Below are 442,116 nucleotides of genomic sequence, written 5' to 3' on the forward strand. Positions count from 1 at the left end.
TCCGGGAATCCCTAGTCAGGACTCCCATTTTAAAAATTGTTTTAAGTACTTTTGGACACAGTGGCATGAAAGGAGATATCAGTTCTCTTCTCTGGGTCAGTGTTGGGATGTTGGTAAAGTGCAGATTCACCAATATACTGTGAATGTCACACAGAGCTTGAATGATTCTGTGAAAGCACTGGAGGAAGAGATAATAGCACTCCAGCAGGACTTTGACTCCTCTAAGGACAGTGAGTCCCTTTACATGTTGAAAGTGAGAAAGGCTGCCCTCGCACAACTGACTGATTATAAAGTCCTAGGTGCTTTGGTTTTCAAGAAGAAACGGAGTGTGATGCTCCAACCAAATACTTTTTTTGGCTGGAAAGAAAACAGGGCCAAAGCAGAATGATTCATTGTTTGTGTGACCCCTCTGGAAGTAAGATGAGAAGCTATTCTCAAATTAGGGCATTTCCCATTGATTTCTATTCTAAACTTTTGTCATCTGAGCTGATGGAACAGGACACTGTTTGTTCGGGTTTTACTAATGGGCTGCTGCAGGTGCCAGAGGAGGAGTTACCAGCTTTACAGGGAGGGCTCATCCTTGAAGAACTCTCACGGGCAATGGCAAGTTTAAACACCGGGAAAGCTCCAGGTATTGATGAACTTACTGTAGAATTCTAAAGATTGCTTTGGGAATTCATCGGACAAGACCTACTTGATGTTCTTCAAAAGTGTTTAGATAAAGGTCTCCTCCCCTTGAGCTGTAGAAGAGCTGTTGTTACCCTCATTCCAAAAAAAGGTGATCTCTGTAATATTAAGAACTGGAGGCCAGTAGCCTTGTTTTGTACTGACTAAAATTTTTTATAAAAAGTGTTGGCTATGAGAATGAAGGAGGTGTTGGGGTATGTCATTCACCCTGATCAGAGTTATTATATACCAAATAGGACCATATATGACAACATCTTTTTTATTAGGGATACATTTGAAATCTGCAAACTGTTTGGATTACACTCTAGCCTAATTTCCTTGTAGCAGGAGAAGGCTTTTGATTGGGTGGAGCACCAGTACCTTTGGCAAGTACTAATGGGATTTGGTTTCCCACCCTGCTTTGTTTCCATGGTTCGGGTGCTCTGTAGTGCCATTCAGGGTGTACTAAAAATCAATGGAGGGCTGAGCACTCCATTCAAAGTAGATAGAGGGATTAGACAGGGTTGCTCCTTGTTGTATGCCCGGGCTATAGAACCCTTGTTGATCAAATAATAAGAGAGTGGTGGGTGGACTGACTGTCCCTGAGTGTTCAGTGCCTTTGATGGTCTCTGCATATGCAGTTGATCTCGTAGTATTAGTTGCAAAACAACAAGATGTGGATGGGCTGGTATCTGTGCTGGATGAGTTCCAAAAGAATCCTCAGCTAAAGTAAATTGGACCAAAAAGCTTCACGGTACTATTGGGTAACTGGATGGGTCCTTTCATTGCCATCTGGACTGAAATGGAGAAGAGATGGAATTAAATTGTAACGGCCGGCAGCTACACCTCCAAGACCTGTGGCCTGGATAATTTACTGAGAAATCCTACTATCAAGCCGTACCTCTACACAATTAAACTTTTCCCCACAATCGACGGTATAAATGCAAGTACACAAAAGCAGAATGTAAAATTAAACGGAGTAAATGTATTAAATGAAACAAGACATGCCACAAAACAAATGCACATATAAATCTTCCTCCACCCCAGCAACCTCAAGACAGCACCAAATATACATACAAAAACCCCTCCCTTGTCCCTGTAACATATAACACACACCACACAAGCAACAAAATGACTAATGAACAGAATGGTTGTGAATTTGAGTCCGAAAGTGAAAATGTCCTGATTACGGATGACTGAACTAGCGGCAATTGTGGTGTTTGATTTTCCCGGCGTTTGGAGCAACCTCACCGTGATTCCTCGGTGTATGGTGGATGATGAATCGACCCCGGGGTCTCAGCAGATGCAGCTTGAAAGACAGTCCGGATTATTGAAAAACAAACTGGAACAAAGCGCAATGAGATGAGACAGCAAGCAAGTTGAAGTAGTTGACACAAAACACGGTCTTTTTTCTTCTCTCTCCTTCCTCTTAAATAGTCAGTGATGGCAGTAATTGATTGATTAAGCACAGGTGTTTTCCAGGTTTGCGGCTGCGGTCTCCTTTCATCATCTGTCCTCCTTTACGGGGACGGCATTAACTGATACACATACAAACAGCCAATGGGACAATGAAACGAGACACACACAGAACTGACATTTGAACACTAACTATGTGGCCCCGCTACAAAATTCCTGAGATCACATCTAGGAGGCATAAACAGCAACATTAGGAATTGGGAAGGAGATGCAGAAAATGTCAGAAACCGTTTACAATGCTGGAGATGGCTATTTCCCCAACTGTCATATAGAGGACGGACACTAATCATAAATAACCTTGTTGAATCTGCTCTGTGGCACAGGTTGAAATGCCTGGAACCCCCACCTGACCTGATTACTGAAGTGCAACGGGAATTGGTTACTTTTTTTTGGAATGGGAAGCATTGGCTGTATCAAGATATATAGGACAAGGACTGGTGGACATCCGTAGCAGAAAATATGCTTTCAGACTGCAAACTCTGCAAAAACTGCTCTATGGTCATATGACTGCGTCCTGGAAGCCACTAGCGTGTGCTCTCCTGCACCTAGTTGGCAACATGAAATGGGACCAAGCGCTTTTCTTAATGGACAGAGATTCCTTCACCAAGGTAACTGAGGTACCGAATTGTATTGAGAATCTGGCAACAGTTGGATTGTCGCATAGAGGAAAGATCCTTAAATTAATATTATACTTTAGAGTTGCCAGTTGTCTCTACCAACAATGCCTAATCAGGGCTGGCATTCTACAAATAAAACATTTGATTCAACCACAGCTACTTAGTTGGCTGAGCGCAGAGACGGTGGCTGCAGCTCTGTGTGCACAGCAGAAAGATTTTTGTGACAGATTTTTTTGAATATACCTTCAACAGCTAAGGATTTATTGCAAGACTTTTTCAAAGCTACAGATTACCCAGAGCCTTTGTCTGCGTCTGCAAATTTGTTAATTAATACCAATGAGAACATGATGGAGGAAAATGGCAGGATACTGAGAAGAACTAAATATCTTCCTTTTGACTCTGCAGAAGGGAAGGAACTATATAAAGTGTGTGTCCAAACTCGATACCAGTCCCAACTATGCAGATACCCGGATACACCCTGGAGGGATAAACTGGGAGGGGTGGAAGGTGTCAGCCCCATTTGTGACAGTCTGTACACTCCACCATTGAATAAGAGAGCAGGCGAAATTACCCTTTTTCTGCCGCAGCCAGGTGTTACATGGGTGACCCCTTAGCCTGGTCCAGCCACTCAGGTCCCCAACAATGAAGATCCTACGAGCTAGATCACCACAACTGACGTTCCCTCACAATGCAGGTAATGTGCCTCATCCAAGACTCCATGAGCAACACAAAGTCAAACCAACGGTACCCAAGGATTTTACGAAGAGACACAGTACCAAAGGAGTCCAGTCTTCGTCTCAGGTCACTGGATAGCGTCCACGTCTCACTACCATATAGCAAGACAGGAAGCACCAGGACTCTAAAGACTTGCACCTTCGTCCTTTTGCTGATATCGGGAGCGCCACACACCCCTTTCCAGTGACCTCATGCCCCCCCATGCTCTCCCAATCCATCTACTGACGGTCACCAGAGACATAAATGTCATTGCCAAGGTAAGATTGAAACTCTCTCCACAGACAGACACACTGCTGATTCTGGACACACCTCTTCAGAGTAGCAGCGAGCGGAAGCACAGAGCAGTGGCGTCTCCCACAGACACGTAGTCCTTCGCAAACACTCGAGTAAATTCAATTGAAATAAAGCCAACAGCTGACCAGATGAAATAACTGGCAGTGGGAAGTCAATCACTCAGCGGGTGGTGGAAACTTAAAGCCGATGATCTCTTAGTGATTCAGCTGAACGTGGAAAACACCAAAGTTAGTACAAAAGCCGAAGTTACTACAAAAACGGAGAAGATGATATCAGTGCTAAACGTAAGTTCTATCTGCTCTCTGCCCGTTGAGGGCACGTTTATATGTTGTGCGTCCTGCAGTATGTACAGTTCAGGTTTTCCGGCTGACAGTGTAGACAGCTTCTCCTGCCAAAAGTGTTTAGTTAATTTAGACCACTATGACCAGGACTGTTACCATATGGCCCGAGGAGGCCTCCCAAAAGTTGCAGGACTGCTTCCAGAGAACTGACTGGGAGGTTTTTGATCAACAAGAACCACACTACGGCAGTCCTGGATTACATCAAGTTCTGCACGGACAAAATCACCAGGGACAGGCGCATAACAATTTATCCCAACAGGAAGCCCTGGATGACAAGGGAGGTCCAGAGTGGGGCTCTTTACAGTGTAGCCAGAGCGAAACTGAAGAGAGGGATCTGAGAGGCCAAGGCAGCATACAGAAGGAGGATAGTGGACCATCTGTGGAGCAACAACACCAGCCAGGTGTGGCAGGGTGTCCAGCACATCACCGGCTACAAATACAGCAACTCCTCAGCTGCTGAGAGAGATGCTTCTCTGGTAGAGGAACTGAACATCTTCTTTGCCCATTTTGAGGCAATACCAACAGCAGCTCTATCACAGCTGCCTGTTCACAACAGCAACATACTTACGGTGGAACAGTGTGAGTTGAGGCGGGTGATGAGGAAGGAGAACAAGAGGAAGGCTGCAGGACCTGACAGTTTGGCTGGATAGGTGCTGAAACACTGTGCGGATAAATTGGCCGGAATCTTCACTAGGATTTTCAACCATTCCCTGACCCAGGCCACTGTCCCATCATGCCTCAAGTCCTCCATCATTGTTCCACTGCCAAATAAAATCCATCACAAACAGTCTGAATGATTACCGCCCAGTGGAACAAACATCTATCATCTTGAGGTGCTTTGAGAACCTGATGCGGAGTCATAACATCACCTGCCTACCAGCAGACCTGGACCCATTTCAATTTAATTACAAAGCAAACAGATCCACGGAGGATGCTGTGCCACAGTCCTTCATGCTGCCCTGACCCACCTGGAGCAACAGGGCAGTTACGCCAGACTTCTCTTTGTGGACTTCAGCTCAGCATTTAACACCATCCTCCCACAATGACTGGTGTCCAAACTGGCAGATCTGGGACTTTCATCACTCACCAGCACTTGGATACTGGACTTCCTGTCTGGTCGTTCCAAGAGTGTCAGGCTGGGACCCCACACCTCCACTGCTCTCAGCCGCAACACAGGGAACCCACAGGGTTGTGTGCTCAGCCCACTCCTCTACACCCTCTACACATAGGACTGTGTCCCCACTCACCATAGCAACAAGATCAGAATGTTCACGGATGACACAACGGTCGGACTCAACTCGAACAAGGAGGGTGAGCTGGCATACAGTGGATGAGGTGGAGCAGCTGTCAGAGTGGTGCAGAGTTAATAACCTGCTCCTCAACACCACAAAAACGAAGGAGCTTGTTATTGACTTTAGAAAAAAAAAAGTGACATCCAGCCACTCATCATTGACAGGGGGGGGGCCTGTGTGAAGAGGGTAAGGGTGTTCAGGTTTCTGGGCATTGAGCTGGAGAATGACCTGGGGCCTCATGTATAACGCCGTGCGTAGAACTCGCACTATAACATGGCGTAAGCACAAAAGCCGAAATGTGTTTACGCACAGAAAAATCCAGATGCAGGAATCTGTGCGAACTCCAACTTCCACGTTCTTCCGCTACATAAATCCCGATCAGAGTGAAAAGTAACGCTCGTGCACGCGCTTTATGTAATGCCCCAACTCCTCTTAGAATTACGCCTCTTTGAATATGCAAATGAATATAAATCGCCCTTAAGCTCAGCCTTCTGTGAAAAGACAATGGGAAAATAGAAGAATTTCAGCGAATACCAAGTGGAGGCAAAGAAAAAACATACTATTTGTTTAAATAAACCGTGGAATAAACAACAAAAGGAAATTGATTGAGTGACATAGCGTGTTGGAGAAACTTGAAAGCTCACGTTCACAAAATCACACAGTGCCGGAAATAAAAAAGAAGTCACATATCAAAGTCGCCGTGAAAAGCCGAGTTGTAAGCCCACTGTCTGAGTGTCATATGAAAGATTATTAGGGTACAGAGAAAAAAAATAGGCACACGGTGGGGAAAAAACACGAAATGTCAACTTCAATCTTGACATTTCCACTTTAATCACGTAGTTTATTTTGTCATTAAAGTAGAACATCATAAACTTCATCTTAAAATCATTTATTTAACCAGTTTCTCAAATCACATCGTAATTAAAGTAGCACATTAAATGCTTTGTGTTGTATTTGATCTTCTATGTGATCTGTGTGTGTGAATCACTACTTGCTTCTTAAACCGGCTCTCTTCCTCCGACTGGACACAGAATCCATGACATTCATGATATTACAGCTCTCTGAATAACTAAAATACTGAGATGTATACGTGATATAATTTTCATGATGATAGGAGTTAAAGCACGTTATTAAACATGTGTTTCACTTCGATGAAACCATTTATTGCAGCAGTACTCAGGGGCGGCTCTAGGCTTGTGGTGGCACTGGGCAGAGGAAGAATCGGTGGCTCCTTCTCTCGCCAATGTCAATATGGTATCTTATGCACGGTGGATGGCCACGCCCTTTACGGACACTGCATAGCCACCTCGTGCTCATGACACAAGCATTTAACTTTTGGCGAAATTTGTCGCTGCGTTTTTAGCTGTGTTGGTATTTTCTCTTTCTGTTTTATATTCAATATATATTGGCGTAGCCGCCACTGCAGTCCTTGCTTTTCTTTCCCCAAATACCCAATCACCATACAATCAGCTCTTTAATAGAAGTTAAGCCATCTGCAAGCTTAGAGCGCCGATTCTTCAAAATGTTTAAGGAACATTGAAATATCTTCGTAGTAAATGTTTAATTATTCTATCCTTCACGACACTCCCAGTGAAGAATATAGATTATTTAAATTATAATAATATATAAAAAATTATAATAAACATATTTTGCTGCATTTCATCTTACAAATGATATCGTCATCATATGTAAATACACGCTTTATAAAGTGGCTCAGGTTGTGCGATATTATAACTGTAGTGCAAGTTTACAGTGAGGTGATTGTACTTATAAGTCCTAACAGTTCTACAAGGAGCAATTGATTGAGTGCGTTTAGAGTTCTTGGGATGAAACTGTTTCTGAAGGGCGAGGTCCGCACAAGAAAGGCTTTGAAACGTTTTGCCGTGGCTGAGACAGCGTGTCCTTGAAGCTGTATACCGATAATTCTTTCTGATCAGCTGCTGCTGTGATTCACACTCAGATACAGTGATATAAATACTCTGAGTCGTGCAGTGAGAGAAATATGGAAAAAGATGATCCGCTGTGGCAACTCCTAACGGGAGCAGCTGAAAGAAGAAGGTGCAGTGAGAGTAACAACGCTAAAGCAGTTCTGGTATTTGGAATACTATGGCTATTCCCTGGACCATTATATTGTTACAAGTTAATTACAATCAGATGCATTACACTAATAAACGATATGCGGTTAGTTTCAGTGTATTTATAAAGCCGCGTCAGGAAAATAAGGAGTAATCACACAGGAACAGTAGCATTGATTTGACACTGGGTGCCGCCAGTCTGCAAAACCGAGCGAAGAACTTGCGTATGAGGGTATGAGGTACCGTGGAAAAGTGCGTGACTTTACGCCAAGTGTAAGTTTTATACATCGCGATTTGAACGTGGAAAAGTTCTTACGCAACATTTCTGTGCGTACGCACCGTTTATACATGAGGCCCCTAACCTGCAGCACCAACACCAAGGAGCGGCTGAAGATGGCACAGCAGAGACTGTATTTTCTGTGAGTCCTCAGAAAGAACCATCTCCCCAAAATTTTGCTCCTTGCCTTGCCTTTTCTCACTGCTCCATCGAGAGTGCGCTTACATACGGACTGTGTGTGTGGTACGACACTTCACGGGGCTGTCACGACAGCGGAGAGAACAATTGGCTGTACTCTCCCCACTCTGGAACAAATCTACACCACCCAATGCTGCAAAAAAGCAGTAGACATTTCACAGGAATCATCACATCCCGGTCATTGCCTCTTGCAGCTTTTGCCATCAGGTAAGATATACTGTGCAGTGAAAACCAGGAGAAACCTCCTTAAAAACGGCTTTTATCCAAAAGCAATCGTGTCCTTGAATTTAGAATAAAACTGCTCCATATCATTCTACCAAAGTGCAATATAGACCTTAAGTCAATCAGTGCAATTTGTACATTTAACCAGTGCAATTTGTATATTTTGTAAAGTACTTTTATTACTATTTGGTTTTTTATAATTTTCTCTCGTCTTGTCTTTTTAACTCTTATGCCTCACACTGAGTCGACTGCACCTTCAATTTCTTTGTTCCTTTGTAAAAGTGACAAAGACAATAAAGACCTATCTATCTATCTATCTATCTATCTATCTATCTATCTATCTATCTATCTATCTATCTATCTATCTATCTATCTATCTATCTATATTTCCAATCACTACTTATATTACATTTGATTTAGTCCTGCCCTTGCCAACGCACTCACAGATTAAAACAAAGACAGTATGACATCTAGATTGTAAATCTGCTTCAGAATTTATAGATACTTTGAGAATGTCGAATGTAATTGTAGAAAACCATTTAGATCAGTTAACATCAAATTTAAGCGTGGAAAACAATTTAGGTCAGCTGACATCACATTATAATGTGACTTTGAGAGATGCTCTGGACACAGTGGCTCCCCTAAAAAACATGATCAAAGCACACAGAAACTCTCTCTGGTTTAATGAAAAAACTAGAGAACAACAAAACGGCAGGTCTTTCAAACTGCATGGACAGAGAGTGTTCCACATGACCCCATGACCTTGCCCAACACTCAGTCCGTGCCAGCATTGAACAGAGTAGGAGCAGAACACACAGCTGACAAACCCCAGAATCAAACGGGAAAAACACATGGTTCTGCCTCCAGTCTGCACAGCACTCACAGTACTAGTGTACAGGATGCTCATGATATCCAGCAACCTCGAGGGGATACCACAAACTCTCAGGATGTTCCACAGGGCAGCTTAATCAACTGAGTCGAAAGCTTTATGAAAATTGGCAAAGGCTACAAAGTAACTCTTCTGATATTAACGTTTGTGCTCCATGAACCCTCAGTGCCAGGATGTGGTCGATGGTAGACTTCTTAGGTGTAAAACCAGACTGTTCTGGTCGCTGGTAGGTGAGCAGGTGATCACGGATCCTATTGAGGACAACCCAAGCAAGGACATTACACGGCAGCAAGAGCAGTGTTATTCCCCTGTAGTTACAGCAATCCAGGCGATTATTCTTCCCTTTCCAGATAGGGACAACAAGTCCCATTTTCCAGTCAGTTCGGATGATTCCAGTCTCCCAAATGGAAGCAAAGATTGCTTGCAATGCCAGGAGGACAGCCTTACCACTATCCTGGAGATGTTCACCCCGGATACCACAGATCCTTGCAGCCTTTCCTCCCCTCATGCTGGTTCACCACCTGTGCAATCTCAGTGAGATTGGGTGGCTCACAGCTAATTGAAGGATCAGCCTCAACAATAGTGGACACAGAGATATCCAACGTCCTAGCTGGGGGATCAGCTTTGAACAGCTACTCAAAGTAGCTAGCCCAGCAGGTCACAACTGCAGTGTCATCTGTGAGGACAGTTCCATCAGCTGCCCTGACTGTGACTCTCCAAGGAACAGATTTGAATGTGCGTAATGCTTTGATTCCTCTGTAAGCAGGACGTGGCTCACTAGACCACAGATGGTGTGTCACCTGCTCACAGATTCCTCTAACAGACGCCTCTTTATCTGCCCTCAAGGCCCTCGCAGCCGTCCTTCTCAGTTCCCAGTACAGACCAGAATTGCCGTGTGCTGCGACTCCTCTTGATGATATCCAGGGTGCCCTGTGAGATGGAACACCTCCTTCTGGGAACACCGGTAACACCAACACAACGCTCAGCAACCTTTAAGGTTTTGTCACAGAAGGACTCCCACGTCACATTAGGATTGGCAGTCACACCCAAATCTACAAATTCCTCTCACAAACTGCGTGGAAACTCATTAGAACAGCGTTTCTCAACCTTTAAGTATTAGCGACCCGAGTTTTCATAACAGTGTTAATCGTGCCCCCCCAAACATCTCTTTGAAATGTAGATGCATATTTTATTATAGCTACTTAACTTTTATCGACATTTATCTAACTCTATATTTATTGTTCTAGTATCAGAATGTAGTTTAAGTTAATTTGTTTTGGTTTCAGCAGATGTGTTTGTCATATTTTTGATTCTTGTTTTCTTTTTTTCACATCTTCGCGCCCCCCTTTTTGTTACTTCGCACCCCACTAGGGGGCCCGCCCCACAGGTTGAGTACCACTGTATTAGAAACAGCCTGGTCTTGGAGTTTGGCCATGTCCAGGCTCATTTTCCTAGTAGGTGGTAACCCACTGGACCTCAGCTGGATCCTAAGAGTAGCAACAACAAGTCTGTGATCAGAATTCACAAACTGGGCACTTCTGTAGACCCTGCAGCTCTGTTGGAGCCTCCAGCGTCTGCCCACGAGGATGTGATCAATCTCCTTGACTGCACCACCAGTATTGGAGTACCAAGTTCAATGATGCGGCTCAGGGCACTGGAACCAGGATCCAGTGATTCAGAGCCCCTGACCTTTTGCAAAGTCTAGGAACATGGAGCCACTTTCACCACGGTCACCAGACCCATAGGGACTGAGACAATCCTCATAGCCAGCCCTGTCAGTGCCACTGGCTGCATTTAAGTCACTCATGACCAGAGGAGTGTCCCCTCATGGACACCCATCAACCATCGACTGAAGTTGCAAATAAAATGTCTCCCTCACCGAGACATCACTCACCGCGGTTGGAGCAGACACTGAGACAACAGACAAGGCACCCAGGGAGTGCCGTATTCTGAGTCTCATAATACGCTCGCTGAAAGGAGTGACATTGGACACCATCGGAAGAAGCCAATCTTCTACAGCAACAGCTACTCCCCGAGTATGACGGCCATCAGAATGACCAGACCAATAAAAGGTGAATACACCCACAGAGATCTGGCCAGTCCCAAGTCTGTGCATCTCAGAGAGTGCTGCCATGCAGCTCCTCTGACAGCAGAGGAAGATGATCATCTTGCCGGAGAGACAAGACGTTCCATGCGTCTACCTAGATGGGCTGCCTCAAATTGGTACCCGAGTACTGCTGTGCAGTGGATGACACCTCAGCACCACACCAGTTCCTATCCCCAACAGACCTGACCCCATTGGCTCTCCAACATTTTCGACTCTTCCGAGGATGGGGATCCTGAGGGCTTTTCCCCATCCCTTCTTGATGCGAGCCACTTTCCAATGGGTTGCTGCAGCAGAGCTTCTCCCGCGGAGAGCAAAAAGGAGTCCTTTCTGTTGTCTTGGAATTGTGTGAAATTTTTTTATGGTGGCTGGAGTGCCAATTCTGCCACCAACCACCAAGATTTTCCTGCAAGTTGTGGGACCACTCACAGGGCCGGATGCAGTTTAACTTCACACCCAGGACATTCATTCCACTGTAAGGAAAACCATCTACAACTGGCATAGATTTCAAATGACTGATAATTTATCCAGGATTGGCACATCCAGCAAATTCTGCCCAAAGAGATGACCAGTTAATACTAAAATTAGTCACCAAGAACCCCAAAATGACATTGCAGAATATGCAAGTTAGTAAACTCTTGCAGCAGCTGGTTTCAAAGTACATGCATCTACAATAAGAAAGAGATTACACAGGTCTGATCTGCATATGAAGTGTGCCAAAAAAAACCATTGCTGTCCAAAAGAACTTTAGAGCAAGATGACAGATTGCCATTGAACATCTAGGCTAAAAGCTGGCCTTCTGGAACAATGTACTCTGCAAAGATGAACCAAAGAGAGAGTTGTGTGACCACAGTAAAAGTACACGTGCTTGGCACAAAGCAAAGGCAGCGAAAAGAACCTCAGCACCCTAGCAAGTTGTATTATCGTGAATTTTGTGAGACTTCATCTACTCTCACCCTTGAAGATTAACACACACAAACACAGATACACACACACATGCATAGCGACCCTAGCCAGACAAACTCTCGAGTAGAGCCAACTGACAGCCACTCTGCAATATTCTGTCTAAGATTCTCTATGAAGGTCTTCACTATCACCAGTTCTAAGAAACATGTGGTTGCCCTCACAACACACATAAAACTGCATCTCTTTTGGTTTTATGCTCCTTACTGACCAAACTATGTCTTGCTTTTACTGCAGTTATTCTTAGTATTGAGGAACAACCTCAATAGCCTTGATGAACTCTGAAAATGAGACAGTAGACACCTAATTCACACTTGGCACCCTCTTCTTATTATAGTATAGAAAATATAAAAGTAATGTGGCATTTCTTAACATATAACTCTACCAAACAGAAAAAAAAAACTATAAGAAAAACTAAAACAGATAGCAAACACTTGATATAAACAGAAAAGATTACTGAAAGTCAGACGTGTCAAGGGGTGATGTTGGGTGGCTTTTGGTTTAGCATTCAGTGGGTACTAACCCTCTCTTTCTTTCTTTCTTTCTTTCTTTCTTTCTTTCTTTCTTTCTTTCTTTCTTTCTTTCTTTCTTTCCTAGGACGTGTAGTGGAAGTGGACAATGGTGGACTGAGAGATGTCAAAGAACTCAGGGCCCTTGAGAACCAAATCCACCAGTTCCTAGCTAGACAATCGCACCTGAGGAAACTTAGGGCTCGTCTGGTAAAAGAGACTTCTTCAGCATCTGAAATCGTTACAAGTCACCGTCATTCACTGTGCGACGGACTCATTTGGCCACATGAGTTTAACCCCTGCATCCATCTGAAGCAATGGTGACGAGAAGGGAATCGGGCTGTTTCAGCATTGCAGGCGGTGGCTAAAGGCTAGATCACCTTTGTTGGCTCAGGCAAGCATCGCCTTTCAGAGCTGTTTCGACCCTCTCCACTCCTCCGCCATGCTGGCAGTCTCTGGTGATGTATTTGTTATTGGGGATTCAAATACTTGCAACCTCAATATTTCTTGCCCTAAAAAGAAATCTTGTGCTTCTTGTTTTCGCGGTACTTGTGCACGAGATATTACGAGAAGAACACTGACATTCTTTGAGAAGCATAAGGGCAGGGCTGTTTGGACCAAAGTAATACACGCTGGAGTAAACAACATATGATATTGAGGTACTTAAAACAGATTTAGCAGCAATCATTCAAGCCACAAAAGAGAGGACCCCAGTGGTGAGAATCTTCATATCAGGTCCTCTCCCTCTAGCTAGAAGGTCTGATGAATACTATAAATGTCTCCTGGCATTAAATGACTGGCTGAGCATAATATGCAAGGGGCAAAGCATCAAGTTTGTGGGAAACTGGGATCTGTTCTACCAGAGACTGTGTTTTTTCAGGCAGAACAGTCACTGATCGAACAGATACGATGGCTGGGCCCTGTTCAAAAACATCTTGAAGGTAACCAGTCTCTCCTGACTACATAATTCTAATTCTAATGCTTTCCTTAATGCCTTGCTAGGATGTGATAATTCTATAATGACCTCATCTTTAGATGTGCAAAGTACAGGGTGGCCCACGAAAAAGTAGCCCACCTCCCTGGCGAAAAGAGGCGCCCTTCCATAAAGAAAGAACTTGAAATGCAAAAATCTTTTCTCACTCTTTACAGAAAGTGCTGAAAATGATTCTTTGTGGAATGAAATACCTGTCGCTCAGCTCGTCCTCACACGTCTGCACTACGTCTACACAGCTTTCGTGATGAGGGCAGTCAATCGGCGCGCCACTCTGGCAGGAAGGCGGGCTACTTTTACGTGGGCCACCCTGTATTAACACTATAATAATGAACCATAGTTTAAGTAATATACCCAAACAAAGCGTTATAAATACAAATAATTTAATTACCATTTCACCACAAGATGTGCACTGTATTAAAACTATAACTACAGATTGTGGATTAAGTAAAAAATCCACACAAAGTGGCATTTAGAACAATGTAGTTACCATTTCAAGCTGTTGTAACACTCTGATTCAGCTCTGCTCCTCTGAGACCTTAAATGTGGCCTTACTAAGTAACAGAGCACTAACCAGCAGGACTATATTAATAATCTTAGAAGTGATATGAAAATTGACTTTCTTACGTTAAATGAAATGTGGCTTAGCTCTGATGATGCTGCAGTTTTAATTGAAACAGCAGCTCTGAATTACAGCTTTACTCAAATAGCTTGAATCACAGCTTTAGCAAATCTTTACTCCAGCCAATTAAAGTGTCAATATGTCAACTTTGGTACGCTCGTGTCTTTTAAATATCTTGCAATTGTTATTCACAGTGTGTCCCAGTCACTCGTCCATTTATAGTCCTCCTAAATATAATATGTCCTTCATTGAGTAATTCTCAATCTTAGTATCTATAATAATAACTAACTGATAGATTTCTAATTGTTGGTGATTTTAACTTTCATGGCAATAACCTGAAAGCAAGAGATTTTTTGAAACTCCTGCACTTGTTTAATCTCATCCAGCACGTCAACTAACCCACAAATAAGAGAGGACACACACTTGATTTAGTCATTGCAAAGGATTTAAAGTAGACATGAAGCAGGTCATGGATATCGGATTATTGTTGAATCCTCAGGCACAAACACACATCACTGTGCTACCAAATAGCTGGAGTACAGATCATTAATTGAAAGCAAAAACAGAAGTCAATTGAAAAGGTCACTCAATTTTCACAATCCATCCATCCATTTTCTTAACACACCTATCCAGCAATTATCAGGTGAAATGCAGGAATAACACCTGTAGAGGGTGAGCATACACACAGACACACACAGACACACACAGACATACACACACACACACAGACACACACACACACACAGACACACACACAACAGACACACACACACACAGACACACACACACACACACACACACACACACACACACACACACACACACACACACACAGACACACACACACACACACACAGACACACACACACACACACACACACACACACAGACACACACACACACACAGACACACACACACACACACAGACACACACACAGACATACACACAGACACACACACACAACACACACACAGACACACACAGACACACACAGACACACACACACAGACAACACACACACAGACATACACACAGACACACACACACACACACACACACACACACACACACACACACACACACACACAGACACACACACACACACACACACAGAACACACACACACACACACACACAGACACACACACACAGACACACACAGACACACACACAGACACACACACAGACACACACACACACACACAGACACACACAGACACACAGACATACACACACACACAGACATACACACACACACACAGACACACAACAGACAGACAGACACACACACACACACACACACAGACATACACACAGACACGCACACACACACACACAGACACACACAGACACACACACACACGCACAACAGGGATAATTTAACATTGTGAATCCATGTAACCTGCATTGCATTTGAACGTGAACACAGAGAGAACATGTAAACTCCATGCTGGGAGCTTTCCTGAGCTCAAATCCCAGGTTCCTAACTGCATGCTCCGTCCCCCACTGTGCCTCAATGAAATCCATATCATATTGAATTCTGCTTCAAATTTTTAACAGATTTTGAAGATCGCCTTATATCTCTGTAACAAGCCCGAGGATCCAAAGCATTGCATTTTTTTTAAGTCTCTTGAACCCCCTAAACACGCCAAAACTGTCCCAGTAAGTAGACTGAATTGTGTTGCATGTTTGACCTCATCCTTATGTTCATGGGTATAAATAGTGGAGTGTTTAATGAATTCTGTCACTGCTTTATAAACTTATTAACTCTTTGAGTCTGTACACAATGAAAGGCACTTTATAAGGAAATAATGAAGGGTAACCACTTCTTATGACTTTTTAACATAACATTGAAGATGATAATTTCTAATTATATAACATTAATAATAAGCATTCAGGGGCAGGTTGCTTATAGCAGACATTTTGGTCCTTTCTCAGGTGTAACCTGTCACTCCACTAAGTCTTCAAACTGAGTATAAGGTTTTATTTTTCACAAGTCTTATTTCTTTGGTGTATCTTTGATGAGTTGTTATGACAAAGCTGTCTCATGACAGGAACTCTTAAAACACATTCCACAATTATTTATCCTTCCAATGTTTTTTAAATCAAAACACATTTCCATTTTCTGCGGTGGGCTGGCGGCCTGCCAGGGGTTTGTTTCCTGCCTTGCGCCCTGTGTTGGCTGGGATTGGCTCCAGCACACCCCGTGACCCTGTAGTTAGCATATAGAGGATTGGATAATGAATGAGTGGATGGATGGATGGATGGATGGATGAATTTACATGTACATGCTTGGCAAACGCTTTATTCAAAAGTGTCTTACAAAAGAGGTAAACATAATCGAGTAATTTTAGGCTAAGTCCTGTTTGTTCAGCAAGTTGGTTTCCACAAGTGAAAAGACGTAATGACTAATAAATTTACAATCAAAGCTTACTATGTCTAAAGCAATTAATCTTAATCGAACAACAAATTAACCAACAGTATAAAATATCACGACAATTTTTCCCAATCAATTAGACAGATATTCACAGAACAGATGGGTTTTCCGTTGCTTCATGAATACAATGAGATAGTCAGTAGTACGCAGTGTCCCATCGAGACAGGAGAGCAATGAGCATAAACTGGCATCATCCTGGTGGTATTCTTCATCGCCTAGCGGACGCTTTCTAATCTGTGACCGACACCGTTTCTCGCCCGTCCTTTTTCAGCAGCTATTCCGTCATCAATCGGCGCAGGTACTCGGTCTGGACTGGACGCCCTTGCACTGCTAAGCACACCCCGGTCCGCTCAGCCAATGTTGCAGCTGCCCGTCGGGTGCGCGCTTTCAGGTGAGCCTCAGGTGAGACGCGACAGAAGAGAACACTTTCAGTTTGACAGCGACAGATACAAATCAGCGACAGGACTCAAACTGATGCCAGCGAAGAATTGAAAATGCGGCTCGTCTTGGCACTGCTCGGTGCCCTGTTGCCCGGAGGTAAGGAGCGCTTCATTTTCAACATGTATTAGAATTAATCGGAAATTAAAGAAGGCGCGATGCTCGTTAAGGTGTCCGCTATCCACGGTGGCGCTGCTTAGTGTTATCTTTGTTCACCTACGTAGTCCGCCGTACGTTTTGCTGTAAAAGTGCGAATTGAAGAGTTAGTATTTATGTCCAGTTGCTCAGATCAGCTTCACGCACTGCTGCGTGGATTCAAGTTTTAATAAGAGGACTGATAAACCGACTTGCCCGGACATGATGGGGACCGTGCACGAATCGCGACCTTAAATGTAGTGGCATCGGGCTGGGCATCTTTCAAAGAGGTGGGAAGACGTTTGTCCCCCAGGAGCCACGTAAGGCCATCAGGGCAGTTTAGTGTTGTAGATGTGCCGTTTTTAGGGGTTTGTGACTATCTGGAAAATGTCTAAACTGTCGGACTTTAGCCAGTAGCATAGCTAGAGGTTTTGTCGCCAAGGGACTGTCTTTGAGTTTGTAGACCCAATTATAAAATAAAAAATAATACATAACATATAAAAAATGAAAACGACAAACATTTCAAAGTACTAATTGCAATTAGAATTTAATTACTGTTACTGTTTAATTATAATCTACACAATCCACAACTAGACCTGGCTTCACTTCTCGGGTCCTCCCTGTGTGGAGTTTGCATGTTCTCCCCATGTCTGGGTGGGTTTCCTCCCACAGTCCATAGACATGCAGGTTAGGTGCAGTGACGATTCTACATTGTCCCTATTGTGTGCCCTGCGGTGGGCTGGCGCCCTGCCCGGGGTTTGTTTCCTGCCTTGCACCCTGTGTTGGCTGGGATTGGCTTCAGCAGACCCCCGTGACGCTGTAGTTAGGATATAGCGGGTTGGATGATGGATGGATGGACAATCCACAACTATTCAAACAATAAATCTACAGTACTAATTTTCTTGCCTTTATGTTGGCAAAATCGTCAATGACATTATTGAAGACGATTTTGTTTGTCAGTTGTTGCTCTTTGGAAAATATGGGAAGGTTTCTTAAAAGCAAAATACTCATTGAAGATCTTAAGTTTTTTTTTATAACTTTCAGTTTGGAGAAACTTCTCTCACAGCTAACAATTCTAGCAGTAATTGTGAGGAAAATTCACAGAAATATTACGATATTTGAAACTGAATGTTGAGCCACAGACGCACCGTGACGTACCAGTAAGTTCCTTGTGTTGTTGTTGATTTTGTTCGGCCAAAGACCGATTTCTTCAAAGTTAACATTTTTTTGTTCATCAGACATTTCATCTATTGAAGATGCCTAAAGATGGCTTTAATTTGGAAAGTTATTCACCTGCAGTAATTGTGTTTCTTCACGACTGATGTACTTCAATAATACTTCTTCATTTTTTAATACTTCTTTCCTCACTTTTTTCTTTTTTTCTAAAAGCACCACCGCTCTTGTTTGTTTGCTGTATCATGAGATAGAGAGAATAATTCATTATTCTCATTTTAGATATCTTGAATTTAATTTTAACTCATCAGAATGTAAAGTGAAGGTTTTGTATTTAGGGAAATTCCTTTTCAGTGGAATCCAAATAGACAAGAACCATCCTGCTTCTAAAATGGTTAAAATACACCAAAGAGCTGAATGTGATGACTGACAGAGAGGAGGAGGAGGAGGAGGAGGAGAGGTTGGGAACATGCACTGAGAGCTCGTTGCTACACCCACCACACGCCAGACCACCTGGATTGGGACCCGAGTGCAGTGGGTGACACCCGAACAGTGTGAGTTTTTGACAATGGCTGGAGTGACAGGAGTAGCAAAATCACTGGTGTTGAGTGAACTCTTCAAAGTGTCTTTGTGGAAACCCAGTGTTCATGTGAGCATTTAAGTATTAATTTAACATTTTGAAGGGCATGAGGTGCTGGTCCTCTGTGAACAGCCCAGGCTTACAGAACAGAAATCAGCACTGATGACACAATATTTCTGGTTTTTCTGTCGCTGTTCACATTGCGATTATTCAGTGTAGGTGCCCAAATATTCACATCCAGTCACTCCAGAAGAGTCAGGCCTGATTTATGCTGCCAAAGTTAAATGACAATTCTTAGTGTCATTGTAACAACTGCACCATCACGTGGTCCAAGTTCATGGACAGACATTATTAAGTTCCATTGATGGGATTCAGTTGGACTCTGCTTTGTTTGACCTTTACTTTTGATGCCTCCCACGTGGTTCACTATTTAGTTCTGCTGCCCATTAGCTCCTGTAGACAGTATCTGAACCCAGGCCTGACCATTGTGTGTCTGTGTGGACCTGCCTGAGTATCGGCTCCTACTGTTTCAGTTTCAAGCCCTGTGGTGGTGTGGTGCCCTCCCCAGAGTTCATACTTGGATTATCTGAGCTCAGTTAAGTGTTGGATGGATGGATATTAGTATCTTAATGCAGAAATACACCATTTTATTGAAGATAAGCACTAGAGAATAGACACTGGTCAGGAGAAATCCATTTAGGGTTCAAAAGCTGTGTTGTTTTCATGCTGTTGCCACTTCTTTGTGCTCAAAAAGAGTGATGACTAAATACATTGTGAGTGACATGGGAGGTGTCCTCAGGTAACTTTGTTTTTGCTGCCGATGTTACTCTCTTGCTGGGTAGGGTTTAATTTGGCTATTGTTTCATGTTTTCTTGTTTCTTTGACACTCAGTTTGATTTTCATTTTTGTGTTGCAATGTATTAGTGTAGCAGCTGATGAGAATTACTTCGAGGTTCTGCTCACTGAGGCCTACACCAGTTGGTGTCACGATTTAAGAATCTTGAAAAAGGTAATTCTCAAATAATTTTTATCTAAAGCAACTTGTTTCTGATACTGGTGTTCAGTTTTTTTGTGAATATTTGTTTTATTTTTATTTTTTATCATTATTATTTACTGTGACATCAGTTCGTGGTATAATGTGAGAGCAACCCATGTGTGCTGTGGAAATAACAGTGTGGCACACCTTGGTCCGAACCTGAGAGGGACAAGTTCCTCAGGTGGCTGAGACTTGTCTGAGGAGGACAGGACTACCTGGAGAAGCTCCACGACGGCCATGTTGCAGACACAGCACTTGGAGCACTTCAGACACATCTACAGGCAGCTAGAGTCCATTTGCCTGGTGTGTGGTCACCAGTGAGACTTACAGGGCTGGTAGAGAGTGGGCATACGAGTTGACTCGGGGCAGACTGGTGTGGGCTAAAGGATGAAGCAGCTGGGAGATGCCACCAAAGTGCTCACTAACTGCCATATCTGTGAATGCTGATCTCGGAGATGATAATGTGTTTGTGGTTAGTAGATGTGTTTAGTAGGTCCTACATGCCTTGAAATGTCTTTGGTTACAAAAAGAGTGCCACTCCAGAAAAAAGGCTGGGAAACATCTATACTAGATAGCAAACCCATAACGAGCGAGACTGGGAGACTGACCTAGGTTGGAAATGAAAGAAAGGGTCAAAGCTGAGAGATCGAGTGCACATAGTAACAATAAAGTCAATTTGTGAGACAATGTCAAAGTCAAAAATGTGGAAAGCAATGAGAACTACCATTAGATCAAAGTAGGAAAAAGCAGAACAAGAACAGAAAAAGGGTTTATGGGTTAGCCAACTTAGATGGTGACCTTGTGCATCAGGAGAACCTTTGGACCCATTAGGATGATGACCTCAATGACTCTACCCCTAACGGTGGCTTTGGGGGTTAATCACTGAAATAGCGATGGAAATGATTAAAAAAAATCGATAAAAATCTAAACTACATGGCAATGCCAGGAACAAACACGAGAACTGAATTATTTTTCTTCAAAAACCCCAAACGGAATTTCACAAAGCATAGGAACTTAATATGAAATGAACCAAAAAATGAAATGCATCGTCCTTCACAGTGTTACTGTTCAGCGTTGTTCTGAAAATCCACCCAGGACGTGTGATGTATGACATCAGTGGAGTGACGGTTGGCAAGAGCATTTTTAAATAATCCATGATTGGATAAAGCTTAATGTTGGTGTTTGATTTTATTTATTGTTATTTTTCCCAAGTTTAAGAACTTATTTTTTTTTGTCCTAAGATCTACACTTTTGAAATAAACTTTTAAACTTGACATAAGAGATGTTTCAGTTAAAGCTTGAATAACGGACTTTGTCTCATCACTTGGTCGTTTTCATTAAAAGTTTTATTGCCTTTTTCTCATTCAGTCCACTACACAAATGCAAGGACCGTAGGGCTGCAGTGATGAGGACAGATGGAACAGGCGGAATCTTTAAAGTTCAAGAGGAGACGCAGTCAAAGTTTTCGAAAATTGTGAATGCAAGTAGCTGGGTGGATGGTAGCAGTTGCTTTAAAATGAACGCAGGGGCCACAGAAGGATGCTTGCTGGGTTTTGAACTCCACACGTGCGCCAACACAAACAGCGGCAGGTCAACCTTATTGAGTGACCAGGTCAGCTCATTCTTATATTGCGATTGTAAATAACTGGACATTTTTTCTGAGTTAGAATGTCCAGTAGAGGTGTCCAGTCTCTTTTTTCATGTGGTGCAGGAATATAACACAAGGTCACCTGATCATAAGAAGAAAATTGTGAAGGGTGAATGAAACTTGACAGCCTTTCAATCAAAATGAGGGGAGCACAAGATCGGGGCTGAGGCTGATTTACAAGGTGCTTTATATGCAGAGTGAGCCAAAAAGGCAGCCAGCTAGACCTCTTGGTTGTTTCGGGGCAGGCACATCGGTCTTCTGGGACACTCGCATGTGACTGCAGCCTTTTGTTTCGTTTCACCTCAGGACAAAATGAACCTCCACCTGAACTTTTTATCTTTATTTCACTGTAAATCGCCACCAGCTGAAATCTGTTAAGAATCAAAAGAATGTGAACATGCTGGTTTATCACCTTGAAGCTGCTGAGAAAAGAACAGAAGGAGTTGCTTTTGCGGGTGCAAAATTTCTGGCAGACAGTCTGAACATGACATGGTTTGAGTATTTCACATTACAGTTAAAAAGCTGAATAATTGCCTAATGTCACACAAAACAGATCACCACATTACAAACAAAAAAGCAAAAGTTCAGCCTTAATTTGAGTAAGTGAACAATAGAAGGAGAAATGCAGATAAGCTTGAAGGGCATGCAACACCTCAGCGTCTCTTCATTAAACTTGTTCATTAAATCAGTCTTCATAAATTGGAGCAGAGACGCACTGCTTTGTGCCATCTTTACAAATTGGCTGCCAGCGTTTCATAACTGTGGACATACAGTACATTCTGTGATGTCTTAATGTTGTTTGGAAGTCTAGTCCAACACTTCTGAAAAAAAAAATAACATTTAAAGTGCATTATTTAGTGAAAATGTGCTTGGAATTTGCATTTCAACAGATGTATAAATTCTGAAACTGCAATGCTTGACCTTCATTTGGACATCAAGAACTGGATGGATGGAGCCCCAGAACACCAGCTATGTGGCCATCTTAAATTCACATTCACAGGAGTTGACATCTGTGGAGAGGCAGCACAATGGAGGAAATGTGTCACAAAACAGAGGGGTATCGTGCCATTAACAGCCAAAGCAGTTTTACAGTTTTGAAGCAGTAAAAAAAAAGATTTCCTACCATTGCCTTTATTGTTTCCAAATAAATCGCCATATAAGAAATGTCCCTTACTGCAAACTATACATTCTGCATTCCTAGGTGAAGTGCAGGAATTATAATATGTCCCCAAATTATAGCACCAAAAATTTGAAAATTCAAAAATGTATTTAAAACTCCTTGGTGGCAGGGCCCTGGGGGTGGATGAGATACGCCCGGAGTTCCTTAAGGCTCTGGATGTTGTAGGACTGTCTTGGTTGACACGTCTCTGCAACATCGCATGGACATCGGGGACAGTGCCTCTGGATTGGCAGACCGGGTGGTGGTCCCCCTCTTTAAAAAGGAGGACCGGAGGGTGTGTTCCAACTACAGAGGGATCACACTCCTCAGCCTCCCTGGAAAAGTCTATTTGTGGGTTCTGGAGAGGAGGGTCCATCGGATAGTCGTCCCTCGGATTCAGGAGGAACAGTGTGGTTTTCGTCCTGGTCACGGAACAGTGGACCAGCTCTTCACCCTTAGCCCTGGAGGGTGCATGGGAGTTTGCCCAACCGGTCTACATGTGTTTTGTGGACTTGGAAAAGGCGTTCGACCGTGTCCCTCGGGGAATCCTGTGCGGGGTGCTCCGGGTGTGGGGTACCGGACCCCCTGATAAGAGCTGTTCGGTCCCTGTACAACCGGTGTCAGAGCTTGGTCCGCATTGCCGGCAGTAAGTCGACCCCGTTTCCAGTGAGAGTTGGACTCCGCCAGGGCTGCCCTTTGTCACCGATTGTGTTCATAACTTTTATGGACAGAATTTCTAGGCACAGCCAGGGTGTTGAAGGGGTCCGGTTTGGTGGACTCAGGATTGGGTCACTGCTTTTTGCAGATGATGTTGTCCTGTTTGCTTCATCAGGCTGTGATCTTCACCTCTCTCTGGATCGGTTCGCAGCTGCTGGGATGAGAATCAGCACCTCCAAATCCGAGAGCATGGTCCTCAGCAGGGAAAGGGTGGAGTGCCCTCTCGAGATCCTGCCCCAAGTGGAGGAGTTCAAGTATCTCGGGGTCTTGTTCACGAGTGAGGGAAGAATGGAGCGTGAGATCAACAGGAGGATCGGTGCGGCGTCCACAGTGATGCGGGCTCTGCATCGGTCTGTCGTGGTGAAAAAGGAGCTGAGCAGTAAGGCAAAGCTCTCAATTTACCAGTCGATCTACGCTCCTACCCTCACCTATGGTCATGAGCTATGGGTAGTGGATGGAAAAATATTTTTTAGGTACCTGATGAAGATTTGTACCACTGTGCAAAATAGTTTAGGTGTATTATCTATACCCACACACACGCACATTTAGACATGTATTCATATACCCACTGCAGGAAGTAACTTTGCATTTCTGTGCCAAGTCCTAATAATGTCCCCCAGGGCACTTGAGTAATAAAGTGCAGGTGTGCCCAGTAAATAAAGTCCACCAGAGGGGAGAAATTTTAGAGTGAAACACGTGCAAAATGTGGTGCCAGTGGCTTCAACAGTGTGGTGTTGCATACTAGACTAGCAGACATCCAGCTTTATGGATTAGATGTCCAGTTTGCGATTTCAGGATTGATTTAAAAAAATAAATAAACTGGGAACAAACAGCTTGTTTCATTCACATTTGAGTCCAATTAAAAACGGAAGCTGGTTGAGATGAAGACCTGCAGCTACAGGGTGGCCAGGCCTAATCTTGAGAACCATTCAAATAACTTGAAAATCATGACCTTCACACCGTCAGGTGTGCCCCTGCTCTGTGCCCAATGCTACATCTTCTTTTAATCTTTGATCTTCCTTATTCACCCACTCATATCTGCAGACACAAATCGTCATTAAAGTCCTAGTTGATTTAATTTGCATTGTCTGCTAATTGTCTTGACTATGCCATGTGATACAGGCATTCACTGTCTGATAATACATTTTTTGTGATGATGCCTCCTGTTGTCTTCTTGTGCTGGATGGTGTCAGAGAATTGAATCTCCTTGGGTGCAAATATATGACTCAAATTCTTTTTTCTCTCTAGTTTTAGGTTTACTCTGCAATGACTGCTCATCAGACTCCTGGGATTCTTGTCAAATCGTCAACTGCCCTGTCTACAGTCGAGCGTGCACAACAGTTCATCAAAGCCAGAATTTAGGTACAGTCAAAGACGTGAGGTCTGTGAGCTCCACACGAACATAAGCCAGGTTGTACATCAAAATGTGGGGTGAATTTTTTTTTTTTATTGGAAGCTGCTTCTTCTCTTTTTTGCATCACTAAACAAATCTTGTAGTGGCTGTAGGGTAGGTTGTCACCCATCAGGCAGGCCAGGGTCTGCAGCACAGTACGCCTACACATCACTTCATTTGCATGGATTCAGCGTAATGCTCGGCATTTGGCAAATTCAAGTTTCGGTTGTTGGAGTTTTACAAAATATTTTTATTCTGCGGTTGATTGAATCTGTGCATGCGAATCTTACAGATACAAAGAGCTAGCTGTATAGAAAATGAAAAGTTTTTTACAACAAAGTACTAAAATAAGAGAATAAATCAGATCTCCTTGACACCTCTTCCTGTCTGCTCTTTCTACCTAATTCTTCACTCTTGTGCTTCTCTTTTCCTTGCTGCCAGCTGAACCCTTGTCCATTCTCCACCTGAATCTGTGTTTATTGGACTAATGGTCACTGGTCTGTTTTAAGTCCTCTCCAGTCATTTCATATGTCCTCTGAGACACAAAGACCTACGGTCATCTGTTCACTGTTATCCCTTCTACCCTGCAGGGTCTTCAATAGCACACCCTGCTTCCGCCAGTAACAAGGGAGGGAGATGCAGAAACCTTTGTTGTGCTTTTCTCACTGTCCTTCCATTACACTCACGTCACTGAAATAATTTAACAGGCCCTCTTGACTGTGTCCATTTCTGGCATCCCTTCTGGGAATTCATCCGAAACATTCTGACACAGGCCCTGACCACAGTGGGCTATAGGGGGCACTGGTGGTTCATTCTTGAACCCAAATGACAACCAAAAAGAGAAGAACTGACAAAACAAAAACCTAATTACCCCTCCTATACTTGGTCACTTCTAGCGTCCTTCTCTTGTCCACCCATTTAGCAGTGGCTTCTTCCCATCTCTAAAGCCCCCTGTAAAATGACTGCTGCAAACCTTCCAGTTAAGCCTTCACAAATGTTCCCTGGCCAGCGCTCAAAGATCTGCAGGTACCTATGAGAAGCTTCCCCTAGCGGCAGTTGGTTTCTCTGCCGACTTCTCATACCGCACTGTGTGATTGGGGAGAGCCAGACTGTCTTTCCTCCCTAACCCTAACCCTATGAATCCAACTCCCAGTGTGCTCTAGTGGCAAACTGCTTGTTACTTGTTTCGCTTTCACACCACAATTACGTTTACATCTCCGAGTATAAAGTGACTCTGAGCAGCATGCATGACAGTTTAATTATGGCAGCCATTAGCTATGTTACTTAAAGAATAAGACAGTTTATATTCTAAATTGTATTACACTTTAGTGATGATAAAAGGTTATTTTTTAATTCTGAAAACCTTTTTGAACAACGCTTTGCTTGAAAATGTTAGTCCTTTCTTTAACACATTGCTGTGCTTCTTGTCTTTTTAGCTGGAAACATCAGCTCTTCAATATGGAGGTCGTGCACTGATTCAAAGACGTGCTACGAGTCTTTCTCTTTCAATAATGGATACGAGAGCATGACAAAATCATCAGAGTGCTGCAGCTCGGATCTTTGCAATACTGGCGAGCCTTCAGGTAAGGGCAGAAAGAGGAGTTGGGCCTCATCTGGTGTATCAATGAAATGTTTTATGTGGCTGCCTAATAATTTAAGGAGTCCAGAGAAGAGCTTACGTACTGTGTGGCTCGTTGTATAAAAGTGCACACCAGGCAGATTTTAGATACTGTTGGGTCAGTTCTGGGTTCAATGGTCAACAAGGAAGACAGAAAACAACAAATCGGCAAGATCATAAGATGAACAGAACACACTAGCCTTCAGTAGCCTGCAAGCTACCAGGCGATCTTAAGACAAACTAACAGTAGAAAAGAGTGTAACCTTAGTCCAGACGTTTGAAACAAATGACAATGCCCAGCTGTAAGAACACGTTGTGATGGTGGCTCCCCTGACTATACCAGAGATGTACACACTCAGAAACACAAGTAAGACATTGGGTCAGTGAAATAAGGGAGTCGGGGTTGTCAGGCGCTTTTGATAGATACAGATACAGGACGGACAAGCCAGGCTACATATCTTTTGTGGACTTGGAAAAGGCAAACGATTGTTTCCTTTGTGGTGTCCTGTGTTTGGGTGCAGGTTTTGGGACTGGGCATGCTGTTTTGGGCTATTTGATCCGTGTACAGCTGGTGTGAAAGTGTGGTTCACATTGCTAGCAGTAAGTCTGACTTGTTTCTGGTAGGTGTGGGACTCTGCAAGGGCTGCCCTTTGTCATCGATTCTCTTAAAAAAAATTTATGGACAGAATTTGTAGGTGCAGTCAAATAGTGGGGGACCAGTTTGGTGGCCACAGAATCGCAGCTCTGCTTTTTGTGGATGTGGTCCTACTGGTTTCATCAGATTGTGACCATTGACACACACTGGAGTGATTTACAGCTGAGTGTGAAGCAGCCAGGATGAAGATCAGCACCTCCAAATCCATAGTCATTGTTCTCAGTTCACGAGTGAGGGAAGAAGGGAGCCAAGGATCAACGTCGAATTAAAGTAGTGTCAGCAGATATGTGGGCATTGTACTGGTGAGTCGTGGTGAAAGGAGAAATGGGATGAAAGACGAAGCTCTCCATTTACCAGTCAATCTACATTTCTACCCTCAATGTGTGCATTAGCTTTGAATAGTGACCAAAAGAACTAGATCGTAAATACAAGCAGCAGAAATGAGTTTCTTTCGCATCGTGTCTGAGCTCAGCCTTAGAGAGAGGATGAGAAGCATAGACATTTGAGAAGGTCAAAGAAGAGCCATTGCTTCTCTGCATGAAAGAAACCAGTTGAGGTGGTTCAAGAATCTGATTACAATGCCTTCTGTACAACTCCCTGGGGAGGTGTTTCAGGCATGTGTGACAATGCGGGTTCTACTTCGTGCTCCCATCTTCCTTCTGGGAACTCTGAACCCGATACCATCGGTAATGTCACTGATAAACTGGACAGTGAGGCACAACCAAGCAAGGGGAAGGTGCAAAAAGTGCAAAGTGCTCTTATTTTAAAAATCAATAAACTCAAAGTGTCCAAATTCAAGTAAAGTGCAGTGCTTCAAAAATAAATAATCCGATAAAATGAGTGAACTAGTGGAGGTTAAAAACACAATGAAGAAATCCTTTTACAAACAACAAAGTTAAAAAAACGGCTGTAAGTAGTCTTTTAAAACACAAAGCCCGGTGCACCCTTCTTTAACACTTCCGGACCCCGCAACATTGGAGTCGCCCTACCAGCATATGCAGCTCCTTCAATACTGGTCTGGTAGCCCTCTGATCCCTGGCTACGTTGGGCTCCAGCCAGATCGAGACTTGGGTTTCTTCCCCAGCGGCCAGGGAGCTCATGCTGGGGCTCAACACGCCCAAAACCTCCACGATTCTGCTCCTTTAGATGGCCAGTCGTCTCCACTGCCGGTCAATCCAGCTGCTCCCGATTGCTCAGATATAGCGACCGCTTCAATCTGCCCCTTCCGAGAGTTGGCCAAACTCCTCTGGGGCTCTCCTACCAGCTGCCCACATCTCCAGCCTTCCTCTCCCTTAAGCTCCATCCTTCTCTCCTATCTTTTTTTCCCCACTAGCCACCTCACCCTTCTATTATATGATCCAGGGATGAGGATCAAGTATGACAGCTCCTGGCAACAATTATGGATGCGGATGACTCCTCACCTGTGCACTTAAGCACATCACGAATCACCCTGGAAGCCACTTCGGCTACACTACCATGACCCAACTCTAAGCCACGAGTGTGGCGACTATTTAAAAAGTGGCCTTTTTAACTTGAGCTGTGGACCCGCTACACCACAGCATGTCCAACTGTAAGGAGACCCCAGGGAAGACCCAGGACACACTGGAACGATTAGATCTTTTGCTTGACCTGGGAATGCCTTGGCATCCCCTGGACGATTTGGAGGAGGTGGCAGGGAAAAGGGTTCTCTGGGCATCATAGCTTAGACTGCCGTCCCCATTCCACAAATCTGGATAAGCAGCAGAAAATGGACGATTAGATATTGTATACAGTAGTTATATTAAATATAAATGTCAATTCTAAATGATATGATTATGTGCATCATGCTATACAGTTCTTCTGTATGGACAGCTGCACTACCCTGAAAGTGTCTTAAAGAATCAGAAACATTTTGGGCTGCCATGGCAACATGCTCTGGGTGTGAACTGAGATGCCATTTGAGTAATTTTTTTTTTCCCCGACTCTTGCTGACATTTTAAAATGCCAGGTGCGGCTCTCCACCTATCATTGTTCATAAATTTTTTTAATGAAGCCTCAAATTTCCATGTTGGCAGTGTGCCCAATTTGATGTTTTGTTTATTGCCAGCCAGTTTAGAGAGCAGGTGACTTTGTTGGCACTTCCATGTGATATTTCAGATATTTAAGACTTGTTTTCAAGCAGTAAGAGGGTCTTCCATGACACTCTAAGGGTGTGAGGCATGTTCACTCAGCTGGTAGATGTGACTCTAACTTAATATGTGGAAGTGTTTAGGGTGTCAAGGGTGGCTGTGATGACTAACTAAAGTCCCATTTTCCTTTTCTTCTCTTTTCTCCCAGTTAACAAGTCTGCTAATGGCCTGGTGTGCTGTGCTGGTGTTCTCCCAAACTGCACACACACCGTCCAGTGCACTGGGACTGAGGACCACTGCTTCACAGCCTCACAACGTGAGTAAAATGACTGTCTCTGCTCCACAGCTGAGGAAACCAAAAATCTTTGTGTGATTGTCACATGCCAGACATGGTGTAGGATGTGCCACTTGACTTCCTGTCACAGTTACTGCCCACCAGTATTATTAGCATGTGACCTTCAGACCACCACTGACTGGCACCACAAATCCTGCACTAAGTTTATGTCCAATCCTAAGACCTCTAACTTTGCCATGTGAACTAGGGTGTTTCATTTTGTAAGGCAAAAAATAAAATGTAAAATTTTTGCAGGCTTTGCTTACGCCCCGTGTCTCAGTGATATAAAAGATATATATGCCAAATTTCAAGAAGATTTGATAATATTTAGAGGTTGCACACTATGATCAGTTTTGTAAAAGTAGGCAAAAAACATGATTTTTCAATGTTATTTACTTTTATTAGGAAAACTAGAAATCACAAACTTAAAATAATATTAAAACTAGACACTAAGATTAATAATTAGTATGCAAAATGTGTTATATTAATCAACTTTGAATGATGCAATCCCTTCTTTTGTTCGCTTGGTGACTACTTTTCTGTGATGCTTGACTACCCTCAACAAGAATTGTTTTTGTTGTTCGTCCCTGACCGATTTGTTAAACTTTTTCATCAGAGCAATTCCTCTTTCTGCGGTATCATTGACCACCTTAAGAGGGTTCACATGGCTTCTTAGAGAATCACTGCAGTATTCTGTCACGTCGTGGATCCCAAACAATTCAAAGAACGTCTTTGTTTTATTAGTAACAAAATGGCTCAGGTCTTTTCCTTCAAAAACTAGGTTTTTAGCCTCTAATCGTTTCATTTCCTTTTTCTTTGCAGGTTTGGTTTCTAAATTTGTAGTCATATTTTCCTTTTCAGCCTGAGTAATGCGTTTGTCCTAAAAAGCCAATCCTACATTTGTTTCTGACAGATACCAAAGGTGTCTCTTAGCAGCTGTGAGAGCGCTTTTTTTGACGTCTGCATCTGGGTAAGTGCTCAGAAGCTGTAGCATATCCAAATCATTCTTTGGAGCCCATCGACTTACAATTGCCTCGTGCCAAAAGCGAACATATATGAGGCTGACAAAATGTGCAACCCGTTTCATTCCTTTCAATTCTTGTTGAGGAATATTCAACTGTTTAGCGAAGAGGACAATTTTAAGTGCATATTTGAAAGAAATACATGAGAAGCCCATTAGTACAAAGCACTTCAATTTTAGAAATTTCACTAGTTTGAAATTAAAGTGATCCATGTGTGCAACCCCTAAATATTATCCAATCTTCTTGAAATTTGTCATATATATCTTTTACATCACTGAGACTCGGGGCGTAAGCAAAGTCATGTGAAAATCACATCTTTGGAAAAATTAAACACCCTAATCTGAGTCATTCGTAGAACAGACCAAATGATTTCTATTTTAATGGTTTTTGTACTTCAAACAAGATAAAGGGCTTGTGTGTGGGGACAAAGGGCAGGTTGAGTGATGCTATCTGTGGTGACATTCATCTGGAGGTTAATTAAAATGTACTTTGAAATGTAACTGAAGGTCTGCTAACAATGGACTACTTACTCTTTTTACCAAGATGGAGGGAGAGATGTCATTATGGGATGTTTATCAAAGAGTGTCTGTGACAACCCCCAGCTGGCCTCACCATATCTCTTTTCTGGCTCCAATGTGTTTTCTTGTTGTCAAGGAAATTACTGCAATAATCTGAGTAAGTGAATCTGTTCTATGATATAAAAAAGTATAAAGCTATCAGCCATCTTAATGGGGTCAGGGGATCTGGGGTTCAAGATGAACTTGTAGCTCACAAGATGTTTCATGGAAGGTAGACCTCTAGTTGAAGGTGAATAACACTAGCTGGAATTCTGTGTGATGATTTCTAGGATATCACAAAATAATTTAATTCGTCGCTGACTGGATGTCATTTCAGTTGGTGGCAGTCAGTTACCTGGCATCCAAACCTAGGTGGACTATTTGCCCGTGGCATGATGATGGTGAACACTGTCATGGCATTTTGTGTTTCCATATAAATGTCAAAGGATTTGAACAAATAGCGTGTGCCATTGCAGACAATCAGACACCTGGAATTATTGAAGCTGTCTAGGGGTAAAAGAAACACGTTGAAACATCTTTTGTAGAAAAGGAAGGCCATGGTAACAATGTCATGCAGTGGATACAGGATAACAAAGATTTTAAAATGGAATCAGTGACAGAGCAGCTGCAGCAGGCCATGGTCTGCCAAATGCATTTCATCTCATCTCATCTCATGAAGGTTCTGAATATAGAATTGCCCACAATCAGGTTATATTCAACTGAAAGATGTCAGGAGCACACATACCAGTTTCATGTCTAAATTGTCACATGTGATGTCCCTGCTGGTCCATTAGTCATCTCAGTCCTGTCAGTAATTTGCTTATGAAGGTTCTGGAATGTCTCTAGGAGTTACTAGGTTGCTGGCCGCTGCTGTAGCACATTGTTCATACTGTAACTGCCAAACAGTGTTTGACGTTTTAATTTTTCTTTCAGACACAACGATACAGTGTTCCAATTGTACTCTTCAGAACTTGCTGTTATGTCCATCAGGTTCACCATCTTGCAACTCTTTATTCTTTACATGTACAGCGAATGTGTATCACTCAGAATCTCGTAAGTAAGCTTTGTCCCTCAATCACATGAAAAAAGAAAAAATCTTGTGAAAGATTCTACAAATTATAAAGGAAAAACAACAATTGTTGAACTTGTGCTTAATTTGTCTAAATTCAATTTTGTCTTTCTTTTTTGAATGTATATATTACAAATGACTATCATGTAAAATTGAGGTTGCTCTAAATGGGGACTGGGGATGATGTCCATATTGAATCTCTCTGCAAGTTACATCCATCAAAATACTGAGAAAGTGACCACTGGTTTAATTGTGACAAATAACCTGGAATTAGCAGTCAGAATTATGTGGCAGTAAAGAGGAAGCAACTGTGGATCACAAGGCCCATTCCCATGCAAATCTACTGTATATGTGGTGCCAAATTAGAATGGCTCATTAACTTGACGATGCAGAAAATGAACACAATGAGAGCCTGCTGTCTCCAAACAAGCAGTGACTGGTAGTAGGATTCAAATCTTGGGCACTGGAAATGTGAGGCAGCAGTGTGTGGTGCAAACCAGCATGACACTTTGTGCTGCAAAACTGTCATCAGAGTCATTCTGCAGAAAGAATTTGCTTTACTTGGGATCTTGCTGTAAATTACTTGATGAGGCAAACGCAGATGTGACATAAAGAGCAATAGTTTATTTCTTAATATTTTTAACAAAAAGAAATTCTTTGTTTCTTGTTTTCAGAAACTTCACCTTTTCACTATTTTTACACAACCTGCACAAGTTCTGCCACATGCAACAACACCAACTCATATTTTGATGGATACTACAAACAAATTCAGATTTCAGCGTGCTGCAGCCAAGGCACCTGTGACTTACAGAGACTCACTGGTGAGTTGATGTTTAATATTTTTTAGGTTTCTACTGTTTTCTTTATCATACACAAACTTTTCTTTTATGAATAAGATCTCAGACATAATGTATTACAGATGTTGTTATCACTTTTGGTATGGAGTAATTCACTTTTCTGTATCTTAGCTCCCTTGAGTTTGATGGACTCTGCAGTCTTGTGGCTAATGCATTGAATGCTGATCTATAAGAATAACAGTTCAGTTGTCTCCTCTGTACTTGGCATAACGTTCTTACCTTATCCAGGCTCAGTTATACAATTACAGTAGAACCCTGAAAATGTACAGTGAGGCGTCTGATGGCTCTGATGTCGTCTTTCACCTTCAATCAGTTTTAATGTAAACCTCTGACATAACAGAGCAGGAAAATCAAGATAGGTCACTCACAGTCCAGCACGTAAAGGAAAAAGACGTGCAAATGACTGCGAAATCCTCCAGATTTAGTGGTAAAAGAAACTGTGATCACTTAAATTCCTATTGAAAGCAATTTTATTTAAAATGACACTGAAGGACGTAAGAAACTGATTTTAAAGCTAAATGGTTGACAGGGAATGAGCATCCTGGAGTGCCAATGTTATTGTTGTTTGAGGAACAACTGAAATCCATCGATACCTAAATCAACTAAAATATAATGGTTATTATTGCAGAAATGGACACTAAAAAAGTACATTCTTTAATTGTTTGATTGCCAAAATCTATATATGGATAAGTGTGTGCTTTTAGTCATTGAACAAACTGAGTGAATATTTACAGCAAGCAAACTGCACACAGGTTTACTTTTTTAAGTACAGTACTCTGAATATGATGGTGGAGACTGAAATGCCAGAGATGAAGAGATGGTGGGGCACAAGGACAAAGAAAAAGGACCAGGAGATAAAATGTAAACCAAGAATACCAGTGAGGGTCAAAACTGGAAAGACAAATACATACGTAACTAAATCCAAAATGTAAACTAAATTTGAACATTTTGAAACACCTGGTCAAGAATTCGAGAAGAATCTTGAACCAGATAGTTATAAAGAAAAGCACTCACTGAGGGGAGCCGATTTTTAGGCAGAAACATGGAAAAGATCTAATACATGCCTTTGGCTTAAATAGTGTGACATGGATGACATCATGCTACACAGTTTCCTGGATATGTGACATCACACAAAATATATTTTGCACACATGCCCTTGTTCCTTATAGGGAACATTGTTGGGGAGGCGTATGTGTAGGCTAGTCGAGGAATGGGGGGTCAGGGAGTTTAGGACAGGCCAGGTTTAGATCTATACATGGAAGAACAAACAATGGTGTAGAAATAAAAATGTGTAGTAATGTAAATTCTAAGCAAACATTTAATTGTAGAAGGAGTAACACATTAAAATAGTTTGTCTTAATGCTAGACGTATCAAAAATAAGGTAAGTGAGTTGGAGTCGTATGTAGCAGAGCATAATTATGATATTATAGCAATAACAGAAACCTGGCTAAATAACAAAGATGGAGATGAGTGTAACATACAGGGATACACATTATTAGGAAGGACAGACAGAACAGAAAAGGAGGTGGGGTTGCTGTTTATGACAAGCAGAGTTTAAATGTAAGTCATCTTCAGTTGGATGATGAGCCCCATCTTAGTGAGGACATGTGGCTTCGCCTGGAAAATATTAGAGAAAGAGGTCTTATTGTAGGAGTGTGTTAGAGACCACCCAATTCAGACAGTAATTTCAACACACATCTTTATAGTAATATCAAAAAGGCAAGTTTACAGGGGGATATTATAGTCATGGGGGGCTTTAATTATCCAAATATTAACTGGGATAACCTTACAGATGGAGTTATTAGGAACAGTCAGCATGGGGTCAGAAGAGGGAGGTCGTGTTTTACTAACATGCTGGAATTCTACGAGGAGGCAACAAAAGGATACGATCAGAGTGGAGCTTATGATATTATTTATCTGGACTTTCAGAAAGCATTTCATAAGGTGCCACATGAGAGGGTGAGCATCAAATTAAAAGAAGTGGGAGTTCAGGATGATGTTTTTAGATGGGTGCAGAATCGGCTCAGACACAGGAAGCAGAAGGTGATGGTGCAAGGAACCTCATCAGAACTGGCTGATGTTAAGAGTGGTGACCACAGGGGTCAGTGAGGGGCCGCTGCTATTTTTAATATCTATAAATGATTTAGATACGAATATAAGTAACAAGATGGTGAAGTTTGCAGATGATACCAAGATAGATGGATTAGCAGATAATTTGGAATCCATTATATCATCACAGAAGGACTTGGATAGCAGACAGGCTTGGGCAGATTTGTGGCAGATGAAATTTAATGTCAGTAAATGTAAAGTACAGTGGTGTGAAAAACTATTTGCCCCCTTCCTGATTTCTTATTCCTTTGCATGTTTGTCACACAAAATGTTTCTGATCATCAAACACATTTAACCATTAGTCAAATATAACACAAGTAGACACAAAATGCAGTTTTTAAATGATGGTTTTTATTATTTAGGGAGAAAAAAAAATCCAAACCTACATGGCCCTGTGTGAAAAAGTAATTGCCCCCTTGTTCAAAAATCACCTACCTGTGGTGTATCACACCTGAGTTCAATTTCCGTAGCCACCCCCAGGCCTGATTACTGCCACACCTGTTTTAATCAAGAAATCACTTCAATAGGAGCTGCCTGACACAGAGAAGTAGACCAAAAGCACCTCAAAAGCTAGACATCATGCCAAGATCCAAAGAAATTCAGGAACAAATGAGAACAGAAGTAATTGAGATCTCTCAGTCTGGTAAAGGTTATAAAGCCATTTCTAAAGCTTTGGGACTCCAGCGAACCACAGTGAGAGCCATTATCCACAAATGGCAAAAACATGGAACAGTGGTGAACCTTCCCAGGAGTGGCCGGCTGACCAAAATTACCCCAGGAGCGCAGAGACGACTCATCTGAGAGGTCACAAAAGACCCCAGGACAACGTCTAAAGAACTGCAGGCCTCACTTGCCTCAATTAAGGTCAGTGTTCACGACTCCACCATAAGAAACAGACTGGGCAAAAACGGCCTGCATGGCAGATTTCCAAGACGCAAACCACTGTTAAGCAAAAAGAACATTAGGGCTCGTCTCAATTTTGCTAAAAACATCTCAATGATTGCCAAGACTTTTGGGAAAATACCTTGTGGACTGATGAGACAAAAGTTGAACTTTTGGAAGGCAAATGTCCCGTTACATCTGGCGTAAAAGGAACACAGCATTTCAGAAAAAGAACATCATACCAACAGTAAAATATGGTGGTGGTAGTTTGATGGTCTGGGGTTGTTTTGCTGCTTCAGGACCTGGAAGGCTTGCTGTGATCGATGGAACCATGAATTCTACTGTCTACCAAAAAATCCTGAAGGAGAATGTCCGCCATCTGTTCGTCAACTCAAGCTGAAGCGATCTTGGGTGCTGCAACAGGACAATGACCCAAAACACACCAGCAAATCCACCTCTGAATGGCTGAAGAAAAACAAAATGAAGACTTTGGAGTGGCCTAGTCAAAGTCCTGACCTGAATCCAATTGAGATGCTATGGCATGACTTAAAAAAGGTGGTTCATGCTAGAAAACCCTGAAATAAAGCTGAATTACAACAATTCTGCAAAGATGAGTGGGCCAAAATTCCTCCAGAGCACTGTAAAAGACTCATTGCAAGTTATCGCAAACGCTTGATTGCAGTTATTGCTGCTAAGGGTGGCCCAACCAGTTATTAGGTTCAGGGGGCAATTACTTTTTCACACAGGGCCATGTAGGTTTGGATTTTTGTTTTCTCCCTAAATAATAAAAACCATCATTTAAAAACTGCATTTTGTGTTTACTTGTGTTATATTTGACTAATGGTTAAATGTGTTTGATGATCAGAAACATTTTGTGTGACAAACATGCAAAAGAATAAGAAATCAGGATGGGGGCAAATAGTTTTTCACACCACTGTATTACACATAGGAAGTAAAAATATTAGGTTTGAATACACAATGGGCAGTCAGAAAATCAAGAGTGCACCTTATGAGAAGGATTTAGGAGTCATAGTGGATTCTAAGCTATCGACTGTCACACAGTGTTCAGAAGCCAAAAAGGCAACAGACTGTCCGTTATATACATACAAGTCACAGGACTCAACGTTTATAATGCACTGGTGAGGCCTCATCAGTACTGTGTGCAGTTTTGGTCTCCAGGCTACAAAAAGGACATAGGCTGATTCCAGGGCTACAGGGCTACAGGGGTTGAGTTATGAGGAAAGATTAAAAGAGCTGAGCCTTTACAGTTTAAGCAAAAGAAGATTAAGAGAAGACCTGACTGAAGTGTTTACAATTATGAAGAGCATTAGTCCAGTGGATCAAGACTTGTATTTTAAAATGAGGTTATCAAGAACACGGGGACACAGCTGGAAACCTGTTAAGGGTAAATTTCACACAAACATTAGGAAGTTTTTCTTTACACAAAGAACGATAGACACTTGGAATAAGCGACCAAGTAGTGTGGTGGACAGGAGGACCTGAGGGACTTTTAAAACTCGACTTGATGTTATTTTGGAAGAAATAAGTGGATAGGACTGGCGAGCTTTGTTGGGCTGAATGGCCTGTTCTCGTCTAGAGTGCTCTAATGTTCTAATGTACTGTGCCATGCAATAATGAACTATTGATAATGTTTAGAATAGGCGCTGCTAGAACATCCATTGCACTTTTTACTAGTTTTTTTGGCACTGGATCTAGGGAACAAGTAGTGGGTTTCATCCATCCATCCATTATCCAATCCGCTATATCCTAACTACAGGGTCACGTGGGTCTGCTGGAGCCAATCCCAGCCAAAACAGGGTGCAGGGCAGGAAACAAACCCTGGGCAAGGCACCAGCCAACCGCAGGGAGTGCACACACACACCAAGCACACATTAGGGACAATTTAGAGTCGCCCATGCACCTAACCTGCATGTCTTTGGACTGTGGGAAGAAACCGGAGTACCCGGAGGAAACCCACGCAGACACGGGGAGAACATGCAAACTGTACGCAGTGAGGACCCGGGAAGCAAACTGGGTCTCCTAACTGCGAGGCAGCAGTGCTACCCACTGCGCCACCATGCCGCCCTAGTGGGTTTCATTTTATAAATTAAGTTAAGACTTCCTGCTCAGTTACAGGATTAAAAAGTGCTGAATGCAATGCGAGGCAGGGTCTGCTAAGCTAGTATACGGCTTGTACTGTCATGCTGAGATCTGGGATCTTATATTTTTAATTTTCTCATTGAAGAAGTTCATAAAGTCTGTACTGCTAATATTTGTTGGTATTTTGCACTGTACAGATTAAAAGTGCTGAATGCAATGCGAGGCAGGGTCTGCTAAGCTAGTATACGGCTTTGTACTGTCATGCTGAGACCTGGAATCTTATTGAAGAAGTTCATAAAGTCTGTACTGCTAATATTTGTTGGTATTTTGCACTGTAGATCTGAATTCCCATTTGTTAATTTAGCAACTGTTCTAAACAGTACCTGAGGATTTTTATTATTGCTATCTATTAATGTAGAATAGTATTCTGAGCGAGCTTTAAAGAGAGCTTTTTTATATTTTTAACACTCTCTGTCCATGCAATTTGAAAGACATGTAGCTTTGTTGTTCTCCATCTGCGCTCCAGTTTTCAACACTCTAATTTAAGAGCTCGAGTGTTTTCATTAAACCAGAGAGTTTCTATGTGCTTTGATCACTTTTGTTTTAAGGGAAGCCACTGTGTCCAGAGCATCTCTCAAGGTCACATTATAATGTGATGTTAGCTGATCTAAATCATTTTCCACATTTTACATTCAATGGTAACTGATCTAAATGGTTTTCCACAATTACACTCGACTCGACTCCACTCAAAGTATCTATAAATTTTGAAGCAGAATTAAAATCTAGATGACACACTGTTTTTGTTTTAATCTGAGTGTACGTTGGCAAGGGCAGAACTAAATCAAATGTAATTAAGTAGTAATCGGAAATAACTTCATTTAATGGAGTAATATTTAAATTTTTAATTTCAACTTTGTAAGTTGTATTTAAATCTAATGTGTGGTTATGATTATTAGTTGGACCTTTGACAATCTGACAAAATCCTACTGAATTTAACAAATTAGTAAAATATTTGCTAAAAGTGTCAGTTTCCACATCAATGTGTATATTAAAATCCCCCATCAGTACTACGTGATCATAATTTATAGCCAAGTCAGATAAAAGGTTGCTAAATTCAGTCATGAACAATGAATATGGCCCTAGTGGTCTGTAGATTAGCCCTATAATTGTGTTGGAATCTGTTTTAATATTTAAAATGAATACCTCAAAGAATGTAATGTCGCCTACATTTTTAGACGTGATTTGCATTTTTTTACACTTAATTATTCCAAGGCCTCCCCCTCGACCAGAATCTCTAGACTTATGAAGCAATGAGTATCCATCTGGTGACACCTCAGCTAGGGGGACAGTGTCACATTTACTAAGCCAGGTTTTAGTGAGATGACACAGATCAGATTTTGTACTTAATGTACAGTAATCCCTCGTCGATAGGTGAAAATCCGCGAAGTAGAAACCATATGTTTGTATGGTTATTTTTATATTTTTTAAGCCCTTAGAAACTCTCCCACACTGTTTATAAATATTCTCCGCACAGTTATACAGTAAACCCTCGTTTATCACAGTTAATCCATTCCAGACTCTACCACGATAAATGTATTTCCACGAAGTAGGATTCTTTATTTATAAATCTAATATTTTCACAGTTAGAGCATAGAAAACCTGTTTACGACCCTCTAAATACGTTTTTTAACATTATTAGAGCCCTCTAGACATGAAATAACACCCTTTAGTCAAATGTTTAAACTGTGCTCCATGACAAGACAAAGATGACAGTTCTTTCTCACAATTAAAAGAATGGAAACATATCTTCCTCTTCAAAGGAGCGCGCATCAGGGGCAGAGAATGTCAGAGAGAGTGAGAAAAGTAAACAATCAAAAATCAATAGGGCTGTTGGGCTTTTAAATATGCAAGCACCGCGATAAAGCGGCCGCAAAGAAGGGATCAATGTGAAGGTAGCCTTTCAGCATTTTTTACAGGAGCATCCGTATCTTCTAAGCAAACAGCCACTGTGCAAACAGCCCCTCCGTCGGGAGCCGAGAATGTCAGAGAGAGTGAGAGAGACAGAGAAAAGCAAACAATGAAAAATCTATACGTGTTGTTAGAGCTTTTAAGTGTACGAAGCACCGCGCAGGAAGCATATCGTATATCATTGAGGAGTTTTATTTAATACGTAATACGTGCTCTGATTGGGTGGCTTTTCAGCCCTCCGCCAATAGCGTCCCTTGTATGAAATCAACTGGGCAAACAAACTGAGGAAGCATGTACCATAAATTGTATTGTCCGCAGAAATCCGTGAACCAGTGAAAAATCCGTGATATACATTTAGATAAGCTTACATTTAAAATCCTCGATGGAGTGAAGCCGCAAAAGTCGAAGCGCGATATAGCGAGGGATCACTGTAATATCATTTACCAAAACAGCTTTACTGTCAAGAGAGCGAATGTTCAATAAACAGCATTTAAAATTGCATACGTCTTTCTTAACTGTTGATATATTTTTTGTTTTAATTTGAAGTAAATTTCTATTACAGATGCCCCTGGTGGAGGGTCTGGTTTTATCTCTTGGTCTAATTATACACTTTACTTTTTTGGTTATCAGGTAATTTAAGGTTTGCATCAAGACTAAATTTACTGGATGCCCCACAACAGGGATTATGGGTAACAGCTTCAGGATAGTAACAGGTGGGATAAACAACAGCCTGTGATTTAAGATCACATGACTGCGGCCTGGATGGTGCTCTAATCAGTCAACCAGGCAGTTTTGCTGCCATATTTTGGGATAATACATAAGATCCCCTCCAGTTAGGATGAAGACCATCTCTTCAGAAAAATCCAGGCATTTCCCAAAAATCATCCCAATTGTTCACAAAGGCTATGCTTTTAATTACACACCAGGTTTGTAATCTGAGAATCTGTTCTGGATCCAAATTGGTGACCTGGGTGCCGAGGGACTAAATTTTAGCTTCTTAGACCCCCGTCTTACTGTTACCCACTCGCCCTGTGCTGAATTAGTGCGGCTGACTTCGGCCACACACTGACTACAGTGGGACCTGGAGAGACTGAAGCCGAATTGTCTAAACAAACCGAGTCGATCCAATTTTCGGTTTGCCTAATTGCTATCAGGTTCCTAATGTGGTCCTCCAATTTGCGTATTTTCCCAACCAACTCTATATTAACTAAAGTTAACTAACTCTTGTTTTATGCAGATAACACCTTTAATACTCCAAATGGCCTGATGTGCTGCATTGGACCAGAAAGTACTTGTGACATGACCGCTGAGTGTGTTGGTGCTGAGGACTCCTGCTTCATAGAAGGTAAGCAATATGTTAATGGTGGCCTATGTGCACACACCAGTTTATAAGATATACTGCGTATAGCACTTCTTCGAGGACTAGCCACGATTAACAAAAAACTATTTTTTTTTTCTGGTGAGGCAATGTGATGGATGCAAGAACTACTGAAGTGCAGACATATTTAAATGAGCACAAAACAATAAGAGCAAATACAACAGCTCAGCATCATTCAAATAAAGGAGATGGAAATAAAAAAAAGAGTGATAAATGCACTCATATATGCGACATGGCTATGAGGAAGCTGAGCCACGTTATTACTTGCTTGGTTTTCTTTTAACGTCAGTTGGGAATACCATAAGATGTTCACTTTCACATGCCATTCATGGTGAAGTCTTCATATCTCAGTGTTGTTTAACATTCTGTTTATTTTTTATCATAATTTTTTGTGTGTTCGCATACGATGAATAAAGCACCTATAGTTATAACCCATGTCTGTCTGACTGTTCACATGAAGCAACCCTACCACCCATGAAAAAATTTGGTTGAAATATTTGGTTGAAATGTGGTACATTTATTCTTCAAAGAAATTTTTCAAGAAAGTTTAATTTTTGTTCAGATATCTGTGTGACTTCAACCACAAATTAGTTTACTCTTTCAATTTTACCTTCAGAGTGGTTGCTTGAACTTGTATATGTTGTGTATTTTCTTTTTTCATTCGTCTGCCAACTTCTCGATTGGCAGACAAGCAGTGCCAGTGCTAGGTTATTTTGCATCCAATGCCAAGCTTATTAATATGCCGTCCGACTGTTTGGTAGCTAACCTGTTTGACTGGGTCCCCTCAACCCCATGTGATCTGCACCATATACACCATATGCCTAATTCACCTTAATGGTGGCTCCGGCCCTAAATAGAAGTCAGTCGGAAATCGGGCAGAGGACTTTTGTGCAAACGGCTCACACAGCAGCACACATCTCCTGCTGCTTTTGGTAAGTCAACAAATAGGGTACAAAAAAGTTGCTCCTCTTAGAAGAGAAAAGCAATTTTGTAACTATAAATATGATTGTATTGATTGAACAATACCATGGGCTCACCACCTATGGGAGGGGCCAAGGAGGTTGGGTGCAGTGTGAGTTGGGTGGTGGCGAGGCGGGACCTTGGCGGTCTGATCCTCGGCTACAGAAACTGGCTCTTGGGGCGTGGAATGTCACCTCTCTGAAGGGAAGGAGCCTGAGCTAGTGCTTGCGAGGTGAGAGGTTCGGCTAGATATAGTCGGACTCACCTCGACGCACAGCTTGGACTCTGGAACCAATCTCCTTGAGAGGGGCTGGACTCTCTACCACTCTGGAGTTGCCCCGGTGAGAGCGCCGAGCAGGTGTGGGCATACTTATTGCCCCGACTGGAGCCTGTGCATTGGGGTTTACCCGTGGTGAGAGGGTGGCCTCCCTCCGCCGGGTGGGGAAGGGTCCTGACTGTTGTTTGTGCGTATCGCGAACAGCAGTTTGGAGTATCCACCCTTTTGGAGTCTCTGGAGGGTTGCTAGAGGGCATACCTTCTGGGGATTCCCTCGTTTTGCTGGGAGACTTCAATGCTCCGTGGGCAATGACAGTGAGACCTGGAAGGGCGTGATTGGGAGGAATGGCCCCGATCTGAACCCGGCGGTGTTTTGTTATTGGACTTCTGTGCTCGTCACGGATTGTCCATAACGAACACCATGTTCAAGCATAAGGGTGTTCATATGTGCACTTGGCACCAGGACACCCTAGGCCTCAGGTCGATGATCGACTTTGTGGTCGTGTCGTGGACTTGCGGCCATATGTCTTGGACACTCGGGTGAAGAGAGGCGGAGCTGTCAACTGATCACCACCTGGTGGTGAGTTGGCCGATGGTGGGGAAGATGCGGTCAGACCTGGTAGGCCCAAGCGTGTTGTGAGGGTCTGCTGGGAGCGGCTGGCAGAGTCCCCTGTCAGAAGTAGCTTCAACTCCCACCTCCGGCAGAACTTCAACCCGTCCCGAGGGAGGTGGGGACATTGAGTCGAATGGGCCATGTTCCGTGCCTCTATTGTTGAGGCGGCTGACGGAGCTGTGGCGCAAGGTGGTGGTGCCTGTCGTGGCGGCAATCCCGAACCCGTTGGTGGACACCGGCGTGAGGATGCCGTCAAGCTGAAGAAGGAGTCCTATAGGACTTTTTGTCCTGTGGGTCTCTGGAGGCAGCTGATAGGTACCGGCAGGCCAAGCGAACAGCGGCAGCGGTTGTTGCTGAGGCAAAACTCGGGCATGGGAGGAGTTTGGAGGCCATGGAGAGCGACTTTGGACGGCCGAGGAGATTCTGGTCCACCGTCCGGCGTCTCAGGAGGGAAGCAGTGCAGTGTCAACACCGTATATGGTGGGGATGGTGCGCTGCTGACCTCGACTTCGGGCGTTATGGGTCGGTGGGAGGAGTACTTGAAGACCTCCTCAATCCCACTAACATGCCTTCCAATGAGGAAGCAGAGCCTGGGGACTCTGAGGTGGGCTCTCCCATCTCTGGGACTGAAGTCACCGAGGTGGACAAAAAACTCCTTGGTGGCAGGGCCCGGGGTGGATGAGATCGCCGAGTTCCTTAAGGCTCTGGATGTTGTAGGACTGTCTTGGTTGACCGTCTCTGCAACATCGCATGGACATCGGGACAGTGCCTCTGGATTGGCAGACCGGGGTGGTGGTCCCCTCTTTAAAAGGGGACGGAGGGTGTGTTCCAACTATAGAGGGATCACACTCCTCAGCCTCCCTGGAAAAGTCTATTCGGGGTTCTGGAGAGGAGGGTCCGTCGGATAGTGAACCTCGGATTCAGGAGGAACAGTGTGGTTTTAGTCCTGGTCGCGGAACAGTGGACCAGCTCTTCACCCTTAGCAGAGTCCTGGAGGGTGCATGGGAGTGTGCCCGACCGGTCTACATGTGTTTTGTGGACTTGGAAAGGCATTGACCGTGTCCCTCGGGGAATCCTGTGGGGGTGCTCGGGAGTATGGGGTACGGACCCCTGATAAGAGCTGTTGGTCTCTGTACAACGGTGTCAGAGCTTGGTCCATTGCGGCAGTAAGTCGAGCCCGTTTCCAGTGAGAGTTGGACTCCGCCAGGGCTGCCCTTTGTCACCGATTCTGTTCATAACTTTTATGGACAGAATTTCTAAGCGCAACCAGGGTGTTGAAGGGGTCGGTTTGGTGGACTCAGGATTGGGTCACTGCTTTTGCAGATGATGTTGTCCTGTTTGCTTCATCAGGCCGTGATCTTCAGCTCTCTCTGGATCGGTTACCACCTGAGAATGTGGCGGCTGGGATGAGAATCAGCACCTCCAAATCCGAGAGCATGGTCCTCAGCCGGAAAAGGGTGGAGTGCCCTCTCAGGATTGGGGGAGAGATCCTGCCCCAAGTGGAGGAGTTCAAGTATCTCGGGGTCTTGTTCACGAGTGAGGGAAGAATGGGCGTGAGATCGACAGGCGGATCGGTGCGGCATCCGCGTGATGCGGGCTCTGCATCGGTCTGTCGTGGTGAAAAGGAGCTGAGCCGTAAGGCAAAGCTCTCAATTTACCAGTCGATCTACGTTCCTACCCTCACCTATGGTCATGAGCTATGGGTAGTGACCGAAAAGAGCGAGATGCGAATACAAGCGGCTGAAATGAGTTTCCTCCGCAGGGTGTCTGGGCTTTCCCTTAAAGATAGGGTGAGAAGCTCAGTCATCCGGGAGGGCTCAGAGTAGAGCCGCTGCTCCTCCGCATCGAGAGGAGTCAGATGAGGTGGCTCGGGCATCTGATCAGGATGCCTCCTGGGCGCCTCCCTGGTGAGGTGTTCGGGCACGTCCAACGGGAGGAGGCCCGGGGAAGACCCAGGACACGCTGGAGGGACTATGTCTCCCGGCTGGCCTGGGAGCATGGGATTCTCCGGAAGAGCTGGAAGAAGTGGCGGGGAGAGGGAAGTCTGGGCCTCTCTGCTTAAGCTGCTGCCCCGCGACCCGACCTCGGATAAGCGGAAGAGATGGATGGATGGATGGATGATTGAACAATATTATCTGCAGATTATTGCTGTCAAGAATCAGTGTTATCAATTTGCAGCTAAACAGTGTTTGAACTAATTAGTGAAGCTGCCCTAGATGATATAAACATAGATTAGTAATGGCAGTGGTTTCTGGTGCCCAGCCCCAGATATACACGAACAATTACAGCAAGCCCCTCATCTTCTTGCCCAACATATATAAAATAGACCCTGATGAATGGTAAAACTTTTATTTAAGATACACATAGAAGGGGGACAGATTTTACATACATGTACAAGTCATGTGAAACTCTGCTCTTCATATTTTGTCCTTGTGCAACATTATACAACAATCACAGAGGCGGTTAAACCCTAATCCCTGCAAATGTTACAGACGCTCCTGGAAAATGGAACTGCAGAAGGTTGGACCAGACTGTTCACTAATAGCGAGGGTGGACCAGGGTTACAGTTTGTCGATTACTTACTGGTATAACACACAACAGACTGAGCATGTGGAATGGTCTGTCCAGACCTGGGGCCTCATGTATAAACGGTGCGTACGCACAGAAATTTTGCGTAAGAACTTTTCCACGTTCAAATCACGATGTATAAAACCTACACTTGGTTTAAAGCCACGCACTTTTCCACGGTACCTCATACCTTGTATGCGCAAGTTCTCCGCTCGGTTTTGCAGACTGGCGGCACCCAGCATCAAAGCAGTGCTACTGTTCCTGTGTGTTTACACCTTATTTTCATGACGCGCTTTATAAATACACTGAAACTAACCGCATATTGTTTATTAGTGTAACACATCTGATTGTAATTAACTCGTAACAATATAATGGTAGAAGGAACAGCCATAGTAGTCCAAATACCAGAACTGCTTTAGTGTTGTTACTCTCACTGCACATTCTTCTTTCAGCTCCTCCCGTTAGGAGTTGCCACAGCGGATCATCTTTTTCCATATTACTCTCACTGCCCCACTCGGAGTATTTATATCACTGTATCTGAGTGTGAATCACAGCAGCAGCTGATCGGAAAGAGAATTATCGGTATACAGCTTCAAGGACACGCTGTCTCAGCCACGGCAAAACGTTTCAAAGCCTTTCTTGTGCGGACCTCGCGGTTCAGAATCCCAAGAACTCTAAACGCACTCAATCAATTGCTCCTTGTAGAACTGTTAGGACTTATAAGTACAATCACCTCACTGTAAACTTGCACTACAGTTATAATATCGCACAACCTGAGCCACTTTATAAAGTGCGTATTTACATATGATGACAATATCATTATTAAGATGAAATGCAGCAAAATATGTTTGTTAAATTATACACATAAAACTTTAACTTCATTTAAATAATCTATATTCTTCACTGGGAGTGTCGTGAAGGATAGAATAATTAAACATGTACTACGAAGATATTTCAATGTTCTTTAAACGTTTTGAAGAATCAGCGCTAAGCTTACAGATGGCTTAACTTCTATTAAAGAGCTGATTGTATGGCGATCGGTTACTTGGGGAAAGAAAAGCAAGGACTGCAGTGACGGCTACGCCAATATATATTGAATATAAAACAGAAAGAGAAAATAACAACACAGCTAAAACGCAGCGACAAATTTCAGCAAAAGTTAAACGCTTGTGTCATGAGCACGAGGCGGCTATGCAGTGTCCGCAACGGACGTGGCCATCCACCGTGCATAAGCTACCTTACTGACATTGGCGGGCGAAGGAGCCACCGATTCTTCCTCTGCCCAGTGCCACCACAAGCCTAGAGCCGCCCCTGAGTACTGCTGCAATAAATTATTTCATTGAAGTGAAACACATGTTTAATAACGTGCTTTAACTCCTATCATCATGAAAATGACATCACGTATACATCTCAGTATTTTAGTTATTCAGAGAGCTGTAATATCACGAATGTCATGGACTCTGTGTCCTGTTGGAGGAAGAGAGCCGGTTTAAGAAGCAAGTAGTGATTCACACACAAGAGCACATACATAGAAGATCAAATACAAAACAAAGCATTTAACGTGCTACTTTAATTACGATGTGATTTGAGAAACTGGTTAATTAAACGATTTTAAGATGAAGTTTATGATGTTCTACTTTAATGACAAAATAAACTACGTGATTAAAGTGGAAATGTCGAGATTGAAGTTGACATTTCGTGCTTTTTCCCCACCGTGTGCCTTTTTTCTCTGTACCCTAATAAACTTTCATATGACACTCAGACAGTGGGCTTACAACTCGGCTTTCACGGCGACTTTGATATGTGACTTCTTTTTATTTCCGGCACTGTGTGATTTTGTGAATGTGAGCTTTCAAGTTTCTCCAACACGCTATGTCACTCGATCAACTTCATTTTGTTGATTATTCCACGGTTTATTTGAACAAATTGTATGTTTTCCTTTGCCTCCACTTGGTATTCGCTGAAATTCTTATATTTTCCCCCGTGCTTTTCCCATTGTCTTTTCACAGAAGGCTGAGCTTAAGGGCGATTTATATTGATTTGCATATTCAAAGAGGCTTAATTCTGGGAGGATTTGGGGCGTTACAAAATGCGCGTGCACGAGCGTTAGTTTTCACGCTGATCGGGATTTATGTAGCGGAAGAACGTGGAAGTTGGAGTACACACAGATTCCTGCATCTGGATTTTTCTGTGCCTAAGCACATTTCGGCTTTTGTGCTTACGCCACGTTATAGTGCGAGTTCTACGCACAGCGTTATACATGAGGCCCCTGGAGAGCTAATTTTATTTTTGAGTAACTTCAGTGAGGAATTAACATCTTTAAGATTACATGAGACTGAAGTTGGCAACTTATTCACAGTGTATTCTTCAGCCTCTTTAAGATTACTGTCACTTTTCATATCCGCATTATAAAACAAATCAGTTCCTTTCCAAGCTCTTACTTATTTATATAATTGTAATAAATTACTGTGTTTTAACTAAGATTAACAGCTAGATGAGAAGCCTATTTCAGTTGCTTTTCTCTTTTCAAAGATTAATATTGACACTGATTTTATGCTAGTATTGCTCATTTGTATTAATAAATATTTTTAATTGATAATTAGTGGATTCTACTTTATTGGGAATACTTTCAGAAATGTTATGTTTAATAAAGCTGAACACCAGTCAGTCACAGAACTTCCAGCACTAATACACATCAGTCGCTTGTCACCTCACTTCAACTGCTGTCAGCTGTGTATGAAAGCTGTTGAGCTGCCACATTGCTCTTTGTGCTCTGTTTTTAACTCCATTTTAAAGTGCTGTTAAAAAGTGCATATTTATTATTATCTATTAACACGTGGAACTGCATTCTATGATTTCTATTAATGACTCAAAAACTATTTAATAAACAAAAATGTAACAACAGACTCTTGGATGAAGTAAATAAGAAATGTGCAATGCTCCAACGCTCATATCAGTTAACTTAGTCGCTGAACGCATCTGAACCTTAGGCCATGCTGACATCGGATTACTTGTTTCATTTATTTTTTTTTTTTTCCTTTTTTCTTTTGCAGATGTTTTTTGGAATCATTAAACCCTTTAAAAACACACTGATAATGTTAATATCTCTTTCTTTTGTTTTTATTGTTTATTTTTCAGGACGTGGAACTTTTTATTATAAAGGATGTATAACGAAAAATGCCTGTTACAACTCCATTTTTTATTTTAGTGAATTCCGCTACTGCTGTCAGGGGAGCCTTTGCAATAATATTGGTAAGTCAGTTAATCTCTCAGATTGTCATGAAAAATGAAACTGTAAAAGAAGATCAGGAAATAAATAAATAAATAAATAAAACAAGAAAGAAGCAAAGCCTTATTCAATAGACAGACAAGAGTCAATACTGAAAATTCATAAGAATGAAATAACCAAATTCAGAGAGCAAAGGTCTAAATGCAAATCCAAAAGGTCCCATCTGCCTTAATATCCTTTCCCTTAATAATTAAACTATATATTTTGGTTAGAATTTATCCATATCTTTGAACGTTTCTTTACAGGTTTTCTCTACGATCTAAAAATATTTTCTGAAACAACACAGCACTTCTTTCAAATGATAAACGCAAACTCAAAAGCAAACACTGATCTACACAAACTCCACACTTCTAGACCAGAATCAGACACTTTTTAATAATAAACACGTCAATGTCCAGCTAAATCAAGCAGTTTGTTGGCATTAAACACCAGGAAATATGAATATCCTTGGAGTTTTTAGCATGAAAATTTTGGTAGGGCCACACAGTCCTGGAAGAGAGATGTTGTCGGAAGGGGTGGAGCCACCCTGAGAAAGAGGGTGTGTCTGTGTGTCACATGATGAACCCCTTAGTGAACAGCACCTATTACAGCCACTCTGCTGTTTAAATCCATCAGCCTAGGTATGTAGGAAGAGGACCGATCATCAGATCCATACGGAAGGAGCAGTGAGAGATCAAAGTGTTGGAGGCCTACTAGTATACCTGGCAAGACGGAGCGAAAGAAAGACTCGGTGTTTCACAGTGTATTAGACTACCAACATTTCTGAAGTTAAAATGTCAGCCTGATAGTGCAATAAAGAATCAATCTAAAGATCTACTGTATCAACCGATTATTCTGCCATACAACCACCAAAGGATTAAATTGGAAGATATTTCAATATTGAGTCAAATGTCATAAATTTCCATCAATCTTTCAAAATGATTAGCTATATTCTAGATAAGCAATTGATATGAAATACTGAGGTGTTAAAGTTCATACACTCTTTAAATTGTGTCATTTAAAAAGGCTGTATAATCAAGCTCAATTGTGGAACTGAAAAGTTGAAGCTACAAATAGATAGATAGATAGATACTTAATTAAGATAGATACTTAGTCGCATAGTGTCGGGTCTCCTCAGTCTGTCAGTGGAGCAGGATGGTGACAGCAGTCTGTCTCTGAAGCTGCTCCTCTGTCTGGAGATGATCCTGTTCAGTGAATTCTCCATGATTGGCAGGAGTCTGCTCAGCAGAGCAGTGTAGCAGACCCAATACAAGGAGAGCTGGTAAATAATTAGAAATGTCTCAAAATATAGCACATGCCTCACAAGACAGTAGGTCTGTAAACCCACGGCTTGTAGAAAGGGCAAACAAATCATATTTATTGATTTATTTGACAAATATAGAAAAATAAGCAAAATGTTCAAAAGAGCAAAAATAGTCCCAATAATAAAATCCAGATACAGTTAACAAAGACCAAACATATAGAGATCAAAAAGTCACAAAATTAAATAAATCATATATATTACCTGGTAGGTAACCACCCACACAATTCAGGTCGTTGAGACTCAGACTACGAATGCAATGAATGTAATTACTCCGGACCTACAGGCTGTCAAATAAACGAACCACACGTCGTGGCACAGCTTAAAGGGGCTTCGTCTCTAATGCTGACGTCCAAGGTTTGATTCCTCGAGAGGGGAGCAGTAGAGTGTGTATGCCTGATGAGCCCAAATGAGGGCGAAACACGTGCCGCATACTCTTTGCATTATTTGACAGTAAACTATGCAACATATATATATATTTGCAACAGGAGATCCACAAAAGGAGAAAATGAATCACGTATCATAAAGTAATTTTTATTCCTGAGCTTTCAGCCCCTACCAAGGGCCTTCATCAGACAATAATGCTTAGACTTACAAGAACCAAAGGCAAAATATAGCAAAAGTTACGTGGGTGGGGGTGCGAATGGGGGTTATTGGTTGTAAAGATTTTATTATGACCGTGTTCTTCTTAAGTTTGCATATGCTGGATTTATGTCCAAATGTATGTTGATGCTGTTCTCATTTGATAGCCAAGACTTGGCCAGCTCTCTGGCACTTTTGGTACTGGCCTTAAATCTTACTTGTACATTGTCCCATTTAAATATATGTCCTGTTGATTTAGTATGCGTGTAGATCAGTGAGCGTGAGTCCTTTCTTTCAGGGGCTGAAAGCTCAGGAATAAAAACTACTTTATGATACGTGATTCATTCTCTCCCTTTGTGGATCTCCAGCTGCAAATATGCAAACCGTATCATAGACCTTCTCTTCCATGTATATACAGTATATAGACATTGGAGTGCACGCCCTCTAGTTTGCTGCAGCACCACAGATTCCTGCAGGGCATGCTGGGAGTTGGAGTCTGGAGCAGCTCTGGTCTGGTGCTGCAAAGACGATGGAGCCCTTTGGAAGTATTGCTGGAAGAACAACAACATTTATTTCTATAGCACATTTTCTTACAAAAAGTAGCTCAAAGTGCTTCACATAATGAATAGAAAAATAAAAGACACAGTAAGAAAATAAAAAGTCAACATTAATTAACACAGAATAAGAGTAAGGTCCAATGGCCAGGGTGGACAGAAAAAACAAACAAAAAAAAAAACTCCAGATGGCTGGAGAAAAAAATAAAATCTGTAGGGATTCCAGACCATTAGACTGCCCAGTCCCAGTAGGGAAACACCTGGCGCACTTCTGACTTCTACTTGTCAAGTGGCAGATACCATAGGGAGGATATATGATAGACTAACGTTTAAAAAAGCTTTTCTTTGAATGCAACTCGATCTATCTGCACTACTTTTGCGATCTACCGGTCGATCGCGATCGATGCATTGGGCACCCCTGACATAGAAGATCAAATACAAAACAAAGCATTTAACGTGCTACTTTAGTTATGATGGGATTGAGAAACTAGTAAATTAAACGATTTAGGATGAAGTTTACGATGTTCTTCTTTAAGGACAAAATAAACAACATGATTAAAGTGGAAATTTAGAGATTAAAGTTGACATTTTGTGCTTTAATCCCCACTGTGTGCCTATTTTCTTTTTCTCTGTACCCTAATAAGCTTTCGTGTGACACTCAGACAGTGGGCTACGACTTGACTTTTCACGGCGACTTTGATATGTGGCTTCTTTTTTATTTCGGGCACTGTGCGACTTTGTGAACTTGAGCTTTCGAGTTTCTTCGACACACTATGTCACTCGATCAACTTCCTTTTGTTGATTATACCACCAAATAATACGTTTTTCTTTGCCTCCACTTGGTATTCGCTGAAATTCTTCATTTTCCCTCTTGCTTTTGCCATTGTCTTTTCACAGAAGGCTGAGCTTAAGGGCTATTTATATTGCTTTGCACATTCAAAGAGGCGTAATTCTGGGAGGAGTTGGGGTGGGACAGCAGGCATGTGCACGTTCATTACTTGTCATGCTGACTGGGATTTATGGAGCAAAAGAACGTGGAAGTTGGCGTTCACACAGATTTATGCATCTGGATTTCGGCTTTTGTGCTTACGCCATGTTATAGTGCGAATTCTACACACAGCGTTATCCATGAGGCCCCTGATGATGCAAAAACCTTAGCAACACCAAAGAACATGGTCTCTACCTTCAAAAATACTTCCAAAATTGGGAAAAAGCTCAGAAAAATGAATATGATCAAAGTTTCACAATACAAATATATAATCATTATTATACCATAATTGTGAAAAAACGAAATCATGATACAAGCAGTCATTTTACATGCTGGATGACAAAAATATGAAAGACTGAGTTATTAGGTGTGCACCATTCATGGTTCTTTTCTGACATCTGTTAAAGTTTACTCATTAAATAAAAAGTAGGAATAAGCTAAAAGTTTTTGTCTGCTGCACATAAAGGTGGACTATTTAAAAGCCAGCAGTGATCCTACTGTCCATAAAAGTGAAATATCCAGCCTTTGAGGTGCGAGATGCTGGTGTTCATTATGGTCATTCTGCTTGTTAAGATGGGATGCATGCTAACAGACCCAAATTCAACAGTGAATAGTGCTCAGTTCAAGAAGCACTATAACACTCAGTTCAATGAGGGACATGACAGTCTTTAAAAGTTTCATGGAAATGGTGAGAAATTATGAAAATCAGAAGCACTCGTGCTATGCTGTGTGTTTTTTGAAAATTTTATTTTATAAGAAAACTTTTACAAACTGTTTTGCAGATTCAATTTCCACGCTGACGTGCAATGTCTGTTCATCAAATTCTTGGGACACGTGCCAAAATGAAACAACGTTGTGTTTTCCCACCAGTGGACAATGTGCAAGTGTTTCCTCTTTCAGCAGTTATAATGGTGAGACTTTCCAGCAGTCCTCATTGAATAAGTGCGGGTGTGAGCTGAGATGAATGAGCCTTTGCATGTGGTGTCTTCCCCATGGGTCTGCTCCTGGGCCCCTTTGGTTTTCCTAAATTCAATGTCACCAAGCCAGAGCGGCTTAAGTCACACACCTGGTGTCTCATTTGAGTGTCATTGGGATGCATAGATTGGGTTTATTTTCTTATTGTAAAAGAGTGTAGACCATTTTTGACTTCTTCTGGAGTCATTTAAATGTGGGCCTGACCAGTAAAGTATCTATTGCAAAATTTTAAAAAAAATGATAAAATGTCCTATTGTAAAATACCTGATATTTTCCAAGACGGACTTACAAAACACTTCTGTTCTTCCCAGGCATGTATCTGAATTCTTATGTGAGCAGAGGCTGTATGTCAGATCTCAGCTGCAACATGACTGCCTCCATTAACACGGGATATCAGAACATAACAAGTACTTCCCAGTGCTGTAACTCCAGTCTGTGCAACACCGATCAAGGTAACAAGGAAAGCAACAATATGGAATGCTTGTCATCATTGCTTTGTAGTCATTATTTTCATGAAGTTTTCAAAACAGTATGGTATTGTAATTCGATTTTATATTGTTGTGGTGAAGGCATCATTAAACTCCCAAATGATGCTGTGGTGTTTATGTTAATGGCAACCATTGCTAAGTTCATAAGCGAGTGTGATGTCGTAATGCTCACATTATATAACATGGCGGTATGCATTGTCGTGTGTCCAAGCTGTGGTGGTCCTGCTGTGGTCAGTAGATGGCAGTATGCATGGCCATTACAAGGGGTTTGTGTAAAGGAGTGAAGTGAGAAGAACTGAATTGTGTAATGTGTCCACTGAATTGTTATGTGGAGGTTTTAAATGAAACCATATTAGAAACACCCTACAGGGGTATGTGCTTCTCTAATTGACTGACTACACGACTTATTGGCGGCGAGGAAGTCTTTACTATCTCGGCAGCAGCCTGCACCTTTCTCTCCACACCCGGGTCAGCCTACAATGGCTTTCATTGCTTGGCTATGCATCTTTGACAATTACATGCTGGCCGCTAATCAGGTTTAGTTAGCCAATGAGAACAAATGTGTTTTGCTTATTCATTGTCTTGGCGTAGAAGGGCAACATATTTTAACAGTACTGTAATGGTACTCAAAATGTTTTTATTGTTGCTGAACATTGTCGCTGAATGTTACAAGTTACAGTAGCATGGCCAAACGGCTGGCGAGTCAATTGGACTTGATTGAGCAATATATGAGAACTGGTTTTTATTGGTGGGTTTAGAGAACTAACAGATGAAATGATACGAGATCAGGATATGGAAAAAAACTAGCTCTTCTTGTATTAAAGAACGACTCCTTCTGGTGAGAGATTTTACATTATTGAAAGCAATTACAATAATAAGTGCAAGCCAGACTGAATCCACCATGGCTGAGGCCAAAACTGTTTAAAATGGAGACACATCTACACCTGCAGCATTTACTCAAAATGGAAGGTTTTTGTTTAGAGATGCACACTATTGAGATATGAAGAAATCAGAAGTACAATCCACTTTGATCATTCACAGACACAGCCTTTCATAGGTACCTTGGTGGTCCAGTAGTTGGCACTGCTGCTGCATCCTGGATTTGAGGTCCAAATCCTGCTCTCATCTGTTGTCTACATGTTTTTGCCATATCCCTATGGATTTTTCTCTGGATTTTCTGCTTTTCCAGTTTTTTGTCTGATATCTTCAGAGATGTGCTGCTTAGGAGACATTGTGTTTTTAAATTGACAAAAATGGTGTGTCTGTGTGAGTGAGCATGCCACATAATTGACTGATTTGTCCAGGCTCCTTCCTACATTGTGCCTAGTGCTGCAAGTTAACATAACGGACAGTTCTTTGGCATATGGCACTAAAAAATGGTCACCGGAGAGAAGCCACCAAAGCCCTCAGAAACAGTGACCAGGGATGGATTTAAATACAGGACCAATGCTAACCTGTCTATTTCTAGAAATGAGCCAGAGACTAACATGACATTAAACATTTACAAAATGTTATGATGTTTTTAAGACCAGTGAAACTCACATCATTGACTCAGAAAGTGACTCAGGCCATATGACTAGTGACGAGTCGCTCAGGGTTGAGAATCCCCCTTCTGTTTCTCTCTCAGGCTGTTCTAGATGGCCAAGATGGGACACAAAGCCACTCCCTTGGGATTATAAGATACCAGCTCTCTTTTAACAGCAAAGGTGAATTTCCCAAACTGTCTTGGCAGACTTGGCCAAGTGATGCAACTTTGTCTTCCTCAGCATTAGAATATTAGAACAATTTAGACAAGAAGAAGCCCAACAAAGCTTGCCAGTCCTATACAATACAATACAGTTTATTTGTGTGTAGCCCAAAATCACACAGGAAGTGCCGCAATGGGCTTTAACAGGCCCTGCCTCTTGACAGCCCCCCAGTCTTGACTCTCTGAGAAGACAAAGAAAAACTCCCAAAAAACCTTGTAGGGAAAATGGAAGAAACCTCGGAAAGGCAGTTCAAAGAGAGACCCTTTCCAGGTAGGTTGGGCGTGCAGTGGGTGTCAAAAGTAGGGGGTCAATACAATAAAATACAATACACAGAACAGAACAATTCCTTAAGACAGCATAATAATAAAATTTTAGAAGTTACGGTTTAACAGTAGATGATATGACATAATTAGGTTTGGATATTTTTAGAGTCCTGGAGACCTCATCCATCTAGCTGCCTCCCCATTTGGCCATGCCACGGCTGAAACGTTGCTGCTGATGAAAGGACCCTCTTTCCCATGATTCCTGTGATCCTCCATCAGGGATGACTTTACCATAGGCAGGCAAACAACTTGGCAGGTGGGCGTGGCACCAATGCCACATTTGGGTACCGAGAAAGAAACAGAATAGGTGAGGGTTAGTATTCAAATATAATTATCATGTTACTTATGTTTAGTGCTAATGACTAACAACAGAGATGCAGTATGTACAGTTAATCAGCAGCTCTAGTCAGGATATGCTAAACTGAAGTAGTGAGTCTTCAGCCGGGATTTAAAGGCTGAGACTGAAGGGGCATCTCTTATGGAAGCAGGAAGACCATTCCACAGTTTAGGGGCCCTGTAACTAAAAGCTCGACCTCCCACTGTTATTTTATTAATCCTTGGAATCCTAAGCAGACCGGCATCTTGAGATCTTAATGTGCTCAGGTTTGTAAGTCATGATAAGTTCAGACAAGTAAGCGGACCTTGGCCATTTAATGCTTTATATGTTAAAAGGAGGATTTTGAAATCTGCCCTAAACTTAACTGGGAGCCAGTGTAAAGATTTAAGAACTGGGGTTATGTGTTCATATTTTCTTGTTCTTGTAATAATTCTTGCAGCGCATTTTGGATTAACTGGAGGCTGTATAGAGAACAGTTTGGAACAGCCAGTGAACACCGCATTGCAGTAGTCAATCCTACTAGAGATAAATGCATGAATTAATTTCTCACAATCCTGTTTATTTAGAAAGCCCTTAATTTCCTAACATTTTTAAGATGGAAAAACATGTTTTGGACGACTTTGTAATATGCGCTTTAAATGACATGCTAGAGTCAAAGATAACTCCTAGATTGCGGGCTGATTCAGTAAAATTAATTGGGATTCCAACTGAGTTAAATGATGACAAAATATTGCTGTGATCAGCGTCATTCCCTCCAACAATTAACATCTCTGTTTTATCTGTATTTAAAGACAAGTAGTTCTCATTCATCCATTCCTTTAATTCACTAACACAACTAATTAAAGACAACATCGGAGAAACTTCATTTGATTTAAATGAAAGGTATAACTGGGTGTCATCTGCATACAGTGAAAATTAACATTATGTTTCCTAATGAGAGATCCCAGTGGAAGCATGTAAAGTGAAAACAGTAAAGGTCCCAGTACTGAGCCCTGCGGACACCATATTGAACTTCTGTGTATAATGATGGAGTACTGTCAGCACATTTCTGTACATACTGGAATCGATTTGATAAATAAGAACTGAACCAAGCGAGCACGGGCCTGTAAGCCCAACATCGTTTTCTAGCCTGTGCAGTAAAATAGAATGGTCAATGGTGTCAAATGCTGCACTTAAGTCCAACAACATAATTACAGTGGAATTTCCTTCATCAGAGGATATCAGAATGTCATTTACAACCCGTGTTAGTGCGTTTCTGTACTATGACCAGTGCGAAAGCCAGACTGGAATTTCTCAAATAAATTGTAATGCGTAAGGTGTGACTGAAGCTGACTGGCGACTACTTTTCTAGTATTTTAGAGAGAAATGGTAAATTTGAAATAGGCCTATAGTTATTTAGTATGTGTGGGTCTAGGTCTGACTTTTTAAGTAAAGGTTTAATGACTAACACTTTTAGTGCATCAGGTACTGTGCCATGCAGTAATGAACTATTGATAATGTTAGAATAGGCTGCAAGAACATCCATTGCACTTTTTACTAGATTTGTTGGCACTGGATCTAGGGAACAAGTAGTGGGCTTCATTTTAGTAATTAAAGTTAAGACTTCCAGCTCAGTTACAGGATTAAAATTACTAAAGTGCTGAATGCAATGTGGCAGGGTCTGCTAAGCTAGTATTTGGTTTGTACTGTGATGCTGAGATCTGGGATCTTATATTTTTAATTTTCTCATTGAAGAAGTTCATAAAGTCTGTACTGCTAATATCTGTTGGTATTTTGCACTGTTGATCTGAATTCCCATTTGTTAATTTAGCCACTGCTCTAAAAGTACCCTAGGATTTTTATTATTGCTATCTATTAATGTAGAATAGTATTCTGAGCGAGCTTTAAAGAGGGCTTTTTTATATTTATTAACACTCTCTGTCCATGCAATTTGAAAGACATGTAGCTTTGTTGTTCTCCATCTGCGCTCCAGTTTTGACACTCTAATTTAAGAGCTCGAGTATTTTCATTAAACCAGGGAGAGTTTCTATGTGCTTTGATCACTTTTGTTTTAGGGGAGCCACTGTGTCAAGAGCATCTCTCAAGGTCACATTATAATGTGATATTAGCTGATCTAAATTGTTTTCCACGTTTACATTTGATGTTAACTGATCTAAATGGTTTTCCACAATTACACTCGACTTACTCAAGGTATCTATAAATTTTGAAGCAGAATTACAATCTAGATGTCGCACTGTCTTTGTTTTAATCTGTGAGTGCTTGGCATGGGCAGAACTAAATCAAATGTAATTAAGAAGTGATCGGAAATAACTACATTTAATGGAGTAATATTGAAATTTTGAATTTCAACTTTGTAAGTTATAATTAAATCTAATGTATGGTTATGATTATGAGTTGGACCTTTGACAATCTGACAAAATCCTACTGAATTTAACAAATAAGTAAAACATTTGCTAAAAGTGTCAGTTTCCACATCAATGTGTACATTAAAATCCCCATCAGAACTACGTGATCATAATTTATAGCCAAATCAGACAGAAGGTTGCTAAATTCAGTCATGAACAATGAATATGGCCCTGGTGGTCTGTAGACTAGCACTATAATTGTGTTGGAATCTGTTTTAATATTTAAAATGAATGCCTCAAAGGATGTAAAGTTGCCTAAATTTTTAGGAGTGATTTGCATTTTGTTACAATGAATTATTCCAAGGCCTCCTCCTCGACCAGAATCTCTAGACTTATGAAGGAACGAGTATCCATCTGGTGACGCCTCAGCTAGGGAACAGTGTCACATTTACTAAGCCAGGTTTCAGTAAGAAGACACAGATCAGATTTTGTACTTAATATATATCATTTACCAAAACAGCTTTAGTGCCAAGAGAGCGAATGTTCAATAAACAGCATTTAAAACTGCATGGTTCTTTCTGAACTGCTGATATATTTTTTTTTAATTTGAATTAAATTTCTATTACAGATGCCCCTGGAGGAGGGTCTGGTTTTATCCCTTCGTCTAATTATACACCTTATTTTTGGTTATCAATTAATTTATGGTTTGTATCAAGACTAAATTTACGGGATGCCCCACAACAGGGATTAGGGGTAACAGCTTCAGGAAAATAACAGGTGGGATAAACAACAGCCTGTGATTTAAGATCACATGACTGCGGCCTGGATGGTGCTCTAATCAGTCAACCAGGCAGTTTTGCTGCCATATTTTGGGATAATACATAAGATCCCTCCAGTTAGGATGAAGACCATCTCTTCTGAAAAATCCAGGCCTTTCCCAAAAATCATCCCAATTGTTCACAAATGCTATGCTTTTATTTGCACACCAGGTTTCTAGCCAGCAGTGAAAGGAATGCAATCTGCTATAAATCACATCCCCTCTATATAATCTTGGTAAGGGACCAGATACAATTAAATTCCGACATTTTCTTTTATCTTTGGTGCATAGAGAGATGAAGATCCGCTTTAATACCTCAGATTGCTGTAAATAAATATCATAAGTGCCGACATGCAGCAATAAGGTAGATACTTCATCGTCGCAACAGGTCCAATGGCCTTTATGCCAGAAATCTTGGCCCCTGCAAGGCACTTAACATTAACTGCTGGTTTAACATAGTTTGGAATTCTAACATTCCGCACTATGGAATCGCCAATTATGAGCACTTTATTATTCTCAGTTTCCACAGGCACGTTGCGGAGAGCTGAGAACCTGTTCTGGGTCGAATTGGTGACCTGGGTGCCGGGGGACTACATTTTGGATTCTTAGACCCCCGTCTTACTGTTACCCACTCGCCTTGTGGCTGAATTGGTGCTGCTGAGTTCGGCCTCGCACTGACTACAGTGGGACCTGGAGAGACTGAAGCCAATCAGATGTAGCGAATTGTCTAAACAAACCGAGTCGATCCAATTTTCGGTTTGCCTAATCGCTATCAGATTCCTAACGCGGTCCTCCAATTCGCGTATTTTCCCGACCAACTCTAAATTAACTAAACATTTTTGGCAGGTGAAGCTATCTGCACTGTCGGCCGGAAAACCTGAGCTGTACATACTGCAGGACACACAACATATAAACGTGCCCTCGACGGGCAGAAAGCAGATAGAACTTATGTTTAGCACTGATATCATCTTCTCCGTTTTTGTAGTAACTTCAGTGCTTCGCCGTTTTCCACGTTGAGCTGGATCAGTAAGACACCGCTGGCTTTCAGTTTCCACCACCCGCTGAGCCATCGATTTTGATTTCTGACTGCCGGTTATTTCACCTGGTCAGCTTTCGGCTTTACTTCAGTTGAACTTGCTCGGGTGTTTGCAAAGGGCTGTGTGCCTGTGGGAGACGCCGCTGCTCTGTGCTTCTGTTCGCTGCTAATCTGAAGAGGTGAGGCCTGTGAAGGGCGAATTGTAATGAGAAGTTGGACTGGGAGAGTAAATTGTTATAAGAAAGTCTTCAACACCTGGTGATTGTTATGAGAGAAGGTGCTGAGCGAGGTCATTATTATGAGAAACCCTGTAAGGCAGACGATGAGAAACGGTGTGAAGGGGGGAAATTTTGTGATAAGAATCGGAATAAATTTGAGGTTCATTTCACTGAATTGAGATGGTTTTGTATCTTTTGTAATGCCATTCTGCCTGCCCACCCTAAAGTCTCCGAGTGCCTTCTTTGTGTAGCGTGTTTCTGCCACAACAAACATACTTTGTATTCTGGTATCTTTGGGATGAAAAAACATTTCTAGAAGTGATTTTAATATGACACTAAGAAAATGGCCAGAATGGAATTTTAGACTTAAGAAAAATACAACTTGGAAAAGGAGGGAGATGAAGAAGATGGCAAATTCCTAGTCCTAAAAGATCAAAGCCAAAATGCTACGCAAAAGTTGTGGTAAAACTAAAGGTCCTCACACCAGCTTAACTAACCTAACTATCAGTAATGTATCAAGTTTATTTTAAAATGACTCCAGTGCTTGGATACACACTGCTGGGTGCCAGTATAATATAGAGGCAGATTGTGATGACTTGGCACATCATGTGATCTTCACCTCATGTGACCAGCAACAGGCATACCTACTGCAAACAACATGGCTGGCCAGGTCAAATTTCCACCAATTCAAGGTAAAAAAAGTCATCTGGAAAGGCAGATGAGTTAAAACAGTAAAACAAATATAAATACAAATGAGAAGGACATGTGCAAAAATATTAAAAATGAACTAAATTAATTCAAAATGTGTTTAAAGTTTCTTTGATTTTCTTTGTAATGAACCTCAGCCAGTCATTCAGTCAATCACTTTGCTTTTTACACAATAAAAACAACTCGCCTTTCCAGGTGGCAATAACATTCTAGCCTCCAAGTTGCTGGTCCTCATTTGGTCATCAGACTATTGCAGGGGCTGCGGACAATTTGTTGGTACCTGAATAGGCAGAGCAACTGGTCCATTCTGAGAAACCTGAGGTCCACAAGGATGTTCTAACCTCTACATTGGGATGCTTTGTTTGTTATTTATTCATGTAAACCAAGCAAGGTAAGGCTGACCATGCCTGCCATCATTATATCTGAGAGACTTGTTTGACACATTTCCCTTTGAAGATCCCAATGACCAAAGTAGAATAAACAATAATGAGAAGGAAATAAGACAAATCATTCTATCAGATATCAAGTTTACGCACACTAAATCCCGTTTCCCAAGAGCACTTCTCAAAGCCACAGAAACACAATGCAGCCACCTTGTGACGGGAGCAGCTGGTGAAGTCACAGTTCATTAAGGCCAATGGCAGCAAGTTCCCTGTGCTTCATTTCCTGTTGGTTACATGTGACTTGACCAGAACGGTTTGGCCTACTTCATCGTTTTAAATGATATTTAGAGGCCAGGATTAGATTTGAGTAGTGAATCAAAATACCATCAGCAGAATCTCATCAATCATTTAACAAGCACATGAGATGTTGTTCTGAAAAGTGAGACGCTAAGCTTTATAAGGAAGATGTGAGGTAGTGACCCTGGCCATCAATTGTTCACTCGGTCCAAAATGCCAATGTTTTATCGATAGACCTCTGTGTGTCTCTTACCGCAGTTACACTGAATGCCTCCAGTGACCCAAATGGCCTGCTGTGTTGTTATGGAGGAGGCAGCACCTGCCAGAACGTGGTGACCTGCACCGGCAATCAGGACTACTGCTACACATCAGGTCTGTGGACATGCTGACATTGTGTGTAAAGACATGTTAACTATAAAGAACGTGTTGTGTTTCTGTTTTTTAATTTATTTTTATGTTATATTTGAAAAATAAAGTTAGACTAAATTTTAGTGAAGGCAGTTCATGTTTATGGGGCTGTCGTTTGGCTTGTCTTATGAAGTAATGCCTTTCTTTTATGTATATTTTATTTTTAATCATCCTGCCTTGAGTATTTTTAACCATTTATTGATTGCTCAGATATGAAACACAACTCTTAATTTTTCTTATCAGATGGATTATTAAGCTATTACCAGGGATGCGCTTCACAAAGTGTATGTGACAATCCAGCTGGTGCTTCAGCCTTTCTTCAACCTTATTATTTTGGCACAACGATCAGCTGTTGTCAAGGAAATTTCTGCAACAGACTCTGTAAGTACCCCCAGGTCACCACGTGCCTTTGACAATAGTGAACGGAATTGGAGAAGCATTCATACTGCAGACATTTCTTATTTGACAATCACAGATAGAATGAACTTTATTTGTGCACAGGGAGAAATTTTAGCATTTTACAGATGTTTTTTAAATAAATTAATGCATAAATAAGTAGACAAACAAATATATATACACACCAGAATGTCTTAAAAGAAAGAAAATTTAAAAAGGATAAACTCTTCTGATTTGGCAGTCCCAGTAACAATAAGGCACTATACTGGCATATTGCTATTGGTATAAAGTTGTGTTTCTTGATATACTTCTGGTGAATAATTCATTAGTTGTCATAGAGAGGATGTGCAGTATTGTTCATAATGGCACTCGGTTTTGATTTTAATTCTCACCTTTGCTACTCCCTTCAGGGGTCCAGAGTGTGTCCTTTTAATTATCTTGTTGATTCGGTAGTCCTTTGTTACCAGCCCAGCACACCACATTGGCATTCACAGAGTTGTAGAAGATATGAAGGATGTCACTAGTCACATTAAAGGAACGCAGTCTCCTGATGAAAAAGAGTCTGCTCTGCCCTTCCTTCTCTAGATCCTGTGTGTTCTGAGAGCAGTCCAAACTGCCATTATTGTGAACCCTCAAGTACTTGTTTAGTGCACAACCTTCACGTCCACTCCCTCAATAGTGACAGGACACAGAGGTGTGACAAAAGTCATAAATAATATATTAATAAAAATACTATATACTAGCGGAGACTCACATCATTGAATTGTCAAAGGCAGAGCAATGAGGAGCTCTGTGTGCTACTGGGGCAAAACATCTCAGTCAGAAGAAAAACATGGGACTTGAACCTAAAAACAAATGAAGAGATTTTTTTTTTTTTGCTCCAAGTTGTTTTAAAACACAAACTTCTATTGCTTAAAAATTGTTTTTGGTTTGAAATCCAGAATTGTGTATGTAATGGGTCTTTGTGTCATGACACACAAATGTCTAGAGTCACATGATAGCAATGGAATGCCTTGCTAGGCCCAAAATGGCTGCTGACACTGACATATAAAAAAAAAATGGCGACAATCATGATGATGACCAAAAATATAACCAAGACACAAACTTTGTATTGGATAACAAAATAAATCAAACTAATTATAATAATCCCAACAATAATAATAAATGCACAAAGAATCATTACACACTGAAAGTGAAGGTAATAGGTAACAATCCTGCTGGAAAATGACTGAAGACATTGGAGAAATCCTAACCCTACACTTACACCACCATTGCATTGTCAATTAATGACTCAGTTAATGGACGGCACCTCTGCTGAAGCTTTTCCCTGCCATCGCACTGGAGTGTCACTGGAAGCCTTTTTTTTCGGTGACCCCTGCTGACCTTCTAACCCTACTTGGGTTATGACAGAAGACGAGGCTGGAAATGCTTTATGGACCCCATACTGTAGCTGTTGTGGTTCCTGACACAAAATCTCAAATAAACTAAAAACCTAAACTGGTCCTACTAAGAAGGCATCACTTTCAAGCAGCCTAGTCCCAAAATCTAATGCCTGGCTTTCAGCCTACACACCAAAATGGGATTTTAAAGTCACAAAATATAAACATTTCCAGAAAACAGGAGTACGGACCATAAACTCCTTGTCTCACGTCAAGCAAAACGACGCCTTTTATTGGCTAACTAAAAAGATTACAATATACAAGCTTTCGAGGCAACTTAGGCCCCTTCTTTAGGTAAGATGTAATTAGCCGTGTCATTTTACTTGACTTTTCACTACATTCATAATGGCTAACACGGTACAACACCCTAGTACTACAGAAATTTAAATTAGCATTAAAGAGTTCAAAAAGGGCACAAAAAGGTATGGCAGGAACAAAAAGCAAAAAAAAAACTAAAAGGTGAACAAATGTAAGAATCAGTTACACTTAAACCAGAGCCAGGGTTCAAACCAAAGAGAATTAAGAGTCAAATCAGAGACTAAGGAATCAAAGTCACGAATGCAATGCCAAAGTTCCTCATTTATCAGTCAGTTTGGCTTAAATACTACTGGGGATGGCCAGTACCATCCATCCATCCTCTTCCGCTTATCCGAGGTCGGGTCGCGGGGGCAGCAGCTTGAGCAGAGAGGCCCAGACCTCCCTCTCCCCGGCCACTTCTTCAAGCTCTTCCAGGGGAATCCCGAAGCGTTTCCAAGCCAGCCGGGAAACATAGTCCCTCCAGTGTGTCCTGGGCCTCCTCCCGGTTGGACGTGCCCAGAACACCTCACCAGGGAGGCATCCTGATCAGATGCCCGAGCCACCCCATCTGACTCGTCTCGATGTGGAGGAGCAGCGGCTCTACTCTGAGCTTCTCACCTTATCTTTAAGTGAAAGCCCAGACACCCTGCGGAGGAAACTCATTTCAGCTGCTTGTATTCGCAATCTCATTCTTTCGCTTACTACCCATAGCTCGTGACCATAGGTGAGGGTAGGAGCGTAGATCGACTGGTAAATTGAGAGCTTTGCCTTACGGCTCCGCCTGTCGATCTCACGCTCCATTCTTCCCTCACTCATGAACAAGACCCCGAGATACGTGAACTCCTCCACTTGGGACAGGATCTCCCCCCCAACCCTGAGAGGGCACTCCACCCTTTCCCTGCTGAGGACCATGCTCTCGGATTTGGAGGTGCTGATTCTCATCCCAGCCGCTTCACACTCAGCTGCGAACCACTCCAGAGAGGGCTGAAGATCACGGCCTGATGAAGCAAACAAGACAACATCATCTGCAAAAAGCAGTGACCCAATCCTGAGTCCACCAAACTGGACCCCTTCAACACCCTGGCTGAGCCTACAAATTCTGTCTATAAAAGTTATGAACAGAATCGGTGACAAAGGGCAGCCCTGGCGGAGTCCAACTCTCACTGGAAACGGGCTCAACTTACTGCCGGCAATGCAGGCCAAGCTCTGGCACCAGTTGTACAGAGACCGAACAGCTCTTATCAGGGGGTCCGGTACCCCATACTCCCGGAGCACCCCCCACAGGATTCCCCGAGGGACACGGTCGAATGCCTTTTCCAAGTCCACAAAACACATGTAGACTGGTTGGGCAAACTCCCATGCACCCTCCAGGACTCTGCTAAGGGTGAAGAGCTTTTCCACTGTTCCGCAACCAGGACGGAAACCACACTGTTCCTCCTGAATCCGAGGTTCGACTATCCGACGGACCCTCCTCTCCAGAACCCCCGAATAGACTTTTCCAGGGAGGCTGAGGAGTGTGATCCCTCTGTAATTGAAACACACCCTCCGGTCCCCCTTCTTAAAGAGAGGCACCACCACCCCGGTCTGCCAATCCAGAGGCAGTGTCCCCAATGTCCATGTGATGTTGCAGAGACGTGTCAACCAAGACAGTCATACAACATCCAGAGCCTTAAGGAACTCCGGGCGTATCTCATCCACTCCCGGGCCCTGCCACCAAGGAGTTTTTTCACCACCTCAGTGACCTCAGTCCCAGAGATGGGTGAGCCGACCTCCGAGTCCCCTGGCTCTGCTTCCTCATTGGAAGGCATGTTAGTGGGATTGAGGAGGTCTTCGAAGTACTCCTCCCACCGACCCACAACGTCCCGAGTGGAGGTCATATATACGGTGTTGACACTGCACTGCTTCCCCCTCCTGAGACACCAGATGGTAGACCAGAATCTCCTTGAAGCCGTCCGAAAGTCTTTCTCTATGGCCTCCCCAAACTCCTCCCATGCCCGAGTTTTTGCCTCAGCATCCACCGAAGCCACATTCCGCTTGGCCTGTCGGTACCTATTGGCTCCCTCCAGAGTCCCACAGGACAAAAGGTATGCCCTCTAGCACCCCCTCCAGGGACTCCAGAATGCTGTTCGGCACATACGCACAAACAGTTAGGACCCGTCCCCCCGCCCTGAAGGCGGAGGGAGGCTACCCTCTCGTCCACCGGGGTAAACCCCAATGAACAGGCTCCAAGTCAGGGGGCAATAAGCATGCCCACACCTGCTCAGCGCCTCTCACCGGGGGCAACTCCAGAGTGGTAGAGAGTCCAGCCTCTCTCAAGGAGATTGGTTGCAGAGTCCAAGCTGTGCGTCAAGGTGAGCCCAACTATCTAGCCAGAACCTCTCGACCTTGCTCTCTAGATCAGGCTCCTTCCCCTTCAGAGAGGTGACATTCCACATCCCAAGAGCCAGCTTCTGTAGCCGAGGATCAGACCGCCAAGGTCCCTGCCTTCGGCCACCACCCAACTCACATTGCACCCGACCTCCTTGGCCCCTCCCATTGGTGGTGAGCCCATGGGAAGGGGGACCTACGTTACCTCTTCGGGCTGTGCCCGGCCGAGCCCCATGGGTGCAGGCCCGGCCACCAGGCGCTTGCCATCGAGCCCCACCACCAGGGCCAGTACCCTGTCTGCATAATATGGTGGCCATGGTCTTCTGTTTCTTTTTCCGGTTTCTTTGTGGTGGTGGCCTGTGCCACCTCCACCTACTCAAAGCATCATGATGCACCAACATTGATGGACTGAAAGCCAGAAGTCTACATGACCATCATCATCAGGTCCTTCCATGAAAACCCTAAATCCAAAGAGGACTGTTTGACTTATGTTAGGTAGATTGCCCAGAGGGGACTGGTCAGGGGGTCTCTTGGTCTGGAACCCCTGCAGATTTTATTTTTTTTTCTCCAGCTTTTGGAGGTTTTTTTGTTTTTTTTGTTTTTCCTGTCCAACCCGGCCATCGGACCTTACTTATTCTATGTTAATTAATGTGGACTTCTATTTTTCTATTCGTTTTGTAAAGCACTTTGAGCTACATTGTTTTGTATGAATATGTGCTATATAAATAAATGTTGATGTCTCCTCAAGCTCCACATACATAAGAAGGACAAAAAAAGCAAAGATATAATCTCAATATAACACAACATTGAAAAATAATAACTAAATTATACCACATTAATCTAATAACATACAGTCAGAACAAAACCAGAAACACAGCTAATAATATTTGATTTAAAAAATTTATAAACAAAAAATATCCAGAAGCTGAGGACAAGATGCTGGTGGAAGTGTAACTGTAACTGTAGTAACATCTCACATTATCCCCCTGCTACTGCCCATTGTGGTCGGACATCTTGTAATGACCAGGCCAGCTTGTTCATGTCTCTCACGTCTCAGTTTGGTCCTTTGAGCTGCTCGCTTATGCTTCATGGTCCACAAAGCAATGGCTTATGGCCCTTTTGGGATTTTCTTCTGGGTGCTTGTCCAGAGTTGTTATCACTTTGTGATTCTAAATTTGGTGGACTTATTGAATGTAACTTCTGAAATTCAATTAAAGAAGAGAAAATTCAACACACACAAATCAGAGACCTACACAGACGGTTTTATAATGTACAAATACAAGTCTTTTAAAAGTTTTTCTGTTTTTGTTATGAATGTCATGTTGCCTTGAGGTTGTTTTTAACTCCAAATATTTCATTGTGTTCCCTGAATGCAGCATTCTCAATTTTTCACTTCCAAACTGTTTCAGACAGTCTTAATGCGGGGTTTTGCTTTCCGCAATTAATGGGCACCATCAGATCATGGAGGGCCAAGACTGTGCTGACTGTAGTTCATGGTGTGCATCATATGAAGACATGCCAGGCACTCCTGTGTCCTCCGTTGGAGGCTTTGGACTGATTCGGCGTGGGGTGTAATGTTTAACATGTAAAACGATGAAGTACTCAAGACGTTTTTCTTCTCCGTTCTAGACAAGGGTTTAATCTGCAATTCCTGCTGGACATCCTACTCTGGTGGCCAGTGTGGCAACAGCATTTCTCAGTGTGGTGGTCTCAATTCCTCATGTGCAGCAATCATTGAGTCCAACACAAGTGAGTACAGACTGACCTTTCATTCTCATTTTCATTCTGTTCATGATGGTGGCTGTCCTGTGACATTCCTGGTCCAATGATGAGGACATCAGGTAACTGGCTGAAAAGACTCGTAGCTGCCAAAGGGCCTCCTACCAACTACTGAACTAAAGGTCTAAATACATTTAAGAAGGAGAGATCTCAGTTTTTAACTTTAAACAAATTTGCAGACCTTTCTAAAAGCATGTTTCCATTGTGTCATTATGGATCACTGAGTGTAGACTGATGGGCACAAATGGCTCATTTCTCAATCTACAACACAAGAAAGTGTGCACAAAGTGAAACAGGTCTGAATATGCTGTGAATCCGCTCTATGCACACCTATGAAGAGCCATTAGTTTTGTTCTCTCCCATGTTACCATGTGCTCTACATGTCATCTCTCTTTCTGTCTCCCTCCATTTCTGTCTGCAGTGTTACGCTTGAGCTGCGTGGATTCAGCTGTCTGCAACACGAGCGCCTCCATTAACTACGGATATGGGAGCAACGCACAGATCACCCAGTGCTGCGACTCTGACTTGTGCAACACAAAAAACAGTAAGAAAGAGAGTGGGATTACAGCGTCTGATACTGGAATTGCTGACAAGTGACAACTGGAACACCAAATCAGCAGTGCATTTCTCCCAGTCGCACTCACCAGATATACACCAGAAGTCGCTGATTCCAAGGCTGCTTTTCAATTCCACTGAAAGCTCCAGTTGCAGGCTTTACCAAAGTTAATTGGATTCAGTTTGGTAAACTGAAATTCCAGTAGAGAAAGCGCATTGATTGTAAAAATATACAGAAGACGTAATTTAAAAATGAATTTGTTTGTTTGTTGTCCACTGTGATGGCCTCTTGTCTCTTAAACCATAAGATCCCGACTGGCTAACCACCAGTTAGTGTGCCACATGATGTGTTTCCTTAACGTATCTGCCATTTACCCCATAGTGCCACTCATACCTTCACATCATGAATTAATTTTATTTTAAAAATGCTGCATGAAAAAGAATGTCTACGCTCGGTGGGATGAACAGCCTGCACAGCATTTTTGAAAAAAAAAATGTTTTCATACAGTTTGGTACAAGGGCACAACGGTGAATGAATATCTTGTTCAAAACATGTAAGAAAAATGAAATAAAAAGAGTCAGAGTCTGTGGATCCTGACTAAAAATGGGCCATAAGAAGAACTGAGGAAAGCACAATGACATGAGGCTCACACTGTGTTGTTCTCTAATGTTTCTTTGCTTTTTAGTTACAGATAACACGATGACAGTCGCCAATGGCTTACTGTGCTGTGCTGGCATCAATGGGACTTGTCAGCAGGTGGTCAATTGTGTGGGCATAGAGGACCACTGCTTTACTGCAGGTCAGTAGATCAGAACTAGACACTATGACTTTAAAAGGGCTTGGACTGAATCAGTTATTGACTTGTGTTCTGATTATCATTTGAACGGCACATTGGGGCACTGCTGAACACTCCTCACCCACAGATCCAGTGTCCTGGGTTCAAATTCCATGCCATGATACTGTTTATTAGAAGTCTGTCTGTTCTCTCTCAGTTAGAAGGTGACTACAAATGGGCTCTGTGATGACCTGATGTCCAGTCCATTGTTGGTCCCTGCCTGGTCCCCAGTGATGCAAGGATAGCCTTGAAGTGGACTACGTAGATTTGAAAAGGGCAGATGTGACCTTTTTTCTTCAGTTCTGTTTGTTTAGAGGTTGATGATGATGAGCAAAGACGGAGTGACTTCCCGAAAGAAGTTCTAGCGTGTCATCCATGTCACTCCATTGACTCCAATGTTCATTCAGGTTGAAAAAAACAAGCACTAGTGGTAGCAAAACAGAAAACTAAGACCAACTGAAAGCATGCAGTCCTCTTGGCATCAACAAATCAGAGGCTCGGTAAAGCGAGACTTGGTTTTGGAACTCTGTTTTCAGACAAGTTCAGGTCCAAATGAGACACTTCCTTCCAGGGACATCCAGGTCTCATTGGCTCAGACTGGAAGGGGCGAAGTCAGTTGCCCCCAATGGGCATCTTCTCAGCATTTCTGGGTATTGCATACCTCAGATGAGCCTGACAGGGGACCCTCTGATATGTATGCATGAAACATTAATTTTCACATGTTCTACGTGCTGTTGAAAATGAAGAATTCTCATAATAAGAAGTCTGTTAAACAGGAAGGAAGTCCATTGTTTGATCATCTGGCGGGGACCTCACTGAACACGAGCCCTTCATGAAAAGACAGAAAAGAGTTTGGTAATGATACCAAAGTGCCAATGAGGGCTCAGCCCAAGCCATCCTGTAAGCTTTGATGATGCCAGTCACATGGCCTACATGACTATGATAGGCGTGCAGCAGTCAGTCTACTTAGTCACCTCCTAAATGAGAAGGCCCACATCACCTACCAGGGTTCATGTTAGTACCTCTGTTAAAGATACTGCAGTGCACTGCTACATAACCAGAGCTGTCCAGCAAAGGCACCGAGTGGTTCAAGTCTTCGTGGCTGATTGAATTCACTCCTTCACTGCTTCTGTTCAGTCACCTGCTTTCAAGATCCATCATGGAACTATTTTATGCCTCTTGTGTCTTAAATTTTGCTACCAAATGAGTAGCACCATCATAATTTACAAACTGTTTCTGCAAATGTCAGCCATAAAAAGCCATCTTGGCCACAGTGAGGCAGTGTTGTAAATTGGGTCTGCAGTCAGTTGAAGTTCTTAGGCCATTACTTGCATACTAAAAGTTAAATGGTGACAACTTGTATATTGTTAATTGGGAGCAACCTTATTTTGTCCTTTTTTTTTTTTTGTGCCACCCTTTGCTAAATAACTTTATTTTTGCAAAAGTCTTCCCACTAAAGAACTTTCTCTGGTGTTTATTTTATTTCTGAAGTTAATGACTTCCTTTTGGTAATTTTTCTCAGTTGGTGGATACACAACCTACCAGGGCTGCGCATCAACAAGTGTCTGTGACAATTCTGGAAGTTCAAATGCACTCAACATCACTTTTAGTTCCCAGATTACCTGCTGCCAAGGTGTTCTCTGCAATAAACCCAGTAAGTTACTTGAATATGGCTTATAATTAATGAAAGTTCAGAAATGAGTCTAACCAAGAATTGTGATATGCTGATAAAAAAGGCAGAATGACTTGAAATACCAACCAGACCAATTCAGCACTAAGGTCATGTGGGCCAGTAAATGGTTATCTGTCAAGTCCATCGCTGCACATCCGTCTTTATGCATTGCCTTCCTCTTTTTCTTTTCAGATTCCTCTTTGCTGTGTAACTCTTGTCTCTCTCCATACTCCTGGAATCAGTGCACAAGCAGCATTACACCATGCAATTCTTCTTTGGCCTGTGTGACCATGTTAAGACCTGCCTCAAGTGAGTAAAATATGAGAGCCTTTGTACAGTGGGATCAGATCCTATTAATAATTTATGTAGGTTAGGATTTGAAAATCTTAATGTCTACATCAAAATGAAGGAAAATGGAATTATCCCAATTGTATTTGTAGGATTTCCAAAATGGTCACTGAGCAGTGCAGAGAGGCCTTTCAAAGTCCCTAATGAGATGTTCACTCTGTCCTTCTGTAGGCTGGTATTCGTACTCACAAACAACCTTTCAGAGGTCCTGTGTGACTCCGGACATCTGTAACACAAGTGGCTCCATAAACTATGGATATGGGAGCAGCACGTGGATCTCTAAGTGCTGTAACACAGACCTGTGCAACACTGAAACGGGTAAGAATGGCGGGGAAATATTGGAATAAAGTCATCCTTTAAACAGACGTAGGCTGTGATCCTTTAATGGTAAACTTGCTCACGTTTAGATGTGAGATTCTGAGCACTGGATCCAATTGAACGTTTCCAAAGGTCTTTTCAGATCATTTTTGGAAAGCCCACTTAGCGTCTAATTTTGTTGTGACACCATTTTGGAAGGTGACAGGCAAGATAAAGTCAAACAGATTAAGGTCAGAACTTGAGAGTCACACAGAGACCCAAGAAAAATAAGCTCAACATGCAAATAAATGCTGCAAAAGTTTGAGAGCACTACCATATAAAGATTTATTTTTAAAAAATCCACTGTGGATGAATGCTGAATGCTTTACTTGTCTACCTAACGTTTTACCAAATGCTTCTTGATTTTACTCTCAGTCAATGCATCAGCTGAACTGAATGGACTGGTTTGCTGTGCAGGGACGAATGGCAACTGCCAACAGGTTCTCAACTGTACTGGAATGCAGGATCGCTGCTTCACAGCATGTGAGTATAAAACAGCAGTTTAGGTGCCACCACCAGAGACGTTGAGATATTTCACTTAAAGTAAATAATTCTTCTTCTTCTCTGTGTGGTTGATATGCCTGATCAACCATCTCCATGCAGCTCAGTCCCAAACCTCCTTCCCAGTCAAGCCCTTTGACTTTATCCATTGACTCCACTTTGGTCTCCCTCATATTCTCTCCCCGTGTACTTCCATTTATATCACTTTTTTGCCACAAAGTCATTTTCACTCCTCATCCCAACACCATACCACTTCAACCTACTTTCCTGTACTTTCTTAGATGACTCTTCATTTTTTGTTGTACATCTGATTGTCTCATTTGTCTTTCTGTCCCTCTTTGTAACTCCTCATGTCCATCTCAACATTTTCATTTCTGTCACATCCAATGTCTTATCCTGCACTCTCTTTACTGTTCAGGGGCCTCATGTATAAACGGTGCGTACGCACAGAAATGTTGCATAAGAACTTTTCCACGTTCAAATCGCGATGTATAAAACCTACACTTGGCGTAAAGCCACGCACTTTTCCACAGTACCTCATATCTTGTCGTACGCAAGTTCTCCGCTCGGTTTTGCAAACTGGCGGCACCCAGCGTCAAAGCAATGGTACTGTTCTTGTGTGATTACTCATTATTTTCCTGACTCAGCTTTATAAATACACAGAAACTAACCGCATATTGTTTATTAGTGTAATGCATCTGATTGTAATTAACTAGTAAAAATATAATGGTCCAGGAACAACCATAGTATTCAAATACCAGAACTGCTTTAGCGTTGTTACTCTCACTTCTTCTTCTTCTTCTTCTTCTTCTTCTTTCAGCTCCTCCCGTTAGGAGTTGCCACAGCTGATCATCTTTTTCCATATTACTCTCACTGCACCACTCAGAGTATTTATATCACTGTATCTGAGTGTGAATCACAGCAGCAGCTGATCAGAAAGAGAATTATCGGTATACAGCTTTAAGGACACGCTGTCTCAGCCACTGCAAAACGTTTCAAAGCCTTTCCTGTACAGACCTCGCGGTTCACAAACAGTTTCATCCTAAGAACTCTAAACACACTCAATCAAGTGCTCCTTGTAGAACTGTTAGGACTTATAAGTACAATCACCTCACTGTAAACTTGCACTACAGTTATAATATCACACAACCTGAGCCACTTTATAAAGTGCGTATTTACATATGATGATGATATCATTTTTAAGGTGAAATGCAGCAAAATATTGTAGTGACCCGGCAGCCAACGCTTGCGGCATGATGCATTGTGGGTAATTTATGTAAAGTTTACTGTTGTGCTAAATTAGCAAGGCAATCGAATTATTGTTCCTGTTGTAATTGTTGTATGTGTTTGTGTTCAACTGGTAGGGTGGGTTTGGGTTATTTCCGTCCGGGGTTACTAAATTGTAAATAGTTACCATCAATGAGAAAGGTGGCTTCGTTAATGACCCTGGCAATGGCTATGCAATGAGCTTTGTTTTCTGACTATCTGCTTAATAAAGAGATACAACAGGACAGAGCTATGTATTGCTAAGATTTCATCTAAGCAATGATTGCCGAGACACTTGGAGTCGTGCGGTGTATGGGACACGAGTGCTCGCTGGCTTTATGAGTTAGGTACAGCTGCGTGCATGGCGCTGGCATTCCGCTGGCCGACCAGCTTGGGGGAAGAGCACGGCTGAGTACGGCTCTGAAAACTTTAAGACTCAACCACGGGTCACTACAATATGTTTGTTAAATTATACACATAAAACTTTAACTTCATTTAAATAATCTATATTCTTTACTGGGAGTGTCGTGAAGGATAGAATAATTAAACATGTACTACGAAGATATTTCAATGTTCTTTAAACGTTTTGAAGAATCAGCTCTCTAAGCTTACAGATGGCTTAACGTCTATTACAGAGCTGATTGTATGGCGATCGGTTACTTGGGGAAAGAAAAGCAAGGACTGCAGTGACGGCTACGCCAACATATATTGAATATAAAACAGAAAGAGAAAATAACAACACAGCTAAAAACACAGCGACAAATTTCGACAATAAATTATTACATCGAAGTGAAACACATGTTTAATAACGTGCTTTAACTCCTATCATCATGAAAATGACATCACGTATACATCTCAGTATTTTAGTTATTCAGAGAGCTGTAATATCACGAATGTCATGGACTCTGTGTCCAGTTGGAGGAAGAGAGCCAGTTTAAGAAGCAAGTAGTGATTCACACACACAGAGCACATAGAAGATCAAATACAAAACAAAGCATTTAACGTGCTACTTTAATTACGATGTGATTTGAGAAACTGGTTAATTAAACAATTTTAAGATGAAGTTTATAATGTTCTACTAAATGACAAAATAAACTACGTGATTAAAGTGGAAATGTCGAGATTGAAGTTGACATTTCGTGCTTTTTCCCCACCGTGTGCCTTTTTTCTCTGTACCCTAATAAACTTTCATATGACACTCAGACAGTGGGCTACAACTCTTCTTTTCACGGCGACTTTGATATGTGACTTCTTTTTTATTTCCGGCACTGTGCGATTTTGTGGATGTGAGCTTTCAAGTTTCTCCAACACGCTATGTCACTCGATCAACTTCCTTTTGTTGATTATCCCACAGTTTATTTGAACAAATAGTATGTTTTCCTTTGCCTCCACTTGGTATTCGCTGAAATTCTTATATTTTCCCCGTGCTTTTCCCATTGTCTTTTCACAGAAGGCTGCGCTTAAGGGCGATTTATATTGATTTGCATATTCACTGAGGCGTAATTCTGGGAGGAGTTGGGGCGTTACATAATCTTGGCGTGCACGAGCGTTAGTTTTCACGCTGATCGGGATTTATGTAGCGGAAGAACGTGGAAGTTGGAGTACGCACAGATTCCTGCATTAGGATGTTTCTGTGCGTAAGCACATTTCGGCTTTTGTGCTTACGCCATGTTAGAGTGCGAGTTCTACGCACGGCGTTATACATGAGGCCCCAGGTCTTTTCTTTATACCACACAGCTTGTGATAAAAACCTTACCTTTAAGCGTTGCCTAAATTCTTCAATTGCACAAGACTCCTGATTCCTTCTTCCAGATGTTCCATCCTCACTGCATTCTGTGTGTTATTTCTGCTGCTAATTCTCCATCGGGCTTCAACTGATTCTAGATATTTTATTTTATCTACTCTTTACAGTAGCTAACATCTGAATCCTGGTCAGCATTAAACAGCACATATTCTGTCATCTCCTGTTTGTCTTCAGTTATTTTTAATTCACTTGGAGAACTTTCTGTTTGTCCTTAACTGAAACATTCTGTAAGCTTCAGATACTTTCCTTTAGTGGACCATGATGGTCCTATTCTCTCAGGCCCCCTTCTTTAAAAAGGTCATCATGCTCTCTTCTGTCACAGTGTGGTGGTCCAGATTGGCTCCACATACTCTGGCAGCACTTGAATCCGGGCAAGTGAGGACACAAATGGTCAAGAGGTGGTACAAAGTGCATTAGTGATTTTATTCCTCAAGCAAAATTCAAACAAAGTGTAGCTGTGTAGTGTGGTCAATAGGTAATTCATACAAGTAGGTGCTTTTAAGTGACTTTAAAAATAATAAAAACCAAAATAAAGCCATGAAGTCATCGAGTCCTTTCATTCATCACCCCCTCAAGCCAAATGCATCTTCTCCACTTCATCTCCCCAGCTCACCCTGCAGACCACTCAGCCAGTGGAGACCCCAGTATCTATGATTCCAACTTCTGACTTCTGTCCTGGCTACCCCTCTTGGCATTCATCAAACCACTCAGAGCTGGTGGTCCTTCTGTCTTCCACCATACCTGCCTCGGTATCTACAGGATCCCTGGAAGGGACAACTTCATCGTACTTCACAATTATCAGCGGGGGACGATCTACCCCTGGAGTGCTGATGGCTCACTCCTCCATGGTGCTACCAACCACTGTGTCTCCCCTCCATCACACTGGCTTGAATGCCCCAATGCTGCATTCTTTTTCTCACAGCTTTCACTCTTCATTCTGATCTTTTTTGATTTCATCCCCCTGTTTCATGCCCAGGCTTCTTGATACACTTTTCAAAGGATGCAGGAGTGCTGGCACTGATTCCAACCTCCAGAGAGCTATGGAGGCAGTCAACTGAACTGCGTGCTGCTCTTGAATTCACTCTCAGCCAATCACCCCAATTCACATTCTGGAGTTGCTTCGCCAGGCTATCACAAACACCAACACCCCTCATAAGCCTGAGCACATATTTACTTATACAGTATAAGATGGCACTGTCGCAATGGTACCCACTATACCACTTCTCGTCAGGGAACTGTGTGCTGCCACCTTAACGTCTTCAGCTCTATTAAGACATTTCCCAGACATCCTTAACTTGATCACCTTAAAGAACTGTGCCATTCGCAGCGTTTCAGTACGGATCAAGTGCTGTCGCAAGTTGACCTGCAGGTGTGTTGGCCTCCTGTCAGACCTTTGTGAGCTCCTTCTCTCTGGTGCTAATGTTGGTGCCACTCTCAGCCCCGTGTTGCTGTTAGACCCTGGCAGTCACTGGTGCAGAATGTGCTATGCTCTCCTGTTAAATAATTTACTTGCTTGTTGAATATCTTTGCTTGAATTTACAGATAATGGATGGAATAATTACTACCAGGGATGTATTTCAAAGAACTTCTGTGAGAACTCAACAAATGCAAATCTCATCACACCAATTTTTGGTGTTTCACAGATCAATTGCTGTCAGGGGAGCCTGTGCAATAAACCAAGTAAGTAAAATGTATACAACTCCGAAGAATGATATCAGGTAGCCATGTTGATTTGTGTATTGATAACCATTTACAAACGAGGCTTGAATGGCTCCAACATAAGCTGTGTGCAGTAGAGGGACGGATGACTCCAAAGAGCAGAGCAGACACAGACGCAAACCACCCTGAATGGGAGCAGTGACTTCACCACCGTTGTCTGCTCATTAGGAAACGCTTCTTAGAAATGAGTAGGCAAGTGACCATGGTGCACAAGTTGTGGCTCCTCTTTATCATTCAGTGTTGTACACCTATGGATAAGAATAACGGAGCAAACTCTATGGAACAGGGGGGATTAAAAAGACAAGGCAAGGGAAACACAAGCATTTTATGGCATTTGGTGAGCAATTGCTGCCATGCTGATGAGTTAAGCAGGACATCCTTCAGACTCTGGTATTCTTAAATCATTTCTGCCTCTCACATTCTGGCAGAACAACATGTAAGAAAAGCACCAAAGAAATGAACTCAAGTCTTTTATAATAGAAAATGGTAAAGTCACCCATGCCATCTGCCTTCACCAAAGCAGGATGTATGTGGCCTACAATCGTGTTATAAGTTATCTCTTATTAGAGCAGCATGGATATTAGCACCAGTGTCCCAAGTATGAATCCCACATGTGCAGCATCTGCTCCTTTCCCCATGACTGTGGGTTTTTGTCTTTCTGCTCGAGTTCCCTCTCACACCCCAAAGACCTGTAGGTTAGGTGAACTGGTGGCTCTGCATGGGTGTGTGTGTGTGAGTGGGCCTCACAGTGCATGTGAGTGGGCCTCACAGTGCACTGGCACCTTGTCCTGGCCCAGGGTCCACCTCACACTCAATGCTGCTGAAATACAATTGGATTGTGGGGTTTTCAGGCTCTTACATTATATTATGTTGATATTCTTTTGTTTTTTCAGATAACACCATAATTTGCCATAACTGTTTCTCTTCATATCCTTGGATGTCCTGCACAAACAGTTTCAGTACCTGCAGTCCTGTGGGGTCATCATGTGGCTCAGTCCTGTCATCACAATCATACTGTAAGTAACAACAACAACAACAACATTTATTTCTATAGCACATTTTCATACAAACAGTAGCTCAAAGTGCTTTACATATTAAAGAATAGAAAAATGAAAGACATAATTATAAAACAAAATAAATCAACATTAACATCGAATAAGAGTAAGGTTCAATGGCCAGGGGACAGAAAAACAAAAACTCCAGACGGCTGGAGAAAAAATAAAATCTGTAGGGATTCCAGACCATGAGACCGCCCAGTCCCCTCTGGGCAAGTATTACGACATTCCAATGGGGACTCATCTTTAGGCACATCTCATTGCTGTAGTTGTGTAGTCCAACGGTCATCAGATGAGCTGTGTGCTGCTCCTCATGGTGGACACCACACCAAGTACAGGGAGCTGTGGCTCACTTCACCCTCCATCGACCCAAAGCGCTCCTGTACTCAGACCCTCTTCGTCACCACATTTGTGTTATTTGACATTTAGACTTAAACTTCCTGTTTTAACTTGTAAAAAATACTCCCATGAAGATGAACTGGACATCAGCTGTCATCAGGTCATCAGGTGTAGTGGCTCAAAATCAATTTAGACAAAGAAGTTCCACCCAAAAGCAACTTGAATGAATGAGTGAAATGATTATAACTAATATATAATAACTCTCAAATGTGAAAAACTTTATTCTGACTGCCTAAATGTAAAACGTAAGGGCAAAACTTGTGATGTCCAGCAAAATTTCCATGCAGCTCCATGTGTACCCAGATTTTGGATATCCATTGATGTCAAATGAAACACAAAACACTATTTGACCCAAAGGTCTCGGCTCTTTTTGTTTCACAGATGGATTTATCCAGTCGTCATTCAGTCTTGGCTGTGTAATATCACAGAACTGCAACATGAGCGGCTCCATTAACTACGGATTTGGGACGGCCACTTGGATTTCTCAGTGTTGCACCTCAGATCTTTGTAACACCCAACAAGGTAAGAATAAATATGTAGGGACAGGGGGACATAAAGTCTTTTCTGACCATTCAGAGAAGAGAAAATCACACATTAGATCACATCAGTGAGGGGAACCTTAACTCTAGAGCCAAAGCCATTAAGGACATGGAGCTGCCACCCCATGATGATGCAGAAGAGCACCAGAGGGCTGGAACCTCGTTGTTCCTCTACAATCACTGTTTGTTAATCCTTGTCAGTGGATGACAGTACATGATGCCCAGACTGTGGTACCCTTTAACTCTTTGAGGGCTGAATATTTTTTTCCAAAACACATCAATTTCTAAAACGCAATGGCTTCACGCAGAAATCAACATAAAATGTCTGTAGCTGCATGTTGTGGCTGCCAGTTTGCCAAGAACGTGCGGCAGGCAAGCTGCCAGTATGTGTTCTCGTGGCTTCATGGGGCAGCAGCAGCAGTCATGGACACAATGCATTGCAATCTGATTTCTACCTCTTATCATTGTTAAGTGGCAGTCCTCCCATGCAAACAGTGCCATAGGTTGTGTCAGCTACATGAACCTGTTCAGCACTAAGATCAGCTAGGGACCAATCAACTGAAGCTGCAAAACCTCATATTCATTTTTGATCGCGTGTATCAAAATCAGAGTCCGACTAGTCCAATTCAGAGAGTTCAGGCAAAATGTAATCCACAAAGTATTTTGCTTTGATCTCTCGCCAGATGTCAGTGCAATTTTTGCCATTGTCTGCACCTTACTACTCATGGGATCGCAGGAAATCTCGGTCAAAACCAACAAAGCTAACTTTCCTTCTACCAACGAGAGTCTAACTAAAACGTAACAGCTGGTTTTGACACAGTTTACAGTTGATTACCGATTATTGTCAGCTCCTCCTTTTGACAAAAGTCAACATCAGCCCTGAAAGAGTTAAAGTGGAGGCCAGAGAGAACTGGTCAGAAGTCTTCAATCACATGTTCACATGGAGGGATGAGCAGAGCTCTATGTCAGCTATGATTTGTCCTCTTCCTCCCAGTCGTTTGGTTTATCACAGTCGTCTTCTGTTTCCTACCTATATGCCTTTTTATTTTAACTCTCTGATGACAAAATACCTTCTTTTTTTTGTTTTAGTTAACGTATCCAGTGGACCAAATGGATTAGTGTGCTGTGCTGGAAACAGCGGGTCATGCCAGAGCACGATAAACTGCACTGACATCCAGGACCACTGCTTCAGTGCAGGTACAGGAGGGGCGCCTTTCAATTATGGTGTTAAGCCACGTCAGTTTGCCTGTGTTGTCCTGAATTGGCACCGTTTATCATATTAGTTTTATTTACACGCTTGTACATGTTGATAAGTTGACTGAGATTTTCACATTGTATTGGCACTTAATTTTACAATAAAACACAGATGATGGAGTCAATGCATACTATGGATGTTCTTCAAGAAGTGTCTGTGACAGCCCCAGCAATTACAGCTCCATCCTGCAGATCTATTTCAACTCAACTTACATGTCGTGCTGTCAAGGCAACCTCTGCAACAAGCCCAGTGAGTAAAGACGTAAAAAACGTGTTGGGTTTATGTAGCGCCTGTCAATGTTAATGTGACGGCCATCTAGTCATGTGACTCACTTAGAGTTACACAGGAGGTCGGGTGGGCTTGTGCTTTTAAGCTCACTCAGACTCAACGCATCATGGAAGGCCATCACAAAAACAGGCACAGTTTCACACGACCAAATATTTCAGCTTCTTTATGTTTCCCTTCAGCTCACCTGCTGACTTGTAAAGGCTGTTCTGCGTATTCCTTGGACACGTGTCAAAATACATCAAATGTCTGCAGTTCTCAATGGAGTCAGTGTGCAACGGTGGTAATTTCAAACTACAACATCTGTGAGTACCACTGCTCTTTAACTCTTATAAAATATCAATGTACTGGCACAAGTCCAGAGTCCTGAGTGACAATGGCAGTCTGAACTCTCCTCCTCTCCATGTGGACTTCTCTCTTTGTCCATGGATATTTTTTCAAGGTACTCCTGCAGCCTATGACAAGTAGAACCTTTACTTTTCATTGCACCCTTTTTTTAGAGGGCAGCATCTTAATGTGGCATATAGGTACGGGGCTTGAGTCCATTGACTGAATTTACCTCAATCTACAATCGGAGTACATGAAGGTGAAGAGACCCTTTGGGCCACACAGCAAGTCAAGGGTTGCCAACTGAGCTGACTTTCTTGTGGATTACCTCGTGTATCAACTCCATGTTCACTTATTGACTGACTGGATAGGTTGGCATTAATATTCGTGTTTATGAAACTTGAATGCTATCAATTTTGAGTTACAGTACATAAGGACTTCCCACACATTGAATAATAACATCTTTCATCTCCAATGCTTATCTAAAGGAGACTGGGCAGTCCAAGCTCATCTGGTTAGTAGATAGCGAAGTTGTCCAAAATCGGAAGAGGTGCTGCCATCTGGGACTTGCACCTTCACTCACTGGCCTAGGTGGCTACTGCTTTTTCCATAAGACAACTGGGACATGAGCCAAATTCAATTTTTGGTTCTATCATGGGTTTAAAAAAAGAATTTAACATAATCAGAATCTGGATCATTACTTTGCAAAATGTCTTAAACTCTGAAATTACACCACAGGATAAGATCAGTAGTTGAGCAGTTCTGCTTGTCACTGTTATACGCCATAGACAAAGTATAAGAATGATGGAATTATCATGGCAGATTGTTCAATGTGACACATTCCACTTGAGTGTAAAACACTGCCAAAACATTGAATCAGAAATCAACCAAAAAGTCCAAATTTAACGAGGATTGAGTTCATATTTGAAAAATTCTACATACCACATAGCCAAAGCAAAAAAAACAGGATATGTCTGCATATAAAAACGCTTGTGTTGTATAAAAATAGAATTTTCAAATTTGAACAAGAGCGATCCTTACCACGAGTAACGTTTAATATGCACCAATAGGCGAGAATACAGAAAAGGCCGATGTGAACAGGGTTGCACCTTTTTGGTCTGAATTTTGAATCATCATTAGCTATCCATCCATCTATCCATCCATTTTCTGCCACTTAGCCAGGTCCGGGTAGCAGAGGCAGCAGTCTAAGCAAACATGACCAGGTGTTTCTTTACCCTGCTACCTCCTTCAACTCATCTGGCGGGATACCGAGGTGTTCCCAGGCCAGCTGAAGGACATAATGTCTCCAGCGTATCTTGGGTCTCCTGCAGTGGCTTCCTAAACAGATGTCTGAACCACGTCAATTTACTCCTTAGATGTGAAGAGGCAGGAGCTCCTCCCTCTGACCACTAGTGGGCATTACAAACACAACCTCACACTCTTAGTCCTAGGTTCAAAATATGAATATTTATTGTACACACTACATTGAACTCATTTCTTTCTGTTAACATGTCCCAGAAGTACTTCCTGTAGCAGGTCATTTTCCATAGGAAGTACTTCTGGGTCAGGCCAAAGCCTCTCAGAAGTAGGGAGCACAAGTCCCCCCCAGCCAGGTAAGAACCCTTGACTGAGCCCTTCTGGGATACCAGTATGTCTGTTGCAGTTCTGACACCTTTTATCAATCTCCTGGTTGTCTTGTCTAATTACTTCCTTGGCATCCCAACCAGGATGCCAACCCATGCTTGTGGTCTTTTAGATCCCAAATGTCTGCACTCCTCACCCTATCAGTAAGTCTGTTGTGCTGTGGAATATTGTATATATACGTTCATAAATATTTTGTGTGTTTTCATTTGTAACTGAGACAAAGCAAATGTAATATTAGTGTTTCATTGGTGAAAGGCTTTCATGTTTAAAGTGTCTTTAGGACTAACTGAGGAATGTTGTGGCAGAGTTGGGGGAAGTGGTTAGTCTGGCACTTGGCATGTGATTCTCTGCACGACCATCTCAACCAGTCGCTGCATGGAGGCCAAACTATCAGGTTGGCAAGCTTCACTTTAACAAATGGTATTGGGGACAGGTGTGAAAACAGTTATGTTGCACCAGAATTTTATTGGTCTAAAGTTGGCTGTTTGGTTTTGAATCTGAGGAAATTCTATACAACAATGCCCTATCGGTGTAAAGGTTTGGACAGAGAATCTTTACATTTGCTTGCTTTATCCCTCCCTCCCTCTCTTACACCATCATCATGAAGAAGATTCTCTCACACCATTTCCATGAAAAGGACAACACAATGAAGTGCAGAGCTCAGCAGCCATATTGAGACTGGCATGCGGCCTGTCCTGAAGGAAGCTGACTAAAAATGATGAGTTAACTAGAGACATTTTAAGTAACTAGCAAGTCTGTGTGCCGCCTGCAACTACACATCAGCATTTAACAGAACATATGAGGAAATGTACTTTGCTTATTGTTATTATTTTATGAATATGATCAACAATACATTATTTAAAATTGCAACTGAACTCTTGCTTGTCTTTTACTCCATGTAATTGGCTGAAGTTATAGATGTAGATGGGAAAGTGGGGAGCAGTTCTGAAGTACAGTCAGTACCTTATATACAGCGGTACGTCTATGGGATTTGAGGCATTCTGACAAAGGCTACACATTAAAAAATACAAAAGGGCGAAAGCAGAGGAAGACAGAACTCTGCCAAGACAAAACAAAGGCTAAGCTCAGACATCCTGAGAAGGAAGCTCATTTCTGCAGCTTGTATCATCATTTAGTTCTTTCAGGACTACTCAAAGCTCGACCCCAGGTGAGGGCCAGAACACGGGCTGATCGGTAAATGAAGAGGTTTGCCTTTCGCCTCAGCTATCTCTTTACCATGACTGACCAGTACAATGTCCACATGATTGCAGACACAGGCAATCCATCAGTCGATCTCCCACTCCCTTCTTCCATCACTCATGAACAAGACCCCAAGGTAGTTAAACTCTCTTGGTATCATTAGTGACAGAACAAACAATTTGGGTGAAATGTTTGGTACACCAGAAGGGTTAGGGTTTGTGTTCAGACTTTTAGATGTCACATCCTGCTTCATCTTTGGCTGGTGCCAGTCATGAAGAGAGAGCAACTGACCAGCAAAATGGGCAATGTTGGGTAGAGGTGCAGAGTTGAAATGTTCCCAAATTTGATTTCTATACAAATGTTGAAAACTGTGTAGAAGAGTCACTGCTCTCTTCTTTCTATGTGTTACTGTCTCTCTCCATAGCTGAGTCCTTTTCTCTGTTTGCAATGTGAGCCGAATGCACTTACTTCATTTTACCATTAGACGTTGTCTGCTCAGCTGGCCTGCTCTTTATGTTTGTTCCTTGCTCTTATGCCTTTTAGATGGTGAATATCAAACTTTCCCAGTTCAGAAGTATTGTGCACCTCCAAGTAGCTGCAACATTAGCATCTCATTTATTGACAACCCTTGGACAAAGTCCTGGAGCTCAAAGTGCTGCAACTCGGATCTGTGTGACAGTAACGGTAAAAGAATTGCACTCTTCATTTGATTGTTTTCTTGTCCTTGAAGCCTGCTGGTGAATTGTGTAACGCGTGTACTGGGAGTAGCAGGTGGCACTGAATAACTGAGAGAAACATAAACATGAAGATGTTATATTGCTAAATTTGACCTGTTGTTGAAATGTGTATCAGGATTTAAGGTATTCATCTTTCAATTATGATGTTCCAGTTTAAATAACATAACTAATATATGAAAACCTCAACTTTTACAGTGTGTCAGCCAAAATATCATAAATCATGAAATTAGAGATGAGACCCAGGTTGAGATCGTCAGCACACTTCCATTATTTTGGAGTACAGAACTTGCTGAAAATGAACGCATCCTATTAATGCTATCAGGGTGATTGGTGACTCTAAAGTGTCCCCACTGTTTGTGGTCTTGTCCAGTTAATGAGTGGAGGAACAGCTGCCAAAGTGGAGCCGACAGGAGTGTGTTGGTTCAGAGACCACAGATTAAAGATAGAAAATGGTTGAAATTCCTTTTTAAAAGAAAACAAACTTCTAATCTCTACATTTTCATTGCTTTTCCTTTAGTAAACGTTGCGCCAAGTGCTCTGCAGTGTTGTTCAGGTAATGACGCGTCCTGCCAAAGAACAGTGTCCTGCATGACAGACCAAGACTTCTGCTTCACACTGGGTAAGAAAAAAAGTCAAGTGAAACCAAATGCGTCACACGATTATGCTCAGCTTTTAACTTTTTACAGTTTCGCCCGATGCCAGCCAATGCAATCCACGACTGACTCAGGTTCTGAAAGTTCAAACTCACCTCAAACAGTTAAGACAGAGCAGATAAATAAGCTTCGCTGCTTATTGACCAAACACTGTTGGGCTGAGCCATCAACATGCCACCCATAAGTCCCAGCCTTTTCTCCTCTACATCACTTTGTAGGGAATGCGGTCATTTCTGTTGTAGTTCCTTCATTATCTATTTTCTGACTTGGATGAAGATGATTTGCAAATGACTTTGTCTCTAATTCTTTCTCAGTTCAAGGTGGTTCCAGTGGACAGTAAGCTTCTTGTTTCAAATGTATGGCATTTCACTCCATCATGCAGTCCACAGTCCACACAATATTTTCCTGTGTTTCAATTTAAAAGTGTTCATTTTTATTTTGTCTACATTTTTTTCCAGGCTTGGCATGGCCTGTCCATCATTAACCCGGGATGTTTGACCTCCTTTGTAGACAACTCTTAGTTTAATTCAGCTTTGGATTCAACCCATCATACCTTTCTGTTAATGAGATGGGCTACTGCGTCCAGCTTCATTAGCACTAATGCAAGGGGGTCTACCATTAAATTGATTGCGGACAATCGGATGACAACCTTATTAATTGGTTGAGGAGAACAGAAATAAATTAATTCTTAGAGCTGAGAAAAAAAGCCTAAAGTCAGCACAATTGATTGCTTTTCACCATATTTGTTTAATTAGATATTGGTATTGTTTCAACTTTTGACCTTTTATTTTTATGTAAAGATGCTGGATACAATGTATATCGGGGATGTGCTTCCCAAAGTGTCTGTGAGAATCCTGGGAATGCTGCCACTTATTTTCAGAACGTGGTGCCTGTGCCTTCTGGTTCTCAGCTTGACTGCTGTCAAGGTCTCTATTGTAACAAGCCAAGTAAGTCATTGACCGAAAGATCCTGAACGTTCACATGTTTGGAGTTCTGCTTAAAAAGTCAGAATTCATTTACATTTGTTAGACATTATTGTAACTCATGGAAAGAGATGAGTGCAGAGACTTGCCTTGTTTAAATGAAGCGAGTTACCCTTTTGTGTACTGGAAGGCCTGATTGATGAAATGGTTTTTATAAATTGAATGGAGGCCTCTACCCTCATCAGTTGAATTGTAATACGGTTTTAGAAGAAGACTTTTTTGGACTGATTGCCTATTAATCTTTAAGTCTCTTCTTCCAGATTAGACTTGGGATTTGTTCTCCATTGATTCCTATGATTACCTTTTACAGACTCAACCTTCATTTGTCAGTCTTGCTTGGCAAGTTCATGGGATTTGTGTGGAAGTGGATACATCGCCTGCGACTCTCACTCCTCAGCTTGTGCAACAATTTTGGAGTCCAACTACATATGTGAGTATAAGTGGGTTTTGTACGACAGGATTTCTTATTTCTTATTCCAGCAGACCCCCGTGACCCTGTGTTCGGATTCAGCGGGTTAGAAAATGGATGGATGGATGGATGGATTTCTTATTTGGTTTCTTTTGACTGTTTTAGAATTTTATTAATGATACACATACTGTATATTGTGGTGTACTGACATATACTATATATATATAAATAAACTGCTCAAAAAATGAAAGGAACACTTGGAAAACACATCAGATCTTAATGGGGAAAAAATCCTGCTGGATATCTATACTGATTTGGACTGGTAATGCGTTCGGAATGAAAGGATGCCACATCATTTGATGGAAATGAAAATTATCAACCTAAAGAGGGCTGAATTCAAAGACACCCTGAAAATCTAAGTGAAAAAATGATGCAGCAGGCTAGTCCATTTTACCGAAATTTCATTGCAGCAACTCCAAATCGTACTCAGTAGTTTGTATGGCCACCACATGCTTGTATGCATGCCTGACAACATCGGGAAATGCTAATAATGAGACAATGAATGGTGTCCTTGTGGATCTCCTCCCGGTTCTGGACCAGGGCATCACTGAGCTCCTGGACAGTCTGAGATCCAACCTGGCGGCATTAGATGGACCGAAACATAATGTCCCAGAGGTGTTCTATTGAATTTAGGTCAGGTGAGCATGGGGGTCAGTCAATGGTATCAATTCCTTCATCCTCCAGGAACTGTCTCGCCACATGAGGCCAGGCATTGTCATGCACCAGGAGGAACCCAGGACCCACTGCACCAGCTTAGGGTCTGACAATGGGTTCAAGGATTTCATCCTAATACCTAATGGCAGTCAAGGTGCCATTGTCTAGCCTGTAGAGGTCTATCCTTCCCTCCATGGATATGCCTTCCTAGACCATCACTAACACCCACCAAACCGGTCATGCTGAACGATGTTACAGGCAGCATAATGTTCTCCACGGCTTCTCCAGACCCTTTCACGTCTTTCACATGTGCTTAGGGTGAACCTGCTTTCATCTGTGAAAATCACATGGCGCCAGTGGTCGACCTGCCAATTCTGGTATTTTAAGGCAAATGCCAATCAAGCTCCACGGTGCCTGCCAGTGAGCACAGGGCCCACTAGAGGACCAGGCCACCATCATGAAGTCTGTTTCTGATTGTTTGGTCAGAGACATTCACACCAGTGGCCTGCCTGCTGGAGGTCATTTTGTAGGGCTCTAGCAGCGCTCATCCTGTTCCTCCTTACCCAAAGCAGCAGATACCAGTCCTGCTGATGGGTTAAGGACCTTCTACAGCCCTGTCCATCTCTCTTAAAGTAACTGTCTGTCTCCTGGGATATCCTCCATGCTCTTAACAGTGTGCTGGGAGACACAGCAAACCTTCTGGCAGTGGCATGTATTAATGTGCCTGCCATCCTGGAGAAGTTGGACTACTTGTGCAACCAAACTCTACAGGGTCCAGGTAACACCTCATGCTACTAATAGTGACACTGACCATAGTCAAATGCAAAATGAGTGAAAAAATAGATGAGGAGAGAAAATGTCAGTGGCCTCCATCTGTTAAACCAGTCATTCCTGTTTTGGAGGTCATCGGATTTAGGAAACATCATTTTACCACAAACCACCACCACTTTCTCATCTCCCAGTCTTCCTCTGTCATAACCCTGGACTCTTCTCCTCTTCCAGGGTCTCCTCACCCAAATTACTCTCTTGACTTTAGATTCATGCACCCTCATCCTAGAGTGAGTTTCAGATCAGTTCTACGCTTGGGTTTTGGCATTCTGACCTAAATGCTCAAAAGAGGCCAAAGGCCTAAATAGGCAAAGCCTAAAAAGTGAGAGGGGAACTGAAAAAATCCTGGCCCAGATAAACAAAAGTTGCATATTTTATTGAATCTAATGAAGAGAAATCCAACAAAACAAAAGAAAATCAAGAATTGCAAAAGAAAAGGTCACGTAATCAAAAAATATAAAATCCATACTAAATAACAATATGCAGAAAAGGTAATCTGATAAGTCTTCAAAATAAAGATAAGCCAAAGAACAAAAGAAAAGGCGCAGAGACCCTGTGCTAGAACAGCTGACCCTTCTGTTCCCCTACATCACCGTTCACTTGAATCAATCAATCAATCAGCATTTATTTATTTATAGAGCACATATTCATACAAACAGTAGCTCAAAGTGCTTTACAAAATGAATAGAAAAATAGAAGACACAATAAAAAATAAACATAAGTCAACATTAATTAACATAGAATAAGAGTAAGGTCCGATGGCCAGGGTGGACAGAAAACAAAAAAAAACTCCAGGCTGGAGAAAAAAATAAAATCTGTGGGGGTTCCAGACCAAGAGACCGCCTGACCAGTCCCCTCTGGGCAATCTACCTCACATAAATCAAACAGTCCTCTTTGTATTTAGGGTTTTCATGGAAGGACCTGATGATGATGGTCACGTAGACTTCTGGCTTTCAGTCCATCAATGTTGGTGCATCAGGATGCTTTGAGTAGGTGGAGGTGGCAGGCCGCCACCACAAAGAAACCGGAAAAAGAAACAGAAGAGAGAGTAGGGGTCAGTATGGATTTTAGAGCCACTGTGAATAATTATTATGAAGAATTGAACATACAGAGTATCAGGATTAAGTTAAAGTGAAGTTATGAGAAGGCCATGTTACAGTAATGTGTTTTCAGCAGTGTTTTAAAGTGCTCTACTGTATCAGCCTGGTGAATTCCTATTGGCAGGCTATTCCAGATTTTGCATCAGCAGAAGGCCGCCTGCCCGCCTCACCACTTCTTTTAAGTTTAGCTTTTGGAATTCTAATGAGACACTCATTTGAAGATCTGAGGTTACGATTTGGAATATAAGGTGTCAGACATTCCGATATATAAGATGGAGCAGATTATTTAAGGCTTTATAAACCATAAGCAGTATTTTAAAGTCAATCCTGAATGACACAGGTAACCAGTGTAGTGACATCAAAACTGGAGAAATGTGTTCAGATTTTCTTTTCCCAGTTAGGATTCTAGCAGCTCCATTCTGCACTCGTTGCAAGTGATTTATGTCTTTTTTGGGTGGTCCTGAGAGGAGTGCGTTACAGTAATCTAGTCGACTGAAAACAAAAGCGTGAATTAATTTCTCAGCATCTTTCAATGATATAAGAGGTCTAACTTTACTTATGTTTCTTAAGTGAAAAATGCTGTCCTAGTGATCTGATGAATATGTGATTTAAAATTCAGATTACAATCAACGGTTACCCCTAAATTTTTTACTTCCGTCTTAACTTGTAATCCTAGTGCATCAACTTTATTTCTGATGACCTCATTGAATCCATTATTGCCAATTACTAAAATTTCAGTTTTCTCTTTATTTAGTTTGAGAAAATTACTATTCATCCATTCAGAAATACCAGTAAGACATTGTGTTAGTGAATTAAGAGAGTCGGGGTCATCAGGTGCTATTGAGAAGTACAGCTGTGTGTCATCAGCATAGCTGTGGTAGCTCACGTTGTAACCTGAGATAATCTGACCTAACGGAAGCATGGAGATTGAAGCCTTTGCACAGCTAAGTCTCTGGCAGCTCCACACAGCCCTACTCCTTCCAGTCCTGCCAGTCGATTGCAAATGCCACTCTTTAGCTGATGGGAAGGATGGGACTGGTTTTCTGACGTGACCTTAGACATACTGGTCCCATCTTTCTTTATTGACTTAGCTTCAGCAGATTTCAACGAGGATGTCCTGTGGCAACAGCCAGCCATTCATAGCTTCTCTGACCATCTCACACAAGCCTTGGTGAGTTATCTGCCCACCAGTTCTTCTTTCCTTCCATGGCACTATTTCACTTTCTTATTTTCCATATCTTGCTTTGTTATTTCTTGAGAACCACTAAACTGATACCATGAACTGCCCTGATGGCCTCCATCTTCTACCACTGTCATGCCAGTACAAGACTGATTTCCATTCTCTTCTGCAGGTAGTGCTATGGCACTTTTACATTCTCTGTTCCATCCTGATAGTGCTGATGCCCCTGATAATACCTTGCCAGCCGATACCTTCAATCACACATACATCATTAAAATCATACTTGCATTAATGGAGTATAATAAATCAGAGTATGATTTTCAATGAACTTATAATGTCCATCTCTGGTATGAAGCCCCTTACCTAAATTAACATTTGTAGACAGCAGAAGTGAAAACATTAAAAAAGAGCAATGCCAGAGGAAAAGTAGAGGGGCAACAGCACCTCCTAAAAACGTGTGCACAGCCAAAACCAGGTAGCCACTTAACTTACAAACAAGACCAAAGTGGACAAAAACAAGCAAAGATGTTAGTGAGGAGCTCAACATGGTGCTATGAGAAACAAAACCTACGCATCAGTGCAGCACGGCCAGGGTGCTGCCCATTTCATAATAAGCTGAATTTCCACCACATGACGGGATTTAGATTTTATCATTGGATTCATTAGAATGGAGACTTTGGGCGATGAAATATTAAAAATTAAATCTCATTTTCATTCAGTAAGACAAAGTTTTCTTAACTCACATTCATTCAACACTCGCCTTGCCTGCTCTCTGATTTACAGGTGGCTGTAATCCATGTTTAGCACAGCAGGCTGCGCTCTTCTCTGTGTCACATTTATTTCCCCATTTTCAAAGTCTTTTTCTGGTGCTTTGATCTGGTAGTCTGTCCCTTGGTGGCTCTGAAACTTCTTTTTTTGTCATCTCTGCTCTGCAGACTGGAATAGCATGGCATGGTTCAGCAGGTCTTGTTCACCTTTGGCCAGCTGTAACATGAGCACATCGATAAACTTTGGAGGAGGGAGCTACACTCGGATCTCAACATGCTGCAGCTCGGACGCATGCAACATGGATAACGGTAAGAGCTGAGGCCCAGATGGCCACCAAGTGACTTTGGATTGGTCTCTGTAAACGGTCTTATTGATTCAGCCTTCTGGGATTTATGGCATTCTTTAGCAACTGAAATATTCTGTAAGGGTTTAGAAAGGCTGACACATACAAAGGCATGTGACGCAAGATGAGCACTTGAGTGAGATTTGGACTTGTAGCCTATTTCATTCTCCCAATTTATTCTTCATACTCCTCTTTATTTTAGTTTTGATTTTAGAAAAAATAGTGGAATAGTACATCTTAACTGTCACGTTGAGGTTGATTAGATACTGTAAGCTCCAACTTATTTTTGGTGACCGTTAATTTTCTTTTTCTTTAAAAAACAGTTACTGTGTCCAACTTGCCAAATGGACTGAAGTGCTGCTGGGGTGGGAACTGCCAGAATTCGGTGTCCTGCACGGGAATTCAAGACTACTGCTTTACTTCAGGTGTGGACATTTTGGAACATGAAAAGAGATGAGAAGCCAGGGAACAAGGAATCTCCAACATTATGCACAGAAGAGAAGTGTATAGGGCTATGAAAGTCAAATAAGATTTTATTTTTATACTATATATATATATATATATAGCAGTGGGAACATAGCCAAATGCCTGGGGGATCACTGGCCTCCCTATTTATTAAGGTAGTGTTTCATCATTTATCAAATTTAGCCAAGTACCTGTACACTGGGCCCTGAGCTCCACCTCTCCATTCTTCTCTCCCTCGGTTTCTCCTGTTGTTCAGTTTCATTGGCATGACGTGATGAAGTAACTCTAATCATTCCAGTGAGTTATAGAAAACCCAAACGTTCGTTACCCGTAAAAAAACAAATTGAAAACGGCAAACTAATCCAACAAAAAAAACTTGCAGCAATTAAACCAAGATGCAGACCGGAGCCCAGCACATACCAATGTAACATGGCTGAATTCTCGGTAGATTCTAAAGGAGATCTACACATAAATAATCTGGACTTTATATATATATATATATATGGAGGGTATACAGTATTTATGGAGGGTGCTGACAATGTGGTGTAGGAAGTCCCTGTGAGTTTATCACTACATGGTTTAAGCCGTCCAACATTACTCTAATCAAGGCCATTAGAGGTTTGGTTGTAAGTCCGACACTCTGATGGGATGAAATAAATAAATAAATAAAAATTGCCCAGAAAGGTTTTCTTTTGAGGCAACCTGAAAACATGGACTAGCGAGGACATGGCCACATGACATCATTCACAGTTATTGTCCAGTCTCTGGTAAATTTCAAATAATATCAATCCGGAGATGTGTGTCCAATTTACAATTGTAAAACTAATTCCTGTGGATTTTGTACAGATTATTGAAGAATCAAATCTGTGAATAATCAAATTCTACTCCTTGTCTGAGATATCGATGGATTTGCTATTCCCAGCGTTGTCTAAAATCATCTAATATCGGGCACCGAGACAATACTCGATAATGTCTAGAAATGTCACAAACATTCTCCATACTACTAGATAAATACTTTGAAGGTTTCTACTTGGAAGCTCACTCAAAATAAAACTCACAACATATATTAGAAATTGAAGTACAAATGTATTTAAATGTAGCACTTAATTCCAGTAACTGATCAACAATTCTGAAATACAAGAAGAATCAGAGATCTACCATATTTAATATATTTTGTAATATATATATTTTTTTTAATTTATTGAGTTCCAGCCCTCTGCCACTATGACTCATATTAACGTGGATCAGGAAATGGTTGGATTTGTATGTGAAAAGAATGACAAGAACAGCCAGATTTGAGTTGTGTTAAAAAAATGAAGCATGTTTCTTGAGAATTTAGAAGAAGTTAATACCAAGGCCATTGAGACGTTACACCTAGTGATGAGCGAGCATGCTCGGCCGAACATGTGGTGCTTGGAGCATAGCGCTTCTCGAATGAGCACCACATGTGCTTGTGCGCCATGCTCGAGTCTCCGCCCCACACGTTTTGCTGGCTGCAGACCGCCAATCAAGGGGCAGGTAAGTACTGCCCTCACTGTAATGCCAGTAGCCATGTCAGGTGCTGGCATTACAGTGATTGGCTGGCTGGAACACGTCATCGGATGCTATATAGCTCCACTCACATATAATGTTTTAGAGCGTCATTTTTCCTGCAAAATTGATTTTTTGGGGGGTTTTGGCCGTGTTTTTGTCAGCCTGTAAAAGTGGCGTACAACTCAGACAAACTGGTTCCCAGCAGCGACTTGCGAGTCCAAGATGCATCCAGACATCGTCCCAATGCTGTTCCCAGTCCATTTAGGTGGTGTTTCTGTCACTTTCTGACCTTTTCCAATGGACCGGGCACCCTCCCCTCTTCAGAGCAGGGGGTGCCTGGTTGTCTCCATTGACTTACATTATACTCGGGTGCTCGGTAGAGCACACGAACATCGCGATGTGTTCGGACCGAACACCCGAACACTTTGGTGCTCGCTCATCACTAGTTACACCCAAAGTGAGGGGTCCACAGACAGAGGTGGCAAGTGACCATCAACCAGCAGCCACTTTGGCCCTTTTCAGTCTTTCTTTGTGGAATCACTAACTCTCAAAGATGCTATAAAAATACCATTGAATTTACTAGGGGAGCAGTGACTGTTACAGTGATACATAAAGGCACGGTATAAACAGCAATTAAAGTGCACATTTTGCTAATGCCAATAGTTTCACCAATATTGAACATCATGACTGGAATAAAATTTTCTTGTCCTTTGAGGTCCTCAGCACTCATTGGCAGGTGCAAGCCTAAGCTGAAATGCAAATCTCTGAGGTTTAATGCCCAAGCCCAAACTACCTGGGCCATTCTGTTACTTTAGTTAAGTGTGTCATTGCAGTCACTCTCTATCCATGTGTGAACCTGCTGAATCATCTACTTAACTTGTCACAACGCTGCATCCATTCTTCCAGCATCACTGTGAATAAGACCAATGGAGTTCCTGACCTGGCAGCTTAGCTGCAGACAAAGTTCATCTAATTGTCTTTGGTGAAGTCATTGTGGTGGTTGTGGCGTTGGTGCTGTTGTTCACTACATTTGCTTGACTCTTCAATTTTATTATTGGAGTTCATTTGTCACCCAAGCTTCTATGTCTATTGTTGTTTCCAAGTTGTCATTGTAGTCACACATTTGATCACGTTAGATCTTTAAGATGCTGGGGGAATAAAATAAAACCCTTAAAAACTATTGCAGAGCCAAGCATGGCCTAATTGTTCTTGTTGCCACAAGCCATATTATTGACTGAGGACACAGCAACTCGCAGTTTTGGGACATGTCCACTGAAGCTCATAATGATGCTTTGGGCCAGGCTGGTGCTGTGGAATTGCTTTGATCTTTCATGTTATTGTGGTGTCTTCTCTCAGTTTGGCAAGGGGGTCTCAACCTGTGTCAGGTTGCTGATGAAGACTGACCACTGCGTAGGTGTGAGGCAGCAGGGGCTTTGCTGTTTAAAATGTGTATGCCTGAGGTTTTGTCACTTTTGGTCTTCCCATTCCAAGTCTCATTTGTCAACATTTTCAAGGACAACGTGTGGAAGGTTAGAGAGAAAACGTCTCCTACCAACCAGCTGGTTTCTTATAAAAGACAGAGTGTGCTGATGGACCCAACAAAACAAGGCCAGTGATGCGAGTCAGCATGCGAATCCACAGTGGAGCTACTGAAGAATCAAAAAGATTGTAGGGCATCTCCTAGGCTAAGAAAATTAAGCTGACACGGTTTATTATCAGGATTGGGTGCCAGGTTTAAAACAAGTCTTGTCTGTTATTAACGTTTGGCATTTTCCTTCATTCCACTGTGCTTGGCAGATGTTGAAGAGCCTGCAGGATAAAATCCATGAAGCCCTTCTGTCAAATTCAGTTTTTACTGTGCGCTGCCAACATGTTGACCTTTGACTCACTGGCTAATGTTTTCTGCCCTGATTCAGATAACGGCTACCAGGGCTGTGCCTCTTCTAGTGTCTGTGCCAATTCTTCATATGTGGCTGAGGTGTTGAATCTCAATCTTGGGTTGAAGATCGACTGTTGCCAAGGATTCCTCTGCAATAAAAACTGTAAGTACAATTCCTCCATGTTAGGTTTAATTACGCAAATTCTGAAACGTACTCATGGTGAAACTCCTGACCTTCACAACAGGGTACAAAACACGCCATTGGCCACAGAATTCTGCTCACAGTTGGCACCATGCGCTCCTGTCCTGGCTCACTTAACAGAGTGCTGGGCTATTGGCAGTGGCACCAGCAGTTCTGGGGATAATCTCTACCCACAAGTCTTAAGGTCGCTGAAGAGTCAGTCATAAGAACAAATCCAAATAACCCTTGCAAGCATATCCCATAAACTGTTTATAGTTGAAAACATACGGTATATGTTGTGTGCTTATTTATTTATATCGTACTATATTTTTGTGAATGGGACTTACTTGAATTTTTAGGATTTTGGATGCTCCTTCTGTTTATTGTCACATCAACAAAATATTTTTTTATTTGGCAGGCGATTTGGTCATCTCTGCCTATAAATGTGCGCTGTCCTGTTAAGAAAGGAGACAAATGATATAGAAAATGTTTTATGCACAAGGGACAAGCTGGAAAGTCGGAATACTAATGACACAATCCACAACACCTGGCAAATGTGGTGGCAGAAACAGGCAGGCAGACCTTTGTTACCAGGAAAAAGTCCTAATAAACTCTCATTTGCAAACCTCTTTTTAAAATATCCAAAAACATGGACTACAATAAATGTTAAACTCTGTTGATTTAACAACATAATCCTAGAGAGACATCCTGCTGTCACCGCCTAGCAAACCCTCATTGTGTCTTTATGACTGGACCCGAAATAGTGGCTTGCATATTAAAACAAAGCTGGTGTCACAGAATTAATAAAATAAAAAATCAATTTGAAAAATGTAAATAAACTATAACTTCAAATTCCATAACGCAGAGAGGGCAGAAGAAGTTTGAATACACCAGTAAGTAAAATGAAGTGCAGGGCAGGCAGCCACAATGACGACAACCTGCGTAATCGGCCACTCGTGGACCAGCATTCTGTCGAGTCGGGCCTTCAGATTTGTGGCATTGTTTGGATTGGAGGTGCTGAGTTTAAGGTGAATGAATGGTGAATTAAGTTTGTTAATTTAAATAAGGGTCTACACTTGACAATGCAATTTAAAAAACAAAACATTAAATGACAAACAAAATAATAATGATAAAAAGAAATAAACAAAAATGGTGATTAAATTTTAATTTAAAGTTCAGAAATTCACAAATCCAAACCCAAAACACAAAGAAAAAAAAAAACCAAGAAAATAAAATACAAAATCCAAATTGTCAAAAGAACTGAAGATGTACAAACCAGAGGGGAGCTTAGAGGTGCCAAAGAATCGTGAGCCTGAGTAAATACCACAGCAAGGTGGAATAAATGGGATTCTTGGGTATTAATGAGCCAGCAGTTCATGCAAAACTGAAATCTGCACCATTGATGCCGGTAGAAAACTGTGCAGTCCCTGTCTGGACGTTTTGTCCTGCACCACTCCCACATGTCATTTAGTCCTTAAATAAAATAAGATCTCTAATTAAAAAAATCAAGAAAGTATCTAATTCATTTCCTGGCACAAGTAGACCTTCAATTAATTAAACCATTGCGTCTTGTGTTGTGGTGGTTCTGCTGGTATGACAATTAGGTTGCCCATTGTGATGATACCCTTGGCAACTGCATTACTAAAGATGCTTTGTGGACAGAAACAACACTTAGTCCGTTCCTTCGTCCATGACTCTCAGAGTGGGAACTTCCTCTGCTGCATCTTCAAGAATCTAGAAACAGAAGAGGGGGATTTCTAGGTAACAGCAAGGTGCAGACAAAGGGCGGTCCTGTGCACAGTTGTGTATTTTGGGGCCGCATTGTCTTCTTTACAAAAGGAAAAAATCAGGAGTGGTCTCCTCAGACTGTCTCGTATTCTCAGATATGGGGATGGATATTTGAGGAGTAAACATCAAGACGATGATTACAATTTTTATATTATGTACATTAAAGAACCATCAACAACAAATCAGATCAAATTAATAATATATTAAACAATTATTATAGGGCGGCACGGTGGCGCAGTGGTAGCGCTGCTGCCTCGCAGTTAGGAGACCCGTCTGGGTTCGCTTTCCGGGTCCTCCCTGTGTGGAGTTTGCATGTTCTCCCCGTGTCTGCGTGGGTTTCCTCCCACAATCCAAAGACATGCAGGTTAGGTGGATTGGTGATTCTAAATTGGCCCTAGTGTGTGCTTGGTGTGTGTGTGGGTGTGTTTGTGTGTGTCCTCCAGTGGGTTGGCACCCTCCCCAGGATTGGTCCCTGCCTTGTGCCCTGTGTTGGCTGGGATTGGCTCCAGCAGACCCCCGTGACCCTGTATTCAGATTCAGCAGGTTAGAAAATGGATGGACAATTATTATAAAAGTAAAGTTGAATAAATTGGACTTGTTTTGTACCTAAAACTTGGTTGATCTAACTCAAAGCATACTCAAGTTATCGCATTTACATGCACACACACGCATGGACATAATTCCAAAAAGGGTATTTTCAGACTCAGCGAGATCTAAAATGTTGAGATTCATCAAAATCTCAAAATCCAATTTTTGGATGATTACAATAAAACATGAGTGAGAGCCATGAAAGAGAACTGAAGGGCTGCCAGTGCTACACAGCCGTGTAAAGAAGAAGAAGACCACAGGTAATGAAAAGTGTGAATGAGGCTTTAGGGGAACATCACTTTTGTGTTTTTAGTTATGACATTGTATGTGAAACAAGTTTTAGCCTGAATTTTGCTAATCTGCGCATAAAATGAAACTTCATTGTCTTGCTCATCGCTACTCTCAGCCAATCGTTGACTGAATCAGGGCAACAGCTGAGAGGACTGAAACAGGGATAAGGGAGCGAGAAGACAGAGAGAAGGCAAAACAAAGCTGAAACCGATGACAATTAAGGAAGTGGAGATAAAATACAAAGGTAACAAAAAATGGATACTGTAACAAAAACAGGACTCTGACACTTCTTCACATTTGTGTGGCATTTAGTAGAAAGGGAAAGGTTAGAAACTGGAAAAGTCCTGTGACTGTCCATGATTATATCAGGAAAGCTGAGATTCGATCTGACAGGTTTTGATTAAATGGGTCTAGGCAGGTCAGAAGGTCCACAGCTAAGCTGGAATGATCAACCGGCTGAACATGGGCAGACAGCGAAAACCTGTAGTGACTGCTGCCATCTTGCACTGAGTTTAACTGACTGAGCTACTGGATGAAAGTTTAAAAAGTTAACAAGGCCTAAAAATGGAGAATTGCTGCATGTATACATAGGTACAAGGGTATAGTCTTTAACATGGAGGAGACTGCCACTTGCATAGATCTGAACATCAGACACAGGATCACTTGCTGAGTGGTCTGGATGAAAGAGGGGCTACTGCAGGCGGTTACACTTCTGTCTCTTAAACTCATAACTGTATTTTATTGAAAGCGTAAGACTCTGTTCGCGCCTAGAGAATTGGCTGGAGGGACACCAAGTGATCTCAGGATATCTGATAAAAGATACAGTAACTGTGCTGGACGCTGTCTGAGTCATGTTTTCTGTCCCTTTTAGATTCTGGCTTGAGCTGTAATGTCTGTATCTCGCCTCTCTCCTGGAGCCAGTGTGTAAGCAGTGTGTCCAACTGTGACCAAGCGGGTGCGACCTGCGTAACACTCCTGCAGACACGCAGCGGTGAGTAAACCTCAAGAAGAGAAACGAGGTGACAACACCTTTCCAGTGATCTTGTTTCTTAAGACAAAGTTAATCATTGAATAAATGGCCTGAGTGTTCATCTGTGAAGCAGCCATTCCCATAAGGGGGTAAGTCCAATACATATTCTTATGTGTCTTTGTGGGTTGCTTTGTGGTAGATCTAGAAAAAGAGAAACAACAGTTGGTTGTCATTAGGGACATTCCAGAACCTGTCCATTTACAGAGAAATCCTAGACAGTCCGAGAAGACATTGTCTCCATCTATGGCTCCCCGTTTGATATTTAAAACACTTCATTATTGACAGTAACTGCCTTTCTTCCAATATCTTTTAAGAAGTCCAGGAGTCATTGGGATCTTACTTGTTCCCCAATGCAGGTAAGCTTCTCGGTTCACCTTCTTCTTGTTTGTCTTCAGTTTCTCCACCTCTCCAAAAAGTCATAATTAATTTCAGAGGCTGTAAGACGTGAAGACCCCTTGCTGTATGACTCTTATTGCAGAGTGAGCACTGTCTGTTTGATAGGCTCCCTGCATTATTGTGGGGTATCTGAACAGACCCTCAGTCTGGCCTCTCAATGTCTGCATACCTCTTTTGTTCTCTTCTGAACACTTTAAAAATTATCAGAACCATTAGGCTCCTTTGTCTGCATCACTTCTATTTGAATCAGAGCAGTTTGGAGACTTGGATCAACATACCAGCCGCTTGTTTAATTTATCTGACCCGATCTCCTTCGTCTGAATTGTAATTTCCCTGACTGATGGCCGTTGCACACTGTTGAGCATTCAGAACTGCAGATACGCTGGCCCCTTCATTCATTTGTAGGGCCCCCTTGCTCTGTATTCTGCTCTGCTTTATAAACAGTTATTGTGTGCAGTCCTGTTCCCAGCCTTTGTAAATATTATTTCTCTGCTTTAATTGGTGCTTTGCTGTATTTTCTCTCCTTTATAACGTTATTTTAAGGGAGTCCAATACCTGTAGCATTGTGCAAAGTGGTACTTGCAATACTTGCCACTCCTTGGAGGATATTCGCTGTTTGGGTTGGTTCATCTGTGGTCACGGAGAACGATCCAAATTTTCCAATACCTTTCTCCAAGTTGGAAGGCACGTGCATCTTCCACGCATGCCCATCAAGAAATATGGACACATTAGGGAACTGGGAGTCCAGGTGGTTATTAGCACTTGTTGTCCCAAGACGAGAGGGAAAGGTCATTCACCATTAGGATTTGATTTGAGGTTTTTTGGTGATACAGTCCATGTTCAATGTGTCTGAGCTCTGGTCACCATTACGAATCTCCCAGAGCCACTTTTGATTGTCCATTTGACAGTCTTCCATGAATAGTAACTCTGGAACTTTAGTGCTAACCTGGTTTCTCAGTGTATCTTCTCTGGGGATAGATTAATGCCAAAGAGAGCAAGCCGCACTTCAAGTGTCAGTGAGGTATCAACCTTGGCAAGTCATCTGTGTCAAAGCTATACTTATAGGTGACCTGCTTCTCAAGGGCTTCCCACTCTTTGTTGTGGACTTTTTACACATTTCCAAATGTATGACAGTCAGGTTTGAAAATACAGTCCATGATTGTGTTGAGAGTTTTAGTCACACTAAATGTGTACATTACATGTCCCTGTCAAGCAGACACCCAGAGAATCCTGCCGACTACACCAACTGTGACTTGTAGGGGCATTGTAGATCCATAAACCCCAGACACAACCTCACAAACACAAGTCCCAGGTTCAAGTAAATGATTTTTTACTACAAAATACCTCTAACAGATTTCTTTTTAGGTTATGCATAAGCACAGCACAATACGCTACTCTCTCCTCTCTTCCAACACTCCTTCCAGGCAAGCTTGCTCCATTTTGACTTGACTCCAACTCACCCAGGTGAAGCAGAGATGTTTCTGCTGCTGCCACATTGCATCCAGTAAGCATTTCTGAGTTAGGTGGAACCTGCAGCTCTGTGGGTGTCTACATGAAAGACCCACCAGAGAACTGCTGACACCTATCGTGCTTTGAGACACATGGCCCCAGGAGGCAGTGTCATTCCATCCTTCCATAGTCAAGGCTTCCTATCTGGGAAAGGAACACATAAGCCAACCATGTCCTTTATGACAAAATCTTTGACTGAGGCTGTGCAGACTGTGAACATGACATTTTTTTTTTCTTTTCTCATTGCATTTTCCTTCTGAAAAGTGCAAAAAGTTTAATATAAAATATAATTGTTTTGTGTCCTCGTTTCACAAAAATCATGACCTTAAAATCTCATGAAGCATAATTGTATGTGACAGAGAAGCTTTATTAGTCTTTGTGACGAGCTTCCTGTTCCATGCCACCCAGGTATCACCATCACCCCTGAAAATGTTGTGACACCTGGTTAATCTTGGCAAAATGCACCTTTTGTTTCTCTGCTCTCATTCTGATATTCAGTCTGTTATGATGGGCTGTCAAGCAGAAATTTGAGTAACCTTGGGGTGGTCATCATGGAACAGTTTAAAAGACCCTGTTTTTGTGTTTTTCCATCTCCACATTTCAAACGTGACCTCAGGCACACGATGCTCTTCCTAGTCAGCGGTTACTGTGAGCCTGACTCTGAGCACAATTCAGTGTAAATTCTGGTGCCTACAGAAGGCCCACTAATGCCAGGCTGTGTTTTTCTTTCCAGATAACTACAACTCAATCATGTACAGCAGGTCTTGTGGAACTCCAGCGGGGTGTAACTTGACTGGATCAGTCGACTACAGTGATGGAAGGAGAATTTGGATGTCCAAATGCTGCAGCTCAGACTTTTGCAACACTGATGATGGTAAGACACAGAGTTGAACTTCACAACCATGAAAATCAATGCCAATTCTATCCTGTCCAGTAATCTGCTTTTCTCGCCACATGTGTAAAGCCTTGTTGTCTCATTCTTGCCAACCAGCCCCCACCATGTGCCTTGTGGATGGTGAACACCACACCCAAGCTGCAATTTAGGCAATTGTGTGAAGCCATGGAGAATGACTTTTCAGATGACCTCAAAGAACACTTGGTCAGCTTCTCATCAGGGGTCAAAAAACATTAACCACTCATGGGGATGTCTTTGAGAAGTGGAAGGAGCATTTTGGATAGCTCCCGAACCCAGGGCATGTATCTTCCTTAATGGTGTGTTGGTTAGGATCTGCACCATTTGAATGTCTGGGCCCAATAAATAGATGAGGTCTGAGCAAAAATGCTGAAAGCGCTAGCTATCGTGGCATTGTTTTGCCTAATCTGCTGCTTCAGTGTGGCATGCACATTGAGGCAGCTCCTCAACAGATGAGGTGGTCATCATGTACAAAAGTTTCTCAGCCTCAATGAGAAGTCTTCAGCAGCGTCCTGGAGAGAAGATACCATCCGATATTCTGTAGAGTCAATGCATGGTCAGGTCTGTTCACATAGTGGTGGGCCAACGCGTTGTCCTCACTCAAAGATCTGAAAGCTACATGCCAATCCTTTCTAAATGTGCTATGTTGAGTATCTTTACTGCACAAGCTGACCCCCAGTTGCTTTTGAGATGCTCTTAGCTCATTATTAATACTGAGGCCAAATTCCGTGGTACTTCAGAGCTCTCCTGAAGTACTATTCTTGCATTCTTTTTTGCCCATCTGTCCATCACGAGTGGACTACACTTACTCTTAGAGCAAATAAGCATATTAGTCAGATGGATGACTAGCAATGTAATAAACAGATGTTGAGGTGGCGCCCGAGCAAACACACAAAACACAACTGTACTGTAGTTGGTTTTGGGTCATCCAGACCTGGAATCGATTCACCTGGGCTTCCTTATTTCTGTAGACCTGCTAAGAATACAAACAACATGGTGGTGGTCTGTTTAGACCTAAATGAGGTTACTTTGGTTTTCTTTCTTGATACCACTGTGTCTTTGGGATGCCCCCTAGTTGTTGCCCTAACTGCCCCTCACATTGACGCTACCTGCAGTTAATCAGATGTGCCATCTCTGCTCATTTGTAATTCACCTGCTGCTTCAGCTCATCTCCAAACAGTGACCTATTTTCCTCTACAGCAGATGGCCATTTGACTTCTGATAGCTAAAGCGCAAAGAAAAGATGTTTGAGTATACTAATCAAAAAGGTCCCTCCGATGTCCTGGGCTACCATTCTGCCAAAGCCTATTTACCTCCTGAGGTAAATCAAAACCAGTTGAACAATTGGAAGTGACAACAACCACTGATGTGGTGTAGGCATCCCAGCCAAAGTATTTGTGGGCTGTGGCGCTGGCTGTTCACTGTCTCATCCCTCATTGGTCTTCTTTTACAGTTCTTGATTCTACTGAACCAAATGGGCTGCAGTGCTGTGCTGGTATCGGTGGATCTTGTCCAAATTTGATCAACTGTGTGGGCATTGACGACCTCTGCTTCCTCTCAGGTGAGAATGAGTTCTGTACCAGAGTGCTCTCATCATACCGGGTCATAATGTTAGTTGTTGTCTCACCAGTAAGTGTAAACACAGTTCTGGAAGTTAAAACAAGTCAAATTAAAAAACTCAACAATTCTAGGCACCAGTGTTACTTAGCAGGCCCCCCAAACCCCGACTTTGTTTTAAGTGGTATCCTATAATCTCACTTGCAGGACTGTAAAGTGTCAGAACATGGAAAATGACCTGCTGACCGAAATGACCTGATAAAATAGAACAACATGACATTTCAATTCCATTCTTCACTGAGTACAGGCTCAGAACGTTGCTTGCTATTAAGAATTCATTTTTGTTGCTGTTAATCTCCTATGAATATTGTGAAAGGTTCCTCTCAAAGAATATAATCCAATATGTGTTTGGTATACAGTCAATAATTTACTTTAAGGAAAACATAAATATTCTTGAGTGAGGAACACTTCAGTTTTGCAGCTTCAGCGTTTTGTTGGTAAGTTGCTAGGATGTACTGAGCGCCATGTCATGAAGAAAACAAAGCTACCTGAATTCTTCAAGATGTGACATAACTCTGTTTTTCATTCACTTTTGCAGACAAAGTAAGGAATCAATACTAACTTCCCAAAATCTCACCAGATGTTACCATGAACACATTGAAATATGGTGTACTTGTGTCTGGAAGTGGTGTTTTAAGGTGGCCTCTTTAGCCCTTTGTGGTATTAAATGGAGTCTTGACAAAGGCAGAATAGGTGTCAAGCCCCAAAAAATAAACCAGGAACAGATCAGGATTTTCATTTGTCTGTTTAGAAGAAGCTCATCTAAACTGATCTTTGCCCCAAATACTACCTGTTGGCTTTATTCAAAACAAGCCCCCTAAAAATGGGGACCTGGTCAAACAACTTAAAATGTCCACAAGTCTATCAAAATGCACAAGATCGAGGATAACCATCAACCCCCGGCTTGTTAATGAAAAGGGTAATAAAGGATTCTCATAAACTGAAGATTTATTACCAAAATGGAAATTTAGGGAGAAATGCTCAAAAGACCAAAATGACAAAAAAAAATCCAAAAGTAAATCAGTCCAAAAATAAAATTGTAGGAAAAATACAAGAAAAATTGAAAAAAATCACAAAAAAACAGTCAATCCAAACATAATAGCAGTACTAGCAATACTCACATATACTCGAAACAAACAGACTCTCCGACTTTTGAACCTTCTCAGGCGGCCTAAATCACTTGAAAAAGAGCTCAGAAGTGGTGACATCTGGGCTGCTCTTCCTCTTGGGGTAGCCGACACAGACCACAAGGTGAAATAAGAGAACATCATTTTACACATTGTAATGTGTGGGTCACAGACTTGCACAGGAGTGAAGGAGGTGAGTCCAAGGTTTTGAAAAAACTCAGGTTTATAGTTATCTCAAAGTTATCCAAATGGGAGCTGTCTCTTCAGCTTACATGCAGTCATGCTGATGCCATCCTATATTCACTCCCCTCTCAGATTGAAAGTGTAGACAGACTTCGAGTACAAGTGAGAAGACAGAAGTGAGCGAATGGCGAGATCAGCGGCTCATCTTAAGTGCTCCGCGGATCAACCATTGGGCAGCAGACGCATTATGTGGAGAGCCTGTGAACTTGCAGTTGGATAAACAATCCCTACCTGCATTGACAGACTTTAGGTGCACAGTGCGGTTGGGGGGTTATCAGGGTCTCATCCCTATCGATACACTAAGAGAGCACTTCCCCCAAACTTAAAGCATTCATGTCCATCTGTAGAATGAACTCCATAGAAAAACCCTTGTCTGAGGTTTAATCAAACTGTGTCCCTTTGAAAACACAAATAATGTGTTTTCTACATACCCAATTTACACTTCTTAGGGTTAGATGTCAACCTAGCTACCCTACAACTGTCAAGGACTGCTTGCATGCGGTTGAAATGCGATCACCAATCATTACTGAAAATGACCACATCATCGAGATATGCTCCAGAATACAGAGAATAGGATTGCAGAATTTGATCCATCATCTGCTAAAACGTCAAGGGTGCACCTTGGAGACCAAATGGGAGTCTGGTAAATTCAAACAACCGATCCAGGGTGGCGAATGCATTTTATTCGCAAATGGACTCCTCCAGAGGCATCTGCCAGTACCCCTTCATGAGATCCAGTAAGTCATCATTCAAGCATTTAAAATGTATACAAAACCAAACTGAACTGTCCGGTTTTGGAACCAGAACAATTGGACTGTGCTATTCACTTTTATAATAGCAAATTGCACCTTACATCAAGCATCTGGTTCACCTTATCGCTTATCACAGCTCGCTTTGCTTCCAGAATATGGCTCAGAGTTTCCCTCAAATCATCACCAATGGCAACCTCAGTTTGCGAGACACTGTAGTTGAAGTGGCCACACCTAATTTGGATCGTGCCATTCCTTCAAAAGATTGACATGTCAGATTTGGATGGGCTTTCGCCAGCCCAGAATCCTAACCTTGTAGTTCGCTGGGCTCATGTGTTTCTCTACTACTGTCAGACCAAGCTATTTTTCCTAAAATTGAAGTGGGTTAGAGAGGATCAAATCAAGTACCCGAATTGAATTTGCAAAGTTTGCTTTTCCTGCTGTAATTATGTTTTTGCTCTTCCTGTCTGTGCTGCTGTTAAAGGACAATTTACAAATTTGTTTTTGAAGTGAAGCAATCCCATCAACAAATCTACCCTGGGAGTTTCAGTCCACTCATCCCAAAAAGTTTTCAATACCCTTTGTGGCTGCCAGACAAATACGAGTTTGAATGGACTTAAGGTGGTAGATGCCTGTAGAGATTTCCAAGCAGCAAGCAGGAGAAAGGGCAACATGGTGTCCTGTGAGGTTGAGTCGTCATTAGTCACCTGCTGAATCTTCTGTTTCAAAATCTTGTTAAATTGTTCTGTCAGACCATTTGTCTGAGGACGATAAACAGTGGTGCTCAATTGTTTAATTGCAAAGCTCTCATATAACTGTTTCATGACATAAGAAGTTAAGGGCATGCCCTGGTCAATCAAAATATCACATGGAGTAGAAGTAAACACTTGTGATAGAGCCTGCCACCTTGGGATACCTTGTGGTGTAATCAATTAACACGAGCATATACTGATAAACCTTCTTACTCTTGGGGAGTGGACCAACAATGTCTAACCCAACTCGCTTGAAAGAGACGTCCAAAATAGGCATCGCAGAGTGGGGAGCTCTAGCGGGTCTGTGTGCGGAAACAATGTGACAGTTGGAGCAAGCCTTCCAAAATGCTCCACATCTTTACCCATTATTAGGCAATAAAAGCGTTTTGAAATGAAATCCCTCGTCCTCTCTGCATTGAGATGACACCCTGAGACATGGGTATAAGCAATTTTCAACACGGCCTCTCAGTGTCCACTCGGGAGCACCAACTGCCCTCCATTGTGATCAGAAATCGGCCAGTATAAGAAGCCAGCCTTAATTACAAAGTGCTGAGTTTTGAACTCGGGGCCCTCCTGCTCCTCATAGTAACAATCATGTGTAAGATGTGCTTGCTCAAATACAAAATTGAACCTGCGGTCGGTTCATTGCAAACATGCAAAGTCCACCTCTGGCTCTGCCCATGCATCCTCAGAGCCTGACCTCAGCCCCTGCTTCCCTAACCAATGGTTTCCCAGAACCAGAAGCAGCAGCCCCATCTGAGGAGACTGAAGGTCCAAGCATCTGTTGTGACGCACCCTCCAACTGTCCCAAAAACTCAGGTGAGGGATTGTCCCTGCCCTCACTGTTAAAATCAGGTTCAATCTCTAGTCTGGCCTTTGGCTGACCTTGTCCATGGCGAGCCCCTCTTTTTCTACTAAAGAGTGGGGGGCTGTGCAGGCGGCCAAGACCGACGGGAATAGGGCATTCCACCTGGAAACTAGGAAAGGAAAGGGTAAAGAATCTGACATGGCTGTCCAAACTTAGGAGTAGTACAGTCTCATATTCCTCAATAACCACATGAACACAATGAATGTTCAGATGCTCTGTGCTTGTGCAGGGTGTCTGCCTGAACAAGTCTTATCACATGTCACAGAGATCACTAGCAGAGTCCAACAGGGCCAGGACCTTAGGCCCAGCTAAATTAACCGAGACCTTAAAGTTGTCTTTTTCCAACAACTTGACCTGAGAACGGCAGAACTTGGCCAAACCGATCTACATGGACTGAATAGGTAGGAGGCAACAATCCCTAGCTAGATGTCCAGAGTGCTCACAGTGAATGCATCTGCGGTCAGTCCCAGCTGCAGCACTTCTCTGATGGTGTCTTCGGCATGGGGTATTGGTTGAAGGGTCCTCGCCAGCAGCATGGGGACAGGAGTAGGAGCCAGACTAGGGTGTAGTCCATCTGCCTCCATGTACCTTGGGTCCCTTCCAATCTGTGGCCCAAATCCAGCAGCGAGTGGACGTGACTTTGGAGCTTCTCATCACAGATATTGGTTTATTCCAAACAAGACTGCATCAACAGCAAGCTTTTCCACAATGTGCTCAAAGGTGTCCCCACAGAACCAGTTTTGAATAAAGTCTATTAAGTCCTGCACCTGTCCCTGTATAGGGAAATCTGGATTGACTTGTCACAGCGGAAACCTACGCCCCTTGGCCAAGAGGCTCATAGCCATACAGAGGAGGATTTGCTGCTTCAAGAAATCATAATCATCAAGTCACTTGGGAGGAAGATTTTGCGTGACCTGTCAGGCCTCCAAGATCAAATAAGTGGCCAAAATAGCTGCCCAGCTAGGAATAGGAATCACTGTGGGTCATCTGACAGAGTCATCTTCACGAGCACATCTCTGGATTGGGCAAGAGAGAAGACAGAAAGTGAGATCAGCGGCTGGTTTTAATGTAAGTGCTCCTCACATCAACTATCAGGCAATAGACGCGTTACACGGCAAAGCCTGTGAACTTGCAGACGACAAGCAATCCTTGACTGTGTTAATGGAGTTTTGACACACAGTGCAGTTGGGGGGGTGGAGAAACATAAAAATACATAAATAAAATACTATTAACAAAAATGCAAAAAGAAACGGAGAATACGTCCTAGAAGTCACACTCTGATCCTGGCCTGACACGAAAACAGGATAACCAATTTCTGAGTAAACTGGGAGAAGCAGGCAAAGGGCAAAACAAAAGGAAATACAAACCGTAGCGACCAAAACCCAGACGAGTTAAAAACAGTCAATAAGTCAAAAACCAGCAGAAACTAGAAGAGTATACACATAAAAGAAAGAAATAAGGAGTTTATCGGCAGATCTGATAAGGTTCATAGCCAAAGGCTGACCTTTAATGACGGTTGCTGATTAAGTCAAGGTCTTAACCCCGCGATCCTGACAAAGGTACAGAATATGGCTTCCCTTAAAGGCAAAGCATCAATCTTCAGCCTAACTCATGACACATGCCTGCATTTCTAGACCCTTATATCATTACCAGATGGCATGGGGGAGAATGTGAGCAAAGACGCTCCTGGTGTTTGAAGGACGTTGGTTCTTTCTGGTGCTTGTCATGAGTGTTTTAATGTTAACTTTCTTTACAAAATCGTGGTGCTTTAGGATGTGCTTCACACAGAGAATGCTGTCCTCTAATGCTTCTTAGATGTCCTTTACGTTACTTAGTTTGTGACTGACATTTCCTTTTCTGAATATAAACTGTACTGTTTGAAACTGCAGATGTCATAGAGCTCATCTTGAGAGATTTCCCAGCCTGCTACTGCATGTGCTTATAGAAATGGACGTGCTGTCTTGCTTTCCTCTCCACAGATGACGGGTTCTCCGTGTTTCAAGGCTGTGTGTCAAGTAGCGTCTGTGAAAACCTGACGGAGTTGGCTCCCCTGGTGTCTTTGTCTCCTGGCCCATTCTTTGAGTGCTGTCATGGGAACTTCTGCAATTCACAGAGTGAGTACGCGTGCCCTGAGCTCTCAGTGTGACTGGTGTCTAACACAGCATTAGCCAGACAAAGGCACAGTTTTGCCGTCCCACCTCAAATTATCCGGCGACCTGCTTGAGCTGCACATCAAATAGAGAGCAGCGCTCATCTCAGGCGTTTCCTTCCTTTCTTCAGAGAATTGCAGCAGACTTTGAGGTTGAATGACTAGCAGGGCTGGCACTTGTTTTCACAATTAAACCCCAGTGGATGTGAGCTCGTTGTCCTGGCTGTGAGTGGACTTCTCAGTTCAGCCAACAGCACAAAGTTAATAATACAACAACACAATATGATGTCAAAAAATTGGCCATCAAAGGCTCCCAGTTTCATTTTTGGGAATTGGAGAAGAACATCTCTTTCATAAACTTCCCTTTTTCTTATTTCAGATTTAACATTGACCTGTAGGATATCGACTGACCAGAATCAAACTGTGACATGCAATTCCAAGTGGAGGTCATGTGCAAATATTACAGTAATTAATCGTTTATTTGGTGAGTAAAAATATCCTGTTTGAGAAATGTTGGTGATACACCGCAATATGAATTAGCTGTCTGTGCACCAATAAGAGAGACGTGGAATGAAATGTTTTACAAAGAAAATATGGCCAGGGAAGGAAATCCTGTGCTTCAACGAAGAAGACTAAGTTGTAAAGTTAAGCAGCAGCCTCAGATACGGCTGTGATGGTAACTACAAGGACGCAACGGTTCAGCAAACCACCTTGACTGTGGCTTTCTGTTTGGAATAGCCATTGGCACTTGCTCTGTGGACACATTATGCCAATAAAGTTAAAAAAAAGGTAGAAATAATAAGAAAAAGATTCCTATAATACAACGGTAGGTGTAACACGCAGAGTATTTAACCATAGCTACATTACTAATTATCATTATTTGAATTCAAACACTAATTTTTGGCTAATTTAACATCCCAAACTGTGTAGGAGTGAAGTCATGAGAAGTTGGCAAAAGACAAATTATTTGGGTCACTTTTATGTCAATTTTAATAAAATTCATCCACGTGTTTCACACAATAATAAAATATAACAACTGATTTTGACGCCCCTCCTTACTATCCTTTCAATGCCATCCCTGTCCTAGTATCAGTTTGATTTGGGGATCCCCTGCTGAAACACCAAAGCACAGTCAGCACCCTGGTCTTCTCAAATGTCACGATTTGTGTGACAGCGGTTTCTAACCCTAATTTCTCTGTTCTACAGATAGTTACTTCTGGAGTTCTGTTACTAGCGACTGTTTAAGTCAAGATCAGTGCAATACGACCTTATCATTTAGCTACCCGGTGTCAAGCACAATATGGACTTCACGATGCTGCGACTCTGATCAATGCATCCCTGAAACAGGTAAGTTTAAAAATGACAACCAAACGTCATTGTTGACGCAAATGTAATCCAGACCAGGCAACAGCTACTGCTTTTACTACTTGGACTTTAGTGCGGAAACAATTAAAGCAGTAGCTCCATGGGTTCACTTCTTGTGTCTTTGATAATGTGAAATAAGCATCCAGGTTTTCAATTGGAATGACATTTTCTCTCTTAGCTGCTTTACCAGATCTTCATAAAAATGGCCTGGCATGCTGTGCAGGGCAAGGCTTGGGGTGCAGCTCAATTGTGAAATGTATTGGAATTGAAGAGTTCTGCTTCACTTTAGGTGAGTAGCAAAGGAGTGTACAAGCACTTTAAAATGTCTTAGGAATCGGGCTGTTAATGACAAGTGATTTGGAAACGCAGACCTTCACCGCTTTGCCCACTTGATAAACTCAAATAATAAACTGGAGGCCAATGACAGTCTAATAGACACTTTTGCAAGATGAGATGTCTCACGCCATACTTTGCCTGTCTAATTAAATTGGCAACCACATGATCAGCCACAGCCTCTTCTCTCCAGTTGTCTCTTACTTTTGAAAAAGTTGGCCATTGCTGCCATAAGAAGAGTATTAGAAATGCTAAGGACCAAATAAAATATACAGACAGTGAAATAGTTGTAGCTGTAACATCTTATTTGTCTAAAGTTTTTACATGTCAAGATATTAAAAATCCCCAACAGTTATTGAGACCACAGAAGAAATATGTAAAGATCTGGGAATTGTACACGGAGAGAGACAAGTGCTGAAGCCGAACAAATCATTGGGACCACATAACAGGCATCCTGGAGTGTTGGAGAATCTTAGAGAGAGCACAGAGGATCCCCTAATGCTCATTTTTCAAAAATCTCCATACACTGGGGAAAATCAAAAAGATTCTTGTCCTGCTAGAAAAACCCAAAGCCTAACCCTGTCCAAGCCGCTTGAGGCCAGTAAGCTTAACACGAACCACAAATAAATGAATAAAAGAAATTTTTAAAGAGAAGAAAGAGGAACAGGAGTGCCACAGCAGTAAACAGTCGGCATACAGTAGGTGGAGGGGTTATGTTTGATTAATATGATGTGGTGACACAAAGCAGGGAGGTGCACGTGAGATTATAGATCTAGAATTTGAGAAGACGCTTAATAAGCAGGCCACTAACTGAGCTAAAAGAAGTGGAAATTCAAGGTGCAGTGGGAGTACACAATTGGCTCAAACACTTGGAAGAAAGGAGTATTGGGAGAGGAATTAGAATTTAGAAGTCAAAAGTGGTGTCCATCAGGGGTCAGTGCTTAATATAAATAAGTGATCTGAACTTGAATCTGTAAATAATAAGCCGTCTTCATTTGTAGAAGATGCCAAAGGCACATAATCTGGAATCAGTCAAATCATTCTAGAGTGATCTGGGCAGAGTACAGGCCTGGGTAGAACTGACGGAGATTTCATGTTAACAAATGTAAAATATTTCAAAATTATAAGGTAAAAATGTTCTATGTGAATACACAGTGGGGTGTCTGAAACGGGAATGCACACCATATGAGGCAGACCTGGGAATCACAGTGAACTTGTCGCTGCTTACGTTCCTCTACTGGGCTAACAGGATGTTAGGTTATACAGCGTCCCTTAGTTTTGGAGTACAAATCATTTGAGGTCCTGTTAAGTTATATACCACACTAGTGAGGCTTCATCTGGTGTATCATCTGCAGTTTTGGTCTCCATGCTACAAAAAACACAAAACCGAACGGGAGAAATTCCTGAGGAGAGCGGCAGCTCTAATGTCCATAAAGAACTGGCTGTGGTGAAAATGTGGCTGCCACCGCAACTAGGAAGGAAGTGTTGGGCAACTCAGAAGGTAATTCAAGAGATGGGGAGAGAAGTCAAGCTGAGCCGCTGCCTCTTTGATACAGTCAGGCTTCTAATTTCTCAGAAATCTCACCTCAACTCATTGGCAACTGCAATCCCTTGTAAATTGTTGTCACTAAAGTATGTATCATAAAAACCTGAATACGCAAAATGTTAATGGAGTTAGAGATGAAATCAAATTTTTGAATTGTTAATCAGAAAAATCAGAACTTTACCTAGTAGGCATGTTATTTTTGTTTGCAGATGATGGCATCAGCATCCGGCAGGGATGTGCATCACAGGGCGTGTGTGACAATTCAACAACTGCCCGACATCTGTTGGAGTTGAATAATGGCTACAAAATGAACTGCTGCCAAGGGCTTCTGTGCAATAAACCCAGTAAGTGACGCATGTGAGGAAGGTGAGCCTTGAGCGTCAAACACTCGGTGTGTTAGGGTTGCTTTAACTTGACTTCTACTGACTGGATGAGTGTGTGCTTCGATGTGTGTGTTTGCTTTATCACAGTAGATGGTGCTTCTAGCTGCTAACACATTTCTTTTCTGACGAGACTCACTGGTAGAAGGTATTGATGCCAGTTATGGTGGACTCTTGGCAGGACACACTCACGCACACAACTGCTTTACAGCTGACTTGGCCTGACAAGAAATGAGCTAAAAGATGGGAATGCATGGAAGACGAGGAAGAGGTTAGAGAGTAGAGTACAGAGAGAAAGCCTTGATTCATATTATTCAAAAATCTCTATACATTTTATATGGGACTGGTAGCCATTCCAAGTGCTGCGTGTCCAATGAGGGATTGTAGTGTTTAAAATGAGAGAAATAACGGAACACCAAGTGAGTTCAGTTATAGCGTCATGGAGTCATAATGACTGCGCTAAACAGGAGCAGGCTGAAGTGAGAGTGGAATCAGAAGGCAGGAGTTGGTCATATAGACTAGCCAAGGGCAACACCAGAAAAACAAGAACTGAAGAGACAAGGGCAGAAGGAGGTGCCAACATTGTAATTAAGGGGTGTAGGAAGAGAGTTAAAAGCCAGTGAAGTCTTAATAACCAAAAGTAAAAAACGTAAAAGTCAAAATACAGAAAAAAATAACCAGATATGAATTACTGTTCTCAAAGAAAATCACACAAGGGGTTTAGGAGGCATCCACAAACTTTTAGAACCAGGAAGTGTTTGAAGCTGAGATTTATATCTTCGGCCCCATGATGTCACACGTCACACACTTCCATTTGATCTCACCAAGCAACAACATGGCAGCTATAAGCAGAAATGTCTCAAAATGAGGCACCTATAAGAAGAAAAACGATGGAACCATGGATGAATTTTATAATTAACACTGTTAAAAGCAAAAAATAAACTTAAGCGCCAGAAACCTTGGCCTCTAAAACCTCAAAACAATGTTTCAGGCATTTTTAGAGACCAAAGAACCATTTTAAAAATTAAAAAACCTAGGTGGGTTATGCCATGAACCTCTTTGATTGGATGTTGACACGTTCTCTGTTCTCATGTTCTCTATGGCAGCTCTGAAGCTTCCATCATTGGCCAGTCTTCTTAGGTCGCTGTGACAATGCGGGAAGGCCAGTTATTATTGACACTCTTCCTATCATTTCATTCTTCTTTCATTTTGACCAGTGGGACATCTTAGCTCTCATCTAAACAAATGAGCTTGATGGACTAAATGGTCTCCTCGTTTTTGATTTCTTTCTGTTTATTCAGTTCAACGGAGAAAAATATCAGACAGGACGCTTCATAAAATTCAACCAACCCTCTTCTCTGAATTCTTTAGTTATTTCTTTCTTTAGATTATTTCTGTGCTTGTTTTTTTTTTTTTTTTACTGTTTTGCTCTTTTTGATGCTCTTTTTCTAAGGTCGTCTTGTTTTAGTGGCTTTGATTGTTTTCGATCACATGGTTCCAACTCCCATGACTTAGCATGTCATATCTGAGGCATTTTATTATATTTGGGCCTCAAAAACTCAGAAAAGGCCTGAATATCACCAAAAAGCCCTAAGGGCTTCATTCTCTAATGTCCTGAAGTCCAACAAAAGTATTTAAACATAGAGATGAAGGACCAAAGCTCCTGGTATAAATAAACATTAATCCTAAACATTTATCCATCCATCCATTATCCAACCCGCTATATCCTATCTACAGGGTCACGGGGGGTCTGCTGGAGCCAATCCCAGCCAACACAGACAGGGCGCAAGGCAGGAAACAAACCCGGGGCAGGGCAGGGTGGCAGCCCACCACAGGGCAGTAGAATTCAAAAATCAAAAACATGTTTAATGATAGAAAATGTAACAATAATCACAACTTGCAAAGTGAAAAGATTCAATAATTATTCAAAATAGCATAATCAAAATTAAATTTACTTTAGTAATAACCGAAATAAGTCCACAAATCCTAGAGAAAACCAAGATTAAACAGCAAAACTTAAATGTTTGATATATACAAGCAGAAGTTAAAAATCAACCCAACCCAAGCAAACCGCTAAATTAAAGCAAAGGAAGAGGAATCGGAGTATCAGAACATGAGAAAAGCAAGTCTTGTTGTAATATTGTTGTGTTCTTTGCAGTTTTCAAGGCTTTCATGAGCTTTTGTGGTCTAAATCAGAGCCTCTCTCAGTTAAACTGGCTCACAGTAAAGAGGAAATGAAAATGACCAGAAGCATCAAAAGTCAGAAAAAGGGTCAAAACTGGGAGACATGGAAATCTTTTGTGAATGCCAGAACACTATTGAATAACTCCGAGTCAAAAACAATAGCTGGGATTCATAAGACCAAGGACTAAATAAAGATTATTAAAAAGTGAAGCTTGAAGACCCCAGAAATGCCCGGGATGATGTTTGTATTCACTCATTCGGGGGACGATCTCCACGGAAACAGCAGAAAGAGAAACCCAACAAAGCAGCACCCAAACAAAATGATGTTGCGACAGAACACAGTTAAACAATAACATCTTCAGAATAGATGCACAACAAAAGTAAACTCAAAATTTAATTTCCATGAGTCTTAAAACTTTATAATCCATATATAGGAACTCACACGTAAAATATATAACGGTTGGAGATCATAACATCAGTATTATCCATACCCACTCAGGGAATTTGGAAAGTAGAGGAGAACCTCGGCAATTCGATTTCATGACACTTAAAAGATGAAAGAAGGAAGGAAAGACATTAGGGGTGGCGTTTAACGCTTGTTTGACTTTGCAAATTAAAGAATCAACTAAGGAGTCTGCCATCTTCTTGCATGTGTGGACATGCCAGTGTCTGTTCTGCAGCATATGGTCCTTCCTTACTCCCAGCGTAGGCCCACCTTCCACATGAACATCAAATGACCCAACTAACTTTAGATGATCAGGGGTTGATTGAATTCTGAAATTCATTAACCAGTTCCATTACAGGCTCAGGTTGTTCTGCCATAGCCCAAACGTTAAAGTAACAATAATTTGATGTCATTGAATATAACGTGCAGTAATAATTTTCCCCTCCTTGAACCGTCACTTTATTGTGGTGGAGGGGTTTGCGTGCCCCAGTGATCCTAGGAGCTATGTTATCCGGGGCTTTATGCCCCTGGTAGGGCCACCCAAGGCAAACTGGTCCTAGGTGAGGGATGAGACAAAGCAGTTCAACAAACCTCCAATGATGAGCAAAAACTCTGGACAACGTTTTCCCTTGCCCGGACACGGGTCACCGGGGCCTCCCTCTGGAGCCAGGCCTGGAGGTGGGGCTCAATGGAGAGTGCCTGGTGACAGGGCCTGCACCCATGGGGCTCGGCCGGGCACAGCCTGAAGAGGTAATGTGGGTCCTCCTTCCCATGGGCTCACCACCTATGGGAGGGGCCAAGGAGGTTGGGTGCAGTGTGAGTTGGGTGGTGGCCGAAGGCAGGGACCTTGACCTTGACCTTCTGTTCCTGGCTCTTGGGACGTGGAATGTCACCTCTCTGGGGGGGGAAGAGTCCTGAGGTTCGGTTAGATATAGTGGTTGGGGAAGAGTCCTGACTGTTGTTTGTGCGTATGCGCCGAACAGCAGTTTGGAGTATCTACCCTTTTTGGAGTCTCTGGAGGGGGTGCTAGAGGGCATACCTTCTGGGGACACCCTCGCTCTGCTAGGAGACTTCAATGCTCACATGGTCAATGACAGTGAGACCTGGAAGGGTGTGATTGGGAGGAACGGCCCCCCCAATCTGAACCCGAGCGGTGTTTTGTTATTGGACTTCTGTGCCCTTCACGGATTGTCCATAATGAACACCATGTTCAAGCATAAGGGTGTTCATATGTGCACTTGGCACCAGGACACCCTAGGCCTCAGTTCGATGATCGACTTTGTGCTTGTGTTGTCAGACTTGCGGCCATATGTCTTGGACACTCGGGTGAAGAGAGGGGCGGAGATGTCAACTGATCACCACCTGGTGGTGAGTTGGCTTCGATGGTGCGGGAAGATGCTGGTCAGGCCTGGTAGGCCCAAACTTGTTGTGAGGGTCTGTTGGGAACGGATGGCAGAGTCCCCTGTCAGAAGTAACTTCAACTCCCACCTCCGGCAGAACTTCGACCACATCCCGAGGGAGGTGGGGGACATAGAGTCTGAATGGGCCATGTTCTGTGCCTCTATTGTTGAGGCGGCTGACCGGAGCTGTGGCCGTAAGGTGGTCGGTGCCTGTCGTGGCGGCAATCCCCAAACCCGTTGGTGGACACCGGCGGTGAGGGATGCCATCAAGCTTAAGAAGGAGTCCTCTAGGACCTTTTTGTCCTGTGGGACTCTGGAGGCAGCTGATAGGTACCGGCAGGCCAAGCGGAATGCGGCTTCGGTTGTTGCTGTGGCAAAAACTCTGGCATGGGAGGAGTTTGGAGAGGCCATGGAGAACGACTTTCGGACGTCTTCGAGGAGATTCTGGTCCACCGTCCGGCGTCTCAGGAGGGGGAAGCAGTGCAGTGTCAACACCGTATATGGTGGGGATGGTGCGCTGCTGACCTCGACTCGGGACGTTGTGGGTCGGTGGGAGGAGTACTTCGAAGACCTCCTCAATCCCACTAACATGCCCTCCAATGAGGAAGCAGAGCCAGGGGTCTCTGAGGTGGGCTGTATGAGGGGGTGGATGAGATACGCCCGGAGTTCCTTAAGGCTCTGGATGTTGTAGGACTGTCTTGGTTGATACGTCTCTGCAACATCACATGGACATCGGGGACAGTGCCTCTGGATTGGCAGATCGGGGTGGTAGTCCCCCTCTTTAAAAAGGGGGACCGGAGGGTGTGTTCCAACTACAGAGGGATCACACTCCTCAGCCTCCCTGGAAAAGTCTATTAGGAGGTTCTGGAGAGGAGGGTCCGTCGGATAGTCGAACCTCGGATTCAGGAGGAACAGTGTGGTTTTCGGCCTGGTCGCAGAACAGTGGACCAGCTCTTCACCCTTAGCAGGGTCCTGGAGGGTGCATGGGAGTTTGGGAGTTTGCCCAACCAGTCTACATGTGTTTTGTGGACTTGGAAAAGGCATTTGACCGTGTCCCTCGGGGAATCCTGTGGGGGGTGCTCTGGGAGTATGGGGTACTGGACCCCCTGTTAAGAGATGTTCGGTCCCTGTACAACCGGTGTCAGAGCTTGGTCCGCATTTCCCGCCCGTTTCCAGTGAGAGTTGGACTCCGCCAGGGCTGCCCTTTATCACCGATTCTGTTCATAACTTTTATGGACAGAATTTCTAGGCGCAGCCAGGGTGTTGAAGGGGTCCGGTTTGGTGGACTCAGGATTGGGTCACTGCTTTTTGCAGATGATGTTGTCCTGTTTGCTTCATCAGGCCGTGATCTTCAGCTCTCTCTGGATCGGTTCGCAGCTGAGTGTGAAGCGGCTGGGATGAGAATCAGCACCTCCAAATCCGAGACCATGGTCCTCAGCCGGAAAAGGGTGGAGTGCCCTCTTAGGGTTGGGGTTGAGATCCTGCCCCAAGTGGAGGAGTTCAAGTATCTCGGGGTCTTGTTCACGAGTGAGGGAAGAATGGAGCGCGAGATCGACAGGCGGATCGGTGTGGCATCTGCACTGATGAGGGCTCTGCATCGGTCTGTCGTGGTGAAAAAGGAGCTGAGCCGTAAGGCAAGGCTGTCAGTTTACCAGACGATCTACGTTCTTACCCTCACCTATGGTCATGAGCTACAGGTAGTGACCAAAAGAACGAGATCGCGAATACAAGGTGGTTCAATGAGGTTCCTCCGCAGGGTGTCTGGGCTTTCCCTTAAAGATCGGGTGAGAAGCTCAGAGTAGAGCCGCTGCTCCTGCACATCGAGAGTAGTCAGATGAGGTGGCTCGGGCATCTGATCAGGATGCCTCCTGGACATCTCCCTGGTGAGGTGTTCCGGGCACGTCCAACAGGGAGGAGGCCCCGGGGAAGACCCAGGACACGCTGGAGGGACTATGTCTCCCGGCTGGCCTGGGAACACCTTGGGATTCTCCCGGAAGAGCTGTAAGAAGTGGCCGGGGAGAGGGAAGTCTGGGCCTCTCTGCTTAAGCTGCTTCCCCTGCGACCCGACCCCAGATAAGTGGAAGAGGATGGATGGATGGATGGATAATAATTTTCTCGGTGCCAGCCATGGTGCCTGCAGTTTGAAGGTGGCAGACTCTTCCTCTGCTCCAGTACACATTATCCTGATTCACAGATGTCTGCTAAGTGGAGTGGTGTGAGTGTTTATTGAGTAAATGCGGTGAAGGGCAAGTTGCCCAGTTTTCCTGCCCAAGTCCCACAGATGCCAGGATATGCTCTTTAATCTTGAAAGGGTGGATAGATGAACACATGAAGGAAATTCACAAGAATTGTTAATGGAGTCCACATGCACAGTCCTCTACTAAATGGCATGTCTTTTTTTTTTGCTTTTTTAGGTAACATCGTGGGTTGTATTCACTGCAGAGCGCAGACTCCCTGGGATATCTGCAAAAGCGACTATCTGAGCATCGTCCCTTGTAATTCTCAGACCTCAGCCTGTGGTGTTGTGCAGTTTAATTCTAGTGAGTGAACATGGCTGTACTTTTGGTGACATGTCCATGTCACAATATTGGGAATTAAATTATTTACCAGAGGGCTTGGAGATGTTGGACTCACTGACTCAGGTTTTCAGGAATGGCATTATTTACAGTACATCTGTGTTAAGTCTAGCATTTTGTAATTTCATCTATTATAAAAACATAGACTTTGATAAATGCCCTATAAAACTTCAGTTTGAGGTACCAAGCTCTGTGAAACTTCACGTATTTTAGGCAAGAAGCCTTGTGACATCTCTAACCGGGACACACTTTCATTGAATTTAAAGGAATATTCCACCCAAAAAGAAACATTTTTGTATCGGCGACTCACCTTGACATTTTTGTAGTGATAACTGAGAAATAATTTTAAATTGATGTTTTCAAGGAGAATAGAGATCACAAAATTCCTGATACCCTGGGTTCAGTGAGAACCCAGTTTTAACAAAATTATATCACATAATCCCCATGTATGCTTACAAAATCCAAAATGTATGTATTTTTGCTAAAATATTCTTATATAAACCATTTTCCAAAAATTGCCTGATGCACAAAAGAGAAGAGCCCTCATACTGGATCAAAGTTTTTGAATTGAAGACCCCTCCCCCTCTCTGTATTCATTGGTCAGGAGTCTTGTCTTTACATTGAAAAATGGATTGGGAGTCCACAGAGACCTTCCAGCAGCAGCGTGGTTCGATTCCTCGTGTGTAGCCTCTGCTTTGGGTGCTTCAGCTTTTCATCCCACGTTCCCCAGGGTTAGGTTAATTGGCACTGAGATGGACTGGCTCTCTGTCCAGGGTTACTTATGACTTTGTGATTTGTGCTACTGGGTTCAGCTCCATCCCTCAAATTTGAATTGGATTACAAAGGTTTATAAACGACACGAGAGGTGAGGCTCTTAGCTGAAGGTTTGTCTAAATGCGCAGAATCTTTATCTGTTCGTCTGGTCAGCTAAATGTTCTTTTTCTCTTACAGCCTCGCCAAATTTCTTTAGGGATTGCCTGCCTGTAGACACATGCAATGCAACAGCATCATTTAGCTTTTCAACATCAACCTCATTCAACATCACGTGGAGCCCCAGTTGTTGCAGCACTGACCTCTGCAATGCTGGCAATGGTAATCATTTCTTTACATTTTTTGTCTGTAGTACATTTTTGTGATGAGGCCACAGAAATACCGTCTAGAGCAAACTATCATGACAACAGGATGTCGAGTGATGATGAATAATATGAAGAATTCAATATCATTCTATTCATAATGGGTAGAAATAAAATATCACTTCAAAAGCATAAACCTCAAGCCTCACTGTAAAGACTAACTGAGCTTAGAGGAGAGTTGGGGCAAAGGCTCACTGGCAGGAGGAAGAAAGGGAAGATTTATGAAAGAGAGAACGCTATCCCTGCATAAAAGAAGAGTGTGTCAGCAGGTCACAGATGGAGGTGCTGCTCACGTTCGGTTTGCATTATCAGGCAGCTTCACATCATATCACACACTCAAACAGATGTCTTTAATTTTGCTGCCATATCATTTCATTTTACTTATATTACATTACAGATACATACCTAAATTTGGAATTAGTAGCAAATTTAAAACAAAACTCTGCAGTGGGTTAATAAAGAGTTAAAACAAATACGCTGCAAAGGAAAAAACAGATGAATAAGGCATATAAGATGAATAACTCCAACATGAATTGTAGGGTGTTTGAGAACATGAGGGCAACGATTAAGAATGATATTAGGGAGACAGTTGGAGTGGAATATAGCAGATAAGGCGAAAGACGACCCTAAGAGACTCTTTAGTAGTAAAAGAGGAGGTGAAGTGCATCAGGAATACTAAAGAGGAATTAAAAGATACAGACTGAGAAATAGCAGACGCTCTAAATTCACGTTTATCTGAGGCCTTCGCAAGTGAGGAAGTGGATAACCTCCCAGAGGTGCTAAGTGATTTGGAAATTGTAGAGGGAGAAGAGCTGCTCACATTAAATAAGCTGAAATCAAACAAATCACCAGGAGCAGATAACATGTACCCTCGAGTTCTAAAGGAGGCTGCTGAGTACAAATATAAAACCTTTATGCATATTTTTAGGAAGTCCCTGCGCACTGGAAAAATTCTGAAGGACTGGAAAATGGCAAATATCATCCTATTACATAAAAAGGGTGACCTGGCAGATCAGAACAACTACAGGCCAGTAAGATTTATGTGCTTCAAAGGAAAATGTAAGGAAGGGATTATTAAGGATAAAATTGAGCACCAGATGGCAAGTACAGGAGTTTTACTGAACAGTTAGTATGGCTTCAGAAGAGGGAGATCATGTTTTACTAACACGCTGGTATTCTATGAGGAAGCAACAAAAGGATCTGACCAGAGTCGCGTATATAATATTATTAATCTTCACCTTCAGAAAGCATTTGATAAGGTGCCACATGAGTGGTTGGGCATTGCTATTCTACATGTTGGTGTAAGGGATCCATATCTGTGTTTTGTTTCATGTCATATCATCAGCCTGTTCAGTGAAAGGTTTTGATGAAGAGACTTCTTGATGGCCAATCTGTCTTCTTGGGCCCAGTTCTGGAGGGATAAGGAGTGCAAAACCATGAAAAAGGAGACAGAGATGTGACAAGAGTTCAGTATACACAGTGTTTTTTGCACGTAATCATGTGAATCAGGGAACTGGCAATGCATTTTATGGTGGGCCGAAGTGTTCATGGTGGGCTGAGGTGTTTGTGTGCCCCAGTTATTTGCCACATTAAGCATTTATTTCTACTGCCTATGCCAAGCAGCACCTCTGTTGGAACATCAACAGTAAAACCAAAATGCATTGCGTACATTGTGAACCTTTCTATTGATTTGCCACATGCAGACTGGCACCATGGCATCTGGCTTATTTTGTTTCACTGTGTGCTGAAGGTCCCCAGTAAAATCCAACAGCAGTTAGTAAGGGTCCTACAAACTGTTTGGACCCCATTACATTCCTGAAGAATCTGTGAGGCCTCATGATGACATCCCTGCTGGTCTGTACCCTGTCACCAACTCTCACTGTTTGCTTTAGTTTCAGTCGTTCCCTTTGATGCGCCAAATGGGCTGATGTGCTGCACTGGGCAAGACATGGAGTGCCGGCAAATCACAAGCTGTGCAGGGAGTGAGAACTACTGTCACACAACAGGTGCGTGATGCCGCCTCTCCTCCTCTGGGTGGTCAACTCATCCTTTTGGAAAGGAAGGAGAGGTGAAGAGGAAAAGCTCATTTTAGAGCCAGTGTGGGCCGTAGGAGGCCTTCCTGACCTTCTAGGGAGTTTTTCTGCCTTTTTTTAAAGATGACAAAGGAGTTTTTGTTTCCATTTACTGTATTTTTATTCTTTATTCTTTTCTTTCTTAATTCTTTGAATGGAATATGTCTACTCTTTGGAGATCTCCAGTTGCTCTCTTTAGTGTAAGGTCTTAAACTAGAAATCATCACCTTTTTGGGCCCTGGCCACTGATTTGTGACATTTTTGTCGTTTTACTTTACAGTTTTCAATGGCGTCAGGACAATGGGGTGCACATCAAGAAGTGTCTGTGATAATCCATCTCTTCTCGACTTTTATATATCTTCAACTTCACAGATTGACTGCTGTCAAGGCTTCCTGTGCAATAAACAGAGTAAGCAACACAACAGAATTCTTGAGTCCCAGTTTGCATTTGATAACCTGAGAGCTTTTTGAAATTCTCAAGTTGCCACTTTCAACTCCACATGCCTTGAGTCCCCCACGCACTAAAACTGACGAGCCTGATGTGTGTTCATGTTTTTGCTGAACAACTCATCTTACATAACAGCTGGCGTCTACCATCTGCCATGTCACTTCTGAAATGAAGACGTTTCTGCTCCTGTAATGTCTCCTTGTAGTTCATGCCCTGCAGTCCTGGACTCCTGCTCCTCCTTCTTTACTGGATTTTCCCTTAGCATTGAGATTCTCCACTTGCAGTATTGATCAGTATTTCAGTTGTGGACTCTCAAGGGTGTCCTTCGTTTTAAGTGTGAAACTTAGTGTGCACACCATGGTTGCTATACTTTATATTCAAAGTCTATACTGACCTTTTTAACTGCTTCTGTATTTCTCCAGGTTATGGCAGGCAGTCAGGGGCCCACTAGAAGCACAGATTCTTTGTGTAGGGCATATTTCTAGCTTCTAGCAGACCCTCATGGTGCGATTATACCAACTATTTTAAGGTGTGTTTGACCACACATTTATTTCCCTTAAACTTCTCACGTATATTCCAGAAGCTGAATTTTGGCTAATACTGACTTACCTGTTAGACTTTGTTACACTCAAGGGTTAAAGTTAATGCCCTTATTAGCCCCACATCTCCCTAAATCATTTATATTAAGGTGTAACCCCTAACGTTTGCGTGACTGGGCTTCTCATCTCAACTTTTCTGAAGCCATTCCCTGTGTGGTAAAACATCGCCCTCTGTCTTTGGCAGCGCATCACTCTCACTACTCACACACGTAGACCAGTTTGAACCCATCTTATTGAAGCACTCGCCGTCAAAGAACATGTATGTAGGACAAACTGGCATGATTGCTGAAATATCTGTTCAGTGACTGTCCACTGATCTACATTTAAGAAAGACATCAATTACAAGATTTTACTGTGTGAATTTTAGAAGTCTGATGCCCTTTCTTAGTGTGTTTCTTTCCATTTGTTAAGATTACACAGTTGTTTGCAATCAGTGTGATGCTTCCACCTGGGACGCGTGTTCAAGTGCCATCATTTCGTGTGGGTTTCAGTCAACCTCTTGCGGAGTCGCAGTCGCTCAGTTTTACAACGGTGGTAAGTCGATCCATCCACATGGATTCTGTTTCCTCATTTATAAAACATTTGCATGTGGGCAGTTATTGTGTATGGACTGGCATTCTTAAAGGCTGCAGCCTAAAGATGGCCTTTCTTGCTCAGAATTCTCAAAGACTGGAAGAGCTTTTACTCAAATCTCCCCTAATGTGTGCTTTACCAATGCCCAGTTTGCCAAAACCCATTTAGTTTTTATTCATTTTGATGCCTGAAGGCTCCAGTGAGATTTTAAACCTTAGGGCCGCATTTTCAGGGCCTCCTTCTTGGTCCCTAACTGACTTCTCAATAACATAATTGTAGCGTACTTCATGAACCCTTATCTTCTGTTTTGTTGGTATGTATGCAGATGTCCTTATGCGTGTTTCCCTCAATGGCTCCAGGTGTTAAACTGAGTAGAGAAATATTAGATTAGATTAGATAATAATTAAATTCAGAGTACGAGGGAAACTATCCTCAGTAAGCTTTAAATATTTATGCCTGGTGTGTGCAGCCATACTTGCCCCTGTATCCGTTAACGTTTTATTTTTCAAGGTGTCATAAAGATGCCAAGTACACTGCGTATTGTTTCTGAATTCATTGTTATCAATGTTTTGTGGATGCTTTTTCACTCACTCTTGTACTTTGAATTGAAAAGTCGACATCTTCATGGTGTGCTCCTTCTAGCCTGTTCTTGTGTGCTTTTTTTCCTGCAGATGTACTCAGCCGTCAGACTGCCACCAGATACTGCGCTGCACCTGAAACTTGTAACGTAATGTTGTCCCTAAACTTAGGGACAGGAGTTCAGATTTGGACCTCGCAGTGCTGTGACACCGATTACTGCAATGCTGAAAACAGTAAGGGGGTGTGATGGCTGCCGTGGGCTTACGGGATGCTGTGCTTCAAGGGGGTCACGTCATTATCACATCACATTGAGACATTTAACTCAATGGAGCCAGAAGACTGGGTGGGGGGGATTCATTCTTCAGACAGCTCAGTCGATTATTGGAGCGATTGATTCGAGGTACTCTGGGGGTCCTGGACAAAAATAGTATGTGGGGCCTCCCCAACTCACCCTCCTAACTGTCCTAATATGGTAAAATGTGCTAGCGTTATTTTAGCACAACGTTTATGTCAATAAGATCATCAGAGAGAATTTAATAAACACAAATCGTTTATTTTTATTTTGTAAAACACAGATGATTTCAATTAAACAAGACAATAAAAATAACATTTGTATTGAAGATAGAAAAGACATAGTAAAAGAATAAGGTCAATTAAATAAATCTAAATAAGTGAATAAGCAAATAAAATATAAAATAAATGTAAGCTGCATATGGTAATAAAAATAAATGCAGATCGCTTATTGTAATATTTAAAAAACACAACGCACATAATGGATATGAAAGTGGCTGTAGTGTCTCAAGTGGCAGGCGGTGGTAGCGCTTTTTACAACTTTGAAGTAATCGTGTTTTGGTATCGTAAGCCAATCAGTGCCTGACTAGGAGCTCCGCTCCCCAAACATTCCCGAGAAATAAAGAATTTTCTTGGAGCTTCTTTTTGGAGCCCAAGAAATGTGACTGATGCAGCAAGTGGCCGTGTTTTCCAATGTTTCCAAAATTCTGCCACTACTGGAAAAAGTTCAAGCATTGAGCATGAGGTGTACACAAAAGTTTCCACAGTTCAAGTGTTGTTGTTTAAAAGTTTTAATGAAATTCAAAGGGTTCACACAAGAATGAAGAAAAGAAATGATTGCCTTAACAAAAATAACTTCTCATTATGATGTTAGTTTAAGGCTTCCATACCTCAGCCACACGTCTTTAAGGTTCTTTAGAGGTTTCTCTAGTATCATGGGATACGTCAGTACACACAAGTATATCTGTATATTGTCACAAGGCGGCAGGCCTCCATAACTTTCCATTTGCAACCACACAATCCAATCTCTCTAATAGTTCTTGGTTTTATCTGTCTGACTGAGGTCATCCTGTGTCAAGATTCAAGCTAAGTGTCAGGAAGGTTACATTAACATCCTACTTGATATGAAATAAAGCAAAGTCTTCCGTTCTCCACACAGTATAGCTAAAGACAGGTGGAAATCCCTCCAGCTGATTGCGTTCACTTACCTCATTGTTAACAGGTGCATCAGATCAGCAATTGCAGTAGCCATGTAATCCCAGCTAACAAACACTGGGTCATCCTGAAATATGGCACCGTCATAGAACGCCACCTTTGCCACACGTCTGCTCTGCTCAAACTACAAGTGCCATTATTGTTCAGGAGGAACAACAGCTCAGCCCCAAAGTGGAAGACCATGCAAACTCATAGAAGGGGCCTCTCCTCTGCGACATCACCAGAGGTGGGTAGAGTAGCCAGAAATTGTACTCAAGTAAGAGTAGCGGCACTTCAAAATAATATTACTCAAGTAGAAGTAAAAAGTAGTCATCATCCAAAAAATTACTCCAGTAAGAGTAAAAAAGTACTTGGTGAAAAGACTACGAAGGTACTGAGTAACTGTTTGAACATAATAAATTATTATAAAATAATGTCAAAATTCTGCTATTTCCCAAATAATAAAATAAGAACTGAGTAAAAATAAATAACATCTTTACAAAATAAAGATGCACAAATAACCCAAATCTCAGTTGTTCACCACAAAGCTTTTGAAGCCGATACCTACATTAGGTAACGTGTGTGTTACAGTGACAAGATATACATCGTATATACACTGACAGTATGACACTGCATACTCCAAATAGCACAGCTGATGCTTGTGCGCGTCTCACTTTACCTTGACTGGCCAATCACGGATAGTGGACACAGACTGCTCAGCCAATCAGAGCGCAGCAGGCCTGCCGTGCCTCAGAGACCTGAGTTTGATTCCATGCTGGGGAGAAAGTGATATCAAACCGACACAAAATTTATAAGCTGGTATGTACTGTCAGTTAATGAGATTGTTATACAGTATTTTCATGTGGGATACTTCTTTTAAAATATTATTTTTAATAATTGACACTGCAATTAACATGAACAAGTGTCCATTTAACTGTTATTTTTAAGATCCATAGCACACAGACAGACAGACTGACAGAGAAGTCACTAGATATATAAATAAATAGGGAAGGCACTGTATAATAGATATATAAAAAAACAACTAAGGAGATAGATAGATAGACAGATATATAGATAGATAGACAGACAGACAGGAAAGAAAGGCACTCTATGATAGGCAGACAGGGAAGCTGCTATATAATAATAAAATTACTGTTATTAATATATAGATAGACAGGGAGTTCACTGTATAAAAGACAGACAGAGAAGGCACTGCTAAATGAAAAATGGTACAGCCTTTTTATTAATCAACAGATACTTTAGGAAGGCAAGCAGATAATGAGAGTACAAGTAGATGTGAAAGGCACCAGACAGGCCGATAGATATGGAAGGCACTGTATAACAGATACAAAACTGTCAGAAAAAAACAGAGTATACAATAAATAATATACAGGCAGAGAAGCTTCTTGGTAGGTAGATAAATAGACAGACACGAAAGGCATTATATATGAGTGATAGATAGGAAAGGCACTATATACAAGGCAGAAATGGAAACCAAAAATTAATAATACTATTATTACTACAAAGACAGATAGACAGGGAATTCACTTTATAATAGGCAGACAGCAAAGGCACTATATAAGAAAACAGACAGAGAATGCACTAGACAGCTAGATCTCAGCATTAGCAATATATTAGTTTTATTATATATATATACTGTATATATACACAGTATATGTGTGTGTGTATCTGAGATTTATGTCAATAAAATAAATGGAAAATGATTCAGTCTGTTAATTATTCAACACATGCTGCAGGAAAGCAAGAAGCCCGTTAGAGTACATATAGATCTGAAAGGCACTAGATAGACAGACAAATAGGAAAGCCACTGTATAATAGATGTGGGATGATCTTTTTTAAAAAAAATAAAAATTGAGACTGCAATTAACATGAACAAGTGTCCTTATAACTGTTCTTATTTTTAGGTTCTGTCAGACAGACCACTGAATAATACACAGACAGAGAAGTTACTAGATAGATAAACTGGGAAGGCACTGCATAATAGAAGATATAAAACTGTCAGGAGAAAAACAGACAGATGTGAAAGGCACTATATGACAGGTGCAGAAAGGCAAGCAGGCACTGAGAGGACATTCACATGTGAAAGGCACTAGATAAACGGTAGATAGGGAAGGCACTTATATATATAATAGGCACTCAGAGAAGGCACTAGACAGATACTTAACACTATTAGCTTTATAGTAGTTTCGTTTTATATATAATGTATATACATATTTACAACTTGGAGAATTGTCAAAAAGAAGATACATTAAATCATATATCAATCGACACACGCTGCACGCAGGCAAGCGGGCAGTGAGAATGGCGGTAGATGTGAAAGACGCTAAACAGATTGTATACAACAGGCAAAAAAGGCAACCACTTGATAACAGTATTAGCTGTAATCAATGAAAGCATGAATTAATCAACAGAAATAACCGCGATCGACATTTTAAACTTAACGATTTAAGCAGACGCTTGCAGGCAGGCAGGCAGGCAGAGCGGCGAAAAGCGCAGAACAGCGCCCCCCGAAACGGAAGTGGCAGAAGAGAGACCACATTGGCAGTGGTTTAGCACTACCATAGAGAATGAATGGGAAACGGTTTACGCGGCGGCCACACGGGGCCAATGGATAAAAGTAACGAGTCGAGTGTCGCCCAATGTAGCGGAGTAAGAGTAGCGTTTCTTCTTCACAAATGTACTCAAGTAAAAGTAAAAAGTATGGTGCAGTAAAACTACTCTTAGAAGTACAATTTTTCTTTAAAACAGTTACTCAAGTAAATGTAGCTCGTTACGACCCACCCCTGGACATCACCTACAACAAAGCAACAAGCTGCACAAGAACTGTGCGTTGGGAGCTTCACTAAATGGTTTCCTGCACTCAAGCCTAAGATAACTACAGTATGTACAATGCCACGCATCGGCTGGATTGAGGTAAAGCACCCACCATTAGGCTCTGGAGGAGTGGACATGTGCTCTGGAGTGATCAGTGAGCTTCACTGGCAGTCTGATGGACATATTTGTCTTTTGGCAGATGCCAGAAGAACACTTCTTTCTGAACTGCACAGTGCCTACTCTAAAGTTTGTTGTTGGGGCAATGGGGATAATTGCAGGGTTTGGACTAGTCTCCGTGGTTCCAGTGAGGTGAACTGGTAATGCTACAGTAGAAAAAGACATCTGAGACTACTGTGCACTTCCAACTTTGGAGCAACACTTTGTCTCCTGTGCACAAATGTCCATAAAGACATGGAGGAGCTTGAGTAGCCTGCACAGAACTCAAATCTTAACCCTCTTGAACACCTTTGGGATGATTTGGAACATCAATTGTCAGTCAGGTCTTCTCATCCAACATCAGAAACAAATCTCAGAAATGCTCTTTTGGTGAAAGAACCCAAATGCCCCCACATATCTCCAAATCTTGTGGAGGCTGTTATGGAAGGCCAACTCCATATTAATGCCATGGTTTTGGAATGGGATGTCAAACAAGCTTAAATAGGTGTGACGGTCAGATGTCCACAAACTTTTGGCCAAGTGTTGTAGGTGGAGATACAAAACTAACATTTCATTATAATCGAACAAATACTTAAGCTTTATAGGATTGGCAAAGAGGGAAAACAAATGAAGAATGTATGATAAAAACAATGGAACCTAATAAAATAAAATATATACCATGATTAAAAGAATGACACTTCATAAGCTGATTATGTATTAAATGCAGTAATGTATCGAATATTGTCTGAACTCCAGGCAGGGTGGAGTTGGATGCCATATTTTGACGTTACTTCAGAGGGCATCCAACTGGGTGTCTCTCCCTTCACCGTGCGACCACAGAGTCGATGACTTCATTCTTGGACTACATTTGATTTCTATTTCATTTTTAGTCACCCTTGGTGCCTTCAACGAGTCCAATGGCCTGGTTTGCTGTGGTGACGTCATTTGCCAGACCACCGTGAACTGCACAGGGCCACAAGACTCCTGCTTCTGCAGTAAGTAAGACATTCTTTGGGGGGTTCTTATCTGTCACCACCTGTTTGCTAAATGTTTTCAAGTCGGGCCCAATGGCTTTGTGTGGATATGTGGCCCTTCATCACATTCCCAGTGGGCTCCTTAGCTCCACATTTTGGAGATTTCCAGATGTCTCATTAACTTGCCTTATTTCTTTCTTTTTTTTCCAACTACCCTACAGGTGAAAGTGGGATTTGTGGATGCATCACGAAAAATATTTGTGACTACCCTGCATATGCTGAAGTCCAGTTGGGCTTGAATATTGGAGTGGCGTTAAGGTGCTGCCAGAGCCTCCTGTGCAATTCCTTGAGTAAGCAACTTATTATTAATTTGATGAAAGAATCAGGTTGTGTTCAGATTGGCCCACCAAACAGGTCAGCCTGAGGTCCACGAAGGGCAATCATTTCTTGTTGGACCACTGATGATGGTAATGAGTTGAACTTTTGAGCATTGCTGGTGAGGCCATCAAGGTGGGTGACTGCTGATTTGTCTTTACCTTAAGGTGATAGACTGGAGTTTGAAAACAGAGAGCCATTGGATTATTTGGCAATAAGTCTTAGGGACACCAAAGTGTGTGGCCTGAATATTGTGATGGTGCTATCTCAGAATTTGCTTCTGCTTTCCACATTATAGACTTCATTTTTTTTTTTTGTTTTAATTAATTACTCTATTAAGTAAACACACTGTATGGTGATGGTGTAGTTGTACCGCTGCAAAGCCTTCACTGGTGAATGGATGAAGTCAGCTATTTACGGTTTTTGAAATGGAAATGATTGTTTCACCCTCTTCTGTTATCTCTAAACACTCTGTTTTTAAAGATGTTCATGCCAGAGACAGGCAGTATGTAAAGTGTCATAAAACGACTAAACGTTTTTTACTTAGTTATTTAAAAAAACTGAGCTTTGCTCAATGTCATTAATTGTTTTTTGTATTTTTCTTTTCAGATACTGTTTGCAATACGTGCTTTTCACCTTCTTCCTGGGATACCTGTAACAACGGGATGACGACATGCAGCTCAGCATCTGACGTGTGTGAAACTCTGCTGGAATCGCACAATCTATGTAAGCGTTTTGTCACAAGTGACATGCTAATGAAGCTACAGGCAACCGTGTCTTCATGAATGATCATGCCTTGCCTTAGCCCGTCATCCCATCTAGAACAAGGTCCGTCCCTGAGTGTTTTCCTAAAGATCTCCCAGATGGTGATAACAGAGCTGTAAGAGATAAATGACTACCAAGGTCTGTCCAATATGGGCTGCAGCCCTAATGCCAATGGAAGTCACAAGCCCTTTGGCATGAGATGCCACGGCCCAGCTGCAGAGGTAACCAGTCTTAGCATGGCACCACTGAAGGTACACAGACTTGGCATCAACTTGGATCCAGTCATGCATGACAGCCATGAGGGTTTTTATATGATGTTTGTTGCATAGAAATTGTGCCTCTTTTTATACAATATTATATTGTATATTGTAGATAAATAGGTAAAAAAAGCTCAGATAGATAGATAGAGTGAAAGGCACTATATAATAGATAGATAGAGTGAAAGGCACTATATAATAGATAGATAGATAGAAGTGAAAGGCACTATATAATAGATAGATAGATAGATAGATAGATAGATAGATAGATAGATAGATATGAAAGGCACTATATAATAGATAGATAGATATGAAAGGCACTATATGATAGATAGATAGATAGATAGATAGATAGATAGATAGATAGATAGATAGAAAATAACTGTTGAGTCACCTTTTGAAGGAGCCTACTGACCACCATACTACGTGCTGACTTATTCCATGTGTCTGTGTTTCCCGTCATGAAGAAACGCTTCCTACGTTTTTCTGGAGTTTGCTCTTGATAATTCTCCATCTTGCATACTTGTTTCCTCGTTGAATAACTTATTTTAAGGTCACAGCTCTGATGCTCTGTGCTGTTTCTCTTCATAATTTTGAACATGTCAGTCAGGTCACCTCTTAATTTCCATCTAGCCTATGCCAGGCTGAGGAGTGGTTTGTTCACACAAATAACAGGCTGGGCACACATCACCACACTTGTGCCTCAGGTCACATTTTCTTCCTTTAACTGTTGATTCCATCTCACCTGAAGAAGGGGCCTGAGTTGCCTCGAAAGCTTGCATATTGTAATCTTTTTAGTTAGCCAGTGAAAGGTGTCATTTTGCTTGCCTATTCCCTACATTCATAATGGCTAACACGGTACAACACCCTAGTACTCCAGCTTTGTGCTCTGTTGGCCAGGCTCTCTTTCTCAGGCGTGGGAGTTGATTTGTTTTCAATCCTATTTTTTTGTAAAAAATGGATCTATTTGTATGGAATGATTACAATAAAATCAATAAAATATAAAAAAATGAAAAGGACAATAACTGGAAGCCAATAAACACAAGGCGGAGTTCTAACAACCATCCGTTTGTTATGGTGCCCTTTGCACTAACGTGTTCAGCATGTCATTAGAACAATGTGACGAGAAGAGGCCATTGCTCTCACCAAAGCTTGCCAGTCCTGTCCTAATTCCTCCAAAACAACATCCAGTTGAGATTTAGGGGTTCCTAATGTCCACCACACTACTACTTTACTTATTCTGTGTATGTGGTGTTCTGTAGTCAAACTTTCAAATACTTGTGGAAATGTACCCTTAAAAATGGCGCCACCACTGGAGAGTTTCCTTCATAATTTAAAAAATTTTCATCATGTCAAATCTTAAACTCTCTAAAAATTAAAAAAAAAAAAGAAAACACCATGCCATGTCCTGAGCTGTAAAGTCTCAGCATGCTTTTACAGCTCACTGCTTCCACAGGAAAATAAGGTGTAACCACACAGGAACAGTAGCACTGCTTTGACGCTGGGTGCCACCAGTTTGCACAGCTGAGCAGAGAACTTGCGTATGACAAGGCATGAGGTACCGTGGAAAAGTGCATGGCTTTACGCCAAGTGTAGGTTTTATACATCGCAATTTGAACGTGGAAAAGTTCTTACGCAACATTCCTGTGCCTACGCAGCATTTACTGTATACATGAGGCCCCAGGACCTCAAAGAGAATAGTGTTGGCTGCAGGACCTGCTACTGGTGGAGGTGAGCGGCCGCTGCTCTTGAAATGTTGCCTAAGAACTTTTCCACGTTCAAATCGCGATGTATAAAACCTACACTTGGCGTAAAGCCATGCACTTTTCCACGGTACCTCATGCCTTGTCGTACGCAAGTTCTTCGCTCGGTTTGGCAGACTGGCGACACCCAGCGTCAAAGCAGTGCTACTGTTCCTGTGTGGTTACACCTTATTTTCATGACGCGGCTTTATAAATACACTGAAACTAACCGCATATTGTTTATTAGTGTAACGCATCTGATTGTAATTAACTTGTAACAATATAATGGTCCAGGGAACAGCCATAGTATTCCAAATACCAGAACTGCTTTAGCGTTGTTACTCTCACTGCACCTTCTTCTTCTTCTTCTTCTTCTTCTTTCAGCTGCTCCCGTTAGGAGTTGCCACAGCGGATCATATTTTTCCATATTCCATATAGAATTCTCGTTATACAGCTTCAAGGACACGCTGTCTCAGCCACGGCAAAACGTTTCAAAGCCTTTCCTGTACGGACCTCGCGGTTCAGAAACAGTTTCATCCTAAGAACTCTAAACGCACTCAATCAATTGCTCCTTGTAGAACTGTTAGGACTTATAAGTACAATCACCGCACTGTAAACTTGCACTACAGTTATAATATCGCACAACCTGAGCCACTTTATAAAGCGCGTATTTACATATGAAGACGATATCATTTTTAAGGTGAAATGCAGCAAAATATGTTTATTAAATTATACACATAAAACTTTAACTTCATTTAAATAATCAATATTCTTCACTGGGAGTGTCGTGAAGGATAGAATAATTAAACATGTACTACGAAGATAGTTCAATGTTCCTTAAATGTTTTGAAGAATCGGCGCTAAGCTTACAGATGGCTTAACTTCTATTACAGAGCTGATTGTATGGCGATCGGTTACTTGGGGAAAGAAAAGCAAGGACTGCAGGGGCGGCTACGCCAACATATATTGAATATAAAACAGAAAGAGAAAATAACAACACAGCTAAAAACACAGCGACAAGTTTCGGCAAAAGTTAAATGCTTGTGTCATGAGCACAAGGCAGCTATGCAGTGTCCGCAAAAGACGTGGCCATCCACCGTGTATAAGATACCATATTGACATTGGCGGGCGTGGAAGCCACCGATTCTTTCTCTGCCCAGGGCCGCCACAAGCCTAGAGCCGCCCCTGAGTAGTGCTGCAATAAATGATTTCATCGAAGGTCAATGTCAATGTCAACTTTATTTATATAGCACATTTAAAGCAACATAGGAATGCTGTGGCCAAAGTGCTTTACAATAATAGAATAAAAGAAAAACATACAATTAACATGAATAACATAAATGGAAATAAAATAAATGAACATAAATAATAAACAGAAGTAATGTTACATAATCACAATGAGGAAACCATCAGTATTACTGAAGGTCACGGAATGCAAGTGAATAGAAACGAGTCTTAATTCTCGTTTTGAACAGTTCAATTGTAGACGACTCCTTTATGTGATGAGGTAAAGAGTTCCACAGGCGAGGAGCAGCAGCTGCAAAGGCCCTGTCTCCCTTAGTTTTACACTTGGTACGAGAGACAACAATAGACAACTGACCAGAAGATCTAAGCACTCTGGATGGCTGGTGTAAAACACACAATTCGGATAAATGGGAAGGTCGCGCACAATCACTGCATCGTGAAACCCGTGTTTAATAATGTGCTTTAACTCCTATAATCATGAAAATGATATCACGTCTACATCTCAGTATTTTAGTTATTCAGAGAACTGTAATATTACGAATGTAATGGATTCTGTGTCCAGTCGGAGGAAGAGAGCCGGTTTAAGAAGCAAGTAGTGATTCACACACATAGATCACATACGAGTAGAAGATCAAATACAAAACAAAGCATTTAACGTGCACTTTAATTACGATGTGATTTGAGAAACTGGTTAATTAAACGATTTTAAGATGATGTTTATGATGTTCTACTTTAATGACAAAATAAACTACGTGTTTAAAGTGGAGATTTCGAGATTGAAGTTGACATTTCGTGGTTTTTCCCCACTGTGTGCCTATTTTTTTCTCTCCACCCTAATAAGTTTTCATATGACACTCAGACGGTGGGCTACAACTCGGCTTTTCACGGCGACTTTGATATCTGACCTTTCAAGTTTCTCCAACACGCTATGTCACTCGATCAACTTCCTTTTGTTGATTATTCCACGGTTTAATTAAACAAATTGTATGTTTTTCCTTTGCCTTTGTTATTTGCTGAAATTCTTATATTTTCCCCGTGCTTTTCCCATTGTCTTTTCACAGAAATCTGAGCTTAAGGGCGATTTATATTGATTTGCATATTCAAAGAGGTGTAATTCTGGGAGGAGCTGGGGCGGGACATCAGGCGTGTGCACGAGCGTTACTTTTCACGCTGACCTGGATTTATGTAGCGGAAGAACATTGAAGTTGGAGTACGCACAGATTCCTGCATCTGGATTTTTCTGTGCGTAAGCACATTTTGGCTTTTGTGCTTAAGTCATGTTATAGTGCGAGTTCTACACACGGCGTTATGCATGAGGCCCCTGGTGACAAATGTACCGTGGCAGGCGATGCTTCTATGGACATTAAATAAAATGTTGTTTTCTTGGTGACTTTTAGGATCCCTCTGCATGTCAGTACAACATGGCCGTCCAGGAGATTCTCTGTACCCCCTCTTTAGAGTCCCCTTTACAGCTTATTCTGCTTATGACATCCCTTATGTTTTTTTCTCCATTTCTGTTTTTTGTCATCCACGTGTGTTGATCCTTAACGCCTAAGTTTATAAATGGTTATAAAAAAGGCATCTAGGAGCCCAGGGAAAGGTGCCATATGAACGTATCCATACGTGAAGAGATCATAGTGTGCCACTGCATTGTCCCTTGTGTGTTGTTTTTCTCCTCTACAGTTTGGCTCAATTTCACAAGCTACACCAGACAGTGCATGGCTGCAGGGACGTGTCCCAAAAGTGTGTCCCTCAATTACGGGTATGGAAGTGTCACCAGGCTTTCAGAGTGCTGCAACTCATCTCTATGCAACAATAATGCAGGTTAGAAGGAACGCTTTCACCTTCTTTGTATCGATGTCAGGCAGCGATGATGGATGTTCCAGTTTGTAGTCCAGACCCCTTCTGCTAGTCGCCCTGTTTATTTCTGTGTTCTTCACCCAGGACTTGATGTGTCTAAACTAACTGCCGAAGGAACTTACACTGAGCAATGACAGTTGTTCTTGAATACTTCATTTTCTGTTGTTTTTTACATTTTCATGCACCAACTTCATTCTGGCTCTGTGCCTCTCCGTTGGTCATGCAGATTTTTACAGGTGAATATTGGTCATGAAAGCTATCTTTTTTGTCCTTTTTGGATACCAGTTTCCATATCCAGTGATCCTAATGGGCTGATTTGCTGTGCTGGAAGTGATGGTATGTGTCAAACAACAGTGAGCTGCACGGGTATTCAGGACCACTGCTTTGTATCAGGTTAGTACCCTGACAGTGACGTGTTCATTATGTTTCAGGCATGTTCTTTGTTATCTCATCCATGGTGACCCATTTTAGTAGAAAGGTTGTCCTGCAGATGAATCTCCTGTATGGTGCCCTTTCAGTTGGTGCATGTGACTTAATTGTGCGTGTGATGCCAGTAAGTGTTTATGTGGAGGTGAAATGGCAGAAATTATCAACACGATCTAATCAAAGTTGGGAATCAGTAAATGTTAATCATGGAATGGTTTGCTCAAAATGTATTCTAAAATACTAAGAATCCTTTGCAGTGGAGTGGACTGTGATGTTCTGATCATGGAGCACTAGAGGAGCTGAAGAAACAGTTGAGAGGCAACCAACTGATCCTTCTTAGTAACAGATGACAATAATAGGATTGGATTGGCCCACAGAATTAGCACAGATAAAGTCTGACATCTAGTGGAGGCTAAGGTGAAGTGCGCTCACTTGGAAACCTGCACTGATGTTTGAATTGGAGCAAACCAGGCATACTACCAAGAGATGACCATGACAGCTTTGACAACCTGGCCAAACTGAGTGCACCCGAGGAACAAAATGGCCGCTCACTGTCAGTAAACAGGATTATGGCTTTCCAGCGAATCTGAAGTTTGTTACATAAAGAATAGCTGAATGTATGGAGCATCTTCAGACTTGTTTTTCTGATCTAAATCACAGCAGAACCTTTGATTAAGAGAAACATTTGTGAAACTGCGCTGTCTCATGACCAGTAAAATATGTGCCTTTGATGTAGGAAGAAGGCTGTTTAGAATATATAAACTAAACATTTCTGGCAATTTTCATCACATCTGCACCTTTGTGGCTGTGCCAAGGCAGGGACTACAATTCCCATCATTCAGCAGGAGTGCACTGGAGCTGATGGGAGGACGTCTTGATTAGCGCACCTTTATTAATTTTTATGGAATTTACAGGACGAATTTCCAATCTATACATTGATCAAATACAGGTTTTTAAAACTCAAATTATACGTTTTTGTTTTAGTGTAAATTGTTAAACTCCAAAATTTTTCCTTTTATGCTGCAACACCATCCTTGCTTCCTATGGCACCGCTGTTTTTTACCGTTTTTTCTGTTGTCACTGCCATTCTCCCACATAGGCTTTGTGCTGCCTGTGACGTCACCAGAGTGACAGTTTATAAATATCTGAGTTTAAGGAATGGATCTCAGACTCAGATCTTCTCAAACCTTTTGTTCTTGTAGACTCTCCATTTTTTGATCTCTTCCTCTCAGTGTGGACATCTGATTTTGGATTACATTTCCAGTTTGTTTCAAAGGCAGCCTTGGCTTTTGAGTCTGACCTTAGCTTGATTTTTGACTGTACATTATCTCCTGGTCCATACAGAAAGTGAGCAGGAAAAATATCAGTCTTCCATGATTGTATCATTTTCTGATTTTTTGTATTATTATCATACTTTTATCTTTGTATTATTTTACACTGAAACTTGCTCCAGTGCAGAAACATTTAGAGGAGGAACAGGAATTCCGTCAATTAATCATCAGCAGATAATGGGAAAAAGCCATCCATCTCTTAGGAATAATCTGAAGGCTTCCCTGTCATTACATCCATATACACACATGGAGGACATTTGCTTGATGAATTTCTCTTTCAGGTGGAGTTTCCTGTTCGCCTTCATTTGGTGTTTTTTTTTCAGGCTGCCTGCCCATGAACTTTTTCTGTGGTTCTTATTGAATCTTAAACTGGGCTCAGCCATGACTAGGCTGGATAACAAAGATGGTGTTTTCACAGTGAATGTCGCCTCACTTCTGGTTTTCTTCCACAGATGATGGCTCTCTTGTATACCAGGGCTGCACCTCAGGAAGTGTCTGTGAAGATCCGTCCAACTTAAGAAGTCTCTTCCAAATATCTCTGACTTCTCCGCTTCACTGTTGTCAAGAAAATCTCTGCAATAACCTCAGTAAGGAGTCTGGTGTGGCAAAGAGCGGGCAATCACTCTGTTTAGGGCCCAGTGAGGTGGCACAGAGGCACAGCAGGTCAACTCTGCCAGCTCACAGCAGTATGGCGGTCGCCTCTGCCTCTCTTTGTCAGATTTCTGGGGGTTTCCGAACTGCTGTAGTTAAGGGTACTCCATGTCTAGCACAGTCTTCTTGCACTGACATTTCTAAATATGACATCCATAATATCAATGAATCTGTTAAGGCAACTAGTTGTTCTAGTTGAAGATTAGTCTGAAAATAAAAATGCATTGTAAATAAAAATGCATGAAAAATTCATACACAACCTTTAGATGTAAAAGTAAAAGGAGTAACACATTAAAAATAGCTTGATGTAATACTAGAAGTAACAAAAAAAGCAAGAGAGTTAGAGTTGTATGTAGAGGAGCATAATTATGATATTATAGTAATAACGGAAACCTGGCTAAATAACAAAGATGGGGGTGAGTGCAAGACAGAGGGATACACATTATTAGGGAAGATAGACAGAACAGAAAAGGAGGCGAGGTTGCTGTTAATACCAAACAGAATTTAAACGCAAGTCCTCTTCAGTTGGACGATGAGCCCCATCTTAGTGAGGACATCTGGACTTATCTGGAAAGCATTAGGGAAATAGGCCTTATTATAGGTGTGTTATAGACGGCCTAATGCAGACAGTAATGCACATCTTTTTAGGAATTTTAAAAAGGCAAGTTTACAGGGGGATATTATAGTCATGGGGGACTTTAACTGCCAACATATTAACTGGAATAACCTTACAAATGGTGGAACACAAGAGAAAAAGTTTTCAGAAATAATCAGTGACTGCTTTTAACAAAGTATGTTGAAGCAACAACACGGGGTGAAGCCTGTATGGATTTAATAGTCTGTAATAATCAGGACAGAATTGAGGGTGTTGAGGTTATTGGGCTGCTAAGGTCATGTGACCAGAATATAACACAGTTCTCAGTGTTCTGTAAGAGAGCAAATGCAAAGACTAAAACTGCTAATTTTAACTTCGGTAGGGTAAATTTTAAAAAATGCAGCAAAGTCTAAGGAGGATAGACTGGGATAAGCTTTTAAGTGTGGAGACAGTCGAGGAGCAGTGGAACAGGTTTAAAAATGTAATGCAGGTCAGATACAGACCTAAATTTGGAATTAATTGGAGATTTAAAACAAAACTCTGCAGTGGGTAAACAAAGAGTTAAAAAAACAAGCAGCAAAAAAAAACTACAACGTGTAAGATGAATAACTGCAAAGTGAATCGTAAGGTATATGAGAACAAGAGGGCAACCATTAAGAAGGATATCAGGGAGGCTAGAAGACAGTTGGAGAGAAATAGAGCAGATAAGGTGAGAGACGACCCCAAGAGATAATTTAGTAGTAAAACGACAGTCAAGGATGAGGTGAAATGCACCAGGAATAGTAAAGGAGAACTAAAAGATACAGACAGTGAAATAGCAGATGCAATAAATGTACATTCTTCTGAGGTCTTCACAAGTGAGCAAGTGGCAAGCATACAGGCCTGTTCTGATATGTAGCAGAGGAAGTTGAACATCAGTAAATGTAAAGTATTACTCATTGGAAGTAAAAATGTTAGGTTACAACATACAATAGAAGATCTGAAAATTGAGAGTCCAGCCTTATGAGGAGGATTTAAGGAGTCATAGTGGACTCTAAGATATCAACTTCCAGACAGTGTTCATATAGCACCTTGATGTGTGCAGTACAAGTCACAGGAGGTTCTGCTCAAGCTTTATAACACACTGGTGAGGCCTCATCTGGAGTCTTGGGTCCAGTTTTGGTCTCCATAAAGACACAGCAGCACTAGAGAAGGTCCAGAGAAGAGCGACTAGGCTGAGTCAGGGCTACAGGGGATGAGTTAAGAGGAAAGATTCAAAGAGCTGAGCCTTTACAGTTCAAGCAAAAGAAGATTAAGAGGAGATCTGAGTGAAGTGTTTACAATTATGAAGGGCATTAGACCAGTGGATCGAGACTTGTATTTTAAAATGAGTTCATCAAGAACATGGGGACACAGTTGGAAACTTCTTATGGGTAAATTATTCACAAACATTAGGAAGTTTTTCTTTAAACGAAGAACCACAGACACTTGGAATAAGCTACCAAGTAGCATTGGTAGAAAGTAAGACTTTAGGGACTTTCAAAGCTCGACTTGATGTTTTTTTAGAAGAATTAAGTGCACACAGAGGAAACCCACCAGGAAAACATACAAAGTCCCCCCCTACATGTTTAATTATTTACAGTATATATCATTTAAATGACGTTGACAATTTGTCTTTAAAATATAATATACATGTTTTAATTCATTGCATAATAAAAATGATATGAAGTATACATCCTAGTAGTCTAACGGCACACAGCGCCAAGAGGATAACTGTTGGAAATCTAAATCAACTTAGAAGCCAGTCATCCTCTTTAAATATGTGCTCTCTTCTATTGAATTGAACTGAATTCCTTTATTGTCATTGTGTGCTACAATGAGATTCAATATGTAACTCCTCCATAAACTATTTTCCCTATAAAATGATAATAATAATATGGTAAAAAACAATGAAAAATATACACTATGACAGTACAAGTGCAGGCAGGTCCTTCAGTGTTATGGCCCCTCAACTCTGGAACTCTCCTCCTCAGTCTCTCTCAGATTGCTCCTCTTTCTCCACCTTTAAATCTCAACTCAAAACTTTCCTCTTCTACAAACTTTTGTCTTCTGTGTGATTTTTTTTTTTTTTACTGTGCATATAAAGCGACATTGGGTTTGTGAAAGGCGCTCTATAAATACAACTTATTGTTATTATTATTTACATATAGTGCAGATAGCGCAAATGGTTCATGAAATGGCTCGGGTTGTACAATAGTCCAGTTGTAGTGCAAGTTTTCAGTGAGGAAATTGTAATTCTAAGTACAAACAATTCAGCCGGGACCACTTGATTGGCTGATTGAGTTCGCTTGTAGCTCTTGGGGTAAAACTGTTTCTGAGCCTCAAGGTCTGTGCAGGAAAAGATCCGAAGCGTTTGCTAGATGGGAGAAGTTCAAATAGACTGAGATTTCCCATCATCTGCTGCTGAGCTGTGATACCACACAGGGATACAATGGGTTAAAATACTCTGGGTGGAGCACGGAGAATAACAATGCTAAAGCGGCTGCGGTATGTTGAATTAGGAATAATTGGCCATTCCATGCACTATTATATCGTTACTGAGTGATTACAATTATGTGATCAAAATTTGTAAACAGGTCATTTCAGTGTATTTTATAAAGTCTGAGTCATGGATATGCAAATCTAAAAAAGAAAGGGAAATGACACAGAAACAGTAGCACTTCTTTGACGTTGGGTGGCACCCTTTACAAAACCAAGCTGAAATGTGCATACGCATGGTCTGACGCTACCACAAAAATGTCTGTGTCTTTAAACCAAGATTACTTTTTACACGTATATCAAAGTGAGCGTGGAAATGTGCGTACACAACATTTTTGTGCATACGCGCTGTTTATACATGAGGCCCCTTGTGAACATAGGAGGAATATACAAACTCCACAAGTGATGTGCCCCCTAGTCTGTAGAGCTATTAAACAGCAGGTCTAACTATTGTGCCACCCTGTTAACATTGTCACTTGAAATGCTGAAAAAGAGAGAAAAACGACAACATGTTAAAGTCAGATGGACAGGCCGAGCCCTGGACAGACAGTAACGTGTTTGCATTGCTGTTTCAGATTCAACTCTCATTTGTAACGAGTGTCTTTCTCCCTTCCCGTGGGTGAACTGTGTGAACAGAATTGCATCGTGTGGCTCTCAGGCCGCTGCCTGTGCCACGGTGGAGCAGTCGTTTAGCGCAGGTAAGTGAACCGAGGGCCACCACGGTGACTTGTTGTGCCATGTCAGTGGACTCGTGTATTCCTGGTGTTGGTCCGGTCACAATGAATTCTTTGGTGTGCAGCTCCTTCTGATCTCCCTTCATATCACCCACTTGAAAGAAATGGACATGATATTAAAAAAAGTGCTTAATGTTTCTATGCTTTGAAAGAAGAATATCATTTTGAGAGAGCTTAAGTTTGTGAGATGCATCTTAGGGAATGCACTTGACTCAGAAGATAGCAGGGACAGAGCAGTGACACTTGGAAGACAGTGAGCTTCATCATGGATGTCAATCATGGAGTAGATTGGAATTTGCTGAAAATAAAGTAAGGAAACCCGCTAAACAGTGAAGCACAAGAACAGACATCTATAGAAGTGGCCATTGATCAGCAGGGACAGACAGCCTGCTTAAAGCTATTGTCTTCTCTAATGATAGAAACCACTGAACGGTTAGGATCAGGGGGATGTTTCACTCTGTTTTAACTGAGCTGCTGGTCTCCCACAAGAGCTGAGTGCTTCAAGAGAAGCGGCTCATATCAGACCTTTGGAGTTCAAACTGCCAATCCTCGCAGTACACAGCATCCTGAGCTTTGCACTTGTGAGGAGGTCCGTAATCTGCCCGTAGCTCCAGATCAGGTTCAAGAAGTGACTAAGAACCTGGAGAGTTTCAGCAGCTAGGAGTGAGTAGGCTGAAAACCAGTCAGACAAAGCGACATTTACTCCTGACTGATTCATAAGAGACAAGGATGAAAAATCTGTAAAACTTAGCTGATGGCCAATCATTTGAAAGAACAGAGCAGATGCTGGTCATCCATCCTCAGGCACCTTAATGGGCATCATAGGGACATCACAGGGACAATAATGAAGGCAGTTATTGAGGAGAAATCAGTCATTAGATGGTGGCGTTTTAGCCTACAGGACACCAATGTTAGGTAGCAGCAGTGATGGTGCCGGAGGGCATGTTATAGTCCTTGACTTCACACGAGTTTGGCACTGGACTGTCAAAGTACAAAAGTCAGAGCGCAATGTGCTGAGGGACACGGAGTGAGTGTAGAGAGGAGTGGGTTGTGCTGCTGAGGCCCAGAACAGGTGGGAGGAAGTCTGGAGCATCCAGCTAAATTGTGTGGCCGCCCAGTCACGATTTAAGGGGTAACTGAATCACTTAACTGGTAACTGGTGTAGCCAAACTCACATGCTTTAGGCCAGTCTCAACCAAACTGGGTGTTAGGAAAGAGCAGTGGATGGGCATCAAGCTGTAAACCAGTTTGCTGTGCTGCATCATGGGAAGCAGTCCATACAGTAGGAAGCCATGGCATGTTACCAGTATGAGACTTGATGTCGTACTTCAGTCAGTCTGCTCAGTGATGTCCTCATGTATCCCTCTTGTTCTGTGATTTACTAGCTCATTGAGCCATTTAAACCAACTCACGTGTGACTTCTTCTTGTCAGATTTTCTTTCTAACAGCACCACTCAGCAATACTGCACAGTCCCTGCCATCTGCAATACCAGCGTGTCTGTCAGGGACGGAGCAGGAAGCTACACATGGAACGTGCAGTGCTGCGCCTCAAATCTGTGCAACACGGGGAGCGGTAAGTGTCAACGCCAAACAGTTAGGTTCTCATGTCCTCGGGGCGTGTGGTGCAGGACACTCACTTCTTTCTGCTCAAACACTTTATATTTCTATGCAGAAATATTTACTTATAACCCTGTGTGTGATTCTTTATTTCTTTTAATTTAGCTAACGTGTCCCTCGAGCCAAACGGGCTGGTGTGCTGCTCAGGAAATGACGGCACCTGCCAGGCGACGGTGACTTGCACGGGCAGCCAGAACTATTGCTTCATGTCAGGTGTGTAAGTGTGAGGCTTTGTTTGCTTGTCACCTTGTCTACCGACTGAGGACCTGAACTGTAAACCCAAGCATGTCTGCCTACCCGTCTGAGCTGGAAATGTGACCTGAAATCAGAAATCCAAATGCAGTTCAGTGGCCACTGGACAAGTGCAGAGCAGCGAGAAGACAATTTGAGAAATTCCCAGCTTTATCTGATCTGCTATGTTCATGAAATGCTGTGCTGTGTCTGCACTGTTGACACTGTGAACTCATTTGTTTTTTATATTTTTGACTTGCAGGTGATGGATCAGTTAGCTACCAGGGATGTGCTTCACTAAACGTGTGTGAGAATCCTGCAAATGTGTCCTCCATCTTGGCAATTTCTGTCCCTTCACAGATTCTCTGCTGCCAAGGAAGCTTCTGCAACAAAGCCAGTGAGCATCATTGTGATCGCAGACTGCTTTGAAAGAGAGCCGCTCGGTGTGACAACGCCAGTGCGTTTCTGTTGTAATGAGAGTTCACGCTCTCCAGTTCTTGTGGTGCTTACTGCTGCCTGTAGCGTCCATTAGTCAGTTGTCTCTGTGCCTGAGGCTTCGTTCACACTAACATGGTTTGATAACGCACCTTTTTCCAGGTCATTTTGTCCTTCCATCCACACTAAAATGGCATTTTCAGCCCCTCAAAATGAATCATTTCAAAAACGTGCCTCAAAATGTCTAACTGAAAACTGCAGGTCTTGTGATGAATGTAAAAACAGAGCGTTCAGAAATGCTGCCGCCTGCTTGTCGTGTCGAGATGATGGCCTTTGTGACCTCAATGCGTTGACCACATCAGTCGACGGCTACTGTGCCTCAGACCCCCTAACTGTATTTACTTTGTCAGGACTCTCAGTCTGGAGTCTTATGGCTTCAGCTACCTTATTCTTGTGTGTAAAGTTTAACAGCGTAGAGAATCGTCTGTCTGCTTTGGTGTTTTCTTCAGGCTGCTATTTGTTTCTCTCCTTGTTTGCGTTTCGATCGACTTTGTGAACAAACATCCGTTTTGGCTAACAGACTAACACACACTGAAGTGTGACAGACACAATCTGAAAGCACCAGTGGGGATGAGAAACGTTTGAAACAAAAACAGGTTAGTGTGGACTAAGCCTCAGTGTCACCGGCTGTCCCAGTGGTGGTCTGGTGTCCCATGCAGGTCCCGTTCCTCTGTTTCATTCATTGTCCCATGCTGATCTGGCACCACTTGATGGTGCTGTCTTCCCCACAAGTCCCCTTGTGGACGTTGTCCTCTTATCGTCCGCTCTTGTTAACACTGGAAGGACTCACACAGCTCGTAAGAATTACAATCTCCTCAAACATCAGTTATCAGTTATTGTTTCAAACGCAGCCATTACTGCAGTTAAACACCATTTTGTTGGCTTTCCATTTTAGGCTCTATCTCTATCTGTAATGAGTGTTACTCTCCATATTCCTGGTACACTTGTCTGAGCAGCCTTATCACCTGCACCTCCCCAAACTCCTCCTGCTCAAGTGACGTCAAGTCATTCTCAGGTGGGCATTTCTCACTTGTGTCATGAGGTTCTTTCTCTATCTGTGTGTCACTGCCCACTTGTAACGTACGTCTTTATTTTTTTTGCAGTTGGATACGGTTACCCCTCTTTCCGGAGACAATGTGCAGCCCCAGCGAATTGCAACATCAGTGCATCCGTTAACTATGGATTAGGGAGCAACAGCTGGACTTCACAGTGCTGCCAATCCGACGTTTGCAACACTCAACCAGGTAAAGTGCTCAAAAGGCGTAAGGCGCTGATCTTTCTTGCAACAATTCATTGATTTCCCGATCCACCTACTGCAAGTCCAAGTCACACACGTGTTCAGCCATAGCGGGTCAATGTGTCACTCATCCACCAAACCAGTGGGAATAGGGGCTTGCAGAATTCTTGCTATCCTGAACTGGCTTTGTGAATTTGACTTTGACACCTGCATGGACTCAGGCTGCTGAAATCTGAATCCAGTCCCTTGGATCTGTGAGGCATTGATGGTAATGGTTCCATAATCCAGCATCCCCAAACTCCCATGATTCAATTCAGGGTCATAGGGGGCTGCTGCCTATCTCAGCAGCACTGGGCTTAAAGAAGGGAAAATCCTTGAATAGGGTGCTGGTCCATCTCAGGGTCCATTCACCCACACACTTGTACTGATACTGATGGAGTCACTTAGTCAACCACACCTAAGCTGTCCTGAAAGTGGATGGACCACCGGGTGACGTATTCTGACAGCCAGAAATCGAACTGAACAGAGTCAGACTGCCATTATTATCAAATTCTCAAGGGAGTCCGATTGGAGATCAGTGGTGCCCAGTTAGTGGAAGACACGATTCGTTAAGTTTCTCCTTCATTCATCATGAGAGCTTTAGTCTTGGTGGGCCTGCTTTACAGGAGTGCAGGGGCCTTTGGATGGCTTCACTCTTCTCCAACCTTTGAAGCCCTCACATTATTAATCATGGCGGTGCCCTCTGTGTGGTGCCTTGAGGTGACTGTCATGAGGTGATCTGGGTGGAGATGCTGAGAGCGTGAGGTGAACAGAGCTGAAGTTCTAGGTGACAACTGAACAAGTCTGCTGAGGTTGGTTTCATCCTGTACTTTTTGATCCCCAGTTTTCATATCCAGTGACCCGAATGGACAGGTCTGCTGCCAAGGAAGTGACCCTTCCTGCTCAAGTTTGGTCACCTGTACAGGTGATCAGGCCTACTGCTTCACATCAGGTATGGTTCACACGTGTCAGCATTGCAACTTGCTGGTTTTTGATCAGTCTTTAATTGTGCTGACTGTTGTTGTTTTGGTTTTTGTTTTTTTGCTTTGTTTTACTTTTTTAACTAAAGCTGATCTCATTCTCTGTACCCTGCGACATATGAATGGCATCTTTTCTTTATTAATAGTCAAATTGCTTTGTAGAAGCGCAATCCCTCCCAAAGAACGTGCTTTTGATAAAAAGTCTTGATTGACTTGTTCTCTTACTCGGTGGGACAAAGCTGGACAGCCTGTGACTCCCCATAGCTGAAACGTTTGGTTTGTTGTAGGCTAATGAGTTTGTCCAGGTGTGTAATACAGTATTTTAAAATAAAGACATTTTAATGGACATCTCCACTGTCTCCTAATCAAACTTTAAAGACCCCCCCACCATCACAATACACTCCAGCTCGTAGTAACACAAGGCTGTTCAAACACTGAGGTCATGAAGGAAAATTCACTCCGTCAGAGTCCATGGGTGAAAAGAGCCTACATGGGCAGCAGCAGATAACGAAAATGAGAACATCGTATGCTGGTCTACGCTGTACCACCACAAAAACACCATGTGCACCATGAAGCAGAATTATATGGAGGATGTTGACTCCATTGCTAGACAAAGAAGTCAATGAGCCTCTCATTGTGGTGGAAGGCAAAATCATCGCCATCCTTCTCAGATGTCCCACGAGTGATTGACTGAGTTCACATCTGAGTGAAGTGAGTCATCCTGGAAGGCTACAAGATGATGTGAAGATGATCACTCAGAACCTTGAAATGGGATGACTGAACTCAAACTGGTGGCAGGAGTGCTTCATACATTTTAACCCCTGTGATATCCCACATTCTCAGCTGAAGGTCCAGCTCACACCTTGGTATCTGATGGTTGATTTTAGCTGGTTCTGCTGCTTAGCCACGTACTATGAATTATCATGCCGATTTCTTAAGGATCCTCAATTGTGTGTGTCCAGCTATTGTCCTTACCCAGCTCTGTGTCAACATCAGCATACTGAACTAGTCATTTCAGTAAACGGCAGGCCACACCGCCAGAGTGTATTCATTTTACAGCAATGAGGCTCACTGCTGGTCCTGTTTGGATTCCATTGTCACCTGGTTGTCCAAGTGATTAGTGAATTTACAATTAATCGGGAATTTGAACCCGATTACTACTGAGACAAGCTGGTCAGCATGGGTGCAATGGTCTGTTTTTATATAAGTGGTTCAAATGCTAGAGAAGTAAACTTGTGTGTTTGACAATAGTTTATGCAGACAGCTGCTACAGTTGATTCAAAATGTGTTCAACCAGCCAAGATAGGCACATCTCGCTCCTCTCTTCAGATGACTACCTTGGCGGCACATTTTAAGTTCACATCCTTGATGGTGGCCTACGGAGTAGTCAGGGGAGCAACACCTATACGTGTTTGTTCCTCCTCGCCCACTACGTTCTCATGGAGAATGGAGTCTGGTGATGCCGCTTCAGTGTGGCATCAAATCTCAAATGAGACTCTTTTCACGTGTAGGTCCTTGCTGCGGGAACGAGTTCCCCACCTCAATTTGTAATTCGGCCTGTGCTCAAGAGACGTTTGATGTATTTCTTAGCTCTTAGGTTTTGTAACCCTAAAAGTTGTAACTCACTTGTATTTTGTTTTTCACTTGTGATGGTCAACTTTGTAACCTTGTCCTGTACGCTTGTTGTTCCTAAACAGTCCCCCAGACTAACGTTCACTTAGTTATGTTGACCTCTTTTGTAAATAGTTTTGGATAAATGCGTCCACTAAGCATATCAATTTAAAAGTTAATTTTAAGCATACAAGGCCCATCAAAGAGGTACCACGAAGGTTGGTGAAGAATCAACGTGAAAAGGGTTACAAAAAGTTGTAGAAAACTCGACTGGTGAGCACCGCCTGACTGCACGTAGAAAGCACTGCAGCAATCACCCAAACTGGAGTCTGGTGATGTGAGATGCGGCGTCACCTGCTGAACCACTGAGCTCCTACCGTTTCACCGATCAGCTCTTCACATAGCTTCAGAGAGATGAGACGCAATCACCTCTTAATGTTTCACCAACTGTTAATAAGAGCACGGTTATTTTTAGAATAACCAGCCTGACAAACAGAAGAGGGCTATTCAGTCTATCATGTTTTCTAATAATATTTGTGTAGGCGCTGCTGGAAACCTTCTTCTTGGATGTGCTACGAAATACGTCTGTGACAATCCAGATATGGCAGCTACCAACCTGCAAGTGCCGCTCAGCTCCCAAACGAGCTGCTGCCAGGGCAATGTGTGCAATAAAGCCGGTGAGTCACTGCTGTGTGTCTGGTTGTGTTGTTTGCTGTTTCAGGTCATCTGCGAGTGTCCTCATTCATTGTACAGATGAAGACGTGGGGTGTGTAATAAAACGAGGGTGAACAGCTCAAGGAATTGACACGGCAGCCTGGTGAACCTCGTTTAGTAAGGCCAACAGAAATGGAAGATCTGAAAAAGACCAAAACCACTGTTAGTCAATGGCTGTGCCATGGATACAAGGTTCTGGAGTAGAGCACTTCTGAGGAGGAGCACCATCACTTCCCAGTCATGGGTTCAAATTGAACCCCCACTTCCAGCCTGGTTTGATAGGGTTGGGGCTTCTTGATCAGGTGAGGAGGTGACATCATTTGTCTTTTGGCTGATGTTCCTCCATGCTGTGTCCGTGTACCTGCAGCAACAAACGTGAGGACACTGCAACTTGAGAGCAAATAAACCAATTCTGAGGACTGTTTATGCACAGCTTAAGTGCTCATTAGGTTTGGGATTGATTTCCACTCTACAATGTCACACTTTTAGAGCTCAACATTTTCAAGCACAGCCGTCAGTGTCACCACACCTTAATTACAAATGAACGTTGACTACGTGTTATGCCTTGCTGAAACCATCAAGATGTCGATTTGGTTTGCGGCAGGTCCTGACATTTGTCCTCTTTGGAGTTTTGAATCTGGCATCTTTAGTTTATGAGCTAGGGAGCTCAGCTTAAGAACATCCCAGCCGCATCACCAAAGGTGCCTTGTCTGATCATTTTTAACATCTTAAATAAAGCAAACCCTAAGTAAAAGAATTAAGAAAAAAATGACTGAGTTACCACAGGTGGCCTGATTAGCCAGTTATTTGTTCAAATTTAGGTAAAAACACGTAGGTTCAGCATTTCATATATTTATTTAAAGTGAACAGAGTGGGTGTTGAAATTGCGTCTGTGTCATATATTTGAATAAGCTCTCCTCATGCGTCAGCCATGTCACCTCTGAACGTGCACTCAAAACACGTCACCTCAGTGAAACCTGTTCCCCTTGTTGTGGAGCTTTCTGCTGTTTATCAGCTGATGTCCATCACCTCACATTGCCATCTCTAACATATTTCTCTGATTTGTAGGTGGAACATTAATTTGTTATGACTGCTCCTCTTCATTTTATTGGGATACCTGCCAGTCGGTACACGCATGTGACCCTCAAGACTCATCCTGTGCCGTGGGCTACTTCTTGTATGGATCAAGTAAGCAGGACAGCGGTTTGTTTGATTGCTGTTTGTTTTCTCACTTTCACCTCTGGGGTTCCTCATGGCGAGTCGTGTCATCACCTCTCTGATTTCTGATCTTGGCTATTGGCTAAGCTAAACTCGATCATTAAATAGCCAAGATCATCAGTAACGGAGAAATCCAGAAAGGAATAAAAAACGGTGAGGTTGTGAGTGTAGAAAACGGAAGGTTTAAGTGACCATCTTGGTGACAAAGCACAGATGATCACTGTGGCCCATCAAGGGCCACTGCTAGGCACCTAAGCAGGCATTAGGCTAAAACTGAAGAAGACTTGTTTAAAGCCGCGCTGAGCCATACATGATGGTGTACATTACTGAAACTTGATTGAACCTTTCCACACGTGTGACTTGCCATGGACTAGCTCAGGGGTGGCAAACTCCAGTCCTGGAGTGCCGCAGTGGCTGCAGGTTTTCATTCTAACCGTCTTCTTCATTAGTTAGCTTCTTTTGCCTTCATTTTAATTAACTTGGCTCAGGCCCCTTAGTTGTTTCTTTTTCTTTAATTAGCTGCCGAACAATAATGAGACACAAAACAAGTGCCACATGACCAGCTCACCCGTGCCCATCTGAAATTAAAGAAAGGTGAAGGTCTCAGTAAGGTTGATCTCCCAGGTCCCCAAAACATTTTGACAATGTTCTTAGAAAAAAACAGAAAACCGACAGTTCTGGAAATGTCTGCTGTGTCAGAATGAGAGCAACAAGAAGCCATAGAATTAAATAATGAGTTTAATTAACCGCAAGAACTGGCTTCTCATTAAGAAACTGGTTGGAGTGAAATTAGTTGGAGTTTGAAGCCCTAATTTAGCTGGTCAACTGTTGACTTGTTTCACATTTGATTTCAGTGAAAACTGGTCACTGATTAGGAAAAGGTTAGAATGAAAACCTGCAGCCACTGCGGCTCTCCAGGACTGGAGTTTGCCACCCCTGGACTAGCTTCTCCATTATTGGACATTTCCATTTTATACATGTACCATCAACTCCCCATTTTCAGATGAAGGTGTCCTTTCTTCCTAATTTAAGAGAGCTGGACAATAAGCATTTAGATAAAGCCTTGTCCTTTTCCAGTAACAACTCATTTCAATTTTGAGACACGCTCATGTAGGGGCAAAGAGAAGTTCATTGGAGGCCCCCAAAATAGCCAACACCGCTCATTGATTCTGGTCATGAATTGTATTGCGACTGCCACCTTTTCAGGCTCAATGCAGCACATTTGGTACAGACTGAGGTAACGTTCTGTGACTTTGTACAAGCGAGTCTACTAAACAGGCACATCATATCAGAAAGAAGAAGATGGCTGTGAGATGCCAAACCAAGACATCTGATGTCAGTGGGATAAAATTCAGAAGTTATGAATCTGTTCAAGTTCAGTTCAGGTCTGCTGTCAGCGTCGCACAGTTGAGTGAAAGTCTTACTCGCATGTCTCCTCAGAACGGTCGAAATGAACACACCAATAAAGACAAACCGGAATGGCGACATATACAGTAGTGTGTAACATTCAGAGTCGCCATCTAACCGATGTGGCATAAGGATGTCATGGCTTTGGGGTGTTGTAGGAGGTACGTAAATAGGCTGCTGCTGGATAGCTAGTGTGAAAGGCACTATATAACAGAGATAGCTAGAGAGATAGACAGAGAGTGCCATACCAGGATTGTTCCTTAATGTAGTGTCATTGGCCATGGGCAACCCTTTACTGCCTAATTGTGTGTTCACCGTTACAGCATACGTGCAATTTGTAAAAGAGATACATAGAAGATCTTGTAAGTTTAGTGAGAAAGAATTGTTTCTCAAAAGGCTATTTTAAAGTGTCCCATAAGTTTCAAATGATTGGTAATATTAAGGTATGGTTTATTTGGATCACTGAGAACTGAGAGAACACCAGAAGACATCAAAAGGGCGAGACGGGCATTCAGAACATCGACAGATGGCAACACTAAACACGTCAGGCCAGTAGATGAGACGAGGTACAGTTAATAAACAGCAATGATTCTTTATTTTTTGGACTATTTTATTTCTTCTGTTACACAGTCCAGTCATTCTCAATATCCAATCACAATCGTCACAGCCTCACATCACCGAGTTACAATCATTACAATCCCATGCGTAACCATAACCTGTATTTGTGATATACGTGTTTGTCTTTGTGCATGTATGGTATATGCACAGTGTTTGTCTTGTTACTGTATTTGCTAGTATTATTATTTATTTATGTCTAAATCTTTTTTTTTTTTTTTTTTACAGCTTTCTACTCCTTTGTAAACACCTGGAGATCCTGTCTTCCCTCAGCGTACTGCGATTTGAGCGCCTCTATCAGTTATGACTATGGAAGCAGAACATGGGTTTCTCAGTGTTGCAGCTCTGATGTGTGCAACACTAATTACGGTTAGAAATGAAAGTTGAATTGCAGAACGAGCGACTGATGCAGTCAATGACTTCACTTCCTCTTATAAACGTCAACGCCGCTGGGTCTCGTTCTTTCTCTCTTTGCTTATCCCTTTTGTATGCTGTGCTTCATTTTACTTGAGAATACAAAGGAGCAAATGATCTCCACACTTGGCTCTGCTTATGTCCTCTGTAGATAAATGTACAGCACAGCCTAAAAATGGCCAGTGGTTCTTGAAGATATGTGATGAGACTCATTGCTTTCTCTTCTAATTCCAGTTCTGATCATTGGCAGCGAGCCGAATGGGCTGATGTGCTGCACAGGAAGGGACGGCTCCTGCCAGGCCGTCGTAATGTGCTCCAACTTTCAGGACTACTGCTTTAGATCAGGTAAATGAAGCCAACATCACCACGAGCCAAAGGATGGAAACCAAAGTGGCCGCTAAAAAACCATATTATCTCAAAGGAATATGACCTGAAGTGTTAAAGCATAATGTCTGTGTCGTCACATTCTAACGGCTTATCAGCTTACAAGAAGAGCGATAACTCAACTGACTCACAGTAATGAGAGAGCGTCCCGATTTCATTGTGTAATGTCAATCGCATGTATTGTGTGCACAGATTGGACGCTTCAATGAGTGTCACAGTCACTGTCACAGTCATGTACCACAGTGTGCAGTGCTGGCACGTGATCAGAACATGTCACAGAAGTTGAATTGGGTCAGGATGGCAAGTTAATGCCTCCCGACTTGACCCAGTGGCATGCTGGGTACACTTCACAGGCTCCCTCTGGAGGCCCTTTTGTATTTTTCATTTTCTGACTTTCTCCTAAATCTTAAAGGCGTTCAGGTTTAGTTAACTGGTGACTTGAAGTCTGCTCTGTATGACGAGCTGTGTGCCCACCAGGGTCCTGACTTGCACCTGCTGCCTCCAGCTTTTTGGGATCCTAAATTGGATTTGGTGACTCAGGACATGGAGGAGTGAGTGGACGGATGTTTAGTGATCTTCGTGATATGGGGCTTTCATATCAAGATATGATCTCTGATTATTAAAGAGGTATTATACAACTTCTATTGGACTTTCTGGCTATTTGTATGGCAATCCTAGGATTGTGACGTGCAGAGATTCCAAATTTGAGGTTAGTTTGTGTGTGGTTACAAAGTCACGAGACATGGAGAAGTGGAGATATGCCACCTCACATTACTCTGGTGTGTTGGCTTTCACTGCGCACAAATGCGGAACGTGCATCCAAAACGGGGGATTTCAGGGAGAGGCAATGCAAGCGCCTGTTTGATTCCTGCGTCCGAGACCACAAAGAGGCTCAGAGGACAACAAACTCATGGGAGGAAACTGCAAATGGCACTGGACTGAGGTCGAGACCCTCACCTCATTAGGTCAGCCCTAATCTTCAATTGCAGTTCCAAAGGCTTTAAATTTTTAATCATTTCATCGGTAACAAATCATTGCTCTTGCTTTGGGACTCTGAATTTTTAAAAACTTTTTGGTTCTGACAAAAACATCTCTTTTGAATTCCGCTTCCACTTATTTCTCTCTGACTTTGATTCCTGAGTGTAGCTTGGGTTCTGGCTAAAAGAGCTCCAGTTATCAAATTTGGCACAAATCTTGTCTCGTGTTCCTCTCCTGCTCCATTGTTCATTTAAAATGCGGTCTCCAGTTTTCAAGAGAGGACAGTTGTGCCTTTATGGGTGTGAAGGTGCCGTCCATTAAGGCTTTGTGATTTGGACACAGCAGGATTTTGCTGTTGTTTTTTACACTGTGCTGTTCTGAGCCTGGCATTACTTTTATGGCACACGGCTTTGTCACCTAAGTAAAAATCAACCATTCTGGTACTGATGGTGTTGTAGTGGACGGGCAACAAAGTCAGCACAGATTTACGTAAGCACTATGGTGCTACGTTTAATAATGAAACCAAACTAAAGCACTTCTGTTGTAAATACTCCGCTGACCTTCAGTCCATCAAGCCACTAAATTATATCAATCCATAATGAATGATCTGAATAGACTACACATGTATAACAAGAGTCCAAAACTGACACAGAAAGGGATGACATTTTAACAATTATGAGGCAGTCTGTCTGTCACTGCAGAAGACAAACATCAATCCAAGTGCAAACGGACCATAGCTGGAGACAAACGACGGCTCGTGTTTCTCCACTCCAACAAAAGGTTTGTCCCACCAGCCAATGCAAAGTCTGAATGGGCCTCAGAGATGCTCCTCTTCCAGTAGATAAAGTCAGATGAGCAAGAGTGACAAGAAAAGGTCACCACTGACCCAATGGTGGAAAGCCATATTTTCTATGTTGTGCTGATTGAATTTGAGGAATCTGATAAAGGAGAGCAGTACAGCGGCCGCCACAATTAAGTTATAGCGAATAACAGAACAAAAAAACTACAACATCCATAAGCCCCCTCCGCCCCACACAATGCCCTGTTTAAAGTCATCTGCTGCACTCCATTAATCGTTACAGTAAAGAACATTTTTAAGTAAGGCGTGCTGAACACGAGCCACCGCCTCGTCACAACAGTGTCACTAAATAATGAATCCTTTTACAATATACGGTCTACGGTATTTGTCAAATGAATTCCGATTTAAACATCAGTTTACTAAATAACAGCATCATGTTTGTGCAGGGCACTTCCTTTGTAATCTTTATTTGGTCAGTTTCAAAGGAAATTAACTTGTGCCAATATCTGCCTTTGTATTTGAATTTTTAAAGCTCAACAATTTTGCCTTTTTGTTTTTCGTTCTTGATATTCAGGTGCCGGTGTAAATACCACCATGGGATGTGCGTCAGGAAGCGTCTGTGAGGACCCGGTGGGATTGAGCACCTATCTAAATGTTGCCCTCACGTCTCAGATGTCCTGCTGCCAAGGCACTGCCTGTAACAAGCCTGCCAGTAAGTATTGCTCTCTAGTGACACCATTGTAATAATAAGCTGGAGGTCACGATCAAAATACGAAACACGAGTGACTTTGTAATGATTCAGTTGACCTGAACTGGCTAAGGAATTGCAATCTGAATAAGATAATGGAAGTTTAAAGAGTCATCTTGGCCGCTTTTGGTTTCAGTTGTCAGCTATCTCGAGCTCCGTCACTCTGTCCTTTCTTTTTCTGTGTCGTCCATGAGTGACGTTCTACGCGCTGTTCAGGTTGGTCTTTTTGTTTCACTCAAAAACAGTTTTACAGACCAGAGACTGTGTAGCCACAGTGAAAAGTAGTGGTGAGCCAGCGATAAGCACACATTCTCAGCGACACAAATTTACAAAACAAGCAGTATTTCATGACCAGTCATATTTGAATCATTGCTTCTATCCTTTTAGCTTTTTCCTGTGCTGATTCTACATGCGTCTGCCTGTTACTAAGGATTTAAATAAAGTTCTCTAGTCAAAAAAAATCACCAGACTCCTTTCCATTTACTGTACACGTAGACATTTGCTGAAATGCAGAGGTGGGTAGAGCATCCAAAAATCATACTCAAGTAAGAGTAGCGTTACGTCAAAATAATATGACTCACGTAGAAGTAAAAAGTAGTCCACCAAAACCGTACTCGAGTAAATGTAACTCGTTACTACCCACCTCTGCTGACATGTCACTTGTGGTTTTTCTGGCAGTGTGAGGCCTGCATTGCCAAAGGTGATGATAATCACAATCCTAAAGATGCATCGGAGACAGAAACAATCCTCGGTATAATCCTCCATGAATAGCAGGAATGTCCTCACCTGCAGGCTTCAAGAAACAGGAAAGGGCAGTCGTTCATTTGTTTGGCATTTTCCTGCAGTGGAAATCCAATAACGTGTGAGATGTTGTCTATTGGCCCGTCTCCATGCACATAATATTCAAACTGTCATATTATAAGAATAAAATCAGTGCCAATCTGTCCACACTGTTTGTTTCCATGTAAATTTCTCTTCAGTGACACTGCAGGTAATCACTCACTTGAAAGTTTTACAATACTACACAACTGACGGTACGGCATCATGGCATGCAGTCAAACACATTAACTTAAAACATGAAACAAGCTGGAAACGGAATCAAGTGAACAACTTTAATAAGACTGAATTTGAAACTAAACACTTTGGCTCAAATGAAGGTTACAAGCGGCATAGGCAGACAGATTGGCATCTGTGGTTGCGTAACACCTCTGTGCCCATCGACCTTTGCTCACCTGTTGCGGTGTGTGAGTGTTTGTGTGCCTTCTTTTCTTACTCTTCATCATCCGCCATGTACACATTTCTTTGACTGCCTGTGCACACTTGTGGGTAACATCAATAGGCCAAGTCCTATGACGGCAAAAAGTCCTTGGAAATGAAACCATCTCTACAGCAGTTCTCTCTGGACATCGGTCCAACTGGTTTTGAAGCATATGCAGGTAAGTATGTGACTATAAACTACAAGCCATGAGCCTGCAACGAGAGAAACACGATGCAACTGATCTGAAGAAGACACGTCTATTTGTTGGAAGTTATTATTGTATGAAGTTCTCAGTGATCAGGCCGGATATCTTGGAAACATCTTGATCTTAATTTTGGTAGCCTCCAGGAGAAAATGATTTTGATTTTCTACAAGTACACACACACACACACACACCACTGTAAAATCAGAAGCTTTACTTATCTTGTTAGTGAATTTCTAACCCCATGACCAAACTGCCACATGCAAGTAAAAACACTGCGCTTGTCCACAGTGATAAAGACAAGAGCCATAAAATCGACTGAAGTGGCAAACCAAAGTGTGATGAATGCTTTATGAAGGTGGGACATTCCACCTTTACACCAAAAAGACCTCCAAAAAAGACAACAAAGCTGATTAAGCGAGTTTTGCAGTCCATAACTGTGAAATCACATGTGAAGCGAATTATAGCATCAATTTATGAAACTCCATGTAAAGTTAAACTTGTCTAACACCAGCCACAAGTGCGTTATCAACCTGAATATAAAGTCAATAAACCCAAAAAATGAAAGGTGGCAGCCGTAAAGTTCCAATGAAGTGAAATTTGACTTTTTACAATTTTTTGATGCCAGTCTTATTATTACCTTTATGCCACTTGTAGCAGGGTGATATGAGGTTCAGGACGCAGTTTAAATGCTTGAGATACCAACTGGACAAAACTCTGTTTAATTAGAACAAAAAAACAGAAAATAAACCAAACGTTTGGCGCCTCAATGTGCCCTCTTTATCTAAGGTAGTCCTCTCTCTGGAAAGTCAGACAAGCGTTTCTGGTGTGGCTCAGAACAGTAGCAGGGTCAACGTAGAGAGGAGATGCTGCCTGCCGCGAGCGTTTTCTCCTTTTTTATTGGGTGGATTGGAAGGGGTGGGGCTTCCTTCACGCCAGTGACCTCACGGCGAGGTGTTTCAAGGCCTTTGAGGGAAGAAGGGGACGAGACTGTTAGCGACTGCGCCCCCTCTCGACCAGGGACGGTACGACTTACTTCAGGCACACCTGGAAGGTGACCCTGTGGTGCGCATGCGTGACACATCATTCCCAGTTTGTATCTGCACTTATTTTGTGTTTCATTTTTTCCTGCTTTGGGTTTAAGAAAATTGCATTCTAAATAAAATGTATTATTATCATTATTATTATATTTATTCATTGATTATCTTTTGTTTTTTAGATTCATCTTTGATTTGCTTCACATGTGACTCTGAGTATTGTGAGGGGACCCAGATCGCCTTGTGTCCTTCCAATACATCGACTTGTGCAACGGCGGTGCAGTCATCGAATGCAAGTGAGGACAAAGGAAACAACAACATCTTTGTATTTGAAGGTTTTCTTATCAAACCATTTTACACTCATGGTGACTGCCTGTCAGAGCTGCTGGGATTTCGTTCCTTGATTTTTAAAATAATCCTTCATCCTTTTAGTGTGGATTATGAGCTGTTGTATGGCTTTCTCAGCAGAAGGTAAAAACAGTTCAAGTAAAAGTATGGTGCCTATTAGTTACTGTCCAAAGAAATACTAACAGAGATGTTAACAGAGAATCCCGTCTAGAAAGCAAAAAACCGCAACCCCATCACCAGACGACAACGGTTCACTGAAAACAGCAGAAAATGGCGAGAATTGGAGTGCAAATCCACCAGTCTGAACCCAATGACTGCCTCCCTTGAGTACAGATAGGCTTCACACTATTCAGCCATGCATAGCCCTAAAAGAAGTGCACTCTGGGAATGGAAACGTCTGAGCGTCGATTACACTTTAATAACCCTGAGCTTAAGCTGGGCAGAGGAGGCTGTGAATGAGGCTGGCGTGCCAAAGGTTGACATAAACGAAATGCAAAGAGGCTTTTTGTGCCTTCACATAACTAACAGTTTATGGGATCAGCAGTGTAGTAGCTGCTGTCGTTAATTAAATGTAAGTGCTTCATTATTGCACACTTCAAGGTGTTTGGTCACATTGAAGTTCCCCATCTTTAAAGTGACAGTCCGTTCACAAATTCCAGTAAGTAACAAACCTGTCTTAGCTTCAAGATGGGACTGCAGGCCCTGCTCTTCTGCCTGTTTTTTTAAATGGTATCTGTTTCCTGTAGAAGCAAAAGCTCCCTAATTGGAATACGTTCTTTTAAATTTTTAAGTAACCAAAAAATATAGAGATATGATATTAAAAGGCGATATCCCTCCCATAGTGATACGTCGGTTACAAATCACATCAGAGATACATACTTAGCTTTCTTTAATGACAATTACATTTTTAAGCTATAGCAGACAATACACAAGGTCGGATCTTGATGTATACAGTCTGCCATTTTCCGTTGCCGCGCTGAAAGGATTTTCGGGACGGATGATGATAACATCATCCGGCCGTCAGCTTCAAAGGGTTTGGCCGTCGTTCAAGCCTTTTTATACCGGCAGGTCCATCCGCTGGTCCTCTCTGGTCTCCAAACAAGGACAGTAAAAGACTCAACTCCACCTCCAAAAATACAAGAATAGCACAATGCCTACCCTGCAGCTGTTCATTCTTCAGACTGCTAAAGTAATGGCTTTCTAAATGCAGCCAGACTCGCTCCTGTGTGCCAGACTTGGCCTGCTCTTGTGAATGAATCCATAAAAGTGTTTTACAGAGACACCGACATTAACCTTAAATATTATAACAAATGGAGTATAACAGTATCTTGAGTTTTTTTTCTCACATCTCTTCACTTCTAGCCATTATGAATTGCGGTGGGATGGGAGATGCTGGGCTTGGGTCCTTTGGCCACGTCCACGCTTATGAGCCCAAAGTCCTGGCAGGTTATTCAGTAAGTGCTAGCAGCGGGTCTGGAAGTCACTGATGCTTTACGCTTATCGTTTCACTCAGACCCTGGGCAGAGGCTCCACAGTATGAGATCCTTTGTTTCTATGGCTTCCTCTTACGTCTGGCTTTTTGATTCAGTATCGATTCATTCCTCTTCCAGGCTAATCCCTTTTTTTTTGTTCTTCTACAGACTTGAACATGTTGAGCTCATTTCACAAATCCTGCTCCACCCCAGAGACCTGCGGCTGGAATATTTCCATTAATTACGGATATGGGAGCAACAGCTGGATCTCTCAGTGCTGCAACTCTGATCTGTGCAACAATGGGAGAGGTCAGCATCCACACCATTATGGGCACTCATCTCATTCAGATGTAAATGTTACAACATGGAGGTCTATGTTGGTATGAAGGCCTAGATGAGCTGTGGTGGACACGCGTCAAACTGTAGTTCTTTAACCACAGATAAGGGTGCAGAGTTATCACTGCATATCTCACCTGACAGGAACAGCATCTGGATTTGCTTGTTTGTATTGTACGTGAAAAGAGTTAGGCTTCCTCAAATCCTGTTAATAGCCAACAGGCAATGCCTGAAAGAAAGAAAGAAAGAAAGAAAGAAAGAAAGAAAGAAAGAAAGAAAGAAAGAAAGAAAGAAAGAAAACACTTCTCATGCTTGGGTGTACCTCAGCTAACAGTTGGTCTTAACTAATGCCAAGGTGGGTGGGCTTCTGGGAGTTGGTGAAGTGTTGGTGACGGCTTCACTTGTGGCACATTTGGAGGAAGAAGAGAGACGACAAATCCTTCAATGTCCTTCCTTGGCATTCCTCTCAAATCGGTCCTTATAAGACTCCTGATCTGCTCCCGCTATTAACAATATGGAGATGTCTTGTATGTCCACTACATTTGCAGTTAGTCGACTTTTAGAGGTCTTCCTCATCCAGATTTGCAGATAACAATACCTTTTTCCAATCATCCTTTTGACAGTTTAAAAGTCTTTTCTCATTTGTGTTTTCTGGCTTTGATTTGTGCTCAGTTTTTGACAACAATTCTTGTCTCTTGTTTCATCTTTGGTTGCCATGTTGCTTGACCTCCCGTTTCAACTTCTCTTTAAGAAGTTCTTTAGTTAACATGTCTGGCACACGGACCTGATCTTTCTGTGCAGCACACCTGAGGTCACAGAAAGCCGACATATAAAAATCTTTGCTTGTTTTGTAAAATGTGTATCTTTGTAGTATTTGTTAAACGTTTATTTCTTGTTTGTTTTTTTATTGATAAAATGCAAATCTTGTAGTTTTTTTATGATTTCAATTTGGAACTTTGCTTTTATGACATTCAAGTGCAGATCAGCTCACTCACTCACAGTTGATTTGTCCCCCGTTGGTGCAGTTGACGTGCCTGTTGGTGCCAATGGCCTGCTGTGCTGTGCTGGAAGTGACCCCACCTGTCAGAATGTGGTGCCGTGCTCAGGGATCGAGGACCACTGCTTTACGTCAGGTATGTCTTCGTGTAGATCGACATTTCTAAAGCAAGAAGGTCCAGCTGAGCGTTAGACCGGACCTGAAATGACACCCCGTTAATCTGCAGTCATTCCTCGGTGCTCACTGGATTAAATGTTATGATGTTTAATGTCCATATTGTCTTCCTGCAGATAATGGGCTGAGTGTCTTCAAGGGGTGTGCTTCACAAAATGTCTGTGAAAATCCTGGAAGTGCCTTCACCTTCCTGCAACTTCCCCTCGGGGCTCAGATTAGCTGCTGTCAGGGGAACTTGTGCAACAATCCCAGTAAGTAACTTCCATTGTTGATTAATAATCTTTTTGAAATGTAATTCCCAGAAGAATTAATAAAAATTGGAATTTTTCTTAGAGCTGCTATTTAGGGAGAGACAGCATCAAGCTGTAATTGCAGCTTCAAGAGCTTCAGTTGAGTCCACAAGGCCACTCCATTCTCCTCATGTTCTCTACGTTTTCTTGCCACTTCCCCAAGCAAGGCGTGATGGACTCAAAATGTGTGGGTGTGTGAAGGACTTGTAAAAAGGAACAAAATGGCAACATCAGAAAAAAAGAAATGACAGAAGTCCTTGAGTTTGGTAACATTCAAGCAACATCCCTCTCTGGTCAAAGTGCAAGTGATGGTTAGGGTGACCTGATTTTGTAGTACCAGCAGTAAGAGAGTGGACTTGAAGGTTGAGTGTGAGAAGTCACTTTTCCTCTAAACTGAACGGCCACTCACTTTTCTTCTGGGTCCCACCCAGCCTTTTTGAACAGATGTGCTGCTGTTATCATACCACTCGAGTGCTTATCACTCTGTCATTGCACTGTTGACACACCTCCACTCATCCATTATCCATGGAACTCATGACTCCACATGAGGGATCAACTCAACCTGCTGGTTGATCGTGTCTTGGTGCTTCACCGTGTTTAAATCTCTAAGGATGGTGGATTATATGAATACATCTCACACAGTAAGTGCCAGGACATTAGTTATTGTCAAGAAAAAAAATGAGAAGAAACATTAGCGAGGAGAGGCCTTTGTTCTTCTTGTTCTGGGTTCTGGTCTTTCTGGCAGAGGGCACAAAGAGCACACCAGTGAGTGAAGGTGTCACAATCAGACACTCCAGTGTGACTTGGCCAAGGACCACCCGCACTTTAACACAGAGGTATTGGTCCCCTTATTTTAACACCTGGCCCACCCTTTAAGTAGCACAACTCTTGGGTGAGGCCAGTTGACACTCATCCACATCCCAGCCCAGTTAGGCTCCGATGTAAGAGGCTTCAAATGGGACATTTAAGAAGAGTAACTGTGGATGAAGCTCAAGTAAGACTTGAAATAGGCAGTCAAAGAATGAACCCAAGGTCCATAGTCCAGCACGGGCAGATTGTGACCATATGACCCTTGACTTTCAGTCAGAAGGCCCTTAATGGTTGCCCTTTAATTTATTCCATGTTGCAGTAGACCTGATCTTTCATTTGGATTTTCATTCAATGATTTCTAAGATGACTTGCTTGTTGATTGGCGACCTACTGACCCTTGGTGTACAGTGGGATGCAAAAGTTTGGGCAACCTTGTTAATAGTCATTATTTTCCTGTATAAATCGTTGGTTGTTACAATAAAAAATGTCAGTTAAATCTATACTAATAAAAGGCAAAGCCCTCACTCACTCACTCACTCACACTCACTCACTCACTCATCACTAATTCTCCAACTTCCCGTGTAGGTAGAAGGCTGAAATTTGGCAGGTTCATTCCTTACAGCTTCCTTACAAAAGTTGGGCAGGTTTTATATCGAAATTCTACGCGTAATGGTCATAACTGGAAGCAGTTTTTCTCCATTTACTGTAATGGAGATGAGCTTGAACGCCATGGGGCGGAGTTTCGTGTGACATCATCACGCCTCCCACGTAATCACGCAGTACATAGAAAACCTCAAAAAAGCGCTGAAGAAAACATGCATTATATAATTGAGAAGGCAGCGAAACAATAAGAAGCGAGCGAGTGACATATACAACCATATTCATGAGTTCTGCTACTTCGGAAACAAAGCACGATGTAAACCTACACTTTAAATTAAGTTCATAGACAGGCTGCCGCTGGCGTTTGTAATTTAGTGCCTGCCCATATAAGGCCGTCCGTCAGCGGCAATCCAATAGCAAACTGCCACGGGTAAATATTCACAGGTGAAGGACTGTGCTTATGGAGAGGAAGATGAGATGGTCAGGGTGGTGTTTGACACAAACTCAGCGAAACTGCGAGAGAAAGTTTTAGGTAACATTAAATACAGCCATGGACATAGCACGAGATGGCACCAGCACAGCTGGGAACCTTCGATGCATGTACACTGAGTGTCTCACGTGAACTGACGCAGTGCACAGATAAAAAGCAACAGTTCCAAAGAGCGCTGAACAAAACCGAATTACACAATTGAAAAGGCAGCAAAAAATATGAAGCGTCTGATAAGCATATTCATAAATCCAGCTACTGCGGAAACAAAGCACACGGTGGAAAAAGTCAATGTCCCGTTGACATATATAACTCAAGGGCCGCAGGCAACATCCGGCCCGGCGTGTAATTATATCCGGCCCGCGAGATCATTTTATATACTGTATTATTGTTATTAATGGCCCGGGTATATGAAGCGCTGGTAACACAATAAACTACAGATCCCATAATGCAGGGCTTCAGCTGCCTTGCCGAACACTTACTGCGTCACCGCCGTCTCTTCAGTCGTTTCTTTACTTTGCGAAGGAAGTAGCTTTTTCAGAGCTTCTGCACTGTTTTAAAAACGAACGACATATAAGAAAGTGCTTTTTCCTTCCTTCACCAACGAAGCAACCTTTTTATTTAATTCACGGGTTCTCTTCTATTTTATTGTTCATTTGTTACGATTGTTACAGTTATTGTGTAGGTTTTATTTAATCCACGGGTTCTCTTCTGTGTGTCACTGCGGTGTCTTCTTTCGTTTACGACCTTCGCCAAGGAAGCAGAAACTTACAACCACCGAAACTTTGTAACGGCACAAGACCTCAGGTCACATCTCTATAAAACAACCTAATTGAAGCAACTATATTTACTGGCAGTGCCTCAGTGACACAGTTTTTATTTCTCGCATCCCCGTTATACCATCTAATCTCCCATTTTAATTCAAACGCGTTCAATTTCCAGTAAGGCTCTGCTTCGCAATGACAATTAATAAGTCTCAGGGACAAACACTACAAAAGGTTGGCATTTATTTGAGGCAGGATTGCTTTTCACATGGCCAACTGTATGTTGCATGCTCAAGAGTGAGCTCAGCACACAGCTTAGTCATATTACAACCAGAGGGCCGAACTGACAACGTGGTATACAGAGAGATCCTTAACAATTAATTTTTGACCTATTTTCGTTCAGTCTAAAAATGTTTACTTTTTTATTAATAAAAATATTCAGACAGTATTTCACCGCTGCGAAGCGCGGGTATTTTGCTAGTATATCATATAGGAGACACACACAGTGATATTTGAGAAGTGAAATGAAGTTTATTGGATTTACAGCAAGTGTGCAATAACTGTTCAAACAAAATCAGGCAGGTGCATAAATTTGGGCACCACAAAAAAGAAATGAAATCAATATTTAGTAGATCCGCCTTTTGCAGAAATTCCAGCCTCTAAACGCTTCCTGTAGGTTCCAATGAGAGTCTGGATTGTGGTTGAAGGTATTTTGGACCATTCCTCTTTACAAAACATCTCGAGTTCATTCAGGTTTGATGGCTTCCGAGCATGGACAGCTCTCTTTAACTCACACCACAGATTTTCAATTCTATTCAGGTCTGGGGACTGAGATGGCCATTCCAGAACGTTGTACTTGTTCCTCTGCATGAATGCCTTAGTGGATTTTGAGCAGTGTTTCGGGTCGTTGTCTTGTTGAAAGATCCAGCCCGGCGCAGCTTCAGCTTTGTCACTGATTCCTGGACATTGGTCTCCAGAATCTGCTGATACTGAGTGGAATCCATGCGTCCCTCAACTTTGACAAGATTCCCAGTCCCTGCACTGGCCACACAGCCCCACAGCATGATGAGACCACCACCATATTTGACTGTAGGTAGCAGGTGTTTAAATTGGAATGCTGTGTTCTTTTTCCTCCATGCATAACACCCCTTGTTATGCCCAAATAACTCCATTTTAGTTTCATCAGTCCACAGCACCTTATTCCAAAATGAAGCTGGCTTGTCCAAATGTGCTTGAGCAGACCTCAAGCGGCTCTGTTTGTGCTTCCTCTTCATCACTCTCGCATACAGCATCTCCTTGTGTAAAGTGCGCCGAATGGTTGAACGATGCCCAGTGACTCCATCTGCTGCAAGATGATGTTGTAGGTCTTTGGTGCTGGTCTGTGGGTTGACTCTGACTGTTCTCACCATTCGTCTCTTCTGTCTATCCAAAATCTTTCTTGGTCTGCCACTTCGAGCCTTAACTTGAACTGAGCCTGTGGTCTTCCATTTCCTCAATATGTTCCTAACTGTGGAAACAGACAGCTTCAATCTCTGGGACAGCTTTCTGTATCCTTCCCCTAAACCATGATGGTGAACAATCTTTGTCTTCAGGTCATTTGAGAGTTGTTTTGTGACCCCCATGTTGCTACTCTTCAGAGAACATTAAACTTACAATGGACCCCCTTAAATACTCGGATTCACCTGTGTATGTAGGTCAGGGGTGACTGAGCTTACCAAGTCAATTGGAGTTCCAATAATTAGTTCGAAAAGTTTGGGAATCAATAAAATGACAACGAGGCCCAAATTTATGCACCTGCCTGATTTTGTTTGAACAATTATTACACACGTTCTGTAAATCCAATAAACTTCACTTCACTTCTCAAATATCACTGTGTGTGTCTCCTATATGATAGATTTAACTGATATTTTTTATCGTGACAACCAACGATTTAGACAGGAAAATAATGACTATTAACAAGGTTGCCCAAACCTTTGTATCCCACTGTAGATGAGGTGTCTGTGAAGAGTCCCAGGACTTGTGTCCAATGCTTCACAAACTAAAAGCAAATTTTAGTGATTTGAGAACCATAAAGGTGGAGGGACAGATGACCGCATGTTGAGAGAAGCACTAAAGTATCATCATCTTCATCATACAGTAAGACAGAAGAGATTTTGAAATCATTTGTTAAAAAGAATACTTCAGTGGACAAAATTCTAGCACTTTTTACCCAGAATAGCACTACCTTGGGTCAGTAAATGAGGACGTCCTCAGGTGGATAAGCTGCTCATCGTTTTTCATTTCCGCCCTGTTTAATGGTATTCCTAGAAGTAAGCATTGACTGGGTATTGAATGCCATGCGCGGTACCACACGGCAAACTTCAGTGTCCAATGATAAAAAAACAGTTTGTAGAAGTACCTAGTCCTCACGATGTGTCTTTGTTTCTTTGTGTTTTGTGCAGCTTCTGCTTTGGTTTGTAATGACTGCACGTCGTCCGTCTCCTGGGACTCCTGCCAAAACTCCCCGAGTCAGTGTAGCCTGCAGAACTCGTCATGCGCAACAATCGTGGAAGTGGACACGTTGGGTACGTCAGCTTGTTGACAGAGTGTGTGTGTGTGCGTGTGTGTGTCACAGAAAGATCTGCTCACTCTCGAGGGCTCATGAGTGAACTGCAAACAGCACAACGTCATTGTAACTGAATATTTAAAGAAGGGTGGGATGCGTGAAAATTCAGCATTTTAATATGTGGGTGTGTTTTGATGAAACATGAGAAATCTGGTGATAGGGTGTATTTGTAACTTTGATTAAGTTTGGGAAAGTTCACCTTCTAATAGTCCAAAGGTCTAAGGTCTAAGCAAATCACCGTCTGCCTTGACTTGTTAGTGCCTTTGTCTTCCTCACAGATGTCTTCACCTTCAGCACTTTTCAGAGAGGTTGTGTCACGCCAGAGAGATGCAATGTCAGCCTGATGATAAACTCTGGGTTAGTGAGTAAAACGAGGATATCGAGGTGCTGTGACTCTGATCAGTGCAACAACGCAACAGGTCAGTCTGCTTTAATGTCTGCATTTTCTGAGAGTTTGCACCTCCACGTCTCCTCTTGCCTTTACTCAATAAGGTTCAAGAAATCTAAACAGATTTTTACGTGAATGTGTCATGTGAGGAGCTGCAACTGCTTTGTCTTTATTCGAGGAGGTCCCAATCTGAAGATAAGCCCACTATTCATGTATCTGTAAATCTTAAATTGTTTAATGTCAAAGCGGTCCGGTTAACGTTATTAGTCAGTGGTTGATGATCCTCTGCATTGATGCCTTGAGGACTTTGGCCTTCATTCATTCATTTATTCGAAATGTTTTTGATTACAGTGAATGTTTCCAGCGAACCCAACAGTCTGATGTGCTGTGCTGGAAGCACCGGGATTTGTGATAGCATCGTGAACTGCAGTGGAATTCAGGACAACTGCTTCACTGCAGGTATGGAAGATTGGCACTCCTGCTCCTGTCAAGATGTTTGGGCAGAAGTTTCTTAAAAGTTAATATGAGGGCTGTGGTAGTGCATTCTACTTCTACATGTAATCCAGAGGTGCTCTAATGAAACAGTGTTGTGCTCTCCAAAAGAGAAGAATACGTTCACCCTGCCAAGCAAAGTGTAACCCTACTCAGCATTTTCTCTGGATTTGTCGGCCATAAAGGGATTAGAGTTCCCTTAGGAATCTGTCCCAGAAGGGAATGCCCTAGGGGTTTGTGCAACCCCCTGAGAAACAATCTGCAATGACACCCAATACTTTAGAGGGCAGACAAGTATGTGTGCAATAAGAGCGTCTGGAGCTCAAACCAGAGGCCATGTGAGGCCACAGCGGGCAGTCAGTAGGCCACAAAGACTTCAGAAGCATAAGGTCCCTAACTGGTACAAATGTCACCGCATTATTCTGTTTATAAAAGCAAGCAACATAAAAGTGAGTGACAGAGAGAGAGAAGGAGTGACATCTGGCCTGGGGACACTGAAGCCACGCCAACTCTGCAGTGGGCTGCACTTCCATAAGCATCGACGTTTCTGGTTATTTAAAGCAATTCTGTGTGTTGAGAGCTCCTGAAAGACATTAAGAGATTAACAGCTTTGTCTTCTTTTCTTTGACTGCACTTTCTGGTTTACCTTTAGAGTTGGTGTTTTTAGTTTTGGTTTGACTTTTTTCTTTTGACCCCCTTCCACATTTAATAGACTCCCATTTTTTGTGCGTCATTTTCTAGTTCTCTGCAGTTTTTTTTTCAGCTCTGACCTTTGCCTTTCTTAGTAGAAATTAAAGTTAAAACAAAGCTCATCAATTAGAAAGGAAGACCTCAACACCCAGCAATGTATTTGTTTGGATGCTTTGACTTCTTCCTTTGTTCATCCCTCCCTCTACCTTCTTTCAGTTGTCCAATGAGTGCTCCTGTTTGGGCACAGTTCTGGTTATGGACAGATGTCTGGAGCCATTGTCCTGCTGCACTGTGACAGCTCCCATTATCTGCAGCACATTGACAATCATAAAAGGCCAAAACAACAAATCGAAGAAAAGTGACAATGACAAAGACAAAACGTTCTTAGTGAAAAACACAAATGAAATGATCTCCAATGATGGAGCCTAAATAATGGCGCCTCAATGACTTGCAGGGCTCACCAACCACCAGGTCTCAGCGACAAGTCATCCATTAGAAAAGAAAAGGGCAATGTCAGTCAGCCAGTCAGTCAGCCAGCCAGTCAGTCAGCCAGCCAGTCAGTCAGCCAGCCAGTCAGCCAGCCAGTCAGTCAGCCAGTCAGCTATAGTCCCAACACAGGGTCACAGGGGTCAGCTGGAGTCAAGTCAGCCAACACAGGGCACAAGGCAGGAACAAATCCCCGGGCAGGGCACCATTCCACCGCAGGGCACATATGCACACCCTAGGGACAATTTAGGACCACCAATGCACCTCACCTGCATGTCTTTGGATGGTGGGAGGAAACCCACGCAGACACGGGGAGAACATACAAACTCCACGCAGGGAGGACCCGGGAAGTGAACCCAGATGGGTCCCCTAAGTGTGAGGCAGCAGTGCTACCCACTGTGCCACCGTGCCAAAAAGGGCAATGTGATAGTAACAAAATAATAATGGGAAAAATAAAATGAAAAATGAAATGAAGAAATAAAACAGAACTGAAATAAAAATAATAATTTAAAAAAATAAATAACACAAAAAAGTCAAAATAACTGGCAAAAGAATTCCTAGCTAATTATTTGCACCACAAACATTTGTTTTTAATCCAGGAACTCAATCTCAGAAACTGCTAGTGTGCCATCTTAAATGAGGCACCTCAGCCATCAGACTGGCACCCGATAGGAATGGGATGTCACTGCCAACAACAATCAACCTCAGTAATGCATGGAAACTTAAAATGGAGTCAACAAGGACCCAAAACATGCCACAAAATGGCACCCAACACACACCAACACACCCAATTAGTTAAAAAGAAATAAAGAAGATTGTACTTCACACATTTTGTAAACCTCAATGACGAGAAGTGCATTTCATTCTTAAAAATTGTTCTTTGACCGCAGTGACTACTGGACGCAATGTAAATGTCACCCAGAAACGTCACCCTGGTCGATGTTCTAATGACTTTTATTGAGTTTTTGCAGTTTTCCCCGCGATAAGGAATGCACGTGTGTGGGATAACCTCGGATATTTACTACTGCTTGTATGCAGGGTACCTTCGTAACGTGTCGTAAGCGATTTGGCAAAATAGGAAGAGAATGGAAGTCAAAAATAGGAAATGGGAATGGAAATGTTATGGTGATATTAGGACTGAGGAATATGCAGTTTCTGTAAAAGGCAGAAATCGTTTGACAGAACAGAAATAGCAGGCCTGCTACAGGAAGTGTTGAGGGAAACGTTCTTCATAGTATATCCGTTTGTTAATGTTTTTAATTTCTTTATTTTATGGACTGAGGTTTTATTTTAGTGGAAATTGTGATAAAAATTGAACACAACTGACAGAGTTAATCACACCTGCTTTTAGTTATGATACGCAATCTATGGACACAAATAAAATGAATTTAAACTGACATGAAAACTGCATGCCATAGTGAAAAGCAATTGTTTGGTATGTTTTGAAGTATGACACAATAAAAGCGCACCAAAATGAAGTGCGCCTCATGAATATGCATTACAGTTCAATGTGTTTAAGACAACAATGTAATTCGGGCGTTAATAAAAGTCCAAACTTTCATCATGTCATCTCAAAATAGAGGAGCAGCTTCAGCGACAGACTTTTGTCACCGTCCTGCTCCACTGACACACTGAGGAGACCCCACACTGTGCAACTCTTCAATTCCACCCGGAGGAGTAAATACTAACATTATTCAAAGTTATTGTCTGCTTTTACCTGCATTTTTATTACTATTTAATTTAATATTGTTTCTTTGTATCAGTATACTGCTGCTGGATTATGTGAATTTCCCCTTGGGATTAATAAAGTATCTATCTATCTATCTATCTATCTATCTATCTATCTATCTATCTATCTATCTATCTATCTATCTATCTATCTATCTATCTATCTATCTATCTATCTCTTTTTGGTTCGTCTAGTTGTCTTTGTTCATCGAACATTGTAGTCCTCTAGTGGATGCCGGACGACGTTACCCCTGGGCATGGACGCTGGACGTTTTGTCGTTTCATATGTACAGAGACAGCGTGGACTTGCATACTCTTATTCGGTTGTGTAATGTAATGAAGGCCGCTGTCCAGAGTGTTTGAATTTTATAACAAATTGCTTTTATTAAAGTTAGCACACTTTAATGTTATTGCTAGAACTTTAGAATATTTTTGACAAGATCAGGCCTTTTAGCCCAACAAGGCCACCAATCCAATTCATTTATTTCATCCAAAATAACACCAGATGGAGTTTTTGGGGAGCCTTAAAGTGCTGCTGTCCATCACTCTACGTGTTCACTTATTCCATGTGTCTGTGGATCTTGTGGGAAGAACAACTTCTTAATGTTTGTGTGAGATTTCCCATTAACACATTTCCAGCTGTGCCTCCATGTTCTTGCTGAAAGTCGGAGTCTCGTTTAGCCGTTGATGCTCTGTGTGGTTTAAGATTTTTCTATTTAAGATACCTTATCAAAACTAAAGGGATTTCTTATCTGATCCATTATGAAATATTTCCGCAGCACATGAAGTTGCAGCCTGCAGTACAGGAAGCTCTATAAATAAACACAAAGCTGTTCTCTCTTACCATTGAACATCTAGACTTTAAAAAAAGGAAACACTGCAAAGACGAATGCCTAGGTTTCATTTTCTTGACATTCCACCCTTTACACTTCATTTCTGATCGCAGACACACGCTCAGTCCTTCATTCATCGGGGATGCTCACTCCATCATATTTCAAGATGGACCGTCTTACCTCAAAGTCAAGCCGTACTTTCATTTTTCTTTACATTTTCAAGAAACCAACTGCTCTTCTGCTTTTGCAGGTGATGGACAGACTCTTCTCAGTGGCTGTACTTCTGCAAACCTCTGTGACAATCCTCTGACTGTTGCTGCATTCCTGGGAAATGCGTCCATATCTCAGATCAGCTGCTGCCAAGGAAATCTCTGCAATAAACCCAGTAAGTGAATAGCAGGACCCTGGCATGTCTGCTGCTTCATTTTAATCAGACTTGGCTTCATCGGCTCAGCTCCACTCAGTCGCACGTTTTCCTTTGCCATGGTGTTAGAGGGCACAGTCTCCACAGATTCTTGTTACAGTCACTTGTCCTCATTGCTCTTGATGCCACGAGTCTCTGAGAGTCATTTTTGTAACCAAAGGAAGGATCTCGAATCTTCTAATCAAGTGCTTTTTCATTTCTTTACATTGTCCCGCACAGGGCCACTAATCGGTGGGTTTCTGCTGTTCATTACTGTACCATCTGCCTCCTGGTGTTGTGGAAATATTTGAGTATTTTTCCATAAAGTGTCATTCACACTTGTCTTGTCTACTTGTGTATTTTGTATATCTGTGTGTCATCGGGAGCCGGCAGCTCAGCAGTCACATTGAATGCTGCATATCATTCCACTTGCAAGTCTCATTCTGGGTTTTATGCTCTTTATGCTTAAAGGCACTTTATAGAGTGAGAAGTATTGATTTTTTTAAACACAGATAAAGCACAACAACCCTACGCTCTACAGTGGAATGTGTTTGTCGTGGCCTCTGTGTCTGTGTGTTCTTCATCACCTTATGATTGACTCTGCTTTTCCTTTGTTTTTCAGGCTCCATTATCACTTGCAACAGTTGTTTTTCCTCCACTTCCTGGGAATCTTGCACAAGCGTGCCTACTGCGTGTATTTCTCCGAATTCCACATGTGGAACTGTGGCGTCAGTTGATGCAAGTAAGTGAAATCCATGGAGCGCCTCTATACAGTGAAAGAGAATCACACAAGAGCAGGCCAGCTTCGACCGTGTCGTTGAATTTACTTTACCCGCTCTGCACACAAGCCAGCAGTGGTGCCCCTGCCAAGCCAGTGCCCCCAAAGATCCTAAAAGATCACATGTGACATTAACTCCAGGGTAAGCTCCTTGAAGACACCACCATGTGCTCATGCAGATCAACGTCAATTACCCCAAAGAGTAAAAAAACACAAATAATTAATGTGATAAACTCAAGAGGACTCATTTACTTAAATAATTTATTATTTCAGTGACAATACAGAGACAGAAAACATCAAGGAATTCATGAAGAAAAAAAGGAACTAATAAAATAATTAAATAATTATAATCGATTAAACAACAAAGAATTCTGTCAAAAAATACAATGATCTGGCAAATGACAAGCAGGAGGAATCAGAGAGCAGACAACACAGGAGAACTGCAGCAAACCGGAGTCTTTTATAGATCTTTAATGTGACTGCGGCCGCCGTGACTGCGGCACCTGAAAGTCCTCATTTGAATTAATCGAGTTGAGCTGCAGGTTCATCTTAGACTGAAAGTAAAGACAAGTGACCAGGGAAGGCACAAAATGTGAAACAAAACAAGACAAGAACAGGTGAAAGCCTCAATGCCGTCAATATAAAATAAAAGAACAAAAGGGACAACCAGGTCTGTGTCTGCTTACAGCCGCATCTCAAAATGCCATCGCCTTGTTGTGAACACAGAGAAGAGCGACCCCTGTGCTTGGGAAAGGAAACTTAATGAAAGGTGATAGTGAAGAGGTTCATGTCATTAGACGAGGGTCAAAACTGAGTGGGTAAAACTAGCAGGCTAAACCAACGTCAAAGCAGAAACACCGCCAAGACTACATGGAGATGTTTCCTAACTACAGCTTTGTTTCATTTTGAATTTTTGTTCAATTCAAAGATTAGAAAATTAAACCTTTAAACCAAGCCAAAGTTCAAACTTAGTAAATGACTTTATAATATACTCCCGTAAGAGACAATTAGAACAATTAGAACAATCTAGACGAGAACAGGCCATTCAGCCCAACAAAGCTCGCCAGTCCTATTCACTTGCTTCCTCCAAGAAAACATCAAGTCGAGTTTTGAAAGTCCCTAACGTCTTACTGTCTACCACACTACTTGGTAACTTATTCCAAGTGTCTATCGTTCTTTGTGTAAAGAAAAACTTCCTAATGTTTGTGCGAAATTTACCCTTAACAAGTTTCCAACTGTGTCCCCGTGTTCTTGATGAGCTCATTTTAAAATACAAGTCTCGATCCACTGTACTAATTCCCTTCATAATTTTAAACACTTCAATCATGTCACCTCTTAATCTTCTTTTGCTTAAACTGTAAAGGCCCAGCTCTTTTAATCTTTCCTCATAATTCAACCCCTGTAGACCTGGAATCAGCCTAGTCGCTCTTCTCTGGACCTTTTCTAGTGCTGCTATGTCCTTTTGTAGCCTGGAGACCAAAACTGCACACAGTACTCAAGATGAGGCCTCACCAGTGCATTATAAAGGTTGAGCATAACCTCCTTGGACTTGTACTCCACAGATCGTGCTATATAACCTAACATTCTGTTAGCCTTCTTAATGGCTTCTGAACACTGTTTGGAAGTTGATAGCTTGGAGTCCACTATGACTCCTAAATCCTTCTCATAAGGTGTACTCTCGATTTTTCGACCGCCCATTGTGTATTCAAACCTAATATTTTTACTTCCTATGTGTAATACTTTACATTTACTGACATTAAATTTCATCTGCCACAAATCTGCCCAAGCCTGTATGCTATCCAAGTCCTTCTGTAATGATATAACGGATTCCAAATTATCTGCTAATCCACCTATCTTGGTATCATCTGCAAACTTAACCAGCTTGTTACTTATATTCCTATCTAAATCATTTATATATATTAAAAATAGCAGCGGCCCTAGCACTGACCCCTGTGGAACACCACTCTTAACATCAGCCAGTTCTGATGAGGTTCCTCGCACCATCACCCTCTGCTTCCTGTGTCTGAGCCAATTCTGCACCCATCTAAAAACATCACCCTGAATTCCCACTTCTTTTAACTTGATGCCCAACCTCTCATGTGGCACCTTATCAAATGCTTTCTGAAAGTCCAGATAAATAATATCATAAGCTCCACTTTGATCGTATCCTTTGTTGCCTCCTCATAGAATTCCAACATGTTAGTAAAACACGACCTCCCTCTTCTGAACCCATGCTGACTGTTCAGAATAACTCCTGTCCTTGTCATGTGTTGCTCAATCTTATCCTTAATAATTCCTTCCATTAATTTTCCTGTGATGCTTGTTAAGCTTACTGGCCTATAGTTGCTTGGATCTGCCCTGTCACCCTTTTTATATAATGGGATGATATTTGCCATTTTCCAGTCCTTTGGAATCTCTCCAGTGCACAGTGACTTCCTAAAAATACGTGTCAAGGGTTTATATATGTACTCACTAGCCTCCTTAAGAACACGAGGATAAATATTATCTGGGCCTGGTGATTTGTTTGATTTCATCTTATTTAATCTGAGCAGCACTTCTCCCTCTACAATTTCCAAATCCCTCAGTACCTCCTTAGTAGTTGCGTTTACCTCTGGCAGGTTATCCACTTGCTCACTTGTAAACAAAGTGAAGATTCAGAAAAGCTGCTGGGAAAAACTCCCCCAGTATAAAGCTTGAAGGTGGGTGGAGCCTCAGTTACCCCGCCCTCTGTGGCTTACAAAGTTAGTATTGAACAGTCATTTACACAAAATACTCATTAAGAAGTAATTTAAAAAACACAACAACTGCATAATCAGTGTCAATATTTAGAAAATCAAAAAAAAAAAGAAAAAGACAACGCAGTGGAGCCAGAGATGAGATCCTGGCCGCTACTAAACCTTACAAGATGCGATGCTTTGGTTCCTGAGGTAACTCTTTGTGCTTCAGCTGGTCAACACAGGGCGTTGTTGAGGAGTTTGATGAAGTTTTAACATAGAAATGTCTCTTTTTCTGCTTTCAATAGAAATGTTCTATCAGCCGGCTTACTCACAGATGGTATCTTGGCTGCCTTGTGTTGTGTCGTAATGCAGACAGTAAAGTGGCAGTGCAAGGATTCCTGCTGAAGTTTTTAAGCGTTAAGGTGTTTTTAACTTAATCACAGCAAGCTGCCTCCTTCTCATCTATTTGTACTCTTCTTTTATTAACCTGCCCCTTATTTCATGACCCTCGTTGGTTTCTTCCAATGAAATGCGTAGCCTGGAGCGTCTTGGTGTTTGCCATTTGCTTTCATTTTAGGAATGTAATGGAGGACCAAATGATATCCATGGCCTACTGGACATTATCAATAGAGGGTTTGTGCAGTTCTTCTTCCCAATTTGAGTCAGTTTATGACACACACAGAACAGGCTGGCACAGGCCACCTCGTACATTCAAATGTCACCCGACCAGTTTGTCATTTGCACCTCTGTTTTCCTTGCAGGTTTGGGGACGTATACTTTTTCAGAGAGCTGCTTGTCAGTCGAGAAATGCAACATCACTGCTTCAGTCAATTATGGTGGCAACAGTTCAGTGTGGACTACAGAGTGCTGTGGCACCGATCTGTGCAATGCTCAGCCAGGTAGGCACTGGCCCAGCGGACAGCCTTGACCGGGGGGTCATTTTCTTCAAGTCTGCTTCTCTGACGTTGCCTTTTCCATGAAGACCTAAATTGTTCTATTTATGAAAGTCATTGTAATACAACAGCAAGATTGCAAAGTTGACATAAATGAGTCAAGCTATTCCACGGTATTTTTTTAATTTGATTTATGTTCCTGATTTTGCATGTTTTAATGGAGAATAATGCTGATTGTACGTACAGACAGGTAGCACCGTGCTACACCAGGTTGTTGTCTAGGTGGGGTCTGCACCTTCTCCCCGTGTCTGTGTGGGTTCTACTCTGGGATGGGTTAACCAGCAACTCTAAATTGGCCAAGGGGAGAGTACAAGAGTGGGCCCTGCCTGCTGCTGGGATAGGCTTTGGCTCACCAACTACCAGAAATTCTAAAAAGTGAGTTTGAGAAGAACTCTGAATAAGTCAGTAGATGAACTCTAATAATAATATTTTTGTTTTATGTATTTTTATGAAACTCAGTTAACATATCCAGTGATCTGAATGGCTTTGTGTGCTGTGCCGGGACCAATGGAAGTTGTCAGAGTACAGTCAACTGCACCGGCGTCCAGGACTTCTGCTTCACATCTGGTAAGGAATGTTGGGTATTACATCTTTGATGGTCTTGCTCAGACTTCCTTGTCATTTCCCAGGCCTCAGTCTTGACACTTTTTACATCCCTGATAGACTAAAGACTTTTAACAGCCTGTCATGTCTCATCCTACACATCCATATAATTACAAACCATTACGTCAGTAGCTCACCCATATTATTCTGATTAATTAATACAATAAAGCGTGTAAAATATGATCTGATTTGAAGATGTCCTCCTGTCTATTGGTTTGTCCGAATTTCTGGTGAGCTCGTGGCTTTTGGCAGAACATCATCAAGGCCGCTATTGTCCGTCACCCCTTTTGAAGTTAACTGAAATATTTAGAAAGTCGAGCAGAAGACAGATGGACATGACAGGAGGGTCACTGATACCGGGTGATCTCAGGTCAGGCCCTGAACACATGGGCTGTATAACTAAAGGACTGACTGTACTTACCTCGATCGAGCACAACTTGCCACTTGTGTATTCAGTCCTTGTATTTGCAAGTGGATGATGAAGTGGCAGCTTATTGAGATCCAAAGGTATCAAAACATTAAACTAAGAAATAATAGCATTTGTGCAGAGGACAGTCTTGTGGCAGAAGCTCTGAGGAGCAGGACCCCTCTTGAGGAGGTCACTAACCTGTGTCTGTTTTACAGTTACTGACCTGGGCATCTACATGGGCTGTGCCTCTCAAAACGTCTGTCAGAATCCTGGAGCTTTTAATCTGGGACTTCCTACAGGTATACAGATGACCTGCTGCCAAGGGAGCTTCTGTAACATGCCAGGTAAGAGTGTGGTTCAGCATGCTGGGTTTAGATCATTCACCATCACACGCCTATGGGCACTATGAGGGCTCACTGACCCGCAAGTCCCTTTGGTCTTTTTTCCACATCTGGGATTTGTGGATTCCTTTAATTTTCAGGTGTTGTTGTTCACCAAGTTTGGAGCCTACTCCTGTCTTCATCTAATTTGTGGATGGTCTCAAAAAAGTGGATTGTCATCATGCAGGAACACTGTGTCTTCTGCCCAGAACCAGCTTTTAGTTTCTCCTGCCTGAGTTCACTTTCAAAAACACAGAAGTTGGTGGTAGAAATGTAATGAGTGGAACACTTTGGAGAGGAGTTTTTAAACGCTGCATTCATTCTGTCTCCTGTCAATTGAAACGTCCCACCATGCTGTGATACAATCGTCAGGAGGATCTGGGAATAATAGCAATAAACACAGCTTTGTCATTTTGTTACATTAAGTAGATCCACTAACACAATATACATAACACATTACCTGCGATTTGTAAAGCATGTAGTTTTTCTCGGACATGGAAGAGGTAAAGCAGATATTTTTCAATAATTTATGTCATGAGTAGAAAAGTATGTGGAGATATGTGACAAGTTCTTAAATATGCAGAGCTCCTTAACATATCGAACAACTGAGTAGCCGTGACTTCAAAAGCAGAGGCATTAGGATGAGACCACCCAGGAGCCAGCAGGAGGTGCTATTGTACCTCATGTACATTTGGCAGGTTGAGGGGCTTTGAAGGTAGAGACCCCCAGCGTCTTTCCAGGTTGATGCTCTTGGTGAGACCCCGGCCACACTAACAGGAATACGTTTGAAAATGCGTCTCCAGTGGACATCAGCTCTTCTCCCAGTCACTTCCCAAAGTGTGTAAACGTAGCCGGGTGGATGGAGCTTTACGGAAGCTGATTGTCATGTGATCAGTCACTGACTCCAGTTTGGCCGACGTGATGCCCTCCTCTTTTCTGTTATGATGGTCCTCTCTAAGTTCTCTGCATATGGCGAGCTGTGTATTGCACCTTGAAACACTCGAGTGTTTTGGCAATCAGCAGGACTCCCAGTCAGCATTTTGTGTTGCTGTGGCCACCATGTACTCATTTACTGTATATCTTATAATTGTCTTCATTTTATTTTCATTTTATTTTGTTGTGCCTTTAGCATTTTAATTTAATTTGCATTTGTCCTGAGATGACGAATCCTTCCTTTAGGAAAGATGTACTCATTTTTGGCATTTCAGTGTGGACAACAAACTCTTAGAAAATGATCTGAAAAGCTTACTGTGGAAGGAAAGTGTTTTCGATGAGCAAATGTAACTGTGCCAGTGTGGAGTAAGCCGAAGTGTGAAGCTCCTCCTGTGAACCCACGCCACCCAAGACAGCACCCTGACCAGATGCTTTCTGGTACAACAGATGGGCTAAACTAATGTGTCTGGCCACCACTAGCAGCTCACATGAGGACCTGAGATCCCTTTATTGCGATAAGTCAGTGATTTCAAATCATCATCCTCATTCTGCCTCAACTTGTTCTTCACAACGGCTTTTTGAACTCCATTTGAGAGCCCGAAGGAGTTCAGCTGTCTTGTTAGAGAGGCCTTGGGGGGTCTTCGTTATGTAATGCTGTTTGTGGCTGAGTGTTGCTTTGTCTTCTTTTGTTTTTCAGTCACCTCCTTATTAACTTGTCACAGCTGCTATTCTCGTGACTCCTGGGAGGCCTGTGACAACAGCAGCTCACTGTGCAGTGGCAGTGATACGGTCTGCACCACGGTCCTGTCTTCCCACGCGTCAAGTGAGTGCCTGCACGGTTATCTTGGGATTGTGAATTCATTTATTTCAGCAGGTCATTTAAACGTCAGGCCTTTACTGGACCCATCATGTTGTACATCAGATTTCCTGCAGAGCAAACCTGACCTTCTGTTTTTATGGCCAGCCAGTCCAGTATGAGACACATCTGAGGATTTGTGATCTGATTACTAGACTAGTGTGTGATTATTCTGTCAGACGTCTATGTAAGTGATATGGTAGACATTACTTTGCTTCCCAGTTTTTTAGTTTGTCTATTGACACAAGCGATTTCAGTTCAAGTTGTACCACACGCCATGTGGGCGCCTCTTTTGCTTTTTGTTCTTTGTCCTCTCCTGCCATTCATCCATACAGTGTAATGCTGTTGTGAGCGCCAGTGTGCAGCCCATCAGTCATTTCTGTGTATTCATCAATGTTTTCCATGTTCTCCTACAGATCAGTCCGCTAGCACCGTGTTTTCAAGGTATTGCACAAACCCGATGGATTGCGATTTGAATGTGTCCGTCAACACTGGAAGTGATCGTTACACGTGGACATCACGGTGCTGCAATGCTGACATGTGCAACACTGAAACAGGTAGGCCACCCTGACTGCCATACTGCGTGTTTCGTCACTCTGACTGGGGTCTTCTCAGTCCCTGCTGTCTGTCACCTTCTTACTCGACCTGCAAAATATTTGACATGCCTGCAAGGTAACTGAAAATACCTGCAATGAATGTGTCACTATCGAGGTGAACAACTTGTCATATTCTGTGGTGTCATTATATAATATTCCAGAATCGGAATATTTTATTAATCCTGAAGAACATTTCTTATGTTACAACTGTAGAAATAGACAAACAGGCAAAGGCATCAGTAACATGAAGAGCAGGAGAATGGCGGCGCGCACAGATGCTGTAGCTTCATGCTCCCCAAATCGGTGCTCTTTTCTGCTAATAACGTTCACAATATTGACGTCGTCATTTTTCAAAATGAAAGTGAGAATCTGCTACAGTGGCCAAAAGCTTCTATAGATCTGCTCAAACAGCACAGATAATTATTATAACACAGAAGCAATACCACAGGAGATTCTCAGATCACTGGGACTTATGTTGATTTCTACCCTTGGAAGAAGACGATGCTGACAGCACAGGAAGAGGAAGGAGAAGAAAAGTAAATGAGCAGGATTACTAGCTAGGCTAAGAGCTGCTCCTCATACAACCTCTCTGTCTGGAATCCTTCTTGTGAATACGAGATCGCTCGCCAATAAAATGGATGAGCTCCCACTGGATATTTCTACACATAAAGCTACAAGAGACTGTTGCTTTTTGATTTTTTCGGAGATGTGACTGGATCCCACCATATTGGACACTGCAGTTGACTTTGCAGGTCACACACTCCACCGAGCCGATTGAACCCCCTATTCTGGTAAGGAAACGGGTGGAGAACTCATAACGCTTGGTGCATTAATATAACCACAGTCAACAAGTTATGTTCTCTGGATGTCGAATATCTAATGCTAAGATGCCAACCATTTTACCTGCCCAGGTAACATACAGTTGTAATTGTTAGGCAGTATACACACCACCTCAGGCTAACGTTAAGTCAGCGCTTGAGCGACCGTTTGACATTATCAGTAAACAACAGAACTCACACCATGATATTCAGTTTTTGTCATCACATAGGATTTTAATCAAGCAAATCCTAAGGGTGTATTCTCCAGGTTTTATCCACATGTACATTTTAAAACCAGAAGAGAAAATTCCTTGGAGCACGTCTACTGTATCTTCTTCTTCTTCTTCTTCTTTCGGCCGCTCCCATTAGGGGTTGTCACAAAGGATCATTTTCTTCCATGTCTTTCTGTCCTCGTCATCTTGTTCTGTTACACCCGTCACCTGCATGTCCTCTCTCTCCACATCCATAAACCTCCTCTTAGGTTTTCCTCTTTTCCTCTTCCCTGGCAGCTCTATCCTTAGCATCCTTCTCCCAATATACTCAGCATCTCTCCTCTGCACACATCCAAACGAACGCAATCTCACCTCTCTGACTTTGTCTCACAACTGTCCAACTTGAGCTGACCCTCTAACGTCCTCATTTCTAGTCCTGTCCATCCTCGTCACACACCAATGCCAATCTTAGCATTTTTAACTCTGTCTCCTGTGCCGCTGTCTCCAGCCCATATAACACAGCTGGTCTCACTGCCGTCCTGTAGACCTTCCCTTTCACTCTTGCCAGTCACTCCACCCTGCCTGCTCTCTCTTCTTCACTTCTTTTCCACACTCCCCATTACTCTGTACTGTTGACCTCAAATATTTAAACTCGTCCACCTTCACCAACTCTACACCCCTCATCCTCACCACTCCACTGACCTCCCTCTCATTCACACACATGTATTCTGTCTTGGTGGTCCTACTGACCTTCATTCCTTTCCTCTCTAGAGCATATCTCCACCTGTCCATGGTCTCCTCAACCTGCTCCCTACTATCACTACAGATCACAATGTCATCAGCAGACATCACAATCCACGGGGACTCCTGTCTAATCTCATCTGTCAGCCTGTCCATCACCATTGCAAATACAAAAGGGCTCAGAGCCGATCCCTGATACAATCCCACCTCCATCATACCTACTGCAGACCTCACCACGGTCACACTCCCCTCGTTCATATCCTGTACAACTCTTACATACTTCTCTGACACTCCCAACTTCCTTATACAATACCAGAGCTCCTCTCAGGAACCCTTTTTATATGCTTTCTCCAGGCCCACAAAGACACAATGTAACTCCTTCTGGCCTTTTCTCTACTTCTCCATCAACACCTTCAGTGCAAACATCTCTTCTGTGGTGGTCTTTCTTGGCATGAAACCATCCTGCTGCTCATTAATCATCACCTTAACTGTGCTTCTACTACTCTTTCCCATAACTTCATGCTGTGGCTCATCAATTTTATCCCCTGTAGTTAGTGCAGTCCTGCATATCCCTCTTATTCTTAAATATCGGCCCACCAGTACACTTCTTTTCCACTCCTCAGGCATCCTTTCACTTTCCAAGGTTCCATTGAACAATCTGGTTAAAAACTCCATTGCCATCTCTCCTAAACACCTCCATGCTTCCACAGGGATGTCATCTGGACCAACGGCCTTTCCATTCTTCATCTTCTTCATCGCTGTCCTTACTTCGTCCTTGCTAATCTGTTGCACTTCCTGATTCACTATCTCCACATCATCCAACCTCTTCTCTCTCTCGTTCTCTTCATTCATCAGCCTCTCACAGTACTCTTTCCATCTTCTCATCACACTCTTCCTCACTTGTTTCCATCTTTATCCTTTATCACCCTAACCTGCCGCTCATCATTCCCATCTCAGCCCCTCTGTAGCCCACCGGTCCTTTTCTCCCACCTTAGTGTCCAACGCCCCATACAACTCATCATACGCCTTTTCTTTAGCCTTTGCCACCTCTCTCTTCACCTTGTGCTTTATCTCCTTGTGCTCTTTTCTACTTTCTACATCTCTCTGTCTATCCCACTTCTTCTTTGCCATCCTCTTCCTCTGTATACTCTCCTGTACTCCCCCATTCCACCACCAGATTTCCTTTTCCTCCTTCCTCTGTCCAGATGTCATGCCAAGCACTGTTCTTGCAGTCACCCTTACTACATCTGCTGTAGTTGCCCAACTGTCTGGTAACTCTGGGCACACTGTTCATCACTTCATCTAACTCACTCCAAAAATCTTCATTCTCATCCATCGCACACCCACCTTGCAGGGCGTATGCACTAAGAACATTCATCGTCACACCTCCAATTTCCAGCTTCATAATCATTATTCTGTCTGACACTCTTTTCACCTCCAGGACACTCTTGACGAGCAGTTTCTTCAGAATAACCCCTACGCCATTTCTCCTCCTATCCACACCATGATAGAACAATTTGAATCCACCTCTGATCCCCCCTTCCATTTAGTCTCACAATATATCAACCTTCCTTCTCTCCATCATTTCTGCTAACTCTCTCCCCTTACCAGTCATACTGCCAACATTCAGATTTCCTACACTCAGTTCCACTCTCTTTACCTTCCTCCTCTCCTCCTGCCTCCGGATACATCTCCCCCCTCTTCTTCTCCTTCTTCTTCTTCTTCTTTGGCCAACAGTAACCCAGTCTCCGCAAGCACCCTGTTGGCTAACAGTACTGGTGGAGGTCATTGTTAACCCAGGGCTCGACCGATCCGGTATGGACATTTGCATTGTTGTCCGCATATTGATTTGGCAAAATTTTACACCACATGCCCTTCCTGACATAACCCTCCCCATTTATCTGGGCTTGGGACCGGCACGAAGAAACACACTGGTTTGTGCATCCCCTGTGGCTGGACCACGTCTACTATATACAAAGATAAAAGATGCCTATAAGGTCATTCCACACCCCCACCTCGGTCAGTCTGATCATCTCTCTTTGTTTCTTGTTCCAGCACACAAAGCCCTTATCGCCTCATTCAGTTAGCAGGACTGTTAAAGTTTGACCTGAAGTTGCCATCTCCAACTTCAGGACTGCTTTGAACACACTGCCTGGAATGTATTTTTTATCGGACACACTTAGAGGCATTTACTTCATCTGCGCTGCCTTGTATTAATTACTGTGTTGGCAACGTCACTGTCAACAAAAGGATTAAGGTTTACCCCAATGAGAAACCATTGAAAACAGTGACATCAAACAGCTGCTCATGGAATGGGACAAAGCCTTTGAATTAGGAGGCACCTCAGCCTATAGAGCTGCCAGAGTTAATCTCAAGAAGGGCATCAAGTTTGCAAAACTTAATTAGAAACAAGGGACTGAGGAGGACTTTGACAGTAACTCAAACTCACAGTGGATGTGGCAAAGTAACCGATTAATCACGGATTACAAAAAGAAGAATGACATACAATACATGCTGGCCAATAACAATGCCAACCTAGCAGAGGAACTTAAGAGTTTCTTTGCACAGTTTGACAAGAACAATAATCAGCCTCCAATTAGCTTCGATCTGACAAGGAGACTCACAGCCTTTGGTCTCACACATACAGTATTTGAGGTGCGGCGGGATGTCAACAACATCAACCTAAGGAAGGCAGCAAGTCCTGATAATGTACAAGGATGTGTGCTCCAGGCCTGCGCTGACCAACGAGTGGAGGTATTTACACACATATTCAACCTCTATCTCCTCATGTGTTGTCCCCATGTGCCTGAAATCCACGACCATTGATCCTGCTCCACAAAAACTTAGTATAACCTGTCTGAATGACAGTCGCCCAGTCGCTCTCACCCTTCTCATTGCAAAGTGCTTTGAACGACTGGTAATCACCCACATCACAACCTCCATCCCAGCTGATCTGGACCAACACCAGACCTTACCTTACCTGCTTACCTGACAAACCGATCAACTGAGGATGCCATCTGTGTGGCTCTGCATGCTGCCCTCTCACACCTGGAAATGCCCAACAGCTATGCTAGGATGTTCTTTGTTGACTACAGCTTGGCATTTAACACCATCTTACCATGCCAGCTGATCTAAAACTCTATGCACTAGGACTTGCTTCTTACATATGCAACTGCATATTGGATTTTCTCCCCAGCCACCCCAAGTCTGTCAGGTTGAACAAACACTCATCCTCCACCTTTACCCTGAGCACCAGTGTGCCACAAGGCTGTGTACTACGCCTGCTCCTCTAAGCACTCTTCATCCATGATTGTAAACCCATCCATGAATCAAACATTATTGTTAAATTTGCAGATAATACAACTATCATTGGGCTTGTGCCAGACAACGGTGAAGCTGCGTATAGGGAAGATGTTCAGAACCTGACCACATGGTGTGACATCAACAACCTGGTCTTAAAATACCAAAAAGACCACTGAAAAGAGCAATCACGGTCCGATGACAATCAATGCATAGGCTGTGGAGAGAGCTTCCAGCTTTAAGTTTCTTGGGTTAGGTTTAGGCTTAGGGTTATCTCCGCGGACCTGTCCTGGGCTGACAACACCTTGGCAAAGCACAACAACGATGCCTCTGAGCATGCTAAGGAGAGCTGACCTCCCCCAGAAGCTGCTGGTCAATTTTTATAGATGCATAATAGTCAGCATCTTGATGAACTGCATGACGACTTATTCTGTGAATGTGTGACCAGAAGAGGAGTTATGGAGTCTGATGGCTGTGGGGAGGAAGGACTTTCTGTGACATTCAGTGGAGCACTTTATGGTAGTCAGTCTACCACTGGAAACACTTCTCTGTCCAACCACAACACTTTGAAGTGAGTGGTTAGCATTTTCAATAATAGATTGAAGTCTAGATGACATTCTCTGAGCCTACACAGATTCCACGCTGTCCTCTTTCACTTCCACCTCACAGCCAGCCTTCTCAATCAGTTTGTTGAGCCTCTTAATATTTCCCTCCTTCATACTACTCCCCTCCCCCAAGGCACATCCCCCACCAGAGACATCACAACAAAAAAAATAAAATAAAATGGCACTGGCAACCATGCACTCATAGTGCAGACCATAAGAGATCTGAGTCAATGTAGGAAATGGAGCCTCCTCTGACCCTTCTTATAGACGGTCAGTGAGCTCTTAGACCAACTTACTGCTCATGTGCACCCCAGATACTTGCAGTCCTGAATGATCTCCACATCTACACCCCTAATAGCCTTAATTATCTGGAGATCAAGATCTTCTCCAATCCACCACCAGTTCTTTAGTTTTGCTAGTGTTGACCTGCAGCTGATTCAGCTCACGCCACTCAACAAAACTGTCCACTGCCCTCCTATATTCCATCTGCCATGCCTGATACTTCTCACTATTTTAGAGTCATCAGAGAATTTCAGCAGATGGCAGACCTCGGTGATGTACCTCAAATCTGTAGTGAATATGATATGTGAATATCAACAGGCACAATCTGAAATGAGATATGAAAATGAAAGGTTGGCTGGAGTGGTGACACTGCTGGCCTATTAGAAGGTCTTTGTCTTTTTCCTTCCGTACACCCAATAATAAGACCAGACAGAGTTTCTCAGTTAAAAGCGGGTTCAGCAAAACCCACATCATAACGTGAAGGTCGTGATGAAGGGGACTTGTCTGTGGCTTTGTCTGCCAGCTGTCTAGATGTGTTTCTTGTCAATTCTGACCACCTAAGGTCTGGTTTTCATGTTATTGCTGATATTTGTCTTGACCTTCACTGGCAAGACAACCTAATTAGGACAAGTCACCAATGTCATGTTTGAGGATGTTGGTATTCTTGATGGAGGATTTTTTTGTAGCTTCTTCAGGCAGACTGTCCACAGTTAAAGTAAAAATTCTTACAACTCAGGATGAAGGAGTAACTACTGCTCTTAAGTGAATCTTGAATACTTTTGTAGGTCACTTCATCTTCTTCACCTAACTAGACATTTTACCATTCATATGGTTCATTGAGATTTTCTGCATGCTAGTAATTGGTAAATTGCCATCACAGTGTCAAAAGATGAAAGGACACAGAAGTCATATAGTGACAAATTGAGTGGCCTCATCATTGGAGGCCTTATGAAAGGGCTTGTGGGGGTTTAAGCCACCTCAAAATATGCCAAGCCACCATGTATCTTACCTCATCAAAAAAAAAAAGCCATTAGATGTAATGTTATTGTTCTACCACAGGCCGCGTTTTGCTTTTTTCTTTCCAGTCAGTGTACCCAGTGACCCCAATGGTCTGAGGTGCTGCGGAGGATCGAACAGGACTTGTGAGACCATCGTGGACTGCCTGGGAGATGAGGACCACTGCTTCATTTCAGGTAGGTTGGTCTGATATCACTCTGATATTGGGCTGCACAGCGGAGAATCAGTGCTTCTTCTGTAAGATAATGAAGCCACCATCACAGAATATGAAAAATGCACAGCAAAATGGCCACATTGCAGAGGCAGTGGAACATGTCGAGGTCTTGAGCTCCACCAGGAAGGTGGCTTTAGAGTAGGCATTGTTGTTAGGACTTTAGCGTCCATCTCCTCACGTCTTCTTTATGACTATCAGTGTTCCCCCTGTTCATTTATGACGCCGTTTTCTGACACTTATTTAATTGTTCAGATCTTTGCTATGCGGTGGTTACTTGGGTAATTTTTCTCTTTTTGTATGTATTGGAAACCATTTCTGCTTTTGTCAAACACAATAATTTCAGCAATATGTTGACAAAGAACAGAGGACTGTGGGTAGTCTGATGGTGGACATTTCATGGCTCTGTACTTTGACACTCCCTAACTGCCAGCCTTCATCATTCTATGTCTTCTCACTCCTAGTCACGGGTTCCAATGTTTACATGGGATGCTCTTCAGCAAGTGTGTGCCAGAACCCTGCATCTGCTTTTACCAATCTGGGACTGCCAGTGAGCTCACAGATCAGCTGCTGTCTAGGAGGTCTCTGCAATAATCACAGTAAGTGACCAAATATCTGTTCAGATGGTCTCCACAAATAATTACGAAAAATTAGTAAGATATAAGTTAGGGTGGCACAGTGGTTGGAAGCCATGGCTGTGAAGAACTGGTACAATTTCAATTTCTGTCCTACCAACAACAAGACGTGCAGGTTTGGTTAACTGGTAACTCTGATTGGCCCAATCACCTCATTTTATACCTAAATGGTAGGCTTCAGTTGATTTGACCCTGGAATTGAATAAGAACTTTACTGTCGATTTGAAGGTCTACTTTGGTCACTGTAGAGCTCAGCTGAAATGCAATCCTTAAGCCAGCCAACCTACATGATGGTGGTCCATCAAAAGTTTTATTGTGTTTATTATTATTAATTTATTTATTTCTTTTAGATACAAGTTTAACATGTTACAACTGCCTTTCTGACCAATCGTGCATGGCAACTCTGTGTCTAGGAGCAAATGAGGTGTGTGCGACAAGAATATCGAGATTTACCACAGGTTAGAAAAGTTTGATCAATTGGTCAGTTACGTAGTGCCTCATCTATCTATCTATCTATCTATCTATCTATCTATCTATCTATCTATCTATCTATCTATCTATCTATCTTGTATGGTAAACGTGGCACTCCGGTGTCAGGACAGATGGATTCAATTCTTTTCTCATCTCTCCTCAACTTCCAGTTTCAGTCCATCTCATAAATGCCAGTTGGTTCATTTTTCCATGTGCCTCATAGTTTGTCCTTCACACCACTCTGATGTCTTTCTATATGTCTCTATGTCCGGCTTCAGGCTTCATATTTCAAAATTCGCTATCTTTTACCGTGTCTGTTAAAGGATGGGGGATCTCAAGAGAGCTTCCATTAATGAAGTCCCCTTTGATTGTGGTCACCACAGACGGTGATCTTACACCACGTGTTGTAATTCCATTCAGTTTCTCATTCATGTTATGCTGACTGGAAGTTCTTCACTCTCTTTGCAGAGGTTACAGCAATCCCTTCCCTTAGTTCCTTTCTTGTGTCCTGATCCTTGACTCACAGGTCCACTGTTTGTCTCGCATTTCCTTTTGTGTTGTTTTGCTGTATGGTGGTAGACATGCTGTCCTCTCAGGTCAGTTTATACTTTTCCTCTAAATGATCTTATTCTGTCCTTTGGCCACACTGCCGGACATCTACAGGCGGAGATTGTTGCCATTTTGTAGTACACTTTGCTCATAATGCTCTCCTTTCGTATTGGACCTCAAGGTTCCCAGAATGGCCCACAAACTGGACACATCTCCTCCATTCCCTGTCTTTGTATGTCCACCATGTTACGTTTCCCTTTTATGGTCCATTTGTTTTAACTTTTGAAGGACGCCTTCCATGACTAGATGATGTTTAATATAATGTTGTGTTTGCTCCATAGGTCTGAATTCCACGACAATGGTTAATAGATTCTGCGCGACGCCAGACATGTGTAACGTGAATGTGTCTGCCACGTTTTCCAACTTAGGCAGTGCCAACAGTGTGCAGTGCTGCAACTCCGACCTGTGTAACACTGGAGATGGTGAGTCTTAGGATTCTGTGCTGGTAAAGCCTTGACTTGTGCCACATGGTCATTTCATAGACATGACAGAAGTGTTTCAAATTATGACAGAAATCAGATTAGTCACAGCTGAATGCTTGTTAAAGGCGGATTTTGAACAAACATGAGAACGTTTTTCTGTACACAGAGATCCACAGATAAGTAGCAGAGCAGGACCTTCAGATCTCAACTTGATGTTATTTAGGAGAAATCAACCAAAGACAATTGCCAAGCTTGTTAATTAAGCAGAATGGGGTTTTTCGTCCAAATTGTTCTTAAGTTCTAAAGTGCTTGTCCTGGGGCCATCAGAGAGAGAAGTGGTGGCATCCGGTGAGCAAGATGGTAATATTCTACCGGGACATTAAATGAGCAGGTGACGCATTCCACGCCAAGGCTCTTCAGACCTCTCCAGTTTATGGGGGGCCCTGTAACCCCCTCTTTTGTGGGCCTGCTCAGTAGAAATGGCAGCAGCTCTTCTAGTTTTTGTTCTGTGTTTCAGCCTGTGTTCTGTGTCTGTGCTTCTTGTTCTTTTTGCATAATTAGTAAGAAACTTGACATTGTGTACATTTTTTCAGTAATTCCCGTTTATCCCAATGGTTTGGTTTGCTGCTTGGATTTGACCTGCCAGAACACGGTGACCTGCATGGGCTCGGAGGACCACTGCGTGTTATCAGGTGTGTTAGCCACCGCCGCGGTGGTCGGGTTTACCTGCAGGACCAGCGTGTCTTGGACTTGTTATTTTGTTTTACTCTTTCATTTCTTAATTTAACCAAATTCCATTTTGTTCTTCTTTTGGGTGCCTCTGGTTTGGGTTCATGGCTGCTGTGCCACTACAACAGTTGTTCTGGAAGTCACCTGCATGACGCCATTGGCTCAAATATGACTCTGAATGCAAATCCTTAGTATAAATACACGAGACGCAGCTCTTCTCTGTTCCCATTTTGAGATTTTTGTATTTCTTACACAAAGTTCACATTACAAGTGCGGTGACCGTACCTGATGTCATAGACGTGCCTCATGTGTGGCCTTCTTTTTTGCTTGAGAGCAGGGCTAATAACGTCATTTGTGTTCTTCTAATTCAGATTTGAGTTTCTAAAATGTATTCTCCTCGTCTGCCTCACTTATTAGTTTTTCTTTTTCTCCTGTAGATCGAGGACTTTATGTGCTACTGGGATGTGCTTCAGCAGATTATTGTTCTTCTATGTTTTGCTGTCAAAGTAGTCTCTGTAATCATCCTGGTGAGTTGTAGAACATTCCTGCACGTGGCGGCCATTTCAGACTTTTAGACATTTTAGACTGGATTTATGAATACTTACTGAGCACTCAGCATTAGAAAGAAACGCCTTCCACTTGGATCCGAAATCCTCTGTGCTGTCACGTCCAAGGCACTGCTCAGATTCACAGCCCACCCTTCCTGTCTGCCCATTTGCCTCAAGGTGGGATCCAGAAATGCCACTTCTTTTATTGGAGCCAACAGGTTTTTGGAGAAACTGCAGATATCAAATTGCCCTTCTGGTCACCTTTGCCAGCTTTGGGACTTTTAGAACATTTGAGCACTCGAGACGAGAGCAGGCCATTCAGCCCAACAAAGCTCGCCAGTCTTATCCACTTGTTTCCTCCAAGAAAACATCAAGTCGAGTTTTGAAAGTCCCTAACGTCTTACTGTCTACCACACTACTTGGTCGCTTATTCCAAGTGTCTATCGTTCTTTGTGTAAAGAAAAACTTCCTAATATTTGTATGAAATTTCCCCTTCACAAGTTTCCAACTGTGACCCCGTGTTCTTGATGAACTCATTTTAAAATACAAGTCTCGATCCACTGGACTAATTCCCTTCATAATTTTAAACACTTCAATCAGGTCCCCTCTTAATCTTCTTTTGTTTAAACTGTAAAGGCTCAGCTCTTTTAATCTTTCCTCATAATTCAACCCCTGTAGCCCTGAATCAGCCTGGTCGCTCTTCTCTGGACCTTCTCTAGTGCTGCTCTGTCCTTTTTGTAGCCTGGAGACCCAAACTGCACACTGCGCACAGACTGTAGGACTTCTCTTCAGAGGCACAAAATGAGACACTTTGATAATCGCATGGAGAGGTGAAGGTTGGCAGTAAAATCCTTGAGGACACATTCCCAGGTTTTATGTGACCTGCTGGAAGACAATTTGATCGTTTCACTCGATTACATCTACCGCCAGCGTTAAGGTTGCCTGCCTGTGATTGACTGGTTAACATTTTTAAATGGCCCTGGAGAATGTCGATGTGTTTTACGTTAGTCGGACTCTGGTAACTTGTAAAATGTTACAGCTGCGACTACAAAGAGCTTTTATAACTTTAGTTACTTCCACATCATTGTGAGTGGATTCATTATTTCATGCTTTGTATTTTTTAGGCCTTCTAAAGTTTTTAGACCTTTGGCCCTCTTGTGTATTTGTTATCATAACTGCAGCTTGTCCACTGCGCCTCATTGTCACCCAAACAGTCAATTCCAAGTGGAAAACGTTGACTTAGGTCTTAAATCACAATCAATAAGCAAAAGCCACAAGGCAACGGGTCTGTCAGTTTGAGGAGAAAAGAAAGAAAAGATTGCAAGAATTTCAGAAACATCTCAAGGATCCAAATGGTTTATGAATATCCAATGATCAATAAGCCATCTTATCCGTGTCATAAACATTTTTGGTCATTTGTATTTTCAGCCTCCCGTCTGACTTGTAACAGTTGCTCTTCTTCTGATTCCTGGGATTTGTGTAGCAGCAGCGGTGCCAACATGACATGCCAGTCTTCCAGTATGGAATGCTCATCAAGTCTCCAGTTGTCCACTTTTGGTGAGTCCTCTGTGACGACTAACATGAACATCCCGCCTCAACGCCTCTGTTATTACGTCCGTTTGGCTTCTTGGGCTGTTCCTTGTTGCACTGCCATTTTGATTTATTTGTTTGATGTGAGTGGCCCACTGGGCCCAGCATGGCTCATTCTTTCCAGGTTATGCAGATCAGATGTGTTTGGTTCACTCGGCTACTCACTATTTCTGGATATCTGTTTATTAATAAGAGTTAAAACGCCACAGTCAAACATCTAACACAACACTTAGAAATGCACTTGAACCCGGTGCTGCGAGCTAATTAGACAAGACAACAACCCCAACCCTCATACTGGTCCAGACAACAGCAGTGATGTGGAGATGCTGGCCGAGTCCGGCACCCATACTCTATGCTACAGGAACATTCAGGAATTCTTGACACATTCTTAAGATGCTCTGCACAGTTTGACACCCAAACAAGTTCATTCATTTTTGTGGCCAGATAAGAGCAGCGGCTTACTGGAGCAGCGGCCCGTCAGTTTTTATTGTATATAAGTCGACACGTGGTAAGTCTGTGTGCATGTCGCAAATCCACTGAACCGACTAAAGATTTTAGTTTAATGATCTTTAAGTATTTCCTCCCCATTCAGTTTTTATTTAGTAAACACTTTTATTAACATGAATTTACATTCCATCTACTAAGCAAAAAAATACACAACAAACTTTTAAAGCAAATTACAAGAAGTGCATTTTTTAGTGAAAATAGAAAGACTCTTGTAGAAGATTAGATGAAGAGTATGGAGCTGCTACTCCATAAGACCAGTGCTTTACTGACACTGAAAATGTTCTTTAACGCACTAAAGGCGCTTTGTCCATCCTGATCTGTTTCAGTGTCTTAGAGTGAAAACTCACAGGACATTTTCCCAAATGCAGACATTGTTTCAGGCTTTAGCTGATATTCCTGCCTCAAACGCAAGTGCTGAGTGGTCTTCCTCCAAGCTCAGGCTAATGGAGAACAGACTCGGGTCCACAAGGACGCAGGAGAGAATGAATCACTTGAGTCTGATGTCAACTGAGAGCGGCCTGGTTTGAAAACATGATTTTAATGATCTGCTGCTAAGAAATCCAGAAAGTCCCATTTGGAAACACATGCATGTGTCTGTGTTGATATACAGAATGGCGTCTGCAGCATCAGATATTCCTGCTTTTGTACGCCTTTGATTCAGGATTCAAGAGGTTCAAACCATGCAATGAAATTCTTACTTTAGCAGTCTCCCTCGCAGCAAACAATAAATTAGATAAGATTAGAAGTTAACCTAAAAGTAATAATTAAGCAGAAATCAGAAAATAATCCAAAAAAAATACAAATACAGTGCCTTGTGCTGCAGACAATGGAGGTGATGGAAAGTGGAGGGAGCCGTGATAAATGGATTAGTCGTGAGTCTGATGGCCTGTGGGTAGAAGCTGTTTGTTAGTCTGGTCGTTGGTTTCACAGTCCCCTGATGGCAGAAGTGTGAAGATACGACCGTATGTTGCGGGCGTGTGCTGTCCTTAATAACATTGTGGCCCTCCTGATGACCCTGCCAGTATCAATGTCCTGGACGGATGGCAAGACTGTTGTAGAGATGAACTTTTCAGACTCTGGTTTGTGGTGATTACTTGTCATCTGTGCAGCATTGGCCGAGGGAGGCTTTGATGCAGCTTCGAGACCTGGTCTCTCATCATTGCAGAGAGAAAGTCCATGTTATTTTCTTCTGTTCTTCAGATATTTGCCATTTGTTTTAAAGCTGAGTCTTGGTGGTCGCCATTGACTTTACTGTGTGTGTCACTGAGACGTTGACGTGTACAACACTCGTACTGTTTTTTGTAGGTAGGGCCCCAAAAGTGCCTGTAGCCCAGAGGCCCTAAATGCAGACCTGAACTTGCCATTTTCACACTGAGTTATGAAGGGCGCTTTATGATTCTTATTGAGCCAGCGTGTGCAGGAAATCCCCATCTAATGTTCTATCATTCTAGAGATGATTGCAAGTCCAGCACACTCTAATTAATGTGTAAATATCTTCATCCATACGGACTTTAGTTTAGGACAACACCAAAGCATGTGGGGCCACATGATGTCAGTCACTATTGGGGTCCAAGCCCTGATCCATGTTAGATAATCTCACTCTGCAGATTCAAGTTTGACGTACAGTTTTAAGATGAACTACAGCCTGTTCTGCCCACTCTTGTGGTGTGATTAGAGTGTACGGTATATCTTCATTTCCTATATGTGAGCCTGTATATTTATACTGTATCTGCTCTCATCCATTTCCAAGGGTTTGATGGGTCGACTGGTGACCTTAGCAGTCCTCTGCTATTGCTTTGTATGAATGTAAAGGGCAATGGCCCCCTCGCTGACCCCTGCTAAACTCCACAGCTGACCTCAGCTAATTCTGATCAAGTCACCTACATCGGCAGTTTCTGCTTCCAGCTGTTTCTTGCACCCTGAATCCCCAGCTCATGCTGAGGAAGCTGATGGTGGAGTCCTCAAATCCTCTTCATCTCAGTCCTGCATAGGATCAAGCTAACGCTATTGGTGACTCGTCTTCAATCCATTTATTGCTGGTTAATAAAACAGCAGCTTACTTGAAGGGGACAATGCCAGCTGGCACCTGTGACACTCCTGACTCTTTACTTTCCAAAAATAGGGTGGGCTTTGGCATATCAATGCCCATCGACTAGCAGGCTGATTCACAGAGACGCTTACTCCCCATCCTAACGCTCCGCCATCTTCACTTATCTATGCTCTGCTACACCAGTCTGTGCAGGTGATGTGGCTGTGGAGAACACTTCATACAAATGGAGATGAGCTGACGTGAGGATCATCAGACTAAAACTTGAGTTTGCTTTTCTTGTTTCTCCCTAAGGTGTCTACAGCTCCAGCATTTTGACTAGAAACTGCATGAGCCCACAGACTTGTAATGTGAATTCTTCCGTTAACTACGGATTTGGGAACACCATGTGGATTTCACAGTGCTGCAACACTTCACTGTGCAACAATGAGAACGGTAAGAGACTCCAGCCTGGCAAATCATTGGCACTCGCTGACCGAGTTATTAAGGAGAAATGGGCCTCTGTGGTACAACGACGGGTCCATCTGTATACTCACCGAGTGTTGGCAGCCTTGTTTTATTGCTTTCACATTCATGATGTTGCTGTTTGTCACTGGGAGTCACTGTGCACTGGAGAGATTCCAAAGGACTGGAAAATGGCAAATATCATCCCATTAAATGATAAAAAAAATAAAAAGGGTGACAGGGCAGATCAGAGCAACTATAGACCAGTAAGCTTAACATGCATCACAGGAAAATTAGTGGAAGGAATTATTAAGGATAAGATTGAGCAACACATGGCAAGGACAGGAGTTATTCTGAACAGTCAGCGTGGGGTCAGAAGAGGGAGGTCGTGCTTTACTAACATGTTGGAATTCTATGAGGAGACAACAAAAATATGAAACGACCAGAGTCGAGCAGATGAGATTATTTATCTGTACTTTCAGAAAGCGTTTGATGAGGTGCCACATGAGAGGTTGGGCATCAAGTTAAAAGAAGTGGCAGTTCAGGGTGTGGGGTGCAGAATTGGCTGACACACGGGAAGCAGAGGGTGATGGTGTGAGGAACCTCATCAGAACTGGCCGATGTTAAGAGTGGTGACCAGCAGGGGGCAGTGCTAGGGCCGCTGCTATTTTTAATATCTATAAATGATTTAGATAGGAATATAAGTTACAAGCTGGTTAAGTTTGCAGATGATACCAAGATAGGTGGGTTAGCAGATAATTTGGAATCCATTATATCATCACAGAAGGACTTGGATAGCAGACAGGCTTGGGCAGAATTGTGGAAGATGAAATTTAATGTCAGTAAATGTAAAGAATTACACATAAGAAGTAAAAATGTGAGGTTTGAATACACAATGGGCGGTCGGAAAATCGAGAGTCCACCTTATGAGAAGGACTGAGGAGTCGTAGTGGACTCTAAGCTATCAACTTCCCAACAGTGTTCAGAAGCCATTAAGAAGGCTAACAGAATGTCAGGTTATATAGCGCCTTGATCTGTGGAGTACAAGTCCAAGGAGGTTCTGCTCAACCTTTATAACACCCTGGTGAGGCCTCATCTGGAGTCCTGTGTGCCGTTTTGGTCTCCAGGCTACAAAAAGGACAGAGCAGCTCAAGAAAAGGTCCAGAGAAGAGCGACTAGGCTGATTCCAGGGCTACAGGGGATGAATTATGAGGAAAGATTAAAAGAGCTGAGCCTTTACAGTTTAAAGAAAAGAAGATTAAGAGGTGACATGATTGAAGTGTTTAAAATTATGAAGGGGATTAGTCCAGTGGATCGAGACTTGTATTTTAAAATGAGTTCATCAAGAACAAGGGGACACAGTTGGAAACTTGTGAAGGGTAAATTTCACACAAACATTAGGAAGTTTTTCTTTACACAAAGAACGGTAGCCACTTGGAATAAGCGACCAAGTAGTGTGGTAGACAGTAAGACGTTAGGGACTTTCAAAACTCGACTTGATGTAAATAAGTGGAGAGGACTGGCGAGCTTTGTTGGGCTGAATGGCCTGTTCTCGTCTAGAGTGTTCCAATGTTCTAATGTTCTAAAGCGCTCACCAGGTAAAGCAGTTTCAGAAAATGATGAGATGAGATGAGATGTTGGCCTTCGTCTGTCATGAGAGGTTTTTTTTCTTTCCACTCTTTGTCTCTTCTTCTTCTTCTTCTTCTTCTTCTTCTTCTCCTTTCGGTTGCTCCCATCAGGAGTTGCCACAGTGGATCATCTTTTTCCATAAATTATTGTTATTGTTAAAATTATTATTATTGTCATTTCCCATTTGAAGTCTCATCCATAACCAACATTTACAGTACCTCCAATTTCAACATCTTGAGATTTATAAAGGGACTTGGCATTAATTCACATGAAACACATCTGAAAGATCTCAATCAGGTCTCCTACGCACATATTTGTAATCCCAGGTCTGTCGTCGTTACTTCTCTCGTTTCAGTGAACACATCGATGGATGCCAATGGCCTGGTGTGCTGTGCCGGGGATAATGGGATTTGCACAAACGTCATCAACTGCACAGGAATACAAGACCATTGCTTCACAGCAGGTGAGTTATCTGAAATATCTTAATTTTAGGGACCTGGATGGCATTTTTAGTGTCTGTATGTGAAAGTTCACGCAAGAATAAAAATGGCTGATTTTAGTTCAGCTTGAGGGCATGACATTCAGTTGGCTTTATTGTACCAAAGTTTCATATTCGTCTTTGCCTTTCTTAACAAGGTTATCAAGTTGGGTGGTGAAGCAACAGGAGGACATCCTTGTGGATGGACTTGTTGACTCTCACAGTGTTTTGCTGAATGAGCAGCATGGTGGCACAGTGATTAGCTCTGCTGTCAGGGCTCCAGGGCTCCAGTTCCTATCAGTGGGGAGGTCACACGTTCCACACGTGTCTTCATTTCTTGACTTTCGGTTTTCCTCCCACATTTCTAAGATATCTGTGTCATGGTTAGTTAGAGGCTGCAAATCGGGCTTCTGAATGCCACATGGTGGCTGGCATCCTGTCCTGGTTGGTTACTTCCTTTCACTCACTAATAACAGGCAGACTCTGGCCCACTATGTCACTGTCATAGAAAAACGGGGTCAGTAAAAGAATGGTTTCACTCGTCCACTTACAAGATGACCGTACATTTGTTAGAAAACGACCACCTTCTTTAGGTTTATTTATTTATTTATTGTTCCATTAAACATGAACTCGATCCCCATATCGTCAGATCCAAGCAGGCAGTCACCTGAGAAGCAGCAGTGGTCCGTCACAGGGCCTGCTGACGCTCATACACACATCCACTGCGTCAATCACAGAGATGTCTATAAACTGAACTACAGGACTTTAAGAGGAACGTAGGATGTTTGAAGAAACAGCACATGGACACAGGAGAACATGCGCCGCCACAAAGTGGCAAGTGATCCCATATCCCTAGAGCTGTCGTCCGCTTCACCAATCCCTGTGCCCCATTCCTGTTCACCCAGTATATTTTGTCATCTACTTGAATTGTTCCTTTTCCACACTAAATGCTCCTCTCTTCTTTCTTTCCTGCACAGACAATGGGATGAACACGTTTCTGGGCTGCTCTTCAAGTGAAGTCTGTGAGAATCCAGCCAAAGCCAACTTAATTACCGGGATTTTCCTTCCTTCGCAAATGAACTGCTGCCAGGGAAGACTGTGCAATGAGCCCAATTCTACTTGTGAGTTGTTGCCAATGGTGACGTCTATCGTCTTGTGACATGGGCACAGTTTAGTTGAGGGGACTCCTGGAAATCACAAAGTCTCACTCAAGATCTGTCTTGTCCTCCATCTTGCCCGGACACTAGAAGAGGGCCTTGTGGTGCCTTCTCATTAGGAAAGGTAGAGGCTGGCCCAGTTCTTCACATCTTCTAAATCCTTCCATGCCACTGGTGATAGCAATATCAGGGTACTCGGAAACTGCTAATGGTGACATCTCATGATTTTGTAGTAGATCCTCTAACCTCTTGAATGTTAGTAATGGGCTGGGGATGTTGGGGGACGCTCAAGAACCCCATTTAAAGACCCGAGTAGCAATCAGAAATTGAAAGAAACAGTAGATAAACAAAAGAACAAGTACTGGCAGGAGAACCAAAGAAATAAGCCATCTGAAGAAAGGAGGCCCCCGATGGCCCTATTGGGTAGACCGTCCGCTTACCCACTACTGAACTCATTTCTCCTTCTCACCTCTCAGCTTCATTCTGTAAGTTTAACCCAGGCTTTCTGGATCAAGGAGGGCCATTTAAGTTGTGACCCACCCTACTTCTGTGTACGCCACAGTATTGCCTTTTTGGGGGCCCCAGACCCAAACTCTCCCCCTGTGTTTTCCTCACCTTAAGAGATGGTCTGGAGAAGACCGGATTGACCGCTCCTCCCAGTACGCTTGTGAGGCTACAGCATGAGGCCTTCTACTGGCCCAAGGAGTCTCAAAAGCACTAGGTACATTTCTCCTATTGGACACGGTGACCCTCTGCTGCGATGGCAGCAACAAGGGCATCGCTGTGCTGTTTAGCTTGACAGGGCCTTCAGTCTTCCCTTTTCACATCATCTTCAGATGTTGGCTTTTCCTTCTCTACTCTTTGAAATGATTTCACAACAGCCCCATAGACTGGGAGAGGTCCTGATGACGATAAGGAGGTCACAACTTTGTGCTCTTAGTGAAAGCTGTCTAACAAGAAAGACTCTGAAGTGGAGTTTGAGTTCAGTGAAACCAAAGCACAATCCAAGCTGAATCTGACCATCTTCTGATAGATATGGAGCCTTGTGATCGAAGCCGAAGGAGACGCCGCTCTCATTTCCAATGGCAAACTGACCGACCCCGACTTACGCTTTCAGATGGCTGACTCGATTTTCTGCTTTTTGCTTTCAGATTCACCAGTGACCTGCTATGGCTGCTCCTCTTCGGTCTCCTGGGATGCCTGTGCAAACACCACAATGGTATGTCCGGCTTCGACCCCCATGTGTGTGACGACGCTGACGTACTCCTCCGGTGAGTTGACTTATTGTGCCCCTCTGCCTTGGCACCTGATTTTGGGCCTCTGCTTTCTCCTGTTTCATCGTCTCAGGTCGGAATTCACAGCCTGCTGTCCACATGAAGGCAGTCGTCCAGCATTACACGAACACGTTTATCATTTTTAGTGAGAGGTTTTTATGTTACATTCAGTGATGCGTAGGTGAGGCTGGGGGGGTTCATGACTGAGGCCCCCTCACGTCTGTTTTATGACAGTTCTAACTGATTAGTCAGGTGGGATTACGATTCATGCACTTTGTCATCCCACTGAAATGAATTCCTGGCTATGGCTGGCATCCAGTGGTGTCACGTCTCAGTCAAGAGCACGAATGCTACCTGCAGTTCTCTGCCCGCTCAGTGTCTGAGTGCGCTTTGCCCATTCTCACCGAGTCCTCTTCTTGTGTGCCTGGCTGATTGGACTTATGGGATGGCGTGTATGAATGCCGTTTCATGCCTTGGACCCACTGCTGCTCACAAATTGAAAGCAGACATGGTGAGTCCCTGTGACCGACAGTGGATGAGGGCCATAAGTGGTTTGTCATTTTTTAAATTCACTGTTAGGCCAAATGTTAATCAGCTAGCAGGGCACCTGAGGTGGCACCTTAATATGGCATTTGAATTTTGTGACACTGGTGTCAGACGCAGGATGAAGGTGGCAGCTTTAATCAGTGGAGAGTGTGACACACTTGGATATCGGCATGTTTTATTGAGCACTGTGGCGACCTGGCTGTCCTGAGGTCATCCCACTTATTAACTCTGTTAGGTGGGCTCAGATCAGGAGCTGAAGGCCATTTTCAGTGGGGACTCTTTATAACACAAAGTTAAGCTGATTCATTTGTTCTGTTTTGTCTGATGCACTTTTCCACAGGCGCCTTCTTCTATCAGCGGACTTGTGCAGCTCCGGAAAGCTGCAATGTGAATGCATCTGTGAGCTACGGATATGGAAATCAAGTGTGGCTATCAGAGTGCTGTGCGACGGATCTTTGTAACGCTAACAACGGTGAGGCCTTTAAAAAGATCGATTCTCTCCTAAAATTGCAGAGCACAGGCTGATCACTGCCAATCAGGGACCTCAAGCTGGACCTTTGCCAGCCTTGTGCTCCTTGTCTTTTGCCCCTCGTAGTACCACAGGGGCCAAATGTGGTGGTGGGGTTCCACAGCAGAGAGAACTCCCTGACAGAGTCCTCAGAATCGGCGCCCCTTATGTCCGGTGCCAGCCACACAGAAGGGCCTGCAAGTAATGAGAAGAGGCAACGAAAAACGGGAGTAGTGTCTCTTACAGCTTTATGTCTCATGAGAGGCTGGAGGGACAGCAATCTTTGTGAGTTTGTTTCCAGTTGTAACTTTTAGCAGAGTTGACATTTCTGGTGGGCCACGTCTGCTCGATGTGAAGAAGGGAACTGCTGGTCTCAGTTAGCACAACTGTAAGTAGAACTTGTGTTAGGGTGCCATGGCAGTCTGATGAAGAAGTAGGTAGGTAGTGCAACAAAATAAATACATCCCTTGACATCGGCTTTGTGTCAACCACTTTTAAAATCGCTTCTGTAAGTCCAGTGGTCTGAATGGTTTTTGACTCACCTCTCGCTTACCTTTCCTGTCAAAAGTTCTTGAGCATGTTGTAGCCTTCCAACTCACCGATTACTTAACTTCTAATAATTTGATGGAAGCCTTTCAGTTTGGCAGCAGGGTGCAGCACAGCTGTGAGTCTGCCCTGCTAAGGTTAACCGACGATGTGCTTATGGCGGCAGACTCTGGACAAGCCAGCCTGTTCATTCTGTCAGACCTCAGGGCAGCATTTGACACTCGGGACCAGAATGAAGACCATGCTGGGTGTCTCTGGCACTGCCCTCCAGTGGTTCAAGTCCCAGAGTATGTTAGTCTTGGCCTCAGCAGATTCAGCTCAGTGCCAGTCACACAAGGAGTTCCTCAGGGCTCTGCCCTCTGCTCTTCTGTATCACTATGTGTCCATTTGGCCATAACCCCTAATTTCTGAGTTAATGCAACTTAAGAATGTCACTAAGCCGGCTGCAGATGTTGGCACAATGTCATTTTGGTGACTCATGTTACTCCTCCAGGGCTTTCTCCTACTCTGACCGCTGGCCATAGTGTGTGCTGGCTGGTGAGGCTGCGGTGCCTTATGCTAGTAAGCAGTGTTTTAATATCCATCCATTATCTGACCCGCTGCATCCTAACTAAAGGGTCACGGGGGTCTGCTGGAGCCAATCCCAGCCAACACAGGGCGCAAGGCAGGAAACAAACACTGGGCAGGGCACCAGCCCACCGCAGGGCACACACACACACACACACACACACACCAAGCACACTCTAGGGACAATTTAGAGTCACCAATGCACCTCACCTGCATGTCTTTGGACTGTGGAAGAAAACTGGAGCACCAGGAGGAAACCCACGCAGACAACATGCAAACCTGGGTCTCCTAACTGTGAGGCAGCAGCACTACCCACTACCCATTACGACAGACATAGAAATGAAACTTTTTCCGTGTATATACTGCATTTCTACAAGCATACCATGGACATGAAATACTGAATGCCTGTTAGAGCGCCATCTCCGATCATTCACTGGGTAAGCAACATGCAAAACGCAGGGAGCTCCCAGTGAGCCTAAACTGGGAGGAAGACATTTAACAACACCAGTGAGGATGAAGAGATTGTGCCAACTTAATGATGCACTTGTAACATCCAGCAATCAAACCACATCTGAAGTCCACAGACACACGGGGAGAACATGCCAACTCCAGGGCTGGTCCTGCCCGTTGTGGCAGATGGACATCTTTTTTTCCCTCAGCGCTCTGTCCTCGGCTGTCTGCTCTTCTGTATCGACATGCGTCCATTTGGCCATATCGTTCAGAGCTACGGACTACTGGGTTATCACTCTTATGTAGACGACGCTCAACTCTGTTTTAACGTTTAAAGTGAAAATCCATCAAGCCTGTCTCAGCTCACAACCTGACTCGGTGAAATTAAAACCCAGATGGAGCAGAACTCTTTAAAATGAAACTGCAGTGGCACTGAACTCCTGCACGCTGGCACTAAAACACAACTTAAGAAAATGAACTCCTCCTCAGTCACTCTTGATGGTGATCTCATCAGACCTTCTTCTGATTCAAGGAATCTTGGGGTCATTTTTGATTCCTCTCTCTCTTATTCCACCCACATAAATCACATTAAGAAACTTTCACCTCCATCACATATCCCACGTTCACTCCTTCTTCTCCTTTTCTAATGCTGAGGATCTTGTCCTGCTTTGATCACATCCTGCATCGACTACTGTAACTCCCTACTGGTCCGGCCGATTCAAAACTCTGCGGCGAGAGTCCTGACACGGACCAGCAACAGCGAGCACATCACACCCATCCTGCTCCACCTTCACTGGCTCCCTGTGCCTGACAGGATTGAATATAAATTCACCTACAAAGCTTTAAATGGCCGCACACCAAACTACATGAGTGACCTTCTCCATCGCTCTGCTCCTGTTCGTCCTCTGAGCTCCTCCGATTCTGGCCGTGTTGTTGTGTCCCTCACTAACTGGGTGACAGCAGCTGTATAGCGCCCAGACTTTGCAGTGACCTCCCAAAACTAATTACATCAGCGGACTCCATTCATTCTTTTAAAAAACAGCTGAAAACTCAGGAAGGCTTTTAACTTCATCTGACCTTCTGCCCTTCTTTCAGATGACCTCCATGTCCTGCTGCTCAACAGTAGTTTGTGTGTGTGTGTGTTATGTCACACATGGTGTCATTTGCTAAGGGTTTCTTTTAGGATTGAATTTAGCATTTTATTTAGTAGTTTATTATCTTTTATTCTAGTTATTACTTTATATATAATTTATTTATCGGTTCTAGTGTTCCATGCAGAGAATATTTGTATCCAACGTTACTTATGTCCTGCTGTTCTTTCTGAGACTCTGTGAAGTTCCTTGAGGACAGGAAAGGCGCTATATACCTAAAATGTACTATTATTTTTATTAGTATTATTATTATTAGTGCATCAACTTAGGATAAGTGAATGGTAGAGATGAAGAACAGCTAAATGGAGTGGCGTAATTATTGAACAAAAGAGAAATGTACAAAGGGGAAACAGCTGTATTGTTGTAGAAGTCGTGTTGTGTCGCCAAAATCTGCACTTCATTCAACCACTTCATGGTTACCAGCACATCTACACTGCATGGCACCAAATAAAGAGGTTCAGTAATCCATTTCTGGGACCCTGAATCATGAATTGGCGTTACCTTCATCATCAAGCCCCCCATCTAAATGGTCACCTTTAGTGTTTTCTTCCCCAAAGTGGTCTTAACTTCTGCTGATGAACCACCGCATTTCGTAACCTGCTTTCATTTCTGCCATTTCTCCGTGCAGAAGTAAGTCAGTACTCAAATGTGCCACTTGGTGCCACGGCCCACCTGCCAAGTTGTTCTGCCTGCCTACGTCATCCCTGATGGAGGATCACAGGAATCGCCGGGTAGAGGGGTCCTGTCATCGGATTGGCTGGGCCAGCACTGACTCAGCTGTGGATTGGCCAATAGGGGGAGGCAGCTTGATGCCAAGGTCTCCAGGACTCTCTGAATAAATCCAAATCCTATTATGGGATATTATCTACTGTTAAATTCTGCTCTGTACTTGTAAAATTTTTATTTTACTATTATATTGTATTGACGATGACTTGTGTTCTGTTCTGTTCTGTGTATTGTGTTGTATTGACCCCCTTAATTTGACACCCGCTGCATGCCCACCCTACCTGTAAAGGGGTCTCTCTTTGAACTGACTGCCTTTCCCAAGGTTTCTTCTTTTTTTCCCTACAAGGGTCTTTTCTTGTCTTCTTATAGAGTCAAGGCTGGGGGGCTGTCAAGAGGCTGGGCCTGGTAAAGCCCACTGTGGCACTTCTTGTGTGATTTTGGGCTACACAACAATAGATTGTATTGTATTGTATAGTATAGTATTGTATTGTTTTGTACTCTATTCCTGTTTTAACCCAATTCACACCAGGGCTTCCTTTTCATGATGTGAACAGGTCATGTGATTCTGGATTGACTGCCCCCTGGCAGTGCCTGACGTGCCCACTAGGTGGAGGTAGTGACGCTTCACAAGTGCAGGGCTGGCCTGTTCTGCTGGAGGCTCCAGGGTCTCGTTCTCATTCCTACCGCATTTATTCTTATTTTTTAACGTATTCACTTATTTGTTCTTGCTTTCTGTAATTGCAGTTAATGTTTCCACCGATCCAAATGGCTTGGTGTGCTGCACCGGAAGTGACGCCAGCTGCCAGAACACGGTGAACTGCACCGGACCCCAAGACTCCTGCTTCAGCTCGGGTACGCCAAACTCTTGATCAACTTAAAACGCTTCAACCAGCCGCTTGTTTCTCATTGGCCACTGTTATTGTCAGTTTTTGTATGGTTGCCATAGTCATGAACAGATGTGCGATAATTTGATTGTTGTGGCCACTTTTGTAGCGGGTTCAAGAAAGGATTTGTATTTATTGTAAATTTTGTCAGCGTGTTTTCTGTTTTACGCAGGTCACTGTGCTAGTTTGCTTACTGGGGCCCAAAGCGTCACATGACCCGAAGTGACGTAGTGTTTGACATCATTGGGGCATAAAATGACACATTCAGGCATTGTGATGCCCCAGGTGCCTGCAGCCTTGGCATCTTCCTGATCTTAGGACGTCAAAAGACAGGAACCGAGGATGGACTGGTGCAAATTACTGAGTGCAGTTTAATTCCAATCAAAAGTGCAACAAGTCACCCGTTCCTCTCGCTCCACACGGGGCTTCCCTGACCGCCTTTCCTCTGCACGTGGCTCATCCTTCTCTTTATCTTCTCTGCGATTTTCCTCCACTCTTCCTCCACTCTGTCTCAGTCTCAGACCCGTTTTCTGCCCGCTGAGCCAAGATGAGGGACAGCAGCTTGTTGTGCACGTTTAGCGCAGTCCCTCATTACGTTCACTGAGGCTGCACGACTTACCTACACTCACGAGGTCCGAGCTGCCTGACTGATTTTATTAAAACCCAGGACCGCCACAGACCCCTAATGCATTGCACCACAGGCATCCGTCAGTGGACTGAAGAACAACCTAAAGAGTGTGTTAAGTGGCAGACGTTGAGTTCAGAAAGGCTCTTTAGAGGTTTGGTTGTCTTTCGGTTTTGACTGCTAGTTTTGCGTCTTGCCTTGAATTTGGACATTTTCTGTTTTTTTGTTCTCTTGTTCCTTCCTTCATCTCCTGGGCTCTTTAAGTCTTCATTATAACGCTCGGCCCCCAGTATTCCAGTAAAAGTGCGATATTCACAACTGAAGGTTAATCCATCAGAAAAAGTCGAGAAAAAGAAGGAAAAGTCCTGAAGCTGCTCTTTGTGTGCACAGCTTCGATTATTTTTTAACAGGCTGTGTTTGGGATTTCCTCTGATCCAGGACGCCATTGGCTCAGTGATGGTGGACCTTCAGCCCTCTGTATTCTGGGTGGACTCCTAAGTCCATCCTGGCCACTGTTCCCTGCTCATTCAGTATTTGTGAAGATGAGACAAGCTTGTTAGTCGTGTTGGTAATTTTGTTCTCTGGCGCCATATGTGAGCCTCTCTCAGGCGATGCTGCGTTTTGCTTGGATTACTGCTTGAGATTGTTGATGTGACTTTTCTTTTAAGCTTAGAACCTCTTTATTTTAAATTATTAATAGCTACGCACAGACTTCAGGTCCCCCCAAGATCAGGGTTCCAGCCCCAGTAGGTTGACGTGTTGTATTTACTTGACACTCTCAGTCTTCTTCCTGTTATGTAACTGTCTTCAATAGTTTGCTTCATGCTCAGCAGATGTCACTGCTCGACTTTATCTCTCTGTCATGCCACCTTCTGGATCAGCCTACCTGTGCAGCCTGCGTAAGAAAGACGTCAACCCCAAAAACTTTGTGGGGGTTCCCATCATCCGAATATTGTGCCTCACCAGCCTCGATCTCATCATAAGCTTTTGATTACCACCAAGATGACCGCTGTAGCTGCAGTGGTCCACGAGTAACCATGAGGCCTTAGTATTTTATATTGAGATATATGCATATATATATATAGAGAGAGAGATTTTGTTTTCCTAATAACTGACCTAAGGGTCTTGTTGTGAACTCTGTAATGTGTGAAAGGAGACCCCTGTGGTGTTTGTGACAGACCAACAATCAGCTCACCAAAGGAGAATCGTTCACATTTGTGCTCTGTTGACTTTTTGCCACTTTTTAAGGACGACGTCCTCTGAACTCGGTGTTTGTGTCTCCTGTTTTAGATGACCTGTTAGGAGGGACATCATACAGAGGATGTGCTTCACAAAGCATCTGTGACAATCAATATAGCGCCCATCATCTGCCCGTCTCCACATCACAGATCAGCTGCTGTCAGGGCAGCCTGTGCAACAAACCCAGTAAGTGACCAGGGGGGTGTAAAAGAAACTGTCCAAATTGTCGAGAATTTGTATCCATCCATGGCCTGACTGTGTTTAAAGATCCCAACAACCACAAATGCAATGTCAAGGCTGTCACAAAGTTAGATCTGGTTCAGGGCTGATGGGGCAGAAGTCTATCCTGGCACATACTTACAGTATTACTCCCAGTTAGCCTGGCACACTCCTATTTGGGATAAGAGTACCAGAGGCATGTGGATTCCACTCAGACAGGAACTGGTAGGGGATTGGAAGCAGGACCTGGAGTGGTGAGGGTACAGCCAGAATGTTGGCCACAAAATGAACCCCATATGTCCTGTGCTGCCATTTGTCTCACTGAGCCTTCAGTCGAGGAGTCCCTCAAAATGGCAGCCACCTGGTTGTGTTTCAGCCAGTGTGGTCAGCGTTGAGATGTTTTCACGTTCTTTCTGTGTCTTCTTCCATTTTTAGATGTTACACTGACCTGCAACAGCTGCTCATCCAACTCCTGGAGCTCCTGTGTCAGCCGGCCCGTTTCCTGCAGTCCTCAGTACCCCGTGTGTGCCATCTACTTGGAGTCGACTATTTTTAGTGAGTGATCTCCTTGTATTTGTTGCACTTTTATTAATCTTCTTGTTAGTCATCTTGTTTCCTTTGAATTTATTGGATTTACTCAAACTGTCTAACCAAATATGGAAATGACCTCAGTAGTCGCCAATACTGAAATTTGTTGAGTGTGTGTTGATCCTGCCTCTCTCATAGTCGTCACATGTCCACCAGCAGTGAGATGCCAACCCCAATCAGACAGCACCTCCTTAAACAAGCTGAGCTAAAGAGAAAACTTCTTCATCCAGTCGCCCACGAGGCTTCTGACCTTGCAAGTCACCTGCTTGTGATTCGTCTTATGTTCCAGCGCCCCCTAGAGGAGCCCATCAGCACTGTAAGCACCCATAATGTGTCAGCCTCTGACAAACATCAATGCACCTCCTTCTTTATTAAAGAGACCCCCAAACTACAAACAGGCGTTCAAAATCTCTTAAGTCCTTCCTTGGCTCAGGGCAAACTCCGTGCATGGCTGCTAACCCAGAATGCCTGGTGAGTCTGTCTGGTGGTGACAACTGGGATCAACAGACAGGAAATAGCAGTGCTGTGATGGAGGCCTACAAAGCTCATAATAGGCCTTGAATGCTTCAAAAGAGACCTAAGGCCTACACAATCCAAAAAGGCTGAAAACCAAAAAGCTTAAAATAAAAAAAGGTCCTCCAGAACCTCAGGCCGAAACAAACATCAATTAATTTAATGAAATAAAAAACATTCAGGTACATCAAAAACAATCAAACTAAATACAAAACAACAGCATCCAGAGTGTAGAACAAAAACTACAAAAATCCAAATCAAGACTGAGCACAATAAAGGGAAAAAAACAACATCTTTTACTAAAGACGCAGGGAGGTGTTAAGTTAGGCACACCAGCATGGAGTATTTCATGATGGTTACGGGGAAAAGGACGTAGCGAAAAGCCAAACTAGAAGTCAACCAACGCCCCCAACCAAAGCCAAAATGAGACCCAAAATCGTAATCCAAAACTAAACAGAAACTCAAAGCAGAAAACACGAATGAAAAGGACGTTTGAGAGAGGATTTCATTATCCTTGAAGGGCTTAGAAATGCGTCCTTTTAACCCGTCATGTTCTAAAAACGCGGGTCACGATCCTAACAATTGTAGACACCAAACAGCGGTGCATGTAAATAACCAAAATGTCATGAAAACAAAATTCAAGTCGGCTTAATTTTTAAAAAACTGATTGCAGAATCCAATTCCAGGGCTAGTAAAACCCCTAAAAGAGAAAAGTAAGAACATACCGTTGGTGAAAAATAAAGACGCAGGAATTTCCTGACATACAGATTAATACAACAACAACATTTATTTCTATAGCACATTTTCATACAAACAGAAGCTCAAAGTGCTTTACATAATGAAGAATAGAAAAATAAAAGTCGCAGAAATTAAAATTAGACAACATTAGTTAACATCGAATAAGAGTAAGGTGGTCCGATGGCCAGGGGGGACAGAAAAAACAAAAAAAACTCCAGACGGCTGGAGAAAAAAATAAAATCTGTAGGGATTCCAGATCAAGAGACCCCCTGACCAGTCCCCTCTGGACATTCTACCTGATAAATCAAACAGTCCTCTTTGGATTTAGGGTTTTCATGGAAGGACTTGATGATGATGGTCATACAGACTTCTGGCTTTTAATCCATCATTGTTGGAACATCACGGTGCTTTAAGTAGGTAGAGGTGGCACAAGGCAGAAAAGGAAACAGAAGAGAGAGTTGGGGTCAGTACGGATTTTAGAGCCACCATGAATAGTAATGATGAAGAATTGAACATACAGAGTATCAGGATTAAGTGAAAGTGAAGTTATAAGAAGGCCATGTTACAGTAATGTGTTCTCAGCAGTGTTTTAAAGAGCTCTACTGTATCAGCCTGGTGAATTCCTATTGGCAGGCTATTCCATATTTGAGGTGCATAACAGCAGAAGGCCGCCTGCCCGACTCACCACTTCTTTTAAGTTTAGCTTTTGGAATTATAAGGAGACACTCATTTGAAGATCTAAGGTTACGATTTGGAATATAAGGTGTCAGACATTATGATATATAAGATGGAGCGAGAATATTTAAGGCTTTATAAACCATAAGCAGAATTTTAAAGTCAATCCTGAATGGCACAGGTAACCAGTGTAGTGACATCAAAACTGGAGAAATGTGCTCGGATTTTCTTTTCCTAGTTAGGATTCTAGCAGCTGCATTCTGAACTCGTTGCAAGTGATTTATGTCTTTTTTGGGTGGTCCTGAGAGGAGTGCGTTACAGTAATCTAGTCGACTGAAAACAAACGCGTGAACTAATTTCTCAGCATCTTTCAATGATATAAGAGGTCTAACTTTACTTATGTTTCTTAAGTGAAAAAATGCTGTCCTAGTGGTCTGATGAATATGTGATTTAAAATTCAGATTACAGTCAACGGTTACCCCTAAATTTTTTACTTCCGTCTTAACTTTCAATCCTAGTGCATCAAGTTTATTTCTGATAACCTCGCTGAATCCATTATTGCCAATTACTAAAATTTCAGTTTTCTCTTTATTTAGTTTGAGAAAATTACTATTCATCCGTTCAGAAATACCAGTAAGACATTGTGTTAGTGAATCAAGAGAGTCGGGGTCATCAGGTGCTATTGATAAGTACAGCTGTGTGTCATCAGCATAGCTGTGGTAGCTCACGTTGTAACCTGAGATAATCTGACCTAACGGGAGCATGTAGATTGAGAAGAGCAGCAGACCAGGATAGAGCCTTGTGGACCACCATATCGGATATCATGTGTCTTTGAGATTTGATTACCACAACTAACAAAGAATTTTCTCCCTGTCAGGTAAGAGTGCAGTTTCTGTGCTGTGATTTGTTCTAAAACCCGACTGAAATTTATCAAGAATAGCAGGTTTATTGAGGTGGTCATTTAACTGCATAATGTCTGCCTTCTCCAGAACTTTACTTAAGAAAGGCAGGTTAGAGATGGGTCTAAAATTTTCAAGAGCTGAGGGGTCAAGATTATGTTTCTTAAGTAGGGGTTTAACTACAGCAGTCTTAAGACAGTCTGGGAAGACCCCCGTATCTAATGACGAATTTACTATGTCCAGAACATTATCAATTAGCACGCCTGATACTTCTTTGAAAAACCTTGTTGGTATCGGGTCAAGGACGCAGGTGGAGGGTTTTAATTGAGAGATTATTTTTTAAATCAGGTAAATCTATCCTAGTGAAAGAGTTTAATTTGTTTATAACAGGATGTGGGGTTTGGAGGATCCTTAGTGTTGGGGAGATATACTATGTTATTTCTAATATCATTAATTTTTGATTGAAAATACAGCAAGCCTCACAGGTTTCACTGGAAGTACTTAGGGGCATTCCTTTGAGTTACCTGGGTTTACAAGACGATCAATTGTAGAAAATAAGACTCTGGGATTACTAGCATTGTTATTTATAATCTTAGAGAAATAGCAGCGCCTCTCAAGACGGACAGTGTTATTGTATTCTGTTATTTTAACTTTTAATATTTCATAATGGATAGTAAGTTTAGTCTTCCTCCATTGACGCTCAGCTCTACGGCATGTTCTCTTTAAATCAGACACTCTTTGGGTCTTCCATGGTATAACAATGCTAGAAGATTTTTTCACTGTCTTTTCAGGTGCAACTATGTCAACAGCAGCTCTTACTTTAGAATTAAATCTTTCCACCTTACTATTTACATTATCCTCGCTATTATAGTTGGCACTATAAACGGACTGATTGCTTAGAATGTTTGTAAGTTTTAAAGCTGCTGCTGAGTCAAAGAAGCGTTTTTAACAATATGCTTCTCATGAGTAGTTTTTATCATTATTTCTATATTAAAAGTAGAAGAAAATGGTCTGATAGACCAATATCAATGATCTGTTTTATATCAACTTTCAGTCCTTTAGTAATCACTAAGTCTAACGTATGACCTGCTTTATGTGTAGGCTGATTTATGAGTTGTCTCAAATCAAAAGAATCCAGGAGGTTCATAAATTCTTTTACTTTTAGATCACACTGATTATCTATATGAAAATTAAAGTCGCCAACTATTAGGAGTGTGTCATAGTTAGTAATTAAAATTGACATTAAGTCAGAGAATTCCTCAAAAAGACGCGTTATATTTAGGAGGTCTATACACGGATAATACTAGAACTTGAGAATCTCCATGAATAACAATGGCGAGATACTCAAAGGACTTGAACTTACCAAAACTGACATCTTTACATTTTAATCGGCTCGAGTAAATGTTAGCCAATCCGCCCCCCCTTTTTCCCTGGCGGTCTGCACGAGTAAAACTGTAATCCGGAGGCGCAGATTCGATTAAAACTGCCGCATCTGAACTAAGCCATGTTTCACTTAGTGCAATAAGATCTATTTTTTTTATCACTAATAAGATCGTTGATAAAAACGTTTTGTTAGTTAAAGCTCTAACATTTAATAGAGCCATATTTAATGTTTCAGAGGTGCAGAGATGAGTACTATGTGCGTTATTGATATTTGGAATAGGAACTAAATTATTTTATTAGCGCTCTGTGTGTATTTTTGTTTAATCTGTGATCTGTTTTTATAGTTTTAATACATTGTTCCTCTAAAATAGTAATTTTAATTAGATTATTGGAGTTTATGCCATATTTCCTAGATTTTCTACGTGCATTGAGATTGCTTATTACAGTATTAATGTTGTGCACTTTAACGGAAGACTCTATTAAACACTTATCATGTCCTGGCACCACAGTATTATTTCAGAAGTGGTTAAGAGCAGAGATAGATAGTCAAGATAAACGAATTACCTTCCATATGTTTTCGGAGAGGACCCAGGGGCCGAAACTGTTCGGATGCAGGCCATCATGCTTGAAGAGACGCGGCCTTTCCAAAAGAGATTCCAATTGTTGATGAAACCGACATCCTTCTTCTTGCAGAAACCCTGTAGCCAGTTGTTCAATCCTAGCAGACGACTGTAGTACTCGTTGGATCGTCTGACGAGAGGTAGTGGACCCGAAACGAAGATCTTTGCCGATGGGGTCCTCTCTAACAGGAGACACATAAAAAAGGGTCCGGATAACAAAAACAAAGAGCCAGCTATGTTCTAAATTGGGGTCCCAATAGCCACCAGAAGCACCAGAGACCACCTACTTGTGGTCTCAACATTTTAAGAAAGCTGAAAACTTAACGGAAGGTGAATGACACAAATAAAGGAAGATCCTGAACTATCATTAGCAGGATGAACAAAGTGAAAAAAGGATCTGAAACGGTGTCCCAGAAAAACCTAACAATAAGGAAGAAAAGGAGGTCCACAGGCAGGACTTGGCCGGGCAAGTCTGAGTGGCGTCTGCTGCCCCCAAGCCTCCTGTTTCCAGTTTCAGTGCTTTAGTTTCCTGTCATTGAGTTCCTGTCCTGTCAATGTCTAATAACGAGACAAAAACAGATCAAGGTTTGGGGTTTCCAGCCCCGTATACTGTACAAAACAAAAAGAAAATATCCAAGTTAATATTTCAGTCACTATGCTCTGACAACCAGTCATTGCATCTCACAGTCTCAGTTGCAGGGGGGAACTTAAATATTGAGGGACCGGAAATTGAATGGAATGCTGGGAGGGAACCAAAGTGTGTGTGTGGGAGGAGTGACATCATCACGGTGGGACCAGGAAGGAAGGTGTTTTCCAGGCGTCCGGGACTTTATGGTGGCATTGTATCTGTCTTTCTGTGGGAACAAAAGAAAGAAATCTTAGTGCCTCGCCTTGATCCCCTGGCCCGATGTGATACGCGGCTCGTTGGGTCTTTCCGCGGCTCCCTATGCGCGCGTGCGTGACAGGAAAAGAGACCAGAGTGAACTCCCAACCCAACAGGTACTACCTCAGGTGTGTCACCACCCACTTGATCGCCAAGGCTTCTCTTTCCACCGCAGCATATCTGGTCTCCCGATCCAGCAGTTTCTGGTTCAGGTAACACAGGTGCTCGACACCATTGATGCTTTGGCTCAGCACGGCGCCTAGACCTGTGTCTGAAACATCAGTCTGGAGGATAAATGAGGGAGAAAAATCAGGGGTTCTCAGTATTGGTGCCATGGTCAGGGCCGTCTTTAGGTCACTGAATGCCTGTTCTGTTAGGTGATCCCATACCACATATACAGGGGCCCGCATCTTTGTCAAGTTCGTCAAGGGTGCGGCTCTCTCGGAGAAACGGGGTATGAACCGGCGGTAGTAACCTGCTAACCCCAAGAAGGCTTGCACCTGCTTCTTGGTTATTGGACGGAGCCATTCCAAGATGTCTTTAATTTTTGAGCATTACGGTTTCACCAGTCCTCCGCCCACCAGGTAGCGTAAATACTTGGCCTCGTGAAACCCAAAATAACATTTGCTGGGATTAATACGGAGGCCATCCTTCGCTAGTGTTAAGAGGACGGCGTAAACGTGCAAGATATGTTCCTCCCAGGTGCCGGAATAGATGACTACGTCACCCAGGTAGGCGGCACAATAGGACTGGTGGGCCTTTAGCACTCTATCTACCAGATGCTGGAAGGTCGCTGGGGCTCCGTGGAGTCCAAATTGGAGGACCTTATATTGCCAATGCCCGCTAGGGGTGCTGAAGGCGTTTTTTTCTTTAGCGGATGCCGTTATGGGAACTTGTCACTACTCTTTAGTCATATCAAGAGTAGTCAAGAAATGAGCTGTACCCAAGCGTTCAATGAGCTCATCTACTCGGGGCATAAGGTAGGCATCGAATTTGGAGACCTGATTAAGACGTCTAAAGTCATTACAGAATCTCCACGAGCCATCGGGCATTGGGCTGTGGTTCTCCTCCATAATATCCATGTCGAGCATCCTTTGCACTTCCAGCTCCACCTCGGCCTGTTTTGCCTCCGGGAGGCGATAGGGCCGTTCCTTTACCACCATCCCCGGGTCAGTCACGATGTCGTGCTCAATCCACGAGGTGCACCCAGGTGTTTCACTGACTACCTCCGGGACGGACAGGATTGCAGACTGTAGCTCCTGCCTTTGGAGGGGCGTCAAATTGGGTCGAAGATTAAGTACTGTTTTCTGTGAGAAAAGGGAGAGGGTTTTCGTCGCGCAAGGGCGGTCCTCCCAGTCCCTCCAAGGTTTCAGCAAGTTTACGTGATATACCTTCTCGCTCGGTTGACGATTCGGTTGTTTCACCAAATAGTCGACGAGCCCCTCTCTTTCTTTTATCTCGTATGGGCCCTGCCAATGGGCTAGCAATTTGGAGTGGGAGGTAGGCACGAGCACCATCACATGATCCCCTGGCTGAAACTCACGGAGGGTTGTGTTACGATTGTAATTACGCGCCTGCGCAGCTTGGGCCCTCGACATGTGTTCCTTTAGAAGGGGTCGAATTTTTTCTAACCTTTCGCGCAGTTGCACAATGTACTCCAAAATACTGGTGGAGGGAAGTGCCTCCCCTTCCCATCCTTCTTTGACAATATCTAAAATGCCCTGGGATTGGCGGCCATATAAGAGCTCAAAAGGGGAAAAAACCCTGTGAAGGCTTGAGGCACCTCCCAATAGGCAAAAAGCACAAAGTGTAAAAGTTGGTCCGAGTTCCTACTGTCTGCGTCAACTACCTTGCGGAGCATCAGTTTGAGGGTTTGGTTAAAATGCTCGACCGACCTGTCCGTCTGGGGGTGATAAACCGAGGTTTTCAGATGCTTAATACGTACTGATGAGCGAGCATGCTCGGCCAAACGTGTTCGGAGCATGGCGATACTCGAACGAGCACCACATGTGCTCGTGCGCCATGCTCGAGTCTCCGCCCCGCACATTTCGTAGGTTGGAGACAGCCAATCAAGGGGCAGGTAAGTACAGGTGCTGGCATTACAGTGATTGGCTGGCCGGAACACGTCATCGGGTGCTAAACAGCATGCACTCCCATATCATGTTTTAGAGCGTCAGCTTACCTGCAGGCACTCCCATATCATGTTTTTGAGCAGTGAAAGGCAACCTTTTTCGAGTTGCGGCACACTAAGTCCAAACATTTTCTTTTACGGCGCACCTGAGGGACAGCCCATAAATAAAGTCATGACGACACAATCTATGGACAATCGCCAATAAAAACAGTTAATTTTACAAGTTTGAAAGACATTTTATTACTAAAGGAATCAAAGGATAAATCTTAAATTTAATTAATGTGAACGTTGAGATTGTTTTTCAGCAAATATGAGATTGATGCGAGGATCAGTTTTCGAAAGACAGACGTGCATTTCCTTGTTGATCATTTGAAGTCTCTCGCGTTTCTTAGACTTTGTTTCCGTAAGTGTTCCATTATCTGTTTTTCCGACATAATCTTTTTTTTTAAACATTATCTTTTTAATCATCCAAAAGTTCAAAAACACTAGCAATTTTAAATATTTTACAAAAGTTTTTGCAGCGCCCCTAGAAAATTCCACGGTGCACCAGTGTGCCGCGGCCCACCAGTTGCCCGACAATGTTTTAGAGCGTCAGCTCACCTGCAGGCACTGGCATATAATGTTTTAGAGCGTCATTATTCCTGTAAAATTGATTTTTTTGGGGGGTTTTGGGCGTGTTTTTGTCAGTCTGTAAAAGTGGCGTACAACTCGGACAAACTGGTTCCCAGCAGCGACTTGGGAGTCCAAGATGCATCCAGACATCGTTCCCATGCTGTTCCCGGTCCATTTGGGTGGTGTTTCTGTCACTTTCTGACCTTTTGCAATGGACCGGGCACCCTCCCCTCTTCAGAGCAAGGGGTGCCTGGTTGTCTCCCATTGACTTACATTATACTCGGGTGCTTGGTAGAGCACACGAACATCGCGATGTGTTCGGACCGAACACCCGAACACTTTGGTGCTCGCTCATCACTATTAATATGAAGTAACTTGGCAACCTCCCTGAACGTATCTAAAGTAAAGGGGGTACCCTTGTCCGTGAGGACTTCTTTCTCCTCGTTAATCCCGGGCCAATAAAACTGGAACTTTATTCTCTCCAGCGTTTTCTCGGCCCCAAGGTGGGCGCCATGGAGGTGGGTGTGAGCCAGTTCACAGACCTCCCGCCAGTAGGTCCGTGGGACTAGCAACAACTTCCGCGCCTTGCCTTCATAATCTGTGACTTGATACAGCAAATCATTGTCCAGGACGAAGTAGGGCCCGGGTGGCATTAGAGCATCTAGCGGAAACAAGAGCATTCCGAGCAAACTTTAGAGAGTCATTGTTCCATTGCTCTCTTTTAAATGACGCTGCTGTGGACTTGAATTGAATGTCGACCTGACTTAAAGGATCCCCTGGAGCCGGAGGGTTGTCAACAACCAGTCCAGGTTGTACTCCCAGGTCAAGGTCCGTCGACAAAAATACGTCCCCTCAGATCCCAGCATCGTCATTAGTTGCCGAACTGCACGGCGTGGGAGCCACGGGGACGGTGCCCTGCCCGCCTATAGTTAAACCCAACTCGGCGGTGAGAGTGTTGGTTCTTCTACCGCATTCACTTTCAGACCAGTCTTGTCCTAGGATAACTGGAAAGAGTGGATCAGGTAACACAGCCACCGCGAGGTGTCTCAGTACACCCTTCCAGGTTATGTAACAGCTAGCAGACCAATACGACTGGGTCTTACCGTGTCCACAAGTCACCCTCACGAGCTGGGACAGCCACTGTCGCGGTAGAATGAATCGATGAGCAACAATGCTAATGCTACTTCCAGAGTCGAAAAGGGCCACCACCGAGTGCCCATTAACCAAAACTACTTCCGTGTTCGGGACAGCCAGGGGATTAGACAAAGCACAATACCTCTTTCCTCTGACCCAGGTTCAGTCCATCAGCTCCACGTTCTGTGGACAGGCGGGCAGGTTGTGCCCGACTTCGTGACACTTGAAACAGCGGGGCAAAGCCGGGACTCTCTCCTTCGGTTTACCGGGAACCTCTTGTGTGCGGCGGAAGGGCTCTGGGGCAGCGGTATGCCCCTGTCGGCCACCGCGAGCAGACCTCTCTGGCCCCCCCGACTCGATTCACTGCCAGCTGAGGCTCCAATACATCCAATAGGCTTTTCATGTCCTTGAACGGATGTTGTCGGACCTGCTGGGCAAGAAAATCTGGCATGGCATTCATAAAGCCTTCACAGGCCACTTGCGCGACAATCTGCCGACCCTGGTTGACCTTGGACAGCGCCCCATTTTGCCCCAGAATTCGAAACCCTGGGCTTGGGCCGGGAGATTGGGCTTATACCTCCAATGCCTCCACTCAGTTGCCTGCTGGTCCGACGTGATGCTGTAGCGGCTCAGGATCTCAGCCTTTAGGAGGTCATACTGAGCAGCTTCCTCGACAGGGAGGTCGTGATAAGCCTTCTTCGTGATGGCTTTCAGGTACGGCACTAAGGTAGAGGCCCATTCCGTGCGCGGCCACTGGTTTCATGTGGCCGTCCTCTCAAAAGTTGACAAGTACGCCTCAATGTCCTCGGCATCACTGAGAGGTACAAGCGGAGGAGGATGAGGCCATGCGGGCTCCGGTCTGGCTACTTCGGCTGCCGCGAGCCGGTTCTTGGTCTCCACCAACTCCTGCTTTGTGGCGGTCAGCTCCACCTGCAGAGTTTGAAGCTGGGTCGCCAAGTTGTTCAAAACCGTGTTTAGGTCCTGTCCTTCTGACATTCTTCAGACAATTGAATCCTGCCGGCTACACCACTGTAATAACGAGACAAAAACAGATCAAGGTTTGGGGTTTCCAGCCCCGTATACTGTACAAAACAAAAAGAAAATATCCAAGTTAATATTTCAGTCACTATGCTCTGACAACCAGTCATTGCATCTCACCGTCTCAGTTGCAGGGGGGAACTTAAATAATGAGGGACCGGAAATTGAATGGAATGCTGGGAGGGAACCGAAGTGGTGTGTGGGAGGAGTGACGTCATCACGGTGTGACCAGAGGAAGGGATGGAATGCGGAAGTGACTACGTGTGTTTTCCAGGCGTCCAGGACTTTATTGCGGCATTGTATCTGTCTTTCTGTGGGAACAAAAAAAAGAAAGGCTAGTGCCTCGCCTTGATCCCCTGGCCCGATGTGATACGTGGCTCGTCTGGTCTTTCCGCGGCTCCCTATGCGCGCGTGCGTGACAGATTTCACAAGAAATCATGGATGAACTGGTCTTTTCACATGCCATCCTTCTTCTCTTCCACAGATGGGAACACGATGAACGTTTTCCACAGACAGTGTTCATCGATCGAGCAGTGCAACATGACCATATCATACGATGTCGGCTATGGCAGTTCTGTCTTTATCACGCAGTGCTGCTCGAGCAACTTGTGCAACACTGAAAACAGTAAGACGGGCCGTTTTGTTTTTTAATCTTCATCATGTTAGTGCAGTTTCCAAAATGCTAAGCAGCACTTCACAGTTGATTAGTGATGTGACAGAAAGGCTCTGATCAGTCCAGCGAGACTCCTTGGCGCCCTTGCTTCAGAGTCAGCAATGTTCCATTTTTCTTTCATTAATTTGTGTTTTTTCTCCTTTTTTCCTACCATTTCCTCTGCCACACAACAAAGTCACCCTATTGAGTGACCTGAATGGCCTGACCTGCTGCACTGGAAACAATGGGAGCTGCCAGAGCATAATGAACTGCACTGGAACACTGGACCACTGCATCACCTACAGTAGGCAACGTTCTCATCCTGTTACCTTGCGCCGCTGTCAGGCTGGATGTTTATCCTGCAGGGGGCGCACACTCCTTTAATTTATTCAGGAAAAGCACCATTTTTGATCTCCAGCAAGCATGGAGATGAAGGGAGCCCTGAGGACAATAAAGAACGTCCATAGCCTGTTACTTTTAATGCTGCCTTATGCTTTGAAGGCCCAGGGACAACAGCACATCATCTGGCAGGCACCCGACACTGAACTTGGGCCTTGTGCTGGCAGGATGACTGAGGGCAGCGAGTGCCGGATGTCGTGCCGCTCATTCCTCCCAAACGTCCTGCTGGGTGCATTCAGGCTGCAACAAAGGCTCCATGCCACCTTCATCGCCCTTTCAGGCTTGTTGTTTCTTTGATAAAACCACCTTGGAGCTGAAGGGCATTTGAGTCCTGATGCTGCCTTTGATTTCTGTTATTTATTTATCCTCTGACAATTTTGACATTAGTTGTTAATTATTACTTAAATATTCTGACATCTGCGCGGCACGGTGGAGCAGTGGTAGTGCTGCTGCCTGGCAGTATGGAGACCCGTCTGGGTTCGCTTCCCAGGTCTTCCCTGCGTGGAGTTTGCATGTTCTCTCCGTGTCTCCCACAGTCCAGAGACATGCAGGTTAGGTGGATGGGCGATTCTAAAATGTCCCTAGTGTGTGTGTGCCCTGTGGTGGGCTGGCACCCTACCCGGGGTTTATTCCTGCCCTGTGTTGGCTGGGATTGGCTCCAGAAGACCCCTGTGACCCTGTGTTGGGATATAGCAGGTTGGAGACTGACTGACTGACTAGTCTGACATCTGCTCATTAGAGGTTATTTTATGAAGTATTTTTGCCATTTTCCCACTATTTGATGTTATTTTCCATGACAACAGCCACATTATTTTCAGGCCAGTGGTGACTACGTCATTGTCACAGTGCAATGTGTGACGTTATCCCATGCTGCCCACTTACGTAAGATGTCTGTTGTGATTGGCGGTTCACTTGGAACTCCGAATGAAGCTCTGTTTAAAACGCAGCCTAGACGCTAAAACAGCCGGGTCACAACCCCAAGAGGTGGGCTTCACAGCTTGCACAGGACCAGACTGGAAACAAAAATGACACTCAAGAGGAACTGTAAAAGCCCTGATAGGTTTTTGAAACGTTTTTTACAATTCATGAATTTGTTTAATTGGGTGTTAACATTCAGAAGGGCAGTTGTAGTTGTGACCTTCCTGTGTTGGAGATCTTACAACACACGTGCATTCAGCCTGTGCCTTGTGTGACTTGTGTGCCTTGTGTGACTTGGTGCTGCGCCTTTGTGTGCTCCTTACAGGAGGCCACGTCTCATTTATTGGGTTTCAGAGATTTAAGGGCAGCTCAACAGAAGCGGGAGATGTGCTCAGGTTGTCCACGGCATTACAGAAGCTTTGGGGTTGTGGACACAAGGAGGCATCGATTGGACACAGAGCTTGGTGCTCACACATCACAAGTGCTTATTTCTTTATTTATTGAATACTAATAAAACCGCTGCCAAATGTCCATCTTGAATCGAAGCCTTTCGTAAAGGACTCTGCCTGTAAAGTAAAGACAATTTAGAATAAGTGCTGACATGACATGACATGACCTTCTCAGATTCACTTAATTCCAGTCCAGCATCGTTGGTGCAGGCAGAGGGGTGGAGCCTCACCTGGCAACGCTGAGCCCAGAAGGGGCATCAGGCCAACCCAGGACCCACTCATGCTCATACACCCACATGGAGCCACGCAGAGTCTTTGTTCATCTGGTGACCTCAGTAAAGGTTCAAAGGTCTCTGTTTGGCTTTCTTCGTGTCACCTGCCTATGTCTAACGATGTTTTTCCTTTCATTCTCAGACACCGGATATTCTGTCATAAGTGGCTGTGCCTCACAAAGCTTCTGTGACACTTTACAAAATGGAACTTCTTGCTGTCAAGGAAATCTCTGCAATCAGCCAAGTAAGTCACTGCGGTGCACGCCGAGGGTTCACATCCTCCAAAGCATTTCAACAATCTTTACGAGAACAGCGAACCTCACCAGTCCTGTTCATCTCATCACCTTTCTGTGACTTGCATTTAGTCAAGTCCTTCAGTGAGGTTCTCACTTTACTTCAACTTCCCAGACTTCTGTCACGATGGGCCACCCAATCACTGTCAACTATAGCAGCTCTTTCGCATGGGCTGTAAGTGGAGGCTTTAGGCAGAGATGGTCCTCCTCTATGTCCCTCTGTTGTCTTCGGGTCTAACTGTTGGCGGGCATGAGGTAACATGCCAGGTCATTCTAAGGAAAAGTCAACTGAGAGTTGCCAACTCAGCCCAAAATTCCTTAGAATTCAGGATCAAATGCGTTTGTCTGAGACAAACTCTGGAAGGCGTCCGTCACCGGGCTTGATCCAAAGATTTGAGAACTCTGACACAGCAGTCACATGATCAGTCACAGTGCCATTTTAAGAACATCTCAGCTGGGCACAACTGGCGATGGTGCCATGTGGACCTCTAAGACTTGATGATCACATGAGAGTAGATTTGGGTCAGGGGTTGATTTTAACTGAGACAGTACAGAGGATGCTGCAGGCGACTGAAACACGTTGTGAGTGCGTCTGCTGATTCACCTTTATCATTTCCAGACCAGACATCCTCGCTGAGCTGCTATCAATGTTTGACCACAAACTCGTGGAGCTCCTGTGATGGCCTACAGCTACCGTCTTCATGCCCTTCAACTTCGATGCAGTGTGGAGCTGCAGCCGTTCAAGCTGTTCAGGGTAAGCTGGAGAAGGAAGGACACGAGTGCCAGACTGGACTGTCAATCACCCCTCGGGTTTAACGCTTTTTGTTTAATTTCAGATATTTTTGTACTTTTGAAATTTGTTCAGAAGTTTTTCTTTGCTATTATTTCAGCACTCCATTATTTAGTTATTTGCTTTTTTTTTCTTTTGGGTTGCTTTTTTGGCTAACTGCTGATGCCACCATTTGTCCCTTTTCATTGACAGCAATGGGCCACCAAGCCCCCCAGATGTTAGATCATCTTAAAGAGAGAATTTAAGATAGTGGAGCACACATTTCATTTATGATGAGTTTGCAGAGGTTTCAAATACGTTAAGGACCTTTGACTTAATGTGTGGGGCTTTGTCACCACATCCTTTCCGTTTGACCTCCTGGTTCATCAACTTCGGCACAAGTGTTTCGACTTTGGTTTTTGTTTTATTATCTCCTAATCCTTTAAAGGTGTCCTTTTGACTTCCATTTTTCCTGTTATCAACTGAGCATCAGGTTTAATGTCTCATCTTATTAACAGAGGGCGACCCCTCATGAGTCAGCCATTAGACACTCATGTTCACTTTATTTGTGTGATTGACCCCAGTCTGAGGATCTCCATCTTCTGGAGGTGTTCAGCTATTATTGACAGAATTCGATCTTCTTAAATGAGCCATCAGTGATGTGGTATCCGCTTGAATAATCAATGATGAGGACTGGAAGATAAAAACATCGAGGAAGTGAGCTATCATAATCAGGAGTAATTAGAGGTCGGTGGTCTGTCTCTGGGTCCACCACAAAACATGAAGCCACATTGAGGATGCTGCACGTTAACAAAGTTCAATCTATGGGTCCGTTGTGTCGGTTTAGCCGGAGCCACAGCACGTTTCTTGTCTTTGTTGACATCACTTTTTGCTCTCCTAGTTATGAGAGTTGCTTTTGTTTTACAGGTTCCTTCAACCAGACTCTGTACATTTGGTCCTGCATGGATCCAGCCTACTGTAACATCTTGATGTCCGTGAGCACCGGAGAATTCAGTGCTGTCTCAAATTCAGTTTGCTGCTCCTCAGACCTCTGCAACCACCAGACAATCGAAGGTATGAAGGACTCCTTGGCTTGTGTGTGTGAGGCCAGTGCTGCTGTCTAGTGAGCTCTGAGGCTCATCATCGTCTGCAGTTGGACTTGGTGGCATTCCCAAAATGACGATGAGCCCATCAGGTCTGGACCATATCAGGGGTACTGCACACCGTCAGGTGAACTCTTAGGCTGAACACATCTGAGCGCCCACCGACTCAGGCTGCTGTGGCGTTTCTTCAAACTCAGCTGTTGTTATAATTGACATTCATGACTTGTGTTTCTTTTTTAGGCTTTCTGTAACCATTGAAATTAAAATCTTTTCTGGTGTTTCTGATTCAAGGAATTTAAATTGGATATTTTTTTTCTGGCAGAATTCTTCTTTCAAAAGTTGTTAATAGTTTATGTTATTTTTTGGTGTCATTTGGTTTGGTCTTGGGCACTGCCGGTTTGGTCCATTCCCATAGCAGCATATCCCATAAACTGCCAGGAATAGACTCCCAAGTCACCCGAGATTTGACTATACGTGATTTATTCGGTGACTACCAGGACTAGAAACTAGCATTAGATGACAGAACTTAGATTTTGGGTTATTGGTCTTGGTGACAGTGACAGATTTTGACTTTCTACTTAGTACCTCGTCTCATTATTAAGTGTGTCCTACCTCAGGTCCTTCGTCATTCAGTTCTTACTGACTCCGTTTCTTCAGTTAGTTGTCAACTCCTGGTTTTGATTCTAAAATATTCAGAACACTTTAACGGTGAATTAGAATGAAGGTGATGTGTTTCTTCAGCCTGAGATCCCTGAGTTACACCGCTGGGTCAGTGAGACACTGGTGGTGACTTCTGTGCCACCATCACCAGATAGAAGATACATAACATAAACATAACATTTTCTGCTATTTAATATACAGACTGCCTCTTCACAGCCAACGCCATAAAGTGTCGATGTTGACGACACCAACAAGGATGAGGGGGCTTGAAATGAGACGATGAAAATCCATGAGTTAGTGTCAGTTTAAATGGTCATCCTGTTGCCTTCTGCTCATGTCTTTCAGCAGTAAATCAGATGTCTACAAATGGCCTGCAGTGCTACGGGGGAACAAGCAACACCCAGAATGTCCTGTCGTGTCGGGGCACCGAGGACCACTGCTTCACTGTGGGAGGTGAGTGAGGGACCAGGGCAGCTGAGTTGTAATCTTTGGGATTCTCGTAATCTGTGAAAGTAACGATAATCGTAGACTGAGTGGGCCGACTAATGAGCTGATCTTGTCTGATCAAGTGGTCAGTGCAGAGCGGCTAACATGATGCGGACACATCGTGAATCAGGAAAATAACATCGGAGAACTTGGTCAGCCAGCACTCGATGAGATCTGTGTTTGACTTTCATAGCACAGACATTTCAGTAAGGTAGCTGGCAGAGAAAGGCACTATATAACCGAAAGATACATTAGTAGGATATGTGATATATAAAAGACTGACAAGGATATGGGAAAGACCGCATATAAAAGACAGCAGTGGAGTTATAGACCTGCGGTGGGCTGGCGCCCTGCCCGGGGTTTGTTTCCTGCCTTGCACCCTGTGTTGGCTAGGATTGGCTCCAGCAGACCCCGGTGTCCCTGTAGTTAGGATATAGTGGGTTGGATAATGGATGGATGGAATTATAGACATAACGTGATGTCAATAAGAAAGTCTTCAAATGGATGGCGATACAAAAGACAGCCTCTCCAGATTGTGGCCACTTTGACTTTCCCCTTTCCCTGCATAAAATGAAACATTAAATCACAACAATGCTAGAAAGAAACTAAAAGAGGACCATTGTAATAAAATATTTATAGCCTCAAAAAGAATAAAAGAGAAGAAGTCACAACAAGAAGACCAAGGTGGACCATTTCTTATGCATTTTGTTTTTCTGATTTTTCACTTTTAGTTCAAGGCCTTGGCGTGGTCCGTGGCTGTGCCTCCAGCAGTGCCTGTCTCAACGTGAACAGAGTTGCGGCCTACTTGGGCATCACCACAACCTCCTCAGATGCCAGTTGCTGCCAAGGAGCCTTCTGCAACAATGCCACCTACAGTAAGATGGCACTCTTGTGACACAGTTTTACGCAGTGATTTGTTTTATAAGGTCACACGTTAGTTAGCTCTGCTGCCTCTCTTTTCCAGAGAGGTGGGTTCAAGTGATGTGCCTGGTTGATGTTTGCATCAAGTCTGTGTGTTCTCCTAGTTTCTCGGCTGTGTTTTCCTCCCAAGCACAGAAAGTCAGGTCAGGTTACCTGGGTCTCATTTTAGGCCTGCATAGGCCAAAGCCTGCCTTTTCCGTTTAGGGGTCAGGCTACCTGAAGTAAGGCTTTCTCTAGGCAGGCTACTGAACGTCTTGGCCTGTGCTGTGGGCGACACCCAAACAAAGAACAACAGATCAACGCACTCTGACACCCCAATAAAGAAGAATGGATGAAGTCAGTCCAGGACCTCAGTCCTCATTGCCCTGGTGCCTGCAGGTTTATTCATGCCCTGCTTGATGGCTCCACATTCAGGATGCGGAGTTTGGAGGTCTAAGTTTAATGTTTTATTCACTCGGTAACAAACCTTTAACAAACTGAACTGTTTAATGGCGTGTGCTCACTGACATACATCATCATGGATAGCATTTCAATAACCGTGTACAATAAACATCAAGTTTCTGCTGGTCTCATGTTTTAACGTTAATTAATGGGCCACAGATCTGAAGTTCGGAACGTCTGTTGGTTTTTGTGTGATTGACTGACTAGATATCGTGGACATGGAGAATATGACTTGATTCTGTCTATTTTTTTGTTATCCACTAAACTTTACTTTAACCCTCTAAGCTCATCCTTGAAAGATCCCTCTAAGGTCCTCAATGAAGAAGAAGATTCACGCGTAACGTTCTGCTGGCATAGTGAACTTCGTTGTAGCCATAGTATTGTGATATGTGAAATTCTTAGTTACTCGTCCTTCCAGCATGCAAATGTTACTGTTGGAGGTTTTCTTAATCTTTTGGAGCTGTCCTGTATGAATTTTTAGAACGACTATGTTTATTTAAGGGTGTTAAAACAGAAGAACTTCTGCAAATGACATTAGTTTCCGTTGTCAAGAGAACTTAAAGAAGCTGTTAATATTTACCTGTGTGCTGTGATGCCATCTTTGTTTTGCCATCAGCACCGCCATTTTAAAGCACCGACATATGTCCCAGAATCCTTCAGAATGTGCAACTCCTGTTAGATCATCAGGGAAGCGGGATAAAGGTCACCTATGAAGTCTCTTTGCTATCCAACACTGACAACAGAAACCACCGGTTGACATGCAGATTCAAATTCTAATTGGAGTCGTCCTGGTTGAAGAGTAATGTCTTCTGTTTCATGTGCCTGAGCTCTGAGTAGCAATTTGATTTTTGATGACAGATATGGTTGACTTTTGGTTTGATAAATAAGTTCAGCTCCTCGTTCTTATCATTCAAAAGATACCTTGTCTCCCTTTGAGCCAATATAGCAAGATGGCACCTTGAGAAATTTGAACAGAATTGAACATGAATGCCATGCTTCCTTGGGGTGTCCCTGGCAGACACGACTGCCTGCTCCAATTACTGTGGCATTTTCAGTGACTTTCTAAAATGGTGGATGTGCGTAGAAGGCCGCATTATTAATGATGTTGTCTTAGGAAGATATTGCAGTCGCCAAACTGCTCTTGTTTTATTTTCACTCTTAGATTTTAATGTCAGATGCTATGACTGCCAGTCCTCGGCTTCCTGGGAATCCTGCGGAAACAACATTAAATCGTGCAGCTCTGTCAATGCCACTTGTGCGATGATTCTGAATGTCTACGCATCAGGTAAGCAGCAGAAGAAGGGATATGTATGAGGTTTCTGTTAGTTAGACAAGGGGATGACGATCTGTTGTGGCCTGTAGGGGGTGCCACTGAGCCCCCAACTCCCAGACACAACTGCACCCCAACAGTGCCAGTTCAGCTAAAGTGCTCTTATTGTAAACAAGGCCTTCACGCAGGATTCCTTTGTTCAAAATGCAGCGCAGCTTTTCCTCTTCCTTTTTCTTCCTTTTCTCCACATCCAGTCCTACCAGGTGAGTTTTTTCCTTCCTTCACGCCCGTCACCACCTCCATTCTTTTAACTCCAGACCCAGGTGTACTTCTGGTGGTTAATCTGTTGCCCCCAGGAAGCACTTCTAAGTCAGGCAGGACCACCACAGTCCCTGCATCGTCACAATCCATGAGTGCTCCCTTCTAGGACCAACAGAAACTGGTAGGACTGGCCCATGGTACCACAAATCCCATGCTTCCCTGTGGGACATCCATATTTGGGCTCATTAGACAGGATGCTGCCACCCAGTGTAGGGGGTATGCTCTGCCCATAGCAGGCAGTTCCATGACCATGCTGACCTTCTCAGTTCCCAGTCCATCCTGAGGGACACTCGGTGGCTGTTAGGACACCACTCCTGATGTAGCCGCTGTGACATCCCTTCTCCGGGTCAGGGCATGTAAAGGTGATATTATCGCTCCCTGCCTGGCCTTTCATCATCAGGGCCTCCTGGCCAGGTAGCGGAGCAGCGTCCATACCGCCTGGCATGCTGGTTCATCCCTCACTCTGTGCACAGTTGGATTGTTTCTAATTCGCTTAATGTTGTGATGATCTGAAAGGCTGCAGCTTCCTTTCCTTGTCACTCTGAAGATGTTTAATTGCACCTCAACAGCCGTTCTTTCATAAGGTTGTTCTCCAGCATTCTTCTGATGACTCTGGATATAAAATGGATCGATGCCCCCGGTAACTCTGGTGTTAGAGAGCAAAGACAAAAGGTATTATATACACTTTGGGCAGAGCGAGTATCTTGTGTGTGAAATGTAAGACACGAACAAAACACAGGGAAATGGCTGGGACACTGTAAGGGTTAACTATGTGGAATCGTGGCTTAACAATTAGGAGCCATTTTTTAAAAAAATAAATAAGTTAATACGCAGCTCGATCTCCATGGGCGTGCAAGCTCATGCAGCTGTGGGAGGTTGGTGAGGTTATTGAGGCGAGACGCACCTGCACGTGACGGTGCCATCTGTCTCAATTGCTTCATCTTCTTTCTGCGCCCATATAAGGAAGAGCTGGCATGAGAAAAAGAAAAAATGAAAGGAAGAAGAATAGAGGCCTTGGGGGGAGATAGAGAAGCAGTCAGGAAGACGGGAGAGTACCGGTGTGAGTGTGCGAAAGACAAGAAGCAGGCCGCCGTGAGGAGGAGAGCCCTGAGGGGAGCATATGGCCGACGATGGGGGGCTGCTGAAGTGAATGACTCTGGCTGAGATGTTGGGAGCCAAAGCGATGCAGTGCTGGATGGCGCGACTTGCCACATAAGTCCAGGTAGGCAGCGGGTTGGTAAAGCTCAAGTGGAGAGCCCTGCAGGAGCCATGGGACCTGAGCCTGGGTTCAGATTTGGGAGCCCTGCAGGAGCCATGGGACCGCAGGGAACAGAGAAGATGAGGAGGTGATGGGTAGGTATGGCTCTAAGGAGAGGAATGAAGAAGGTCACATGATAGTGGATCTTGTGAAAAGGATGGGCATGGCTGAGGTGAAGACGTATTTTCAGAAGAGGGAGAAGCACAGGGTGACGTACAAGAGTGGAGGAAGATGCACACAGGAGGATTATGTCATATGCAGGAGGGTCAGTCTGAAGGAGACTGGAGACTGGAAAGTGTAGTTAAGCGGCATAAGATGGTGGTCTGTAGGGTGACGCTGGATATCAAGGAAGGTCGGCTGCTCCTGTTGCCTTGATGTCTCACTGGGCTGGGTAAGACGGGGAGACGTCCAATTTGAAAAGGGAAGTCCCGGGCACTTGATTTTTAAGAACAGACTCCTTCCTGCCTGTGAGATTTTAACATCGTTTTAAGTGAGTATTTATTTGTTTGTTTTTAACCTCTGCTTTTGCACAGTTTTAAGGATTATTTCTGTATTTATTTATTGAATCATGAAGTACTGCATTGCTTTTGGACTCTTGATTTTAGGGTTAGGATCAGGGTTACAGTTTTTTTTTTTATTTTATCACTTTTGCACCTACCCCTTGCTTTGAGTGAGTGCCCTCATTTGTCTGGCTCATCCCTCGCGTACGTTATTGGCGGTAGCGGATTCAAGAGCCCCCAAGAGCAGCTGGAAGTGTGGAGCCAACCCGCACCATCGCAAGCTAATCCTGTGTAATAGGAAGAAGAACGAAATAAAGCGAGCAGATACAAAAGAAATGATGAGCACATCAGTGCTCACAAAGCAAGTACTCTTTAAGAGAAGAGCCTGTGCTGGAGTGCTGATCTGACGCTGCTTTTCCTTACATCTCATCGGGAGCAGAAGGTCGCAGGTGTGACTGTGCAGGCTGCTCTGTCCTGAGGGTAAAAGAGGAGAAGGTGTGACTGACTGCGCCCTCTCGCACTCAAGAGTGGTATTGCCCATTTTATGGAAGTTGCCCTCTGCTCGCACAAGCCTCACAATTTATTTTTTTTATATTTTGTCCCTCCACAGATTTTGGCGTTTTTAGTGTGTTCAAACGGTCCTGTGAGACTCCAGACAGATGTAACATGAGTGAGTCGACTAATTACGGCCATGGGAGTAACGTGTGGACTACGCTGTGCTGCACCGCCGACCTCTGCAATGCCGGAGCAGGTCAGCCTGAAACTGCTGAATCAACAGATTTGCTCTTCCATCTTAGGATCATGCAGTGTGTATTGGCCTTTAATTTTAAAGCCAGAAATGTGAAATTCTCACCAGGCCTGCACATTTTCTGGACCACTGCAGTTTTTGCTTCACCACCATAACATATCAGCCAGCATTGAGCTTCTGGTGGATTGTGAATGCTGACCTAAAAATGATCATCAGGACTTCACACAGATAGTCAAAGAAATGAACTGGTGCAGGATGTTGACCTCCATGTCTTTAATCGTTGATATTTGTTTTTCTAGTGAACACGTCTAGCATACCAAATGGGCTCACCTGCTGTGCGTCGACCGACGGCTCCTGTCAGACAACAGTGGCGTGCACAGGAATCGAAGACCACTGCTTCTCATCAGGTCCCTGCTCTTGTTGGCCATTTGTCACATTTTCACTGCCGCCGTGTCTCGGCTCTAGTTCTACCTGCTCTTCTTTTTCCATTCCTTATTTTGCTCTCGTGTTTGTCGTTCAGTTTTAGGAACCAATGTCTATATGGGATGCACTTCACAAAGCGTCTGCAGCAATCCAGCAAATTCCTTAACCATCCAGCAATTCACGTTTATTTCTGGAATCACCTGCTGTCAAGGCAACTATTGCAATAATCAAAGTAAGCGTCTGACATGCTGTCACATGACAAAGGTGTCACTGTCCGAGGTGGTCCTATCAATGCTTCACTTTGTGGGGGTCTTCAAATCACCCTGTGGCCTTTCATCTACAATAGAGTGGAGTGAGAGGGCCGACATTGTTAAATTATTACTTATGAAAAGTGTGTACTGTATATCGCCTACTTGTGGCCTCATCCTCATACACTGGTACTTAAAAAAACTCGTCTGTCCATGTCTGAAAAGACCAAGTTATGGTGGAGGACAGTGGCACACCCACTCACCCACACTTGTATATGAAAAGTCCCATCGTGTGCCAATGTTAGCAAACATGAACTTTTTAATGGCTGATGGTAACCCAGAAGTACTTAGTCAGATGGCACTAGAAATAGACAGAAGGATCATTGGGATGGTGAGATCCTAAATGCTGACAGGTGGCAAAAAATCACTGCCACACTGGGTGGAGAATACCTTCTGGCCTAGAACAATGGGCAGGCTCCCCTAAATGCTGGAACGGGCACCGGCCTCTTTAAAAGTGTGGGGCCTAAGGCCTGTGTCTTTAATGGGAGCACCTGGTAATGCTGTAGTATAGCAGTCTATAAACCAGCAGTCAATTTGGTACAAATGTGTAGATTTTATTTGCCCACCCTATCCCAGTAGGCAGAGGTGGGTGCTATTAGACAAATAAAGAACGTCACATCTACAATGGAAGGCACCCTACCAGATGGACCTATTAAACAATATGGAGACCAAGCCTTTGTAAAATATTTGCAGATTCTTTCCTTGTGGAGTTGTCTTGTTTTTGACAATTATGTTCTTTCTTTCCTTTAGACCCCTTAATCTGTAACCAGTGTAATTCCACATCATGGGAAATATGTGGAAATGATACGGTTGTGTGTGCCCAGGATCAGCAGTACTGCCTCTCGGCTCTCAGTTTGGTGGAATCTGGTGAGTATTGCTCATGTGTGCCTATGGGATGGTCAGCGTTTCACAGTGCTTGTCAAATGTTTTTACGTACAGAACCTGTTTTAGTGACATCTTGGCTAAAATCCAAATAGTCAATGATAATCCATCATATTAACTCATTACCCAGGCAAACTGAAAACTGGGCACACAAGTGAAATCTTCGATGGCCTATGGTCACATTGTCTAAGAGTACACTTCTGATTTTGTACCATCACTGTGAAGTATTTCACAGAGCCTTTAACCTGGCAGGTGCTTCGGTGTCTGCAGCCTCAGTGGTGCCACTTAGGCCTTTGGCTGGCACTTTGTAGAATGACTCCAGTGTTTCATCTGCAGGTGTAAGGTTACAATATACCAAGATCATATAATTGTCCCTCCAAAACAACCTTTAAAGGATGGTCCAAAGAGCTCATTTTGCCATCTTCACCATCCCTTGCAGAGCCCTGCGACCCTGGACTGAGCAGGTGCCAAACCAGGATGCTATGCTACCAGAGACTGTGAACTCCACTCTGCTCCTGTGTATAGTGGCAAGGAATGAAACAAGATCCTGTCCAAGTGGAGCTGGAGAAGGAAATATTTATAGAAAATTCCAAAAGAACAGTTGAGAGAATCAGAGCAACTCGAGGATCGAAAACCAGAAAAGTCAAAAGAACCAGTTACCAAAAATCAAACTGTGATCCTGAAAAGTAATTTCTTAAGTACACTAAGCACAGTTTGCATAGGAAGAAACACACACAGACATCCTAAGTAGGTTCTACTGCATTGTCACATCATGCGCTTGGTAGCCACCCATTGTTAAAAGTGGTATGGCAACAGCAACATTCAGGAGATGGAAACTGGAGTTATGGAAAATGAGATAAATAATAACCAACTAAAAGTTAATAAAGTTTAAATTAAGATCTTTACAGCAATCACACTGACATTAAAATAGCATGGAAGTTGGTAAGAACTCAAGTACAGGAACCATTGAGCCTCCTTGATGACAATGAGGCGCATGTTGTGTCGTGTCTGAGGTTGGACCTTGGTGGTTTCATGTTTAAAAATTAAGATTCTTCCTCATCAACTTATCATATATTCCAGCCACAGGGAAGGCACAAACCAGTGTGTTTCTTCCTGCCAGTCCCAAGCCCGTATAAATGGGGAGGGTTATGACAGGAAGGGCATCCAGTGTAAAATTTTGCCAGATCAACATGTGGACAACAATACAAATTTCCATACCAGATCAGTCAAGGGCTGCAATGGCTGCCACCAGTACCAACAGGGTATGGGGGGAGATTGGCTACTGTTAAAGAAGAAGAAGAAGAAGAGGGGCGGGGTGGACAGAGGAGGAAGGCAAAGAGAGTTGAACTGAGGATAGGAACTTTGAATGTTGGCAGTATGACTGGTAAGGGAAGAGAGTTAGCAGATATGATGGAGAGGAGGAAGGTTGATATATTGTGTGTGAAAGAGGGGAGTAAGGCCAGGGGGATCAGACGTGGATTCAAATTGTTCTATCATGGTGTGAATCGGAGGAGAAATGGAGTAGGAGTTATTCTGAAGGAACAGCACGTCAAGAGTGTTTTGGAGGTGAAAAGAGTATCAGACAGAGTGATGATGATGATGATGAAGCTGGAAATTGGAGGTGTGATGATGAATGTTGTTAGTGCATATGCACCGCAAGTTGGGTGTGCGATGGATGAGAAAGAAGATTTCTGGAGGGAGTTGGATGAAGTGATGAACAGAATACCCAAGGGAGAGAAAGTGGTGATTGGAGCGGATTTCAATGGGCATGTTGGTGAAGGGAACAGAGGAGAAGAGGAGGTGATGGTAGGTATGGTGTCAAGGAGAGGAATGAAGAAGGTCAGAGGATAGTGGATTTGCAAAAAGGATGGACATGGCTGTGGTGAATACGTATTTTATGAAGAGGGAGGAACACAGGGTGACGTGCAAGAGTGGAGGAAGATGCACACAAGTAGATGACATCCTATGGAGGAGAGTCAATCTGAAGAAGATTGAAGACTGCAAAGTGGTGGCAGGCGAAAGTGTAGTTAAGCAGAATAGGATGGTGGTCTGTAGGATGACAGTGGAGATCAAGAAGAGGAGGACAGTGAGGGCAGAGCCAATGATCAAATGGTGAAGTTGAAAAAGGAAAACTGCAAGGTTGAGTTTAGGGAGGAGGTGAGACTGGCACTGGGTGGCAGTGAAGAGTCACCAGACAGCTGGGAAACTACAGGGTTCCCTGGAGGTGTTCAAAGCAGTTTTGACATCTAAACAGGTCTATGTGCTTTGTTTCGTCTGATAGCCTTGTCCACACTTTCAATGTTCATCATTACCACTGTTGGGCGCCACATAAGCCTTGTATTAATGTGTTCATTTCCTGCACAGCTTCTATCAACACAACAACATATCTGAGGTCCTGTGGGTCTGCCATGGGCTGTAACCAAAGCATGTCCTTCACCTCGGACAGTCAGAGCCAAATGTGGATTTCAGAATGCTGCACCACTGACCTCTGCAACACTCAACAAGGTTAGTGTCACACCAACGCTCCTTCATTTTCTTAGTCCTCGTAGCTGAAGTGTAAGAAGTTGGGAAGACTGAGAGAGCAGGGAGTCAAGGCAATGACGGAGATGAGTCCTAATAAATGACTGTCTTCTTAGTTCAGGCCAACGTGTCCTCAAGTCTCAACGGACTGGTGTGTTGTGGGGGAACGGATGCAGTGTGCAACAAAATGGTGGAGTGTACTGGGGACCAGACGTTCTGCTTCACTTCAAGTGAGTACAAGTGAAACACGGCCATGTTGGAGATTCATTGGCTGTTCTCCCTGCTCGACTTTTTTTCGTTTTCATGTGGCAGTCAGCTGCTCAAACTCCTCAGCTTTTCTTTTGACAGCCAGTTGACACTTTGTGGGTGGCCTGTTTTCTTTGACTGAACTTCATTGTGAAATAAAGCTGCTTTTATATCTTAACGATCAGACAGCTGATTTTTTGGTGTGTTTGGAGTTTGTTCTTTTGATAAACTGTTCATCACACGCCTGAACATACATCTGAAATGAAATGTCACCTTACACTTATAAACATAGTGAGGGAAGGATGTCTAATTGTGGGCAGAAAATGGCCAAGAGCAATGGCACCTGCCACACCTGGCACATTAGGGAGATGCAAAGACAAGTAAAGTGGCCAAGAGAATCGCTGTGAGTTTGGTTGAGGCTGAGTAAGGTCACTTTGGAACGTGTGGAGAATCGTCACAGCTCCAACGTGTCCAACGCGAGTCTGAAACTGGGGGCTCATCCACAGTTGAGTGTCTTTGTTAAGTTGAATTCTCTGAAGGCTTTTCTAAACTGATGAGGTGAAGCTTTATGAGAAAATGTTTCCAAGCGAAAAAATTCCACTGAAAAGCAAATAACTGGTTGTCTCTTTTTTTAGGTGCTGCCCTCTCTGGATGTGTCACGGCTGATCTTTGCTCATTGCCAGGCTATTCGTGCTGCCAAGGAAATCTGTGCAACACTCCTGCAAACTACAGCGGTGAGCCACAATTGAAATGAGTCCGATCAGTAGGTTCAGTGAAGAAGAGTAACCTGAGACTGCTGAGCCAACACAAGAGAACATCACCAGGCCATGTCCATGTCACCAGAGAGAGTTTTATAAAATCAATTTAGACGTAAGATGTATTCTCACGCTTTCTGAAAACGGCGAGGGAGTCTTCCTGTTGTACTCATAGTAAGGCCAACAGCCCAGCTGCCATATGCCTGACCTGTTACTGTCTGATGACATCTCTGTAAATGTACAAATCAGCTAACGTCTTGTAGTGTGGGCCTGCAGGTCTATTTGAAGCCCACCTTTGACTGTTCTGAGGAGCGTCTACTTAACTACAGCAGATTTCCAGATGACAGCTCTCAGACGTTATCTAACGGCCCGAGAGCAAATGTAGACGCCAAGGGACTCGGCCTAACGGTGCACCTTTTCTCATTTGTAGAGTTGGCCTTCTGCTATCATTGTTACTCCAATTCATCCTGGCAAACCTGTGAAAGCAGCGCCTTGTGGTGTGGGTCCCCAAGCTCAAAATGTGCCACGGGTCTGGAGGTGCAAACCTTGGGTGAGTACGGCTGATTTGCTTCATGTTCTCCCACATCAAAAGTTCAGGCTGATTCCTTCTTGGATTCAGTCGCTCGCCTGCTCTTTATGTCAACCACCAACCAATCAACTGGTTAGTTAGCACTCTTGTGTAGTCAGTGGCGTATGAACTAATAACGTACTAAAATACCTCGAACTGAGTGTGTGGACAGTGGCGTACTCACAGAAATTGGAGGGCATTTAAGACCAGAGTCAGGGAGCTCATCTCCACGCAAATGGCCCCAGGAATCTGAAACCAGCTATCGCGGCAGGCAGTAGACATGGAAGTGGTAACAACTTTAGGGACACTGGGATTACAAGGCTGTTAGTTGGCACAAAGAACTCAAATGGGTGAATGCCATCCTGTCATTGTCATTTACCATATGGTGCCAAACAAGGATGAGAGTCCAGGGAAAGCACAGGCATCCACTCATACATCCCCAGCTTGCTATCGATAGTTCGCCATTTCTAATATAAGAATGACAATGAGGTCCGACGCACTATAGACACGTCTTCAAAGCAGGGCTGTGCTCAGGCCTTGGACCTTCTGCAGCTCAGGGTGGCTCCATTACCCTCAGGAGCTGCCTGGACATTTGTTTTTGGTTTTTTTTTTGCTGGGTCTCCTTTTCTGTCCACTTTTGATGGTGTTGTGAATGGAAGCCCAGCAGAGTTGATGCTCGTTATGCTCGGGCAGCATTGCAGCAGTCATTGCCACTTTTGTTAAATACATTTCATGGCCCCCTCCCTAATCCACTGGTACCCTATAATCCTATAAAGTGGTGCTGATGACCACCAAACCCAATGTTAGCCTCGCCAACCTGCTGGTGTCATTGGCACATTCAATTTTAGAGAGTTTAGACATGACAGACTGGCAATTTTTAAATGAACCCTAAGCCTAACCCTCACATTTGATGTTTCCAATGTTCTCAGGTTTCACCTCATCCTACGCTTATCAACGCTTCTGTGCACCCCAGGACAGCTGCAACGTGAGCTTCTCAGTCAACTCAGGTAACGGGACGAAGACGACAATAACGCAGTGCTGTGAATCAAGTCTGTGCAACACAGAAACAGGTGAGGACACACGACTGACCGACAGGCCGACCAACCATCTTATGCTGCGCAGTTTGATTTGCTTCAATAGAGGACTTTTAATGGAGGTGTTTAAACATTTGTAATTGGAGGAAGTGAAACAAACTGACAAAGTGTATTTGTGGCCAGCTTTTCATCCCTTGTAAGTGACAGACCCTTGAGGGTCCGCTCATCATCTTCTTTCATTTCATGTCCTTGTTTACCCACTAACACAATCTGAAGTGTTAAAAGAAATCTACAGGACACTAGATAAGCACAAGTTCATCTTTCAGTTGTCATCTAACAAATGAATCGTTTCCATGTCAAGTACAGTTTGTCTTTCTTCTTTTATTTTGTAGTCGGCCTCTCGAGTGACCCCAATGGTTTGGTGTGCTGCGCAGGAGCAGACGGAAGTTGCCAGAACACGGTCAACTGTACGGGACTCCAAGACCAGTGCTTCACTGCAGGTGGACTTCATAATGGCACAGTACTAAGAACTGCTTTTCCTTTAGCTCCAGAGATCAGGGTTCAAATCCGATCCCCAGACACTGACTGTGCACAGTTTGTGTGCCCCCCAACGCCGTTGTCCACCAGGATTTTCTACAGGTGCCCCAGTTTCTAGTCACATTCTAAAGCACACTGGTGTGACCCACTTGTGGACTGGCATCCTGTTCAGATTTCTTTGTGCCCGATGTTAGCCATTTTTAGCTGTGGTAATGGCTGGCGTCCAGCTGCAAGACAGTGATGTCTGGATTTCAAGGGGTCTCAGAGGCAGTCTCTAGTGAGCCTGAGCTAAATAGGAGCCCACTATGCTCCTGTGAGTGAAGCGCCCCCTGGTGAGGTCAGCTGAGCTCTCTCGCTCAGACCCTCCTGTATGGCACGGCTCCACCACACCACACCACACCAGCCAGGCCCCCATCATGTCATGTCTAAGGGGCAGAGACGGCTAATCTGACACCGTCAGGGTTCTGCTGCTGTACTCCAGGAAAGTCATTCACCCTCAGCCAATCAGCTTTAAACTTAACCTCTGACATCATAAAACAGAAAGAGCAGGATAGCCGTTTGTAGATCTCACTTAAACAAAACTTGTGCGAGTCTGGATGAGGATCGTTTAAAATTCTTAAAGAAAGTATTCTTTTTATTAAAACCGAGAAGTCATGTGCCACCTTCTATTGTCAGACACTAACTTTAAAGCTGATTGGTTAAACGTGAACAACAGTTCTGGAGCAACACCTCTGATGTTCAAGGACCAAGAGAATCCTGACAGTACCAGACTGACCTTTTAGAGATGGCCAGCGTTGCTGATGAGGATGATGAGGCTACAACATCCCTCTCTTAAAGGGTCTCGTTTAAGTGGCCTGTGTGTTTGCTGTTTTTCTCACACTAGGCCGACATGCAGACTCCAAACCGTTTGAAGCCTACCAGTGTTCCCAGTCCTCCTCCTCACATTTCCACCCACCTTTCCGACCCAGAAATCCTAAGCTGCCACCCTTTAGCCGGGAGGTCCCCTGGCCTCTCAGTGACAACACGTGCAGGTCTTGCTGCCCCAGCATCGTCTCTCTTGCCATGGCATCTCACAGAGGTGACCTCACATGTCTGCCTGTCAGCAAATGAACAAATCATATGAGGTGAAGGTGAAGTGACAGACTGAGAGAAATGTCAGGGCTTCTTTTTCAACCAGCGAGTTGTCCAGACCTTGATGAGTGCTGCGTATGGTGGTGAGCCCTGGGCATGACTGGGCCCATCAGAGTTTAGTGCTCATCCCTTCTCTGTATCTGCAGCTCTTTTTCATTTAGTTGGTTAATTATTTGGCTCCATTCTATGTATATAATCAAAACTACACTTAACTACAAAAAAATCTCCAAACCCCATACCTTCACGCCTGAGTGTGGTCTACTGAGATGACACGGCTTTCCACCGTGATAAAGGTGGGCGGATAACGAACTCGTTCCCACTTTTCACACAGCATCACAGCAGACATGCCGGCAGTGCGGAGGGAGTTCTGAGGCCATGTTTTGGAGGTGAAGCCTTTTTTGAAATGACCAAGTTCTCCTTTTGTGTGTTTTGTTGTTTCCCACAGGTGATGTCGGAGTTTACCTGAGAGGATGTGCATCTGGGAGCGTCTGCTTGAATCCCACTAATGCCAGTGAGGCCTTACAAATGAATCTGAGTGCACAGATGACCTGCTGTGTAGGAAACCTCTGCAACAGACCCTGTACGTCACACTCGAGTCATCATAAAGTTTATTTTCTGTAATGTCTTCTGCTGAATGTCTCCTTATGAAATGACATGAAAGGCAAGAATGACCAGCAGACGTCTCTGTAGGGTTCATGTTGTGATTATCTTAAATAATTTCTATGGCGAGAAGCAAAAAGAAGGAGTGACACCTAAAAGTGAGAACTTAACAATAACCCTAACTGTGTGTGAAATTTAGTGTGGGACAGACAGTGGAAAGGAGTAAGCAGATCGACAGTACACTGGGGAAATCACGCTTATGTCATGGAAGAACATACATTGGTGACATTGGAGTTGGACTGTAGTGGACACACAGAGCCAGAACTCCGTCCATCATGTGCTTAATGTCTAAAGCAGAGACAAAAATAAAGACATCTGCACCACCTCGAGCCAGCAAGGTGGACGCAGTGTGGTGACCACGGATTTCAAGCTCTCCTCCAAGATAAATAGCAGAAAATCTTAATAAGGTCTTATCATTCAACAGCAATTGAACAAAATGCCCGTGGTGGACTCACATAGCCTGTGACTCTCTGTTGTTATTTTCAGATGCCACCTTGAGATGTTATTCCTGCTCTTCTCCATATTCCTGGGAACAATGTCAAAGCTCGACAACCCCTTGTAACTTCCAGTCCTATACCTGCGCCTCCGTTTGGTCCTCTGGATACAGTAAGTAGCTGCTCTTGACTGAGGTCTCGTTGTGTCTAAACTCATTTAATGTTTGCCGGTTGTCGTACATTTTGTCTCCTTTGATCTCCTTGTATTTTGATTTGGAATTTTCTTTTCGCTTCCAAACCTCCTCCTCTCATGAGATAAACGCCTGCACTGTGTCCAATTGGATGTGTTTACTCAGTAGGTCAACAGGTAAACGGTCTAAAATAAGATTGGCACTGGAAGAACGCAATGGACCCCCAATAATTCACTACAGCATTGAATGCTGCTATTTGTCTGTAATGTGAGCCCCGGTCGTCTGCTCAGTGGTTGTGGGCTCAGGATTTCCAAATATTTTTTACATTGGGTGGTCTCCCAGCATCTAGGACACCCGATCATCTTCCAGCTCAGCCCCCCGATGGCTGCAGGCTTTTGTCCCTGTCACTTTCACAATTAGGAGCCGATTACTACTGCCCTCCAGGCTTCGTTTATACTGGGCCGCACAGACACCCAGAATGTTTTGTGAATGCCCGTTCATAAAATGGCACTTATTCTTCATGTTTTATCTTACAGATGGAAGTATCGGAACGTTCTTTTACAGGAATTGTGTACTCGCAGACCTCATCACCCTGAGTGTGAGCGTTAACTATGGACTTGGGAGTTACAGTATGATTTCGCAGAGCTGCAGTACCGACCTGTGCAACACACAACAAGGTGGGAATGGAGAATCCTCAAGGAATACCTGGTCAGGGGCAGATCTACTATCAGGGTATTCTGCGTGCGTGCCCAGGGGTCCGTGATGGCAAAGGGACTTTTCATCAGGGCCTCCCCTCAACTTGAGGAAATGATCGAGTATCCACGAGTAAGGGGTGACGAGGCAGTCAATAGTGAGAAATGCCACACTGCATCAAATGAACCGTTGTTTGTGTGCCACATTTATGAGCTGCTCTCTGTTAAGGGGTCTGTGGGGGGTCCAGCCTTGCCTTGATGGAGTCTGCTCTGTGCTTTCCGCACAGCAAATGCTTTGTCTGTGGCAGGTAGAGGACTGCCCCAAATCCCAGACACCAGTTCTAGTCCAGCAGAGACTTGCATTTGGCCGTGGTGCCCTTTCCACAGGTTTAAAATACTCCCAAGACACACACCAGCAATTCTCAGCTCCATCCTCCTCCTCCTCTTCCACTCCTGGCTAAGGCAGAGGGGCTTCTCTTCAAGCCTCAAGCCTGGCCTGTAGCAGCGCCTCATCCCTTGAGCACTTCCAGGTTAGGCTGAGAGTGCAGGCATTTAGGAAGACACGTAGACCCCAACAGGGCTGTCCAATAGAACTTCAGCTCACATGCAGCCCGCAAGTGTCCAAATGGAGACTCCAACAGGGGGATGTTGCAACCCAGTGTACTGGAGAAACACTTGAGGGGGGTATTCTCCCATTATGCTTCTATTTTATTGGGCCACCCAGTTCGACACCAACACAATCCATTAAATCTTGATGGGCAAGTTCAAAATGCTGAAGCAAAGCTGATGGTAAAGACCCCTGATGTAGCTCTTGGGAGTCTCACTCCTGATCCTTGGGCACTGATGCCGCTTGTCTGGCGTGTCACCCAGTTGAATCATCAGATAGCATCGCGCCGGTGACCTGCCTCACTGTTTCATTACTGTGGTGTTTGTTTGCAGTGAACGTTTCCAGTGATCCAAACGGACTAGTCTGCTGTACTGGGAACAACTGGAGCTGCCAAAAAACCATCAACTGCTCCGGCATTCAGGACCACTGCTTCAATTCAGGTCAGGACATTTTTACTCAAGGACTTTCCATACAAAGGATTTACAGTATTAATGACATATCCAGAAATGTAATTTATACAGCGTCTTTCTATACTGTATGTTGTGGTGCACCGGCAAGTCACATGATTCAGGTGAAAGAACTCTAGGGAGGTGGCAGAATGTGCCCACTGTGCTGTATTATGACCCGCACCTGTATTTGTAGACAGGTCAGAAGACCCCTGGCATCCTTGGCAGGGAGCTCAACAGGATAGATAGCTGGCCACTTACTGACCCTGAGGTCCCAAGTTCATGGCCAGCCTCCTCATGTGAGGACTGGGACTCTGAGACACTCCCAGTTTGTGACCAAAGCCATGTCACGTATGTGGAGTCCATACTTTTGATGTGGTCACAACATCATTATGAGTTCTGCTCGCTTGATGCTGCTGTTGTATGGGGTAGACAGTCAACTGGCATTGTGGGTACACTTTGATCTCACAAGCTTCAGGATGCTTCTTCAATGGAGGATCACTGATGACCCAAATCTGTGTGTAAATCTGAAAAAGAAGTTCAAATGACAAGCCTTGTCAGTCAGTGCCAGGCCATTACCACAGGCAGTGACAAATTCTGACAAAAGAATGAATAAGTGACGCTGTGCCCTTTGTGTGTTTCAGCTAATGGCCAGCAGGTCTTCAGCGGCTGCATATCCAGAAGTGTCTGTGAGAACCCGATGACCTCAGGCTACATTTTGCCCATTCCTCTTGGTTCCACCATTTCCTGCTGTCAAGGCTTCCTCTGTAATCAAATCTGTGAGTAAATGCTGCGCTCGGTCTCATGTGCGCTTGGTGCTTGTGTTGGGTCGTGCCACTGCAAATGCCCAGGCCACAAGGTGCAGGAGGAGAAAGGAGACCAACATAGCTATCAGGCTGACTGAAGTGGGTCGAATGTCAAGTGTGGTTATTTCATGCCACGTGAGGTCATTGAGCTCCAGTTGTGCTGTACAATGGCTGACCCTGCCCTCTGACCCCAAAGGGTATGCGAAAACTAACAAATTCCTAATACAAGAAATTGTATAAAGTGAAAAAAGAACAAAAAAAAAATAATAAGAACAAATCTGGCAGCAATCATCATTGGTGATGAGTCAGATACCATGGGCAGGATGGTAAAGCTATGGGTGGTCTATCCACAAAAATGACCAAGTGTCTGTCACTAAGCAGGCTTGATGGGGCAGAGGACAAACATGACAGAGAAGACAGAGTGGTGACCCTGGGCACCAGTTCAGTGTGTACTCAATGGGCACAGACCCCTTGGCACAGTGTCGACTTAGACCTCCGTCTCTACAGGGATGTTGTGTGTCCTCTTGGTCCATTCAGATGAGTGACCATGCAGCTCATCACGGCTTCCATAATCCTTTCACTTGTGAACCACTTCTGAGTTTTGATAGAACCACTTGAGACTCTTCGGCTCTTTTATTTATTTGGTGATTGTTTGACTGTTTCTTTGTTTCATAGCCTTTAACATTTCTGGACTCCTGAATGGCCTGGTTTGCTGCACAGGGACGGACCAGACATGCCAGAACACGGTGAACTGCACTGGCATCCAAGACCGCTGCTTCATATCAGGTAAGGTCACAAGAAGATGTTAATAAAATGCGTTCAGAACTGAGCTTCCTCATGGTGTGCCCTTGAGGGAAATGCCAGTGAGATGGCAAGGCATCTGCCTGAATACACTAGTGAAAAAAAATGAAAATGGCCTCTACTAAAAGGCATCCGCCATTCTTATTGATTTGCTGTTTTTCTTTCATAGTGAATGGGTCCATCGTGTCCAGGGGATGCACTTCACAAAGCGCTTGTGGCACAGCCCTCGGCCCACTCTCGTCATGTTGTCAAGGAAACCTCTGCAATCAGCTGAGTGAGTAGAGCTAAAACACACCAATCACCTCATCGGTTAGTTTAAGTCACATGGGCCCAGCCATCATGTCAGTCACCATATGGTTGAATGCTTCTTTGGTGTGTTAACATTTCCATTGAAGAAAAGGAAGTAAAACCAGAAAGCCCTGCTTCAGTGGGTCTTGTAGTTATGGTGGTCTCCACTGTTCTGAATGTTTCTTATATTCGGCACAAACTCTACAGCGGTGAGAAATGGCTGCCCTGTGGAAGCCCCACTCTGCACATTCCTATCTATATGCCGTGACTTTGCTTCTTCACCCCCAGGGCACACCTTCAGGTAATGTTAGCAAACTGAGAAATGGGACAGAAAAGGTCAAACTGGGAAATCAAAAAACACAATGGCAGAGACAAGACATGAGACAAAAGTCGTAGCTGAAAACACACCAGCAAAAAGGTCCATGGCCCATGAACAAAAGGTTTAAACAAAAGGACTTTAGAAAACCGGTTGGAATCTGCAATTCAACTGAAGCGAAGTGAACTTTCAATTGACCTTTAAACCTGTCGCAGGTCACGACCTCTGAGGACCTCTGTCCTACCAATGGGTGACTAAAATAGTGGCGATCTTTAAAATACAATACACACCAAGAAATGAAACAACTAATAATGTAAATGATGAAATAATAAATACACGTGAGAAGTCAATTCTTGGACGTTAAGAGGAACCCAAACAAGTGGAAGATCATACAAGATGATTGAAATGAACATATAAGAAATATTAACAGAAACCCAATCATAGCAGTCAATTGTGAGGACAGTCCTTGTGATTGTAACCCTAAAGATGCATCAGAGACAGAAGAGAACGTCGAAGCCCCTCTGAGCACTCAATATATCTAAAATAATTACAGCAGTGTCTGAGTAACTGTTAGTAAAAGGGATTGGGACAGGCCATCATGAAAAACACACCAGAGTGGAGGAAACAGAGGAAAATGACGTGAATCCAAAGTGCTTTAGAAATGTCCACTTAAATTCTGCTTTATAAATGACTCGTCTCGATGAGAACGGGCAGCTTCTTTATATTCAGTTGACGGTCCACTGTACCTGAGAATGGGAAAGTGGCAGATCACCAACTAGTGTTCTTGTATCGGGGGCCACCAGCACTAAGGATGGCCCTGGCAAGATGTCTGCATGAACGAAGCTTTCCACAGCAGGAGGGTCTCGGCTCATGACACTCCTGACAGCTTTAGTCACTCAATTTTGAACTGGAAAATGTCCACAGGCCCTTAGAAGGTCTTCAGATGCTGAGCCAACACTGTGCTTTATGGGTCTTTTTTGACCCCCTTTGAGGTGCCCTGGATGTCAGACCTGATATAAATTATGGACCACACTATCCTTTAGAGCTGATGATCCCACATTTCAAAAAAATCACGAAAGTTACTGGTGCATCGAAACTGGCTGGCCTGGTCAAGATGAGTAGCAGCTTTACACAAAAGTGACCTTTGGAACCTTTCGAAGTGTTATGGGTCGGGAGACCACAAGTGCAGTGCAAAGTCCCTTAAAAAAGTCAATGGTGGGTCAAAACTGACCCGAAGGACATGACACACATTTTCTGAAACCTGCACAAATTATTGGATGGTCACATTAGTTTACTGTTCATTAATTGGGAGAAATGTAGGAAAAGTCACAGTTTTCTCCTGAATAGGTGACATTTAGGAGGCTTTTACCTTTTTTAAATACAAAACTTGGTCCAATTTATGTTAATGGAAATTTGTTTTATTATTTACTAGCTGTACCCGGCCACGCGTTGCTGTGGCTCAGTCTGGTTAAATGGAAAAGAAAGAAAAGAGAAAGCGCACGTTTCTAATATGTTTAATTTCCCAATGCTTGTGGGTATACAATATTGTTTGTTGTTCCATTGTGTGTGCAGATATAGAGATTGTCTGATTTGCTGACTCTAGAACACGCAACATATAATTGTCCATGTGAGAAGCAATCCGTGTCCAGATCTAAACCGCACAATTCTAAAGATTGGCCCTGAGCTTTGTTGATGGTGATTGCAAACGCCAATCGAATTGGGAATTGCAATCTCTTAAATTGAAATGGCATATCCGTTGGGATCATAGGAATGCGAGGAATGAGGACATCTTCACCTCTGAAAGGTCCTGTCAAGGTTGTTGCTTCTACGACGTTGCTCATTAATTTTTTTACTGCAAGCCGCGTGCCGTTGGTTGATATTTCGCAACATGATAATTGCAACGCCGATTTTCAATTGCAGTACGTGCGGTGGCATGCCTGGCAGATCGAGTGAATTCAAAAATTCTGTTGGATAATTAACCGCTTCATCTGCTTCCACAACAGTGTCGACGGACTTGTATGTGACTGCCTCGCTTTGAATGCTAGACTGAATAATATTGCTAAGTTCGTAGACGTCTTTGTTCTTGGCCGCAAGAATAGCTCGTTTACTCAGCCAATCGTGATTCTTATAATTGGTTTGAATATTGGGAAATACTTTTTCAACCAATTCTTCTTTTGACATCACTAAATTGCAGAAGTTATGAGGCAATGAAATTCATCCTGAGGTCAGATCAACCGGCACCTTTCTGTTCCCAATTTCCATCAATTAATGTGAGAGTATCTCAGCTGATCAATCGTTTTGCAGCTGGACACGCATTTTTGTAGTTAATTTTAACGTCTTTACGTGTCGCCACAAAGTAGAGTATTTCAGGCAAGCATTTATTTCATCCGCTGGTGTCGATCGAGGAATTACAGGTAATGTTTGCCTGAAATCTCCTGCAAGCAATATTAATGCGTTCCCAAATGGTGTGATGTTTCCACGCAAATCTTGCAATGATCGATCAAGAGCCTCGAGCGATTTTTTGTACGCTATTGTGCATTCATCCCAAACAACAAGTTTGCATTTCTGCAATACTTTTCCCATGCCGGATGCTTTGGAAATGTTGCAGGTGGAAGTTTTAATGAATTGCATATTCAATGGCAATTTCAAAGCGCAATGAGCAGTTCTTCCACCTGGTAGCAATGTCGCAGCTATTCTGGACGACGCAAGAGCTAAGGCTATGTCATTTTGGGATCGAATTGCTGCCAGAATCAATCGTTTTACCAGTTCCTCCTGGTGCATCTAAGAAGAAGATTTCTCCAACCCCATTATTGACAGTTTGCTTTATTTGATCGTAAATGCCTTTTTGCTCAAGCTTAAGCTTAGGAATATTTGATTGCACATACGACAAAATATCGCTCGTGTTGTAATTTTGTTCACGACACAATTCTACATCAAACGAAGCAGCAGCAGATCGATTCGGTGATGGCATTCCCAATTGATTGAGATTTTTGTTCGCGATTTCTAAGCACAAATCTTCAATCAGTATCAACGCTTCGTTGTAGATTTCTGCTGTGAAATCCATGTTCGTATTTGAATTTTCCTTGCGTATTTGACGGAAAATATCTTCAGCCATGTGCGATTTATATTTCTCCCATAACTCTGTTGGAGATGAAGGAGAGCAGGCGGTCAGTATGATTGCAAACAATGCACAAATTTGATTTGGATGTGATGTGTTGCACGCGTCATTAATGCATACATCCCAGTGTTGGTCGTTCTCCAATAAATTCAGAGCTTGACATGCACTGCAGAAAGTGGCATGTGTAACTCCGTTGTCAATTGTCAATTGCTGGAAAGACGTTGGACCGGGCACATTTACCAACAGCTTGCGAAGAAAGAAGCATTCATCTTGATTGGGATGCATGGTGTACAGTCGACCTACCATAGTTTCTTTGAATATGCCAGGTTGTCCGTCGACTCGCTCTCCTCGTTTGCGTCGTTCAAATGATTTTCTACTCGCATTCCATGTGTAATACGTAGGCACTTCCGAATACAGCAGTGTTTTCGCAAACGCGTCATTTTGACATAACGTGAAGAAAGCAGTTAACGTTGTAGCCGGTGGATTCAGGGCTATTTGTTGCACATTTGCAGCTGTGAAATAAACGCATTGTCCATTTTCTAGATGTACTGCTAAGTGAACAACAGCTGGACTTCATTCATGTATTGGAAATGAAAGAATTCGCCATACAGCTTCATTGCTGCTTATGTATCTTCCAGCCTGATACTGTACGATTTCATCGATATGTATGACCGCATTCCTATCACTTCTTTCTGGTTGCACGCCAAAAACTGCCATGTCGCTGCCTTTATTCACGTACTTACAAATGTATTTGATCGATTTAACGGAGTTACAGTATTCCACATTTATGTGCGCTTTGTATGTTTTTGATAGCAAAGGCGAATATGGAACAACCCACCGGTTATCTACGTCGATGTCACTGTTTCGCATTTGTATGGTTGCTAATTTACCGCCATCTTCTGCTGATCTTCTTTTGTATAAAGGATATCCATCGTTTCCTGTAACTGTGTTGGATACTAATGCTCGAGGATATCGCTTAGAGCATTTTCCGTCTATCATGCATGGTGAATTTGGATTCAGTGTGCCTCAAGGTCCATCTTACTGTATAAAAGCGGTCGGGATGTCCTTCCATCCCGTGAGTGCTACGCAGGCGTGGAGTTTCACACACGCCCCGTTCCTTTTTTTGCAATGCACGATGGGATTTGTAGTTTCGTTTTTCCAGGTAAAAGATGATTTTCTACTCCAGACTGTGCGATATCTTCTTCTTCTTTCTTACTATATAAAAGCGGTCGGGATTGTCCTTCTGTCCCGTGAGTGCAAAGCGTAGTGGTATTCCGCTTATCACAGACTTACTACTTGCAGCTTGCGGTACGAAGCGACATGACGTGAGCAGAGTTCTGGTGCTCCCATCGTTCCCTTGCTTTTGTGTGCGATGCACTGGAAAAATAGACAAAATTATGTTGATGGAGTACAAATGCCTCACCGCGTAGTAAATATCAGGAGGGTTCAAAAGGGCAACCTCAATATAGAAAAAAAGTTAAAATTTCATCACAAAAATAACAGAAACTACGAGTATTAAAGTAATACCACTCAAATGCAATATAGCCAAATTAATTAGTTTGTATAAAATATCAAATTGATCTACATATTGAATTTCCTTAAGCAGTGGTCAACTTAAAAGTCGGTCGCCTTAAAAGGCGGGTCAGCCTAGTGTATCATATTTTTCGTCACAACTTCATGCAAATAATTATCAACGTCGGCATCGGGTATTTCAGCGCATATTACATTGTCGATTTCGTTCGAAGTGATTTCGTTATAGAGCCAGATTAGTATATGTGCGTGTGGCAGCCCTCTCTTTTACCATTCCACTGAGTACATCCAGCAGCGCACAGACCCAAACACTTCATGTTTTACCATGAAATCCATCTGCGATTTCAGCTTCTGTCTGAAAACGCATGCTGTGATGTCATGCCTATCCACCGGCGATTGCCCAGGAAGTAAGAGCTGTTGTATATCGTCCCAAGCTGGATTGCATGTGAATGTAATGAATAGGTCTGGACGCCCGTAGTGACGAACATACGCCATTGCATCTTGAGCGTACTCATGCATATGACGTGGACTGCCTGTATATGAAGATGGCAAAATCGTTAGTCTTCCAACGTTAGTTGTATTACTGTCATTTACAACTGCATCTCGCAAATGAACGTATTCTTCAGAGCGAAGCTTGGCCTGATTCAAACGGATGAATATCAAACGTTCTGTTTCGATTTTTACATACATATCTACAATGTATTGGTGAAACAATTGATGGCATTTCAAAATGTGATTGTCTTCATTCTCTCGAATCATTAATCGGTATGAATATTAGTTCATTGCGCTGCATTTCATATTTGTTTCTTTGCAACGGACTGGATTTATCTTCTTAACGTGGAAGTGATATCCATCGGCACCATCCCAAAAAATGATTGGATATTGCAGGGCATCGTAGCATCGATGAGTTTCTGCAACTTTTGTCAATTGATTGTTTCTCCGATGAAGAACAATATCTCTAGGTTGGAATTGATCTCCAACTATAACAATTGCCACTTCGTCTATAGTTGGAGCATTGAATCTTCGCACATGTTCTGCAGCAGGCGTTTTGTCAGCATGAATAGCAATCTTGTGTGTATCGGATGGCATCATGTCGGTTGCTGTTTTGAACAAACACACCAAATTGTTTTTTTCGTGAAGAAGCTCTTGCAGTTGGGAAACGATGGAACTTTTTATGCCGGTGGAAATTCTGCAGCGTGCATTCAATTCATCATTGCCATCACCGATTAAGTACATTTGTAGGAATTTATGTTGACCATCTGGGCCCAGAAGCAGGGAGCCGGCTTTATGATAAATTTGTCCTTTCACTTTGAAATTTGGCATGAATTGAGCTGTTGCGATTTCTGCGCCGAACGACATCATTTGGAAACATGAGTTGTGTTTCCTGATGTTAGATAGGAAATGCTTTGATTCGGCAAGCAAAGTATTTAATGGCTCTGGCGGTTCTCCAAGTTGAGGCAGTTTAATTTTTCCGGCGGCGCAACACATTCCTTTCGTTTCTCCATTAAATTTCAGAGCCTTGCAATAAGGACACACTTCAGTCATTGAGCTCAAACTATAATCATCAGCTGGGTTGTACCGGAATGCAAGGCGATTGTAATCATGTGAGTCGTGTTTGACGCTGATCTGCTGTTTCTCGTTGACGTCTTTCAGCCACTCTCAGCTTGTCGCGTTCATTCTGTTGAGAACGAAGCAGATCTGAAGCTGCAGAACGCGGTTGCTGTGCTCGAAACCGTGCATCCTCAAGTCTGGCTGCCCGTCGCTCTGCTGCTTCCTCGGCACATATTTGAGCCATTCTTTGTCTGTTTCGCTCGTTCGCTGATGCCCATTCTTTCTCAGTTTGATTTGCAATTACTCGCAAGTACGATGACCTAAGTTTGATCTTCTGCGAGGCATTATTTAGTATAGCGTGTGTTGCTTTTACGTCCAACAGATGGCGCTGTTTTTCAAAAAAGCAAGTTTTTACCTGTCACAGGTGTGACATCTATATAATAGTAGGTATATAAAAACACGCGCGTATTCAAATGCAATGTTGTGTCAAAATTTCAAAGCAATCGGTGAAGAACTTTCGGAGATTTAAGATTTTGAACAAACGAACATTTACATTTTTATTTATATAGATTTTGCAGAATAAAATCTCAGATTTATTAATAAAACATCAGTGAAGCATTATTACTTTACTTTAAATCACAACAGAGAAAAAAAGCAAAGGTTTGAATCAGGAGAATCTCGTCCTTATTGTAATGACCTGGGGTGAGAGTTGGAGGATTGGCATTGGAACTCGAGACAAAGCCGGTGGTAGTTGGTCCTTCTGCAGCTGACACCACCATCTTCTTCTTCAGCCACCACAATCTTCTGGGTCTCCTTCTCCAGCTGCCTCATTCACTGCCTACCCACTCACACACTGCTGGTACCATTCAGCCGAGGTTGATGGCAATAGCAACACCATCAGACTCACTTTCACTTACTCTGTTAGCCAATCTAATGCCGGAATCCTACCCAAGACTCCACCCACCCTACTACGTTACACGGTTTTTGATGAAACAGTCAGTTATGGAGTTAGATGGCTGTGTAACTGTGTAACTGATGACTGATGATGGCGGCTGTATTCCCAGTGCTGGTGTGGCTGGCATACACACTTAGGATGCTGGTAATTACAGTCAGCCGGACTTACCACTCGACTAAACGACAGCCGCAGACTTAGCGATGTACCAGTGACAGTTTACTTTCAGTAACGTGTGCACATGAAAGCACAAAACGATTGAAAATGGCAAAGTCTTACACTTCACTGCACCATACCTGAAAACTAGCGATGGCAGCCATCTCTTCATGCACATCAAATCTAGCTTGCTTCTTTTGAAAACTGAAAATGGACATTACGAGAAACATTAAAGAAAGGTTAGTGGATGTCATGTGGTCATTTGTGTCTGTGGAAATGAAGCTGCCTGTGAGCCTCATCTAAGCACAGTCCTGGCAGAGCTGCTTTTCAATGTGAGTGTTAACAGTCCTGCGTGACGGCTGCCCCCAGAGTTGAACCCACCTCAGCGCTGCTGTGAGGCAGTGGGGTAACCACAGTGCCCCCCGACTCAGTCCAGGCCCTCAAGTACCAGCGGTAATTGTTCACGTCTCGTTCTTTCTTAAGGTACAGCCTTACAGTGCAATCAATGCTCTTCGCCTTATTCGTGGGGCTCCTGCAACGGCACCAGCCAAGTCTGCTCTTCCCAAGATTCCATGTGTGCTTCCGTGGCTCAGTCCACTTCTTTTAACTGTGAGTACAGCACGCTTTCTGTCTCTTGACGCTTTCCTAAACTCATCTTCCCTTTCAGATCAGACATCACGGTTTGGGTGTTGGGTTTGAAATGTCAGCTCAATGGTGGTGGATGACTTTCCGTTTTAGAGTTAAAAGTTATAAAGGGTTAAAAACTAAGAAAACAGTAAGAATATTCATTCAAAAACGAAAACTCCAATTATTTTAGTGAATTATTATTTTATCTCAGTTCGTCTTTCCAGCTACTTTAATAGTTTTGTTTAGTTTTCGTTTTTCATTTTGGTTTTGTTACTTATTTTATTTCAGTTTATGAAAATGTTTTTTTAATAATAGTTTCACTTGTGATTTTAGTTTTCCTTAACTATAATAACCTTGGTGTTTTATTTTTTATCTCTGTTGTCCTCTCGACCTTTTGCTAATCTGTACCTCTTTTTAGAATCGCAGTCAATTCTTGTGATCTGCTGAGGTTACGTTCCTGAAAACAACTACAACAACAACAACAACATTTATTTATATAGCACATTTTCATACAAACAGTAGCTCAAAGTGCTTTACATATTAAAGAATAGAAAAATGAAAGACATAATTATAAAAAATAAATCAACATTAACATCGAATAAGAGTAAGGTTCAATGGCCAGGGGACAGAAAAACAAAAACTCCAGACGGCTGGAGAAAAATAAAATCTGTAGGGATTCCAGACCATGAGACCACCTGACCAGTCCCCTCTGGACATTCTACCTAACATAAATGGAACAGTCCTCTTTGGATTTAGGGTTCTCACGGAAGGGCTTGATGATGATGATGGTCACGTAGACTTCTTCCTTTTAATCCGTCCATCATTGTTGGAGCATCATGAAGCTTTGAGTAGGTGGAGGTGGCGCAGGCCGGAAAAAGAAACAGAAGAGAGAGTAGGGGTCAGTACGGATTTTAGAGCCACCATGAATAGTTGTTATGATGAATTGAACATACAGAGTATCAGGATTAAGTGAAAGTGAAGTTATGAGAAGGCCATGTTAAAGTAATGTGTTTTCAGCAGTGTTTTAAAGTGCTCCACTGTATCAGTCTGGCGAATTCCTATTGGCAGGCTATTCCAGATTTTAGGTGCATAACAGCAGAAGGCCGCCGCCTCACCACTTCTTTTAAGTTTTGTTCTTGGAATTCTAAGGAGACACTCATTTGAAGATCTGAGGTTACGATTTGGAATATAAGGTGTCAGACATTCCGATATATAAGATGGGGCTAGATTATTTAAGGCTTTATAAACCATAAGCAGAATTTTAAAGTCAATTCTGAATGACACAGGTAACCAGTGTAGCGACATCAAAACTGGAGAAATGTGTTCTGATTTTCTTTTCCTAGTTAGGATTCTAGCAGCTCCATTCTGCACTAGTTGCAAACGATTTATATCTTTTGGGTAGTCCTGAGAGGAGTGCGTTACAGTAATCTAGTCGACTGAAAACAAACGCGTGAACTAATTTCTCAGCATCTTTCAGTGATATATAAAAAAAGGGAAAATCAGCGACAGAAGTGAGCGTCAAAGCCCCTCTGAGCACTCAATATATCTAAAATAATTACAGCAGTGTCTGAGTAACTGTTAGTAAAAGGGACTGGGACAGGCCATCATGAAAAACACACCAGAGTGGAGGAAACAGAGAAAATGACGTGAATCCAAAGCGCTTTAGAAATGTCCGCTTAAATTCTGTTTTATAAATGACTCGTCTCGATGAGAACGGGCAGCTTCTTTATATTCAGTTGACGGTCCACTGTACCTGAGAATGGGAAAGTGGCAGATGACCAACTAGTGTTCTTGTATCGGGGCCACCAGCACTAAGGATGAGTACATCCAGCAGCGCACAGACCCAAACACTTCATGTTTTACCATGAAATCCATCAGCAATTTCAGCTTCTGTCTGAAAACGCGTGCTGTGATGTCATGCCTATCCACCGGCGATTGCCAAAGGAAGTAAGAGCTGTTGTATATCGTCCCAAGCTGGATTGCATGTGAATGTAATGAATAGGTCTGACGAACATACGCATATTGCATCTTGAGCGTACTCATGCATATGACGTGGACTGCCTGTATATGAAGATGGCAAAATCGTTAGTCTTCCAACGTTAGTTGTATTACTGTCATTTACAACTTTATCTCGCAAATGAACGTATTCTTCAGAGCGAAGCTTGGCCTGATTCAAACGGATGAATATCAAACGTTCTGTTTCGATTTTTACATACATATCTACAATGTATTGGTGGAACAATTGATGGCATTTCAACATGTGATTGTCTTCATTCTCTCGAATCATTAATCGGTATGAATAATAGTTCATTGTGCTGCATTTCATATTTGTTTCTTCGCCACTGACTGGATTTATCTTCTTAGCGTGGAAGTGATATCCATCGGCAACATCCCAAAAATGATTGGATATTGCAGGGCATCGTAGCATCGATGAGTTTCTGCAACTTTTTCAATTGATCGTTTCTCCGATGAAGAACAATATCTCTAGGTTGGAATTGATCTCCAACTATAACAATTGCCACTTCGTCTATAGTTGGAGCATTGAATCTTCGCACATGTTCTCCAGCAGGCGTTTTGCCAGCATGAATAACAATCTTGTGTGTATCGGATGGCATCATGTCGGTTGCTGTTTTGAACAAACACACCAAATTGTTTTTTTCGTGAAGAAGCTCTTGCAGTTGGGAAAAGATGGAACTTTTATGCTGGTAGAAATTCCGGCGTGCGTTCAATTCATCATTGCCATCACCGATGAAGTACATTTGTAGGAATTTATGTTGACCATCTGGGAACGGACGCAGGCGCCGGCTTTATGATAAATTTGTCCTTTCACTTTGAAAGTTGGCATGAATTGAGCTGTTGCGATTTTTGCTGAACGATGTCATTTGGAAACATGAGTTGTATTTCCTGATGTTAGATAGGAAATGCTTTGATTCGCAAACAAAGTATTTAATGGCTCTGACGGTTCTCCAAGTTGAGGCAGTTTAATTTTTCCGGGGCCGCAACACATTCCTTTCGTTTCTCCATTAAATTTCAGAGCCTTGCAATAAGGACACACTTCAGTCATAGTGCCGATGAGAACATGCCGCTCAAACTAGAATCATCAGCTGGGTTGTACCGGAATGCAAGGCGATTGTAATCATGTGAGTCGTGTTTGACGCTGATCTGCTGTTTCTCGTTGACGTCTTTCAGCCACTCTCAGCTTGTCGCGTTCATTCTGTTGAGAACGAAGCAGATCTGAAGCTGCAGAACGCGGTTGCTGTGCTCGAAACCGTGCATCCTCAAGTCTGGCTGCCCGTCGCTCTGCTGCTTCCTCGGCACATATTTGAGCCATTCTTTGTCTGTTTCGCTCGTTCGCTGATGCCCATTCTTTCTCAGTTTGATTTGCAATTACTCGCAAGTACGATGACCTAAGTTTGATCTTCTGCGAGGCATTATTTAGTATAGCGTGTGTTGCTTTTACGTCCAACAGATGGCGCTGTTTTTCAAAAAAGCAAGTTTTTACCTGTCACAGGTGTGACATCTATATAATAGTAGGTATATAAAAACACGCGCGTATTCAAATGCAATGTTGTGTCAAAATTTCAAAGCAATCGGTGAAGAACTTTCGGAGATTTAAGATTTTGAACAAACGAACATTTACATTTTTATTTATATAGATTTTGCAGAATAAAATCTCAGATTTATTAATAAAACATCAGTGAAGCATTATTACTTTACTTTAAATCACAACAGAGAAAAAAAGCAAAGGTTTGAATCAGGAGAATCTCGTCCTTATTGTAATGACCTGGGGTGAGAGTTGGAGGATTGGCATTGGAACTCGAGACAAAGCCGGTGGTAGTTGGTCCTTCTGCAGCTGACACCACCATCTTCTTCTTCAGCCACCACAATCTTCTGGGTCTCCTTCTCCAGCTGCCTCATTCACTGCCTACCCACTCACACACTGCTGGTACCATTCAGCCGAGGTTGATGGCAATAGCAACACCATCAGACTCACTTTCACTTACTCTGTTAGCCAATCTAATGCCGGAATCCTACCCAAGACTCCACCCACCCTACTACGTTACACGGTTTTTGATGAAACAGTCAGTTATGGAGTTAGATGGCTGTGTAACTGATGACTGATGATGGCGGCTGTGTTCCCAGTGCTGGTGTGGCTGGCATACACACTTAGGATGCTGGTAATTACAGTCCGCCGGACTTACCACTCGACTAAACGACAGCCGCAGACTTAGCAATGTACCAGTGACAGTTTACTTTCAGTAACGTGTGCACATGAAAGCACAAAACGATTGAAAATGGCAAAGTCTTACACTTCACTGCACCATACCTGAAAACTAGCGATGGCAGCCATCTCTTCATGCACATCAAATCTAGCTTGCTTCTTTTGAAAACTGAAAATGGACATTACGAGAAACATTAAAGAAAGGTTAGTGGATGTCATGTGGTCATTTGTGTCTGTGGAAATGAAGCTGCCTACGAGCCTCCTGCATTCATCTAAGCGCAGTCCTGGCAGAGCTGCTTTTCAATGTGAGTGTTAAAAGTCCTGCGTGGCGGCTGCCCCAGAGTTGAACCCACCTCAGCGCTGCTGTGAGGCAGTGGGGTAACCACAGTGCCCCCCGACTCAGTCCAGGCCCTCAAGTACCAGCGGTAATTGTTCACGTCTCGTTCTTTCTTAAGGTACAGCCTTACAGTGCAATCAATGCTCTTCGCCTTATTCGTGGGGCTCCTGCAACGGCACCAGCCAAGTCTGCTCTTCCCAAGATTCCATGTGTGCTTCCGTGGCTCAGTCCACTTCTTTTAACTGTGAGTACAGCACGCTTTCTGTCTCTTGACGCTTTCCTAAACTCATCTTCCCTTTCAGATCAGACATCACGGTTTGGGTGTTGGGTTTGAAATGTCAGCTCAATGGTGGTGGATGACTTTCCGTTTTAGAGTTAAAAGTTATAAAGTGTTAAGAACTAAGAAAACAGTAAGAATATTCATTCAAAACGAAAACTCCAATTATTTTAGTGAATTATTATTTTATCTCAGTTCGTCTTTCCAGCTACTTTAATAGTTTTGTTTAGTTTTCGTTTTTCATTTTGGTTTTGTTACTTATTTTATTTCAGTTTATGAAAATGTTTTTTTAATAATAGTTTCACTTGTGATTTTAGTTTTCCTTAACTATAATAACCTTGGTGTTTTATTTTTTATCTCTGTTGTCCTCTCGACCTTTTGCTAATCTGTACCTCTTTTTAGAATCGCAGTCAATTCTTGTGATCTGCTGAGGTTACGTTCCTGAAAACAACTCACAGATACGGAAACGGCAGACACTGAAGCATTGAGCGCTTTGTTATTTGGTTTTGCTTGTGATTTTCAACTCTAGAACTTTGTTCATCTCAGATTTCTATAGGTTTTGATTTTTTAATTTAAAGCTTTTTACTTGGACTTTCACTTTTGCTTCTTCAGAATGAAAGCTTTTGTAATCTCTGCGTTTAGGATTTTATAGGCTTTGGCCTTTTGGAGGGTGAAGGCCTCACACCTGCTTCTGAGTTTCAGAGCCCGGCCTAATTGAGGCCTTTGGTCGTACTTTTTAAATTCAGGCCTTTTAAACGCTTTAAGGGCCCAAAATGATAACACAAAAGTGTATTGCATGTTGATGTGAATGCTACATTTCATGCTATATCTCCTCTTTTTTTAATGCAGATTATTATTCGACGAGTAACTTCCAACGGTACTGTGCTGCCCCCTCGAGCTGCGACATCAGCGTGGCTGTGAACTTTGGCTCTTTCAGTAGCACGTGGATGTCAAAGTGCTGCGTCTCTGATTTGTGCAACAACAACACTGGTGAGTCTGAAGTGGACGCACACGTCTGAAGCGCAAATGACTTTCTCGACTAACACGTGACGTTCACGCCATTGGTGTTGGCTCTGCCGATGGCAGCGGAACTGCAGACTCCCAGCACAGCATCTGTGTGAGCTGCAAAGCCTTCAGTGTCTGACCTCTGAGTTTTTATTTTAAGTCCTACTTACATTGAAATCATTTTGTTTCAGTTAAACCTTAAAGACCACACGTGAATTGTGACGTTTAAAAGGATCGTACAGCTCTGAGGCCACCAGCTCTCAAAATGACTGACAAGCTCTGCTGTGCCTTTTAGTTTGGGATGAGCTCAAAGTTCACATGTCCACCTACCACATGACCCCACAATATGCCTCAAGTGTGCCTCACGGTGGCCGATGGCGGCTCTGTTCACCCGCCAACCAGTTGCTGACATATCTGAGACAAGCCTGATAAAGTGGACAAGAGGGTCTGTGTCACCAATAATCCGAGTTTCTGTAACGCTTGTTTTTTAAATCTTAGTTAACGTGTCCAACATTCCCAATGGACTTGTGTGCTGCGGTGGAACTGGTGGCTTCTGTCAGACTCTTCTGAACTGCGTGGATGATGAAGATCACTGCATCACATCAGGTATCTGGGATTTGCCACAGAGCAGTTGATTTATTTCATTAATTATTATTAGATAACTTTTTTACCTTGGCACTTGCTTTGTCTGTAATTGTTAAAATGAGAGACTGAGATTGACAGATGGTGATATTTGGAGAAGCTAATAGCAGACTAACCCAGCAGGGAACATGAGAAAGTATTTGATTGTGTACAGAATGTGTAGCAAACCATCCATCCATCCATCCATCCATCCATCCATACATCTATCCATCCTCTTCCGCTTATCCGAGGTCGGGTCGCGGGGGCAACAGCTTAAGCAGTGAGGCCCAGACTTCCCTCTCCCCGGCCACTTCTTCCAGCTCTTCCAGGGGAATCCCAAGGTGTTCCCAAGCCAGCCAAGAGACATAGTCCCTCCAGCGTGTCCTGGGTCTTCCCCGGGGCCTCCTCCCAGTTGGACCTCACCAGGGAGGCGTCCAGGAGGCATCCTGATCAGATGCCCGAGCCACCTCATCTGACTCGTCTCGATGCGGAGGAGCAGCGGCTCTACTCTGAGCTCCTCAACTTATCTTTAAGTGAAAGCCCAGACACCCTGAGGAGGAAATTCATTTCAGCCGCTTGTACTCGCGATCTCGTTCTTTCGGTCACTACCCATAGCTCATGACCAGAGGTGAGGGTAGGAACGTAGATCGACGTGTAAATTGAGAGCCTTGCCTTACGGCTCAGCTCCTTTTTCACCACGACAGACCGATGCAGAGCCCGCATCACTGTGGACGCCGCACCGATCCGCCTGTCGATCTCACGATCCATTCTTCCCTCACTCGTGAACAAGACCCCGAGATACTTGAACTCCTCCACTTGGGGCAGGATCTCGAGAGGGCACTCCACCCTTTGACGGCTGAGGACCATGCTCTCGGATTTAGAGGTGCTGCAAACCGATCCAGTGAGAGCTGAAGATCACGGCCTGATGAAGCAAACAGGACAACATCATCTGCAAAAAGCAGCGACCCAATCCTGAGCCCCCTCAACACCCTGGCTGCGCCTAGAAATTCTGTCCATAAAAGTTATGAACAGAATCGATGACAAAGGGCAGCCTTAGTGGAGTCCAACTATCACCAAAAACTTGAGGTTTTAAACTCGGCATAACTTACTGCCGACAATGCAGACCAAGATCTGACACCTTATCAGAGGGTCCGGTACCCCATACTCCTGAAGCACCCCCACTGGATTCCCCGAGGGACAAGGTTGAACGCCTTTTCCAAGTCCAAAAGATGAGGAAAAGAGAGAAACCCAGTGAGAGACGTCAAGTAGGGTTGGTCCTGGTGCTCAGCCGGGTGCCCTTAGTTAACGGATGCCAAAGCCGTCTCTTACAGCTAACCGTGTGCTGATTCAGCGAGTCTCTGTACAAGTGAATGTCACGTTTCAACACATGAGGTTTGTAAAAGAATTAGGGTTAGGCTTGGGCCGCAGCTCCTTGTCCATTAAAGAATTTGTATGAATTTGTGCTTGGGAGGAATTTAAAGGACTAACTGCTTTTCTGAAACTTGTCCAGTTACAGGTTGGACTCAGTCCATGGGATGTTCTTCAAGATGGGTCTGTGACAATCCCGCAAACGCAAGTGCCATTTTGAACTACAACGTTGGTCTGCCCGTCAGCTGCTGCCAAGGGAACTTCTGCAACAAACCAAGTAAGCTGTGGCAAATTTGTAAGAATTATAAAGCTTATTCGGAAATGAAAGATCAAAACCACCAAAACACCTTGTCTACATTATTATATTCATTTGTTTAATTAAAGCGTTCAAAATCCAGAAGAAAATGTTCAAAGATTTATAACACTAAATAAAAACATTACGAAACAAAATGGAATAAACTCCTGAAATCTAAAACAGACCAAATTAAGAAATAAAAATTGTGAGTACCCAGAAATGCTGAAAACGTCTGAAAAGCCAAAACTCGATAACCCGAAGACAAATCTGAGAGTCAAAGACCCAAAAAGACCAAAGTGAGAAACAGCAGACCTCGAGGAGAGAGGAGCAGCCACAGAGCTGACTTTCCATCCAGCCGATGCCACAGCAAAGTGGCCAGGCAGGCAGCAATGTCTTCAATAGCCCACCGATGATGGCAGTCCTACTGACTGTGACGCCTGGAAGGACAGAAATAAAACCCAAAATAAAAACTAGGACAAGGGACAATGACAGACAGAGTAAAATGAGAAAAGACAGACAGAGTAAAATGACAAAAGATGTGAGCCATAGTACGATTAAAATGGCCATCGTATGAACGGCACAGAGATTGAGAGTGGACTAGGAGATTGGCTAGTAAACAGAAAAGGGCCAAAAATGGGAGATTGAAAAGTCACAGTGAGAGACAAAAACTATGGTCAAAAATTCAAGATCATATAACAGAAAATGTAACAACAGAAGTTCTTTTTGATCGAGTCATTTGAAAAGGGGTTTCGAATCTGCAGCTTGGCTAAGGAAGTGACCTTTTATCATCACCTGAAGGTCACGGCCTCCAAGGACACGCCCCTAGCAACGCATGTAGAGGTGCTAACGACAGGAATCCAAAATGGTGACCGTCATGAAAATACAAAATGGCAGATGAAACAGTCCAAAAACGTTATACCTCTTAAAGTGACAGGAATTTCAAAACTAAATGTCAGATTCATATTCAGGAGCCTCAAAAACCTCCAGGATGAGTTTTGGATCACAGGAATCCACAGAGAAAAACAGAAAAAACAGAAAGCAAAACCCTACCAAGCCTCTGATGTCCTGATCATGTGTGTTTCTGAAAGCTGGAATAGGAAGTTCAACATACAGAAGATAAAAACTAAATTTCACCAACAACACAAGCAAAGGTGACGTCTGATACTAAGCCAATGTGTCACATTTAATGTATACTGTAATAAAAAATAGGCAGCAGACGGAAAAAGGTTTGGGGACGGCCGCCATCTTAACAGAAAAATCCGCAGGAATAAAGAAAACATGTATTTACAGATGAGGACTTCAAAGCCAAACTAACAGGTTGTAGGCTGGTCTATAAATACTGCTGAAGAGAGGAAGAGGTGGAGTCAGAGAGGCCGGAACAGGAACTGATGTGGCAGGAAGATGGATTCTGGGTACCGGAGATCTGTCAACAGACTGGTGGTGATGACATTGACAGGCAAGGTCTTTGGCTGGTCTGCAGAAGGACAAAAGGAGAGAGGATCAGATGACAGTGCCAACCCACAGTCCGACTGAGAATAACACCGTCTGAGCTAACGAACCGCCTCCCGTGTGCACGTGTGTGACGATATCTTACTGCACTGGAGCGTCCGTTTTAATCCAAAGCGAAGGTCCTCACCTCACAATGCCACGTCCCACTTTCCTGTGTTTTTGTAGTTTGTCATCCAATCATTTTGAAGTTCAGCGTAACGCTCTGTATTTATAGAGAGAGCTTTATACAGCATGTGCCCCCTAAAAAATGTGGGAAGAAAGTTGAGTAAGAGAAAAATTCACACTAATAACTTAGAGTCACGATAAGAGGCATTGATCATCAACTGATCAGCATGCTAACAATATAAGGCTTCGCATTCGAGGTCAGGTCATGTTGGTCAGATAATGAGGTTCTTGTCCGCTTGCAATCAGAAGTTCACCATACTTTGCCCACTTAACCTCTTAGTTACCTTCTTTGTGATCTTTCCAAATATTTGATTGATTTCATGCAGTGCTGCCATAATTCCTGGTGCTTCATGTCTTTCTTCCAGATAACACATTTATCTGCAGCAGCTGCTACTCTTCTGACTCGTCATATGAGTGCCCAGGCAGTTCCACCGTCTGCAGTGCTCCAGATTCTTGTGTGTCGTCTGTTTTTATCTCCACTCAATGTAAGTTACTTCTGCTTTGTAACGTTTGCTCTTTTCATTTCCGTTATGATGTATGAAATTAGGAGCTTGCAGTCTCCAGTCATTTTTTTTTTGTATGTACTGTAATGATAATCCAAGACGTTCTGCTCTCATGGCCCCCTTGCAGGTAATTAGATGACACACACACACACACACACACACCTGTGGAGGACATGTTTGTCAATTTAAATGTGACCCAGGTGGTCCACTTTCCTTGTGTGTCTGTCACAGTCTGGCCAGGAGTAAGCGTACCCTCTGCACTGGCACCCCATCCCAGGTTACTGCTTGCCTTGCACTCCATGTTACTTGGACAGGATTTGTCTCCCATGTAATAAGTAAGTTCAGAGAGTCAAGAATGTTCTGTGAGGGTCGAAATCAGACAGCTTTTGGCTTTGTCAGCTGCCAAGTTGAATGGCCACTTGGAGGACTGATTGGTGAAGATGCTGCTTCATTTCTTATTTTGCTGATCACTTAACTCCATCTCTTTTTCTCTCTCCAGACTATTATAACAGTTTCACACTTCAGAGGTCCTGCTCAGTGCCAACTCCGTACACCTGTAACACGAGTGCCTCCATTAATTACGGGCAAGGGAGTGTGACACAAATCTCAAAGTGCTGCAACTCGGATTTCTGCAACGCAGATAAAGGTCAGAACCCAATGCCATCCTAGTGCTTGGACCTTGACGTGACTGGCGTTTAAAGCAGGGATGTCCAACTCCAGACCTGATGGGCCAGGAAGGTTGCAGGATTTCATTCTAACCCTATTCTTAATCAGAGACCAGCTTTCACTGCTAATCAACTTCTTTTCCCTTCATTTTCATAGCCCTGTTTTTAAGAATTCACTCCTCTGAATTGATTTCTTTTCTTCATTTAATGGCAGCCAAAAAGAAATGAGATGTGAAACGAGGCAGCAGATGACCAGCTAAACTGGGGCTTCAGGCTCCTACCGTTTTCTTAATGAAAAACTAATTCTTGCTGTTAATTAAAGCCATTATTTAATTCCAACACATATTGCTGCTCTCATTCTGCCACAGCAGACATTTACAAAATGGTTTGACTTTCTATTTTTCATAAGCGCACAATCAAAATGTGTTGGTGACCTGAGCAGATCCGTCTTACTGAGGCCTTCACCTCTCTTTATTTTCAGATACTGTGGTGAGCTGGTCTTGTGGCGGCTTGTTATGTGTCTCATTATTGTTTGGCTGCTAATTACGGAAATACGTAGAAATAAATAACCAAGGGGTCGGTCAAAAGAAGTTAATTAGCAGCAAAAACGGGTCACTAATTAAGAAAATGGCTAGAATGAATTCCTCCAGCCACTGCGACCCTCCAGGACTGGATTTGGACACCCCTGACTTAAAGTATTCAGGCAGAGGCAGAAGGCTGCCTCCCAAGGATCCTGCGGACCACCTTGATCAAGGTCTGCTTTGTGGTAGATGGTGCTGAGAGGAATGGCCCCCATAACGTTATATCAGTGAAAGGAGAACACAATGTTCTCCCAGCAGACTTATAGATAGATAAATAGATAGATAGATAGATAGATAGATAGATAGATAGATAGATAGATAGATAGAGTGAAAGGCGCTATATGATAGATAGATAGATAGATAGATAGATAGATAGATAGATAGATAGATAGATAGATAGATAGATAGATAGATAGATAGATAGCTATAGATAGATAGATAGATAGATAGAGATAGATAGATAGATAGATAGATAGATAGATAGATAGATAGATACTTTATTAATCCCAAGGGAAATTCACATAATCCAGCAGCAGTATACTGATACAAAGAAACAATATTAAATTAAATAGTAATAAAAATGAAAAAAAAAATTAAAATAAAATTAATGTTAGCATTTACTCCCCCGGGTGGAATTGAAGAGTCAAATTGGTCTGATGAGACAGATACTAAACTTGGGAGGAAGACTACGGGGGAGCCATGGGAGGCAAACCCCCTTTCTCCAGCTGAAGCTTCATTGAGGCACTTTGGCCCTCCGGTGAAGTGAGGTACAGTATCTTCTGGAGGGCACACCTGAAGGCTCCAATTAAGTGATCGCAGGGAAGGAGACTTTGACAAAGTAGCAGACAATACACTGAGCAAACAAAGGAGTGGGGAAAACTTACAAAAATACAAAACCCAGACAGAGTCTCTGTATGTCTGAACGCCGCCTGACCCACGGCCGCCACAAACTAATAAACTCATTCACTTGTTTCTTGTTCTTCTTGCAGTGAACATATCGAACAACTTTAATGGGCTGGTGTGCTGCGTGGGGACAGATGGCACCTGCCAGAACACCGTGAGTTGTACTGGTGGGCAAGACCACTGCTTCAGCTCAGGCAAGTGGGAGTGATGGCTGACTCGTCTACCATTTTGCTTTTTTCTGTTCTCGCTCATTCACCAGACAGCAAACTAAAAGGGTGGCAGGATATGTGAAGGTCACAACGGGATCAGTCAATTAAAAGCCTCCGTTGTGTCCTTCCATGAAAGCGAATGCACTCAGCGGCTGGATGAAGCAGTTGGTGCTCCTGTCTGTCATATATTTCTTTGGGCACAAATGTTTTGTATTAACAGACAACTGGAAGTCACTGATGGACGCTTAACTTTCATTTCTGATGACGGTGGATTATTCATGTAATGTTTGTGGGTTTTTTAAGGTCCCGGACCACTCAGATACATGGGATGTGCCTCAAGGAGCATCTGTGAAAATCCAAGTTACTTGAGCTCCGCCTTACGGGTCTACTCATTCTCGAACATCACGTGCTGTCAAGGAAACCTCTGCAACAGGCCGAGTAAGTAGAATCAGGATGAGCAGATCTGGCTGAAGGGTCACCTCCTTCGGTTATTTGACCTGCCAGGCTAAACTCGTCTCTTTGATTTGAAGGTTGTGTGTGATTGTTATGGTGGTGTTTTAAATTGGGCCTGTGGACTGTTGGTTTACCGCAGACACACTCAGTGGGTCTCCTTCACCTGCGCCAGCCTTCCTTGCTGCTTTCTTGATTTGATGCTCCCTTGATTTGCAGTCTGCTTCAGGGGTTTTCACGGTTGTCAGGCACGTCAGACCCTTTGCTGCACTCCAATTTTTCGTCTCTCAATGTTTCATTCAGGAGACCATTGCAGAGCGTCTGGACTGATGGGTCATTCAGGCTCACAGTGTGACCTTTCCTGTACTACCCAGTGGCTGCCTTGAAGTTTCTTGACGTGTTTCTTTTTCATTCTCATAAATATCTGGATAATTTAGCTTTGAACAAATGAGGATCCCCAACTCTGATGATAATGAAGCTCCTGAGATGTCTCGTGTGGTCTCCCACTATCAGTCACTTGAGCGTAAACTCATCTGAGCCCAAAACAGGGCACTCCTGATGATCATCTTCAGTTTGATTTCACAAATGCAGATCTCTTGCCCCTTTGCTGTATCCTCATCATCATGTTGGTGTGAACGTTTCACTTCAGAGCTTCATCCCTACTGGTAATTAAAGCCCCCCATCCAACTCCGTAAACCTGAGGTGATATCTGAACCTTTCCAAAACTCAAGCCTCTCTTCTTAAACTAGGCTGAGTCCCTTGTCACTCCTTTATTCAGAATTTCTGGCCTGTTCTTCACATTACGCATTTCTAAATTTGTTTTCATCACATTTTTAAAATTAGAATTTCAGCACTCTTTATTATTTTGGCAGTGACTACATCGTGATGGCATTATGTATTACACAGCGTGATGTCCGATGCCATTTAGTGACCTCTTTACATGGCCGCAGTAATGTTGTTTGCCATCACTATACCTGCTGCCAGTCATGTGACATGTGGATGACAGGATGGTGTGAGCCACCTTGTCACATATCACAGTGTCCTGGTGTTGCATTGATAAAGTCGGACAAACAAACGTCACACTAAAAGAGTTAGGAGTCGGCAGGGTTGTCCAGTCCCAGTTACGTTAGGCAGTTTGGCTTCTATGGTCCACGTTGAAGAGCTGCATTTCTGGCTTGGTGTCCCAGTTTTCTTTATTCTTGTCTGGTATTTGAACTTCTAGCCTGTCCTCTGAACACATCCTACTCTTTGCCCTACACTTGCTGCCCATTGCCTGACACAAACCTAGAAAAAGTATTTAAAGGCTTGTTGAGTCACAGGCACACAATGGCAAAGAAAAATGTCCTCTGTTATTGCCAAGGTCCAGGTGATGCATGCTGTTAAAGAATATCAGAAATCATGGAAACAGAAACAGAAAAGAGAAAACACGCCAATCGTTCACCAAGAAGTCAGAGCAATCTAAAAGCAGTGTTACCACAGAGATGAAAAGTAAAGCACTAAATGTCACATGGAAGGTCCATCAAACTCGAATAAGGAGGAAGTGTACAGCGCAAATGACATCACGAGCCTCTGACCAGATTACCATAGCGCTGCCATAACGACTGCACAAAAAATGGCGGCGCCCATAACAACAAAACAACATCAGATAAGAGAGAGAGAGAGAGAGAGGTGAGGAGCACACGCTGATACAGCGCATGACTCTGAAAATGAAAGTTAAACAGAAAAGTGACATCAGAAATGAAATCAGCATCCTACAAAATCATATCACTTAACTAATCATCGAGAACACTCAGGAGAACAAATTATAGAAAGAAGGCAATCCCACCTTCACTGACACAGCAAATTGCACCCTGGTGGCTTAGTCAGATCCTCTGTATGACGTTTAGGTGCGCTTTGGGCAGTTCAGCACTGACTCGAACCAGCGGCCCACCTTCTTCATTGATCTAAGCAAGGCATTTCCAGGCCTTCTCACTTTAGGTCCTGCACTTCTTCTTAATAAGGTATGGTGAACCCCTCAGTCTCTCCGTTTAGACATCAGCAAGGCTTGTGACGTAACTCGTCTTACAGAACACATTGGAGTGTCTGCTCTACTTGTCCGAGCTTCTCAACGAACCTCGGCTTCTCTGAAGGCAATGCATGCCATGAGATGAAAATCAGCCCCAGTCGGAAAAATCCTGAATCCCTTCTGTCACAACTTCATTATAAAAGACTTCTCCCTTAAATGAACGCTAAACTGCAGCTTTCACAGCTCATGTCAGTGGTTACAAAATGTCGACAAACGGTTAGGGCTGCACTGGCAAAAGGATGCGTCAGGACATTAGGACTGGATTAGAACCAAGAGATGAGACTGAAGCAATATCAGGAAAACAAGTGGGTGTCAAAAGCCTGAGATCCTACCTCAAATCAAACGACACCACCAAAGTATTAATTAAAACCCAAGTTCGAAATATTTACCTTACACCTTAAATCAGAAGTCCTACCACTAAGACCCCAAGCTCTGTTTAAGTTTCTATGCAGAGGAGCACGTGGCACCAAAACTGGGGTAGAGATGACATCACTCATTGGTAACCACAAGTCAAGCAGCACATCGATAATAAAACAAGAAGATTTAACACATCCAAAATTAACGAGAAACAACAAAATACAAGTGAAATTCAGAAAAAAGATGAGGAGAATCATAAGACTGGCAAGAAGTTTATATGGAAAGGGCAGACTGAGTGTGTGCGTTGATTTGTGGGGATTTAGACGATCAAATAAAAGAATGAAGAAGACTTGCCTGTTAGTGGCTGCCCAAGTGTGTCTCGTTTTCTTAGTATTTTAAATAATTTAATGAATGTTGGTCTATTTTATCTCTTAGAGGTAAAGTGACCTTAAATAAAGGCCAGAGAATACCTGACTACGTCAAAGCTGGCCTCACCGTTGTATCTTGAAAATGGCCTTAGGAAGATGACCCGAACACACAATCAATGCTGACACGTCGACACGTCATCATCCGTCTGTCAGTTACTGTATGTTTGGTGGCCTCTTCAACGAGACGACATTGAAACAAATGTTATAGAATTCTGTAGTTAAGGAGGGAGACGCCACTGAGGGGCACAAATGTTTGGTGTTCCTAGTCATTTACGGACACGTTGGCGTCTTTTACACTCCTGAGCTTTTTAGTATTTGTGGACATGGAATAAATGGCCTGAGTTCTGATTTCTCTGCTATTTCATAACCCGCTCCTTTCTTTATTTTAGTTTCCAGCCTGGTCTGCCCTTCCTGCTTCTCTGATAATCTGAATAACTGTCAAGACTCCTTCGATGTGTGCAACCCTCAGTACACAACCTGCACAACAGTGTCTGGCCAGGACATTTTAGGTAAGTGAGAATTCAGGAGAGCAGATGGAGAAAGTCTCAAGGGCAGAGTAGCAGAATTTGGATTGAAGCTCAGGAGCGGCAATACAGCCATGGAAGTCAAGCAGTAGTTTATAGACGTGGACCTGCATTGGTTGCTCAACGTTCCAGCAGGCTCTAAACCACAACTAAGGTGGTCTGTACGCCTGTGCGACTCTGAGTGAGTCCATTAATGCCACCTGAGCTCCAGCTGTAATAACAACAGAAACAAAGTCATGAATTCTGATCTGAACGAATACAAAACCAGTGAGAATTGTCTTAAAGCGAGCAGCATCTTCATGGAGACCAAAGAATGAAAGCACTGGACTGAGTGTGTGTGTGTATGTGTTGGACTGAGTGTGTGTGTGTATGTGTGTGTGTGTATGACACTTGTCCAGGGCAGGTCTCCTTCTATCATCCAGTCCAACTCCAGCTGCTTTTGAGCCCTCGCACTCGGTTTGTACTCCGATTCTAAATGATTCCTTCTCCATGCATTAGGGGATCAAGTCCATAGGCTCAATGTCTTGAATTCTTTGTCTTCTCCACACTTGACTGTCTCCTCTCCTCTCATTCAAGGTGGATCTTCCCACAACTACATTCAGCAGTACTGCACCATTCCTGACAGCTGCAATGAGACGACCTCCATCAACTTTGGACAGGGCAGCATTGTCCGGACCACCGAGTGCTGCGACACAGACTTCTGTTATGCCTCAGCGATTCCAGGTGAGAGTTATCATGATGTGGACAGTCTTCTATATTAGTACATTGGAGTGAAGTTGTGAAGACTTGAACGCTTTCCTTGCGGTGTTCTTTAAAACATGTGGCTATGTTGGATGCTCTTCTATGGGGTTCTCAGATGACCCAAATGAGATGTGGAGCGTGCTGAACCCTGAACCACAAGAGGGCCTTCAGTTCCTGCCCATGACCAGTTGATGAAGGCGTTTAGTCTGCATGAGCACCAAGTGTCAAACATTACACAGTACATGGAAGCAGAAGAGGGTGAGCCAAACTACAGGATTCTTCTGAAGTGTCTGCCATTTTGCTGGTGTGCACAGCTGGGGTGTCCCAATGTGACAGCACATCTGGCACAATGAGGACACTGGAGGCACATTAACTGTGATACTATGTAGTAATTGCTAATCAAACATCCCATCATTTTTAACAAATATTCACAAGCCGAAAGTTAATACGTAAATATAGGTGACATTCAGGCCATTGGACGGTACGTATGCAACATTAAAAAGTGAAATGAAATTCGCCCGAATGTCGTAATGAAATCAATGCACGTCACTGCCTGCCCTCAGCAGAGCTCACCATGGAGTCATCAGATGAAATGCGTCCTTTCTGTAGCACGCAAATCAACGCGTCCAGCTGTCAGATAAGACGTTCTGCTCCCCGAGATCCTCTGAGTAATCAAACCACATAATCGTCTCAAGTGCAGCTCTGGTCGACCCTTCGTGAGAAGACAAACCATCGTAAAGATTTGGTGAACGCACGATTAATGGCAGGTTGATTTGCGTTTTTAATCTGCTTTGATATCAACGTTAGGGTAGAGTGTGGAATCTCCTTGTTTATTAAGTCCCTGATAACTTTTAAGGTTTGGTCACCGTGTAGTTTTTAAGTTAAGACCCCAGTCCTCCCATGGCTCAGGGTTCGAGTGAAACAGAACGAGTATTTGGTTGGTTTAGGAATTTAAACAAGGTCATTGCACAGGATTGAAGAGATGAGAGTTTTGATATTCGTTACCTTTAAAATTTTCATTTCAGTTTGGCTTTTTGGGGGGTTAATTCCAGTGAACCCAAAATTCCAACTAGTGAAGAGAAAAAAATGAACATTTCTTGTGTATTTTACCGTCTTTTAGAAGACAAAGGAAATGCAAAGTGAAAAGATATTGTCAATGCATGGTTGAAGGGACTGACGTCCTGCTCAGACACACGTCTTCTTCAGATTGAGGTCTTTCATGAGGAAGGTTTTATGTGTGTCCCGGGCAGAAGGGGTGGCACTTCCAGTTGGAGGCAGAAGTGACGTCAGGAGGCCGCTGGTCGATGATCAGAGGGGAGAGGACAACATCTGCATACTCGGTGGTACTACATGAGCCGTTACCCACCATGACTTGCACAGCAAGTTGTCGGAGGACCGAAGAAGACCTTCGAGACGGGCTGTCGAGGTTAGAGTTGGGATTAAACGAGTGAGGAAGTAACAGACTGCACATCTGGCTTATTTAAATGTGACTTTATTTGGCAGTTGCCTTCATTCCTTAATTTGCTTTTCCTCTGTCAGTATTCTCATTCTTCATTTATGTTGCTCTCTCTTTTTTTATTTCAATTTATAATTTGTGAAGATTTAAAGAGGCACCGCTCAGTTGTTCATCATTCACAAATGTATTTGACTTGACAGCTTTGCACTCTTCTATTTCACTTTGATTATTGCGTTGCTAAAATATTCATTTGTCGTAGTTAATTGTAACCTGCTCTGTGGAAGGTTTACTGAAATGTGCCTGCAGCTTTCAGCGTGTGATGTGCGCATTTGCCGCCATTTTGTTTCCATGTTGTCTCACCTGCTGTGGTCTTCGCTGCTCCTTTCATGACTGAATTGTCACATTCATTCATTTTTCTTATTTAACTCTTGCATTCATTAAACGTCATAACACGTTCTTCTGTTCTTTTCCCCTTGAGTGCTAGGAAATGTCTCCTTGCCTTCAAATGAACTGACATGCTGTGCAGGAACAGACGGCACGTGCGGGAGCCGAGTTCAATGTGCCGGCGTTGAAGACCACTGCTTCACGGCCCCATGTGAGTCCTGCTGCCCGAGTGGCGTATTTCATTTATGTTTGAAACAATGCCTATTTACTGCATCTGAAAAGTGTGTGCGTGTGTGTGTGCGCGTGTGTGTGTGTGTGTGTGTGTGTGTGTGTGCGCACACCTTAGGCAGAGACTCCTGTTGGAGTTTCTCACTACAGCAATCACTTTTCTATCACAAGAGCCAGCCACCGACATCGTCAATACGGCCATAGAAGGCCACTCCAAATTCAGCACGAGAAAGTGTTTGGCGATAGTTGAGATTTTCATTAGAGGAAGTCAAAAGACACAAGAAATATTAGAAAAGAAAATGAAATGTAAGAAGCAGCGGTGCGATCCTGTGGCTCAGATTGCTGTCTTCTGTGGCTCGTGCCCTCATGTGTAGATCTTATGAATTGAGAAGGATGTGGGCTTTATTTAGATTTTAATCAGACATTTGCATTTAAATTCATTCATTTAGCAAACATGTTTGTGCAGAAGGAATTTACAAATGAGGTCCACACAATCATTTTACAAGACTGCGTTCCACAAATCAACCACAATTAGTGAAAAATGCTGTAGAGATAAAACATAAGTCAAGTCACGAGGCCTTGTTGTCACCCTATCCATACACTGCATTGCAGCACACAGTGGCACGAAATACCAGGACCACCGTGGTGCCACATACACATAAACAGAGGACAAGTGTAAGACTACAGTGGTACCTTGGTATACGTCCTTAATCCATTCCTGATCCTTTGACTTCTACTAAACAGGACGTATACCAAACATTTTTTTCCCATAAGAAATAAAGTGAAAATGATTAATCTGTTCCCATGAAAAAAAAGAAATTGTTATTGGCACATTATACATTGATGTGGTTGTATAAAATAATTTAAACACCGCTTAATACTAAAATACTTAAATACAAAAGCAATTAGATGAATATTTAACCTCACTTTAATTAATACCGTCTTTGTTTTTCACAATCGCTCTTGGCATACGGTATGCAGCAGCCAAGTCCCGGATACGCATGCCACCTTCATACTTTTCAACAATCAATTGAAATTTATACGAAAAAACACAAAATCACGTGAAAATTCACATAAGAGTTATAGCGCAGGGTGTTCACTGAATGCTAGCATTGGCACTGGCGTACTGACGCTCGTGGGCAGTCGCGGCTTTGTCTCGAGAGAGGTAAACGAGGGTAGCGCACACGCGGTGTTCTAGCACACAAGTCGCATTCCAAACAAAGTCGTATACCAAGCAACATTTTTTGCATCCAAAGCGGACGTATACCAAGTTGGACTTATTCCAAAGCGGACGTATACTGAGGTGCCACTGTATACTATACTAGAAATAGACAGTGAATAGATACTAATAATTTGAAGTAGAAAGTGAAACATTTATAAATAATAACAACTAATAATAAAAAACAACAGTAGTAAGAAGAGTAACAAATGTACTTCATGTAAGTAGACCACCAGGAGCAGATCTGAGGGCAGGAGTGCAGCACAGAATTCGGAGTCTGAATCACCAAATGGCAGAAGCTGGTAGGACTGGTTTGGATGATGTGGTACCTTCTGCCAAATGGAAGTGGGGCAGTGAGACCATGCAGGGTGGCAGTGGTCCTTCACAAAGTTGTAGGCTTTGCTGCTGCATTGCTTTATAAAGAAGGCTGTAATGGGATCTTCTCTGCTGTGTGGACCATCTGTTGTAGGCCTTACAGTCACAGACACCACATTTCCCAAACCAGACACGCCTGTAGAATATGGTGAGAATAGAGAGTTAGGTAGATAAGCAACCAATAGACCAAATAAAATGTTCCTGCAAGTCTAGAGAAAAGGGTGAGGAGCCATTACAGCCCATGCAGTGTTAGCGTGTGAGAACTGTCATGAAAGCTTATGGTGCTGGATTGAGCGGCACAGACGCCAAAGCAAATTGTCATCATATCAAATGATTATGAGGGCTTTGAGACGTGACTGATCGGTGTGGACGACACAGTCAATGCCATGTTTGTATGATGCTTGCTGCCCCCGGCTTGGTGTGCACCTTGAATTTCTTTGGTGTTCTCGTTTCATTTGTTTGCAGTCAGAGGTGACAATGGTGTGTCAAATCTTCTTAAGGAATTCCACGGTACAGAGTGGTACAAAATTGAGGATCTCCTTGTGTAATTGACAGTGCAAGCTCTAGCTTGTTTACTGCCTTAGGCAAACGTTAAAATGTCACCCCAAACCACAGAGTCTTGAAGGTCATTGCAGAGAATTGAAATATCGGATCAAATAGCAGAGGGTGGGTTTCACGTGTCCTGTATGTAACCGTGGGGTTTCACATGAGTCTTACATGGCCATCAGATCAAAGATCTTCCCTTGGGGTTTCACACGTGTCGTGTATGGATGTAAGCACAACCATCGGCGTCCTACATGTATGATAGTTGACAAATGCCATCCCCCAAAAACATGGCCTTCCTAGTTGATTGTCTAGTTTATTTATATGATAGGGCTGGCACTGGCCATTGGGGTCAACATTCTCACCAACCAATGTCAACAGATCTCGCTACTTGTGTTGAATTGTTCTGTTCATGAAGAATGGAGTTGACCAACCCAGAGCTCATCATGTAGGGTCTGTTATCGCCCGTATCATCACACACGACCACAAGAGCTGGCACTAACATCTTCATCATTAACATAATATCTGAGTGTGTCATAAAATGGACCACAGGGACACCACTTTTTGCTACGATAACACAAAATAAAAGATAACTGAGATTTCAGCGAGTATGCCTTAGAGACAATGTCTCGTGGATTTGTCTCAAAAAGTGTATGTGTCCTGCTCTTTTATATAAGATACCACTGTACAAAAATGTCACTTCAAATGTTGGCAATGACCTTTCTATTCTTTATTGCTTTAGACAGCGCATCTCTGATTTACATGGGGTGTTGTTCGAGTTATTTCTGCCAGAATTGCCGATTTAACTGCTGCCAAGGGAGCTTCTGCAACAACCCCGGTAAGTCGCTTGGTCCGTTTGTGAGTGCATAGCAGGAATGGCTCAGTCGGTCTTTGGCGGGGCTTGCTGGAAGAAGGGGCCTGAGTTGCCTCGAAAGCCTGCATATTGTATTCTGTTCAGTGAGCCAATAAAAGGGGTCATTCTGCTTGACTTCTCACTAGATGTTTAAATGACACATAAAATTAGTGATGGAAACGGCAAGCATGTGACCATAAAGACTCATAAAGTTTCTTTTGTGTTATGCTCCTCTGTCCTTCCACTTCTCCTCTCTTCTCTTACCTTTGTTCTGGTTTTCCACAGAATCTGAGCCTGTCACAAATTTGACTGCTGAGAATGTCACTTCAACATCCTTCACCTTACGATGGACGCTGCCCAAACCCAATGTCACCTTCGCCAGGGTTAAAGTTTTTGAAGCCACAGGAGCCCCCGTTTCTGATGTCACGGTGAATTCTGAAGTTTTCTTTGTAAGCGGGTTGACTCCTGGCAGTAACTACACAGTGCAGGTGTCAGCTGTGGATGGGGACAACAGCACAATTGCCAGCGCGGCGACACTTACAGTTTTCACAAGTAAGTCTGAGAACGACCTCATGTGTCAAATGTGTTGAGTTCTGCTTGTTGGGAGAAGTAGAAAATGAAAAGAAATGGAAGCTTCTTAGTAGCAAGACAAGATAATCAATAAAATGAGCAGCTGTCCATGAGTGTTGAATGACCAGGGTGCTCAAGTATAAATGGTGTGTACGTGCAAAAATGTTGCATACGCCCGTTTCCACGTTAACCTCGAGATGCATAACAACTAAACTTGGCGTGAAGCCGCGCACATTGTCACGGCAGCCTCACACCATACGTACGCACGTGTCTGCTCGGGGATGTAAATGGCCGTCACCCAGCGTCAAAGCAGTGCTACTGTTTCTGTGTGGTCTCCCCTTCTTTTTTAGATTCACATCCATGATGCTGGCTTTATCAAATACACCAAAATTAATTGCATATCATATACTAATTTAAGGCACTTGATTGTAATCAGTCTGTAACAATATAGCGGTACACAGAATGGCCAAACTCTTTCAACTACCAAGGCTTCTTTAGCGTTATTAGAAGACATTAGAAATGAAAGCATTAGAAGAGAGCGCATATTTACAGATGGCTTTTAAGTCGATTTAGATTTCCGAGAGCTATCTATCCTCTTGGCGCTGTGTGCTCTTAGAATACTAGGATGTATAGCTGATATCATTTTTATGATGCAATGTATTAACATATGCATATTACAGTTTGCCGCTAAATTAACTTCATTTAAATAACGTATACTTTTAATAATTAAACATGTGGGGGCATGGTGGTGCGACGGGAGCGCTGCTGCCTCCCAGTAAGGTGGTCACATCACAGGTGATCCCTGCCTGGAGTTTGTATGTTTTTTCTGGTGGGTTTCTTCTGCGTTCTTTTGTTTCCTTCCAACAGCATGCAGGTAGTGGGTTTGGTGATGCTAAACTGACGCTACTAGTCACTTGTTGTAGAACAATACTGTCAGGGTAACATAGCATTCATCTTAAAGAAATAGCACAAAGGGTTAATTGATGTCAGAAAACATATCATGCATATCAGGAGACCCGATAAAGGAACAGCAAAATGTGCTGAAAGGTGACTAAGAAGTCAGCAGATCTCCTGTAGACAACCAGAATGGACAATGGAAATTTCAAGGGTGATGTCAGAATATAATACAACAGGTAATAAAACAATCAACCACCCAGAGTGCAATGTATGCATCGATTGACACTGCATGTAAATTCATTAGTTTCTAATGTGATAAATAAAGAGTCTTCAAAAATAGAAAAAGATTTGGGGTTTGTCCCCATATATTGTCGTCCAGACAAATGAAATAAAGAACGTGATTCAAATGACTTTTCAGTACAGATTGAAATGAATAACTGTAGACAAGATGGCGTTTATATAACAGAATATATGATGGGAGAGGAAATGGTTGGCAGGAAGTGATGATTGGAGGCAGGAACACGGAAGCAGCGTCATCAGGAGTAGACAGAAGTAATGGATTGTGGAGCCGGAAGTGACGTCGTTGGAGTGGGCCAGAAGTGACGTCATCACGACCATTTTGAAGCCGGAAATGGAGAGATTTTATTTTTCTTCCAATTTTCTGCAGGTAGAAAGAGATTCAGGTATGTACCACGTGATAGTCCCTTGTCTCGCGAGATTTCACTCACCTTTAGGCTCTTTGACTGCCTCCAACTCGCACATGCGTGACATGACCCCCCCCTCAGCCCAGACCCATCAGGTCGGGCGACCTGCGCAGAGAGGTCACGGACACGAGAGAGAGCATCTGCGTTGGCCTGCAAGGAACCTCTACGATAAGTAACACTAAAACGATACGGTTGAAGATCTAAAAACCACCTAGTGACGCGAGGATTCGACTCCCGATGAATTCCCGCCCCAATAGGAAGTACCTCAAGGATGTGATAGCCCACTTGATCGCCAAGGCCTCGCGTTCCACCGCAGCATACTTAGTCTCTCAGTCCAGCAGTTTCCGGCTCAGATACATAACGGGGTGTTCAGCACCTTCGACACATTGGCTCAGCACGGCACCCAATCCTGTGGCTGATGCGTCGGTCTGGAGAATAAAAGGAATAGAAAAGTCATGAGATTTCAATAAAGGTGCTGACGTAAGGGCCAATTTTAAGTCACGGAATGCCTTATCTACCAATTCATCCCATACCACTTTTAAAGGTGTCCGTTTCTTTGTCAAATTAGATAAGGGCGTAGCAATTTCAGAGAAATGTGGTACAAAACGGCGATAGTAACCAGCCAATCGCAAAAATGCTTGTACTTTCCGCTTATTTATCGGACGGGGCCAATTTATGATGGCATCAATTTTTAGACATTGAGGTTTAACGACCAAAGAAACATTTCTTTGGATTAATACGAAGCTCCTGCTGCCGCTAGTGTGGAGAGCACCATTTTCACCTGCCATACTTGATTCTTCCATGTGCTGGAATAGATGACAACATTATCTAGGTAGGCGACACAATAGGAATTGTGGGGCCGTAGCAATGTGTCTACCAGTCGTTGGAAAGTAGCTGGCACCCCTTGCAAACCAAAATGAAGGACCCGGTATTGGCAATGTCCACTGGGTGTACTAAATGCGTTTTTTTTCTTTAGCAGAATCCATTAAGGGAATTTGCCAATACCCGTTTGTCATGTCAAGGGTAGTTAGGAATTAAGCGTTTCCTAGTTGATCGATTAGATCATCCACTTGCATCATCGGATACGCATCAAATTTGGAGACCTGATTGAGTTGTCGAAACTAGAACAATTGGACTAGACCAAGTGTTAAATCGGAACCAAAATTAAGCTTGGCACCGGACATAAAAAGTGAACTGGGCTGTCCGGAGGAGGGATCGGGTCACCTTTCCTTCCACGGTTTCAGCAAGTTGATATGATATACTCTTTTGCTCGGACGACGATTAGGTTGTTTAACCAAATAGTCGACGAGTCCTTTCCTTTCATTAATTTCATAAGGTCCTTGCCAATGCGCTAGCAATTTAGAATGGGAGGTTGGGACTAATACCATAACACGATCACTGGGGAGAAATTCCCGAATGGTGGTGTTTCTATTATAATAATGTGACTGTGCTGCTTGGGCTTTTTCTAAATTCTCTTTTAGGATAGGTCTAATCTTCTCTAGCCTATCGCGTAATTGCGCGATATATTCAAGAATATTTGAAGTAGGGAGTACCTCCTCCTCCCATCCTTCTTTTAACATGTCCAAAAGCCCCCTGGGTTTCCTTCAATATAATAATTCAAAAGGAGAAAACCCTGTTGAGATTTGAGGAACTTCCCAATAGGCAAACAAAACGAGAGGAAGTAACTGATCCCAGTTTCTTCCGTCCTCGTTAACTACCTTGCGTAACATCTGGTTTAATGTCTGATTAAAACGTTATACCAGCCCATCAGTTTGGGGATGATAAACCGATGTTTTCAGATGCTTTATCCTGAGTAATTTGGCCACTTCCCTGAACGTTTCTGACGTGAAAGGAGTACCTTGATCTGTTAAGACCTCCTTGGGGATCCCAACACAAGCGAATATCCCTATCAATTCCCGTGTCATTTTTTTTTTAATTAGTTGAGCGCAAAGGAACAGCTTCTGGAAAGCGAGTGACATAATCTACTAGGACTAAAATATATTTAAAGCCTTTTTTCGAGGGTTCTAAAGGACCAACGAGATCAAATCCAACTCGTTCAAACGGGATGTCAGTAAGGGGTAGGGGAATGAGAGGAGCTTTAGTCCTTCTTTGTATCTGGCGAAGTTGACACTCAGGACACGAAGTGCAAAATCGCCAGACCTCCTCATTAACTCCCAGCCAATAAAATCGGAGTTTTATTCTCTCCGAAGTTTTATCGGAGTCTAAATGGGCTCCTAGAAGGTGAGCATGCGCTAACTCACATACATTTCGCCGAAAAGTGTGTGGGATTAACAACAAAGCTAGCCCTTCACTCCTGTGTTCTGCCACTCTATATAATAAATCATTTTGAATTACAAAGAACGGCATTGGTGGCATGGGATAAAGGGTTGTATAACCCTCGGTAGATACTACTGCATTTCTAGCATTTTTTAAAGAATCATCATTCCATTGTTCTCTTTTGAATGATGATGGGGTTAATAGGAATTATGCCGTTAAGTTTTGTATAGGATCTGTTTCGAGTTCAATAGGAGGAGCTATTGTCTCTATGTCTTCTACGTCAACTGTGTCAGCTCCTGCAGAGGACAATGGGACATCGAAATTTTCGCTTTGGGTACCCTTGTGGCTCCGTGCTACTGAGGGACACGGCGTGGAGGCAGTCGGAGCATTATTCTCCATTACTAAGCCCAAATTCCTTTTAGGTGCAGTTACGTTATTACCGCTGTTAATTTTATTCCAATCCCTTCCTAATATGACTGGAAAAGGGGGATTGGGTAATACAGCCATGGCCATACCAGTTATTTTATGATTAACCGATACCACACATCTGGCTGTTTTGTAATATTTGACATCCCCATGAATACATTTTAGACTAGTTTTTATTTTAGTCCGCTGTTGCGGTAATACGTAATGGGTAGCAACAATGGAAATGTGACTCCAGGAGTCAAACATTGCCCTTACCTTTCTGCCATGTATAATAACCGCACCTGTATATGGAAGAGACAGAGGATTAGTCACTGTGGCACAATACCTTTCTCCCTTTATTACTGAGCAATCCATAAGCTCGTAAGCACAGTTCGGGGACAGATGTCTGATCTCCCCACACTTGTCACAGCGAGGAAGACCGGCTAGTCTGTCCCTTCTATGAACGGCAGGTTCGGGAGTTTGTCGGGGAGGGCTCAGGGACTGCCCCACGTATCTGTTGGGTTCGCCGAGAGGTCCGTTTTGACCGCCCCGATTTACAGGCTGCCCAATGACGCTCCGCTATTTTGATCAAGGTGTCCATGTCCTCGAAGTTGTGTTTACAGACTTGTTGGGCGATGTGGTCAGGGAGGGTGTGTACGAACGTTTTGCACGCAAGGAGCTCAGCCATTTTGTGTGAGGTGTTGATGTCGGGCCGTAGCCAACGACACTCCTTTTCCCAGGCTTCAAAGCCTTGAGTTCTCAACGGTCTTTCGGGATCAAATTGCCACTCCCTCCACTCTCTCGCCTTTTGTTCCGGTGAAAGGCCATAGCGCTTGAACACCTCTAACTTAAGAGCGTCATAATCGGCCGCCTGCTCCTCAGTTAAGTCGTAATAGGCTCTCTGCGCTGCCCCCTTCAAATAGGGAGCCAGTTGGTATGCCCACTCCGACCTCGGCCAAGCTTTCCGCTTAGTGCTACGTTCAAAAATCAAAAAGTAGGTTTCAATATCATCTGATTCAGTTAAGGTGGTCAACTGAATCGGCTGTGACAGAGCCACCTCTGTCCATACACTAACAAGGGAACGAGCCTCGGTTTCTACCAATTGGGTCCTGGTTTTCCCTATCTGGATCTTCAGGGTCTGGTGATCGCCCATGATTGTATTTAAAACAGTGTTAAGGTCTTGTTCTTCTGACATGATGAACAAAAATCCTGCCGACTACGCCAATTGTGATAAATAAAGAGTCTTCAAAAATAGAAAAAGACTTGAGGATCATCCCCATATATTGCCGTCCAGACAAATGAAATAAAGAATGTGATTCAAATGACTTTTCAGTACAGATTGAAATAAATAACTGTAGACAAGATGGCGTTTATATAACAGAATATATGATGGGAGAGGAAATGGTTGGCAGGAAGTGATGATTGGAGGCAGGAACACGGAAGCAGCGTCATCAGGAGTAGACAGAAGTAATGGATTGTGGAGCCGGAAGTGCTGATTTGTCCCGTTAGAGGATAAGTTGCTTTGTTAATTTTAGATGTTGATTGCTACCACAATGTGTGCTCGTATTCACCCTGCGATGAGCTGGTGTCCCATCCTGGGATTGCTCCTGCCTCACACTCGATGCTTGCTGGGACTGGGATAGCAGTGCTGCCATGCCCCCATATGATTAATACATCCCATAATTCATTCCACCATTAAGATGATATCAAGTGTACATCTTAGTATTCTGAAATGTTCAGAGAGCTGTAATATCACAAATGTAATGTACTCTGTGTGGTGACCACTGCCTGTGCGCTCTTGGGGGCCATTTTAAGAAGCATGTAGTGATTAATGAGAATACGAAGCATTTAATGTGCTACTTTAGTTACAATGGGATTTGACAAACTCTAGTAAATTAAATATCGATTTTAAGATGAAGTATACAACATTCTACTTTAATGACAAAATAAACTATGAGATTTAAGTGGGAATTTCAAGATGAAAGTCAACATTTTGACTTTGATCTCAACATAGAACTTTAGTTTTTTTATTCACTGTGTCCCTATTTTTTCTTCTTCTCGGTGGCCCTGATACATTTCCGTGTAACGCTTAGACGGTGGGCTGGGACTCACCTTTTCGGATTGACTTTCATATCTGCCCACTTCTTCTTTATTTTGGGTGCTGTGCCACTCCATCAGTTTCCTTTATACCACTGCTTAAGCCACCAAATAGGATGTCTTTCTTTGCCTCCACTTGGATCAGGACCCCCGTTTTGCATTTGCTGAAATTCTTCTTTATCACACATGCTGTTTGCCATTATCCATCCATCCATCCATTATCCAACCTGCTATATCCTAACACAGGGTCACAGGGGTCTGCTGGAGCCAATCCCAGCCAACACAGGGCACAAGGCAGGAACTAACTCCAGGCAGGGTGCCAGCCTGAGAAAAAAGTGCGAAGAACTTTGATGACACAGTTTCTTGCCTGTTGTGTCCATATGCCATGTTTTAGTTTGAATTCTACACAAGGCATTATTCGTGAGGCCCCTGGTGGTCTTGTATATGTGAGATGGACCACCAGTGGCACCTTTTCAGCGTCTTTCTTTAACTCTTCTTTAGAATTCTTCTCCTGCCAGTTGCTAATCATAACCCTGCCGTGTTTCTCTTGTCACATGTGAGATCATCTCACCTTTGCAGCCTCCTCTGAGTTTGTGTTTGGCACATGGAGCAGTAGGGGCGCAGGGGGATTTACTGCAGATCAGCCCATGTTGTGGTATTCAGTAATGTCATTAACTTGAGTCAAAGGTGATTCAGTCAAAGTTGATTTTATAATTGCTACAAATCAAGACGTTGCCTCAAACTTCTAGCTCTTCTTCATCATAAAATGGATTTGGATGTTTGTCCACCAACTAGAAACAGCAGAAGTGACAAATGACTTTTGTTCTCTCAAGCTTGGTGTCCTCAGGCCTCCTCTTTCTGTCATCTTCTGGTCCAAAGCAACTTGACATGCATTATAGAAGAAGTGCCCATCACAGCGCACTCCTGTTGCCTAATGGGAAGTGTAGTCCTGGTACAAGACTGCAGAAAATACAGAGAGGGAGAAAAAAGTTTTACATCCATCAAGCGCCATTCTCCGTGGCTCAGTGGTGTTAATTAATGATAATAATAGTGCATTTTATTTCTGTTGCTGCTTTCCATTCAACTTAACAACATCATTTCAAGATTCAATTTCAAATTCAAATTTCTGGCTCATCACTAACATCAGTCTAAAAGTAGCCTGGGCCCGTGGCGGGTGGCAGCTCCAGTTCTGCAGCCCACTGTTGAATTGATACGGCCAATTCCAAGGTCCGATGACACTCATTGAAGTTGCCATGCTCAGAGATGTCCACCAACGGGCACCAGAAGAGTCGACACTACAGATTCTTGTCCATGGTGGTTGGTCGTCGGACATTTCTCGCATCATTTGATGATCAAGAGGCCAACAGTGAATCAGAGTCTACGCTTCATTTTAATCGTAATTTAACTTAATCCTGATACTCTGTATGTTCAATTCATCATAACAACTATTCATGGTGGCTCTAAAATCGGTACTGACCCCTACTCTCTTTTCTGTTTCTTTTTCCGGTTTCTTTGTGGTGGTGGCCTCGCCACCTCCACCTACTCAAAGCTTCATGATGCTCCAACAATGATGGACGGATTAAAAGGCAGAAGTCTACGTGACCATCATCATCATCAAACCCTTCCGTGAGACCCTAAATCCAAAGAGGACTGTTTCATTTATGTTAGGTAGAATGCCCAGAGGTGACTGGGTGGTCTCGTGGTCTGGAATCCTACAGATTTTATTTTTCTCCAGCCGCCTGGAGTTTTTGTTTTTCTGTCCCCTGGCCATTGAACCTTACTCTTATTCGATGTTAATGTTGATTTATTTTTTTTATAATTATGTCTTTCATTTTTCTATTCTTTAATATGTAAAGCACTTTGAGCTACTGTTTGTATGAAAATGTGCTATATAAATAAATGTTGTTGTTGTTGTTGTTGTTTTAAGATGTTCCGTTGGCACACATATGGCTTGAATTCAGAAAACGGTGACGGTGTGCCTCTGAAATGTGCCTTATTATAATTTATCGATTTGGTGGAAAGGAACTAAAAAGCCCCTTTAAACCGTGATGGACGTATTCACACGATTTCTGCCTGTTCACTTGCTGCGCTCAGTCAGTTTAGTGATGTTTTTGTCTTTATTTTCTTCTTCACAGAACCCGCTCCAGTGATCGGTTTAAATGCCACTGCAGTGACATCGACATCAACATTCCTAACGTGGACCCTGGCCAGTGGCGCTGCTTCCAGCTTCAGGATTGTAATTGAAGAAAATCCGAACTCCATGTCAGTGAACACGACATTTGTAAATGTAACGGGCCTGCTGCCGCTGAGCTCATATACCATCTGGATATCTGCAGTCAGTGGAGATGGAAGTGAAGGTGATGCTGCGTCCATCTCCATATTTACACGTAAGTATTAGCCGATCGATTGCAGTCAGGCCTGCTGTTATCAAATACTTTTTAATTCCCTCACCAGTCCTTTGTTTTCAAAATTTATGAAAAGCACTTTAGCTGGTGAAAGGTGCAATTAGGTGTGACTTTGGGACTTTAGAGTTTGCACACTCGGATCACATTTGTTCCATCGTTCATATTTCAATGTCACAAAATAAGAAGGAAAGGAGGAGGGCAAGACCCTTGGAGTTCTGCTCAAGCTTGCAGGAAGGTCATTTGTTCAGCGACCAGAAGATGAGAATTAGGGTTAGGATTTGCAAGAGTCCACATTTTGTAATGAAAATGGCAGAAAGAAGCAAATAATGTGTCCAACATCAAAAGAGATGAACACGCGTCAAGTCTTAAGAGTATCTGCAGTCTCAGCCGTGTATCATCTCAGTGCTGACATCACTCACTGATCACTTCCATGACCACATCACAAAATGGTGGCTCCAGTAGAAAAGAAAGGGGCATCGATGAAAAAAAGATTTTGATGAATGTTTAAAAATTAAATGGAATTATAAACTAATGGATTCAGTGACCCTAAAAACCTTTGTAAGCATCTAAAACAGTACATCAAGAAAACCAGTCCCTCATAGCAAGAGGAAAGGAAGACACCACCCATCCATAGCCCTTGAAAGAAGGGCGCCGAGTATCGAAGACGTGGCTGTGATGATAGAAATGAGTTTACTGTGTGAGAGAAGGAGACGAGGCAGTCGGAGACACATGTGGCTGGATGGCCTTTTGTCTCCTCACCGCTAGGATGTCCTCACAACAGTCCACAAGTTTAGGAACAGAAGAAGTGGACATCCTAATTCATAATTTGTGATGAATCAAATAATTGGGACAAAATTGAAATTGCAACAAAACCTAAAGTTCACATTGCAAAAAAAAAAAAACGAGAAACAAATGGTGTCGCCCGACCAGCAGAATTCATCATTATGGCCACACATTTTTATCTCCTCTTTTCTGTCATGTCCAAAAGCAGCACACAATTTATTCTGGTGGAGACTGCTGACCTGCAGGTTCTTCTGAGGGGCATCGCTGCTGCTTAAACCTGTTGGCCCGGGCAGATGCTTGCTTGGATGAGCTTATAGAGATGGGAAAGGTGAATGCAGATGGCATGACCTCTGACCCCAAATGAGTGATGTGAGCGTGCATGGAGCCACCTGGAAGTCATATTGCATGTGCAACAAGATTAGGGCCAGTTTTGTGAAACTGTATGTGAAACAACGAGTGACTGATCAGCCCACCACCATTCATAAAGTGCTGAAGCCACCGTGGCTGTTGGTGCCCCCAGCTGCCCCTGAATGGCGAGAGAGATCAATGTTGCCATCACGTCAGCGTTTTATAATTTCTGTTGTCTTTACCTACAGCTGGGGTCTCTCTGAGGTACCAAATGGTGCTTTTCACTTCTGCTGGACTCGACCTCAACACAAAATCACTCGTCATTCAGCAGGTTTGTGTTTGCTTTTGTCTTCTCTGGTGATGGACTGCAAGTCTGTGATGGCTGTCGTTAAAGAGTATCAATCAGCAGCTCAAGTTCCACGTTGTGCTAAAGTTGCTTTGCTGGAGGCTTTCAGTGGTGGGACGCTGAGCACTTTGTTCTGCAATGTCTGATAATTACATTTCTTCTTATTTCTTAGGTGAGCACATTTCTTCATGGTTACCTGAATGAAAGCTCATTTTCAGCTTCCTGGAAAGATGAATGAAGTGTAAAGTCTCCACATGAGTGATGTTCTGAGGAGTTGACCAAAGCTGAGCACATCCTCAAGGAGCAACGCCACCTGTCAGGATTCACTGGCTCTTTGATCTCCATGTCCCTGACCTTCAGAGTCCCAGTGGGATTCATGACTGGTAACTGCTCAGCTTCCAATGTACGACATGAACTCAAACTTCTGAGCCTTTAAAGGCGCTATAGTGCCCTCTTAATTGTGTTTTCTGTATTTTCTCAGTCTTTGCTTTGCTCAAATTTGGTTTGGTTATTTGGTTTTGTATTCTGTGGCTGCTGGTGGTTGTGTGCGATCTTAGGATCTGATTCTGTTATATACGTACATAAGATAATAAAGTTTCAATTTTGGACAAACATCTTAATGACTCATCTTTATTAGAAACAAAGAAGAAGTCAGGGCCAGCAGAAGAAGAGCAGTACATTTGAATTCATTCCTTACTGGATTTCTTTGTTACTGCTAAGGTGGTGATGTGATGATGGCCTCAAGTTTGTCTGTTTTCATGGGCGCTCCTGTGTTGGGATGTGTTGGTCTGCTATGACATTGTGTGTCAGTAGGTGTGTGGTGCTCCTCTCGCATGACATGTGATGTCATGGCAGCCTTGAGATTGCCTCATTGACCAAAGGGTATCCACACTGTATAAAATTCAAGGAAGACTTACCAAGGACCTTGAGAGCTTGAGCAGATCATTTTAATTCAGTTATTTCGACTAGGGTTTCTCTCCTGACAGGGGTTCAGATCCACGTGTTGTGTCCTTTTTGTTCATTGTCCAGCCGTTTCTGTATGCTAATGTTACTTTTGCTAATATCTGCTGTGTTTTCTTTGCCTCTGATATTTTCTGTGTGTTTTGTGGAGTTGGAGTCCACCTGCCAATCACCACCAGAAACTGCCCTCCGCTCCGTATCACCAGAGGGTCTCCCACATTCCCTGGTGGTTCATTTCAAACTGCTAAGCGGTTTCTTGTGTTTTCAGCTGTGCTTTGTGATTTATGAGATTTTTTGACCCATTGCTCTGTTGTTCAGCTATTCTCAGGATTTCGTATTGGAACTTTATTAACTTTTGGATTTGTTTTTAATGGGCATTGTATGCCTTTTGTGCTCTTTGGAGCTTCCCAGTATTGCAGAGCGTTTATCTTGTGAAGAATCCATCTTTTAATGTGTAAAGAGTCTTTGTTTGCCCTCGTTACCAGCCGGGTTTGACGGGTCCCCCCTCTAGTTGGTATTTTTGGGATTACACGCTTGAGACTCCTACTTCATAGCAGATTTTGTGTGCCCAGAATGGGGAATATTTGGCAGGCCTAAAGGGCTAATGGAGGAAGAGCAAGAGATGTACCTGTAAGTAAAAACCAAAGATTGTCAAAAATAAAACACCTAAACCCAATGTGCTGACCAAAATCCATCCATCCATCCATCCATCCTCTTCCGCTTATCCGAGGTCGGGTCGCGGGGGAGCAGCAAGAGAGGCCCAGACTTCCCTCTCCCCGCCACTTCTTCCAGCTCTTCCGGGAGAATCAGTATGCTTCCCAGGCCAGCCGAGGAGACATAGTCCCTCCAGCGTGTCCTGGGTCTTCCCGGGCCTCCTCCCGGTTGGACGTGCCGAAACACCTCACCAGGAGGCGCCCAGGAGGCATCCTGATCAGATGCCCGAGCCACCTCATCTGACTCCTCTCGCTGACCAAAATCAAAGGTCAGAAATAGAGAAGTACGAGGGGCGTTCGAATAGAAACAGGAATTTATGAACTGAATACAACGAGACGACTTACACGCTTCATTTCCATGCAGCCTCCTGCCACGGCAGCTCACTTGCTCCAGCGCTCAGGAAGCTTCTTAATCCGAGAAGAGCAGAAGCCTTTTGAATGTCCGATGACCCGTTCTTGCACAGCGTCAATAACCTCCTCATTCAACTTCACTTTCTTCCCTCCTATAAAAGAGATGACAGTCCCTCTCTGAATGACTTGCACCAATCATACACGCCAGACTGAGAGAGAGACAGACACTCATTCACAAACTAAGAAGAAATCTGAGTCGGAATGACTCCTTCATTTGTCAAAAATGTAATAATAATTTGCTGTTTAACACTTGTGGCAGATGGCCTGGACACAGACAGACGGACATCGTTTCTTCACCCAACACACTTTTATTTACACTAATTATATTTACGGTTTAGTCCAGTGCACTTCCCAGTGCCTCCAGCACCAATCCCCCAATGTCCAGGCCCAGGCCTCACAGTCCAGATGCCTTTCTGGCCGCCTCCAGTCCTCTCTCCACTCCAGCGGCCCCTTATATAGGAACCCAGATGGGCTTCAGCTGCTCCCCGGCACTCCTCCGCAGACACGCCCCAGTGTGGCGGAAGTGCCGGCTGCGCACCCGGAAGCCCTCCAGGTGTCCCCCTGTTTTCTTCCCACGCCAGGAAGTGCTGGGCTCCAGGTTTCTTCAGGCACTGGGGTGCTGCCTGGCGGTGGCCACAGGCCCCTACAGGGTTGGGCTTCCAAGCCCTCTACCCGTGGCCCCCAATACAACCAGGGCGGTCGCCCCCTTGCGGTCTGGAGGAGGTACAAGCCCTCCTCCGGTCCTCCTGGGCGTCCCGGCTGGGCTACTGTGGACCTCCTGCTCCCACATGTTGGTTGAGCAGCCAGCACTACCAACCACAAGTTCAAAGCTGCGTGTGCTTGTCCAAGGTGTCATGTCTGCTTTCCACTCTTTATAAGAACAGAGCATGAAAGTTCCTGTTTTTAATTGAACAAAAGATGAATTGTACACAACGCTTTAAAGTATTCATCCATGTTTTTCAGTAGTGAAGATGATGACTGCTCCAACTAATCCTCAGTAGTGAAGATGATGACAATAAAGTGTGATTTCTAGATAACGTCCCCCAAAAACACATTGGCACATCATGGCAACAGCCTTGAAAATCAAAAGCAAACGGTAGAATGGCACAAGCGGCCTAATCTCCTAATTACAGTGAGAGTGAGAGCACATGCTCCGGGACTCGAGACCTTCATGGAGACGACAACAGGAAAGATTTCTGAACGCGAGCTCTGGGCACCGACTTTGCTTTGGTATGCCGTGGCTGAGAGTTTAGCAATGATTTCTGTGCACAGGTCAAAGGCTTTGCCAATGTAAAGTTGAATTGGCAGTGAAACTCCAAAAAGTCCGACAACGCTCTTCGAGCAGCAAAACTCAAGTCGTGAACAAATGAAGATGGTCGTGCTGTTCCTGTTTGGATGTGTTTTCCTGTACTAATGTCACGTGTGTCTGCCTGTCATTTGATGTTTAAATTAAGTTTTCTAGAAATGAATAAATAAATAAAATGCCCGAGTTGTTTCCTGTCCCACGTGGACATGTTGTTGAGCCAGCAGGTGTGTGTTGTGGCTGTTCTGGTAGTTTGATGCCCACTTTGCCAATTATGATGACCATTGTAGTGATGGCAGTCCTAAAGGTGAATGAGGGGCCAAGATGGGCACAGTTCTCGGCCCGTTCCTCTATGCACTTGGAGGGGGCACATCATTGGCTGAGAAACAGGAAACAGCATGGGGTTGGGGGACCCGTCCTGTGTACTGCGTGTTCTTGTGGAAGAAGATGGCAACCAGCACGGTGAAGTGGACAACATGCAGTATGTCACCTTTTAAAAAACGTGCTGCACTTCTCCACGGTGACGTGAATGAGAAGCATAAGTAGAATTGACGTGACTGGAGCGCTGCGGACTACGGCCATTACATGGGACACAGAAATGGGGACCAGGCCATAGGATGCCACCCAAAAATAACTTTAAAAGGAAATCCATTTGTCATTTCAGCCCATCCATCTCTACTCAATAGCCCATAAAGACAAAATGAAAACACATCTAAGGAAAGGATTGCAAATTTGTTAAACATCCAAAACTGAAATCTCTCCGATGTTCCTAGTCGTATTCAGCACTTCATTCACTACTTTGTAGAAGCCCCTTTGGCAGCAAATCCAGCAGATCCTCTCAAGCTCTGTTAGATTGGATCATGGCTCTCCACAGTGTGGAACACTCGAGGACACCCAGAGACTCGTCCCTAAGCCACTCCAGTGGTGTCTTGGCTGTGTACTCCACGTCACTGAACCGTCACCACAGTCTGAGCGGTGGGCAGGCCAATGGGGTGTCAGAATGGACTGGAGGTGTTCCAAAAGTCAACTGTCCCATGACAAAGTGAGCCATGACGTCACAAACTCGGCTTAAAGTCTCAACCTCTGAGCCTCAGGCTGCATTTCACAGGTGGCCCTGAAGAGGGTGTGAGTGAGCCAAGGAGAGTGAAGCACAAGGCGCTGCTACCGAAGTCACTTCATTCAGTCTCCTGGAGTAAAATCTTGAGAAACTGGTCTGATTTTTCTGTTTCCTCAGGCTGTCGTTTATGGAATCTTACTGAGCTGTAACATTACCCACAGGCCTCATGCCAGGCTGCAGAACAACTGAGGGATTTGTGACTTCAGGGTGGCACACACATAGACACAGACATGCCCATGCCAATTCAGAGTACAGCATTCATTAAAGGAAGATGAACCGGCCATGTCATTCCCACCTTGTGCCCTAACTGTGCCCCTGTTGTCACCTTTGTTTTTCTGGTGATGTCGCTAAATGAGCCACACGTGACTTATGTGACAAGTGCGTCAGGCTCCACAGTTTATTACTGTCTCGTCTTTTACCTTCCAGGTGTGTTTGAACCGACTTCATCCATCTCAGGGTCACTAGGGCTACAATAAGCCGTGAATGGGCCATCGCTCTACTCCATGGGCTTCAGCCCTTTACCAACCAGGCCTCCATCATTCACAGAGTTTGGACATTGGGTCAGACCGGGACGGACATCCGGGGTCCTGATTTAGAAAGAATTTTGCTGTTGGGCATGCAGGGGAGCTCACCTGGGCATGGAAGTGACAAAGGACAGATATAGTCCTGCTTTTATGACAGCTGACCTCATTGGCTCAAAAGCTCAGTTCTGTTATTTTTTAATTAATTCATTTTCTGGCCTTAAACCTACTGCTGAAGACCACCATTACTACTGCTGGACCCATCAGACCTGACTACTGGATGGACGAGAAGGTCACTGACCCTACCACGGGATAACTAGGATGGTCATCAGCCTTCCTCCTGGTCAAATCAGAAGAGAACTGACCCACCACTGGACATGTCAGATGGTCCGCTCGATCAGCTGCGTCACCGTTAACAGAGACAGTGTGACACAGTCAGGATCTGCTCTCAACATGTCCCAGGAGATGGCAGTGGCACACCGGTCACAACTGCTGCCTCACAGCTCAAGGACAGTTTCTGTGTTCAGTTTTCCATCTGAGTGCAGATTCACACTGTGATAAGCAGAATGTTCCAGAAAAATGAACCAGATTGAACCGGATGAGCCAGTGCCCTTGTGACAAAGAGAGGCGAGGTTAGCACTCTGAATGCTTACAGTAACTCGTTTAGGGCTAATTATTGGGTTTTTTTCTATCGTCCCAGGGCTGAATATTTTTCCAAAAAACTCTAAAAAGCACACAAAGCTGAGGTTTCACACATAAATCCAAATAAATACTTATTTATGACAAATGTCACTCTGTTTTATGTTCCGTGAGCCCGTACAGAATGTAAATTCACGTACTTATTACACACCAGTGTGTCTCATACGCTGGAAACAAAAAACAAAGCAGCCTGAAGTAGCCGAGTGGCTGGCAATCCGTCGAGTCCACCATGACGCCCCGTAGCCAGCATGTCCCCCACAGATGCGTGTCTGTGTAGCCCACCGGGGTGCACGTTGCTGTAAGAGCGTCAGCTACACGAGCGCGTTCAGCACTACAGTCAGCTAATGCAGGCAGATAACTTGCATCAAATTCGGAGTTTGATAAGTCCGAGTCCGAGTCAGCAATAATACGCAAAAAGAAATCAATCAATAAATAAACGTTACGCTGAGAGTGTTTTGCTTTGCTCTCTCACCTGATGTTGATGCCACACTTGACGCTGTTTACGCTATTCAGGCACACGCAGGGATCTGATGTCGAGTCAACGAGCCCAAGGCTAGCAAAGAGGGTCTACCTATAACGTAACGGTGACTTCTATCGCCTTCTTTCCTGGATGTCAACTTTAGTCGACGCCCGTCCTCAACCCCTCGTGTTGACAGAAGTTGACATTCACCTTAGTTAAAAATGAATGTACAATGGACTGAGCACCCCTTGCTTCTCAGCACAGCACAGCGCCTGTACCAGCCTCCAATCTGAGCACCACACTGTGGTCACCTCGCTCCTGGCCGCATTTCCCAGTGAGTCCCGGGGTCCCTGCAGCCCTCGGCCTAGTAAGACCATAAAGCAGACAAACAAGCTACATCGCCTCCCTGTGGACTGTTAGGTTTTGCACCGGCAAGGTGTCTTACCCAGTTCTACTGTAGGCTCTGCAGCGCCACTCGATGACTTCTAGGCCGAGTCTGATGTGTCACCCCTTCACACCAACCCACTTAACCTTGATGACTTTGAAACCCACAGGAAATGCAGGTCTGAAGCAGATTTGAACCCGGCACTGAGCACCGACACCTATGTGCTGATATTTAACTGTTTAATACTGCTGACCATCCATCCAGTATCCAACCCGCTACATCCTAACTACAGAGTCACGGGGGTCAGCTGGAGCCAGGCAAAGGGCGCCAGGCATGAAACAAACCCTGGGCAGGGCGCCAGCCCACCGCAGGGCGTGCACACACAAACACAAACAAACACTACACACACACAAACACAATTTAGGATCACCAATGCATCTCACCTGCATGTCTTTGGACTGTGAAAGGAAATCCACGTAGACACAGAGAGAACATGCAAACTCCACGCAGGGAGGACCCGGGAAGTGAACCAGGGTCTCCTAACTGCGAGGCAGCAGCACTACCCACTGCGCCACCGTGCCTCCCTTTATCTTAGTATTGTTTTTGTTATTACTGTTCCTTTGATTTTGTAAATCTGTGTCATGTTTTTGAGTCCATGTACAGTGCTGGGTGCTATATAACGCTGAGCTGCAGTCGACCCAAATCGGCTGGGGAGCACAGGAGCATCTGGCCATGCAGACTTGAACCAGTGTCACCAAATGAGACATTAAGGCACCTCAGGGCATGCGAAGGTGGCCTCTATGTGTCTGTAATCACCTAATCAATTAATCATTCAGTCCACCAGTCAATCCATCCATCTGTCCACCAGTCAATCCATCCATCTATCTATCAATCGATCTAGCAGTGCTCCTCGATATAGCGCCTTTTGCAGACTACACCTCTATAAGGCGCCTTATACCCCTGAGGGGGAGGCAAGTCAAAACCCCCAGGGCTGCTCCCTATCTTGTATGTTTTATTGCTTTCTTTAAAAATGCCAAACAGTGAAAGGGAGGGTGTCATGGAGTCGTATGTCACATTGTCAGATGTCACCAACGCCACCTCCCTGCAGGCATTTAAAAGCCACTGAGCTCGGCTCCTGACAGGCGATTCACAGAAACATGGAGCTGGTGCTGCAGGTGCTCATCGTGGCCGTGCTGGCAGGTAGGTGTCATCATTGCTGGGGTTTTAAAGCGTGAGAGTGCGACACAAGTTGACTGTTTTATCCTTGAATGCTTAAGAAGGTTATTAAGTACAGACAGGAATCAGTGCTCACGGGTGAAACTCCGAAGTGCTGGAAAATGGCAAATATTATTGTGTCACATAAAAAGGGTGAGCAGGCAGTGAGCCAGTAAGCTTAACGTGGAAAATGAATGAAGGGATCATTAAGAGAGAGATTGAGCAGCACCTGGCAAGGACAGGAGTTTTACTGAGCAGTCAGCGTGGGGTCTGAAGACGGAGGTCGTGTTTTACTGACAGGCTGGAATTCTATGAGGAGAACAAAAGGAGACGAGCAGAGTGGAGCAGATGAGCTGATTGATGAGGACTTTCAGAAAGCATTTGATGAGGTGCCACTTGAGAGGTGGGCATCAAACTAAAAGAAGTGGCAGTTCAGGGTGTGGGGTGTAGGTGGGGGCAGAATTGGCTCAGACACAGGATGTCGAGGGTGATGGTGTGAGGAACCTCACCAGCAGGGGGCAGTGCAGAGGCCGCCGATATTTTTAATATCTATAAATGATTTAGAGAGGGGGTGGCGCAGTGGTAGCACTGCTGCCTCACAGTTAGGAGACCCGGGTTCGCTTCCTGGGTCCTCCCTGCGTGGAGTTTGCATGTTCTCCCGTGTTTGCGTGGGTTTCCTCCGGCGCCGGTTTCCTCCCACAATCCAAAGACATGCAGGTTAGGTGGATTAGTGGTTCTAAATTGGCCCTAGTGTGTGCTTGGTGTGTGTGGGTGTGTTTGTGTGTGTCCTGCGGTGGGTTGGCACCTTGCCCAGGATTGGTTCCTGCCTTGTGCCCTGTGCTGGCTGGGATTGGCTCCAGCAGACCCCCGTGACCCTGTGTTCGGATTCAGCGGGTTGGAAAATGGATGGATGGATGGATGGATGGATTTAGAGAGGAATAGAAGGAACAAGCTGGTGAAGTCTGCAGATGACACCAAGATAGGGGGATTGGCAGATAATTTGGAATCCGTTATGTCATCACAGAGGGATTTGGACAGCAGACAGGCTTGGGAAGATCTGTGGATGATGAAATTTAATGTCAGTAAATGTAAAGAAGTACACATAGGAAGTAAAAATGTTAGGCTGGAACACGCAATGGACGGTCTGAAAATCGAAAGTTCACCTCAGGTTATATAGCGCCTTGATGTGTGGGGTACAAGTCACTGGAGGTTCTGCCCAAGTTTTATAACCCACTGGTGAGGCCTCATCTGGAGTCCTGGGTGCAGTTTGGGTCTCCATAAGGACTTAGCAGCACAAGAGAAGGTCCAGAGAAGAGCAACCAGGCTGATTACAGGGGGCTACAGGGGGTGAGTTAGGAGGGAAGATTAAAAGAGATGAGCCTTAAGGAGATGAAGAGGAGACCTGATTGAAGTGTTTAAAATGATGAAGGGAATGAGCAAATAGTGTGGTAGACAGTAGGACTTTAGGGACTTTCAAAACTCCATTTGATGTTATTTTAAGAGACTTAAGTGGTCAGGACTGTTGTGCTGAATGGCCTGTTCTCATCTCGATTGTTCTAATGTTTGATTAAGTGCTGTGGTGTTCACCGAAGTGTCCTGACCTGAACACGTCGAGGACACAGCCAGCCGGAGACCCTCTGGATGTGTGGACAGCCTCTGTTCTCTCTGTGTCTGCGGGACCCTCTGGGAATGGCTGACTGTAAACTGGACGTGTTTGTGTGAGTGAGTGTGTGTGAACAAAGCCTGGAGTGGAGGCATCACAGAGGTGGTCAGGGGTTCAAGGAGGTGTCCCCGACTGAGAACACACAAAATGACTCCATTGTTCTGCCTCCACATTTCCTCAAATTCTTCCCGGATGGAGTGAGAAGCTTTGGACAAACAGACCAGTGACCTCCATGCGTCTCTTCCTCTCCTCCTTTGTCAATTTCTCTGCTCGTTTCTCTTCAACTCAGCTAAATCCATTTTCACAGTGAGATACACACACACACAATGGGACACTTTATAGACCCAAATCTTCTGAAAATGGGACACCCAGGCTAGACCCCCATGGACTCGGGGCACTTGGAATTGAACGCGAGTCCCGAGAGAAGGGGGGGGCAGGACAGCTGTTACTACAGGACCACCTGACCGCAGCTCAGTCGAGTATTCATTCAACAATGTCAGGCTTTTCCAAGGCCCACCATGTCCAGGGAGTCCAGAGCTGGCAGAATAGCCCACCGGTGAAGAGGTAAAGCAAAATGTGAGCTCAGGAACTGGACAGATGGCTGGACAGAGAGATGGACAGCGGGATGAGTGACTGGATGGATGGAAAAGGGGCGAGTACAGGAATGGATGTATAGAACGTGAGATGGGTGGATAGACTGATGTACACATGGATGGATAGAAGGAGAGATGTTGGCTGGAGGACTTGATGCATGAAAGGATGAATAAAGATATCAATCAATGGATGACTGGAAATATGAAAACAGAGATTGATGGATGGGGGGATAGATACAACTAAACGCATTAAATGAACTTTTTTCTGTGCTCACCAGACCTACTGACCCCAGGTAGCCCCACATCTGATGTGGTCTGCTGATGAAGATGGCAGCCCGATGCCTGTAGACTTTCACTGTCTTTGTTTTATTCTGTGGGCTCTTAAGGCCACACTTCCTCCATTGCTATGTTATGCAGGGTGGACACTCGGCCGTCTTCAATGCCTGCTGATGGTGGGTGAGTGTGGGGCACACTGGTAATAATTGTCTATGGTGCCTCCTCTCCTGTCCCTTCTTTCCTGCCTGCTGATGCCCAACTGACCAGCAGCCCTCCAAGTCCAGGACGTGAAATGCTGTCAGACATAATCCATGTACAAAGACCCACTGAGAAGACCTTGGAGAGACACGATGAGGGAGCGGGTCCAGAGAAAGAAAGGAAGAGCACTGCGTCCAAGAGCGCCAGTGTTTGTCCAGCCTGACGCTGCTCTTCAGCACTCATTGTCTCCTGTATTACATCTACTGTGCACTAAACTGGCCGGTGGCTTCATTCTCTCGGGTCTTCTCCTCTTCCAAGTCGTTCAGCTGCTGCTGGGATATTCCTTGGATTTGTATGATAGCCTCCTCACTCCTCGAGGTTTAAGTTCACAGAAGTGACAGTCATGTTGGCTTCTTTATCATTTTGGCACAGTGGTGCACCTGATATGGACCAGGGCACAGACAGGTAGATGGGCCGAGTCTTTCCTGTTATCTCTTATCCATTTCTAAGTACAGCCCATCGATGAGGGTCACCAGCTTGAGTGTTGTTCTGACACTCGTGCTATGGTGGCCGTATGTAATCCCATTTATTCTCGTTCTTCTCCAGGTCCAGCGTCCTCCCTGAGCTGTTATACTTGTTCTGGATTTACTTCATGGAGCTCCTGTCCTGCCACCCAAGCAAACACCTGCTCTCCTACTTCGACAGCTTGTGGGGCTGCGGCTCTGCTACTGCAAGCAAGTAAGTAGGCCGAGACCCGACGTGGGTAGAAAATCCCACTGAACCACCATCATGTGCTACCTGGAATCACCAGACTCCTTTGAGTAGAACAGGGAGGTGGATTCCCAGTCAGTTTTGTTGGAGACTCCTCAGCTGCATGGCACGCTCTGCAGCTCCGCCATGTTCAAATTACTGTTTTTATCTGAGGTGCAAGAGTGTGGGTGTCTGTAATTAGGGGGTCTCACCAGTAGAGGTCAGCCGGTAGACCGGATTCCACCCTAGGCCACACCCAATGTGACAATATGACACAGTAAATTCGAACCGATTTTTAAGCATCTGATGTGCTGTTAGCATGACTCTCAATGTGCTAAATTTAAAAAGCCACCTGAAAGAACTTAAGCACAATGGAGGAAATAAGGGCTTGGAGGGGCGTGGAAGAGGGCCCTGAGGGGTCTGTTCAAGCTACAAAGGCAGAAAAGACGAAGAACCAAATAAAAATCAGCTTTAGATCAAAAAGTCCAGAAGAAGCTACAGACTTTCCGATGAGAGCGGTGGATCCCTGAACCCTGCTGTGATTGTCAACTCTGATCTTAGCACAGAAAGGACAGCAGATCTTCAGATGTTCAGACTCCCTTAATGCATTCAAGGTGTCCAGGCCCAGAGACATCACAGTATCCTCATTATGGACCATCCACCATACTTCACTGCAGGTTCACTTTTCATATCATTGTGTCTGCTTTAATACAGAGCTCCATTTTGGTCTCCTTCATCCAAAGCTCTTTTTCCCAGAAGGGTTTTGGTTTCTCTATGATGATGTGGCTTAAGCTCAGTTGTGTCTCTTTATGGGTTTGGATCATAAGCCCTTTCTTGGTTTATTGGGCACTGCATGGCACGGGTTGACAGCGTCACTCCAGGTCAATCTGAAGCTCTTTAGATTTTAACATGGCGTTCGATTAACAGGTATCCTCAACCTTCAATGACTTCTTTCACAAATTTCCCTTTCCACACCATGACTTGGGAGCTTCTAGACAGTTCCATGAGCAGCAGACATCTTGATAACATTGTGGAAGCAGAAAGCCCAAGGTCTCCAGAGATGCCGTGTTTGGTGATAACTGTGATCCCCGAGGTATTTGTCACCAGCAGCACCAAAAATTAACAGGGAATAAGAGGGATGTTTTTAAGCATCGCAGCAGTCATTCATTGGTTAATTCAGGTCATGTGACGACTGGCCATTACTCCGTTGAGCTTACTGCACTGACACTTGCGTTCTTCTGATCAAACAGGTTTGAATCATTCAAAAGGGGCTCAAGAATTGTGGCAGGGTGACTTGTCGATTTTCTCCCTTCTCCCCACATTTCCTTTTCACTTCTCACACGTTGAGCCTACGCTGCCCTTTATCAAACACTTAGTGTCTGCTGACCAGAGCTCTCTGACTGGCCACTTGTTTCAGGAGACACCGACACCGTGTGTCCTTTGGGATGGGCTGGCCTATTTGTGTCCTGGTCCAGCCTGAGTAACTTCTGATGTCCTAATGCTGAAACTCCAGGGCCAGCCTCGGCCCTCACAACCTTTATTGGCCTTCTTAAAATGGAGACTGGAGGTGACCTGCCAGGTGGAGGCCTTGGCCACCTTGTTCAATCAGCACAGCTTCTCTTTGAAGGCAACGCACATGCAGTTCACTTTGTTCACAAATGTCATCACACTTTGCATTGACTCTGCTGTTGTTCTTGTTTTTCAGATTCCGCAAGTGCAACCAACTACATCCGTTCTTGTCTGCAGCCATCACTCTGCAACACTCAAATGTCCCTGTCCATCGGCCAGCTGAGTGCCACTTTCAATTCTTCATGCTGCACCACCAACTCCTGCAACACCAACACACCCGCAGGTGACAGCGAGGGGGCCAAGGGCTTTGAACCGTCTGCTCGCTAGACTGACATGCCTGGTGATGAGTAGGCCGTTTTCCCCATTCCTGCTGTTGTAAGTGTTAGCACACCAAGAAGCCTTAGAACGTTTGTCTTAACGGCCACAGTATGGAGTGGCAGACTGTTCGTCCCAAGATACAAAGCACCATGACTGCCATCTTGTCTGCGTTCCTGCATTATTCCTACAAAAGCTTTCAATTTTTTCAAACCTTGACTCATTCTGGAATGAAACTAAAGAGCACAACATGACGTTAAATGTGAGGACACCCAGGAGACATCAATAAACCATGGGTGGCTCTCGCATCTGCCACCTAAAGGACCTCATCTTATGATAATGCTAACAAGGACAATGCCCTGACTGTAAGTTACATGTCACCTCAGATGACATGTCATCCATGGCACAGTTGAAGCTAGTCAGGTGACATTTCCTTCATTCAATGGCATTTGCTGGTCTTCATCAGATCCGTTCATTCAACTTTAAATGTTCACCTATTGTCAGAGTCTTAAACGCTTTTCAAAGCTCTCCTCCATGCTTTACTCACCTGCCATGATATTTTGCAGCAGTTGGATTTCCTGCAGGTCTGCCATCGATGCCCAGTGTTTGTTGAAAGCTGCCAACCCTCTGAGTGCTCAAATGCAGCCTGGAACGGCAGAATTAAAAGTTCTGCCAATGTGGGTGCATTGGGTACTTCAAGCTCGAATGAGGCAGGGCAGGTTTGTCACTGAAAATGTCGACATAAGAAATGTGCCAACCAAGAGGAGTCCATTTGTTTAGTTCATAGCTCAGCTGTCCCCACATCTCATCCAGATCCTTCATCAAGCTGGTTGTGGTTTCTACTTCAACCTCATGACTTGGTGTATTGTTTCTGACTCCCATAACTCACATTCGATCTTCAATGTGCTCAATGCCCTGTGTGGTTATGCTAGGACAACTAGAAGTGCCTGACAGATGACACCATCATTGTTGGGGTATAAATGTTGGCGCCACACACTTCCAGGTGGTCTGAGATTGTGGAAATGAAGGCTTCATCATTGAGTCTGCCCATCTTTCCTTACTGACATTGTGTGTTTGTTCTTATAGAATTTACACCGATGACGTTGGGAACCTTGCAGTGCTATGGAGGTGTAAACCAGCAGAGCGCCATGACATGCAGCAGTTCTGAAGACCGCTGCTTCACCGTCACAGGTCAGTAGAAACAGCAAAAGAAAGACAAACCTCATCTGTGAATACATTTGAAGCAAGCAGTTAGAAAAGCACAACAGACAAAACATTACAGCAGCAACTGAGAAGGAAAAATCCCACCAGTATGGCCAGGCTCACCACCGGGCCTGAGTGAAAACTCGAAATGTTGGTTTGTGCAAAGCGTTTCGTACTTGATAAGACTTTTGTGAAGCGATATTTAAAAACGGACGAAACAACATCACTCCTCCGTTTGCCTTCAGCTCATGTTGATCCTTCTTTTGTAGTCCAGAATGTGGCCACAATCACTGGATGTGCTTCACTAAGTGCCTGTAACAATATGGCCTACATTGGAGCTTACTTTGGGGTGCCTTCGAACGCCAGTGCCAGCTGCTGTACGGGACCGCTCTGCAACCAGGCCTCCCCAGGTAAGATGACTAGCGTTGATCTTTGTATTGCAAATCTGTCTTCAGATTACCTTCCATTGCTGTTCTTCCATAAACTAAATAACTGAGATGGCGACTAAATAACTTCAAAAATGTGGAAAATAGCAGAAATTAGGAAGCGCTGGAAAGTCTGGAACTAAGCAAATATTGTTTAGATGCCTGATGTCCGCCTGACCCAACTAATGCCACCCTGCATTAGACAACTGGGTGTATTGTCGGTGTTATGGGCCCCATGAGTGGGCCACAGCAACAAAAATGATTGAGCAGTAAATCCTGAAGTGTATGAGAGCGTCTCCTCCGCCAGAGGATGAGTTATGTTAAACTGGGAAGATTGGAACTGAACTCCACTGACCATCAATGGTGCAGAACATCCAGGTGTTTGGCCCTGAGGTCCGCAGTCTGTGGAGTAGAGGAAAAGTGGAGCAGCAATGAAATCACACGGCCTTCAGTCTGTCGTCCATGTTGCATATCTTTAATTACATTTAATAAAGTCATCATAACCCTGCATTTATATTTCACCATTTCAGATCCAGAGTTTCCTCCACCATTGGATTTAACAGTATAAATGTCCACCAGAATTACACTTGCTATTCTACATTCACATTTTCAAGTGCATCTTCATTTCACCAAGAGTCCCGTTAGACGAGGTGACGTACATAAGTAATCGCTAGCCACTGGGCGATAGACGACCGGATAGGACAGGAATACTCTGCTTAGAGTGAGCTGTCTGACAAAACTCTGGGCCAGAACATTTGCCCTGGATTGCATTTGTTTCTTATTGTAGAATTGATTTTTTCAAACGGTATTCCTAAAGGCTGTGGTGGGCTGGCGCCCTGCCGGGAGTTTGTTTCCTGTGTTGGCTGGGACTGGCTCCAGCAGACCCCCATGACCCTGTAGTTAGGATATAGTGAGTTGGATAATGGATGGATGGTCGAGGGAAGAGCCTCTCCTTCGCAACCTTCTTTCAAAATGTCCAATATACCCCAGGGTTGTCGTCCATCTAACAATTCAAAGGGTGAGAACCCCGTCGAGGTTTGGGGGACTTCCCGGTAGGCAAAGAGTACGAGCAGGAGGTGTTGACCACCTTGTGAAGCATCTGTTTGAGAGTCTAATTAAACCTCTCCACTAGACCTTCGGTTTGAGGATGATACACAGCGGTCCTTAAGTGCTTAATTTTGAGTAACTTGGCCGTTTCCCTGAATGTCTCCAAGATAAATGGTGTCCCCTGGTCCATAAGGACTTCTTTAGGAATGCCACGTCACACAAAGAACCCTACCAGTTCCCATGCGATGGCTTTAGAATTCGCTGAGCGCAACAGAACAGCTTCTGGATACCGGGTCTCATAATCCATGAGGACTAATATATATATTTATGTCCTCGGGTCAAGGGTTCCAGGGGTCCCAGTATATCAACCCCTATTCTTCCGAATAGGACATCAATCAAGGGAAGGGGAACGAGAGGAGCACGGTCCCTCCTAGGGATTTGTCGCAACTGACACTCAGGACAAGAGATACGGAAGCAGCGACCTTCCTCGTTAATTCCCGGCCAATAAAATCGGAGCTTGATACGCTGTAATGTTTTTTGGTGCCCAGGTGGCCTCCCAGGAGGTGGGCGTACGCTAACTCGTAAACCTGCCGCCGGAAGTTTTCGTGGAATCAGCAACAGCTTCTGCACCTCTCCCTCATGTTCACTGGCCCAATCTAATAAATCATTTTGCATTCTTTGCAAATTTAAGGCAATCATCATTCCATTGTTCCCTTTTAAACGAGATGGTGTTTGTCTAAACTGAAAACTTAGCTCTGAGAGAGCGTCCGGTCTGACCTCAAGGGGCAGGGAGTCATCCTGCTTTGCCAAGGCGTGGACTGATGACGCAACGGTCTGCGATGGCCCGGGAACCCCCTCATCCTCCCCTTGGCCTCCCATATCTCTCTCCGTTGCCTGAGTACACGGTGTGGAGACAACCTGCGACGGATGATTCCCATCTGTCACTAGGCCCAGGTTAGGTTTAGGAGGGGTCAGTACTTCACCACTCTTACTATCAGACCAGTCCCGCCCTAGAATCACAGCGAAAGGTGGATTTAGGAGGACTGCCAAGGTGATTCGTTTAACCGATCCTCCCTGGCTGATGAAACATCAGGCAGATTTATAGAATCGGACATCCCTGTGTACACAGGTTATACTGGTCTTTACTTTTATCCACTGTCGCAGCAGGTCTTCCACCTTAAATCCATTAACAACTACCCCTCCCGTCTGAGCCACTGACAAGGGGTTTGAAATCGCTCACAACCACTTACATTCCGCCTTGCTCCCAAGTGAGGGCCGCGCCCGCGGAATCAGGGACTCCGGTGCAAACTCCGGTTTATGCCGAGGGGGCGGATTAGGAGGGACGTAATCTCTATAGCATCTGCTAAAGGACTGTTCTGCTCTCCCAAATTGCCAGGCTGTCCTAGATGTTTCGATGAGCTTGTTCATATTAGAAAAGTCTCCCCAGACCGGCTGGGTGAAATGGTCAGGAAGGTTGTTTATTAACAAGAAACAGGCTACATTCTTTACGAGCCGGAAGGTGGTGCACTCGGTGGGTTTTAACCGTCCCGCCACCGTTTCCCAAAGAGCATCAGCCTGCTCTTGGGTAGAGCACTCAAATCTGGCTTCCACCTGCTGGTCTGGGGAATCCCCACTTTGCTCTGGGGCTTTGGCCCCCACAGGAAGGACAGCTCTTTCCTCCGAGAGAGCACAATATGTCCCTGTCGCTTCTCCCATAAAGACCAGCCCACTTCTGTGTGTCCCATCGACACTCTCCCTATTTATGTGGCCCGGAACTAGACAAAGGGAGCAGAGTCTGTACCGGTTCTTGCCGAAATCTGGAATGAACCCCCCCACCCAGAAGCTCAGCCCCGGTACTCTACCACCTGGTCATAATTCAGGTCCAGTCCCGTTTTCTTCTGGGATTCTACCATCCTGCCAGCTAGGCTACTGTCACACAAATGACCAAAAGACATTGAGAAGGTTTGGGGCAGCCACCCGTATAATTTTTCCAGGCTGTAAAATTGATGAAAAAGAACAGACATGTTCACACGACTGAGTCCAAAACAGAACTGATTCACTAGAAACAAGATGGCGGCTTTAAAAGCCTGTATGGGAAGTGATGTCATCAGGACCAGAACCAGAAGTGATGTCGTTGGTTGCCCCAGAGCCGGGCGGGAATTACATCTTTTCAGGCCCTTTAGTTGTCCCCTAACCACGCATGTGTGACACCGTGTAGAGAGTGACCAGTCCACTACGACTGTAAGATGTTCTTTTGAACTTCAGACATCACACCATGTATTTAAATCTAACATTATTGTTTCCTGACTCTAACTCTCTATATTTCTTTACGCTAAACTACATCTGCCGTAATCCTGCCCATATTCTGCCAGGTCCCTGTAATGATTTACTGTAGCAGATTCCCAGTCCTCCTAGTTTGATATCAGATGTTCTTATCCAGATCTCTTTAAAAGAGCAGCATCCCCAGCACTGACCCCTCTGGACCCCTTTGCCTAATTCATTAAAGGTCTCCCCCCCCATAAATTCATCACACACCATTGCATTTTTCTCCACACTGCGCCTTGAGCTCCCACTTCTTCAAGTTTGACCTCGAGCCTCTCTTTCTGTAAATCCTCATCAATGATGTCCTCTGCACCTCTCTGAGCGTCTGCTTCTTCATGAGTTCTGACACAGCAGTGAATCAAGACGACCCCATCTGACCCCCACTGATGGTTCACTACACAGCCCACCTTTTCTTTACATGTGATGTGTCATCTTTTCTTCAGTTGTCTCACACATGATGCACGTTAAGCTCACTGACCTGTGGTTACCCTGGTCGATCTCATGTCCCTTTTTATCTGATGACGTGACATCTACTTACCTCCAGAGCTTTCTCTCTACACACGCTCATCTCCTTTAGGACTCCATAATGAATGTTATGTGGTGATTTGTTAGTTTCCAGTCCAACTTCAAAATCCCTTTGTCTCTTTTTGTCAGTCCCTGTGACTACTGGAGATTATCGACTTCCTTACACGCGTAAACAACAGAAAATGGTCCAACCACTAATGAGCGTCACTTGTCAGGCTAAATTGACTCCTGAAGGTGGAAAAGTGCTTTTATTGTTTTTAGAGCCCTCAATGAAGCCTCTTTGCTTTCGACAGCATCAAGTTCTTTGGTCTGCTACACCTGCTCCAGCTCCAGCCCCGGCTCGTGTGCCAACCTCTCCGTCTGTAGTCCTTCATTCACCACCTGTGGGAGTTTTGCTGTCCAGATTCTGCAAAGTAAGTTGATTTGAGGCCTTTCAGGACTGACTGGCACTTTATTTCACTTCTGGTCCATTTTTTCCATGGTGGGTGGGCACGTTTTGTTAGTTTTTTTTTTTGTTCTTGTATTATTTCTAAGGTTTTGTTGCAATTCAGCATTTCCATTTATTTTGAGGCAGCAGGAGGCTCATGAAATGATCAAAAGCCAGAGTCAGATGTCCTCTCACGGCCGTTGCTGGAATGCCAGTGCTCTTGGACCTGTGCATCCCCTCTAATGCCGTGCAGGGTCAGCACTTGTGGGTTTGAGCAGATTGGCCCTCAAGCCCCGTCTGATCTGATTCCACAGTTTTTACTTTATTTCACGTGATTGTGAACATGTTTGTTGGGCATCGAGAGCTTTGGTTAGATGATGAAGTTAATTCTGTTGTTGTCTTTTACTTTCGATTTTGTGTTGGCACTTGATGTCTGAATTTTTATGGTTAAGCCTGACCTTCTACAACTCAGTAGGTAAGTGATGTTCTTTGTTATCTCAGGCTGGAGGAAGGCAATTCTCTTTATGAGGATGTGTTTTCTGAAGCTGTAATTGTACAGTAAGCCCACCAGACCTGCGCCTGCCCACCTTTTCATGCTCTCTAGTTGTCATGTGACAGTGCGAAGGCTGATTTCAAGGGGGTCTCGCCACAGAGTGTTTGTCGTGCTTTGTTATTTTCACTTCATTAGGTTGTGTGGGTGTTACTGTAAAAATGACAGCAGCCCAATGGATGGCACCTTCTTTGATGGCAGACCACCCTAATGGACGGTTCACATGGGATTGCCCATCCCCTGCCTTTGTAACCAACTCGCATGCTTTTCAGCTGGAAGTTGCTTTTTTGAGCGTATTAATTTGTGTATTTAACTGTTAATTAGGCCAGGTGACAGACTTGGCACTGCTCTGGCTATTCCATATGCTGCCGTGTGGGGTGCCTACTGCCGTTTTGTTGATGTAATTTCACTGACCAGTCCAGCAAGAGATTCTGAGAAAAGCTGCTCCTTGAACACCAACCTTGGGCTCCATTCTGGTGGGATGAGGAGAGCAGAACCATGACGAAGATGCCTGAGATCTAATGAGAGTGCTGTGTGGATGTGAGTGTGGATCGGGCATGTTTATGTGCCTGTGCTGCCAGTGCCACTGCTGAAGACGCCTCCATCATGGCCTCTCGGCTCAAGCAGCCCACTCATTTTGCTATTTTAAGGGCTTCTTTCTGTGCGATTTCTGCCTCTCACATTTATCTTGTTACTTAGCCTGCTCTTTCTCTGTATGTGCCATGGCCTCTTAGTGACACCGAGGTGGTATGTGAATGCTTGGCTCAAAACACTCCATATTGCTCCTTAACTGTTTTGTCTCTTTGTAGATGGGACATCAACGACTCAGTATTTGCAGACCTGCGCCACCCCACAAACCTGCAATGTTCCCTTATCCATCAGCATCGGAGTGTTTAGTGCCACCACCTTCTCCCAGTGCTGCACATCAAGTCTCTGCAACCTTGTCAACTCAGTCCAAGGTAACAGACAGCCATGCCAGCACCATATGGAGTTCTTCCTTGTGTTGATGATATTTAGCTGTTTCTTCTCCAGATAACATCTCTTACACTTCTTCTTCATCTCATATCCTCTGTTTTGCCAGCCAGTGCTCAGTAAAGCTCTCCTGGGCATCACAAGAGTGCTTGGAGCTGGTCTCTTCTCCCTGTACTCCTCTGGTTCCTTTGTCATCTGGTGACATGATGGCCAGTTTGTCTCTCTGTGGACACCTTCTTGTTTGGCACATTTTTCTGTCTCCCCATCCAGGATGAATAATTTCCCTTCTCTTTCTTTAACCTACAAAACAAATAATTGGGGGCTCATATATAGGGAAAGGTTTTTTTATGGAATCTTCTCTGAAATACTCAAAAATGCTAAGGTGTCTCCTGACTCGGCATGGAAGGTTCTTCAAGGCACTGCAGGATGGCATCCAGGTAGCCACAGGACACGACGTCACAGGCTGCCAGCAGTGGGGCCCGACGCCACAGCCTCAAGGATGGAAGTCCAAAGCCTTAACCGCTGTGCCTGCTTTACTTTCATGCATTTTGTCTTAATTGATAAGAACTGCACCCTGTGGTCAGTGATAACATCTGGTAACTGCAGACCACAAGGTGAGCCACATTTTGATTTCAGATACTGCAAGTCAATGGCTGGGAAGTCGCCGATGACCGGCATTAGAGCCTCAGTAGATTGACGTGACGGCTCCTTTGGTCTCCAGCACCATGTAGTCCACCCAGTCCCTTCTTTCTTTGACCCACCTGGTTTGGTCCCTGAACCCGATTTATGAAATAACTTCTTACAAAAATAATTTGGTCAGCTGACTCCATTCATTCCTTTAAAAAATGACAACTGAAAACTCATCTGTTCAGGAGGGCCCTTAGCTTGACCTTCTGACAACTGAGCTTCCACCCAGATGGTGGCAAGCAGCGAAATTTAGACTCGGCCACATCAAACCATACTTACCCTTTCATACCTTGCCTGCCCCCTCACTCAAACTCCACAAAAAACACACACACAAGTAAATCACGGCCAGATGAAAGGTAAAAAAAAAAGAAGAAGAAGAAATATATGAGAAAAGAATGAAAATACAACACAGAGAAATCCTCTCCTTCCCCGATTCCGATACAAGTGTCCATATATGCAGTGTGAGAGAAGGAACAACAGACAAAGAAAATAAAACGGACGTGGCCTCCCTTGACTTGAACAGAACACATACTGTAGATATTTATATATATATATATTACAAAACGACATTCAGAAACACGGAAAAGTCCAACAAACAGGAACAGTGGAGATGTGAAATGGATGAAAGTTGGCCAAGTCCCACATAATGAAAATGAAGGAAAATTTGAATTCCGACAGTGCTACTGTATGTCGGGGTAGGAATCAGCACAGTGTCACCGATGACTCCTGATCAGCCGACCGTCAGCCGTGGGAAGTGGAAGATGGAAAAGTCCTAAATACCTAACTGTCTTGTGTAGCCAGATAAAGAGCGATGGTCTGTGGATGCCCTTGAAGCCTTGATTTGATGAGTCGACGTTGTTTGATGCCCTCTCCTTACAAAATACGCCACCCTAAATCATTCTTTACACCACAGCAATGCCCACCTCCAAAAGGGTCAAGTGCCATGCTTATTGCTGTGAGGAAACTCTTCTTCAGGTGTCTAAATTAAGACCAAACAAACACAGTACTCATATGCGTATACTGGACAGACATGACGGACATTTCATTTAGCCTAACATTCTGCCTCTTCTTTCAGTTCACCTCTCTGTCCAGATGCTTGGGGTAGTCTGTGTGTCTTATATTACAAATTATGTGATTTGTTTCAGGCATTTCTTTTAGAACTGAACTTATTATTTTACTCTCGTCTAAGTGCCTTGAGCATGGGAAAGGTGCTATGCAAATAAAATGGATTATTATTATTATACAAGTGAATGCCAGGCTCGGACCCTCACGCCAGCATTACCAACATCATCTTCTTCAGTTCAGTTCACTTGACTACTATACATACAAATACACTGCAGCTTCACAAATACACTGCAGCTTCCTTGTGTCCCTGCGGTCAGCGCTCAGTGACCCCGCTTGTCCCAGTGCTCCAGCGCAGTGAAGTGGGAGCACAGGGTGCACAGATACCCGGGGACGTTGCCCTGCCGGGACGCCGGAAGAAGCAGAGGACCGGAAATGGGACAATACTTTCCCTGGAGCGCAGGAGGGTGGACCTTTCTGGAATGCATGGGGGTCACGGAGCTGCGAAGCTCAACGCTGTGCAAAGACAGAGTCACCGCCAGGGGGCACCCGGACGTTGTTGGAACCCTGGATGGCAGCACTTCCGCCACACCAGGAAGTGCTACTGGAAGAAATCCCAGGGACACCCGGAGTGCTCTTCTGACACTTCGGCCACACCAGGAAGTGTCGTCAGACGGAGCACCTGGAGCCCATCTGGGTCATTATAAAAGGGGCCATCTCCCTCCAGAAGACGGCCACTTTGGGAGTTGGGAGTTGGGAGGAAGGAGATGAAGCTTGTGAGGAGGCGAGTGGAGGTCATTGAGAAGTGAAAGAGACTGAGACTGTTGGCATTGTGGTGCTGTGAAGTTAATAAACGTGTGCATTCTGTCTGTGTCCGAGGGCATGCGTTTCACAAGGGGGACAATGCAAGAAACTGAAAGCGTGATGCGTGTTTGTGGGACTTCCCCGGTAAGGCGCTGGCTGCAGCGATTCCTTGCATTGTGAGGTTTACGTTTTCAGGCAGATGGTCTCATTTCGATCAGCTCCGAAGACAGACGTGTATGCAGGCGATGTCTGGCGGGTCTGCTGGTATCTCAATCACTTATTCCACCATTACTGCTACTCATTAACAGGCCTGTCGCAGTTTTTGCCCTGAGTGAGTGCTGTCGTTGTTTGGTTGGGATTTTTGTAGAGAAAACAGATTTGATTCCATCTCGCCTGAAGAAGGGGCCCGAGTTGCCTCGAAAGCTTGCATATTGTAATCTTTTTAGTTAGCCGATAAAAGGGGTCATTTTGCTTGGCTTTTCTCTACATTCATAATGGCTAACACGGTACAACACCCGATTACTGTAGAGAAAACAGAACGTTCTAAAAGACGTTAAACAATGTGCTGCTAACCAGCCAGGACGAGTCTCTGATTCATTAAATGACAAGATGGCCCTTGAAGTCTCATTGCTTTGTGAGTCCTTTGACCCATAAAGATTCTGACCATCTTGTCTTACTGATGATTCTTCGTTTGTCCTTACAGCATTTACACCGACATCAGGCACCCTGCAGTGCTACGGGGGAGTAAACCAGCAGAGCAATGTGACATGCAGGAACACTGAGGACCACTGCTTCACTGTCACAGGTCAGTAGAAACAGCAAGAAAAGGGCAAACCTCATCTGCGTCTGCATCTGAAACTGGCAGGGAGAAAATCCACAGGGAGGCAACAGGGACTGAAAAGCACACCAAATACGGCAGTCCTGGGTGAAAATAACAACATGGTGCCAGTCGACTGTCTCCTCTGTCTACCTTCATTTCTTTTGTAGTGTCAAATGTGGCCACAATCAGTGGATGTGCTTCACAAAGCGTCTGTGCCAATATGGCCACCACAGGAGCTTACTTTGGATTGCCCTCAAATGTGACCGCCAGCTGCTGCACAGGATCGTTCTGCAACCGCGCCAACCCTGGTAAGATAGCTGTCATTGATCTTTATGGTTTTTACCCTTCAGAATTGTTCTGCCTTTACTTCTTCTTCTTCTTCTTCATCATGGAGGTTACCACATACTTCACAGATACACCAACTGGTCAAATCAAAATGACATTTGTTAGATCAACCTGACATCGTCTTCTTTCTCTTCTTCATCTCTTCACGCTACTGTATGGGATCAGTGTGCCTGATCATCCCTCATCTTAAATATTTTGGGGCAATTCACACATTTTCACTCACCCTGAAAGTTTCCACACAGCTGGCATCTTCTTTCTTCTCTCCATATCAGTTTTCACCCTCAGGCTCCAGGGGAAGGTGAAGACAGAAGATGAATATATTTACAATAAAATGATATTGAGAGGTTTTGGTGAGTTCCAGCTCAAAGTGCCTAAAGCAGAGCCATGCCTAAGTAAAGATGATGGCCAAGTTGTCTGGGTGGCTAAGGTGTTGCGTGGTAAGGTTAAGGGTCGCTATTTCAGTCCTCACCATTGGACTTGTTGAACGTGCCACGTTTCCAGCATGGAAAGTAGAGTGTGAAGTTGAGTGTTTATAACACACCTCAGGTGGGATACACTGTGCCCCTCTAGCCAACCTGACAGGAGGCCAAACTCAAGATGAAGGTCATGAGAGCAGCAGCCTTCTAGGGTACAACTGATGACCACCTTGTGGTGTCAAGTCCAACGACCCGTCATTGGGCCACACGCTCAACTGCCAGTCTTGGAGGACAATGGGGTACCAGCTTTAGGACAACTGGAACTAGAGGTTGGCAGGTATTGAAGCCAAAGCGGAGTCTTTGTTGGGTTTTAGGTGTCCAGGTGGCTTTGATAACTGCTTGAGAAGTTCTGAATTTATGTTTATTTCATTCAGGGAGGCAAATGAGGTCAACTCTTCTGGTCCACTTCATGCGGGGCCTTATTCAGATGACTTCTAAAACTCACCAGTGCTTTTCTAAATGGAAGTTCTTGACATTTCAGACATTTGAAGTATTTCAACAGTAATTAAAGTCTCCTCTCATTTTATGCAAAAACACACCTAAAGGGAGCGTAAGAGCGTCACATTGGGCCTTTCTGATGAGCCATACACATGGATGGGCTCATCACTTGGTGGTTTATCATCCCATGAGTTTCCTGAAGAACTTCTTCAAACCACTGATGAGTGTCATCAGCCTGGCTGAAAAGCTCCAAGGTTTTTGAAACTTTTGTTGGTCTCAGGGCCCTAAATGAAGCCTCTTTTTTGTTGACAGTGTCAAATTCTTCGGTGTGCTACACCTGCTCCAGCTCCAGCCCCGGCTCGTGTGCTCGGTTGTCCGTCTGTCATCCTTCATTCACCACCTGTGGGAGTTTTGCGGTGCAACTTGTGGAAAGTAAGTCAATTTGAAGGCCTCAGGCCTGAAGCGTGGACTATAACACAAATGTGGGTGTTAGGAGCAGGCTGACTCTGCTTGACTGGCGCTTTATTCCTCGTCTTTAGAGGGGCTCGGTGTGGTGAGTGAAGGGGGTCTGCTTGCATTGTGTGTGTTTTTATCTTTCTTGACTTTTAGGGTTGGTTGCATTTCAGACTTTCCATTTTGCTTTGAGCCAACAGTGAAAATGAAAGTTGGTTGTCCTTCAGCGGCCATTGTTTCTGTATTATCGTGGTATTTCCCTCTACTCGCCCTTTACCCATTTTCTTTAAGGGTACTCATTCAGTTCGTTACCGGGTTGGTCTAAAGATTAACACACACATACACAGATATATGCATACACACAGACCCTCGCCACAAAAGTAGCCTAATGAAAGACGTACACACACGGCACGTTATACCCCAGCACCTTAACCCACACAAGTGGCGTATGAATAACACACGCACAGTCCGCTTTCCCGAGTACTCCAAGAGACTTACGTATCATAGGCTCAACATTCCTGCCTATCGGCCATTTGTCACCCAGTGAATGTTTTACTTTAACGCACCGTTCATTACTGGACAGAGCTCTTTGTCTGCAGTTTGATAGTAGACCTTGTAGTTAACCTTGCAACTTGGATTGTATGGCACTTCCTCTGCTCCAGGTGCTCAAAGAAATTTACCTTATTACTTTAATCACTCTAAATATGAAGACAAAGTATAGGAAGTTAAAAGCAGTGGGGTATTGATCACATAAACAATAATACCAGTAGAGAAAAGCATACAAGAAAACATGGATAGTAACGTCTGGATAAGTAGAGAAAAAGCTTACGAAAAGTGAAAATATGTCAAAGACGAATGTCCCAGAGTGGCACTGATAGAGCACTTGAAGTTGTTCATGAGATGCTTTGATGAAGATCAGATGGAAACGGCCACACATTGCTGGCGCCCACTTCTAACATCATTCTGTTCAGTTCTTCTGTCGCTCTTCAGACGAGGCATATTTATTATGAAATTCTATGTGAGGGTTTCACCACACGTGATTGTTAGGTATTCCGATTGGCTGGCTGTCAATGAATTCATTCACTCGTCCTTTTCCCAGACAATAATGTTTTTAATGTTACTTAGCACCTACTGGCAGGTCTTCCTTTCCCAGGCTGTAAACCCACTTATTAGCTTGTTGTCCCAGATGCCCACCCTTTCTCAGATTATGAAGTATTGATAGCCTGAGGCACCGCCATGTCTTCCTCTTTTTGTCTGAACAGGTGTTTTAAAAGTGAGGTACAATTCGGGAAGAGGATATGCTTTGATGTGTCCTATATTTAAGGTCACCTACTGCTGTCTTGAGCAAAATGTAATGATAATATAGACAAAAATCTGTAGATTTTGCACAACACACCAGCTACTCCATCAGTGAACCTCTTGCACAAGATGTTCTTGACCTCTATGATGGGTTTGTGACAATCACTTTTAAATTTCAGCTTGTGTTGTGACTTGATGGTGGATCAAGTTATTAGTGAGTGACCGCCATTTTACGTGTTAAAACGGGAATGGTCCCATTTGTGCTGCCTTTGTGTGTGACACAAACTCTGTCATGCCGGGCGTGAAATGATGTGTTCGGCCCCTCAAGCACCCAGACAGTGGTAGTCTCTCCGTCCTGCAGTTACAACAGGTGTTGATGACAAGGCTGAGTCCAGAGTCCGCGATGACAATGACATACTGTGTGTCCCTGCTGCTGCCTCTCGTGGAGTTCACACCATCACTTTGAACCTGGAGGTTGATAAGTATGAACCAGAGCTGTGCTGGCCTTGGCCCTAAATCAAAAGCTCAGCCAGTGCAGGTCATAGATGGACGGGAGGCATCCAGAAAACAAAACTGACTTGTGAGACCAGAATCGCAAAGATGAATGACCTGATAATGAAGTCACGGGCTGGACACGGGGACAGGGAGGTCCTTCTAAATCACGACAACACGTGGCACCCTTGTGTGTCACCGTTAAAACTGAACCAAGAGGTTTTTTCACTCAAGCATTGTGCTTGTTACGTAATTAAAAGAAATGGTTATACATTTTAGGAGACTAGTAAGCATAAAACATTAAAAGAAAATAATAAATAGGGAAATATTAATGATATGAAGAAGTGTTTGTCTACATTTATTCAGAATCTTGTGGGTTATTCGATTTTTCAATTAAATCAGGGATCATATTACACCTGCCCCAGTGGGAATGTGAACAAAATGCAGTTTACTGCACATCCAGCTGGAGGTGTACGTGAGCAGATTTGATTTGAGATCAGGCGGACATCTTGAAAACATAGCGGACAGTCTGAGTTGTTCTGTTTCTGTCAGTTTACAACAGTAAGGTTGTGTGGGGAAAGGCGCTATTTAAATAAAATGTATTATTATTATTATTATTATTATTATTATTATTATTATTATTTGCCTCCAGGACTGGACAGGCCTCAATGGCTCCACAAAGGCCTGCTGTCTAAACTCTAGAAACCACAAAGAGAAAAGGTCCAATAAAACCATCAAAAATAAAGTCGATGAGCCGCTCTCAGGGTGCAAGGAGAGCCTTTGGTACAGATGGAGCCACGCAGCGCAGAGACGCCGATGGCCGAATCACAGCTGTCGATCATCTTAATGATCTCAGATGGACAGGACTTCTCATTGTGCTTATGAGTTACTGATAAAACGAGGCCCTGAGGCCAAAATGTTTTCATCCCTACTAGTGCCAGAATTTATTGAAATATCAAAATAAATTTCCACAAATACAAAAAAATCTCAAAAGGAGGAGATGCAACTGTACTGACTTCTGGCCCTAAATGAGTAACTGATGCTCGTTAACAGCCTCAAACATTTATTGACAACAATATTTTGAAATACTGAAGAACAAAGCAAGAAAGATAAAAAAAGATCTGCCTAGAAATGCAATCCTTGAAAAAACAAGAAAGCCAATCCAGAACCAGAAGAAAAAAGGCCAAAAGCATAACTTCCAGAAAGTGAATATTAAGATCAACCGTCAAGCCAGGAGAACGGCAAGGCCAAAGCTGCAATCCGAGCCTTTCAGCCCGGTGTAAGGACACGGGGGTCCACTTAGGGGGGCACAAGGAACATAAGAGACAGAGCTACGTAAGTAACGTGATCAAGAATAAGAGACTCCAGCAAAACACCAAACAAAATGAAAGAAAACATTCAGTAACACGATGATATACGAAAGGATATTTGAAAGATTCAAGAAGATCTGAGGCCAGGATACGACTGCGGCTGTACCACAGCCTGACTCCTGGCATGTCATGGCGCTCAATCGTCGTCTTTATCACTCAACACTTTAACTGCATTATGGGGGCGAGCGGTTAGAGCCGACAAGAAGCTCAAGTCTTTTCTTTCACATTTGCTGCCCTTAACTTTTCTAAATCAATAAGATCAATTCTTTTTACATTCGTGTGCTCTTAACTCCACACTTTCCTGGTCTCAGAGGAGTCAACCTTGCGCTGTCACTGAAGGGTTAAGCAGGGTCAGCAATGTGAACTATAGGATGACAGGGTCTTCAGGTCTACTACAAACCTGTCATTGTCCCATCACCTGGTCTGGAACTGCAGGGTGACCCTTAGGGCCCTACGGTCCACACTACCTCCAGGTCTGTCACCCTTAGGTACACAGGTGGATAACCAGGGTGTCCCTTGTGAAGACTCAGCTCCAGACACCACACACGTCACTTCACACCACCACGCTGATTCTTTTGATTCAGGTCCTTCCTCCTGCTCAACACCAGACCAGTGACGTCAGTGCTGCCATCTTCATGAAATCGAGAACATCATTCGATGCTGTGATTGCTTTGAAGCTCCTGTGTAAAAGTGTGACTGTCACCTTCATGAAGAAATAAGTAGCACTTAAGTAAAATGGAGAACAAGACATAAACTTTTAGTAGACTCCTTGTAAAAGTGCGGCTGCTTCGAGTGTTCTGTGGCCTTTTGTGGAACGTGCTTCTCTGTGTGTGCCAACATCATGGGGTCACCTCAAAGCTGTAAATTGCATGTCTGCTTAACTTGGCCACTTTGCTTTGCTCTCGACCCAAAGAGGTGTCCACCATGGCTCCTCATCCAAGCAGCCTCTTCATTTCGTGGTATTTTAATGGCTTCCACCGGTCAGGTTCACCCTGTTTGTCCCCGGGACTTGGCTCTCCCGTCGAAGTGACCAGCAACCCCTGACTTTTCTTTCTGCATGTGATTGCAATGGCACAGAATGCCAGACAAAGCCACATTTTATGTTTTTATTGCCTAAACTCAAAGATGGCCTTGTTGGTCACCTAACTGTCAGACACTAAAGGTCCTCCACTGTTGTCTCTCTCTGTAGATGGCGTGTCCAGCACACAGTATTATCAGAGCTGCGCCTATCCAGGAATCTGCAATTCCCCCTTGTCCTTTAACTATGGAGTCTTCAGCGCCAGCGTCAATGCCCAGTGCTGTACAACAAGCCTCTGCAACCTGGTGAACTCAGTAACAGGTAACGGTCAGCCATGATGCCACCATTTGTCCTCCATCTTGCATATCTTTGCTCCTTTGTCTCCATTAAGTTTATCCCGTGTGTAATTTTGTGTGAATTGCTTCTTCTCCACTGATGTCCCTTATCTTGTCATTCAGCATACTATCTGGGACAGCCTGGGGGCAGCACAGTAGCACCGGGGGACGATAGTGTGACGCTGGTCTGTCCTCCCTGTATTCCTCCATTCTTTTCCCCTGCAGTCCAGTGACTTGTCACCTAAAATGCCAGCTAGTGGCTGTGACTCTTGTCTTGCACCCTTTGGATTGTGCGACGCCACAAGCTGATCGCTGTCTGTGGTGCGAGTGCGAGTTTTTTGTCCGACCATTGCAATTTTTTCTTTTTGTCTTTCTTCCACATCATAAATATATTCAAGAGTGGAGAGACCTGAAATCTGCTGTGCGTGTGCCCGCCAGCAAAGTGTCATTCAATTGATTCTTGGTCAATGCCTGCCAGCTGGATGCTGTTAGGTACACTTTGACCTTTTAGGGGGTTAAACCAGTTTAGAAAAGGAATGGGCTGTTGAGGCACCCGATGTGTGAGTCCACCCTTTACCCTTTCTACTGAATGACGAATTCTAAGCAAAATTTCATGAGACAGAACAAGAGATGGACAGTGACCAAAAGTAGGGTCACAGGGGATTGGAACCCATTCCAGTAGCACTGGGTACAAGGCAGAAAAACAGCCCTGGCCAAGGTGCCAGCCCATTGAGTGCCCAGCCACACACCCATACTCACTCACTCACTCACACACTCGCCGCCATACTAAACCCAACCTGCACTCCTTCAAGGAGAAGAACCCACGGCAGCATAGAGAGGAGTAACAAACTCCACAACAAGGCAAGTGGACCAGTCAGCCCTGCCAGCTGCACAGCCTCCACTGCTGGGCACAGAAGTCGGGTCCTGGTCTTTTGGTCAATGATGGGCCCACATCATGTGTGCCAGATGCACTGGGCATGCTGGTGCAATCTAGGAAATGGCCTGCACCAGATATAGAAAATGAACAAAGCAAAGAGAATGCAGACGCTAATTCTTTCAAGTTTTTGCCTTTTTCTGACTTAAAGTGGCAACCATCCCTGGTAAGACCGTCCCGTGGCTCCGTTTCAAATACAAAAATGATACTGTGAACAAAGGGGGGACAAAAAAGCCACAGGTACCACCATCTCCTCATCTGTCTGGTCTTCATTCTGATATTCTGAGTGGGCTGACCACAGCACTGCAAACGCTAGCAGCACTCTGAAGAAATGACCAGGGGCCTCATGTATAAACGGTGCATACGTCTGTTTCCACGCTCACATCGTGATGTATAAAACCTAAACTTGGTGTAAAGCCACGCACATTTTCAAGCCAGCTAAATCCTTGGCGTACACAAGTTCTGTGCTCGGTTTTGCAAACTGGCAGCCTCCAGCGTCAAAGCAGTGCTACTCTTCCTGTGTGGTTTTCCTTTCTTTTTCAGATCCACATCCCTGATGCGGCTTTATAAATACACTGAAATTAACCACATATTGTTAATTAGTTTAAGGCATCTGATTGTGATTAACCAGTAACAATATAATGGTCCACGAAATGGTCAAACTGTTCTAAATACCATAACTGCTTTAGCGTTGTTACTCTCACTGCACCTCCTTCTTCTTCTTCTTCTTCTCTCAGCTGCTCCTGTTAGGGGTTGCCAAAGTGGATCATCTTTTTCCATATTACTCTCATGGCACCACTCAGAGTATTTATATCACTGTATCTGAGTGGGAATCACAGCTGTACAGCACCTGATCAGAAAGCGAATTATTGGTATACAGCATCAAGCAGACACTGCCTCAGCCATGCGCACAGTCTATTTGAACTGCTCTCATACAACAAACACTTCAGAGCCTTTCCTGTACGGACCGCACGGTTCACAAACAGTTTCATCCCAAGAGTTCTAAACGCACTCAGTCAGTCCATCAGGTGCTCCTCGTAGACCTGTTAGGACTTATTAGTACAATCACCTCACTGGAAACTTGAGATACAGTTCTAATATTACACAACCTGCGCCACTTTATAAAATGCGTATTTACATATGATGACGAGATCATTTTTAAGATGAAATGCAGCAAAATATGTTTATTATATTATACAGATAAAACTTTAACTTCATTTAAATAATCTATATTTTTAATAATTAAACACATGAGGACATGGTGTTGCAGTGCTAGCGAGGAGCTGGTGGCCCGTTCTTGGATTGTTCCTGCTTCACGCTGTATTCTTGCTGGGTCTGGCGCGACACTGGAAGGATAGACAGAATAATTAAACATATACTACAAAGATATTTCAATGTTCCTTGAATGTTTTGAAGAATCGGCGTTCTCAGCTTACAGATGGCTCAACGTCTATTACAAAGCTGAATGTGTGGTGATTGGGTATTTGGAGAAAGAAAAGGAAGGACAGGAATTGGAGGTTAGTATGTTTGAGAGAGACAGCACTACAGCAATAAAGTATTTCATCGAAGGTCACGCACGGTGCAGCAAGCATCTTACGTGAGACATGAACAATCTCTGGATGGGGCGCCAGCACATCACTATCACTGCACCACCGTGTCCCCATGTTTAATAACAGGCTTTAACTCCTATTGTCATGAAAATATCACGTATACATCTCGGTATTTTAATTATTCACAGAGCTATAATATCACGAATGTCATGGATTCTGTGTCCTGTTGGAGGAAGAGAAAGCCGGTTTAAGAAGCACGTAGTGATTGACACACATAGAGCACTAAGAAGAACAAATACAAAACAAAGCATTTAATGTGCTACTTTAGTTATGATGGGATTTGAGAAACTAGTAAATTAAATGATTTTAAGATGAGATTGATGATGTTCTACTTTAATGGCAAAATAAACTACATGATTAAAGTGAAAATTTTGAGATTAAAGTTGACATTTCTTGCTTTTTTCCCACTGTGTCCCTATTTTTTTTTTTCCTCTCTACCCAAATAAGCTTTCATATGACACTCAGACAGTGGGCTACGACTCCCCATTTCATGACGACTTTGACATCTGACAACTTCTTTTTTATTTCTGGCACTGTGCGACTTTGTGAACTTGAGCTTTCAAGTTTCTCCGACACGCTATGTCACTCGGTCAACTTCCTTTTGTTATTTATCCCACTGTTTAAACCAACAATTAGTATGTTTTTCCTTTGCCTCCACTTGGTATTCTCCTGTGCTTTTGCCATTATCTTTTCACAGAAGGCTGAGGTTAAGGGCTATTTATATTGATTTGCATATTCAAAGGCATATTTCTGGGAGGAGTTTGAGGCGGGGCACCAGGTGTGTGCACGTGCGTTACTTTTCACGCTGACCAGGATTTATGGTGTGGAAGAGCGTGGAAGTTGGTAAACGCACAGATTTATGCATCTGGATTTTTTTGTGCATACAAACATTTCTGCTTCTCTCCGTATGCCATGTTTTAGTGTGAATTCTATACACGTTGTTATGCATGAGGCCCCAGGTGGTCCCATGTCGGGGTCCAAGCCCCTCCACTCTGCCCCATTCTGCTCCCAAGGGGCCATTTAGGCAGCGTGACCACAACCCGCATTCTCATTTCTTCAGGGACATCCCAGGGTGCATTGCCACTGGTGACAATAAGAACAGAAACGGACACAAGTGGGACTTTGATGAAGCCTTGATGGGACTATTTGACCATTCTTTTGCCATTTGCTTTTCCGCAGGCAAGAGAGAGCATCATATGGTTTGACACATTGGCAGAGTTAGAGTATGGAAGGCCAGTGAACCCCAGATGTGCCCAGGGCATGCATTGCTCCCGCGGAGTCCTCCACTTTTGTGAAATGGATGAGGCCTCCCATTAGCAGGTCACCTTGAGTTTGTGGCCAGCCTTTCCTCCTCTCTGTTCAGCTTTATTGCATTTCTGTGATTTTGTCGTTCTTATATTTTAGTGTCTCCAGAAGCTCCGAATTCTTTGACCTGCTATGTTGGAATAAACGGCGCCATCCAGGGGAGTGTCCAGTGTAAAGGCAGTGAAACCCTTTGCTTCACAGTTGGATGTAAGTAGCGCATAACATGTCATGACCTTGGAGGGTGGTGACCACAAGTGCTGACAACCACATGTGAAAGTTCACACGTCCATCACATGTCCATCTCATGTGCATTGTTTCAAGGAGAGAGGAGAAGTGAGTCAGAGCACATCGTCATGTTTTAGGGCAAAAAACAACTTTCTGTTAGGGGCCACTTGGGACAAGCAGTGGACCATAGCAGAGCTCTAGATATTGAGGTGGTGGAGAAGGTAGGCCACTGAGTCTTGGACAGCAACACATCAACAGATGTCCAACTCATCCTTTATCCTTAAGGTGGGTTTTTGAAAAGTCTGAAGGACTGGAGGCTCTAAGATGTGATAAAAAGCGCGTTGAGCACATCCAGTTCTTCGAGGATGATGTTAACAATTACCTGCCACCGTTTTGTAGACTGTGACTCGTAATTCTTATCTTACATTCGATTAAGGCATCAATGTCCCACTCTCTTATTGTGAGAGAGTTATGATTCTTCAGGTTGAGGTTAGGGTGATCACAAGACATGGCCTGCACAGCGGTGAAGCCCCTTCAAGAAGATGTCAGGGGGATTAACAATTAGTAAGTCAAAATTGTCTTCCAATGAGGTCTAAGCAGAGAAATCCCCAAAGTATCTGATGACGTCTTTCATTTTTGTAAGGAGCCAAAGCCGGTAAGCTGTGGGTGAGCTACAGTCAGCTGCTCTGAAACATTTTATGGTCAGGATCTTGAAGAGTTCCTTTCTAAAGACGTGAATGATATTCAAATGTTAAAATCTCACTGGCAGGCATCATTGCCAATGTTGTACAAAACCGTGGGGTCAAGGGGTGCCCAATGTCAAAAGCACAGGGGGTGTAGCTTACAGACTGCAGGTTGTGTAGCCCCCCATAATGTTGATGTCATTCTGCACATTTTCTCTGGCAGGACTGGGTGGGTCATCGGTGGTTTGTATGGTCAGAGAACACAATGCTGTTATCACTTTCTTGTTGTGTATTTCAGTGTATTATTATTATTAGTGCGTTTTTTAATGTCCCCTTTTGTTTTTCCCGTGGGCACCACCATTTTCTTCTAAACTGACCTGGTATTGGGTGTGGCTTTGATTGTTGCTAATGTGGCTGCAAAGTTTTTGAAAATACTCGCAGAAAGAACGAGTGACTTTGAACATGACTTTATGTCATTCATAGTGTGGTTGTGTGAGGTAATGCACGTCCCAAAGATAAATGATGGGGTGCCAACCCTGTCACCCCCATTTAATTCAGTCTAACAAAACTCATGAAAAGGACTGCTATGTGCATTAGTGCGCATAACAAAAGACGACAGGGAAGAAACAAATGATTCTCTCTGCCTCTGACCGCGAGGAGGTCTGCTCAAAACTGCTGCAGGCTTTATAGGCCGAGACCCAGAGGGGGCGGAGTCAACTGCCCTCATTGGCTGCCTTCTCGGTAAGAGGAGAAGGTCATGGTGAGCGCCCCGTCTTGATCCGGGGTGGTAGTACCTGCTTCAGATGGGCCCAGAGGATGATCTACAGGCGGCCTGCGTGACAGCAACTAAACGATGTGAGCTTTATGTTGGCTGAGGTTCATGAGTTACATTTTGGGTTTAGTCGTTTGATTCTTGCCGTCCACTTTGGACTCCTGCTGATTTCCAGCGTACTTTTCATATCCTGGTTATTTTACGTTGCCTTCCGGCCCACCAGTTGCACCTTTGGCCAAAGAGATTGTGTGGAGCACAAATGAAGGGAGGCTACACGAAGCTGTATAGTGAGGGCTCATCCGGAGTGCTGTGTGGCCTCCATATTACAAAAAGACAGAGCAGCGCTAGAGAAAATGTGCCGAGGAAAGCAAGTGAGGAGGGCGGACTGAAGGAGCCAAACCAGACTACAGTGAGGAGGGGCAGGACTGATGTGTCTGACTGAAGTAGCCCAGTGGATCCCACCTGTGATCCTAAAATGAATGCGGGGACGCAGGTAGAAATGTGTGAAGGGCACAAATATTAGAAAGTATTTCTTTACACAGACGCAGATTAAAAGGCCAAGCAGCGTGATGGACAGCAGGACTTTCAGAACCTTTAAAATCGGATTCTGTGGTATGTTGGCAAATTGAGGTGAATTGGATCGGTGAGGGTTGTTGGGCTGACTGGACTGTCCTCATCAGGATTGCTTGATGGCTGTAATGGGGTCTTTAGTTCAAACAACACGGTGAACGTTCATGAGGAGGTCGGTAACAGGACTAGTTTGCTGGGCTACATGACTCTTCTCTGTCCTTTTCAGTGGCAAGCGCAGGAACGGTCAGAGGATGCACTTCACAGGGTGTCTGTGACAATTATGTCACAGTCCTCGGCTTCTTTGGTGACACCCCGACAACAAAGCCCATCTGCTGCAGTGGAAACTTATGCAATAGCAGCTGGAGGCCAAGATGGAGTCCCGTTTTGTTTCTGCTTGTGCTGACGGTGATGACCTTCTTCTACTGAACTGGCGCAGATCAGAGATGATCAAGGAAGGCTGGCACCCCAATCTTTCACTTGGCACCCCATTGATTCTGCTCTCTGCACGGTTTCATTTGACTTGTCGTGTAATTAACTGTTTTTAAAATTTGTGACTTTTTGCATTTGTGCGATTTGTAAAAGGCACCAAATAAAATAAAAATGAACCATATACCTGTGGTGGGCTGGCACCCTGCCCGCAGTTTGTTTCTTGCCTTGTGCCCCGAGTTGGCTGGGATTGGCTCCAGCAGACCCCCGTGACCCTGTAGTTAGGATATAGCGAGTTGAATACTGGATGGATGAACCATATACACTGATTAAAAAAGAAAAGGCAGTTGAAGTTTAATTACAAAAACCGAACAGGACGTGTAATGGTAGTAAAAGATAGCAACGTGGTGTGTGTGTGTGACTGAGAGAGTGTCCTATGTGTGTCCTTTTCAGGGTAAGAAGATGGCTGGCAGGGTGACCTGCTCGACGCCATTGCACCAGCTAAGATAGGAAGAAGGCCTTTGTCTTTGTAGACGGGGAGATACCTGTAAAGCAGACCTCCCCTGTCCCTCAGGGTCCATATAGTGTACATGCCTTGGAGTGTCCCTGTCAGCTTTGCTGTCACTGTATGGGCAGGATCAGGCATCTCTGGCACCTGCTGGGCAGCTTGTTCTCAAGTCCGATAGCTTCTGAAGACCTTCTGGAATCTGCAATTGCAGGAGGCGCCACGTCATCCTTTAAACAGCGGTTAGTCCGCTTCCTGATTCCCAGAGCCTTTGGCTTTTTAGTGTTTCTGCTGCCGTGAATCTCCTATGTCATTTCAACTCATCTCAAGTTAGTTAAGTTCTGAAAGGAGCAGAATGTTGCTGACTCCATGCCAGTCCATCATTAGACTACACTTTAAGATGGTATCCATGGATTAAGTCTCATTCAGAGCCTTTAACACTAGAATTACCAGAGCCTACGAAAAAACTCGTAATTCCGTCCCACCTTAAACTGCTTCTTGAATCCCTTCACACCTCTCCGCCAGCGCCCTTTGTCTTCTAAATGTGCTGATAAAGAGAAGCCGGCTATTCCATCCCCCCACCAATTTAGAACGTGCACGAACTTCTCTCAGCTCAGGCCTTGATTGAGTATCTGGGAGTGAAGTGGAGTTTTAGAGTGAAATAATAGATCGTTGTTTGGAACACACGCATTTCATGTCTGTTCCGTTTCTACAGTAATCTGTGTCAACACATTGTTAAAACAGAAACTTTTTTATATTCTAGTAGTAGATGACAAAATGTAGGCATAAACTATATAATGTATGAAGCCTGAAGTCCAAATAGCAAAGAAACATTTTCACAAGAATAACACAATTGCACTTTTATTCAAACATATAACTGCAGAAACAAAAAGCCGCCTTAACATGCGACATTGACCTCAGTTTACTGTAACTGACTCCGTGGCTCAATAGACTCAGCACCTGCTTGGGAATCAAGGGGTCGCGGGTTCGATCTTGCGCCCCTCCATTTTGAGAAGTAAACTGCCCTTGTCTTACTGTTTTAGAATAAAAGCATACATTTGATTTCAGTCTGTAACAGCCGGTGCAGTTTATGATCTTTGTAAAGGTTAGCTTTTTTTTATTCACTTTCATTCTCTCAGTCGCGCTCAGAATCAATCCATACAACCCCATCTGACACGGCTGTTTTCACTAAAGACGCGCTATAGCTCTGCAGTGTACCACGATGCATACTAACGCACAATCGCCCATCCCCCCCCCGGTTCTGACACACAAACGCTGGCGAGGCTGCCTTCTTCGTATCTCACCGTCACTTGCTTTTCGTTTTATTGAGTGTTCCTGCCAGTCCCCGCATGTTGCTGTATGCTTTTTCTTTTGTACTCCAGGACATGCAGAGGAAAGAATGGTAAAGACCAGTAACTTCGGCGCTATATGCAATCATCAGACACTCCCCATCTGCCCGTGTCGCTCAAACACAGGGACATATATTGGTGTAAAAGTATAACAAAAGTGCACTTTTATTCAAGTGCACTTTTTCCATCGCCTTTTCCTGTAAGAAGCAATGTACACACTTCTCTCTATGCTGTGGTTTCTATTACACACCTGAAAGAAAGACAATATATGTGAAAATATAATCGCACTAATGCAATATTATTTGAAAACGAACAGCGCCAGATCGGGTGTGAATTTATGCAGGAACTGGAAATTCTCTGATGCGGGACCTTCCCCCAGGGAAGAAAGTACAGTGTCAGGTGCTCATTCAGTGTAATAGAAACCATAGCACAGAGAGGTGTGTACACGGCAACAAGTACACGTGTCGTAAATGTAGGAAGGATGGTCCTTGGGTGTGTGGGAACTGTTAATATTTGAATGTGATGATTTTATATAGCACGGAATGAAAATCTGCACTTCTTAGCATTGCACCATGCAAGCTGTCGTATCAATCGCCTACTGTAACTTGCTTTCTTTTTTCTTCGGTTATACAGGTAGTTTTGAATAAAAATGCACTTGTTTTGTTTGCGAAATGAAGTGTCTGCGTGCACTTTTCGTGGCATTACACGTGTATTTTTTGAGCATGCCCGTTTGAGCAGTATAAAAAGTATTGAAAAGTATAACAAAACAACGGGCAGATGGGGAGTGTCTGATGATTGCATATAGCCAACTTACTGCTCTTTACTATTCTCTCCTCTGCATGCCCTGGAGTACAAAAGAAACAGAATACAGACGCTATAGCTCTGCGTTGTACCACGATGCATACTAACGCCCCCCCCGACCCACCAACCACGTTCTGACACACAAACGCTGGCGAAGCTGCCTTCTTCGTATCTCACCGTCACTTGATTTTCTTTTTATTCAGTTTTATTGAGTGTTCCTGCCAGTCCCCGCATGTTGCTGTATGCTGGATAGAGAGAAGTGTGTACACTGCTTCTTACAGGAAAAGGCGATGGAAAAAGTGCACTTGAATAAAAGTGCACTTTTGTTATACTTTTACACTAATATATATTCCTGTGCTTGAACGACACGGGCAGATGGGGAGTGTCTGATGACTGCATATAGCCGGTTACTGGTCTTTACCATTCTTTCCTCTGCATGTCCTGTAGTACAAAAGAAAAAGCATACAGCAACATGCGGGACTGGCAGGAACACTCAATAAAAAGAAAAGCAAGTGACGGTGAGATACGAAGAAGGCAGCTTCGCCAGCGTTTGTGTGTCAGAAGCGGGGGTTGGGGACTGTGCGTTAGTATGCATCGTGGTACACTGCAGAGCTATAGCGCCTTTAGTGAAAACAGCCGTGTCAGATGGGGTTGTATGGATTGATTCTGAACGCGACTGAGAGAGTGAAAAATAAATAAAAAAAAAAAGCTAACCTTTACAAGGATCATAAACTGCACCGGCTGTTACAGACTGAAATCAAATGTATGCTTTTATTCTAAAACAGTAAGACAAGAGCAGTTTACTTCTCAAAATGGAGGGGCGCAGGATCAAACCCGCAACCCCTTGATTCCCAAGCGGGGGCTGAGTCTATTGAGCCACGGAGTCAGTTACAGTAAACTTGTGTCAATGTCGCATGTTAAGGCGGCTTTTTGTTTCTGCAGTTATATGTTTGAATAAAAGTGCAATTGTGTTATTCTTGTGAAAATGTTTCTTTGCTATTTGGACTTCAGGCTTCATACATTATATAGTTTATGCCTACATTTTGTCATCTACTACTAGAATATAAAAAAGTTTCTGTTTTAACAATGTGTTGACACAGATTACTGTAGAAACGGAACAGACATGAAATGCGTGTGTTCCAAACAACGATCTATTATTTCCACTCTAAAACTCCACTTCACTCCCAGATACTCAATCAAGGCCTGAGCTGAGAGAAGTTCGTGCACGTTCTAAATTGGTGGGGGGATGGAATAGCCGCTTCTCTTTATCAGCACATTTAGAAGACAAAGGGCGCTGGCGGAGAGGTGTGAAGGGATTTAAGAAGCAGTTTAAGGTGGGACGGAATTACAAGTTTTTTCGTAGGCTCTGGTAATTCTAGTGTTAAAATGTCCTCGATGTTCACATTGCAGTATTTTGTTCCTGATTGCCAAGACTCTGTGTGATGAAGTGCTTTCTGGAGTCCATCTTAAATGCACTTCCCTTTGACTCCACTAGGGGTCTTTGAGTAAACCCAATCTGGCTCAGCTCTATTGGTGCCTCTGAAGACCCCAACGAGGGCCCCACGCTGTCTTCACTTCGCTTCTTCAAAGTCCCCTGAGCCTCTTACATTTGGACTGGCCTTCAAGTCCTTGTGTGCGCTCAGTTGCTGGCATTGCTGCTACATACTGTGGAAGAAAAGAGCTGACGTTGACAATTGTAAGATGGAGGGGCGATCAGCAGAGCAGTCTGACACCGAGCTGATGGTGAAAATCAAGAGGACAAAGATTGAACAAAGATAAGTCAAGACCAAAACATTTAAATAAATTAATAAATAAAGGTGTCAGGCAAAATGAACAGATTGTAATATGCAGGCCCCTTCCTCAAGTTCACAACTTGCCTGAAGAAGAGGCCTGAGTTGCCTCGACAGCCTGCATATTGCAATCTGTTCAGTTAGCCAATAAAAGGGCTCATTATGTCTGACTTCTCATTGCATCCATTAAGGCTAACAAGGTGTTTTGTCTTGTAGAATATTATTTTACTCTACTTTCCCCTTTTGCATTATTAATGTGTAGCCTTTGTCAGAACGCCTCAAGTGTCCCAGACTTACCTCTCTTTATAAGATATTATAGTATATAACTTCTCTCCACCTTCCGCCCTACATCTATAACCTCAGGCAATTAGGTGTAGTAAAAGACAAGCAGGAGTTAAGTTACAATTTAAACAATGTATTATTGATAATATTCATAAATAATAACAATATGCAAAGTACATTTAAATATTGGCAACCATACAACCTGATACAGTGGAACCTCAGTTCACGACCCTAATTCCTTCCAAAACTCTGGTCGTAACCCGATTTGGTCGTGAACCGAAGTAATTTCCCCCATAGGATTGTATGTAAATACAATTAATCCATTCCAGACTGTATGAACTGTATGTAAATATATATTTTTTAAAGATTTTTAAGCGCAAATATAGTTAATTATACCATAGAATGCACAGCATAATAGTAAACTAAATGTAAAAACATTGAACAACACAGAAGTTTGCACTGTAGCGCTATGAACCGCACGTTAAAAACACTTTTTTTAATGAGTTTTAAGCACAGGGAAAAAAATGAACATTTGAAAAATCCATAATTTAATAAACAACACAGAAAAGTAACATTGCAACAATGCACGCTACGAACCGATCGGTGTAAGCAGAACTGAAGTGGAGGTTAAAATCCAATAGAAAAAGTCTTCACCAAATACAAGAAGGTTAAAGCAATGCTCGGATCTGTCTCTTTAAAAACAAGCCTGGTACAGCAGCTCGCTCGCTCGTGTGTGTGTCTCTCGTGTGTGTCTCGCTCGTGTGTGTGTCTCTCGTGTGTGTGTCTCTGTCGTGTGTGTGTCTCTCGTGTGTGTGTGTGTCTCTCGTGTGTGTGTCTCGCTCATGTGTGTGTCTCTCGTGTGTGTGTCTCTCGTGTGTGTGTCTCTCGTGTGTGTGTGTGTCTCTTGTGTGTGTGTCTCGCTCGTGTGTGTGTCTCTCGTGTGTGTGTCTCTCGTGTGTGTCTCTGTCTCTCTCTCTCGCTGCACAGGGAATGCAGAGGGAGAGACTGAACACGTGCACAATCATCGGCGCGCACAAACCAAAAGGGAAACTGGCTTGTTTGTATACCGAGTCAGTGGTTGTGAACAGAGGCAAAAGTTTGGCAAACGTTTTGGTCGTAAACCGATTTCTATGTGTTCCGAGACGTTCGTGAACCGAAGTTCCACTGTAAATGGTGATGTGTAGTTCAGGCAGCACACAGACTTGTCTCTAGTTAAGGCATCATTTGTGGTCAGCTTTCTTCAGAGCAGGCCGCATGCCAGTCTCAGTATGGCTGCCGATTGAGCTGAGCTCTCCATGGTGTTGTCCTTTTCAGTTCAAGGTATGACATGGTCATTCATCCAGCTTGGTAAGAGTGAGTGAGTAAAGCAAGCAGATTCATAGAGGTTATGTCCAACCCCTAGAGCCAATAGGACACTGTGGTACTTAAAGGCTTCTGATACAAGCCAATCCCAAACAGCCATACTTCAGGCAAATGGGGGAACAGAACACATCTTCACACCAAAACCAGATGTTAAGGTAAAGCTTGGCAGTTAGGCAGCCTGGCGTTCTTACAGGGTTGAGAGACTTTGGCAGAGAGACACTCGCCACACTGGTTTCAGGCACTTCCCCGAATCCTGTCGTACAATTCAAAGAGACTCCGTCCCAAAAGGGGGGCAAACTTGAATGCTTCTCACTAATGTAACACTAATATCACACGGCTTTGCCTAAATTACAAATAAAGACATACAAAATATTTATCAACTTGTATGCAAAATCTCACATCACAACACACAATACAACACCCTACTACTATAAATGAAAGTGAACATGAAAATCACGCAGATGCATCAACTTATAGGATACTGCGCCTACAAATTTAAGGACCAATATATCAAATTCACAAGAAGTTACCCTCAAGCATATGCCGTGTGCTACAATGGACCCCACTGTTACCTCACATGAAAGTCAGGGGCTGACCCTAAACCTTACCCTTAGAAGAGGTTTCCTCTGTCTGTATGTTCATCTTAACCGTCTCCCATCCTAATGGCCGACAGTGAGATGAATCGCGTTGCCGTCGAAGAACTCCAGGCACTCGACAAACAGATTCAGAAACTCCTTTCCAGACGAAGGTACCTCAGAGACTTGAAGGCTCGGCTGCTGGACAAATCATCCTCGACATCTGAAGTCGACGTAACATCAACCCCACCTCATGCCGCTCAATTCCAAAGGCAAGTAAGCTTCACCCCCGCGCCTCGTAGGAGCGACGACAACGCCGATGAAGACCTCGCCGTGTTTCAGCTATGCAGGTGGGGGTTCAAGGCTAGAACACCTCCATCGGAGCAGGCGAGCATCCCAATCCAGAACCGGTTCAACCCTCTCTGCGTCCCCAGTTTGCCTTCAACCCCGGGTGATGTAATCGTGGTAGGTGATTCGATTGTACGAAACCTGAATATCACGTGCCCTAATCGAAAATCTTTTGTTTCTTGTTTTCCCGGTGCTCGAGTCCGAGATGTGATGAGACGGGCGCCGACCATCTACGAGAAGCACAAGAGGGCAGTTGGATCCATTATTTTACATGCCGGCGTAAATGACATAAGGCACTGACAGTCAGAGGTTCTCAAGGCTGACTTCGCAGCACTAGTTGAAGACACGAAGGAGAGGACCCCATCCGCAAAAATCTTCATCTCGGGTCCACTACCTCTCGTCAGACAATCAAATGAATACTACAGTCGTCTGCTGGGTTTAAACAACTGGCTGAGAGGCTTCTGCGAGACTCAAGACATCGGGTTTAATGACAACTGGGATCTTTTTGGGAAAGGCGCGCTTCTTCAAGCGGGATGGACTGCATCCGAATAGATTTGGCCGGGTCCTCTCTGAAAACATCGCTAAGGTAATTCGTCAATCTTGACTGTCTACTTCTACTTTTAACCCCTTCCGTAATGCTACTGCTTTGATAGGACATAATGGCTTAACAGAGTCTTCCGTTAAAGTGCACAACATTAATAATCTAATAACAAATCTTAATGCACGTAAAAAATCTAGGCAGTGCGGCATAAACACCAATAATTTAATTGAAATTACTACTTTAGATCAACAATGCATTAAAACTATAAAACAGATAGTAGATTACATAAAAAATACACACAGGCGTTAACAAAAATAACTTAATTTTTGTTCCGAATACCAATAACGGCATAGAATTCAGCTCTGCCCCTCGAAACATTAAATATGGCACTATTAAATGTTAGAGCTTTAACTAACAAGACATTTTTTATAAACGATCTTATTAGTGATAGAAACATTGATTTTATTGCACTAAATGAAACATGGCTTAACTCAGAGGCGCGGCTGTTTTAATCGAATCTGCGCTCGGATTACAGTTTTACTCGTGCAGACCGCCAGGGGAAAAAGGGGGGCGGATTGGCAAACATTTACTCGAGCCGATTAAAATGTAAAGATGTTAGTTTTGGTAAATTTAAGTCCTTTGAGTATCTCGCCGTTGTTATTCATGGAGATTCTCACGTTCTCGTATTATCCGTGTATAGACCTCCTAAATATAACGTCTTTTTTGAGGAATTCTCTGACTTAATGTCAATTTTAATTACTAACTATGACACACTCTTAATAGTGGCGACTTTAACTTTCATATCGACAATCAGTGTGACCAAAAGTAAAAGAATTTATGAACCTCCTGGACTCTTTTAATTCGAGACAGCTCGGTAATCAGCCTACACATAAAGCAGGTCATACGTTAGACTTAGTGATTACTAAAGGACTAAAGTTGATATAAACAGATCATTGATATTGGTCTATCAGACCACTTTCTTCTACTATTTAATATAGAAATAAAGATAGAAAACACTCATGAGAAGCATATTGTTAAAAAACGCTTCTTTGACTCATCAGCAGCTTTAAAACTTACAAACATTCTAAGCAATCAGTCCGTTTATAGTGCCAGCTATAATAGCGAGGATAATGTAAATAGTAAGGTGGAAAATTTAATTCTAAAGTAAGAGCTGCTGTTGACATAGTTGCACCTGAAAAGACAGTTAAAAAATCTTCTAGTATTGTTATTCCATGGAAGACCCAAAGAGTGTCTGATTTAAAGAGAACATGTCGTAGAGCTGAGCGTAAATGGAGGAAAACTAAACTAACTATCCATTATGAGATATTAAAAGTTAAAATAACAGAATACAATAACACTGTCCGTCTTGAGAGGCGCTGCTATTTCTCTAATATTATAAATAACAATGCTAGTAATCCCAGAGTCTTATTTTCTACAATTGATCGTCTGTTAAACCCAGGTAACTCAAAGGAATGCCCCCAGAATACTTCCAGTGAAACCTGTGAGAACATTGCTGTATTTTTCAATCAAAAAATTAATGATATTAGAGATAACATAGTATATCTCCCCAACACTGCAGAACCTCCAAAGCCCGGTACTCCATTATAAACAAATTAAATCTTTCACCAGGATAGATTTACCTGATTTATATAAAATAATCTCTCAACTGAAACCCTCCACCTGCGTCCTTGACCCAATACCAACAAAGTTTTTCAAGGAAGTATCAGGCGTGCTAATTGACAATATTCTGACATAGTAAATTCGTCATTAGATACGGGGGTCTTCCCAGACTGTCTTAAGACTGCTGTAGTTAAACCCCTACTTAAGAAACATAATCTTGACCCCTCTGCTCTTGAAAATTTTAGACCCATCTCTAACCTGCCCTTCTTAAGTAAAATTCTAGAGAAGGCAGTCATTATGCAGTTAAATGACCACCTCAATAAACATGCTATTCTTGATAAATTTCAGTCAGGTTTTAGAACAAATCACAGCACAGAAACTGCACTCGTTAAAGTAGTAAATGACTTGGGTAAATGCAGACAGAGGCCATTTATCTGTTCTCATCCTCTTAGATCTGAGTGCTGCATTTGACACCATTGATCACAATATTCTTAGAAATCGCCTTAGTCAATGGGTGGGCCTCTCTGGCAGTGTCTTAAATTGGTTTGAATCCTACCTGGCAGGGAGAAAATTTTTGTGAGTTGTGGTAATCACATCTCAAAGACACATGATATCCATATGGTGTTCCACAAGGCTCTATCCTGGGTCCGCTGCTCTTCTCAATCTACATGCTTCCGTTAGGTCAGATTATCTCAGGTTACAACGTGAGCTACCACAGCTATGCTGATGACACACAGCTGTACTTATCAATAGCACCTGATGACCCGACTCTCTTGATTCACTAACACAATGTCTTACTGGTATTTCTGAATGGATGAATAGTAATTTTCTCAAACTAAATAAAGAGAAAACTGAAATTTTAGTAATTGGCAATAATGGATTCAATGAGGTTATCAGAAATAAACTTGATGCATTAGGATTAAAAGTTAAGACGGAAGTAAAAACGTTGACTGTAATCTGAATTTTAAATCGCATATTCATCAGACCACTAGGACAGCATTTTTCACTTAAGAAACATAGTAAAGTTAGACCTCTTATATCATTGAAAGATGCTGAGAAATTAATTCACGCTTTTGTTTTCAGTCGACTAGATTACTGTAACGCACTCCTCTCAGGACTACCCAAAAAAGACATAAATCATTTGCAACGAGTGCAGAATGCAGCTGCTAGAATCCTAACTAGGAAAAGAAAATCCGAACACATTTCTCCAGTTTTGATGTCACTACACTGGTTACCTGTGTCATTCAGGATTGACTTTAAAATTCTGCTTATGGTTTATAAAGCCTTAAATAATCTCGCCCATCTTATATATCGGAATGTCTGACACCTTATATTCCAAATCGTAACCTCAGATCCTCAAATGAGTGTCTCCTTAGAATTCCAAGAACTAAACTTAAAAGAAGTGGTGAGGCGGCCTTCTGCTGTTATGCACCTAAAATCTGGAATAGCCTGCCAATAGGAATTCGCCAGGCTGATACAGTAGAGCACTTTAAAACACTGCTGAAAACACATTACTTTAACATGGCCTTTTATAACTTCACTTTAACTTAATCCTGATACTCTGTATGTTCAATTCATCATAATAACTATTCATGGTGGCTCTAAAATCGTACTGACCCCTACTCTCTCTTCTGTTTCTTTTTCCGGTTTCTTTGTGGTGGCCTGCGCCACCTCCACCTACTCAAAGCATCATGATGCTCCAACAATGATGGATGGATTAAAAGCCAGAAGTCTACGTGACCATCATCATCATCAAGTCCTTCCGTGAGAACCCTAAATCCAAAGAGGACTGTTTGATTTATGTTAGGTAGAATGCCCAGAGGGGACTGGGCGGTCTCATGGTCTGGAATCCCTACAGATTTTATTTTTTCTCCAGCCGTCTGGAGTTTTTTTGTTTTTCTGTCCACCCTGGCCATCGGACCTTACTCTTATTCTATGTTAATTAATGTTGACATATTTTATTTTTGATTGTGTCTTCTATTTTTCTGTTCTTCATTTTGTAAAGCACATTGACCTACGTTTGTTTGTATGAAAATGTGCTCTATAATTAAATGTTGCTGTTGTTGTTGTTGCAGTGACACCCAGCAAGGTCCTCAGCCAAGACAGAAATAAAAGAATCGGCACAACTTGAACTCAAAAATGTGGGTTTAAAGCCATAAAGACACTCAATGGGAGACATTTTGTGTGAAACTACACATCGTGCACAAATTCAAGAAGAGGAAAGAAAGCTGTCAGTGATTTTGAAGGACAGTAACAGTACAAAAAAGATATTTCCCCAAATGCCAATTGGTTATTTCAGTCTGTCCATTGGTCGCTGCCTGATAGCCAGAAAGGAGATTCAAAGTGCTGCCAAGTGTGGCACAGTAAAAAGCCAAGAACATGACCCAAACTGAGGTCCCCTATAAGAAAAGACAGAAGAAGGAAAGGCGCGCAGGTGAAAATCTTTAGGAAATGAAAATATCAGTCAGGTTTCGTCAAAGAAATGAAGGGAGCACACTTAGGGAAACGATCCACAACCACCAAATCACAGTGCAGAGCTGACAAGGGGGAAGAGCCATCGCAAAATCAATACGATCGACTCAACGGCCCACGGGAAGAGCCTGAGGGCATTCAGCATTGCAGCCATAATATAATTGGGTATATCTTCAGGTCTACCAACAGATTTACCCACATGGTCTGTTGGTTAAGAAATGCAAGTCAAGTCAACTCAAGTCAAGTCGGGGAGCCTGCACTGGTACAGCGCGTTGCCGCGCCCACCACACAATGAAACAGCTTGGGATCCTGGTTGGCAACCCCCCAGGCAGACACGCAGTCCAGTCCTACCTTCCAGAAATGACCCTCTATCTGTTACGTGGGTGACCCCTTGGCCTGGTCCAGTTACTCGGGTCCCCGACAATTAGAATCTTACGAGCCGGATCAACCACGTGGAAAAACGCCACATGTCCGTAGTGCCGTAACTGACGCTCCCTCACAATGCAGGTCATGTGCCTCATTTAGGACTCCATGAACAACACAAAGTCAAACCAATGGGACCCAAGGATTTTCCGGAGAGACACACTACCAAAGGAGTCCAGTCTTCGTTTCAGGTCACTGGATAGCGTCCATGTCTCGCAACCATATAGCAAGACGGGAAGCACCAGGACTCTAAAGACTTGGACCTTCGTCCTTTTGCTGATATCGGGAGCACCACACACCCCTTTCCAGCGACCTCATGACCCCCATGTTCTCCTAATCCATCTACTGAGTTCATAGGAAGAGTCACCAGAGACATGAATGTCACTGCCAAGGTAAATAAACCTCTCAATGACGAGGTTGACACTCTCTCCGCAGACAGACACACTGCTGATGGCTGTGCCCAAGACGTCATTAATGGCCTGGCTGTTGGTTCTTATCAGGATCCTCACAAGCCCAGACACTCAGACTCCTCACTCAGTCTTTTGAGCGTCCCAATCAGATCCTCCATTGAAAATCACAGCATCGTCAGCAAAGTCAAGATCCGTGAATCCTTCTTCACCAACAGATGCCCCACAGCCGCTGGACCCCATGACCCTGCCCAACACCCAGTCCATGCCAGCATTGAACAGAGTCGGAGCAGAACACACTGCTGAAAAACCCCAGAATCAACTGGAAAAAACACAGAGGTCCTGCCTCCACTCTGCACAGCACTCACAGTACCAGTGGACAGGCCGGCCATGATATCCAGCAACCTCGAGGGGATCCACGAACCCCACAGGGGTTCTTGATCAACTGAGTAGATCAACCCTAACTGATTGGCTGTAAAGGAACTCTGCCGATATCCTCGTTTGCGCTCCATGAGAACCCTCAGTGCCAGGATGCGGTCGATGGTAGACTTCTTAGGCGTAAAACCAGACTGTTCCGGTCACTGGCAGGTGCGCAGGTGATCACGAATCCTATTGAGGACGACCATAGCGAGGACCTTACCTGGCACCGAGAGCAGTGTTACCCCCTTGTAGTTGATCACACTTCCCTTTCCAGATAGGGACGACAAGTCCCATTGTCCAGTCAGTTCGGATGATGCCAGTTTCCCAAAAGGAAACAAACATTGTTTGCAATGCCAGGAGGACAGCCTTACCATCAGCCTGAAGAAGTTCATCCCGGATACCACAGATCCCTGTAGCCTTTCCTCCCAACAGATGGTTCACCACCTGTGCCATCTCAGTGAGACTGGGGTGTTCACAGCTAATTGGAGGGTAAGCCTCAAGAACCGTGGACCAGAGATATCTAACGTCCTAGCTGGAGGATCAGCTTTGAACAACTGCTCAAAGTAGCCAGCCCAGTGGGTCACAACTTCAGTGTCGTCCGTAAAGACCATTCCATCAGCTGGCCTGACTGCGACTCTCTGAGGAACAGATTCAGATGAGCATAATGCTTTGATTCCTCTGTAAGCAGGACATGGGTCGCTAGACCACAGATGGTGTGTCACCTGCTCACAGATTCCTCTAACAGACGCCTCTTTATCTGCCCTCAGAGCCCTCGCAGACGTCCTTCTCAGTTCCCAGTACAGACCAGAGTTGCCATTGAGCTGTGTGCTCGGCAAGAAGAAACACCTCCTTCTGGGAACACCGGTAACACCAACACAACCCTCAGCCACCTTCAGGGTCTTGTCACGGAAGGGCTCTCACATCACATTAGGATCGCCATTCACACCCAAATCTACAAGTTCCTCACACAAACTGCATGCAAACTCGTTAGAAACAGCCTGGTCTTGGAGTTTGGCCAAGTCCAGGCTCATTTTCCTAGTAGGTGGTAACCCACTGGACCTAAGCTGGATGCTAAGAGTAGCAACAACAAGTCTGTAGTCAGAATTCACAAACTGGGCACTTCTGTAGACCCAGCAGCTCTGTTGGAGCCTCCAGCTTCTGCCCAAGAAGATGTGATTGATCTCCTTCACCGCACCACCAGTATTGGAGTACCAAGTCCAACAATGTGATTCAGGGTGATGGTACCAGGATCCAGCGATTCGCAGCCCCTGACCTTTTGCAAAGTCTAGGAACATGGAGCCACTTTCACCACGGTCACCAAACCCATGGGGACCGAGACAGTCCTCATAGCCAGCCCTGTCAGTGCCAGCTGCTGCATTGAAATCTCCCATAAAAAGAGGAGTGCCACCTCATGGGCACCAATCAACCACCAAGTGAAGTTGAGAATAAAATGTCACCGCGGTCAGAGCAGACACTGAGACAACAGACAAGGCGCCCAGAGAGTGCATTAATCTGAGTCTCATAATACACTCTTTGAAAGGGGTGACATCAGACACCATCGGAAGAAGCCAATCTGCTACAGCAACAGCTACTCCCTGAGTATGACAGCCATCAGAGTGACCAGACCAATTAAAGGTGTACCCACCCACAGAGATCTGGCCAGTCCCCGGTCTGTGCATCTCAGAGAGTGCCGCCACTGAAATGTGGAGTTTACGCAGCTCCTCCGACAGCAGATAAGATGATCGTCATACCGGAGAGACAAGACGTAACATGCGCCTACCTGGACAGGCTGCCTCAAATTGGGACCTGAGTTCTGGTGTGCAGAGGGTGACACCTCAGCACCACACCAGTTCTGATCCCCAACAGACTTGACCCCATTGGCTCTCCAACAGTTTCGACTCTCCCAGGGATGGGGCTCCCAAGGGCTTTCCCCCATCCCCTTCATGATGTGAGCAGCCTTCCTATGGGCGGCTGCAGCAGAGCAACTCCCGCGGAGAGTCCTTTCTGTCATCTCTGAGCTGTGTGACGTTTTCTTACTATGGCTGGAGTGCCAATCCTGCCACCAACCCTCATGATTTCCCTGCAAGTTGGAAGAACTAAGAAATACCCAGATGTCCATAAAATGTAGAATTAGGGTCTAATCTAGGATTTCAAAAGGGGAGCAACATGTGATCTTCCTTTGGAGTCAACAAGGAATCTGGAAAAGTCGAGACATGATGTCATATTGGTGAAACCCAAAAGCCTTTCGTGGTTTGCAGATGATACCAAGATAGGCGGATAGGCAGACAATAAAGAGTCTGTTGAATCATCATAGAGGAAGTTGGACAGCAGACAGCCTTGAGCAGATTTGTAGCAGATGAAATTTAATGTCAGTAAATGTAAAGAATTACACTTATGAAGCACAAATGTGAGGTTTGAATACACAATGGGCGGTCTGAAAATCAAAAGAATGCCTTATGAGAAGGACCCAGTAGGACTGGTCACCATCCACATCCAGACATTGGACAGAAATGGTCACGAAAGCTAATGGGGTGCTCAGTTATATAGTATACTGATGTGCCAAAGGAGGTTATGCTTAAGCTTTATAATACACAGTGAGGCCTCACATGGCGTACTGCATACAGTCTCAGTCTCCATATTACGAGAAAGGATAAAACAGTGCTAGAGACGTTTGGTGAAGAATGTTTGAGGTCAGAGGTACGAGCTCGGAGGAGAGGTTGAAGGAGTTGAACATTTTCAATTTAAGCAAGCAGTGATTAGGAGGGGACATGACCAGGGGCGTAGCCAGGAATGGATTTTAGGGTGGGCATTTGTGAAAAGGGCAAAGTGGTGGCTCCGAATCCAGGGATCTGTTCATTTTACAAGAGCAAGAACTGAAATTAAGACAAACAGAGAAACTAAAACTAAATAAATATAAAAATGAGTGCTATGTGAACAAACTAAAACGAGAATGAAAACTGAGTAAGAACGAAAAAAAACACAATTTTCATTCAGTCCAGCTCAGTCGTGCAGAACGGTTGTTTGCAGGTCGCCCTGCGTGTTCAGTTACGCCGCACTCTTCACTACGCGGTGATCTTGCACCTTGGGCCTACTAGAGTCACATGACACAACTTCCATAAAAGAGCGTTGTTTGTTTATTGAGCACATCTGTGGTTGATGACGGCGAGTTTTGAACAGATGTTTGTAGGTAGAAAGCAAGAAAGTAACGTGTGGAAATAATTTAATTACAGCGCAGATGATAATAAAAGCAAATGTAGCGTGCGAGACGAAGAAAAGAGTCTGGGAGTTTCAGTGCAGGACCAGCCGGATCAGAACTTAGTGGAAGTCCAGCACTTCTCTGGCACCAGGACTGCACTTCAGGGACATGTGGCCACACCTGTCATCGTGAAAAGTAAGACAAAAAATAAACGTGTCCACTGGCCTGTGCTATAAATTTGTTTTCTGTGTGATTCCAATAATTGTGATCATTTTATAGTCAAAATTGCTGAATTTGAGCATTTTGTGTTCAAATACTTGAGAGAAACGCCGAGCCTCACCTCAGACTGCGCTCTCCCTCACACACTGACGGGGTCGATGCCTGTGAATGGCGCGTGCCTGTCGCTGTCTCTCTGTAAGTCGCCAATATAATGTCTGCAGACACGTTTATTATACACCCTGACTTTTCACATTCTGGTTAATATCTTTAATGAATGTGTGTGACATATTCTTGAAGTCTTTATGAACCGCAGTGAAAAGGCACAAGGCGAGGCAGACAGTACCGTGGCACCCTGAAGGGGGCGCATGTGAGCCCAATAGGTGCTCGTGGCTGCTGTTCTTCTACGCAGAGGCGCCGATAAGTTAGCGACATCAGAAAATCACGTTCACTGCAGCGGGCAGTTGTTGTTATTTTTTTGTACTGACTGACTGCCAAAATGTAAGATTAAGATTAAGGAAAATAAAGAGAACTTTTACAAGAAAGTGACAGAGATTTTCATGGAGAAGGATAGGCGCAAGGACTTCATTTAGAAATGACCAAAAATTTTTTTTCAATTTTATAAATAATGAAATCAGACTAAGAAAAAAAACAAGTTTAGAACACATGGAGGGTGAGGAGCAAATCCGCTGTCTCCGCTGTAAACGTAACGTTCGTTCTTAGCCTAATATGCTCCTCACCGATGTGTGTGTGTGTGTAAAGAATGAGATGAGATATGAAACATAACCAGGAGTCATTGTGCCTGCTGGCTGCCAGCTGATTAGTCAATAAGCGACTCTTTTTGGGTTCATCTATTTGTAAATGTGACTCTGAAAGAATCAGCGCCTCACCAGCCATGAACCTCACCGCACGTCTCTGCCCTTCAGGACTGGCAGCAGAAAACATCAACACGCAGTCTGCTGGCGCCTGAGGCCGAGGACCTCGTCTGTGTTCCTCCATTACAGGCGCTCATCAAGCGAATATTTTCACTGTGTGACTATCTGTGCAGTGGACGTCGTTACAACGTGAAGACATCTCTCGAAATGCGTGCTTGTTTCAAACGTAACAGCAATGTGCTGCACAGACTGCTGTCTTGGGTTGAAACATTTGATCCTGCCAACTACACTTCATCTGTCTGACCGCTGATAGTCAGGCTGTGTTTAATGGCATTGTGACCTGTGAGTGGATTTTGTTGACCGGAACACAACTAGCATTGAAATGTGAAGGCCAGCATCTGTGGTCTTACAACAGAAAAAACTAAAAACTCAAATTGTACTAAAAACTAGAACGAAATAAAAATAAAAATGAATTTTATAAAATAAAAACTAAAACTACAATTAATATAGAATTGAAATATCCCTGTGAATCCATTCCATCTGGATTAGTGTGGTGCTGAGGTGCCACCGTTGCATGGCTGCACTAATCTGGGACCCCGAGTTGATTTGTCACGTTCTGTATCAGCGTGCGCTCCTAACCTCTCGCTCTCTCTGTCTTAAGGTGGGTGTTCTAGTTTTTAGTAGGATATATAAGAGCACAGCTACTCAAACTGTGTGGACCATGACAAAGTAGAACAAAAATGATCAAGGCAATCAAACGTTGCTCCTTTGCAGAGCACTGCATCTCTCGCTATGCGGTATTTGGTCCATTGGAATTGTTCCTACCATTTTGCAGAGACACATGGAGCCTTTTCTGTAATCGTAGTTGATTGTAAATCAGGTTGAATGGCTGGTTCATCAGTGGCTGACAAATATTTTGGTGGTCCTGTCACAGCATACAGTACTTGTCTTTTGGGGCCGCTAAAGTCAAAGTCTCCTCAGATGAAGATGGGATTGAAATGTTTAATGCAGTCCTTTTGTCAGCCACACACTGTCGCATCGCATATCGCAGGCCTCATTTGTGCCCAGGCATTCCTCTTCTTCTAACTGAGGCTTTTTGAAAAGCCTTGATATTTCTGTTTGTTTTTCCATGTCAGAAATAATCTCTCAAAATAAGAGAAAATACTCACAAATGAATCTTTGTTGAAAATACTCAGTTAAGTGGCTTAAGGTTCCGTTAACTGTCCAATGACCACTACCAGTCCGGTTACAAACACACCGTAACGCTGCCCCATTTATTTATTTACTGAAAATTCAGCAAACCAATGGGATTCACTTTGAAACCAAAAGAAAGATAAAATAGCAAATACCCCATCATTTCCAAAATTGAAATAGACAATGAACTGATATCCTGGGCCTATGGCCAATCAAGGTGGGCCTGAAGCTCTTAAAAGTATGAAGGGAATCAGAGTTGTGGATAAAGCAGGTACCTTAAAATGAGATTTTCGACATCAACACGTGCAGAAATGGTACAAAGTCACTTTCACTCATCGAACCAGAGACGTGTACAACTGAAGTGACCAAGTAGTGGGGTGGGCAGCAGGGCAGCAGGGCAGTGAGGACATTCAGTTCAGATCTCCACTTTTTGAACTTGTAAGGCTGAATGGCTCTTTGTTGTCTGAAATACTTGAATGTTCTCATCTTTTATGTGTCATTTTCCCCAATGTCTTGAGGTGTGTGTGTGTGTGTGTGTGTGTGTGTACCTGTGTGTGTGTGTACCCACGTCTACACAACACCTCAGCACAGCCCCTCAGCGATCAGTAGAACATCAAAGAGGAGAGCGTAGCTCAGTCTCAGGGAGATTTAACAGATGTTTGCAGAGGTTTATGGAGGATGTGCTGCACTGCAGAGGATGAATATTGCTGGAGTCCTCCTAATATCGTGCACAATGTCACATGCGTCTGGTTCACGTTCATTCCAAACTCTTGTCACCCTGCTGCGTCATCTTCCTCACATTTCCGTTACCACTCAGTCCATCCATATTTTACAGCTTTCACTCACCTCGTGTCTCACCTTCGCCTGCAGGCGCCCACCGTCTCCAGAGGCATCAGACTTCCTGGTGTGTTGTGTTACTCCAATTCTTGTGCCCTTAGTTTCCTGTCTCATCTCCTAACTTCACACTTTATTTTTTGTCTGGGCATGTGGTGGGCAGTTGTCTCCATTTCCAATTTTGACTTCACACTTTAAGATCTAAGGTGTTCGCTGGTTTGTATGTGGGGTTCCTGCCACTGATCTGTGCCCGCTGTTGTGTATTCCTTGGGCCATTGTCCATATTGTTGGTTTTGGGTTAATTTCCCAATGGCACACAGGATGCGAGACGTGGCTCTGCTCTGTGATTTTTTTCACGTAATTTCTGACTCTTGGCTGTTGTCGAGACGTCAGCTCATCTCAACTCAATTTTATTGTCCTTCATTCACATACACAGTATGATTGAATGAAATGTCACTCCTTATTGTCCCCAAAGGGAGGCACATGACCTGCATTGTGAGGGAGTCTCAGTTACGGCACTACGGCCATGTGGTGATCTGGCTCATAAGACCCTCATTGTTGGGGACCCAATTGGCTGGACCAGGCCAAGGGGTCGCCCACGTAACACCTGGCTGTGGCAGATAGAGGGTCATTTCCGGAGAGTGGGACTGGACCGCGTGTGTTCCTGGGAGTTTGCCAACCGGGATCCCGAGCTGTTTTGTTGTGTGGTGGCTGTGGCAACGCTCTGTGCCAGTGCCTGCTCCCCAACCCGACTTCACTTGTAACATTACCAAAAAACCAGAGCAACAATACAATATAACAATACAAAAGATGCAGGACAATAAAGCATGAACAATGCTCAATATCCGTATTACAGTGCAGAGTGCAAAGTGACAGTACATAATGTTACAGCGATATGGCGCTGGGTGACTAGGACCTGGCCGTGCCGGTTCTAATGCTGCAGTGTCTTCTACCTGACGGCAGGAGGTCAAACAGTGCATGTGATGGGTGAGAGACGTCTGTCACAATGGCGTAGGCTCTACACAGACGGCGTGTCTGAAAGGCGTCCTGGATTGAGGAAGGGAGACCCCTATAATTCTCTCACCGCACGCTGCAGAGTCTCATGCTCATGGGCTTTGCTGTTCCCAAACCACACAGGTGACACAGTTTGTCAGAGCGCTCTCCGCAGTTCCTCTGTAAAAGGTGGCTGGAAAGAACGGGTTGTGGTCGCTTCAGTCTCCACACGTTGTTGAGCCTTCTTGACAGCAGAGTTGGTGTCGATTGAAATATGAGGAGTGGTGAACAGTCACCCGATGTCCTTCTGTAATCAACAAGCATCTCTCTTGTCTTATCAACTTTAGGAGTCCACTGCATCTCACCAGATGTTCAGCTCCATCTCTGTTGAAATGTGTCTTCATCGTTGCTAATGAGACCCACTTTAGTTGTATCATCCGTAACTTGACATTGACGTTGGATTTGGACTTGGTGGTGCAGTCATGGGTGAGCAGTGTGAACAACAGTGGGCTCAGCACACAGCCTTGGGTGGCACCTGCGCTTAGCCTGATGGTATCAGATGTTCTCTTGCCATTGCGCACTAACTGTGACCCCACTATCAAAAAGTCCAGAATCCAATTACAAAGAGGAGTGTCAAAGCTCAACTGAGAGAGTGAAATCAGCATTCTGACATACATATCCCTGGTGTCCAGGTGTGAAACAGCACAGTGTGCAACGTATAGGAGATGGCATCACCGGTGGAGCGATTCAGATGGTTGGCAGACTGGAGGGGGTCCAGAGAGGTGGGGAGGATTTAGCTGATGTGTCTTTAGTCCAACTGCTTGAAGCACTTAATCGTGATGGAAGTCATTGAGACAGGTCACCTTTGACACCTGTTAGTGGTCTTTTTGAAGCACATCAGGAGCACAGCTTGGCTCAAACAGATGTTAAGGATGTCTGTGAGGACATCAGCCAGTTGGTCTGCACAGTCCCCAAGCACACGCCCAGGAATGTTGTCTCGTCCTGCAGATTTCCGTGGGTTGATTCTGGAAAGGGTCCACCTTTCATCGGCAGTGTCCAGACGGAGAGCCTGTTCCTCAGGAGATGGTGTGGACTTACATGCCTGTGTGTTGTTTTGAACCTTAAAACATGCGTAAAAGTTGCTGAGCATGCCAGGGAGGCAAGTATCAGTGCTGTAGGCCATGGTGAGATTTGCTAATCCTTTAAGGCCCGGGTGCCCTGCCACATGCGTCTCGGATCTTTCGAGTAACAGAACTTGCTGTTTGTCTTCTGTGCAGACCGACGTTTAGCTTTCCTGACGGACTTGGAAAGTTCAGCCCGAGGCAGCATCTCTTCCTTTAGCCGCCAGCCATGGCTTCTGGTTGGTGCACTTTCCAGTGTACCCAGTCACAGACTCAGTGTATTTATTCCTCTAAGTTAATATGGTGGTCATAGGTGGCCACCTTCCTGCATGTATTCCAGTCTGTACATTCAAACGACTGTAGTTCTGCCATGCTGAGTTGGCTCCTTCAGGCCAGCCTCTGATGGTTCTTTGTACTGGCCTGGATTGTTTCATCAGTGACCCGCATGACACAGAGGTGGTCCGAGAAACACAAATGGAGGCAGGGTGCAGCCTTGTGAGAAAGATTAAAACAAATGTTGATGTGTTCACCTTAAAAAGGTCCAGCAGATTCTCACCCCATGCTGGTAAATCTTTGGTGTTACTGTTTTTAAGTTGGCACCAATGACAGAAAAGCCATCGGGTTGGGTCAATTCCTGCTCGCTGAGGACGTCATGCAGCCCGTGCAGTGTTATGTATATTGTGTTAATGGAGCTCCGTTTTTGTGGTGTATGTATACTGTTACCCTGTGGTGGGCTGGCGCCCTGCCCGGGATTTGTTCCTGCCTTGCGCCCTGTGTTGGCTGGGATTGGCTCCAGCAGACCCCCGTAACCCTGTAGTTAGGATATGGATGGATACTGTTAACCATTATGTGGTGTGCACATCGATATAAGTTCTCTTGGTAATGCAACAAGTTACAATAAAAAGAATCACATAGAAAGCGGTTACCACACAGCGTTTCTCAATTTTACTTAAGGTAGAAGACACAACACGCAGCGCCTCATTTGCATTCACACTGGGATGTACACTGCAGCAACTGCAATGCCAGTGAATTCGGCAGATAAAATGGCTGACACTTCACCACTAAAAACAGCAGCTGCGGTGAGCAGTAAGCCGCGACTGCCATAGCATTGGCACAACAGTCACTGTTAAGACAAACACAGAGCCCCCCGCCGCGAGTCTTACCGGAGGCAGTGACGTCTCTGCCCGCATGAAACGATGTCCGTCCTTGTAGCTGAACAGCTGAGCCAGGAATGTTGTTCTGTAGCCGTGTTTCCCTGAAAATAAACACACAACAATTCCTCGTTCCAGACTGAGTGTCGAACTGGAGTCTCAGATAGTCCATCTTATTTTCCAGAGAGCATACATTGGCCAGTAGCACTGATGGGAGAGCTGGATGGCTAGGCTTGGCCTTCAGCATACAACAGATTCCTGATCGCTTACCACACCTCCGCTTATCATCTGAGTTACGTATCGCCGTGGTGGAACGCTGTCTGCCTAGCAGTCCTAAGTCACATAGTCTCTCTGTTACCAGTGTAGGTGCCTCCATGTGCGTTCTTTAAATCTAAAGCCATAAGAATATTATTACTATAATTAAAATGAAAAGGACATGAATAACCAGAAACCCCAGGGTAGACATTAACACAAACATTAGTACCGAACATGAGAGCCGAAGAGGTCGCTGCGTCTGTGCACGCTGCCATGTTGCCAAGAAGAATACAAGATAGATCTGGAAAGACTCCTTAGTGTTAAATATGGACTGTAGACAGCAACGATGACAAAAATGATAAGGCGGGCAATGGAGAACAAACCAGAGGAAAAGTCAAGAAATTTGTATGGAATTGAGGCTGGCAAAAGGGAAATTTCACACACTCCTTGGAAAGTCCTGCCATAGATGCCTGGGATCAGGTGTCGAGAAATGTGGAAAGTAGGAACTTGAAATGACAACCCGATGGCCTGCCATCTGCACAACTGCCCTTAAGTTCTTGTGCTGTAATGCTTGCAGTGTTTCCTCCACTAGTTGATTGCTCTGCTTTGCCATAGTGGAGATGTCAGACTTGCTGCCTACTGCTTGTGTGATAAAATGAACCACAATGGAGCCTGACAATCCCATGCCAGATGGCTTCAGTAAATATCCCAAAGCTTCACATTAACAGTTTGTCATTTTCAATCCACTTTGGAATGAGAGTATGAAAGTGAAAGTGTGGCTTTGTGGATCCTAAATGACACTGATTGGCACCCCCTGAAGGACGGACAGACCTTTACTTTGAATAAGGTGCTATGACTGAGCCAATGGAGATGCCAGAGTACTGACTGGCGGGTGTGGGCAGGAGGTTCTCACTGAGATTATGGAAATGTAGGACATGACTGGGAATTGCTGAAAACGGCATGTAGTGTGACACCACCCTTAAATGGATGATGCCACGCATTGTGAACTGGAAGAATGTGCCAAGATCATCATCTGTTACTTCTTAGCTTGTGTTTACTCAGCACAGCAATCAACCAGTAGAAGAAACACAAGGGCCCAGTGAATAGAAAGTGCCAGAGTTTAAGAAGATAAGTAAAGATTAGGTGAGATGAGGTGGGCCACTCGGCACAGTCCAGCCGGTCATTCTCTAAACCATCAAGCCGAGGTCCTCAAGGTTCTACAAGCAATCGCACTGCTGGGGGCCTCACTCCATGTATGCCTGGTCCTCAGTGAGGATTTAAACCTTGTGATGTTGGTGCCAACCATCTGTGCTGTCGGTCATTTAGTTTATACCCTGGCACGTGAATTGTCCGGCTTCCTTCCTCATCGTTAAACACTAGTGAGGCTTTTCAAGTACATGTGGTTAGTCGTCACCAGCTTGACCTGCACTGAAGACTTGGGGGAACTTGTACTGGAGTCAGGCGGTGACTCAAATTAAGTCAATAGCCTGCCGTGCTCGCTCGCAAGGTATAAAGATGCCACCAAGCAAAAAGGCGAGCAGTGGGCGCTTCTGTCATCATGGATGCCATCTGAAAAATCACCCAAAACTAGCAAAGTGAATCTTAAGGGATAGAAAACAGAGGGCACACTGGCAAGAAGCCAACATACAGAGCCATCTGGAGAATTGGAGGGCAATGAAAGAGTTGAAGGGGTGAAGAAAGAGTCCAGAAGCCTGCGGGTGGCATCAGGCCACCTGAATGAAAAATAAAAGGGGAGCGCGTCTGGGTACAAATCTAAGGGCTGAAGTAAGTGAACACCAATCAGCACCTGCGGGCAGACATTTTAAAATTGACATTTAGAGATGCAGCAGGTGAGTAAAAACTGGAGAAACAGGATGGGCAGGATATTATGGGAGACAAGAAGCTTCTGACGGTTAGTGAGGCGAGCCGACCAGTGTTTGTGATTGAAGGTGAGCTGATGAAAAACAGGATGGCGGGGACTCTCACCATTTCTTCAGCAAAGCACAGCATGATGGGAAAGGTATAAGAAATACTTTTAAGGATTATTTCATTTCATCTGTTGAAGACCTCAGTGCTAACTGTGATGTTTCTTTTTCATCTTCAGATCTTTTAAAGCATTATCTCACTCATTCCCTTGAGTTTCCTTGAGTTTTTCAGAGAATTCTTATTCTTGTGATAAATCATAAGAGACGCAAAGGAATCAGAAAAAGAGTTGGGGCTCCGGGATGTTCTCCTCCATTCTGAAGGAGACGCCAATCCCCATGAGATACTCTTGATGCGCGTGTGCGTGACAGACAGCACATCGACTAAATGTACACTTTGTGAGTGTTACGGTCAAGCCAGAGCTCCTTACATTTGGATTTCTTTTTTCTGTCTTCCTTTTTCATTATCGTTTGTTGTTTTCCATTCTTTTTTATATTATGGTGCTGTTCACTGTGGTCGGCTGGCGCCCTGCCTTTGTTTTTTTTGTTTGTTTCCTGCCTTGCGGCCTGTGATGGCTGGGATTGGCTCCAGCAGAACCCCGTGACCCTGTAGTTAGGGTATAGTGGGTTGGATAACGGATGGATGGATGATGCTGTTCATTGATTATTTGTTTAATTATGTGTTAGCTGTTCATTTTATTCTATTTAGTTACTGTGCAGTATTTACGTGTTTCCTCCTAAGTTTGTTGCAATTTCTTGGTGGATCCCCAAGAGGGCGACCCAACCGTCCATCACTGTTAAGGGTCCGTCCTCAGCCCCATACATGCAGGATGAGTGTTGAAGTCCAGTGCGGTTCATGGGAATGTTCTCTGCTGGATTTTGGTGGTTCTTTTTTCTTTGGTTCTTGACTATTTGTTCCTGTTTCTTGGATCTACTTCTATTTTTGTCTCCTTTGTCTTAGGTTATCTTGTAAGGCGTGACCTTTGTAAACGAAGCAGTCTCAACACACGAGAAAGGTTTGTATATTGTCCCAGGCTGCAAAAGAGCAAAGAGAAAAGCAATGATGTGCTTCAACTGAGTTCCAAAACTGAGCTGATCTTGTTAGGAAAACATGGCGGCTTTATACAGTGGTGTGAAAAACTATTTGCCCCCTTCCTGATTTCTTATTCTTTTGCATGTTTGTCACACAAAATGTTTCTGATCATCAAACACATTTAACCATTAGTCAAATATAACACAAGTAAACACAGAATGCAGTTTTAAATGATGGTTTTTATTATTTAGGGAGAAAAAAAAATCCAAACCTACATGGCCCTGTGTGAAAAAGTAATTGCCCCCTTGTTCAAAAATCACCTACCTGTGGTGTATCACACCTGAGTTCAATTTCCTGATTACTGCCACACCTGTTTCAATCAAGAAATCCCTTCAATAGGAGCTGCCTGACACAGAGAAGTAGACCAAAAGCACCCCAAAAGCTAGACATCATGCCAAGATCCAAAGAAATTCAGGACCAAATGAGAACAGAAGTCATTGAGATCTATCAGTCTGGTAAAGGTTATAAAGCCATTTCTAAAGCTTTGGGACTCCAGCGAACCACAGTGAGAGCCATTATCCACAAATGGCAAAAACATGGAACAGTGGTGAACCTTCCCAGGAGTGGCCGGCCGACCAAAATTACCCCAAGAGCGCAGAGACGACTCATCCGAGAGGTCACAAAAGACCCCAGGACAACGTCTAAAGAACTGCAGGCCTCACTTGGCTCAATTAAGGTCAGTGTTCACGACTCTTTCACCATAAGAAAGAGACTGGGCAAAAACGGCCTGAATGGCAGATTTCCAAGACGCAAACCACTGTTAAAGAAAAAGAACATTAGGGCTCGTCTCAATTTTGCTAAGAAACATCTCAATGATTGCCAAGACTTTTGGGAAAATACCTTGTGGACTGATGAGACAAAAGTTGAACTTTTTTGAAGGCAAATGTCCCGTTACATCTGGCGTAAAAGGAACACAGCATTTCAGAAAAAGAACATCATAGCAACAGTAAAATATGGTGCTGGTAGTGTGATGGTCTGGGGTTGTTTTGCTGCTTCAGGACCTGGAAGGCTTGCTGTGATAGATGGATCCATGAATTCTACTGTCTACCAAAAAATCCTGAAGGAGAATGTCTGGCCATCTGTTCGTCAACTCAAGCTGAAGTGATCTTGGGTGCTGCAACAGGACAATGACCCAAAACACACCAGAAAATCCACCTCTGAATGGCTGAAGAAAAACAAAATGAAGACTTTGGAGTGGCCTAGTCAAAGTCCTGACCTGAATCCAATTGAGATGCTATGGCATGACCTTAAAAAGGCGCTTCATGCTAGAAAACCCTCAAATAAAGCTGAATTACAACAATTCTGCAAAGATGAGTGGGCCAAAATTCCTCCAGAGCGCTGAAAAAGACTCATTGCAAGTTATCGCAAACGCTTGATTGCAGTTACTGCTGCTAAGGGTGGCCCAACCAGTTATTAGGTTCAGGGGGCAATTACTTTTTCACACAGGGCCATGTAGGTTTGGATTTTTTTCTCCCTAAATAATAAAAACCATCATTTAAAAACTGCATTTTGTGTTGACTTGTGTTATATTTGACTAACGGTTAAATGTGTTTGATGATCAGAAACATTTTGTGTGACAAACATGCAAAAGAATAAGAAATCAGGAAGGGGGCAATTAGTTTTTCACACCACTGTAAGCCGAAAGCAGAAGTGACATCAGTCTGGGCGCCGGAACCAGAAGACGTTGGATCAGGCAGGTTTTGCCATCTTTGACCTGCCGAGATAAAAGAAAGGTTTAGTGCACCCTGCCACCCCCTGGCCTGGTGGGTAATTACCTCCACTTGGTCCGCTCAGCTCCCTCCTTGTCGCCTGTGTGTGACACGTTCTTGGTTATTTTTTTGCTCCTGTGTTCTTTTTGTTGTATATTCCTATTTATTTCAATAAATCCTACTTATTGAAAGATTTTGCATGAACCCCTCTCTGTTCAAGTCAGGGTTTTGACAATGATCCCCTCTCTTGTACCACAATTGTGGAGAGGTTTTGGACCTTTGAGAGTAATGCGCATGCATTTTAGCCAGACAGAGGATGATGCCAGGCACTCAAGTGGAAGTGAGGCTGCCCTTTGTATGCAGTGCCCTTTGGTTTCAGGTCGGCTTCTCTGGGTGTTTTTGAAGGCCTCATGCCACCTTTGGCCTCTTGTGAGATTAAATCATAACAATACGTGGAGAGTTTTATTCCTTAGTGTCATCTTCTTATTAATCTTTGTACTACTTTGGCTGTTTTCCTTCTTGTTGGGAAAACTTTTCAAATTGTTCAGATATTAAGGAAGAGGATAATTATAGACCTAGATATATGCTTCAGTTAATGAAGAAACTCCTGCTGATCAATTAAGTGAACATCTTGAGCAGAATATCCATTTAGTTTTTTTTATCAAATTGATCAAATATGCCTGCTGTATTATAACTTATTGCAAATTTGCAGCTCTTTTGAAAAAAATGAAAAGGTTATTTCTGCACTGAAAAGTAAAGAAGGTTAAAGACACCTTGTTGTACCTAGAAGACGCCTTCTTCAGGGGTTTGCTTGACATCCAAGGCAGTTGTCCGATCACCAGATATTGTTCCATTGTGGCACTGTTATAAAAATAATGAATTTATGCACAGAGACTGTAAAGGAAAAAATTAAAAAATGACCCAGAGAATCGTAGTCAGTGAATGGACAGAAGGTCAAAAGCAGGGCTGGCTCTACCTGAGCAAACACTAAAACCAAAACGAGAACCAAAACCTGACATTGAAAATACAAGAGCAAAGATTCATTAACCGAGAAGAACAAAAATGAAGTTTCTTTATCACAGCAAAGGGTTTTTTTCCACCAAACCGCAGAGGACAACCTTAAAAACATTGCTCTGATGTCCTGGGAAACACTGCCAACGAAACGGTAAATCCAAAATGACATTGGGGCAAATCATTAACAGACCTGGAAGTGATGGCCAGAGTGGATGGACAGACAGCCCACAAGAAAAAGATGTCGCTGGGGTCTCTTTATTCCCCCAGGACACTAGATGGCAGTGGCCCTGGATACCGGAGCCCAGTACGGAACCAGCAGAGCATGCTGGGAAGTGTAGTCTGGCAACACAGCCCTGCTGGAGTCCGTAGGTGCCACAAGGGGGTGATGCAGGGAGATGTGCTCCCTAATAAGTAGGACTTCAATATGACCTGGAAGTACTTCAATCGGGCAGTAGCCCTGGCACCGGGTTTGGAGCTCGCTGGTCCCATTGCAATGTGTAAACAGAGCAAAGCGGAAGATGATCAAAAGACAGAAAAAGGGTCTGGACTAGGAAATAAATAGCAGCGAACAACTCAGCCTAAACACAAGACAAAGATGGGGGTCCAAAACGAGAGCAAAAGGTCAAATATACCAGGAATCAAAGGTAGAAAGGATTTGCAAACATCAAAGAGAGTTGCGTAGGAATCCACAGTGTTTTTACTGACCTTTCACCTTGTTAAGGTCACAACCTCTGAGGGCAGGCCCCTAACAACTGGCATATTAACCCTAACAACAGGGAAACAAAATGGTGGCAACCAAGAAATCACAAAATGGCCGATGAAACAGTCCAAAAAATATTTCTTAATCAAAACTAATGCACGCCATCCTCGTTGCCGAGTTGTGTTATTGGTCTCAGCAATTGTCTCATTTAACGAAACTGCCGAACAGGAAACCCAGCAGTAGCTCACAACAGCCCCTCCAGACGTGAAATGGTGCCATCTCGTACTATTTTGAGTCTAAGCTCGACCTTTTGCATTATGTGGACATCAGAACAACTGGTGTTCGCGCCTACCACCTCCAGGCACTTTTGCTGTACAGAAATTGTCCAAAATTCGGGTCAACAGATGATCTGCCGGTGAAGCTCCGTGACCTTGGACTGCTGCAAAGACCTGGCCTTCAGTCTTCAGCATCACCTGATACCAATGGGCAGAGAAGGGGCACACAGAAGTGGTGTGCGAGGACGCGGACGCACAGAAAGCAGGTGGGAGTCCATGAAAGGCTAAGAGCAAGCTGTAGCTGGCTGGCTCTCCAATCCATTCAACTCTCAAACGTTTGCTCCCTGGAGAATAAAGTGGATTACGTCCAACTTCAGCAGACCACCCAGTGTGAGTTTAGAGACGTGACTTCACGCCAGAGTCCCAGATGCTGCAGGGACGAGCTGTGTGTTGTGCCAACAGAAATGCTTCTCAGTGCGGTAAGGCTCACGGCTGAGGTGAATGTGTGTGTACGTCAACACGGAGTGGAGCTTGAACCCTGTGACAGTGTCTCGCTCCTACTCACCGATGGTGGACATTGTGACCATTAGATTCAGACCCTTTCATTTAGCACAGGAATTTACTAATTTACTTTGTAGTTGGACTTTACATTCTTCCCAGTGCAAACACTAAGGACGCGCTCTGTGGACTGTACAGCACTATCAGTTGTGGCGGATGGCCGGGACGCCCCTTCAGTGTATGTATATATGGGGCTCCCCAAGACGCTAGATGGCAACCCCTCTTCATGGGAGTTGGAGTTTGGTGCAGCCCTGTTGGGATCTGCAGGCGCCACCAGGGGGTGCTGCAGCAGAAGTGCAGCCGGAAATGGGCAATCAAGCACGTGGAGCACTTCTGGGTGCCTTATAAATGGAGCCAAGTCAGGAGGAGGGAGACAAAGCTGCCACGGAGGAGTGCAGGATTTTGAAGAAGAGATTTGATTCGTGTCTATTTGTGTTTGTGCTTGGTTCTTAGTGCTGGGACTGTGTTGTGCTGCCCCCATCACTGGAACCCCTTCACATACCACAGAAACCATTCAATGGACAATGCCATAACAACCACCCTCTCACCTGGACAAGAAGGACACTTAGACTTTAGTTCAGCATTCAACACACTCATTCCTCAGCACCTGATTGGAAAGCTAAGCCTGCTGGGCCTGAACACCTTCCACTGTAATCGGATTCTAGACTTTCTGACCGAGAGACTTCAGTCAGTCAGGATTGGAAACAGCATCTCCAGCACCACCACCACACTGAGCACTGGTGCTCCACCGGGCTGTGTGCTTAGTCCACTCTGTTCACTTTACTGACTCAATGCACAGCTTGAACCCCATCATCAAGTTCGCTGACGACATGACTGTGGTGGGCCTCATCAGCAAGAACGATGAGTCAGCGTACTGAGAGGAGGTGCAGCGGTTAATGGACTGTTGCCAAGCCAACAACCTGACCCTGAACATGGACGAATAAAAAAGGAGTTGGTTGTTGATTTCAGAAGATCTAGAAGTGACCGCTCTCCACTGAACATTGACGGCTCAAGCATGGAGTTTATCAAGAGCATCAAATTGCTTGGTGTTCACCTGGTGGAGGACCTCACAATACAATTTATTTTTATAGAGCCCAAAATGACACAAGAAGTGCCGCGATTGCCAACGATTCCTGCGATCCTCCATCAGAGGTGACTTCACCTTAGGCAGGCAAACCTGGTCCTTCAACACCAGCAACTTAGCCAAGAAAGCCCAGCAGTGTCTTTACTTCCTGTGAAGACTGATCTCCCACCACCTTCTACAGAGGGACTGACTACTGAGAGCATCCTGAGCAGCCGCATCACTGCCTGGTTTGGGAATTGCACTCTCATGGATGGCAAGACCCTCCCGAGGATAGAGAGGACAGCTGTCTGGAAAAAGGTACCGAAGCGTTTGGGCCTTCACTACCAGAATGTGTTTTAGTTTCTTCTCTCAAGCCATAAGACTCCTAAACACTCAGGGACTAGACTGATGACACATGCGCACCTTCCCACTCAACGAGATCCTCTTTATATTTCTCTCTGACTAGGAGACAATACGTGATCTTCACGTTAAAATCACGAAAGACAAATAAAAGAACCGTGAGACAGGAGAGAAAAATCAGTAGTGTAAAGGGAAGCAGCACACACAGATACAGGGGTCTCAGTGCATATAAAGCGTATAAAGGACAATATGCTATAAGTGAAATGTCGACAAATAAAGGATTGCATTAGCACAAAAAAAGGAAATCATCAGGACCAGGTGTAATTGAAAAAACAGCAGGACAAAGCGAGGTCAGAAATAAAAGGAAAAGAGCAGAAAAAGTCTTTTCGCATTCGCAAGATTCAATGCACAAAATGTAGATTTACACAGTAATGGAATATACTGTACACTATGACAATCTGTGGACCCGCAACAGTTAAAGCAACAACAAGTTTAATTTCAAATAAAATACAATTCGGTCAGGTGTATATTTGTGATCACGGAGAACTGATCACAACGCGAGCAGCAGAGACACAAAGTAGCAAAAAGGACGGCGGCTGAACAGGCTTTAAAAAGATCGAAGGGCAGCGCGACAGTATGGGTTGTTGACCTACAGGGTAGCATAGCAATCTCCCAATGATAAGCTCAATTTGGGAGGTAGAGCCACCCCATTCGACAGGTAGACTTCCATGATGTCTCTGTAATGGGCTATAAACCAGTGTTTTAAAGAAAAGGCAGAATGTCTGGAAAATTCTGCTACAGGTTATTGCCGATGGCTATCTACAGGACATAAATATTTACCTGTCTTGCTAAAGAGTCACCTGCTTCGAATAGTCAGACTGCTTTGATTTAGTAACTCATCTACATACAATGTGGGAATACAGAACCGTCTGCTTCCTTGGAAAGTTGGTTTTTAATCAAGGACTCAAAGTAAATGTGTTTACACTATTTGTTATGCAGAGGAAATTGGCTTGCACCATTGTTTTCACTGATTGCCATGTTGATCTATGCAGAAATTGAAGTATATATATATTTCTGGAAAAAGGAGAATAAAAAAAACAGAGAAGTATGGTCTGAGACTCGGGACTGCTGTCTGTTTCTTTTATGCTTTACACCATATCGCTGTGGCTACACCCTGTAGCAACAGTGGCTTGTACCTGGCCCAGGTTCCCCTAGGCCTGAGGTCGGTAACAATTGGGGGCTCGTCCGGGATCTGCACCCTGCCGTGGAGACAGTCATCAATACGCCTGGGAATTCCTGTTGTGAAGCTTCAGGAAGGACCCCTTTGAGTGTGTCATCCAGAGGGCCCAGCTTCAGGTACGGAAGGAAGATGGCAACATCTGGACCACGCAAGATGCTGATCTGGGATATCCATAAGAAATTAATATTGCTGGATTACAATCAACTCCGCATTCTGGCTGCAAGTATAGGAGATGAAGAAGGCGATGAAACTAGAACTCTCACAACTAGGTGAACAAGAACTTTATTATTTCCTTTTTGATTATGTTAAGAGTGAAAAGTTGAGAAATTCGGAGGACGAAGGCATGTCACACCTACTTCACCTCCAAGATATGATTTCACAACTCCTAACCAGAAAGGATTTCAACCCTGTGAAGAGTAAGGATTGTACAGGTGTTATCACAACAGGACTGGATCAAGATAATCAGTCGAGCCAAGCTCAACATCTTGGCACAAACCTGGAAAATGGAAGGAACTCTGGGGACTTGGAGAAAGGATGCTTTCCTTATATGGCGTCAGATCAAGTGGTAAGACTCACTGATGTTACTGCTTTTCTGCCTCGTAGGGAGTTCAAAGTCCATGGTGGGCAAATCTATGATGGGGGTTCTGAAATTTCATACAGTAACCTTTGCAAACAAATAGATGTAGGGCTACATGAGGGATTTACTGAGTCTGAAATTGTTAAGTCTGTACTAAAAGTTGTTAAACCAGGCATCTTCAAAAATTTTCTCTTGAGTAGAGATGATCTCACATTAGAAGAACTCAAACGATTTCTTAGGCTACACATTAGGGATAAAAGCAGCACAGAACTGTTTCAGGAACTAAACAATACAAAGCAACAAGATAGGGAAACACCCAACATTTTGTATATAGGATAATGGATCTTCGACAGCGTGTGCTGCAGGCATCAGAACAGCATGGAGCTGAATTCAACTATGACAAAAATTAGTTCAGGGCATATTCTTCATACCCTTTATCAAGGGTTCAATGAAAAAAATAACAACATCAGACAAGACATAAAACCATTTCTTACTGACTTGAAGGTGACTGATGATATAATTCTAGAGAAGATAACTAAATCTACCAGGGAGGAAGCAGAGAGAATAAAGCGTCTTCACACTCCGAGTAAACATAGGTCAGTCTCTGTAAATTCAGCAGAAACAAAGGACAGTTCACAGGCTGATCAGACTGAACTGAGTCAAGAAAATAGAATGCAAGTTGACAGTGCAGCTATAAAGCAATTAACCACTCAAGTGTCGAACTAGCAAAACAATTTGACAAGATTGTGAACCAAATGATAATGAAATTTGAAAGTTCTCTATGCACCTCAAGCTCATAATACTACCATTGAGCAGCTGACAGCTCAAGTGTCTGCACTAGAAAAAAATTTAGAGAAGATCACAAAGCATACTGGTAACAGTACTCGGACAGATGTCCATGCACTTCCACAACTGAACACTCAGGTCTCAAGAGGTAATCCTAAAAGAAGATGTCGAGAATGTGCCCAGCAGAGAAAAGAACGGTGTACTCACTGCTTTCGCTGTGGTTTGATGGGACACAAAGCTGTTGGCTGTACTAAGATGGGAATCGGAAACTGGGGAAGGTCACTGGAGAGGGAACAACCAGTGACCAACAGGAGTAACAGGTCCCCCCAGACTGAGGTTCCCACAATGCAAAACACGTATCTACTGCCCCCTAAAGCGAAACGTGCTGCCCAACTAATTGGGAGTCGCTGCATGGTCACGTGTGTAATCAATGGAATTCAGACACAGGAGCACAGGTTAGCATAGTGGGGAGAGAGTGGGTAAGGAAGACATTGCCTGATGTTAAGATTCAGTCACTTGAGAGTTTATTAACAGGAAGTGCACTCTGTATTACTGCAGCAAATGGCACTGAGATTCCATTTGAAGGGTGGATTGAGGTGACACTTCAGATACTGAGCTCCAGGCATGGGCAGGTAGCCATTGATGTTCCTTTGTTAGTAAGTCAAAGTCATGTTAACTGTCCGCTGTTAGGCTTCAATGTTATAGAGGAACTGATCAGAGAGAACTGTGACCAGACCGATACCACCATTCTTAGCTCGCTGCTGAGTGAGGCATTAAAGCTGAAAGGTGACACAGCAGATAATATCATCTCTGCAGTAGGAGTAAAACCTGGGGAAGCAATATCACCAGGTATTACAGTAAGGATGGGGAAAAAGGGGCTTGTTATCCCAGCATGTCAGATATGTCAAGTGAAATGTAAAATTAGGGCTTTGCCTAGAGGAGGCACAATGACTTTTGAGCCACTAGCAGAGAGTCATTGCCCAGAGGGCATTGAACTACTCCCTGCCATTGTTGACAGCCCAACTGGTACTTCAAAACTAATTACCATACCTCTTCAAAATTACACCTTACATGATATCTACCTTCCTAGTGGAACAATATTAGGCACTCTAGAAGAAATTATTGATATCTGGCCAGTCCTTCCCCCACCATCTGACCCAGTAATACTCAGTCAGCCAATTGATGGCCAAGTCAATGCTGCACACACAGAGTACAGTAGAGTTAAACAGGAAAGCAACAAATACAAGGTTACTGCTAGAGAGAAATGGAACCCCCCAGTAGATTTGTCCCACTTAAAAGAGGAAGAACAAGAGGTAGTCAAGCGCATGTTATATGAAGAATCAGATGTATTTTCACGGGAAGATGGTGAAATTGGTTGCATTCCAGATTTGAAGCTAAAAATCCACTTGAAGGATGATACTCCTGTGCAGAAAAGGTACAATGCTATTCCAAAGCCCTTATACCAAGAGGTGAAGGAATACATCCAGAACCTTTGGACCATGGTTGGATAAAGAAGTCCACTTCAGCTTACTCTTCTCCAGTTGTCTGTGTCAGGAAAAAGGACTTAAGTTTGCGTCTTTGTGTGGACTTTAGAGAGCTAAACCGTAAAACCATCCCTGACAGACACCCCCTGCCACGCATTCAAGACCTACTGGATAATCTTGGGGGCTACTCATGGTTTTCAATCCTGGATCAAGGAAGTGCATATCATCAAGGTTTCATGGATGAGGACTCAAGATCTATCACTGCTTTTAGTACCCCTTGGGGACTATATGAGTGGGTACGCATTCCTTTTGGCTTGAGCAACGCTCCTGCAGCATTTCAAAGATGCATGGAAGGGGTACTGGAACAATTGAGAGATGAATGTTGCACCCCATATTTGGATGATGTACTTTGCTTTTCAAAAACATTTCATGACCATGTGGAAGACTTGAGACGGGTACTGTCTCGAATGAGAGAGCACGGAATAAAATTACGACCAGAGAAATGTGAGTTATTCAGGCAACAAATCCGGTACATAGGTCGTCTAGTGTCTGAAGAGGGGGTGCAGATTGACCCTAAGGATTTGGAAGCAGTCCGACAGTTAATGGAAAAGGAACCACAACAGTTGGAGAAGTCAGATCCTTGCTGGGCTTCCTTAGTTATTACCGCTCCTTCATACAGGACTTTTCCAGGTTGGCAAAACCTTTGTTTGAACTTTTAAATGGTACTATTGGAAATACTGGAAAATCCAGCTTGGCGACTACAGCAAGAGGGAGGATAAAATCCAATGTACAGCTACCTTCAAGGACACCAGTTCAATGGACTAATGAACATCGTACAGTCATTTCTAAATTTGTGGATATACTCACCAATCCACCCATACTTGCTTTTCCAAATTTTGAATTGCCCTTTGTTTTGCACACTGATGCATCAAACGAAGGACTAGGAGCAGTACTTTACCAACAGCAGGAGGGTAAACTACGTGTAATTGGCTACGGATCAAGAACACTAACCCCAGCTGAGAGAAATTACCATCTCCACTCTGGCAAGTTAGAATTCTTGGCCCTGAAGTGGGCAATCTGTGAAAAATTTAGAGACTATCTATATTATGCACCCACCTTCACTGTATATACTGACAATAACCCTCTGACATATGCTCTGAGTACAGCAAAACTGAATGCAGTGGGTCATCGCTGGGTTGGAGAATTAGCAGACTTTAACTTTGACATCAAATACCGCCCTGGGAAAGCAAATACAGATGCAGATACGCTGTCCCGCTTCCCTGTGAACTTACAGGCCACTATCACTGAGTATAATGAAACAATATCTCCAGAAGTCGTCTCAGCTGTCTGGCAGGGGGACAAAGCAGCTAAAGATAAAGAAGTGCCATGGGTGGCTGCTCTACAGTTCACCTCAGTGGATGACGGTGTGTTGCCAGGAAGTGCTGATACAGTCACACTAAATGATATTAGGGTCGCACAGCAAGAAGATGCTACCATCAGTGAAATCATTAACCTCAAAAGCAGAGGATGGGGTCCAAATAAGAAGGACAAGGAACAAATGGGAATTGAAACAAAGAGACTGATACATGAATGGAACAAACTCACCATTTACAAGGGAGTACTGTACAGGCAAGTAGGAAAAGAAAGCAACTTGTTTTGCCACATAAGCTGAAACCAGTTGTCCTTAAAAGCCTCCATGATGATATGGGACATATCGGATCTGACAAGGTGATTCATCTAGCCAGAGAAAGATTTTATTGGCCTTACATGCAGCGAGAGATTGAAGATTATGTAATTCGACAATGCGCCTGCATCAAGCAGAAGCACCCTAGTAACCCAGACAGAGCACCTATGGGCTCTATTACTACAAGCGAACCTTTTGAACTGCTCTCTGTGGACTTTCTCCATCTTGAGCCAAGTAAAGGAGGTTATGACTATGTTCTGGTTCTCATGGATCACTTCACTCGCTTTGCACAAGCATATGCCACCAAAACAAATCTGGAAAAACCGCAGCTGAGAAGATTTTCCAAGACTTTATCCCCGCTTTGGCTACCCTGCAAAGCTGCACCATGACCAGGGGCGTGAGTTTGAAAATAACTTATTTCAGAGGCTCCAACAACTATCTGGAATAGCTCACTCCCGCACCACTCCCTACCATCCACAGGGGAATCCAGTAGAACGATTCAATCGAACTCTGCTTCAGATGCTCCGAACCTTGGAAGAAGAGAAAAGTCAAAGTGGAAAGATTACCTACCACAAATTGTGCATGCATATAATTGTACAAGACACGAATCAACTGGCTATTCACCATTTTTCCTCTTGTATGGCAGAGCTCCAAGATTACCTATCGATTTGTTGTTTAATCTTACAACTGACAATGAGGAAACAGACAGCCAGGACTTTGTGCAAAAATGGGCAACCCAGATGAAAGAAGCTTACCAGATTGCTGCAGATAACAGTCGGAAAGCATCGGCCAAGGGTAAGCAGTATTATGACCGTACAGTGAGGGGCGCTATTCTTCAACCAGGTGACAGAGTCTTAGTCAGAAACCTATCTGAGAGAGGAGGCTCAGGAAAACTCCGTGACTACTGGGAAAAAGAGGTATGTCGTATTGTGGAGAGAATTAAAGACAGCCCAGTGTATAAGGTACAGCCAGAAGTTGGTAGCAGAGCACCCCGGATACTACACCGCAACCTCCTGCTGCCTGTCAATGACTTACCTTTTGAAAAAGACACTAAATCAAACACAGTGAAAAGGAAAATGCAAAGACCGGCAAGAACAAAGAGTGAGACACCAGACTCAGCGTCTGATCACTCCGATGAGGAAGCAGAAACCTCATATGGTCCCCGTTGCTTGCCATGCTTTCCAGCACATGTCAGATCTGAGGTAATAGAATCTGAGTCACGCTCCAGGCTCAGAGCCAAGGCCCGAGAGTTCTACCCTGAACCACGAGAACCACGACAACCTGACAGAAATCCTTTGCAAGGAACATCAAGGGAACAAGGACTGGAAATGGAGAGCAGTGTTGCTGAACCCCAGGTGGAGAACATTGATGAAGTAGTGGAACCCACAAATGGTCAAGAAGACCTAGCAACAGAACACCAGAGTGACAGAGAAGGGGACACTTTAAGAAGATCGGCTCGCACTGTCAGACCCAGAGAAGTATTCACATACCACAGACTGGGGCAGCCATCATACCAGCCTTGGAATCCTGGTGTCCATGCAGTTATACAGAATCCTATGTATCTGTTGCCAAGCCACACAATAGTGTATCCATTATTATCTAAGACCACTAGTTGAGACACAATAGACACTGAACCAAAGGCTGAGCCTTTGGTGCAAGATGTCAGGAGACATCTCAAAAAAAAATAGGGGAGAGTGTAATGGGCTATAAACCAGTGTTTTAAAGAAAAGGCAGAATGTCTGGAAAATTCTGCTACAGGTTATTGCTGATGGCTATCTACAGGACATAAATATTTACCTGTCTTGCTAAAGAGTCACCTGCTTCGAATAGTCAGACTGCTTTGATTTAGTAACTCATCTACATACAATGTGGGAATACAGAACCGTCTGCTTCCTTGGAAAGTTGGTTTTTAATCAAGGACTCAAAGTAAATGTGTTTACACTATTTGTTATGCAGAGGAAATTGGCTTGCACCATTGTTTTCACTGATTGCCATGTTGATCTATACAGAAATTGAAGTATATATATATTTCTGGAAAAAGGAGAATAAAAAAAAAACAGAAGTATGGTCTGAGACTCGGGACTGCTGTCTGTTTCTTTTATGCTTTACACCATATCGCTGTGGCTACACCCTGTAGCAACAGTGGCTTGTACCTGGCCCAGGTTCCCCTAGGCCTGAGGTCGGTAACATCTCTCCACACCTGTATGGGGTGCTTGTCCACCAATCTCCCTTAGACCCTGGTGGTCTCATAACTTCTGACTTCACAATTCCAATCAGCCTGGACAGGTCAAGTGCACCACATGAACCCTTGGACTGGTTTACGAACAGCAAAGCCTTTGAACCTTGTGGAGTGTTAGGGACTTGGTTAGGCTTTAGCTGGCTACCAATAGAGTCCCCAATCAGTGTCCGAGCTCTTCAACAAGGTCACCAACTGTCATATGGTGTCATTATTTGTACCCATGTAGGGCTCTCTGACAGTATAACGCTGGTCCCGTCTGTGTCCAGACCACCATTAACTACCACTGGCCTGATGTGCCCTGATTGTCACCATCTCACTTGCAGATCGTAAACCTCAGCTCATCTCCGACCTCCCACTGGCCATAATATAAACTGGCTTGTATATAGCGCCTTCACAAGCTCTTCAGACCCCTTCACTTGGCTCACATTTGTGTTAAAATCAATTTAATTCACTTTTTTCCCTCATCAGACACATAATACTAGAATGCCAAAGTGAAACAAGGGTTACAAATATAATCTCCCATTGACTTGAGTGCTCAGAGGTTTTCCTCAGCACTTAATTGAAGCTCCTTTGGCAGCCACTCCAGCCTGGAGTCACCTTGAGTTTGATGTGACAAGCTCTGCACATCTGGATTTGGGGATTTTCTGCCATTCTTTTTCTATTGTCAGGTCTCTCCAGTGATGTTCAATTGAGGTTCTGGCTGTGCCACTCAAGAACATTCCCAGAGTCGTCCCTAAGCCATTCCTGCGCTGTCTTTGCTATGTCAACCTTCGGCCCAGTCTGAGGTCCAGAGCACTCTGAGCAGGTTTTCATTAAGGACATCCCTGTACTTATCCCTGTTCAGCTTTCTCTCAACCCTGACTAGTCACCCAGTCCCTGATGCTGCCACCACCCAATTGCCTAGTTTCTTCCAGACATGATGCTAATCTTGGTTTCATCGGCCCAGCAAATATTTCTTGTTTCTCACAGTCAGGGAGTCCTTTGGGTGCCTTTCTGTAAATCTGTCTTTCACAGCAGAGCAGCTTCTGCCTGGCCACTCTGTCGTAAAGCCCAGATCGGCGCAGTGTTGTAGTGACGGTTGACCTCCCAGAAGTTTCTCTCGTCTCCTCACAGGTTCTCTGAAGCTCAGTCAGGCTCACCGGGTTCTTGCTCACCTATATTACCAAGGCACTTCTCCCACAATTGCTCAGTGCAGCTGGGTCACCAGCTTCAGGAAGAGTCCTGGTTGTTCCAAACTTCTTCCATTTAACAATTATGAAGGCCACTGTTGCTCTTGTGAACTTTCAGTTCTGCAGCCTTCCCCAGATTTGAGCCTCAACACAATCCTGTCGCTAAGCTCTGCAGGCGTTTCCTGTGACCTCATGGCTTGGTCATCGTCAACTGGTGGACCTTCTATAGATAGTTGGGGGCTTTTCCTAACAAGTATTCTCCACTGAATTGACTAAACAAGCTGTAGAAACATCTCAGTGATTATCAATTAAACGGGAAGCAGCTGAGGCAAATTTCTAGTGCCATGGCAAGGGCTCTGAATACTGGCGTTAATGTGAGATTTCAGTTTTTTTATTTTTAATAAACATGCAAACATTTCTAAAATTCCCATTTTGCGTTTTCATTATGGGATATTGAGCGTTGCTTTGTAACGGTCGTCTGGAATATGTCAGCATCACGGTGAGTTTGTACCTTTCCCAGTCCTGTTATTAGTGGAATGGCTTCATTTGTATGGCCGGCCAATTGTACAGGGGGAGGGCCCAACAGACAGTAGGGGGAGGAGCCAACGGTATGTAAATGGGTGGCGGGAAACAGCAGAAGAGAAGCGCAGAGCCAAGAAAGAAGCAGACGCCATCACAGGAAAAGGCAAGAGGGAGAGGATTGACACCGTCTGGAAAACGTCAGGTCAGCCCGGGCTCATTTCAGGACAAATTATTGTTACTTTCTGGTGAACGTAATTCGGGAGAGGACGTGACGGGCCAGCGCAGGAAAATGTTGATCTGTACGTCTCCTGGAACAGGAGGTGCGGTTCGGCGCCTCATTCCCCACCGCAGACAGAGACAGACATTTGAGTGCACAGAATATTTTAAGGACTAGAAATACATTCTCTTTTTTCTCTTGCTCATATTTCTGTATTAGAAGCGCACAGTAAGTGTTTAAGTGTTTTGTGCTGTGATTTGTTTTGGGTGGCAAGCGCTGCAGCGCCATGTTATGTACAGTTTATGGGCAGTGAGTGTGTATCGACTTCCAATAATCATTTTTACCTAACCCTGCATTGACTGGTGTGTCTCTGTACTTTGTAGTAGGAAAGGCGTGTTGGTCACTCGCGCCCGGATTATTATTATTATTATTAGTATTATTTTTATTTTTATTTTTTTTTTGTTACCACTCTAGGAGGGCAGCACATATTATAAACGTGCCAGTTCTAAGAGCGGTAGAGCTTGATGAAGGAAATGATTTCAGCACAAGACCGCAACAAACAAAATGTGAAGAAGTGAAGGCATCTCAAGAGTTAATGACAACAGTGGAAATTCAAGGAAAATGACAGACAAACGTCTACACGCAGATAATTACACAAATGATGGCAGTTTGTGACATGAACAATGGAAAAAAACAAAGAACAAAAGAAAAAAATGGAAACACACCCTAGTGCTGACAGCCAAACTGAGTGTGCAGGCGGCGGTTCTACCGGGTGACAGCTGACCAGATTGATCCGGTCACGGCAGCACTTCGCATGCACGGTGTCAGGTAACACACAGACTTGGAGCAAAAGTTTATTTCTTTATAATGAATCCTAAAAACAATGGCAGGGCAAGACAAGAAAAATTTCATTCCAATCACCAATGGCATCCACGGTGCGTTTGTCCGCTTAACAGGACCGGCCTGGGGCTGTGACCCCTGGGGTGCAGCACTCATGAGCGCCCCGTCTTTAGCTAAGGTGGCAGGAGTGCTAATGGCCATCTGTACAAAAGAGGATCTGGGGAGTCTGTGAAATGCACAGAAAACCCAATTCAAATCGACTTGACTACACGTGGGGTGGCATTGGGTGCTGCCCTCTCCCTCTTCACTCGCGCCAATGGCTCATCCCAATGCACATTGTGGAGCAGTCGGTCCTGGAGGGTCCTTATGGCTGCAGGCTTTATTCCAATCCAGCTGCTTCATTGTAAACTAGTCCTTCCCATTTACACTTACATTTATTTTATCTTCGGACGTCTTTTCATTCTGCCACGGCAGCTCGGATTTTTTTTCCTTTCCAATGATTGCATTTAATTGTGAAGCGTTTTCGTAGCTTTCAGTCTTCAACTCTTCCCTTTTCAGTTTCCTATCAAATATTTTAGTAAACCAAATAGTAGGGAACGACCCATATGGATACCCTTAGGGCAAGCTGAGAATTGCAATCCCGTGGCATAGCCCCATCAGGTGCCACCAGGGGGAGCTGCAGGGCATCGTTATACCTCTTTGAAGGGCATCCCCTGACCCAGAACAGCTTCCAGTGTGCAATGATGTGACCCCAAATGAATTCCTGTGTTCCGACATAAAAGAAGCCAAGTTTCCTGCATGAGTAGATAGCTGGGAGGAGGTTGACGAGACCACCTGGAAGGCGTGAAAGGAGAAGGAAAAACGTGTTCATTTATTGAGCCGCCTGAAAAGGAGGAAACCAGAAACCTGTGAGCTCAACGTGTGGAATAAACACAATATCATCATTATAAAAACTCCATGTTGTGTTTGATGAGCTCCCCAGGCTTGGGCTTTGGCACGAGAGCACCCCACCTTAGCAGTGAAGGCCATGTCTGCCCCCTGACCTCCTCGGTCTGGCCTGGGTCAGTGCAGGCTGTGTTTCTGAACAGACCACCCTTCCATTTTGCCCCCACTGCACAATTGTGTCTCAGTGCCACCCCAAACAGTCAGCCCTCTAACATCGCGTCTCTTTAATTTCATCATGAGTTCAAAGGTGCCACTCCTGCCTATGAAGAGGAGACATGTCATTTCAAGTTGGCAGATGCCCAGTCCCATTTTGCTTTCAGCCAATTTGACTTTAGCCTTTTACCTTTGAAAAGTGTCCATCTTTTTTTTTGTGCCAATGAGAGTTAAATATGGATGAGAAACTCTGCCGCTGACTCAATGTGGCATAGGAGCGGAGAGCTTTATGCTAAGAATAAGAGGCAAAGTGAAGCGGACCCCTCGTCTATCCACCCATCTTCTAAGCCCACTTATCACCCCTCAGGGCCACAGGGGACTGGAGCCTATAGTGACAAAATCCTAGACAGGGTGCCAGATAGCATTTGAGTTGGGAGATGGCAGCGCTAACCACTGCGGCACCTTGCATCACAATGTAATATTCTCAGATCCACTTGACCCAGACGAGGGGACTGGGAGTGAGAGTCTCTCCCAGCAGAAGGGACAATGTCACCCACTGCTGCAATGGGGTGGCATTATGGAGCGACCCTTTCACTCTGAAGCACAGCAGGTGGGTTTGTAAAATTAAAGGCAGTCAGAAATCCCCTTAATGTTTCACTTTTTCAATTCTGATAGATAATGACAAAGGGGCATTGTGACAGCTGGCCGCTTGTGCTGCCCTCCATGCCATAAGTTGACCTAACTGAGCTTTTTCACACATTAAAGTGCTGTCTCCCTCTCTGTTCTTCTCTGTATTTACTTGCAGACCCTCAATGGCCCCCTATGTTCTTTATTCTTCTGTTTGGCGGTGGCCATTGTTATCCATCTTTGATACTCTGAAGCCGGATGGTGGGAGTGAGCGGCTCACTGTATAGAATTTAGGAAGGAAGGCCCAGCCGCAGCCTGGAAAGTATGAAGTTCATAAAGTGACTGTTAAGTAAGTGTTGGTGGACAGCCATGGGCACCTCTGACATCTAGATGGGGTATCTGGGGTGAGGCCTATATAGAGGCTCTGTGATACCTACGGAATGAGGAGGGAGTGGGAATGACCGGAAATGGAGACCACCGCAGGAGTAGAGAGTCAAACGGGTGCCAAACAAGGATGGTGTGAATAAATGCTGTATTTCTTCTTAACCTCCTTCACATAAAAAGATCTCTATTGGATTCTCAAAGTACACTGAATCCCCAGAAGTTTCTCCCTAATCATTCTGTAGAAGGAACATTCTGGAATTCTGGAAAATAACAAAAGGCCAAAATTGTGACATTCCACCAAATCCCATTTTTCAGACTCCTCCTGGCAACTCCTCGGTGTGACAGCCTCGTTAGCGTCATGCCATGGAGTAGTCAAGCAAGTCACACTCTGTCATTACAGTACCTTGGACTGGCATCCAATCCAGTAAAGGCGAGCACGGGGTCCACTCGACTCACTGTCTTGGTGCTCACCAGCTTAGCTCCTCTTGATGGATTTTGTGCTTCTTCCCAGCCTTTGGCATCACCCGTTGTGATCCTTGATGGCTGCCACTCCTTCTCCTTCCTTTCTGCCTGACTACCTGCCCTCGTGTCTTTCTCTCTGGCTGACAGCACAGTATCAGGTTTTGCTCTCACGGCCTCTCTCAGTATTTACGCGGTCCTCTCCTCCATCACTGCTGTTTCTTGAGAGCTCTGATCTCATTTAACGCTGATCCATCTGGCACATAAACAGCTTCATTCTCAGTGCGGCTCCCTGGTCCAACGTCCTTGAATTGTCGAGCGGTGGACTACATACGTGGAGGATTTAAACCATGCACACGTGAATTCCTTTACCACTTTACTAAACAACAAAATGTGGGTGGATGGATGAGACACTTAAGAGTCCCACCTTCACTCGAGGTGGGCACAGCCGTACTTGTGAGGCCCATCGAGAAGAGGCAGCCAAGCTGTGGCTAAAGCCGTGCTGAGGTGACCAGGCCATGGGTTACGGGGGACATGTGTGGGCAGAGATGCCATTGTGTTCCTCAGGCCTCACCCCACATTTTCAGACTCTGGACCTCTCTCTGGTGATGACCCTTGAACCTACTGAGGGGTTCAATGAAATCCCTGGGCTGCTGCCCTTGAACCTGAGCGTAAACAAACTCTTGTAGTTGTTTGTGTTTTTCTTCCATGGACTCCCCAAGTCATTCCTGTTTCATTCACGTAGTCGCCATTTGAAGTCCAGGCACTGATTGAGGTTACACCCAACTCAACACAGCACAGGTGCAGACATGCGTTTCAGTCGCCACACACGCCAAGGAGGCCGTCGGGTTAGCATCACTTGTCCGATTTCTTCAAGTTCTTTGTGATGATATCTTTAAATGAAGGGTTTGCTCTGTGAAACCTCTTAAAAGTCAGACGCTGTGTGTTTTATTAAAGTTCTAATATACATTGTAGATACCCCAGAGGACAGTTGGGCATCCCACCCAGGACAGAGGTGAAATCCTTACCCAGCTGGGATGCCATAATGAAAGGATGGACTAAATGAGGGCAACACCCGGCCAGGACACCTGATGATAGAGGATGGCAGGGAGCAGTTCATCCCCCACTTTAATAGGCGCCATGTCCCTCATACAGAGTCCCAAGTTTGGACACCCGCAGGGCTGCATGGGAGTTGGAGACCACGCTACCGGACCAGGAGAGTCTGAGCTGGGAGGAAGGAAGACAACACTCGACTGGAGGAGGGCATTGTGGTGGAGAGAGGAGAAGTAAATTGTGCTTGGTACTTTCTGTGAGGTATTTAAATAATAAGACAGCCTTTGTGTTTTGGGGTTTGGAGCTCCCTGGCGTCCCCGAGCCTTCACAATGTATTTCTATCATTTGTGCTGTAAGTTTGTCATTAACAAGTTCAAATGTCTGCTACACCTTGACCTTGTAAGTGCCTCATAGTGATGGGTGAACAAAGAAGCTTTTGAAAATCTGAGCTTTCTGCTTGCTTCATCTAAGAAGCTCTGAGATGTTGGACGTCAGGTAGCTATTTTTATCATATATAAATGATTTGGATAGGATTCTAAGGAACAAGCTGGTGGCGTTTGTAGATGACAGCCAAGATAGGTGGATTGGCAGATAATCAAGAATCTGTTGAATCATCACAGAGGAACCTGGACAGCAGACAGGCTTGGGCAGATGAAAATTAATGTCAGTAAATGTAATGAATTACACATAAGAAGTAAAAATGTGAGGTTTGAATACACATTGGGCGGTCAGAAAATCGAGAGTCCACCTTATGAGAAGGACTTAGAAGTCGTAGTGGACTCTAAGCTATCGACTGTCACACAGTGTTCAGAAGCCATTAAGAAGGCTAACAGAGTGTCAGGTTATATAGCGCCTTGACGTGTGGAGTACAAGTCACAGGAAGTTCTGATCAAGCTTCATAACACACTGGTGAGGCCTCATCTGGAGTCCGGGAGGCAGTTTGGGTCTCCATAAAGACATAGCAGCACTAGAGAAGGTCCACAGAAGAGCGACTAGGCTGATTATGGGGGGCTACAAGGGTTGAGTTATGAGGAAAGATGAAAAGAGCTGAGCCTTTACAGTTTAAACAAAAGAAGATGAAGAGGTGACCTGACTGAAGTGTTTAAATCAGTCCAGTGGATCGAGACAATGGCTTTAAAATGAGTTCATCAAGAACACGGGGACACAGCTGGACACTTAAGGGTACATTTCACACAAACAAACTTTGTCTTTACACAGAGTACCATAGACACTTGGAATAAGCGACCAAGAAGTGTGGCAGACAGTAAGACTTTCAAAACTCAACTTGATGTTTTTTTAGAAGAATTAAGTGGAGAGGACTGGTGGGCTTTGTTGGGCTGAATGGCCTGTTCTCGTCTAAAGTGTTTGAATGTTCTGATGTTCTTATAGAAATCGCAGCAGCTGTCCGCAGGTTTGAGGTGTGCATCTTGTGCTGTGGCAGTTTCAATGTGATAGTTTCACTAAAAGACTAAGAATGCTCAACGTGTTCACTTTGTGTCATTAAAATGATTCAATACGTGCTCAGGCTGGTATGGGCCACAGTTTTCTACAATAAAAAAAAATGCTTAAATGTGTTGTGTTAAAGATGGAATGTGATGGTTTGACTGTAGCTGTTATGAATTCATTGCACGCTATCGCAGACGAATCATTTTGGGACATCATTTTCATGTCGCGCAACTTTTGCTGTGAGACAATTTGGAAGATTAATACTTTAGCGACCTTGCCTTTCACGTTTTCATCTACTCCACGCGAGCCAGGAGCATCGGCTGTAACTGATCTGTGTGAACTGAAGGTAATGATCACTGCAATGACCACGGCCACCACGGCCACTGCTCAAGAGCCAGTGCAATGCAAGTCCTGCTGGATGTTGGACTTTTTAGATGATGGTTTGGAAGAGCCAGTTGTCTATGAGGGCCACATCTGCAGGAGATGCCAGCTGATCCAGCACCTCGAGCTCAGGGTCGCTGAACTGACCAGCATTGTAACAGAGAATTGGCAGACTTGGCCCAGGTGTCCTTTAGAGAGATAGTGTGCACGCCCAAGGTGGCGCGGGAGGAGATTCCAGATCAGACAGGTAGGAATAGGTGGGTCACGGTCACAAGGCGTAAGGTAAAGGGTGCACACTGTCCGGGGGCATCAACCCCAGAATTAGAAGTGTCAAACCGTTATCATGTCCAATGTCATTGTGGAGCTCGACGGTGACTCTGATAATTCTGAGGTGGTAGGCAGGGTTGAAACCAGTTCCCAAAAAGAGAGAGGTAGTGATAATTGAGGACTTGATCATTAGGGGGATTGAAGCGCAGGTGTGCTCCAGAGAGAGAGGGTCTCGCACGGTGTGTTGCCTTCTGGGAACTCAGGTGGGAGACCTCCCTGGAAGGGTGGATAGGATCTTGGCCAGAGTGGGGGTGGATCCAGTTGTCATTGTCCATGTTGGAACAAATGACATACATAAGGGTAGTCTGTCAGTTCTGCTATCCAAATTCAAAGAGTTAGGTGCCAGGCTGAGAAGCACAACTGACAAGGTAGTCTTCTCCAAAGTTCTGCCTGTGCCACGCGCCAGTCCAGGTAAGACTGAGGAGATTTGAAAGCGTAACGCGTGGCTCAAATCTTGGTGCAGGGTTGAAGGGTACAGGTTTATGGGGCATTGGGACTCCTTTTGGAACAGATGGGACCTGCACTGCCATGACGGGTTACATCTGAACTGGAGGGGCACCAATGTATTGGGGAGGCATATGTGTAGGCTAGTCGAGGATTGGGGGGTCAGGGAGTTTAGGACAGGCCAGATTTAGATCTGAACAGGGAGGAACAAACAATGGGGTAGAAATAAAAATGCATAGTAATGTAAATTCTAAGCAAACACGTAAATGTAGAAGGAGTAACACATTAAAATAGTTTGTCTTAATGCTAGACGTATCAAAAATAAGGTAAATGAGCTGGAGTCGTATGTAGCAGAGAATAATTATGATATTATAGCAATAACGGCAACCTGGCTAAATAACAAAGATGGGGATGAGTGTAACATAGAGGAATACACATTATTAGGAAGGATAGACAGAGCAGAAAAGGAGGTGGGGTTGCTGTTTATGCCAAACAGGAATTAAATGTAAGTCATCTTCAGTTGGACGATGAGCCCCATCTTAGTGAGGACGTCTGGCTTATATTAGGGCAAGAGGTCTTATTTTAGGAGTGTGTTATAGACCACCCAATTCAGACAGTAACTTCAACACACATCTTTTTAGTAAAATCAAAAAGGCAAGTTTACAGGGAGATGTTATAGTCATGGGGGGCTTTAATTATCTGAATATTAACTGGGATGACCTCACAGATGGAGGAGCACAAGAGCAGGAGTTTTTAGAAGTAATCAGCGACTGTTTTTTAACACAGCATGTTAAAGAGCCAACACGGGGTGAAGCCTGTCTGGATTTAGTATTCTGTAATTATCAGGATAGAACTGAGGGTGTAGAGGTGATTGGACCACTAGGGTCACGTGACCAGAATGGAATACAATTCTCAGTATTTTGTAAGAGTGCAGATACAAAGACTAAAATTGTTAAGTTGAACTTTGGTAAGGCTAATTTTGAATTTTGGTTTAAAAATGTAATGCAGGACAGATACAGACCTAAATGTGGAATTAATAGGAAACTAAAAAAAACTCCACGGTGGATTAATAAAGATTTAAAATGAAGTTGCAAAGGAGAAACTGCTGTATAAGGCATATAAGACTAATGACTTCAAAGAGAATCGTAGAGCATATGAGAACATGAGGGCAACTATTAAGAAGGATATCAGAGAGGCTAAAAGACACTTGGAGAGGAATAGAGCAGATAAGGTGAGAGACGACCTTAAGAAATTCTTTAAATAGTAAAAAAAAAGAACAGTCAAGGAGGAGGTGAAGAGCATCAGGAATAGTAAAGGGGAATTAAAAGATACAGACAATGAAACAGCAGACGAGCTAAACTTACATTTTTCTGAGGTCTTCACAAGTGGATAACCTCAGAGCAGTAACAGGGACTACTAAGGAGGTGCTGAGGGATTTGGAAATTGAAGAGAGAGAAGAACAGCTGAGATTAAATAAGATGAAATCACACAAATCACCAGGAGCAGATCAGATGTATCCTCGTGTTCTTAAGGAGGCTAGTGAGTGCAGATATAAACCCTTGACACGTATTTTTAGGAAGTCACTGCGCACTGGAGAGATTCAGAAGGACTGGAAAATGGCAAATATCATCTCATTATATAAAAAGGGTGACAGGGCAGATCAGAGCAACTACAGGCCAGTAAGCTTAACATGAAACATCACAGGAAAATTAATGGAAGGAATTATTAAGGATAATATCAATTATTAAGATTGAGCAACACCTGACAAGGACAGGACAGTCAGCATGGGGTCAGAAGAGGGAGGTCGTGTTTTACTAACAGGCTGGAATTCTGTGAGGAGGCAACAAAAGGATACGATCAGAGTGGAGCTTATGATATTATTTATCTGGACTTTCAGAAAGCATTTGATGAGGTGCCACATGAGAGGGTGGGCATCAAATTAAAAGAAGTGGGAGTTCAGGGTGATGTTTTTAGATGGGTGCAGAATTGGCTCAGACACAGGAAGCAGAGGGTGATGGTGCGAGGAACCTCACCAGAACTGGCCGATGTTAAGAGTGGCGTAATCCAGGCAGGAGAACAATGGACTCGAATCGCTGAGGCACGACTGCAGGATCAAACACAATCGTATGGCTCTCCTACAGGACCAGCCATTTGCTCCAGTCCAGGTATTGATATCTTTGCAACTGCTGACTTTTTTCTTGGTGTTTGAGAAAATAGAAACCTGACACCACTGGGAGCGTATGGAATGGGCACATATACTGGTACCATTCCTGAAGGGAGGAGCACAGCAAGCATATTACAATCTTGATGAACGTGCTGCTGTGAATTACAAAGAACTAAAGGCCGAGGTGTTGCTGAGCTACAGCGTGACCACGCTATCAGCAGGCAAGACTCTGTGGGGATTGGCAATTTGACCTTGAGTGGCCATAACACTCCCAGTTATTTGACTTTTTGGAGAAGGATCAGGTGCTGGCTGAGACCAGAACATCACTCCGCTAAGGACATCGCAGAGCAAGTCATGCCCAACTTTGCTCTTAATGCCCTCCCCAGATTTTTTGCACAGCTTGTCTGGAGGTAAGAAATTACATCCATGGAAAGCCACAAAGCAACAATCGTGCATCTTCAGGCAGCTTCACAACCCCAGCATTCAGAAACGTTCGCTCAGTCCCCTCCTCTGACATCACCAAAGCAGTGCATAATGGAGTTAGTGATGAAGCCAACAAGTCCCCTTTGCTGTTTCAAGTGTTGGGACATCGGACATTCCATCTCCAGCTGCCCTCATCTCGGTGAGGCGATCGTCTGCAGTTGGGGGCGAGAAGAGTGGTATTGTGCACTCGCCAATCCTTTGTCCCTTCCTTATACAGCCTGAGTGGTGGTGAACGGTTTCAGACTCACAGCCCTCACTGACTGGCAGTAACATTTCAATTGTAGCTCATCATTATGTGCTTCAGTAACACTGGGAGTCTGGCTCAACCAGTATAACCTGTATCCACGGGGAAACTCGATGTTACTTACCAAGGTGTGACCCACATGCTCAGGTTGGCTGGTATGTGCATTTCACCCTACCCTATAATACTGGGGTGGGGCGGGCAGGGCTGGTCAGATAGCAAAAGCAGAGAAGCACACACCACAGCTGAACCTTCACTGGGCCTTCCAATAGATGGCGACAAAAGCATCTCAAGGTTTCTCCAGGTCACGCTCTGAGCCGGCTCGGGAGCGTGGTCACGTGACTGCCCAGTGTGACGTGGAGGAGCTTGTGCAGACGCGTTCTGATGTCTCTACGGAGACCGACGCCAGGACATCACGGCCCCCTGAGGTTGTTTCAGACCCACTTTTGTTGTAACATTTTCAGTTCAGGAAAACTCCTGCTTCTTTTAAAAGAAAACGCTAGAATGATGGCACCCTCAAGTCTGCCAAAAATGCAGTAGGCCGCAGGGAGCACATTTTGTCATAAATAATGTATAGCTGAACATGAGTGTGAGGTTACTTCCTTAAAGTCCCAAAAATGTACCAGCAAAAAGTTTGTCAGTTGGCTCATGCCCACCTCCTTGGTGCCCACCTGGGGACCAAAAAAACATTTGAGCAAATTAAGGTCCATTTTTTTGCCAGGGAACAATGAGTAGGACCTCCGCTTTTGTGCTTTGTGTCCAGGTTGTCATCTGTGGCACATTTCTCAGAAGGACCGTGACCCACTTGTCTCTGTGACGCTCTACAATTTGAGTGCAAAGGATATACATACAGTAGAAGAACCACTTGAACCCTCAGCCAAGCTCCAGAAGTATATTTTAATCCTGGTTGATTGCTACACGATATCCCAAAGTGATCCCATTGAGAGTCGCTAAGTCTAAAAATATCGCGCAGGAACTTGTAGGGGTCTATGCACGTGTCAGCATCCCTGGAGAAGACCAAGGGACACCATTCACCTCAGAGATGTTCAGGAAAGTTGCCTAATTACTCAGAATAAAGCATCTAAAGATGCTCAAAATGATGGTCTTGCAGAGTAGTTTAATCAAACACTCAAACAAATGCTGCGCAAGGTGGGATGAACTGGACTCAGTTACTCCCCCACGTGCTATTTGCTTACTATGAAGTCCCACAAGCCTCTACGGGGTTCTCACCTTTTGAATTTGTATTTGGACGACAGCCCTGGGGGACTATGGGATATATTAAAGGAAGGATGAGAGGAAGTGGAACTCCAGTCTACACTTTAGAATACTGTATATTGTGCAGTTACGTGATATGGTTGCTAAAATCAGGTCCAAACTAAAAGAAAATATGGAGCATGTGCAAGCAATCCAGGCCTGTTTGTTCAATTGTGTCAAAGATCGTCACATGGTCCTTATTTCCACTTCTCGTTCTAAATTACTGGCTCATCGGCAAGACCCATACAAAGTTAACTCTTTTAGGGTGGATGTCGACTTTTGTCGACAGGAGGGGTTGAGGGCAAATGTCGACTAAAGTCGACATCCAGGGATAGAGGGCGATAATCAGCTGTTAATGGCGACAAATCTCACTGTCACGTCACAGGCATTCCCTCTGTGCTTGGAAGAATGATAGACTCGTTGACTCGGCAACTAATCCTAGCGCAGCGTGAGTTGCGAAATGTAAACAATGGCAAGATGGCATCGACATGTGACAATGGAGCGAGGCGAGTGCAGAAAAGAAAACACTCGGCAGACAATGACAATGTTTTGCGCATTATCGCGGAGTCGGACTCTGATTTTTCAGAATCGGATTTTATTGACAGTGATCAGGAGATCGAGCAAGAGAGTGAGAAGCCGGCATCAGCTGATCAAACACCAGCCGATGCGCGCCAGCAGATCTGCTGCCAGCTGAGCACTTCGCGCAGCCGATGCATCTACGGCAAGGTTCGCGTGGGATAAATACACAGACATTGATCCGCTGAGAGCCGATCTGGCTGCTGGACTTCACAAGATGGCATGGCTTGCTGTTGGACACGACAGATCACCAGCTGCTGTACTTCAGGCTGCTCTCACCTGATGCTGCTTTTCAGCTACCGTCAGACGAGACAAACAGGTAGGCAGAGAAATTTTTTGAATCGCGGGCTGCGTTTGCATCGCATTCTCATTTTTCAAAGTGTAAACCCACAACAAAAGACGAGATGAAGCGTGCTGTGGTATTACAAATAGAGATGGGACAGAACTGGTGATATAACTTCAGGGAGCATTGGTCCAAACGTGCTTTGTCTCCTGGTGGCTTTGGACAGGTTATGCAGCATGGTGATAGGTACGTGCTGCTGCAAAGTTTTATTCACTTCTGTAATAAACAGAAGCAAATCCCATGGGGTGAGCCAGGCTATAATGCCATGCATAAAGTTCATAAAGTTTCAGAAGATGAAAAGAGGTGACAATACGGTTCTCATGCGGGCAGAAAACTTGGTGGCAATGGAATGGCACGATGGCCAAAGGGAGACTTGTCTCTCTACAGTACACACTAACAATATATGTGAGAAAGTGCAGCAACAGACAATTGAAAAGTAGGCACCAAAGCAACACGTATTGTAAGCAGTGCAATGTGGCAATGACTGAAATTGGCTGCTCTGAGCGACATCAGACTGTGCTGTGTAAAATGTACGTGATATGTACGTGAAGTCATAGAGTATGCAGGCTCATACAACATGCAAGACAGGAACATTTGTCAAAAGTAAATATTTTTTGTTGATTTGATATGTTAAACAATTGCTTTGTGTTCTTTTTTAAAAAATGTTAGTTTTTGGAAAAATATTCAGCCCTGGGAGATAAGAAAAAAAAAAAAATTAGCCCTAAAAGAGTTAAGGAGAGGAAAGGGTTGGTCGATTATTCGGTCAAACAATACAACCAGTCAAAAGAGAGAGTCTTCCACGTAATTCGGCTGAAACTGTGGAAGGACCAGGATCCTAGGCAACGACAAGAGCTCAAAACAGCCATCTTGTCTATCCCAGAAGTGGTGAATGAACAAGCCAGAAGGACCAACTTGACAGTGCATGACATCATCACTGAAGTCGAGGCAGTTGCCGAGAACATCCATACTGACTCCTGGAAGCAAAGAGTATGGAAGTGGAACTTGAGATCAAACAGATGTTAGACCTTGGTGTGATTGAGGAAAGTTTTAGTCCCTGGTCTAGTCACATCATTTTGGTCCCAAAGCCAAATGGAAGCCGACACATGTGCAATGATTTCTGCAGGCTTAAATAAGTCTCCCAATTTGATGGTTATCCCAGGCTGTGAGTGGACAAACTCCTTGAGCGACTTGGTAAAGCTCAGTACTTGACCACGCTTGACATGACTAAAGGACACTGGGAGATTCCTTTCATGGACTCTGCAGAGGCCGTCTTTAGTACCCCCAGTGGACACTGGCAATATTGTGTCCTCCCATTTGGATTGCACAGGGCTCTGGTGACTTTCCAATCTCTGGTGGACAGAGCGTTATGGCCCCACAATCCTTAGAGTGCTGCCTACCTAGATGATGTCATCATTTATTCCAGCACCCAGGAGGAACACATTGAGCATGTCCAAGCCATCCTCCTGGCACTAAGTAAGGCCAAGCTCTGGATAAACCAAAAAAAATGTTTCTTTGGTCTAACAGAAGCCAAATATTTAGGCTACTTGGTGGGCAGAAGGACAGTCTGGCACCAGTGTTGAAAAATAGATGCCATTTTCAAATGGTCCCATCCACAAACCAAGAGACAAGTGCAGGCTTTCTGGGGATTAGCGGGGTACTACCACTGGTTTGTCCCTCGTTTCTCTGAGAGAACATCGCCCTTGACGGATCAGACAAAAAACACAGTGGTATGGAATACCCAACATCTGCACCAGTTTTGATGGCTCCTGATTTTTCTCTACCTTTTATTCTCCATACTGACGCTTTGGACACAGATCTTGGTGCCATGCTGAGCCATAGCATCATAGTCCTGAGCAGGAAACGTTTGGACCAAGAACACAGATATGTGCCATTAAAACTTGAATCCTTGGCAATTAAATGGGCTATTAACCAGCTGAGGTGCTACCTTCATGGTCACAGACAAGGCCCCTCCGATGGATGGCCCTGCACAAAGAGTCACATCCTTGAGTCACTAGATGGTTCCTGGACCCGCAGCCTTTCCAGTTCAAAGTTCTTCATTGTCGAGGTACTCTTCACACCAACGCTGATGCTCTTTCCCAGGTTGATGGCCTCACAGTTTGGAATACCCAACTTGACGGGTCTGGGATGTGGGCAGGCCTGTGTCATGGGTGTGTGTTTGGGAGACAGCTTAAGGGCTCAGTTGATGATAATTACCTGCCAAACCAGGGGTTGGCGCTGTGTACTAATGCCTTCTCTTTTTCTCCATCTACAGACCAGAAGAGGCCTTATCATCTGTGATATCCAGCCTCCTGGACGCACCTCTTCCTGCCAGAATCACATAAGACTGGAATTTTGGACATCTTAGGCAGTTCAGCTTTGAACTCGTGTCTGGTAAGATGTTGCTTTGTTGCTCTTTTATAAAATTCTGTTTTCTTGTTGTTTTCTACAATAGACGGGTACGGCTTGCCCAAACCTTTTCCATTTGTCCTTTCTCTCTCTAAAGTCGCATAGTACTCGAAATAAAAAAACAAGGGGTCAGATATCAAAGTCACCGTGAAAAGGAAACTCGTAGCCCACCTTCTTAGTGTCATACAGAAGAGGACTTGAGTACAGAGAAAAGAAAAAAAAATGAAACATAGCGAATAAAAAAGGTGTAAATACCAACTTTAATTTCGAAATTTCTACTTTAATCTTCTAGTTTATTTTGTCATTAAAGTAGAACGTTATAAACTTCATCTTAAAATCAATGCTGAATTCACCAGAGTTTCTCAGATCCCATCGTAAGTAAAGTAGCTCGTTAAATGCTTCGTATTCTACGTGTTCTGTGTGTGTGAATCACTACGTGCTTCTTAAAAAAGCTTACGAGCTTTCTCTTACACCACTCATCTCCACTTATAATACATTACATTCATGACATTAGAGCTCTCCGAACATTTTAGAATACTAAGATATTATTTTTATGATTAAATACATTAAAGCATGTGTTAAACATGGGGACCTGGTGGCACAGTGGCAGTGATGAGCTGGTGCCCCATCCAGAGATCCTTCCTGCCTCCTGCAAGATGCTTGCTGTGCCGTGTGTGACCCTCGATGAAACAATTTAACGCAGCAGGGCTGTCTCTGTCAAACGTACAAACCCCAATTCCTGTCCTTACTTTTCTTTCTCCATGTAACCAGTCACCACAATAAGCTCTGAAATGTCAAGCCATCTTCAACATTTTAAGGAACATTGAAATATCTTCATAGTACATGTTTACTTATTCTATCCATCTATCCATCCAGAGTCGCGCCAGTCCCAGCAAGCATACAGCGGGAGGCAGGACCGATCCCTGCCCAGGGTGCCAGCTCATCGCTACCGCTGCATCACCATGTCCACACGTTTAATTATTAACAGCATACGTTATTTAAATGAAGTGGAAAATGTGTCTGTGTAATTTATTATGCATATTTTAATGCATTTCATCTTAAAAATGAGATCAAGAGCTCTAAGAAGATAACGCTTGGAAATCTAAATCAACTTAGAAGCCAGTCGACATCATCTGTAAATAAAAAAGAAGTCCTCTCTTCTCTTGAATTGAATTCCTATATTGATATTGTATGATATAATGAGATTCAATATGCAAATCCTCCGCAAACTTAAAATAATAATAATTAGGGTTAAAAAAGCAATGGAAAATACACAATATGAACGCATAAGTACAATATACATGGATATACAGTGCAAATGGTTCATAAAGTGGCTCAGCTTGTGCAATATTACAGCTGTCGTGCAGGTTTCCAGTGAGGTGATTGTACTTATAAGTTCTAGCAGAGCGCCTGATGGCTGACTGAGTGTGTTTAGAGCTCTTGAGATGAAACTGTTTGTGAACCGCGAGGTCCGTACAGGAAAGGCTCTGAGGCGTTTGCCGGATTGGAGAAGTTCAAATAGACTGTGTGCATGGCTGAGGCAGCGGCTGCTATAAAGGTTCTCCAAAGCGGATGTTGTATCCCGATAATCATCTGCGCTCTCGGCACAGCCCGCCGTAGAGACACTTGTGATTCCACACTCAGATACAGCGGCTTCAAATACTGCAGTGAGAGTAACAATGCTAAAGCAGCTGTGGTATTTGGAATAGTTTGACCATTCTGTGGACCATCATATTGTTCCAGATTGATTACAATCAGGTGCCTTAAATTTATAAACGATATGCAGTTAATTTCAGGCACCACACAGAGGCAGTGGCTGCAGAAGCTTCAGGTGCCACAGCCCAACTAACTTGAAGGACTGTTAGCCCTCAACTGTCAAAAAACGAAAGAAACAAAATGAACAATTCAGAAACATTTTATAGAAACAGAGCTGCCAAGAGACTGCTTAGAAATAAAAACAAAATCAAATCAAAAAGATGAAACTCCTGCATGACCACAACACACTTGTAACAGAATTCTCAAGTCATTCCACAAGCAGGTATTCTACCTGGCACACCTTGGCACCATTGAAGTGACCCTGAGAGTGCCGAATTTCAATGTGGGCTCTTAGCGCTCCGGGCTGCCAATCTCCCCAATCTCTGATTTGTATTTTTATTAAATTGCAGTAAATGCAACTTCTGAAAATGACCTGGAGTGCTCCAGCGAAATCCACAGTGTCACAGCATCGAGGACCGCTGTGTCACCGTCAAAGGTAAGTCCATGTTACAGGACATTGGGGCAACATCCTTCAAATAGCACAGACACAGACTGTAGAGTAGATCATGCATGTAAAGTCAGCAATGGATGTGATGCTTGCCAGGGGTGCCCATCTCAGGTGACACTTTGTCATGAAGTTGTTACAAAACGGGAGGGGAGTGCAGATGGACAGGTAGAAAAGCAAGACAAGCGGACACTGAAGGGTTAGTGGGGTTATTAGGTAAGCATGCGCAACTGAGGGCTCAGCGTAGCCACCCATCACTAGCAGCTCCTGGTGGCCATTAGCACAGCACCTACACTAACTGGGCGAGTGAGATGGAGGACCCAGGAATAGTTTAGCAGGTACGGACTGAGGGCTCCCTGCGGATACCAATGGAGATGCCAAGGATGGAGCTGGTAGTGGGGCTGAGTTCAGAGAAGAATGGCATCAGGTCTGCTGATTCACATGGGCAGAGGAGAAGAATGGAGTAAGCGGGGCGAATACTGTGTCGTGAACCAGACAATGTAGGCATGAGCTCTGGAGGACTGCACTGGACGACGGGCACTGGGAGGGATCCTTAAAGAGCCGAATACTGTGTTCTAACACTTTCATCCTGAGCACTGTACGTCCATCCATCCGTCCATTATCCAACCCACTATATCCTAACTACAGGGTCACGGGGGTCTGCTGGAGCCAATCCCAGCCAGCACAGGGCGCAAGGCAGGAAACAAACCCCGGGCAGGGCACCAGCCCACCGCTGAGCACTGTACGTTCAGAGACTTATTTACATTTTTGCTTTACTTTTCCACTATGGCGGTCTCCTCACTTGCACCAGTCCATCCATTTCACATGGCACCCCATCTCATACATGAATGAAGCCCGTTTATTGGCTAGCTATGCATAACTTACCTTCTCAAACATAACCTTCACACAATACATATTACATTGACTTCCGAGTCTTTAAATGATAAATCGTTCTGTGATTCGCAGCTGCTTTTATTACCCAAATCCCCCTGAAGTTTCATTAATGACAGATTGACATTTGTTCTTTCAGGACAGTCCAGAATCACGGGAGGAAATCCGCGCCGTACGGGGCTTGCAGTACGTGACGAATGACGACTCCAGTCACTGCGTGTGTGAATTCACATGTGCAAATGACGGTGCAGTCAGAAGAAACTCCAAATCACTCTTTGTGAAAACGGCCAATCACAGCGCACGTCTCAAGGGCACAACTTCCAATATGGCAAATGGCATTTGGAGGCAATGCCATGTGAAGCACATTTTATTGCTGCCCTTGATTCAGCAGCGTTTGGCACTACAAGCAGACATCTGCCACTCTTGTACCCTCGTCCCATCCATCCGCTCCTTCATTACCTTATGGCTGTCGTGCACCACATTCTGTCTTTCATCGTTTTAACTGTAGGAGAAACGATTCTTTAGTATTTATAGTTTTTTAAACTGTTACTGAGATATGACTGACCTTCAGGCTGATCTCCACTCTCTCCAAATAATCCAAAACTTCCCTCAGACATTTCTTTGTGCTTTGGTTCAGAATTTGTCTCACCTATGACAGAACAAGAACTGACAGGACCGTCTTTTGTTGTTTTTGTAATCCATCCATCTCTCCAATTTATAAATATAATCTTTTTTAAAACTGCCTGAGTCTATCCCAGTAGCAGAGACAGGCAAGTACCAATGCAAGAATGGATGCCAACGGGCAAATGTGAGCCCACAACGTCAGCCATTCTAAAAAGTACATGAAAGTGGAGTGAGTATGTGGTGTAAACGCACACGGAGGAAGAATGGAAATGTAGAATCAAATCAAGAGAGGAGAATCAAAGCCAAGTGTCTGGCACCGGGGTAGCAATGCTGCTCACTTGACCACCGCCTCAGGACCCATCAGCCCCACTCAGTACTCCAGGAAGTGCACATGCATAAGAAGTTTAGGAAGTGCTGAGCACAAAGTGAAGAGGAAATCCACTGGCCCGTTCTGCTCATCCTCGGTGGCAGTGCCCATAAAAACCAACGTAAGGCAACATAAGAGTTTAAATTCAAACGTTATGGTCAGCCACTTGACGAACCTTCTGATTTACATGCTGACCTGAGACGATCGCTACTGCTAACCTGTCCTTAGTGGTGGCAGCTGATCAAAGGACAGGCCAATATCATACCCCAATAAAGCCCCCGTATACCCCCCTTATTTTACAAGGTTCACTTACTCCTGATGCCGGCGCATTTATAGGCCACAAAAAAAAAAAAACCCGAATGGTCAATCTCTATAATCACAAACCTTCAATGTCAATCTCTATATATTACACCAAAAAAAAAGAAAACAATCCCTTCCATATGCCCCCCAACACTAAATAACCCCTATATGTGACGATGCAAATATACTGTATATATATATACACACACACAATAAGAATATTCCTCCCCCAGTTCCCCTTCCAGAGCTTATAAATAAGTCCACAGTTCTGACTCCTGATGCCGGCAGCTGAAACAAAGAGTTCTAGCAGATGTGGACTCCTAGCAGCAATCAAACCTTCGCCATGAATGCCACACAGTCTGTTTTGCACCACGATACAGAACAGCAAGCCCTTCGACAAGCTCATCCGAGTCCGTAGGAAATAGCGGAACATTCAATTCCATCACTTCCACCTAACCGACTGTAGGACTGTAGAAGCTCCTGGACTTAGTCTCATGGCCCAGGCAGATGCTGATCAGCACCAAACCGTCTTCTTGGCTCTCCTCTCTCCCTTTAAACAGTGCGCATCATGCAAATCGCATAGACATTGAATTACTAGACACCGCATGACCAGCAGCATCGCACATCAACGTCACCACCATATTGCGAGTGGCTCTACTGTGGAGTGAAGTGAAGGATAATCTGCTGCTTGGGATTTACAAACCGCTGGACACTCCAAACAGGTCACAGGGATTACACTTCATAGGTAAGGCTGAACAATTGCTGTGCTTATATCTGGCCATTAGAAAATCCCGTTTTATAATCTTAGCACTCAAGGTCACCTTACAATGAAATTAAACAACATTGTAGCGGTCAAGTGCCGCTAAGATTCACACCGTCGATGAGGCGGCGATTTATTTATTTTACTGGAGGATTACCAGGGACAACCCCAGCTTTGGAACAACACACACACACACTACAGAGACAAAAAAAAAAGAACACGCTGGGAGTTTAAAAGTATAATGAAATTAAATTATAGAAATGAAAACAATAATACCACCCCTGATCCCTTCAGCAATATTACATTTAACATATACACACAATAGACACACAGCAAAGTCCATGGAAACCCAAACCAGATGAAATGAGAAGTGGTGCAGTTAAGTCCAGCGATCTGTATGATGAAAGGGAATGGAAAACACGGTCCTACCGGTAGTTGCTGTTAGTATGACGACAGACGGACGGTTCAGGAGCGCCAATGAATCCACACACAGTCCTCGGTAGACAGTAGGCCGACGATCGAGACCCCAACAAACAATACAATCCAGGACACAATGATGATAAATGATGCTAAATGGCAGAATTAACGGCAAGCAGTCCAGCAGACAAACATAACGCACCAAACAAACAAAACAAAACACAAACTTTTCTCTCTTTGACGCCTGCCCTCCTTTTAAACCCCTCTGGCCACCTTTGACCCCAACAGCCCCTGCAAGGACTGCTGGGAGATGCAGTTCTAACTATTAATAGCATTGCTACAACATTAGTAAAATTAAAACAAGAGAATGATAAATCAAAAAGCAATAATTAGCAAACAAGCAAAGAGAAGTGGCAGTAACAGTGCAGAATTCACAACAGGTATGCCAGTTTGAAAAGAGAAGTTTTAAACTGTGTTATTGAATCGAGATGACGGAGATGAGAGGGAAGAGAATTCAAGAGTTGAGGATCACTAGGAGAGACGCTCGAGTTCTCACAGCACCGAGTCTGACGTGTGGGACAGAAAGTGGAGCTGCAGAGGAGGATCTGAGTGAGCGAGAGGAGTGCCAGTCTGGAGGAGATCAGCGAGGTGTGGAGAGCTTTAAATGTTCAGAGCGGGATTGTGTGTCGTATTCAGTAGTGAACTGGGAGCCAGTGAAGTCGAGAGAGAATCGGTGTGACGTGTTCAGTGGAGTTACAACAGCAGGTTATCATCCTGGCAGCAGAATTGTGAAGAACTTGTAAGCGATGGATACGTTTTAGTGGGATGCCAGCTAGAATAGCATTACGGTAATCTGTACGTGAGGTGACTCGGGCATTAACTGATACTTCAGGACTGTGGTGCGTAAGAACAGAACGAAGACTAGAAATGTTTCAGAGATGGAAGACGGCAGTCTGAGAAATGTTACCTATATGGGAGGAATTATTTAATATTAATAATAAAAATTATTATTATTATTATTTAATAATTGCCATTATTAGTGTATAAATGGATATAAATAATTGCATGTAAATGATTTGCTAAAATCTGTTGTATGTAAACAATACTGTTTTAAATGTTATTGCTTTTTCATCAGTTAACCCAGTTTCCACGTCTACCTGTATTAGTTTAAATGGCAATATGGCGGACGCGCTGACGTATCGTGTTGACTGGGTAACACGGTGAATGCGGCGTCTAGCTATACATGTCTATGTCGATGTCTAGAATTAAACCAAGTGAAACCTGAAGAAGTCTTGAGTCAGTATTCTGCTGCCATCTAGTGGATGAAATAACACTGCAGAAAATAAAAACCAAAAAGCAGTGAGAAGTCCAGCAAAATGAGCCATTTGATTGGCTAACTAAAAGATGACAATATGCCCGCTTTCAAAGAAACTCAGGCCCCTTCTTCAGACGAGATGGAATACAGAGACTGGAGTCCCCTGTGTTTATATGGACACCAGGACAAGTAACGACATTGGGACATCTTAAATATAACAAATGAATAGACCTCTTCAGGCTAATATTCATTTAGCAGAGAGGAGAACAAAGTCTGGTCAAGATGTTTGGATTAAGGTGACCGTCTTTGGAGGTTTCTGATGAGTTTTCAGTACAATGTGGCTCTGCAGTCAGTCTGACAGATACAAACAGTCTTCATATCTGGCCATTAATCGCTTGTCTCTATTCACACCATGGTGTAATGTGTTCAATTTCAGCCTGAGTTTGACTTCCCATTCTTTACTCTCCTGCTGTGTTCTGAAGTTACCCATAAGCCCTGTGACTTTAAAGTCCCTCTCACAGTGTCCATGGCTGCTGAAGTGGCCGCTACGGGAACGTCTCTATTGCCTGTGGAAGTTCATCCTCTGGCGGAGTGTTTGTCCAGTTTCTCTCACGTCGAGCGAGTGCAGTGTCAGGACATTTCATACAGAGAATGAGGCGGACCACATTAGGTGATCTGCAGGAAGAGGAGTCCTTTATGTGATGTTCTAGTCGTCAGTGTCTGTATTATAAATGTGGGCACACGCTTGACATCTTTTCTGTAGGCAGGGACTTGTGCCGTTTTCTGTTGGTCCACTCAGGGAGCTTCGGACAATTAGTGGCTGCAGGTTTGGTGGTCGTCTGTATGCCAGGAGGGGAGGTCCAGGAAATCCATTTTTCAGCGTTTGGTCCTTGTTTAACAGGGTACAACACCCTCGTACTGGTAACTCCAATCAGTAACACATCAGTATTCATGAGCCTCCAACAAAAAACAACAGCAAAAGAAAGGCAGTAAAGACAACTCTCGAATGAACTGAAACTAAGCAGCAGTGATGGCGATGTGAACAGGTCATCAAACGGTGACATGGAAAGTGAAGCCAGTATATGGCCCAGTGAATTTGGTCGCACGACGCTTCGTGGTGGAGGGCCAGTAGCTGCTTGACAAAATGGCAGAAGAACTCTCAAGATGTTAGGCCCCCTCAGCACCGTTCACAATGCAGCAACCTTTAATGTTTGTGTCAAGGGACACGTGGAAGTCATCGAGGCTTGCACTGTAGTAGCTTGCAATAATTGAATGATGAAAGACCCGAAGCCCCTGGAGACTCCAGGTACCCTCACCTACGATGCGTTCCAGTCCATCTATTGCTGCGTTTTATAAATGCAGAAGATTCACTGCAACAGCGTTGGTTTGTTTGAGGCGCAGCCCAAGCACGGAGTGGACCTCAATGGTGCTGACCAAAGGCAGAATCTGCTCCCTGAAGTCCAGCGTTTGTGAATTGTGGCTGAGGATTTCTGTCTTACTTCAGTTCACTTTATTTTGGTGCAAGTACTGTGCCAACTCCCAAAGTTCCCGGTAAATCACAAACTTTCCAAATGCATAAAGACAATCCTAACATCAATGGAAGCCAGTATGATGTGTCCATTAATGAACATCTGAACTCAGAAAGCTGCCCTTTGGGGGTCCACAGTCAGACGCGGTCAGAGTCCCGGAGACCACCTGAGGTATCACAAACCTAAACTCCATTTATCTTTGGGCTCCCAGACTCCCACACTGAAGTGTAAGAGGCTGAACTAAAAAGCAGATTAGAAAAATAAAGAGTGGAACTAAACCTTAGGCCTCCTTTGACACGTTTGAGTCAGACCTTCAGACGTGAGATAAACGTTCTTGGAATTGCAACTCACCATTTTAGAATATTAAAGTAAACGAATCGATGGCTGCTGGTGTCTGAGCCCACGGACGCTGGGCTGACCTCAGACCTCAGAGCTGGGAGTTCAAATGCAAACTGACAAGGCGAGCAGACGTCGTCCCCACGTCTATAAGGCCTTCCCTTTGACACCTCCACAGACACTCACGTCAAGTCAATGTAAGGAGTCCAGGTTGGTGTAAGTGCATGAACATGCAGTCCTGTCATCTGACTTGTGGAAGAGCAGGTTATAAAGAGGGGGAACCAATCAGATGAGACAAAGACCCCCTTTTTCTTTTAGACACCCAGTGCACGCCCAGCCTACCTGGTAAGGGGTCTCTCTTTGAACGGCCTTTCCTGAGGTTTCTTCCATTTTTTTATTTTGGGAGTTTTTCTTCGTCTTCTTCAAGAGTCGAGGCTGGGGGGCCGTCAAGAGGCAGGGCCTGTTAAAGTGCATTGCGGCACTTCTTGTGTGATTTTGGGCTAAACAAATAAATTGTATTGTATTGTATAAAGACGATGACTTAAGAGTCCCCAGTCGCTGCTCCTCAGCTGACCCAACGGTGACAACCGCGCTTTATGTGGGAGGAAAAGGGAGCTCCTGTACAGCGGACAAGTGGACCACCCAACACTTCTAAAATGGCTAACCTGAATTTCTTCTGCTTTTCCAGTGGCGAGTGTGGCTTGTGATGGCGAGAGGCATCCATCAGTCTGGCACATCACTGACTGTTCTGGAGACGAACAACAAAACAGGAGCACAAGCTCAATGATCAAAGCCCTGCGAGTTTATCGTATTTTATATTGAGCTGCCATTCTGGGGACTGTCAGCTGATTGTGTTGCACACTTTTGAGGTTTACTCTTCATTTTAGCATCGTTACAAGGCGTATAAAAGGCACGGTAGTGAAATTCACAGACGCGGCTCTCTGCGAGCCTCCACTTCATCTCTCCATATACATTCAATACAAAGACTTTGATTGTTTTTCCCCAAAACTCTAAGACCTGTTCTCGCTTTCCCCTCAACTCCCACTCCTACACTTCACCAACATGCAGCCCCCCTGTCAAGATATTCCAACTTGAACCCGTGGCCAGGCAGCTTGTTCAGATTTTTAATGAGGACCAGAATGGGAAAGGGGGGTCTACAACTTATCAAGTGTGTCTGTGACAGATGGGCTCAAAGAAGACCCCCAAGAGTCCATCGGGACCACAAGTCACACTCATGACGAGGGTCTGAACATGAAACGTTGTTAAGCAAATATCTGAGTTTAACTGAACAATCGAAATATTGAGTTGGCTGGAAGTGAAGAAAACAAAGACCTGAACGCCACTCTAAGGTTTGTTAAATCAAAGGAAGGACCACGTCAGCTCTTAAGTGGTCTCCAATAATAAGGGTGGACCATCCATTCCTGTCCTTGGCTGTGATCCAAATGCAAATAAATGAAATAAAAATGTCTGCCATCGATAGATCTGGACTTGTAAAGGTCCTTTATGTGGGGTTCATAATAGAAATTCAACTTGTTGATCAGAGATCTCTTGATAAAACAGAAAGGACTCAAGATGGCCGCAGAACAACACCAGCCCAGCATTACACAGGCGGCCCGGCCTGCTGACACCCTAAATAACTGCTGCAATTCTGGCTAAGCAAGTGGAATCAGCAGAGCAAATTTAAAATAAACTGACATTAAAAGCACCTTATAAAAGGCAGACAGACGGCTAAGAAAGACACAATATAATAGCAGGAAGGCACAATGTGGAGAGATACGTAAGCAGGTGGAGATACGGTATAAACCCAGTAACTCTGGTCCAGTCCTATGTGCTCCTTTCTGATTAAGCCTTCATTTTCTAAGACAGATTGCTACCCCATCCCGGCTGATTTCTTCATAAATCTGGTTAAATATAATCAAGTAACTTTAACTCAAAGACAAACAAGTCCCTTGGGGTTCCATCAGGGCGGGTGACTGTCTTATTCATCGTCTTTAATGTCTGAACCCCTGCCATTCATCCCCCCAAAGCGAGCAGGTCCAGACTGAGCACTCAGCATCTGAGCTCCAGAGCTTCTTCTGCACTGCTGCTCTCCTTCATGGATCACAAACTTCATAATTCCGGCTACAGAGGGGAGGTGACATTGTGGGTATTTCTGGGATGTCCATGACCGCTCTTACTCCAGTGGTAAAGTGCCAGCGTCAAGGCTGTGGCCTACTAAATGAACCTCTGCATGCGTTTTATAAACCTGGTGAGGCCTTCATGATGAGTGTGTCTGAGGGTCTGCACCTCAACTTCACGTCTGTATGGGAGACAAACTTGTCCTTCTTTGCCATCCTTTTCTTTTTCTGACATAGTGTGACACACGCATGCTGACATTAAATCAGAAGAGGGTGCCACCTGGCTACCGGCTGGCGGAGAGACTGCATCATCAGTTGCCAGTGGTCATCCTCACTGCTGGCTCTCTTCCCAAAAATGACCTGGCCAATTAGATGCTTGTTCTTCTTCTTATCGAAGCAAATTTCATACACCGACACGCCGATAATGCACTCCCTGATGTACGGATCAGGCAAAGTGAAGGTGAGGACCTCATTGAAAACGGTGACATCTTCCTTCAGCTTCAGAGGACTCTTCTGATGTTTCAGTTTAGTTTGATTGTAGACAACGGAGACTCTGGCAAAAAGAGCTGAAAAAGGCAAATAATAATTGGTCAGTGGTCAAAAAAACGATTCAAATAGATGTCGTGCCTCCTTTTCTTTAGGAATGTGTATATGTAGACGTAGGGCGTCCTTAAGGACTTTGCACCCACTTTACCTTCATTCAAGTATGTGGACACGAAAGGCACACCAAGGATAAGTAAAGGAACTGAAGGACACAGGAGCTTTAGCTGAAGACAGGCCATCAATCCCAGGATGAAGACCTGCCAGTCGTGTGACAGCAGAGATCCTGGCCATTCAGGCTTTATAATGTCCAGTAATAATCTGCGGACTACTGTGAAGATCAAAGCTTCTTCACGCGGTGACACTGCCACCTTCACCAGGTAACAAAGCACGTGTGTCCATAGCCGAGTTTTAACGTGATGATCTGGTGGGGTGTCCATTACTGTTGATACCAAAGGTTCCCAAAATGTTTTATGTCTTTGGATAACCACCAGGAGTGAAGCGTTTGCCAAGTGAAGCGTTTGCCAAGCGTAACTCATAGCTGGTAATAATCTATAGACTGGTTTTTAGATTTGCTTAACTCAGAGGGTGTTGAGGATCCAGAATCCATCCCTGCACTACTAGACCCTAACCTTGAACGGGGTGTCAGTCCACCACAGGGCACATTCACACGCCAAGGGACCTTATTCTTCATTCCTGCATTCTATGCATTGTACTTCTGGTTGGCATTCTTTGGTTGGTCAGCTTTCCTGCACACAGAGTTGCCTCGATGACTAAAGACCAAATCAAACTTAGACTAGTTGGAGTGGGTCACTGGGTATGTCACATACACCACAAGCTGTCCCCAAGTCACTAAGATTATGTTCAATAAGGCTCTTCCTCTGACAGAAAGGCCTTTAAAGAGTCTAGTGGTGACAATGGAGGTGATAATTGACGGGGCCACAGAGCCATTGACAATCCACTACGTCTCAAACAAGCCTGAAACTGAAACGTGTCTGGCCACAAGTTTGTAAGTGAATAACGAGTACAAAAGGAGGCTCAGCGCAATACCCTGTGAGCCCCTGTGTTGGGTGTCAGTGTGGAGAACGTACAGCTGCCCCTTGTGCTCCTACAGTAAGTCCAGGCCATCAGAGTACAGAATGACAATGTCAGAGTGGTGGTCTCTAAACAGAACCTTGGCATAGCAGTTTTAATTATCCACGATGGTATAAAGTACAGGGGACATGGCATCTCCTGTGACCTGGCTCTGGTGATATGCAAACTGGAGGAGGTCCAGACATTAAAAATGTCCGTAGCAATGCTGGTGTAGAGACGCAGATGAAGTGGTCACTTAAAATGGCGGATGGCCGGCCTCATCGCCTCTGCACCTCAGATGCTGCTGACTGTGTCCACTCTATCTTGGCGTAGCCTTTAATCAGCTGTGATCGGTTGGCTCAGCGCTCTTCTTGTACGTGTCGATATCGCTGACCCTGCTCATCAAAGGCTCCGCTTTGCCGTGGTGTGGACTGTTCTTGCAGCCTCTCATTTGTGTGACGTGTTTAGCGATTACCACTGGATACTCCGCCAGCTCTAAGGCTGAATCTCTAAACATCTGCTGTACACATTTCAAATTGTCACATTTCAATGATGCACTGTTTAGCTTACCTTTTTTAGAATCTGTGTCCCGAGGAGCCATTTTTATCTTCAGAAGGCCTATTTCAAGTCTTTGGGAAGTGGGGAGGAATTTCAGAGAAAGCAGAGTTTCTCCAACTGCGTCCTTAAATAAGAAAATGAATAAAACTTGTATAGTGCGTTATCAGAGAGGATGAAACGAAACAAAAACTGACCATTGGTGCAAAGTCAGAAAAGAAAAAGGCCTTCTTATACAAAGATTTATAGGCAGAACACAAAGTGCTGCAAGGTTTAAAATGCGAACAAATCGTTCTTTGGTAGAACAGATCAAATGCACACCACTCTTGTTGTATTGTCACCTCCCAGTGTGACAATACAAGGACAGCTTTGTTACTTTGTGTTGTGCTGCAATGCTGATTCGAGTGCCGTTATATTAAATAACGACATTGAAAACACTGGCCAGTGTGATGCACGCTTACTGCTTTTAGTTTGCTTTCTATTGTCACAAAGTACTAAGGTGTTGTACCGTGTTATACGGGGGAATATTACGGACAAAATTAAATAAATAAATGTGCAAATAAATAAAAGCACTGTGAAATTTGAGCATAAATAAATAAATGTGTCACAAAATATGTTTTTTGTTGCTTCTTTATTTATTTAATTTTGTCCGTAACATTCCTCCAAACTGCCATGAAATACGGCTTGAAATAAAACTGTCACTTTCACTCGTCAAAGATGAGAGGGTGGGCTCTAACACGCCCTCTAGTTACTGATTGGTGAATCGATAGCACAAGAATTAATTAGAAAAATGCTTACTACTGCCGATGAAATGGATTCTGCCGAAGATATTACGTATTTCAGAGAGAGAACTGAAGATTTATCAGAAGAAATTACGATGTTGGCGGCCCTTTTAGACTCCGATATAGATGAAAGTATTATTGAAATTATCGAAGAACTGGTGGAGGGGACACTGCAGTTCAGGTGACGCAGTTTCCTGCTCTGGACGTCCATCCTTTGACATTCCAGCTGAGTTAATAGAACACCTTCTGTTATGTGGTTTAAAAGTACGACAGATTACAGATCTACAGTATATGGTGTATCGGAGAAGACGATCACAAGGCGAATGAGCCAGTTTGATGTACGGTAAGCTGCAACGGCTCTATTAGTGCAGGTCCTTTGACATGGAATGCCCAAAGCAGCTCCAACTAATATTTTCAACTGAGTATTTGACGCTCGTTTCACGAGTATAAAGTCAGGTGCATATTCGCAGCTACTTTTTCAAACAACTTTACAGCTCTGATCAGTGGCAATGAGTGCAGTCGAGTCCCTTCCACCAGTTCTTCGATATTTTCAATAATAGTTTCATCAACATCGGGGTCTAAAAGGGCCTCCAACATCGTAATTTCTTCCGATAAATCTTCAATTCTCTCTCTGAAATACGTAATATCTTCGGCAGAATCCATTTCATCAGCAGTAGTAAGCATTTTTCTAATTAATTCTTGTGCTTTCGATTCACCAATCAGTAACTAGAGGGCGTGTTAGAGCCCACCCTCTCAACTTTGACGAGTGTAAGTGACAGTTTTATTTCAAGTCGTATTTCATGACGGTCTGCAGGAATATTACGGACAAAATGAAATAAATAAATAAATAAATAAGTAACGAAAAACATATTTCATGACACATTTATTTATTTATGCTCACATTTCACAGAACTTTTATTTATTTGCGCATTTATTTATTTATTTTATTTTGTCTGAAATATTCCTCCATAGTGTTAGCCATTATGAATGTAGTGAAAAGTCAAGCAAAATGAGCTCTTTTATTGGCTAACTAAAAAGATTACAATATGAAGGCTTTTGAGGAAACTCAGGCCCCTTCTTCAGGCAGATGGACTACAGAAACTGGAGTTCCCTGTGTTTATATCCACACCAGGACAAGAAACTTCATAAAAGAAATTTATAAAAGAACTTCAGCCAACGCTACACAAGGAGCAAACTCTGAAAAATGGATTTCCTGGACCTCCCCTCCTGGCTTACAGATGACCACCAAACCTGCAGCCACTAATTGTCCGAAGCTCCCTGAGTGGACCAACAGAAAACGGCACAAGTCCCTGCCTACAGAAAAGATGTCAAGCGTGTGCCCACATTTATAATACAGACGTGTAGTTATACCACACTGACGACTAGAACATCACATAAAGGACTCATCTTCCTGCAGATCACCTAATGTGGTCCGCCTCATTCTCTGTATGAAATGTCCTGACACTCCACTCGCTCGATGTGAGAGAAACTGGACAAACACTCCGCCAGAGGATGAACTTCCACAGGTGACACAGATATTCCACTTCAACAGCCATGGACACTGTGAGAGGGACTTTAAAGTCACAGGGCTTAGGGGCAACTTCAGAAGACAGCAAGAGAGAAATGAGTAGAAAGTTAAACTGATGCTAAAACTGAACACATTACACCACGGATTGAACACAGACGAGGGTTTTATGGCCCGATATGAGGACTGTTTGCATCTCTCAGACGGACAGACAACCTGACTACAGAGCCACATTGTATTGAAAAGCTCACTAGAAACTTCCAAAGACTTTGTTGGACAGTCATCTTATCCAAAGATCTTGACCAGACTTTGTTCTTCTCTCTGGTTGAATATTCCCTAGCCTGAAGGAGTCTATTCATTTTTTACATTTCAGATTTCTCACTTAGAGATTTCCCAATTGTTGTTTCTTGTCCTGGTGTGGATATAAACACAGGCAACTCCAGTTTCTGTAGTCCATCTGCCTGAAGAAGGGGCCTGAGTTTCCTCAAAAGCCTTCATATTGTAATCTTTTTAGTTAGCCAATTAAAGGGCTCATTTTGCTTGACTTTTCACTATTGTCACAAAAATAAACTTGAGTTGCTTTGTTCATCAGATCAAGTACCACATCACTAACAAACTGACAATTCTCACAAAAAGGCTGGCCAGCAATCCGAGTGTTTTTCAGCACACACACAACATCCCAGACAACATAGCGAGACCAGCGGGCTCTCTGTGGATTGTGTAGGACGGCGCAGACGAAGCAGGGAAAGGAAGCAAAAGCGGGGCCGCAGATCTGGCGTTATGCTAAGGCTAAAGAAACAACCGCACAAGCCACCTCTACCGAGCCTGTGTCTCACCAATGCCAGATCCCTGGTGCATAAAACGGATGACTTAGAATTACAACTGGCTGGAAATCGCTACGTTTGTGACTGCTGTGTTTTGATTATAAGTGAAACCTGGCGTCACACGGGGATACCCGATGCTAGTATGCAGCTAGCAGGTCGCACTCTGCTCCGCTGGGACAGGACAAAGGAATCCAGTAAGTTGGGGGGCTCTGTATTTACGTGCATGAGAACTGGTGCGACAACAGGACAATTATAGACAAACACTGTTCCCCTGACCTCGAGTACATGTCTGTAAGATGCCGGCCATTTTTTCTACCGAGAGAGCTGAGAGTAGTGATTGTCATGGCTGTGTTCATTCCAGCCGACGCCAATGTAAACGAACAGCAGCGAGCCCACCCTGACGGTGCTCATATAATTGCAGGAGACTTTGTTAAATGGTGCGACTCAAACCACTTACACCTGAACACCAGCAAAACCAAGGAGCTGGTGGTGGATTTTAGGAGGCCCAGGCCCCTCATGGACCCCATGATCATCAGAGGTGACTGTGCAGAGGGTACAGACCTATAAATACCTGGGAGTGCAGCTGGATGACAAACTGGACTGGACTGCCAATACTGATGATCTGTGTAAGAGAGGTCAGCACCGACTATACTTCATTAGAACACTGGCATCCTTCAACATCTGCAATAAGATGCTGCAGATGTTCTACCAGACGGTTGTGGCGAGTGCCCTCTTCTACGCGGTGGTGTGCTGGGGAGGCAGCATAAAGAAGAGGGACGCCTCACGCCTGGACAAACTGGTGAGGAAGGCAGGCTCTATTGTAGGCACGGAGCTGGACAGTTTGGCATACGTGGCAGAGCGACGGGCGCTGAGCAGACTCCTGTCAATCATAGAGAATCCACCGCATCCATCTTACAGTTCAACTGAGTTTCTAATAATCGCAGTGGCTTTCGAATGAACCTTAAGTCGAGTTTCATTTAATTTGGTCTTGTTTTGTTTGTGTTTATTCCTCCAGTCTTCTGTTCAAAGGACATGAAAATATTTTAGAAGATTCTTTTTATTTTAATATTCAAACCAAACAGACCTCTCAATCAGCGGTTATCAAAGTGTTTGGGGCGACTTTATCAAATATCACAGATGAATAATAGTTACTCATTACCATAAATTCTGTTTTACAATTACTATTTTCAAAAGACTGCAACGACCGAATTAGCAAAGAAGAGCTGGCACACATCTTCGGACATTAGTAGGCCCGATGAGGAAGGCACCTCCTTAACGTAACCTCCTGCTGTTAGGCAGGCACCCTAAGAAAGGCAACTAAAAGAGAACTCAGTCAGACTTACTGTGTGCCAAGCGGGCGGGCGGGCTGGCGGGCAAACTCTCACACTGCTGCTCTATTGGCTAAAATACTAAAACTACCCGCAGGTCTGGATGGCAAAAACTGTCCTTATGTCAATCTCATGCTAAGCAGGCGCTCGATCCTGTCCACTGTATTACAAGACTAACATTCAAACGTTATCAGGCGTACAATTGAAAATCCCAGATAATCGAAAATAAAACCTTAAACGTGGGGTTACAGCACAAAGACTTGGAAAAGCAAACACATCACAAGAAAAGTGTGTCGCCATCCATATGGAGTGAAGGGATTGCTGCTGTCGGAGGTTCATATCATACGGCATTTAAAAAAGAGAGTCACATGTGGCGTAGAAGTTAGTGTTAAACAGAAAAGAAAGAGACTACGAGTTTCAAGAAATGTCAGGAAAGAGAGGAAGCAATCTTGGACTGGTGGACATCTCTTAGAGGGAAATGGAGGGCAGCAGGGAAACCTGCAGAGGACATTATCTGTATGGTTATCTTGACGTTCTACAAACCTTTTTACTCTTCTGGAGCACCTCTACAAACTCCACAGGATCAAATACGTTCAAAGAGTCCAGTGAGAGTCGAACTTCTCCAAGAATGCTGTGCCTTGAGTATCTGTCAAAGTCCCGCACCTGGATAAGACAAATTCAACATTAAAAGGAATTGAACGATGCAGCCCTGGAGCACAACATCTTAATACTCGAGACTATTCAGTGCTGCTGTTAATTGGTGAGGAGATAGAAGGTAACAATTTATGGAGGAATAGGAATAAATACATAAATACATACATAAATAAATAAATGCTACATCCTCCAATGTCTGGTGATCTCATCTGTAAACCGTGAACATTAGAACAGTCTGGACAAGAACAGGCCACTCAGATCATCAAAGCTCACCAGTCCTGTCCACTTAATTCATCTAAAAACATCAAGTCTTGTTTTGAAAGTCCCTGACGTTTCACTGTCTATCACACTATTTGGTCCCTCATTCCAAGTGGCTGTGGTCCTCTTCCTGATGTTTGTGTGAAATTTGCCCTTCCCAAGTTTCCAGCTGTGTCCCCGTGTTCTTGATGAACTCATTTTAAAGCCATCGTCTCGATCCACTTAGCTAATAATTCCCTTCATCATTTTAAACCCTTCAGTCAGGTCTCCTCTTCATCTCCTAAAGGCTCAACTCTTTTAATCTTTCCTCCTAACTCATCCCCTGTAGCCCTCAATCAGCTGAGTTGCTCTTTTCTGGACCTTCTCTTGTGCTGCTATGTCCTTTTTGTAGCCTGGAGACCAAAACTGCACCCAGTAATCCAGATGAGGCCTCACCAGTGTGTTATAAAGCCTGAGCAGAACCTCCTGTGACTTGTACTCCACACATCAAGGCGCTATATAACCTGACAGTCTGTGAGCCTTCTCAATGGCTTCTGAAGACTGTCTGGAAGTCGATAGCTTAGAGTCCACTACGACTCCTAAATCCTTCTCATAAGGTGGACTCTCGATTTTCTGACCCCCATTGTGTATTCAGACCTCACATTTTCACTTCCTATGTGTAATTCTTTACATTTACTGACATTAAATGTCATCTTCCACAAATCTGCCCAAGCCTGTCTGCTGTCCAAGTCCTCTGTGATGATATAACTGATTTCAGATAATCTTCCAATCCACCTATCTTGGTATCATCTGCCAACTTCACCAGCTTGTTACTTATATTCCTAACTAAATCATGTATATCTATTAAAACAGCAGCGGCCCCAACACTGCCCCCTGCTGGGCACCACTCTTAACGTCACCCAGTTCTGGTGAGGTTCCTCACCCCATCACCCTCTGCTTCCTGTGTCCGAGCCAATTCTGCACTCATCTACACACCACACCCTGAACTGACACTTCTTTTAGTTTGATGTCCGCCCTCTCACGTGGCACCTTCTCAAATCCTTTCTGAAAGTCCAGATCAATAATCTCATCTGCTCCTCTCTGGCCATCTCCTTCTCTTGCTTCCTCATAGAATTCCAGCCTGTTAGTAAAACATGACCTTCCTCGTCTGAACCCACGCTGACTGTTCAGCAAAGTTCCTGTAATTGCCACGTGCTGCTCAATATTGTCATTCGTCGTTCTTTCCATTCATTTTCCTGTGATGCACATTAAGATGCCAACAGTGGGTACCAAATGAGGTCTCAGAGAAGCAGAATTGGCACCTGCTGTCATGATGATGTTGTATCGGTCAGTGGTGGTGAAGAGAGAGCTAATCTGAAAGTCAAAGCTCTTGATTTTACTGGTTGATGCACATTCCTGCCCTCACTTACGGTCACATGCTGTACGTAGTGACCAGAAGAACTAAATCATGAAAACAAGCAGCGGAAACGAGCTTCCTGCACAGGGTGTCTGGGCTCAGCCTTCCAGGCAGGTTGTGAAGGGCAGCCATTCAGGAGGAGCTCACAGGAGAGCTGCTGCAAGAAGCCTTTCTGCCTACAGTAGTCAGCCTCTGCCTGCTGTCATGGAGTACACAATCTGGATGGCATCCTGGCTGGGATGGAAAGCTCATTACTCAGTTGGAAGGCCCTGTTAACGGATGCATCCCGTAGATGAATCGCCTTCCTGGATGGGATGATGGTCATACCCTTTTCCTTTTCTGATATAATAATAGATGGTTGGAAGGAGACTGCTGTGTACTTGGTGCCATGTGCTCCCCACACACAATACAGATGGCAGCATCCATATGGTGGGTCGAACCAGATGTACAGTTCAGGGCTGCATGGGAGTCCTAGTCTCAATTGGCAGCCCTGCCAGGTTTCTTGGGAGCCACCAAGGGGTGCTGCCATCTACTGTGCTGAGGAGCACATGGCACCAGGCAACCGGGAAGTGTTTTCTGGTTACAGAGTTGGGGCGCCAGTAGCACCCCTGGGTCCAGCATGAAGAAGATGGAGTCAGGAGAGACAAAGGACAAAGCTTGCAAGAAATCTTTTTCTTTTTCATTACACATAAAGTGATGAAGCCAGCTGGGGCTGAATGAAGACTTCATGTGCCCACCCAGATTTTAGAATTCTTTGTATTTTTTGCTATTTGCTATTTGTTTAGATACCAATATATATAATTTATAAGAAAGATTTTAAACGTGATGTCTCTTAGCAAGCCAAGCAGTTAAGGTTGTTCACTCCTTGTTTTGCTGTGGTCCATTAAGAGCCAAAGGGACACTTTTGTGAAGTCCTCTATTAGGGGCAAACTCAGCTGAAGTAAAGACGTGTAACACCAAAGGCCGTTCCAGTCAGTGGGCATTAGAGCTCCATAGGGTTGAACATGCAGGGCACACTTAGGGCAGAGAGTCATTTAGATATTTGGCCGACTGACAACGTTACGTTTCTTTTCTAAGTGACTTGCTCGGGTCACACAGTGATAGTGGTGGGGTCTGAACTCACAACCTCAGGGCTGAAGTCCAAAGTCTGAACCACTGCGCCACACTGCCTACCGGATACGATATAAAGAAGACGTGACAGGTAACACTTGCATTGCGGGTTTGAACATTTCCTCCTAATCCCCATTAAGAAAATTAAAAAACTACGAGCTTCAGTGGCACCTTTGGTGTTTGGTGCATTTCATGGGAGAACTGAAGTGACGATAAAACACAGCAGGGAGCAGGTAAGGCGATAAAGTGGTAAACGAGGAAAGACAAGACGACGTGGAGATACGAACGATGAGTGGTGCCAACCCCAAACGCACACCTGGCACAGATTGTACTTGTAAATATCAGACCACTGTGCCATTTGCACCCATTTATTGTAAAAAACAATTCCAAAGTGCAGACATGTGTGTCAGACGCTAACCATCAGCCATCAAGCGTGTAATAATTCTACAGTGAAATTAAACACTTCAAACAGCAATGTTATACCACCCTGTAAAAAGCCAACCTCAGCAACCACAGGCCATTTACCTCAATGCACAATGAAGATAAATTAAAGGGAGGTGCCAACGTGCATTTAGTGAGGAAGAGTCAAGCGGAAGAAGAGGAGCTGGAGCTGTGAACATTAGTGGAAGGGAGGCCCAAATAGGCCGATGAGGTGTGAGGCTGGGGCCTGACGGGCGCACAGAGGCTCCATTTCATTACTTTCACGTCATTTCGACGTGTCATTGGCTGCAGTGTGTCAGTGAAATGCAAGCAGAACAAAGTACAACTTTGGAAGGGAACACAGAACAGAGAAACAAAGAAGAAAACGGCGAGTTATTAAAGATCAAGAAATGTAAAAAACAAAAACCAGAGAGCCAAACTGGAAACAATAAGGGCTTTAAATTAAGAAGAAGAAAACAAGTTATCACAGCTTAGCTCACGGAAGTCAGATGTGGCCGTCTTACAGGAAGCCAAAGTAAATATTTAAGATCAGCCTGAAGTAGGCTGGCCAGTCGCTGCTTTCCAAGTAAGAGAGACTCGAGGAGTCATCGTGAAGGTAAGCGGCAGGGGAGGTGGGTGAGGTAGTAAGACCGCCGAGGGCCTTTGCATCAATCGGTACTGCATTCACCAGTTGTGGTCTCTAGAGGGAGCTACTGAGTCAAATTTAAATGTCGTCTGTGAAGCAAAAATAAGCAAGAAGACAAGGACATCAAGTCCGTTACACGAGAGTTTAGTGGGTCGGTAAGTAAATCGGTCAGCTACTTCAGTACATACGCTCTACATGTTTGCTTATTACGGCTCGGCGTCATGATTCACTGGGCATCTTTCTTCAGGCCTTGACGTATCCATTCATGTAGTGTGAGCTCCATCCATCCATCCATTATCCAACCCGCTATATCCTATCTACAGGGTCACAGGGGTCTGCCGGAGCCAATCCCAGCCAACACAGGGCGCAAGGCAGGAAACAAACCCCGGGCAGGGTGCCTGCCCACCACAGTAGTGCGAGCTCCAAACGAGGAAATGCATCACACGGGCGTCAGTGCGGAAATCAGCGCGGCTACTCCTGCTAAAGAGTCAGTCAGGGCTCATCACTCCACCCACCACAAGAACTGCCACCCTCACTAAAACATCAGTGCACCCCATGGAAGGTGTTGACCAGGCAAACAGCAGGTCTTCACCAAAGCCGGGCCCACAGATAAAGAAAGGGGGTATACTTGAATAAAAAGGAATATGTGCCTTTTCAATCATTTATTCAAGAAAAATATCAAGCGATGTAACGGGAAAAAGGAAGTCCACCCTTGGCCTCAGAAGCTGGTGTTGCCCCCTTTAAGAAAATGTATTCCTTGGAGGCCTTTTGCATAATTGCCCACCATTGACTTGATGACTCCACCATGAAAAATTCCTTCAGCTGCACGATGCTTGTGGGTTTTCTGGCATTCTGGTCTGTTTTAACATTTTAGTGGGATTCAAATCAAGGCTTTGACCAGGCCAGTCCATAACCCTCAATGTCTTCTTGTTCAGCCATTCTTTGAAGGCTTTGCCAGTGTGCTTTAGTCATTATCATGTTGAAAGGTCCATTTCTGGACTGATGGCCTCATATTCTCCTCAAGCAAACTTTAATATGATGCAGAATGTATAGTTGACTCAATGACTGCAAGCTTCCAAGGCCCTGAGGGAGCCAAGCAACCCCAAACCAGAACGTCTCCACTAGGATGCTTCACAGCTGCTATGAGATTCTTCTGCTGAAATGTTGTAAAACATGTGCCCTGTTTCTGTGATTAATCTGTCCAGAACATGTTGTTCCAGAAGGCCTGATCTTTGCTGAGATGTTCAGCTTCAAACTGAAGACTTGCTCAAATGTTCTTGTTGGACAGCAATGGCCTTTTCCTGGCACACCTCGCAAGAAGCTCAAATCTGTGAAACTCTTTCTGATCATAAATGCATACACTGAGGCACAAACCTGTGCAAGACTTACTTGCAGATTCCATGAAGGAATTTTGGGGATCTTGGAGACCTGGACGAATTACCAGTTGTTTGAAAGTGATGTCACTTGTAAATGATTTTCCTGAGGGTGCAATGATTGATTTCAGATCATTTGTCGATCTTTCAAATCTCTTGCCAGACGCCTAGGCATTCTGAGGGCCTAAGTGGGCTCTTTTGATCTTGGCATGTCGTCACCACACATGTCGATAGCAAAGACAACACCAGACCCTCAATATCTACATTTTAAATATGGCAGTCAGGTCCCCAAGAAAGTTCTTATCATTGGCCCCTAACCTGAAACACCTGATTCTGATGGGATGGATTTGTGGAGTGGACTTCCTTTTTCCCAATCACATATCTGCGTTTTTGTTCATTTAGAATATACAGTAAGTATGAATACTCCATGTCAATTTGATGGTCATGTGTGCGATTATATCGCCTCTGTCTGTAAGCATGATGATCTACTGTTTGCCTGCTCAGACATGTTGAGAAAGTCAACAATTCCCATTGGGGTGCCTTTACTTTTTCACACCCCCTGAAAGAGCTCAGCAAACAGGGGCTGACAGACTTGACTGTGCTTCAAGTGTGCTTAGCTTCAACTGACTTCTTACCTCGAACTTCACCATACTCTTCCTGAGCTCCTTCTCCATTATGTGGCAGCAGAACCGTTCACCAAATAGAGGGTTCTGGCTGTTCTTCACCAGGCGGGTCTCCCACTGCTGGGCAACTCGCACGATGTTGGGCTGCTGGTCATCAGGACCCGAGAGAAGCTTCACCCTCACGAAGGGCTCGGTACAGTGGCCTGGGAGTTCATGTGCCTCCAGAACGGCGATGGTGAGCTGCGCCTCCTGGTGGTCGTACTGCAGAGACCCTCTCAGCTTGGACTTCTGGGCTGCCAGCACTTCACCATCGGCCTCAGTCTCTGCATCGGTCGCAATGTCCAGATCAATGCTGTCCTGATCCCCAGAAGAAGGTGCTGGGGACAAGCAACGGCTCAGCTTCTCAATCTCATCTTGGAGCTTTTGCACCTGCAAAGAAGAAGTTTGCAGTTGTCATAAGGAGCAGGCCTGAGCAGCGGCTTTGCACGTTTGAAGGAGACCACAGCACCCTTAAAAAAAGTGTAAAACGTGTGGATCTGAACTTGTCAGAAGTGAACCTCGGGACTTCCTATCTGTTAGATAACAGCCGAGCAGTAGGCCACCCGGCTCACATGTGACGACATTAAAACGACTCTCTAGACAAAACGCAGCCTTGGATGTCATTGGGACTTCAATCGGCAAATCGAAATCGGTTTGGTTACATCGTCCGACATTCACTCCACTTCTGTTACTATTTTCTACTATTGGTTAATGCTGTACTGGAACTTTAAATGTGCTGCCATTTTCTGTGCCCTATGGGTGACACCTCGAAGGATGAGGTGAGGGACCACCGAGTGACCCAGAGTCTGGCCAAGCTGTGGCCCCGGGCCTTGAGTTTACAAAGACTTAGTGATCCCAAAGGGAAAAGTCTTTAGAGCAGGGGCGAGCAAACATCTCGTCGGAAATGTCAGGCTGAAGGGCGGTCTGTCCTGTCAGCAGATCCACAGAGTTGAACGTCTCCACCAAATTGTATACCTGGACAGGGGTGGGCACAGGCCAGGCTTCAGTTTGAGTTTAGTGACTGCTGGCACAGTTTACATAGCAGTGTGGTGCTATGGCACACAATGGCAACGTTCTGCCCACGGTGGGTTTAGACACTGGCAATTTGGTTTGGGGCAAAATGTTTTACCACGCTGGCAGTGTCGGGTATCCTGGCTACTTCAAAATGAATTAAACTTAAAGACCGGACATGACAGGCCCTGGCCTCGCAATCCTAAAGGCGAGTAGCAAAGTGCACAGCAGCAAATGAGGGCCGACATCCATCCATTATCCAACCTAACGATATGTCCTAACGACAGGGTACCAGGGGTCTGCCAGAGCCAATCCCAGACAACACAGGGCGCAAGGCAGGAAACAAACTCCGGGCAGGGCGCCAGCCCACCGCAGCAAAACTTTAATTTAAAGAAATAATTCAAATCAAATGAAATCCCCCCTGCTTTGTGCTCAAACCAACAACGGAGGAGATGCACTTGCCTTATAATCGCCGTCTCGAGCGTCGGAGCCCCGCTTGTCAGCTGTCTCAAAGTACAGGCCGCTGGCGGGTTTGGAGTCCACGTTCATGAAGACCTTAGCTAGAAAAATGAGAAAAGGGCATGAAGTGGGACTAAGCTGCCTTGTAGACGCCGACTCCATCATAAAGACACCTTTATTAACAGTAAATCATCATTAGTACTTCCTTACAATGGTCGTCCAGATCTTACTTAAATATTAATGTTAAAACTTGAAAAATATTCTCCAGGGCATAAAACAATACTGACCCTATAAAGCAGCGGTTCTTAAACTGTGCTGAATTTGTACAAGTGGGGCGTCGAATAAATGAACAAGACATCAAAATTCATTTTTTACTTTCTTTTTTTAAATTTGCAAGCACATAATCACAACGAATGCATTATAACTAAAATTAAAATAAAACATTTCTAAGGCATAAATCAAATGAGCTGCTGCTGCTTTTATTGTCGCGTATTTTCAGTCCAGAAAGTCCGAGACGTATCGGTGTCTGTCGTGAACATTCGGGTACCAGCAGATCAGGCGATAATGCGGCGCGACGGCACCACACTGGCAGCGTAGCCAACATTGCCAAACTGAGTTCAATCATTTACTGCCTATTGGGTTGTTCTCAAGATACAACTAACAGCAATAGAATATTTGTCGGATGAAAATACGTTCGTCTCGCACAGACTGACTTCATCGGTGTCCTTGTTTACGAGATTTTTAAAAATTAAAACATATTTAATCATTTCTTTACATAACAAATAATTAAATAAGAATAAATAATTTATTCTTTGTTTTTGGGATTAGAATTACTACCAAAAACCACACAAGGCATTTTAAAAGTTATTAAAGCACTTTAAAAAAAATAAATTGCAAATACTTCATCGAAGTTAGCCAAACTTATGGAAGCAAAAATGATAGGATACTGCGACACCGCACGGGTATCATACCTCTGTTAGTTGTATCAGGGTTATTCTAATCTACCTTACGTTATGCAGGGGGCGCAGAATTATAACAGGTAGAAAAGGGGGCGCAAAATACAAAAGTTTGAGAACCGCTAACATAAAGCTACCTACACTATGATACAGCACACGCCATTACAAGAGAGGGTCTCACCACCATGTAATCTCACCTTGGCACCCTGACCAACAACCCAATGTCCACTGCTGGCTCAGGTCATCCACTGGATAAGCAGGTGTGACCAGGCAGTGACATCTGGGGACACTTTGACAGCTCAGACCTCCCTCTACATTTAAAAAAATATATACAACAGCCTCACAGCGCCCCCTGCTGTTTGGGAGTTCCACTGCATCAGTGCTGTTTCAGACAAATAGATGTGAAAGGCACTACATAATAGATAGATAGATAGATAGATAGATAGATAGATAGATAGATAGATAGATAGATAGATAGATAGATAGATGAAAGGCACTATATAACTGATAGATAGAATGATCATTAGGTCTAATTTGAACGCACTGGTAGACGGCCCACCACGGCCCTTACCTGTCGATGTGCGCCTCGGCCCCCCTTTACAGTATCGGTAGATTTGCCAGGCCAGAATGACCATTGCAATGGTAAACAGGGTGACAGAAAAGGCCAGGATTGCATATTTGGTTTCCTCTGTGAATGGCAGTCTGAGACTGGAGAAGAGGAGCTGCGTTTCGCTGAAGGAGCCCATGACGACGCTGCAAGCAGACACCTTAGAAGAGACTGAAGCAGAAGGTCACAGCTGTGGAGAAGCCATTTCTAAAACAAAGAGAAAACACAATCATATTCCAGTTGTTATTTTTTCTAAGCTGAGCGCCCATTTCTTATTCATACGGAGTTCACTGAGGTCTTCATGGCCATGGTGAGTCAGTCACACGTCCTCGGTATGCTCAGCCTGCCTGCTCCTTTTAGATCAAGAGTTCCCAAACTTTTTTCGGCCGCAGACCCCTTTACCAAAAACTTTGAAAACCGTCGACCCCCTAGTCACATGCAACGGTTTTTCATGTCTGCACTTGCTTTGATACGTTCGATAAGACAATGCACAGACGTGTTTGTGCTCCATGTATTTTCATGCATTCTTACGGGTGACTCTTTTAATGACACATTTTACCTTTTTTTTTGCAAGTTTGGTATGTAAAGTTTTTTTTTTTTAATTATTTAGCTTCTTAATTAGGTACCTATTGTTTTAGACCTTTCAGCAGATTTGTTAAAAGTGTTTTGTGCGAATGGAATGATGTAAAAACAATAAAAAGGGAGAGAAGGGCACACATTGGACTTCCTGTGTCAAATGCTCTGATCGTTCATTCCACGAGCAGCAGGAAGACCCAAAAACAACCCCCATGAGAGCAGGTCGACACTAACAGGGGCTTCTTAAGGTTTCGTCCATGATCCCGATTACTTGGTCACTCCTTCAGTTTGTGGCTGAGCAGACCGGCGCTCCTTATCCTTCCCAGCTTCTCCTGGACTTTTCCCAGTTTAAAGCCAATGGGTGGGAGACTCCTAAGGGATCCTCAGAGGCTACAAGCCCAGGTTCTTGTCGGTGCCCCAGAGCTCATGGACCCTCATGATGATTTTTTTTTACTGATAAATTTTCGTTTTGCCAGTTTGTAGTCACATAGATGATGAAGTCAACTGGCTTACTGATAACGAAGACTCGGCTCTGCCGTGTCCAGTTTCATTCATGCAGCGCTGCCTCTGCTTGCCAGTCCGGCTTTCTGTTTTCTCATAAACAAGATGGCGGGGACTTGGGGCGGCTGCTGCTCACCAGATCTGAGCACGTCTCGTCCTGACCTTGACATCGTGCCCCCAGAGATCAGAATGACACGAGGTCAGCCAAAGTGGGCACTCTTTCAAAGCCAAGCCCTGACCGTACCTTAGGCAGGGGTTCTCAAACTCGGCCCTGGGGGACCCCGTGGCTGCAGGTTTTTGTTCCAACCAGCCTGTGTTTTTAATTGGACTCCTGGGCTAATTAAGGGAACTGTTGCTTCCCAGGTTCCCTGTTTTGGGACCAATATAGAAATTAGAAAACTAAGTTTGGGTAAAAAAAAAAAGTATTAAAATGTACTAAGGCGAAAGGGCGACATATAATAAAAAGAGAGTTAAGCATTTAAAACCATAGCAAAAACAGAAAGTTTCTTCTAAATGTACAAATCATGCTGCTGTGCTTTTCTGAATGTAGAATAAAAGATAAATAATACCAGCTAAAGAGATGAGATCAGCGCTATCAGGTGTTGTCACCGATTAGGAATCTGGTTGGAACAAAAACCTGCAGCCACGGGGGTCCCCCAGGACCGAGTATGAGAACCCCTGCCTTTGATTGTCACCTCAGCCTTGTGGAAGCACACAGTGAGATGAGAGACAGAGAGCACCGCAGGACCACCGGGGACACAAAGCGCAATCTGCATAAGGTTCAAAGAGTGCAATGACAGCCCTGCAAGGGACACCATAGAAGATAACATGAAAACCACCGACGCCGCACAGGGCTGCCAAACACATCAAGAACAAAACAGCGATGTGATACATGAGGCACATCATGGAAAACAAAGAGAAGGGAAATACTCAGAGGACCGCAGCCCAAAGGTACTTGACAGAGAAGTCTGCATGTCCACAACGTCAGCTCAGTAAGAGTGATGACGCCCACAATGAAGTGTCCACGTCATTCAGTGATGCCACCTGGCGTGGCTACTGGATCAGTGGCTCAACATCTTTTTTAAGCCTGGCATCTTCCATCAGGCAAATCCTGACAACTCTCAGACACTTTCGCACACCAATTAGTCAATGGAGAGAACTGTGAGTTGAAACCTGAAGCTCATCCAATGGACCACCACCATGGCAAGGGACAGAAAAAGAAAGAGAGGCCACCTTTGACTGAAGTCAGGCACCAGGTGTGACGCCACCCATCCACCGAGTACCGTCCAGTCATATCGGCCTGATCTTTTAAAGTTTAATAGACGAGCTCCTGTTACTATGGCACTGGTGCCACTCTGTGTCCTAAGGGCTGATGTCGTCTGCCCGAGTTTGCCCCAGCTCGGTCTTTGTGTGTATTCTGTACACCTTCTCGTGGTGATCGTGTAACTCACTGTTTGTCCCCAGACGTTGGTCCCAGCAGGTGAGAATCTTCTTTGCTCTCCTCTGAATCATGAAGTTCAGTTTTTGGACGATGACTTGTCTGCCCCGACTTAGCCCGACTTTCACAGATTAGAAGAGCAGTGACGAGAGCAGGCCATTCAGCCCAACAATCCTTTTCTAAACTACCATTGGCACCCAAAGGGCACAAAAGTCGATCTGCCAAGCTAACTCATCTTGTAAAAGACAGAGAAGCAATGACGAGGCTGTGGACATCTGCAGACTGAGTGCTGCTCGGGCGCCCGCGAGGCCTCAGCTTGTCACACAAGTATGTGCTGCCGGGTGCCATGGCTGACTTAGTCACTCCATTGTTGTATTGTTTGGAAAGCTGCTGCCTGCCATGTGACCGCCTGCCTTGCCCAGTCTGCACACGGAAACGGCAGCAGGAGGGTGCAGCAAGCGTCCGTCAAAAAGGAAAGTGTGACAGTGACAAATAAGCACCCGGCCGGGACCCCCACTGCTGTGAACCCAGGAGACAGCAGGCACCCTGCAGGTGGAGCCACAGGTCAGCCTCAAATGACTGACGCTGCCATTTCTCTGCAGCTCTCTAGAAGGTCCCACCTTGAAAGTGTGACGAAGGTGCTGCCATTTAGGGGGGGGCGCTGTATACTTGGACACCAGGGAAGAAGGCGAGTCCAAGAGAATCGTGACAGCAAGAAAAAAGAGCGAGAGGTCAGAACCTGTGCAGGCAGGAGGAGGACATGAGCCAAGCCCCTTGACCTTTGAAGACAGACAATTTTCCTTAGTTGGCAATGGTTAGGGTTAGGAAGACAACTCGAAATCAGGCGAGAACAGAGGAGTCCTCCGTCTTGATGGATATAGAAGGAGGAGAGAAAAGAGCCGTCATAGGACGCATGGTCATCATGGGAAGACATCAACGTGTGTGAGCCGACAGGAAGAGGACCTCACTTTGAAAACTAGCAAGTGACCCGTGAGGAGCACAACCAAAACTGAGTCCCATGGCTTGACACGGGCAGCATCTCTGACTATTTTGTGACCAGCACTGCAGTGAACGTCCCAAAGTGGTAAACTGTGGGCCCTCTGTGACCGGATGTGCCACCCTACACACTTTGGGCGGGTACACGAACCCCTCGGGCATCATCACACCTTCAGCCAGCATGCCTTGTCCGTTACGGGGGGTCATTTTGTATTTGAATTCCCCGACTCCCCATCAGAAGGCCTCTTTTCTTTCTGGTCTCTTATTATCTAAACTTTTTAATGGCCTAAATTTAACAAGGACGGAAACCCAGAGCCTCACATCCTGATTTGTAGTCTTTAGGAAGTCGTCTTTAAATTTTCTTTTTCACTTTAAGGCATTCCAAGCATTCTGCATTTTCAAACCTTTCTAATTGCGGCCTTCCTCGTTGGGGCGGACGCTTCACATCTCAGCATCTTTAAATAAACCAGAAATCTGCACTTATAGCCTTCAGCCAAACTCTCAGAATTCCTCAAATCAGCAGGAGTGGAAGGAACGCAGAAAAACCTGAAGAAGGGCAGAGCATCACTGAGCAGTGGGACCGGTTCACACAATCGCTTCTGAACATGCGGATCTGAGTCCTCCGTCTGCCTGCCCGTCTGTCCGTCTGTCCTCACACTCTCAGTCCTCCTTTCACTCCCATGGCACTCGCTCCTTTTGCTCTGTGAGATCCCTAAAGACGTCAGTTTTGAAGACTTTGACAATTTCGCTCCACTGCCACCCTGACGACTCCTGCCATTTACTTATTTGGTTGAGGCCTTTACTTTATCCAAGGCGACTTACAACATTTATGATACAATCAGTTCCATTTCTTTTACTTTCCAGTTAGTGCCCAGGCAGTTGAAGTGACTCGCTCAGGGTCACACTGTGGATCGAGGGTCTGAGGTCCAAAGCCTTAACCAGCAGACCACACTGCCAGCTCCATGTGCTCCCACCAGCCTCCCTACACGCTCACTCTGCACTGTTACGCTGTTCACACACTCGCTCGGGGTCAGAGGTGACGCCACCTGCCATCACTCTCCCTAAACTATGTAAGCTCATCCAGGCCAGGATCCTCCCAGAGGCTCACCAATGGCCACATGTCCAGGCCATCGTCCATTAACAGGTCAATTCTCCTTACCTGCATCCCCTTCCCACACTCCCAAAGTTGCAGATGAGAAGAACGTGTGCACTAATGGCCTGAAAGCTCCATTTATTTTGCACTTCTAGTTTTTGGACAAAGCTGATCTGTGAGTTTCCTTTTGCCGTTTCACTCTCCAATAAAAATGTCTGCTGATGATTTGTGTTTGCAGTCATCAACACTCAGACTCCACTCCATGGACAACATAATCCAGCCAGATGGTGGACGTCACACCTGTCGATCTTACGCTTCAAATTCTCTGCATTTGCGTGTGGGCGGGGCCATAATTTAGACAGCCAATTGCATTCCTCCTCTGTATTAGTGGGAGGCCATGTCCCTGGACACAGGCGCTTTACGAGGTTCTCTGTGGCCTGTGTCATGTGGTGGACCTCCTCAAGGTTCAGCGCCTCATTTCCACATCTTCGTCCATGTCTCCTTGTGGCCACTGTGAGAATTTGTACCACTTCCTGTTCCAATGATTTTGCCGATGATGCCAGGCTCGGGATGAAGAGGACTCACTGCCTTACTCAATGATGTCTCCCAGCTTCCCACAAACACATCTCAACAGGGTCTCATGTGACCTGCAGCGCTAGATATCCAATCCTGCAAGCTACCCCTCCATCTCTTCACCACCCTTTGAGTTGGGCACCATTTCGCAGCAGACCGAGCGTCCATGGCATTGCTAGTCTGAGGCTCCTCTCCTCTCCCCTCTTCCACCATCTCGCCGCCTACAATAACCAAGTGTGAGTGCTGCTGTGTGGATCAATATGGCCCCTCAAAGCTGGCTCAATGGCTATGGCTTCTCTGTGACACCACACACTGTTAAGTCTGCTGCCCTCCCCAGACCTTCACCTGGCACAGATCAACATCACACGCCTTACAAACTGGGTGAGGACGCCTGAGTTGAATATTTATAGACTGTCTACTCAGATGGACGACCACAAATCCATGATCAATTAAAAAAACATAAGCCAAAGACCAAGACTGGCCTGAAAATGTTCACCTAACTGAGGGTCTCTCAAAGCTTTTCACACGAGGACCCCAAGTTCCCTGTCACCGAGTCCCCTGACGCCATCCCTCTCGCTGTCCAAACACTCCATTGAGAGTTTTAGTTGTCGAATTGTCCCACATATGAAATTCTTACTTTCAAGCCTACCAACGTGCAACACGTAACCATCCCTGGGCACCATGACGAGCCCAAAGAGATACAAACACAAGACACTGTTTAGGGAAGAGAAATCACAAATCAGCGTGCCCGATGTACAACCTTGTAATGATTACACTAACGGACACGTCCTGCTCTATCATTCACGCCCCTGTCACCCGTAGGCCAACAATGACTTTAATGCCCCTGAAGGAGTGGGCAACGTGCACCACCCAGACAACCGTGGAGTACAGGTGGCTCCATCAGGCACTAGCAGGACCTTCACCCAGGACCTGCGTGTAGCTCCGTCACCCTGCTTTGTGGTTCCTGCCCTCTGGACCCCTCGGTGTTGCCCATGGGTGGCACGTTGCCAGAGGTTAGGTTCAAAATGTACTTTGAGGTTCCTGTATTTATCTCTACACTTCCTCGTTTGTCCTCCTAGTCACTCATTTCCTCGTATTACTTCACCTTTACTCGTGTCAATTCGATTTAGTTCATTAATTAATTAATGATGCATTGAACATCACTGGGAGGTGCACTCTGTGAAAGGCACTATATAACATAAAGGTGCACTGAATGTCTGCCTCCCTGTCACCCTAACATGGAATAAGCAGGCATATAAACCCTCACTGGGATTTGAACCCGCAGCCGTCTCTTTGTCTGTTAGGCTGCAGTAACAGAGAACCAGAAACATCTCCATTTATGAAAGCCGGCTTAGTGGTTTGGGTTTCAGACGTGCGTCCTGAAGCTGATTGAGCCCACTTGGACATCCTCTCTACAAGACTAGAAAACGGTGCAGCATGGCTGGCACAGCAGGTTTTGGCACTTGGACCGCAAGTCCAAGCAGGGATGCCTTTAGTGTGGTGCCCAGGCCTGCCGCCATTATTTCCTGTTCTACGGAGTGTCCAATGGCGGCTTTTGCTCTAAGCAATCGTTCATCTACATTGAGTTTCATAGAAGTCACAGTTTGAAAGGCGCTGGATAAAATAACCGCTGCCAGTCAAATAAACACAAACATGGTGGCGAGGAGGCGCTCGGTCCGTGCCAAACTCACCACAAGCTTTGAGAAGGGAGACAAGCACCTGTGATGTGCCAGTCCAGACGGTGGGCACACGGAGGGGCATCACTCCCTCACTTGGCAGAGCAAATTAAATGGCACACGTTGGGCAAATAACCTTCAGGAAATGCAAACGTGAAACCAAACATGCGAGAAGGGCACGGAGATGGAAACGGAGATGGAAACGGCCAGCTACTTACCGGCAGGCAGCGGGCACGACCTCGTCTTACGGCGCCCCCTTAGATGTGCCCGTCTCGGCGCTCGGCTCCATTTTCTCTGAGGGTTTTGTTTGCTTGAGTGCTGCGCAGATCGCCGACCCGACAGACCAGTTCTTGGGATTACATCCTCGCGGTCCGCCTCCTCTGCGGCCCCGCACTTGTTTCGTTTCTTTTCTTTTCTTTCTTTCTTTTCTTTTCTTCCGAGTAACGCCGTCGCAGATACAGCTGCTGTGTCAGGTGCAGCCTTTACCGGAGCCTGCCATGCAAACACAAGCGATAAGAAAGGGCAGGCAAATCGCGGGCGCTGCGCAAAAATGAGGAAAAACAAAAATGGAGCGAGGAATTCAAACATCCGAGGAGGAGGAGGCGCCGGCGGAAACCTGCTGGGCCACTCTGGGGCTGCCGGGACGCCGCCGAGTTCCAGCACAAAAGACACCGACACGACCGGTCTGCCTCACCCTTTCATTCTAACCGAGCGCTTCTGCTTCGTTTGTGCGCCTTTCAAGTTCCTTGTCGAGGGGAATTCACCGGAAAGTCTGCTCGGCACAGACGACCATAAACATCTCGGCACGGGGGGCGACTTCACATACCGCCGATACCCGATGGCGCTTGTTGATATGCAAAGACACAGGGGCACACAGTCACGGGCACACACGTACACACACACACATGGGCACACACTCACGGACACACACGTACACACACACACATGGGCACACACACACATGGGCACACACACATGGACACACACGTACACACACACAGAGACACGGACACACACACTCACACTCACGTACACACACATACACTCACGGACACACACGTACACACATGCGCTGTTTATTATGTTAGAATATTTCAAATTGTTTATGACTGACTGCTCCTCAGCCTTAAGGCTTGTGGGTAGAAATTGACCTGAATTAACTGGTGCCAATGCCAATGGCTGGCATGGACGACTGAGAAGAGGGGCTATGCAGGATGGCCAGGTGCTGTCAGTGGGCAGCTGGGTGCCCCTCATGTTCCCTTCACCAGCCTTCTCTTGAGCCAATCAGTTGCCATACCAGGAGGTGATGCAGTGAGAATGAACTCCAGTGTGCACCTGTAGAAGTTCATGATGGAGAATGGGGAACAGACATCTTAGAAAGTCAAGCCCACATGTTGTGCCCACTTTGCCCACTCCATTTCATTAGTGATGGTCACTCCTGAAGCTCCACACACTCAGCGGGTGGTCAGCCTTTACTTCTTGAAGTCTCTGTCCAGCTCCTTGGTTTTGCTGCTCAGCTTCTTGCCAATCAAATCAGTTGGCAGGCCTGTTGTTGTAGCGCCAATTACGATGAATGGCAGGTGACTGTGCATTGGAGATTTGTCATTAATTTAGTCAGCAGGGTACAACAGAGAGCACATAAATACACAATGATAATACTGCATGTTTTACGTTTTTATTGATTCAAATTTTCCCGACAAATTAACTCCAGAACAACAGAGTAGCTGTAGGTGGGCACTTAGTAGCTGGTGGGGTACTCGGTGGCCGTCAGTCCCAGAACACACATAATGGGAGTTTTGGTTGGCTTTGTGTGATGAGGGAAGTGCCGAGCTTGTGCCCATGGCTGTCAACGGGCAGCTTTGAAGTGGCCAAGCAATTAAAAATGGACGGCGAGGCAGATCTGTGGACGACGCCCTCCACTCCAAGTCTCAGACCGAGGACGATAAGGATGACTGCAGGTGTTCGCTCCGTCTGCCCTAAAAGAGTAAGACATGGAATTCGATGAGCTGAGCGACTGCACAAGTTTGGGTTTAATTATTGTGATCATGAGAGTCACTTCAGCTGTTTGTCTGGCACCTCGTGGTTCGCCGATATGACAAGACCCCCACGGGTGACTTACTGCTCTACTCGTCTTGATGTCGAGCGTTTTGGGGTTCCCTCTATTTTTGGCTCTCTACACCTGAATGCCATTTGGTCATTTTTTATATTTTCTGTGGGAAGCAACACCCTTATGATGAAGAGTAAACCAGCAGCAGGTGCCTTCAGCTAAAATGATCAGATGGACTTGAAGTTGCGCAGGACACGTGAACCGACCCCAAGGTCCGACCTCTAATGGGACGCCAGGGGGTCACAAAACATTCTCTTCAAAATTACAGGTGCTATGGTGGATCCTCAGAGTGATGCCATAGGTGAGCCATTTTTGGGTCCCCAAAAGAGCCGTCCATGAAGATTCCAGAACGAACCTTTGATTTTGCTCAGTTTCTATAAGTAGCCATGAAAAGACGATGCCAGTTTATCTTAAATACCAATGGGCCTGTGACGTTAAAAAGGCTAAGCTCGGGTTCTCACGACCTGTCAGTGTCCTGGTAGGCAGCAAACGTTTCTGTGTTGTTCACATATTTGGGACCCTTTTAAAGCCCAAAGACCCAACTCCATACACAGAGAACCCTAGCAAGACTGGGGTGGCACTTCTGCACTGAAGCACGCTACCCAGTAAGGTGCCGCTAAAGAGCCCTTATTTTTAAGAGTGTAGGTTTTATGATATTTCTAGGCTGCTGGTCACCTTTTTGATATTTGATCCTTGACCGGTGGTCCTCACTCCCTGACAGACAATCCCAGAAGGTTCAAAATGTCTCGCAGTTAGGAGACCCATCTGGGTTCGCTTCCCGGGTCCTCCCTGCGTGGAGTTGGCATGTTCTCCCCGTGTCTGCGTGGGTTTCCTCTCACAGTCTAAAGACATGCAGGTTAGATGTATTGGTGATCCTAAATTGTCCCTGGTGTGCGTGTGTGTGTGTGTGCCCTGCGGTGGGCTGGCGCCCTGCCCAGGGTGGGATTCCTGCCTTGCGCCCTGTGCTGTCTGGGATTGGCTCCAGCAGACCCCCGTGACCCTGTAGTTAGGATTTAGTGGGTTGGATGATGGACATCATTTTAGACTTTTTCATATTAGAAATGATGTTGTCACCGATATTCAGTGTTTTATGACAACATCACCTTGAGTCTGCGGCAATGCAGCAGCAATTATCCCAAAAATATCCTGGGAACAGTTCGATGATATGCACCCCTGCCTAAAAGGTCCATTTACAATCCTGACTTGGTTTTAACCTATTGTTAACCATTCATTGTTCTAAAGTTCTTCATTGTTCAAATATTTTGTTAATTGAATGTATTTTAGGGTGGCATGGTGGCACAGTGGTAGCACTGCTGGGTTCGCATCCCGGGTCCTCCCTGCCTGCATGGAGTTTGCATGTTCTCTCCGTGCAGTCCAAAGACATGCAGGTGAGGTGACTGCCGGTCCTAAATTGTCCCTGGTGTGCGTGTGTGCACCCTGCAGTGGGCTGGCACCCTGCCCGGGGTGTGTTTCCTGCTTTGCACCCTGTGTTGGCTGGGATAGGCTCCAGCAACAACAACAACAACATTTATTTCTGTCGCACATTTTCATACAAACAGAAGCTCAAAGTGCTTTACATAATAAAGAATAGAAAAATAAAAGACACAATAAGAAAATAAAATAAATCAACATTAATTAACATCGAATAAGAGTGAGGTGGTCCAATGGCCAGGGGGGACAGAAAAAACAAAAAAACTCCAGACGGCTGGAGAAAAAATAAAATCTGCTGGTGTTCCAGACCATGAGACCACCGGCCCAGTCCCCTCTGGACATTCTACCTAACATAAATCAAACAGTCCTCTTTGGATTTAGGGTTCTCACAGAAGGACTTGATGATGATGATGGTCACGTAGACTTCTGGCTTTTAATCCATCCATCATTGTTGGAGCATCAGGATGCTTTGAGTAGGTGGAGGTGGCGCAGGCCACCACCACAAAGAAACAGAAGAGAGAGTCGGGGTCAGTACGGATTTTAGAGCCACCATGAATAGTTATTATGATGAATTGAACATACAGAGCATCAGGAGTATCAGGATTAAGTTAAAGCGAAGTTATGAGAAGGCCATGTTACAGTAATATGTTCTCAGCAGTGTTTTAAGGAGCTCCACCGTATCAGCCTGGTGAATTTCTATCAGTAAACTCGTATTCCAGATTTGAGGTGCATAACAGCAGAAGGCCGCCTGCCCGCCTCACCACTTCTCTTAAGTTTTGTTCTTGGAATTCTAAGCAGACCCCCGTGACCCTGTAGTTAGGAGACAGCAGGTTGGATACTGGATGGATGTATTTTGCAACGAGGTGTAGACGACAGCCAAAGTCCTCCGTCATTGTACTTTAAGACCCCGTTATTGATGCGACTCCAGCCCTGAAATGGAAGTTTCTCTGCTACAAAGTGTTACCACGAGATATCACATTTAGAAAGGTTTTTGAAATAAATGACATCAGCTTCTTCTTTGAAGTATATCTTGAGCTGTAAGATGGCAGTCTTCTTCATTCTTAGCACCAGCTGATGTGCAGGGAGAGACCCCCAGATCAACGACGTACTGCACTTTCTCTGCTCTCAGTCTCTCTTCTTACTCCGTCATTTCTGTTTAGAAGGTCAGAAGGGCGCCTTTGTATTGTCCAGAAGAGAGACGGTGTCATTTAAATGGTTTGTACAGAAACACACGAGGTCTGGGTGACCCCTCGACCAGCTGAAAGAACTCGCAGCCCACCTTCCACCTTCCACTACCGACAACAACGCATCCTACAAAGGCGCCCTGTAAAAAATGTCCGTGAAATCGACAGTGAATTGCTGTAAAATCACGACGTCAAAAAAGTGTAAAAAGAAAAGCACTGCAGCAGGGCTTGATTTACAGTAATAGTACAGTAAAATACCGAACCCGACACAACCGTTCATGTCAAATTAGTAATATGTTCAAAGAATCAAATTACTGTATTTTAAACATAGAAAAACTGATACAAAAAGCAATAGAATATAGTTAATAAGATAACAGGGCTAAATGATGGGCTTGGTTTGTCAGCTACTTTTTTTTTTAGAAACCATATTACATTTTACAAATTCATATGTTATACTTTACAGAGAAGAATCTGCGCAAATACAGTAAAATGAGTGGGTGTCTAGAATGGAGTATTTAATAATCTATCAGTAAACTGCATTACACTTGAACTATTTTCATATCCGCCCTAATAAAAGAGCTCATAACTAAGTAGAGCTTATGGATTTTCAAACTTTTGAGTGTTATATTGAAATGTTCCTTAAAATCTGCACTTTCTCATTTATCTTCACTGTGCAAAATAAAATGTGCTCAGCATAACTAAGTGCAAGTGACTGCAGTGAACATGTTGTTAATATTATACTGTATATAACGTTATTATATATAATACAGATTTACAGTTAGGTTCATAAATCTTAGGGCATTGACAAAAATGTTATTTTGCCTGCCTGTCACAGAATACGGATATTAAAAGAAAAATCATTATTATGATTTCCTAATGTGTAGATTTTAAAGTTTCAATTTTAATTTGAGAGTATTTACACATAAGGTGACCGCTGAATGAGTTGCAGAAATTTGTATTTTTGTCTTCCAAATGGTCAGTTAGCTGCTCTTCTGTTCCAAAGCTGGTCATCAGTTATTTATTTTAATTGTTAATCAGTTGTAAATGATGAAATGAAACGGTTCTGTTTTCTGTACAGAGTGACATTTGCTCATCTAATCTTAAGGCAGCGCTAATGAGTGACTTGCAAAGCACAGTTTACATTCCCGCGAAAATAAACAGCTGTGTTTGAATGTCAAACGCCTGAGCTCCGCCTCGTCCAATCACAGAGCAGCAGAACGTTTTTCCGTTCTCTCATTGGACTAAATTATTGCGGGAGCCGCCATTTTGTCGAAGTTCGCGGCTTGCGGATTAGTGCGCGGCCTCTTTACGAGCGTCTGGAAAATCACGCCGAGTACCGCTGGTAAGCTAACAAGTCATAGCCTTCAAAATTGAAATACATGACCGTTTGTGGTCAGAAAGAATCTGTTTCTGTTTGTGGCCGAGGGTATATTTTACACTCATAATTATAACGCCGACTAACCGGGGGTGTTAATTAGTCTGGTGGGTTTCATACTTAATGATGAACTCTTTTCGGTTTGTTTGTTTTCAGTTAGTTTTATTAGTTCGGCATGCTGTTGTGGAGCGGTGGTTTTGGCAGCGTCATCCGCGAAGGGTAAGAAGTTAAAAAAAAATGCTTTTATTCGTTTTCTAAAAATGATTACCCGCCGTTTTTGCAGTCAAACATTAGCTTCGTTAAGTTACGCGCTGCCTTGTAGAGTTCATAGGAGCGAACCTCATTGCTCTTTCAAATGTGTTTGTGCTGACTGCAAGTGGACATTTTGTACTTACGCAGCTTTTAAATCTCATTTCTATCGGGTCACAATGCGCCTGCACGCTCTGTTACTGTTGAGATTAAGTTACAGATTTTCGGAGCGCCATTTCGCACTCGTATACCCCACTTAACAGCACAGATAGTGGAGGGGCGACCTGTGGCGTGGCCAGTAACTGCTTGTTAAAATACGTTTACTGTGGAGTCCTCATTTACTGCTCACATGTCCAGGACACACGGGACTTGTTCGGTGAATAGCATTAGCGACATGTCCAGGGTGACTGACGTCTCTCCGCATTCTGCTCTCATTGCAGGTGAAGATGCTTCCCTGAGCGCCAATGAAAGCGTTGGATTGCCTCAGAATTTCAGTGAGACCTTTCTTAGGAATGTAAGCTTATTCTACCTAAAACTTCAAGGGCAGCTCCTTCGTCCAACTTCAACAGTTCAGACAGTTGTTGAAGAGCTGCAAAATGTGCATGAGTTGGGACATGATGACACTTTAAGTAAGTACGTTCACTTTTTAAAAAGGACACGTGTCTAACAGAAGATGCTGTTGTTAAAATCTGTGACTGTGTGAGGGATTCAGATCAGTTCTGTGTCTGTCATCAGGGACCACTAAGGACAAGAGCTCAGGTGTTTAAAAAGATGTTCTGATACACAGAGCCTCAAAAAGTAACATTAGGAAATGATGAAAATATGACACAAAGGTTTGCTTACTACATACTAGTGATGCAAACATTCAGTAGTTTATTAGAATCAGAATTATGAAAGAATTCAGTGTCACAACAGTATTGTGAAACAGACTCCGATTATTTTGGTGACATAAATGATGGACAGAACTTTTGGTCCAACCAGTTCTTCATTGAAAATCCAGGATGCCTGAAGCTAATTCTGTACCAGGATGCTTTTGAAATTGTCAATCCCCTTGGCTCTGCTAGGAAGAAACACAAAGTTATTGCAATCTATCTTTCTGCTGCAAATTTACCTGCTCATGTGCGGTCCAATACTGGTCACATGTCCCTTGTCTGTCTTACTGTGTAGAGAGAATGACCTCAGACAATTTGGACATGCCAGGGTTTTCTCAGATATGTTACTGGATTTAAAAGATTTGGAGGAAAATGGAATCACTACAGGTGCAGGTGAAAGGGACTCAGTATTGTATTGCAGGGGACAGTTTGGGTTCACACAGCATTGGTGGGTTTGCTAAAAACGTCAGTCATTCTCAGTGCTTTTGCAGGTTACTGTGAAATCACATGAAGTGAGCTTCATAGTGATGATCCAAATGTATGAGGTCCATAGCGCACCCCTGAAAATTAGGACTCTGTTGTTGGTAATCAACAAGCTGAAGACAGTCAAGACATCAAAGGCATAAAGATAAAGTCTGTTTCCAATGCTCTGAAATGTTTTCATGTTTGCCAGCCTGGTCAACCACCTTGTTTAGGCCAGGATGTATTTGAGGGTGTCTTATCCTGTGATGTTGCACTGTACTTGAAGCATTTCATTAAGAAAAAGAAATGGCTTAAATAGTCACTTTTGAACCGGCGCATCAAGCAGTTCAGGTACAAAGGATCTGATGCTCTCACAAAGCCATGTGCTGTCAGCTCTGAGGTGTCCAACTTTTCGGGTCAAGCCATTCAGAACTGAAATTTCTTAAGGTTGCTGCCTGTATTAATTGGTGACAAAATGCAAAATCCAGAAGATGTGTGGCAGTGAACTCTACAGCTTTAAAGATATTGTTGATATGATTTGTGCACAAAAGATTTCGTTGCCACAGGTAGCCAATCTTGACATTATAATCCAAGAATATCTGGACTCAAGAAAGTGTTTATTTCCTGAGAGTCCGCTAAAACCAAAATCCCATTTCTTGCGGCCCTACTATCCAGCACTAATTTTGAAATTTGGCCCCTTGATCAGATTACGGACAATGCGTTTTGAAAGTAAACACAGCTACTTCAAGAGATGTGCCAGACATTTGAAAAACTTTAAAAAAAACATCTGCTTAGCTTTATCTGAAAGACATCAGATGTTTCGGGCGTATCTTTCAGCCGGGCCAGGGTGCAGTGAGCTGCTGCAAATCAAAGACAGTTGCACTTTTTACCACAACTTTTTCAGTGACGCAGTTAAACATGCAGTGAGTGACTTTGGCGTTTCAGAAAACAATCCTTGTGTCTCCACAGGCATACTGTATAAAGGTACATCATATAAAAAAGGCAATTTCCTTTTGTCAAAAAATGAGAACTCAATAGAGTTTGGGGGAACTTCTCATTATTTTAATTCAAAATGATGCAGGTGTATATTTTGTGATGGATATACATAATGCGGACTATCATTCTGAATACCACCTGGACTCGGTGACAAAACAGAACACAAGGTTGCAATGTTATAACATTAATGACTTAGTAGATTTGTATCCGTTACCATTATACATTCTTAACGGGCACCAAGTCATTCCACTGAAGCACAGTGTGTTGTCAAAATAAACACGATCTTGGCCAGTGTGGTGGAGAAACAAAATGCATATGTATGCTTAGTAAAAATAATAAAATACTATTTGAAAAATATGAAAGTGACAACAGTTTTTACTTTTAGTTGTACAGAGATAAAAAGTGCAAATCCTCACTCACGTTATACACTCGGAGCAGAGGTTCCTCTTATCAGTATTTATGTACAGTGTTACTTGCATGTCTAATTACGCCTGTCTTTTATTTGTAATCTTCAAAACTGGTGACATTCTTCCTCGATTCCAGAAATGATTGACTTGGAGCAAACATTTCTACGCACTGCCATCACTGATCTCTTGCCTGACCTTCTAGAGGTCACAGAAGATATTCTAGAAGAGAACTTGTGATCCTTTTGGTGGAGACCTACAATGATTTTCGGTTTATTGAGGAAGCCGATTTGCTGTCCGCATTGAGGCCAATTCAAGCCAGGAAAGTCCTTGCTGCTTGGAAGCTGAGATATAAGTCAAGTATTACAGTACAGGATACAACCAGTACCAAAAGTAGCCACCATAAAAGATCACTCAGAAATATAGAAACATAGTGTTCCTGGTAATTCTTTTTGTGTGTGTGTGTGTGTGTTTTGCTGGCCGGACGAAAGCAGCAGCTCTCCTGTTGGTGCCTCACCAGGACCTCCGCATCCTTCGTCTCCTTCACCCAGTTCATCCTCTGTTACTGTAAGCACTTAAGGTTAGTCAAAGTGGCCTTAACTAAATCTGCACATACACTGACTTCTGTACTGATCGTCAGCAATTTAAATGACCTTGAGAAACTAAAAACAAATCCTCCAATTGCTTTGGGAAGTGTTTTAGGAATACAAGACTTGTTTTAATTTTGTTTGAATTATTATTTTTTTTTTCTATTTAGGATGATCCTGCTATTTTTTCAAGACTGCTGAGTGTAGATCGAAGCATTGTAAATAACGACATCCTTCGTTTCTGCCCAGTGCATGATGTTTGGGAGCTCTTATTGCTTCAACATCCATTACCCATTAGAGCTGTCATCAACTCCAGAGTTTCTGCAGAGGTGTCATTTTGACTTGGCTTTACCTAATTTTTACACTAAAATCTAAAGTAGCTGCTGCTTTTAACTTCGAGGTTAACCTGTCATTGTACCTTCTTACTATTATAAGAGGCTTTAAAATAATCTGCCTCTTGTTAATGAAGTGGATTCGTTATTAATATGCTCGTCTGTGTGTCTTCTGTTTCCCAAGGTGTTTTTTCTCAATCAACCCAGAGAAGGGCATTAAAGTGCAGAAGACAAACACATCGCGTCTTCATGTTAACCCCAGAGTAGTTACCTTGATTCAAGAACTTTCGGATCATGAGTGGCGTGATATCCGACTATGGACAGTAATATTTATGGCATTTATTGATGTGCCTCACTTATAGTTTGAATTTTTGTTTCAGTTCATTATCTGCTCAGCTGTCCAAGTTCAAGAAGCAAGTAAAAGTTTCAGATGAAATTGTTACAAAGTTTGCTTCAGTTTGTAAGGAATATTACTGAGTTGTATTTCTTCATTTCCATGCCTGTACCTCAATTTGAAGAGCTTGTATGAAAAGATTTGTAGATGTGTTCCATGTATTCTAGTAAGGAAATGCAGTAACCCTTCAAGGGTGTTACAAACTTTGACTTTTATTTTCATTAAAAAATAACCCCTTAATTGTCCTTAAGACATTTTTAGAATGAAAGTTGTTTCCTCCTTTCTTGCTCTATTTCTCTCTTTTTCTTTATTTCACTCTTTCTCGTCTTCTTTCAGTTCAAATAAAGATAACCATTCATCTGTTTTCTGATGTTTGTAATTGGAATATGTATGGTGAACAAAAACATCTCATTTTTTACTGCTTTGAGGTTAATAAATGATTGGAAAAGCAACTTACTATCTTCTTTAAAACTGCAAAAGACACTAAAGCAACATTTGAGTAAAAAGTTACTTTTCAGTTAAACGAGTCTTTATAATGAGGTTTTTACAGTTAAACAATTTTGTTTGGTACGCTAAAAAAATAAATCTGTTGTTTTTACAAAAACAAACTGGCAGCTGTGGTTGCTAGAATGATTCTGTAATAATTAAGTGAAAATATGAACAGAACACCTGGTAAATTTTACACTTGTTAAAAAAAAAAAAAAAAGAAATGCAGTTTAAACTGGTAAATCCAACGGCCCATTTCTGCTAAATTAGGATGATCACAGTAAAACTGAATGGAGTTCAATGTAAAATTAACAACTGCATGTAAATTTTACCAAAAAAATCACTTTAATAGCAGTGTGGTCATGCTAACTCAACAACATTTAACAACCGTTTTAAAGTGTAAAATTTACAGGGTGTTCTGTTCACATCTTCACCGTATTTTTTACAGAATTATTCTGACAACCACAGCTGCCAGCTTTATTTTGTAAAAACGGATTTTTTGGTTTACAGTGTGGAAAAGTACCAGGAGCTCCTTACCTGGCATTTGGGGGCAACTTGTCTTTAAAAATCCTTTCAAGAACATGGGGGTGGTCTCTGATGAACACAGGATGAGGGTCCACCAGGACATCCCACAAAAAGAGAGAAGTTATGTGGAAACACGACGAGTCTGGCAACATCCACTGACTGTGTGTTCATTTACAGGCTCAGACATTTGCCTCCATTATCGTCTTCTGTCCGCACTACTCCCCGAAAACGAAGCCATTTGAAGACCAGCCGGACGACACCGATGACCTGCCATTGTGGACACAATTGACATCGTGCGACAATCTCGTGGGACTCTGAGACTGAAGTCTTGAAAGCGCCGACTCGTCGGTTACTTGTCACAGAGCGGCGGTCCTCCTCGAGCCCCCGACCACCACAGTGAGAGGTCAAGACAAAGCAGTCACAAGAAAACCACGTGTAGGGTCCCAGAGATTACCCCGCTTTTCCCGTTTGATTGTCATTGAATCTTCAGTCTTTGAGTTGCGTCCCTGCGATGCGACACCTTTGACCGAATGCTCAAGTCCCATTCACCCAGCTAAGGTGTCGCCAGACGGGACCCTTCGAGCACAGTGTCGAGGGGCTGTAAGAGAAAGTGACAAGTAAATGGGCAGCAGAGTGGCCTGAAGAAATAGAAACACTCAGCGGGACAGTCGTTTGATGTCGTTTTTATTTTCAATGTTAATGTCGTGTGCTGTAATTCTTAGTAGTGGGGGCATTTCATTTGGTTGTATGTGAGGAGAATCTCGTTAAAGAAAAGCGCCATGGACCCCCTTAAACACGGATGGGTCCAGCACACCTGGACAGCCAGAGCTCAACTTCCCGGGTAGGCCAGCAGATGTCACTGATGTACTGACGTTAAATCAGCGCTGAGCTGGCCTCAATCATCAGGTGGTGGTGTTAAAATGTTTCCCAAGCTTGACGTTCAGCTTTACATGAACTTTTTCTTATCTACAAAAATAATGCTTTGCAGAGTGTGTGTGTGTGTGTGTGGAATTGTCTTTGTGCCTTGGGACTTTTTTAGAGGAGGACTTCAGGGCGGTGAGCAGCGAGGTCCACAGTTCATCAGCATCAGGATTGGTAGTCGTGATGCCATCATCCATGGTTGGGATTTGATGTTCCCAAGCTGAATGCAAAGATGGCTTGTCAATGCATTTCTGGTGTCTGTGGTTGCAAGGGATGCTTGGGGGGATTGCGGGGGGATTGGACTGGACAAGTGTATGGTCTGTCCAACATTCTGCTCCTCTCATCACTTACTCATCTTATCAGGACATCCTGGAGGTCACGCTGACAGACAATCCTATAGTCCACGAAGTGCCAGCTCTTTGATCGAGGATGCATCCATGACGTCTTGTGTTTTTTGAGGAGCTAAAACATCGTGTTGTTGATAGACATTTGGTGCTCAGCACAGAAGGCTAAGGGATGGAGTCTGTCAGAGTTGATGTTTCCAGTTCCATGTTTCCTGATTATATCATTCCAGATGCCAGAGTTCCTTCCAACTTGAGCATTGAAGTCTCCAAGTAAGGTGACCTTGTCTGAAGCAGGGACATTCTGGACTGCATTGTCAAGGGAAACACAGAAGTTGTCCTTTTCTTCTTCTGATGACTCCAACATAGCAGCCAAGGCACTGATGATTGTTAAATGGGAACCTTTTTCTAGAAGAACATGCAGGGTCATAAAGTGCGAGGTGATGCCAGCTGGAGGCGTTCATTCTTGGCACCAAATCCCAATTCATTGATCTGCATCAGTGACTGTGGTTGGCCTTTGCAGTAGATTGTGTATCTGGCTGTGGTTTCAGTGATGGATCCTTCATCAGCAAGATGAGTTTCACTGAGGGCACCGATGTCCATCTTGTACTGTTGGAGGCCTGTTCTCTGAGGTGGTCGGTCGGTAGGTGGAATCCATGAGCGTGTGGACATTCCAAGAAGTGAGGAGTTTTTCGACCACATGTAGAGGGTTGACACACCAGGTGCAGTTTCATGGCCGAGCACAGATGGGACACACTTTGTTTAGTGCCTGTTGTTGTCAGGGTAGGCAGTGCTATCCTTGAAAAGGTCTGCCTAGTCATGCCAGCAGGACACGGATGAGGCATTTGAGCTGGGTGGGCCTCTAAACGGCCTTCACACCAACGCCTCCATATGTGTGGGTTCCATACACCATCGGCCAGTGGTAGTTCTCTTCATCTGTTCCCATCGCCAAAGGACTTTGATGAAGGATCAAGGATGAGGAAGATAGATGGAAGGAAGGAAGAGCCTGCGCAGAGGAGTTGTTGATTTTGGAGGTGAACAATCACCAGACCCACCAAGTGCAAGACGACGAGATAGGCAGGAAGTTGCACACCTTGGATGGACCCTTGGTGGGATGGGCGCGGTTGGTTGAGTCAGGACCTGACCTCTGACCTTGACACCATGAGTGGCCCTATCGGCGTCACTCAGGGGATCATTGATCACACAAACCACTCTGCCACATTCGAGTGCTGACTCAATGGAGGCCTTCAGATAATAGTTGAAGGACGCTTCACATGCATGTGCAGCATATTAATATTCTTTTAAACATTATGAGCATAAGGTGTTAGGTAAGGACGATTAAGGAGGGTGGTATGTTGGCGCAGTGCTTAGCCAGTCAGGATGACGCTGGGTCTTTTCTGTGTTCAGTGTCATGTCCTCTGTAGCTTTTCCTGGGAATTTGTTCCTGCTGTGCTTCCTTGCCATGTCGTTTCCTAGTTGTCTCCACAGATTTCTGTGTCGCCAACTGAGGATCCTGCGCTGTGTGCAGTTTGGTAGATTCTGCTGCTGTGCTGTCAGTTTGAGGCTGTCGAGTAAAGAGAGCGCAGAGTGTGAAGCTGCAGCATTTCTTCGTCAGAGTTTGTTTCTTTCCGTCCATTGATCGTTTCCAAGCACAGCGTGTAAGTAAAGAAACGACTTAATGCAGCAAATTGAGAAAACGTAAACGAGAGGCAAAGAGTGCGCAAATACTTGAACTTATGTTGGCACAAGGGGTTCAAGGCAGACGTCGACTAATGTTGGCATCCGGGGGGAGAGGGCGACGATCAGTTGTAAACATCGAGAAAACTCGCCGTTACGTTATCGGTGGGCTCTCTTTGCTAGAAGGAACGTTAGCTTCGCTGAACTGACCTGAAATCCCTGGACATGCGTGAGTGGCAAAGAGTGGACGACGTCTGAAAAGGCATCGATTAGAGAGCAAAGTGAAGTACTAATTAGCTAACAACAGTAACGCGCTCATGTCGGCCATCGTCCACCTGCGAGGACTGCACAGACTTCAGGCGCTAGTGGACACTCGACCGCTTCAGGCTCTTCATTTAGCTTCTGCGTGATGAGACAAACAGCGATGTGAATTCACGCGAGTGACGTTTGTCATAAATAAAGATTTTATGTTGATTTATGTGTGAAGCCATCGCTTTGTCTGCTTTTCAAAGAGTTCATAAATGGGTGTTACAATAAATAAATAAATACCGTGCCAGTAGATGGCGCTATAGCCGCGCGTAACCCGACTCAGACAGGGCGCAGGACGCACTCATATTAACGCTTTTCATTTTCTTTTCTTCCCTCCAGTCCCACGAGTACACCACTCGCTCCATCTAACGTCCCGGGCGGTACTGTGGTGCCCACGCTTGCTCTCCCGGTCGTCTCCGTGAAGACGTGACAATACATAATAATAAAACAGGAGTGTGTGTTTCGGTGACTCTGAGTGTGCAATGCAGTATGTGAAGGGGATCTGGGATCTCAGTGACTGAAGAAGTTTAAAAAGTCTGACAATAAGGGAATGAGTGATTCGGAGGCAACTGATAAAAGGTTCATTCATTCTGATTGATTTATGCTTTGAATTGAAACTGAAATGCTTATGATCAGGTGCAATGGCAGACTCGGGTTGGAGTTTTCCTTTCGAGGACTGGCCGCGCTTCAGAGGAGGAGATTCCTTTAGCAACTTTACATTAATGGAGACGTGTTCTCCAAGATGGCAAGGCAGCTGGCGGTGCGCGTGGTAGTGCCCATACTGACGTGAACTGGAACAATGCAAGAGGAGCATTTGAACTCCGCGGTTCTCAACCTTTAAGTATTTGTGACCCGAGTTTTCATAGCAGTTTTAATCGCCAAAACATTTATTTGAAATGTGGATGCATATTTTCTCCTACCTACTGTACTTAACTTTTATCGACGTTGATCTAACTCTATATTATGTTTCTAGTATTCTAGAATGCAGTTTAAGTTTTTAAGTTCATTTTGGTTTCAACAGATTTTCTTTTTTCACATCTTTGCGCCCCCCAGGTTGAGAGCCACTGGTTTAACTAACAACAAAGGCAGCCTGCAAACTACAAGAAGTTCAGAAGAAATCAACGAGAAAGCAAACATGGACGACTAGCCTCGGCAGTTCTGGTCACGACGCAGATCGACATTTTATTTATTATAATGTCGTCTTCTTCTTCTTAGTGGAAAGTGCTGTGATGATCGGCTAACCCAGAAGTAGAAGCCCTTTGTTCAATATGCCAGCACATTCGTACAAACTACCCTGAGGGCATCTGAACCACAACCAGATCTTCAAATCTATGGCATTGATGTGGTGTGCTGTCTCATCTGCTCCTCGTGTTCTGAGTAGCTGACGCATTTTAAATGGGACATCAAACAGAATGGGAAGGTTTGTGTCACCGCATGGCTGATAGAATCTGGTTTAGTGTCCCAACAAGGTTTATTTCTGAAGCACGATGTCGTCATACAAACTCCACAAGACGACAAAGAAGAAATCAAAAATAGTAAAGATAAGTGACAAAGAAAGAGAAGGTCAGATGGGCAGGAGAACCGAAAAAAATCAGCAGGGGTCCAAAGGGGTCCAAAAGACTGCCCGGCCCCCACTGGGCATTCCGCCCAACGCCAATGTTCTCAGTTTTCAGGCTTTGGTCTCGTGGTCAGGAGGCCCTAAAATCTGCACTGACCTCCTACTCTCTCTTTCCACCACCATCTGCTCAAAGCACCCTGATGGTCCAGCAATGATGGATGGATTAAAAGCCAGAAGTCTACATGACCACCAACATCAAGTGACTCCGTGAGAACCCGAACTACAAAGAGGACCGTTATGTCAGGTAGAATACCAGATGGACTGGTGGTCTCGGGGCCTCAGACCCCCTGCAGATTTTATTTTTTTTTTTCTCCAGCCGTCTGGAGTTTTTTCTGTCCACCCTGGCCATCGGACCACCTGACTCCTTTTCTATGTTAACTAATGTTGTCTTATTTTAATTTCTCATTCTGTCTTTGATTTTTCTTTTCTTCGGTATGTAAAGCACTTTGAGTTACAAAGTTTTTGTTTGAAAATGCGCGACAGAAATAAATGGTGTTGTTGCTGCAGTGTGCCAGATCAGGTGGTGGTGGCACAGAGACCCCTGAAGAATTTCATAATTCGATGCCCACAAAGTCTCTCTGGAAACACAACTAAAAGACATTCAAATAACGGCCTTTTAGCAGTTTGTGACAGTGACAGCCTGGCGAATGCCACACTTGAGGTGGGTAACAGCAGAAGGCATCCCGCCCGAAACCTCACCACGTCTGTTAAGCTGACCCTCATCCAAAGATCTCAGGTTACAACTTGGAGGTGAAGGTGACAAGCGTTCCAAAAGGAGGACAGAGCAGATGATTTCTTATAATTGGATGTTTTGTTAAAATCGTAAAGCCAAAAGTAGAAACGTACAGTTTACTGTGCGTTCATTGAATTTGCAAAATGATATCTTCAGGAAGTATAACTGGGATGTGTGTAAAGAGCCCTTTAGGTTTTAGATAAGATGTTAATAGACACGGTGGCGCCGTGGGTGGCGCTGCTGCCTCGCCGTAAGGAGACCCTTAAGGGGTCACCTCCCGGGTCCTCCCCGTGTCTGCGTGGGTTTCCTCCGACAGTCCAAGACATGCAGGTCAGGTGCATTGGTGGTCCCCAGAGCATGCTTGGTGGGTGTGTGTGTGCCCTCTGGTAGGCTGGCACCCTGCCCGGGGTTTGTTCCTGCTTCGCACCCTGGAGGTCAAGGGGTAAAGTGGTCATTGTGAAGGACAGATGGCGTCCTTACCCGGCCGTGATGCCCTCAGGATGGAAGGACAAGGGGCGACAGCTTATACAGGGGACACTAGATGGCAGCAAGCCCAGGCTCATATTCCCACATGTGTGCCAGCAGGGCATACTGGGCCGGGTGCTGTAGTCCCAGGGAACAGTTCTGTCGGGTCCTGTGGGGGCCGCCAGGGGGATTGGCGGGGGGTCCCTGCATCGTGGCGTTTCAGCCTCACCCAGAAGTGCTGACAAACCGGGTGTGCTTGATATCAGAAGCACTTCTAACTTCTGCCTGCCTGACATCGTGGAGCCGGAGTCGGGACGAGGAGGACGAGGATTGGGAGAGAAGCAGAGGAGGCAGTGAGACGCAAAGAGAAGAAAGACAACAAGTGTGCTGTTTTGGGTTTGCTGTACTGGTGGCAGTGCTGGTGGGAGACCCTAAAATAAAAGAGCTGCTTGTGTCTTGTGGTAATCAGATTACGAGGACAGCATTTGTTCACTTAAGAAACACGGCAAAAACGCGACGATGCTGAAAAATGAGTCGACGCTTTGTGTTTAGTCGTCTGGATTACTGCAACGCACTCCTCTCAGGACCACCCAAGAAAGACGTCAATCGGTTACAACGAGTGCAGAATGGAGCTGCCAGAATCTCAACTAGGAAAAGAAAAAGTCGAGCACATCACCCCAGTTCTGACGTCACTACACTGGTTACCAGTGTCATTTAGAAATACTGCGTATGGTTTACAAAGCCTTCAATCATCTGCTCCACCTCATACCTCGACAAGCCCTTCACCTGACACCCCAAATTGACACCCGATCTTCTAATGAGGGTCTGCTTAGAATTCCAAGAGCTAAACTTAACAGAAGTGGTGAGGCGGGCGGGCGAGTGGGTGGTCTTCTGCTGTTATGCACCTCAAATCTGGAATACGAGTTCACCGACAGAAATTCACCAGGCTAATACGGTGGAGCGCTTTAAAAACTGCTAAAAACCCGTTACTTTAACATGGCTTTCTCGCAGCTTCATTTTAGTGTAACTCTGATGTTCTAGATGTGCATTGAATTATTGAATTCTCCTAATCATTCCTGGTGGCTCCACAATCTGTTCTCACACCTACTTTCTCTGCTGTTCTCTGCCACCTGGTCAAAGCACCGTGCAGCCCCTCCACAGATGACAGAGACAAAGACAGAGAGCCACATGACTGATTTGAGCATTTATGTTAGGTAGAATGCCTAGTGGGGCCTGCCTGGGTGGTCTCAGGGTGCAGTATGTTGCCGCACCCACCACATGATGACACAGCCTGGGGTCCTGGTTAGCAGTCCCCCCCAACCCCACAGCCAGACTGCAGCCTGGCGTTACCCTTGGCCTGGTCCAGCCAACAATGAGGATCCTGTGAGCTCTCTGGGCATCTCGCCCGTGGACGCTGCGCCATAACTGAAGCCCCCTCACAATGCAGGTAATGTGTCTCAAAGGACCGGTGGCACTTACACCTCACATCATGAAGACATTTGAGAGGCTGGTCCTGGACTATAGGAGTCATCTCGAGGTAGACCACCTGGTCCTTCTGCAGTTTACCTATTGGACAAACACTGGAGGGGAGGAGGCAATTATTGGATTATTCTGACCTGCTGGACAAAGCTGGTAGCGCTGTGGCGATTCTGTTTTTTCATTTGTCCAGCGCCTTCAATACCATCCGGTCATCTCTTTTAAGGGGTAAACTCGGAGATATGCAGGTGGATGAGACGACGGTGTCCTGACAAATGGACTATCTAGCAGGCAGACCGCAGTTTGTGAGTCTCAACAAGGAACAGTCCTGTCTCATTTCCTCTTCAGTCTGTACAAGTCACACTATGGATATAACAGAAGGTCATGTCGCTTGTAGGAATTCTCAGATGATTCTGCACTTATGGGGCGAATTGAAAAGGGGATGACACAGAGGAGAGGAGTCGGGTGGAAGAGTTTGTTTCTTGGTGCAAAGAGAATTGTCAGCTTCTTAACATCAGCAAAACCAACGACCTGGTTATCGACTTTAACTGCACCAAAGTCTCTACGTCCGGTTCCTATTGAGGGGGAGGACGTAACGGTGGTCCACATGAATGACAGGTTGGATTGGCCTCAGAACACTGACGGACTATTTAAGAAAAGTCAGAGCAGGCTCTTTATCTTTAGGAAACTGCATTCCTTTAATGAGGGAAGTGACATCCTTCACATCCTCTACAACCCTGTAACGGCCAGTATGACTTTCTGTGGTGTGCTGGGCTGGCAATATCACGTCAAGAGAGGACCCCTAAACCCCAACATCCTGTTATAAACAAATTAAACTCTTTCACTAGGATAGATTTACCTGATTTACAAAAAATAATCTCTCAATTAAAACCCTCCACCTGCGTCCTTGACCCGATACCAACAAGGTTTTTCAAAGAAGTATCAGGCGTGCTAATTGATAATATTCTGGACATAGTTAATTCATCATTAGATACGGGGTCTTCCCAGACTGTCTTAAGACTGCTGTAGTTAAACCCCTACTTAAGAAACATAATCTCGACCCCTCGGCTCTTGAAAATTTTAGACCCATCTCTAACCTGCCTTTCTTAAGTAAAGTTCTGGAGAAGGCAGTCATTATGCAGTTAAATGACCACCTCAATAAACCTGCTATTCTTGATAAATTTCAGTCGGGTTTTAGAACAAATCACAGCACAGAAACTGCACTCGTTAAAGTAGTAAATGACTTGCGGGTGAACGCAGAGAGAGGCCATTTATCTGTTCTCATCCTCTTAGATCTGAGTGCTGCATTTGACACCATTGATCACAACATTCTTAGAAATCACCTTAGTCAATGGGTGGGCCTCTCTGGCAGTGTCTTAAATTGGTTTGAATCTTACCTGGCAGGGAGAAAATTCTTTGTGAGTTGTGGGAATTACAACTCGAAGACACATGATATCCAATATGGTGGTCCACAAGGCTCTATCCTGGTCCGCTGCTCTTCTCAATCTACATGCTTCCGTTAGGTCAGATTATCTCAGAGCACAACGTGAGCTACCACAGCTATGCTGATGACACACAGCTGTACTTATCAATAGCACCTGATGACCCCGACTCTCTCGATTCACTGACACAATGTCTGACTTGTATCTCAGAATGGATGAATAGTAACTTTCTCAAGTTAAATAAAGAGAAAACTGAAATCTTAGTGATCAGCAATAATGGATACAATGAGGCTATTAGAAATAAACTGGACACATTAGGATTAAAAGTCAAGATGGAGGTAAAAAGCTTACGGGTAACTGTTGACTGTAATCTGAATTTTAAATCACATATTAATCAGATCACTAGGACAGCATTTTTTCACTTAAGAAACATAAGTAAAGTTAGACCTCTTATATCACTGAAAGATGCTGAGAAATTAGTTCACGCGTTTGTTTTCAGTCGACTAGATTACTGTAACGCACTCCTCTCAGGACCACCAAAAAAGACAGAAATCACTTGCAACGAGTGCAGAATGGAGCTGCTAGAATCCTAACTAGGAAAAGAAAATCCGAACACATCACACCAGTCTTAGCGTCACTATACTGGTTACCTGTGTCATTCAGAATTGACTTTAAAATTCTGCTTATGGTTTATGAAGCCTTAAATAATCTGCTCCATCTTATATATCGGAATGTCTGACATCTTATATTCCAAATCGTAACCTCAGATCCTCAAATGAGTGTCTCCTTAGAATTCCAAGAACAAAACTTAAAAGAAGTGGTGAGTCGGGCAGGCGGCCTTCTGCTGTTATGCACCTAAAATCTGGAATAGCCTGCCAATAGGAATTCACCAGGCTGACACAGTAGAGCACTTTAAAACACTGCTGAAAACACATTACTGTAACATGGCCTTTTTATAACTTCATTTTAATCGTAATTTAACTTAATCCTGATACTCTGTATGTTCAATTCATCATAATAACTATTCATGGTGGCTCTAAAATCCATACTGACCCCGACTCTCTCTTCTGTTTCTTTTTCCGGTTTCTTTGTGGTGGTGGCCTGCGCCACCTCCACCTACTCAAAGCTTCATGATGCTCCAACATTGATGGATGGATTGAAATGAAGAAGTCTACTTGACCATCATCATCAAGTCCTTCCGTAAGAACCCTAAATCCAAAGAGGACTGTTTCATTTATATTAGGTAGAATGCCCACAGGGGACTGGGTGGTCTCGTGGTCTGGAATCCCTACAGATTTTATTTTTTCTCCAGCCGTCTGGAGTTTTTGTTTTTTCTGTCCCCCCTGGCCATTGAACCTTACTCTTATTCGATGTTAATGTTGATTTATGTTTTATAATTATGTCTTTCATTTTTCTATTCTTTAATATGTAAAGCACTTTGAGCTACTCTTTGTATGAAAATGTGCTATAGAAATAAATGTTGTTGACCACCCAATCAGCAGGCTAAATAAAAGGGCGGGCTCAGTTATGGGGCGCACTGTGGACCCCCTGGAGGTTGAAGCAAAGGAGGGCATTAAGACAAAACTGAGTGCCATTATGAACAAAGCTGCACATCCTCTGTAAGACGCCAGCACTGAGGACTTTCAGCCAATGAATTACTCAGCAGAAACACGACGGGGGGCTCCTTTGTACCAACAGCCTCACCGCGACTGTGACAGCCAAGTCAGAACTTTTCTTTCATTTAAAATGTTATTGTTTTATAGTAATTTCAGTGTTTGTTTAGATCAAAGTGTGTGTGTGTTTGTGTGTGTTATTTACACGCTTATTTATCTACCTATTTATGCATTTATTTATTCTAAAGAGCCTCTGTAAAAAGCCACATGGGGACATAGATAGATAGATAGATAGATAGATAGATAGACAGATAGAATGAACAAACAAACGAACTATCTATCTATCTATGAGTTATATAATGCCTTTCACTCTATCTATCTATCTATCTATCTATCTATCTATCTATCTATCTATCTATCTATCTATATTATGGCAGAGAGGCAATGTCCCTTGACAGAGCTTCAATTATATTAGAGTAATTTTCTGTAAGACATTAATTGCATCCATAATTGTTATATGATGAACTGAAATGAGCATATCATAAATATGAGAAATTCCATATAATTGATATAAATATCTACCTTTGTTATCAGTAATAAATAGGGAGTCCTGTAAGAATTCATTTGCTAATATTCTATCTATCTATCTATTATATAACAACAACAACAACATTCATAATAAAGAATAGAAAAATAAAAGACACAATTATAAAACAAAATAAATCAACATTAACATCGAATAAGAGTAAGGTGGTCCAATGGCCAGGGGGGACAGAAAAAACAAAAAAACTCCAGACAGCCGGACAAAAAAATAAAATCTGTAGGGATTCCAGACCATGAGACCACCAGCCCAGTCCCCTCTGGGCATTCTACCTAACATAAATGAAACAGTCCTCTTTGGATTTAGGGTTCTCACGGAAGGGCTTGATGATGATGATGGTCATGTAGACTTCTGGCTTTTAATCCATCCATCATTGTTTGAGCATCATGAAGCTTTGAGTAGGTGGAGGTGGCGCAGGCCGCCACCACAAAGAAACCGGAAAAAGAAACAGAAGAGAGAGTCGGAGTCAGTATAGATTTTAGAGCCACCATGAATAGTTATTATGATGAATTGAACATACAGAGTATCAGGATTAAGTTAAATTACGATTAAAATGAAGTTATAAAAAGGCCATGTTACAGTAATGTGTTTTCAGCAGTGTTTTAAAGTGCTCTACTGTATCAGCCTGGTGAATTCCTATTGGCAGGCTATTCCAGATTTTAGGTGCATAACAGCAGAAGGCCGCCTGCCCGCCTCACCACTTCTTTTAAGTTTAGCTTTTGGAATTCTAAGGAGACACTCATTTGAGGATCTGAGGTTACGATTTGGAATATAAGGTGTCAGACATTCTGATATATAAGATGGAGCAGATTATTTAAGGCTTTATAAACCATAGGCAGAATTATATAGTGCCTTTCACATCTATCTATCTATCTATCTATCTATCATATAGTGCCTTTCACTCTATCTATCTATCTATCTATCTATCTATCTCTCATATAGTGCCTTTCACTCTATCTATCTATCTATCTATCTATCTATCTATCTATCTATCATATAGTGCCTTTCACTCTATCTATCTATCTATCTATCTATCTATCTATCATATAGTGCCTTTCACTCTATCTATCTATCTATCTCTGCTTTCCATATTAAAATACAGCCTGAATCTTCGAAGCAGAATGAGTTTAGCAAGCCAGGGTGTGTGAAACAAAGAGAGATAAGGATGAAAGAAAGAGTAACACGACTGTACCACTTGGCCGTTGTCGCGTACCCAGTTTCCATAAAAGAATAAGAGCTGAACTCAGGAGATATGGAGATGAACCAAGAGTGTACAGAGTGAGACTGATCTTCAGGTGTATAAGAAGCTAATGAACCAATCAGAGTAAGTGTCAGACGCCATGTAAGCATCCATCCAGCCGTGTTATTTCTGTAAATTCAATGGATTCTAAATATGAGACTTTAACTTTGCTCAGTGACCATTCTGTGACACCTCTGCTCATGGGACATTCCTTTGGCAGACTTTCGTGACAAAGTGTTTCAGTCTTCATGAAGAGAAATTCAAGACATTTGGACAAACTCCGTCCTGCCTGACTCTTCGGGTCGGTTATTATTTATGTGAGAGTCTTAGAGTATTTAAATATGTAACTTTCTACCTCACCAGTGAAGCCCAAACACCAGACATGCCTACCACTGACACAGTTTCAAGTTACAACAGTTATCTTACCTTAAACGATACCTTAACAGGCTTTTGGCCAGTCTGCCCAGTATAATTCAGTAAATCAAATGTCTTACTTCTCCTTCCACCTCCACAATGAGTGTTGTCCGTCCCCTCCTGACTCTGACTCCCCTAAGTGAGGAGAGATGGCTTCTTTAATGTTGGACTCAGGATTACTTCTGATGTCATCATGACTTCCAGGTCATTTGCAAGCTCCTCAAATTAGGGAGACCTTCTCCTGCCAGCACCCTGAAAGGGCTGCTCTTCTGATCTACAGAGTCCAGGAGTCCAAACTGGAACCATACCAGGATAGCATTGTGACCTTTTGCCTTGGGGGATAAACTGTCCTCGATAACCAGTCTTCCCCAGTCCATCAACTGCATGATTGCCCCGACTGGGATAGGAACCCAGAGCCATCCCAGTCAAATTGCACCTCCACTTATGGAGGCCATCCATTAGGGCCGCCTGACTGGGTAAGGCATTGTTTGACAAGATGCCTGCCCATCCAGTACTGCAGCTACATAAGGGAGACCCATCTGAAATGCAATGGCATATTACTCAGCGTCCCCTCCAAAGTCAGGAGTCAAACGTGGTCTTTGAAAGCCACACATCAACAATGGAATCAGATGGACTCCAACCTTTCCTCACACCCATACCTGCTGTTCTTCCTTTCACATTTGGACTCATGCCCAGTGTCACAAGTTACTAAGCAATATGCTGACATTTCATCAGCCAGGGTGGTGACCAACGCTAACATCTGGAAGAGCCTCACTGTCTTCCTCAGTGCCTTCGTCACATTTGCTCCCTTCCAAAGCCCACCATGCTGCCTGCTGGCTATCAGACCCCCCTGTCTCGGGCTCAGCTCGGTGTCATTCTGCGCACCAAATGTGAGCTGTCGTGATGTGTAAGCGTCCCTCTTCACATTCAACACTACGTATTCCAAGTGTATGAAGGAAGTCAAAAGATGAATGACGGAACTCGTGAACAACAAACAAAACACCAGGAAGGACACGAATACTGCGCGGGCAGAGTACAGAAGAAACGAACCAAACATTGAACACAATTCACACGCAAGCTGCTGCAGACATGATAAGTCAACAAAACTGCAAACAATTAGTATAAAAATGACTTCACTGAACCAAATCAAATAATGAATACGGATATAGTAATCTGAATGGAGGCGAAGGTCTGAGAAACGGTGTGCATATTTGTAGCAGGAAATCCACAAACGGAGCAAATGAATCGTGAAATCTTCAAAGAGATCATTACTCCGAACAGGAATCTTCATCACCAGCAGAAAATGAATCGACTTACAGGAACCCAAGGCAGTAAATAGCAAATAAGGGGGCGATTGATGAGGTGGGGTTCAGAAGGTATATATTGTGAGACCCCCAGTGGGCACTCGACAACCTCCCACCTGTGCTGAAACTCCATTCAAATAGGCAGGAATTGGTTGTCTGCTGCTGGTTCAACTGCAAGTTCGCAGGCTCACCGCCTAACATGTTGGTCACCCGATTTAAAAGCGGGCGCTGACCTGGCCGTGTACCCACTTTCTGGGGTCGCTCCTCCAGAACGAAGCTGCTTGATGAAGGAGGGTATGGAGTGCCGATGTGACAACTCCCATTTGGCTATTTTCTTAAGATTGTTCCTGTCGTCACCACAATAAAGCCGACTTTCTCGAGAACCTGGAGTCACCTCCTTCTGTCTTGTGCAAGTGTGAGCCACACATCCCAACGTGTACACAGAGAGGACGGCGGGGTGCGCATTTCATTCACTCTCACGGCTTCTTCATTCATTCGTTTCTTTTCCTTTGCCTTCCTTCTTACACAAAATAAAACGTGATGGCTGAAAACACCATTGACCAGTTTAGCAATCCTGCCACCACGCATGCTTCCTGTTCATGGGAATTAACCACTTATGGACACCGAGGTATTTAGTGAGCTTTGATGAATCTTTTGGAAGAATGTTTGAGCCACTCTGCTAGCCATGACCTGCTCCGGAGTACGAATGACAACTGACAAGTCCAATATGCAAAGCCTCTGTGCGAGTTGCTCAACTTTGAGTTTATATCCGATATGTGACGGGAAAAGCCGGAAAATGTGATAAATCCGCCAAGTAAAGCTCACGTCATCCAAGAGATCACCCTGCTAAAGTTAGGAAGTCATATTTTCTTCCAGCTGTGCACAGGCCTGCTGGATAATGCCAGCTGTACCCGGGTGATGGTACGTTGATCCAGTTTTCAGGCTGTATCTTTAACACACACGCACATTATATTTCTATCTATCTATTTATACACAAACATACAGTCTGTTGACCTTTTTTGAGTATTTTGCTTTGATTCATTCATTTTTAATATTCGTTTCGATTTGAATGTTCGCTGTACTTTACGTCCTGTATATTCGTGTCTTTACTGATAGTTTCTATTTTTTTCCCACATGTAGTTGTCAACTTGTTACTTTTTCCCTGAGCAGCGTAATCTTTACAGTTACATAACTATTGCCAATCATATATTTTTTTTTACTTATATTTATTGCATTTGTTTAATTGAACCCTCTTCTTATTCATCCTGTGTAATAAGTAAGCTTAGTATTTGGTGGGAGTTGAATTTATTTTCAACAATGTGACATGTGACTTTTTGGTGACGGACCTAAAACAATATAAAACACTCCGATGAGTCCCCGAATGCACTTCAATGTTACGCCACGTGGACTGTTCTGAACTTGTTTCTTCACGATCTTCTACAATCACTGGTATATTTGACGTCCCGGGTCCTTGAAGGGCTGTGCCAACATTCAGTGAAAAGAACAGAAATGGACATCAGAGGCACGACAGTCAGGCCTTGCTAAGCAGCTGAAATGTGGCGTCTCCAGTCATATTCGAGAGATACACAGAGAGATTATACTCACGCCAAGAAGGTCTCTTTAAAACGTAAATGCAGCACCCCTGGGTCCAGACTTGAGGGGAACACACTCTTCAGGAGGCTGTGGGCTATCAGAGGGGACGAGAAGAAGTCTGCTCTAAAATCAGCAGGCCCGTGATCAATGTGAGCGAGGATGCAGACATGACACTGTGAGAAAGCGCTTCATTCTGCATATTCCTGCTGCTAAAGCCCATCAAGCCGAGTGCATGGCCACCAGGAAGCTTCAGGTGTCAATTCGGGCCTTGGGTCACATAACTATGGGATAGTGTGGGATAGCAGTTGGGTTACCTGTGACAACAGGTGAGCGGAGTGAGGGAGTGTGTGACAACACAGAAGACAGTGTTGTTGAAGGAGCCAAAGGTCCTTTTTAGGGTCAGAACAACAGTCGGGCATAAGGTGGCTGAATCCGTTCTTCCGTCTCTCGCTATTCCAGGTCTTTACAATGGTCTTTACAATGGTGTCAGTGGAACAGAACTTCAGTAGTAACGCTGGTGGACTCCTCAACCACACTGAGCACGGTCTTAGTTGAGACTGGGTGGACCAGGTAGCCTTACACCCCTCGACTGTCCCAGGGGAAGGAGTTCACGTATCCCTCGAGTGTAAGAGTTCTGAGATAAGAGCACTGTGGTCACTCTGGGTTCGGCCCTGAGAGGGACATACTGTTTGGGAGGCCCTGGGCTATCAGAGAAGCCGCCTATATAAGCAGGCCCGTGAATAGCCTGAGTGGGGACGCAGACATGGCGCTGTGAGAAAGCACTTCAGGCTGTCTGTGTCTTCCTGCTGCTGAGCGCCACCAGCCTGTGTGAATGGCCGCTAGCCTTGAGTGGGCGTTAAGGGGGCTGAATCCATCGTCTGTCTCTGCTCCCCAAATAAACAAGACTACATTAAAAAATAAATAAATAAATTAAAATATCTCACTGTCACCGCCCATACAACGTCTGAAGGAAAGTGAAATATGTGAAAATCATGTATAGACCATTTATCTGAACAAAATGTGAAAACAAAATAAATGGACGGATGGGTTAAAGGATATCAGCTGGCAGTCACATTTCCCCTCCTCGGGAATCAGAATAATACACAGAAAGCGCAGATTACATTTTTGGGGTAAAATCTGGAAAACAAATGATTCGAAACTATGGCTAATATGCATCCGCATGTTTATTAAGACATCATCTGCCGATTCTTTCCATGCCACTTGACACAACAGGCTGGCATCTGGTCCAGGGCTGAAAGGGACAGCAGGACTGTTTATTAAGACGCCTCTCACGCGTCCATGTTCTAACCCGCTTACGCAGACAGTGCGGTCAGACTAATCCAGTTCGCATCAATCGCCACGTACCTGCCGCAATCCCCCTAGCATTAAAAGCACTCAGGCGCTGTCTGCAGATCTGGGTGATAATAACCAAAACAGTAATGCCAACAACAACAAAAACAATAA

The 442,116-nt window shown here is 43.8% G+C and overlaps 5 protein-coding genes and 2 long non-coding RNA genes across 7 annotated transcripts; 6 read left to right on the forward strand and 1 right to left on the reverse strand.

Moving 5' to 3' along the window:
- The first annotated feature begins 17,045 nt into the window (after positions 1–17,045).
- LOC120517567 lies at positions 17,046–109,423 on the forward strand. The gene is made up of 37 exons (XM_039740006.1): positions 17,046–17,247; positions 24,845–24,958; positions 26,426–26,572; positions 29,579–29,686; positions 31,270–31,401; positions 32,217–32,336; positions 33,027–33,173; positions 41,507–41,614; positions 49,203–49,316; positions 53,560–53,688; positions 54,064–54,204; positions 62,711–62,824; positions 63,104–63,241; positions 68,989–69,108; positions 69,560–69,682; positions 70,380–70,493; positions 72,052–72,183; positions 72,394–72,510; positions 72,721–72,867; positions 73,282–73,389; positions 78,020–78,157; positions 79,090–79,212; positions 80,032–80,172; positions 81,279–81,386; positions 81,556–81,693; positions 81,912–82,034; positions 85,444–85,584; positions 86,155–86,256; positions 87,091–87,237; positions 87,584–87,703; positions 92,440–92,580; positions 92,939–93,040; positions 96,530–96,655; positions 100,212–100,331; positions 103,009–103,149; positions 104,642–104,749; positions 109,326–109,423. Exons 1-37 carry the CDS (start codon positions 17,205–17,207, stop codon positions 109,421–109,423), a joined length of 4,533 nt encoding a protein of 1,510 aa, XP_039595940.1. The 5' UTR covers positions 17,046–17,204.
- A 1,116-nt stretch (positions 109,424–110,539) lies between these two features.
- Positions 110,540–111,980, forward strand: LOC120519671. The gene is made up of 3 exons (XR_005631618.1): positions 110,540–110,658; positions 111,073–111,177; positions 111,900–111,980. It is a non-coding gene; the product is annotated as an uncharacterized LOC120519671 (long non-coding RNA).
- On the forward strand, positions 111,978–126,573 carry LOC120517652 (urokinase plasminogen activator surface receptor-like). Its single transcript, XM_039740117.1, has 9 exons — positions 111,978–112,040; positions 112,237–112,347; positions 114,147–114,281; positions 120,761–120,886; positions 121,874–122,014; positions 123,948–124,061; positions 124,408–124,536; positions 125,586–125,708; positions 126,419–126,573. The coding sequence occupies exons 3-9, from the start codon at positions 114,245–114,247 to the stop codon at positions 126,571–126,573; spliced, it is 825 nt and encodes a 274-aa protein (XP_039596051.1). The 5' UTR covers positions 111,978–112,040; positions 112,237–112,347; positions 114,147–114,244.
- A 5,133-nt stretch (positions 126,574–131,706) lies between these two features.
- LOC120519679 lies at positions 131,707–132,806 on the forward strand. The gene is made up of 3 exons (XR_005631622.1): positions 131,707–131,797; positions 131,998–132,126; positions 132,761–132,806. It is a non-coding gene; the product is annotated as an uncharacterized LOC120519679 (long non-coding RNA).
- Positions 132,807–132,816: 10 nt separating this feature from the next.
- Positions 132,817–287,542, forward strand: LOC120517732. The gene is made up of 87 exons (XM_039740230.1): positions 132,817–132,877; positions 137,844–137,984; positions 138,306–138,413; positions 140,230–140,364; positions 144,116–144,238; positions 145,707–145,847; positions 145,997–146,104; positions 146,385–146,519; positions 147,513–147,632; positions 147,721–147,861; positions 148,738–148,845; positions 151,027–151,161; positions 152,267–152,386; positions 154,667–154,807; positions 155,087–155,197; positions 157,588–157,725; positions 160,441–160,554; positions 162,247–162,387; positions 163,440–163,547; positions 163,702–163,836; positions 168,978–169,100; positions 169,420–169,560; positions 169,881–169,988; positions 174,009–174,143; positions 174,784–174,903; positions 178,418–178,555; positions 179,069–179,176; positions 179,837–179,965; positions 181,632–181,757; positions 182,207–182,347; positions 189,430–189,537; positions 190,037–190,171; positions 190,558–190,665; positions 191,569–191,709; positions 192,303–192,401; positions 192,876–192,965; positions 194,415–194,543; positions 197,425–197,565; positions 199,559–199,666; positions 200,659–200,802; positions 201,990–202,109; positions 202,999–203,130; positions 207,351–207,458; positions 209,406–209,540; positions 210,009–210,128; positions 221,272–221,412; positions 221,636–221,743; positions 223,620–223,721; positions 224,390–224,524; positions 225,467–225,613; positions 226,648–226,755; positions 227,520–227,663; positions 229,313–229,435; positions 232,110–232,250; positions 232,547–232,654; positions 232,768–232,902; positions 233,729–233,845; positions 236,225–236,365; positions 236,497–236,610; positions 237,262–237,360; positions 237,812–237,931; positions 238,879–239,019; positions 239,376–239,483; positions 241,097–241,231; positions 241,798–241,917; positions 242,473–242,613; positions 243,568–243,675; positions 244,326–244,460; positions 245,163–245,273; positions 245,458–245,562; positions 253,683–253,808; positions 258,504–258,629; positions 259,512–259,652; positions 260,166–260,273; positions 261,799–261,933; positions 263,991–264,110; positions 264,628–264,774; positions 266,364–266,471; positions 266,790–266,924; positions 270,176–270,295; positions 270,887–271,033; positions 272,986–273,102; positions 275,999–276,094; positions 276,395–276,661; positions 285,195–285,446; positions 286,844–286,926; positions 287,114–287,542. The coding sequence occupies exons 1-87, from the start codon at positions 132,817–132,819 to the stop codon at positions 287,177–287,179; spliced, it is 10,932 nt and encodes a 3,643-aa protein (XP_039596164.1). The 3' UTR covers positions 287,180–287,542.
- A 14,010-nt stretch (positions 287,543–301,552) lies between these two features.
- LOC120516384 (urokinase plasminogen activator surface receptor-like) lies at positions 301,553–323,892 on the forward strand. The gene is made up of 9 exons (XM_039738017.1): positions 301,553–301,702; positions 305,905–306,024; positions 307,398–307,547; positions 310,817–310,918; positions 311,101–311,241; positions 312,505–312,624; positions 316,996–317,145; positions 321,108–321,215; positions 323,485–323,892. Exons 1-9 carry the CDS (start codon positions 301,615–301,617, stop codon positions 323,682–323,684), a joined length of 1,179 nt encoding a protein of 392 aa, XP_039593951.1. The 5' UTR covers positions 301,553–301,614; the 3' UTR covers positions 323,685–323,892.
- A 65,569-nt stretch (positions 323,893–389,461) lies between these two features.
- On the reverse strand, positions 389,462–414,184 carry syt19 (synaptotagmin XIX). The gene is made up of 7 exons (XM_039738029.1): positions 413,720–414,184; positions 406,613–406,855; positions 405,089–405,186; positions 403,589–404,005; positions 397,640–397,759; positions 392,653–392,764; positions 389,462–391,034 (listed from the first exon to the last, which is right to left on the reverse strand). Exons 2-7 carry the CDS (start codon positions 406,785–406,787, stop codon positions 390,727–390,729), a joined length of 1,230 nt encoding a protein of 409 aa, XP_039593963.1. The 5' UTR covers positions 406,788–406,855; positions 413,720–414,184; the 3' UTR covers positions 389,462–390,726.
- Between the last annotated feature and the right edge of the window lie 27,932 nt (positions 414,185–442,116).

The sequence above is a fragment of the Polypterus senegalus genome, chromosome 1, assembly GCF_016835505.1.
Source record: "Polypterus senegalus isolate Bchr_013 chromosome 1, ASM1683550v1, whole genome shotgun sequence".
Lineage (NCBI taxonomy): Eukaryota > Metazoa > Chordata > Cladistia > Polypteriformes > Polypteridae > Polypterus > Polypterus senegalus.

Coding starts and splice junctions, on each gene's coding strand:
- syt19 (XM_039738029.1), bottom strand. CDS start 406,787: ATGGGCTCCTTCAGCGAAACGCAGCTCCTCTTCTCCAGTCTCAGACTG. Junction 405,187..406,612: donor GCCGAGGCGCACATCGACAG/GTAAGGGCCGTG, acceptor TCATTTTTCTAG/CTAAGGTCTTCATGAACGTG. Junction 392,765..397,639: donor TGCTCCAGAAGAGTAAAAAG/GTTTGTAGAACG, acceptor TTCTTATTTAAG/GACGCAGTTGGAGAAACTCT.
- LOC120517567 (XM_039740006.1), top strand. CDS start 17,205: ATGCGGCTCGTCTTGGCACTGCTCGGTGCCCTGTTGCCCGGAG. Junction 53,689..54,063: donor CTCTTTCAGCAGTTATAATG/GTGAGACTTTCC, acceptor TGTTCTTCCCAG/GCATGTATCTGAATTCTTAT. Junction 78,158..79,089: donor GAGCCTGTGCAATAAACCAA/GTAAGTAAAATG, acceptor TTGTTTTTTCAG/ATAACACCATAATTTGCCAT.
- LOC120517652 (XM_039740117.1), top strand. CDS start 114,245: ATGAACTGCTGCCAAGGGCTTCTGTGCAATAAACCCA. Junction 124,062..124,407: donor GAACTACTGTCACACAACAG/GTGCGTGATGCC, acceptor TTTACTTTACAG/TTTTCAATGGCGTCAGGACA. Junction 124,537..125,585: donor CTTCCTGTGCAATAAACAGA/GTAAGCAACACA, acceptor CCATTTGTTAAG/ATTACACAGTTGTTTGCAAT.
- LOC120516384 (XM_039738017.1), top strand. CDS start 301,615: ATGGCCTACATTGGAGCTTACTTTGGGGTGCCTTCGAACGCCAGTGCC. Junction 306,025..307,397: donor TGCTGTCCAGATTCTGCAAA/GTAAGTTGATTT, acceptor GTCTCTTTGTAG/ATGGGACATCAACGACTCAG. Junction 310,919..311,100: donor CCACTGCTTCACTGTCACAG/GTCAGTAGAAAC, acceptor TTTCTTTTGTAG/TGTCAAATGTGGCCACAATC.
- LOC120517732 (XM_039740230.1), top strand. CDS start 132,817: ATGACGACATGCAGCTCAGCATCTGACGTGTGTGAAACTCTGCTGGAA. Junction 179,177..179,836: donor GGACTTCTGCTTCACATCTG/GTAAGGAATGTT, acceptor TCTGTTTTACAG/TTACTGACCTGGGCATCTAC. Junction 202,110..202,998: donor GACGCTGACGTACTCCTCCG/GTGAGTTGACTT, acceptor ACTTTTCCACAG/GCGCCTTCTTCTATCAGCGG.